This window comes from Solea solea, chromosome 12 (assembly GCF_958295425.1).
Source record: "Solea solea chromosome 12, fSolSol10.1, whole genome shotgun sequence".
Taxonomy (NCBI): Eukaryota; Metazoa; Chordata; class Actinopteri; order Pleuronectiformes; family Soleidae; genus Solea; species Solea solea.
The window spans coordinates 20,256,982-20,767,828 of NC_081145.1; the positions used below are offsets into that span (position 1 = coordinate 20,256,982).

The 510,847-nt window shown below is 39.7% G+C and overlaps 22 protein-coding genes and 1 long non-coding RNA gene across 51 annotated transcripts; 6 read left to right on the forward strand and 17 right to left on the reverse strand.

Moving 5' to 3' along the window:
- Positions 1-3,459: 3,459 nt before the first annotated feature.
- glg1a (golgi glycoprotein 1a) lies at positions 3,460-27,985 on the reverse strand. The gene is made up of 25 exons (XM_058645340.1): positions 27,611-27,985; positions 18,306-18,335; positions 17,977-18,063; positions 16,981-17,196; positions 16,535-16,738; positions 16,114-16,185; positions 15,686-15,872; positions 14,687-14,901; positions 14,051-14,172; positions 13,173-13,274; positions 12,774-12,927; positions 10,907-11,131; positions 10,643-10,705; positions 10,221-10,334; positions 9,520-9,608; positions 8,003-8,120; positions 7,264-7,356; positions 6,898-7,035; positions 6,605-6,728; positions 6,359-6,501; positions 6,178-6,279; positions 5,883-5,990; positions 5,294-5,414; positions 4,693-4,799; positions 3,460-4,042 (listed from the first exon to the last, which is right to left on the reverse strand). The coding sequence occupies exons 1-25, from the start codon at positions 27,941-27,943 to the stop codon at positions 3,875-3,877; spliced, it is 3,435 nt and encodes a 1,144-aa protein (XP_058501323.1). The 5' UTR covers positions 27,944-27,985; the 3' UTR covers positions 3,460-3,874.
- Positions 27,986-28,835: 850 nt separating this feature from the next.
- On the reverse strand, positions 28,836-39,069 carry rfwd3 (ring finger and WD repeat domain 3). Its single transcript, XM_058646421.1, has 13 exons — positions 38,866-39,069; positions 37,010-37,305; positions 36,338-36,606; positions 36,138-36,193; positions 35,836-36,033; positions 35,628-35,719; positions 34,361-34,475; positions 33,435-33,672; positions 32,449-32,599; positions 32,158-32,334; positions 31,721-31,935; positions 30,761-30,975; positions 28,836-30,379 (listed from the first exon to the last, which is right to left on the reverse strand). Exons 2-13 carry the CDS (start codon positions 37,303-37,305, stop codon positions 30,236-30,238), a joined length of 2,166 nt encoding a protein of 721 aa, XP_058502404.1. The 5' UTR covers positions 38,866-39,069; the 3' UTR covers positions 28,836-30,235.
- A 1,492-nt stretch (positions 39,070-40,561) lies between these two features.
- Positions 40,562-46,777, reverse strand: LOC131470137 (mixed lineage kinase domain-like protein). Its single transcript, XM_058645745.1, has 11 exons — positions 46,687-46,777; positions 45,562-46,015; positions 44,962-45,060; positions 44,094-44,271; positions 43,092-43,192; positions 42,853-42,988; positions 42,612-42,696; positions 42,369-42,517; positions 42,223-42,272; positions 41,219-41,359; positions 40,562-41,121 (listed from the first exon to the last, which is right to left on the reverse strand). The coding sequence occupies exons 2-11, from the start codon at positions 46,007-46,009 to the stop codon at positions 41,072-41,074; spliced, it is 1,437 nt and encodes a 478-aa protein (XP_058501728.1). The 5' UTR covers positions 46,010-46,015; positions 46,687-46,777; the 3' UTR covers positions 40,562-41,071.
- Positions 46,778-60,002: 13,225 nt separating this feature from the next.
- tmed6 (transmembrane p24 trafficking protein 6) lies at positions 60,003-63,214 on the reverse strand. Its single transcript, XM_058646122.1, has 4 exons — positions 62,680-63,214; positions 62,153-62,279; positions 61,190-61,365; positions 60,003-60,364 (listed from the first exon to the last, which is right to left on the reverse strand). The coding sequence occupies exons 1-4, from the start codon at positions 62,893-62,895 to the stop codon at positions 60,134-60,136; spliced, it is 750 nt and encodes a 249-aa protein (XP_058502105.1). The 5' UTR covers positions 62,896-63,214; the 3' UTR covers positions 60,003-60,133.
- Positions 63,215-68,720: 5,506 nt separating this feature from the next.
- Positions 68,721-97,506, reverse strand: ankrd27 (ankyrin repeat domain 27 (VPS9 domain)). Of its 2 annotated transcripts, XM_058645140.1 has the most exons (28): positions 97,206-97,506; positions 92,812-92,934; positions 86,191-86,301; positions 85,264-85,572; positions 84,920-84,979; positions 83,846-83,899; positions 83,190-83,255; positions 82,627-82,703; positions 82,000-82,121; positions 80,754-80,832; positions 80,236-80,368; positions 80,052-80,144; positions 79,679-79,800; positions 79,109-79,191; positions 78,867-78,982; positions 78,175-78,267; positions 77,678-77,875; positions 77,361-77,420; positions 76,915-77,031; positions 76,086-76,130; positions 75,849-75,965; positions 75,151-75,345; positions 74,685-74,804; positions 74,006-74,179; positions 72,943-73,036; positions 72,736-72,814; positions 72,586-72,649; positions 68,721-71,647 (listed from the first exon to the last, which is right to left on the reverse strand). In XM_058645140.1, exons 2-28 carry the CDS (start codon positions 92,911-92,913, stop codon positions 71,048-71,050), a joined length of 3,483 nt encoding a protein of 1,160 aa, XP_058501123.1. In that variant the 5' UTR covers positions 92,914-92,934; positions 97,206-97,506; the 3' UTR covers positions 68,721-71,047. The 2 variants fall into 2 exon arrangements, with proteins under 2 accessions (XP_058501123.1, XP_058501124.1); XM_058645141.1 differs by lacking the exon at positions 68,721-71,647 and having other exon boundaries at positions 72,724-72,814; positions 97,206-97,505.
- A 1,136-nt stretch (positions 97,507-98,642) lies between these two features.
- Positions 98,643-114,599, forward strand: tdrd12 (tudor domain containing 12). 6 transcript variants are annotated; one of them, XM_058644494.1, is made up of 38 exons: positions 98,643-98,759; positions 98,985-99,021; positions 99,474-99,629; positions 99,753-99,889; positions 100,616-100,735; positions 100,980-101,035; positions 101,122-101,207; positions 101,385-101,547; positions 102,066-102,130; positions 102,213-102,322; positions 102,414-102,479; positions 102,610-102,661; positions 103,173-103,252; positions 103,441-103,482; positions 103,581-103,649; positions 103,948-104,025; positions 104,573-104,633; positions 104,815-104,937; positions 105,952-106,137; positions 106,275-106,428; positions 106,557-106,684; positions 107,215-107,406; positions 107,579-107,707; positions 107,903-108,020; positions 108,174-108,313; positions 108,463-108,692; positions 108,895-108,976; positions 109,253-109,431; positions 109,635-109,842; positions 110,128-110,220; positions 110,343-110,515; positions 110,605-110,931; positions 111,079-111,122; positions 111,536-111,599; positions 111,684-111,929; positions 113,535-113,688; positions 113,893-113,953; positions 114,069-114,599. In XM_058644494.1, the coding sequence occupies exons 2-38, from the start codon at positions 98,998-99,000 to the stop codon at positions 114,134-114,136; spliced, it is 4,464 nt and encodes a 1,487-aa protein (XP_058500477.1). In that variant the 5' UTR covers positions 98,643-98,759; positions 98,985-98,997; the 3' UTR covers positions 114,137-114,599. The 6 variants fall into 6 exon arrangements, 5 of the variants coding, with proteins under 5 accessions (XP_058500477.1, XP_058500476.1, XP_058500480.1 ...); XM_058644493.1 differs by having other exon boundaries at positions 98,668-98,759; positions 98,932-99,021; XM_058644497.1 differs by having other exon boundaries at positions 98,732-99,021; positions 111,684-111,797.
- A 2,141-nt stretch (positions 114,600-116,740) lies between these two features.
- polr2c (RNA polymerase II subunit C) lies at positions 116,741-120,283 on the reverse strand. The gene is made up of 9 exons (XM_058644500.1): positions 120,115-120,283; positions 118,620-118,669; positions 118,454-118,522; positions 118,304-118,356; positions 117,948-118,076; positions 117,816-117,867; positions 117,311-117,479; positions 117,106-117,180; positions 116,741-116,999 (listed from the first exon to the last, which is right to left on the reverse strand). The coding sequence occupies exons 1-9, from the start codon at positions 120,198-120,200 to the stop codon at positions 116,855-116,857; spliced, it is 828 nt and encodes a 275-aa protein (XP_058500483.1). The 5' UTR covers positions 120,201-120,283; the 3' UTR covers positions 116,741-116,854.
- Positions 120,284-121,000: 717 nt separating this feature from the next.
- coq9 (coenzyme Q9 homolog (S. cerevisiae)) lies at positions 121,001-125,560 on the reverse strand. Of its 2 annotated transcripts, none has more exons than XM_058645544.1 (9): positions 125,409-125,560; positions 124,365-124,599; positions 124,086-124,221; positions 123,331-123,473; positions 122,958-123,042; positions 122,656-122,862; positions 122,054-122,209; positions 121,748-121,801; positions 121,001-121,334 (listed from the first exon to the last, which is right to left on the reverse strand). In XM_058645544.1, exons 1-9 carry the CDS (start codon positions 125,464-125,466, stop codon positions 121,299-121,301), a joined length of 1,110 nt encoding a protein of 369 aa, XP_058501527.1. In that variant the 5' UTR covers positions 125,467-125,560; the 3' UTR covers positions 121,001-121,298. The 2 variants fall into 2 exon arrangements, with proteins under 2 accessions (XP_058501527.1, XP_058501530.1); XM_058645547.1 differs by having other exon boundaries at positions 122,758-122,862; positions 125,409-125,559.
- A 164-nt stretch (positions 125,561-125,724) lies between these two features.
- Positions 125,725-129,945, forward strand: ciapin1 (cytokine induced apoptosis inhibitor 1). Of its 4 annotated transcripts, none has more exons than XM_058645549.1 (9): positions 125,725-125,851; positions 126,913-127,075; positions 127,202-127,345; positions 127,447-127,526; positions 127,674-127,842; positions 128,155-128,231; positions 128,737-128,855; positions 128,959-129,040; positions 129,321-129,945. In XM_058645549.1, exons 2-9 carry the CDS (start codon positions 126,919-126,921, stop codon positions 129,429-129,431), a joined length of 939 nt encoding a protein of 312 aa, XP_058501532.1. In that variant the 5' UTR covers positions 125,725-125,851; positions 126,913-126,918; the 3' UTR covers positions 129,432-129,945. The 4 variants fall into 4 exon arrangements, with proteins under 4 accessions (XP_058501532.1, XP_058501533.1, XP_058501531.1 ...); XM_058645550.1 differs by lacking the exon at positions 125,725-125,851 and adding an exon at positions 126,262-126,437; XM_058645548.1 differs by lacking the exon at positions 125,725-125,851 and adding an exon at positions 126,492-126,804.
- A 165-nt stretch (positions 129,946-130,110) lies between these two features.
- On the reverse strand, positions 130,111-137,890 carry prmt7 (protein arginine methyltransferase 7). Its single transcript, XM_058645543.1, has 17 exons — positions 137,656-137,890; positions 136,799-136,835; positions 136,300-136,449; positions 135,729-135,837; positions 135,510-135,622; positions 135,196-135,425; positions 134,539-134,719; positions 134,328-134,455; positions 134,066-134,195; positions 133,905-133,988; positions 133,761-133,808; positions 133,588-133,677; positions 132,782-132,943; positions 132,579-132,653; positions 132,116-132,276; positions 131,566-131,662; positions 130,111-131,101 (listed from the first exon to the last, which is right to left on the reverse strand). The coding sequence occupies exons 1-17, from the start codon at positions 137,748-137,750 to the stop codon at positions 130,943-130,945; spliced, it is 2,049 nt and encodes a 682-aa protein (XP_058501526.1). The 5' UTR covers positions 137,751-137,890; the 3' UTR covers positions 130,111-130,942.
- Positions 137,891-138,996: 1,106 nt separating this feature from the next.
- syt8 (synaptotagmin VIII) lies at positions 138,997-148,792 on the reverse strand. Of its 3 annotated transcripts, none has more exons than XM_058645540.1 (9): positions 148,263-148,792; positions 143,871-144,062; positions 142,922-143,094; positions 142,209-142,304; positions 141,727-141,894; positions 141,424-141,591; positions 140,610-140,727; positions 140,144-140,277; positions 138,997-139,479 (listed from the first exon to the last, which is right to left on the reverse strand). In XM_058645540.1, exons 2-9 carry the CDS (start codon positions 144,040-144,042, stop codon positions 139,243-139,245), a joined length of 1,266 nt encoding a protein of 421 aa, XP_058501523.1. In that variant the 5' UTR covers positions 144,043-144,062; positions 148,263-148,792; the 3' UTR covers positions 138,997-139,242. The 3 variants fall into 3 exon arrangements, with proteins under 3 accessions (XP_058501523.1, XP_058501524.1, XP_058501525.1); XM_058645541.1 differs by lacking the exon at positions 148,263-148,792 and adding an exon at positions 147,325-148,178; XM_058645542.1 differs by lacking the exon at positions 148,263-148,792 and adding an exon at positions 146,622-147,311.
- Positions 148,793-150,274: 1,482 nt separating this feature from the next.
- On the reverse strand, positions 150,275-157,914 carry dldh (dihydrolipoamide dehydrogenase). The gene is made up of 14 exons (XM_058645539.1): positions 157,793-157,914; positions 156,592-156,667; positions 155,836-155,915; positions 155,612-155,680; positions 155,278-155,347; positions 154,171-154,271; positions 153,934-154,077; positions 153,406-153,507; positions 153,113-153,303; positions 152,834-153,004; positions 152,374-152,563; positions 151,833-151,970; positions 151,304-151,393; positions 150,275-150,529 (listed from the first exon to the last, which is right to left on the reverse strand). Exons 1-14 carry the CDS (start codon positions 157,829-157,831, stop codon positions 150,464-150,466), a joined length of 1,527 nt encoding a protein of 508 aa, XP_058501522.1. The 5' UTR covers positions 157,832-157,914; the 3' UTR covers positions 150,275-150,463.
- Positions 157,915-170,975: 13,061 nt separating this feature from the next.
- On the forward strand, positions 170,976-256,932 carry ptprz1a (protein tyrosine phosphatase receptor type Z1a). Of its 5 annotated transcripts, XM_058645159.1 has the most exons (31): positions 170,977-171,296; positions 193,263-193,325; positions 198,956-199,135; positions 201,628-201,779; positions 202,133-202,228; positions 205,120-205,186; positions 205,280-205,437; positions 207,635-207,782; positions 211,420-211,604; positions 211,914-212,040; positions 215,389-215,429; positions 215,517-216,618; positions 217,558-218,109; positions 221,635-221,773; positions 227,604-227,686; positions 228,813-228,898; positions 229,953-229,973; positions 231,119-231,215; positions 231,389-231,471; positions 232,485-232,619; positions 250,629-250,763; positions 251,601-251,764; positions 251,892-252,027; positions 252,304-252,450; positions 252,553-252,646; positions 252,750-252,823; positions 252,976-253,107; positions 254,066-254,224; positions 254,543-254,685; positions 254,780-254,915; positions 255,965-256,932. In XM_058645159.1, exons 1-31 carry the CDS (start codon positions 171,236-171,238, stop codon positions 256,106-256,108), a joined length of 5,040 nt encoding a protein of 1,679 aa, XP_058501142.1. In that variant the 5' UTR covers positions 170,977-171,235; the 3' UTR covers positions 256,109-256,932. The 5 variants fall into 5 exon arrangements, with proteins under 5 accessions (XP_058501141.1, XP_058501142.1, XP_058501143.1 ...); XM_058645158.1 differs by having other exon boundaries at positions 170,976-171,296; positions 215,517-218,109; XM_058645160.1 differs by lacking the exon at positions 229,953-229,973.
- Positions 256,933-259,404: 2,472 nt separating this feature from the next.
- aass (aminoadipate-semialdehyde synthase) lies at positions 259,405-283,764 on the reverse strand. 2 transcript variants are annotated; one of them, XM_058645556.1, is made up of 24 exons: positions 283,656-283,764; positions 280,724-280,962; positions 279,996-280,172; positions 279,242-279,326; positions 278,839-278,906; positions 278,529-278,675; positions 278,360-278,438; positions 277,823-277,950; positions 276,782-276,924; positions 273,495-273,617; positions 272,881-272,992; positions 272,593-272,652; positions 271,761-271,828; positions 267,621-267,742; positions 266,876-267,005; positions 265,929-266,039; positions 265,167-265,275; positions 264,566-264,706; positions 264,304-264,471; positions 263,816-263,911; positions 263,017-263,132; positions 262,214-262,302; positions 261,551-261,727; positions 259,405-261,094 (listed from the first exon to the last, which is right to left on the reverse strand). In XM_058645556.1, the coding sequence occupies exons 2-24, from the start codon at positions 280,940-280,942 to the stop codon at positions 260,976-260,978; spliced, it is 2,787 nt and encodes a 928-aa protein (XP_058501539.1). In that variant the 5' UTR covers positions 280,943-280,962; positions 283,656-283,764; the 3' UTR covers positions 259,405-260,975. The 2 variants fall into 2 exon arrangements, with proteins under 2 accessions (XP_058501539.1, XP_058501540.1); XM_058645557.1 differs by having other exon boundaries at positions 283,665-283,753.
- A 3,627-nt stretch (positions 283,765-287,391) lies between these two features.
- Positions 287,392-293,401, reverse strand: fezf1 (FEZ family zinc finger 1). Its single transcript, XM_058644568.1, has 4 exons — positions 292,427-293,401; positions 291,561-291,695; positions 290,315-290,447; positions 287,392-288,921 (listed from the first exon to the last, which is right to left on the reverse strand). Exons 1-4 carry the CDS (start codon positions 293,234-293,236, stop codon positions 288,686-288,688), a joined length of 1,314 nt encoding a protein of 437 aa, XP_058500551.1. The 5' UTR covers positions 293,237-293,401; the 3' UTR covers positions 287,392-288,685.
- A 4,003-nt stretch (positions 293,402-297,404) lies between these two features.
- cadps2 (Ca++-dependent secretion activator 2) lies at positions 297,405-433,273 on the reverse strand. Of its 6 annotated transcripts, XM_058645622.1 has the most exons (30): positions 432,584-433,272; positions 408,134-408,247; positions 393,314-393,646; positions 381,384-381,464; positions 379,750-379,983; positions 378,819-378,940; positions 375,192-375,303; positions 373,858-373,997; positions 368,149-368,215; positions 366,393-366,501; positions 365,678-365,878; positions 356,616-356,752; positions 348,953-349,140; positions 343,221-343,322; positions 340,824-340,887; positions 338,686-338,809; positions 338,284-338,384; positions 332,203-332,359; positions 328,173-328,314; positions 326,943-327,062; positions 325,853-325,882; positions 323,229-323,384; positions 323,001-323,148; positions 318,484-318,498; positions 316,882-316,956; positions 316,419-316,502; positions 316,194-316,226; positions 306,682-306,789; positions 301,954-302,058; positions 297,405-301,006 (listed from the first exon to the last, which is right to left on the reverse strand). In XM_058645622.1, exons 1-30 carry the CDS (start codon positions 432,926-432,928, stop codon positions 300,836-300,838), a joined length of 3,918 nt encoding a protein of 1,305 aa, XP_058501605.1. In that variant the 5' UTR covers positions 432,929-433,272; the 3' UTR covers positions 297,405-300,835. The 6 variants fall into 6 exon arrangements, with proteins under 6 accessions (XP_058501605.1, XP_058501607.1, XP_058501608.1 ...); XM_058645624.1 differs by lacking the exon at positions 318,484-318,498 and having other exon boundaries at positions 432,584-433,273; XM_058645625.1 differs by lacking the exon at positions 316,194-316,226 and having other exon boundaries at positions 432,584-433,270.
- An 842-nt stretch (positions 433,274-434,115) lies between these two features.
- slc13a1 (solute carrier family 13 member 1) lies at positions 434,116-448,424 on the reverse strand. Its single transcript, XM_058644722.1, has 15 exons — positions 448,126-448,424; positions 447,056-447,184; positions 446,060-446,196; positions 444,772-444,935; positions 442,536-442,575; positions 442,302-442,383; positions 440,820-440,977; positions 440,619-440,738; positions 439,951-440,049; positions 439,581-439,682; positions 439,076-439,167; positions 437,910-438,004; positions 436,340-436,501; positions 434,936-435,073; positions 434,116-434,818 (listed from the first exon to the last, which is right to left on the reverse strand). Exons 1-15 carry the CDS (start codon positions 448,228-448,230, stop codon positions 434,675-434,677), a joined length of 1,767 nt encoding a protein of 588 aa, XP_058500705.1. The 5' UTR covers positions 448,231-448,424; the 3' UTR covers positions 434,116-434,674.
- Positions 448,425-449,549: 1,125 nt separating this feature from the next.
- On the reverse strand, positions 449,550-469,070 carry iqub (IQ motif and ubiquitin domain containing). Of its 4 annotated transcripts, XM_058644719.1 has the most exons (16): positions 468,911-469,070; positions 468,085-468,171; positions 467,784-467,890; positions 461,910-461,996; positions 461,753-461,821; positions 460,324-460,458; positions 459,672-459,839; positions 459,163-459,338; positions 453,178-453,333; positions 452,767-452,977; positions 452,509-452,684; positions 451,783-451,953; positions 451,408-451,584; positions 451,077-451,325; positions 450,438-450,623; positions 449,556-450,046 (listed from the first exon to the last, which is right to left on the reverse strand). In XM_058644719.1, the coding sequence occupies exons 5-16, from the start codon at positions 461,811-461,813 to the stop codon at positions 449,858-449,860; spliced, it is 2,055 nt and encodes a 684-aa protein (XP_058500702.1). In that variant the 5' UTR covers positions 461,814-461,821; positions 461,910-461,996; positions 467,784-467,890; positions 468,085-468,171; positions 468,911-469,070; the 3' UTR covers positions 449,556-449,857. The 4 variants fall into 4 exon arrangements, with proteins under 4 accessions (XP_058500700.1, XP_058500702.1, XP_058500703.1 ...); XM_058644720.1 differs by lacking the exon at positions 467,784-467,890; XM_058644717.1 differs by lacking the exons at positions 467,784-467,890; positions 468,085-468,171; positions 468,911-469,070 and adding an exon at positions 463,417-463,833 and having other exon boundaries at positions 449,550-450,046.
- Positions 466,378-472,322, forward strand: LOC131469591 (ankyrin repeat and SOCS box protein 15-like). Of its 2 annotated transcripts, XR_009241815.1 has the most exons (10): positions 466,378-467,012; positions 467,495-467,602; positions 467,690-467,742; positions 468,048-468,179; positions 469,003-469,164; positions 469,784-470,029; positions 470,152-470,323; positions 470,980-471,505; positions 471,637-471,735; positions 471,892-471,970. XR_009241815.1 is itself a non-coding variant. In XM_058644721.1 (9 exons), the coding sequence occupies exons 1-9, from the start codon at positions 466,813-466,815 to the stop codon at positions 472,075-472,077; spliced, it is 1,785 nt and encodes a 594-aa protein (XP_058500704.1). In that variant the 5' UTR covers positions 466,378-466,812; the 3' UTR covers positions 472,078-472,322. The 2 variants fall into 2 exon arrangements, 1 of the variants encoding a protein (XP_058500704.1); XM_058644721.1 differs by lacking the exon at positions 471,637-471,735 and having other exon boundaries at positions 471,892-472,322.
- Positions 471,875-476,647, reverse strand: LOC131469595 (uncharacterized). The gene is made up of 5 exons (XR_009241816.1): positions 476,519-476,647; positions 475,466-475,581; positions 474,554-474,637; positions 473,208-473,261; positions 471,875-472,002 (listed from the first exon to the last, which is right to left on the reverse strand). It is a non-coding gene; the product is annotated as an uncharacterized LOC131469595 (long non-coding RNA).
- asb15a (ankyrin repeat and SOCS box containing 15a) lies at positions 473,524-483,195 on the forward strand. 2 transcript variants are annotated; one of them, XM_058644724.1, is made up of 10 exons: positions 473,524-473,610; positions 474,568-474,693; positions 474,908-474,945; positions 475,457-475,588; positions 476,301-476,459; positions 476,565-476,810; positions 477,089-477,260; positions 477,830-478,358; positions 482,513-482,666; positions 482,747-483,195. In XM_058644724.1, exons 2-10 carry the CDS (start codon positions 474,572-474,574, stop codon positions 482,902-482,904), a joined length of 1,710 nt encoding a protein of 569 aa, XP_058500707.1. In that variant the 5' UTR covers positions 473,524-473,610; positions 474,568-474,571; the 3' UTR covers positions 482,905-483,195. The 2 variants fall into 2 exon arrangements, with proteins under 2 accessions (XP_058500707.1, XP_058500706.1); XM_058644723.1 differs by lacking the exon at positions 473,524-473,610 and adding an exon at positions 474,339-474,446.
- A 2,474-nt stretch (positions 483,196-485,669) lies between these two features.
- Positions 485,670-489,283, forward strand: lmod2a (leiomodin 2 (cardiac) a). Its single transcript, XM_058645923.1, has 3 exons — positions 485,670-485,945; positions 486,848-488,068; positions 488,821-489,283. The coding sequence occupies exons 1-3, from the start codon at positions 485,670-485,672 to the stop codon at positions 488,851-488,853; spliced, it is 1,530 nt and encodes a 509-aa protein (XP_058501906.1). The 3' UTR covers positions 488,854-489,283.
- A 2,444-nt stretch (positions 489,284-491,727) lies between these two features.
- wasla (WASP like actin nucleation promoting factor a) lies at positions 491,728-507,336 on the reverse strand. 2 transcript variants are annotated; one of them, XM_058646212.1, is made up of 11 exons: positions 506,702-507,334; positions 503,445-503,579; positions 502,681-502,767; positions 502,013-502,109; positions 500,934-500,957; positions 497,371-497,572; positions 496,926-496,968; positions 495,666-495,819; positions 493,574-494,211; positions 492,666-492,774; positions 491,728-492,510 (listed from the first exon to the last, which is right to left on the reverse strand). In XM_058646212.1, exons 1-11 carry the CDS (start codon positions 506,804-506,806, stop codon positions 492,449-492,451), a joined length of 1,656 nt encoding a protein of 551 aa, XP_058502195.1. In that variant the 5' UTR covers positions 506,807-507,334; the 3' UTR covers positions 491,728-492,448. The 2 variants fall into 2 exon arrangements, with proteins under 2 accessions (XP_058502195.1, XP_058502196.1); XM_058646213.1 differs by lacking the exon at positions 500,934-500,957 and having other exon boundaries at positions 506,702-507,336.
- Positions 507,337-510,847: the final 3,511 nt, after the last annotated feature.

Below are 510,847 nucleotides of genomic sequence, written 5' to 3' on the forward strand. Positions count from 1 at the left end.
TGTACCCACGGTGTTTTGTAGAAAAGTTCATTTAAAAAAAAAGCATGAATTAATTAATTAATGATGGAAGAATGAATGCAGAATAAAACACAAAAGTGCAATTTCACACAAATGTGTGCAGACTCTAAAATTGTACGATGAGCAAAACTTTCGCACAAAATTCCAGACTCGTCTGGAAAAAAGTGTTCAAGACCTGCACAAGCACCATCTTATTCGCAAGTTAAGGGGATCAATATTTTTGCACATTTGAATTTCGTTGATTTACAAGTTATTTTACTGAGTCTTGTTGAATTTAAAGCATAACATTGATCAAGTGATCTGAGAGTTAGAAGAACACTTCGGTATTACCGTCTCTGGATTCCATTCACAGACAAAACTATATCTGTCCCGTCGTTGGAGGCTTTGACCAATCAACGGGCAGTTCATGGAGAGCTAGCGCTCTCATTGGCTCATCGGCATTCCTCTTTCACACAGGTAACTTCAGCGGAATGATTGTTAATCCAGCACCAGCAACATTTGCCTATGCTGCAAAGAAACTTACAAAAAGTAAAGAAAGAATAAAGACAAACAATAAATGCAATTAAACATGACAATATCTGCAGTTTCAAAGCTGGAGAGATTCCCTTGGGTCATTTTTACATGAAAGAGTACGTCTGTTTGTATATTTTCACATACTGAACCAAAGTACATCTGCAAAACAGAACATCACAGTAACACTTGACATCAAACTGTCAATGGTTTTACCCATGACAGAGTATAAAGATTTGAATATGAATAAATGGCCCTAAATAAGGTACAGAAACTGTTAAAAGTAGCAGTTGTCAATTTACTTCAAAAATGTATTGGAAGGTCTGTTCCTCTCACCTGTAACAATATTATTCAGCTTCATTTCCAGCAGTGTTTTCTGATCCTGGGACCCACAGCCCTGCATGTTCTAGAGGTTTCCCTGCTCCAACACACCTGATTCTAATCAGCTCATCAGTTATTTCAGGTGTGTTGAAGCAGAGAAACGTTCGTGTCCTGGTTTGAAAGGCTCTATACAATTTTGTGAAATAAACACAACAGACAGTGGAATAGAAACCTTGCAGACTTTATTATTAACAAACTTTCCGATTTTCATCTGTACAGAACAAAAATTGTACAGGAAGAATTAAATCAGATGATGAGGGAGGAGCTCCACGGATTCAAACACAAAACATTTTTTTTACAAAAAGATCTTTATCGTCACAAACTTAAAATCAAACGTTCTTGTCATCATCGTTTGGGGACAGCGTAAGCTTTGAAGCAGCATCCAAAATCTGTGGGCAACACAAACACACATCCATACACAAACACACACACCATCCATCCATCACACAAAGGCCCACATGCTCCTCTGGTGGGTGCTGCAGGGGATTCTGGGATGTTCTGTACAGCGGGATCCCTCAGTGGGGCGGCAAGTAGGCACAATTTGATAAAACTGACGTCAGATGGGCGAGAGTTAAAATTAATTGTGAAGGCAATTAAACGAATCGGAACGCCTCGTTTTCAAGCAGGGAGGGCAGCGAGCGCTCACCACACCAAGCTGCAACTATTAGGACAACAAGCCGCAGCTTAATTGCACAGTGACTCAATGTACTGTGCGTCGTGTACACACGATGAACTCGAGTGAGGAGCAAATCATCAGTTGCCCAAGTTGCTTAGATACACCACAATAAAAAAAAAGAAGCTTCATGACACTGAGACTAATGTACAGTAACAGCAAAACCTCGACCACCATCTTCCTCTACCTTTGACCTGCACATGGTGAATCACGTGTATGTGTTTGACGTCGAGTTAAATCAACATCTGACACAAATGAGCCCAATCTGAATCAAACCTGTTACAGTTTTAAAGGGGGCTACTGTATATACAAGATGCAACCAGAGTTTAAAACAGCAATCCTATAAAAAAAAAACTCTTGGAGAGTGTTGTCTCTCTCCTACTCAGAAAAGCAAGGGTTGCCAGGTAGTTTGAGGATCCCTAGCGCACCGATTAGACGGATCTAAGGGGAGCTACACCTGCACCCTCTTTCCACAATATAAACAAAACATGCAGGCTGAATAAACTATCTGTACCAATGTTAGCATTTCAATTTAAGTGTTTCCCAATCTCTGCCGATATAATGGTCATTTTATGACTTTTTACGATGCATTTCTTATATACTGCTCCTTTACTTGAACTCAGCCGTCAGTTGTAACAGTGAGGGAAACAAACTACAGCTGTTGTGTTTTCACGTCCACGTCACTGATCAGTTTTAATCACGTATGAAAGCACCAGTGGTCATCCCCCAAAAGTATAATCACATCACAGACCTCAGCTCGTCTCCTGTGTCTCAAGTGTTCAACAGAGTCACTTCATGTTCTGGACAACGTGTTCTTCAACATCACCACACCAGAAATCTGACTCACGCCGCCAACCAAAGAGGCCGGAGCAGGTCGATGCGCATAGAACACGCCAAAAAAAAAAAAACGTAGCCACCTACTTCATCCACCCTTCTCCCTACCTTCCCCCACACCCCTGCAGAAAGAAAGGGAGGCTCCCTCCCTGGAGAAAAGGCAACCAGAGAACATTCAAATCACTTGGAGAAAAATGTGTCCATTAGAAAACAAATAAATAAGGCTATGACAAAACAAAACATATATATTTATTTATATATATAAAAAAGAATGAAAAATGTGCAATGATTCCAGTATCTTTACACTAAAATGTTCACATCTCTATAATAATGTTGATTTTTTTTTTCTTTATTCTGTTTTTTTTTTCCTGCATTGCTCTCAGATTTATGTACCCGAGACACTGACAGCCACTCTGCAAGTCCATGAATGGGGGGGAGCGGGGCATGATGGGAGCTCACTGCAGTGTTGTGAGCAGATCCGGCTGCAGGTGGATGTGGTGCACTTTTGGCACAGATCCAGCTGAGAAATTAAAACAAAATGGTTTTTAAAACATTAGACTGCATAAATGGAGAGCTGAAGTTGCCAGGTCTGCTGTTTCAAAAGATTAACATCACCACAAACTATTCCCATTGTAGGAAGAGCTTTAAGCGAGCTAGCTGGGAGTGGTTGTGATGTGTCACTCACCCACCCCCCCAACAAATGTTTACATCTCATCTTGGCTTGGTGGAGGGTTGACTGGTTGGCACCACCCACATGGCAGTCCCATGGCGATAAAATTGAACATACACAAGCAAATAAAAAATAAAAAAAAGGAATAGGAGGACGAACTAGAAGAATATGGTGATATGGAGACAGTTTTCATCACACACACACTCATTCACACACGCACTCTGTAGTCTTTATAAATGAATATTTTCCCATCCCACTCTCTACACATTTACACTACGATTTCCACCTCCCTCTAATTTAAATTTGACTTTCGAGCCCCTATCCTAACAACCCGTACGACCATCCCACCCCCCCACCCCCCTCACCCAACTATCTCCCCAGCACAGTAAAAGGGGTGGAGAGGAAAGAAAAACACTGCAACTACAGGTGAGTGCAGGTATAACTGATGGAGGAACTGGTGCTCTGCATAAAAGAGGGAAAAAAAATCAGAAGATAAAGAAGAAATGTTGTGGATGTGGCTTTCCAGTAGAGAAGACGAGTTCCTGTAGAAGATGATGAGATGAGTCAGTCATCGCGCCCAATTTCCTTTGCACAACTGTGAGTGACATCACTCACACAGTAAGAGGAGGTGGGAAGCAGCAGGAGTGATGAGAAAGCGCTGTGAGAAGAACTGAGAGGCAGGTGGAGTTGTTGTAGCAGGGGTAAATGACGGAAGGAGGGGGTAGAGTCCTATTTCAGCGGTGGTCGTTTCTCCTGTGGGTGTGTCCTTACCACAGAGTGGGTGTGGTCTACCTGTCCTTCAGCTCCTGAGTGACACGCTTAGTGAATCGTCCGCAGAGCAGACCCATTAGGAAGAGCAGGGCCACACCTCCAGCAATCACAGTCAGGATGTAGTTCTTGGAGGGCGATGTCATCACTTGCATGGCCAAGTCTGAGAAACCCTCAGCAGGAGCAACCTGTCGTCAAATCAGGAAAACGAATAACTAATGAATACAAAGTCTTAATAACAAAATTACATGAAGGCCAGGTAAAAAAAAAACACAATGTATATCAAATGTGTGTCAAAATAAAAGTACATTTAATCAGATTTTGTATAGCACATATCCCAGAAATGAAACCCTTTAAACAGAAATGTGTTCACTCACGGAGTTTCAAAATAAAAGCCTAATTTAACCAGATATATGTATACAAGTTATTATTTCCATTTGGAAATACTTTAAAATTATAGTCATGTTATGTGGCACATTAAAGCAATTTAAAAAGAATAGCCACAATTCAAAGGCTCATGCAATACACTTCAAAATAAAAGATTTCTATGTAATTTCTTGACTCAATTTCAAATAAAATGTAATGCAGCTGGATCAATCAGCAAAATACAACAAATGAAATTAAATTAAAGATTTAATGCAGAGCATTACAACATACAACTTAATTTAATATATTTGATAAAACTTGATACAGCTCAATGACTGAATGGCAAACTCAGAACTCACCACAGACTGTAGCTACTGAGCAGCAAATCTGTGTGTGTTGGTATTTTGTGTTGTGTGAACACAGTGTTTGAACAAATTCCCTGACAGTATGGAAAAGCCGGAGGCTAGTGTACCTTGGCAGCATAGCTCCACATGTCGATGCGATCCTGAAGTCTCTTCTTGCACTCAGGTTGCAGACGAATGCGTTTGTCCTGCAGCGCCTCCATGAGACACGACATCTCTGAGGAAACAAAACCAATGTCAACCATCTTGTTTTGAAAGTTCTAATGGTTTAGTGTCAATAGTTAGAAACTACTTTTATATAGTTTTATATATTTTAGTACTAAACACTAATGATAATGTTATTTAACATGGTGGCCTGTGGTTAGAGTGGACATTATATTAATTCCAGTCTGATTTTATTCTGTTTTTAGTGGATAAAATGGATTATTGTTAATATCGTTTGGTATTAAGTTTGTTTGTATTTATTTGTAGCATTTTAGTAATTGGTATTAATCAATTATGAGCACTGTGATATTCAATCTCTGACCCCAAAAATGTGTTTACCACAAAATATAAATGCATACACTAATGAACAAAAATGAGCAAAAACAAAAAATTATTACACCTGCAAAAAAGTTAGAAAACCAAGTCATGTTTCTGATATATCACAACGTTTAAAAAAATGGGTAAAAGTCTACATTGCAGCTGCTGTGTGCATGTTTGTGGACTCACGGCGCCCCCTGCCAGGTGGTATGGCAGCACAATGGTGCTTGATGTCCAGAGCGCAGGCTGTGTGTAGGACAGGGTCAACAAAAATGTCCGCTTTACTTTCCTTAAGCAGGTTCAACACCTCCTACAGAAGGGCGAGGAGGGGGTTGGTAAAGGAGAGGTAGAGGAGGGAGAAAGTCAGTGAGGGGCAAAACAAAAACAGCAGTGAAATAAAAGGGAGGCAAGACGTCATGTATCAGAAAAATAAATAGATAAAAGAGATAAAAAAAAACAATTATACAATACAATAGATTTATGTAAACTGTAGGTTTGTATTCATGCTAGCAAAAGTAATTTTGTATTTAAAAATACCAAAATTTAGGGCCACACAGGGGTCATTACATAGTAATGTAATGTTCAATAACATAATGCGTTATTACAGTTTTTCTGGGTCTATATCATAATTGCTTCTCATGGGTTGTGAAATGGGCATTCAATAGGCCGGTGGCCCCTGTTTGAACGTAGCACTTCATTACAGCACTGATAGAAGGTCATATCACTGCAGTTTACATTTCGTTCAATGGTCAGTGAAGGCAGCAGTGGCTTTGTTTACCTTCTTACATCCCTCCTGTTTGATCTTCAGCAGGTTGACCTTCAGACACTCCTCCACCTGCCCCGTCTGCTCCTGAGCTGCTGCCTCCTCTGGACACAGCTGAGAGATCTACAAACACAGGCCAACCCAGTCAATAACCTGCTCATGGTAAACAGGGCTGAGTATATGATTAATGGGTCATTCATTATTTGTTATATTGTCAAATACTTTTCAGTACATAATAAATATTTCACTGAGTTTTTTTTTTTTCAATAGTTTTAATAGTCTAAACTTCTAGACATTATAATATCCGTACCTCCTGTGTGCAATGGATCTGCAGCTGAAGGTCAAGTCTGTAGTCCAACGCCGACTCCTGCAGAATGACCCTGATCTGATCCTCACAATCAGACGACAAACGCTGCCACAACACACAAACACATCACGTTACACATCAGTGACTGTCACACCAAACATCTTAAGCGCGTTGTGATTCTGACCTGGTCTGCATATTTGAGCTTGAGGCAGGAGATGACCTGACCCTCCAGCTCACTGTCTGGTGTCGCCTTGTTCAGGACTGACTGACAGAACTTTGGGATGTCGGCTTTACAGGCTTTCCTCAGCACTGGGTTCAACCTGAAGTCTGGAAAGAGAGACAAACACACAAACACAGACACTCAGTCAATGGAAGACTTATTTGTGGAACTTGAGATCCTGACAGACTAAAAATGAGTGAGACCATCTACCTGTGTTCTGGGTGATCTGTCTTTTTGTGATCATCTGTTTGCATTTGGGATCCATCATTTCACTGTTCTTGTTCTGTTTTAGACACTGAAGAATGTTCTTTCCCTCCGACTCTGTACAAAACCGCTGAAAAACACAAAAAAAGACAGCTGTTACATACAAGCTCCTTCATAAACATATTCCATTAACACAGCAAGAAAGAACTTGCTTTTGCCATTTTGCATCCTACACTGTGGATAAGTAGGGCTCATCTACCCGTTACTTATCGTGTGACATTAGGTTTTACTGGACCCACCCTGATCATGTGCTTGCAGACTCTCATCAGCTGGTAGTCCAGCTCAGGATCAACCATCTCCACCTCCTGCAGCTTAAAGACCCGCTGGTGGCAGCGGGAACTTAACTGACGCTTGTTTTCCTTCAGACACTCAATAACCTAGAGTGAGAAGGAGAAAGAGAGAGTCTGATCATTGGTGCATTGGTTTTAATTTATGTGACACAAAAGTAATTGGATTTATTTTGAATAAGCTTTCTTAGTATTTTATCACTTCATTTAAATCTCCTTACACTGGAATTGTGGAGGACTGATAACCTGACTTATACAACAATGTGTGTTTTACAAGTAAATACCACATTGTGTATGTTTACATGTGGAGCAGCTGACCTGGGCATTGCCAAATGGCACGTTCGGACACAATCTGGTGATGTCTTGCTTACAGGAGTCGTACAGCTCCGGCTCCAGGCGGATGTCCTCTGACTGCAGAGAAGCAGACAGTATTAAGTGGGTTTACATAAAAACAATGGCACAAACAATATCAGAAAATTTACTTTACCTAGAGTTTCAAATGCTGCTTGATTTATATATACACAGTACTAATAAACTTAGAACTGGTGACAAGTTTTGCTATTGTGGCTTATCAATGTAGAACAAAATTCATACATTTCCTTTGAGCAGCTTAACAACCAAACTGACATGTGGTCATATTGTTTGGTTCATAAAAGCAGTCAATGGTAATTATCTGGTTTAACGACACAGAAAATTACCTGAGTTCTGATGAGTCAATACTTATGCAATTATGTATTTTTAAAGCATGAAATTGGCCAACTGTATTTCTTATCCATGAGGAAAATCTTACACATGGAAGCTTTGGATTTTAGGAAATTATCTTCTGCCAGTGCTGCTGTCTGTTCACTAAAAACCTGGCATCTCCAAAATGTGAGTCAAATAATGGTCTTAAGATTTCTTCATTCGATTATAAAATCGCTTTGCTTCATTAAACTTAGTTATGGACTTTGACATCAACTGTGATGGGACTTCCTGTCTCTGTACTGGTGTTCAGTCTCTGAGCAGGAGCTCACAACGTTTCTGACCAACAGTGACTGTGTAGCGTCAGTGAACATACCATCTCTACCTCCTCCACTCGCAGCTGTTTACGGCATTTGACAGACACTCTGTGTTCCTTGGCTTCCTGTAGTGTGTCGTTTCTTACTGTGGTGCTGAGACAAATCACGACATCCACCCTTAAAGACAAAATCAAGATAAAGATCAACCACCTTTATAGCCTTGTTATTATGGTTCAGAGTAGATACAATATTGTGTACCTCTTTTTACATTTTGTAATTTTAGATGTTAGAAGAGGGTCAAATTAGCCAGGGAAAAACATAAATATAAGCTTGACAGACAGTGTAAAAATTAAGCCCAACTATTACCCTGGACCAATTAAAAAAAAATTGCTTTGTTTAAACAAAGCATCCATATTATTTGAGCACCAAAAAAGGAGACTTGTGGGAAAACTGTCTGTCACCTTTAGATTAAAAAAACTAACCAGAATTGTGTTTTAGTCTGGACGAGTAGAGACAAGAAAAACAATGTAGACCTCTAATTTCAGTCTTCTGTAAGACATTTTGTCAGGACAAAAACTACATCTTGCTCTTTTCTCCAGTAGGAATTGCCTTTTCTTCCTTGTAAATAGTATTGGCATCTGAGGACCAACTGGAAAAAAATGTTGCTGCAGATATAGATTTATTAGTATGGATGGATATTTGGTGACATTTCAAAATGTTCTGGACTATGTAGAAAAATTGTTAGTATAATATTATAACTAATTATAACTATTATAAATCAACATGCCTCCTATGAAAATACTGAACGCTCCCTTCAGTAGTAGTCCTGCAAACTGAACTGATCAGCCATCATTTAGAGAAGCAGTTCTACTGCTTTTCTAAACGATGGCTTTGAGTGATCTTTGAACTTTGAGAATAGGACAGGCAGAGTCCAAATACAAAAGGCTCATTTGGTGTCATGAAGTGACCCAAGGAAACCAAAGCTAATCAGTATTAGCTTGTACTTTATTATATGTAATATGTTTATATGTCAAATAGTTGATATATTAGGAGGAGCATAAACAGTTGAGTTTATTATAATTTTTGTACAAATTGCTCTTCAGCAAAGGCAAGGCACGACAAGTTTATTTGTATAGCGCCAATAAAACAAAAATTAAAAAATAAATTATAGAAATATAAACCATTAAAAACATTAAACAATTTAAAATCAAACGGACAAAGAATTTTTCATCTATTCTGTGTTTGCCCTCACTTATTTGTCCCCGATGTGAAAATGAAATACTGTAAGTCACAGGGCTTACACTCCCACTCATGAGTACATACACGCCCATGAGTCTCCAAGACTCGACAAGTGGTCTCTTACCTGTTCTTCCCATTTCATCTAATCAGTCCCCCTTTTTACTCAGACAAACACCGAACAGATAAAGCATCAGTCAACTTATAATTAATAAAAAATCGGAATGTAATTTAAAATCATTAATCAAGCAGATACGAAAGTTAAAGTGATTACAATTGGCAATATCAGCCGCATCTGTGACCAGGCTCTAAAACACCACTGTGATTTTGTGTATCTTACTTCTTCTTGATGTTGGGACACAGTTTAAGAACGTCTTCCTTGCAGGCGGTTTTGAACTTATATGAGAAACGGAAATCTTTGATTTGAATCTGGGGGGGGAGAGATGATGAGAGAGAGAGAGAGAGATGATGATGCATAAAAAATTACTGATGAATTCAGCAGGAAAATATTGTCACATTTGTGTCACATAACTTAAGGATTAAGTTCCAGCTTGCAGGATTTAGTAGAACCTGTTAACCTGTTACTGCTGTTGCCTAGTAACAGAGCCACAGCTGGGTGGGGGTACAGAGAACCCACAGCACAGCTATTGTGTTACTAATAGCTAAAAGTGTGTTTATCTCCAAATAGAATAGCCAAGTTGCACCGCTGCAACAAATATACCCTCAGCCCCAAAGACATAGAACACAACAGAAAAACAACGAGAGGATCTTTTGAGGGTTTTCCATAGTTGTAAATTATCTGAAGGCACTGTAGATTTTCCTACACAGTTTCAATGGGAAGAGGTGAGGGGATTGGTATTTAATTGGTTGCAATCTACAATGTTGCCACTGGCTTTCCCTCAATCTTACGCACCGAACCTTTTAGATTAGCCAATAGCAATATGCAATAAAGATGCTTATTTTTCAGACTGAGGGCCAAAAAGAATGTTTTTCTTTTCATGTTGAACATATTTCAATGATGATGAAAGACAATGTGCTCACCAGCTGGAAGTGTGTCACTCCGACCGCACACTTCTCATTCATCTCCTTCTGGTGTTTGTTCTGAACCAAACACTCCATCAGATCACCAGAGTCTATCTGATTATCAGCAACCTCCTGACAGAAGAAACAGAAATGGGAAAAATGCAGCATTAAAAACAAAATTCTGAATACTATTTGCATCTTGTATGTGAAATAAAAAAAACAACATAAAAACATAAGAGCAACACAAGAGAAAATATATGCATACAAATACTTGAAGGTTTAACAAAATTAGTTCCTCCTATGTATCCAAAGTCAATGTGACATCCTGCTGCCTATTACTTTGGTTTTCACAAATCTGTTTCTGTGATACATTTTAGCCAAAAAAAAAAAAACAATAACATATTTCCACTGGCTGATACATTTTATCAGATCAGACTTACATGGCAGTAGGCCTGGATGACAGGTTCACAGGCTCTCATAAGCAGCGCCTCAATCTGAATATCCTAAGGACAGAACAAACACAGATATGCTCTTAACACAAAGCATCTTTTGAAATTAGACCCGCCAGTTCTGGGTCAGCCGTTTTCAGATAACATTCAGATATATATATATATATATATATATATATATATAAATAAATTATTATTTTATATTTTTTTATATTATTATTATTTATTTTTTTTAACCGATGAACTGATGGTTACCTCTGACTCCAGCTCTGTCAGGTTTCCCACCACATCTCTGCAGTCAGACACCAGGTCCTCAAGGTGGTCCTGCAGACACTCTAGCTCCTGACCAGCCTCGGTCTTCTCGCTGCACCACTTCCCCAGGTCAGTCAAACAACGCCGCTGCAGCTCAGGGTCCAGTTTTACATCCAGTGCCCTCTGGTGGAGAATCCTCTGCACCTCCACCTTACAATCCCTGGAGAGCTGCAGGACAATTATGAAGTCCAGTTAGAGTAAGAATTTCGTGTATTTGTCCACTAAGGCTTTTAAGTGATACTCCACACTGAAGATGAAGCACTTCTAACAATTTAAAGTTTAAAGTAAAGGTTTGTATATTATAAGTTTATATAGATAGTCAAAGATATTTATATACAACAAATAGCCACATTTTTTCTTTCTCACCGAACAGGCAACACGATTGTGAAATCTGAAAATCATCTTCAGTTGCAGCCCTTAAAACATGATTATTTGATGTACACCCAATTCTTGTTCTGTGGGCCAGTTTATATTCTGAAGGAGGAGATGGTGATTCACCCACAGCTTATAAACTGGCTCTAAATTCATGTCTCAATGTTCAGCTCTGTTAAGACACTGACATTTCAATTGCACAGATTTACGTCATCTCTGTAAACTGATCCAATGGCTGATCCGATTTAATTAAAATGAATTGATGTCACTGCACATAAAATGCTCTTGTGAGCAGGGCCTTAATATGGAAGCCAATGTATGTTCTCAAAAAGACACGACAAGATGGGCTACAGAGACGGATGATGCAATTACTTTTTAAAACAAGTAAAAAATGAAATTAATTTCAATTATTACAATGCCATGAAGAAAATTCATCCTACAAAGAGAGAAAGTATGTGACTAAAAACATTTATTGCAATGGACTGTCACACAAGGGCACAGCTGGCACATTTATCAACCTGAGTCACTGCACTGAATTAAAACACAAAGATTATCAAGAGTTTGACATCAATTATTCAAAGCACAGTTCAGAAGCTCATTTCATGTCAACAATTCCAACTGAAAATCAGTCCTTTCATGCACTATTGCCAGATTAGAATTACCAGGACACAATCAATTCTTATCATGACAGATGTCAGGTTTCCTGTGATTATTATTCGTTTCGACAGGACTTACTCAAAGTGAAACCATGGTTTTCTGCTTCAGCTGCCCCACTGGGGAGCTACAAGAATATTCTCTGGTCAATGACAAAATTCACACAAACGTCTTGTGCATTTACACCAAGTTTACTTTCTTCTGTATGAAAAAACCTGCCTTAAAAAATAAATACTTGAGACAAAAAAAACAATTTCTTTAGATAAGCTTGGTGCGTCAGGATAGAGGCACCGATAATACTGCTTTGTTGTTGTTGTTTGGCATTATGACATTGTAACTTAAAAAAAAACAGGCCCATGACCAAAAAGCAATTATTCTCATGACTTAATGAGCCTTTAAGACTGAGCCAAGAATTTAAATTAGCTCATGTGCATTGTTTATGGAAAAATGACTATGACAAATCTCTTTAGCATGGTCATTCAATCATTCACTCATTAACCACCACTTATCTATTAAGGGTAATGGGAAGGCTGGAGCCAATGCCAACAGACATAAATATAAAACATAACCTACTTGCCAAAGGTAATGAAAACTGTTAACGATCTCTATTGACCCAGACATGTTTATAATGATTGCAAATTGCACAGCAGAATTTATAATACAACTTCTATAAGTACAAAGACACCCCACTGTTGCCAAGTGGGAAATTATGTCGTTATTTGGTGAACTGTTCATTAAAGTGGTCAAAGATTAGCTCAAAATTCTCCTTTTTTTTGGGACTCACCCTACGTCCCTGCTCCACAGAGCGGTAAGCATGGCGATACAGGCAGGAGAAGATGGCACCAGGCGGCATCATCTCACTTGTCTCGTTCCAACCGTGTGTATGGCAAAGCCGAGCTGCATCACCCTGACATTTCTTATACAAGATGGGATCCAGCCTGAACAGAAAACACGAGGAATAAAGCATTGTTCAAGAGACAGGACTGTTCACTGTGGGTACATAGTCAAACATAATAATATGGCATCAATGTCAACACTTTCAGCAAAACAATTCTGTAGAATTTCAAAACTGTACCATATAAATATAGCAATAATAAATGTTCTGAACATAACGGTAGGTAAAAAGAATGTTGTTAGTTGATTTATGAATCAGCTTGATAAGAAAAGGTTAGCCATGTCTTACTTCCAGTCTCGGGCAATAAAGTACTGCAGCTCTAACAGTCTGTGTTCACAGTCTTCCACCATCTTCTCTGTGTACAAATGTTCCATCAGACAGGACAGGATCCTGCAGCAACAAAAGCATAAATATGTTCAGGTGTACAGAAAACAACAGAGTAATTACTGGATCCCACAGGTGCAGCCCTTTACAGAATGACTGTCATGACCATTTAGTCTGAGCTATACTGCAAAATGAATTGGAAAAAGGTCATTTTTACCTTTATAGCCATTTAAATTTTTCGTTTTAAGTTTCTATTTTGTGCCACAGCTGCTGTTTCTGTCCTTAGTTGCGAAAACTGAAAGTTGATTATTGTGATTGTCCCGTGACCATGCATCAGTTTACTCATGATCATTCGAACTGCTGAAGGTCAGAATGATCAACAGAATTATTATTCTAAAAGTTTAAAAATGTGAATTATGAAATTGTGGCAGGACAAAGTAAGACTATGGCAGGGTGGACAATCTCTGTGAATAACAAGAAACAATATGAGGCCTGTTGGTCTGTTTTTCTCTTTATTCACAGTGGAAAACCTTATCTTTTATTGTTTCTGCTTATGTACCCAGTTAAAAATAAAGGTCACAAGATGTTCATCCATTCTAAATATAACATTAACTATTAATGGTAGGTTAACAAATATTGGCTTTCAAAAATAAATTCAAAATGTGCATGTCCTCAGACTGAAATGTTTGAAATATGTATGTAAAATAACATGAGTTAAACACATTTTTACTGGGAATATTCAATGAGATGTGATATTGTGAGCTATCCCAGCAAAATAGAATAAGCACAGTAATAAAATAAACAGATGGAATGAGGAAAACAAAGTCAGGCATGTGACTCACATGGGGTCTCCATTGCGAATATGTTTGCAGGCAGTCTGGATGACGGACTCGCATGCCTCGTTCAGAGCTCGATCGATGCGGTAGTCTGCTCCAGGATCAGCTTCCTGGATCAGAGTCTGGAGCTGAGGACAGAAAAAGAATTCCCATCAACAATTTGAATCCGACTCTATGCCACACATGTTGGGACCTCTACACGGTGAGGTGCTGAAGGTCATTCTTAGAACAGGAGAAGATGTTTACTTCAAAGATATTTGAGAAAAGGGAGGCTGTCATTTGGTGTTTGTATTAAGAACCTGGATCCATGTCTAAGTTAATAACATCTAGGAATTTATGAGGTAAGAAGCTGGTGTCAGGGGGCCAGGGGCCACAGTTAGTGTTCCATTATGAACAATATTGTGAGACAAAGATTATTTACTTTATTATTTAAAAAATCTTTGTTTCAGTTAAACAATGAGCATTTATAGCTGCTGAAATCTTGTTTCTGATTTAACCACTAACATGTTGGTCAATTTTCATATTTAATGCATCACAGCCACAACATCTCTGATTATGTAAATTAATAAAATATCAACTATTGGTATAGCCAACAAGTCTTACTAGCGCTCACATTGAGGGTTAATGTTTATGGTCACTTACCGCCCTCTGACAGTTGGGGTCGATTCCACCCATGTCCCCTCGGCCGACCCTCATCAAGCAGTGCAGCGTCCGCCCTTTGCGGTGAAGACCAGAGCAGTGACTCTCGATCTCAGTGCGACAGTGCAGCACGATCTCGGGACTCAGAGAAAAATCCTCCATTAGCATCCGTCGGTAATCCATCATCTCGCCCTGACACTCGCCACTCACCACTCGACCTAAAAACACACAAACATACACACAAATATTTTTATCAGTGTGGCCATGAGCAATAGTTTCAAAATATGTCCAAATTGTTCCATAATTTTCTTTTTGTGGTTATTTCCTTATTCAACAGTTGATTTTTTCAAATTATTATTATTATTATTATTATTATTATTAAAGCAATACTCTCGCAATAATCTTGAGTTAGAAAATAGGGGGATTTATATTTTAGTGGCATCTTGTGTGGTAATGCTCCATCTAGTTATATCTATTACGCGGCGGAAATTGAACTGTAGTATGTCTTAAAATTATATCATAGATAAAATCGCAATTGCAATATTGTCAGAAAAATGTCACTTAAACATTTTCCCCAAATGGCTCAGCCATATTTTATAGTGATGATCTGTGTTTATGAAAACTCTATATTTAAATCCAAGTGTATCCATTGTGTATTTCAGACTTTTCCATCGAGTCTGCTTTCATTAGAGATTCTGTGTGCAGCAACACTGCAGCCTTACTGCTGCAGTTTTTCTTCTTTCTCATTTTCTCAAAAGTGCTGCTAACTTTCTCAGGTGTTTTTCCACTCAAGATCACAGGAGAGCCTGACAGGCAGGCAGGTGGGAGGTTCACTGTGCTTTTGAAAAGTCAATAAATCACAAGTGAAAGCACACTGGAGACTGACAGGTAATCCAGCTAATAGTAGCCTCCGACTGTCAGACAAACAACTGAGTACATTGATTGGTGGTTGCAACTGAGAGTGATTGCGGGGTTCACAAGTTCAGAGGCAGAACTTCTCACCTCGATGCACAGCAGACTCCAGACAGAGCAGCAGGTAAGACAGACGAGCTTCTCGGGCTCTGGGCATGCTGGTGTCCACGCTGCAGTGGTACTTCCTCAGGTCTGACTTGCAGGATTTAGCAAGCGAGTAGCTCACCTTGTAGTCCTGAGCGATCAGCTTCTGCCTAGTGGTCAAGGCCTCACGACACTGAGGAAACATAGCCAACATCAGCATCCCAATAAAGCCAATACCTGTCTTATTTGGTTTTTCCACTCTTATGTGAAAAGCCACCATCCATTTTCAATTTGATGATGTAGCGTCAGCCTCACTCATTCTTTGAATATTTCACACAATGGTATTCAACTGTTAAACTTTGAATCAGTATTGTCACAGGTTGAAAAGTCAAACCTGAAAATATTTGACTTGAATGAAATATTCCTGGACTCACCCTCTCAGACATGGCCTCTTCAAACTTGTGATTATAGAGACATTTGTAAACTCGTCCTTCCCCTGCCAGTATCTGAAAGAAGAAGAAAAAATTATATCATTAGTCAAAAATTTGTATCATGTCACAGAAATGACTGATCCAAGGCAGAGCATGTCCTTTATTTACTAGTCTATTTTATAATTTATTTCCCCTCAATGGTTAATACAAGGATTAAAATGCCTTCTAAATTTAGACACATGATAAAACTATTTACAAAAATGAATAGAGAAAGAAAAAGCACAACAGGAAACTAGTGTTTATCTGAATCAGCTGAAGAAGAAAAAAAAGCCTATGTCACAGTCATCTGGTTTACACAGCAATAACATTAGATCATGTGTTAAAAAAGACTTCATTTCCTGTGAATGTTTGCACAAATTCTCACACTTTCACAGAATCGTTCACGGTCCTCACGACAAGCGAAGTAGAGGTAGCGGTCCAGGTGGAAGTCATCTGAAGAGAGTTCAGCCACTCTCATGATGGACTTCTTGCAGTCTTCCTTGATGGCGTGTGCTCCCGGCTGTTCCTCGGCTTCCCGCACCAAACCTTTCTCCAGACAGGCAATCACTTCGCCCTGTGAATGGATGTCCTGCACAGAGATCCCAGCCACAGGGAAAGTTAAGCTTCACACAGTGAATATTGCTTCTAATTCTGGTGTGATTATAGTTTGTGTCTGTTAAATAAACCAATCTTAAATCAGGCTGCACACCTTGTTTAGAAGTTATTGACTAACTCATCTTTTACCCAAGCTGACTTTCACTACACTCTTTGTGTGTTTGTGCTCACACACGAGATACAGAACACAGAGAAAGTTTAGTCTTTGAGTCTTACCTTTTCTCCAGTGCTGATGCTGCCGCAGCGCAACACATTGATGTCATCGCGACATTTGTCCATGAAGCCACAAATGAGTCGGTAGTCACTGAAGACGATGGAGGTCATTTTGGTGATATACTGGTTACACTGGTAATCACTGATGTTGGTGCGGTGATCCACCAGGCAAGACACCAGGTAGCCCTTGCCCGGCTCCTCAGATGCACATTCTTTAATCTAAGCAAAAGCGCAGGCAGCGTCACATCTCTGTTTGAAGACTGAGAGCGGTCGTTGAAAAGTACCATTTAAATTAAGATACAATGCATGAAAATAAAAACCTGATCAGCCTGTCTGTCTACAGAACATAGATCTGCCAACAAATGCTCCAGGAAAAATGTGGCCAGAACTCACATGGATATACTTTTCTCATTTAAATGTTCTCATCAAATATTATAACAAGAACTTGCTGCTTCACAGACACTATAATGACCACATTATTTGTAAAAGTTAAATAGCCGTTTACCATTTAAACCTGCATGAATTTCAAACTGCCACTTAGAGGTAGTGCAACAAGCTGCAAAGACAACAGTGAAAGCATTAAAGCTGCAGATGGATGTTACGCACACATGTAACCAAAACTAGGATCTAGAAAACTAAAGCCTATTTCACACTACACAAATTACAAGCCAACTTTTCTGTCAAAGAAGGGCTTTTGAGAAAATGACTTCCTCATAATTAAATTTAGAATCTGAAAACACTGCTTCCATTTAAATGGTGGGTCCCAAAAAGTCTGAATAAAAATATGTTTCACTGAAATAATAAAGTTTTGTTCCAAACATTTGTGTGTGCTGGATTATTTTCATCAGGCCTTTACTGCAGCTGCATCTTCTACTGACAACAAACCAGGCTACTGGTGAGAAAACATGGAGAGATGATTCTTCAAGTGACCAGCTAGTTAAATGTTTCCTCAGTTGTTGGTGGAGGCTGAAACAAAAATCCAGTGAAGCTTCAACTGACCTCAGAGATGGTTGTCTTGCAGACCTCCACAGCTACAGACTCAAACTTGGGGTCGGTGGTCAGATTCAGCTTGTAGTTCCACAGCAGCTAGAAAAGAACAGATGCGTGAGACTACAGCAAGCTTTGCTTTTTCTTTAATTTGACCTTTTCTTATTCTGTTGATAATCATCAAAAACTGCCAATTACAGTCAGATTCATACACATTCACATGATCTGTTGACATTTAGGATGTTCTATCCAGCACATGTGATACAATGCATTATAAAATAACATGCATGGTGTTGGGGACATGAGTTATGGGATGGGAATAAAAAAGTATAGACACTTACATGGTTGCATTCAGTAGCAATCTCGGTTTCCTGAAATACAGAAAAGAAGAAGAGGTTTGCATATATACCAAGTAAAAAATGTCAGGAACAAACCTTCAGAGATTTGTATCTTTGCATTTCATGGGTCAACTACACTCGACTGAGAAGTTTGCTGAAACAGGGATTTATTTTTCACAAGTACGTTTTTGTTATTTAAAAAAAAAAAGGACCCAAAAAACGTATCGTCAAGACACTGGTATTGATTAAAATGTCAACAATACGTTCAGGAGGCCTTCTCTCACTGAGGTGGCTCCAAATTTCTGGGAGCCATTGTGGCCACAGATTATTTTTATGGAGTGCTGTACTGACCTGAATTGACCTGTCTGACTTCCTGCTTTGACCAGCAGCCAAACGCCTGCAGACCAACAGTCTCCCCTCCCCTTTAACCAGAGAAACCCAAAATTATTGCTCCATTCCCAATGGAGGACCAACTCTGTGTGTGTGCTCTGCAGATGGCTGAAGAGTTTCTGACTGTTAACCACATGGCAGCCACAGCATGAGCCAAGAATAGGCCGTTTGTGTGTTTGACTAAGCAAGTGTATGTGTGTCCTATTGACAGTGCATTTTACACAGAAGTGTTACAATACTGTAAACACAGTGTGAAGTAAACAGTGTGATGAGCAGGTCTCAGCCAGAGCCTGCCAAGGAAGATGACGGAAGGGTGGGTGGGACAGACAGATGTTATAAACATCACTGAGTACATGAACAGAGTGTTGAGTAATTTAGTTCAAACAAAAACTAAAAAATTGTTTTTCCATTTTTCCTAGTGCTTTTGCAGTGATTGCCTGTCTGCAGGGAAAACCCCACCTCTGCACACACACGTAATCCATCTAAGGACTTAATGGTCAAAACAAATCGCATCCCACTTACAAAACACATGATTAATATAGGCATCTATCCAGCTCAGACAGTGGGACCTACATGTTTCAGAAAGTCAGAATGCTTCTTCCTTTTACTGCAATGTTTGTTTAAAAGTGAACTACACTAACAATGACGAAACTGGCATTATTTCTGACCAAAAGGCTCAGGAAAAAAAAATAGACATGTATCATTTTGTTGTGCAATTACGGTTAAGTCTAACCAAGTCCAAACTGGAACTCAGTGGCCAGCAGCTGGACCTGTATCCAAACACAACAGGGGGAAATAAAACCAACACTTAGCTTTGTTGATGTAATCAGACTGAAATACTCAAACTCCTTTTGTTCACTGATGTTTTTTTTTCCTTTTAATAAGGTCAACTCCTCCATCTCCTTTAATAGCTGCTGCTAAATTAAACCTAATCAGCTCTCTTCATCTTGGGAAAATCAGTGTAAGGCAGAGCTTTAACTTGAAGTGGGTGAGAGTAAGAGCAGGAGAGAGAAAATGATAAGAGCCAACAGTAAAATCATAGGTGTGTGAAGATTTGCATCATCTTCATTCATCCATGCACACTTTTCAGTGCAGCCTCTTACAGGTGACAGTAAAGTTTTTGTTCACACTTAGAAAATATTTTCAAATTTGAAATATCCATCCATTATCTACCACTTTATCCTTCACCGAATATTTTAAAACAACGGTTGATACATCTCAGGTCTGTGCACAGATCCACTGGCTTCTTCAACAATTTAGCAATAATAATTGCTTAAAATTAAATTCCTCCATATTGATTAGTTTGATTATTAATTAGTCTATTTTTATCTGTTTGTTATATTCATAATTCATCGTCATCTTATCATTCACTGTATATTAGGGCTGCAACAATGATTTGATTTTGGTTTGTGGGCAAAACTATTTTCTGTCATTTTATAGACCAAGCAAGTACTAAATTAATCGAGAAAGACAGATTGATTATGAATGAATAGTTGTTAAGTCAATACATAACAAAAGAAATGCTTTTAATTGTATGTCTTAATTTATCGCGAGTGATATCGTCATCACATTAAATCAGCAACGATGTCGCACACAGCATGATTTCCTATTATCGTGCCGCCCTACTTGTAAGTATTTTTTTTTTAGAATACCAGTGTTTTTGAAGCCACACACCACATTACATTCTCTCTCCATCTTGTTGCATGTTCCAGGTGTGTGGCATTGTGAAAAAAATCTGACAGACACTATCACTACAAGCAATTGATGAGACAGGAGGCAGAGGAAGAAAGGCGGCAGAGCAGAAAATGGAGCCACATAATGCAATGCTCTTGTGGACACATCAGCAAGACAGTCAAGCAGATTGCCTTCAGCAGCCACTGTAGGGCTGAGAACGACACAACCACATCTTTCAACAATGAGGGCTACAGCAAGCAAGACACGCTTCATTTTTAATTAGCCAATTTAAGAGTGATCAAAGACAGGAGGCTCACCAGCCAATACACATCAGCCATATGTTCTCTGGAGCTTTAGCTAGCTCCCAAAGTGCTGTTTTATTGGATTCTGTGGCCAGAAAAGACAAGTACCTTTTTTCCAACTTAACAGGTCAGCTGTGTGACAGATGTGTGTATTTTCACCTCCAAGATAAAGACTTAAAGACTTGTGACACTTGTATTTGATCAATCTGTGAACTACACACACAACAGGCATTTAATCAAATTACTTTCGTCCTAACCTGTGACCATATTATGTACCCTAACCTTCCACCAAATTTGTGATGATAAAGCTCAAATCTTAGTCAAAACAAGACAATACAAAAATCAGAAAAAACCCTAAAACATGATTAAAATTCATTCATCTTCTACTACTTTATCCTCCACATCAGGGTCAGTAAAATCCTAAACCTGATTAACATAAAAAATGTATTTCAACAGAGTGACAATATATATAAATATAGATTATAGAGAGGCAATATAGAGAGCTGTAGCTCCTATGCAGTTGGATAAACACTTAAACAAGTTTAAATATATGTCAACAATAAGCCCAAATCAATGGTCACACAAACAATAGATACTGAAGGGACACAAGAGGATGTTGCCAAGTAACCCGGAACAGTTTTTCCACTTTTTGGCACAGGACCAAAAAGTTTTTGTTTTTTTTTAACAATTGGAAAGCTCTTGTCTTTGTTTAGGAGAATGCAAGTCATTAAAACACAATAACTCTAAAGTTTTCCCTCTCTCCTTCATGTGGACACCTTTAACTACAAGAGTTTGTGTACATTTGGTCTGCAGCTATACCTTGTGGACTAGTCCTCGTTAGGGATGGGGCCGATCCGATCCAGTATCGGTATCGGGTTCTGATACAAACGTAATTCAAGGATCGGAAATTTCCGATCCGTCTGTGCTTCAATATTGTCTGCTGAAATGTCTCCACAAGTGATTCCCTGATTACTCTGCTAGCTGGCTGCAAAAATTAGAATGGATTTTCTGAACGGTGGCGTGTCTCAATGAGACACGGAGTAACGCACACCTCTGTTCAGGAAATCCATTCCACAGTTTACAGCCAGCTAGCAGGCGACCATTGACCAGCATTGACACCCTGGCAGTTGCATATTCATTGTCAGGTTGGGATTTCCTGTTTTTATGACTTCCTTTTCTGACTTTACACTTATCTCAAGTAAGTCCTCTTGGGACATACATGCATGCATATATTCGTACATATCATACTTGCCTGTATAAAGGATGATAATACCCACAATAATGATGATAAGAATATTAAAGCAAACAGAGCACCCATATCGGAATAGTATTGGTAGGTATCCAAATTCAGGTATTGGGATCGGATCGGAAGTTAAAAAATTGGATTGTGCATTACTTGTCCTTGTAGTTAGATAATTTAGATATTTTTCAAATGACAAAGGATCTTAATGCAACACGCATTATATTTTTTTGCTCTATCCCATTTCAGCCTGAAAATGTCCATGTGTACAAAGCCTGGTGTTTGACAGAACAAGTTTGATGTTGAGAAGACCTCAACCCACAATCTCAGGTTGAACCAGCACCCTGACTTAGCCAGGCAGCATCAGTTTTGGACGTCAATGAATGGGAAATAATCAATAAAGTAGGTCTGGATATCTGTTGGATAGATGTAACCTCAAAAGTAAGACAGCTCATTGATGTTCATGGTCAGACGGCTTTCTGCTTGTTTCTTGCACTAGGAATTGGCAATTTATTTAAATTGGGTACAATTAGAAAGACCAAGCACAAACATACGACGCAAGTCTTCAATGTAAAAAACCTCCTCCCTCTGTGCTCTGCACCACGTAGACAAAGCCACAAAAACCATCAGGACCAAGAGTGGGCAGACCAGAGACACAGAAAAATGCTACAAGTCTAAAAGCAGCTCATAATCTCACCCTTGAAGCAGAGAAAAGCAGCAACAGCAGAGTGGCAACTGAGTGAATTGGGGGCATTCACACAATGTTGTGATAGAAACTATCACTCTTTTTATGCCAAAGCTACAAGGCACAAGAAGAAAAATAATAAAACCATGACTAACCTAGAGAAACTACAGATACCATTAGCAAAAGAAGTGGCAGGTGTTTGACTGGTCTTCAAAGTGAACAGACATGGATAACCGGTGGAAATTGGTTGAAGCAGATGGATTTATTTGGCTAAGACTACTTAGACTAGTCTTCACAAGTTCAACATTCAACAGAATTTTGTAAACTATATTATATATATTGATGCTGATAGCTGATTGATACAGCATAGGACTGGCATCCAGAGGAAGTCTTAGGGAGATAGAAAAAAGACAACACAAGCACCACAACCTACTTCACTGTCATCAGTAACCACTGCCTCTGACATGACATTAAACACCATTTACCAGGACATTAAAAGGGGTTCAGCTCACAGCCTGACACGATCAGGTGTGTGCAGTTTCAGATTGTTTAATCATTTATTTATTTCAACACTCTTCCTACGTAATAATTAATATTGCCAATTATAATAATTTGTAGATTAGACACTTCCTGGTGTTTGATGCATCTGAATTGATATAGGGGATATTGAAAACACTGAAATTCTCTGAGATCTGCTGCTAACAATTATTGTCATTACCAATAAAAGATTAATCAATTGGTCTTCCAAAAAAGAAACTAGGTTTGGTATGTTTGGCCTGCTTAATCTATTATTGAAACAGTTTGAAGAATTAAATAAAACAATTTCAAATTCCTGATGTAGTTTGAAACAATGACTCCGAGAGAAAGCATTACAACCATATAAAAAGAAAAAAAAAGCAGCTAACTGCCATGTGTAAACGTGTGAATTTAAAACATGTCCTGTTTTAAGTCTGCTCCGCAGATGGAGTATTTCTTGATCATTTTACCACCAGAGAGGATGCTGCTGTATTCATTTGAATGTGTAAACACATAATGGGAACAACTTAAGGCTTGTCTTAGCTTTCAGCTGCTGCTGCGACATTGTGAGCTCTCAGGCAGCTAATGAGATTAGAGAAGTGAGTGAACAGTTTGCTGCCACCCAACCAGCAGAGACAGTCCCAGGTTGACCTCTCAAACACATATGAATGGTCACAAAAGCAACCTGTCTGGTGTAAAGTCACTAGTCACTTGTGTGTGTGTTCGTGTGTGTGTGTGTGTGTGTGTGTGTGTCGCATATAAAAGTCACCACAGTTTCACTCAGTCGTGCAGTGATGACTCCGCCTACGTTAAGTAGGTACTTTTTTTGTAGTGGGGAAGCAACGTAATTGTGCCGTGTCGTGCTGAGGCGAGGCGAGTAGAGCCGGTGGACATGCGCCACTAGTGACCTGAAACCGAAAGTTCCAAACTCCTTTTGGACTTGCATTGTAAATTGCATTGACCAAACAACTAACTGATTAATCGAGAGAATAATCAACAATTTAAGAGATTGAGATTGAATCAGTTCTGAAGACAAGGAAGTTCTGAAGACAGATGAAGCTGGCAGTCTACACACAAAAAGCTTTCCCTTTGGATTGTTTATTATCATTCATCGTTAGCTTAACAAGAAAGCTGTGGTTGTGGAAGGCACATTGCGGTGGATGGGAGCGGCTAGAAAACAGGCTTCGCTACGTGTTCATGGCTTGTTGATGTTGGTGGTATATAAAAGGATTCTCAACGTCTTCTTACTGGCAAAGCTGCTGATAAAGGTTAGCTGTTCTCACCTCCAGTAACATGTTCATGTCACTGGTCTCCACAGCTGCTCCTGGGTCTGCAGCCCAGCCATTATCAACACTAAACATGGTAGAGACCATAGAGCAGAGCTTTTTCCAGTCCATTTGACTCAAAATGGTACCAAATACCCTGTATGAATGCAAGACAACTAAAAAATTTAACAAAAAAAATAATTTCTGAATTTGCCCAGTGCATTGCACATGACGCATGCTGCAATTACAATGAAGATCTGATTCATTTGTCAGCACAGGTTAATCTGAAATGACTAATTGCACTTCAGTGAGAAAATGTAAAGGTTCTTCCCCGTTGTGTAACATTGTGTATGTTAATCTTGTTCAGATTCTCAAGTGAGAGCAATTAACACTCTTCAATTCTTATTAAACTAAAACTTAAAAATGCATTTTATCTAAATTTTCCGTCTTTACATATGTTTAATAGACAAAAGAAGAAATGTTAATTTTCTGAAAATAATCTCATATTTGAATTACCTTTTTAATAATTTAGTACTGTTTATGTTCCTGTTTCAAAAAGTGCCTGAGAGCAGGCATTGATCCTGCCTTATCCAAACAACTTTACACCTGACACTGTGCCAGCCATCACATGGTTTGACAGTGACTGGGATATTGTGTTGAGAATATCACAGTTGAGTTCTGACTTTCCCAAAACTCTGGCATGTGCTGCTGCACTGCCACCGCCCATTTACTCAAGTCATGCAATGTGTAGAACGGGGATTTTTTTTTTTTAGGCTTTGTCAAGAACTATTCATCCAAACTTCACAACTTACCCCGGTCCTCATTAAAGAACACACCAAGTTTGAGGTTGACTGGAAGAGTAGATACAAAGACAAACAGACATTCCTCATTTAATAATTAACATTAGACTACACTTTGGTAGTCCTACCTTATGTGGTGTCATTCGAACAAAACACTTGACATCCTCTCAGCAATTTTTTTTTTACTTTGACAATTAAATGTTGATTAAATTATTATCTTATTATTAAGGAAATGGGAAATTAAATGTGTTGCAGGTAGCTATACACCCAAAGTTGGATCAGCAACCTGATAGTCGCAGTCATATTGATATAAAGATGTTGTGGTATTTGGTACCGGACTCTGAGAATATACTGGCACAGATGTTAACACAGGAATGGGGTTTTATTATCTTTATCTTTTTGGCAACATGTTGCCTAAACATGTCAGGGCAATGTTCACTCTCTCCACACCACCACAGTGACAACTATTCTACTGGCTCTGGTGCTGCCTCAGGCTTAAGGGGGAGGTCACTGACAAACTTTCCCTGGGGACAAAGACCATTCTGCAGACAAAACAGGTTAACTGCTCAGTCTGCTAGGTCACATGGTGCAGCAGTGGCTAGCATTGTCGCCTCAGAGCAAGAAGGTAACTGGTTCAAATCCCATGGGGCTTTCCACTATGGAGTTTGTAGGTTCTCCCCATGCACATTCATGGGTTCTCTTCAGGTACTCAGGCTTCCTCCCACAATCCAAAAACATGCAGTCTGATTAGGATTAGATGTGAATGTGAGAGTGAATGGTTGTTTGTCTATCTAAACTGGCCCTGCCCAGGACTGGCAACCTGTCTAGGGTTTATCCCATCTTTCACCCTATGTCAAGTGGGATTGGCTCCAGGCCCCCCACGAATATCATGTGAAGGATAAAAGGTAGATAATGAATGAGTGAGTGCTGCTCAGTCTGCCTCACAATGATGTTATGTTAGCTATACAACAGATTATGAACCAGAGTGGAACCACTTGCTGCCATTAACCAGTTATAATCTATTATAACAGTATTGATAATTTTACTATATTGCAGAAACGAAAGTGTCTCAATGGTGATGATATCAAAACAATGTTTTCCAGGCAAAAACTGTGATCTTGTTTCAGCCATAAATAGTGCAGGAGAGCAAAATGATGTGGGACCTACAGATATCATCACCTTTTTGTGTGGAAGCATTTTGATTTCCCATGTCAAGAAATAAGGAAAAAGGGTGACTAACTAAAAACATAACAATCTGCTAAGCAAATCCTCCTGAAAAGATTTGAGAAGATGGCCGGAAAGACATTTCTGCCAGGCCTAAACACTTAAAGTAAGAATTCACAACTCCTCTTTCCCATAACAGTGTGAGAGCTTAAGAGATCACAAGACACAAGATAGGCGACTAATACTGACTATACAACCAAAGACTTAGGGCCATTTCCTGTAGAGGACAAGAGATGATTCAGAAGGTCAGCAGGCAGTAGAGCCAAAGCATAAAATCCCATCATGGACAATAGGATATACTTAAAATCAAACACTAACCAGCTCTCTACTAAGAGACAGAGGCTTAAGTGAGAGCAACGTGTGCTATATTACAATCACAATGTTGTACTGTGGATAGAAGCTCATTAAATATCGTACTGTGGATATCACGTCAAATGCCTGTATATTTTAACATTAACATACAATTTTAACCCAAAGACAAACATGGACCTGCGAGAGGCTTTTGATTTATTTGAGGGCTAGACTGCTATCAAAATAACGGAAGCTGTGCAAAACAACTTACTGATCTACGGATGCTGGTGTGTCTTAAGAGTTTTGAGTTGAATTATACCCTTGGTCTGTCACGCCTGTTGGCTGGTGAATTATGTGGTCAGTGTCATATTTAGACATTCACTAGTCCAGATGCCGGAGGTACGACTTGTAAACATATACAAGCTGTCCAGATAATGTACTAGGTTGTGATAAAGCACACACTGAAACGATACACGAAAAACAAGTGCATTGGTGGCCATCTATAGCAGATGTGTTTCTAGCCATTTCTAGTTACAATTATTACATAACGCGGGTTATATTTCAGCGTATTTTGCACGCTGTTCCACTTCGTAGCATTTAGGAGATATTTTGAAGACAAAAAGATTTAAAAAACTTATCAGATGCCAGGAGCCGTTTGAGTAAACGCATCATGCCGAATTGAAGAGTGGACACTGAAAACATGTGAAATGCCTGCAATCGTTTTCTCTGCACTAGACCATACTGAAACCAACATCATAAGGCATAAATTGTTGACTTTCTGACCGGCATTTGGCGTGACGTTCTCTCTATCAAAGCTAGCGCCTAGCTGACGGTGGCAGCTAACCGTGGTTAGCTTGTTCTTTCGTCAGGCACACCCTGCTTCTTCTCCTTCACCCACACGAGCATGTCCCGAAAATGTACCTCTTTCTTGTCCTGGAGACATTCCAACACCGCCAGGTTGTTGTTCCATGAGTGTTTAGGGCAAAGCCGGGTCAGGTCCTCCCTGCACACCGCCTCCTCTGCCAACTTCCAGCCGGCAGTGCGCCTCCGAGAGAGCGAGGCCCCAGCGCCCAGGTTTCTCTCAGCGGCTCCTGCGTTAACCACAGCCGGTCCCAGACCTCCGGCTGGATTCTGTGGGTTATCAGCATTACCAGTAAATTTGGCGACATTATTGTTATCTGCTCTAGTTGAATGTACTGACGACAAGATGCACATCCAGAGCAGGAGCAGAGGAACACGTATACAGTCCGCCATCTTCACAGAGCCAGGCAGCCTACTGTTGCGTTCAGGAGCACTCGGAATAATAGGAATTTCCGTAGATACAATTTTCTCGTTTCTTTCCAGGATGAAAGTGGGCGGCTCATGAATAATTTACTCGTGCTTTGCGTCATCCAATCATACCAACACCATGGGTAGGTGTTCTTCAAAGTGTGCCCGATTTTGCACAGCTAATTTTATGTGCGGAAGAATGGGTGAAATGGGTGGCATTATAAACCTAATTGTATCTTCAAAGCTCAGGGTAAGACTGCATATTGTAACAAACAGAGGACTCCACTGACCAAACAGCAAGTTTCGCCTTAGACTGCTTCTGCCCCAAAATTCTAAATAAATGCTGTGGCATTTGTCCACTGCAGCTGCCGTAGAATCATGGCAGCACATGATGGCCTCCATAAAGCAAGGCCCTTCATTAAAGTACATATAACAGGCTTACTGTGATTGTTTTTTTTTTTAATTAAATGATAAAATCTACAGACCAAATTTTAAAATACTTTCATGTCAATGTGACCTTAAAATAGGTCTGTTGTCACTCTTACTGCTGGACCAGACGATGTACATTAAATACAATGTTTTCCTCCACTGACATTTTAAGCAGGAATTTACGAGTCTCCCTTGAAAGCAGCACCCTGTTAGATTGTATTATCCCGTCACAGATTTGCACTAGAGCCGTTATTGTCGTAGTGTGCAATTGTCATTGCAAAAATGAGATTCTACTACAACACCCATTGAAAATTCATAACATTTTATCTGCTAAACCAATAAATTAATGACTTGATGGCATGAAAGTCTGGGATATGTAGAAAATGACACTACAATATTGTTGCAATGTAAAATGTTGAAAACACAAGAGACATATTAAGAAAACTGATAAAAAATAACTTGTCATTTTTATTAACTTTGAAGTTGTACTCAAACGGCAGCAAATATACATATTTACAACATTCTTTAGAAAGAACAAGCAAAAAGGTCAACAGCAACAGAGTCCTTTGGCACTTAATGTTCTGGTTGCGAGGTGAATGATGAGAAAATGGAAACAAAGCCAGAAGATGAACACGATCTGCTTTGCTTTAAAAAGTGGTAGGACAAAAGAAGTTCAGTCACTCAAATTCCATCACTGAGGCTATACTGCTGGGGTCATAATGAAAACTCTCGTGAAATGATCTTACCCAATCACCAGTGAATCAAGTGAAACAGGTTTCAGCTGTTGCGGATCTGGTGGCAACAGGCAGTACTTCATGCAATAGTTGTTGATAATCTGTTGTCAACGTTAGTATTTTTCAAATCGCATCAGGTGTGATCAAGTTTAGATGAACTGTGAACTGAGTCGGAGACACTGTTGCAACCAGATCACCAATTGCTTTTGGCGGATTAAAGGATCTTCTGACTTTTAGACATTCTATTGAGTAACTACAAGGCACTGCAGTGACAAGCTTGTGTCATTCGATCTAAAATAGAAAAGGGAAAACAAACATGCTATTCAAAGCCCCGTCCACAATAAACACATTTGTCTTGCACCCTGTTCTCAATCTCAGAGCGTCTGCTTTCTGTCAACATCCTTCTTACAACTAATGCTTTTCAATCAGACAAGTGTCTGCCATTGGCACCGTCTGTCTGGAATGAGAGATATACATCTTAAGAGATGATCGTATCACCAAGAAAAGTATTAATAGTTTTGTAAAAGATATATGAGCTCCAGTTACACAGGTGGTGCTCATCCTTTAATCCTTAAAATGGGGATAAAGACTGAGAAGTTGAAGCAGTAGCTAGATGCAGCCCCAGACCTGGTGTAATAGATTAGATGATTTCAACAGGTTTCACCAATCTGGTGTCTCATTTTACATGGGACAAAATAATCTGTGTACATGTAATTAAAACATTAGAGACACATAGGTTTTGTAGTTCAAGAGCAAAAACAGGCCAACACACTTGTATGTGTTCATCTTCACCAGTTCCAGACAGAGAAGGATGTAAGGACACACACACATTATTAAATATTTAACCTTAGAAATGTACCAAAATCCAATCTTATTTCTTCCTATGGGAGCAGCAGCACAACCTTAGTGAGTCCAAATAATACACACCTGATCGGGGCAGATCAAATGTCACCAATTGCAGTAATGTGTAGGTTTGCTTTTTTTTTAAAAACCCAAAACAAAATGTTTCTGTTTAAACACATAAAAAATCTAGCAGCATTTAATTCCCATACATCATGTATTGTGCTCCAAGACTGTGGTTCTTTTTTCTGATGTTTCAGGGGGAAACCAGTGTTCAGTCCCACTTATAGAGTTTAAGCATCTTCTCAGTCAATGAAGCCAAGAAGTGCTCCCCATTCACAGAAAATGGACTGATGTCCAACACCGGGAGGTCAGCCGGAAGCTTCTGAAGCAGAGAACCACTGCCAGCGTCCCACACCTGTGGAGGGGGAGGAAAAATGACAAGCACAGGAGGGAAAGGGTGAATGGAAAGTGAAGATGAAAAGAAAGGAAAAGACAGGAGAAGGTTGTTGAGAATATTGCCAAGACAGCATTTAGTACCTTGAATAGAAATACATTAAACAATCAAAATGAAAAGTGAAATAAACTAAAGATAAATTCCTCAATTAAAAAGGTATAAAATGTACAAAGTACAAAAATAAGACTTTGAAATAAAAAGTACTCCAAAAATCAAAATCTGGAATTCTAATGTGATAAAAACTAAAACACAACACCAAAACACTTCAAATCAATATTAAAAGTCAGGTTACACATGAACCAATTTTCTTGTTTCTTAAAATAAATTGGAGAGAGGACTGACCATGGTAGAGTTGGAGGCTTCATCCCCAGCACAGACCAGCATCCCCCCTCCATCTGGCCTTTTGAAGACTGCATTCTTGGTGAGCAGTTTACAGGATGAGCCAGCACTGAACGTCTGCATTGGAGAGCAGGAGCAGCTGGGCAGCTCACTTGAGTCCTGCTGAGGCGTTCTGTTCAGAGCCATCAGGACGCAGCGCAGAGACGGGTTGGAACGTCCTGCAAGAGAAATTAAGAACCTTTGTGCAGGAAACTCAAACCAACATGCATCTTCTTCTATTACGCTGCCTGAACTAGAGCTGGAATGACTGTTGTCTCAATTAACCAAGGCAAAACTTCCAAAAAGTCACTGGTTTGTGAACTTCCACCATGACAAAGCAAGACATGAAGATGTCACCTCAGTACTCAGAGAAATTCATCAACATTCCATTTACAGTACTGTACAAAATAATTTTTTTTAGCAAAGCTATAATGTCCATACAGTATAATATTTTATTAACACTTTATTGGAACACGTCCAGAAAATGCAGCAAACATGTCTGTAGTATTAAAATAACATGTTATAAAATAACATTTTTCAGAAGAAAAAAAATGTTCTTCTGTCAGGCATTTGGTGTGACCTAACCTTAGACTTGAACAATAGCACAACCCTGGGTCTCTTACACCTGGAGTGGAATCCAGTTAATGTTATTGGTAAAATCTTGTTTGTCCAATTATTTCACATAAAAAAATATCTGCTGTGAAAAATGTTTCTTACATATTTAATCACACCATGCTCAAACATAAATACAATAAAGCTGGTGGTGCCCTAAAACCTAAGGCATAATTAATGAGTGTGGTTACTATATGGATTCCTAACTTGGACTGGGATCTTATTTCAAGGTTCTTCCTTTTTTCATCTGCTGTTCTGCACCAACAACTAGGCTAAATGACACAATTACAATATACAAGATCTGGATCTCACCTGGCCTGTATGTGACCAGACAGTGACGACTCTCGGTCTCCACCTGGATGTCGGTACAACCGGCGGCCTCCAGTGGGAGGACATGTGGTCTGTATGTGGTTCCTGAGACCTGCTCCCAGAAACACCCTCCCTCCAGAGATCCTGCTATCAGCCCACCACAAGGGAAAGAGCTTGATGCTGCCCGTGGAATGTAGCACAGAGACGCCACAGGACACCTGAGACAGAAAGATTTAGTTTTCTGGAAATAAATTTATAAAAAACACACACACAATTTACAGTATAAAAGGATTTAAATTCAACTTTTGGCAGCAGTGGTGGTCCATTATTGTGACCTGTCATTAATAATTTTAACAAAAAACATGAACAAAATAATGAAAAAGTAAAAAACATTTGCTGGTATTATGTTTAAGTGTAACAGTATGCGTTAGTGCATGTACCTGGAACGAAGCGGCTCCAGCTCCTGGACATGTGTGCTGGTGTCTCTGGTGTCATAGACGAGCACCGAGCCATTGATCAGACCAGCGTAGACGTAGTTACTGTTGTCCAAACACCAACAGCAGCTCCACACTGGTTTACCTGCATTGTAGGTCTGAACCACTGTGTTGGTCACCAAACTGTAACATACACAATGATATCATTGACTCTCATTATATATCTGTGAGGCTCTGGTTACAGAGGTGTAAAAGGAAAGCCAGTGAGACTCTTTTTCCATCATGTTTTAAGAATACCTGGTCAGTTTGATGGTGTTGTCCAGGGCAGCAGACAGCAGCAGACTGTCATTCTGTCTATTGAAAGACAAGCCTCTGATCTGTTTACTGTGGATGGGAACGTACTGACTAGCCTTCATGTTGACCACGCTCACTTTTTTCACCCCACAACCTAAGCAGAGGACACAGAAAAGTTGCCTGTTGAGAAGACTTTCTTTCTGCAGAATAAGACTCAATTCAAATATTTAAGCAATGACTCATGAAAAATGTTGGCAGCTTTTACTGCACACAAGGCAAAGACAGCTCACTGATACCATTGCATTCCAATAAGAATGTAATGTCCCCAATTTTTTTTTTAATTTATGTTTCGCTGTACATTTACACAGTGAAAAATGAACCAACATTTTAAATGACAAAAAGAGCCTCTCAGAAAGCAAATGTGGGCGTCTGTGTCAGTTTTCTCATGACTGATGAAGACAAAACTTCCACACAGATGTGTGAAATTCTCTTATGGTTCACAGTGGCAAATCAAGAAAAGATTCAACTCAATTAGCCTCAGTTGTCCTGCCTGAATGTATACATATTTTTTCAACATTATTCTGTATATAGAGATGATTCCACCTGGTACAGGTCACAACAAACTGAATCTAAACCCAAATATCTTGTTTATGCATATTATACGACATATACAATATTAGAGATACTAAAAATATATTAAATATTAATATGTACACCCATCCCGACTAAAACACACACCCAAAAAACTCAATTTTAAGAGCTCAGAAACAAAACAAAATGCCTTTGCCAATATACTGGGCCATTTCTCTAAGATCTAAAGAGTTCCTGGATTCAATAATACATATTTTGGTCTGAAGGTGGTGCTGCAGAGAAACTTGTAATAGACCTGACATGGTAAATGTTCATCCTGCAGTGAGGTTCTCATTAATCATGCTTCGATATATCAATTTGCACCAACATCTTTCAAACAGTGAAGAAAGTAGACTCACCAGGCACCAGTGTGGGTTGAGGAGAAGGCTGTGAGGCCAGCAAGCAACTCAGAGGTTCACAGTATGACAAAACTCTGCAGCCTCCAGCCTGAGACACCAAAATTGCCTTGGAGAAGCTGTACTGAGCCACTCTGGAGCCGTCCCCCCTGTGTGTGAGGCCAAGGACTGTGACCGACCCCAAGGAGGAGGAGGATGGGATTGAAGTTCTACCAGCCTGGGCCATAAGAGATCTCAGCTCCTACAAAACCAGGGATAGAAGAAGGAGGGAGGAATTTAACCTGGAGGCCATCAGAAAATTTATCTACGCACATATCTGGTACAAAAAAAATCAAAATTTGCAACAGAAAGAAAAATAATTACTTAAAGAATGTATATACAGTAGTAATATTTAGGGAGGCAGATACCGATACCAGCATATCTGGTACAATGCTGTCCTTGTGTACTTGTACGTGTATTTGTATTTGACACTGCTGCACCCGATATCACTTTACAGATCTTCAAGTGAGCCAAGCAGGTGTGCAGCAATCAGCGAATGTGTTGCAATGTCAGCAGTAAGTAATTCGATAAAACGTCTAAAGAATCAACACGACATACAGCAAAACAAAGCTGAAATACTGATCACTTGTCTTTTATTCATCTACTTATGTTAAACCCAAATATTTCAAATATACAGCAAGAATGAAGGAATTGGCCTCACTCTTCCATTAGGTTTGAAGGGGACTGTAAATGCGAAAACGGTGGCTATAGTATCTAACATTGTTTATGTACCCTCCGAAGTGGTAAAAACATATAGTGGTAATTCGCTTTCAAAATATTGTTGCTGTCTATTTTAAAAATCCCTAAGTGTTAACTTGGACAAGATGATAATCATGATAGGAGTAATTCCAAAACATTAATTCATAATCACATCAATATCAAGGTTTTACCTGCAGCTCTTGCTCTACTTGTCCATATTTGTTGGTGATGACCTGTAGTTTGAGTTTGTACTGAGCCGATTCCAGTTCAGCCTTCCTCCTCAGGGACTGCTCCTGCTCCAAAGACCTGCACACACAAACACACACAGTCAAAAAGGGCAGGTTGCAGTGACAAAAAAAAAACTGCTGCTCAAACCAAACATTTGTCCCCAAGTACTCCCAATTGCATTCGCAGGTATACCTCACATGTGACATGGGATGAAATGACAAGTGAAAAGTTACTTTGCATTATTAAAAACTGTCAGAAATTCAGCACATGTTGAGAGGAAGGACATCAATGTTGCAATCTGATGAGCGGGGACAACAAAACAGCAAATCCCTGAAAAGGAGTCAATCCCTTTCTAATTTGGGTTTAAATACAGCCTCTGGAAAGAAGCTGTTGTTGAACCTAGTTGTTCTGGCCTTGATGCCCCTTCAGCTTCCTGCCTGAGGGGAGGGGTCTGTCTCAATAGAGCTACAATAGCTGACATCATGCAGACCCATCATGCAAAAGTCGGAATCAAAAACAAAGCTATTTTGACAGGAAACTGCAATATTAAAATCCATGGACGTATATACCAGGCAACATATGTAGAAGGTAATATGCCAGGTAAGTTGTCTCATCGCCAGCTGTATTCATAACAAGAGTAGATGGCGAATAGCTGTTGTGCTCCTGGATGCCAAAACAGTCCGGGACGAGCGTAGTATAGTACAATATTTTACTGAATCTCAAGATCCCAAGAGACCGAGGTGGAATGCCTTCAAATCCAGCATAGAATGCAGAGGGATGGAAATCCACAGGTAATGGATTTTGTTTGCGTAGCAATCACTTCATATCGAGTACAGAATTCAAGACCTACTAGCTTTAATATCTTATTTAACATGCTTTTGTTGACATTTCTAAGCATTCTCCAAAGTAACATAATGCAAATCTGGAAAAACATTTCCATTCCATGCTATTTCAATAGCTGTGAAAATCACCCCGGGGCATTATGAGGGTTTCATGCACCAGTCTGTTGTTACAAGATTTGCTCGATCTGTGTGGATTTAAAGTGAACAGTGAACTCTGTTGGCTTGAAACCAGCATTGGCACTGTTAATTTTTGCAGAAGCTATTTGTGCCAACATGGAGGTTTAAACAAAAGGAGTCACATGACGTCCAGAGCTTCATACAAGTTAGTTCATCACACTTAACTAATGCTCCGCTGTTCTAACAAAGAAACAAAGAAAAAGTCACTCACTTCTTTAAGCTCTCTTGCTCAGAGTTGTCCAGTGCTCTAAGCTTGGGGGCATACAGCAACACAATGTCTGTACGCTTCGCTTTCTTGTTACACTATAGAGAAATATCAGGGACAATCAGTGGGTCAATAAACACAACACCATCCAGACAATGACAACAATCTTTCACCTACTTCACTATTTTAGTGAAGGGTACTTTCGGACACTAACCTGCGGACATTTAGCAGCAGAGCCCTGAGCTTTCAACCAGCGTTGAATGCAGGTGAAGCCGAAAAGGTGTCCACAACGCAGAGCAGACAGCCTGTGTTCACCTGCTGTTGTCCATGCCTCGAAGCAGATGGTACACGAGTCACCTTCACTTTCATCACCGAGAGAAGACTGCATGGACGATGAGGCTCCAGGGACCAACTGCAGATAGAGATCATAACAATTAAAGTCATGCCTTTGTTTAGGGACCCAGAGTGTTTAAAATTAAAAAAACTGGACAATTGGTAAATGGATCTGGAGTGTACCTTGGTGCCTTGATGTTGAGCTTCAGTCTTCTCATTGTCTACAGCTGAGCTGGAGCCTGAACACAGAGCAGATACACACTGGATCTAGAGCACTACTGTAAAGCATAAAATGTACATATGTCGGAGAGCAGGAGCTCAATTTATAAAATCCTGCACAACATTGGTATGTTGACAACAAATGAAATTTCACTCAGACTCACTGACTGAACCAGGATTCTGAGGTTGTGGATGATGGAGGGTGTTGAGGTGAGGACCTGCAGGTAGGACAGGGTGAGAAGACAACACAGCGGCAGATGTGCTTTGATCCGCCTCTCCCCCTGCTCTGTCCTCTTCATCCGATTCGCTGACCTCTGTGGTGCTGCCGGACTCTGGCTCAGCCACACTGGCAGCCGGGGCCCGGAGAAGGAAGTCTGGAAAGCCTCTGGAGGGTGCCGCAGTCTGGCTGGGGTAGTGCACCCTGAGGCCTTGTCTGAAGCACCACACAATGAAATGTACAGATGGGCAACAAATTAAAAGGAAAAACCAGCACATAATATCTTAGTAAGTGTTGTACTACCCCATTGAGCCTAAACTTCAATACACCCTGGATTATTCTAGTCTCTGGACTCCGACATGTATTTTTGGGGGGGATTTGTCTAATGTCTAACATCTTCACTTAAAATAATACATAGGCAACCAACTGGGTTGAAATTTGAGGGCCATTTTTATATTTATCAGATACTAATTGACTATTTAATTTTCCTCTCCACCACAACCTGCAGGAAATATGTGGCTTTTAAGATGCTAATTGATTCACTATTTTCAACCATAGTTTCTTTGATAATTCTCTGTAGGTTCATAATCCAAGCCAAATGTGTGTATTATTTGATTACCTGACTCTCCTCCTAATGGGCGTCCCCTGAGCCGCTGATGGCGTTGTTGCGGTCCTGCCCACCGCCCTCTGACTAAACGCCCAAGTCGCGGGAAGCCGGGGAGGAGCTCGAGCTGCCCCCTGTCCACCATTGTTGTCATCATCTTCATCGTCATCCACCTCGGTGCTGCTGCCGGAGTCTATAATGATGTGCTGTGTGTTGGTGTCGTCAGCCTGGGCTGCAAGAGCAGCCTGTGGCTGACTGCTGGCTCCTCTGTGAATCTCTACAGCGATGGAGTCCACCTCCATGGCCTCCATCTGTGGATACAGCAGTTTGTTATTTTCTGACAGTACAATCCCATATGTTAATGATGGGCATACACTTCTACTACAACTACATACTTTTAGTTGCTTTTTAGTTTCTTGAACTTAAATTCTTTAACATGACAATGAACTTCTTCACTGTAGTTTTTTCCATGACTATCTTTTGCACCAATCGCCAGGTGTTGCTACTTCATGTCATCTCATGGTGGCGTTTCTCAAATGAATGAGGGAAACTTGGGCGGAAGTTACCTGGCCGAAGAAGAGCGAGTTTACACCGGAATAATGTCAGCAAAATCTACAATAAGAGATGCTCCACCCACGTTCAATGCATAGACTTAATGTGCTGTGTTCTCTACGTTGTGAATAAATAGAAAATCCTACTTTTGACTTTTTGTTTTCTTCAGTTAGACAGATATTGCGACGTATCGCTATTGTTTTGCAATATATTAATTATCACAGAATCACTGTAACGTGGTATTATTGGCATCATAGACTAATAGAAGGATTTTTCTTAACTGAAAATCACAGCTTAACTAAATGTGTAACTGCCTTCAGAAACCCTTTTCACAACAATGCTTGAATTGCAGAATAAAACTATTGTAAGTCACAATATTTTTTCACCATAATTGCAAAACAATTTAATTACTGTCTTAGATTATAGGCCTTAAATGGACTGAGCTATCAGTCGATCTTAATTTGGCATGTATCAATAGGCGATAGGCCTAAATGGACTGAGCTATCAGTCGATCTTAATTTGGCAAGTATCAGTAGGCGTAATATGATGTGAACAAATATACATTGATAATATCACTGAATATTTTATAATAGCTTAAAGATACAGAGGATGGAGATGACTTAATGTTGCTACTGATGTTACCAAGCAGATATTAGAAAATCATGTAGTGTTGTCACAGAAGTCACAAAAACATTACTTAAGTTGTGTTGTTACAAAACTATGATCATTAACACCATTCACAATTAAATAAATTCGCCACGATCGTTTAATTATGAATGTTATTTATCGCGATGTGCGACAAAAACGTACATTGTCTCATCCTTAATTGACCGATATACCGTTTATGTGCGGTGGCTAACAGCTAACAGCGGCGGCAGGAAGGTGCTGCGTTCCCCGGTTAAGCACAGTACTACAGCCCGAGGCCTCAAGTAAATAAAAGCTACAACAGGGTATTTGCATTCAGTGAAAACGTAAGGCATCTTAGTTACAGATGTTGCATATCATCAGCACTAATACAACGTTGCAGTAGGACAGAAAAACATTCGCTATAATTCAATTATCTGCTTTAAATGTCCAAGTCATAACCGGAGGTTGAGCTAAACTTAGCATTAGCATCTGTGAGGTTATGAGACGCTGACAACCATGAAACCAAAGCCCGATTGATATCACACGTGTGTATGAGTAAATAAACAACCGCTGGTGTTATTGTCTGTGGGTTGTCATTACGCATAAGTATTTTTTTGTTTCAACGAGTTAGCAAAACCGAGTTAGCTATGCTCAGACAGGGGCGGTCAGGTAGAACCAACACAAACACCGACCTGTGTGGAGGTGGCGGTTCAACAGCCGCTGGTTACGATCTAAAACACCACGACAGGCAACGACATGAGTCCGCAGCAGAGAGGCATCGCAAAGTGGTCTGACTGTGCTTAACTTCCACGCAGGGAGTGTTTTATTTAAGTCAGGACCACGGTCACAGGGATCGAATCTCCCCGCGCCAGTCCAGTCAGCCCGCCCCATCCTGCCGCGACGTCACCGCCGAAGATCGTTTGTTGCGAAGATAGACACGCTTACTGTTTCACAAGCTTCAGGTGACTGTAGTCTACCTGTATGAATGCTCAGATATATTTTTTTTTTACTTTGCAACATTTTTGGGGAAAGGCACCTGAGTATGACCTTAAAATTATATACAACATGACATTTTAGTTTTTATTAAAGTTGCATTGGATTGAAGAATTTCAAAATAAAGGTGTTTGTTCTGATATGCAACAATATTTAGTTCACAATAAAAATGTGTGAGGCAAAGTGAATCTATTAATAAAAAAAAGAAAACAGAAACAGAAATGACTCATTATAGCTTGATATCATGTGGAGGGCCACATGAAATCGATTGGAGAGCCGCATGTGGCCCACGGGCCACGAGTTTGACACCAAGGCCCAGCAGTGTGCTAAAGGGCCCTCTTGAGTGGTAAAAACTTGAGGAAATGCCCTACTGGCTGACATTCATTTGTGGCCTCTAAAGCTTAATATAAACTTTTTTTTTTTTTAAATCATTGTTTCTAAAGGAGAAAAGTGATGCAGTGCCCTATAATATGCCCTTGCAACGTAATTACCTTTGGGTGCCCTTGAAATCAAGAAGGGAGCCATTATGAAGTTCCCTACTGCCCCTACGTGACAGTGTCCCAATGGGTGTCCTTAGAGGAATATGATAAAATGACTTCTCTCAATTCAGTGCTGTATACAAAATGCCAATCTCAGTGATAAAAATTGATGATATGCTGTAAATGATGTCCCTGCAGTGTGAGAATGTGATGTTCAGTAGGTGCCCTATATAAATGCCATAAATACAATGGTTTGTATTGATATAGCACTTTTCTGGTCTTGTTCAAAGCTGCTATACACTAACATTCACCCATTCACTCACACTTTCATTCATTTCTTATCCCTCATCTTTCATACCCATTCACACTCTCCCGTCACAGCCATCAGGAGCAACTCCCCTCTCCCATCTGGGACATTCATATCACCTTTAATTGTTCCTTCTCCCCAAATGCATGTGTGAAACCTTCAGCAAAGACTGTGAAAGTCTGGGCCCCTGATGCGAATTCCACCCTAGAGCAGGATCAAAGCAACACAAATTGGGGGGGTCTTTGCTTCCCAGGCCACAACTGATAACCATATGGACAATACACCTCCACTGTCCTGGGAGATCAAAACATTACACTGTCGCTTTACCATTTCACCGTTTGCATATATCTGCACTGTTTTTTTGCACTTATTGCACTTTCGGGTTAGATGTCTAACTTAATTTCATTGTATGAGTACTGCACTCATTCAATGACAGTAGAGTCCCTCTAATCTTTAATCAACATCTTCTTCAGTTTAAAGGGAATAAACACACAACTCACACTGGTTTGTCTGTTCAGACTGCTGTATAGAAACATGATGGTCAAGGGCCTTACGTAAAGGCCCCTTCCTAAAGTGTACTGTACATAAAAGTTGTATTCTGAGGCAACGGAATCCAAATGGTTTTATTTTAAAGTGACAACAGCAGTTCACTATGACAGGTTTATCTCTTGTGACAAACACAGGGTTAGAGAACTTGTAGCAAATACAGGCCAAAGCTTTAAAAGACAGTATGTTTAGTTATACAGCAAATGACCAAATCTGAATTGAAATGAATTCTGAAATGAATTACATTGCACAACAATGTTTGGTGTATAGCACCCAGAAAATCAGCATACATAAATGCACTTTAATTCACACACAACTTGTGTTAGTGTGGAAGATTTTTTTGTCTTCCATTAGTTTAAGTTCCCCGCAACACCTGAAGGTTGTGGCAGAAGTATAGGACCCTTTCTTTTTAAATCACATTTTATCCGTCTATCGTGGATGGATTGATATTAACCACCATGATACAACTAAGTGCACATGATACAGACTAACTTTAACTTTTAGTAGTTTGTACATTCTTGTAGTTAGTGAGACTTTTTTCTTTCTGATGAGGAGCCATGAGAAGGAAGAGTGCTATTGCTCCTCTAACTGTGTCACCACACTGCGCAGTTTGTCCAGCAGCACTAAGGAGAAAAAAAAAGTTTTTTTTTATTGTTATTAATCAATAATCATCCACTGAAAACTACAGATATCTCAATGTGATGACAGCAACTTATTTACCTCCTGAAGATGGTCTGTGGAAGCTGTCAAAGCTTCGGCAGGCCTTGATCAGTTGTTCAAGTGACTCAGGACAGTCATCAGGAAGCATTTCTTGACATTTGTCTTTGCACACTTTCTGATATATTTCCTTATCTGAAAACCCTGAAACAAGCAAGGAAGTGTGAGACCGGGTGAATGAGGAATTACCTTTTAACTGATTTTGGAAAAAACTGTTACAGTAACTATTGCATCGTTAGGGAGTACAACAGTAAGGGAAAAGTCAAGGTTTATTGTACAATTTATTAATGATGCATTAAAATATTTCACAACAATTATCAATTGTTACAGTTGCAACTGTATCTGTAGAAGGCTTATGTTTTTTAGTAAGTAAGTAAGCCATCAAATTGACAGTTACGTTAATAGATCATTGATTATAGGTCATAGCTTTCTCACTGTCAAAAACATAAAGGATTAATAAATAAAACTTAAATATTACTGGAGCATTTCAGAGGAGACATTGTCATACTGGGTCATATGTCATGTATAAAACGAGTGTGTTTTTCTGCCCTCACCTGAGACTCAATTCTCAACTATAATTTAATGATTGATATGGTTTTATATATATTTGTAAGTGAAAATCTCAAAATAATTATTAATATTAATTATTATTATTATCAGTTATTAGTTTTTTTTAGTCAAATGCCTCTTGCAGTAACATTAAGCAGATTTAGCTGAACCAGTAAAACAGTTTTCGTGCAGGACGTCACAATACCAACACTGGGAATTCGATATTCTAACTTTTGCACTGGACCAAAAAGTTATGTTTTATGTTGAAATAAACATTTGGGCAACGTTGTCCCAAACTAATGTGTTTTGGGCAGCTTTGCTGTTTTTGTTTACTGTAAAATTGGTCTTAAATTTCACTCCAAGTGGCATTTAAAAAGTCTTAAAAAAGTATTAAATTTAACTTGCTTTAAGCTGTAGGAACCCTGTATATGATAAATGGCCACTCTTTAAATTCTTACCTTCAAAAGGTCTCTTACGTGTTGCAATTTCCCACAGGACGATACCAAAGCTGAAGGACAACATTTGTTTATGAATTCAGTTGTTAGTCCATGGTTCATGTCAGGTAATGTAAGTGTAACAGTTGATATCCCAGCTCTTATCTGACCTGTACATCTCACACTCTTTACTGTAGACGTGGTTGATGTCACTGAGCATCTGTGGAGAGGAGTAGCACAAGGACCTGATCTCTCTATCTTTTTCCTTTATCGGCTTCTTCAGTGACGTCTCTGTTTTGGCCAGTTCAAAACCTCCCAGCTGCAAAAAACAATTAAAAACACACCACTGCTTCAGCCTCAGAGAGTACAATTAAATGGGATGAAAGCATCCCAGCATGCCCGGATTTTCGCACCTTTACTCTGTAGCCTTCAGCGACCAGAAACTTGCTGCTGTTGATGCACCCATGAACTTTACTTTTGACTTCAGTTTGGTGCAGTCTAGGGAAAAAAATATCTTTTTATTGGTCATGGTTGGAGCAGGAGAACGTTACATTTTGTTTTTTTCATTCTCACCTTCAAGCGTAAAGATTCCCACCTCTTTTCTCTGTTAAAGCAGGGAATCTGACACAGGAGAATAAAACGTTTTACACTCACCGGTAGATTCCTTGTGCTGCATCGAAACACATACGAGCTTTCCTGATCCATGACAGTTTGGCTTCAGAGTCCAGAACCTGTCTGAGACTTCCCTTCTCGCAGTACTCCATGATGATGAGGAACTGGGGATTGGGCCCTACAGTACAAGCAAACACAGACACAGATCACAGTACTATGACTTGAAAGCTACTATGTGGATGGATCCACTGTGATTTTTAAACATCCTCACTGCTGCTCACCGTCCTCATCCTGGACACAGATGCCAAACATTCGCAGGATGTTGGGCGACTCAAAACGTCTCATGGTTTCAACTTCCTTATTGAAGACAGACCGCACCTCCCTACATGATGGGGAGAATAATGATGTGCGTCAAATATAACGTGTCTACCTGAATACAGTCAACTATAATGTAATGAGTATTAGGGCTACATAAATTGAAAGAAAAATAATTAAAACAGCATGAATTCATGAGAATTTCTGAGAGAAAAAAAATCAGAATTCTGAGATTAAAGAAAAAGACAGAATTCTGAGATTAAAGTCATAATTCTGAGGAAACAGTTGAATTCTGAGATTAAAATCAGAATTCTGAGAAAAGAATCAGAATTCTGAGATTAAAGTCAGAATTCTGAGGAAACAGTCATTCTGAGTTTAAAGTCAGAATTCTGATCTTAAAGTCAGAATTCTGAGAAAAAAGTCAGAAATCTGAGATTAAAGAAAAACTGAATCTCAAACTAATAATTTGTGAATTTTAAATATAAATACATTTTCTTCAAAATTATTATATGCCATGTTTTCACTGCAAAGTAACAGGAGATTTTATGCACATAACTAAACTTTCAGGGAACTAAAAGACATGAAAACTTGACTCAGTCCAGTCCAGCAGGTGGTGGTAAAGTAAAAGATTATACAACAACAACAGTGATTCGTTCTATTGCTGTCAAGGTGGCTGGGAGCTTGGCAATAGTCATTTGCAGGACAACATTCTCTTGATCTTACAGTGATCACAGTGTCTTTTAATTCAAATCAATTTGGTCTTGTTTAAAGGATCAGTTCAGATGATTCAAAGTAAAACCAAAATAATTATAACTAACTGAAAGATTTAGATTAGATTTTTGTGCTGTGTGCATTTTATCCCCATAATTTACATGTTCCTGGAGGTACATATAGGGCCGCATAAACCACCAGTGAGACAATTATCTTCCTGTATTTTGATTCATATCAGTCTACGGTAGAGCACAGACCTTGGGCTGGGGTTCACAGGGTCTATGTATCTCTTGATGACCACTGCAAATCCATGATACTCTCCTTTGTAGACCTCAGAGGTCGACGTTTTCATGAAGGGATTTTTGGGAAGGTCGTACTTCAGCTCATCTGGCCTGATCATTCGGATGTCCTCGTCGGTGACACGAGGCTTATTCACTGTAAAAAAGCACACAGACGGTGTTTCTCAAAATGTCTATTAAGACTATTGATTACATTCACAGAGGGGCATGATCATTCATTTAGAGTGGAGCCTGTGAATGAAATGGCATCTCAAAACTCTCACATCATAGCATGGTGGATTAGTGGTTAGCACTGTTGTCTTACAGCGATAAGGTGCTGGGTGTGGAGCTTGCATGTTCTCCCTGTGTCTGTGTTGGGTTCCTCCGGGAGAGCCCCCCCCCCCCCCCCGGGACTAATAAAGGACTACTTTATCTTATCTGACAGATAAACAGTGATCTGCGACACAGAGACACCTTTCATATTGTTGACATATTGTTACTTTGTGAATTATTGTATTAAAAGTTTGATTACTGCTGCTTTAACAAGAATTGAACTGTTACTGATCTTCCCAGAGCATCCCACAGGGAGATGGGATAGATAAACGCAGCTCAGCATGCTGACCCTGTGGAAATAAATAAATAAATGTTGATGACGATGATGATGATGATGATGATGATGACGATGATGAACTGGAGCTGCTCTAACAAATCATTGTGGAAACTGATTTATTGACAGCCTGACTGGTATTGGATTTCCGGGGGCCAGTGCTGATTGGAAACACTTAATAAATCTGACTCTGTGTTTAAAATCAATATCAGTCGTGTGTGTGTGTTTCGGTGCACTCACACATCTCCATGACCTTTTCCACATTGACTTTGACGTTTTCAAATTCTCTATGCATGGCGTCCATTTTCTCCTGCTGATTCTTCATGTATTCCAGGAGCACTGTGGACCAGATTGACACAGATGACACAAAAACAACCAGACTCTACAATGAAAACTAAAAGTTATTGCTCTAATTGCTATTATTTGACGTGTAGAAAGGAAACATTCAAACTCAAACTGCATCTTTGCACCGTGAGAGGAGACTAGGATTCATGCAGAAAAAAAAGCCAGGACCAAACTGGAATTCATATCCATGAACTTCTTTTTTTTTTAAAAGTCTATGTTTGGGATGTTAGTTTGTCCAGTGAATATGATGTAATTCTATGTTCATGCCATATTTTCCTGACTAAACAGGTAAATCATTCTTATGTCTAGGCATGAATGGTCAAAGAGTCCTCAGTTTCTGCACTGTTGGTCAGGAACTTGTGGTTAACTTGTGTTAAGCTCCCCGCATTTTTTTTCACCTTTCATTTTTTTAAGAATGAAACTGCAAGATCAAATGTAAGTATAGATAATAAATGGATTCGTATGATTTAAGCTCAATGAAAATGATTCCCTCACATTCCTTCAGCTCTGCATCATCCGCCTTCCCGTCAACCTCATCCTCTTTCACTCTGGAGCTCAGTTCAAACACCTGGTACAGCATGTTCCCGTGCTCCACCTGCAGAGCTCCGGACAGCACCTGGAACGCATCGTTGAGACGTTCGTTCACACTGTTGAATTCATCTCCGTGGCTGCTGGACTTGAGGATTCGTTGCATCCAGTTGGCTGAGGTGTACTTCTTGATGAGATGCTGTGCTGATTTCAGAGTGATGGAGAGTTCTTTGAGGGATTGCCCAACGTCAGCAGAGTCTTGGATTGTACCCCTCTCTTTGATGGATCTCACCAGATCCTCCAGAGCTCTGACTCGATCAGACACTCGCTGGCAGCGTTTTTTATTGGCCTTTACATTTTCAACCAGGGTGTAGATTTCTGAGGCAATGGACAGGATGGGGTCTATAATATCCATTATCAGCTGGAGAGACAGGGAGGGAGGGATTAATTTACAATGATGATATTGAATAAATCAGATCTGAATGCAGCACAACCCCAATATAAGTGAGCTAGTGATATGACCAGATCCGAACTGAGCTGAACGAATGCTTCAAGATGATTTAACCCCTCAGCTGTTTTGATCTGCTGGGGGTGGAAGAGGAAAGGTAGTGACTAAAGCCATCGTGAATGTCAAAACTTGTGCAGAAATCATAGAATCATTATTTAAATACTTTATATAGTATGCTCCCACCCAAATGCTGTACAATAAGAAGCTAATATTAGCTCTGTAAACCATGTGACTTTGTAAACACTTCGTCATGTGCTTTCAACCATGTCTTTACATTCATGTGAGCAGCACCCGCTCCTCCGTATACACAGAGCCAGAAGAGTCAGTACTCAGTCATGAAATTCATGTTGGAACAAGCAGCAAGATGATAATCATAGACTTCTCCCCCTCAAGGGATAATATGACACTTGGTGCAAGTTTTCATCAGGTTTCACACAGTTCCTCTTTGGCCAGAAACTGCAAACAAACATTACAATATGCAGGAACTATGATATCAAAGAGGCGTGTTGTGCCCTGAATGTAAAAAAAACAAGCTTGTTCTCAGAGTCAACAACCTTACGCCAAATAACAAAAAGATCATTTACCTTGGGAGTGGTTGTCAACAGACAGAAGTCCTCGGTCTCAGCTTAGGTGTGCCGGGAGAAAATGAAACTGGCTTCTGTCGGCTTTAAGTCGTCCCTCATTTGCTCATGACTTCCTGTTCGTCTCTTCCTGCTCCCTCCCCACCCCCAGGGTTTTTGCTGATGTTCATCTTTGCTGACTCACTCAGGATTTATTACCTTACCCTTGAAGCAACACTGAGGCAACACTCACTGCACATTGATGAAGGTGCTGAGCAGATGAGGCCTGAATGTTTTATGTGTGTGTGTGTGACACACTCAGGGTTGTGGGTGTATTAGTATGGATGATCCGTGAGAAGCCTGGAATTAAATGTTCAAAGAATTGTCACATTTTAGAGGTAGTGTAAGCTATATCTCTTGGTGAAGTCGCACGTTGCAGCTGGATATCTCTCATCTCTGAATATCTATGCAGCTCCAGGTCCATAGAGAGAACATTAAGTAGCCCTGAGTTATCGGATTCAAGGTCAAAAGGTGTTACGTATTAAAACATGGTGACCTCTGTGGAGAAGACATGCCCCATGGTGTAAATACAAAAAAACAATCCTAAAATGGTTTGACAGTTCACCTGCTGTACAATCAGAATCAGAGTATTTTATTAATCCCGGAGGAAATTGTGTGGTCACACAGTTGCTCCCTGCCAGATTAAGAGATATACAGTTACAAGAAAGAAAGTAGGTACCAAATATCACAAAAAATAGAAGTAATTATATATTTTTTTAAAGTGAGTAAATGAAGCAATTAATCTCCTAACTGCTAGAACATTCAATGCCAACTATTGTGATAATGGGTTTCTTTGGCTTGTTTCTTCGATGGCGTCTTGTTTACGGTCATTCATTCAGTCAAAATATTATCGGCTGACAACACTGGACCTTAGTTTATTCAAGTGAATAGAGAAATAAACCAGTAAACCAATAAACCAATAAATCAATAAACCCAGTATTTGTTCCACTGTTCAAGTTGTTTTTCTCCATCTCTCTAAACTGTGTAACTATAGGTAACTATACCTGAGTTCCTGTAGGATTTTACCACTGTTGCACCTGCAGAATCCCACTATACTGTCAGAGTAGACAGCTGCACACAACAGGCCATGGTGCTGCAATGACTGTACCCAACTTAGTGTTTATCAGATGAGTGTAAATGTGAGTCTATCTAATCTGTGTGCCCAGAGAGCAAAGGGCTCATACATTGGCAAATGATCATTTATCACTGACCTGGATTATAAATTAAGAAAATGTTTCATCACACTCACACTCACACTTGGATCCATACAGACAGCTTGTGGCAGCTTCCACTTCACAGTAAGTTATCATTTCTTATTATTATTTATTTACTTAAACAAACAGAATGTTACTAAAGAAGCAAGATGATAAAGTGATAATGCATTCGATCCATGTCTGCCAGTGTTGGGTGCACTTTGTTCAAGCAAAGGACACGGCTCCGTTCAAAGTGAATGAGAAGTGTCTCAGTGTCACAGAACGGTTAAAGCTCACACATATTTAAAGTTCCGAACATACAGTCAGTGCCTCGTTTATGTTTATTTTTTGTCATCCTTTGGTTCCAACTAATTGCCCGCTTGTCCCACCAGCTGATCATGGAGGTCATATCTATTACACCCTTCTGGGCCCTGTACAAGATGTTTGACAGGATGAAGAGCAACAATCAGGAGTTTCCACACATTTTGGAGAAACTGAAAGCCATGGAGAAACTGGTGCTTTTCCTCCAAAACAAGACGCCAGACGAAATCTCTGAGGATGTCAAAGATGCTTTGGACAAACTCAACAAGACTGTGATATCAGCCACTGAGCTCATGAACAATTTCAAGCCGAATCAATTTGTGAAAGCCAATGATAACAAAGCAGAGTTTGAAAACCTGAACAAGAGTCTCACCAATGCTTTTGTGAATCTGTCTGTTGCTCTGCATGTTCACCAGGAGGAGAAGCTGACACAGCAGAAGATACAGCTGGACAAGCAGTGTATCTTGGAGTGGAGGCTGAAGGAACAAGAGAACAAGATTGCTGAGCAGGAAGATGCATTGCAAAGAGTGGAATCAAAGTTAGACAATCAAGCCACTGCATACTACTGTGTTCTCCAGTGAAATGTCCCTCAGAAATGCTTCCATCGATCACAGATGAGTGATTGTTTACATGTACATGATTAACATCTGTATAAGCCTGGTCCACAGAACGTCTACATTAAAACAGACTAAAATTGTTTCTTTTGCAGAATCATTTCATTTTGTGCGTCAACACCTCAATTATTGTAATCACTTCATTCATTCTATAATTAATTTCTCTCCCAGTGCATAATATTCACATTGTTTTGATATATTTATACATAAAGATGGTTTTATTTTACTGGATAAAGACATTCATTAATGAAAAAGGCCGAAAATATTAACAGTGCACCATCAAATCTGAATACACTTCTTTGGAAGAAGTGTATTTTATAACAAGGCTGGAAAAAAAAGTCTTATCATATGTGAACCGTGTAGATCAGCCATTATGTGCAATCAAGCGGGAGCATCACAGACGTCAACACTCCATAAGGACATAGTTATGGATAAGTATGGATGTAGCTATTTGTTATTTAATTATGAACCTCGTCCCAGTGTTAAATTGAAAGTGAAAGAGAGGCTGATTTGTTTGTCTTATCTCTCATGGCAACAAACAGGAGTGAGCAGTGATCAACGGAATGTCTGCCTATGTTGTCCATAGTCTATGATGACGTCAAGTTCTCGGGCAGATACTGGAATGTTGTTAAACCACAGTCAGTGACTTTAACGTGTTACATTCACAGACATACAGTGTGTCACAGCATGAAACGCGCTGCTGTAGCCTCTTCATTTTTGACTTAAGTTTATATATGACTGAAGGTTTTCCCAGTTTCCCCTTTTGACTGAGCCAACAGTAACAAAAAAAAACACAGATTTTAGCAGACGTTGTTCTTTTATTTGAGAAGTGAAATTAACCAGAAATCAATAGATTTCCTGTCTTGGAAATCAGACATACATCAGACCAGTGCAGACAAAATTGTATGTGACATATGTCATATGATTATTGAATCTTCAATTGTGCTTTAAAGTGCTTTAAAGTGTATAATTGCTTTCAAGTAGAAATGCTTAATATAAACACTTAGTGCTCATGAGGCATGGATCTGTCTCACCCATGGTGAATTGCTGTGGGAATAATACACAACTCCTTATCTGGACATACTGGGTGTGTGTGTGTGTGTGTTTATAGGTCACATATTCAGGCTTTATAATCATGTGGTTTTTTTTCGTCTCCTTATTTGTTGTTGGGTAAAAGTTATGAATCAGTTTATATCCCCTTTTAAGTAGTGATATAAAGTAGCAATAATTGTGCAGAAGTCACAAAATTAGACCGTTTTTCTTTTCTTTTTGTTCATAAAAAACGAGCCAGGTGAACTTTGAACTGTGACATATTTCCAAATTTCACTAATTCAATCCGATTTTAAACATTTTGAGTACTTTTTGCTCAGGTGTGTTTATATAGATTGTCTAGGTTATGCTGAAAAAAAGGATATAAGACACATTCTTAAAGTTTATACCATACGTTTAAACATAGTAATGGGAAAAAAGCAGTCAAAATGCTCTGTGTTCTAAGGGTTAATATATATGCTAGCACTGCCACGTCTCTACAACAGCCTGAATGGAGAGTGTGCGTTTCTGATTATGAAGAGGAAGCTTCAGGATTCAAGATATTTATTGTCATATGTTCAGTTAAAACAGACTGAAATTCTTAATTTGCACGTTCCCCATAATCACTACAACAAAGAAGAATATATATTTGCATAAAGTAAGCAATTTAAAAAAAACAAAAAACAAAAAAAAAACAGTATCAGAAAAATATAATAAAATGTAAGCTAAATGTACAGACTAAAAATATAAACCTATGTTTAAATATAAACTTAGACTAAACATTTGACTTAAGCATAAAAAACAGCAATAGAATCTTAAAACAGATCTATAGTAAGACAAGAAGTCGGACAATATTGCACGATTATTCGGGTTTTTAACAGCAGCAGTGTGTGTGAAGGGAAGTGATGTCGGCAGTTCAGTGTTGTGGGGGTGTGGGGGGGCTGAGGTGTAAAGGTATGTGGGGTGTGTGGTAATGTCTAATGTAAATCAGTCAGTTCGGGGGGTGGGGGTGATGTGATGTGTGAATCAGTTCAGGGATGTGTGTGGGGTCCCTCAGGGTTCTGTCTTGGGCCCTCTCCTCTTCTCTCTATTCACTCTCATGGTTTTTCCTATCACAGCTACGGTGATGACACCCAACTCATTCTCTCTTTTCCCAGCTCCGACCCACATGTAGCAGAACGGATCTCCGCCTGTCTGACCGACATCTCTCAGTGGATGTCTGACCATCACCTGAAACTCAATCTCGACAAGACCGAGTTTCTTTTTCTCCCAGGAAAGGGCTCTCCCACCACAGCTCTGACCATGACCCTCGACAACTCTGTGGTAGCTCCTTCTCATACCGCAAGGAACCTGGGTGTGACACTTGATGACCATCTCTCCCTCACTGCCAACATTGCTGCAACAGCTCGATCTTGCAGATACATGTTGCACAACATCAGACCTCTTCTAACCCAGAAGGAGGCACAGGTTCTGGTCCAGGCTCTTGTCATCTCACGCTTGGACTACTGCAACTCCCTCCTGGCTGGTCTCCCTGCGTGTGCCATTCGACCTCTGCAACTCATCCAGAATGCAGCAGCTCGACTGGTCTTCAACTTACCAAAATTCTCCCACACTACACCGCTCCTCCACTCCCTTCACTGGCTTCCTGTAGCTGCTCGCTTCCGCTTCAAGACTCTAGTGCTTGCATTCCATGCTACAAACGGATCAAAACCTACACCCCACCCTACCCACTCCGCTCTGCATCGGCAAACCGGCTTGCTGCCCCCTCACTGAGAGGATCGTAGAGGCATTCACAGAACTCGAGACTGTTCACTGTCCTAGCTCCCAAATGGTGGAACGAACTCCCCATCGACATCCGGACAGCAGAAAGCCTCCACATTTTCCGCCGCCAACTAAAAACACATTTCTTCCGACTCTACCTCGACTAAGATGACGACAAAAAAAAAAAAAAATCACTTGCTTATACATCGCACTTATGACTAGTACTTTATAGTTTGGTACTTGTTTGTACCCAAATGTTTAAATGCACTTATTGTTAGTCGCTTTGGATAAAAGCGTCTGCTAAATGACATGTAATGTAATGTAAAAATACATTTAACTTTACACCTACACTGTAGGTGTCACCATACACCATACACAGGTATTTTCGAGCCTTTTACTCATTGTCTATCACTTCATCCTCCACATGAGGGTCATGGTGGAGCTGGAGCCAATCTGCCATATTGCCAGGTTGCCAGTTGATGGCAGAGCACATCAGGATTTAGAGCAATGACAGTAAAAAAATAAATAAAATTTGCCAGAAACTTGTGGGTCCCATGCATTGTGCTTGTGCACATGCTTTAACGAAAAAAAGAGTTTACAACACTCGATGCAAAGGACGTGTTTTGTGGAGGGACACCCATAATGGTAACAGGATTGAGGAGGGGCATCGGGGCCATGGGGGCTGTGGCATAATGGCCGACCACAGTTGGGGAGAAAGGAATCTGGGCTATGTTTTGAGTAAAAGGCATGGGGTTCATGGGCCTAATAACCTGCACTGGGGACATGAAGAACGGCCCAGGCATGATAGCTGAGGTAACGGACACTGGGGGGGGCATGAAACAGTGGGCAGGTATGGGATTTGGCGGGTGATACGCTGGCATGGGCAAGGGTGTAGGCATGGGAGGGGGCATAAAGGGTGTAGGCATGGGAGGGGGCATAAAGGGTGTAGGCATAGGAGGGGGCATTAAGGGTGTAGGCATGGGAGGAGGTGTCATGGGTGTAGGCAAGGGGGGAGGTGTAAGAGCTGCAGTGCCAAGAGGTTGCTGATCATTCTGATTAATAACTGAAACTGATTCATAGACTCTCTGGAGTATGTTCCCTTGTTCGACCTGCAGAGTCGCGGACAGGACCTGGATGTTTTCAGTAAGTCTTTGATTGATCTTGAGGAACCTTTCTTCGTTGCCTCTGGATAGGGCAAACTTTTTCACAGTCTTAGATTTAGTGAATTTCATCATCAGCTCCTTGGCAGAAAGCAGAGTAAGCCAGAGTTCATTCAGTGCCTTGCCAACAATGTCAGAGATGTGGTCAGGCCCCCTTTGTTTGACAGTGCAGACGAGTTGCTCCAGGATTCTGACTCTCTCGGCAACTCTAAGGCACCGCTCCTTGTTGGTCTTTGTGGTCTCAATCATTTCATACAGCTTGTAGATCAGACCGGACACAGTGAGGATCATTTCTACCTTATCCATGATCAGCTGTGACACAGAGAGGAAGTTAATATGAGACAAATGTAACAGTGGCACAGTCAAATAACCCAACCACACTGAAATCAACAGAACAACATGCATTACACAAAGGTGACTGACCTGAGTTGGAGTCAACAATGCAATGAAGTGATACATTTAACATCAGCACAAAATGTCATGTCTTAAAGGAGCAGGTCATGTTTTTACTGCACACAACCACACTCACTAGTCACTACTCGTATCTGCCTGCATGTCTGCTGCAGTCTAGACTTCAAATTCCATTCCAATTGATGACTGTTATGCATTAAGGTTGTTTGCTTTCTAAATCACAAAGAAGAAGAAGAAGCAAAGGTGTCGGCGGAAATGTTTCACTGTCCAGCAGGGGGCACAAGAAATTTTTTTATTTAACTTTAAATATTTAAATAAAAGTTCACCTAATGAAATCTAGGTGTTACTTTGAGAGCTCAATATTTTCTCAGGTGGTACTTGGTATAAAAAGTTTGAGAACCACTGAAAATTTACTAAAAAAACAAGAAGCTTCTGTGTCCACTAAAAGTACTGATTTTGGAATTTGGTGTTAAATGTGCACTTTACAAACTTAAAATTTAATTAACTTAAAAATGATATAGAAAAAAAAAACGTTAAGCACACATCAATTGATCATTACCTAATGACAGACTAATCATAAAATAATAATTAAAAAGGTTAGTTCAAATACATTATGGCACAAACATTTCTTAGAACTTTTGTTATTATCTTCCTGCAAAGCTTTAAACAAAACTTTCAAACTAGAGAAACAGAGAGATATTTACCTGTCGTAGGACGTTGACAAGTCTGAATCCAAATGTGAGTGTCGGACAAATCGAAAGTAAATTCATGTTTTAGCACCACTGGCATCTTTGATGCTGTTTCTGTAAAACAGGATTCTCATGTCTCAGGTTTACAGTAAGTCAAGAGTAGTTATACACTCCCGGAATGTGCTAAGAAACATGGCGGGTGTTAAAAAGGTCAAAGATAGATTACAGGGAGGGAGAGATTTATGTATGTATTTATATGAGTCCTGAGTAGTGGTAGCACTTGGTTAGACTAAAAAAATAGTCTAAACTGCACATACACTTTTTTGTTTTTTTTACTATTGTTTCTCCACTGCTAACTCTGATCTCCTGTCACCAGCCTCACTGTTACCCCCTTATAGCTTATAGCTGCACAATAGAGACCCGAGGTTCATTATTAGTACTATTTCTATTATTATTATTGAAGTCAAGTCACGTTGAACGTCAGTGTGCTTTGATTTTATGACAAAGTGCCAGAAACAAAGAACAAGCCAATCGTGGTCCCCGTCTTTCTGTCCCAGACACCACTGAGAGCTCAGCGTCAATGTGACCAGAGAGTTCATTGTGCGTTGTATTTGGGTGAAGTTATATAGAAATGCTTCAACAATGTTTATGAAACTCACTCACTGTGAAAGATAGAAATAAAGAAGGACGCGTGAGATGATTTTAAAGATCAGTGGAAGCCAGAGAATGTCAGAAAGTGTTGTCATTGACAATCTTTTAATGGAATGTAACACCCCTAAGAGAAATACAAACACATTTCTAGCCCTTTTTTATTGTTTACAAGAACATAATAATGAATCGAAACCTTTTTATTAAATGTTTATTTTGTCCTTAAGACAGCTAAAAAAAGAGAAGTTCAAATAATAATGTGTTGTTCCACAGTGTGAATTAAATTGATTGTAACAACTTAGAACAGTTGAAAACATACATGTAAAGCTTAATTAGTGTCATAAACATGAAGTGTTACACAAGATATATATACACAAGACTGAAAAGCAGCAAAATAAAAAATAATATTAAATAAACTTGACAATCCTTACACAAGCCCCTTATGTTTTATTGTTCCTTATAAAAAAATATAATTTGTTTCTCAAATAATAAAATATTTTGTGGGTGGATTGGGTAACGGCATGGTTAGTCAGACCCACCCTTGCTGTTCCAAAAATGGTTTCTTCTGACTCTAACAAGCTGGCCAATAATGCTAAACTGGAGTTTTCAAAGCAGCAGTTCACACTTAAGAGTTGTAGTGCATAAGGACAGATCCCAAGTCAATAAAAAAAAAAGTGCATAAAAAAGATAATCAAGTCAATGGCAAATGAGTTTGAACAATGGTTTTCAGCTGATTGGCTCTGTGCAATTCTGTGTTTCTCTGTATAGCAGTGTCTTATTCTCATTCCTGTCATAAGTAGCATAAAAAAATCCATGGATGGATGAATTCATTAACCAGTGAAACAGTTATTTCCTCAAAGATCACTTAGGGATTTAAGTAAACTTTTCCTGTCTTTTAAGCGCTGATTATCTTCTACCTTTGCAACAAACTTACCTTTTCAAACCTAACTGCTCAGCTGATGTCTGACACTGTGTTGCTCTGTGTGTTCACCTGGAAACATAGCCCTCCTCATGTAGTGTTTATGAGGCTTTTTGTTTTTTTTTTATTCTCACGCCTTCTCCCTGGATCTCTGCATGCTACGACTGGAATAACATCATTTGCCACAATATTATAGTAAAGAATATTCATACATATATGATTGATGATCCTCCTTTGACTTGCTGTGTTCCGTGAGAAGAACACAGGTCACCTTCTCTGTTAAAACCCACGTTTTTTGTGCCTGCAAAAAAGAAAAGGAAAGAATGAATTTCTCTGACGATATCATGCTCAGTATAGCCGAACATGTATCTGATGGAGTTGCAGTGGCTTCAGCTGATATATTATTTGTAAGTGAGTGGTGACAAATCACTGTGTATGAACACAGACAAGTTAGAAACATTGGAAAGTTTGTTTGTGTATTTTGAAGGGTCACTGACGAGCATACATTAGGCCTCTTTAATTCAGACTCTGTGCCATGAACTTTGAGAGGTGTGGGTGACTTAATGAAAGTCATCGCCCAACGAGTTCTCAAGGAGGAACGACTTCGACGTTCATTAAAACTAGGGATGGGACGATACTTACTTTTTTGTGTCCGATACCGATGTCACAAACTCGAGTATCTACCGATACCGATATTAGTCCGATACAGTCATTTTAGACCATTTATGAACTATAAAGCTATTCATAACACATTTGTGTGGAGTCATATCAAAGACATCATTCTCTAACTGTGTTCTCCCAAATAAAGAAGAAATAAACAGCCCAAAACATGACTTTTGCTGATTTATATTACATATATTACATTTTTACAGTCAAACAACTATTTGTGTTGCTCAGTAAAATGTACATGGTCTACGGAGTTTGCGTAACTGCATTGTTTTCATTAATGCTGAAAGGGAGAGACATGGTTTTCACTGGATCTTTCTTCACTGGACTCATGACACAATATACAGCGTAGTCTTTGGAGTTGTCATTACCTGCAATAACTGTTTTATATCTCTTACATTTTTAAGTTTTGACGTTCTGTTTTCAATTCTAATTATGCATAATAGCTACGATTCTGATTTTAAATGATTCCATTTGTCTGTGTCGCTGCGTCAACTCCTACCTCTTTTGTCTCTCTGTGTCTTTTACTCAACGTCACTGTAAATGAGGGTCCCCCTTCAATGACTTATGAATGTATAAATAAAGACATGGGACTTAAAAAAGCAGAAGGTTAAAACCAAAGGTTACAGAGACCTCACAGTTTTTGTCCCACTGTTGTGGAATGGTCTGCTGGAGGAGATCAGAGAAGCAAGAACATTGTCTTCCTTTTCATTATATGTTATCATATAATTTGCTGCTTATAATCTTTTTAATTAGTGTGCTTTGTAACCTGCTTTTAAGGATTCTGAGCACAACTAGCCTTGAACACTGACGTAAACAATACAAGATCAGACACATTTTAACATAAAGTACCTGGCCAAATCACTGAGAAAGAAAGAAAGCCTCCTCAAAATACAAGGCGTCATCTGTCAACCCCACATGGGCAGTATAAAAAGCCGTGGTGGGTTGAGCCCTGGAGGCTGCTGCTGCAGCAGGATAACGACTAGCCCCCAAAGCACCATGGACATCCCAGTCATCATCATCATCATCCGATACATACTGTTGATTCAAATGAGCGGCTCCGGCGAGGACGTGGTAGATGTCTCTCAGATCTTCGGTCACACTGCTGAACTCACTTTGGCACTTCAGTGGGTTCAAAAATGTGGTCCTTGCACATTTCTTGACCAATTCGTGGGCGGCGGTCAGAGTCATGGAGAATTTCCAGAGGGCTCTGTTCACATCTTGCGTGATGGCGCCCGGCCCTTTTCTTTTAATGGCCTCCACCAATTCTTCCATGGTTCTGATTCTTTCTGCAAGGCTGCGACAGCGCCGCCTGTAGGCCTTTGCTTCAGCAGCTATCCAGAAGATGCCCCGGCATAGGCCCAAGATGTTTCCAATATGCTCCATGACGATCTGAACAATAAACAGAAGGGAACTAACGTAACCCATTTTAAATAAATGCACACAGAATATTTGAATGAACTAAAAGAAATTGTGACAAAGTGATTATGACACGTATAAATGACTTTGGATTAGTTGTTAATCCAAAATACAAATATGAATTCAACTATTATAAAAATAGTTGCAGTTGCAACACAAAAAAAATCTTCTTTTTTCTGGACAAACTATAATAACTGATCCCCACCAGTGAAGTTTTAAACAGTTTTCCTCTGTATTCACAAAAAACACAAAACACTGTAAACAGTAAATACAGGTTGTTGTTGTTTTACTCCCTAATAAAGAATTTACACCCAAATGCATCAGTGTGCAATCATCTCAAGAATGCCCAGTGTGGAAAGAAATGTTTCAAGCAACAGTTTTGTTGTTGTGTATTTGTTTTCTAGTGTACCATTCAAATGTGAGGTAACCAGACTCTCCAGTCTGTCCACTCTGGTTCTAGTAATTAAACCATTAGCTGCTGCTAATCAGGGCATCATGATGAGTGACACAAGGGGAGGAGTTTACTCTAAATCTTTACGTCTTCCCAGAAGTGAAGTGAAGAGATCTGCCCATCACATTCCACAGTAATGGTTCAAATAAGGGTTGGGTATTTTTAAGGCCTTTCCCTTTTTAACTGTGGTTACCAAAGTGAAAATGAAAGTATTTACCAACGTGTTATGTATATCAATGTTTCATCTTGGCCAGAAAAAGATTTTTAAAATTTTTAAAATTTTTAAATGAAGGTTTGATTACATAACCTTTTCTGACAAAGGTTCCAAAAAAGATGCCTGAATGAAACGTGACATTTACACGGGCACATGTTAATATTATTATACGTGTGACATCTATTTTAATAAAATCAACAATAGAATTAGTATATTTTCATACTTTCTGATTTGAAATTTGGTCATCATCGAGAAAACACGTTTTTGTACCAAACACAGTACTGGAATACATGAAATAAAAGGATGACGTGTTCAGTTAGGGGACAAACAGAGCTCAGTATTTGCCCCCAAAAAAGCCCACATTTAAAATTGCAAATAGAACATAAAATAAAGCGATATGCACAAAACAAAAATGTGTCACAAGATAAAAAAAAAATGTTAAAAGTTATCATTCATTTTCAAAAAGAATCACTTCCTTGATAAAAGGTGAAAGGTGAATCAAAAATCTATACGGCTTGCCCAGTTGAGCTTTGTATCAGGATTGACACAGCTCACAAACACAAGACACTTAATATGAGATAAAAAAGAAACACAATTATAGTGACAAACTCAATACTGAGAAGTTCAATGTTTCTAATTTCAAAATTGCATAGCTGCGTCATAAATGCACTTTACACAGATCCTTATTACTACAGAAATTATTCTTAACTTTACATGGTATATGCAGCACAAACTATTTAAATCTTTGACGGGAAAGTTTACCTGGGTGGATGAAATCGTGAGTGTCCTGTTGGATGAAGCTGTGCAGGCTTAAAGAGAAAGTAATTGATGCTCAGACCTTTTATCTACAGCCTACTTCCCTGTCGCAGCTGGGTTGTAACAGTGTTGTTAACTGTGAACTTTGGGGCCTTATAAACAATCAATAATAATGTATTTATCAAGAACTATACAGTACATTTTACTAATTGTAGAATAATGTAATAAAATAAAATAAAATAAAATAAAATAAAATATAACATAATATAATATAATAAAATGGTCTTATCACATAAATGTCACAATTGTTCCAGACTGAAAACTCCTTTCTTAAGGATTCTCTGAAATACTAATGCTGACAATACATGGGGGAATTTACTTTTCATATTCCACTCTCGGTACAGTCCAAAAGTAATTAAATGATTCTACCAGTTCAACAGGTTGACCCTTTATCATTATGATTTCAGGTGTGCAGGCATGCCTTCTTAAAACATATCTGCTCATCATATCCCTGAAACTCACTAACAATCGCGAGTTGGAAGTCATTCAATCGAGCAAGTCAAGTCGAGTCCCTGCTTTAAATCAAGCAAGTTACAAGTCGAGTTGTGTGAATATAGTAGATGAAGATGATTTCCTAAATCATCCACATTTAAATAAGTTTAAAAAAAGACAGTTATTCTAAATTGCTAGTTTCATTTGTAACAGAAACACTGCATTTACTCCTACACTGTAAGGACTGCTTCACGGTCCCATACAACCGAAAACACCCCCAGGATGTACATATAAGGAGTTGTGTATTATTCCAACAGCAATTTACCAAGGGTGCACCTGTGGCACAGATCCATGCCACATGAGTACTAAGGGTTAAGAAATCAGAACTAATCAAATCATGAACTGACTCCAGTAAACTAGGAAAATGTAAAAAGGTGCTTTCCACATCACTCATATACTGTATACCTGTTAGCTGCTCAATTGGCCTGAGAAAAATACCACAAACCGTTCACATTATCATCTAATAGCATTGTTTTATTACACTGTGAAAGAGCACAAATGCGACACAGAAGGAAAAAAGCCCACCAGACTGAACCTTTCAGTATCACTCCTGGATCCGGGTTCACCATGTTTTCTTAACTGACATCCGATGGACAAAAACGAGTCTGTCAGCAGCGCGGCTTCTCTTCCTCTGCTGTCTTGCTGACAAAGAGCCTTTTGAGGAAGACTAGCTGTAGATACCCGGAAGTGACGATGAGGAGGCTGAGGGCAGTTGACCACCAGGTGATGTACTGCGAGTTGGACAGCAGCAGGAAGTGGTCGCCACTCTTACGCATGCGTCCGAAGCTGTAGTAGCGGAACATGTGGAAGACTTGGTTCTCCACTCTGTGAGTCGCATCCTGCAACCATACAACGGGCAGATGTCATAACTGGTTCAGAACTGTCCTATCTAAACCTATAAATTGATACAACTGATAGATATCTGCTCCTGGTCTCTCTCTTCTGTCTCTACCCTGCCTCCGTCTTTCCCTTTCTGTCCCCCATTTTTCCATTCACCCCAACCGGTCGAGGCAGATGCTGCACATCTTTGGTTCTGCCAGAGAATTGTTGGGTTTCTCTTCTCTCTATAATATTGTAAAGGTATCTTCCTTACTATGTACAGTGCCTTAAGATAATTTCACAAATAAAATTGAATTAATTTGAGTAGATGCAAATTAAAAGAAACAAAACGACTATTGCTAGATATCACTTTACTACATTCACGACTGTTAGTCTATTACTGTCACCATAGCTTTGACTTGGGATCTGTCCTGAGTGATCCAATAACAGGCAGATCATACTAAGTAGAGGCCCAGTACGTCCTGAATGCATCCTTGATGCATGGGTCCATATTTCTGAGCTGCACTGACTCAAGATGTCCTCAGGACAGATTAGAGACCACTTCCTTAGCTGACGACGTCAGTTTCTTTTCTCTGTGTTTAGACTAATCCGCAGCGGACACATCTGCATAGTTGGACTCACTGAAAACATAATTTTGTTCTTGCAAGTATTCATGACATCAGTATGTATTTGAATAAAGAGTGGAGACGACAGATCCAGTCATATGTGGTGACAGGAGACACATCCAGGTTGCATTTAAATACCAGGTCTAAACAGTCATGTTTAACACTGCCTGCGTGTGTGTGTCAAATCACATCTTATCAACTGTACAGATCAGTCGTTACCGCTATGATGGTCAGTGTGTTGTTCAGGTCCTTGCTGACTTCCTCCTTCTTCTTCTTTTCTTCTTCTTTGCTCTTGGCGGGGTCCTGCTGGCCCTCGTAGAAAACACCAAAGCTGAGGAAGATCTGCATGTTCCCAAATCGGTTGTGGAAGTTGCTGAAACACATTTGATAGAAACCTGGAAGGACACACAAGTGACAGAATACCGTCAATACACACAGTACACACAGCATTGTTGTGTAGTCATTGGAGTTTCGCACTTTGTTGTGCGAAACAAGTGGGAGGGGGAGTGTGCTAACAGAAAGAAGACGACATTCACAGTGTTTGCCTGTTGTGTGAACCAGATCTCTACAGCAACAAATGTGTTAAACATTAAAGAGTAAAGTCACTAATTTGTAGGATTAACATCAGTTCAGGGTGTAACATTGGCCCTAACTGAATTAACTACCCACATGTATTTTTGTTGAAGTGTATAATCACTTTAAATATAAATCATGTAGGCTTTTGTTGCCCTAGAGTGAACCTTTTATGTTCTCTAGGCAAGGGCCTTGCTTTATGGAGACTGCCATCTTGCACTCCCCCAGGGAAGCATATTGAAAAAATTGAACGGTTGGGGACGGATATTTTGGTACTATTCCAACTGGATAAATATGTACTGTACCGAGCCGTTCCATTCAGTGGAAACACGGCTTTAGATGACTTTAATTCTTACGTGCTGGGCCTTTACCTTTATTAGGCAGATAATTCATAAAAGTAGACACACCATGCTCAACTATGTCTTTGTGCTGCAGCAGGGTAAAGTTTTAAATGTGTCAAAAGTATAAGTATAGTAAGTAAAATTTGACAAAACCTATTCACAAAAAGAAAGGAAAGATCAAGTATACTGTTTAAAGTTCCCTTTTCTTCTTCATTTAAGTTTGATTTGTCTTTCTGTGTTGCAATGACTGAGAACAAAACACACACACCTGTTTCCTCAGCCTTAAAGTTGATCCCGCCCTTTGCCTCATCAACAGACGACACCACCAAACCTCCTGGAGCGTTGACCATGACAGACAAGTGGGAGTCATGGCCGACTCCAGTCACCCACTGGACCTACAAACAGCAAACCAAAAAAAAGCCATCGAGTCAACCATGGGTCACAAAAATTACATTTCCATCAAACTAAACTAAACTAACTGCATTGTTGTAGAGCATTTTACAGAAATCTGCTGCTTTAACACTGTAACAAACATGTGTTTTAATGGATTTTACAGTGTTATGAGGACATCCAATGTGTTTTATTGCAAGTCAAAAGCATCACCAGTGCATCATGTTGATATGCACATCTGTAGACATGCAAATAATCTGATTACCAAACGTAATCTTTTGGGGGACATGGAGAAAATTAAACACACAGCAAGAGCAGAGCGGTAAAGAATTACACACATTTCTGTTTTCTGTAGACTTTGCAGAAGGGACCACAAGGTTTTATGACATGGCTTTTTTTTCTTACCACAAAGTTCAGGTAGAAGTGCTCTCCACGATGAGCAAAGTGCCAGAAACACTCCAACCCACCAGCAGGAAGCACCACAGAGAAGTCATACTGATCTGAGCCCCAGAACAGCTCCTGGTCCGTTATGTTGGGGTGGGGGCTCGTCATGGGCCCACCATGAACCGGAGCCCAGAGGGAAGCAAGAAAAAGAACCAAGCAAGAAATCCTCCAGAACATGTCTAAAAACTGGACACTTCTTCTCTCATATGGGTAGAGTGTGCATGTGGCAGCAAGGGGAGATTAGAAATGATTAACTGCCACCAAATCTCAACTCTGTCAGTGGGAAAACGGAGCTGCCTTCACAGGTGTAGCCAGTGCTGATAAAGAGAAATAGCTGTGTTCATGCAACAGAAAGAGAATAAGAGTCTGGCCACAAAAGTTAAAGCTGTGCGAGATTTTCATATGTACTGCAGATTTTTAAAACTGGCATTCAAACCTTCCTTTTATGTGTCAGTTTATTAGGTACACCAAGACCACTACTTCCCAAAGTGTGGCGCCTTGACGGTATTGCAGGTGGCACTCAGACAGGGATATAAAAAATTCTTCCCTTTACCAAATGAATTTCTTAATTCTGGGGCGCAAAATATCTAAATGATAAGATACAAAAATAAGTCTGATAAAAATATGATGACTCACTAGAAATAATGTGTGTTGTGTTCTCCGTTTTTGGACAAAATTGTATGAATTATTTACTTCAACTGGGACAACAAAATGTTAATTTGAGTGTTTTAATCTGGGAGGGAGCTTTGTTAAATGTAATCAGCAGCTTTGGAACACGTGTCTTCCATTACATGGGGGGGAAAAAAAAAGTGAATTCCATTTACAAGTCTAAAGAAGTGACATCACTTCTTTAGACTTAGACTAAAAACACGGATGCAAGCATCTCGGGCTAATCATTGTAAGAAATACCAGTCAATATTATAACAACGCTCAGTTACAGTTAGATTCTGTGGCACTGTGAAGTCAGGGATCATCAGGGATCTGACAAACCTGGAGCTAGTCTGCAGGTCCACACTTTTACTGACAGAGCTGGGGAGTGATTGGGGGTCATATGATGACATCATAACAAACACATCTTAGATAAAAGCATTTATGTTACGTCCCACCGCCAAGATAAAAGGAATGTGATGATATCATGACATTCTATTCTGCATACCTGCATAGGTCACATTCCAAGTAGGAGGACAGCGATGGACGTGGATGATCAGATCAAATGGAGGCAGTCATGCAACGTTAAAGATGCTAACTGCCATAACACCCATGAAAAAGAAGAGGAAAAAGTTCTTTCAGGTAACAACAGCAGAAGTGGGAACACTGGCACAGCCGTTTAGCTTCTTTGACCTATCAAATCACATGAAATTTGATGTAGGGCCCCAAATCACAGCGTTCATTATCTCAAGGCAAGACCTTTAAATAATCTATCTATTCTAGATTTTACTGGGAGCCAGTGGAGAACAGCGAACACTGAAGGACTCTTTTAGTTAGGACATTTTAGTTTAAAAATGTTGGATCTACTGGAGGTTTTTTACAGACTTATCCTGACAATAAACAATTTTATAGACCAATCGAGATAAAACACAAACATGAACTAGTTCTTCAGCATCCTATAGGGACAGAATGTCTCTAATTAGGGACTCCCTGAATACCAAGTGATGCAAATTGATTTTTATCTGCCATTAGGGGGCTTGAACATACATGAAAATTCATGAAGCTTTGCCCAAAATTCATTCAAGCACAATGAGTGCCCACTAAAGTCAGTCTCTGTAACCTGTTAGTCCTGAAGTTACCATCTGGCTATACAAAAAGTCCTTTGGAGCCAGATTTCAAATTCAACAGGAAGTCATTCATTTAGAATTTTGTAATCATTTTTGGCAATTTGGCAAAGGCTCCGTAAGAAATTTCGTAATCAGTAGCCACAACAACCCGGATCGAAGGCAACCAACCGAGTTAGCGACGGCTGCCATTCACCAAGAAGCATGGGAGCCCTAGTGCCATGTCAGTGCCATGTCAGTGCCATGTCAGTGCCATGTCAATCTTTAGTTTTCATTATGTTGTGCAGGTGGAAGAAGGCTGTTCTAGACATTTGTTGTATGTATGAATGAATCGTATTACATGTCCTGGTCAGAAAAAACTCCAAGGTTCCTTACAGTGGAACAGGAGGCTAAGGTAATAATTTCTTTTTAAAAAAGTAGCTATTTGGTCAGATTTTTAGGGATTAGTGCATTTATCTTGTTTTTGTCCGAGTTTAGTTCGGTGTGTTTAATCTATTTAATCTGGTTTTATTCACTCTGCAGTGTAAGGACACCCAGTGACCATGACACAAAAATTCATATCTACGTCCTCAAGATGTGGCGGCCCTGGCAAACACCAGCGCCACATGGCGGCCCCCACCGACGAGTTCATCCAAATCATTACAAGAACCTGCAAGGACACAATCATTCACAACCTCAGGATCCCCAAGGGTCCTATGCCCCCCACACAGGTCCCCACTTCGACAGTGGAAATAAAAAAACAGTCGTCCACATCGGTGACTACACGGCGTGGCCCCGATATCCGCCAGCTACGCAAACAGCCCACCACCACTAAAGTGGACATGAAACAAGCAAGGCGTGGCCCTGATATCCGCCAGCTACGCAAACAGCCCGCCACCTCCAAAGTGGACATGAAAAAAGCGGGTGGCCCTGATTCCCACCAGTGCCGCAAACAATCCCCCAACAAGGACTTTATTCAAATAATCTGCAGAACCAATAAAGACACGATAATTCACAATCTCAGGATCCCCAAGGGTCCCCCCCCTTCTGAGATTCTTCCTACTCGAGAGGATCTACTTAATGCTGAAGAAGAAAAAAAGTTGCACAAACTTGATAGAGAACTGACCTGTGAACAGAGATGTCTTGATGGTGAGAAAAAGGCAGAGGAAATTCGACAGACCTTGCTGGAGCATGCCCACTTCTTGAGGATGGAACAAGAGTATGAAATCAGAAACTTCAACAGCAATATTATGGGAGCTAAGTGCCTCGCCCACAACGAGGCCAAGGTCAAGGAGAACAAAGTGCTCCGAGAAAAACTTTTGAAGGAGGAGAGGGATTTGATTGCACTGGACCATTTGACACACAAAAAGTTCTGGGATGCCATTGACGAGAGGCAGAGGCGTCAAAAACAATTTCGCATAGAGTCACGGAAGTGCATCGGTCAGCAGATCCAGGAAAATGTGGAGCGGCGGAAACGCCACGCCGACATGATCAAGATGGAGGGACAGCGGACTCGAGACGACCTCGAGAGGAAGCGACAGCAAGTGCTCACGGACAAGAGGAGGAAACGGGACGAGGACCGGCGAAAGCACGGCGAAATTCTACGAGTCAATGAGATCATAATGAACAAGGAAAAGAGGCAGAGGGAGGACGAGCGGGCGGAAAATGTCAAATATATGGAGCAACTGATGCAAATGGAGTTTACAAAAAAGAACGAAGAGGAGCAGAAAATCATGAAAAAGGCAAACGACCGAATTTACATTGAGAGTTGCAACCAGCATTTAAGGGAACGTCAGTGTATAGCAAAAGACCAGAAGGAAGAGGAGAAGATGAAAACATATTGGGTGCTCAACCAACAGCTAGAGAAAGATAAGCAAATACAAGAGCACAAACAGAAGAAGATTGAAGCTCTCAAGGCTGCAGGGTTCCTTGATGTATACTGCAGTGGCTTGAAAAGAAAGGCTATGGCCGATGCCCGGGCCCAGGCCCCAGCCCAGGCGAGGAATTTGAACGTCGTGAAAAAACTACCCATTTCCAAAACAAGTAAAATTAAAATATCTGAGAAAGCTTGGTCGTACATGTAGCAGGACGTTGTTCAAAGGAGTTGACAACTTGACTTGGATATTTGACTTCTTATCAGAGAAGCCCCCCCACAGTTGTGACTGACAGCTGGGAAAACCCCCTTTTGTGGGTTATATTACCTGCCTTTACAGTCGTTTGTCACTGCAACTCTTACTTGGAAAAAGTACGATTTTAGCATATTTTTTTCTTGTAATTTATCAGTAATAAGTAATGTCAGGGGTCGCCAACCACTGCCTATTAGAAGAATCACAGAGACATTCTGTGAATACATTCACAATATACTGACACATGTTGTGTATTAGTTGTTGAGTATATCATTTGCAATAAAAAAGATACAATAATGTTCCGTGTTAAGTCACAGTGTCTGAAGCTCGTGATCAGTGCCATTTGAAAGACGTTTCAAGACAAGTTAAAAGTTACAGAACTTGCTGCCCATTGTAACAGAGAATTTAGAGCGCTCTTTAATAAGAATGAAGGGGAAACGGTTTGGTTTGGTGCGAGTGCTGCATTTTACATCACGACTGATGGAGGAAAGACGGAAGCGTAACAGCAACGATAGTAAAGTGTGACAGCAGCAGCAAACTTGAGGTTCAGGAATCCATCCAGCTTCTCTGAAACATGGATGAGGAGATAGTGAGACATGGAAACTCATTTTCAAAAGAGATTCTTCTCAAAGAGATGTGCCCCGGACATTTGAATTCTTTAAATGCTTAGGACGGGGGCATCAATCGTTTTCTTTTGCATCTCCTTCAGCAATGGATACACTGGACCATGCTCTATGAAAGGAAAGGAGATGAAGCCGGTTGAGGTAGACTGATTGTTCAACACAATTTTAATAATCAGAATGGGTCAAATACTATTAAATGAATTTGCATAATTGTGGTGTTTAGATATACACATGTGCCTGTTTTCTGACAAGACTGAAGCAGCTTTTTAAATAATACATCAGTTGCATTTCTACTCGTATCGCTTTACTTTTCTTATCCAAACAATGTCAAAGTCGGCACTGTACACACTGGTGCGGCCAAGTTTGCAATCCATTCGACAAACATGTGACTGCCATACGGATGAATAGAATATCTGTTAGTGCTACACTGGGAAAACAATCTGTTTTACTTAATTAATGAGATCATTTTTAAAGAAATATTTTTTTTAAGTCAGCACTGCACAGTGCACACTGGTGGACCTTGTACAGTAAGTCACCTGATGAGTCTGAAGACTCTGGCTGCACCTTCACTGCTAACACACCCTTTTTTGGGGAGTTAATGTACATGTGACGCCTGTAGGTGGCGCGCTGATCGTCATCAATATAATGCCACAACTTCCAGGTTAGATATCCTGATTGTCCATGTCAAAAACATCACCAGCACAAAAAATATATTGTTAAAAACAAAGTGCACGCCACTATTCATTCATATTGAGACCCCTGCTCCAACTGGAGGGAAAAGTCAAAAGACGAGGGACAAACATGATTGTTGAAGGGTTCAGTGAGGCTTTGGTTTCTGGCCACTGGATGGACAAAGGTGGGGCTGGCCTCTCTCCACAGCTGTCTGTCTTTGGAAGGACAGACAGCAACCTCTTCCTCTAGAGCATAAAAGTACAAATGGGGTTGATAAACCAAATAAATCATGAAAGAGGACATACTGTACCTGTGCCTGGGTTGGTGAACAAGTTAGGTGTAAGTGTGTATTTAATCCAGGATCGATGCGAGCCATATAGCCAGAAAACATGGCTGACCAGGTCGAGGGAAAGAGTGGGAGAGATACAAAATGCACATCCTCAGCTGCTTGAGATCATTGGTGGCTGTTTAAAGGTCCAAGCAGAGCAGCACATATTTACTGTGAGTGCACACAGAACAGACACATTTTTAGGTATCATAGGACAAGGAAGGTCTAATTTCCTAGTTTGACAGTGTGGGTGTCCTTAAAATCACAATGACACAGTTGATCTGCAGGACCATTACCTGGACCATTACCTGGACCATTACCTGGACCAGGCCGAGTGCTAGAATCCTCTCTGCCTCCACTGCCTACGTCGCTTCTGCCACTAAACATGGAAAAAATGTCAGTGTTTTCAGTTAATCATCACAGGCATTGATGCACGTACTCCGACACATTTTGAAGTTTCTCCAGTAAAAAAAAAAAAAAAATTAAAGCCCCAAAGATTAAATATACTTAGCCAAAATCATAGGTTTATTATTAGTTATTTTGGAGTGAATTAAATAAGGCACATTCACGTCATCTTAACACATTCAAACCTGAAAAAAAGCGGAAACTGATTAGGACTTGACGGACATGTGCTGTTGTTTTTGTTCATGAGGTGTCAAGTTCAGGTTCATTTAAAGCAGTGAACTTCTTTTTCTTCAGAAACGGTCTGCAGTCAAACACATACAGTAAGACGTGGCAATAATGTGTGAACAGTAAAAACACCAGCAGTGTTCTTGCTTGTTAAATGTCAAATGGTATAGCAACATACTTTTGATCTGAAGCCTTCGTGGGGCTTTGTACGTATAAACCAAACTACGATTGGCTCGGTGTCATTTCTAATAAAATAAAAGTGACTAAAGGCTGACGGAAAGCCCACGATATTCCATTAATGGGTTGAATACATGCAGAAACAGTAATGTCATTCTTGAACCTCTCCTCTATAAAATTCATTCTAACATTCAGGAGAAGTCAACCCTCTCTGAACACATGACACACATAAATAACATTGAAGTATTCAAATAAAAAGTATGTAGAATAGTATGTTTCTAAAGTGGGAGACAAATTAATTAATATTTGAACTCTTATCTAAATCTAACATGTAGCATTCAAGTAAAAAAAAGAAAACAAGTCCAGTGCTCAGATCAGCAATACAGCAAAATAAACAACAACATTCAAAACTAAAATAACATAAAAGTCCATCCCTTTTTCTTTTAGTTTAAGCCGAGTGAAAAACAAAGTGCATCACACTGAGTGGGAGAAGGAAGAGGAGGAGATACAGGAGCTGTGAACACAAAGCCCTATTTTACAAAGCACAGGTGCTTCAGTTGGGATTGTGTTCATGTCGCTGCTATACTCAGTATGAAATGTTCTTCAGCAGAATCTACTACATGAATATGACAAGACAATTATTGTTCGACAAAATGAACAGGTGGAGGTGTTGAGCAAACACGGGCACATTTAAGAAGAAAGTCTTTGATTTGATATGAAGGGCCAGAAGTTTTCAAAGCCGTTTCTCTTGTGGCTGAATGATTAAAAATGTTATTTTATAGGGAATAAACTGAGAGGTGGGAAATGAGAAGAATAGTGGCAAAGAATAGTGACTTCCATTTTTTTTTCTTGGCATTTGCAGTATGTTAGGTCTATATATATATGTCTATATATATATATATATATATAAATCATCGACTCCATGGCTGACTGATGCCAACATGATGATAGGGAGGAAATCTAAGGATGTGTACAACACACTTTTTGCATTTTGTGGTGACTTTTTAAAGAGCCAGTAATCCCAAATTGCAAAAATATTGCAAATTCAACTTTCCTCTCCACAAACTGTGTTGTGATATTCCTCCAACTATTATCACAATGCATAAAAATCAAGTTTAATGTGTGAAATGCACATTGCTGATTTATTACAGTATTACTTTGTACTAGTAAAATAGCACCCACACCTGTTATCTGTGTTTCTTATCCACACACTGTGACCTCAGTAAGTCACCTACTAAGTTTGAAGCCTGTCAAGTGAACTGTTGGACAGTTATGTGAATAAGAGACGGACAGGCGGAAGGACAGGCACACAGACAAAACAGATCTTTCTTCAGTTAATAGAGAGAGATATATACACAGCATGACTACGTGGCGGAACACGTGGCTAACACACAAGAATGTTGTTGGGGTTCAGGTCTTTTTTGTGGAGTTTGCATATTCTCCCTGTGTGTGTGTGTGTGTGTGTGTGTGTGTGTGTGTTCTCTCTGGGTTCTTCAGTTTTCTCCTACAGTACAAAAACATGCAGAGGTTCTACATTGACTGTGGCTGTGAATGTGAGCGTGAATGGTTGTGCATCTCCCGCCTTTCTCCCTATGTCAGCTGGGATTGGCTCCAGTGACCCCTCATGTGGGGGATAAAGCGGTAATGAGTAGTATTTAGAACTGTGTGTGCAGTGTTGCTGTGTCTAACCCTAACTGGACTTTGTGAATCTACATTTCCACACCATCACAGCACTGTGTTATGTCATTACAGTGCTGTTTTTGGCCTGAAGGAATGAGACCGATAATGGCACTACAAGGTGTTGTTGGAAATTAAAACTCATTGAGTGGCTGCAGAAATCTGACGGACCTAAAACCGATGCTGAATGACCAAATACTACAGGTACAGTTTTTTGGTGAGACGAGTGAACTGGCCCTTTACACTCTTGTAATTTTTTTGTTGCTTGTGCAAAGTAAAACCGGTGAAGTCTTTCTGACCAGCAGCTAGTTCAGTCCATGTAACTGTTGGATGGGGGACTGGAGGTCAGTGGGGGGGGGGGGGGGGGCGAGTGGCATTGGAGTTCCCATCTTTGCTCTCCGACTGTGACGGCTCGGCATCGACACAGGGTGGCGTCAGGTCGTCGGACGCCTCTGCTAATGTTCCGTTTACAGGCCGCAGGATCTGGCGGTCGGTGTGAGAAGACTCGTCCGACGTGTTTGAAACAGAGAGGCTGGGTAAAAGGTGCGTAGGAGGGGCTTCGAACAAATTGTCAGGGAGTGACAATGCATTAAACGGCGGGGATGGTGAGGTCTCACTACCGGTGCTACAGGTAGACACATCGGTGGAGTGTGCGTCGTGTGCATCGTGTGCATCTGTGGACGTCTGAACGTCCGCTGACAGAGAGTCAGCAGCGGTGTTGATGGCAGGTGAGTCATCGGTCTGACCACTTTCTTTTTCAGTGCATTCACTTGTGTTATAAACTGACGGAGACTCCAGCCGCTCCGACGTGTGTCCGCCGGAGTCCAACGTGTGACAGCGTCCGAGGGGCCGCTCTCCCCGCCGGAGCCCGGACTTGATCGCCGCCGAGGGGCTGCTGACCTCTACCGTCTCCCCTCGCCTCAACCTCCTCCTGTCTGGATTCATCTGTGGAGAAGTCAAGTACTTTTATATCATTCATATAAATGCTTTAGTGCAACATTATACAGTGTTTAACAAATGTTTCTGTAATGATTTATACACAAGTATATTAACCAAAATGATATTTCTAATGCTAAAATAGAATTGTTATCCATGAATTTTACAGAAAAAAAAAACTAGTAAAGCACTTTTACTAGTAAAGCACTTTATTATTTCTTGATAAAGATGTCAAATTATAGTTATTTACTTGCGTTCCTGAACAGAAAAATTTGTTTTAGTGGTTAAATGTTATGCTTGATTAATTACTCACCTCTCAGAGAAGACCAATAAAATGTTTTAAAACAGGTTTTTGAAAGATTTTTTAAATATTGAATGCTTCTCAGTCTATTACATTAGACTAATACATAAGCACTGTGTAGGAAAAATACTGAGGTTGAGTGTTGGCCACAGGTGATTATGTTCACAGTTAAAAAAAGCATACATAGCATTACATTTCAAATAATTACACACAGAGGTTTGCACAGGTGTTGTTCTAAGGACACTAAGCATTAACCATAACAAGTTAATGACTAACCCCATCCTTAAAACTCACAATTCTAATTTTAGCCTAAACTATTACTTCTACGTGGCATTTGTCTTATCTGTTAACAGGATTACATAAAAGAAAAACTGTTTTCCATAAAACTTGCCAGGTGTAAACCAAGGAAGAACCCATAGCTGCTGAGGTGGATACAGGAATTTGTTGCTTTCGTTGTGTACATCGACATCTTTATGAATTTCGAATGAAATGTTTAATTATGACAAACACACCAAGCTGTCAGTGAAATACTTTAATCCGAATATGTTTTCTGAGGTGATGTATGGAAAAATGATCTGCATAAACAGATGTTAACATCAGGTCTGAACAGTACAGGTGGTATAAGAGAGTGTGTTGGATTTTGTACCTGGTTCAGGGTTGGTGAAAACCTGGGAGGAGGACTGGAGGAGCCTTTCTTCATCTGCTGAATCCTAAATTAAACACATTAACTCAATCACATGAACAATAAAAAACCAGCCCGGAAATCTACACCGCTCCACATTACCAAGCAGTCTACCTGCTCATGGACTGAGCCAGTTTCTGTCTCCGGCTGTTGGGGGGATCCTGCAGCCTCAGCCGCTGCACAAATGAATGAGCTGCAGTGACGATGACAGAGAGAGAGAAAAAATTATCCAGATTCAAACAAGAGTGCTTGATTTTGGACAATGAGAGCTTGAAAGAAAAAAAAACAACTAACAAATATCTTGATATTTATTTATATTACCAAGAGCTCCTTTGGGGACAGAGAGGAGTTTGATTGGTTCAGCGTCAGGAGAGAGTCCAGAGGCTTTCTGCAGGGCTCTCAGGATCTCAGTGTTCTGCAGAAGAAAGGAACAGTTAAAGCCCGTGGCCAAGTGGAAAGGGAACTTGGCTTGTAACCGGAGGGTCGCTGGTTCAAATCCCCACCCGGCCAAAAAAAAAGGGCTGGGGTACCCCTGAGCAAGGTACCCAACCCCCAATGCTCCCCGGGCGCTACTCAGTGTAGCGCCCGGCAGCCCACTGCTCCTAATTCTAGGATGGGTCAAATGCAGAGAAATACTTTCCCTAAAGGGATTAATTCAATTCTAATTCTTATTGTTTTTAATTCTGACTAATTAATTAAGTGAGGGATAATGAGCATCGGGCCAGTCATTATTGTAGATTGAAGCAAGACTTGGTCTTGAATCACCCTGAAGCTTATGACACAGCAACTTATAATACAAATAATTTGAAACAAAGTATTTACCTGAACGTGATTTTTTATTATTTAGAAAACATTGTATTCCAGTGGTTTGCAAAGGTCTTTTGCTCTCTGTGTGTTTTTAACTCTTGCTTTTTCTGTGCAAATGTTTTCCCCAGTGCTTTTACTTCAGCCATTGACCACAAAATTACAATTTCATCCTGTTCCAAATATAAACTAACAGCAAAGTTAGTAAATAATAAAGTCTGGATACACTTCCTCTTTCAAGTAAACGGAAAGGTGTGTCCAAACTTTTGACTGGTAGTGTATGAAGAGTTATATTCCACAGTGTTTCCAATCCAGATGGTTTTATTTGCCAATGAGTCTATGTGAAGAGAGTCACGAGTCTTCTTTCTACAGATTGTTGGGTAGTTCTCTGATTAGAAGCATCCCAGCATCAGCATCTCTTTCTCAACAAGTGGTAGAGGTAATGGTCCCGTGTGAAGGCCACAGTAAGTTCTTATACACTCTTAAAAATGGGAGCGGACTATTGGCTGCAATTGCTGATAATAATTAACCTTACACTGTACACCCTCCCCTGACCCTGTAGTGTAATTTGCAGGATCACCTTGCCACCGAGCTCGTAGGCGCAGTCCAGTGGTGTCCGCTGTCTTTTGTTCCTGAGGCCGGGTGAGGCTCCGCCCCTCAGCAGCAGCTCCACCAGCGCCTGGTGTCCACCACGCACCGCCTCGTGGAGAGCCGTGTTCCCATGAAGGTTTGCATGGTTGACCAGCGCATTACTCTGCACAGATGGGGAATTTATGTTTAAATTTAAACTAAATTCACATCTTTTAGAATCTTTATGCATCAGTCGTTGATGGCAAATGCAGCTCCTGAATTCTTGTGTGACATCCATACTGCAAGCATGGTTGCAAAGAATCATATAAAAAGGCACTTGTAAGAGATTTTGATTTTTCTTTGTTACTTCAGTCATTCCACCACTAGAGAATGTTTTTTTTACTGCACTTGTATCTGGAACTGAATCACAACTGAATGTTGTGTTGTCCTTGTGTAAGGATGAATTTGATGTTTTGTTGTCTTTGATGGGACTTGTGATGGTTACACTTTAGGTATATGTATGTGTGTGTATAAACATTTGCCGTATGCATAATTGAATGAAATCAGCAGCATTTCTCTTTCCACGTCCACTCACTATGTTCAGGTTTAACTTGGTCCAAGTACCCCAACAATGCTGACCCAGTTTTGATGTTTACCTTAGTGTCCTGATGAAGTGAAAGTGTGTTTACCTGTAACAAGATGGTGGCTGTCTCCAGGCTTCCACAGAGACAAGCAAGTATTAGAGGTGTGTTGCCATAGTGATCCTTCTTATTCAGTTTGGCATTGCACTCCAGCAGGAACCTCACCACCTACACACATCAAAGACAGCACGATGAGACTTCAAACTTTGTCTCCAAATGATTCTACAACAAAATTATTTTGTTAAAGATCAAGGAAATAAAACTCAGACAAAAGTAAATATGGTAAATATTTGACATGTAAAAAAACAGCAATACTGGTGATAGTTCATATTTCTATGTATATATTTCACTGTCATCAAAAATGTCACAGATGACAAATAAAAGTCTGTTGCTTATAGAGTATCTTACCGTCTGTCTATTACTGTGAATAAATTATCAAAATACCAAGAACTTCAGCACAAAACACATTAGATTAAGTTAAATCTCTGCCCACACACTGCTGTCCTGCTCCTACCTGGACATGGCTGTTCTGGCTGGCCAGGTGAAGCGGTGTGGCACTCTGGTTGTTGCGGGCGTTGACGTTGGCCCCGTGGCGGATCAGCTGGGTGGCCAACATTGAGTGGCCGTGCAGGGCGGCAACATGGAGCGGCGTGAAGCCGTCAACATTACAGGTGTTGACGCCAAGAGTTCCTGCCTGCAGAGCAGACAGCTGCAAGACACAGACAGGACAAAAACAACAGAAAAAGTAGTAAAGCACATTATTATTTCTTGATTAAGACGTCAAGTTATAGTTATTTACTTGCATTCCTGAACAGAACATTTTGTTATTTTGTTTTAGTGGTTGAATGTTACGGTTGATTAATTTCTGATTTCTAGGGGAGAACAGTGAGCCGGCTCAAATTTGGGTATAAAAAGGTGAAATCAGTTTGTTATTTGCCTAATAAAAAAACAATAAAATATATATTAAAAAAACAAGTTTTTGAAAGACTTAAAAAATATTGATGTTTTCTCATTTTTATAAAAAATTAAAATTAATTTGTTAAACACTGTATTTAATTTTTTTTTTATTAACAAATGTCATTATTCCTATTTTCCAGTTTCTCTGTAACTGCTATGACTCTTTATTCACTCGTGAATGGTGATTATTAATGTTCGTTACTGTTGTTTAATCACCACTTTCATGGTTGATGGTGCACTGATGAGCTGACAAACCTTCTGGGTGGGGGCACATTTTGGACACTGACACAGTGGGTGGCAGAGAGGCAACTCGGACTGAATTTCTCCTTCATCTTCCTCTTCCTCATCCATCCACTCTAACAGGTAACGGACCTGAAATGGACAGACACACAGATGAAAGCAGCAGCACCGACCTGCCTCTTGTGTGGACTTGCATCAAACAGCGTGTCCTGATGTAAAATGTGATGCAGCATTGTACACCTTTGACCTCACCATCTCTATGTCACCGTCTGCCACAGCACGAAGCAGCTTCTCCACCTGCCAATTGCACAGACACAGTGTCAGAGGAAAGATCAGCCATACAGAGATGAGCCTCTGCCCTTTCTACTTTAGCTTTACAAACACTGGAGGGTAACAACACTACAGTACATAAAAAAAACCTCACAAATAAAGTTAAAATCTATTCAAAGTTGCTTCACCATTCTCAGTATATGATTTGGAAGTGATTTCCATGCTTGAACAGACCTGGCACAGTAGACCTTTTTCACAGTAAATATTTCTCGACATGAAATAGTATACACAGGTTTTACCAAAAACATTAGTTATGGTTCTACTCCAGGTTTAAGAGGATAATCTGTAGAAGCCATTTCTTAGAACTTTATTCCTATTTCCCATATTTCCTGGATTTGTTTTAATAAAGAAAAATTAAAACAACAAATCAAAAACCTATCACTTTTACAGGCAGACAAAAGATAACAAAGAAATTGATATATTTAAAAATACAGTATCTATGACTCATTTGGAACCTCATGGCCAAGTGGAAAGTGAACTAAGCTTGTAACTCAAGGGTTGCTGATTCAAATCCCCACCATTGCCACCCATTGCTCCTCAGGTGCTGCTCCTAATTTTAGGAGAGTTTCTAGTAGAGGATGGGTTAAAATCATAGATGAATTTCCCTATGGGGATTAATGAAGTAACTATTGTATTACTTTTTAGATGGTGATTTCAGATTTTTAATCGATTCAAGACGATGGTTTGGAGCATTTCCTACACTTTAACCACGTAACTGCCAGTGTGTGTGTGTGTGTGTCTTCCCCGTTACCTCTCTGTGTCGGACTCGTTCTACCTCCGGTTTAGACTCAGAGCCCAGAGAGGAGGTGCTGGAGACGGAGGAGCGATGGCTACTGCAGTCTGAGGCCAGAGGGGAGCAACTGGGAGACTGGGAGGAGGAGACAGAGGAAAATGTAAAAAACCTTTAAACTATAAATAAACTACAGTGCAAATGCTTTTGCTTTGTGTGGGAATAACAACGGCTGACTATTTTTCTATTTTTTTTTTAAGAGGAAATATAAAAAATATCTTCACAAGAAAACATGTTGCTCAAAGGCCCAGTTTATCAGAATAGCTGAATGATTAAACCGGGCATCTCCTGTATGTGTATGAGTATCTGCATGTCTGTGTGCTGATGTATTTCCATATGTCATAAATCTGTTTGGTCTGAAGGCAATGGATTCTCGTGGGCCCTGACATGTGATAGATCAGACTCACATAAACTCGACTGCCGCTGCGCTGACGGCCGTTCTGAGTGGACTGCAACAACATGAGGATCTAAAGAGAAACAAAAGTGTGAACACACACACACCAGCAACAAACCACCGTCAAGGAGATTGCTGCTGGAGTAAGATGTTTCGGCGATAATTAGTTTAGCTAATCCGACTTCAGATTCAGAAAAGAAGGAACAAGGACTAAACAATCTAAACAAGGGCAAAAAAACCAAAACCTTTCAGGATAACAGAGGTTTATTCATCAAATAATTATAATACAAAAATAAATATGGCTTGACTAGACTGTGTTCTTTCACTGACCTTGGAGTTGAGCGCACACTGAAACGGTGAGTCTTTGCTCTTGTTGAGGAAGTTGGTGCTCGCTCCGTTCTCCAGCAGCACCTGGATGATTCCCTCGTAGCCCCACCGCGCTGCCATGTGCAGCGCCGTGTCTCCTTTATCGTTCTGCAGGTCTAGGCGGCACACTTGCAGGTCATAGTAGACCAGCGCCTTCACACACTTAACACACAACAAAGAAGAAAAAGCACCCGTCAGTCCTTGGCTGACAATCACGTTCACATTTTAAGAGGACGATTGTGTGTAAAGTAAAGTAAAAACTTTTTCCACATTATTTTGTAACTTGTGTGCTACATGGAGAATACGCTAGAAATCTACAGATTTAAGAAGCTATGACTAATCAAGGGTTAGTTGAATTGTGCATTTACCTTTTATCTCCTCAGGACTCATTTTATTCCAGTTTGACAATGACTGGACTGATGGATAAATCAAATTGAAATGAGAGGCTGTGTTTAACTTACGTCCTCATGTCCATACATGCAGGCGAGGTGCAGCGGTGTGTTGCCGTTGTTGTCCTGAGCATCTGTGTATGCCTTGTAGTGCAGCAGCAGCAGCTAGAGGAGGGTAAGGAGGTCATTTGTTTTTATGAATCCTCATTGTATTTTAGAAGGTCTGTAACTAAATTCTTGATCGACAGCTATAATAATAAATCATACTGCACCTAATGCAACAGTAATACCATCTTGTATGTGTGTGTAATTGTGTTTTTAACCTCTTTAGGACATTTTCTGGCACAAACACTAACCTTGTCAGGCACAAATGTGGTCCTAATGAGGCAAAACCTAATTTCTGAGGAACTGGTTAAGCTTTGGGCTAAGATTCAAAAGTAAATGTAAGGTTAAACTTGTTATGGTTAAGGTTAGGAATAAGGCTTTGTTTAGGCCGTCCCACTGAATGGAAGTCCATGCGGTGTCCGAAGGAGAATAGATGTGAAAACCTGTGTGTGTATTCGTTAACTCTTTGGGACCTTTTCTAGTATAACCAAAACCTGGTCTCAATAAGGCAGACGCTAATTTCTGGTGGTAACGTTGGTGGTAAGGCGAGGGTAAGCATTAACTGGTTGTGGTTAGGGATAACGCTTTGTTTAGGCTTTCCAAATGAATGGAAGTCAAAGCAGGATAGCTGCGTGAACCTGAGTGTAAGGTGTCATTACCGTGACTCCCTGGTATCCCCGTTGGCAGGCCAGGTGCAGCGGTGTGAGAGCGTGGTAATCTGTGGCGTTGACTGTCGCTCCTTTGGATACCAGCAGGTCTATCAGGTGGGCCTGGCCTGCCACACACACACACACACACACACACACACACACACACACACACACACACGCACATAAATTAGGGCTGAGATTATTAATGAAGCTCTTTTTTAATCCATCTGCACACATTAGCAGCTGCTCACCACAGATAGCAGCAGCGTGGAGTGGAGTGTAACCTCGATCATCTCTGGAGAACGGCGTGATGATGGAGGGGTCGTTTAGCCGCCTGCAACAGAAAGACACAAACGAGGTAAAAGATAGATAAACATCAGAACTAGTGAGACGATTAACTATTTCATTGCAAAGTATTACAAAAGCCTCTCTCAATAAGTTGATCGTGGTAAATGATTACTTATATTTCACACTATGAGTGAATTAAAAACCAAGCACCAACACACAGGCCTAGTAATTTATTCTAAACTACCAAAATGTGAAGGTGTCGTTCAGGACCTTGAGGTTTAAAATAACCTTGTTTAAAAATTGTTTTTTTTTGTTAAGAATGCCATAATTCCCATTAGGATAAATGCAACAGGACATTTTCATTTAGTCCCAGGTCTGTCTGAAACTCACAACCTCTACTCATGTCATATATTGCAATGCAAATGTCCCCTTTGGGCTTTTGAAGATGGTTCATTAAGAAAATGATCATAAGTGTTGTAGGAAGGAAAAAAAGAGATGGTAAAAATGTTTTTAAGGAGGTGCATGATGCTGACCCGGACAGCTGGAGGTCGCAGATGTCACAGGAGCAGAGGGGGTGACACATTCGTACATCCTCGTCGCTCTCGCCTTCACACAGCAGTCGTTTAACCTCCGCCTCATTCCCATTTGCTATGTGCTATATCACACACACAGAAAGACAAGAAAATAATAGGATATCAAATTGATATTCCTGTAAATTGTACCTACAACAGTGACTCTCAAAACTTCAAATCACATTGTTTTGCATTGCAAATACAGAATATAACTTCCATCATACTGGTGGAAGGCGAGCAGAAAATACATTTTGGTAAACTAGTTTCAAGCCTCCAATGGGCCGTAGCAACTGCTGACTTCCACAGAGAGACGATTCAATTCCCAGCCGCTCACCTCAAACAGACAGTGGATGGGTGTGGAAGCGCTCTGCGACAACGACCTCATTCTGTCTTTGAACAAGGCTTTGTCGTTCAGCTCACCCGAGCCCTGCACACACACAGAAACAAAATCATCATTCTGTACTGTATGAAATACTGCTGAGATATAGCAATTGTGTGTGTGTTGGTGAACATCCTACAGAGTCTGTGTCTTTCAGCTTCCCCAGGTTGATGTACTCCACCGCTGCCTCAAACGTGCTCAGGCAGTAACTGAGCTCGTCTTTACTGGAGTGGCTAAAGCAGAAGTTCCTGATGTAGCTCAGGTTGGCCATCCTGGAGAAAGACAACAAGGTCAACACATTCCCTCCAGTTACCGTCCCCTGTTAGGCTAATCTCTGAAGTTAATTTTCCTCTCATCAATCAAAAATTATTTATTATAACAATAGTATTGGGTTAGGGTTCCTAACCCAAGGGGTCTCTACTCCTAGTTTAGGAACCACTGGTTTATATAAAGGTCTTACAGCTAACAAACTGGGCATTGTTTTGTTTTTTTATTCATGCTTTTACAGTATATTCAATGTTGTTTCACATTTTCCCCACATGAGGCAAACACGAGTGAAGGTCACAAAGTCCACATACTATATGTATAGCTATATACAAAACATATACTTTTCCCCCACAACCTGGAAGGCCAAAGTAACTCTTTCTCACAGCTCACCAGTTAGGGATTTCTGTCTTCACCAGCAGGTAGAGGATGACAGAGAGCAGGTCATCTGCACTTACAGCCTCAATACTGACTGCAGGGGAAGATACACATTCTGTGAGGTTGATCACATAACAGGAGAAACTCACAAAAACATCAGTCTTAAATGGCAAAGTCTTCCTTCTTTCATCCTGCCATGTCGCTCCCTCGTGCTGTACGACAGCTTGTTCAGGCCAAATGACTAAATTGGCCCCTTGAAAAAGCTCAATTAGAAGCGGATCACACCACTCTGCAGACTGACAGCAGGGTTGTTGTTGGCCAATAAGCTTGGGTTTCCAAAGAAAACTGGATAAACACATTAAAGGCTGACTGAGCTCGTATTGTCCTGTGTACTGATCTCATTTCAGGTGTAACCGTAATACTGACGGCAACAAGTAGGAGTTAAAAGTCCTGTGTGTGAATTGGTAAGAATTAATGTCATCTAATGGTGAAAGTGCAGCATACCACACACGGCATACTTCCCATACCAGAAAAGATGTAAACCCTCTTCCATAACTTTCTCCCACTCTGCTGTTTCTCTTCTGCATCAGGCTTTGAGTCATTCACTATTGTGTGCATAGTAAACTCCCTCATTAAGTCTAGCAAGGGGTTATTCTACAGCTACAGAGACCAAACCATTTTTACTTTATAGAAATTCTACATACATACACACAAATATTATATACATATATACATACACATATACATATATATATATATATATATATATATATATATATATATATATATATATATATATATGTATAATTATGAGTATTATTACATTCAATTTCTGCCAATACATACACACTGGACCTCAAAATGTTCATACTTGTAATCAGTAAATTGGTACCAGTAATTGAATGAAAATGAATCAAACAGATGGATCTCGTGTTCAGGCTGCTGGACATAAATGTGATTTTGTTTGAGTTATAGCTACATTAATTGTTTTTGTCTAGTGATTTTAGGTTATTTGAGAAAATGTTTCAGACAAAACAGATTTGATTCGTTGCAAGATACAACGAGGTGGTGCCTGTGGTGGATCACTTTAATGGTGATTGAGTAATGTTCTTTGCTTGGCTGAACTCACGGTCCCCCATGTGATCACTCTGTCTGCTACTATTTCAGTGTTTACGTGTGCCAAATTTAAGCTCTGAAAACGGATGTCGAACACAGAGTTAACAGTACTAAACTAAGAATTAAGCACAATCACATTGCGTACCGGTGCATCTGGGGGTCTGGGTTGCGATCACTGTGACCCTGCGCAGGCAGAGCAGTTTGAGGAGAGGGGACGTCTGCTGGTTGAGCTGACTCAGCTCTCTCTTTGCCCGCGACAAGTTTATACTGCAGGGACACACAAGCAGCACGGGTTAGAGCTGAGAATCTTGAATCGTATCTGTTTCAAGCGTTTAAATTCTACCCGACAACACATATTTAATGGAGACAAAACTGACCAAAGTTTGGGATGTGAAAACAATCACTGAAAACAGGAAGTGGCCGACAGGATGCAGATCAACACAGTTCTGCTCTGGATGTATCTTTAACTACATTAGAAGGTTGATGGAGATGGAGATGCGGTACATTGGTTGGTGATTAATTGCCAACTATTTTAACAGTCAATTAGTTGAAGTAATTTAAAAAAACAAAACATGCAAGGACATCATCATGTTGAGGTTTGGAAAATAAGGATTTAAACATTTTTCACCAGTGTCTGAACTTTAAATGGACCAAACAACTTATTAAGTGAGAAAATAATTGACACAATCCATTTTGTATCTTGTATTTATATCCCTGGTGACACCTATTTCTTTTATCTGATTTGTTCTTAACAGTAACCTGTTGAACTGACCTGAACTCCGGTTTGACTCCCAGGTCTTTCTGCTGCAGCTCCTGCAGACTCCTGGTGGTTTTGTTGAAGGCAGCATCCTGTTTGACAAGCAGAAGAACAAATGTTGGAGCACTTCAATCATCACACATATTTTTAAACATGTTATTATCATCTATCCATCCTCTTTTGCTTAACCTAGGTTGGGTCATGAAGGCAGTAGGCTGAGCAAGGACCTCCTCCAAGGAGGCCACGAGTAGTCCTAACTCCCATATATGCCTTACTTGCTTGGTCATCACTGTGATCTCATGACCCAAAACCTTTTCCTTATCATCATGAAAACCAATAACATGAGTTTCTAATACATCTTTGATTGCATAACAGGACCATTTAATCACAGAAACATATGACAAAAAGGAAAGAACATAACAACACCCCTCTGATGATGTTTCATGCAATCTTGTGATGGTTTATGCTTTGGTAATTTGATTTACTGTCTATATTCAAACTGTTGCATTCAGATCTGAGGGTTAAGGTTAGGCAGCAAGTGATGGAGGAGTGGTAGAGCAGTGAGATGTCAGACCTACCTGGCTGGCTTCAAGCATTCCCACAAAGTTAAAGATTAAATCATGGATACCATGATGAACATACATCTGGGGAATAACAGGGAGAAACAACAGAGAACATTTCAGTGAACAACATTTGCACAGTGACAGTGATATCACACATGATACTGAGGAGGCATCACTTTAGTTACGTTCACAGTATTTTGAGTATCAGGTTGAAGTGGCTCAGTGGTTAAGACCAGTACCCTGTGTGCGAAAGACATCATGATCGCAAGTTCGACTCCACCCCTGGCTGATTGTACTCAATTCCATTGTAAGTCGCTTTGGATAAAAGCATCTGCTAAATGACATGTAATGTATTGTTTCTAGTTCATTTGTGTTTTTGGGTGAAATAAATCCCTTTAGATCAAAATATAATCCTCAGGGTTTTTTTTTGTCATTTTGTTTGTACCACAGCCATTTCACTACTGTACTACTTTCACTACTTCTTTTTCACTCTGAGAAATGCAAGAATGCCCATTAACTTGCAGACACATACTTCCTCAGAAGTCGATACTTTCATTTTCATGCTTGATCATATGAGAACATTTATAGCTTGTGGGTTAGGGTGACAGTTTCAATTAGTCCCATGTTTCTCTCCTTAAACTTAACACAGACTAAAAAACAAGCAAATTCACCTCAACAGCCTGCTTGAGTAGAGTCATCTGAAGCTCCTGCTTTGTCAGAAGCTTCTGTGAAAGAAAAAAAAAACAAATGATCAACATCTATCAATGTACAGCATGTGATACAACTCCTGTGATTAGGCAGAACATTGGCATTCTGGAGTCCTGTGGAATCATTACTGATTTACATGTATTCTAATGCTGATGGTCTCTGGCTTTAAGAGAAAGGTCATTCAGGGGATTTAGCGTGTGCTGAACACACAAAGCTCTCAGAGAACCCCCGAGGTCAGACTGGAGTTTTCTCATACACACTATTCTGATGCATCTAAGCTGATAAATAACTCCTATTTGTAATGTGGTGAAAAAAAATTATTATAATGTGGCTTACATTAAACAGTTGTCAAATGCAGCACATGATAAAGCACTGGTGTGTGTGTGTGCTGCGTTAGTAGCTCATATGAAACCAAACCAAACCTTCTAGAAGTGTAGTCTTTGAGTGTAGTAGAGCTGAGCATGTACAGGAATTGGCATGTAGAGAAAGAACCGGTTTGAGTTAAAGGTAAATTAGTGAAGAAAACGTGTGAAATAGGTTGGACCAGCTGTTAAACTAAAAAAAACTAGCAGATGATGGATGTTCTGCAAAATCTCCACAAGTTCAGGTTTACATGCATCTCCGCCAAATCTTTTACAGAGGGAGAAATCCATCAACAAAGATCCTTTGATTTCCATGAGAACGTGAGTCACCCACTTAATTCACACAAACTGAGACAGATGATACACCATCTGTCTTGTATCAGTCACTTGCGCTGGTACCATCACTGATCAGCTGGACTTGGATTCTAAACACTGACACTAAAACAACTCTTATAACTTTGTCTAAAGCTTCAAGAAAACCATATTCTCTCTCCTGACCAGCGCAAGATGATTGTGAGATATTAAGGGTTGCAAAGGACACCAATGAGACATGTCCTCTGAAAGAAAGAAGGTTTTCAGGAACCTGAACTTGGACAGTCTACTGCTTAAGTTCTCACAACATCACACTTTCCGTGATCTTCAGTCATCTGAGCCAACGGGAAGGTTTTTACTCACCAGGCGAGAGTCTCTCAGCAGACACTGAAGACATTTAGTGTAGAGACCATTCACCGAGTCCTAAGCAGAAATAAACACAGGGGGCCCATCAGACTCGCCACAACTTGTACTGCTGTCACAACTATCTGTTTTATAAAGATAGTTATATATTATAAAAAATAAATCAAATACTTCTCACTAACCATACACTATTAGTCTGAAACATTGGTTTCCACGACTCAGTAACACAGTAAAACATTTGAAGAAACTAATCTAAGAAAACAGACAAAAACAAGCTGAGGAGGAAGAAGGAAGGAGGTGAGCAGATAAAATGATGGGGGTGAGGATCTAGGATGTCATCATACTATGTGGTGTCGGAGTCCCTTCCTCTCCTGCTCCTTAAACGCCTGACAGAAGCTGAGGATGAACTTGTCCAGTTTCTGCGCATGGCTGCCCAGGAACTCCCTGACATCCTCCACGTTTTTCAGGCAGTAAGGGTGCGGCTGGCTGAACTCAGCAGGGCTTGTGTCTACCTCGACTGGACGCGAGATGCATAAGATGCTGTAGCTCTGCTCTTGATCATTGTAGAAGGTTTCCTCAAACAAAATGGACACCGACACCGGAGCTGGGAAGCCGGATCCAAGCAGGACCTGCCTGTCCTGAATCCTTACCTCCTAAAATATACAAGGAGAGTAACAGATAGAGTTTTTACTCTCTCAAATTTACAATTCAGCAAAATAAGTATTCAAATCATCATCAGAGCTGCCGGCATGTATCCGTGTGTGGTGGAGCTGGGGAGAAGTGTGGGAGAAAATCTAGGTCAAATCAGGATTGCAGTGTTGTGGTAATTACTCAGCGGTCCACAAGGGGGCAATAGTGGTTCTGCACTAGAACTTTAGTTTAAAATTTTGAAATTAACATTTGAATAATATAAAAAATAAAAGACTCAAATGTTTTCACTTTTATAAAAAAAAAACAAGCACAAGTTCATTTTTTAAATTGCCTTGAAAGCTTGCAGTGTTTCTTCTGAGACAGGTTTATAAACGGACAGTGGAGAGCGCCAGCCTCTTTCATTATAAGTGAATCTAACCCCCTCACCAGACACCAATCAATAATGTTATTAGTCACAGCTCTGACAAGACAAAATGTGATGCAGACCTTTGTTTGTAATAGACTCCTTGAAGCAGCTGATAGAGTTTTGATACCATAATGTGTTTCATACTGCATTTGCCAAAGAAATTATTTGCTTCTGATCTTTTGGACACAGTAGTTGCACCAGACAGGAAACAAACCTTTCCATCCACAGCCTGGTATCCGTTCTCCACCGGCTGTAGTACATAGCTGTCAAACTGAGAGTCTGAGTAGCCACCATTGGTCAAACTTCCACAACAGGGAACAAGGACCTGCAAAGTATTGCAGGGAAAATTAAGTCAACAACAACACCCTGATTTGATTTATGCAAAACTAAACAAAACTTCTTTTTTTATTTTTTTTTTTTTTTTTTTTCTTAAGTATTTTTATTGGGCATTTATAATACAAACAAACAAACAAATATAATTACAGAACAAGTAAACAGACGACAGAAACAGAACATAACAGGTTGACAAAATTAAAACAAAACCCACCCCTCACCCCCTGGAGAAGACCCATATGGAAAATATCATAAGAACCCTGCTACGCATAAGAGACCGAATATTAAGTTGGGTTTGTATCAGCAAGGTACTGTATCAAAGGTTGCCAAGTCGCGTCAAAATGTTGGAGACTGTCTTTCAGAACATATCTTATTCTTTCCAGATGGAGCGTATTAGTCAATTCATCCAGCCACATCTTAGATGTTGGTGCGTTTACACTCTTCCATAACGTAAGAATAATTTTTTTCGCTATTATAAGACCATATGAAATAAAACATTGTTGTGCTTTGTTTAATTTCTGAAAGGTTTCAGACACCCCGAGAATAATAAGTAAGGGTTCTGGCTTTATCACAAATCTCATAACCTCGGACATTATATCAAAAACACCAGACCAGAAAGAGTAAATTTTGGGGCATAGTGCATAACTATGAAGATGGGTTGCAATGGAAGATTTGCATTTATCACACACAGGTGATACTTCTGGATATATATTATGTAATTTTTCCTTTGAGAAATGGAGCATGTGTATAATTTTAAATTGAATAAGACAGTGTCTTGCATTATGTGAGCAAGTGATGATCTTCTCAAGGGCTTTGTCCCATAGATCATCTGTGATCGGTTCGCCAAATTGTTTCTCCCATTTGCGTCTATGTATATAGGCAGGGGGGGGACTAAATGACAGGAGATTATTATAGATACGTGTTATCAACTTAGGTTCATATATCGGCAATTTCAGACAGTCATCTATTAATGTTTTTGTTTCGGTCTGAAAATCCTCCAAATGTCTACGTATATAATCTCTGATTTGCAGATAATGAAAGAATTGATTACTTTCCAGTCCAAATTTCTGCTGTAATTGAGAAAACGAGGCAAATACACCTTGTATATACAGATCTCCAACACATTTAATACCTTTCTGATTCCACCTAGAGAAGGCTCCACCCAAACCAGACGGGGCAAAAGTGGGGTTTCTATCTATGGGTAATAGAGAGGATATGGCTTTAAGATTATAACTGGATTTGATTTGTTTCCAAATACAAATCATGTTATGGATAATAGGATTGTTGTTATATAATGATCTACTGATTTTAGTAGGCGCTAATAGAATTGTTGCCAATGAATATGGATGGCATTCCTCTTGTTCCATCAGTAGCCAATTAGGTGGGGACTTTGTGGCGTTCAGCCAGAAAATAAAAGTCTTAATCGCTGAGGCCCAGTAGTAAAACAGAAAATTTGGGAGTGCTAATCCTCCTGCAGATTTAGCCCTGCAGAGATATTTCTTACCTATTCTGGGAGCTTTGTGTCCCCACAAAAAAGGAGTAATTAAGGAGTCTAAATGTTTAAAAAATGTTTTTTTAAGGAATATCGGGATATTATAAAACAGATATAATAACTGTGGGAGGAAGACCATCTTAACCGCATTTATTCTTCCGATCATCGAAATTGGGAGTGCATCCCAAAACAATAACCTAGAGCGTAGTTTTTCTATTAAAGGAGGAAAGTTTTGTTGGAAGAGAGAGGAATACTGTCTTGTCACTTCTATTCCTAAATAGGTGAATTTATCCAAGGAGATTTTAAATGGGAGATTAATTAGGAAAGTCAGATCATCCCTGTGAACTGGCATCAAGACACTTTTTGTCCAATTAATCCGATATCCAGCGAAAGTACCGAATAATTTGATTTTATCTAATAATACCGGAATAGTCATTTGTGGACGTGTTAAATAAAGAAGAATGTCATCTGCATACAAAGATATTTTACTAATTGTTCCTTTAGTGGTGTATCCAAGTATCTGAGGGTCAAGTCTAATACTTTGAGCCAGTGGTTCGATAGCAAGAGCAAAGATTAGAGGGGAAAGGGGGCAACCCTGCCTCGTCCCCCTACATAACTGAAACGGGGAGGATAATGTTCGGTTGGTTAGAATTTGGGCTGTCGGGTTTTTGTAGATAATTTTAATTAGTGATAAAAAACCATCTCCGAGATTGAATCTACTGAGAACTTCAAATAAGTATCGCCACTCAATCTGATCAAATGCCTTTTCAGCATCAAGTGCAAGTATAACAAGATCAGAGTGTGGTTCCCTTCTTGTGTACATAATATTAAAAAGGCGCCTCAGATTGAAAGTAGAGTTTCTGTTAGGTACAAAACCCGTCTGGTCTGGGTGAACTAACCCCCCCAACAAGGGGCTCAGTCTGTTAGCTAATATTTTGGCAAATAGCTTCCCATCAACATTTAGGAGAGAAATAGGGCGATAAGCACCTACTTCCTGTGGATCTTTCCCTTTCTTGTGAATTACCGTAATCACAGCTTCAGTTAAAGTTGGTGGTAGAGCACCTCTCTCTTGAGCATGTTTGAATACCTTTAATAAATAAGGAGATAACTTCTCACCATACTTTTTATATAATTCTCCAGGGAGTCCGTCAGGACCTGGTGATTTATTACCTTTTAACGAGGCAATAGTAGACTGAACCTCTTTGATTGTGAGCTCAGCATTCAGTGATTTACAATCTTCAACACCTAACTTGGGTAGGTTACATTTATCTAGAAAAGTATTAATAATATCAGGTTCTGAAGTGGATTTAGAAGTATACAAGTCTTTGTAAAATTCGAGGAACCTGTTGTTGATATCTCTAGGTTTTGTGAGTAACGTGTTATCACAGGCTTTGACCTTATGTATTGTCCTATCATTCTCCATTTTTCGGAGCTGACGAGCTAACAATTTATGCGGTTTATCCCCAAATTCAAAGAACCTTTGTCTGGTATACAGGAATGCTTTACTAATCTTCACAGACATAATTTGATTGTATTCATATTTCAAAGTTGTTATTTTTCTGTGCAGATTTGTAGATGGGGAACGAGCATTTTCCTGATCCAGTGCTTTGATCTGTTCTTCCAGGTCTTTTAATTTGGACATATTTTCTTTTCTCCTTGATGCTTCAAATGAGATTATGCTACCTCTAATATAGGCTTTAAACGCCTCCCAGAGAGTGGAGGGAGAAGTCTCCGGAATATCATTCATCTCAAAATACAATGAGATTTGATCTTTTAGGTAATCACCAAATCTTTTATCAGTAAGCAGGTGAGGATTTAATCTCCAAGAGGTATGCGGTTTATCTATGTGGTCTAAACATATTGAAAAGGAAAGTGGGCTATGATCTGAAATTACAATACTATGATACCGAACATCCACTACAAAAGGTACCAGTTTGGCATCAACTAGGAAGTAGTCTATCCTACTATAAGAATTATGCACAGGTGAAAAGAATGAATAATCGCGACCTGAGGGGTTCATCATCCTCCATATGTCTAGGATATTTGTGTTATTCATATATGTATTAAGGAATTCACTTGAGGCATTTCTGGGAGGTTTCGTCGAGGAGGATCTATCTAGATATGCATCCAAAACGGTGTTAAAATCTCCTCCTATTATCAAATTAGTCTGTGACATATCCGGTATTAATGCAAAGATTTTCTGAAAAAATATAGGATTATCTGTGTTAGGTGCGTACATATTCACTAGGGTGAGGGAGATATTCTGAATCTCTCCAATCACTATAACATAACGACCCTCTTTGTCGGTTATTGTTTTTTTCGGCAAAAAAGGTACACCTTTTCTGATTAAAATTGCTGCGCCTCTTGCTTTGGAAGAAAACGCTGAGTGAAAGATCTCTCCTATCCACTTTGTCCTGAGCCTGCCATGTGATTTATTATTCAGATGGGTCTCTTGTAAAAACATAATATCCGAGGTCAGTGATTTAAGATGAGACAAAACCTTCCCTCTTTTGACTGGATTATTAACTCCCCGCACATTCCAACTGGAAAAAGTGAGATTTTTTTTCTCCTTGTTGCTATCATTCATAGTACCCCGCGTATTGGTATTGGTAATCAATTTCTGTAAGGTCTTCTCGTCTCTTCCATCCCACTGCAGCTTCTTTCCCCAACCCAAATCTCCCTCCCCAGGTCAACCTGAACAACATATTAATAAAAAAAACAAAATAACATACTCTAGCCAATTCAAAGTGAATGGCGCGAGCCTTCTTAGGGAAGCAAAAAACAAAAACTGATAACTAAGGTTACTTCCACACCTACTGGTGGCCTGTGTTAACTTCAAAATTGGTTCATTAGCTCTGAAACTTAATAATAAAGAAATTTAAATATGAGAAAGGGAACGAACAACCACACAGGGGTATGCACGCACACACCCCGCTTCATACAAGCACGTCTATCGTCACATTTCACATGAACAAGGGAGACGTAGAGTTAAACACAAATGCACTCCCCAAACCTGAACTGTGCATTCAAAACGTTTTTTTTTTTTTTTTTTGTTTGACCAGAACATCTTATGCAGCATATACACATAAACAACTTTGGAAATTATCCAAATCAAATGAACATATTTCTATTTTTGTTATTTCTTCTCTGCCATTTAAAATTGAAATCACCTTTGATTACAATCTGAAGGGGTAAGCATCCAAAAATTAGTCTTAAGCCCTGGAAATAAACATATAGCTGCTTGAACATTGCTAGAGTTTTAGAAACAAGAGGTAATTGTGGATCACACTGGGCAACACACTTAAGACATAAAGCTGAATATAACCATAGAGCTCCATAAAATGAATAAATGAATAACGCTAACACTGAGAAGGAGAGATTCTTGTCGGATAATAACAATACAGTAACGTTATCTATATCATAAAGGATACAGTGTAGCAACCCACGACTTCCACACTATGCATGTATGTTCTTACCGTCAGACTCTAGTTGTATGTAGTTAGGCAGTTATGTTTGGTTTGTTTTGTTTTTGGGCAGGTAACAGTTGTTGTGGTAAAAAAAACAAAAAACTATTCCTGAGATCCATGATTAATCAGTCCGCTGCAGCTGTAGATGACCCCGAACCAGAGAGTCGCTCCGCGTACTCCTCAGCTTTTTTAGGGTCTGTGAAGGATGCCTGTGTACCATTGTGTGTGACCAGGAGTCTTGCGGGGTAAAGTAGGCCATACCTGACGCCGGGCTTGTCGCGCAATAGCTCCCTGGCACGGTTGAATAGAGCCCGTCGCTTAGCCACAGTCGGAGGATAGTCGGGGAATATTTGAATCCTCTTGTCTCTGAAGTAAAGTTGCTTCGCCGCACTGGCTTTCCGTAGAATGTCCTCAAGCACATGATAATAGTGTAGCCTCAGGATGAAGGGTCTGGGGGGCTCTCGAGGGTCGGGGCTTCTCCGGAGGGTCCGATGCACTCGGTCAATAAGTGGCTTCTCATCCAAAGATAGCACATCTTTTAGCAGGTCAGCTACGAAGTCGCGCGGCCTGGGTCCTTCTACCCCCTCGGGAACTCCGATGATTCTAATGTTGTGCCTCCTGGATCTGCCCTCTAAATCCTCACATTTTTCAGTCAGTTTCCCCACTTCAGAATTCAGTAGTGTTACCTGGCGTTGGAGAGCAGTGATATCGTCGGAGTGGAGTGAGGCTGACTTCTCTAGCTCTGTAATAGTCTTCTCGTGCGAGGCCGTGGCTTCTTTAAGTGTTGAAATGGATGTTTGAATTTCCTTTTTAGTAGTAGCCAGCTCCTCTCTCAGCTCAGTGCAAACCGTTTGTATACGTACATCTATGGAGGCACATATATCGTTCTTTATCTGAGTGACTTCATTTCGCAGGTTAGCGATAGCAGCTAGTATTTCACGATTAGGTGGGTCCGCCTCGTCAGTCATAACAACAGGTAGAGGTGTGTTACTCGGGCCCGAGGGTTGGTCGGGGCCTGTTTCTTGTTGATCGTTTTTCCTACTTTTCACCTTTTTTGACATACTTTCCTTACATTGGTCTCTGTAATGTACTTGTGTGTATCTTATTGCGTCGTTCCGAGGATTTTAAGAGCGGATTTACAAAAGTTTAGTGTTTTAATAAAGATAAAGTTATCAGAGCTCGCGCGAACACGTCTTACTCCTCCATCGCTCAACAGCGCCCCCCCTCTTTTTTTATTTTTAAATATAGTTGTGAAATATTGTGCCGTACAATGTACATTTCAGGTAATTTCTGTCACAGGCTGAGCTTTGTGTGCCATCAGAGAGCTGAGGAAGAATCTAACAGAATGCTAAAATAACATTTGCTGAACTGATCAGCTCTGCCAAGTTGTTAGCATAGACAGTTCCTTACTAGAACACACACAGCAACGTGTCAATGAATACAACTCATCCCCTCCATCATCAGCTAAATTAGCTTATCAGAGTGCATGATGGGAATCCTAGACATACATTGTTAATAAGAGGAGACAAAAGGTGTGACTCACAATGCCGTGGAGCTCTGCCACTCGGCTGCAGAGATCTGGCCTCTGCTTCTCCAACGCCAAGTAGAAAGGATTCCTCAGGATGTTCTCATCATATACAGCCATAAGGAGCTGGATGTCAAGATCCTGGAGAAAAGGCCGGAGGAGAGAATGTTGACAGATTATAATTACAATAATCAACCAAGGCCTCAAATGGTGATGTTTGGGAGGAGAGGTGATTGAAAGTTACATTTTCAAACCAATTTATTCTCCTGATCGTAAGAGAAAAAAGTAATATTCGGTCTTCTCTAAAATTAGCTGATTACATTCCTAAGCACAAACCTCAACAACAACTCAGGACGGTGCCATCCGCAACTCTCTATTGACCAAGGCCTCGGTGTAGCACTGGCACCAGTCATTTATCTACAAAATGTGCCTCTTTATGTTTTTGCTGTGCCAGGACTCAACTGTGCAGTCCTCTGTGTCTTGAATGTTGAGGTTTGGAGATACAAATAAAATTCTATGCATGTTCAATCATTTAAAAATGGTCCACAAAAGGATCTTTTGAAAATTGAAAATGCCACTGAAAGACAAAAGCACCCTCCATCCATGCTGAACTACAAGTAGGTTGTAATGAATAAATGATGACAGTGATATGCTGTTTCCACAAAAAGGTATGTGTAAATCCTGCATCAAGAATTGAGTTATAGCCATTCAGCTGATGTCTGAGGAGAGAAAAACAAAGCCCCAAAACAGATCTTGTGATTCTTTCATGTCTCAAAAACAAAATGATACTCTTGATTAACCAATTAGATCAAATCAGCTGCTAAAAAAAAGAGACTAACAGAGCAAAATAAAATTACCATTTTAGACATTTCTGAGTGTTTTGCTTAGATAGGCATTATTTTTCCTTTCCTTTTCAGATTATTTTGAAGTTATAGTTTCTTGCATGGCAAAATCTCCTGCAGACAAAAACTTCTTTAAAGTGTGGAAAACTACAACTACAACTGTCCCTTTCCATGCAGTGACCCAAACCAAACCTGGATGTGATCACTTACCAACTTTCTAACCACAAACACTGTTTGTGTTCTAGTTAAATCAACTGATCATTTGAATCATTTCCAAGCAAAACTAAGAAACATCAGCTTGCTTAATTCTTTACTCTTTGGGTTCAGATTCTGACGTAGTGGAAACTGTGATGTCGTCCACATATCAGCCATTCTGAGACATTTTATTATTTTCTGATGCCTGGTGCTGGAGGCAGAGTTAAGGGTTTTCTGAGTGAGTGATCCGTCACCAATCCCTGCTGTCACCACTCTCTTCCCATTTAAAAATCTCACTATGTTTTTGAATACGTACCCTGATCTTCGATCTGTCATCACTACCCATGACTACTTAACTCACAAGACCAAGCAGCAGACCTGGAACACTCTCCCCAAACACATGCTAGAATACACTGACCTCACCACATTCAAAATTTTCTTCAAATCCCACCTCTTAGAAGTGCTTTTTTACTCTAGACATTTTATCTGTGAGCATATGAGAATGTGTGTGTTTTCTTACCTATGTTATTTAATGTCTGTTCATAAACTGTGCCCTTTAAAAGTATAAGAACATGTTTAAAAGGTATTATTTTGTCAATTAATTGATGGCTTGTTTTGTTCATAAAAGGCAGAACACTTCAAATGACAGCAACCAAAGATATTCAGTTTACCCTCAGAAGACATATTTCAGAAGCTGAAAGCAGTTAAGTAGTTTCCATTTTATAGAAACCCACTACAACCAATCATTCAATTATCAAAACAAATCAATACATTTTAGTAGCTTAATTGAGTAAACCATTAAGCATCGCAGCCCTACTACTCTCCCTGTGACCTAACAGCCAAAAACAGCTACTGAAACAACCAGCCGTCTGCTCCTCTGCCCCTTCATGCATGTTGCTCAAGAGAAATGATCAACACTGGACGATCACAACACTCCACAGGTTTACTGCTCACCTCATCCCTCTGCTCAGTCATCAGATTCATTCTCCCTCAGCTCCAGCAGAGACTAAACTGTGGTTCAGTAGATTAGAGACGGACCACCCAGCCGACTGAGCGGCCTCATGACAGGCAGCTCAGCCGGGATGAAGCTGCAAGGAATGAGTCACGTGACCCTCATGGTCCTTGTGACCACCAAGGCTCGAAATTGCTCATGTATTCAGTAGTGTAAAAGAATGTCCGTCCCTTCGGGCCAAAGACATACACTTCATTACAGTACACACAGAGATTATGGTCATTCAGCTGGTATCTAATTATGTGTGCATAGGAGAACACACGCTGAATGGAAACCAAGTGTAGTTTGATTTTCATTTTCATTTTAAGATATTATTGTTAAATAAATACCTGACAGAGAGAAACCAGGACGTCTAACAACTTATTCAAAATCTTGTATTTTATGTATGGAACAATATATCAATAAAATGTAACATAAATGATATAATAATAATTTCCATCCATCCATTTTCTTCCGCTCATCGTCCTTTAATCTGTCAATAATTTTCTCCATTACTTGATTTTAAGGTGTCGGATAATGGTGAAAAATGTGTATCCAAAACCTGAAATGTTGTGTTTTCCCCACAAACTAAATATTGTGCTTACATACAGGGACAACATAACTACAACATGAACTGAAACCAAGCAGCTTGCATTTATTGTGTTTTGTCTATGCTACTGCATGTATAAATTACATTGTAGTAGTATAAACATGTCATAACCGATTCAGAACTGTCCTGTCTAAACCTAAAAATTGATACAACTGTTATTCATCTGCTCCTGTTCTCTCTCGTGTCTCTACATCGACCTCCCTCTACCCCTTTTCTGTCCCCTATTTTTCCTTTCACCCCAACTGTTCGAGGCAGATGCTGCACATTTTTTAAGTCTGGTTCTGTCAGAGATTTTTTTCTCTCCAATGATGCCTTGTGTTTGCTCATTGTATGAACTGCTGGGTTTATCTTCTCTAAATAATATTTAAAGGTTTCTGCCTTATTATGTACAGTGCCTTGAGATAATGTAAAGTTTTGGTTTGGCACTATACAAATACAATAAACCACACTCAATTGATTATCATGTACTTTCACAAAGCAATACATGAATGTATCATTCAGGATAATGTCTATAAAAAGTTCAAACCACAAAAGCAATTCAAGGGACAATGTGTTGATATCTGTTAGACTAATAAGAGCAGACATTTAAAGCTGTAAGGATGCAAAGAAGCAACAAACCCTGCTACAGAGCAGTTTAACCTTATCCTTAAAAACTATATATATATATATATATATATATATATATATATATATATATACACATAAATAAAAGTCCAATCCCAATCTTAATTTGTGACCGAAACAACCTACCATATGATGAAGCAAAGTACTCTGAGCAGATGGCAGAGGAGATCAGATGAGCGGGGGAATGAAAGACAACACCACTACTGTCTCCTTACTTCATCAGATCAATACCAATTTCTCAGGAGCTCAAATAGGATTTGTGGCTAAAAAGTAAGCTTCACATCACACACACTGAACACATGATGCAGCCTGACCATACAGAATGAAACTATCCAGATCTCTTCTGAGTAAAACCGAGAAGTGGGAAGACAAAAAACCTTACCAGCCACCTTTGACCTATAAATAACTTGACATCATCCCATCCTGTTTCTCAGGATCAAGCAATCAGTTGGGAAACAGCAGCAAAGTGCACGACTTCAAAGAGAAATCTAAAGTAAATTGACCTTTAACAGCTGACACGTGAAGTTAGACAAGAGACAAGAATGGGGCTTTACAAAATAAAATTATTGTCAATTATTTGAACATCATAACTTATCAATGTTTTTGCTGTGAATAAAACCAATATAAGCCGTTAGAATAATATAGACGACACTCGTTTGTTTTTCAGGCAAAATATTTTGCTCTAAATGTATTTGTTTCCAATGCAGCTAGAAAATTCAAGACAAACTCCATTTTGTTACCTCGTGACTTGGTTTGAGGATATTAGTAAATTTTTTTTAATAATCATTTAGAGCGATGTCTCCATAGTGTGTGTTCATGGCAGGTGACTAATGTGTATGTGAGGGGTTGTTTTTTGCTAAACATAAAGCTAACCTACGCCAGCTGTTCACAAACCGCTGTAAATCCTGATGTGACACTCGATTTCAGAGCTGAGTACTGGAAGGTTAACGATAAAATATGCTTGCAAGCTATAGCGATAAAAAAACAGCAACATCGTTTTAAACCAGGCAAGAATCGTGAATATGGCTGTAGATGTGCAGTTAGCATTAGCACTCCTGGCAACCGAGGTCGCACGTCACATATAACGTTAGCTTGTTTACATGTTAGCATGGTCAACAGGAACAATGGTTAGTAAAGATGGACGCTTTACCTCTTATCAGTAGGTCTCTCAGCTCATCCAGGCTTTGGCATGGCAATGAGGGGCGGCCACGGCAGCCTGTCAGGAGCTGTTTACTCGGATCATCTGGCTAAATAAACAGTTGCGGCAATCACCACCTTAGCCTTTAGTCACCGCCGGGTTGCCAGACCTCATAGAGGAAACACGTAACAACTGAGCCATCAAAGGTGCTTGTGCCTGCGTGGGGTTGAGTTAAATGTTTCCAGTTAAAAGTCACATGCCAAACTGTTAAAATAATGTTATAAGACTATTTGATGATCATTACACATAATTACACTTCAGAACATATTGACTGCTTAACTGTAAATGACCCAAATGTATCAATAACACCTGTTTCACACTGCCCTCTACAGGCCAATAACTACAAATCTGGTCTGGTCAGGAGGCGGCCAGTCAATTGAATAATAGTGCAACTTTTTTGGAGAAAGAAAGCAACTGTATAGTAGATGTGGGCATTGTGAGCTTAAACTTGTAAGGTTGAAGCTGTAAGGATGCAAAGAAGCAACAAACCCTGCTACAGAGCAGTTTAATATACATATATATATATATATATATATATATATATATATATATATATATATATATATATATATAATATATAACATATATATAAAAGTGTTATATTATCGAACAATGTATTCACAATAAAAACTTATTTATGATACAACATTAATCTATTAATAATACTACGAGAAATAATTATAACTTGATATTGAAAAGAGGGCCACAAAAAATCGATTACAGGGCCACAAGTTTGAGACATCTGCTCCAAAAACACGAGGAAGTCCCCTACTGGCTGCCATTCAATTGCGGCATCTAAAGCAATAAAAAAAAGATTGTTTCTATAGGAGTGCCTTTCTAGTGGAGAAAAGTGATGCAGTGTCCTTTAAGATGCCAACTTTGTTTCCTATGGGTGCCCTTCCAATCAAAAGGGGTGCCATGTGAAAGTTCCTTTCTGCCCCTACATGTCCCAAAGGGTGTCCTTAGAGGAAATAATGTTCTGTGCTGTTGAGCATGCACCCTCAAACTGATGAGGCATCTAAATAGAAACTCACCCTTAACTGATTTGATTGTTTACCAGCTGTGCTTTTCCTATTGTTACCAGTCAAAATGCAGTAATTAATCCCACATTGAAGTCATAAGTGGGAAGAATGTTCACTAGGAAAAAATATCTCAGAGCAGAATTATCAAGACTGGGATCTGTGCACACAGGTTTAAACAAAACAAACGTTAAAAGAAAATTTGGGTAATTAGAACAAAACCAACAACTAAGTGGTTATTCATTAATCACTTAGGAAGTAAATGTTTGTATAAGTTGCTATTTATTATTGGTGTTTATTTATTTTTGTTTTCTTTCCTGACCTGACATTACAGCACGGTAGATGGCGACAATGCGCTGTTAAAGAACGAGAAAAAAAAAGAGGAAGAAAAAGACGAGGCCCTCTATCGGTCAGGCTCCAGAGTGCTAGTCCCTTTTTGTCCCGCGGTCAATTCATCGACCTGTCACGCTGAGAAGTTCGCAAATAGGTATATTTTATAGTTTGACTGTAGAAAAGTCGATATTTTCATAACTGAGCCTTATCTCAGTAAATGTTTTGCGGTGAGGACTGAGCTAAACTGAGCTAATTAGTCAATTGGTCACTCGCGTAAAATGTGGATATCCGTTAAAATTTGAATTGTTTTTTTTTTCGTCTGTCAGCGAAAGCCTCAGAAATTCATTGCACATACTCCGTTTTCTTGCTTTGTCTAAAGGAGTGGGAGCACCATGCCGATAATATCAATTCTAAAGGTAAGTGAGCTTTTCATTAATTCAACATGAACTTTTCATGTTCATGACATTCATTACCGTTTGGCCAAGCTTTGTGGTTAATGGCGGACAGCGGATTTACCTGTGGCGCGCGCCACTCTCCAATTTAGTGTTTCGCCTCCCTTTTTAATACGAGGAGACACTTTTTAAAGTTGATAAACCATAAACATAACATTTTACTGCCATTCCTGTGACACCTGCTCAGTTATGAATTAATGTCATGAATATGAAATGTAATATTTAATACATACAACTGTAATGGATTACAACCGTTTTCATTGCATGGTGCCATAAGCATTTAGTAGCATGGATTAAAAAAATCCCAGTTTTTTACCACTTTTAACAATCTGAACTATTTTATGGGATGGAACATTCAAATATTATGGGCCTTTTGAGGCAGCAAGAACTGTTAGGGTCACTTCTGATCTCTGCAGGTTGAGAACCCCTCCTGCCTCTGGGGCCGGGTGAGTCAGGACAACATAGAGAAGACAGAACAGCACAAGACTCTGCTGACTCAAATTAACCTCTTCTACCATGACGTCAATCTGGACCTGCACAAGCTGAAACCCATGTCAATAGAGGAGGGACAGGTAATGCCCACCTGTTACTGTCTTCACCAATATTTGTTACAGAATTTCTCTTGTTAGGAAACACCTTTCTGTGACTGTAGTTGAACTGGAGGTAGATTGGATGTAAGTGAAATGTCCCCTCAGGTGTATGTGGTGTACTGGTCAATGATGAAGTCGTGGTGTCGGGCTGTGGTGGAGTCAGTTGTCAAAGACTCGGCGTCCTGTAGGGCTCGCTGCCTCCTGGTTGACTATGGAGAACGACTCGTCATCACCAAAGATCAGTAAGACTGGAGCACAATTCCCTCTTAACTTAGCTGTTATTGTATTGTGTCAAAGTAGAAGACATTGGCCCCGTTCAGACCTGGTAATGTCATTCATCCTGAAATCTGATCACATGTGAACAACATCTTGCAGATTTTAAATCTTTGGATGTTGAAACTAAAACCTATGGTGATGTGGGACACAAAGACCCTGACTTGGCTCTTTGTCAGCCTTTAAATAAAAAGAAGATTGTGTCCCATCTACTTAAAAAAAAAAAACATCTTATGTTTTTCAGATAGTTCATAGCTTCGCTGTCTGTAGCAATGGAGTGCATTTAAATATTTACATTTTTTATTATTTGGAAAATACAGACTGTTTTCATTGCATTGTTCTAATGTGATAATCATACACAGTCAAGCAGTCTCGTAGTATTAAAGTAACACTAAAATAATCTTATAATAATTAAACTCTTTAAAAAATAAATTTAGCATAGATCCTGATTGCATCTTGTCCTCAGAATGGGTGTTAAATTGACAGTTTGTATTGCAAGTTACTTTCACATTGCGAAATTTACTGCATGTAAGAATGCAGTGAATGATCACATCATCTCTCTTAAGGTTCTGCTTCAGTGGCAGGGTGTGACGGAAGTTGCGCTCATAAGTATCATGGGCCAAGGTGGATACCAGAAGAAGTAGTTGTAGTAATAATAATACATTTGAACCTTTTTCTTGCCTTGGTCTGACTAGGATCCGAGTTGCTGTTGATAAATTCCTCCAGCTGCCTTTTTGGATGAGGAAGTTCCACCTGGCAGGACTCAAACCAACAACCCTTCGAGTGTCTTTGTTTGAGGAAAAGGCAGAGTTGGTGTAAGCCAAGTTCCCTGATTACCACAGTTGAAGGACCTGTGATCTCTTTATTGTGAAGTTTATTATGTCTCAGAGAAGTCTTTACATTTTGTGTGAGGCATTGATGCACTCTTAAACACAGGGCACGCAGTCCATAAGCACTTTACAAAACTCAACAACAAAACAGAAAATAACAGGAGAACAATGATTCTCCCTGCAGAAACTGCATCTTGTCTGATCAGGGTCTTGATCTTTTTCTCCGCAGGCCATCCACTCAGTGGGACAGCTCAGCTACGCTCTACCTGCACAACCTGTTACAAGGTGAGCAGCTGTGAAAATTTGATGTATCCTAAATTTTTGTGCAGTGAGTTTGATTTTAAAATAACATTATTATTATTATTATTTAGCATCAACTCTGACAGAGGCTGTATTGTTTGAAACCGAGTCAGACTCAACCTCCATCAAGCTCTACCTTACTGTTGGAAACATCAAGGTGAGTTTTAATCTCCCCAAGTGCAGGACACAAGTCACATATTTCTTCTTTTTGTTTGGCAGTTGTTTTTTGTGATGTATGTTGTATTTAACATTTTCTTGTACAGTTTTTTTCTCAGCATGGAAATAACTTAAATTTAAGTTATGTAAACGTTTTTGTTTTTTTTTGTTTTCATAGATGTGTGTAAATGATGACCTTGTTGCAAAGAAGTTTGCAAGTTATAGCAAAGGGTCACCTGAAAACACTAGATTGGACTTGTTGGATCGCATTCCCAGCATCTTAACCCTGACTGTCTCTACACCTTCAAACAAGCTGACAGCAAAAAACCAACCATCCCCTGGTAAACATACAGATGCACCTGTTCATAACTGTGGCCCCGATATACTCAAGACAACAGGGTGGATTGTATTGTTTCTACCACATAAGGTATCTGTGAATGTTGAAGCATCTATGTGCACACGTGTGCCTGTATGTGCAGCTCAAAGACCACTGTGGACAAGGTCCATGTTATAGCTGTTTATAATATTACATTACATGTCATTTAGCAGACACTTTTATCCAAAGCGACTTACAATGGAATTGAGTACAATCAGCCAGGGGTGGAGTCGAACTTGCGACCATTGCGACCATGATGTCTTTCACACACAGGGTACCGGTCTTAACCACTGAGCCACTTCACCCCTTATCATATAGATTAGTTCTCCTAACTTGTCCTGCAATCACAAATGTTTACTTTTATTTCTAAATGGGTAATGTATGATCTTAAAGCCAATATACATGAAGAGCTTCTCACACCCAGACATTGTCTCTCTTTCATAGTGACATTAACACTGACCCCAAATCTGGTTTAACTCTCAGTGATATCAAATGGTGCAGTTGTTGGCAGAGCAGATGATTGGCTAACAGCGTCATCTTCATCTCAGGTCAGTAGTTCTGCTCACTGTTTTGCTATCAGTACTGCAGTAAATATCCATACACATTGATATCTGACCTTTGCTGTTTAAGAGCCAACAGCATGAGCTGATGACCTTTGAGGGGGACATCAAACCAAACATTGCAGATAAACCGACAAGCAACCGGTCAAGGAGCAGCTCTCACCCTGCTGCTGTAGATAGGTGAGCACACACATCTGGATCAACTGGCCAATTTGCTGTTGAACAGATATGGTGGTGATAAGTTGATTGACCTGCTCCCATGATGTCACAGTGACTCATCAGATGGCACAGACTCATCTCTGGCTGCAGCTCTGACCAGAAACCTCAGCCTTTTCAAGTAAGGGCCGATCTAATTTATACACCTACCATGTCATGTGATTGTAACCCTAACCCTAACCACTGTAGTAAGCCAACAAGCACATTTCATGTGACTGACTGATTCTGAGAGCGGCCTTCCTTTGCTACAGGTTCTGGAAATTTCTGAATCCTGGCAGTATCTTCCATCAGCCAGCTAATAGTGTGAGTTCATTTACTGTATTAAAGTCTTCTCCTGGAGGACATTTGATTTTCAGAAGAATAATTTTATAGGTTCTGAACATTGAATGGTTTAGGTTCAGTGGACTGTTGTAGCTGAGAAATAGTGGTGTAAGGATATACCAGTTTATTGATGGCAGATGTTTTTTATTAGTACACATATGATTATATTGTGTAACTAATCCAGAAATAGTTTTTCTTTCTACCACAGAGCTGTAATGATGTGGTTCACATTGTAACTCCCTAGGTATTTGTATCTTTATAAATACAATAAACACAGATGAAGGTGAAACTAATTGTATGCAAATTAGTATTTGACAGCAATAATGATATAGTGAAAGCCTGATGTGTCCTAATCTATTCAGTTTCCCTCTTATTCTGTCAAATTTAGTAAACTGTCCAAATAATTCTTCAAAAATTAACTAATAATACTAAATATTGAGTAATCTGATTATTTAGATTTTAAAGCAAAAAACTTGTTTTGTTTCACTTTCAGGTCAGTCAGCATGAAGAGCTTAGCCATGGTGAACCTAAAGAGACGATTGCAGCCTCCGGCACCTGCATAGGACAGGAAGAGTAATGTCTTTAACAGTTTCAAAAATTCTGTTCATAAATAAATCAATACATTTTCACATACCTTTGTCTTACCACGACCAACCAAAAAAGTGCAGTTTAAGATCAGTCCCCCCAAAGTTTTGTTCCATGAATCTGCATTTTATATACCTAATATTTCACTTGTGTGTTTTTAACATGTCTTTACACAGCAATCAGCCAGTAACAGTTGATGAAGAGGTTTTCCATATGAGGTGAGGATGCCGGCACTTTCTTCCTTTACATTTTAAATAAGCCAACCGTTTGCACAGTGTGCCCCTAAAGTGATATTACAATGCACTTGTCTTTTCAGTAGTGGAAAAAGTGAAGATGCAGATATTGACCTAAATCATGTAGAAAATCTGGCAGATGAAGACACAAGGTACAGTTCTATGTTTTGCACAATTTAAATAGTTGCATAGCTATGTTGCAGTATAAATTCATTTTAGGAAATTATGGCCTTTGTGTCCTCAAAGGAGGAAAAGATAATTCAGATTATGTCTAGCACAAAGTTCCAAAGTCAGCATCCGATGGTATGAAGATGTGTTGGTGTCCGTGGAATGGCATGAGTGTCACATAACTTAAGTCATCCAGCAAGCAAGAGTAGGAGAGAATTCCACATTCAAAACATCAATAATGAGAGGATGTGTTTTAGTTCATAACCTCTTAACTTTCCGCAGCTCCAGTAGATCAGTACAGTCAGGACCAACAGAGGCAGAGATGCCACGGAGGAGTAAAATGGACCAAACCTGTTCAAGGTGAGACGTAGATGTTTAGTTTAGTGTAAAATATTGAAAATTATACATTTTGTGATAGAATTAAACTTACCTAGTATGTCTCTCTGCTCAGACACCAGCTACTGAGGGTCAAAATTTACCATTGGCTTTCCTAGTCCATTCTTTCTTCACTAGTACACTCTTTTGTCTGTCTCTTATCTAATCAGCGTGAGGCTCATCATCCCAGACTCCTCTTTTTTTAATGCTGGAGCTGTTGATCTGTGTTCTTTCTTTATTTCTTTCTCCACCACATGAAGCATGGAGCACCGTTAGACAACTGTAACTCTTCCCACTCCCCACTCTGCCTTCTTCACACTCTCCCTCTTGACAATTTTCCAAATCAGGCATAGGGTGGAGTTAGTTGCAAAGAAGGGGGTTTAGTTACACTATAAAAAACTGTAGAATAATAATTAAGGCAATATTTCTCTTGTAACATAATTGTGTGTAAGTACGATTCTTAGAAGTGTTCAAAGTGAAATGTCTTTTATACCCTTAATACCAAAGATGGCTGACTGTTGTCTTGTCACAGGTTTTTGGAGTGGTTGAATCCGGAGCCTCTGGAGTCTCATCCAGAGGCTGGAGACGATGCTGTAGGTTTTACAATGTCATTCTTAAAAAATGGTTAAGAATGACACTTAACTTTTTGAATAGCAGAAGCTAATGCTGTTTTGTTTTTTTCACTTTTGCTCTGGTAAAACTGCTGCAAAATTAGCAAGTGCAGCAGGTTGTCACTATTGCTAATAATAACATCTGATTTTCTTTGTACTGTAGCCTGACTGTCCTCAGGTGGTTCCTAGTGATCCGATGAAAAGTGGCATTTTGGTGCACTCAGCGTTCGCAGTTCAGCCCTGCACCAGTTTGGAAGATGCGCCTATCACCGATGCTCTCCGTTCGGTAAACAAGAATGCTCCCTGAGTTTTGTTTAACGCTGTTTAGACTTTACAATCATTCAAAAAAAAAAAACAAGCATTAAGAAAAATAGAACAAGTAATGGTAGCAGACTTCAGCAAAAAATGTGTTCACAATTAAAGGATTGCAGTTGTCGTTTTGAAATTTAAAATGAGATTATTCCAAGGTGTAGAAAATGATGAAAAAGAGAGGGTTTTAATAATAAGTTAATTAAAAAAAATTGATTTAGTTTTGAAAAAATGGAAGTCTTGTTATTTCAGTGATTATTAAATTTCATCTCAATTAAAATGAATAATGGTTAAGCATTTTGCAAAGATCCTATAAGTTTTCTTTTGTTAAGGACTTTTAAGTTTCAGTATAGATTTTCAGAAATTGAGGAATAATATAAGCCTCTTATTTTGTGTTATTATTTTGTCACTGTCATAAGGTTTTATATTGCAAGCATTCTCATACTTGACTGGTGCATCTGGCTGCTGGTCAAGGTCAGAAAAGTAAGAAATTATTTGAAAAATGCCGTAATTATAGGATTAAAGCATCTTTTAAATAATTTCTGATGGCATCATATGTTATAATAAAATAAAATAAAATATATATATATATATATAATAAAATAAAAAAATTAAACAAAACATCAGTCTGTCTGACTTGTTGCTTTCAGCTGATTGATGTCACTGTCCATAGAATTCATGTTGTGAGGGAGTGTAGTGGCATAATTGCTGTTTGCCAAAGTCTATATTGTGTCTGTACACCAGACGTTAGTGGTACTTGAGTGACAGCTTTATACATTCTTCACACAGGGGCTATTATCAACATAATTAGAAACATACATTAGTAGAGGAGCAGGTGAAGTATCAGTGATCCAGCGCAACTAAAACATTTAAGAAAAATTAGATGCTACAACATGATTGGTTGTTAAATGTGCAGAGCTGGCGCTAAAGTCCAAGGAAAGTCCTTTCAATTAGTGAAAGTTAAAAGTTCACAATGGCTGTCCACTTCCAGGTGCTCCGGAGGAAGCAGTACAGCACTCTGTCTCCAGCTGACCGTTACAGCTGGCCACCTGTGTCTCAAGGACACAACACCATTGTCATCTCCCAAGGTGCTGACCAGCCACTCAGCTACCTCGCCCCACTCCTTAGCCACGTCCTGCTGAGCTCCATCTTCTGCTCCTTCACCTCCAGCACAGGGGTGAGTATATCAGTGGTGCTTTTTTTCCCCTTTGAAATTAACCTTGTCCATTTCAACCACGGCCTGCTACACCACCATTAGCCTGAAGCTTTGAGTTCTTTTAGGAATTGTTAATGTACTGATGTGTTTATATCCAGCCCATAGTGGTGGTGCTGTGTCCAAAGTGGGAGAAGGTCCAGACAGTGTATGACCTACTGGAGAATATCAAGGGTGCCCAAATCCTTCATCCATTCAGTCTGTTGGTGGGTGTCGGGAAGGACGAGGCCAAGACTGTCAAGATCCCAAAGAACTGTGAGCAAAGCACATTCTCTGCTGGTGTTCAGCAAATGACTGCTCATTTGTGAAATTATTGGGACAAAAAAAATCAGTTTGTTGCTACAAAGAATATCTCAAAATAGGAAAATATTTGCTTTAACCAGGCTTGCTGTTGGTGACCACTCCCTTCAGTTTGGTCCGTCTGCTGTCCTTCCACTGCTTCATGTTCCTGCGTCTGTGCCACCTGGTGCTGGACGAGGCCGACCAGCTCTTCACTCATGCTCCAGATGAGGTTAACATTCATTATCTATACTTGTTAGCTGTTGCGCTAAAATAAAAAGCTGCCAATGGCTGAAAATTATGTAATGTAGTCATCAAAATGATCTACATACTCTGATGGAAATAGACAATGTTTGGTCTGTTTTGACGGCAGTTTTTAGAGTTGGTTGTACAGATAATTATTGCTGGTTATTTGGCTATAGTTGGCAACACCTGACTGATTATACTCCTGTTTAAGAGTAATTTTTTGTAATAAATTGTCTAGATGAGATGAGTATCAGCGTTTGAATGTTTCCCAATCTTGAACTTCTAACTTTCCAAATCTTTTCTTTTTTGTCAATCTGTACAGCATGCTTGAACTTTTTGGCAATCGGCAACAGAAAGACACCACACAGCATTCAGTTTACACAATGTGGATATGAGATGTTTCATTTGTTATCACTGGCACTGAAATACAGTGACTCAGGGTACTTAACACCTGTACACTGTACACCACTGTCCAACTTTTCAGCATGTCTTAAAACATAAATGTCCTCCTGGTAGATGGCAACCATCTTGCAGCATTTCCAGAAGGTGACCTCCAGTGAGGGGAATGTCTCCTGGCCTCAGCAGCTTGTTGCTGTGGCCAAGCAGTGGACAAGTCAGATGGAGGCATTGTTAACCAATTATATGCCATATCCCTGCATTGTCATAACCATCCCCGAGGAAGCTGCTCTCTATGGTCACGTTCAGCAGGTCAGTCATAAGAGCTAAAGCTTGTTACATTTGCCATGATACACTTATAGCTCATTAGATGTTGATGTAACAAAATATGATTATTAGCATTAATCTAAGTACAATTCAAGCTCAATATATATACTGTAATTACTGTAGATGTGTAGATATGATTGTGTTTTTCTTCACACAGCTCATCCTCATGACTCCAGAGAGCAGCAAGATCTCAGAACTTTTGGGCACACTGGATTTCAGCCTTGATGTTTGTCAGAAGACTCTGATCATTACCAACTCTGCTCATGAAGTTGAAAATGTGTTCATGGTAATTGAACAACTCTATTGCATTTTCAGTGCTACCAGAAGATTCAGAACCACCACCAGCCTTTTGTTTGACTAAAAATTGTCTTTCTCTGTTCAACATTACTTTCAGACAGGAAACCTTTTGGTTTTGATCATGGGGAATAGAGACCATCATTTTAAATACTTAATCCTAACCTGTGTCTTTTCTTATCCTCAGGCTGTAAAGAACAAATCATTGTTCTGTCTCAAGACTCACGAGGGCTTAACACACCAGTTTGAGTTTGTCATCCAGGAGTGGAGGAAAAACATCGGCCGTGGCACTCATGTTATTTTGGGTAATAATAACATGTTTGTGTGTATATATATATATATATATATATATATATATATATATATATATCAGAAAGCTTTGTGAACTGAAATTCCTCCCTTAACATTAACAGCACTGCTGTATCTCTTTTTTTTTATTGGCAACCACTAACCTGTAGTAACCACCAATGAGTGTCTCAAGTGTTTTGGGATCAAAGATGCCACTTGCGTCATCCACTACGGCTTTCCCACTTCTCCCAAGCTGTTTGGCAGCCGACTCCTCTGTTTGTCTGACAACTTCAGAAACTTCTCAGGACGGGTGAGAAGGAGCAAGTCTTGATTTAATTAAGTCAGAATTAATCTAACTTAATTAGAATAATGGTGGATAAAATGTTTTTCAGTATGAATGAAGATTCACACTTGCACAATCTATAACTTGTTTAATTTGTATGTGATCTCTCCTCTTAGGTTTTTACCCAGGATCAAACGGAGAGCTGTCCTAGTGTCATCAGGTCAGTGCTGCTGATTTCAGAGAGGAATGCTTCTCATGTTGTCGGGGTTCTGCGCTATCTGGGAAGAACGGACGCTCTGCTGCCCCCTGAGCTGCTGTCCTTCGCTCAGGGTGTCCTTGTGGCACGGGAGGATCTCAAGATCAACAGACCTCTTTGCAGCTACCTGAAGAACTTTGGAGTTTGCAGGTCTGCTTTGCATTTCTCTTCAATTAATGAAGGTCTACAAAGTGGTTTTAATTTACTGTTTCCTCTGGTGTTTTAATGTGAGTAAATCTATGAAATGCCATTAAAATGCTTTTGTTAATTATTCTGAAGAAAAGTGACCATGGTTCAAACAGCAAATGTAGAATATATAATACATAATGTGACTGTGTGTTTCTCTCTGTAGAGACAGCAGTACATGTTCTGACCGTCACAGGTTCGTTTCCCAGCTCGACCAATCTGAGCTCCCCGCCTCTGGAGTCATAGAAGTGAGGATGCACATTTTTTTTTGTAATTTGTTGAGTGAGTTTTTTTTTTTTTTAATTACAAATTTCTGTCAAATTTTTTTGTCTCACTCATGTTACAGAGCTTTGTTATTAACAGGCTTTGTCAAATAAATCGAAGTAGCCCTAAAGTTTGCCTACAATGCAAACATTAGCATTTGCTGAGCTTATTTCAAATTGTCAACTGTCTATGTATCCTATAGAATATTTAAAAAAAATAAATGCTAGTTTAAGTTAATCTGTTGCCAAATACTGTCCCAGGTCGTACCAGTCTCCATCAAGACAGCGTCTGTCTTCTACGGTCGAATCGTTACAAAAGACAGTGGTTTTGATAGCTTGGCATCAGAGATGACTTCTTACTATGCTGATAAGAAACCAGGAGCTGAAGTGTTGGTGGAGGGAGGCTTGTATGCCGTGGAAGAGGATGATTTCTTCCACAGGTATGACATAATCATTTAATACAACATCAGGAATTGGTCACACAGCAGCAGATTAGACTAACCTTAAGACTAATTATATTGGTTGACCCCCGAGTTACAAAACAAGAAAACCCTGTTGGTTTGTTTGAATTTTGCCAATTTGAATAGGTCTGTCTGAATTTGAGCTATTAGGGGATGTAACGTAACTGTGTGCTCTCCTGCAGGGTGAAGATCCTCTCTGTTCCAGACAGGGGTACCTGCTTGTTTTTCACACTCTTTGTTCGGTTCATTGATGTGGGAAAGGAGGAGGAGGTGAAATCTCACCAGATCCTTCAGCTGCCAGAGCAGTTCCACGCTCTGCCTGCCCAGGCCGTGGAGATCATTGTCTGCTCGGTCAAACCAGTTGATGCTGAAATCGACTGGCACCCAAAGGTTCCTGCTGATTTCCTAATTTTGTAACCATGTAACCATTATACAGTGTTTCCTCTAGATCTACTTGTATGAGGGTAGATTGGGGTTGGAGCATATTTTGAAATTGATTGATATTCAGATCAAGTATTTAACAACTCAAGGAGGAGACTCAATCAGACAGTCGAAATCCTGCCCACTTTGCAGGCCAGCTTTAACTTTAAGCGAATCTTTATGCTAGATGTAAAATATTGACTATGACTCTCATAACAAAAAGAAAGACCCAGTCTATTTCAATCTGTTCTGCAGGTCACCAGAGCCATCAGCCAGAAGATCAAAGGTCTGCAGCACCGGGCCAGAGCTGTTCTCAGTTTGGGAAACACCGTCTTTGTTGATTCCATGGTTTGTTTTCTTCTGTTTATCATTTCTGTGTATTTGCCAACTAATCCACAGGCTCTGCATGTTTGGACTAATATGAAATATGTGTGGACACCAGCAAATGTTATTATATCATGTTCTTTGAGGTCCGGGTGACTCGGGTACCGGGTATGAAAACCGTTATCAACGAATATGCCGTCCGGTCAGAGATCCTGAATACTGGAATGGGAGTCGGCAACCCAGAGCATCTGGACCTTCTGAAGCAGCTTTGCCAGGGAGGTGAGACCAACAACGGCAAAGAGGCGGGTCACATTACTGGGTAAGGAAATGCTGCATTGAATTAACAGGATTTATTAGCCATTCTTACCAAGCAAAGACAGAAGTAACATGTCGCTGGTGATTTTGTAGGTTGAAGGACGGATCAATGTCTCCAGAGCTCAGGATCAAAGCCGAGGAATGCGCTATGGCCGAAGTCTTCAGGGCAGCAGAGGCCAGAATGCTTTCTGACCTTCCTCAACTCGAGCCAGTGCCTGACCTTCCTCAACTCGAGCCAGTGCCAGACCTTCCTCAACTCGAGCCATTAAATCTAGTGTCTTCAATGAAGCAGTGCCCAGTCCCAGAATCATCACTTTGCCCTGTCTCACTGTGTGATCAGGAAGTCTTGTCAGATATTCAGGCTGCAAATGAACAGAGGAGTAATCACACTGGGAAACAACATTCATTTGAACATATAAGGTTTGTGTCTTTACCAAGGAGTGCTGCTTTGATAGATTCAGATCAGTCAAAAATCACTAGGTTTGCCTTTTGTCAGACTTTAAAACTTGTCGTCGTTTTTTTTTTGTCTAATCTGTGCATTAAAGGTCACTTGGTCCTTTTACACAGGAATGGAGATGGAGAACTTTGTCCCACCACCAGCCTGGCTGCTGGTAAAAATAATAATAAATAATTCAATTATTTTTAGCCTCACACCACTTATGAGCAACATACGGTCCCAGGGCCAGAGCTGGTCTGAAAACAAGTTTTTTCTGACCCACAGCATCCTGAAATAAAAACAAAATAATCCCCAAAATATTAATAAAAGGCAGGATTTAGAACCTTATGCACATTCATTTGAGATGACACTCGGTGTCTGTTGAGCATTATATATATATGAGAGATATGTTTCTTTAGGAAAGAAAAAATAATTGTTGTAAGAGAATGTAATGTCGTAATTTGTAATGTAATGTGTTGCTCTTGTTAACAATCAAGGTGTACAAAGACAAAAATGTGTTCCTTGAATCTTTGACAAACAGTCCCTGCTGCCAGGATGTAATTATGTACCTTGTGTGTTTACCTGCAGGTGATGATCAAAACAACAGCCAGCAGGTCACCACTGAAATAGACAGCGATGGCTCCACAAAAAGGTGCTTATCTCGATTATAATTTTTTGTAGTCTGTGGAACAGAAGAAATATTATGGGGTTTCATTTTAAAGTTCTGTCGTTTCAGTTTCCATCCTCAGGTCCGCTGGTACCAGACATCAGACTCTGTGATTGCCACAGTGAAGCTGATGAACCCAGAGAGCCAGCGCTGTGACTTCTCCCCTGACAGAGTCACCTACAGGTCTGTCAGATGTGGACCACCAGTGATCAATCCACTCGTCATCACATCCAACAATCAGTGGAGCTTTTTATCCAGAGCACTTTACACTGGTGGGAGTGGGTACATGTTTAGCATGACTGGCCTTCCTGTGAGGTAAACACTCACAAAGCTGGAGCTTAATTCATAGCTCTGTTCGAGAGTGTGGTGTCATAAGGCCACATGAAATGGTTCTAATTTAGTTCATGAAAAACAACATCTTCAGATAGTCTGTTGCTTTTTCTTTGTTGGAACAATGGCTCCAACACAAAAACATACACATTATTCAATCAAATCATTCCGTTACATCAGTTAACTCAGTTTTCATAGACCGATGTTAAAGTCAAGGGTGTGATTATGACTCGTTATTTTTGAGATGTGGTTAGAGTTCTGCTACACCGAGTACAGTACTGTGCAAAAATCTCAACTTTGTTGTTTTTATGTCCAATTCTGTGATCAATCACATTTGGATTGGAATTATGTAACTGAAAGTTTGTCTTCTATATTAGCAAGCTTTGCTAGCTTGTGTATGTAATGCTCAGGCATGTCTTACCTTTTTCACAGCAAATATTTCTTTACCAATAACAATAATTAGGCTTCCACTCCAGGTTTAAGAAAGCCAAGGTTACCAGTGTTATTCTTATTATTAAGTGCCAGTGTAGGTCATGCTAAATACTCAGCACTTTTAACTATAGAAGCTGAGCTTTATTTCCTTAAAAATGTGTTTTATAACTGCCCATGTTTCTCATATTTTCTGGATGTGTTCCAATAAACTGATTAAGGCATATTGATACTGTATGGTCATATCATTGCTAAAACAAAAAAATCTAATGGTGGACTTTTGCACAGTACTGTACCTACAGGAACTTCTGTGCTTCTGTTTTTGGCATACACTTCTGAATTACTTTAGCCCTTAATAAAATGGTTTCAAATCAGTATATAGCATCATATGATTATTATATATCAGGAAGTTGTCATGCCATCTATAAGATTTGACATCTTATTACATTATTCTCCCTGTCTGCAACATGTCTACATCCCTGTGTTGTTGCTGTTACATTATGGCTAACACCAACTAGCACATACCACAGGATTTAGTGACGGTAACTGGATCTTTTTGGCACAACTCAAGACGATTTCAGTGATGGTCCAGAAATTGAGCACAGGGACCTGGTAGAGGACATGCTTCTCGATTGGCTGTGAGTTTAAACAATGTGTCTTGACGTGGTCATAAGTAGATCAAGGGAACTCGGCACCCACAAGTGAACCTGCACGGGTGTGGTTTCCTACCAAAAAACTACAAAATGGTATTTAAAGCAACAACTACTACACAGATGTGTGTTCATTAAAGTAAAAATATAAACTTCTTAACTAAAATCCAATGCAACATGTAAATCTAGTGAGGTCATTTTGATAATATTTACATTGACATTTAAGTTTTTTAGTGAAAGATAAATAATTATAAGCACCTACATACACAATAAAATACATATTTTATTACACAATTATATTGTGACCTCAGACTTGTTGCCCTCCAATGAACTTGCAGACTGCTTGAGGACTAGAGGGAGGTCATTCTGAGATGCTGCTTTAAATTGTCACCATGGTTAAACGGCCCTCTGTGCAGTGTAGAGGGAGGGAGGAAGAAAAGAAGAGTGAAAAGTGGTCCTTTTCTATCACTTTAACATTCTCTCTCTCTCTCTCTCTGCTCATTGTGTTCAGTTGCAGAGTGAATGGTCGGAACTACAGAGCAGACCTGGAGCTTCACGACAGCATTAATGCGGGCAGCTCGCACTGGGAAATGAAGTCCAATGAGCCCGTCATTAAACTGGTCAAACGACGACGGGGATACTGGGAGAAACTTCTTAGAAACAAGGTAATGAAGTGAAATTACTACTGACTGTATACTGTACTATACAAGCGTGTAGCGTGTGTTTTAAGTTAACTCTCCTACTGAACTATAAACTATAACCATTAATGTAGTTATACATACAACATACTGTATATTCCAAATTATCATGAGAGTAAAGACTAATTAGACTAATGTGTTGGCCGATGTATGTGCTCTCTCTTTATACAGAATATTTTTGTGAATTACGATATGGATCACATTGAACAGGATGAAGACAAAGCTCCAAACGGTAAGAATCGTAGTCCGTAAAAACATGAACTTCATGTTGTTTTTGGTACTAAAGTATAATATGCAGTTGTCATATTTTGTACCTGCTACATTAATCTTTTGTTGCTGTTCTTCAGGTCTGTCGTTTGTGGCGAACACAGGAGAGAATGACTGGTATGTAGACTCAGAGACCGACAGTGACTGATGATGAAAGGGCAACAAACATCATGTTCAGTGCCTTTGTGGGTGTGCACTTTAGGGTTTGTTGAATTAACCTGATGCTGTCGCAACCATCTTCAGTACGTAGCCCTAGAAAACGATGGATGGATGAGTTGTTACTCAGCTAAAAACAATGCAGCTGTTCCATAAGTTTGTCTTAAAACCCTTTTTGTTAGCTCATGTGTTAGTTGAGTCAACCTTATGGTCATTTTGGGGGGTGCAGTTTGTGGTTATGATGAATCATGTTTCAATTGATATTACTTTGTTAAAATTAAGAAGAGTAAGTCAAGGGGGTTCATTACCTCAACCAAGGAGTGTGTTCTCACTGCTGTGTATCAGCAGGATAACTCAAATACTACCTAAACAGATTTTAAGGAGCAGATCTGAGAAAGTTATTTTGGGTTAATATGCACACGTCGGGCCATACTGTGTGTGTGTGTGTGTGTGTGTGTGTGAGTGAAGTATGCAGCGTGCAGCGTGCAGAGACCTAGGTCTAGTTCACAATGCAAAAATATTCAGCCACTCCGTTTATTCCAGCAGAGGCAGGAATAAAAAGATAACGTCTAACATCCTAACAGAGATCACAGACAGCATGGCTTCATTAGATGATCAGTGATCAACCTGTAGACAAAATCATGAATCCTGGTTTTGTGCATTACTCTTAAGTTACTTCTCGCTTGTGGTTTTATAATAAATTATGTCGGACGCCACTTTAATCTCCAACAACTACAGAAATCTGGTGTAAAGTCACTGGTCACTTGTGTGTGTGTCGCATTAAATTTAGCCATGCAGTGATGACTCCGCCCACGTTAAGTAGGTACTTTTTTGTAGTGGAGATGCAACCTAATCGTGTCGTGCCGAGGCGAGTAGAGCCAGTGGAAATACGCCATTATTTTGTCTCATTTCGGTTCACTGACTCAGGGCAGTTCACATTGCTGCCTTATTATCTCTGCTACCTCTGCTCCAGTCACCATTCACACACTGGCCCATTCCCATTATCCATAAAAAAAACAGAGAAGAAGATGAGCCAGGGGAAAGAAAGGGAAATAATGTCTGTTAAAGTTTCCGTGTGCATATTTATGGTGTATTTCCACCGCCTCGCCTCACCTCGTGTCCTCACTGCACGGCTCAGTGAAACGGCAGTGACTTTGTTTTATACGCGACACACACACACACGAGTGACTAGTGACTTGTTGTTGTTGGAGATTAACCCACATTTTTAGGATAGTTAAGTAGTTTTAAGTGATCTACAGTTTGGCACTGTTCGGCTTGATTTGTGTGTGGGACGTCTCTTCCTGTGACGGGACTCTGGCCAGTCAGCGGCCGGCAGTCTGACCAATCAACGCATAGTACTTAGCACGCTTTTGGAACCTTGCCGGAGAAGGTACTAAAAATAGTACCTGGTACCAGGTACTATGCTAGTGGAAACGCTACTTAAACTGTGCCGTGGTGTGGCGAGTCGAGTAGAGCAGGTGGAAATGCGCCATTAGTGAATATATACAGACCCCCGGTGACTTTTTTTTTTTTTAACATTAAGCGACTAGCGACAAATCTAGCAACTTTCTGTCATAAACCTAAATGCTTAAAGGAATACTTCACCAATTTGCATTTAGCGTTGTATTACTAGAATAGGGGTAGTATTTTTGAAATATTGTGCTTCCCAACCTCAGTTTCTCCAGAGTCAAGAATCTTAATTGTTTTTTTTTGTTCCGTGCCCACCAGTGACACTGGCTTGAACCTGCAGCTGTAATTCTGCACTTTTTAGACTCACTCGTAGGGGGACAGGACCTCGTTCCCAGAATGCAAACAGTGTCTGCCATCTTTACTTTTAGTTACGCTAACAGGACCAAATGTCACTGGTGGGCACATAAGAAAGAAAAGAATGAAGATATTTCTCAACTCGGGGGAAACTGAGGTTGGGAAGCACAATTTTTCAAAAAATACTACACCCTAGATCAGCTGGTAGGATAAAGCAGTCGTACCTCTTTCCACTTGGACTAATCCTGCCATTAGACAAATAACACAAATAACATAACCTCCTTGGGGGGGTAATAGACCCTAATGCATGAAAAGATCACTGTATTGTAATGTCAGTATAATTTGTGTTCATTTTGGCTGAAGTAAGGTACAATGGGGAGTTTAATTTATCAGATGAGTGGTTATTGAGAAAATTGATGAAAGATGGTGTTTTGCTCTCCCATTGAACATTTCATTTGTTGTTACTTTGTTTTAACTGGCATTAATATTCATCTTTCAGACTTGAAAGTTATTTGTTATGAGTTTATTTGAACATGTACCTCTGAGGATTTTTTTTGTTTACTGTCAAATTAAAATGTTTCTGTGTTCTGCAAGTGGTCACTGGGATAGTGAGTATTCAAACTTCAACATTCACATACTGTAGGTAGTAATGTAATGTTATTAGTTGATACAGGTGCAAAAAAGTATTGACATTACACATGTTGTGTAAATCAGCACATCTTCTGCCTCTCTGGTCAATCACCAGCTACTGCATTCAATTTTGAACACATTTATGAAAAATACATACATGTATAAAATTGATTTAAAAATTAATATTAAACCCACTGAGAAATAAAGAGATTTTCTTTTTATTATTAAAGGTAACATTTAACAAAACAAACAAAATAGAGATGTGTGATCTTAACTGGGATCTTAAAACCTTTCACTGGTCTGGTAGTGAGACGCCTCAGTTGATGGTGAGCACATCATTCTGGATCTCATGGCTCAACTGGGTCTGCAGGTCACTTAACTTCTTTTTTAGGACAGCCAGTGCTGACATCACAATGGTCTCAGGTCGCAGTGAGCCACATGATTCCACATTGTAATAGAACCTGTAACAGGGAAATGAGCCACATGTGAGTCTGTGTAGTTCAGACATTTGCATATTTTCAAAGTAATAAGGTAATACTTTCAACAATAGGAAAATTATGTTGTCACCTTTCGGGTTTTCCGTTGGGGTCATAGGGAGCCTGAACCTCATCCTCCTCGATCTCTGAATATTCACTCTTTGGCCTACAAATGTGAGTGGTGTCATATTAGTCTGGTATAATCCACAAGTACTTTGTTTTGGAGTGTGAGGAATCATTCTTCTGCATATGCATTTAATATGTGTAGTGTGTAATACTGGAGCATGATAACGCACCACTCCTCAGGTCTTGGGAAGACCGTGTGCCTCAGTGCGTTGTCTGGATCATACTCAAAGGACACCCCCGCTGTTGGGTTCCACTTGGCGTGCTCCTTACCAAAGCCTTTCTTGGCGTATGCCCTGAGTCGCAGTTCCTGACCCTTACGCAGCTTCACGAGCAAAATATCTGTTGCGAGGAAGCAGAGTTGGGAAGGAAAATGTAAAAGGTCAAATATGATCAACCTTTCCATCTCTGCTCATATCAACACTTTGACTTACTGAGGAATATTTTTGACTATATAATGTTTTATGATTTTTAAAGGCAAAATCACTGTAAAAGCAGCAGAACGTCAATGACAGACACATGAAACGCATGAAACGCAGCAGATTAACGACAGCCATAATTTCAAGGCTGGAGCCTATAAGAGGTACAGGTGTGTCAATCTATCTTGTATCACCCCATAAAAAACCTCCCCTACTGTACCTCAACACTGCTTATCCATTAAGACAGCTTTAGGCTTACCATCTTGTTCAACGTAGTCATTGGGATCATTGTCTCGACTTCTGGAAGTCACCTGAAAAACCGCCACACAAAAGAATGGTCAGCTTCTCTCTCCTGCTTTCATGCAATGATTTGAATAAATAGAAGACTCACCGGGATGACTCTGGGGTTGTTGGACAAAAGGTCACGTGAGGTGACATGACGAGTCTGATCTTCAGTGCATCGAACATCCAGGGTCAACTCAACGGAACACTCTGGACAGAAATCATCACAGGTACAGTCCTGCAGGGGGAGCACACACACACACACACAGGTAAATAAATGCTGAGTTTTCACTTAATATTCTCCCCAGTCATTTGTAATCTTGTGGTTAAGAGTTCAGTACCAGCAGTAAATGATTTGTAAATATATACTATACTTTATCATGTACACAATCCTTTGATAATCTTGATCTCTCAAAGCACTTAACATCACGCTATCATATAAATGACTAATACCAGAATACTCACCCTAGAATACTGCATTTTGTCCACAATATCATCACTTGTGAGAGGTATGAGACCTGACGACACAGAAAACATCAACGCATCAGTCATCTTCTCAAGTATCGGGGCTTCTGTGCTTATGTTTAGCAATATGTAGTACGATGTGATACTTACCAACTCTGTGTGCTATGAACTCATCGTGCAGTACTGATGAATTGGCATCGATCTGGATCCAATCAATTGCTGTAACATAAGTAACAAGTCGAGTTATTGCGAGGTTATGAAAATATTGAGCCAAATACATTTGATAATTCGTTAGCCAATCAAAATGGCACCTCACCTATAGTGGGAACTTCTGACATGAACACACGGCGGATAGAATTTGCAACCCTGGAAAGAAGAAAAACAGATGATGTAAGATGTGAACGACACACTGGGACAAAAACACAAAAACCTTTTCTGTCCTGGGCAGAATTACATCCGACAGTTGTGCTTACAAACTTAAGTGAATAAGAGTAATAAGCTTAAGGGGAGACTCTACACTTGTGGGATTGGCTTTTGCAACATTTGTTCCTTTATAAATAAAACGGTCAGTTAATTTACGGCATATTCTAGGGATGCACGATATTAGACTTTTGCTGATATCATGCTGATATATTGGGAGTTTTTGGGCCGATAATTGATACGACACTGATGCCAGTTTTTCCCTGCGCCCAACTGCAAAGGTCATTTAGTTCTTTTCTGTAGTAAAATTAACAATATTTTGCATACTCATGTCGCAGAAGATATACATTTTCTTCCTTGATAAAAACATAGTTGTGGAGGGCTTGGTGTTTGACAATATCCGATAATACATTTTAAAGCCAATATCTGCTGAGAAATATATTGTGCTGATAATATCGTGCATCCCTAGCATATTCCACCAATCTTGTGCTCTGATTTCTCGTTCCTCATTCACTTAGCAAACAACCAATTTCTCTCCTCATTATTGTAGCCCACTAGTCTCCATCGGCTAATTCTGAACCTCTTCCTCTCTCTTCCCCTTCATTCATTCCTTCAGCCATCAGGTTTTTAAATGTGGCTGACAGCTAAAAGAACACAGGCCAGGTATTTCTAACTTGAGTCTTAATGTGTATGTTTATCCTCTAATATCTATTTCTAAAATTTTTACTTGCTTCGACTGCCCATGAGTAGTTGTTTTGTTGTCAGTTTGTTATACGTTTATGTGACTGAGGCTGCAAACTGAATTGCCCTGCGGGGATAAACAAAGCTGAATTGAATTGAATTGAAATCATATATATGTATTTTTTCCTTAACTGTTACATACAATAATAAGTTCACTGTACTCAAATAACCTCCACAGGTAGATTTCCAGATTTGTCCCATAAATGTGCAGTCGACAAATGATCAGCAACTGGATCACAGACAGCATCTGTTATTATACACTACAATACGTGGACTCATACTTGACCAATAAAGCAAGGTCTAATTCAATTTTCTACGTAAGAAAAGGCAAATATTTTTCATCCTAATCCAATTTCAACTTAATCCAACATTTAGTTTTGTGTTATGAACTGAAGTGTATGGAAATGAGCAGTGGTTGCATAGGCATCAGTCATTCTTACGGTGAGCTGTGTTTATGTTTAAATACAACGAACAAGACCACAAACACATTTCAGACTCGGAAATAACACCGACCAACGTCCGAAACAAACGTTTCCCCCGTTGTTCTATATCATAATGCAGTCATTTACCGCGTAAACACAGCAGTGTTTTGGGTGCCGTGGACAACGACGTCTGCTGCCTGAATGGACCAGTGAGTGCATAATACTTACGCCAAATCTGTATTTTCAATGACGAACTTGACATTTTCGTCAGTCAGTTCCGTGATCTTCACCGTGGGCTGGTTAGCATACGGCATAGCTGCAGTTTAATATGTTTAAAAGTTCGCGTTATAAACACGTTCTTTCTCTGGTGCCGCTGCTTCGTCTTGACCAACACGGAAACACTTATCGCTCGCTGATTGGTCATCAGATGTAAACCCGATCGGTGATTGGCCTCTTAGTGAACTTGGAGGCGGGCCCTTAATTCATATCCGGGTCATAGATTACTGGAAATATATTTTCAAAATAAGAATTTAACATTTATTTTTGACTGTTTTTATAATGAGATTTAACAGAAATTAAATTAGAATTTGACAAAGTCTATTTTTATTTATTATTTTTGTTGTTGTACATATGCTTTTTGTACATTATTGTCTGCTGTAGTCTTGTTTATATGCCTGTTTATATCAAGATGTTCAAATGTCTTACAGTGTTGTGAATGAAAAGTTTAAATAAATGTATATTTATAAAAATAAACCAAAAATTAAATATTATTTTTGATAAGATTATGACACAGTAAATGAAAAAGTACCTCAAAGACAGAATTCTGATCTTAAAGTCCGCTTTTCCTTTTGACTTTGATCTCTTTAAAAAAAAAAAATCCTATATTACACACACTTACAAAACATAATATTAGTGCTCAGATTAATTAAAACACATGTACCAGAAATTGTACACTCCTTAAAAACAACTTAGTGTTCAAGTAAATAAAAAATTATAAAAGTATTATATAGATATTGCACATTACATAACTGTACAAACCAGATTCAACCTTGATACTGTGGATGACTGATTCAATATTTAATAATTAAATTACAAATAAATTACAAGTGTCAAATACAATATAGTATTTATTTTATTGAAGTCTCATTTGATCCAACAGCAAAATAACAGATCTGTGTGACCTTTTGTACAAAGATGGGGGTCTAAAAAACTAGACAAAGCTACTGATCTGCAGGTGAACAGAAAAAGCACTGTGTCGTCTGTGTCAAATTATGGCTCTCTGTCTTGCTGAGCAAGATTCAGAACCTAATACTTACAGAGTCATTTTATACTGGTGATCAAACAAAAAGCAAAAAGCAAATGATCTAAAAAGGTAAAGACACAAATTAGATGTTCTGTCGAGATCCGTGTAATCACCGCCTCTGGTTCAATCCTGTCAGGTTTTTCAGCTGTAAAACACAAGACCTGCATTAGCCACAGAGCCCAAATGATGAACTGAATAAATAGATTCAAACATTATGTGTACGATTGTTAAAGTACAAAAAAGAATTGGAAAAGAAGAATTAATAGAAATTAGGGCTGCATCGATTACTAAATAAAGGGTCAACTGTTTTGAGTGCTTTTTGATTTTTCAGCCTCTTAAATGTGAATATTTTCTGGTTTCTTTGCTTTATTTGACAAAGAAATCATTACAACTGAAAAAACCTGGTTTGTGGACAAAAGAAGACATTTGAGAAGGTTTAGGAAACGCCAATCAAGATCTTTCAACATTTTATGGAAACAATAGTTAGATAGACAGATTCATTGATTAGGTTCGTTGCAGCGCTAAATTATATGTAAGATCAATGATATAATCACTCACGGTTACAGCAGCTCCCATTAGCCCCTGCACAACTGCTTCACCAGTCGACTGCACCTACAGAACAAAGTGAAACAGACATTTAGCACCTAAAGAACAACCAGGTTAAAAGGTAATCCAAAGACAGTTTAACATTTTGTTTCACTACTTTTAAGTTAACTCCTTGTGTTGTATTTATCAAAGCAGATTAATTCAGTAGGAGAAGGTTTGTATTTATTCCACTGATGGGTAAAGTAGGAAAATACAGAGAAAAGGGTGTTTCCAAGTATCAGATTTAAACTAAAACTTTATTATAGTAGTACAAATTACCTGTTTGGCAGTGGATGCCATGTTGACTACATCCTGAATACGGTTGTTGAGGAAGTTCCATGTGTCCTGGAAGTCTTCAGAGGAATCCTGAACCATCACCAGTTCTGTCGTGTTGTAGATGCCGGTCAGCACTGCCCGTTTGGTGTACCAGTTCATCTACATGAGAAAGGGGTGGTATGAGAGCTCACATCAGAAAATGTATAACATGCTTGACATTGGCTTTCACTGGGACATTGCAAGAAGCAGATATTATGACAATAACGAATTAAAGCAGCAGTGAAACGTGATCATATATCAGCTAACTCGCCCTCTTTATCATTCTGTTTTTCTATGGTGATTGGGACGTTTGCAACACCTACTGATTACCTTGGTGAACTAACTCCTAATATTTAATTTACAACATTGATAAATTGTTGAAAATGCAGCTAAAATGTATGATTAATTTGAATGGAAAGCAAGCTCATGTCATCATTCACAAACGTCTCAATTTCAGGGGCTGTAAAACTCAGATTGATGTGGACGTCATGTGCAAAAAGCAGCACAGATGAATCAGCATGGATGGCGCCACAAATAAAGGCTTTGAAAAAGGGAGGGGAAGTAACCTGTACGGTGGCAGGCCGGATATTGTGAGGATGGTGATGAAAGGGGGAGAGGAAAGTGCGAGCAGAAGAAGGAGGGGATCGAGGGTGATGGTATCCACTCACGTCTGTGGATCGGTCTCCAGCGTAGTACCATATGTCGTCCACCATGTTAGATAGGTGCTTCAGGCTGTCTGGGATGTTGTGAGGGAGGAGCAGGATGCTCATCGCCTGAAGACATGGACACAAGGTGCGAGGATCACATGTAGTTTCTGCTTCAGTCCTGACATCATGTGTGGAGTGACTGGTCAGAATGCACATTATACCTGTGGCCACGTCTGAATGTAGGGGATGTACATCCTCAGTCTGGTCTCTACAGCATCTCTTAGAAGGTCAGAAGTATGCTTTGGTCTGAAACACATGTGGAGGACATAAAAGATAAAACCTGCAGTTTTCTACTTGGAGCTCAGCTTTCACCACTTTAAATCATTAAAAGACCAAATAAATCACGTTTTGTGAGGCCACCACAACAACATTTGTGACAAATATGAAAGGATTCCTTCAAAGTGTTCTGGAGATATTAGGTTCACAAGACACAAGGACAAGTTATTTCCCCCAGTGACATGTGACATACTGTACATTTAAACTGTACATTTGCATGCATGCATGCATGCGTGCGTGAATGTGGGGCATACGTACTCAGCCTGGCCCAGTTGGACCTGCTTGTGTTGTTCAGCCAGGATCTCTGTCAGCTGTAGGTTGCACTGTGCAATGAAATGTAGGACCAAGTCTCCAGCTCCATTGTTGAACATACCAGTGGAAGCAGAAGACAGACCCAGTGTCTGGTACACATACAAACACAAATACACACACAATTTGAAATCATCATAGACAGTTGTACAACATCCAATTGGAGTGATAATCAGACTATGCTCTGTAAACAGGAATATTAATGAAATACTCTATTCGCAGCTCATACAAACTTCATAATTGGAGTGTTTTTCAGAAAAAGCTTGGTAGTTGGATTATATAACAACATAACAAATAACAACAATGTTACTATTTAGCATTTAAAGATTATGCCACATTTAAAAGGAGGTACATGAGAGCCAGCACAAACCAATGTGCCCTCCTTAAAGTTAAATGGAAGCATTTTTGCATTTTTTTTTAAAAGAATATCTCGCCCACATCACTATGCTCAGCAAACAAATTAGCAGCAAGAAGCCAGTCCACTACTTTTCAATATGGTTTTAAACACAGTCATCGTCACTGACATTCATACGGTGTTTCTTTCAGCGTATGTAACTTTTTTTACATAAAAAATACTTAGTGCTAAAGTTTGTTGGGCAAAGTTTGTTTTGGGGACCCCCACATATTGTATGAGCTTGGTTCTGTCATGGCTGGGAGCTTCTAATGGAATCTATTCCATTCTTTCATTTTAACAGTGAGCTCACCTCAGCACCAGCTGCAATGGCTTCCATCGACCAGCCGTGTTCCTGGACAAACTCCAGAGAGGCGCTGAGGATTCGAACTTGAAGCTGTTCTTCTGTTTCGTATTCTTCACCCTGCTCTCCACTCTGATCCTGATAACTTTACAGAGACAAACAAAAAAGTGATGGTTGAGCACAAAACTATGCACAGGGAGAGAGAAGAGTACTGGAGCTGATGATAAAACTGCACACAACAAAATATTCATTAACACTTAAATAATGAAGAAATGTGTCTCAGCTGACCTAGTGTTTGTCTTGAAAGCCTCATCTGCTGCTAGGTCATCTGCAGAATCTCCCTGTGACGCTGCTGTTGTGTCCTGGTCAGTTGGGTGAGCCTGGTAGTGTTCATGATAGTTTGTGGATGAGGAGGATGGGGGTTTGTCAGATTTAGATTCGTCCTGAAGCCTCAGCGCTGCACAGTGGAAGCCTCTTCTCAAGCTGCTGCACCTGGGATTTGTTGCTGTTGGTGCCACCAAAGCTGGAAAGGGCAAACTTTATTGTGAATTGTTACCCACAAATGCCTCTTTACTTTGCAGTACACTTGTAAAAAAATATCTACACAATTATACTGATAATATGCACAGACATATGGGCTGACACAAATATACAAATGCATACATAATCCAATAGCTTACAAGTAAACCTGCACATCTCACACAACAAACATTATATACATGTGTACATTGCTATGAATGATGCAACATATACACTCATTCGCCCATATAAACATTTGCTCGCACATGTAAAGAGTATTGTGTGTGATGTGAATAGTGTAATTTGGTGTCTTTATGTCATGCTTTTTTTAAAATGACGTAATTATGTTTAACATTATCAAATGTATTGTTATATCATCTAATGATCTTTGGATAGGAAAAGTAGGGATAGGGATTGCAAATTACTCTTGAAAAAAGGAGGATGGAGGAGGAGGATTTATCACGGGGGTTCCTTGTAAACATTTAGATAAACACACCTTGACAGCTTATATAGACAGAGAGAAAACGCGCCCCCGACTGCAGGACCATGTTTATCATGCAATGCATGTCCAAGTGTCCATGTCAACAAACCCATAGCAGCATATTTTTGAAGCTACAATCGTCATAATGTTGCCCAATTCTGTCCTTCACTATCACCTTCTATGGCAAGTGACATTGGCTTGGACAGCTAGCGTTAGCATTGGGTCATGCTAAGTTCACGCGGCCAGAAAGCTAAAGAAGCGACGGTTTAGTATTTCGCTGTTTTTTAATGTTAAACGAGAGGCTACAAAAATACATGACAGGACTGTCTTACCGCCTCCTATCCCCCGGAGTGCCCTTCCAGCCCGCAGACCTCTCAGCAGCGCCGCCATATCCCGCTGCACTGAGAGAGGCGTTTTTTTTTGTTTTTTTTTAACAAAACAGCTGCGTCACTCCAGAGCGACTCGGTTGGCAAGCTAATCAAGCTCGCTAAAATAAGTTCGAGATCCCAAGGATATCACCTTCAATATAAAACGCTTAAAATAGTAATGGCTAAAGTTGTAAATCAAAAAACTATTAAAAAATGGCGTGCGATGATTTTGTGTCACATAATTTTTGTGTCACATAATGACATATAACGTGCTTAGCAGATCTTTGCAAAACAAAGAACGTTTCAACACGTAAAGAAAATTTATTTTGAAAGTATGAACCGGAAGTCCCTTTCAAAATGACTAAACCCAGCACATTTACAGTCATAGTTCAACTTCAATCGAGCAGGTAGGTCACCAAATTTCTTACACGCAGTTGAATTTTTATTTGATAATTAATCTATCCAAATCACTGAAGAACTAATGTAGAAAAAGGTGAGTATATGTTGGCGGGCATTCGTGGACCGTGTTGGGCAGCATTTCGCAGTGTTAACAGCCGACGCGTGCGCCTGATAAGGACCGGTGTCTCCTGTGTTTGCATCAGAAAGAAGTCACTACTAACCTTCGCTTTTCACTAGTGTCAAGAGTGAGCGAGTCCGTTTAATATCAGTTAGTTGAACTCCTTAAATAGTGATATTTGGTGACAGTCAGCTGGACCTGCGGGAACTACGCACTTAGATCATTATACAGTTTCACTTGGTGTGTTCTAATCATATGTTTTGTAAGGCTAGCTGCTACAGTGGGGTCAGGTTGGGCTAGGTAAATAGATCTTTTTTTCACTGGACTGACAGTTCTGTTATCTCCATTGCTTGCTGAATTTGTAAGATGAGTACCGTTATTTAAGGGGGGAACCAAAGCACATTCTGTGACGTTTAAAGCGCTTTAAGATCAAACCACAGAGAATCATAGAGAAGCAAAATCAGCAAACAAAGCAAGTGAGTAAAGAAAATAATTAAATGGTCTCAGCTTTCAGTCTTTAGTGACGTTGTCTTTGAGGCCCTTTATTTACTTTTCCCACCGCCGTTTTTTAACACCGTAATTATATAAACAGTGTCTGGCTTCATCTTCATTTAATATTGTTAGAATGTTGTGGTGGATTATGTACAGCAATTAATCGAAATTTGATCGAAATTAAAGGAGGCACAATATTTGTTAAAGCCTAAATGTGTCAAAATATAATTTTAGATTCAATATTGTCTTGACCTACACATCTTATTCTACAGACTGAAGGGAACATATTTGTTTCTCACAGATCTGCACAAAGTAATCATTTTAGGAATGTTTTCGAATGAAAAGAATGATGTAAATATAACCTCTGATATCGTGAATCATATTCCTGTCAAAATTATCGCAATGATATCGTTCAGCCCTACACTGCTGTGACTTCAGGGACTCTTAACTTTCTTTCAGGAGATCATGGCAGATCTTGGCATCAAATCAGGAGACCAGGTGCTGATTGTTTGGGCTCAGCCCTCGACACCAGCTGACCTGAAACAGTATGCAGAAGAAGTGAGCGCCACCGTCGGTGCAGATGGAAAAGTGTCAGTGGAAAATATGGAGAGACTGTTAATGTGTGAGTGACCCTTTATTGCCACAAATTGATACTTTGACTCATCCCCATGTTATAAATACACTTTTGATGTATGAACCTCTGTGATAACTCTAATGTGAGTAGTAAAAGTGTCTTTCTTCCCCTCAGCCTCTCATCCAGCATCTACCTTTGACTTTGTGTTGTCGTGCCCTCTGGCCGACAACTCCTCCATCCACAGTTTAGAAACTCTAGCAGAGTTGGCCCGAGTGCTCAAACCTGGTGGGAAGCTTGTTCTGGAAGAAGCAGTTACTGGTGAGAAATAAGAAGTCAAGATGTTGAGTGTTAATTAGACATTCTACATATGTTTTTCTTGTGCTGATTCCTTTCTGTTCTGTTTTCTTTCTCTTTTCCAGAAGCTGAGATGCATCCTGTAAGGACTGCTGAGAAACTGATATCAGCTCTAAAGATGTCCGGCTTTATGTCAGTGGCAGAGGTGAGTGTGAGAGTGAATAGTTCTGTTTTTTTTTTAACTGCGGTTGTGCTGATTACTGGCTCATAATCGGTACATGGCAGAAGATTAATAAATCTAGGGTTTGACCACATAGAATAAACATATGTTTGATGACTTCTTTTTATGCAGGTCACTAGAGCAGAACTGAGTCCAGCAGCGTTGAGCTCGTTGAGGACAGCCACTGGTTACCAAGGGAACACCCTGTCTAGAGTCCGCATGTCAGCCTCCAAACCCAACTATGAGATGGGATCATCCAGTCAGATTAAACTGTCCTTTGGGAAGAAGACACCGAAACCTGGTGGGTTTCTTCACATACTTTTTTTGGTATTTTTAAGCAAAAGGCAGCTTATCTTTTGAATCCCTGGATCACCATGGGCCATTACTAACATCATTAGAAAATGTTATCAAAATATTTGTTATGCTGCTCACAAACAAGCACACAAACATGGTCAGGATCATAACCTCTTTTGCAGAGGTAACAATGAATTGTATTTGGTGATGTAACATTGAGCTGTAGGTCACAGGTTGTTGTGAAACTGTATCATCTACATTCTTGTCAGAGTTGATGATGTGAAGCTAATGTTTTTCTTTTTCATTTCTGTGGTTACAGCAGAGAAACCTGCTCTGGATCCCAACACTGTCAAAATGTGGACGCTCTCAGCCAATGACATGGATGATGATGACGTGGTGAGATATCATTGTAACCATTTGAATCACTTCTTACAGTTTGGGTGTCTTGGCACCGCCTCATGTGTGGTAGCCCTGTCATACTCATACATGTCTCACTGTTCCACTGATAAAGACCCTAAAACCCTCACAGAAAAATGGGGAGAAAATAAAAAGAATTTTCACCTCAGCTGGTTATGAAAGAAGCAGAAAGAGCTCAGAATACTTCAGTAGTGGGACAGTGAACAGCCAAATTACGTTATACCACACATGTGGCTTAATTTGGCAGGTTTGGGTCTTTCTATTTGATCATTTAAGCAAAATAAACAAGGGACATCAACCTGTTCCAGGCGTTTGACTTGAATAATTTTATCTATTTGGCAAAGCATCATGTTTATGCATACATTAAAAGAAATGGTTGATGTGCCTCCAAGTCTTGAGTCTGTGAGGGTGGACATTGGGAAATATAGACTTTTAATACCTCACGTTTCTGTGGCCATGAAGTTTGTTTTTTTTCTTTGTGTAGGATCTGGTAGACTCTGATGCTCTGCTGGATGAAGAGGACATAAAGAAGCCGGACCCATCTTCTCTTCGAGCGCCCAGCTGTGGAGAGGGAGCTGGAAAGAAGAAAGCCTGCAAGAACTGGTGAGGATGTCCGGTCATGACTATAACAGCTTGACTCATTGTGCAATCACTTTTGCATGCAAAGTGTTGGAGCAGTGAATGACACGTTGTGCTGTTTTTGCAGCACATGTGGTCTTGCTGATGAGTTGGAGCAGGAGAGTAAAGGACAACAGAAGACAGATCTACCTAAATCTGCATGTGGAAGTGTGAGTACATTTTTATTTGACCTCTGCTGAACTGTCTGTCCATCCTTTTCTTTTCTTTAGATTTATTATTTATGTTTTGGCCACAATACTTGCAAGCTAATTACAATAAAATAAACTCAATACCCTTTTACTACTTCCTTTATACTTCCTTTAAAATCCTCGTTACGTGTGCTGCAAACATGAAGACAAAGGTCGACTCTTTGGCACTGTCTCACGCCATGATTTCTCATCAATTAGTCATAATCCTTTTTTAATTATGTCATTTGTTCCTTTTTGGCAGTGTTACCTTGGTGATGCATTCCGATGTGCCAGCTGTCCGTATTTGGGGATGCCATCATTTAAACCAGGAGAGAAGATTGTACTGGAAAACAACACACTGACAGACTCTTAAACCTCACGCTTCATAACCGTACATTCCTCCTTTTCCCACTCATCCTGTGATGCCCCAGAGACACGACTGCCTATGATTCAGTGGCTGATGTAAAAGTTGCTTTTTCAGTGGGGTTTATCTGCCTAAGTAGATCACAGTGGGATTGCTTCAGTTTGATTGAAATTACAACACACAGCACCGTGTGTCCTCCATGTCTGTCCAGCTTCAATTTACATGCTTAACACAATAGCTCTTGCATTTCACCTTCAAGAATTTGACATTCAGTCTTTTTGGGATTTGAATTTAAAAGACAGTTACTCCTGCTGATGTGGATCTGTGGAATTCTATGAAGTATCTAAAAACACCAAATGTTTTTGTTAATTTTCCTGTCAAAATGTCATATTGTTATTTACAAGAATACAAACTGATGTAGTTCAAGGCTTAATGTATATAAAGGCAAACATGTTGGCAAGAAGATGCTTTTCTGTTTTTATGTTTAAATCTTCATACAATAAAGAAAAAACAGACATGTTAATACTGTGTTTGTTCCAGGAAACAGTTTGGTCTGTTAGTTTAGTGGATCTCAGCATGTTGGTCCATCACATTGCCTCAAATAACACAACATAAACAGAATCTAATATTAAGAATGAAATGTTTGGTTTGAAGAGCCTGATGGTCCTGGCCTTAAAATGACATGAGCTTTAGACAACAAACATGAAAGTTTATTCATAATTTCTGTAACAATACATCTGGTTTTGCCAAGATCAATGACCTAGAAATGAAAAAGATCTGCCAGTCATGTCTGGTCCACGTTCTTCCAGGTTAATTTTATACTACATAGCATAGCTGACAGCATATCCTTAAACTGAATCTCTTACATGTAAATGTATATTTGTAGTCATGATTATAAATAACGGCCTGGGTTATGGTAGACAGCTTTTATCATCCAGAGTCTAAAAAGACTAAATTCTAGCCAGGTTTAGGGACAACTATGACCACATTAAAACATTCATTCATTGACCTCAGGTGAAAGGTGAAGTACACCCTGACGGCACATGACAAATAACCATTCATACTAATGCTGAAAGAATTACTTGATTATCAGTTACTAAATTAATCATCAGCTATTTGGATAGTAGATTAATCGGTTAAGCCCTGTGATGGACTGGGGACCTGTCCAGGGTGTACCCCGCCTTTTTCCCTATGTCCGCTAGGATTGGCACAGCGCCCGTGACCCACATGTGGAGGATGAAGCGGTAGAAGATGGATGAATAAATCAGCTTAAGTGTTAATTAAAACAAGTTTTTCTAATTTCTCAGCCTCTTAATTGTGAATATCTTGTGGTTTCCAGGTTTGAGACACACTGTTAACATTTGCTGACATGGTCCAAACAATTCCTCGATTAATCGTCCATGATCAAACTGATATCAAAGGCACACAATACTGAGCCTCATTAAATATGCACTCTAAAAACATGAGGTAAAAAGCGCAGCGTTAAAAGAGTTAGTTCTTCAGTCAGTGACTGTTCCACATCACTGAGACCCGGTGCTGAAATCCATCTTAATATCTCCTGAACTAGGTTCAAAGGTGAAGCTGTAAGACACGGCAGTTCTGCCGTCACCTGAGCTCTCCCACGGTGACCTGAAGAAATACACTCCCTGTTTCCTGTGTCGAACCCACTCACAGTCGCCCTGCGGGAGAAGGCAGGACAAGGCATCATCAGATCTTTGTCACCAAACTCCAACTTTCACGGTCACCTTTTACTTTTACAGAAAACAATGGATTCATGGAACGTGAGCAGAAGCCACAGAAATTGATCCTCTGAGCTTTTCCTCTCAAACAAAACAGGACACATTTTGAACTGAAACATTTCTAGCAGCAGAGTAAGTGTAGTAAGAACTTAACAGATCCCGTCAAAGACTGTCCTTTCAACAAATTAAGAAAGCAGCTCTGTCATCAGAAGTAATGACTTGTGACAACAGGTGCAGTGCTCACCTAAACAAACATGGTCAGATACAGAATACAATATATAAGGCTGTTTTTGTGCCCAATTTGAATTTGTGGGAAACAAAGAAATCAAATTCTGTACAGAAATCACACGACATGAGAGAGGAACAGAAGCAGCAGAAGAAAGAATATATAAAAAGACAGATACCTGATCATTGATCGGTCCAGTCAGGCCTGCACTGACAGTGATTTCATTGGTTAGGTGATATTCCATCCACAGCGCAACCCCATGACAACGACCCTCTCTGAAACAGACGTTTGGACACTGTAAACAGCTGACCACTGATGATGTGTGAAGAAAAATCTCCATCCGTTGATGACTGGACAAGGTGACAAACTCAACTAACCCGAAGTGAGGGTTTAGTTGTTCTGCGATTCATAATATACTTTTGATTACTGCAAATGTCCTTAAACTGGCCGTAAAACAAACATAACATTTGTACATAACATTAAAGTGTAGAACACTTTTTTACAATTATTTAAATGTTGCACTAAACATAATTATTCTAGCTTTACTTTGTAGAAGGGAAATGTTCTTTCCTGTGTGTTTTGGCAACAACATGAAAATGTACTGATGGATCAAGGGAGACTGTAAACAAACAAAACTGGTTGGCAACTAACAACATTTATTAGGTTGATTTGATTTGTTTTGATGCCTGGTGAGATCGCACGGAAAGAAATTAAGAAAGAAACTGTACCTTATGAAAGGCAGTGAGCCTTCACTGCTGATCGGCTGCTGAGGGACACACTGTGTGAAGTCAAAGGTCATGGCGGCTGCAGACTGCGTCAAAGCACGGCACGGGTACTCCCACAGAGGGTGGGGCTCTGCTTCGCGGGACTCGCGGAAATCCAGAGATTTCTGAAATAATCAAATGCTACTTTTTACATCATATTCATTCATACATCACAATACATTGGTAGAAATATAGAGAGGGATAGATAGAGATATAAATACTGCTGTGTTCTAATGTTTTTTCTACAGTACTTTGGTAAGTTATGTCAACTAAAAGACAATTGATTTTCCATATGAACTGAAATCAAGTGTCCCATCAGGTTGAGACACATCCTCACAAAACTCTCCTGGAATTCATTTCATATTTCTTGTGTAAGACATTTCCTCCAAGTGACAATAGAGAAAAATAAATGGCAGAAAAATGTCACCTGGACCATTTTATCCATTGGTGTGACATCAAAGCCCTCACATGTTCCACATGGTGCTCTTATCCTCCACAGATCCTAAAAGGCACAACAAACAGGGGACAATAAAGGTCAGTCGGCCCTTACCTTTAACAATTATTATTTACTTTATGTAATGGAGGTAAATATAAAATGTGTACGTATGAAAACATTCCCATTTGTCCCACCTGGAACTCCACAGCCACCATGTGAAGTGTGGCAGAGCAGGGCAGGATGGTGGCGTTGGGCTGCAGAAAACCTGCCAGCGCAGTCCGACAGTACCAGAAGAACAGGGAGTGCCACGGTAAGAGGCTGGTGCAGAAGTGCGGTTCACCCATCAGGACTGAGATCTGTGCAAAATTAAACAATATACCGTATATGTGGTTGGAATTTGTAACCTAGAACGTTATGCATGAAATAGATTGAATTCTAACAAACGACAAAAGAGCCAGTGCCGTCATGTGAATAACTGTCAACAAGGACAGATCCATTGTCACAAATCATGAATGCTGCTGCATTAAAGTGTGATTGTAGGACTGACTGAGCAGTGCACGCTCCCTGCTGGCCCTCAAAGAACTAAGAATTAGACAGACTTTTAAGATGTGTCTCACAAAAATACAAATACAATACAAAAATACGTCACAGCACACGTGAGTTGTTGATTGTGTTACTATATGACTTTGGCGTTTGAAATCCTTCATTTGAATTTACCTATGTGACACAAATAGACCTGCGACTCCTCCTGTGAGCTAAAAATGCTGTTTTTCTCAAGGGACTCTGTTACAGAGGAGTGAGTATTCATTCTTTTCCTTTTACAAATTTGATCATGTACTGTTTGTCTTCTACGGTGTGGTCACCGTCTCCTTTGTCGAAGTCTGGCTCCAGTTTGATTGACTCTTTACAACCTGTGGTTTTATTAAATGCATTGTAAATTATTTAAATATCAACAAAGCCACATCTACACAGCTAAACTAAAGGATTGTTCCAAAAATACCTGTTCTCCTTTCAAGTCACTACTGGTCAGCTGATCAGGCTTCATCTCCAGCAGCTCAACAGCCCCTTTTACCATGTTGGCCTCCAACACCTGCAGAGAAAAATGTGTAGGATTAAGCACTTCCTAACTTCCGTGTTTTTATGCTGAGACACAATTTTCTTTATGTAACTTACTTGCTCAATAACCTGTTTGGACATTCTAGAGTTTTCCAAACTGAAGACCTAAGGGGAGACAAGAGGTAAAGCAGGCGTCACCAAGAAAGTAAGAGTTTGGAAAAGGTTAAGTATATATTAACAAGGTCAGTACTGTATCAATACCTTCTTGGATCCTAGCAAGTGAGCAAACACAGGAAGTAGACTTCCATCACTGATGCTGAGACATATGCTGTCTTCTCTCAGAACCTGCAGATAACACAGCGAGTAATGTTAGTAAAGTTTACATGAATAATCTGTCTGGACTCAGATGCACCGTGACTTACACTGCGTAGCGCGCGGATGAAGCTCTCCGTTCGCCGTCTGTCGTTGAGTTCACCAAAACGTGGTCGAGTCCACAGCAGGTGAGCCTGGCAGGTACAACACGGTCGAGATGGAACAGCTTCAGTCTGTTGGCTGAGGACAATAACAAGAACAGCCAAGTTTTTTTAAGCACTATTCACGTATATGCACACATTTATCAACATACAGTCCAGGGTTGAAAATACCAGAATTCCAATTTAAGCTTTTGTCTCTGAGCTGTTTCACCTTGGAGACTGCAGGCTGTACCACAGACTGTAGTCGTCATGGCAAACAGTCAGGCTCAGCTCCTCTCCTTCCTTCACCACCTTCTCCACAGGCAGGAAGTACACACTCTGCATCCAGTGGTCCCGCCACTAAAACACAAGAACAGATTAGTGTGACGGACGTGACGGGAGCCTGAATCAGGACACTGCTTAAATAATGTACTCAAACTCACTGGAGCCTTCTTTGGCTGTGAATATGTCCAGCTAGGAGCCATGGTGCACACAATGCTTCCACTGGGATCCATGTCCAGGTCCCACCAGGACAGGATTACCTGGGCTCGACCGCTGGACTGAGCAACAAACTGGGAGCAGTAAGAGTGGAAAGCACTGCTCACCGGCTTACTGAAGTCAACACTGAGAGGGAAAAGACAAGAGTGCAGGAGGAGGTGAAGCGAGATGTGTAAAACACAGTAGACAGTATAGATGAATAAAATACAGTGACCACGTTTACATTGATGAGATGAATGATGTCATATTTATCGATGTTGTAAACTCAAGCTAATATGGTGTTCATTTTTAATTTGTCTTTGGTGCAATTATAAGAAAAATGGTATAATGAAGCTCTTGGTGGCTACTGCATGTTCCCACATGACAAAGTGTCAGTCAGCTTTTTGTGTCCACTTCAGTTGAGGCATGTCTGCAAAATCTGAATACAATTTTGTGTCACTTAGATGAGTCTGAAACCAGCATCATAGGGGCTTTTAACAGCCTCATCCAGGCTCAGATTATATATCAAATCAATCATGTGGTATAATATACCCATTTCCTATTTTATTTATTTACATCTGCAATAAACCCTCTTTAATTAATTGAATGTCTCTCTTTCATACCTGAACATGGTGCAGAGAGGACCTAGCGGAGTGAAGCTGCTGGGTGGCACCTGGCTCAGCTGGATGTCACAGACTGAATGAGCTCCAGCACAGTGGCCAACAGCCAGTGGGGGGACCAGGCGGACGTCTTCCACATCCACCGGCTGCAGCTGAGCCCAGCTCCACAGTAGCTCTGATTCCACCAACTGAGCGTAAACGGTGGCCCTATGAGGAACTGCCTCACAGCCTTCCTGCAGGGGTTAGAGGCACAGTAGGTGAATTTCACGTCTGGGCCTCATAAGAGCACTAAGAAATGTAACTGCAAAAACACACACCTGGACCAGATTTTCATGAGCATGTTCATAGCTGGGCAGTGCTCCTTCACCTATCAGTTCTGTATCAAACAGCTCCGTTACCAGGACATTGGCCTTCATTTGCATATCACCATCTGTAATAAATGACAAATAAAATACATCTCATGAGACTTGGTGACCACAGTCTCTAAGAGAAATTCATGCAGTGTGTGTGTGTGTGTGTGTGTGTATGTATCTCACCAGGCCCCACAGTGACATCAGTGGAGTGTTTGTTGATAATCTTGATCCTGTCAGAGAAGCCATTCTTCTCTGCGATGCACTGGGCAGCTTCAGCCATGGGCTTAAAAACCTGCAGCGTTTAGTCAAAGGAACAATAAAGCCAACTGAGGGTTTATTGATTTATTTTAATTATTGATCCATTATAGAAAACAAACATGTTAAAACCCTCAGATACTATCACTGTGAATTGTGAAGTATCTATCTATCTATCTATCCATCTATCTATCTATCTCATGATGTATCCTAGTGGATCACTGGTTGTGTGGTAATTACAATGGGTGTGAAATGTTGGTCAAAACAAACAAGCTTTTTCTTAATATCACTATTAATTAAACAGACAGGTAAAAGTAGTGTTTAAAATATCATTAGGACACAGATCCAGACAATTCATGACCATGAAAAGCTGCGTTTACAGTGGAAATCTGACTTTGCATTGCATGTATTTCAAAGTCATCTCCTTCAGCCAGGTACGTTGCAGAAATAAGGTTGCGATACCTCAGATATAGCACTTTAAAAAGTCAGAAAAGTGTACCTCCACAGCATAGCAGAAGTCAGCACCGGCAGTGAGGGCCATCATGGACAGTAGGCTTGTCCCTGTCCCGATGTCCAGGATGATAACCTTCTCACCACGAGCCTTTACTCTGGCCACAGCTGCACGGATCCCCTGGTAGTACTTCTCATTCTGAAAGGAAGCAAGGACGTCACCTGAGTTAGAAGAGTCTATGGTGGGCTGCTTGTTCATTCTCCATCATACTGCATTGATTTCCACTCATTTGGACAGCCTAACCAAAGCCTTATCCCTAAACCTAACCTTAAACTAAGCACAATTCACATCTTAATCCTAACTTGAACCAAAGCCTATGAACTGAGGTTCTGACTCAATAGGATCAGGCTTTGGGCTCCATGAGGACTACTGGTCCTGAAAAGGTTTCAGGTAGGAACAGGTAAGAAAAATGAGTATACACACACACACACACACACACACACACACACACACACATAATGGAATGCTCATGTTCTTCAGCACTTACTCTGTCATGATCATGCAGCATGTCAGCATAGCAAGACCTGAAACAGAAGAAATTAGAAGTGTGCTGAGAAAACAGAAGAAATTATACACATCTTATTCTACAGACTGAAGGGAACATCTTTGTTTCTCACATATCTGCAAAAATATCACACACTAATCATTTTAAATATGAATTTAAAGAATATTCATGTAAAAATGACCATTCCCACTGATATCGCAATTCCTGTCAAAATAATCACAATTGGATATTTATTCAAAATTGCCCTAATCATTCATTCCAATTGTAACTAATAACAAATGTAACTAATGACAGTGGTTTTAACATTTTATCGACAGGACATTCACTACCAATTATCTGCAACATCATTCTTTCAGACATATTTGTAATTCCGTTTTTACTTTCAAAATGACATCACTTTTGCCATTCATATGTATGGGGTTTGTTATTATAGATATCTACAATTCAGTTGAGGATATCTGTAACTGAATTGTAGATATCTCTAACTCCAGTTTAAGATGTCTACATAATTCAAGATATCTTGAATTATCCTCATCTGAATATATCTACATTAATAAGTTTCAGATAGTCGTCATATATCTCGAATTTGTAATTAGATATTGACATATCTACATGTCTACAGTGCGAGATATCTACAACGTCATTATGACTATCTGAAACCTAATTCAAGATACCTAAAAAGGACAATGTTGATAATATGACTAGTGGCAATACATGAGTGGCAAAAGTAGTTTGAATTTTACTAGTAAAAACTGAACTCCAGATACCTGTAACTGTAATTTTGACTGGTAAGAATGACGGTGTGAATATCTAATGTTAAAACGTTTTGTCATAGTTACCTCGCTATCTCCTGGTGATAGTCATACTCCTCACTCTCCTCCACCCAGTCTAAAGCTCCCGTGGTCGGGTTGGCTCTTCCGCAGAAGGTCTTCATCTGTCCGGCGGCTGTAGTAACACTCCGCGACGCTCTGCGCTTAAATAAAACCTGTTGTTTTTGTGTTAATCTGCAGTTTCAGCCTGAAAAGTAAGTGAATTACTGAACAAGCGTTGTCAACATGGAGGCGGCCATTTCCCCCAAAACGTCACAACTTTTCTTTTTCTTTGTAAATGTTGTCGAATTAGGGAAACCAACTGTTCGTTACTGCCACCTACTGTAGCGGAGTGTATACAACACAATCGAATTCATAAGCAATATCCCAACAGACTCTGGTCTGTTTTTATTATTGTTGTTTATCATGTTTTATGTTGCTCACATTGTTTCTAGTGCTTTTGTCAATGAAGTTGAACTGTAATGTATAATTAGCAACACCCAATTGTATTATTGTAATAATGTTAAATGCTCTTATTGGCTGAACACTGACCATGTGATCCCATGTAATTACATCTGAACATGTATAAAGTATAATCTAATAGTCTAATTAATTAGAAACCTGAAATGATTATAATATTGAGTTATGACTTACTATGTCAAAAGAATGATTTGCTATGTAAAAATAACAACTTACCATCTCAAAATAAATTTGAAATATTGACTAATATAAAAAAATTTAAATATATATTATTTTGCAATGTAACAGCAGAATTTTGGAGAAGGCTTGTCATTATTATGACTTAAAGCAGAGGCTGGAAAGTCAAATGACCTGGGGTCTACATGAGCTTAAAGTCTGGTCAGTAGGGGGCGCTCAAGTGAAGAAAGTCCAACTCTGGGGAAAAACACCTGTTCAGTCTGGGTGGACAATAGTATCTTAAAATGACATGCCAATATTCCATCATGATATCTTAACAACCAAAACAACAATTTTAAAGGTGTTTGTTTTGATATGACATGAGTCACAATAAAAAAAAACACCTGTAAATGAAATTAAATTAATTATATTATTAATTATTAAATTAAAAATCTGTAAATATCAAAAACAAACATTTAAGTGGTGGGCCACATAACGTGATCGAAGGGCTGCATGTGACCCGCTGGCTGCAAGTTTGAGACCGGTGACTTAAGGGATCTTTTTTCATCCAAGGCAGAAGAAATGGGCTGGGAAAAGTCTAGTTTTTCTGTTTTGGGAAATCTTTGGGAATTTAAAGCATTTCTGGTGCTTGATAATTCCTCCACAAACATCTTGAAGATCCCTGAGATCTGACACTCCTCTGAGAGTTGGACACAAACAGTAAATGTGATCACATGAGATTTCATGACATTTATTTTCAAATTAAAGCAAAGTCTGGATTAGAGATACATTTCATACAGAAGGAAAGTGCTCGTGTTTTAAAGTTAAAAAAACAAACATTATATGATTTGATAGTAAAATATAATAGATCTTTAATTTACAATACAGGGTAGTCAGTTAGATATAGAATATATATATAGAATATTCAATATTTCCATCTCTTTGTCAATGATTTTCCTGAGAATGTTACATGTTTTTCCATCAAATGGGCAGTTTGTCACGGAGAGGGATCTTCTTTTTCAGGTTCAGTGTGGAGTTGACCTGCTCGGCCGACAGCAGGCTGTGCCACTGAGCCACCGGCCGCCGTGGGTTGGACAACATGTCGGCCCAGTGTCTCAACTGGTTCCCTGTGGCATCACAGCCCAGGAAGATCTTCCCCATGGCATCGTTTCGCGTCACAGCGTCGTGGTCCCACGCAGAGATGACCAGGTTTACCCTCTGAGGACGACACAAAGAGTTCAGCAAAACATTTTCACATCTGTCTCTCAGTTTTGTCGTGATTATTTCAGGGTTTGAGGGACGAACAAAATTTCACTGTTTTTTTAAGTCACCTACTTCACTGGCTCTCAGTCCACTTTAGAATGAACATTTTATTACTTTTAAAGGTCCAGTGTGTGAAATTGGGGGGTATTGACGAGAATTAAATGTAGGTATGTTTTAATACATGTATAATTAGGCCATCTAAATGCTGGGGACACAACTGGGTAGAGTTTGCACCAGTTTGCACTAGTTAGGGACAGTCGGCATGGCTAGTCAACACAGAAATCTGTTAGTGTGTGAGGCTAACAGGCCTGATCTGAGAGTTTGATGCGTTGAGTTGATTTGACAAATTGTGTAGACTGTGTGATCCCCAGGCTTTCAGTCGCCATAAATAAACAGGCTAAAACTGAAATCAGTTAGTGTTTACTCCAAGTCTTTTCAAAGTTGGTAACATTTTGAAATACGTAAAAGCTTCTCTGGTATGCAAAGGCTGGTTCCCTTTCACTCTTTGGAAAAGTAGGTGCTTCCCGTGCCCACCCTCATCACATGTGTTCAGTCAGTGGTGAAAGGAGGAAAGTATTGTTTCACTATGATGGTTTGTTTCCTCTCAGCTGGTACTAACCTGGATTTGATCAAATGTCACATCAAAAGTGAACGATTCGTTGTAATAGGGGTTCAATGTCTTCTTTTTAATGGACGTCTTCCTTTTCTTCCACTTCCTCTTGTCCAGAGCCAGCTGCACCTTCACATACGGATCTGTGAACAACAGGTGAAATAAAACCACCGAGTATCACTGTCTGACTCGAAGGTCATAAAAACACTCAGTCAAGATTCCTTATTTTCTCTCCAGTGTTTATGACTTTTGTTTTTGACTGTTGTTTCAAAAAAGCAACTATTTTGTATTGTATTGCAGGATGGGAAGTTAATCAAAAGAGGATATCACTGACATCAGCTTTAAAACATGTGTAAAAGAGTTCTAACTTAATACATTCACATCCATAGTTTACATAACTAATATTTGCTGTAACTGAACACAAAGAATATCTCAGGAATTGAACTTCTAATAACTCAGTCAGTCTGAGTCTGACCTGATAATCCTCCGATGTCCATCTTCTTGAGGTTCTTGGCCTCTAGGATCACCACGGTCAGTTTGCCGACAGTGGGAACGTAGCGCAGGGAGAAGCAGATCTCCCCCAGCTCTTCATCCTGCAGCACACAGACACACAGACAAGACAAACATTACAACAATAAAAGAATGAAAGCATTTGGTGAAAGTAAAACGTGTTGTATGAGCCATACATGTTGAAAAATCAACCCTTCAGATGTTAATAGTGGGGAATCCAACAGTATTTTCATTACTCTCTGCTGCTCTGCTTCACTGCAAACTTTGTGAAATGCTGTGATGTTACACACCACAGCTTTAGAAGTAAAAGCAAACAAAGAAAGCATATAATGGCCTCTCAAAGTCTAAGCTTAAGCAACTTTTAATTTCATTCATTTCAAAATAAAGGTGTTTGTTTTGATACGCAGCGACATATGATTCACAATAAAAACACATACAACCCATAGGTGTAAATGGTGTATACATTTGGTAATAAATGTCATTTTTACACGAGCACTAATGCATTTCATCGGAGTACAATCATTTATGCCATTTATTTTAAGAGAGAATCAGAATCTGTATTTATTGCCAAGTACATTTAAGTACAAAGTAAAAAGTAAAAATAAAGAAATGAATAATATTAATACAAACATGCTCGTGGGTAGTATATTTAATTCTGCCTCCTAAATGTTACACACTGGACCTTTAACATGTTGACATAGAGTGAAGCTTACAGCAACACTGTGTCTACAAATGACATCACAGAGACGTGAGCATGGATTAGAATCCCTGAGTCTTACCTCAAACTTGGCAGGCTCAGCGAGGTCCTGCCACTCCTCCAGGACGTGGTTCCAGTCGACGTTGTTGAGCTGCAGCCTGAGCTCTCCGATGATGTTGTGTTTGCCAAATCTGTTGAAGTCGAACACCTTCATCACCGCGGTTGACTTCAAGAGGGAGGACTTGGAGATCTGGGGAAAGATCACTCTGCTCATTGGATTTGTTTTTTGGTTTAACTACCAAACAGAACTTTGTGACTCCTGACACACACACACACACACACACACACAGATATTTGATGGCTATAAACCAAATACACTTCTCACGTTGTAGGAGAACTGCTCATTGAAGACTGGGTTCAGTGTGTTCCTGAACACTTTGGTCTCACAGGTTTTTGATTTCTCTGGACAGATGTAGACTTTGACGTACGGGTCCGAGCTTCCACCCAGGTCCATGGCCTTGAGGTCACTGGCTTTTTTGATGCCGACTTGGAGCTGAAAAGAGAAGAAAACATCAGTAACTCACTGATTTTTCTGCCTTTATATCAAATGTATAATTACACAGTGTGACTGCAATGAAAAAACATTCAGGTCAGTATTGTCATTTCATTTTGGTGCTTATAAGACACTAAGTTGGTGTTCATTTTCTCACATATTCTATAGTTTATAGTCAAGTGGACTCAAGTCACATCACAATTTACCTTTAAGTTTAAAATGTTCATTCTTACATTAACATTAAAACAAGTGTAGTACTTAAGAAGTGGAGAACTCCTTTTAAGTAAGGACACCCTGGTCAAAGATTAAATCACCTCAGACAGAGCGTTGTTGTACTCCAGAGAGTAGAGCAGCTTTCCTCTATCCTGTTTGGTTGAGCCATAGTCCACATCTGCCACATCTGGCTGCACCTGTCACAGCAGAGAAAACACATCAGGTTCAGAGCTGAACCCAAGCACAATCTGATTTGTACTGATATTAAGGACGAGATATAACTTACATTTTCATTTAATTTAACCTTTATTTACACACGTTACCCCAGTGAGACACGGAGTCTCATTTTCAAGAGAGAACAACACGACAGTACAACACAGAATTACAGACAGACAACACAACAATAAAGGGAAATGTGCAAAGTACCGAGAGAATAAACAAATAAAAATACTAAGAGTGGGAGCAAACTCCCAAAGACGCCCTCCCCTGTGACTATAAAAGAATTCCAGATTGAGGAGGCAGTAGGAAAATGTCTTTTTGCCAAGCTCTGCATGTGTGGACATGAAGGGAGGTTACTGAATAGGAACATGTAGGAAGATAAATAATATGAAATATAACTTATACAAGTATAGAAGTCGCTTTAAGACTGAGAGTCTCAGTCAAACAACTTTTAAAGTGTATTTCCGCAGCTGCAGCTCACTTCTTTACACGCTTTTATTTCATTTAAACATTCAACTGTGGGTTTTTTTTTTGGCATCACCTGATCATCTCCCTTTGTTAAAGGTTTATCAGACCCAGATTGACATGGACTTACCAGCGCAGTGGTGGTGTTCTTGTTCACCTCCGGGAGGTTGATCTTCTCGTTCTTCTTCTGCTTCTGCCTCCTCTTCTTGCCTTTGCAGCAGCAGTTGGCGCAGATGCACAGACAGCAGATCACAATCAGCAGAATGGCACACGCGATGATGGCGTAGACCGCCCATCGAGGCACTGCCCGGCAACAGACAAAATACACACTCAGAGAGGTTTGTTATCAGTGATGCGGTGGACAAACACACACACAACACTGCTGTTGTGTTTAAAACAATAGGTTCATACACGTCTGCCAAAAGATCCCTTCTCGATGGCAATAGATTATATATACTGTATACGTATGTATGTATGCATATATTTATATATATACACATATACATATATGTGTGTATACATACATATATGAATATATATATATATATACATATATATAAAAAAATTACTGAATTAGGTATTTCAAGTTCCTTTTTATGATAATATGTTGTGGGTCGGATCAGATGTAATTTGACAATCAACAATAAAAAATAGCAATTACAGTAGCAGCTATTTGGACATTGTCCTTAACACTCAGACTGAAATAGAAAGATTTGCTGAATACCTTTAGAGGTCAAACTAAACATAAACTCACATACAGGCATCACATTGAATCCCACTCTGTGAAGATTGACATTTCCAAAAAATATATAATACTTTACAGACGCAAAAAAGGGGGAACATATTTCCAGAAAAATGTTCAAAAGCCATTAATATAAAATGAAATTTGAGTCAGACTTCAAATAAACATTACACACACAAACTTCAGCCCACTATTAAAGAGTGAACCAGTGGCTCATCAGTATTGGTAGATTTGTATCGGTTTGTGATGTCAGTATTGGCATTGGAACACAAGAAAGTAGTGGTATCGTTATGTGGTTTGGTTGTGGGTAGAGTGCGTGTTCAGATCGGTGACTTACAGGGAATCTTGTCCAGCAGGTTATCGAACAAATCTGCAGCTGGATTGCTGGTGGTGTTAGTGTAGGTCGGGGTGGTGAAGATGGTGGTGTATTGAAATATTACTGTCGGGTGCCCTGTGACTGACACAGTGGGGTCAGAGGGATTTCGTATTAGTTGATGGATGGCAGGCATGATGAAGACGAGGAAGAGTTCTAGAGAAAAAAAGAAAAGAGCAGTGTCAGATGTGACAACTCAAACTCTGGTGCCCATGGACATTAACACTTAAGGGATAAGTTCAGTATTTCTAAACCATGGTCCTTTTTCCACCATCTAAATCTCAAACTTAACCCTTCAGAATTCCTTTAAAAACATTATATATTAATATTTTTCTCCACTTTAAATTAGTCAGTCTTTTAAAACTACTTCAGCCTGAAATATACATATCAAATATTAATAATATGTTTGAGACTTTTACCCTTTAAAGACCAGTATGTTTACACAACTCCACTGTTTTTTTCTTTTGGAAAAAACAAAACAAAAAACTACAATCATTTCCATAAAATACATTTTAAAGGAGAATTTGATTTGGGAAGGTGACATTTTCTGCCACTAGGAACAAATCAGTAAGTTTGTGCGTAGCTTAGCCATTTTAGGCTAATTTAAGGGAACTGAGATGACAGCTCTAAATCTTTACAGAAATGAATATCCTATGGCAAATTTGAGTTATATTCATTCAACACAGCCAAAATGGCTTAACAGTTAAAAAAAATGACAAGGGTTAATATCATGTTATAATGAAAACATGGTCCTCGATAACCTCTTCCTTCTGAAGTGTTCTACTTACAGTTGTCTTCATGTTATTATTTACGTCATTTATTATTCTATTTTATTTATGTCCGTTGGTGTTATTTATAGGTTTATTTTGCATTATACAGTAAATTTCTTCTTATTGTGAAGTCTATTAGTATCTTTCTATATCAAAACAAATGCTTTTACTTAAAGACAAGAGTTGCATCTTGTTAAATTCTCCATTGACTAAAACATAATTTTCCATTACAGAACCATGGGGCCGAAAACTGTTGTGAAATGTACCTTTTTTTGGAGTTCAAGGACACAAAGATGAGCTGGACTGTTACCTTAATACAGTTGTATATTGTCATTTTATGTGATATTGCTAATGTTTTAATTATTATTCTTATGTGCCTTTTACCACATTTTTGCTGATGTCCTTTGTGCCACTTCGTTAATTTGAATTTCCTTGGTGGAGAATCAATAAAAATACGTCTTACCTTCAAAAAGTCTGGAAAAACAAAGAAAAATTGTATTAAATCATAGATTTTTTGCTGACTCGCCAGTCAAACAGTTGTTTACCTCCAGTCTGGATAAATGGTTTGTATTTATATAACACTTTTGTAGTCTTAATGACCACTCTTCATATCACAATACAGTTTTTGCCATTCACACTCATTCACACAGCGCAGTGCAGCTACAGCATGTGCAGTGCATTTCCTATCACACATCTTTCAAACCCATTCATACGCTGCCAGCACAGGTGTCAGGAGCAACGTGGGGTAAAGTGTCTTGCCAAGGGACACATCAGCATGTAGACTAGCAGTGCCGGGAATTGAACCCACAACCCAGGTGAAAGACAACTACCTCTACCACTGAGCTACAGTCACCCCAAAATAAGGTGCTACCTGTCGTACCTGCATACAGGTGTTGCAGGTACGACCATAAACAAAACAAAACAAAGCTGTAAAACTGAAGATTTCACCCCTGAGGCTAAAGGACATCAAACATCTGAAGGCTGATGACTTTAGCCATGTATGACTGACTGTTGAAAGACCGAAGTGCATATATTTTTCTGAGTTTTACTCGCTTTCAACAGCAATGGAATGACCTCAAACCCCGTGTTGTTAAAGGTCATGTCTTAAGGAAAAAGGTAAGTTAACTTTAACCACAAAAACCTAACCGCGAAACTGAAGAGCCACTGACTGTGGTTTTGAGGCTTCTCAACAACTGTGTCCACACAGTCAAACAAACATTACAGTTGTCTCACTGCTGCTGGCATTTCTGGGTGGAATTCCACTCTGGAGGCCTCCACCATGAACAAATAACAGCAGCATATTAACCCACACTCTGATTCCCTCTCTGATAACATGCCACTCAAACGTTAAAGTGAAGACTCCTGACACTGACTCTACTCCTAAAAAAATGTTCAGAAACATCCCAGACAAACGACAGTTATTGATTTGATATTTGAACTTTGTGGAAACCTTGTGAGGATTGATTTTTACTATGACACTGAAATTGATTTGTTTTGCCTTTTAAAATCCAGCTGTGGTAGGTGTTAGGTTCACATAACACTGTGAACATGATGCTCACGTTCTAATAAAAGTCGTTTGGAAAGATGCTGGATCAATGAAAAACCTTCATACCCGTGAAAAGGAACGGAAACATCCTCACAACTCAGAACTCCTATTCAAAGGATTTTCATTGCCAATCACTGAATAGAAGCTCGAAGGTGTTCAGAACTTTTTGTTCCTTTTCACTGTTGACAACAACACAGTGGCAGATCTTAAGTTTACTAAAATACCTGTAGAAAACAAGGACGCATGATGTTTCTCCAATCTGAAACTGAAGTCTTTCTCTTTCCATAAAGCAAGTGAACATCGTTGCTAATTAATACACAGTGTCTAACATTAACTTCACAGGGGTTTTTTCCCCCAAATATCACAGATCAAAGCAGCAAATTAAAGTATTTTACTCACAGATGAGGACTTTTACAGGAATGTGGCAATTACTGCTTGCACCAACCAAACAAAGGAAACATTTCTGACTCACACTGCACCGCTCCAAGAAAAATGGAGAGGAAGAGGCAAGGGAGGGGCGTCTAATGGAGAGACAGGGCTTTTCCAACAAAATAACAAAAAGAAGGTGTTTGATCACAGAGGAAATGTCTCCTCCCTCCGTCCATGTCCAGGCTGTTGTCACTGTAATCAGCAGCGAAACAGGACTGTGTGTGAAAGTCGTGTCTGTTTTTATAAAGTGCGTCTCTAGTCTTGATGACCACTTCAAATGCCTAACACTACAGTTTTTCCATTCACACAGCTACATCTACAGCAGGACCAGACCGGTTAAATAGTAACATAAATACCTATAAACAACAAGAAGTCCAAAGTATCTTTTTTTGACAAAACACATTAGGAACAACCTGAAATTTCTTGAGAAAAATAAATGCAATTTTAAACAATGGTATGGCTAAGTGTACCGTTTGCACATGTGAATTATAACTTACAGATGACAGTGGATCTACAAAGGCACAAAACAATAATATAGTATCATGTGAGATTTTCACAAATTCATCCTGCGGGTCGGATTGGACCCTCTGGTGGGCCAATTCTGGCACGTGGGCCGTACGTTTGATAACCCTGATCTGCCGTCTACATAACACACATCTGTCAGACACCTTACCTGTACACCAGACACCAGGACCACAGTGTTTGCTGATCCATGTGGTGAACTGCAGAGTTGACTTGGACTTGACACTCAGGACTTTAGACTCGACTTAGACTTTGAGTAAAATGACTCGAAAGGACTTGACTTATGGAATATTTACATTTTCTCAAATTTTGAGTGGTCGTTACAATAACTTTTTTTTTTTTAAAACACAGAAAACACTGGCGGGTCTGCTTTTGCGGCCTTGCACACGCCTGGCAACCGAGTGACACCAACACGACTACGTGGAATTCCATTCCATCCCAAATAGGACGAAAAGTGGACGACAGCAAAGTCGTGAATCAAGAAAATAAAGCAAAACAGGAAAAAGAATCGGAAGGACATAATCATACCCAGGAAGAAAGGGGAACAAAAGAACAAGGGAGTGCTACAGTACTGACAGTGAAGAGTGCTGTTTGTCAATCTTGATAAAATGAGGGAAGAAGAAAGAGATAAAAAAAACAAGAAGTAGTGAGGAAGACAAAAAAATCAACAGAGAAAAGCCAAAGAAAAAGTGGTGAATATTAGGGAGGAATATGATTTGAAACAATGGAGGCATAAGATAATGAAAGGATAAAAGACAAAGGTAAAAAAAAAAAGATAAATTGAAGTAAGCAGCTGAAAGACAAGATCAAAGAAAACAATAAACAAACAGACAGTTGTTAGTGACACAGTGAAAGTGGTTGTTAAAAGGTGCTGTTGGTGTTGGTTTTTGTATTTAATCACAAACACACAGCTGCAGCTCAAACACCGCAAAGAAAACACATGTAGAAACTTTTAACAAGGTTTTTCTTTTCTGTGTAAAATTCTTTTACACCTGTATTTTTGTAATTCCCCTAAAGGAAACTTAATGTCAGCTGCATGTGGACGGTGAAGATGAAGAGAAAAATAAGAGAAAATGCAACAACACCTACCTGAATGTTTCTGTCCACGTCTTGTATTTTTCTTTCATTTGAATGTCATTCCGTCTCGGAGTTTTGTTCTTGTGGCTGTTCTTTTTCTATGTGCTGCTGAGCCTCAGTCAGCCATCTTCAACTCATCAGGTCTCTGAGCTTCAGGCCTGCAGCAGCCACCACACCTAGTGAACACACACACACACACACACACACACGCACGCACACACAGGAACACACAGTGTTCAAACAGAGGTGGGGTATTTGCTACTGGAATATCATTTATTCAAACACACTGTCACCTGACAGAAGATCAGCGAAGTTGCTGGGACTGACGCCTGTTTACCGATTATAGTGGCTGCTTTTATAGCATTCTTTGCTTATAATCTCATTAAAGTGTTGTTTCATGTCCCCTGTCATTTACTAAGTCTATGAAACATTCATTGTAATTTGCTAAGGATGGGACTTTCTCAATATGACCAGTGGTACAGAAGGTCACACTGTGATTGTGTTTTAATTTTTCCAAGTTGTTTATTAAAATTATAAGAATTATTATTAGTATAAGCACAATTTTTTAAGGAGGCGGAAAACAACATAAGGGAGAAGTGGTGGGATTCTTCTCAAACATGTGTCTTGTGTTATGTTAAGCTTGTTTTCTTTTTCTTTCATGTTTTCAGTTTGCTTGGGCAGTAGCAGGATATTAGTGCAAAATGTACAGTATATTGGAAGATGTATTATGTAGATTTCTTAAGTCAGAGGTCTCAAAATTGCAGCCCCTAAATCAATTTCCACCACTTAATATCAATTTATAATTACTTATTTCTTATTTATCAATAGATACATCATAAGTGTGTTTATATTGTGAATTATCTATTGTTTCCATATCAAAACAAGGTTTCTTTTTAAATTCCATGAAATATCATTGTTAATATTGTTATTTTGATGTCTTTTTCTCATAAGGGTTGACTTTTTTCACTTGACCGGCCTCCGACTGACCAAACTATAGACACTCAGTGGCCCCCGGGTGTGATTGAGACCCCAATTTAGATGCTCTATAAGCTTACACTGAAAAAGATCCCTGTACTGAGTGTCTTATGTCTTATCCATTTATTTTATTTTATATGTTGTTTTTTAATCAGCCAGTAGATAAAAAAATTTCCAGTGTCATGAAACAGTGCCACCTGGTGGTGGGAGATAGAACTGGAAAACTTTTAGCTGCAAATCATAAAATAAGCATATTATGTAATGTGTGCCCAAAAATCCAAGAATCCTTTCTGGAAATCCAATTAACTTAAAATAAATGTTTGTATGTATGCTTTTTAAGTGGCCAATAAAATAAGTCTTGAGCTGCACTCAGAATTATTTATTGTACAGGCCAGGGCACTTTTCATGGTATTTCAGTGTTTGAATTCTAAGTCTAGCATTTATCATCTTTTATAAATTCCACTTGTACAACATGAAAAATACACAGGCTGTGTCCAAAGTACTACACCGTGAAAGTCCACACTTCAACCCATCATTTTGAAGATATCAGCTACTGTTACATTGACTGTTTTTTTACAAGGGCTAAATTGACACATCATAGTATTGGTTTTGTTCGAAGGACAGTGTTAATGTACTGAAAATAAACTCTTAAACAAAACGTTTTCCGAACACTATTTTTACTCAATAGATGCTGCATTTATTGGTTGTTATGGGTCCTTTCGAAAAGTGTGGTCATCAGAGCAGGAAACACTTACACACTTTCTCTGCTCTGTACGCACAAACGCTGAATCACGTTGCACTTGTGTCCCAGACCCAAGTCATTAAAGTCTCATTTGCTGCACTGATTCCCTCTCATGTCTGTCATCTTGATCTCACAATGTAAAATAAAAAACATGAATAAAACAAACATGTCTTCCATCTTCCTTTACAAGAGAAACAACAACCACCAGTCCAAAATAATATTTATATCTCTATGTCCTGTAAATAATATGCTGTGCTTGGATCTTAAAAACCGTGTTTAGAAAACAAGACGACTGATCTGCAGCCAGTGTTTGTTTACTGCCCAATTCCCCCTTTATTGTTTTGCCGAGAACATTTAAATAACATAAAAATCTAAATATGGTTAAGTGTTGGAGAGCACAGAGGATCCCAAAGGGCTGGATGAAGATCGGGACGCAAACACAGCTTCCCATTTCTCCTCCGTTATGTACACTGAAGGTGCGACAGCGGCAGGCGGATCAGAAGTTGATGGCTTTGCCAAAGGAAGCAGCCAGGTTTGCTTCTCTGAAGGCTTCCGACACCGTCTGTGGGACAGACACACAGTAGAAGGAGAGAGGAGCAAAGAAAAAGCCCAGGAAGAGAGGGTCAGTCTGAGTCAGTCCAATCTTTGTTGGTATTTTCAAGCATTTTTGCCTTTAATCGAGATTGGCATGTGACATGTGACACTTATTTCTAAATTTTATAGTCCACACAATTAAGTATTTTGCGGATTAATCTAGAATAAATATAACTGAGACTTTACAACTTAGTTGACAAAAGCAATATCTGTCTAAGATAAGGCAGTAAATTTAATTTATATTCCTGATCTGGGAAACATATAGAACATATTTTAATAGTCCCATCCTGACCAGTTAGTCATCTGAGGTTAACAAAATAATGAAATATTGTCAATAATTATTACATAAAAGAAGATTTTCCAGTCTATTTCTGTTTGAAGCTGTTCATTTGATGGGGACAAATACCTTTAAGTATAGAATCAGAATAAGTATAGAATACAAGGTCTATAAACCAGTAACAATATACAAATATGACTAATATACAGAAGGAGAGAAAGACCTGTACATGTAGAATCAGGTTTGACTTAAGCCAGTGTCTTGAATTTGTGGAGTGAAAGTTAAAGTAAATGCCATCACACAATGAATGCGTTACTCACTTAAATTAAATAAAGAATATTTCTTGTATTACAGCTTGATATGTTAACATTAACACTGAGAAACACAATTCAAAGAGTGTGTATGTTCCAGCCATGTGTTAGATTCTGTTGAATGTGTGTGTGTGTGTGTGTGTGCGTTACATACGGGATGTGCGTGGCAGACTCTGGCGATATCCTCACAGGAGGCGCCGTATTCCATGGCCAGAGCAGCTTCATTGATCATCTCTCCTGCCCCCTGCAGAGAAACAAAAAGATTTGTTGTTTTTTTTGTTGTTGTTTCATGTTTGACATAATTCTGCGGACATTTATTCTTCCCCTAATTTCTAAAACAAAATCTTGGAAAAGCTATACAGGAATGTATGTCTGAAGATTTTAAGAAAGCACCACCTTGTTGTTGCCTCAAACAATGAACTTGTCTCTATAGTCAAGTGCTTTATCTCAGTTCTGGGATTGGTGGAACTACAGTAGGCTGGTTTAAGTCACGCGTATACAATAAACAAATCAGGCAGCTCTACAACAGCTCTTTAAAGCTTTAAAAAAAAGAGACCTGGGTGAACTTTAACTTTACGTCTCGACTCTGCATCGGTTATATTTCCCCAATATTGTTATATGCTGTTATATTTAACAAACATGTGTGCATGTTACATGTTTGCAGTGTGGGATGAAAGTCTTACAGATCCAAGGATGTGCGCTCCCAACATTCTGTCTGTCTCCTTGTGGCCGAGGATCTTCACCAGGCCGTCGGTGTCGGCATTGGTTTTAGCTCGGCTGTTGGCTGCAAAGGGGAACTTGCCGACTTTGTATGGGACGCCCTGTGGAGCAGAGGAGGTGGACGGAGTTTGTGAAACACTGGTGGTGGATGCTCAGCACAGAAAACAACAGAGTAGATATTCAATGTTTGCAGGGTAACATTTGTTTTCATCTCCTCCACATGAACAAAGATGTGACGCGTTTCACGGTCACTGCTCTCATTGTTGCTTTTAAAGAAAAACTCACGACTGTCTGTAGAAAAACACAGATAGACGAGCAGCTGTAGAACATTATGGATCATTTAGAAGCTACAGTAACACATATTTCCCTAAGGAGATGGTGGAGACCAAAAACAGAGATAAAAATAAGTAATTCTGGATTTAGATTCACCAGGTGTATGTCACATTTGAATAAAAAACAAATAAGCAATAAAAATGACCATCGCCCTGCTCCTCATTCACTCACCTCCTCTTTGAGCTGCTCCTCTGTCTTGCCCACCCAGGCCACCTCTGGGTGAGTGTAGATGACGGAGGGAACACAGTTATAGTCAATGTGCACGGCACCACCGGCTATGCCCTCAACACAGATGATGCCCTCGTCCTCAGCTTTGTGGGCCAACATCGGCCCGGCTACCACATCCCCAATTGCATAAATACTGAGGAAGAGAGATAGAAAGAGCCACTGAAATGTCATTTATTGAATGGAGAGTAAATTGAAAAAAGAAATTAACTAAAAGATTCTGCATTTTATTTTATTAATGGAAATACCTTCAGTTAATAGTGTTTCTCATGCTATGTCACGTGAAGGACACACAATGCTACACAATCGATCATGTGAATAAAAGTGTTATAACAACAACAACTGCTCACAGCTCAGACTGTCACTCACAGGTTCTTAACATGAGTCACCATGAGTTCTGTGGTACCTGGGTACTTTGGTTTGGAAGCGGTTGTTGACAGGGACGCGCCCCCTGTTGTCCAGCTCGATGCCAACGGAATCCAGACCGAGGTTCTGGGTGAATGGTCGTCTGCCGATACACACCAGCAGCACGTCGCAGGTCAGTGTTTCATTCTTCCCTCCAGCTGCTGCCTCCACCCTGAAACATCAAACATAAACAAATGCAGTTACAAACTGGTCATAAAATATGCAGACCCCACAGAATGTACATTTCAAAAGTCAGTAGCTTCAGGGAAACTGTACTAACGCCACATCGATTTTGCCGTCCGGCCTTTTGGTGGCTCCCATGACTTTGGTGCCGAGCTTGAACTTGAGGCCCTGCTTCTGTAAGATACGCTGGAAGTTCTTGGAGATCTCCATGTCGATGCCCATGCCGCCAACGTGGCCCAGGAATTCCACCGCCGTGACCTTGGAGCCCAGACGCTGCCACACTGACCCCTGAAGGACAGGAGGATGCACATTTTGTCAGGCTACAGATTCAAGTGCTCCGAAACAGAACTTAAAGCTGAGGTCACGAATGTGTTTGTTGTTGTGGCTGACCAGCTCCACTCCAATGACTCCAGCTCCAATCACAATCATCTCCCCTGGCACTTTTGGCAGAGACAGAGCTCCCGTTGATGATACGATGGTGTCCTCATCAATCTAAAGACAGAGAAACAAAAAACATTAAACAATGTTATAACAGCACATTAAACATTTCTTTTTCATGTTTTTCCAACTGAATATTTGGTTGTTAAGTTGATATTATATACTAGGCATAAAGAAATGTGTTGTTTTTTGACAAATGGCCATAAAAACTAAGCCATAATAATTTTAACATGAACCATGAGTTGGACATTGTGTTCCACAATCAGAGAATTTAGTCTTGACGACAGATGTGTCTCATCCAGTTCACAGTAAAATCTATTTATCCATGTTTTTTTGTAAATATGACTCTTTTTTTTCTAAACCTTTTTAAAAAATAAATAAATAAATAAATCACATTCTAGTTAATGATCCAGAATATTCCGTATTTTCTATATTTTACATTTTTCAACACCTATTGATGTGATTAAAACTCAGCTGTACCTGGATTCCAGGGAAGGGTGTGACCTCGGAGCCAGTGGCAAGGAGGATGTTCTTGCTGTTGATGACCTGCTCGCTGCCGTCTTCTGCTGTGGCCGTCACCTGGTTCTTACCCGTCACCCTCCCAAAACCATTAACATGGGTCACCTGGGTGAGGGACATCATGCTGTAAACACCAACACTTGTGGTTCTAAATAAAATGCAAATAAGAGACAAACAAAATGAAGAGAGAAGACTGACTTTGTTCTGTTTGAATAGATGTGCGATTCCTCCCGTTAGTGCTTTGACCGCACCGCTCTTCTGAGCCATCATCTTCTCCAGGTTCAACGAGATGCCTGAGACTGAGACACAGAGATTTGAATCTAAAGCTGCTCCAACTGGTAGTTATGACCTAGAAATAGTAGCACTTGCAGAGTGCAAAGCTTCTCCTAGGCCACTCACTTCTTGCAGTAAAAATACACTCCCCTATCTTGGATGCTTAAGAAAAGATCACAACCAAAATCTTTTTATTTCGTCAATGGGTCATAAACTACACCCAAAGAAATGATCATCAAAATCCACCGTTAACGTTTGAGTATTACGGCTCAGTGCGTGGCCATACACATAATATCTGTGGTGTAGGTTGTTATTAACATTTTGTCAATGTTAAAGAACTGTGAAAATGGCACAACATAATACTTTTAAATTCAATAATGTGAAAATACCTATTAGCCAACTGTAACCCCTGTATTACATACAAAGATGCACACAAAGCACTGCATAACAACTTACACATGACTTACTATTGAAATAACTAACTAACTAACTATAAGCAACATGACCATTTAATAAGAGATTCCAATAAAGAAATGTCATTGATGACAATGTTAAATTGCAGTAGCCATGATAGTTGACCTGACAGCATGTGTCATTGACTGCAGGGGTCACTAACATAGCCAGAGAGAGCAGCATGTACTGCCACCCTCCTTAGATCATAAGAAAAATTGTAACTCACACATATGAGATTCAATAATTGTCAGTTTGACAGTGTCAGATGTCTATAAATTAATAACTTTAGGACAAAAGCCATCAGCCATATAAAACCTGACCTTGATTAATTATTAGCCTGTGGGCCAGATTTTGGACACGTCTGTAATAACAACAAACTACATTGACAGGATTATCAACTGTCAGAAAATAAATTCTAAAACAAAAATTAAACTGTGGGAAACTTATACAGAACTTCTGATCCATGCCAAACAACAACTCCTTCATCTTTAAATCTGCCAGGCAACAATTCTCAAACTGGCAGCATCATAAGTGTCTGGATTGAAAAATGTCCCTTTAAAGTCCAGTGTGGCCTCTTACTTTCAATGCCTCTGCTTTCAAAGTCCTTGCCATGAGCCAAGTGGTAAAAATAGGAGTTGTTCAACAGAGCCTGCAAACACAAAATATCAATGAACTGCAATTAAAAATGCAGCAATTACACCATTCGAGATCAACAACAGTCGACTTATTATAGAAGAGGAAACCAACTTTTCTTACAGAAAATGACACCGATATGGACAAATAAGCATTCAAAACACCGGGCAATGACTGTTACTGTTTTACTGTAAAGGACACATACGTATATGATAAAAAATAATCTTAATTGCAGAATTTCTAAACAGCATTTAGATTATAACAAAAAGCACTTCATTACCTTTGAGGGGATGCAGCCGACATTCAGACAGGTTCCACCTAGTGTAGGATTCTTCTCCACACATACTGTCTGTTGAAGGAAACACAGGTTTTACATGATGCATTAATGTTTCTGCTACTTTAAAAAGCAGGTATTATTCCCACCCACTTTGTACTTGTGGTTCCATAACAGTTAAATAAAAAGAAACGGAACGCATTTGTGAGCTCTCAGTGAGGTGGTCTTACTTTGAAGCCGAGCTGTGCTGCTTTGATGGCAGCGACGTAACCACCTGGTCCAGAGCCGACAACTGTGAGGTCTGCGTCAACTACAGAGAGGCAACACACCAACTTTTAAAAACGGACAAATACAGATAGACACCCTGAATTAAACTACACAATCAAAATCTGTTTTAGTTCTGATCTGGGCTGATATAGGCGCAGGAGATCAACACATCCCATATGAAATGTGAACATTTGAATCTTTACAATAAAAATAAATGCACATATTCGCTTCCTGTTTACACCAGCATGTGTACTGGGCCTAGTCACATGATATATTTTTCCAGATATCCATCTATTATCCTTATCCATCTGTTGTATATTATAGTTTTGGCTCATTGTGTATTGCAATGTCTTTAATTTCATTTTTAATTTCATTGTATTGTAGACTTTTTGTGACTTATTTGTACCGCTGCTACGATTACCTAATTTCCCCTCTGGGATAAATAAAGTTATCTATCTATCTATCTATCTATCTATCTATCTATCTATCTATCTATCTATCAGTATGAATGCAGAATAACTCAGTGTCTCAGAAGGACTAAGAATCTGTGATTATCTTCTTCTTTTTTTTTTAACAAATTCAGACATGTTAAAGAAATGCCAGATATAATAAGTAGATCCCATATCAGCCTAACTGGAGACAACTATAAAACATGTGGCTAAAGTTCATACAAGAATGTTACTAATGAAAACAAGGTGATAAGATTACAGATGTCTTACTTGCTGCTTTGTCAGCATAAGTTCTGACAGATACAGTTGTAGCTCCGTGCAGTTTGCAGGGAAGCTGGTGGCTCCGCTGCGCGTCAAACAAAACACCCAAGACAGTGTTAAAATACATACTGTAATTTAGGTGAAAATTAGCTTTACTGACTACAGGTTCATTTACACTCATACATGATGATCTCATTCAAGATTAAAAAGAAATTATACCCATGGCTTCCCAGCCCATTATGGTGACAATTTGACAATTCAGATTTCTTATGAGATTACATTTATAAAACCAACCAAAGGCAAAGTAATCACACCAGTTGCATGTCCAAGAGATCTCTTGTTTGTGGTCAGCTGTCTTTGTGCTATAGGAGTTGCACTGAAAACAGATTATTTTTTAAAAGATGCAACGTTTGAAACTAACACAATCAACATCACAGTTAAAGAGATAAAGAAAACTAAACGTCTCTATGGGTTTTGTATAGACATTTATTTCTGCAGAGGTGTCATAAGGTTTTTCAGTGCTGAATGAGCAGGATGCCAACATGTCGCAATAACATTTAAACGTTCAATATGATATATGTCGACAGTGCCAGTGCTGGCTATCAGTGACCAATGTAATCTATATTCAGTAACATCAGTAAGTTGTTAAACAAGATGTTTAGTTTCTGAATTTTCGCTATGCGTCACAGTAAAAAGTTTGGTAACCCCTGCTAACTAGCTTGGTGTGCTAACATAGAGTTAAACTGAATAGAAGACAATTGAATGCATCTACTCATCTGTGTAGTGTCATAAGAACCTTTTATTACGAGCACACATATGCAACCTATCTCAACATTCTCATTTGTTAGCTAACGTCGCCCCGTTCTGTTTTCTACAATAAATGTCGTGATTTCGACTGGACTTTTGATTAACTTCAATAAAGCCGAGACAAACAGGTAGACTTAGAAAATAAGATTTAATATAAATCACGTATTGTGTAACATGTATTATTTAGCAGTAACCACAACATGTCTTAATCGCAGTTTTTCCCATTGGAATCTGGTGGTGGGTTCGTCTCCGTCACCGAACTGGAGTTAGCTGACACGCTAACTAGGCCCAAGAGGCGAATGTGAAAACAACAGTATCCTCGGCACCTCCGGCTAATGAGATCATTCTGAAACTCATCCGGACAACACACGCAAGACAGTGGGTTAACACGATCTGTGCTTACCGTGGCCAGAGAGCGGTATAACTGAGTCCAGCTCTGCATCTTGTTGGTGTCCCTTCCCAGGTTCAGTCACCTACAGCAAGCTAACCAGCCAAGGACTCCCGAGGTTGCGCATGCACAGTAACACTCCAGACAACACGCACAGGCGTCGCCTCTTAATGACGTATGTGACTACAAAGGTAAGTTTTTGGATGAAGTTTCTTTGATGCACAATCATTTTACATTGTATTTTATTATGCCTAGCACTCACACAGTAGAGCTCAACAGAATTCTTAAAATATTTTAAGCCATATCAAATTAGCTTTTTATGTGATTATCAGCTTCTGCCAGCTGTCAATTATCTGTCAAGCTGAATGTTCATAACTATTTTTTTTATTTATTACTTGTTTCATGAATAAATAAAGCATATTTCTGAATTATCAGTCACACCACGAAGGACGTATTTTTACATTGCAGTTCATGATACTTGTCACTGGAGGGCGTCCAACTACAACTTATCACCTGCTCAAACACAACTGAACAAAACTAAACCTTGACGTTCCCTTAAATTATCTAATGTACCATGTAGTGTTTGTTATTGGATGACAGCAGATTTCCTTCCATTATTGGACCGTGAATGCTTTTTGTTTTATAATCACTCCAAGTAAAATGTCATTGTAAGTTACAATAGTGTGATAGTTTCATAGGGGGAATTATCAGCTGCATCTACAGCTTCCCTCAGCTTTGTGGAGCATTGTAGTCAGTTTCAGCTCATTGTTTATCTATTCAGGCCATAACTCTACGGCGATGGATCACTTTTCACAGGAAGTTATATTCCACTGAAGCGAACAGGGACTGGGACATATAGTACTTTATTTTCTCACAAATGGTTTTTCTGGATTCCCTTACTTCAGTTTTTAGAATAATTTATTTATTGACCTACAACTCTGAAATAACCGAAATGACAGCAGCAGCCATTGAAGCCCAAAGCCCTTTGACCTTTTTTATGTTTGTCTCTGGTTTACTTCAACAAGATCCCAGAAGTGAGTGTCCATATCAAGTTTATCTTGTGAAACACATCCAGATTGGGCCCCTTTGAGACCTGCTGACAGTTGAATTCAATTAAAACCTGATGCCAACATCCCAGAAAACACTCCCTACTACTCTCAAAGAAACACGGGCTTTCAAAGTCAATAGTGCCCGATGTGAAGAGCTTGCCTTCATGTCCCCGTCTAGAGCCTTTTCACAAGCTAAAATAAGAGTTTCCCCCTCTTTCCCCAAGTCGACATGAGCAAAGTGAGCGCTGTGAAAAGCCCAGAGAGAGCTTCCATTTGATGACTGGCAGCCTCAGGTCTTGCGTCTGTGTGACACTATGGCCACTACAAAAGCTCGTCCTTTCTCCTGCTGCAGAATAACACTGAAAGAAAAGAAAAGACGTGGTGCATGATGGGGAGGAGTGAGGAATTTAGAAGGGGAAGAGGAGGAGGACGGGGGTGTGGGGGGATATTTGGCTTTTGAAATGGGCCCAGCGCAGATGTACGGGGCAGGAGGATTAGGCTGTGGGTGTTGGTGATGTTACCCCGGCTCGGCTCTTCCTGGCCCTTTGTGGCACCCAGTGGCCTTCAAGGTTGTAAGTTGCTGGCTGGTGTGCCAATGAGGCTCAGTGTGGATCCCGACTATAGTGGAGCAACCCTGACACCTCACCTCCCCCTGCTGCTGCTGTCTGACTCCTAACTTACCCTTCTTCACCCATTGGAACCCCACACAGAAGATGAGTTAGGGGAGTGTCATCCCATCTGATCAGCACTAGTGTCTGTGTATTTGTATGGAAATATCTTTATGAGGACATTTTGGCTGATCCTCACTGTCACTGGTTTTAGGGTTGGGACTAGAATAAGATTCATGTTAGAGTTAGTCAAAGTTAAGTTACAGCATTTGGTTGTGATGGTTAAGGTCATGGTACAGGGAGTCTGTGTGTGTCCTCAGTATGAAAGCTATATAGAAACATCTGTTCACGTACCCACATTGGTGAAGTCCATCAATTACACAAGCCAAAGTAAAAAGTAAGTTGACTGATTGATTATACTGATATGTTAATTTGGCTGTTGTAGCTGCTCCACGTGGAGACAAAAAAAAAGGGTTTGTGCTCATTTCATGACGTAAAAGTATGAATTGCTTGGTTGAAATTCACACTGCACACTTATGAGCATCCTCTTTGGCACATTTGGTCACTGTCAAGACGGACACTGGTGCTTATCTTTAGAGCTGGTGCTGTGTCGTTATAAATACCACCATGTGTAGATATCAGATGAATGTGTGGACACTATGGGGTAGAGAATAACAGATAAAAGAAGCATTGTAGTGGATACATATGAACATGCAGTGTTGTATTATGTTGCCATTGCAATGTGCAATCAGTTTTATTATCATAATGAGCAGTTTAAGCTTAACGCTTTAGCTAATTGTTTTCATTTATTAATTATCACCTAAAAATGAATAAAAAGGTATTCATTTAGGTGCAATATGCAACTTCACCCCTAGATGCCACCAAATCCTACCCGGTGTAACGTTAATTGCTAAAATGAGTTAAGTGGGAAACCAACAACACATATCATCAACCTATCGTCTGTGATGATCTGTCTGTCATTTTTTTTCTTCTTCTTTTAATTGAAATATCATAACAAACCTGTTTTGTTCTGATGGAGGAATGTATCTCTTCATGATCCTCACACATCATCCTAGTACATCACCCAGCCATGAAAAAGAAAAGGGAGGGGGGGAAAGAGGGAGAGGCACATATTCTCGGGCCGCATTGTGGAGTGGAATGCCATTGAATTTGGGTGTTTTTTTTCATGCACCAGCCTCTTTTGTGTACAGGCTATGGAAGTCCATTGTGCATGCAGACACCCTGAGAAAAGAGGCGAGCTTGGAGCTGTTGTCTGCCTGTGTTTCTGCAGCCCTCGGGCCCTAAAAGAGCCTGAATGAGGCTCTGCCATCGGAAGCAGCCGGCCCGAACCGAGAGACAATGCCACTGGGCAACTTTGAAGACCGGCAACAATTAAAAGTGCAGCTTCACTATATTAATTATGCATTCATGCTTTTGTCTTGGCCTTTTCTTGCAAGGGGAGAAGGGGTGGAGTGTGAGGCGGGGGCAGAGGTGGGGGGCAGCTGTTTGGAGTGGCTGTGAGGTTTAAGATTCAACAAGTCTGAGGAAGAAAGAGAGATTACAGTGGATAAACAGCACATGCAAATGCTGCAGCAAATGCTGCTGCTGAAAATTCATTGTGTATGCAGCTGGATGTTAAGTTCAAGGGATTATGCTCACAAACAGGAACTTGTGTGACAAAAACACTCCAGCATTCATCTAATAAAATAAGTAAATGAATGAATAATAAACAAAATCCAACTTTGTGTAAAAAGATTTTTTTTCTGAATAAAAAAAAAAAGCAGATCCAGAGAGTTGCTAGGAAACTTGGAGTTAGAGCTTGAGATTTGTGGACCCTTTTTCTTTAAGGGTTTTTTCCTTCCCTCCTCCCTCAGTTGCAGGCAGGACACACATTAAGCAGCTTTCTGAAGGCATTGAGGTGAATTTCTGCTGGCTGGCCACTCTGACAGGTGGCTCTGTTGTGCTACAATTTGCCAGCAAACAGTTCCTTTTGCACCAGTGGGAAGGTTTATTCAGAAAAAGCCAACACTGCTTTGAAAAATCGTTCTGTTTAGGGGGAATTTATGCCTCGTTTACAACCAAATCTCTCACATGGAGGAGGATGTGGACTCACAGTTTCCACCTGCTGGTGAAGAGACAAAGTGCACATGCATAATACTGTCAGAAAGTTGCTTTCACTGTACATATAAAAGATAAAAAGAAATGACATGGGTTTTGGGTCACTAAATCAAGGGGAAAAAATTGAGATCCCACAACTCTTTATTAAATGCTCCACCCCCCTCCCCAAAGGCACAAAGGGCAATAGCAAAAAGGAAGTTAGCCAAAAGATGACATTGCTGACAGCAGCTTTATCTTTTGAGGAGATAATTCTGTCAATGGGTTTCGCTTAGAGGAACATGAAGGTGAAAGTTACATCATTTGAAATTAACATATTTCTTTTTGACAAAACCAGTGGCGTACCCAGACATTTGGATGGGCAGGGGCTAAAATTAAAAGGGCACCTACTGTGCACTAGTACACTTATGGCACTGGGGCCAAAGGCAGCCCGGCCCAGGGGACTGAATTTTATGTGGACTTCTATCTGAACTGCCACACGTTATTGTTTAATTAATTTCTATCTCTGAGATGGACATTTTCTTTACAGCACTCAATATTATTTCCACTAAGGACAACCTTTTACTGCGCCGGACAACAGCACTTTTTAATTGGAAGGGCACCCATAGGAAAACTTATAATCTTAGGCATTTTATAGGGATCATCTGCATCACTTTTCTCAATTTTCACAATTTCAAACCAGCTGTTTTTTTTTAAATGTATAACTCTTAAGAGGATAAACGTCCATTAGGGCAAAACTGTGAACGCCACAGTACATAATGGCAACATTAATTAACCCTTTACCTCTGTCAAAGACGGTGACATTACAGCTCTCTGCTACACTATCCTACTACAACTGTGGGGCAGGAAACAGACAGAGAAGGGAACTGAGTGGTCAACACAAAACAGGTTTCTGTGTCACACACTAAAAACTACCACAGATCAATTCTAATTAGCTATGGTTTGTGTGTGTGTGTGTGTGTGTGTGTGTGCGTGCGTGTAGTAAACAAGTGTTTGATAAAGAAAAGTGGAGCAGACAGACTTTGACTCTGTTATCTAAAGGTAGGTCATTTTACTTGTTGGAAGTTGAAGTTGAGTGGACAGGTTTTAATCACTCACCCCTTTAGACAACATAACACAACATAAATAATAATGAGCAAGATCAGATGTCACCACTAATTATTAATTAAACATTCTGCTTGAGTACAATGAGAACACAGTGAGACAACGTTTTAGATGTTTAAGCACACAGAGAGAACACAATTCCATTAAGGCCTCCGATTGTTGTTTTTTCTTTCTTTTTAAATCTTACATTTCTTCTTCTCACCATTCATCCAAATGGGTCTATATCATACGTCCTGGGTTAGCTTCTCACAGACAAGACGAAAAATAATGTGGCCAAAAACATTACCTCATTGGTGGTGATGCTAAAAAAGATGTTTAAGTAAGAGACTAAGTATAGCCATTTTGCACATAAGAAAAAAAGAAATCCATTATACTGAACCAATCTACTACACTGAACAGAAATGCAAACCTGGAATTCAATACCTTAAAAAACCTTTTGTTTCATTTTTATCGCAAAAAATACTGGGTACATTTTAGTGGCATAAGTCAATGCAGCTGAAGAAATATCTGATTTAAAAAGTACAAATTGCATTTACCTACACTTACACTTTGACATAGAGCACATTTGTGTTACTTCATAATTCACAGCCGACAGCTGGACAAGTGTGATTTATGATTTTTGTAAAGCGACGAAATTGCCCTCACACGTCTGCAGTTTGTCTCCTTTGGCACAGACAAAGATTAAACCTGGTATTCATGGCTATGTGCTGTGTGATACAGGGGTCGGAGTTCACGTGTGTTGGCAGTGGGCACCATGTGTTTTAAATACAAACAGGACTGAGTGAATGAAAAGCTGAATGCACAGCTCATTAGTGCTGCAGGAGACTGTAGGAAGAGAGTCAGAGATGGTATAGTTGGAGTGAACACAAGAGTGGCTCAACACATTCCTGCCTCTTTATTAAGGTGATCTGTGACCCCCGTCTGTCCCAAAATAGAACGTTTTTCCATTGTGTTCATGTGTGCGCACGTGTGTGTTGTGGTTGGGGCTAATACAGTGCATATCGGACCCCTTCTCTCCTAAAAAGGAACTTGTTGTCAGTTGAGAGACCACTTAGTGCTCTTATACTCTCGTCAGTAAGTGCAGATAAAAGCGAATCAGACCTGCTGTTCTCTGAAGCCTCCTCCAGTGGAGAGGCTGGAGTGGAGCATGTTGTTTCATTGCTGGTATGCAGAGAGCGGCCCGGATGCACAAAGACGCTGGTAATAACAGTTAATCTTTGCAAAGGTTCAATGGCTGCCAACCCAGCAAACAGCCAACCAGAGCCTGGGCGACAATGGCCACCAAACATCAAAGTAGGAGGCAGCGCAGAGCGGCCGGTTCCCATCACCTAAATCAACAAGGTCTGGCTGAAGTCATGGATGTTACAGACTGCTTGTTTGTACTCCATCAGGCATTTCCACCTTCATTAAACGTCGCTACCGAGTGTGTCTCTTGTTGTGTGTTGTGTTGTGTTGTGCCATCACTGTGGTTTGCAGTAAAATCCAGAAGAAACTTAGACTCAACCCCATTTCACCCCCTTGCCCCTACCACTTGCGTCACCCCTCTGGTTTTGTATGTTCCCATGTTCACATAGGGGTTCCTGATAGTTGATGAGGTGGAAGGGTAGAGAGGCTACAGAGGCACACTTCAAACAGGCGGCTATGAGAATTTTTGTCTCAGCTTAACTGAATCCAAGGAAACAAACTGAATTACAGAATTAGTCACCTTGAGACTGCAAAGTTGTTTTGATGGATTTTTCCTCAGCTTTTAATTGCATTCAACCACATATTTTAGCTGGCGGATGACGATAGAGTTTGCACATCGATCCAGGCCTGATTCGTTGGTTAACCTTTTATTTGTCCTCTATATCGAGTCTTGTCAGAGTCAGTATACAGGTGAGCACATTATTATGTTTGCCGATGACTCAGTTAGTCCTAGGATCCTATATACAGAGGTGATAAGAATGTACAGTATAGAGTGCCTTGTATCCTTTGTTTTCCAGCACAACCCATAGACAATCTGATGAAAAATAATTCACCAACTATATAAAACACACCTTTGAATCGGATTGAATTTGTGAAATTTGGAAATGCGTCACAGTTCAAAGATTATTGATACTCCCGTTTGTTTGTTTTTTTAATATGCGATTTAAAATGAATCATAACTTTGACTCAACAACACATAAGAAGATGAAAAAATGCATTTTGTAAAGTCTGAAGATATGACCTACAAACTACAACTACAAACTACAATACCCCTGTCTTTTTGTAGCCTTAACTCTAACCTCACTAACACTTGTGCCTATTTGAGTTGAAAAATACTACTATAGTATTCAGGGGTTGGCCAAAACGACAACAGGTTAGACTATTAATGTGTCTAAGCACAATTCTTGCTGACCCCAGCCATCCTATACTGTAGCAGATGAATTCATGCAGCTGCTTTCGTCGTCGTTGCTGCCATTATGGCTCTGAATGAGTCATTTGTGTCGCTGCTTGTTTTGTCTTGTCAGTCACTGTAACTGTTGTTTGTGTCTATTTGTATTTATTTTTGTTTGCTGCTGGCTGTGCTTGAATTCACCCTTGGGCATTACAGTCTCGTGTACATATCATGAACTGGTCCAACAGTGTTCCCAGGATGTTTTCTGATATGTTTACACTTCACTGCAGACAAGCACTTAACAATGTCCACAGTCCACATTAGTATTGCCATATAACAACAGCTAACAGTAGCCTTTTTTTGGTTTCTTTCCATAAAATGTTGAATCTCTGGTAAAAATTGAGTGTCTACCTACACGATGACGTATTTGACGGAGTGTCCCATCTCGCAGGGCTAGATTTTAAACACTACCTTGTGTATCTCAGTTCCAAGTGAGAGGGGGCAAGGTGTAGGGGTGACGTCAGTGGGATTGTTGGTGAATAACACCGTTGACAGCAGCTGTAAATGCATGCTACTTAATGCAAGTCCTCCTGCACACCTGCCCCCTGTCAGAGAGGCGTCACAATCAAGCTGAACCCTGACAAGAAAAATGAGAGTTTCCAAACTCACAACAGCTTTAATAATGTCATAGGTAAACACTGCACATCATCTCATGAAAGCGGGAAGGGCAGAAAGAAAAACTAAATGAAACTAAGTGCAAATTAATATTCTCTATAGTATTGTTTATTTATCATTTCAAATGTGCCAGTGCCAGCTGCTACAAACTACTACTACTGTACCTGCCTCAGTTCAGTGCATGTGATGGAGTTGACTTGTGTTGTTTCTGTGGTTTCGGTTGTGCACTCTCTGCAGTAAGCTCAGCCCATATGATCGATGGATCGCTTCAACGCGCTGTGACGTGACAGGAGCGCCATGTGGGTTTGACGAGTGAAAGCTCGGAGGCCTGTGAACTTTCCTCCTGACTGTTACCAGCTCCAGAGTCTGACCTCTGACCGCTGTGCTGGTGCAGAAGAGGCAGCGGGGAGGTGTTGGGGTGGTGGATGTTTAATGACATCCAGTCTGTTCTGCGTGACATGACCTCATTACCTCAATCCATGTAATGATAGTGGGTGGGGGATTATCACGAGGCTGACAGTGTAGTTAATGTTGCTGCTGCTGCTGTTAAAGGTTTTAAACGATAAAATAACATATTCATGTTTCTTTAGCTGAAAGAAGTTACAATGAAAACTGAAGGCAGCGGTGAAGAGCTGTGTCAAATGTCTTCCTTTTATCTTATTCCTCTCTTCTGCTCTCTTGGCTGTTTTTCTTTCTTTCGTCACTTGCTTTTTGTTTTTACATTACTTTGGCTTTTTCTTATTTGATCTACTGTTATTCTTTCTCCTTTTATGAATGATTAATTTTGATATTTTTATTATTGTGTCAAGCATTAAAAAACAGTTCCGCCCAAATGGCAGACACCATCATTTTAAGATACAGACCAGTAAGCAATATAGAAGATAAAAAATTACAAATAATATTTGATAAATAGACCTTCCTGACATTTTTACAGTCTTTATACACATAGGTGTAACAAACTTATAGACATTAAACTTAAACATCCATTTAAATCTGATATCTTGTTTATATCAATCACATTTTGGAGGATATTATATTATGGATCCCTTTACTTTAAGGGTAAATTCCATGCCTGCTGAACTTGCTCACACCGAGCTCTCAGTATCCGCCGTGTGTGAACCTTCTTACCAACATTTACTTAAAGCAGGGTGGAGCTGACAAACAGCACAAAGCTCTGCAAGAACTAAAGGTTAAAAAGGCATAAACACAGAGAAGCGTTTATCTGATGTCCTGGAAAATGCTCTGGGAACCTTCCCTTCTCGGGGGGATTTGTCGTTGTCCGGTCATTTCTATGCCTGCTGCTTTTTCCCATGTAACGTTATCCGAGGGCGGGGCCTGTGTGTGGTTCTGCTGATGTCTAAGTGTCATTCTGATACATGAATGACACTTAGACATCATTTGTCTACGTGTGATGTACTGAGACAGGACACAATCAGTCAATCTAACAGTTTATCCAAATTATTTTTGTTTTTATTCTGCCTGTTTTTATTGGGAGTGTTTGGATGGACAAAACTATATTATATTTTATTCCTGTATTTTGGGCCTGCATATGGGCCTGCTCTGTTTTTTTTTAAATACATAATTACATTTAATTATAAAGCATAGTCTAGCTGAGGGCAGATTTAGATTCAGCTGATAACAATTGAATCACTATGATTTAGTATTTTCCTCCATTGTTATCAATGTTGATTATAACTGGTTTTGGTTTGCCTTATGCACCATATTGTCGTGGTGATGTTTAGGGAAACAGCATGTGGTCAGTGTCAAAGATCATCCATCTTCTACTGCTTTATCCTCCACATGAGGGTCGCAGTTCCAATCCCAGCTCACAGAGGGCGAAAGGCAAGGTACACCTTGGACAGGTTACGCGTCCATCACAGGGATACATAGAGACAAACAACCATCCAGTCTCACACTCACACCTATACGGTCAATTTGGAGTGTGCAATTTGTTGGATTTTGGGAGGGAACTGGGGAACCCAGAGAAAATGGTCACAAAAATATAAAAAATAAAATGTGAAAAGAGAAACAGGAATCAAACATTTTAAAGACCAGTATGCAGGCTTAGCTGCTCTATGACAGCGTCATCACCTAGCTTCAACCTCTGCTTGATTATAACATGTGGAGGACTATACCGCTTTGTCCCATAACATTAAATCCTTCTGCTGAAATGATTGATGACATCTCTTTAAGCAGCTACTGGCTACATCATCGTAAAATGTAGACTGACATTTCCCCTAAAACCACATCTCAAAGATTAGGTATTGTGAGTGGTTGACCAGAGCAGCCGCCCTGGTCCAAAACTTGTTTATCAACAAACCTCCATTATGTTGCATGTGAATGAGGTCACAAAACCCTGTATAAATTGGGTGCCGAAAGTCATGCAACACACCATAACCAATCAGTCACACTACTGGGTTCTCCAACTCCAGCAGTGTGCTGTTTCAGTATGTCACTGAGGGGAATTGGTCTTCAAACACTACAGTCAAAAATCACTACCTACATCCACTTGTAGTGGCTGTTTGATTTCGTCTGTAAAAGTTTCCCTTCTGCTCTCTCTTAATAATCTGTCTGAAAGTGTAAAAATCCACTCAACAGATTTCTGCTTTTTCCTTTGTGATAAAACATTTCTCGCAATCTGGCCTGTTCGCCTTCTCCTGGAGATCACTTCAGGTCACAGGCTCATGTTGGAGTGAAAAATCAGTAGTTTGTAGAAAAGTCATGGCGAACAGTTCGAAATAATAAAAAGGTATTTAAAAAATCTCTGAATGGATGCTCTGTGGGAGTACAACTAATTTTATTAGCCTCCATGGAAACATTCATCCTAACAAGTGGAAAGCAGTTTCTGCATAAATTAAAGATAATCCAGTGTAAATTATGCAAATATATTCGCTCAAATAAAGAAGGGGGCGAAGTGGTCGTTTGTGGAGAGGTTAAAAAAAAAAAAAAAAAGATCTCGAAACCAGTGGTTGAAATCAAACTGAGGGAAAATTCACTTAAAAGTTTGTGAGGGCTCAGAGAGTCTGAGAGGAAACAACACAGGGAAGTTGCACCATCTGTGAATCACAAAGCAAATGAACGAGGCTCTGGTGAGCTGGGAATCAAAAAACTGAAGGAAAATAAAAAATATGACGGCAGGTAAAGTTTGTTGGAGTTTTTCCTCTCATGGATTCCTTGCAGCTTTCACTCTATAGTCCCAAGACAACAAATGTGCAGTAACTTCAGACTTTCTGCAGGACGATAATCCAGCACATGTAATACTGGCAAAGATGGTGACGAATGCATTATCATGTTTTAGTTCAGTAAAAACACGTATAAGATAATTATAGATTAAGGAACAATCGACCACAAGGCAGTGGGTGGACCAGGGTGGAATGCCAGGGGTTGTTGGTATTTTTAGCATCTGTGAACAGTGTATGTGTGTGTGTGTGCCTGTAGAAGGCTGTGGGGACAGATTTTGAACCAAACCTATATTTGTGAGGACATTTTGACTGGTCCTCACAACCTTAAAGGGGTTTTGAGGGTTAAGACTTGGTTTTAGGGTTAGGTTAAGAGTTGAGTTTAGGTTAAGGGTTAGGGATAAGCATTAAGTTATGGTTAAGGTAAGGGTAAAGGGGTTGGGGAATGCACTGTGTCCTTGCATGTCCTCGCTAAGAACAGAATCTATCTATCTAATAATCTATCTGTCTGTCTGTCTGTCTGTCGCTCTCTCTCTCTCTCTCACACACACACACACACACACACTCTTGTTCCACATTCTCTGAGTGAATTGTAATTTCTGGGTCACCGCTGATGTTTTGGTTTCCATTTCAGTGCGAGGTGTGCGCGTCTCTCCGGGGTCAGCAGGTCAGCAGCCCTGCCAACTCTGCCGCACACACACTTCAAAAACTCTGCGCCGCTCCGCTCAATGACTCTTTTCCGTTGTGTTAATGACTCCCCGCTGTCTGTGGGCTGAGAGTCACCAGCTGCTGCTTCACACCGCAGCACCTGATGTCACAAACTCCTTTTTAAACTCCTCTGCTGATGCTGCATGGATAAAAGTTTACCTGTATGCCCTACTGCTCATTCTTAAATCATATCACCATAATCTTATCATGGGGCTGGGACATGTGTATTATTTATTTTTGTATAAATGGCGATGTTTCATAAGTGTTTCATAAAACATAGGTTAACCAGTATTACTACAAGAAGTAGGGACGGGAATTGGTATTGGTCAGTATCAGCATTGGTCCAGTACTGGTCAAAATCACTGGATCTGATATTAGATAAAAATGTCGAATTCGATACAATCCACAAATCCTCTATATCGCATGCTTCACTATGCACAGTAAAACTTTAAAAATGTAAATAAAAGTCAGCATTTAGCTGAGTCATGTTTGGGTTCTTTATTTCTTCTTTTGAGAGAACAATATTTGTTACAAGACAAGAAGGTGAAGGAAGGAATATATGTGTAGCACATTTGTCTTAATAATCTGCACCTTTACCCTTTATCCACTACTTCTGTGGAGGACAATTCAAATTTACTGAGTGATAAAACATTGTACAATACATTATAACTGTTTTAAGACAGGACAGTTTTTTATAAATATGTTTAATGCTTCATATCTGTACTGGGAACCAGATTTTTTCAAAGCAATTCTGACAATTTTTTAAGTGGAGGTGTTTTATAAAATCACCAAATTACCCCATTTCTTCATTAGAACAGAACCTACATCCTCAGGAAATTAAATCAAAAACCGTCCTTTGCTTCTGCTGCTCATGTTCCTTTGTTGGAGCCATGTGGACCAGGTGGTGCTCAAGCACCTGTCTTTCTACATTCTGCCCCCTTTATTCATTTCTATTTAAAAAAAAATTATATTTTGTGTGTGGCTCATATCGATGTGTTATTAATAAAGTTGCACTTAAATAGTAATTTCTACTTTACAGTCATTTGTATACATATATTGTGTAGAAGCCTGTTGGGTTGGCATTTTAAAAATGTACAATAGTGAGCGAATGATTGTTGAAATAAACATACACTGTATTTGAGTTAATACATTATAATTTTTCTCAATAAATTAAACGGTGGGTGCCTTTTTTAACTTGAGCTCCTGTTTCTTGAATTGTCTGCGTACGCCACTGGTTGATGGTAATTAATCAATCAATAAATCGATGAGTGAAGGAATTAAAGCCAAACAGGTAAAGTGTTTGTTGTGGGTGTTTGCGGTGTTAGGTGAGGTCGCTGTGTGGAGGAAGTGAGGCCGGTGAGGCTACGGGATGTGGGCGGTGCACACTCTCAGTCTGGCGGCTTGTCTTCAGTCAGTGAGTCGGTCGGTGTGGAGGAGAGCGGACGTAGACGAGCGGTTCACGCCACCGGGACCCTGGGATCTGTCTGTGTCACTCACGCACACATACACGGCAGTGAGACTGTAATACCCACTGGCAGGAGCGGAGCGCAGCAGCATGGTGCTGTGAGGGCAGAGGGCAGACCGGGACCTGCGCCCCAATCACCCCCCAAAAAACAGCGCTGTTGATTTGTTTATTTGCCGCAACCGCGAGCTTTCCCTCCATCATGGAGACGACAGGCTGCTGGCTCCTACTGGCTGCGCACTTGATCCTCATCTGCCACCGAGGTAAGACGCGCTGTCATTCTTGGTTTGTCCTCACATGACACAGAAACCTTTAGAATATTTCCGTACTTTTTGTTTTATTTGAAGAATGTGCGGGTTTCAACTTGCTGCGCCAACTTCGCAGTTGTTGCGCAGCAGCTTCAGGTGAGCTGTGAGGTGGGCTCAGTTCAAATCAGCACAACATGTATATAGAGTTTGTTTATTTTTTTTTATTAGAATAACGATTTGTATTTATGCTGTAACTGAACCCATGTGGTGCGTATGCGCTGTAAACAGTTAAGAAATCGACTTTGAAAACAACAACAACACAACTATTGTTTTAAATCAAACGTGGTGTTGTCCTTGGGAGTGTGTATGTAGTGTTTCTGTATTGTGTGTGTGTTGGGGACCTCAGATTAAAACATTGAGAGTCGCAGACCGTCACATATCAGTTCCAAACTGGAGCTGTCAAGCATGAAGAGAGAAGTTTGGACACGCTCTGTCTGACTGGCTTATTAAGAGTGTCAGAGGCTGCAGATCTGGCAACAACAGCAGTAATCCTATAATGTATCTCAGAAACAGATACTGTCACTGGGAAAACAAACCTACACTGTTTTGTTTCCAAAGACCAGGCAGGCATACACACTGAGCTCTCAGAGAAGGAAATAAAGGTGGAATGGCTGTAAATTCCAGGAAAGAGGGCACTGATCAGGGAAGCGTTTACTGTTGGAAAGGACACTGAGGCCCCCCATTTCACCTGACATTAAAATGCCTTTTCTGTGATTAGATTGCAATCGGATAGCGCCTGACCGCACATGTAAGTACAGGTGTAAATACACCTGACGGATTGTTATCCGATCTGCCAAACCACTTCAGGAGGTGGTCTGAGACACATTGTGACCACACGGAAGTGTAAATGCCACTGGTCTCCAATGCATCTCTGCTCCACCCACAACTATGAGAGCGGTCTTCTCTGCTTCCGTCTACTTATGGAAGACGACTTCTTCGCCTGCTTTGAAAAGGAAGGAGGCGTCCATACAGTAGTGCGAGTTCTTGTGTGACTGTGATCAGATAGAAATCGGATCTTGATGTGGACACCGGATGTACCATGTGTAAATGCATGTGGTGAAGCGCTATCTATCCAATCACTATCTGATCACTGAAAACGCATTCTAATGTCAGGTGTAAAGGGAGGCCTGACAGTGTTTGAAGAAGTTGGTCTGTCAGTAGTTGGATCCCAAAACAAGCTCATTTTAGCTTATTTAAGGGTGTGTTTGGACAAAAGTGATAGAATGCTAGTTTGAAATAGCCAGCAGCCTCCTTGTCTTTGGCATTTGTTTGTGCCTGTTCACATTGTTCATTCTGATTTGATACGGCTCAGAATTGACGGTTCGGTTTTCACTTTCATCTGCCATCTTCATGTGCACATTCTCCTCCATTGTTGTTTGGCTTTGCAGTACTGCTGGTGCAGGTAGTGTGTGTGTATATGGGCAAAAAGCCACATGGGTTCTTAAGATGCATGGTCTCATATTGGATATTATACTATGTATGTACACATAAGCCATGTTTCCATCATGGTACAGTTTGGTTTGGTACAGTACGTTACGTTTGGAATGGTAAAGCCCTCGGTCAGGCCTGTGTTTCGACTGAGAACAGTACCTTTACTTGGTAGGTGGGGTGTGCGCTGTGCTTCATGGTCATCTCAGCGAGATACGTAGCCTGATGTTGGACCGGTGCCCCGACAACATACAACAGTACAGGTTCATAGACAAAATGAGCCATTCCTCATTCCTGTGTATTTCTTTACACCTGTAGTAGTAGAACATGTTTTTTTTTCTCTACACTATAACTCTGTAACAGGTTCACTGCATCCTGAATGTACTTGTACAAACCTTGCTATATTTTTACTTTTTTATAAAGAAAGTAGAACAATTCTGACTTATGTTGACATTTAAATTCAGCAGCACCATGGTTGGCATGGTCGGAAACATTTGGACTCCTGCTAGAATGGCAGGGGATTTTCACTTCTATTGGTGAGTTTCTGATCACACAATGAATGTTTGTATTAATGGTCGGAGCTTTAAGAAGTCAGAGGAGACAGATCAGGATTTGTTACCATAGGTCTGAACAGTTGAGGGGTTTACATGCTCTTATCCTCCGGTTTACCCTCTAAGCCGCAGGGTACATTTGCAGCATTGCCAGAGATGTGCTTGGCTGAATCTTTTTGGGGGGTGTGACATGAAAGAAAGATTAGGGGGAGAATCTAGTCACATCCAGTTTAAGCTGTAGAGAAGTGATGTTTTGTGTCCAGGCCAGTGAGCCTGCTGGATCTTTGCTGGATGGTTCGGTACCTGCAGAAAGCCTCCGGGCTCCCTCATGCCCCCCACACCCCACACCCTCTCTTTTTATTTGGGCTGTTTTTAAAAAGAAGCTTATTATGAAATGCCATGGCACACGGGTGGTGCCAGCTCACCCAGGAGCTAGAGCAGGAATGGTTGGTGGTAGAGGGAAAAGACACATGAGTAGAAAACTCAGCACCATCTGTCTCACCAAAATATATTTGTGAATGGGCAATGCCAGCTGTGCCCTGCGCTCTGTCTGGGCTCGTGGAGTCTCTGAGCCTCTTGTTGTCTAACAGGGAGTCTTTGGACAGATGGCCGTCTCAGTCGGGCAGTCTGTCAGTCAAACACACGCAGTGACACCCACATTCGCCACCACCGCCACACTCTGAGATGACAAAATATGAAATCATTATTTAAAGATGCATGAAAACACAACTGGCATATGAACCTTAACATAAAGCCTTAAAAACTTAAATTATCACTGTAATTGTAAATGAGGCTTCAGTACATATGGCAGTGAGTGAGCAGTGGTTGGATCAGTGGAGAGCAAAGGTGCTGTGCGTCAGTGGTGCATCAAAAAGAGAACCAGACTACGACACAGAGAGTGATAAACACTGAAGAACAGCCCCATGCAGTGATGCACAGATGGTGCTTAAAACATTTTTTTCCAGCTTGGTGGGGGGCTGATAATATTATAATGAAAACTCAGCTCAGGCATGTGACATGTGAAACCCTGGCTGTTTCTCTTAGATTGTCAGGAGATCACTACAGCCCCAAAGTGGAAACATTACATAGACATTGCATACATCAACACTCAGTAAAAGAAAGAAAGGTTGAACGTGATTTCTACAGCAATGTAGTGTATTACTCTGATCTGTTCCTTAAAGTGTCAATAAATCATTGTTGTTTGTTGTTGTCTGTTTTTTGAGATTAGTAAATAAAAAGTGAATAAATACTGTATTTCTGGCTTTAAATTAAATTAAATTCTCATGTGAGTCAAAGTGGAGATTGTGAGTCTATGAATGAACGTTTGGTGAATATGAAGGCATGAGACTTTGAATGGTATGTGTTGTGGGGCTTGTCTCGCTTCATTCACAGCTGTGTCGGCTTAACACCTTCACTAAACCTTGTGGTTTGCTCCTTGCTACACTCAGTTGTTTCTTTTCTTTATCAAAATTAAGATTTTCCCCACCCACAGGGCAGGGGTGTGCGTAAGTTGAGCAGACAATTTCATTGGGGCCACGAGCGGAGAGACGAGGACCCTGAGAACAGCTGATGTTGTTGGTCCATAGCAACGACAATTTTGTAAGAACCCTTTTAAATTTTATCATTAGCTATGCAAGAAAACCTCAATGACACCATGGTTGGAAATCCCCCAACTAGGCCCGATGCCACCGGCTTACTTCAGTTTGGTTCAACACACAGTAGGCCCCTCTGGGTCCCTATGCCCGGGGCCCCAAAGTCTCTTGAAATGTCCCTGCTCGGGAACACTTGGGGAACCACAACTTTGACAACACAACATGTTTTTCTCCACTTCTACCAAGTTCCTCCATCAGAGGTTTTTCAGATGGCATATTTGTCTTATGTCAAAGTTTTGTCATGTTTTTGTCTCGTTTTCCCCTCCAATAATGGACATACAGATTTTATGATAAAGAATAAAGGGGTTAAAAATTAATTTATATCAGCAACTGTTAATTAAGGATAATTATGTGCTTGTTAGTAGGGCTTTGCAATTAATCGAAACTTGTGTTTCAATTACGATTATGGCCCGGCAAAAAACACATTCAGTGGAATCCCCTGGTTAAACACGCAGCGTGAGTAAGCTATATATAATATACAATAATTTGTAGTTATAGAGGTAAATACAAAAGATTCATTAAAAAGTTCATGTTCAAAGACACTAAATTCCATTTGTTTCAAGTTCAAGTCAATGAGTTTGAAATATTTGTGATTTATATTTTGACCCAAATCATTGTGATTATTATTATTTACATACTTGACCATTTTAGTCGGTTTACTTTGAAATGATTCACCTTTGGATTGCGACTTAAACACAGTTTATAAACGTATTGTGTCTGCTGTTTGAGGAAGACGCAACAACAAAGAGTGTGTGGTCACCTCAGATGACCTCTCCTTTGCTCAGGTTTGCTTTCACATTATGTCTTTATTTCTCCCTGCTTCCCATCATCTTCTCTCTGTCTCTTTTCTTCACTTTGCGATATCCCTCCATCTCTGTCCAAATCAGCTTCAGCTGGGCAGACGTCCCTTGCTGCCCCACTGGTAGTGTGAAAGAAAAAAAGCTGATTTCCAGTCATGGCAGCAGGGGTATTTGATGACCAGATTAGTGGGTATTAGGCTCAACAGCATTCACTCGGGCATACACAGGGGCCACTGGTTTGAATCCATCAGTCGCCCCTCTTTTCTCTCTCCACTGGCCCTCAGCTGAATGCAGACCGGGGTTATGTGGGGGAACAACCAGCCAGGTCCTCGGTGGAGGTCAGATAAGGAGGCCCGTCCATCCTGTGCTGCCTCCTTGGGGCCCGGCCCTGTGAATTATGCTGTCAGAGGGGAGATTTGTTTTGTAACAGTAGGAAAGAGGGCAACTACAGAAAGACGGGAGGTGAAAGAGGGTATATTGAGGAGGGGCGGGGTGGGGTGCAGAGCAACAGAAAAGAAAGCGGGGGGGTGCGGGGAGTGATGGGGGTGGAATTTAAGCATGATGCATGATGGCACTGTGGTTTGTCCCAGTGGTGGCGGCAGCAAGGAGAAGAGGACGCTGTCACACTGTGAAGCTGGAGCAGAAGTGTGGGAGCGCAGTGTGTTAAGAGGTGGACAGACACACACACACGCACACACACACACACACACACACAGACACACACACACTCATTCTTCAACACCTCGAGGTTGGAGGCTTCTTAGAGCGATGGAGTGCAGGTTAAGCAGCACTCCTGCTTTCATTAGTCTTCGTTTAACATCCCCCACCTCCTCACTCCCCCCCCCCCCACTCCCCCCCACGTACCCTCAATTTCACTCTGTCTCCCATCTCTGTTCTCAGGGTTCCATTCCCTGCACACAAAACAACAAAAAAACCACCCATCCTGACAAGTCATTAAGTCGAAGAGGCATTTTTGTGAGAGAGGTTGGATCAGACTGACCGTATAGTAGTTCTGGTCGCTCATCTGAAGGTTCATAGTTTAAACCAATTTTACCTGACAAATACCCGGATTCTGTAAGAGCAACTCCATATTTATTTTTATTATTTTTAATACAAACGTTAGTACAAAAAAAGAAAGATAAATCTTTGTGGCCTTTTTTTTAAGGCAAACGTGTTGGGGCTGTTTTTTTGCATTTCTTTGTTTCTTACTTTTCAGTCTTTAACATTTTCTTTTTCATTTCTTCAATCTCTGGTTTTCTTTCCTCCTTTTACGTCGGTGCATTGCTGCACATCCTCCGTCCCCCTGTTGTCCCACGTCTCTCCCTTTTTAGAGCCTCATGCCTTCATCCTTCTACTGTCTCACACTCTCCCCATACTTCCCCTCCTCATTGCCCCTTTACTGTTTTTTTTTTTTATTTAGCTTTTTTTAAATCCTTCCTCTCATTTGTCTCCCCTCTCGTTTCTGGATGGGTGAGGATTGAGGGCTGCCCAGGGTAGTTTTCTTTTTTGTTTTAGCCAACAATCTTGTCTCTGCTGGTGTCCACCTGGCACTCTGCCATCACCTTTACACACCACTCTTCTTTCTCCTCCTCCTCCTCCTCAGTGTACCCACCGACACTCTGGATGCTGTAATGGATGATGGGGCAGATCCGGGTGGCCCACAGCGCCAGTGAAAAAGGGGCCACTTACACTAGGGACCATTGCAGCAGAGAACAAGTGGTGCCCCTGTAGAGTAGCTGGTGGAGCGCCATTTGATTTGCCCTCCACTTTTTTCCTTGTTTTCTCTGCTCCTCTGCTGCTAGTGGGTGTGTGGTCCCTCTTCGATCATGGATATTTGATGGCCCTCATCTCTCAATCGCTGAATGAGAGAGTGACGCAGAAAAAGGCCAACGATAAAAGGCCTGTTTGTAGGACGCAGGTCGGTCAAAGTTCTCTCAGGGACTCCTTTTCTTCCCCATTCACAGGCTGGTTTGGGGCGGCAAGCAGGTGAATGTGGAGGCGCTTTAGGCAGATGTTAGCCTGCACAAAAGGATTCGATAGGCCTCGAAAAGGCCCTTTCAAGTATTTACAGAACATTTACATTTCAGGCATTAGTCTGATCCTCTTATACCAGCATCAGCTCTCTTTACTCAGCATCCACTGAGTAAAGAGAGCGAATGAGCTTAAATTCCATGATCACTGACATTACAAGCTAACAGTAGCAGGGGGTCGAGCCGTACAACAATTCACAACTCAAGAGACTCTAAAGAGCTACGAGAAGAAAAGAACAGAGAATAGAAGCAGATTTGTACATTTCAAATAGTTCATTTTGCATTAAAATCAATTAATGCCACACTAATGAGAGACAACGGTTTATGAGGTAAACATGTTAGCAGAGGCTCTGGGGTGGCCTCGCCTACATATACTCTTTCCCCTTGAGCTTCTTCACTGGTCAGTGCAGACAGTAGGTTTTTTGGATTTCGTCTGATGCTGTTGTTGGAAACAGTCAGTACGTTTACATGCACAGTTTTTCTTTTTCTTAAAGTATATTTTTTGGGGCTTTTAATGCCTTTAATCAATAGTTTAGTGCAGAGAGACAGGAAATGGGGAGGCAGAGAGGGGGAACGACATGCTAGAAAGGACCATCCGATGAGGGATTCGAAGCGGGGGATTGTAACCTCAACATGGCACGGCAGCTCACATCACTTACATGCACAGTTTAATTGAGCTAAGGCTGTAGTCCGACTAAGACAGGCAATCGGACAACTTGCTGATTCCAAGTTTACATGCGGACGAGAAAATCGATTTATTGGCCACGTATGTCTGCCTCCACCTCTGTAGGTGGTGCTATATCTCTATATCAGTATAGCTATAGTGCGTATTGAATCAGTTTCCTGTTTAACTTTATGTTACAGCAAATCAAACACCGAATGGCGAGATTGGATGGTGAGATGGACCGTGCTGTGGTTCTGTATGTTTCCTACCTGCTGTACATCTTGTCTCTTCGTCAGTCCAAAAGTGGGTCTTCTCTGTAGTTTTCACTCTCACTGATGCCATCATGTTAACAGGCAACAGTACTGCAGTTTATATGTTAACTCTGAAGTGTATACATGCAGGAGTAACCGGACTATTAATCGCATTATCCAGGTACAGTATGTCAGTCCAACTTAGATTTTAGTCAGACTTACATGCACATTATTAGTCTGACTACATTTTTTGTAACATGCATTAAACGCACTGACTGAGACTAAACAAGAAAGGAAATTAAAAATCTGTAAAACTACAACTACAGGAACTACAAGAAGCTGAAAAGCTCAGCTGAGTTGCAGACTTGACCATTTAGATGAGTTTAGTTTAGTTTATTTTATTTGAGCATTAGTGTCTAATGCAGTCAAATTGAAAAGTTGCTTAAAAATACTACTCTTCAATCCAATGTTGTGATTTCCTCTTGGATCAAGAATAGATGTTAAATCACATAAAGAGACCAAGAATCACATAAAGAGACCAAGAACGAAAAAAGAATTGAATTGTGAGATCGTCTGACTTGTGCAGCCCTAATGTTTACCCCCAGAGGTGCTGGTCCTGGTCAGAATATAGTTTTGTGTCTGTTCCTCAAGCTGAGCAGAAACACCTGGGCTGGTGCTCGTCTGCAGACACACAATCCACACAATCACAGCACTTACATGTGATAGAAAGCGGATACAGTGTGAGTGCTCTTTTTTTTTTCACCCTGTCACTGAATGTGATTTAGGATAAAACCAAAGCTGATAACTGCCAGATGTGTAACCAGATAGACTCCAGATGTTTTCTATTCTGCAGTCATGTTAATACTGTGAACTCCACCTTTGATAAGTGGGCATCCCAAGGATGTACACTTCTTTTTTGTAAGAGCTCTAAATCTGCAAAGTGTGTGCTGAAGGTGGTGCTATGCTATGGGGTGAATTTGGTTCTCTGAAAATATCAAATCATCACATTAGTTCAGCTGAAACCAACATATGTTTCAAAAGCAGGTGAAATCATGAAGAAAAAATGCTGATTTATTTTCTGTTGGTTTAATCATCAATACTTTTCCGACTGAGATTTTGACTGACATAATTTGGATTTAAATTGCCTCTTTTCCACTGCACTGCCACTGCATTCCCCTCTGTATAAGCAGCACAATTCTCTTCATGTTAATGTTTGGTTGACTGGTACAGCCGCTCAGGGTGTTGCATGATTAAGGTGGGTTGGGAGGCAGCTGGTGGAGGTTGTGACGAACAGCAGGAGCACCAAACTGCTGCCAGGAGGAGATGAAGAGATGAGGAGATCGGCGTTAACCAGAGATGACTTTTTGAAAAATTTCAGTTCACTCATTAGTAACATGCTGTGTATTTTGTGCTGTCTTAGATTTAAAGAAAACACAAAGTTACTTATATGTAAAATCAGAACATTCAGATGATCGAAAATAAATAAATGTATTAAATTAAAATGAAATCTCTGTAAGTTTTCACTTTATTTTTGATGGCATCACTGATGAATTGTAATCTTATGAAGACAGAAAACAAATTAAAATGTGACACTCGAGGAAAGATTGGCCAGCATTAGTTTATGTTACAAACGAACAGAAGTGTGTCAAGGTTGAAGAAGGACAAAGTGTAAAATCTATAATTTCCTCTGTGCAACTCCACGCCTCACTCCCTGCTGCTAATTTCAATTAGGTCATCCCTCAGAATAGTCATGCATCCCCAAGGCACTATCACAAAATGTCTGCCTGTTAATGAGCCAGTGATTGTGATGTTTGCTGGCTTTCGCTGAAGCTGTGGGGTGGACACTCGTGCAGGTGAAAAATGCAATTAGTGCTTGCGGCTGCTGCAGACCTGCAGAGAGGACAGGTGTCTAGACAGAGGACGCACATTTAGATACTTTGAAACACTCCGTTCAAGCTGCTCCTCTGGGAATCACAGGATATCTCTAAATATGATACGAACGCGATACATGGTCCACGATACCAATATCACAATACAGCAATTCTATGATAATTGATATATTACAAGACAATCATATAGAGGTACATCTCGTTAAGCAATGGACTTCAAAATCATAAGGTGGACAGTGCTTCCAGAAACCTAAATTTGTTTTCACAGTCCCATTATGGGGACTTGTCTTCCTTATGGGGACAGAAATCAAGTCCCCATGATGTATATTACTACATTTTAAGGTGAAGACATGTTATGACAAGTTATGGTGAGGTTAGGGTTAGGGCCTTTAATAATTATGGTTACGGTTAGAGTAAGTGTCCAGGGAATTATTATGTCAATGCAATGTCCTCTGAAGTTATGGAAACCTGTATGTGTGTGTTCTTGTATGGGTATATTTGTGAGGACCAAACAACTTACCATAGGGAGTGAGAACATTTGGGTAAGTGAGGACATTTTGGCTGGACCTCATGTTCTGTCATCCCTTAAAAGGGCTTTTTCAGGGTTAAGACTTAGTTTTTGGGTAAGGCATTCAATTGTGATAGTTAATGGGCTAGTGAATGCATTAAGTCTGTGAGTGCCCTCACTACGAACGCTGTGCAAGTGTGTGAGTGAGTGAGTGTGTGTGTGTGTGAGAGAAAGAAAGAGAGACAGATACAAAAACACTCTAAGGAGCCTCACAGACCTCCATAATTATTAAACTCTTCATAAAGCTTGGCAACAAATGGAGCAATGAGGTGAGAAGGATGTCTGAAACAGAGGTGATCAAGAACCTGTTGATCGCTCTGGAATCCTTTGTGGGCACAACACAGATTCCTGAAGGCATTTTATTGCAAAGCCCTGGGAGCAGTGATGCTGTCTTTTCTTCATATTAGCAAAGGATGTGACATTGTTCTACAAATGTGTCTTAAAGTTTCACATTTTTAATTATCTGTTTTGATAGACTTCACAAGCTACTGGGATCGACAGCGTTTGCAAAAAGTAAAAAATCTTAATAGAAGCATTAAGATTTTATCTAATTTCCACAAAATATCTCTTCATTGTCCACCATTTTGCTTTTTATCTGTGAATTCACGTCACCCAGAATCCTAATTATTTACCATTGGTTATTTAAAGTAGCTGTAAATTAAAATTTTGAGCTTGGACCGCAATTATCTGTGGATGAATTCAGTGTTTACTGCCCGTTGTCCCCAGTTGGCAGCTGCTAAACACTTCATGACTTGAATGCAGCATTATAATCCTCAAATCCATTAATTCAGTTAATAATCTTTATACTACGTGTTCTTAGAGACACGGCCAGTGAGTAAATGTTAACAGTAAAAAAAAGTGAATTGTATTCGTGAGGAGGATGCTTTATATACATATACACTCACACTTCCTTTCTCATCGTCTTTCCGGTGGGATACGATGTTGGCACGGCGCTTCATCCATTCAGCTCCAGTGTTTAATGAAGTTGTTTTTCTGTTAGGGGAGCTTTTCTCTGGGCCTCTAAAGGACTGTTTCGTCACTGTGTGTATGATCAGATTAGAAACACGTCTGCTGGACCCAAAACCACTCTGCTTGCAACAGACACTCTAAGAAAGTTGTGTGTGCACAATTCCTCTCTTTTTAGATTTTAAATAGTGGTGTGCCCAAGACCAAAGGCTGTACTTTCCATAAAAAATATGCTTTAGTCTGGAAATCACCAATGTCGGTTGGATTTTCACTCTTAAATCCTTGATTTTTTTCCACTTAAAACAAGAAACATTAATACTCAAGGAAAGTTATGGGATCGACAGTGTTATCTATCATTTTGGGATTGTGAATGTCTGTTTTGTAGTTAAAAGTAAAGTATCCATCCAGTAGTTTTGGTGAGATGTGGGGATTTAACTCACAACACTTTGATCCCTTCAGCAGGCGGTTGGTCATCAACTCTCTTTAAACACCAGGCCACTTTGTGAACACCTTCATGTTTTGAGCTCAGGTTCACCAGTTACATCCCAGTATACACACTGCCACTTTGTTTGCTGATTGATGCCATCATGAACCACATACCACTTACATGAGCCCTGTCACATGTTTTACTTTTAAGTTAATTTGCTGCTGTGTTGATTCGTAGTAAATAATATTTATATTTTACTCTGCAGCAGGTAAAGAGCACTGATGATGGCATCACTTACAGCAAAGGGTTCACATAAATAAAAGAGATCTCTGAGATCGAGACTGACTCTTTCTAAGGTTCCCTTTAAATTTTCCCTCTTCCTGTAAACACCTCGCCGTGAGTTTGAGTCCTTTGTTTAAGAATACCAGGATTCTGGAGCCGCTGGCTGTGGAGGTGACGGCTGGGCAGGTTTTTTTACGAGACCGAGGCAGCAGCAGAGGCTGGCACATAAAGTGTAGGTGTTTACCCAGCAGGGGTCTCATGTGCTGATAGTCTCTTATCTCACATGTGAAGTTTCGAGCAGATCGGTCATTGTACAGCAAAGTCATCAAGGACTTCCTGTTTTGCGGCAAACGGTTGAAATCACCAAATTTCCGATGGTTGGCGGGGCCACGCCCCTTTTGTATCTGTGCAGCCTTTTGGTAACTTTTCACCTTTGATGTGTGTAATAGAAATTGACAAGTTGACAACAGACCTGAGTGTAAACCAACATAGTGTTCGACTGCAGCTTAGACTGATGGGAACTGTAGTAGACAAATCCATTATTCATCAGCTCTCCCCCCTGGGACGGATCATTTCTTTGTGACTACAGATACAGGTTACACATGAGTTCATCACACTCACTGTTGAGTGCAGTGAAGCTGGTGTTGGAAGAAGTTGACCAGAGACGCTTAACTTTCAGTTAGAAATTAAAAGCATGCAAGAGAGTTTGGAAAAGCCAAAGTTATTAAAGGCACCCCCTCAAATACAGTGATCTAAAACATACAAGAGTGACAAACAAAATGAAAAGGATTGCATGAATGTCTTAAATAATAGCCTTAAATAATAGAAATGTAACTGTGTATGTCTATGTACTCAACTGAATGCCATGAAACTACAGTGTGAAGTAAATAAAAACTTCACAATAAAAGCCTCGATGAATTTTAGAGTGTTTTTGATTTGAAACATGTGACACATTTGACAGATACAGACGTTGATACTTATGTTTATTCTGTCTTGAACCACATGCGGTTTGCAGAGAAAGTGTGCAAAGAGGGGAGTGAAAATCACTCATGCGAGATGCACCTGACCTGACAGACATGTCTCAGGTGGGCAGGCAAAATACAGCAAGCAAGACGTTCTGCAATGCAGAAGCACTGCTCACACATCCAGTGTGGTCCAGGTACTCGTGGAAGGACTTTTAACATGACTTACAATTCACTTAAAAAGAGATCAAACTGACATAATCTTGTTCAGACTTAAATATCAATGATATCTTCTAGGAGATTAATAAATGCCAACACTTGTTATAAAAATAGTATTTTAACAGTCAATACTTTGGAATGTCTTAGCATGCAGTTGTTGCAGCACCTTATTGTTTCTGTTGAGTCCTGTGAGCGTTTTTATTTCCTGCCTTCATTCCTGGAATGCTTGTTGCGCATGAAGTCTTCCTCTCTGCAGCTCTGCCTTCTTCATGTTTGAGTCCATCCTTTTAGGGCCGATGGACTCGACCTACAGAGAATCCGCTGCTTTTGTTCTTTTCCATTTATAGTTAAAAGGGAGAGATGAGAGCGGCTGATTGATGAGGAAAATATCAAGCCAGAGGCCTCTGTTCATCTGATGAGTTCACGTTTCCACAGACAGTTCTCCCTGGCGTTATCACTCCCAGCAGCAGTTTTGAAAGGATTTTTAGGTACAGCAGTGTTTTTCATTTGTCTAATGCCTACAGCACCATGACAAGCTGCTTTGATTTCCTGTTGGTGGTCTTAAAGTTGACTTCTGAGGTTTTATGGAGGCTCCACAATGTGTAAATCTAGGAGAAGCACTTCGATGAATCACTATCTGCCGTCTGAGCCTCGCAAAGGTCAAACTGAAAGACAGTTTGAAAGGCAGATCTTTCCTGCACCAGAATGCAAACTGTTCTCAGTGATATACACCTTTGGGCTGTACTGTTACACAGAGCAGCAACAGAATAAGTGAAAAGGATTGGATATTTCAGTTAGTGTACGGATATGGTTACAGAAACTGATCCTTACTTGGGAGAAGAAAAGTCTTTGTCCAAACTTGGCCTGACCTGTTATTTTGTAAGGTTTAGTTTTAAAACGTTAATCCCTTTGATCATTCCTCACTAGACTTAACATTAGAAATGTAGTTCCTGCACTTTACTGTATGTTGAGACAACCTAAAAGGCATAGCAGGAAAGGAAAATATTTCTTTCAGCTTAAGCTTGACTAGTTAACAACTCTGCCTTATTTATATGAAGTAATACGCTTAAGTTGTTGTAGCTTGTTTTCAGTGACATGCAACAGGAATTAAGAAGAAGTGGGTTAAGTTTGAAAAGATGTTGTATGGCTTAGTCCACAAGACAAGGGGGAAGATATCAATAGATTCAGTTCCACTTTGTTGACCGGTCCATCCCCCTCAACCTCATTCCTCTGGGATATTTTTGTTCTTTTATAAAGGGTTCATCCTTTGTTCGTGCAAGAGCACAGATTGAAAAGGTAGTAAATGCTCATAACTCAGAATCCAGCTTTGTTTTTATAGCTTTGTGACCAGTGCTTTGTCTGTCACATCTAATTCAAATCTCAAGTGTACACGTCTTTCCTGTATTATGGTGACGTTCTATAAAGACACACCTCTGCCTCCACTCTTTAACCCCTAGATCCTGTTAGTTAGACATGATGGCTAGTTTCATTTTTTTTTTTTTTTTATGCCCTAAATGGGAACATTTGCACATCATTGCACCACTATTCAGGACATGCTATTGTTGAAATTTAGATTTTTTTGTAATCTCCTTTATTAAACTTGACTCTGCATTAGCTCTGCTTGCTGGTCAGAGGAGATTTAAACTAGTGTAACTCTTATTATTATGATAGTTATAATAGTTATATTATTATTTCTTGTGAAATTAAAGGAGCAGAGATGGCTCAATGAGGAGACTTGAAAAGTAGCTGCAGTGGACATGTTATTTCAGCAGCTCAGTTTTTATTGAGACTGGCAGTCACAAAATCTCACAGCAATTGTTTATTTGAAACCTTAAGTCTGCCTTAGAGGATAGATTGGCCATATTACGATCCCAATCGGGCCCTTGCGACTATTGTGGGTGTCTTCCGATTTTAGGCTGATTTGAACGGATTATTTGGCCAAATTATCCCGTAGTGTTGTAAAGACACAATTTTAATGTCATAGGATGCATCAGAATCTTCCTGATTTCAAATCGTAAATATTAAACTTTGGGATTGGGGCGTGAGCGGAACCCCGCAATAACCAATGAGAGCGAGTTGACCGGGAAACGGATGTTGCACACTTTTGTTTAGAACAATAACTTGTACAAGGGAAGTTGATTCTGTCTTTATAATCCTCTGTTTTCTCATTTAGCGTCTGTTTTTATTTGACTAATACTTTTGTCTTCTCAAACAATAACTTGCATTGACTGATTGAGGAAAAACAAACCACTTTTTTTAAACAAGATATTGGCTAACAAAGTAAAGTGAAACCAGTTGCCAATAACTCTGCCTGGTTTCCCGGGAAGTAGTAAAGCTTTTTACACATTTCAGCTTTGTAGCGACAAAAAGGTAACTAAAGTGTAATGGATTATCCATCTCCAGGAAGATTCAAGTCCGTGGGAGCTGATTTACATAGAAATGAGAAATTAAACCAATGGCTGCTTGGATGGAAGGAAGGAAATGACCTCACTGAGAATGTGTAGTTAAAGAGCTGGTAGGGTGCCACCAGAAATAAAAGCCCAGCCTGTCCACAGATTAACCTGCCATACCCCCTTCCAATCCCCACCCTTCCACCCTCTTAGACCCCGGTCTCCCCCTGGCATCAGCAGCTGAGGGGACAGGGATTCAGGGAGACGGGGGCGGGGGGGGTTTCACACATTCTGGCATGCGCTGCAGTTCTCACTCCCCACAGCCTGTGGACGTCCCGACTCTCCCAGGGCTTAGCTAATCCTCTTATTCAGCGTCCGACTGCAGGCAGTGGGACTCCCACAGACCAGAGTGCGGAGCCGACCACTCTCCACTGAATAAACACACTGACACAGTTGTGGTCTTTTTCTCTCCGTACAGACGCTGAGCAAGAGTTCCCCATAGAATCTTTTTTACTCATTCACTCTCTTCCAGTAGAACATAAGCACATACCCTGCTACTACCACAACTACCACCCATCCACCCCCAAGATCTGAAATACATCCCCCCCTTCTCCACCTCAGTTGCCCTTCCATGTTCACTTCCTTCTCCCTCTTCGTTTGAAAATACCTTTCTCGTCCATTCTTCTTGCTCCTGATTTAATGGAAGATAGATGAATTTCCAATAGAAAATAAAGACTTCTGACAAGAATTTCAGTACATCTCAGGTATTTATTTTAGATAAAGATTGATACCTTATTAATCCCCTTAGGGAAATTGTTTCTCTGCATTTGACCCATCCTAGAATTAGGAGCAGTGGGCTGCCACACTGAGTTGCGCCCGGGGGAGCGGTACCTTGCTCAGGGGTACCCCAGCCCTTTTGATCTGGTGGGGACTTGAACCGGCGCCCTTCCGGTTACAAGCCAAGTTCCCTTTCCACTTGGCCACGGGCTGCCATTTAACCATAACATAATCAATACTGCAACAAAAGCTGTTTCCATCATGGAACAGTACGGTATAGTATGTAGCACTGGGTCAGGCTTGCATTTCGAACAGTACCTTAACTTGGTAGGCGGGGTGTGCACTATGCTTGATTGCCATATCAAGAATATCCAGCATCCTGCTCAGTTTGTGGCTGTTTGTCTCAACAAGACGTCAAGCTTTGTATGAGAACAGAATGTGGGCGTTGACGAAACGCCGGGTTGCATGGGAGTGACACTTTTCTGTCGCCCAATCAGCTGACTGTCATTGGTCTTGCTCCACCTGCACCGTACTGTACCGTACCACTACTCTGGTACCCCAAGGGAAGGGTACAGAAAAATGGAATGGTTGGGGCCGGTTATTTTGGAACTATTCCTAATGGAAATGCAAAAAGTGTACTGCACCAAACTGAACCATTGTACTGGGTGGAAACACAACTAAAGTTCCTTTCAGATGCTCAATATAATTGAGATAATTTGTGCCAAATTAATCTAGTCTTTATATTATTTAGCACTCATCAGCTTTTTTTGCGTACCAATGCAACTACAAACAGTATATTGATTGTAAAGGAATCACAGAGCTTGGCCATTTTCCTTTGCTAACATCAAATCTATTATGATATATTTTAAATAGACATAAATAAAACAAGCATTAGTATGTAAGCAGGCCATTTTACCATTTACACAGGTACGTTGTGACAAAAGGAACAGGTGTTTTCTTTGTAGTTTGTGTCACAATAGCTCTGTAGCTCAACTCATGTCAGGTGTTGTCACCATACTAGTGTGGTGTGTGTAACTGAAACCTGCAACTGAAATCTTGATGTGTGCATGTGTCGGATCATGTTGTGTTGTTCCTGTAGCGAGTAGTGGATTTGCACAGGACATGCACGGAGGAATCGGTGCGTGAAACTAAGACAGCAGTGAAATTGGTTTGGGTTTACAAAATACCACTTTGTTGTAAACAGCAGGAAACAACATTTAATCCAAAAAATGCACATGTATCAGTAGTTCCTCTGACTATGAAGTGTGATACATCATAGATAATAGTATTTTTAGGTTACTCATTGTCCAAAATCACTGAGAAAAAATATTTTCCTACCATTTTCTCACAGGAGCTTACTCGTATGCACTCAAGTCATTATAGGAAAATGCCGGGATAGGAAGATAATTCACTGCAAGGAGAGTGTCCTGCCTCATGCTCTCCGCCCAGATGCAACCCATCACCTGAATACTCCAGAAATGTTCCTGTTGTTGCTGTCTGACTCAAACTGTAACCTGCTATAGACTAGCAATATCTGAAAATGTTTGGGCCTGAATTTTCCAGAGGTTATCCAGAGGTCACTATCTGAGAGTAAAACATGCTAGTTATCTTAAGTATTCAGATCACTAAATGACTCAGTAAGTGGATGATGGCCAGAGTGTGGAGCGTGAAGATGAGCTCAGATGTTAATGGTGTTAACACTTTACTTGACTGACTGAATGAGCACGCACAAACACACACACACGGGCTGTAACTGAAGCCTGCTGATGCACTGTTCTGTGAGCAGCCAGGTGTTTCATGTCAGAGCTTCTGTTTACACGTCTTCTTTCAATTTCAACCACAATGAAGGCAGTGCTCACAGCTTCCTGTCTGTCTGTCTGTCTGTCCGTCCTGACCCATGTGACCACCCCAAGGTCACAGAGGGGATACAAGAAGAGGATGGTCATGGGTGAATATTCTTCATTCTTAGGACATGTATGTTTAATACAGGGGATATGGCATAACGTCATAATGTCTGAATTAATATGTAAATCAAGACACAATCAACATCTCCAAAAAGCTCCCCACAGCCCTTGAAGGGAAATCATGTCCTGATGTTGCTCCCATGGCATGGATTTATAGCTCTAGCAGATGAGAAGTCTTTCTTTGGAACAAAGTGTTGGAGAGACAGATTAAGGAGTGAAAGAGTCTGAGGTGATAATGATGCAGAAAACATCCCCACTTCCATGTGTGTTGGTCAAAAGCTGCTTCTTACTACTTGAACTCCTCCCCTCTGACCTCTTGAACTAGAGGCCACAACCCTGACCCTGCTTGAACATTGGACATGAAACCAACAGAGTGAATAATGCCACCAGAGCGGGGCAACTGCAAAGTCACTTAGCGGCAAAAGCAAAAAAAATGGAGAGCATGATTGTTTCTTTATTGCTTTCTGAAGGGAACAAGCTGGAGCTATAACACAGCTGGAATGCATTGCAGTGACTTGCGTTCATTAGCCTCTTCAGGTCATGCTATGATTTATTGGAAAAGAGCAAGGAGTGATTTTCCGCCTCATCCGGTTTGGTTCCTATTTGTGCTCTGCGGTCAGTCTTATCCTTTTTGACATTAAAAACCTTAGATTTATGGATTCAAATAAAGGAATAACTGGACCATCTTGTGAGATTCCACTAAACCAACAAAAAAAACAGTTCCCAAAGAAAAGGGTTCTTGGGCAAGGACATTTTCAGATGTCAGATCCATCTCGAGTGATCTGACCACTTCAGTTTGCTAACGCAGCTACAGTCATAGCAAAGCAGCCAGATTACCTGCAGCCTACTTCAAGAACCTGACATCCTTTATGGACATTTTCAAACAGAGGAGCTGAATAGAAGTGGCTCTCCTTCTGGTGACCTCTCCCCTCCTCAGACTGTCAAACATGTAATCCTGGATTAGAACGTTATCATCTAGAGCTCAGAGAAACACCACACAGCAGGACACCGCATCTCCTAATTTACCTCAGAATTATACTGAACAGGCCACAAACAGGCGGAGACATTAAACATAATTTCACAATATCTGAATGACTGATTTTCTTGGTTTGAAGTTCATTACTTCATGTTGAGAATCCATGATTTGTTCCTGCTGGATTTCATCTGACCAAAGATCATAATGCAATTGTATTTGACAGGTCATGATTCTCAAAGTGGACCATGCGGTTGGTGTAGTGGTTAGCACTCTTGCCTTTGTAGCAAGAAGACCTGGGTTTGGAACAAAGGTCTTTCTGCATGGAGTTTGCATGTTCTCCCCTACATGCATGGGTTTTCTCCGGGTTCTCCAGTTTCCTCCCACAGTCCAAAAACATGCAGATTTGGGGGATTAAGCAAATTGGACACTCTAAATTGACCGTAAGGGTGAGAATGGATGGTTGTCTCTATGATGTGTTTAATGAACTTATCCATCATTTTTATATATAGTCGGACTTTAATGTCAACACGTCTCATCTAATTGGTCAACAAAACCATGACACAGTTTATAGGAAAAGAGTAAAAACCTTTGGTAGTGTCTTCTGGATGTTGATGATGTTTCATTGATAAATTCTCAACATTTATCTCAGAGTGCTTGTAACACACACCTCATCATTTCACTCCCCCCCCCTCCCCGTGTCATGTGACCTCTGTCTCTCAGTCCTGGTCCTCGGCACTCTGTGGTGGTAATGACGTGTTGTTCTCCGACGACTCCAGACTTCATTAAAGTGACAGATGCCGGGACAGCCGCTCGGGTTAATGATGTCACTTCCTGATGGGATCTCATTATGTGCGTGACAGAGGGTTGGAGTGGTCCAGAGGAATTTAACGCTGTTGTCAAGCAGTGAGCGTAACAATGACCACAGCCTCTGGGAGTGTAGGATTGTTTGGTTTGGTTTGAGCCAAAAATACTAAAATGTGGATGAAAAGATGGAGCCCAGTACTGATATCTGGCACAAATCCACTTACTTTCTCCTTACAATTCGAATATAAACAACATTTTTACAGTTTGGGATTGTGGCCTTGTTAACACATAACATTCAAATCACTCAGAATTGACCAATTTAATATTTCTTCCACACTGAAGAGGGACTTCAGCTCCTCCTTTCCTCCTTTCATGTATTTTAAAAGCACACAAATGAGGAACCGGCATGGCGGCTACACCTATTAATCTAGTGAATACAACCCTATGTGTTCAGGCACTGACCATAAAGTGCTTTCATCCAATGATGGGTCCAGTTAGCATGTACGCTAAATGGGTATTTCCACCTTTTCATCAATTTGAACTCAGTGCTATTTCAGTGCCAATGCTGATTCAGAGTTGCTTCAACTTGCAAATCCCCGGAAAATAGGTTTGCTTTTTTAAAGGCTAGAGAGCCACCATTTAGTAAAATCCCTACATCACTCCGAACACATGTATATGTTTGAACAACAACAAAACAACAGGGGGCTAAATCTTGGTTCTAGTCCAGCTCAGTGTACTGGTGCTACTCTCCAACCTGTTTTCTTGGCTGAGAGCCACTTCTTTGACTGTCAAAGATTCAAGATTTGGCATCCGCTCTGAATCGGACCTTACACGGCCTTGATGGAAGAGGGGGAAATGAAGACTCCTAATCCTCTGGGTCAGTGCAGAAATGCCTTTGGCCTTGTTTAGACTGCAGCCCAAATCGGATTTTTAAGCATATCCAGATTGTATCTAGCTTGATTTTTCGGAAGTCTGGACAGCTAGAAAAACACATGAGATCTGATTTTTTTCCTAAGATGATTCACACTACACACCAACAACAACCGGGGGAGATGGAAGTTAATTGGATCAACTCAGTGGACAATAGTTTAAAAATCATAAGAAAATATGCGCCAGAAATTTGGGACAGAAACAGGCACAGGTTTCTTTCTTCCATTTTGTTTAGACTTCTTGTTCTTCCATGCCGTGGCCTGTAACTATAGAGATCCATGTGGAAGACTAAACTAGATTAGTCTCGATGATCATCTAGTCAGGATGATCAGATTCTGATCGGATATGCTTACAAATCCCATTTGGGCTGCAGTATAAAAAAAGCCTTTGACGCTTACAAAATGTAACTGGACCTAAATCTATGTTACAAGTGTGACAAAGGTCAGCTCATCACTGAGGGAGGACATTGCAATCTATGGATGTTTTTATTGTATCATTGCTAAATAAAAACCCAACATGACAAACAAGTTCACTTTTATAATAATTGTAATGTAATCGCTGACCTTTTCCATGCTTGTGTTGTAGTTGAACAGAGCCCGTAGCCGTTTCCAGCTGCTTTTGGCAGCTGTTCACTCAGTGAAACCTCAGCCGTGACTTTGTGTGAGGCAGCAAATCAAATAAAAATCAAACCATAAAACCAGTCCAACGCTCTAATGAACCCGTCAGTGCAGCGTTTTAAAGGGACATCTGTCTCACAGCATTGAGTCTGTAAAGCATTTTACTAAATTATTGCACACAAAGCTGTAGCACATTCTGAGTTATGCTTATTTGTTATAATACAAGGACGGAGGACATTGGTGCACGTATAAACAGCAAACCCATTTCCGTAAAAATGATGTTCTACTGAACTGCATTCACAATGACAGTTACACGAGGAACGTATTTGTTCTCGGAGGACATTTGTTGTTGACATCACCAATGGTATTTGGAATTCTCAGTAAGGGGCGGGGTGGAGGCTTGTGTCAAAGCAAGACATTAGCAAGACTTCCAAGCTGCAGAGCACAGATCGACCTAACAGAGGGAGATTTACTGCTTATTGTTTCTGTGTTATGGAGATATTTTAGTGTGTTTATATGGTTTTCAGTTGGGGAAACCATCATCTTTTCTAAACCTAACCACAGTCATAAAGAGGAAATGGTCTTTATCATCATTCCCATTCCCTCATTTGCGACAAAAACTATGTTGGATTTCTATTTTGGTTCAAAGAAACACCATCGCAAACATTATGCTGTTGCAGTAGGTTTTGTTCAAATAAAGACAAAAATCACCATGACAGTTCATCTGTAAACACATTAAAATTACCTATTCTCTCTCTCTCTCTCTCTCCTCAGGTGAAGGATATGCTTACAGAAATCAACGGAAGCTCTTCGAGGACATTGACTGGTCATATGCAGGTGAGTCGTGTTTTCAGATGCTCTGCAGGCACCACATTCCCTCTCACTGCATGCTGAATAATAAGCCGTCAGTCATCAGTCAGTGGGTCAGAGGGTTTTCCTGTTGACTGTCATCATGCCATGCCATGACTCAGTGTTTGCTTTGTGACAGCTCTGCATGCTGCTGTACCGTGCAACAACATTACCTTTCATTCAACACCTGGTTTCACCTGCGGGTGCGGCAGTGTGTAGAATGTACTGTAGAAAACAAGGAGTCTGCTATTAACTCGGAGTCTCCTAATTCCATAAAAGACCGAAACCAACTGGCTTTTATTTTTGTATGTTTTGCATGGATATTATGGCATTGATCCATTTTCACTGGTTGATGACACCAAAGAGAACACAACAGGGTGTTTAAAAGTAACCAGAAATAATTTATCTTGAGCTGTGCAAACACTTTAGTACTCATCAGAAATATTGGATGGAGCTAAATTGTTACGGCCTGGAGAACAGAGGAGGACCCAAACGCAAGAGGCTGTAGATGATCGACAGTTTATTTAACAAAAAGTTTATCAAGTACTTAATTAACAAAAAGTGTCCGCTGCTGCAGGCGGCTGGTGGCAGGAGGCAGGTCCACAGAAAAAATATAAGGGCAGCAAGGCGCAGAGCTGGAGTACAAACATAGAAAAAGGGCAACGTTAGAATTAATGCTCGACTCGTTCACAAAATATTCACATGAGCAGTTTCACTGGAGAATTTCCACTCGCTCTACCGATTTGACTGAATTATCTGGCACAGGAGTGAAGTCAGAGCCGGTTTTATGGGGAGGTGAATCAGGTGAGAAATGAAACCAGGTGTGCCTCACTGCCCTTGTGAGAAGTGGTTAGCTCCTCCTCCTCCACCATCACCCTCCAACACTGCAGGTAAACACAAGAGACAGAAAAAACATGTTTGTTTCTTGTTTTGGGATGTATATCCTTCACAAAAATATAATGAAGCATTTTAACATTACACTCTTAACCTTCTTGCACTGAGACTGAAAACACTGAGCATTACTATAGAGTTTGACTTTTGCAGTTGCTGCTGTTGCTCGCCACCATCACCAAACACATTGCCCTTGAGCAATGGACTGGATGCCTGATCTCCCCGTGCAGTAACACTGTGCCGACTCCAGCATTCACAGAGCAGCTCTGACTCTAATGCCTCATTTGAAAATATAATTCAGAAAAAAAATACGCTGCCTTTGCCTTTAGAGTCACATGAATCCAATTTTACCAACTTTGGGATGTGTTTGTGAATATAAACACATTTATTTGATGTTTCTGCTTCTGAAGAGAGCTCAACATTATATACACCCGAGATTCAGTAAAGAGATGTTAGGTGGTTTGTCCTCTTATTATTCTACGATCACAGACCACAACAAGAATTCTATTTAACAGCAGCCACACTTGTGAGTTTTGGCAGTTTGCTGATTACTTGTAGGTGATAAAAGCTAGATTTTGGATCTATTAACTACTAATAAAACACATGCGGTGTCACTGAAAGATCAATGAAGATGATAAACGATCACTACTGCTCTGTGTGATGGTAAAAGATCTCAAAGATTTAATATCCGGTGCAGAGCCTAAACCCAGAAGCATGGAGGCAGGGTGTCCATGTGTCTACATACATGTAGTTTGTCTTTGATACAAGTTTGGATATCGTTTTGCTATTTACCCAGCTGCTACACACAGCTTAATTTTACTGTTTTCTCCGTACTATGTTTAGGTTATCTGTCCAATTCATTATTATGGTCCGGAATAACCGCACCTGTTCACGCGAGAGTCTAGTGTCAAGAGTTTTTATTTTTTATTGTTAAACAAGAACAATGTCGGGCAGATGATCCGCTGTGGCGATCCCTAAAGAGAGAAGAAGAAGGAGGAGAAGAAGAACAATGTCTATTACAAGTGTTGGAAATTTCTCACGAATGTTTAGTTATGTGCACTATGTATCCAGGAGGAACAGCATCATAACAGGACAGCATATAAATTTACTTAAGATTACTTAGATTTACTTAAATCTTAGGTTTATTTTATTTATTGAGGATTTTCTTAATTCAGTGTTTAAAACACACAGGAACTCAGCTGACCTCATCCTTTCTTACATTCTTCCTAGTCCAGACTGTGTTCAGACTCCTTATTTATTACACTAGACTGAACCTGTAGACATATTTATAAGACTAATAGTAATAAGTAGTAACACATAACAAAAAATATTTACTTAACAGGTACAACAGTCTGATGCAGTATAATGTAGTGTCCTGGTCACTGACAGTAATGTGGAAACTAATTCTAACTTAATGTAGGAAAGTGAATGTAAATATTTGAAGTTCAAGAGGTGCACTTATATTTAAGATTGTTTTAAAGGTACCATTGAAAAAGATTATATTAATTATGATACAGACCTGACATAAGTGTTATAATTACCTTGTAGATTACGTTTTTAGTGCTGTGTTTCTGACCTTAAACAGAATTACTCAAAAACTACTGAACTACTGGGCGGATAGAGGAAACTTTTTCACTTTCTTTAATATTGCCAAGGTGTTTTTCAACATTTTCTGGAATTTCTTAAGAAATTATACCATGTATCATGGAAAATCAGGTACAGACTAATATCTTCAGTCAAATTTGGCATGGACCCGATTAAACATTTGGACTTACCAGTTCCTGTACACTTGTTGTGTTCATCAGAAATAAATATGATTTTGAATTTGAGAAAAAGCAATGTTTGGAGAAAATAAGGGTGGCGGTGGTTGTTGGTAAGAGCAGGGGATCACCAACCCCCAAAATAATGGAGCCACAGACTCTGGAACTAACATTATCCTAAAGGACTTTCAACACATCATAATGTTACATGTGTGGCTGTAAATTGACCTGCTGCAACTGATGCTGTCAATCAATGTGTCCCAATCTCCTCAAGAGTCATGAGGGTAAAAAGGAATCAGCAGGAAATACTTTTACTTCAAATTTAAGTGTATTTTTTTCCTATCACTTATGGATAAAACATGTTGGAATAGTTTCTTCTTGTTTTGGTAACCTATAGTTTGTGGACCGGGGAGGTAAGAGCACGTATTAGTATCATTTCTGACCTAAAAGCCCGTCTGACCTGGTTGTGCTTTTTGTCCTCTGGAGGAAGACGCCTCAAACAGCCAATCAACAGCAAGGGTTGTGGGAGGGAGGGAGGGGTATCAGTGGTCATGTGACCACTCATGCACCTGCTCATAAACACAAACACCAGCTGGCTGAAACAACACTTCGGTGCGTAATTACTATGTCGGAGCTGCAAAGTAGCTGCAAACGTGTGTAAGAAGTCATTAGTCTGAACATGTGGTGTCTTGAGAAGGAATCTGAATGAAGTAGACTGTCAAACTTGTACGTGCATATGTGACGTGATGATACGTTCCAGTTTACCATTACTATAAAGAAACAAGACATAATAATGTGTTTTTATTAAGCACATTGAATAAAAAAGACAGTTCATTCTTCAGTCAGACAGTCATTAATGGTAACAGTAAGTGACTCCACACACAACCCATCATTGAGACACCCTATATACCCTATTGTTAAAATGGAGTGGGAAGTAATCATCCGACTGAGAACAGGTTTTAATAAGCAGAAATTATGATGATTGTAAAGATTATGCGTTAGCACCCAGGTATAGAGACTGTCAACCACTATTGAGTGTGTCTTTATTTTAAGCACAGAAGCATTTTAAGTGATCACAGATTCCATTAAGCAACACTTTAAACATTTAATTTCAACGTCAGACCTGCACAGTGAGTCACAAGGAGTCTAAATATTGGTTTGAAAACCAGAAAACATGGATTTTGAGGGGGTCATTTATTTTTGGACACGTAGCAAATATTGACATTTGATTTGAAAAGTATTGGTTGGAATGTTGCAACCCCCAATTGAACCGATACCCCAATCGTACCGTATCTGGCGGACTATTATGTGTGAAAACGACCTTATTTTGAAATCTCAGTGAATTGTTTTCTATAACAGGTCGGACAATCAGGCCCAACCTCAGCCACTTGGCGACTCCTTTGTTCGCTGAAGTCGCTTCAGTCCACTCATGAAGATTGTGGGATTTGTATGAGGGGGAAATAAAATCCTCCTCCCGATCTGTCTGTCATTCATTACTGGCCAACAGAAAATGGGCACTTTTAATTGGTCGTCCGAGTACTGTGTACCATAGCATCACAGTAACGTGTAAACGGTGTAACCGTTTTCTATTTTCCTATCAGAAAGTTGGCAACCCTTGTCACAGTCTAGATCTGCGTATTCAGAAACTTACATTTAAACAGACTTTATATGAGACAAACTCTCTCTCTGGCGAGACATACTCATTTAACTTTCTAAATATTTGATATGGCTGCTGTGAACCAGAGACACAGTGATGCAGACAGACCACAGCTTCCATGCTGTTTCTCATCTCCTGAATGTGACTTGTGTCTGAGGAGCGGAGTGAGAGCAGATGTGAACAAATCCACATGTAGTCCTTTCACACAGTGCCGTCACATCAGCAGCAGGACATGTGAGTAGAACCTGGACTCTTTATGATTGCACCCCACCTCACTGCTGGGATCATTTTTCATAGAGCCTGAAGCTGTAGATCAGCTTGACTTGAATAGGAGCTGCTGGATTAAATCAGTTTTCCGAAGCTGACACACTTGCAAATGAATGGAGGGACATCTACAGGGGGTATAATTTGTATTCCAGACTATAGCATTTTTTCCCATACTGTAGTTGTGTCGTTCATCATGTCAGTGTATGAAAGAGAAGAGGAAACCTAATGCTGAACCCTTTCAATGAGCGGCAGTTGTTGGTCTAAGGCTGCGGGCTATGTTTCACCAAAGTGTTCTTTAACATTGAAAGATCTTGGCCTTTGACCCCATGTGCTGATATTAGCACTGAAGCTGGAGTGCAGCAGAACAGTTGGACATTTTTTTACCTTGTTAGTTCATAGCTAGCTCTCCCAGAGCAGCATACCTCTGAGTGATCATTACATGACTGCTCAGAATGAGAAGTCCATACTTATTACTAATGGGCTAATCAGGAATTTCAAAATCTATCTGCTATAAATTACATAACTCACCAACATGCAGTCCTTGTGATTTATATTTTATGTACCACAAGGGGGAGCTGCATCTTTCCTCATGACTTATTATGATCTTATTAAATTCATTATTGTTATATATCTGCGATGTTTCGGACCTCTGAAAGTACAGACAGATGGCTAAAAAAATCAAATGCATGTTTTTTCAGACATTGCAAGAATATCGCAAGTTGCAATTATTTTGGTCAGGATAATCGTGACAGGAAATTTTTATCATAAAAACTAAAAATCAGGCAGATTCTGTGCATTCTTGCAAAATAGAGAGAAGAGTATAGTATGTAAATGTATTTGAATCACGCAGATATTCAAGAGTGACCATGGAGACACAACAACAAATTGGTTGGTACAGGTGGATCCTTGCATACTCACAGATATGGATAATGTAATACTAGTCTTACAGTTGAGTTACTTATATGTGACTTCACAGCTAAAACAAATGCTGCTGTCTTGTGATCAGTTTATATTGAAGGGTGTTCTTTTTGTTTGCTTCCCAGGAACATTAAACCAAAACAACTGGGCCAAGAGGTTTCCATCTTGCAGCAACGCCAAGCAGTCTCCCATCAACGTTGAGGAAAACCTGTCCCAGGTGAAGCTGCAGTACCAGAAGTTGCAGTTTGAAGGCTGGGAGAGTCCAACAACTGACAGGACAACCATCAAGAATGATGGCAAGACTGGTGAGGTCATTCTCCTGCTCATGTTGCTGATGGTCACTGTTAACAAGAGCTGAAGACTCTGACCTTGTCAGCACAGAGAATTGTCATAATGTGTGTTTAAGCATAGTTGTTTTTTTTGTCCAGCAACTCCTCAGAGCTTACTAGAGTCCCATACCCTGCTGAAAAATCCAGTAGAATACCATTAGAAAAAACATTAGGAACAATTGGGTTTCTAATGGTTCCCAATCTAATGGGAATTGGAACCCCATTAGGAACCATTAGAAGAAACCTTTAAGAACCATTAGAAGAAACCATTAGGAACCATCAGAAGAAACCATTAGGAACCTACTGGTACCATTAGGATGTAAAACCATTAGGAACCTACTGGTCTCATTAGAATGTAATACCATTAGAAAGCTAAGGAAAGCATTAGGATCTAAAACTATTAGAAAAACATATTGAGAAGCCTACTGCTGCAACAGAAACTATAACACTGGCACTAGAGACATGTCTATACATTAAGACTCCTGTAGGAACTATTAGACTCCTGTAGGGACCAGTTTAATTCCTGTATATTTGTGTAGGAGATAATAGAATCCCATTAGAAAAACAAACCAAACCATTAGGAAAACGTAATTATCCATTAGAAACTATTAGAAACCATTAGAAACCATTAGAAACCAATAGAAACCAATAGAATATGCCTAATGGTTTCCCTGACTTTTTTCAGCAGGATGGGATATTTGTTTCTTTCTTTCTCAGGTGGAATTACAGTATGGTTGTGGTTCAGAAAGTCGAGCAGTTTGAAACTTCTTTGTGCAGGACACTGGACCCCAAATTGTTGCTGAAGACTCTGCTGGCTCTCTATGAATGGGAGTGACGGGCAAAGCAGTAAATATAGTAGTTTGTAAATGGGTGGAAGTGAAGTTGCTTTATAAAACACTATGAGCGGTCGTTACAGATAGAAAAGTAATAGAAAGCTTTTTTCATTGCCACTGTGATATGATTCACGATATCAGAGGGAATGGTCATTTCTACATCTACATTATCTCATTTTCGTTTGAATGACATATTTTAAACGATTACTATGTGATATTTGTGCAGATCTGTAAGAAACAAATATGTTCTCTTCAGTCTGTGGAATCAGGACAATATTTAATCTAAAATGGTAATTTGAAGAGAAATATTGTGCCTCCTGCAATTTGAAAATCCCTACTCAGCATGTGCACCAGGTGTGATGCATTTTACATCAGTCTGAAATGACGGCATTTTAGCGGAGCAAGCAATAGTCTAAATGCTAATAAATAATATATATGTCCAGAAAAGGTGTCAAGTCTTGAGGTTCATTAATCCTCAATGGCCTCTCCTCAAACTGTGTTTTTTTTCTTACTGTAAAAGATACAGTTACCAGTTTCTCATTTGACAGACTTGAGACTCTCTCATACAGTATATTTCCTCTCTCTCTAAGTGTGGTGAAACACAATAACCTGCAGTCTTCATTCAAGGCAATTGTTAAAGTGAAATTGTAGACAAAGAAAACATCCAGCCTTGGTTTTCAAAAAGCTGAAAACAAACAAGTCTTGCACTTCTTCGTAACAGGACTCTCTGCAACTACTTGTTGTAGTTGATGTTTGGCCGCTAGCTGCACCGTATGCTTTCAGTAATGACATGAGCATGGTTCAGTCCGATATTACTGACTTAAACCTGTTTTTATCAGCAAACAAATGGGCCCAATCTTGTTTTAATTGTTATTTTTCCCACTATTTACAAAACTCTCAGTGAAAACTCGCTAGGAGCTTTCGATTGAAGAAGAAAAGTCCATCGACGGCTTGTTGCGTGTGGATATTTTAAGGCTGGTGACATTGTACAAACAAGGTTTTCACCACAAATGAATCAACAACAAGTTGAGCCAATATTTGCCCTCCTTGAGAGGAAATTGTTTTTTAGACTAGGTTAAAGGGAAACCTAATAGAACATAACACACACACACACACACACACAGACCACAGACAGTGAAGTGTGTTCAGCAGATTGATGACATTCACATGGAAAAACATGCATTATCTATACAACACAATAGTCACATGGCCCTTCTGTGTTGAGGGCGTTGGGCTGAGATGTACGGTATAGCAGAGAAGATGAAAGGATGATATAATGCTCCATGTTTATTAGACCATCAAAGAAGGTTTTGATCCTAAAGGGACCTTTTGTCGGGTCAAACAAAGACCAAGCTGAAGAAGATCCCCTCATTGACTGAGTCATTGTGCCATGTGCCATTGAAGGCGTTGGTGGAGAATTACATGGTGTAGTAGGATCTCTGATCTTTTCATCTTCTGTACGTTTGATAATCTGTCATTTTCACTGAGAAGTTTGACAGCATCGTTTTCATGTCTTCACAGTTTTAAAGACACTGTCACAGATTTGTATGCAGTTTCAGGCATTCTGTTATGTTGAAAACACACACACAGCATACAGTGCATGCAGTGTCATGTATATGCCTTTGTCTTTTTTAGTGGCGGTGGACGTGGATGGAGAGTTTTATGTCAGTGGAGGAGGCCTCATGTCAAAGTTCAAGGTTGGACGTTTAACCTTCCACTGGGGACGCTGCAATGCCTCTTCAGATGGCTCCGAACACAGTTTGGATGGAGTCAAATACCCTTTAGAGGTGAGAACCCATATTCCATTTCACAGTTTTTAGTACAGGAGCATTTGATAATACAAGTGTTACTTGTGCATCTACAGTACTTGAGTCATGAGATTTAGAAAATGCTGTCCAAAGTGATCTAGTATTTGTAGGTTTCGCCCTGGTTTCAGGCTTGTACCACCAAACTCTGACCTTAAAGGATATTCTCATGATGTTATTTCCAGATTTAAAAAGCTGATGGAGCCGTAGATCAGCATGTATGTATGCAATTACCAGAACAGGAGCACCACAGCTGAAAAAAGTATTGGTGTTCTATTTGTGAGTGCACTTGCTCTGACTTGTCCAGGTAAACATACTCATCTTGTTTTCCACAGATGCAAATCTTCTGTTATGAAGCAGATCGCTTCGACTCTCTAGATGAATCCATCAAGGCTGGAGGCAGAATAACAGCACTCGCTGTGCTGTTTGAGGTGTGTCTGTGTGTGTGAGACTTTAAGTAGAACAGTAGAGTGAGTTTTGAAATGCATAAAAACCCGATGTCGTTGATTAAATTTAGGATAAATGAAACTACTGCAGACGGGGAACTTTTAGTGCACCTCACCTTTGTACATACAATACACCTATGTTCTCAAAATTGGAGGAGTTTGCAACTCTGTGGTTTTCCTCTGCGAGTCATGTTCAACGTTATAAACGTGCTGCCAACGACCAATGCGACCGATCAACAGAAGAGAGCACTGGCATCGTTGCAATGGAAGCACATTTTTATCTTATTTTAAAGTGAACAATTTTAGATGACTGAAAATGTGCAGACTCTTGAGTCCAATCAGAGTTGATAAAAAAACCTGTGACTGTTGTTGAATCACTTGGCCTTGGAGTGAATGCTGATTGAAACTTGAAAAGCCAGATGTTGGCAGGTGTTGTGTGCACTTCCTGACCAGTATGAATGGGGCAGCATCACTCCAGGTGTTGCGGGGGTGTCAATAGCAGCAGTAACAGATTTGTACTCATAGTATGGTTTTAGGAGCTCATCTGAAATTCTAAAAGTTGGCAGACTGCAACTTTACCGATGACCTCTGTTGAAGATTTAAAAAAAAAAAAAAGGGATGAGGGAAGCAGAGTCTCTGGATTTTGGAGCACTACCACATAGATTGTACCACATATGAACAATGTGATTCATATTTCTGGCTCTGGATCATTTCTGTGCTCCTGTCTGTGTTTTCATGTTCACAGCCAGGATGCGAAAGCATCACGCATACTTTCTCTACCTCAGCTTTGTGCAGTTGCAGTGCCCCGGGGGCCATGCTGGCATGTTTGAACTGACAGAAGCCATGTTCCAACGAAACTGAGAAAAAATGTCTGATGTGAAGCTGCAGGCTGTGTGTGTGTTGGACTGTAGGTTGGGTGGAGATCAGGGTGGAGAAAGTAGCATCCAACACAAGATGAATTATCAAACTTTGTATCTGGGCTGCTGTGCCAGGCTGCCATAGCTGATAACTGGGTCATTGTTTAGACTCCCAATGTCAATCCTTAGTAATTAAAGTGAACAGCACTAAATTCAGGAGTAAGCCCACCCAGTTGTCCTGAATGCATTCTGATCACAAAAAACACAACATTTGTGCTGGTCTCGCTCAGAGTTTCGCATGTGTGAACGCAAACCAGTCCTTTGGACGCTTTACGCCGAGCAGTACAGCTCATTTTAGTTTGGTACGTCACGTAATTATTTGCATTTCCATCGCCAACCATTGAGAAGGGTACCAACATAACCAATCCATACAATCACGTTTTTTTGCACCCTTCTGTGTAACACTGTTGGCATAGGTACCCCAATGGCCCCTACATGGTGGAGATGGTCAAAGTGCAGCCGCTTGATTTGTCGACAGATAATCAACACTTGTGTGAGACAGGAGGGATAATCTGTGCAACCTGCAGGCTTCTCTCAAACAAAGCTTCTTCATCTTGTTATAGATGGCCACATGCCAAGAACAAAGAACACACAATGATGGATGTCCTCCGTTGTTGCTCTTTGTATAAGATGAATTTTAAAAATAAGACTTTCTGCATCCTCCTCTGTTTTCTACCATGGCAATTTAGGAATGGGAGTGTGGTTGGATTTTCTGTCTAAAGGTCTAAAGGATGTGATGTTGTCAGCGCTCCCGCACCGAGTGAGTTGTTGTCTGTGTATGATTGGAGTCTGCTGATATCAACAAATGACCGACTCCCTGCACATCACAGACTCCAACAGAAACCCCTCATAAGCAGGAAAAGCAGCTTGTCAGGTCAACCAGGAACATGACCGGCGCCGAGCAAGACAAGAGTGCTGCTTTATTTATTAGTGTTTATCTTGTCCCTGAGTAAAATACTGCAGTCTCTTCTGTCACTGTGTTGGCCGGAGCCCACGATGTTCGCTCGCGGCTGTCGTGAGCCCCTGCAACGATGAGGCTGCAGTTCATTTACAGCCATACATGTCGCGTTAGAGAACTGTTTATGGAACTTACCTTTAGCCCATTTAATAATATGATCATGTTTAAAAAAGTTGAATTTCTGATGTTGTTCAGTGTGTGAGCTTGCAGGTCAGATCTGTTCTCAGAGTGACAAACAGCCACTCAAGAGTTTGGATCTCACATCTGTTTTTGTTGCAATGAAGCATGTTGATTACTTCCAAGCTGTCGCTGCGCAGTCAAGGAATCTGTATGACCCCCACATCATTTCTGCAACAACCCAAATAAATACCTCCAGCTGCAGCCTCGTCTTACACTCTAATTGTAAGCGGCATGTGAAAAGAGTGCAAAGAAAAAGTATTTAGGAACTAAAGGCTAAACAACTACAATGAATAGCCAAACCATTCAAAGTCTTCAGACATTAGAAGTCTTTAAAACCCTTGATTCAAGTTTTTACAAAAAGCTGTAAAAGAAAATTGAATGTGAGCGTGACTCAGTTACACCTTTTTAAACTAAAGCTGCTTGTGGGTGTGGATTGTACCAACAGGATCACATGTTGTTATTATATATATGTATGTATACATATACATACATACATATATATATATATATATGTATATATATATGTATATATATATATGTATATATATATATATATATATATATATATATATATATATGTATATACATATGTGTACTTTAGGTATTGTGGTTTCATATATTTAAGTGTATAATGTTTAGTCAAACGCAGTAAAGTCAGTTAAGATGAATAGAATTTGCAGATGAAGTCATACTTTTGTTAATATGACAAGTTTGTAACAAGTAAACTAAAAGTGACCCAAGTAAATTTAAATTTAAAGTTTCCCTGTACTCATTTTTCAACCTTGAGTGTGTCAAACTTTTGTCAAATATTCTCTTCACAGACGACCACAGGAGACAATCCAAACTATGCGCCCATCATAGACAGCATCTTGAGCGTGAGCAGATACGGTATGTCGTCGTCGTCTCCTTCTCCCGTCCTTTCACTTTCCCGCTTCTTCTATCGTTTTTATTAATGTTTTTTTGTTTCTTCCTCTGATCCAGGAAAGAGAGCAGAGGTTTCACCCTTCACTCTCCAAGATCTCCTGCCCAACTCCACAGAGAAATATTTCATCTACAACGGCTCCCTGACCACACCGCCCTGCAGCGAGATTGTGGAGTGGGTTGTCTTCAAGAACACGGTGGCCATTTCTGATGAACAGGTGAGAAGTTCAGAGAAATTCTACATTTTCACTTAAACCATTTTCATCAAAAGGTAAATCATCGATTTCTTTTTCTTAGTCAGTTGTCCAGTTCAGTCCACTAAACTTTCATGTTAGCCATCACTGAAAGTCATTTTTAAGGGTACAATTAGTTGAGTTTTATTAACAATAGTTCACTGCAAACAGTGGTTTGTCCAGCCACTTTGATTTACACTCACCGGCCACTTAATCAGGTAAACAAGACACCTATCAAAGTGCTCAGAGAACTGTCGATCCAGATATTTTCTCTTTTTCAGACCATCCTCTCTAAACCCAAGACATGAAAATCCTAGTAAATCAGCAGATTCTGAAAAGCTCAGACCTGTTCGCCATGTTCACGGTCACATAAATGATCTTTATTCCCCATTTTGATACTCAGTTTGAATATCATTAAGTTGATTTGACAATGTCTACTGGACAATGACCGGGTGCATTGAGTAGATGAACAGGTGTACCTAATAAAGTGGCAGGTGAGTGTAGAATTTATATTTCTGTATTTGTAATAAACATTTCGTTTATTATTACAGATTATGATCGTCTTGTTGTCCTTCTTATAAGTTGCTTGGTCATTATAGCTTATAATTAAATACTTATTTGTGTTCTTCATGACCGGGGGGTGGGTGCGCCTCTTACAACTTGCTGCCAAAAAAACTTGAAGTGCGTCACATGAATTACAAGTTGCCCCCAAAACATCCGGTCTACAACTTGACGTGCTCGTGATTGACATGTTGACACATAAATAAAGTTCAAGCATCCTTAGCAACTGCATCACCACATTACAACAAACACTGTGTGCCTCTGCGGCACAGAAACAAAACAAAAAAGCATCCTTGTGCAGTGTCTGCACGGCCACAACTGGTGTGGTCCTTATAAAGCAGACATCGGCTGTGGAATTCTCGTTCATTTGCAGAAACGTCTGTAAACAACCTTTTTAAAAACTTGCCCAAGGAGCTGAAAGGAGGAATTATCCTGCCAGAGATCAGGAAACACTCGAGTCATGGGTGAGGCAGAGAAACTGTGTGTGTGTGTGTGTGTGTGCATCTGTGTATGTTTTCTGGCATAAACACTGACCTTGTCAGGACCGGTTCTTGGAGACCAAAACCTGGTTCTTATAAGGCAGGACCTCATTTCAAAGAAACCGGTTAAGTTTAGGGCTATAGTTAGAATTTTTGTTGTGGTTCAGGTGAGGGACAAAGCTTCAAATAAGTGGAAGTCGATACGAGTCCTTACAAGGGTAGCTGCGTGAATATGTGTGTGTGTATGTGTTGCGTGAGAAAGGCCCTCAGGCCAAAAGTGACTGACAACCATACAGAAGCAGTCATTACACCAAACAGATATTAGCTCACAAAAGATCTTTATAGGTTTAAAGGTACAAACTTGAACAAACATGTGAAAACATAAACACAAAGGGTTTTTCACATGAGACTTCAAGAGCAATGTGAGAGCATCTCCAGGTTTAATACTGTGGTAGCGCTCCTAAATAAACACAGTGTACATTAAAGCGTTCCGGCCTCAAACCTTCATCAGGAGTCTGGACTTTTGTTTGACTTTGCTTTGACACCAGTCGTTGAAGTGTAAGTCACCACAGCTGTGCTGGTGGACGCTGTGGTTCTTCTCTGCTCCAGGTTTTCTCCAGGTGACGTGCCTCAGCTGGTCTACATTCCAGCTCAGCTCAGGCTGCCACAGACTGGTGGTTTAATCGTCAATGTCGGCGCTTAAAACGACACGAAGAGCCTTGATGGGCTCTGTTTGACTCACTGTTGTGTAACCAGAGGGAAGTGACTCACCTGCAGAGGTGCAGAGGCGGTGGACTGCAGGTTAAAGGGCTGTTTCAGCAGCTTTCATGGTCAAATGAACACATACTGAACATAGTATAGCATGACATACAGTGCTCAACAAATGTATTAGACTTCATGGACAGTTGCCCTAAATGAACAGCACTGGTAATTATCAAATATCATTGTTTATGTTTCTATAATTGTTAATATGCCAGTATATAAAAATAGTAAAGCACATTATTATTTCTTGATTAAGACGTCCAAATAATCTAATTGGTTGCAGGTTACATTTGGCTTGGCTTCCTTATTCCATGTGTCTGCAGAGCTTTTTGCTGCTGCTGTTTTCTGACGTCGTTCTGTCATTTTCTCCCGTGCTGCAGCTGGAGATGTTCTGCGAGGTGATGACGATGCAGCAGGCAGGATACGTGATGCTGATGGACTATCTGCAGAACAACTACAGGGAGCAGCAGCAGTTCATGGGACAGGTGTACTCCTCCTACACCGGCACTGAGGAGGTCCCCACACCAGGTATGATTCCAAAATCCTATACCTGATGATCACCGACACCTCAGATTGTGCTGGAAAGTGTCTCAGTGAGTTCAGTCAAGTATAGGTTTTGATTTAAAATATTGCGAGGGCTACAGACACCTTTATTTTCTACAGACAACTTTAATTATTGATGGCCAGAGGAGGGGGACTCTTTTTAAGCACATTTTAAATGTGGAATTTGTGGAAAATCATCTTCCATACCATAATGACAGGAATAATATACTGTATATATATATGCTCTATTTCTCTGCTTTCTGGTAGTTTTTGAATTTTCTAGACATCACAAATGGTCTCGGAGTTATGGTAAGGAGAAGTACGCATGCCAAATCCAATAAAGCAGGGACTGGACTCGCTTGATTCTTGCAAGAATGTCTTGAAGGTTAATACTCGAGACTTGCATAATGTGTGATTTACTCCCATCTCTGTTGATGTCTATTAGGATGTCAACAAAATGTCTTTTAGCAACTGATTACAGTAAACGTTTCATGAAATAATATAGTAGAAGCACAAGGTAGTATAAAAAGACAACTAAGAATTCAAAAAAAGGAGTAAAACAAAAATGAAACAAGATAAATTAAACAGAAGAGAAACAATTACCCTGCAGCTGCAGTGCAATGGATTTGTTGGTAACAGTTACACCAATTAAACTGTACAATATGACATATATTTAAAATATACCTCATACTGTGTTTTGTAAAAATTCTCTTGACTTATTTTGGACAATAAATGTCTGAGATGATTAATAATCTCTGCTGCACAACAATGACCCAGTAATGTTTTCTATTATTACGGCATCTGATGTGACTGACCTCACTGAGACTCTCGTTTGTGCTAATTAGAGTCTGAATGGATCAGAAAGGAGAGATGAGAATAGAACTCCAGTGACCTAAATAAAACCTCAGTGATGGAAAGAAAACAGCTGGATGTGGTGTTGGCCATTGATTGTTGCTGGTTCTGTTATATAATTAGTAATGAAATGTATTGAGCTGTGGGGTTTGTTTTGGAGGGGCAGGGCAGCTTCTGGTAACAGAGGTTTACGAACTTTGATTTTATTATTATTATTATTATTATTATTATTGTCCTTTAAAACAGTCACAATGTCCAGTAAACTCAAAATATTATATTTCCAATGTAAAACTAAATATTCCCACATCAACCTTCTACATCAGAATGAAGTCCCTAAGCAGGGAATTAAACCTTGATGTTGTAAATGTGATTTGCTTTTGGACAAAAGTGTTGAATTACATGAATTAATGAAAACTTCAAATGCCAGGTACAACAAAGTACAACGAAGCCTTTCACTCAAAGTTCCTCACGGTGATTATCGTGTGTTGAAAGGAGAAGGTTGAATTATGAGTCAGGTTTCAGGTTGTACAGTACCAACCTCACTCACTCACACACATGTGCTGACTTGTACATTGTGACTCTCTTTCCAAGAGATTACATCTTGTTAATAGTTGTGCATTATGTAATGAGTTCAATCATTTGTGTAAATAAATGTATTGAGGGACGAATCCTGTAGTGTAAATAATGTGGCGGCGTCAAAGTAACAGTGTCAAGTTAAGGTAAAGGATCAGTTAAATTAATAAACCTCCGTGCTGACAACAGTTTATTATCACAGTATAACAATTCATTTACAAAGCACTTACTTGCTAATTACCGGGATCTCTGTCTGCTCTAATTATCCACAGATCAAATTCTCCCTGCACAAGTTCACACGATTACCCTCTCGTTTGAAAATGACCGCATTAACATTGAAATTTGAAAGCTTGCGCTCCTTAAAAACAGAATAACTGGCATAATTATGCAAAATTGAACAAGTCGACCCCTTTTGCTCACTTTATCTGTCCCGGAGTGTGAATGTGAATAAATGTGTGAATGTTTCTCGAACCCGATATTGTTGCTGTCAAAGTATCATCTATATATTTTGCTGTTTAAAAATGAAATGTCTTGATCCATCCATTATGTGTGCTGTGCCTCAGCTGACATATGGCGATAGGCGGGGTTCACCTTGGACAGTACGCCAGTCCATTGTAGGGCCAGGAATTAATTTTACAGCATCTAGTTTATCTCTAGACTTCTCTTCAACATAAGTTCAGAAAACTGAATTGTTACCTTATCCATTTTAGCCGAAAATACCTCTCTTATTAAACAATATTTTTAGATTTTAACTTTTGCTGCTCATCAGGATATTATAACTGTCTGATTCAGTTTAATCTACTGGCTAATTCTGCCCTCTAGTGGTTGAACTTGGTCTGCCTCCTCTTTGTTTTTTTTTGTTTTTTTTAACTATGTGTATTTATAAGAGTGCGGAACACATATACATTGCAGCTTTAACATACAGCAGGACATTTTCCACAGAGCAAAGTGAGATCTTTATATGTATGTGCTCAGATACGTGGAGCTTTCTCTCCTCTATTGTCTTCAATCATCAGCCTTTTTTTTAAATCTGTGTTAATCCCAAACTTCTGAGTGTCTGTCATCTGCATTATCTCTGCTGCTTTAATCTCGACCCTGACCCAGAATCATAATCACACTGCAGGAGTTGACTTCACAATCACAGACAGAATAAATAATAACCTCGTGAGCGTCAGTCAGCACCGTGTCAACTGATGACAGTCAGTGTGGGAAAGTATCAGAAAACAGACTGTGATGAAACCTTTATTCATTTATAGGCAAGGTCTTAACATTCATTTTCTAAAGAACCCAATTATTGTCATAATATGATATATTATTTTCAGTGCTTGTACCAAGACTCTTATGAAGCTGGCTCTTAGAGGATAAAAGAATCGATTTAAACTTTGTAAAGGTAGAATACCTTGTACTTTTGCTTAACTTGTACATTTAATTAAATCAGACTATACCTGTGTAGACAGGTACATTATACAAACATAATTGCCTTTTTTCCTTCAGCCGGTATGATTTATTATTATGATTCTTTTTTTACTTTTAAGACCACAATGTCCCTGACCTCAGAGTCAGTCCTTTGTCACTTACAAATACACATTTGTCTAATAGGAAAAATGAATCAAGCAAATACCACCCAGATATGGCTGATGTGGCTGTTTTCATGCAGCACAATACATTAGAATCAACTATTTTCTGTGGTGTGACGTGCAGCAGACGACATTCCCCCTCAGACTTAACCCCACGCCCCGGGTGAACCAGCAGAGCTTTCTGAAAAAGATGAAAACCAGGTCCATAATCCAACTGTTGTCCTCCAACACCCTGTATCTTACTCATTAAAGTTATCTTGCAACATTTGTTTCATCTCGCTCATGTTTCAGGGAACCGGGGATAATTCCTTAACCTGAAATTCACTGCTGTCTGACTTTACTAACATATAGTAGCTGTTGTGCTTTGCTGTTATGTGTCACTCTGTGTCTCCACAGACGCAACAACAAAACACTGATATTCAGAGAAATACCTGACTTGACAGTGGTTTGAATGTAATGGACAGTCATTTATATTGACATGTTACACACGTATACAGCTTTACGGCTGCAGGAAAACTCCAGGAAAACCAGTTACTGCCATAAAAAACGACACACAAGATAACACATAAGATAACATTGGGATTTTGGAAGTAACCTGTTCTTGTCTGTGTGTTTCTCAGTCTGCAGTTCAGAGCCAGAGAACATCCAGTCGGCGCCCTACAACCTCAGCAGCCTGCTGGTGACGTGGGAGCGGCCGCGGGCTGTGTTTGACGCCACCATCGAGAAATATTCTGTCACCTACAAATTCGCCAATGTAGAAAACGCTGTCCCCTCTGAATACCTGACTGATGGAGACCAAGATGTGGTGAGAAAGACTGTCATAATGTTGATATTAGTCTACCATCTATGCCAGGTCTGAATTAGTTTGTCTTTCAACCACATTATTCTTATCCCATTAGATGTGAAATCATCCACCACTATTATAAACCAGCACATTAACACCACATTCATTTTATATATAAGTAAATGGCAATTAGAATTATGAACCTCTCCATGGTCAAAATACAAAGGCACCAGATGTCACAACATTATAAAAAAAAAGATTGTAGCTTGAATAGGGTTCTTCAATTTTTGTCCAATTTTTTTTTTTCAACATTCCTTTTCCCACCACCAGGGGGCGATACTTGATGATCTTGTATCCAACACCAGCTATGTGGTACAGGTGGTGGCAGTGTGCACCAATGGTCTGTATGGACATGTGAGTGACCAGCTGACGTTCACCATGCCCGTCGACGACCCGGGTAAGAGCGACCACACCCAAGACCGAGCACAGACTTAACAGACTTTCCTGCTCCTGCTGCACTTTTTCATTTTGTCCAGAGTAAGCTTTAAATATGGAGCAATAAGATGAGATCATTAAAGATCTCATCATTTTGGTTTTTGGAAAAAGTAAAGACTTACTCTCAAAATATTTAACTTAAAGATTGAGTGTGTAGAATTATATTTGTGTCGATATTATCAAACAACACACTTTTCGTGAAGCAACCAACACTTTGTGAATTGAGCACCACAAAATCAAAATACATGCATCGCAAATAAAATTAAATCATTCAAAAATATTGTATTTAATTTGTTTGAAAATATACTATTTGTTTGCAATGATCGCTTGCTCCGACTCGTTTGCGTTCCCTCAAGTTTTCCCCGCCGTCATCCGACAAGGTATTTATAATAACGGAAAATTTAATGTTGTTGGATGGTATCTAACATTTGTCATATTATCTTTGAGATATTACAAATGACTTCCAGACGGACAACGACTTCTTCCGGTCCATAGAGCTGTCGCTCCAAAACTCAGTAGCCAATCAGCAGGCAGCTTCCTAATAAATAAAAAAAAGGGGAGCAAAGAACAAGTTTGGAACGCAAACGCAAAAGAGTCTGAGCAAGCGGATTTCCAATCATTGCAAACAAAAAGTGTATTTTCAAACAAATAAAAAACAAACAAATGTAAAAATTTTGTTTGCAATTTGTGTATTTTCATCCAAAAATATTGTTATTTATTTGGCAAAAATAAAAAAACTGAATTCACCTTTTTATACCCAAAACTGAGCCGGCTCGCTGGGCTTCTTCTTTGAGAAGTCAGAAATGAATCAGGCCTAACATTCAAGCACTGAAACTAAAAAGTAAATACCTATAATTTGACATCTTAATCAAGAAATAATAATGTGCTTTACTATTTATTCAGTTTTTTGGTAAAATGGTAAATTTGAAAAATCATGGATAATGGAAACGTTTTTGATAATTACCATTGCTGTTCATTTAGGGCAGCTGTGGCTTTTTGGTTGTGGTATCGACAAATTAAAATCATATTTTATGTGATTCATGATTAACCTCCATGTTAATGTTTCTATGTTTCCTTTTTCTTTTTTTTGCTCAATAAGTTTTATCTCCAAAACAAAATGTCCTGTCCTCCACTCATTCTCCCTTTCAAACCTGAATGACACAAACAATCTTTTGCAGTTTTTCTGACTCTTTATATTTCACTCCTCATTCTGGGCTTCATTTACAGTTCGCACACTACTCTGCTCTATTGACTCATCTATTTTGTGTGTTTTAACTTCTTCATAAGTTTCTCTGTGCTCTCAGACTGTGCTGCCTCTACACGTGTCTACATTTCTAACACAAAACGGGTTTTTCACCTGTGTAACCTTGTCATGTGAAAAGACAAAGCCTCCGTCTTTGTTTTGATTTCACATTGTGGCGTCCGTTCCGTCTGCGTCTCACAGTAAGAAATGTTTGCATGCTTGCAGCGTCACTTTGCTTCGTCTATCATGAATTGGAATGGCAATTATGATAGCGATGGATTATGACTGAGCTTTACAGAAAATAAACTAAAGTGTCTTCATACAAAGAAAGAACATCCTCTGCATCCCTTTTCATTGTCAGCATTGTCATGTCCTCCCTTCATGGCTTCTCTTAAAAGGTTTGTTGCAGCCGTTGCCAGATATTCCACAAAAGACATCAAGAAAGATGGTACCTGTAAAAGCTTTTGCTGTCTGATGCATTTATAGATTGTAACATTAGCAGAATGCCTTAATAATAACTCAAATTAGTATTAGAACTAGCTGGAACCACAAATTGCTTCACATTTGCTGGTTTTTTTCAAAAATCTGCATATGTTTGATTTAAAATGATCATTTTTAATTATCATTGTGATTTAATTATAAAGTATTTTAGTTCCATACTAATATAAGAAAAAAATGATTCAATCAATTGACTAGATTGTAGTTTGTATAGATGTGATATTTTGTTGAGCATCAGATGTAGCACAAAAAAAGCTAAAATTTAAAGGAATACTTCACCAATTTACATTTAGCCTTGTATTACTAGAATAGGGGTAGTATTTTTGAAAAAGTGTGCTTCACAACCTCAGTTTCCCCTGAGTTGAGAAATATCTTCATTCTTTTATTTTGTTATGTGTCCACCAGTGACACTTGGTCCTGTTAGCAAAGATGGCGGACACTGTTTACATTCTGGGAATGAGGTCCCGTCCCCCTACGAGTGGTTCTAAAAAGTGCAGAATTAGCATTGCAGTTTCCAAAATGTTACCAAGTGTCACTGGTGGGCACGTAACAAAAAAAAGAATGAAGATATTTCTCGACTCGGGGGAAACTGAGGTTGGGAAGCACAATTTTTCAAAATTACGACCCCTATTCTAGTAATACAAAGCTAAATGCAAATGGGTAGTATTCTGAAGTATTCCTTTAACCAAAGACTTCGGTTAGCTTCCCCCTCCAAACCCTGTCATCCTCGTCCTCTCTCTCTCAATCTCAGTTCATTAAAATTGTAAAACCTCACCTCATGCTTCACAAACCAGTTTGATCTGGTCTCCATGATGTATCACTTAGCCTCAGACAGGTAAGAGTCACACTCGCGCCAACACGTCCACTGTGTGCTGTGCACCTGAGCTCAGTTAACAATGGCATTTGCAAATAACTTGTGACTTTGTTTTTATCCCTAATTTGGCGACAGACGGGCAAAGTTTGACAACCAAAATGTTCGGATAACCTGAGCGAAATCTCGTTCCCTGGCTCGTCTGTTTTGATTAAGGGGGATGAAACATAAAATTGATTAGTTGCAAATGCTTTTTTCTCAAGCTTTCCTGTGTTTGCGTGCATTTGCGTGCGTTTGTGTGTGTGTGTGTGTTGGGTGGGGGGTTGGGGGGGAGACTCTGGCATGAGATGTCCCTAACATGCAGCATGCAAGTGTTATCTACCTGCCAAAATGCAAATGGTGTGTGCTATCCTTCCCCGTTTTTCACTCTGTCCCTCTATCATTTCAAACATTTGGATCCTTCATGAGAAAATATTCCCTTTTATATCTCAATAATACAATGTTTAAGCATAAAAAACTAAATGTAGATTTATTTTTTTTGCGTAAAAGAATGTAGCATCCCACGTGTATTTTTCCATGATGACCGCATCCTATTGTTTTCAAATTGTTTCATCCTTTTGTTACATGTCTTTGTGTTTTCATATTTTTGTACACTTAAAATTGACTAATAAGTTAAATTATTTTTCTATTTGTTTGACATGTTATATTCACTTTAGTCCCTTTAACTAATGATGCAAACTGTTTTTTTTTTTTTCCAGAAAATACACTGGATCCAGATTCCAGTGAATTTGATGAAGAGGTAAATGATCTTGTTCTTTTGTAGAATCTGTCTGTTAACGTGTAGCTGTTTTTTTTTAACGTCTGTTAATCTTCGTGTCACCAACAGGGCAACTATGATCCTGATCTGCCATGGAATGAACCTGAACAAACTGAGGATTATGATCGGGCTTTGATTCCTATTCATTCACCAAGAACCACAACTTCTCCATCACATCTCTTACCTTTACCTGGCATCAGAACTACAACAGGAGATTCAGCTCACAGAAGAACCAGCACAGATCCTGTTCCTTCTGTCCAGTTCCCACAGTCTGGTCAGGGGCGGAGCCATTTGGAAGACACAGTACAAGGCAGTACCAACACGCAGCCACAAGGAGTCACCCTGCCACCAGACGTTAAAGGAAATGCTGTCTTAAATGGCAATGTTCCCTTTTACTTCACGGCCTCGACAACGGCTAAGGAATCCAAGGAAGCCATGTCCACTTTAAACTCTCATACAAAGACACATGGTTTTGGAGGCATCATTCCAAGAGGTGGTGTTAGTACTACTACTCCTACATTTACCAGTGCAAAGACTGGCGGTGGTGTTAGTACTACTACTCCTACATTTACCAGTGCAAAGACTGGAGGTGGTTTTAGTACTACTACTCCTACATTAACCAGTGCAAAGTCAAGAGGTGGTGTTAGTACTACTACTCCTACATTTACCAGCGCAAAGACTGGAGGTGGTGTTGGCACTACTACTCCTACATTTACCAGCGCAAAGACTGGAGGTGGTGTTGGCACTACTACACCTACGTATACACCACCTAGTGCAAAAGCAAGAGGTGGTGTCATCATTACTACTTCTATGTTTACCAGTAAAAAGACAGAAGGTGATGGAAGTACTGCAACGCCTTCATTTACCAGTGTAAAGCCAAAAGCTGGTGACAGTATTTCTTCACATAGCACCACTCCAACCACACTGAGGTCTCAGAGCTTTGATATGAGCAGAACAACAACATCGCCCTACAGCCAGGCAGACACGGACCCATTAAATGAAGAGACCGCTACTGAAGGAGATCTTTCACAGGTGACCTCCACACCGTCTCCCTCCACTGAGGCTGTCTCACGCCGTCCCGCGAGTCCGAGCATTCCTCAGTCTCCGTCCACCACAACCTCAGTCCAGTTGAGTTCTGTTCTCTTGCAGACCACAAAGTCGGTGTTCAACGGTGAGAGCCCCTCTGTCCTACCCTCCTCTTCCTCCTCATCCTTCACCTTCTCCTCTTTGTGTGACACCACGGACCCTAAAGCAGCCCCTTCTACCTGCCTGCATGACCCTCCTTCCTCGTCTTGGCCTTTGTTGTCTGCGTCGGACTCCCAGCATGCAGCTACCGCAACGCTGACTAGCCACGACCTGGCTTCTCCTTCAACCCCTACGCTTGCTACCTCCACCTTGCCTTACCCGCTTCACTCCTTGCACCCCCTGTCTGGTTGGGAGACTGATCCCATCTTCCCTGGTGTCGGCTTTGATGATAATGATAGTGATGGTGATGGTGATTTGTTGTCTGGGTCTTCGTCTTTGTCATTTTCTTCAGGGGAACCATTAGATTTTAGTAGTACCCCTCCTATGCAAACAATGCCGGATGTGTCTGACACCACCGTCACTGCCAAGCACCTCTGGGATTCGTCACTCTCAACAGTCTCTCTGTCTCTCAGCCCCACCCTTGAGCCCTCAGTTTTTCTTTCCAGTGACTTCCCCCTGACTCAAGGCTTATCCCACTCTGTCTCAGCTGGGTTTGAAGACTCAAGGTTTGCCACAGGGAGCACAATAGAATCCCTCCTCTCAGAGGTCAGTGGTGATGGGTTTACATTCGTCAGCAATGAGGTCACCATGTGTGGCTGTTCTATGGAGCCATCGGCGTCTTCACCCGGGTTGCATGCTTCTCCTGAGGTCCCTCTGCCGTCCTCAGTCTGGGACTCTTCTGGCTTAGAGCTTTACTCTAGCGTGGGCTTCCCCTCAGCCTCTGGTATAGATGACCTTCGCTCTCTGTCTGTGGCGGCTTCTGATAGTTTGTTATTTGACCATAGCACTATTTCTCCCTCATCATCCTATTTACACCCCCACCTCCTACAAGCCACCCACAGTGACCTGCCCATTTCTATTGCAGCCATGGCGACTGACGCCACTACTCCCCGGTTCTCGGCGTCCGATGGGAATTCTGCTCTCCATACTTCTGCCCTTTCTTCCTCACCCACAGCCTCCCCCTTCACCCCCACCTCAGAGGGGCAGGTGTTAGATATGAGCAGCAGTGCCTCTGGCTCAGCCATGTTCACTGACTTACAGGAGGGTGTAGATCAGGAGTGGGACAGGGCTCAAAGTTCGGCTTCGGGGGAGAGCGCACTTCCTTATTCGACCCACATTGCGATCACTGTTCCCCCGTCTACAACCTTGGCTTCTGGCCAGAGTCCAGATGATCAGGACGAACTCTCCTCTGCATTTTATTTTGAAAGCGAGAGTGGCAGTGCCATTACCACAGAGGTAGGAAGCACTGTGCCTCCAACCATTCCTGTGGTGTCATCACCTTCACCCTGGCCACTGAGCGGGGAGGAGGAGAGCGGCTCAGGACAGGGTGAAACCCCGTACGACAATGAGACATCCTCTGACTTCAGTATTGCTGAACGCACAGAAAGAGGGTCAGAGGAAGAGGAGCCGGTCGCAGGTAAAGAATGCTGTGGGGGGGGGAGCTGCATTTACATCTGCAAAATGATCAGAAAGAACTCTGGATACCCAAAAGCTGACTAATCCACCATCTATCATCAAGACCACTTCATTTCTGTGAATTTAAAAGTTCATCACATTTCTCAACAGGATTCCACATCTTCACTATCTTCATCATCGTTTGAGTCTCATCAGTTCTAGTGGCACTTATTCATCTGTTTTGTTGCTAACGTTGTGGTGGAAGACGTGGTAGGGAGACAACGGTCCTGAGGGAGTTGTCACTCGGTTCAATTCAATTCAATTCAATTATATTTGTATAGCGCCAAATCATAACATACATTATCTCAAGGCACTGTACATAGACAGCAACATGAAGAGCAGAAAAACCCAACAGTTCACACAATGAGCAAGAGAGAAAAAACTCCCTTTGAACAGGAAGAAATCTCTGACAGAACCAGACTCCAGAACCACAAGCCATCTGCCTCGAAAGGAAAAATGGGGGACAGAAAGGACAAGAGGGAGATGAGGTAGCGACAGAAGAAAGAGACCAGGAGCAGATACACAACAACTGTATCAACTATAGGTTAATACATGCAGTTATACTCAAGACTGCTTTCATGCATGCAGGTCAAATAATAAAAAGGCAGCTCTCCAATTATAACAAAATCAAAGTCAGGGTGTGATCATATCAATGCCGTTATGTGAGTGAATTTATTTAAAACTAAGTGACAAATCTACTCTCTCTCTCATTTTTATATCCATTTCATAGCATGATTAAGAACAACCAAGAAGTCTAGTGACTCTTCTTTGACTCTTTTTTGCCTTTTCCCCCAAATCTATGTTGACATTTAAAAAAAGAAACAAACAATAAAAACTATATCTAGGACTATTTGGGGCCAATAAATGAATCCTTTCCTGTAAATATTTATGTCTATAATGTCAACTACATTATAGTGAACCTAATATTTTATTTAATCATTAAATATATATAAATATATTTATTTATATAAAATGTAATTTTGTAGAGTGAAATATTACATAGATTATGTTCCAAGCAAACACTTTACAGTGGTGTCATATTATACTTAGATTAACGCATGGATCCTGGCCTGAAACAAAAGAAAATGTGTCTATCACTCTGATAGTGTTATTCATGTTTCTGCCCAAAACAGACATGGCCAGCAGAGGGCAGCAGAGCTTATTAAATATGTTACTGGTTCTGGTAACAATTCACATGCATGCTTTTTTTATTATTTTATAAAACGTTCAGATTTGGGGGACAAAACAAAGTCCTTCATAGATAATCTAGAATTTGTCAATTTGCATTTTATTTTTGTTTTCTTAACCATAAACGTTTTTATTCATATTTGAAGCTTAATTACAAAACTGAAAAGTAATTAATAATTGGTAAAAATTATACATATATGTATATATATATATATATGTATATATATATATTATTTTTCTTTTTTTTTTAAATGATGTCACAGCCCACTTGTAGTACTAACGTGGCCCACCAGAAGTCCACTGCCCGCAATTTGGTCATCTCTGGCCTAATCTAACAGAATAAATCTCCAGCTATCAGTTTAGTGGCAGCACAGATCCTGTTGTGATGGTGGATTATCATAAGTTTGCTAATCGTCTACAGTTTTACAGTCTTTAGATCAGGAAACAGCTTTGACAAACAGAGGCAATATTCAAATCCCTTCATCATTTTTGCACACTGTGGGTGAATTAATAGAAAATTAACTTGTGGAGAGTTTTGGGAGTAAGAAATATTCACATTCACACTTTCTTTTTTAAAATTAAATAAAACACTGACAACAATACAGAAAAGGAAACATTCTGCAGTCACTCTTAGGCAGCACAAAGAATGAAGATGTATGAAAAGCCTTTTATTAGATGAGCATATTTAATAAAATGCAGACTGGGTCTTAGTCACGGCAGCAGCATGAAAAGCAGAAGTAACTGTTGCAAACATGAGACGGATCAGTAACCGTGAGTTTGTGAGACAAGTCATAAAGTGGAAACCTTTAGGCTGCAACGATTATGGACCTTTAAACACAATCTTATCTTCACTCGTGCATTTCCATCATCTGCATTCCTTACATTCCGACAGCAAAAATGCACAGTTTCACAACTCCATCTTCACCATTTAGTTCAATGTCTTGTAACTGTGTAGAGGTTTTGTGTCCTTAATTCTCCTCAGATCATCTCTGACTAAAACTAATAACCTTCTCCATCCTCTGTCCAGTTCTTTTATTTGCACATAATCATCATCCGTGTATCCAGAGATTGCGCGAGGCTGAATGCGTGCCGTATGGATGCTTGAATAGATGAGCTTTACTCTGAGCGTGCCGAGCAGAAAGAACACAGCGGGCTCTCTGTGAACTGGTTAGATCCAGACCTCCCAATCAAGGATAATTCACAGTGTTTTCTTCTCGCTGGTTATCAGATGATAAAAAAAGGATTCGGCACCAGTGAGGTCAGGTTCGGCCGTCACTTTTATATTCCCCATTATTCAAGGTTACAATGAAGCTGTTTGACTAAAGCTGAGCCTTGTTTCTGTGCTGCTGCAGTAGTTTGCAATCTCTTTTTTTTTTAAGTGGTTTAACTGTGACGAGTATTGTGTTTGTGCACTGCAGATGCTTGAATGTGCACGGTGGTACATTGTGTTTCAGTGTTATATTACGGTTAATGATTTTTCTCTGAAATATATTATTAAAGGTCAAAGAGTCTTTTGGTTTTATACATGCAAAAAAAGAAAAAGAAATCCACAGAGACAAAGCTGCTACGTTTGAGTCATATTGGATGTAAGAATGCACCAACTTATATTCCTCCAGAAGCTGTTCTTTCCTCTTCAAGGATTATTGTACAGCTCTTTTCAAAACCGTTTTGTTCAAGAATGGACAAACTAAAAGGTTTGCTGTGTGGCAAAATGTGGCACTGACTCTCCTTTTCTGAAACCTGTCATGTAGTAATTTAATAAGTTTTTTTTAGTTTTTGGCATCTGCACTGGAATCATTTCTAGTTTCTCTGCTGCTTCATAACAGTAAACTAAATACCTTTGGTTTGTGGACACAGAGACATTTGGGCATGTCATGATTGACATTTTATGAAAAATTAAAAATAATTAGTAATTAGTGAAAGGGTCAGCATTATGTAGCATATGACAAACCATTAAAGGGTCCAGTTCTTCACCTGCATTTCTGTTCATATGTATGATCTCATGTGTGTCAGAAGACTCAGGTTTTTGCTTTAAATTTATTTTTGTGTTTTTAAGTCAGCGGTGGCTGTTACTTTGTCGTAATATCACTGATGCACTCGGGTGTCAGTCTAAGTGAACTTACGGTTGCCTTTGTTGTTACTTTATTTCTTCGCATTTCTGCAGCAGCAGCAGCTTTTCCTCTGACAAACACAGTAACAGTGCTCAGTGCAGGTTGCACCTCTGCTTAATGCCCTCTGACCTCTCTCTCTCTTTCCTCCCTCTCTCTCTCTCTCTCTCTCTCTCTCTCTCTCTCTCCAGATGTCAGCAACAGCAGCCGTGAGTCGAGGGTCGGTTCGATCCGGGAAAGGGAAAAGAAGGCCGTGGTCCCCCTCGCTGTCATCTCCACCCTCACTGTCGTCGGACTTGTTGTCCTCATCAGCATCCTCATCTACTGGAGGTCAGTACAAAGCTGTCACTCTATGGTTTGGGCCATGTGCACGAGAGTCGCACAGCGGCTAACAAATACCCAGCCTGGACATGTTATAATTATCCTTCGTGAGGAGAACCTTAATCATGGTAATTCATGGTGCCATCTCGCTCCCACTGGCAGTTTTTGTCCCAGTCTGTGTGAGATGCATGCAGTACATCAGTAGTTTCACATGGAGGCAGTCTGAGATCAGCTTTCCTCAAACTGTGATACAGCCATCACACAAATACACACATGTAATCTGTCCTTCGCAGAGAGAACACTCGTGTGTGTTGGTCTTAGGTCAGTGACATGAACGTCAAGAACACACTCAGTTATTCCTGTCAGAGTCCAAAAGTGAAGTTTGGTAGAGATTTTGATAAAAACATATTTCATAGTGTTATAAAACACACAGGTGTGTTGGCACAGATATTTTTCCTAAGACTCTGCATTCATTTTAACAGCTTTAAAAAAAGAGCCTTATCCGTAACTACAGTATAACCACAATTTAACTCTTAGCCCTAAGTCAACAGTTTCCCTGCCAGTTTCCCTCCCTGGACGTCACTACCTGATGTCTCCTTGCGGTGGCACTGCTCAGATGAATTAGGTAAACTTGGGTTTTACAGCGTGATAATGGTGGAGAAAACTACGTTAAGAGATACACCATCCACGTTCAATACGTAGACTTTAGGCACTTTGTTCTCTATGTTGTGTATAAATAGCGAAATCCTACACTTTTTACTTTTCACAGACGTTTAGTTTTCTTCAGTTAGACAGATATCACGATGTATCGCTATATAATTGTCTTGCAATATATTGACTATCACAGAATTGTTGTATCGTTATATTATTGGTATCGTGGACCATGTTGCATTGTATCGGATCGTGAGGTACACTGTGGACTAGTATACTATATCAAAGTTCCTTTTATTGCTTTTCGTTCGTTCAGACGTTCTCTTTTATACACCTTTTTATGAATGCATTAGTGATACAGAGCGTGAGAATATGTACATGTGTGTTTGGGCCTCCACCTCTCTACGTTTGACATCAAAGTGTTTATTTCCTCTCAGTTGACCTTGAGAGATAACCTTTTTTTGCATTTATTGAAACATACCAAATTTTGACGTGGAAGAAACAAAAGTTTCCTTTGAAAATAATTTATAAAATACTGAGTTAGTCAGGGCCGAAAGATTACCCCAAACATTGCACTAAAGCATCTCTTGACCGTCAAATAACCAACTTCTTAAATCCGAGTGTAGACACTTTGAGTCATATTTACCACAGACTGTACACCACTCATCTGCTGTGCGGGCAGCTCAGCATGTTCCTCTTGTTCTGCATCCTCCTCATGGTTGTATCTTGAAGATTGAGCAGTACTAAGCTGATAATAATCTGAGGAGCAGGGGGGATTAATCCTCAGTGAAGGATGTACCGCGGCTGCAGCACTGCACGCGTCCACTCAGCAGAGAGCGTCCTGAGAGGGTCGGGGGATAGAAAAGGACATTCGCCTGATTATGTCGGACAGAAGGAATCGTGTAAATGTCTTGTAGCGCTACAGGCAGGGGGCCAAACTGCACTAATCCTGCTGGTGTTGTGTCTTTTTTTTTTTCTTTCCCTCGTGACAACATGGTGCTCATTTGGACACTGTTGCTGTGCTTTTTAGGTCAAGTCGTTTGAGGAGGTTTTAACTGCGAAATGTGTCCCAACATTTGCAAAGAGCCAAAGGCATCTGATCAAATCCACCACTCCCGAACAGACTCTTTGACCTCCCAGCTCCAGAGCCTGTGTCCTTTGTCCTCTTTAAACCTAAAACTTTAGTGTGTAACCTTTTAAATTTGAACAAATGCCTGTTACCGTTAAACCATTGTCAAATGAGTTCACACAATGCTGATTAAGCCTTTCAGCTACACACAACCCTCTCTCTCTCTAGTCCATGGGCCAGTCCAAGTTTGGTACCACTCAAGGGGGCAAAATCTAGTAAGACTTTTTGAAAAGGTACATGTCCATAGATGATATTTTGTATGATAACCCATCCTAAGTGGTAGCTTTGTGATAGTTATCAGCACATGACCTTTACTCTTCTCTGTGGTAGCATTTTAAAGTGGTAGATTCCTAGCTTTCATTTATATGAGTATTAGGGCCCAACTGAAGAGAGAAAAAAAAAAAATCTTTTAAGAAAAAAGTCGTAATATTATGAGAAATAAAGTTGTAATTTTCTGAGCATGAAGTCGTAATATTATGAGAAAAAAGTTGTAATATTATGAAAGTGAAGTCGTAATATTTCGAGAAATAAAGTTATAATATTATGAAAATGAAGTCGTAATATTACGAGAAATTAAGTTGTAGTATTATGAGAAAAAAGTCGTAATATTACGAGAAATAAAGTTGTAATATTATGAGCATGAAGTCGTAATATTACGAGAAATTAAGTTGTAATATTATGAGAATTAAGTCGTAATATTACGAGAAATAAAGTTATAATATTATGAGAAAAAAGTCATAATATTACGAGAAATAAAGTTCTAATATTATGAGCATGAAGTCGTAATATTACGAGAAATTAAGTTGTAATATTATGAGAATTAAGTCGTAATATTACGAGAAATAAAGTTATAATATTATGAGAAAAAAGTCATAATATTACGAGAAATTAAGTTTTAATATTATGAGAATGAAGTTGTAATATAACGAGAAATTATGTTGTAATATTATGAGAATGAAGTCGTAATATTACGAGAAATTAAGTTGTAATATTATGAGCATGAAGTCGTAATATTACACGAAAAAAGTTGGAATATTACGAGAAATAAAGTTGCAATATTATGAGAAAAAAGTTGTAATATAATTAGAAATAAATTTGTAATATTTTGCGAATTAAAGTCGTAATATTACAAGAAGAAAGTCGTAATATTCCGAGAACAAAGTCTTAATATAATGATATTATAATAAAGTAATATTTTTTGAATAATACTCAGCATGCAGAAGTCCTACTGCATCTTCATCCTTACATGTAGCCGTCCTACTACATGCTCACTGGACCCCATCTCAACCAACCTCCTGCAATCTATAGCTCCTGCTGTCACAGACTGACTGACATCAGGTACATTTCCTACTGCATTCAAACACACTCAGGTTACACCACTGCTTAGAAGACCTCAGCCGGTCTCTCTCCTCTCCTGTTTCCTCATTGAAAGGGCGGTGTTCAAGCAGGTCAATGAATTCCTCTCCCGAAATGACCTCCTTGACCCTGTCCAATGTGGCTTCAAAAGTAGCCACTCCATTGAAACAGCTCTGTTTTCTGTGACAGAAGCCTTAAAAGAAGCCAGAGTGGTAACTAAGTCCTCAGTGAATTCTGCTCGACTTATCGGCAGCATTTTGCTTACAAAAAAATTCGGCCCTCAACCACATTTCTTTGCTCATACCTGAACCAGTTGGTAACTCGGAGCTCATCCTGGGACGACAGCCTGCTGCTGTAGAGTACGGTGACTCAATCAAACAGTTCAGTTTGTTTAACAAGAGATACATGAAGAGTTAACACAGGATCAAAACAGGGAACATGTATTTTTCATTTCACGGGTCTTTAATATCTCTTGCTGGAAGGTCGTGGAGCTCAAAGAGGCTCAAATTGTCTCTTATTAGGCCGTTACATGATTACAATGAGATGCAACATGGAAACAAAAAAGGCACAACATGTACAGGGAGTGACATGAACAGATAGAAATGCAATTATAACCACTTGTTGTCACTTTGAGGCTGGAGCTCCATGTCGTAGGTAGGAACACATTTTTCCAGGTTTTTCTCTGGAATCTCTCAGAGAGACTGACCACAGACAAGAGTATTAATTACAGACTTACGAGGGCAGGCAGACGGGTTTATTAGTCTGCACAAGAAACTCAGAGAAATATCACTGCAGATTATTTTAAATATGTTACAGATCAAATATTAAACTGACACAAATATTTGGAGTTTGTTTGTTCCTGTACTTGACATAACATTACATTTAAAATGGACTTGATGAGAAAAAGAAATGAGAAAAGATCTTTTGGGCTTTGGCAAAAAGAAAATCAAAAAAATGGTCCTACCACAGGTTTTATCTGAACTATCTAATAATTTTCAATCAAAGTCAAAAACAATGCAAGAAGTAAATCGCAAAAAGGCTGCATTTAGGACATGCACCGGGATCAATATTTTGCTTATATGTAATATTTTAATGCTCCCTTAATATTTAAATGTGTTATCAAAACTAAAGATTGACTTTAATTATATCACAATTGTAAAATCTGACAGAATAAAACTTATATACATATGTGTGATATTTTTCTGAAAAAGGTCAGCACTATTGTTTTGTTTCAGGAGTTTCCTTTGAAAGGAGACCAAGGACATTACTTGTATTATTATGAGTGAATGGGTAACTTCTTCCTTTTTATTTTAGTTACATTGTTTCCAATCTTGTGTAACATAATGGCGGTTTATGGTGGTAGGTAAAGTAAAATATTCTCCCGGGAAGGAACTTTGTTCGGGAGGTGAGGGGCCAATATCAAGTAAATCCAACATTTAGGGGAAAAAAAAGAAGAAAAAAAACAACTGTTAAATACAAATGGTTTTTGTTTCCTGTCTTTAATCTCAGAGCTATATCTGTGTGTCTTTGTGATTGCTGATAATAATCCCTGTTGCCCATTTCTGGCCTGAAAGAACACAGGTTCATCAGGGACGATCTCATCCATTTAAAAACATGTCGAGGATTAGCAGAGCACAACATCATGTCTGTATTTTGAGGAAGATTACTTCATGTTTTCCAAAAATCGGGGCTAAAGCAGAGCCTCATGAAAACAAAAGCAACCTCCACTCCTCAGAACCAGTGTTTTGCCCCCTTTTTTTTTTATTAATGCTCAACACAATTCTTTGTATTCAGTGTATTTGCTGGTTATTTTCCATATTACCTGATATGCTTGTCCTCTGTTTTACAATATGTAGTTTCACAGGAACTGTAGGAGCCATTTTTTAGTTTACATTTTTATTCGTGAGTTTCCTCCCCCAATCACTAGGGAGTTGTATTTAATTTCTTATATTCTGCCTGAGGCGGACACTGGCGCAGAGTCATGCTGGGTTATTTGAGGCTTTATTCTCAGGTGTTGCTGATTGAAAGGGTCAAGGTTAAACCAGTTTCAAGAGGGTTCTTGCAACCTTGTTGCTCGAAGTTGGAAAGAGTACTGTAATATTCAAGTAAAAGTACCACTAATTTGATAAGATTTTACTTAAGTACAAGTAAAAGTACTGGTCTAAAACTGGACTCAAGTTAAAGTTAAAAAGTAGCTTGTTTAAAATGTACTCAGAGTAAAAGTTACTTAGTATTTTAACAAGGTTTGGGTTCTGCAAAAAGGACAAGGGAACACAATTCTCACATGAATTGTTTTTAACTAAAGGCAAACCTTTACAAATGAAATTGCTGACAAAATAAAATATGTAAACACATAATTTATCAGTCAAAATGGGTCAAAGGTCACAAATGCTCTAACTTTCTCACTCACTGTGGGACCTTAATTAACGCCAATTCACCTGTCCTCATCGTTCACCTGTCCTCATCATTCACTGCCAAAGTTTCCGGCACATTTGAAGGACACTGGAAGAGAATAAATCGCTTATATCATTTCAGACACTAAGGAAGAACCTGATCTTCTTTAGGGCACATCAGTAGCTCCACACTACAGGACTGAGTTGCTACAGGAACACTCGGAGACTAAAGGCAGCAGCTTTGTCTCAAACTCACACCACCTGAAGTATTTAAAGGTCCCTGTAATTGAAGCACTTGTTTTGTCAACAGGACGTGTTTTCAGACGGCTCACTTCTACATCGATGACAGCTCGTCACCCAGAGTCATCAACGCAGCCTCAGCTCTAGCATCTGGTAAAAACACATTTCTATACTTGTGAGGCTCCTAACTCGGATTTTCTATCTGACCGCACTTTAAATCCAAGTGAATAACCATTTAAGCTTAACTATGAATCCAAGTCTAGACACTAGATCAGCTCCTCATGTATAACGAGACAATATACAGAACACCCAATGTTAGGTTCGTGCCACAGCTGCACAAAATTAACAGCATTGGTAATTATCAAAATCATTTTTTATATTTCTGTAATGATTAATACACCAGTATGTAGAACCTCTTTAACCAAAATGATTTTTTTAATGCTAAAATATAGTATAATAAAAAATATAATTGTTATTGCTATCCACAAATTTTCAAATGTACTGTTTTACAAAAAAATAACAGTAAAGCACATTATTATATTATTTCTTGATTAAGATGTTAACTTATAGTATTTGCGGTAACACTTTAGATTAGGGAACACATATTCACTATTAACTAGGTACTCACTTATTCTACATAATCTTATTCTACCTCTATTACGACATGAATTAAGATTTTTCCTGATTAAGGTGTTAATACGTGCTTAATAATTACTAATGAAGGTCTGCTATGCTACTCATATGCATGTTAGTAAGCACCTAGTTGATGGTGAATATGTGTTCCCTAATGTAAAGTGTAACCGTATTTGCTTGCATTCCTGCACAAAAATTTGTTAAAAAGGTGAATTTAGTTTGTTATTTTCCACATATATAACAATAACATTTTTGGTTTTAAACATGTTTTTGAAAGATTTCTCGTGTTTACGACAGTACTTTATACTTTCCTGCATTTAAACTACCTGTGCCCTACTCTCCAAAAAGGCCTTATTTTCAGTTTAACATGTCTAATTTCAAAAGGTTTGTGATGCACAAAAATATCAGGTTCATGTTTGACGTTTAAAATGACCGTACTTTTAGTTTTTAATGGTTTTCAATTTACAAAACATATAACCACTAATGTTCCACTGTCATTAAAATCACCAAAACTCCCCAACTATAGCTTCTTAAACTGTACTAACTGTCACTCATTAGGTTAAATTTAAATGCTGCAAATGTGTGAACATTTCTTGTTTCCTTTCCTGGCAATTTATCCTAATTTCCTTTCATTCATTCATTGCAGATGAGCAGATGGCTTTTCCAGTGAGAGACTTTGTCAAACACGTCTCTGAGCTTCATCACACCCAGGGCTTCCAGCGAGAGTTTGAGGTATGAAATCAGGAATAGTCTTTAAGATTTTACTAAAAATGAAATTTACTTTTTTGACGTGTGTGTGTGTGTGTGTGTCTGTTTGTCATGTTGTGTGCACGCTACTTGTTGACCTGTGATGATGTCAGATTTACTGGCTTGATGCAGCACTGCAACATTGCATGACTATTTTTTGTATCAATACTATAAAGTGAATAAAGTGAGTGTTGCAGTCCTGGCTCAGATGTTTGTGAGGAGCCTTCATTCATTCATTCATTCATTCATTCGTGTGAGTCAGTTGTCCATCTGTCATGACAGAGCAGTTTCAGGCCTCAAACCATTCATGACGTGAAGTGATAATATAACAATAAATCACTGTCAGTCATTGAATGAATGAATCAGCTCATTTCTGTTTGGTTCTGAAACTGCCACTACAGGAAAAGTCAACTTGAAAACAACAGGGTGACAGAAGAATCTGTATGTGTATGTGTATATGTATATATGCATATACATATATATATATATATATATATATATATATATATATATATATATATGTGTATATGTATACATATATATGTATATGTGTGTGTGTTTGTACAGTATAAATATTATTAGATTATTAACTTTAAAAGTAACAAAAGCGACATGGAGCATCATAAAAGTTATTTTTTGAGCCGTAATGATCAATCGATATAACTATATTAATTGCTTAATATTGTGATAATCAATGAATTGGTTGGTCATATGATTTGCAGAAAATGATAGAATTAAAGTTTTGCCTCCATTCCGTCATCAGAATAACAGTTTCAAAAGGAAAACGTCCCGGTTCCAGTCCTCCAGCCCATGTTTTCCCTCCTACATTCTCGTTTTCTTTGGGTTGATTTTCCCTGTTTGTCGGCAGTGGCATGAGCCGTAACTGTGAGATGAATTTGTTGTGCTTCAGTGGGGTTTTTGTGTGTGTGTGTGTGTGTGTGTTGTCGTCTTGTAATTTGTGTTTTTTGTACTTCTTTGTTTAACTGTGTTGTCATGGAAACGTCCTGGCTGCCTGCTGCTCCCTCACCCTCCTCATTAGATACTGAAGGAGAGCTACGAGGTAAGACGCTCTCCTCCTGACAAAACTGACGCTCCTCTACACACAGTAATGTAGCTGTGAGCGTTTGTCTTTGTCTCGCTCAGTGTTGTTGTTCATGTGAAACGTGTGGACGTGCAACGCATGGCTGCTCTTTGACTTTAATGATTCAAGAACTTTATTGCCATATGTACACGCACAAGCAGTTCAAGTTTGTACAGAGCTAAAAGAGCCAGGGGGATAAGAGGGTAACATTATACACACAATACGTATCTACAAAAAGAGAGACATTCTAACCATTCATAAATAAGTAGAAAGAAAATGTAGAAAAAGAACAATACATAAGTAGTAAGGAATCTGTAAACTGTGAAAAAATGTGTAAAACTATAAAGGACTTCAGTAGAAAATTAAACAAATGACAAATGTTAAAAAATGTTATAAAGATCTAGACCCAATTATTCACTTACTAAAAAAGAGATATTTTAGGTTTTTTGTTTTTTTACATATATGTTATATATAATATAGTTATACATAACTATTTAAAAAATAAAAAAATAAAAAACACCTTTTTATTATTATTTTTTTATTATTTTCTAATATTGAAGACACGAATGATCACTAACTATATATATATATATATATTATATAAATTTGAAATTTTAACAGTATAACACATATTTCAAATAACATTTGATTGAGTCTTTGTCTCAATGTCAAAAAACAGGCCAAAAAAATTACATTTTTCCAACTCTCTCCTCTCTGGTGACAAAGGCACTGATTATCTGGCTTCCTGCAACAGTACGAGTGAAATTACCGTAATATCTTCTCAGCTTTTAGAAACTGCTGGAATTTTGCCAATAGCACAAACCATTGCGTAGTAATGATAATGCAAAGTGCACTGCAACACACTCGTGTTAAAGGGTTAAGACACTTTTTTTTACATTTCTAAATATAAGACAATAAAAATGAAATGAATATATGACGGAAAAGATCTAGGATGATATTTAGCCTGATGACTGTTTTTGAGTTTTGTTGTGTGTTGACATATAAACCCCATTAATCAGCAACAGTAAGTGTCACGTAAATGGATGAAAATAAATGGAAAAGAGAGAAGTAGAAATGTTCTGTTCCATTAGAGTCTGCATGTGTGTGTGTGTGTGTGTTTTAAGGAGGTGCAGACGTGCACAGTGGACATGGAGATGACCACTGACGGCTCCAATCATCCTGACAACAAGAACAAAAACAGATACAGCAACATCCTGGCCTGTGAGTATGACTTACTGCTGCTGCACAGAAGATATTACATTTGAAATTTGACATTTAAAGCTAATCTAATGAGCGCACATACAAACAGACAGACATTTGCTTTAAAAACAAAGTTTTCTTTTGCCACATTGATCTGTTTTTCCTTTTCTTTTTGTTTTGTCTTTAACCCTCAGACGACCACAGCCGAGTGCGCCTCTCGTCGCACGGCGATAAACACGGAAAAACAAGAGATTACATCAACGCAAACTATGTAGATGTAAGGAACTTCATTTTTTAACAAGGATGTCGGCATCATTTCAAACGGAGGCCTTCACCTTCACTCAGAGGCTCCTTTCTGAGCGAGTGAATCTATTAAACACAGAGTCAAAACTTATTTTTATTCTCAGAGCCACTACACAGTTTCCCTCTTTCTAAGCACATATCTGCCTATTTCTAAACCTTTTCATGAGGCACGCTGTTGTTGGAGAGAACCTGCGGAGCCCTCCATTATGCTTGTTGCTGCCCGATTAAAATCTCACTCCTAGTGTCTTGTTGTTCCGTGAAAGGCAGGAGCGTCGCGCACACAAAAATCCTTGCGGCAGTCACGGCCTCTCTGTGCAGCTGACGCGCAGGTTGTGAAGTTTGTGAAAGTGCGTCGAGGATCTCTGCAGCTCACACTTTTGTCTGCGCCTCACTGTATGAAGGCAACTTCACGGCGTCAGTCGTGTGAAGGTTATCGGTCTATTGTCGTGAGTGATTGAATGTTGTCCTCTGCCAAGAACTTGTGACACTTTACTGTGCTGCCCTTTACTAAACCCAAGTGTTTGGATTTCAGTGTGATTTTGATGTTAAGAGTTAAAAATGTGAACGTTTCTGATAAGGGTTTTTTTTTTGATATGGCAATTTATTTTCAGATGTGAGTGCCAGTCTTTTCTTGTCCATAACCTAGTTTTTCATTTAATTTGATTGCAAGTGTTTATGAGAACAGGTAGGAATTCTGTGTAGGTTTTGTTCTGTTTGTAGGCTTGTGCTGACTGGTGAGTAGATCTGTATGATTATGGGCTGTTTTTTCCTATGCCAAGTTACATTCAACAGTCACTAAGTGGTGCAGTTTGTTGCACAATTATTCGCATTTCCGTTATCGAAGGTTGCAAAGGTACCAAAATAGTGCCGACTTGTATTAAAACAATTCAACGAGTATGACTGCTGCTAAAGAAACAATTTGAGTTTTCCACTGAAGCAGCTGCTGTATGTGTGTGTGTGTGTGTGTGTGTGTGTGTGTATCCTCAGGGTTATAAAAAGTCCAGGTACTACATCGCAGCTCAGGGTCCTCTGAGGTCGAGCACGGAGGACTTCTGGAGGATGATTTGGGAGCAAAACGCCAGCGTCATTGTCATGATCACAAACCTGGTGGAGAATGGACGAGTGAGTAGTGAAATAGTCCCGGAAATGTGTTTACCACATGCTTTTTTATCATTATCAAGTCACAGATGTACAGGGTTATTTTAGATTATTAGTTATATACTGTATGTATTCAGGCTGAATGTGTAGACAGTATTTAACCCTTAGTGTTCATATGGCATGGATATGTGCCGCTGGTGCACCCTTTGTAATTGGCCATGGAAGTAATACACAACACTTTATATGGACATCCGGGTGCTTTAAAATATGGGTTTTTTTTGGCTTCTTATTTTTTTGATGATTCACAGTTATGATTCATTTTAAATTGCATTTAAATTTTTTATAAAAACAGGAGTAGCGATAATTGTGCAGTCACAAAATAGCTTGTTTTTATTTTATTTTTGTTCAAGCCACGCAAACTTTGAACTGTTACACATTTCCAAATTTCACAAATTCAATCAGATTCTAAAAAAGAGTACTTTTTTGCTCAGGTGTGTTTATATAGTTGGTGAAAGTGAAAGAAAATATATAATATCATCAGATTGCCTACAGGTTGTGCTGAAAAAAGGATATAAGACACATTCTTATAGCCTCTGTTTAAACATGATGGAAAAAACTGCCTAACTACAAAATTCCACTGCTTCTTGCTGCCAATTTTGGGTGGATTGAACCTTTAAAACTTAAAGCTTTTAGACGTAAACTATGACATTTTTGTCAAATTTTGGACGACATACTATACTATGACATTTTTGTCAAATTTTGGACGATATACTATACCATGACTTTTCTGACAGATTTTGGACGACATGACATTTTTGTCAAATTTTGGACGACATACTAAACTATGACTTTTTTGACTGATTTTGGAAGACAAACTATACTATGACATTTTTGTCAAATTTTGGACAAGATACTAAACTATGACATTTTTGTCTCATTTTCGACGACATACTATACTATGACATTTTTGTCTCATTTTCGACGACATACTATACTATGACATTTTTGTCAGATTTTGGACGACATGACATTTTTGTCTCATTTTCGACGACATACTATACTATGACATTTTTGTCAGATTTTGGACGACATACTATACTATGACATTTTTGTCACATTTTGGACAACATACTATACCATGACATTTTTGTCTCATTTTGGACGACATACTATACTGTGACATTATTGTCTCATTTTCGACGACATACTATACTATGACATTTTTGTCAGATTTTGGACGACATACTATACTATGACATTTTTGTCAGATTTTGGACGACATACTATACTATGACATTTTTGTCAAATTTTGGACAAGATACTAAACTATGACATTTTCGTCTCATTTTGGACGACATACTATACTATGACATTTTTTGTTAGATTTTGGACGACATGCTATACTATGACATTTTTGTCAGATTTTGGACGACATACTATACTATGACATTTTTGTCAGATTTTGGACGACATACTATACTATGACATTTTTGTCAGATTTTGGACGACATACTAAACTATGACATTTTTGTCAGATTTTCGACGACATACTATACGATGACATTTTTGTCTAATTTTGGACGAGATACTAAACTATGACATTTTCGTCTCATTTTGGACGACATACTATACTATGACATTTTTGTCTCATTTTGGACGACATACTATGCTATGACTTTTTTCAGTGATTTTGGACAGCATTCCAGGCCTTTGCAGTCTCCACAGTTGGTGTAGTGGTTAGTTCTCTGCTTTTCATGCGTAGGACAGGGGTTCGAGCCCTGGTTGTAACAGTGATCTTTCTGCAAATGTTTCGCATGTTCTCTCCAACAACATAGTGACTTTTTTGTCTCTTTTTGGAGGACATACTAACCTCTGACTTTTCTGACTGATTTTGGACTACATACTATACTATGACTTTTTTTACTGATTTTGGACGACATACTATACCATGACATTTTTGTCTAATTTTCGACGACATACTATACTATGACATTTTTGTCAGATTTTGGACGACATACTATACCATGACATTTTTGTCTAATTTTCGACGACATACTATACCATGACATTTTCGTCTCATTTTGGACGACATACTAAACTATGACATTTTTTGTTAGATTTTGGACGACATGCTATACTATGACATTTTTGTCAGATTTTGGACGACATGCTAAACTATGACATTTTCGTCTCATTTTGGACGACATACTATACTATGACATTTTTGTCAGATTTTGGACGACATACTATACTATGACTTTTCTTACTGATTTTGGAAGACAAACTATACTATGACATTTTTGTCTCATTTTGGACGACATACTATACTATGACATTTTTGTCAGATTTTCGACGACATACTATACTATGACATTTTTGTCAAATTTTGGACGACATACTATACTATGACATTTTTGTCAGATTTTGGACGACATACTATACTATGACATTTTTGTCAAATTTTGGACAAGATACTAAACTATGACATTTTCGTCTCATTTAGGACGACCTACTATACTATGACATTTTTTGTTAGATTTTGGACGACATGCTATACTATGACATTTTTGTCAGATTTTGGACGACATACTATACTATGACATTTTTGTCAGATTTTGGACGACATACTAAACTATGACATTTTTGTCAGATTTTCGACGACATACTATACGATGACATTTTTGTCTAATTTTGGACGAGATACTAAACTATGACATTTTCGTCTCATTTTGGACGACATACTATACTATGACATTTTTGTCTCATTTTGGACGACATACTATGCTATGACTTTTTTCAGTGATTTTGGACAGCATTCCAGGCCTTTGCAGTCTCCACAGTTGGTGTAGTGGTTAGTTCTCTGCTTTTCATGCGTAGGACAGGGGTTCGAGCCCTGGTTGTAACAGTGATCTTTCTGCAAATGTTTCGCATGTTCTCTCCAACAACATAGTGACTTTTTTGTCTCTTTTTGGAGGACATACTAACCTCTGACTTTTCTGACTGATTTTGGACTACATACTATACTATGACTTTTTTTACTGATTTTGGACGACATACTATACCATGACATTTTTGTCTAATTTTCGACGACATACTATACTATGACATTTTTGTCAGATTTTGGACGACATACTATACCATGACATTTTTGTCTAATTTTCGACGACATACTATACCATGACATTTTCGTCTCATTTTGGACGACATACTAAACTATGACATTTTTTGTTAGATTTTGGACGACATGCTATACTATGACATTTTTGTCTAATTTTTGACGACATACTATACTATGACATTTTTGTCAGATTTTGGACGACATACTATACCATGACATTTTTGTCTAATTTTCGACGACATACTATACCATGACATTTTCGTCTCATTTTGGACGACATACTAAACTATGACATTTTTTGTTAGATTTTGGACGACATGCTATACTATGACATTTTTGTCAGATTTTGGACGACATGCTAAACTATGACATTTTCGTCTCATTTTGGACGACATACTATACTATGACATTTTTGTCAGATTTTGGACGACATACTATACTATGACTTTTCTTACTGATTTTGGAAGACAAACTATACTATGACATTTTTGTCTCATTTTGGACGACATACTATACTATGACATTTTTGTCAGATTTTCGACGACATACTATACTATGACATTTTTGTCAAATTTTGGACGACATACTATACTATGACATTTTTGTCAGATTTTGGACGACATACTATACTATGACATTTTTGTCAGATTTTGGACGACATACTATACTATGACATTTTTGTCAGATTTTGGACGACATACTATACTATGACTTTTTTTACTGATTTTGGACGACAAACTATACTATGACATTTTTGTCTCATTTTGGACGACATACTATACTATGACATTTTTGTCAGATTTTCGACGACATACTATACTATGACATTTTTGTCAAATTTTGGACGAGATACTAAACTATGACATTTTTGTCTCATTTTCGACGACATTCTATACTATGACATTTTTGTCTCATTTTCGACGACATACTATACTATGACATTTTTGTCAGATTTTGGACAACATACTATACCATGACATTTTTGTCTCATTTTCGACGACATACTATACTATGACATTTTTGTCAAATTTTGGACGCCATACTATACTATGACTCTTTTGACTGATTTTGGACGACATACTATACTATGACATTTTTGTCTCATTTTGGACGACATACTATGCTATGACTTTTTTCAGTGATTTTGGATAGCATACCAGGCCTTTGCAGTCTCCACAGTTGGTGTAGTGGTTAGTTCTCTGCTTTTCATGCGTAGGACAGGGGTTCGAGCCCTGGTTGTAACAGTGGTCTTTCTGCAAATGTTTCGCATGTTCTCTCCAACAACATAGTGACTTTTTTGTCTCTTTTTGGAGGACATACTAACCTCCGACTTTTCTGACTGATTTTGGACTACATACCATGACATTTTTGTCTAATTTTCGACGACATACTATACTATGACATTTTTGTCAGATTTTGGGCGACATACTATACCATGACATTTTTGTCTTCTTTTGCGACGACAAACTATACTATGACATTTTTGTCAGATTTTGGACTACATACTATACCATGACATTTTCGTCTCATTTTGGACGACATGCTATACTATGACATTTTTGTCAGATTTTGGACGACATACTATACTATGACATTTTTGTCAAATTTTGGACGACATACTATACTATGACCTTTCTGACTGATATTGGACGACATACTATACTATGACTTTTCTGACTGATATTGGACGACATACTATACTATGACTTTTCTGACTGATTTTGGACGACAAACTATACTATGACATTTTTGTCTCATTTTGGACGACATACTATACTATGACATTTTTGTCAGATTTTCGACGACATACTATACAATGACATTTTTGTCAAATTTTGGACGACATGCTATACTAAGACATTTTTGTCAAATATTTGACGACATACTATACTATGACGTTTTTGTCTCATTTTGGACAACATACTATACTATGACATTTTTGTCTCATTTTGGACGACATACTATACTAAGACATTTTTGTCAAATTTTGGACGACATACTATACTATGACGTTTTTGTCTCATTTTGGGACGACATACTATACTATGACATTTTTGTCAAATTTTGGACGACATACTAAACTATGACATTTTTGTCTCATTTTGGACAACATACTATACTATGACATTTTTGTCTCATTTTGGACGACATACTATACTAAGACATTTTTGTCAAATTCTGGACGACATACTATACTATGACGTTTTTGTCTCATTTTGGACGACATACTATACTTTGACATTTTTATCAGATTTTGGACGACATACTATACTATGACATTTTTGACTGATTTTGGACGACATACTATACTATGACATTTTTGTCAAATTTTTGACGACATACTATACTATGACATTTTCGTCTCATTTTGGACGACATACTTTACTATGACATTTTTGTCGCATTTTGGACAACATACTAAACTAAGAAATTTATGTCTCATTTTGGACGACATACTATACTATGATATTTTTGTCAAATTTTGGACGACATACTAAACTATGACATTTTTGTCTCATTTTGGACAACATACTATACTATGACATTTTTGTCTCATTTTGGACGACATACTATACTATGACATTTTTGACTTATTTTGGACGACATACTATACTTTGACATTTTTATCAGATTTTGGACGACATACTATACTATGACATTTTTGACTGATTTTGGACGACATACTATACTATGACTTTTTTGACTGATTTTGGACGACATACTATACTAAGACATTTTTGTCTCATTTTGGACGACATACTATACTAAGACATTTTTGTCTCATTTTGGACAACATACTATACTATGACATTTTTGTCTCATTTTGGAACATACTATACTATGACATTTTTGTCTCATTTTGGACGACATACTATACTATGACATTTTTGTCTCATTTTGGACAACATACTATACTATGACATTTTTGACTGATTTTGGACGACATACTAAACTATGACATTTTTGTCTCATTTTGGACAACATACTATACTATGACATTTTTGTCTCATTTTGGACGACATACTATACTATGACATTTTTGTCTCATTTTGGACAACATACTATACTATGACATTTTTGTCAGATTTTGGACAACATACTATACTATGACATTTTTGTCAGATTTTGGACGACATACTATACTATGACATTTTTGTCCCTTTTTGGACGACATACTATACTATGACGTTTTTGTCTCATTTTGGACAACATACTATACTAAGACATTTTTGTCAAATTTTGGACGACATACTATACTATGACATTTTTGTCCCTTTTTGGACGACATACTATACTATGACATTTTTGTCTCATTTTGGACGACATACTATACTATGATGTTTTTGTCTCATTTTGGACGACATACTATACTATGACATTTTTGTCAGATTTTGGACGACATACTATACTAAGACATTTTTGTCTAATTTTGGACGACATACTAAACTATGACATTTTTGTCTCATTTTGGACAACATACTATACTATGACATTTTTGTCAAATTTTGGACGACATACTATACTATGACATTTTTGTCTCATTTTGGACGACATACTATACTATGACATTTTTGTCCCTTTTTGGACGACATACTATACTATGACGTTTTTGTCTCATTTTGGACGACATCCTAAACTATGACATTTTTGACTGATTTTGGACAACATTCTAAACTATGACATTTTTGTCTCATTTTGGACGACATACTATACTATGACATTTTTGTCAAATTTTGGACGACATACTATACTAAGACATTTTTGTCAAATTTTGGACGACATACTGTACTATGACATTTTTGTCCCTTTTTGGACGACATACTATACTATGACGTTTTTGTCTCATTTTGGACAACATACTATACTATGACATTTTTGTCTCATTTTGGACGACATACTATACTATGACATTTTTGTCTCATTTTGGACGACATACTATACTATGACATTTTTTTCCCTTTTTGGACGACATACTATACTATGACGTTTTTGTCTCATTTTGGACGACATACTATACTAAGACATTTTTTAGTGATTTTGGACGACATACTATACTATGACATTTTGTCTCATTTTGGACGACATACTATACTATGACATTTTTGTCAAATTTTGGACGACATACTAAACTATGACATTTTTGACTGATTTTGGATGACATACTATACTATGACATTTTTGTCAAATTTTGGACGACATACTATACTAAGACATTTTTGTCAAATTTTGGACGACATACTGTACTATGACATTTTTGTCCCTTTTTGGACGACATACTATACTATGACGTTTTTGTCTCATTTTGGACAACATACTATACTATGACATTTTTGTCTCATTTTGGACGACATACTATACTATGACATTTTTTTCCCTTTTTGGACGACATACTATACTATGACGTTTTTGTCTCATTTTGGACGACATACTAAACTATGACATTGTTGACTGATTTTGGACGACATACTAAACTATGACATTTTTGTCTCATTTTGGACAACATACTATACTATGACATTTTTGTCTCATTTTGGACGACATACTATACTAAGACATTTTTGTCAAATTTTGGACGACATACTATACTATGACATTTTTGTCCCTTTTTGGACGACATACTATACTATGACGTTTTTGTCTCATTTTGGACGACATACTAAACTATGACATTTTTGACTGATTTTGGACGACATACTAAACCATGACATTTTTGACTGATTTTGGACGACATACTAAACTATGACGTTTTTGTCTCATTTTGGACGACATACTATACTATGACATTTTTGTCAAATTTTGGACGACATACTAAACTATGACATTTTTGTCTCATTTTGGACAACATACTAAACTATGACATTTTTGACTGATTTTGGACGACATACTAAACTATGACGTTTTTGTCTCATTTTGGACAACATACTATACTATGACATTTTTGTCTAATTTTGGACGACATACTATACTATGACATATTTGTCTAATTTTGGACGACATACTATACTATGACATTTTTGTCAAATTTTGGACGACATACTATACTATGACATTTTTGTCCCTTTTTGGACGACATACTAAACTATGACATTTTTGACTGATTTTGGACAACATACTAAACTATGACATTTTTGTCTCATTTTGGACGACATACTATACTAAGACATTTTTGTCAAATTTTGGACGACATACTAAACTATGACATTTTTGTCTCATTTTGGACGACAAACTATACTATGACATTTTTGTCAGATTTTGGACGACATACTATACTATGACATTTTTGTCTCATTTTGGACAACATACTATACTATGACATTTTTGTCTCATTTTGGACGACATACTATACTATGACGTTTTTGTCTCATTTTGGACGACATACTATACTATGACGTTTTTGTCTCATTTTGGACGACATCCTAAACTATGACATTTTTGACTGATTTTGGACAACATTCTAAACTATGACATTTTTGTCTCATTTTGGACGACATACTATACTATGACATTTTTGTCAAATTTTGGACGACATACTATACTAAGACATTTTTGTCAAATTTTGGACGACATACTGTACTATGACATTTTTGTCCCTTTTTGGACGACATACTATACTATGACGTTTTTGTCTCATTTTGGACAACATACTATACTATGACATTTTTGTCTCATTTTGGACGACATACTATACTATGACATTTTTGTCTCATTTTGGACGACATACTATACTATGACATTTTTTTCCCTTTTTGGACGACATACTATACTATGACGTTTTTGTCTCATTTTGGACGACATACTATACTAAGACATTTTTTAGTGATTTTGGACGACATACTATACTATGACATTTTTGTCTCATTTTGGACGACATACTATACTATGACATTTTTGTCAAATTTTGGACGACATACTAAACTATGACATTTTTGACTGATTTTGGATGACATACTATACTATGACATTTTTGTCAAATTTTGGACGACATACTATACTAAGACATTTTTGTCAAATTTTGGACGACATACTGTACTATGACATTTTTGTCCCTTTTTGGACGACATACTATACTATGACGTTTTTGTCTCATTTTGGACAACATACTATACTATGACATTTTTGTCTCATTTTGGACGACATACTATACTATGACGTTTTTGTCTCATTTTGGACGACATACTATACTATGACGTTTTTGTCTCATTTTGGACGACATACTATACTATGACATTTTTGTCAGATTTTGGACGACATACTAAACTATGACATTTTTGTCTCATTTTGGACAACATACTAAACTATGACATTTTTGACTGATTTTGGACGACATACTAAACTATGACGTTTTTGTCTCATTTTGGACGACATACTATACTATGACATTTTTGTCTCATTTTGGACAACATACTATACTATGACATTTTTGTCTCATTTTGGACAACATACTATACTAAGACATTTTTGTCAAATTTTGGACGACATACTGTACTATGACATTTTTGTCCCTTTTTGGACGACATACTATACTATGACGTTTTTGTCTCATTTTGGACAACATACTATACTATGACATTTTTGTCTCATTTTGGACGACATACTATACTATGACATTTTTGTCTCATTTTGGACGACATACTATACTATGACATTTTTTTCCCTTTTTGGACGACATACTATACTATGACGTTTTTGTCTCATTTTGGACGACATACTAAACTATGACATTTTTGACTGATTTTGGACGACATACTAAACTATGACATTTTTGACTGATTTTGGACGACATACTAAACTATGACATTTTTGTCTCATTTTGGACAACATACTATACTATGACATTTTTGTCTCATTTTGGACGACATACTATATACTATGACGTTTTTGTCTCATTTTGGACGACATACTAGACTATGACATTTTTGTCAAATTTTGGACGACATACTAAACTATGACATTTTTGTCTCATTTTGGACAACATACTAAACTATGACATTTTTGACTGATTTTGGACGACATACTAAACTATGACGTTTTTGTCTCATTTTGGACAACATACTATACTATGACATTTTTGTCTAATTTTGGACGACATACTATACTATGACATATTTGTCTAATTTTGGACGACATACTATACTATGACATTTTTGTCAAATTTTGGACGACATACTATACTATGACATTTTTGTCCCTTTTTGGACGACATACTATACTATGACATTTTTGTCCCTTTTTGGACGACATACTAAACTATGACATTTTTGACTGATTTTGGACAACATACTAAACTATGACATTTTTGTCTCATTTTGGACGACATACTATACTAAGACATTTTTGTCAAATTTTGGACGACATACTATACTATGACGTTTTTGGCTCATTTTGGACGACATACTAAACTATGACATTTTTGACTGATTTTGGACGACATACTAAACTATGACATTTTTGTCTCATTTTGGACAACATACTAAACTATGACATTTTTGACTGATTTTGGACAACATACTATACTATGACATTTTTGTCAAATTTTGGAAGACATACCAAACTATGACATTTTTGTCCCTTTTTGGACGACATACTATACTATGACATTTTTGTCTCATTTTGGACAACATACTATACTATGACATTTTTGTCTCATTTTGGACGACATACTATACTATGACATTTTTGTCAAATTTTGGACGACATACTAAACTATGACTTTTTTTAGTGATTTTGGACGACATACTATACTATGACATTTTTATCAAATTTTGGACGACATACTATACTATGACATTTTTGTCAAATTTTGGACGACATACTAAACTAAGACATTTTTGACTGATTTTGGACGACATACTAAACTAAGACATTTTTGACTGATTTTGGACGACATACTAAACTATGACATTTTTGACTGATTTTGGACGACATACTAAACTATGACATTTTTGACTGATTTTGGACGACATACTAAACTATGACATTTTTGACTGATTTTGGACGACATACTAAACTATGACATTTTTGTCTCATTTTGGACGACATACTAAACTAAGACATTTTTGTCAAATTTTGGACGACATACTATACTATGACGTTTTTGTCTCATTTTGGACGACATACTAAACTATGACTTTTTTTAGTGATTTTGGACGACATACTTTACTATGACATTTTTGTCAAATTTTGGACGACATACTATACTATGACATTTTTGTCTCATTTTGGACGACATACTAAACTATGACATTTTTGACTGATTTTGGACAACATACTAAACTAAGACATTTTTGTCAAATTTTGGACGAGATACTATACTATGACATTTTTGTCTCATTTTGGACGACATACTTTACTATGACGTTTTTGTCTCATTTTGGACGACATACTATACTATGACATTTTTGTCAGATTTTGGACGACATACTAAACTATGACGTTTTTGTCTCATTTTGGACGACATACTAAACTATGAAGTTTTTGTCTCATTTTGGACGACATACTATACTATGACATTTTTGACTGATTTTTGACGACATACTAAACTATGACATTTTTGTCTCATTTTGGACAACATACTATACTATGACTTTTTTGACTGATTTTGGACGACATACTAAACTATGACATTTTTGACTGATTTTGCACAACATACTAAACTATGACATTTTTGTCAGATTTTGGACAACATACTAAACTATGACGTTTTTGTCAAATTTTGGAAGACATACTAAACTATGACATTTTTGTCAAATTTTGGACGACTTACCAAACTATGACATTTTTGACTGATTTTGGACGACATACTAAACTATGACATTTTTGTCATATTTTGGACGACATACTAAACTATGACATTTTTGTCTCATTTTGGACGACATACTAAACTATGACTTTTTTTAGTGATTTTGGACGACATACTAAACTATGACATTTTTGTCATATTTTGGACGACATACTAAACTATGACATTTTTGTCATATTTTGGACGACATACTAAACTATGACATTTTTGTCTCATTTTGGACGACATACTATACTATGACTTTTTTTAGTGATTTTGGACGACATACTAAACTATGACATTTTTGTCAAATTTTGGACGACATACTAAACCACGTTTTTGTCAAATTTTGGAAGACATACCAAACTATGACATTTTTGTCTCATTTTGGACGACATACCAAACTATGACATTTTTGACTGATTTTGGACGACATACTTAACTATGACATTTTTGTCTAATTTTGGACGACATGCTATACTATGACATTTTTGTCTCATTTTGGACGACATACTATACTATGACTTTTTTTAGTGATTTTGGACGACATACTAAACTATGACATTTTTGTCAAATTTTGGACGACATACTAAACCACGTTTTTGTCAAATTTTGGAAGACATACCAAACTATGACATTTTTGTCTCATTTTGGACGACATACTATACTATGACGTTTTTGTCTCATTTTGGACAACATACTATACTATGACATTTTTGTCTCATTTTGGACGACTTACTATACTATGATGTTTTTGTCTCATTTTGGACGACATACTATACTATGACATTTTTGTCAGATTTTGGACGACATACTATACTAAGACATTTTTGTCTAATTTTGGACGACATACTAAACTATGACATTTTTGACTGATTTTGGACGACATACTAAACTATGACATTTTTGTCTCATTTTGGACAACATAATATACTATGACATTTTTGTCTCATTTTGGACGACATACTATACTAAGACATTTTTGTCAAATTTTGGACGACATACTATACTATGACATTTTTGTCCCTTTTTGGACGACATACTATACTATGACGTTTTTGTCTCATTTTGGACGACATACTAAACTATGACATTTTTGACTGATTTTGGACGACATACTAAACTATGACATTTTTGACTGATTTTGGACGACATACTAAACTATGACATTTTTGTCTCATTTTGGACAACATACTATACTATGACATTTTTGTCTCATTTTGGACGACATACTATACTATGACGTTTTTGTCTCATTTTGGACGACATACTATACTATGACATTTTTGTCAAATTTTGGACGACATACTAAACTATGACATTTTTGTCTCATTTTGGACAACATACTAAACTATGACATTTTTGACTGATTTTGGACGACATACTAAACTATGACGTTTTTGTCTCATTTTGGACAACATACTATACTATGACATTTTTGTCTAATTTTGGAAGACATACTATACTATGACATATTTGTCTAATTTTGGACGACATACTATACTATGACATTTTTGTCAAATTTTGGACGACATACTATACTATGACATTTTTGTCCCTTTTTGGACGACATACTATACTATGACATTTTTGTCCCTTTTTGGACGACATACTAAACTATGACATTTTTGACTGATTTTGGACAACATACTAAACTATGACATTTTTGTCTCATTTTGGACGACATACTATACTAAGACATTTTTGTCAAATTTTGGACGACATACTAAACTATGACATTTTTGTCTCATTTTGGACGACATACTATACTATGACATTTTTGTCAGATTTTGGACGACATACTATACTATGACATTTTTGTCTCATTTTGGACAACATACTATACTATGACGTTTTTGTCTCATTTTGGACAACATACTATACTATGACGTTTTTGTCTCATTTTGGACGACATACTATACTATGACGTTTTTGTCTCATTTTGGACGACATACTATACTATGACATTTTTGTCAGATTTTGGACGACATACTAAACTATGACATTTTTGTCTCATTTTGGACAACATACTAAACTATGACATTTTTGACTGATTTTGGACGACATACTAAACTATGACGTTTTTGTCTCATTTTGGACAACATACTATACTATGACATTTTTGTCTCATTTTGGACAACATACTATACTATGACATTTTTGTCTCATTTTGGACGACATACTATACTAAGACATTTTTGTCAAATTTTGGACGACATACTATACTATGACGTTTTTGGCTCATTTTGGACGACATACTAAACTATGACATTTTTGACTGATTTTGGACGACATACTAAACTATGACATTTTTGACTGATTTTGGACGACATACTAAACTATGACATTTTTGTCTCATTTTGGACAACATACTAAACTATGACATTTTTGACTGATTTTGGACAACATACTATACTATGACATTTTTGTCTCATTTTGGACGACATACTATACTAAGACATTTTTGTCAAATTTTGGAAGACATACCAAACTATGACATTTTTGTCCCTTTTTGGACGACATACTATACTATGACATTTTTGTCTCATTTTGGACAACATACTATACAATGACATTTTTGTCTCATTTTGGACGACATACTATACTATGACATTTTTGTCAAATTTTGGACGACATACTAAACTATGACTTTTTTTAGTGATTTTGGACGACATACTATACTATGACATTTTTATCAAATTTTGGACGACATACTATACTATGACATTTTTGTCAAATTTTGGACGACATACTAAACTAAGACATTTTTGATTGATTTTGGACGACATACTAAACTAAGACATTTTTGACTGATTTTGGACGACATACTAAACTATGACATTTTTGACTGATTTTGGACGACATACTAAACTATGACATTTTTGACTGATTTTGGACGACATACTAAACTATGACATTTTTGACTGATTTTGGACGACATACTAAACTATGACATTTTTGTCTCATTTTGGACGACATACTAAACTAAGACATTTTTGTCAAATTTTGGACGACATACTATACTATGACGTTTTTGTCTCATTTTGGACGACATACTAAACTATGACTTTTTTTAGTGATTTTGGACGACATACTTTACTATGACATTTTTGTCAAATTTTGGACGACATACTATACTATGAGATTTTTGTCTCATTTTGGACGACATACTAAACTATGACATTTTTGACTGATTTTGGACAACATACTAAACTAAGACATTTTTGTCAAATTTTGGACGAGATACTATACTATGACATTTTTGTCTCATTTTGGACGACATACTTTACTATGACGTTTTTGTCTCATTTTGGACGACATACTATACTATGACATTTTTGTCAGATTTTGGACGACATACTAAACTATGACGTTTTTGTCTCATTTTGGACGACATACTAAACTATGACGTTTTTGTCTCATTTTGGACGACATACTATACTATGACATTTTTGACTGATTTTTGACGACATACTAAACTATGACATTTTTGTCTCATTTTGGACAACATACTATACTATGACTTTTTTGACTGATTTTGGACGACATACTAAACTATGACATTTTTGACTGATTTTGCACAACATACTAAACTATGACATTTTTGTCAGATTTTGGACAACATACTAAACTATGACGTTTTTGTCAAATTTTGGAAGACATACTAAACTATGACATTTTTGTCAAATTTTGGACGACATACTAAACTAAGACATTTTTGACTGATTTTGGACGACATACTAAACTAAGACATTTTTGACTGATTTTGGACGACATACTAAACTATGACATTTTTGACTGATTTTGGACGACATACTAAACTATGACTTTTTTTAGTGATTTTGGACGACATACTAAACTATGACATTTTTGTCTCATTTTGGACAACATACTAAACTATGACATTTTTGACTGATTTTGGACGACATACTAAACTATGACATTTTTGTCTCATTTTGGACGACATACTATACTATGACTTTTTTTAGTGATTTTGGACGACATACTAAACTATGACATTTTTGTCAAATTTTGGACGACATACTAAACCACGTTTTTGTCAAATTTTGGAAGACATACCAAACTATGACATTTTTGTCTCATTTTGGACGACATACCAAACTATGACATTTTTGACTGATTTTGGACGACATACTAAACTATGACATTTTTGTCTAATTTTGGACGACATGCTATACTAAGACATTTTTGTCAAATTTTGGACGACATACTAAACTATGACATTTTTGTCTCATTTTGGACGACATACTATACTATGACATTTTTGTCAGATTTTGGACGACATACTATACTATGACATTTTTGTCTCATTTTGGACAACATACTATACTATGACATTTTTGTCTCATTTTGGACGACATACTATACTATGACGTTTTTGTCTCATTTTGGACGACATACTATACTATGACGTTTTTGTCTCATTTTGGACGACATACTATACTATGACATTTTTGTCAGATTTTGGACGACATACTAAACTATGACATTTTTGACTGATTTTGGACGACATACTAAACTATGACATTTTTGTCTCATTTTGGACAACATACTAAACTATGACATTTTTGACTGATTTTGGACAACATACTATACTATGACATTTTTGTCTCATTTTGGACGACATACTATACGAAGACATTTTTGTCAAATTTTGGAAGACATACCAAACTATGACATTTTTGTCCCTTTTTGGACGACATACTATACTATGACATTTTTGTCTCATTTTGGACAACATACTATACTATGACATTTTTGTCTCATTTTGGACGACATACTATACTATGACATTTTTGTCAAATTTTGGACGACATACTAAACTATGACTTTTTTTAGTGATTTTGGACGACATACTATACTATGACATTTTTATCAAATTTTGGACGACATACTATACAATGACATTTTTGTCAAATTTTGGACGACATACTAAACTAAGACATTTTTGACTGATTTTGGACGACATACTAAACTAAGACATTTTTGACTGATTTTGGACGACATACTAAACTATGACATTTTTGACTGATTTTGGACGACATACTAAACTATGACATTTTTGTCTCATTTTGGACAACATACTATACTATGACATTTTTGTCTCATTTTGGACGACATACTATACTAAGACATTTTTGTCAAATTTTGGACAACATACTATAATATGACATTTTTGTCCCTTTTTGGACGACATACTAAACTATGACATTTTTGACTGATTTTGGACGACATACTATACTATGACATTTTTGTCACATTTTTGACGACATACTAAACTATGACATTTTTGACTGATTTTGGACGACATACTAAACTATGACATTTTTGTCTCATTTTGGACGACATACTAAACTAAGACATTTTTGTCAAATTTTGGACGACATACTATACTATGACATTTTTGTCAGATTTTGGACAACATACTAAACTATGACGTTTTTGTCAAATTTTGGAAGACATACTAAACTATGACATTTTTGTCTCATTTTGGACGACATACTAAACTATGACTTTTTTTAGTGATTTTGGACGACATACTAAACTATGACATTTTTGTCTCATTTTGGACGACATACTATACTATGACTTTTTTTAGTGATTTTGGACGACATACTAAACTATGACATTTTTGTCAAATTTTGGACGACATACTAAACCACGTTTTTGTCAAATTTTGGAAGACATACCAAACTATGACATTTTTGTCTCATTTTGGACGACATACCAAACTATGACATTTTTGACTGATTTTGGACGACATACTAAACTATGACATTTTTGTCTAATTTTGGACGACATGCTATACTATGACATTTTTGTCATATTTTGGACGACATACTATTTTATGACTTTTTTGACTGATTTTGGACGACATACTAAACTAAGACATTTTACAGAGAACTCTAGGTTCTCACTAGTATGCCTTGCAACAGCAGGCACTAATAATGTTTTTTCATTTGGATTAAACGTTCTAAATCTGTAAATATGTGAAAGCCAAAACGTGATGTGAGCCTTAAAATTGACTTAAAGGCTCACAGACCATTTTTCCTTCCTAAATCAGAAATTAAAAATAGAGACTGTGATTTAATATGTGAGTTGATGTGTTCCTCAGAGGAAGTGTGATCAGTACTGGCCCACAGAGGTGCAGGAGGAGTACGGCAGCTTCCTGGTGACGATGAAAAGCAGCAGAGTCCTCGCTTACTACACCCAGAGAACCTTCACTGTCAAGAACACACACGTCAAAAAGGTCAGAGAAGGTCCGAGGGTCTTCAATCAGAGCATATTTAAAGTTCAGATACAGGACAAAAACAAAATGACAGTGGTGAGAGAAATTCATAATAATGGCCTGACACATTCTTGCATTTTCAGATAGATTATTTGTATGAGGAAATTACTTTGAGCCTCTCTATTATACAGTTTTTATCTCAAAAAGGTTCTTTAAATATTGTTATCATTGTTATTCTTCAAATTATATTACACTATATACAGTGACATTATTTCATTGTCTTGAGTTACTATTGTCAAAAGTTACTTCCATTACTTGACTTCACTGAATCTGCTGTTATGACATTTTCATGACTAACTGTATTGTTAACTTACTATTACAGTTCAATTATGACCTTATCACGCAAATAAAATACATAAATAAAGTGCAACCACATTTTCATACATTTTTAGACGGTACATCTGAAATCAATCTAAATCTTTTGTGATCGGGCGTTGATCACCTAAATGTTTCCCTATTATATTTTGGTAGAATCAAATCAAATTTTCAAGAAATCCTCGTCTGTTATAATTGCTTAAACTGTAAAATGAGATTAAAAATGAAAATGAGATTAAGTTTCATCTGATCCAGATTACAGATTTGGAGGCAGTTTAAATTACACTTGGGAAGTCCCATTTAACAAGGTCAGGCGCATATTATCTCGATGTCATCTTAACAGATCACAATGAATGATGATGAATTTCGTCATGGTTGTGTAAGACCGTAATAGTTATACGTAAATTAAGTTCTATACAGAAGGTAAATTTTCTGTTTTAAGCTCTTTGTGACAACATCCTCCGTGGTTTGGTTTGCCTGCAGGGCTCCCTGAAGGGACGGAGCAATGAGCGGACAGTTCTTCAGTACCATTACACCCAGTGGCCCGACATGGGTGTCCCCGAGTTCGCCCTGCCACTGCTCGGCTTCATTCGCAAGTCATCCAGTGCCAGGACCGACGACAGGGGCCCACTGGTGGTGCACTGCAGGTACATTCTTATAAAAAGTGGACGAGTTTAGTGTATTTTTCTTGACAGCTTCGCACACATTTGTGACATTGTAGTAGATCGTAAGACGATGAATGTTCCTTGCGCTTCTTTTCTTGCTGTTGTGCAGCGCGGGCGTCGGCCGCACAGGAACCTACGTCGTCCTGGACAGCATGTTGAGACAGATGAGAGAAGAAGGCACCATCAACATCACAGGCTTCCTGAAACACATCCGCACACAGAGGAACTATCTGGTCCAGACAGAGGTCAGCAGCCCACCAAACACAGTCACACTGTATTATTCATGCAGCTGTTCAGTTGTCATTTCAACAGTCAAATTAGGCACTTTTAATTGGTCGTCCGAGTCACTGTGAGTCCTGTGTGTCATAGTCGCAGATATGTAAAGGTGAAATGGAAGGATGATACAAGATTACAAAAATATATAAAAACTTGGGGGGGGATTTTTAAGTTAAAATTAAAAAAAGATCTCACGTGTGTGTGTACATAGTCTGACTGCAGTGCTGTCCGTCTCCTTTGTGCAGGAACAGTATATTTTCATCCACAATGCCTTGGTGGAAGCCATCTTGGCTGGGGAGACAGAGGTGGGGGCAGCTCATCTGCACAGGTATGTTGACGAGCTGCTGACCGCGGGGTCTTCTGGGAAGACATGTCTGGACAAGCAGTTCAAGGTGAGCAGGTCATCCAGCACTTCTCTCTGTCACCTCTGACCTTTTATGACTCACTGCTATAGAAATCCTTAGTCATGACTAAAAGTGTTGTGCTATTTACAGCTGGTTTGTCCCTCCGGGGTGAAACAGGGTGACTACTCTACAGCTCTGCAGGACTGCAACCGCAGTAAGAACAGAAACTGCTCTGTGATACCTGGTGAGTCCAACACGGGTCAGACATGAAGACAGTCATTCTGTTGTTTGTTCAGGCAAAGAGGAGACAATACTCCAGGATTCTGACACCATTTTTGTCTCCACAGTGGAGATGTCCAGAGTGCGTCTCTCTACATCTGTGGGGGAAACATCAGACTACATCAATGCGTCGTACATCGCAGTAAGAAACGATCAAATACGTTTCTTAAATTTAAAAAAAGAAAAAAAGATGAAAATGTAATTGTGCAAGTGCACATTTGTATGTGACTTTCAGCCCAGTCAGGAGTAAACCATTGAAATTACTCGCACTAATCCATGGTTCTGATCTTGCAGGGTTACAGGCAGAAGAGTGAGTTCATCATTACCCAGAATCCCCTGCCTGCCACCATAAAGGACTTCTGGAGGATGATATGGGACCACAACACCCAGACCATTGTGTCACTGCAAGGGACACCAGCAAGTGGGGTGAGAACTTTTTTTACTTGAAATTGTTTAATTTATTAATTGAAAGAATTTGGTGACCACTGCAGGACTGTGTCTCCAATTGAGTAGAAATTAATTAAAGAAAAGCCAAAGCAAATAAAACTATACATTATTCAGCATAATATGCTGAATAATGTATATATGCCCATTAATAATTTATAATTCAGTTAGTGAATTACTTTTTAAATCAAATTTAGGCTATTGAAATGACCACAGTAAAAAAGCTTGTTTGTGTTCAGCAGACACAAAATTGTCTTGTTTACAAAGTAATATCGAGGTAAAAGCTTAACCCTTTAACACCGGGACTGGAAAAATTCCAACGATTTCTGAAAGCTAAGAACTTGCACCAAAAAGCCAACCGTGTGGTTATTACGGTAATAAAAAAAAAAAAAAGCACTTAATCGAAACTAATTTTCTGGCCCTTTTATGGGTACAATAATCAAAAAAAGACCAGACTTTCTGAGGCTTAGGTGTTAAGCGTTAATTTTAGAATTTGTTCATTAAGAATTTGTGAATCTAAATTGACACTTGCCGTATTATAAAGATGAAATGTTGTCTTTATGTCTCACGCAGGTTTTCCACGGTTATACTACAGAAATAAGGTAGAATTAGAATGATAATACTTCACTATCACAAAGTGATTTACTCACTGTTGTCATACTATTACCATATTCTCACTGCAGTGTCATATTTCCCTCTCTAGGGATCACCTGCCTTTTTCAGTGATCCATACTCATAATATAATAAAAATATTATTTTAACCAGCCTTGGCTCTAATGGGTTTATTTAACTATATTTATTTATTGCCATGTTTCAGAAAGGCAACATCAAAGTGCACGTGAATGTCTTTGAAAGGAGCTGTCATGCGACCAAGTCTTGCGCTGCACATGTTTTGTTGCCGTCGTATAACCATTTACTAATTTACCTCCTGTGTTACCAGGCGGACAAGGACGAGGCAGAGATGTGCGTCTTCTGGCCCAGCAAAGGGAAGCCGCTCACATTTGACCTGTTCACCGTCAAGCAAAGCAATGAGGATCACGTCTGTCTGACCAACGAGGACGTGCTGGTGGTCGAGGTGTACGTGCTGGAGGCTAAACAGGTTAGTTTGATTGGACTGCACAGTAAATAGTAAGTAGATAAAACTCACCCAGGTGAGAAAAGTGGTCAATGTTTTATGATTAAGTAGACTTTAAAACGTCTTTAAACTTTAAGCCAAGTCCCCCTTCCACTTGGCCATGGCTGCCCCTAAATTTCTCTGTATTTGGCCGGTGACTTCAGCTCTCATCCTCTGTCAGAGAAGGACTGGCTCTAGCTTCCCTGGCACACCTGAAAGTTTAAGCAGTAGATTAATACATTATTATTGAAGTATATCTTGTTCGTCACTGCTGTGAGGACTCTCCCCTCCTTATTTTGACAGGATGACTTCATTCTCGAGGTGAAACACTACCGCGCTCCCTGCTGGCCCAATCCTGACAGTCCCGTCAGCAACACCTTTGAACTGCTCAACCTGGTCAAACAGGAGAGCGCTGCCAAGGACGGACCGACTGTAGTCCACGATGAGTAAGCTGCTCTTTGACTGATTTAAAACCATGGAAATCACAGTTTTTTGTATGGAGTAATTTTATTTAATCTTTTTTTTTTTTTTTTTTCCCAGCGTGGGCGGAGTCACAGCAGGAACGTTCTGCTCGCTACTGTCACTGACTCGTCAGTTGGAGGCCGAAGCGTCAGTCAATGTTTATCAAGTGGCCAAACTGACGAACCTCATGAGACCAGGAATCTTCAATGACATTGTAAGGCTTTTTGTTTTCATCTTTGAGGGTAATTCCAGCTTGAAGTATTATAGTAAAAAAAAAACACATCATCGTATTAAAATAACATCACTTTTGTGCATTATTATAAGGTATGTTGGGAGACAAGGACAAAAGGGGATTTTTAGCCACTAAACAAAAGGCTCACTGAATTTCCTCTCAGCCTTTTCTGACATGAACATGAAGTTTGTGTCACTGTTGATCCACAGCTGCCTTCATCAGTAAATTCAAATGTGGAATTGTGTGCCTTTGGTGTCTAAAATTCTTCAGTAAGAATCACTCACTCACCTTCTACCACTTGTGCTAATCCCAGCTGACATAGGTCAAAGGGCGGGGTACACCCTGGACAGGTCGCCAGTCCATCATAGGGACGCATATAGAGACAAACAACTATTCACCCTTGTGGTCAATTTAGAGTGTCCAATTTGCCTCATCCCCAAATCTGCATGTTTTTAGACTGTGGGAGGAAACCGGAGAACCTCCCTCAACATACTTTGTTCCTTGCTGCAAAGGCAAGAGTGCTAACCATTACACCAACGTTGTATCCCTAATTAAGAATCACCTACCACAAAAAAAACAGAAAATTACCAAAAAAGGCAACAGTAAACCAGCGACTCCCATGTCCCTTTGAGCGTAAACACTAACTTTCTCTTTAGACTTCGGTGCAGGGGAGGGAGTGGTTTACAAAGAATTAAACCATAATAAGCAACTTTTTACACACACCAATTAGGGATAGTGAATTCTTATTACATCCTTATTACACACCAGGAGTGAACACACACAAGCCAGGGGCAGGAGCAGTGGGCAGCAGTTACCTGCCTTGCTCAGGGGCACCCCAGCCCTTCACAGGATTTAACCGGCAACCTTCTGTTTATGAACCCAAATTCCTTTTTCTCTTATGCTGTTCTCTGCACAGGAGACCAGCAGGGGGCGCGCACACTTCAGGAAGTGCTGACCATGTGTCAGCGCCTCATGCAACCACATAAAAACTGAACTATCACTACAACAAATATGTTCTATTGTTTTTAAAGGAGCAGTACCAGTTCCTGTACAAAGCCATGCTGAGTCTCATTGGGACACAAGAAGACGAGGAAGTTCTCCAGTCCACCGACATCAACGGCAGCATCGTGGTGGGAAGTGCCAGCAACACAGAGAGCCTTGAATCCCTGGTGTGACGACCCGAATAAGAAAAGAAAAGAAAAGAAAAAAAAAAGAGGAACTTTTCCAATCGAGCTACTGGTCCTTCCTTCTCAACTACCAACAGAAGTTCACCTGATGCCATGCTGCCGCTGCTCAGTAAAACACCGCTGTCGTTGAGGACTATGCGAGTTGTAGTTTGAGAGTGGCTTGTGCAGAACTTTCTTTACTGTGTCTGGACTCCCTATGGTTTTGTAATGTGTGCCTTTTTGTATTTTTCACCCTGTACGTCCGTCTAACTTTGATACGAGCTGTAAACTAACTGACGTTTTAATGCGATATTGCCCTGAGATGTTTCACTTAATTAACAAAGATTTCCTAAACCTTTGTATTTATTGGCACTGAGCCAAATGGGGAAAAAAGGGAAAACAGCACCTTTTTTGTTTTTTTTTTAACATGAAAGGAGACATTTTGTCCGTGAGTCCTTTAGAGAGTTTATGCACTGAACTCCTCTGTAAATACCACGGTAGCTGCAGTCTGATATTGAAGTCAAATATAAAAATAAGGGCCTGAAATAATAAAAAATAATAATAATCTAATGTAAATAATATTATAGTTATCACTTTGATGGACCAAATTTATATTTATACTTTTAGATTTTATATTTTACCTTTTTTTTTTAGTGCATTTAAACGTTATGGTTTAATTCTAATTGCTAGTTGGAGAACATTAATGCTTTTATATTCTGGATTTTGTAACACACTAAACGTGATGCATGGGGTACTGACTTTTTTTTTTTAGCTGGACATGAAACACTGCTGGATTATTAGCTAGTTCATTCATTAAATAAGTGAAACACCAAGGGAAGAGCCTGTATTGTGTTGTGTGTGTGCTACAGATGATGCATGACTACATGTTTTGAACAACTACTGATTCATGGGTCGTATCATATGTTATTTGTATAGTTATAAGTTCAAAACAAAAGGTTGCAAGAGTTGTCTCATAAAACCTAAATTGTATACAGATTATAAATGCAGATGTAGAGATAATCAATGTTTAAGGTTTAAGACTAAAGAAATCTTTAGAAAACTATGTTTTTGTTATTTATTTGGCAAATAACAATTCACCTTTTAATACCTAAATTTGAGCCAGCACACTCTCAGGGCTTCTTCTCTGAGAAGTGAAAAAACTTAATCAAGTCTAACATTCAACCACTGAAACTAATTTCGCCGTTCAGGAATGTAAGTAAATAAATATAATTTGACATCTTAATGAAGAAATAATTACTTCTTTTTTTTCAGTTTCAGGACAATTTGACAATAATTATATTTTAGCATTAAAAATACCATTCCGGTTAAATAACTTCTACATACTGGTGTATTAACCGTAATAAAAAAAAAAAAAAAGTCATCACCGTGCTTTCTTTAAAACATAAACATTAACAAACATTGAACAGTGTAAATAGACACTTTTGCCAGAGGAGGAATCTTAGGCTTCATATTCTTCTTCAAACTTCAAATGATAGTTTAGCCAGTAGCTGAGTATGGTTGCAGATCGTCCTCACTTAAGATTTCTTCATCTTATTCCCCATAAAGAGGATGAAAAAGAAAGTGGGTTACATTTACATTGAAGATCTGGCTGATGTATTTATGCGAAGTGACTTACAGCAGCAGAACAAGCCTCAGTTCACCGATCACCAACAACCAGGTCAAAACTCAGAGGTCACACAAGCTGGTGGGAGCTCCACTATGAGCCAGACATAGAGAGAGAGAGAGAGAGAGAGAGAGAGGGGTGTTAATGGAACAAACACAGACACAATAAACACATGGTTTTATGAAAATGGGAGTCCCCTCAAAACCTGTGGATTATACAATTTCCCTTTATGAAGTTGTGCTGTAATCCATGTGCTAATCCAGGCTAAGGCTCTGTAAGAAGCGCGTCTTTTCTGGAGGCAAAATGGGTCAAGTGTCCTGACATCATCTTGACCGGCCGCCGTATCCACTACTTCATTTGCATTTTTTGACTTTTAATAATTACATCCCCAATTATCCCCATAGCTTGGTGGCCTAGTTTGCATGGCTGCCTCTAAATTGAGTGGAAGCAAAATGGCAAATTGGAAGCGAGAGAGGCTGAGCAGGAGACCATGAACACATCAGAAAAATATCACGGAAAAAAACAAAAGCGCAAATATATTTGAATTTAATTGACTTTTACCTGGTATAATTATGCAAAATAAAAGTGAATTCATTATGTTTATTTATGACCAATTTAGAAATATATAAATATGACTTAATTTACAAGATGTATAACATAATACTCACTGTAATACCGTTAGCATATTTTTAATGTGGCTGGTTATGTTACCACCTTATTCACCATTGGGTATGTAGGACACCATTTTAGATAAAGCAAACTAATGCTTTGGAGGTAATTTATTAATGTGCATAATAACCAGTCAACCGATTTATTTATTTAAAGTGGAAGAATTGGAAGCAGAATCGATCAGTAAATATAAACCACTGAAGTCCTCTGTACGTTCTGGGTAAATTCAAACAGATGAAAATAAAAGCTACGGGGTCAAAGCAGTGGAGGGATCAGCTCAGATTAAGTTGTTAATAATCAACAGCTGACAAGTCAAGATGCTGCCTTGACCTCAGTTTGTTCTCCTCCGACGCTTAATTAGAGAAACTATTAGTCAGTTTATTGTGTTCAGATTAATCAAAAAGAAGTTGTACTATCGCATGATCCACTTTCAGTCCTCATCATTTCGTTTTCGCGCAGCCACTGACCATGTGGAGTGTGACAAAAGTGTGACAAGCCGATTGAAATAGTTACACAAACACTATAATTTCATTCCCGACGACCACTTACAGCTTTTGCATTGACCAAAATGATAACTGTTTCATAGACGCTTCTCAGCAGTTTGGGGATCAACGTCTTACTGAAGTGAAATGGAGGAAAAAGGGATCAAACCACCGACCTTCTGGTTTGTGGACAACCTGCTCCACTGGATCCACTGGACCCACTGGACCGGATTCCTTAAACGAGCAAAAAACATTCTGTGGGGAAAGTTAAAGGTTAAATTTCACAAATACCTCTTCAGGTTTGAAGTTAATACCTCTGTCACCACTGCCAACAATAACAGTATAACTTTGTACATTAATTATTAGGAAGACTGTAATTTGTCAAACGGATAATTACATTTGAATTGAAACATTACATTTGACAATCAATAATTCTTTTTGTTCAACTGATAAGAGGAAGGAAGAACAGAAGTATATTTTATTTATTGTGCTATTTCTAAAAAGCAAAAACCTGTTCAGAGAAAAGAAGCTTTTACAAATGAATGTCTGTTTATTAGTCAAGAATAACACTGTGCATTAACGCCAAACTTGACAGAGAAAACATTGAAAATTGTTGCAGGCAAGCCAAACTAGTACTAGTCATTTTCTGACATTAAAATTAGTGTTGGTGTCATTATAAGTTTCAACTGGATTTGTTACAACCTTTATTTTATATCTTTTAAATCTGAGGAGAACTCAGACCCAAAATATATCCAAAAACATCACTCGTACTTAAAAACACCCCCAAAGTCCACTTACAAAGTACATATCCAAAATTAATGCTATAATATTACAGAAAAAATATATATCTCCGGTACATATTTATTTCCCTCTTTAAATGTAACAAACCATTTCCAAGGTGAACACACACACACACACACACACACTCACCACTGACAAAATAAAATAAATATCTCAGGTTCAGGTTCAGACGAGATCTATTCACCATTTTGAAGAACACAAAACTGATTCACTCGTACGCGTCAATCAAGGTTAAACTCGGCGCATGACACAAGTCGAGTATCAATGTTACCTGATCATATTTTTAAATGACTGAGTCAGTCATGAGTTAATAAATGACAACAACAACTGATCGGGCAAGACGGAGGCTGGTGACCCACTGGTGAGAACCACCCAAAAGACTAAATTCTCAAATGTGAGCATTACATTTGAAATGCTATTCGGTTGCTAAGATAAGCAGACTGTGGTGATAGTTTCTAACATCAGCAGGTGTGAAAATCGTTCTGTTTTCTCTATCGTCCGTAACTGATTCCAGTGTTAAACTCTAAAAACACGACCAACAAGATGAAAAGAGGCAGTAACAGTGGGAGCTGTCTGACCTTCAAACTGTTGGCAATCCTGCACTTTCACAGTAAAAACCATCCCATGAATTCATGAAATTCAGACAAATGGTTTGAGGCCACAGGCTCAAACAGCAGATTTGTAGCATTGTTTACTTCTATGGATAACGACTACATTATTTTTGTTTTGATTCACAAGCTCTCCTTCATTCTGCCTGTGCACGCGTGTCAATGAATGAATATAAACATCTCATTTATAACCGTTTGCTGTGTTAATGTAGACATTTTTACAAATACTGAAATTATTTTGTACAGTACACTCATCCGGATCCATCCATGTTTTACTCGGTTAATAAAGGCAAGACGGTGATCTACATTCTCTCTCTCTCTCTTCATATTTGCTGTATTTGGGGCAGAAACCATTTGTTCTGCATACAAAACAGATCTTTTGCATCGGTGCATAAAGATTGTGTGTGTGTAACAAGCGGTCTATGTGCACATTATGTCAAACACATTATATTATGTTTATAATGCACTATAATGTGTTCGGGTTTTTAGTTTAGACTCATTTAACATGTTTGGTGCAATTAAACTTTGTCACCAAAAACAAACAAACAAACAAAAAAAACACTATTATTTATCTTATCAGACCCTCAATGTTGACTTGTGTGGATTATTATAATTCTTTTTTTTAACATGATCTTTGGAATCCTTGGATTTGGATTTACAGGGGGTTACTGGTTTTGCTTGGACGCTCAGTTCTAATCCAGTAGGGTGCTTTTGGACATGAAGTTCAGTCCTTCTTCCTTCAGCTGAGCCAGCACGGGCCCATAGATATCCTGTGTCATCGGAACCACCAGACCCTTTTTGTTGATCTCACCTGCAGAGTGTAAACACAGATTCTGACTGGCTTCACAGACAATAAAGACATGTTGACCAAATGCTTTGCAGACCAACAACAAATGTATCTCTACAAACTGACCAGCAGCAGCTATATAACTTTTACATATAAACAAATGTCTGGAGCTGCAACTAACGATTCTTTTGATAATCGATTAATCTGTCGATTATTTTCTCGATTAATCCATAAAACATCAGAAAACCTTAAAAAATGTTGATCAGTGTTTGTCAAACCAGGGAATGATGACAATCGGAAATCTTGTACTGATTTACATTTTATTGAAACGGAATTAATGATCAATTACACTAACCCTATGTCACCTACCCCAGCTTTAACTGCATCTTTAATTGCAACATGTTGTAATCGTCAGTGTTAATGTATGTGAGACATAAAAAAACAACAACAACAACAATCTTCCAGAGTGATAATACTAACCGTCCAGGATCATGCGAGCAGCTATGGCTGTTGGGTATCCCACAGTCTTGGCCATGGCAGAGAAACCGCCGATGTCACCGTACACCACCAGGCTGATGTGTTTGGTCTCCAGCTCGCCCGTCGGGTGCCGGAGCCCCACGTCATTCCTCAGGATGATCATGTCTCGTTCGCCCTTATCTGAACACAGTGGAGGTGTCATAGTTGAGTTTGCATACTGGCGTTATTAAGTCTAGAGTTTAAAAATGAGATCGGTGAAAAAACATGAGCCAAACACTGTGGACTACAACTTTTTACACCAAAGAGTCACTGACATCACATTTAGTGTGAGTGGTTATTTTGATTTATTTTTTTATTAACTGATAATCACCATATTGTTTTTGGATTTTATTATTTGTGTTTTACTTAATGGACGGATACAATTTTATTTCCCAAAGTTAAATAAATCAAGTCTTTAGTCAGGAATAAATAACAATATTGTTCTCAGTAGCATCATTGATTTTTAATGAGGGATAATAAAAATACCTTGAACCCTGATTATTTATTAAACTACTGGGTGAATAGATGCAATGCTTTGTAACACGCTTGGACACCTGCTGATTCCCTGATCCCATTTTATTCTTGTTTCCTTTTGAATTTTGGTAATAAAATGTGCAGGTTTCTCACTGAATGACAGCTTTGCTTCCAGATGTTTTGTTAGAGCGGCCAGAGTGCTGTCAGCCTGTGGCACCGGCTCGTCGCTCAGCATCCCAAGCCTGAACACAGAGAGACAAATAAAATGACACAATAAAATAACCTTCAGGAAGCGGTATTAAAAGCTTTAAAAAAAAAGCGACTGCTTTAACACCCTGGCAGTACTGTGGTGGCCCACACATCCTTGGCTAAATGTAAAGAGATGAGCAGTTGCTTTTGTTGCTGCTTTGCTGGTGAAGTGAATAAATGAACAAGTCTTTCAGTTTGAGCTGTTAGCACGTTGGCTTTTTACCCTTTTAAAGGCGGAGATGGAATTTCTTTTCAACAGTTCACTTTCACTGTCAGAGGAATTTATGTTTGAATAGTAGTGGCCCTCTTCCCTTCACCGCCAGCAGGAGCCGAACAATGGTGGCACAGAGCCTTGATCTGACGACACCCTTGAAAAAGTTGATTTAAACTGAGGTGTGTGCGTGCTACACCACTTCATGCTTCCCTGTTAAGGAGGGAAGTGAAGTGAAAAGCGTAGAGAAGAGAAGAGAAACAGCCTCGGCCTTGCTTAGCAGCAGCCCTCTCCTCTGCTCAGACCCGAGCTGCACAAATAAATCTAGCAGTTGGACTCTGTTTCACGGCGCTGAAAACTCAATTTCTGGCCAGGAACAACCTACCATACTTCATCATTTTTTTGACTAACATTCTCAGTTTGCAAATGATAAAAACAGAGTGGATTTTATCTCACTGCAGTGAGAACACCACAACAGCCATCTTTGGTCACTCACCATCTTAGGGTGTCCATCCTAAAGTCATCCTTTTCCAGGTGTTCACACACAGTTTCTTCAAAAGCATCATTGGACAGAGAGGAGGACAATCCCATCTGCTTACAGAGGAGCTCTTTCTGTTGAGACAACAGATAACACTCTTCATTCCTCTAAAACCAAAGCACTCCTCTTCTGTCTCCTTGGTTCCTCTTTAGGTTAAGCTTTGTCTCCTCTCACTCCTAGGATGGATCCTAGCCCTTCTTTAGCTCCTACAATGGTTCGTAACCACATTTTCTTAATTGACTCTTGCTTATGTTTTTATATCTAGGGACTGGACACTTTTAAAATGGTGACATGATGCTCCAGGGCTAAATACTGCGTGTGGGCCATGACTTTTCTTGGAAAAATATTTTTCCCAGATTAAAAAAATGCTATTGAGTGTCAGAAGGACAAAGGGCAGGATCTAAAACTGCTTTTCATCATTTCTGAACATGTGGCACTGTTTCCTATTCATCTCAAAAGGATAAAAGACGACAAATGTTATCTGCTGTAAACTCATCAATGTCAGAAAGCCTCGACTCACTGCAGCCTTGATGCTTACAAGTAGCTATTGGCAGTAATCTACTCTTCAGCAAACCCACTTTCACAGTCAAATGCTTTAAGTGGAAGAGCTGCAAAACAGCTCATTTTATACAACTGAATGACAGGCTGGAGAACCAAGTGGGAGGCACAGATCAGCTGCCTTTCAGCCATCTGTTCAAATGTTTTCATGATCCCTTTAAAAACACACACAGAAAGCGTTCTCTGTGGAGGTTCTTACCCAGGAAACGGGAGATGAAGTGGGCTGCAGGATAGGACAAGGCTCATTGTTAATCAGACCCAGTTTGATAAAACCACTCATGGCCTTGGCAAAACCCTGAGGGACAGAACAAAAGCTCCACTGAATCACAATTAACACAAGAAACAAAAGATAGTGGGAGAAATCAGGTTTACACAGAAATACAGTTTTGTCATCGTGCAGAGTCTAAACAGTACAAACTGTTGAGCAACAGAAAATTGTGACTCGCACTTTTTAGTTTGCTTTGGTCTTAGCTTATTATCTCATGATCTTTCGCTAATATATATGTATATATGTGTATATATATATGTCAAAGTGGAGTGACAAAAGTTGTTTTTATGAAGTTTAAAAAAGAATTATGCGAAATAACTGCAGTCTGACAATTATGTGATACTCTTAAAGACCTATATTTAAGCTGGAAACTTGTATTGGCCACTTTTTGTCTTAAATAGTCAGCATGAGTGCTCTACCTTGAAGCGCAGTGTTCCTCTAATCAGAGTGTGAGCTGTCTGGATGCCGTACGGCTCAGCGTATATAGTGCTGTTGCGGTTCGGGAATCCCTCCAAGTTGAAACCAGGAAGGAAATCCATAGGCATGGAGGCCTCCATCAGAGAACCACCAGCTGGGACGTTTACCACCTGGAGAAGAGACAAACACACAGACTCAGTTTCCTTCTTATTGGTTTAAAATAAAAGCATTTTTTTAATTTATTGTCCTTTGAAGCATCTGTACCTGGTTGTCTTTGATGTAGACGGCAGGACTGATGGTGTTGGTGAGGACACCCATTGGACTCCAGCTGAATTTGTAGCGGAGGGGATTATCTGAACATTCTGGAGCAGGAAGACCACCACAGAAGGAGCTGTACAACTCCACCTGAACAACAGGATTATTGATACTGAATTATTATTTTTTTCATATAATGGGTCGTGCTGAAAATTTTACATATATACATACATACATACATACAGTACATATATATACACATATATACATACACATATACATAAATAAATGTGCCTTTTCAGCACAACCCATTTCTAACTGCCTTGAAGTGACAGCAGCTTTTTATTGAGTCTGACAATTGCCTATGTTTTAAAGAAAGCCACTGGAAAATAGAACATTTAAAGAATATTTAAATTTAACAGATTTAAGTTGAGTACGACAACTAAAATGAACCACACAGTATCTATATGAGAAAAGTGTCAAGGTTAGTGCACAACTGATGCAGATCAACCTCAGTCCAATGTGGTCTTCCATATATTTAATGAAGAACATCGTTGTGTAGGAATTTGATTTTAACTCAAATGTAAAATAAAGAAAAAAACTGACGTACAGTGCAGCCTTCAGCTTTAGCCTTATCGATACACTCCATGGCCAGCATGTGGTCGATACCCGGGTCCAGTCCCATCTCATTGACGATGGTGATTCCGGCCTCCTCCGCACTGACACACATGCACGCAAACACACAGATTTTATTTACTACATTTTACTTTATAATACTTAAATATCAAATAAATGCAATGTAATGTAATAGTGTGGCGAAATTTAACAAGCATGTCGTGTTAGATTTATAGTTATAGAAACTAAATTGCTGTTTTCGGATAAGTCCCTGAATTAAACATAATTAAATATAACCTAAACATTGGGTGTGGCACATACAGTTAGGAAGGGTGGATTTTAATTTATATATCATGGTAAGTGTCTATTCGTATTTCCTATCATCTTCATGTGAATGTATTCTACTGATGGGAGCCTTTAGTAAAAGCATCATAATAAGTAAGCTGTTACATTACCAAGCTATTACCTTGAAAGAGTAGGAATATGATGATATTATCATACTATTAGCACTTTTCCAAGTCTTTTTATATTTGTTGTACTAAGTTTTAGATTTTTATATGTCTGACGGGCAACAAATGTACAGCGTACTATTGTATAAAATGAGTGGGAAAAGCAGAAAATAAAATCTTATTTATTCTAAATTACACCTGTATGCATGATAAACTTCATGTGCATTACTGATATGAACTTCATTAAACGCAAATTCTCTTTGATAAATCCTGTTCTGTTATTTGACTGCTGTGTAGTTGGACATCACCTGCTGTGCAGCTCCTTCATGGCAGGACTCAGGTAGCTGGCCGTCACCAAATTCACCTTCCTCTTGATGCAGTGTTTGGCAATGAGTGGGTGGAATGAGTATGGTAGCAAGCTGAGGATCAGATAGAGAAGGTTAGGCCTTTAAGTGGACTGATAACAGCTGAGCCTGCGTGCCCGATAGTGTGGAGCTGAGCAAGACATACGCTATACACAGGTCCATTTATCATCTTACCAGATTTATTGGTACAGACTCATAGGAAGAGATAAAGACACAAACATTGCATAGGCTAGGTCTCACCCTCGCTCCCTCCCTACAGTCTGTCCAATCATTAAAGCTATAGCTAAGCTATATTTCACATATCTCCAATATCTACTTCATTTTCTCAACACTACCCATATAATTTCCCACAAATTAACCGCTATTCATTAGTAAATTATGTTTTCAAGAAAGACAATTGAGACTCAGTGTTCATGGGCAAAGGAAGAAAATGTTAGTCATGACAGGAATTAAGTCACTGCTCACTTGAGATTTTAAGAAATTTTGTGGTAAATATGTGGAAAGATTGTTGTAATACTTATGAGTGATGACAAATTGTGTAGGCTTTTATTAAAAACACACCAGTAATTACAAGCTAAATACCATTTTATGACGATAACAAATAGTATGTGGGATTGTTTTCTTGGAAAGTTGGAAAACGCAGCACCTGTTTAAGGTTTTTATAGGTTGCAAGGACAAATGTCATTTTCAATCGATCCACTGTTCTTGTGCTAAATAGCCAGGTAGGGAATCAAGTAATTTAGCTTAACACTTTTTTTCAGGCTCTGCTAACCAAAAATAACTGACATATCATGACACACATCATAACGGACATAAGTTTACTTTCATGCCTGTACATTTGCATCTCACAATAATAACGTCATTTATTTATTATAATTTATTATTTGTACCTGATGACCAAGTCATGGTCTTTGATCAGAGAGTCGAGGTGTCCCTCCTGGCTGGTGACATCCAGCGTAATGGGGATAGTGTTGGGGTATTTAGCTGCCAGCTCCTCTGCCTGCTTCAGCAGCACTGACGCTAAACACAAACATAACAGGAAAATAAAATATTATCCATCAGTGGGAGATCAAACCTCACGTTGTCTCATCAGGTTGTGATGTAAAAGACTGATTGATTGGTTGTGTGGGGATAAACATAATATACATTTGGGAGAGCACGCTGTGGATAATGAATTTGATGTGATATTAGACTAAACAGACTCAATGAAGAGATACAAATCATTAAACCAAAAAGTCTTGCTTAAAGTATAACTTGTGTATTCACAGTTTAACATGTTTCTTGAAATGATACATATATACAATTTGGCCCAGTGCAAAGGTTATTGTCCCAGACTCACTCTCCACCACATGACACATGGCGTAAACGAGAGGTTTCATGAGAAGGTCTCACCGAGCACCTGCTGTGGGAATTTTCCACAGCTGCAACTGGTGTCAAATTCACTACCAGACTCTCTCCCCAACTCTCCTGACTTTAGCTCTCGGCCCACTACTTGGCATTTTTTCTAAATCAGGCAGTGGCCGCAGTAAGCTTCAGAAGAGACGGCTTACTTACCCGTAAAGGCCAATAAAATTATAAGGCGTACAACTTAAAAATATTACAAATGACTTTTCAAAGTTTGACAGAAAAACTTACCCACAGTGACCTGAGTCTTCTCATTGCGAGTCAGATACTCAACAACGGGCCCAGAGACGTATCCTGAACCCAGCAGCAAAACTCGCTTCATCCCAGCTTTGCTCATGATCTGATCCTTCTCCCTGCACAACATCACACATTCTCAGAGTTAGAAACACATCATAACACATCATTAGGGCTCAGGGACTGGGTTTCTATCCATGTGTCTCACAGCTGGGATGTTATGCCCTGAGCAACCCTTTTTTTTAGCAAGATTTTGTCATGACAGTATCATCATGGAGGCAGTGTGGATTTTGATTTAAAGGATGCCTTTAAATACAAAGCAGCTGTCAGAGAAGTCCTTTTGACATACGTGTTAAATTGCTCTTTATTTTGACAGCTATGACTGACCTAGAGTGTTTTGTCAGTAACATGGCTGATAGTGAATCTAGGATGCCAAAAGACCAGATCACTGACAGTAGCCTTAAATGGACTGTTACTGTTAAAAGGATAAAACATTTGTCACAGTACAATATACCTCATCACAGTGTTGCTAAACATTTCTCTGAAAAGATAAAATGTGTATAAAGTCAAAAAGGCAATGAGACTGTTCTGATTATCCTTAATGGGGAATTCCGGTATTTTTGTGAACAGTAATAACAAAAAGTTTCATAATCGGTCCAGTAGATCGCCTCGGGCAGCAGCTGCGACTGGCAACGCTACCAAGGGTAACCAAACCTACACCCTTGATAATGTTGCCAGGCTCTTATGCTGTGTTCACACCTGACATACAAATATCTATCTATCTCACAAATCGCGTCTGATGCTCCAGTTGAAATTTTACAACTTCTTTCTTGTGGAAACGTCTGTAGAGAAGAGACCGTGAAACCTTTTCACAGGACGAAAAATACCGGAATTCCCATTTAAATCAATTTTTTTTGGGATTGATGAAGATCTGGACTCAAACACAGGAGGACGGGGAAGAAGATTGAGTAGGCAGAGCATGGAGAGAGGGTCATCCAAAACAAAAAGAAAGAGAAATATGTAGTTTTTTTTTCTCGTCATGATCTAGGCACGTGCAAGAGCAGCTGGTCAGCTGACCTCAGAGCTTTGCCTGGAATGTGTGGCTTCAAGAGCTCCGTCAGGTACGCAGGTGCCGGACCAGTGAAGCATTTAGAAGTAAGTCTTGTGAAACCACACAAGGTTAAAAGTTAACATAGACAGGGTGCAGGTAAAAAGAGTGATAGGCTCTCTGCATTTTGCAATATAAACAGTGTTTCTTAAGTGTTTTGTTTTTTGAAGTGGTTTGAAATTATTCCTGTTTTGCCCCATTTTTGTATTTACAGTATTTGTATTAGAAATTTTTGTACTAGTGAAACATGTGTTTTTATTTTTTTCCCTTGGAATGCAGTTAAAGTTACAGTAGCTTAAGTGCAATGCAATTCATTACATGGGTAAAAATAATAATAATCACATGACTATATAAGAATTTCTCATTTAAAATGTTTTCCCAAGTTTTACAAAGTCATATGAAGTACAATTACAGCTATAATATTAAATATTCAACTACTAATAATTAAATTCAATATGCTATTATTCAAAACTTACAACCAAGCATCTTATGGTTATTTAACAATAAATAGCAATAATTACAATACACTGTATATTTTTTATATTATAATTACATTATAAACAATACATTTCTTTGATGCATCTATACAGCAAAGACTTAATAAAAAAGAATATTAATTTTCCTGAACATCAACATTACCACTCACAACAACTTTACCTATATTGTAATTTCCTAGCTCCTTTTATACTGAATAAGAGGAATAAACTTTGACTCAATTATAAACAGTATCTTATAAATAGTCAGTTTGGAGTGTCACTTACTTTAACGCGACAAAAAAAACACTCATCACATAATGTATCAGTGAAAATAAGAAGCACAACAATTAATATTAAAGCCTCTTAATTTAACTGAGAGGTTTCAGTTAAAAGTGTTATTTAGCATGCAGGCTTATCTTAACGCCATAAGAACAATAACTCTATGATAGAGGGCCCACCACCCTAATCTGTGACAATAATATCCCACCACAATCTGAGTCAAATCTCCAAGGAGTCTTCTGGACTCGTTAGCCTTGGCCTAATTGGATGCGACACCGCACACATGCATGACTTACAGCGAGACTGACCGGCAGTCTGCCCACTGCCGAGCTCATCTTCTTAATTAAAAAAAAAGAAAAGCAAGATGGTCCCTCAGGAGGATTTCATGTCCGAGTTTACATATCTTAAGGAGCCCAACTCAATCCAAAGGATTAAGATTTGGTGGCATAGCTTGTCTGGAAAAAAACGATTCTTAGGCTCAATTGAGAGTCTTAAAAGTCTTAAAAGGTGGCCTAAATATGAGCGTTCGTTTGACAAACAGAGGCTCAACTCAAAAACAGACATATTTGTCAGGCTCATTAAAATGTTTGACGCTGCAGATAAGCCAAGTGTTGTAAAAACTAGAGAAATATTATCAAACAAATAAAGAAATCAATCAAAAAAGATTAAAGACAGTGTTTGCAAAGAAATGATCAAAATGCAGGCATATGATCAGTCAGATTCTTGTTAGGAAATGTATAATTTTAGGTTTTATATTAAATCAGAAAGAATACAGAATTCATCCCTGTGCCCGATACAGAGTGAGGTGCAGTAAAAGCACTAAAAAAATGGACAGACAGCAGGCCCATGTTCTCTTACTGTTAACAGGACTGATACCACATACCATAATTTACACTTCGGATTGGATGCTCTGTTCTGTAAGAGGAGGTTCTGTAATTTTCAATGATAATAAAGTTGAATCTAATCAAAACAAGTTTATTTTTGCTATATAACAATTTGGCAATGGAAAATGTCCCCAGTGTTTTCTGGTTGTCATTATGCCAGAAGCATTTGTCAGGGCAAACAAAGCAAAACTGCTTGCCTAGTTAAGTGCTGTCGTTTTCCAATCATTCCATGATATATGATAAGTATTAAGAATTTTACAGGTTTTTTCAAAGGTTCGCTGGGAGTTTATATGCGTTTCAATTAACTGCTCTAATGTGAATGTTGTGAGTTATTTCACCAAGATAAGTAGGTCATTTTATTATTGTATTATTGTCATCTTCCGTATTGGCCATTTCAGCCATTTTTGCAGTACAGCAAAATGCTGAACTGGCAGGGATGTTTTAGTAACATGTTTTTTAAAGATTTTATTTGATTCAACCTTTAATTGATTTGCAAACCTTTCTACCCGAGTCAAGTTTCAAAATTTGAACGCAATAGTTCAAGACTGAGGTGTTGCATTTTGTCAAAGTGTGGGGTGAGCAGATTGTTTTGTATGCATCCACATTAAAGCTGCTTAGGGGAGCCAAGTCTTTGCCCTAACACCTGTATTGGACACAAAAAATGAAACTCATCCTCTCATTTGCCTATAAGGCAAATTAAATTTCCAAGTACTACATGAAATTAAACAGACGAATGCAACACACGGGTGATGGCATTTCTTATGTAAAGTGAGACAAAAAGATGTTTCTACCCCTCGAAACCCAAGGGTAAACTCCAGCATCTGAGGTGGGCTGGTGGTAGCAGCTTATTAGCACACTAGCCATGCAATGTGTTAGTGCAGAGGCAGGTGGGTACAGCAGACACCAGAGGCCACAACTGTGCAGGAACAACCACAAGGCGAGGTTAGTCACTAGGTACCAGTCCAGCCGTGAGTGCTGCCGGGCCAAAGGACACTAAAAATGTCATATACTGCAAGGCTACAAAAAGGATAAGTCAAAGGGGGAGAAGCAGCTAAAACAGAAGACTACATAAAACTAATATTACTATACTTTTACTAAGCTCTCAATATCAAAAAGGGAAAAGCTAGCAATGTTGGGCTACACTAGCACACAACAAACAGTGTTCACATTACCTGTCTCGTATTCTTTAAACATGTCATCCATTGACTGCATTTACTCGCAGACAGAACAGACATTTGCCAAAATCATTTTGTTTTACATAATGAAAAACTCAACGATACTCAAACATTATGTTTTCTAAGCATTTTAAATCACAAATGCCTGCTAAAGAGTGTAATAGGAAATGCACTGAATAAACGTGCTCACAGATGGAGTCTGAAATGGGTCTTACCTTCTTTCTCGAAGTTTTTCAATGTATTCAAACTTTGGGGTGAGCGCTCCGTTTGAAGTAATGACAGCCTTAAGGAGGGAAAACAATTTAATAAACAAACTGAATAAATGAGAGTGAATGGATGAAATGTGTTGCGTCTTTTCATCTGATATTAAAATTAGGTGAAATAATAACTTAAATAACTAAACATAATTAAAAATTTGACAACAATTTCAAGAACATTCATTTTGAACTTCAAAAATGTTACAGTGAATATCAGGAATTGAATACTTGAATTAGCATAGCTATATAGCAACAGGCTATGGCTGATAAAGTGAGACGCTCATTAACAAGCGCACGCGCGCGCGCACACACACACACTGCAAGCAGTCCATTCCACTCCAGCACTTCTATCCAGTAGCCCCCGTTGAGATCACGTGGGCTCTGCGTGTTGGATGCATGTAGAGCCCACGTGATCACAACAACTGCATGTGTGTGCTACTGCTATTTCAGAGGTTAAAACATTTTTCTTTAACCTCTGAAATCAGAGGCTACGAAGCCTGACATGTAATGTAAAAGCCGCACAGCGAGCCGTTAGCACAAATTAAGTAAATAAAGTATGTATGATTCGTGCTGATATAGTATCGGATCGATATCGGTATCGGCCAATACTCAAGGCTGCAATATCGTTATCGCATCGGAAGTGAAAAAGTTTTATCGGGACATCCCTAATAGACAGCTGGAACAAATAAAGATAAATGAATGTCTGAAGCTAACAGTGCTTAGAAAAGTGATTTTACCATTTGCAGTTCAAAATAATTTACAAAAATGAAAAAAAAATGAAATGACTTACGTCTCTGACTTGTGGGCTGAAGTCCTCTTCCTCTAATGGTCTGTTGGCATCTGAAGGGAGCTGATGACACAACATGACACTTATCAAACAAGAAATTGGCATTACACGACTTAAAACACCAGCTCTATCTGTCAGGGTTTTGGAATCCCCTGCAGCACTCTCCCACAGCAAACTTCCACTGCACAGGACATTAGGCAGAACCGGAAAGCGGCACTGAGTGCGAGACAGAAACCCGGACCGAAGCCGTCGTCACCTGTTCTCACCTCACATGAAACCCAAATGTCTTACCATCTCCCAAATGTATGGAAAGAGTCGGTCTCCAAAATACTCTGTGGCTTCGATGGGGAGCTGAGCAGGAAGATTGTCAATGGAACACATAAGGATCCCGTTTCCCTCGACACTGCCAGGACAGCAAACAACAGTGGTCATTGTCTAGAGCACGGGTCACAACTAATCGACAAATGTTTATCCATGCAAATTAAATAAGAGTATTAAATATCTTAGACAGTACACAAAGTAATTTTAATGGGGTCTGATAAAAAAAGTATTCGTCTTAAAAAGTCTATAATAGTTTTAAAGAGGCATTCATATTACAAAATGAAACAATATCATATCCTATTATTTGACAGAAATGTGATTTTGCCATTTGCACAAACATCACTTCTTTGTGTATCTGTCAATGCAAATTAATGAAATTAAACAAAAGTATTAAATTCATTAATATTAACTATTAATATTAATGGTAATTATTCATTCAATATCCTTTTACCTCCCAAATAAACACATTCTATCGGTCTCAAAATTGAAAACCCTAGTTTCACAAAAGACAACATTCTTCAAAATTTTAACAATGTGAATGAAAAAGTTCATAACCTGGAATCTCTGATTAGTTTATACTGTACCTGTCATGGTCTATGTGCTGGTCAGCGTCATAAATACAGAAAGGCCGATCAATGGTGGTGCACTCATTCATGAACTCAATGGAGCCGCCAGTGTCCGCTGATATGTCGCAGATAGCCAGCAGCCTGTAGAAGGGGAGAGGTCAAAGGACAGAATGATAGGCTTTCCCTCTGTAAACATGAAGATAACATTACATTACATTACATGTCATTTAGCAGACGCTTTTATCCAAAGCGACTTACAATGGGTATGAGCACAATCAGCTAGGGGTGGAATCGAACTTGCGACCACGATGTCTTTTGCACACAGGGTACTGGTCTTAACCACTGAGCCACTCCACCCCACCCCACCCCACTAACATGTGACATTTGACCTCTGTGTAGGTACAGCAACTGACACAGTGACATTTAGCAATCAGCATGTCAGGTATATGCTGCTCTCAGGTCAGCTCATGACACACAGGAACTCAAAAAAAACATCCAGGAGTTGAATGCCCCTGCTAACCAATGCGGTTTAGCGTACACATTTTTTGGCTGGGCGATCTGACCAAAAATGCATTTGGCACATGCTATTTTTCTAAATTTCAACAGTTTTGTGTGTGTGTGTGTGTGTGTGCTCATATTGGGTGAGTGGTAGAGCAAGAGAGAGGGGGAAAGAGGGAGTGGCGTAGCTAAGAGTGTGTGTGTGTGTGTGCTCATATTGGGTGAGTGGTAGAGCAAGAGAGAGGGGGAAAGAGGGAGTGGCGTAGCTAAGTGTGTGTGTGTGTGTGTGCTCGTATTGCAGCGAGTGTGTGTCTGTTAATGTAACTACATACATTCGTGGTACCATCAGGTGTGTACATTGATCATTCCTGCAATTGCTAGCACAATTACTTCTAGCTAGAAATTAATATAAAAAAAATACCGGTTTTCAGTATTAACAGGTATACCATGCAGCACTAGGCAGTTGAAAGAAATTGAATGTTCAAGTGAGCAAAACTATTTTCTATGAGGCCACTGTGTGATCTTTGACTATTGGAATAGCATTGACTTAGTTTAGGTTTTTAGAGGTTTGTACTGACACATAGTTATCATCAAACAGACCTGACTGTGGTGTGTGCACACCCCTGTGCCTAAAACCTACAGGATCCAGGCAGCTATTTTATTTACCTTAGTTTTTTGGTTCGTTTAGACAACAGGAAGTTTTCCTTTACCTTGTTAACGAGTTTCGGCGTGCATCTTCCGCCTTCCTCAGAACTGTCACCTGATGTTGGGTGTTGACGTGCTTTATAAACTGTTTTTGTGGAGGCGTGATCTTCCCGTCAGATTTAATTGGTAGACCACACCTCCTGCTGTCAGGTCGCTCCCCCCGGATGGCGCTCTAGGTGTGTAACAGCATGCTCGCTCCCTAATCCCGTGCAAGTTTCCTAATCTCCACTGCCTCCATGATCCACCTCTGGTATCGGTTTTCTTCTGCGCAAATGACTCTGACCTCTTCCCAATTCATTATGTGATTTTAAGTTTTCCTGGTTTTTAAGTTTTTAAGTTTAAGTTTTTCAGATCTTGTTTTTCTCTTTTCTGTTTCACGTGTATGGAAGCATCCGCCCTCTTCACCGATGTAAACATTATTGCAAGAATAAATATTTCTTATCTTTATTTAAATGTAATTTGAAATTTTTTTATCTTGTTTTCAGCACAACAGGGGCATGTCGCAATTTTCATTTCACTGACAATGTACCTTGTACAATCTCATGTGACAAATAAAGAGATCTTGATCAGACACACGCCCCAAAAAAAAAAAAAAAAAGAAAAAAGACACACGCCCAGTACAAGCTAGGCTACAGTGGAAACATCTGGAAAAACAGATTTTTGACCAATGATAAAAGTCTCCGCTAATAAAATCTACACCTACTTCAGTGTATGCCATCATAAGAATATTTCTCCTACTTTATCGGCATTAGACCGCCTTTTCCTGACAGAAAACTGAGGAGTGTGTTTCTCTGTAAACCATTCTCTGTTCTCTTCATAGAGAAAAACACCAATTTTGATAGATTAGTTCATTAGAAGTTTAGCTGTATAAGACACTGACACATAGTCAGCATCAAACATACTTATCAAGAGTACATAAAAAGAACATCATACCAATACTGTCATGTAAACTGCACTCTGTCCTGTTGTTCTCAAAACACCTTCATCAATTCCACAAAGTTTTGGCAAACTTCCTCTAAGATTCTTCTCATGTTGATGCACCTGCTTCACCGCATTTCTGCTGATCTGTCAGAACACTGTCAATATAGCGTTCTACAAAAAACACTTTGTACTGGAGACATAGACACAGGGTCATTAAAACATATATGAACTCCTCTCTGACACGCAAATGAAACCAGTATGCCGGGTTGATTCTATCATGCATATTTCAAGTTCAAGTTTTTAAACGTTTGCACTGACATGTTTTCTTTGTCAAAATGTCATAAAAAAAAAAAAAAGCAAAAAAAAAAAAAAAAAAAAAAGGAAATGAAATGTATGATGATAATGGGGGCGGGACTAGTTAAGCTTTGCTTCTCCCGCTTTCCCTTTCGGTTATGTATATTGTGTGAACTGCAATGTTATGTGATGAGTGATCTAAATGTCATGACCGAAATAAATAAATAAATAAATGTTGTCATAAATAATGTCAGGTATTTGACAAATATTTATTGAAACTCTCCAAGTTGCAATTTGCTTGCAGTAGCAATGGAGCTCTGTTGTTTACTTACCCAACAATATTTCTGACCATGACATCAAGTTAAACAAGAAGGGTAAAAACCACAGACCTCAAACGTAGGCCAATAAATTCTAGCAAAAAAAAGTGCAAATCACATGACCCTTGCCTTGAAGGTCATAGCAGCCTTTCAGAAGTCTTTTTGCAGACAAAACATTGTAAAATGTCTGTGCTCACCAAATGCTCCATATTTTGTTTTCTGCCCTGCACACATACTTTTTGCTCACTCTGGAGAGGAACACACTCAAGTTCACTTCATGAAGAAAGTTGTGAATGCTGCCATTCAGCCTCATTATACAGCAAGAGGTAACATTTGACTCCATGAATGAACACAAATCTCACGACTAGACAAGCAGAGAGGTGAAGAGACATTAGTTCACTGTAAAGCAAGGACATGTCTGTCTGAAGTTGCTTCAACTTGGCTGAAAACTTCAGGGATAATGAAGAGAGTCAGAAAAAAAACACGAAGAGGATCTGGAGGAAATGAAAGGAAACCACTGACAGGAGTTTTGGTATGTCTGAGAATGAAATAACAGTACTATACTCTTACTTGTGCGGCAGCGCTGGTGATCCCGCACCAGCTGCAGGCATGCTTCTGCGCATCAGTTTTTGGGCATCCAGTCGCCTGAGGAGCCGAGGAGTGTGGGGATCCCAGTAAATACCATTGATCAGACAAGTTGTGTAGGGCGCCACCTGTGGTATAAATGACATGTGAGATAAACACTCTCCCTGTGATGGTGAGGCCAGTCTTTTACATTGGTCTCACTATGTCAGCACAGAGTCCCCTGACTGTATATCTACTGAATGTTAGGGGTGTAACAGTACTCATATTTGTTAGGCAAACTCATTTCAGAATTCAATTTTCACATATCCAGAATCAATTCTGAATTTCAAGAAAGAAATGCAATGGAAGGACAGGCTACAAAGACATGTGATTAAAAAATTCAATCAACCTGACTGAAGAACATGTCACCAACTTGTTTGAGCACATTACAGCTTTTACAAAAAGCAAAACATCTACTCTCGACCCTTATGTGGAGGATAAAGTGGTAGAAGAATGAATGAATGAATGAATAAATGAAAAAAAATGCACTGAAGAAAAATACAAAGATAAAGTGTTTCTCAATGACTCAATGGGTAAACACAATCCTCAAAAACACAGACTCTACCACAAAGCCCCGCCCGCCACAAGTTTTTCAATATTTACTTTAATATATTAAATTCAGATTCAATCAATACTTTCCCCCATCGCAACCCATGTCTCTTTTCAAGCAATACAGAACATTTAACCAGTAATATGTTAAAAACAGAAACATGAAATTATATTCCTCATGTGACTCTGAAAGCAGCTAAAAATACAACTCTCTAACTCAAATAGATTAAATCTATATGTATCAAATCAGGATTTATTTATTTTTTTAAATTAAAGGCCAATTTTGAATCACATCAATAATCTAAATTTAATCTAATTGTGAGATTGTTTGAAACATGCACCATTAGTACCAGTGCCATTTGGTACAGGATGCTCAGTTCAGGTTGTATTAGCAAGGCCTGTGAGTGGTGATGATGTAAGAGAATCATGGAGACTCACACTGGTCCTGAAGTGTGAAGTGTACAGCTCGGGATGGTTCTCATACTCTATAGGGTCATAGATGCCATCGCTCTTCCTCATCAGGTGGTGGTGTCGGCTCAGAACGGTGGCGAACACTCTGTTCACGTCTGACGAGAAAAACCCCCCCACAACAAAATAACTGAAAAATCATGGATCAAGTGCTTCTTGTTTCACTTAACAAAGGTTGTAAATTAAAGACAGAATTATGTTCAAGACCTTATTCGACTTAACAAACAGAAAAACAGAGACTCAGCTGCACTATGTACTGAATTTACAATGTAAACTGGTGGCAAAATAGTATAACCGGTATAACCAAAAATGTATATTACAGTATTTTTCAAAATGTCAACAGTTTCATGGTATAAAACGGTAATTTTTAAATATCCATGAGCAAGCATCTTTCACCCCTCCCAGTTTCAGGGGTGAATGACCCACTGATGGCTTAAGTTTTTGCAACTTAAGCCATCAGTGGATGTTCTGTCCCATTATTGATGATCAGCCATCAAACAGACATACCTCCAGTCTTTGAGACGTCCTTTAACTCATGGGGTTCAACGTATTCAACAGGAAGCTCATTAATGATGTCTTGGGCTCCCTGCAGGAAAACAACCACATAAAGAAACTAAGATTTCCTAAAAACCTGCTTGTGCTGATTTGAGTGTATTCATGTTTAATCGCGCTATACCTTGGAGACGTTTCCAGTTCCAGTGACACAAAATGTGACAGGGCTGATGGATTTGGGCATGAGCCCCATGGATATCTCATAGCCACAGTCCCTCACTGCCTGGATGGCCTGGCTGACATTTCTGTAATTGTGAGCCATACCAATGTGCTGTTTGATGGGGGGGAAGAGAGGGTGATGAGGTTCTGAGAAAGAACTATGTGAGCGCCAGGTAGGTTTTAAAAAAAATATATTGTGGTTTTTCACATCTGTCAGTGTTAAATTGATAAAAAAAAAAAAAAGTTGCAGTTTAATGAAGAATGATTTCTCTCACCATGAAGGGTGTGTGGTGACCAAGAGCCAGGAAGCGCAGCCCCAATCCATGCAAGATGTTAATCATACCTTTAAGAAATAAAGGCACAATTAAGAAAGGTTTCAAACAATAGCTGATGTATGCAGAAAAGTAAGATAAAATTTAAAAAAAAATTTTTTATTAAAGAGAGGCTATTTCATATGCAAGAATTTCAGGATATGAATGAATTGTTAAAAACTTTACAAAAACTTTTAAATTTTTCTCCCCGGTTAAAACCCTCTAAAACTTATTTTTCTGCTGTCACTTTCCCAACAGCTGCTGCTGCCTCACACTTGCACAACCATCCCAGGAAATGGGATGGTTGTGCAACTAAAGGATGTTGCAAATTAAATTATTTATTTTTCTGAGGACTTTCCCACCCTACCTGCAACACCAGCCCACTGGCCAAACGCTACAATCCGGTAGCCATTAGCATCAACCATCTTCTCATAGTCGATCAGGCGAACCTCCTGAAAAGACAAAATGAATGTGCACGTTGTACGTGTACAAGTTCAAATATATAGAAAAGTCAAAGACAAACCGATAAACTGTCTTTCATCATCCTGTTTGTGCTATTCTATTTGATGTACTTTAAAGACCCATTGAGGCTCTGAATGCTGTAGTTAATGTTGTGGCACTTGAGATCGGGCTGAAGACCTCTTTTTGAAGGTCTAGGTCTTGTCTCTCTGACACATTTTGACAGATAAGCCCGGCAAATTATTTATTCATATGAATCATTAATGTAATTGGATTCAAAACTTCCATCGTCAAATGCACCAGTAGCATAAGTAGATGGGATGTTTTGTGACAGCAGCTGCTACCTCCCTGCTCCTGTGACACTAAGTTAGGTTCAGTGAGACAAGAAGTGCTTGTCAAAGAGAGGAGTTGGCCCATGTCAACTGTTAATGAGTAAGCTTTCAAACCACAGCTATTTAATTGCAAAACACCTGTCAAACATTGCATACCACAATAACAACTCCCTCAATTGAGAAAGAGAGCGCAAGCTCGAGATGTGACAAAAGAGAGGAGATCATTAACAAACTATTTCTATGAAGAAATGTATATCAACTAGTGCTGTTTTGCCTACGTATGAGTACATCACTGCAGGGTTTTACAAGGCTTTTTTTAAGAGTTCTCACCTTCTTCAGCAGGTCATCCAGAAGCCCCATGTTAGCCTCTTGGGCCTTGATAGTGTGTGAGAAAAAAGCGTACGTTTTCTTCTCCATGACCTTCTCCTCTGGTAGCCTCTTAACTCCGATAATCAGTGAAGCCTCTGAGATGTCTTCCTGGATGACGGCTCCAGCCATCGAGTAGTACTGAAAACACATACACTGACTTAGTTCACCAGCATAGTACTCTCACTTTTTCTTTTCTTTTTTTTTTTTTTACTTTTTACAGCATTTTTGGAGGTTTCTTTTTTGCATTTATATTGGCGTGCAATTCAGCAGCATAAGACTTTTAGACGTTCACTGGGAAATTCACATTCCAGCTGCACAAGAGGCAAGCTTGGCAAGACACAAAACTGATGCAGAACTGAAATACAAACAATAACATTTTATGGTTGTATCTAGTATGTCTAACTATGTCTATTTATATATGTAAATATATATGAATTGTATAAGTTATTGGTATAAGCAAAAAATCAAGAACTACATCTCTTGTAGCCATGACATACTAATTACAATACAAGTCGAGGAATATGGGTACATTTATGACTAATACACAAGCATTATCGACTGATTATTATCATTATTACTAGAACTTCCCTTGCACTGCATTGTCAAGCATGCACTAATAATAGTAATGATAATAATAATAGTCAGTGATGAAATTATAAAAAACAAATCTGCATTGGTCAGTGCTTCACCTTTTCATGGATAGCTCTGCGGTTGGACGGTTGGACCAGGACTTTGACTCCGGCATTGGTGAGCTCTCTAACGTGGCGTGGGGCCAGCGGTGCCCTCCTTTCCCATGGGTTAATGTCTTCCCGGCGTATGGCCATGATGGCCCTGTGGTGCTCATAGCGCCGCTGCCCTGTCAAACAACTTGGCAACCTCTTCTTTTGGTGGCTGAGTAGTTTAAACATGACTGCTCCCCACTGCTCCCCTGCTCCAAAAACAAGGACAAGCAGCCACAAACTGAACATGTTAGTTATGGAAAATAATTTTTTCTGACAAACCATTGAAATATAGTTAAGTATTACAAGTGACTAAGAAGGAAGCCAAAGCCATTTTCTGTGGAGTAGCTCTAAACTGTACCCTATGTCACTCAAAGGACAGTACTACTGGGTGGTCAGAGGTCAAGTTGAGTTTGCTGCTGGGAGATCGCTGATGACGAGCAGGTGGTTTAGACAAACAAGAAAAACACACAAAATATAGCATTTTCATTCCTCTAGAGTTTCTCCTGCTATGTTCTTACTTAAAATTATACTCTGGAGGCCTAAGGGATAACATATAGACAGAACTATTTCATATAAATATAAACAAAAGCAATTTCCGTGGACATTTACATTCTTAAGTATTTAAGTTAAAAGTAACTTTAAACTTAACTTGCACAAGGCAACTGTACAAGAAGGCTCAGAGCCGGTTATACTTTCTGAGGACGCTACGATCGTTTAACATCTGCAAGAAGCTCCTGTGGATGTTCTACCAGTCTGTGGTTGCCAGTGTTCTCTCCTACGCTGTGGTGTGCTGGGGCACACTTTACAGTCTCCTGTAAAGTGTGACTCTAATTTTAACAGTGTGGATGTTGGAGCTTTTAAGGGATTAATAAAGTCGTCTGTCTGTCTGAAAGCAGCTTCAACATTTTTTTCATGGTATGATGAAGGCTAAATGTTGATTTTTGCAACTTAAAATCAACTTTACAAACCACACACACAAGTACATAACACTAAAAACAAGAACGTTTATAACTTGTCACACAACTTCATTTGGGTAAATCTCTGGAAGAATTTTGAATTTTGAAGGAATCTAATACACCTGCAGTGCTCATGCCCACGCCAATGCCACACTCACTGCTCACACACACTCTTTTAAGACATCATGTCCTTTTCCTTCACTCACACTCAAACTAAGCATGGCATGAAAGGAACAGATAAGCAAATAATTGTGTTATTTATAATTAATTATAATTACAGCCACAGTTGAAAATAAAAACAGTAAGCTAACATTAGCTTAGTTTAGTCTGCCAGAGTTAAGTATATGTATGTGTGTGTGCGCGCATTAAGATAATGTTAACTGAGTCTGTGGCCCTGTGATGGACCGGTGACCTGTCCAGAGTGTGCTGCCTTTTCACCCTATATCAGATCGGATTGGCACCAGTGCCCCTAGCGACCCTCATGTGGAGGATAAAACAGTAAAAGATCAGTGCGTGAGTATAATCATTATAGAGCTACAGGCCACAGACACTCATTATAGAGTTTCAGTAGCTGACTTTACACAACCAATTTCCATTTCCTCAAAAGGCAGCACTGTTCACATGTATAACAGCAGCATATATACGAGGCACATAACTTAAATTGAAAGTGCATGTAAACCTATTTTCTACAGGACAACATTAGTGGCAGTTAGTGGCAACTGTTGTAAGTTAAGCCTCCCTAGTTTCCCCTTAACTGCCAGGAATCTGGAATCTGAAAGCCAACTTCAGAGTTGTTACAAACTCTGCTAATTATCCTAAATCATGTTAGTCTTCGGAATCCAGAAGATCAGGTCTGGAATGTTGATTTGGTCTATTTCCATAATCATAAGATCGAATTCAGAACTTCCATTAGGGTTTTCTCAAGTAAACAGTCCCTGACGGTTTCACTCGCCGGGTGTCACTACTTGATGTCTCCTCACGGCGGTGCTGCTCAAATAAATGAGGGAAACTTGGGCGTAAGTTACCTAGCTGAAGAAGAGGGAGTTTACAGCAGGATAGTGGCTGAGAAATTCCAATGAAATGACCCATACACATTCAATATATATAGACTTCATGCACTTTGTTCTGTATGTTGTGAATAAATGGAGAAATCCTGCACTTTTTTTTCTTCAGTTAGACAGATATCATGAGGTATTCCTATATGATTGTTTGCAATATATTGATTATCATAGAATCATTGTATTGTGATATTATTGGTATTGTGGATGTATTGCATAGTGTATCGTGAGGTAGGCTGTGATTGCCACCCCTGCATGCTTGTTGGCTCACTGATGCTGATGAGATCAAGCAATATCGAATGATAACACATTTTCAATATTAAATGACAGGAAGTTTGTTACTCAGTTCATACCACAAAAGAATCGAAGTCCACTGTCCGGCACAAATATCGGTCAGGATCTACATCAGCCCTACACGATTCTAACTTAAAAACAAATGGCTGTAGTTTCTGAATAACCCAAACAGTTTAAGCCTCTGGTGTGACAGTCTTGTTGTCACACCCCTCAGGGGTTGAACTGGCTAGCCTGGCTAACCCTAACCCTAACCCAGAGCTCTTAGGATATACTACTACGTATTTAGGAGTAAATCAGAGACTCGTTTACAGCTGTATGTACATTAACATGTGCCAGAATCAAAGCCAGAAACACGAATGGTGCATAATTGTCGGAGGCTTTAATGATAACATAGTCAGTGCTCGAGCCCACGGACACAAACATTTAAAGGAGTGAAATGCTAATGGTGTTTCGTGTCCAGCTCTAACCTTCACTGTATACAACAAAGTTCCGGGGACCTGCTTCACGCCGAATCTCTCATACACAGCAATGATAGGTGAAATTATCGATACAAAAACCAGCACGTGAGAGCGGTTAAAGGTTCTTACTAACCTTTCTGACCTGCTAAAGTTCTCCACGCCGGATTGTGCAGAGCGAACGCGGAGACGTTCTACCAACAAAACCCGTCAGAGGTGAGAAGAGCTGCGAATGCTGAGGCACACGCAGCCCATGCACTAATCTGTTTCCGCTCAAACCTTCAAAATAAAGCTCCACTTCCTTCTCAGTCCATGTGGTCATTCATCTTAAAATTAGACATGGAGGTATTATTATTTGAAGTGGGAGTTTACTATGCAAACCTTTGTTTCAAAACACAAAATGGACAATCGGGTTGGTGTATACATATCTCTCTCTCTCTCTCTCTATATATATATATATATATACATATATATATATATATATATATATATATATATATATATATATATATATAAATAATAAATCCTGCCTTTGTAAAATATACACTTTTTCTTAAACGATTTATTCTGTAATGTCATGTCTCTTGTAATGTTAGTAACTAATATTAGTTTATCTATTATCTAAACGCTTACGGATACAAACCAAATGAAGAACAATTAGAGAAAGCAGGCTCTGTATGTATATATTTATAAAACCTTTTTTTTTTACAATTATTGCAAATATAATGTGAATCACAATTTTTGGTCAGGATTAGACAGGACATTTTCATCTCAATGTCCTGTCCTCATTTTCGCTTTCTCTGAGCTGGTGCCATTTTGTCACCAGTCCTTCTCAGTCCATGTGGTCATTCATCTTAAAATTAGACATGGAGGTATTATTATTTGAAGTGGGAGTTTACTATGCAAACCTTTGTTTCAAAACACAAAATGGACAATCGGGTTGGTGTATACATATCTCTCTCTCTCTCTCTCTCTCTCTCTATATATATATATATATATATATATATATATATATATATATAATAAATCCTGCCTTTGTAAAATATACACTTTTTCTTAAACGATTTATTCTGTAATGTCATGTCTCTTGTAATGTTAGTAACTAATATAAGTTTATCTATTATCTAAACGCTTACGGATACAAACCAAATGAAGAACAATTAGAGAAAGCAGGCTCTGTATGTATATATTTATAAAACCTTTTTTTTACAATTATTGCAAATATAATGTGAATCACAATTTTTGGTCAGGATTAGACAGGACATTTTCATCTCAATGTCCTGTCCTCATTTTCGCTTTCTCTGAGCTGGTGCCATTTTGTCTTTTATTTTGAAAGGAACAACACCAATGTCCGGTGGCATGCTAGCCTGTTGGCAGATTGAATGGAAGGTAGTTTGTTTTTGTTTGCAGCGCACACCGTACGGGCGGCTTCAAGTACTGGACGAGGAGCGTGTCATGTTTGGACGGAAATTACAAAAACACAGCGATTTATCGTGTTTTGTGTTTCACACGTAAAAGCTGAAGGAGGCGTTTGAGAGTGTGAGCATGATGTTAATTTGACACCTGCTGCCACCTGTCAAGACCACGGTCCTGACCTTCACTTGAAGTCCCTCCACCAGTCAGCTCGGCCGCGTCGTGATGACTAAAATAAGCCACCCCAACCACGACCACACATAAAGGTGAAAATAGAAAGTAAGAGTTGACCAACACTTTCATTTTCTATGTCACATTTTATGTTCCCTGTAAAACAACAAAGTACATATGTTAAAGTTGTTAATATGACCAATTGGTCATATTAACAACTTTAAAATATGTACTTTGGGACTTACCTTTTCACCTTTATGTGTGTGAGTGGGGTGTTGGTCATGGCTTAATTTGGTCATAAAAGGATGTTGTTCTGGTCTTTGTTTCCATCCTAAACTCTTTATTTTAAGTAGTAGAAGTAATTTTGCCACTTGACTAAAATTTTGGGGTGGAGGGAGGGTGCAGTGGAAAAAGGAAGACTATTAATGACGACTTTGTAAGTGACATCGTTCACAACTCAGATGTACATTTTAATAATAATTATTATTATTATTGCTTGATCAACTTTTAAATGTTTTAAGTGAAAAGCCGTATTCTGATCCACACCAAAATACTTACTGTGTATATTGAAATAAAACTCCTGAGACCCCCCAATTTATTAATAAAAAAGTTTTTTATTTCAATTTTTAATTCATTTGATAGTATGAACTCAGCATTGGTTAATATTTACAGTGGAATACTTTAAAATGTGTTTGAAGACGTTTTCACACACATTTTTTTTTTAGGTTCAATTGTTAGCATCTGCATCTGCAACAGGAGCAACACTCACACACACACGCACACAATGACAAGACATTTTTTGTTTTCATATACCATATGTTTTCAGTTCAGCGCTGCTCTTTTAAGTTATTACAGTAGTACACAATATAAAATAAATATCATAAACACTTCTTTTTACAATAATCCTGAGACTGAAAAGGAAAAAATAACTATGTTGTCTTTGCCAGTCAGGACCAGAGATGGATAGGTGAAGCTGTGTGAGTGCAGTGTTGGAGAAAAAATATTATTAAAATATATGTATTGAGTGATTTCTTTAGCGTTTCTGTCATAATTTATGTCGTACATATCATAAATGACACGAGTGAACCGGGGAGGTTTGGAGCCTTGAAACACAGAACTATGAAGACATTTTCTGGGCATGTTTTTTTCTGGCCGAAGGAAGAAATAATTTGATTTTCGTGTTGGAGCTGGACACAGGTTTAACACTGTGGGAAACTGTGTGGCCTTGGTGGAGGTTTGAGCTCTTGATGAAGTCTCCTTATGGCAAAAACTCTAATCCTGGACCTTGAAGTGTGTGGTTACGCTAACACTGCACCACTGCTTTCACTGTTGGACATGAAAACTTTCAAACAAGGTCAGTGCAGAATCAACATGCGATTTTATTTTCCTGCTTTCCACGCTTGTTTGTTTTTTTTTATCAGACAAACAGCAGGGAACAGTGCGTTTGTTTGCGACTCTTTTCATTGGCAGGTTTGTCAACACGTCTGAATCTGGCAAGGACTAGTGTCGGCTGGGTGTCGTGTCTCTGACTGAGTCAGAATAAAAGACGGTGTGTGTGTGTGTGTGTGTGTGTTCATGGCGTTGAGGGAGCGTGTCAGCCAGTGCAACAGTGACGCTCACTGGTGTGTTTCTAATTGTTTTTTTTTTTTTTTTAGTTGAAGGTCTTCGGCACAGAGAGAGAGAAGATACTGGCGTTGATTCTGTGTCAGGTTGAAATGTTTTTTCATGGGTTTGTTAACAATTAGAAAACAGGACGTCACCAGACTTTTTCCTTTAAATGTTGGCACAAATTCCGCGTTGGACAATAAAAAACAGGTCAAACAGGAGTCAATGACTGACGTGTCCTTTCCCCCTCTGCTGCATCTCTGGTCTCAGAGTTCATCAACATCGTTTCCTGAGATGCAAATGATCACAACTTGCAACCACTGATGACTAATGACACAATAATTAGTCACCGATTTGAATATAATTGACTTAGAATCAGTGGACATTAGAGGGACAGTGCTCGCGTTTGTCCTCTGACACAAGTCCTCAGTCTAACATACGCTGAGAGAGAGACGAAGACGAAGCATTGCAGCCATGTTATATTCGGTCAGCGTCCATACAGGCCAGCAATGAGGGTCAGAGGTCAGGGTGAGAGGGTCAGTTAGTCTTCAGGGCCTCAAGGGAATTAGGAAGAGAGTCCTTTCTCTTTCTCTTTTTCTTTTTCTTTTGCAGGGTTCAAGTACAAGAGGGCGGGATGATGAAGTCTTGGGTCAGCAGGCGTTTAGTGTCTCCAGGGTCCAAGTGTTTCTTTTTGGATCGTGTTTAGTACAGATCAGGGTCAAGGGTCAAAGAAATCATATTATAAAAATGGTACAAAGAGTCAATACATTTGTAAACCACAAAAAAATGGAGATAGAAATATATAAATGTGACAAAATGTTTTCAAATCCTATTCAATTCAATTACACATATGATGCCCTATGATGAACGAGAGCCTGACCATGGTTTCGGAAATACGGATAGTTCTCTTATTCTCACGCTACAGATTATTATCTGCTTGTTATATAAGTCAAAGATGCGAGAGGCGTTTAGTTCATTTTAAATGGGACAATCACCTTATTTACAATTTATTGGCAACATGTTTTAGATTCTCTTCTGTGGCTCTGAAGCAGAATATGTCTGCTCTAAAACATTTGACAGTCTGTGTGGTCTTTAAAAGATGAAGATTTACCACATACAGAGCTGCTAATGAAACATCTGAAATCAATTACACTGTGTAGTGTAAGTTTGTGTTCTTGATGTTGTTGTTGTCGATTCCCCGACTTTGAGCTAAGGTAGACTCATTTTTATGAAAACTATTAATATGAGGGAATAAAAACTGAAACCAATTGGTATTTCTGATTAAATTATTTGTCATTTGGAATGCGCTGCCTCAACAGATCTAAATTTAGGGACATTTTGTTCAGAAATCTGAAATAAAACAGCCATTAAGACTCAAAACAAAAATATCATTAGAACCAGCAGCAAGGCTGTGATCTCAGCAACCTGAGTGGAAACTTGGTTTTGTTTAGAGAACTTTGCAGGTAAAAGGGGACATTATTTTCTAATTTGAGGGCATTTTGTCATGAAATCAAGGAATGGGACTCATAAGACTTAAGTGTTTTTTAAAAGATGCCGCGGCTGCACAGAGGAGATGCGAGGGGGTCAAATCAGAGCCAAGTCATCAAAGGAACAAATGACTCATGTCTGGGAACCAAAAAATGTGATATTGAGCACACAAATGAGTATTTCCAAGTGAAATATTTGAAATGTGAGGACTCTTTGTGTTTGAGGAATCTCATGGTTCGAGTGAGTGGCCTGAAGAAGTCATTTGAGAACACGGGTCAGTGATTTGAGGTCACCAATTATTGATTCGTAGAAACAAGTGGAGACATGGAAATGAGGTCACGTGTTACTAAAAACCCCACAGAACTTGTCTTGTGAGGACTTGAGTTTATTTCCTGACCTGATGGGAACGTCTTGATCTTTTTCTTTTCTTTTATTTCTGTTGAGGTGCAGAGTCACTGTTCCGAGGGCCAGAGGTCAGCAGTGTGTGTCTCAGGTCTGGGGGGGCGACTGTGGACTGGACGAGTCGTGCAGCTTCCTGATGTGTTTCTTCAGGTCAAAGTTCCTGCAGAAGCCTTTGCCACAGGTCGGGCAGGTGAAGGGCTTCTTGTCGTTGTGTGTGTGCATGTGAAAGGTGAGGTTGTACACCTGGTGGAAGGCCTTGCTGCAGATGGAGCACTTGAACTGCTTCTCCCCACTGTGCGTCAGCTTGTGGTTCTTGTAGTTTCCTGCACAAAAGCAGCACACGTTTCATCAAAAATCCAAGTCTGAAAATACTGGAACAAAAATACACTTTCGGTCGTTCAGTTAATATCAGTGAGGAAAGTGAGAAAAACCTTTAAAAACAAGTCATTTTTTTTGGCACAAATGCGATTTTTGGTATGATTTGTAATAATAGAGGGAATGCTAATTTTGACATACTGTATTTGTTTTTTGAAAAACACATTTAAAATGACTACTGGGCAATAGTTTGTCTAAAAATGGTATTGTCCATACGCATTTTTGGCTTGAATAAATATTGCAGTAAGCTATATTGTGTTTTTCTGTAATTCGATTACTTGTTCAGCACAAATCCAATCGAATTAAAACATAATAGTCAAATAAATGTGATTATAACAAGTGTAAGTGCCTTTATAATAGTCATATGGGTCATGCACATTGACTGCAATAAAATGTCCGACAATTAACTCAACAAAGAAACATTTCACAACTATTATATGTGTTACAAATTCATATTAAATTGTACATAAATAACAAAAGTAAGTAGATAAATGTAGGTGATATCTTGAGTTCAGTTCTTTAAAATTCAGCTTTGATTGAAGAAGACATGATTTAGTGACTGAAGGACTGACTCGTTAAAATTATTATTTTGCAACAAAGGATGAGAATGTAAGTCCAATTTAAAGATTAAAAAAAATATGTGTCACTCCATCATTCATGCTCTTCATAACAGCAACATTTGCATTGACTTTATTAAGTGACTTAACATTCTACCAGCTGCACAATGGTTGCATACATGCATGAATAAATAAGCTGAAGTGCTGTATCTGTTTGCATTAGCTGTCCGTGCTGCTGTGCTTCTCCTGTAGCTGCCTGTGCTCCACCTTTCAAAAGACTGTGTCTGTAAAGTGAACGGCTCGTATTGACCATGAAGCAAGTTTTGCAGTTTGTGCGTGTGTTTGTCACGACCCCAGTTTCTTCATTTTCTTCATAAATCACTGATGTGAAGTACCGACAGACGCTGATAAATATCAGTTACTATCATGAAATATTGAAACGTGAAAATTAGAGTGAAATAAAATAAACTGCTAAGAGGAATTTATTTTATTATAATTAATATTATTATCATCAGCATTTATAAATGTATTTATTTATTTATACAATTCCGGTTTATGATACTTTGATGTGCTAATATTCAGGATATTAGTTAATGTAAGGACATTTTGGTAGCTGACATAAAAACACAATTTGTACTTTGATATTCTTGATATTGACAATGATATTTGTGTGTGAGTGTTGATTTTCAGGTAATTGATATTGAGGCACATTTGTAGATCTGATGGAGCATAGTTGTGGTGATTATGAGTGATTTAATGAGTCTATGAGTAGAGCAGCACGCACCTTTCTGATGGAAACCTTTCCCACAGAACTCGCACACAAACGGTTTGTATCCCGCGTGGATGCGTGAGTGTGTGTTGAGGGTAGAGCTGCGGTTGAAGGCTTTTCCACACTGGTTACACTTGTGCGGTTTTTCCTGTAAAAAAAAATAAAGGAACAAAATCACATTAGAACACATTTAATAGAAATGTTGAAGAATATAAGACAAAAGATGAGGTTCATGACACAGATACAAACATATCTGATGAATGTTACTGTCTTTTTTTTATACTCATTTTATTATTTTCAGAACTGAAAAAACTCCAAAATTAATATTTACAGAGGAATGTATGATGATGATTTCTAGAGCTGAAACAATTACTCGATTAATCGATTATTAATCAACGACTAAATGAATTGTCTGCTATTTTGATAATCAATTAATTGGTTTGAGGGTTTTTCTCATTATTAAAAGAAGATTTCTGAAGATTTCTTAAATGTGAACATTTTCTGGTTTCTTTGCTCTCTGTAACAAAGAAATCATTAAAAACTGAATCATTTTGGTTTGTGGACAAAACAAGACATTGAAAACATCATTGTTGCCAGGTTTGAAAAACTCTTTTTCACATTTTCTGACATTTTATGGACCAAACGATTACTCGATTAATTGAAAAAATCAATTATGAAAGTATTTGTTAGTTGCAGCCCTAATGATTTAAATTTATTAGGAAAGTCAGACCCTAATCTGACTGTTTCTCTGAATATAGGATTATGTCTGTGTTTTATTTTATTGCAAAAATAAAGTAAAGAATAATAAATGATGTAACAAAAGCATACATTTAAAATAAGTTTTCAACATTTAAATATCATTCATTTTGTCATAAACATTGTCCTCCTCTCCATTAAAGTCACGGTAAGTGATGCGAATGTCAAAGTTATGGCCCCGCCCACAAACAAACAATAATAAAAATACATCATCAGTGTAATGACTGACAGTAACTGCATCTTCATTTTAAACATTGTCTGCTGTTGTTTTAGGAGCCACACATGAGAATATGGATCATATAGTTAAATTAGAATCAATATTTAACACATCTGTATATTTATCAATCTATGAATAAATAAATAAATAAATAGGTTTCTTCATCTGGTTTGGGGGAAAAGAACATAAAAACAGTAAACATCATAATTAAATATTGCATTACAATTAATTGAAGTGGTGATTTCAACAGGTAACAAATAAACAAATGGAAATTGTGGGTCATGTTACCTGAGTGTGGATGATTTTGTGTCGGCACAGTGTGCTCGCCTGTCTGAAGCCTTTGCCGCATACTTTGCACACGAACGGCCGCGCGCCTGTGTGCACGGGCATGTGGCGGGTCAGGTTGTAGTGCGCGTTAAACACCTGAGCAGGAGGAGAGGACAACACAATATTAATATAAATAATGATAATTATGACATTTCATTCCCTTTAATCGAAATCACATGAGAACTACGGGATTATTTTATTTATTCCACACCAAACATCATTTAGGGTTAGAGTGTCAAAAAGAGAAAGAAAAAGGAAACGAAACCAAATAAAAAGGAAACTTAAATAACTTAATAATCCGATTCAGAGTTTAATTTCATTTTGATATTTTAAAACAAGCAGCTTGATTTATTCTATGATTTAGTGGTTTTTGGTGATTTATTTATGTATTATTTGTTTAAAAGTTTAATCAAAACTAGAATAATCGAAGCTCCACATTCAGCCATTCAGTCTGCTGTAGAAAACAAAATGTACATATTTGATATATATGTATATATATATGATATATATATATATATAAATATAATTACAAAATTACATATAATGTAATGTAATGTGTACATTTAATAATTGTAATAAATAAATCTGACCATTCAAACTCTTGTAAATGTGGAAGTGATATTTCTGAACGAATTTAATGTGTTTAAGTGTAATTCGCTATGTAATAATCTCATTACGTTTTTTTAATTTACCATATAATCTGGATTTATTTTTAAATCTGGATTTTTACATGCGTCAGCGAAAATGACGTAAACAAAAAGTTGTAAAAAATAAAAATAACAGTCTTGAATGTCGCTGCTGGTGTGGACTGAGTTTTGGGCACTGACCTTTCCGCAGACCTCGCAGGTGAAAACTTTTGGTTTGCTGCCCGGACACGAGCCGCTGAGTCTGGCCGCTGCTGCCGCCGAGTCTTTAAAGATCTTGTCGGTGAGAATCTGGTCTCGCTCCTTCATGTAGTGCTGGATCTGACTCTGTGACAGCTCCTTAAAGGCCTGCACGCCGGACACCGGGTACCGCTCCCCGGCCTGCTGCAGGCCCGGCTTGTTCTTCTCCGTCATGAAGGCTTTGTGCCGGGCACTGAGCAGGTACGAGGCCATCGGGTGCAGGTTGACAAGCCCGGCCGGCGGCGCACAGGCGCCGCTGTCCCCGCTGCAGTTAAGGTAACACACGGTGCCCATGGTGGGGAAGGAGGACTGGTTCACCACCCGGGGTCTGAAGAGTTTGTACTGCGGTTGTGTGTTGTGGTTGACAGCGGATTCATCCTGTTGATTCTTATAGTTCAACCCAAAGCCCAAAAAGTCAGCTGGAGCAGCGACAGGAGACGCGTCCAAGTGGCCCGCATCCAGCCCGGAAATGCTGAGCCTGTGGCCCGGATCATACCCGAGCGGCATCAGTGGAATCATACAGTGCAGCGAGGACGCACACACGTCAGGTTTCCCCGCGGGAGCGGACTGGAACCAGCTGGGGAGCGGTATTGACTTGGGTTCGGGCGTCCTGGCCATAATCCGGTCGATGGAGAAAGCGAGGGTCTTACTGCTGCTACTGCCGGAGGTGAGCATGTCGGAGCCCGCGGGCTGACTCCCAGAAGCCGGGGGGGAGCTGAGGATCCCCGCTGGGCGGCGGAGAGGTCCGTCCATCACCTCCGCATCTACCGCGCCGCGACAACAACGACAAGAAGCTGCTGGTGGGGAAGGCGGAGGTTGGGGCTGCTCCTCACCGGCCCACAGGAAAAGACATCATCTGCCGGGAAAACCCCCTCCGAATCACGGGGCCCGTTCCCCCGCTTATTGATGACAATCAGGAACGGCCGCTGCTCGCTCGATAACGGCGTGCAGAGAGTCGAGACCTCGCGGATCGTTACGTCCAGAAAGGGGAGCGGAAAAGTAGATAATTTGTTAAATTCTCCTCCGTTGATTTTCTGCACTTGTCGCCGCTGGAAGAAGAGAAGGAGGAGGAGGAGGAGGAGGTTGTCCTTTACTTGGCAGGACTCCTGCTCAACTGGAAGGTATTTGGTAAATCCCAGGTCTCCTTGTGGCTTCGCGTGACATCATTTTTTTCTTTTTTTTTTCTTTTTCTTTGAATCGCAATACGCCAACCACGCAGCGGCCGCAGGGTCAGCAGCTGTCAGAGCTTCACATCAGATTTACACTCACTCGTCTTTGCTTCGACAAACTCGCTTTTACGCACGGATCAGAGAAGACGCGGAGCTGTCATGTGGCTGAACTTGGTGCTCGAATAGAGACTGAGCAGAAGATGGACTTGAAGCCGCGGATTTCACTGCAGTCTGGGTGGGCTTGGCTTTTTGAGTCAACTTTGACTCATGCGATTTTTTTTTTTAATAACTTTTACGCACCAGATTTTTTTTGGATGACAAAACTCATCCGTGACAGGAAAACCCGATCTAATCCGATATATCTGCTGAAGAACAGAACAGAAGAACAGAAATAAACACACTTTTGTCTTTTTTTGGATGCAAACGAATCTTTTACGCACACAGACTGTTCCTCAGGATAATTCAGAGAGTTTATGCTGCAGTGACAGTTTGATGCTAAATGAGCAGAAATGGCCTTTTTCAAGTATTCGAACAAAACATGTGATGAAATGACAGAGAGCGACAAAAAACACAGAAAACACGGCGTATCATTTGATTGTGCTCTTAAACCTGGAGTAATCCATTAAAAATTTTAATTGTATTTTATTACGAATATTATTGACATTATTTGACAAATGTGTTAAACACCCAGAGATAAAATCCATGAACTAAAATATGATTTTTCGGCCAATCAAGAAAATAAAATCAAAGCTCTGAATTTTCGTCATTATTTTATTGTTTGTTTCTTTTTTTTGGGAGAATAATATTTTGTGACGGAATGTTAGTAACTCAGTTACTCGTTTTGACATGTTATGAGGTCGCAGCGTGAAAACAAACAAAAAACAATAAAAACCAGCACATCCTGTTTATTGTATTCTTTTTTCATTGTCATGTATTTGATGTTTAATATTAGGAACAGATTATATATCACACAAAAATGTAAATCTACTCTGTTATTGTTTGTCAGTTTCTTTAGTTTATTAAAAAAATATAGAGATTTTTGTATTTCTTTATACATATATGTAAGGACATAAGTCTAATTAGTTAGTTACCATATTATTATTACTATTATTATTATTATTATTATTATTTTTCTTATAATAATAACAAAATGAAGTTTTAACATAATGCAGAACAAATCAGTAATCCAGCAGCCCATATACCGGTATACAACAACAACAACAGTAACACTACTAATAATTAAAACAAGAATAATAACAATAATTACAATAATATTTGCTTTGAAGAGAAATTAAGTTAACAAAAAACAGCTCATAGGAAGAAAATGAAGGATGTTAAAAATGATCAATCCTATTTGAAAGGCTGTAAAAATGAATTAGGATCGAAATAATTTATTTTGTTTATATTTATTGTAATTGATATTTTAAATAAAAAAAAAAGCATTTGTTTGTTATGTTTTTAAGTATGAACAGAAAATAATTTTCTGTACTGGGAGCGTATTCGTAATTTTGCTGCATAAATAAAAAGAACGGGTAAAAGATAAATGAGCTTAAGGTAGATATAAAAATAAATGTGTTAACCAAAACAATGTTAACCAAAAACATTTGGTTAAATAATTGTTTTTCTTTTATTCGTATTAAAATGGTTTTATATTTATTGGCCTCACACAAAAACTGACTCTGCTTTTACATTATAATGAAGACAGGACCTGCTGTTTGTCTTTCACACTAAAGCTTAAAGACAATTATCTTTAAAAAATAATAAAATAATACTATATTTCGTTTTTCTTTAGAACCTACATCATTAAAGAGAATTATATCATTATTTTTTAGTAATATTTTTACTGACTTTAAATAGATAAGTTGGCGAGAGTAAATCTTAAGAGTCAAAAAAACGAGGAGTAATGTTAATAAATGCAGACAAATGAAGGAGCCTATGAAACCACTTGAATACATAAATGTTTATACAAACTATTTGAGGAAAATAAAAGGACTTTTTGTGAGTGATTCATCTGTAAAATACTATCTATAAATGTAAGGACCTTTACTGATTATTAGCACTTTAATAAACAACACGTAAACCATGAATAAACATTTTTATTTCTCACTTTTTCACTCAACATGTTCTCTGGGGCTCTTACCTGCTTTGCTCATTCCTATAGATGGAAACATTGTGTGTAATTTAAACAATAAATAATAAAAACATTTAAGCAAAACTCATCCATTAGGAAATCTGGATTAGATTTAATTAGAACGTCATAAATAATAGGATAACTTGTCCACTAACATAGCTTGTATTTTTTTTATATTTCTAGTATCCTACACGTCTTACAATTCAGACCAAGAGTATAATTCTTGAGGAGTTATGATGATGAAGGCTGATGAAGGCTGGTTCGGTGCTTTGTTCATCCCAAAACTGCTGGAACGGTCTGAGGTGAAAACTCTATATGGTTGTATTTTTCAAAAAGTGTTTGCTTATCAAAACCTACCGGGATGTAAGAATATACTGAACAGCCACCAGGGGGCGAGACTGCTGGTTGCAAAAAAAGAGCTCACCTTTATTGGAAGTCCATGGGAAAACAAGGCTAAATTCTCACTTGATTTATTCATTCATTCATTAAACCTTTTCCTAGTTTCAACAGAATATGGTGCAAATCGATCAAAATGAGCGTTCAGATTCTTGTAGGTGACTTCACGACTGGTTCCTACGACTGTAACAACTATTCTATTCACAAAAGAAAGGAATTCTTCTTCATTTACTTCCGCTCTGTCTGGTTTGTCCTTGGGGGCTAAACAAGGCCCGAAGACACTTCTACTTATGTACATTCAATTTCTGTATTCTCTGGTCAACTGGTCATCTTTATCCACACACAGACTTTTACACTGTTACAACTCCATCCCAAGCCTTTATGACCTTCAGCACATACAGAACTTACTCTGCCCCTTCAACCTGGAACACTTTACAACAGGATCTCAAGTTGTCCGCTTTGATTCCATCGAGGGACTTCAAATGACCTTTAAGGGAATTTGAAAAATCTGTGGAAACTTGTTTCTGTTCTTAGCATTTTAATCTGCTCCACTTTGCCTTTACTGTATTTCTGTCTGTAACTAATTGTTAGTTCTACTGTATGTTTGTCTGATCTGTGCCGCAGGTGCACCCATGGTAACTCCTTATATGGACATCCTGGGGGTGTGTGTTTATAGGTCACATATTCAGGCTTTAAAAAATGTTTTTTTTTCTTTCCGTCTTCTTATGTGTTGTTGAGTCAAAGTTATGATTCATTTCATATCACATTTTTCGTGATATAAAGTAGCAATAATTGTGCTTTTTGTTAATAAAAACGAGCCAAGCAAACTTTGAACTGTGACATGTTTCCAAATTTCACAAATTCAATCTGATTTCAAACATTTTGAGTACTTTTTGCTCAGGTGAGTTTATAGAGTTGGTGAAAATAATATTTTTTTCCCCGATCAGATTGTCTAGTTTGTGCTGAAATAAAGGATATAAGACACTCTATATTGCACATTCTTATAGCCTCTGTGGTTACTGTATGTTTAAACATAATAATGGAACAAAGCAGCCAGAATGCTCTGTGTTCTAAGGGTTAATGTAGATGCTGTGACTTATATATAATAACACAAATATCCTTAATGTAAAAACAACAACATACAGGAACATTATTTTGTAAATTGTCAATCGTTAACTCCAGACTTGAGTGAATAAAACCCACAAAACGACTTCACAGGTGCTTTAAAAACACTTTTAATAATAATATAATAGGGACACTTGGAGAAGACACCTGAACAAAAACAGGTGCACAGTAAGACGATATAAATATACTTCTTCAAATAGAGTTTTGTCCTTTAGGTGTGAGCCTTTTAAACTGCACTAACACAAACTGGACCGGACGGCTAAAACAGGTGTCGATCTGACTCACGGACAGAACACAGCACACAGACAGTGGCCAGTGAGTTGGACGGCAGTCACACAACGCTGTGTCCACTCAACACTGATCAGATTAAAAAGAAACAGCTCCACATTGTCCCGGGATGTTCCAGTTAAAACAAAAGGAAAAGTCCAGAGTTGATTAGCACATTTCAAAGACTTTGATCGATATGATGTACAGAGACAGTACGACCATACCACTCTACAGCTCAAATATAAATCTTCACGACAGTAAAATATCACAATGAACAGCTATGACAGCAGATCTACGACGACACGCGTCTCCCTCCCTCCCCCCGCTTACACTTCCAGCATCTTTAGAGAACCTTTGCGTGGTGAAATCGACTCTTCTTCACAGAGCGTTCACCTGAAGGATTATGGTTATACATGTGTGTGTGTCTTTTACCACCTGAGACCACATGTCCTTGTTTAACAGTGGGGACATTGTTCAGCTACATAAGGCTGAGAGTAAGGAGCTACAGCAGTGTGGCGACACTTGCATCAGCTTCAGAGTTTGTCTGCAGACTTCAGACGCTCAAATGTTAAGCTAAGCACTGTCCTTTCTAACATAAACATAAAAACATAACAATAATAACAAAAATAGAACTGAAAAATTCTTGATTCTGTTCTTGTCAAAGCCATTTTATAATATCAATGCTTGGCAAGTAGAATGGTGATTACGGTTAATAAAGGGCTTGTGGCAAACACAGTATAGTATAATCAGGGTAATTACAGTCTGGGTGTTGTTTTTCAAAAGGTTAGTGCATCATCAGTTACTGTAACATTGTACATAAAACAAGAGTGGGTCAAACAGAGTTTAGAAACAAAAGCGATGACTTAAAAGGAAACTACTACTAACTCAAATTTTTCCCATTTCAAACATCTTTCAGTTCCTGGAGTCATTTGCCGCTTCACCTTTGACCTTTTTTTCCGTTATGTGCATTCTGATATTTCATCATTCTTAATTTCATTATCAAACATTATCACCAGCTGTGCTACATTCACTTTGACCTCACCGACATACAGTAGGTTTCTATAATTAACCGTTCATTTAATGTGATTGTTTTTTTCTCAGACGTTGAGAACTTGGTGGCAACAACTGTAACAGAAATAACGGACAAATCCATAGAGAGCCAACCTGTAATCTATTAAGGTTCTGAAAAGACAAGTCAATTAACCAGTCAGCGGAAAATAAACTGTATCCTCTCGTCCTTACTTTCTACAACATAACCTAAAATGGACAAAGAAAGCAATCCACAGAGGATGAATATATCAATTAAAGCTACTACTTTAAGATTAAAAAGTGCTAAAAATGTTGCTGGCAGATGATTTGAGGTGTTATAACAGTCAGTGTGTTTACATGCACGTTAAAAGTCTGATTTTAGTCAGACTAAGACAATCATTTGGTTTTCTTAATGTCATGTAAACACATCAGTCCGACTAAAATCAAGCTGGTCTTGGTCAGACTAACATCCCTGGATAATACGATTATAGTCCGATTACACCTGCATGTATACACTTAGTGGGATTGGAGGCGGACTTGGCGTTCTGAGCATGCACCAACATTTCCTTCCCTGGTCTTCGACCCGGAAGTAGAAGGAGAAGACGACGACGTACAGACAGCGGCGGCGTCTTTCTTCAAACACAGCAACCACAAGAGCCACGCTCGGTTCAATTTGTATCACGTCAACATGTACAGCAGGTACGAAACATACAGAACCACAGCACAATCCATCTCACCGTTCACATAAAGGATACAGCGCCACTACAGGAGGCGGAGTCAGACCAATAAATCAATTTCCTCTTCGCATGGAAATTCGACACGTTGACCGATTGCCTGTGTTAGTCAGACTAAGGCCTTAGCTCGATTAAACTGTGCATGTAAATGCACTGACTGTCACTCATTTTTGATGCCGTTGAAAGCAATCGCTCGTCCAGAAAACACAAGGTGGCTGTGCTTAAATTCATTGAATGACTTACTGGAAATATGAATGTGGACAAGCTTTGATAAAGTCAGACAGAACTTTGCAATTCCAAGCCTTCTATCAAATAAAACCAAATCTCTTTGTTGGATTTCGCTGCTGTTGCTGTCAGGAATGTGGCAGCATGTGGGTGAGACGCAAAGGTTTTAGACTCTTTTGAGCTTTTAACAATAAGGTACGTGTGAAAGCAAACAAAAAGGCGACTGCCACACTCAGAGTACGACTGTCTGTACTGTAGGTGACAACATGTCGCTCTATCACTTTTTAAAGACGCCTTTTGTCAGCTTGACTAACTTTTCCCTCCGACAGACATGTGCAGTAACAGTGTTTCTGGACAATGAGCGTGTGATAAGTCACGACCTGAGCTCTCCTCTTCAACTGTTTTCATTATATGTTCAATATTTAAGTTGGTGTTTGACACCAGAGAGCCAGAACTGTGCGCCTGACGTTGCTGAATAACATTTTTGCTTATACACAATCTTCTATCAACACTGCAGATATTTCCTCTGTTCAGGTGAGCTATGTAACTGCTGGACCGTCTTATCACACATTTCTTCATCATGACCTAATGACAGCGGTCGTAAAGCTTTTATAAAACGTCCACTACGTTATCTACAAAGACTAACACCAGGCTAAAGTGATGTTAGGCCTGTAATGATACTGTTAGATTAAGATTCAGTTCAATTCATGGCACAAATGAGAGAGTTAAGTAGACTTAAAGGTGCAGTACGCACGATCGCTACAAAAAGAGTTGAAAGTAGAGTCTGTTTTCAAGGATTTTAAATAGTTTTGGGGAAAATGTGGCTCTTTGTTCTGAGCAAAAGTCGAATTCTCTCACACGTCACTGTGCACCATCAGCGTAACTCGCCCTGCTGTGACTGTAACATATAACATGACTGTTTTTGGTGAACTGGAACAGAGTTGTGTGGACATTAACAACAAGGCTAACAAGCTCCAATAGGGCTGAGCTCACTGGATTGGGCTGTTGCAACATGGCGGCACACATTTTACACTTTACCTGTTCTGCTGTTGGGAAAAAAACAAATCACAGCCATTCTGTCCAGTAGCACCTACTTTAGATACATATTAGTCTGAAATAACATGTGTTGTCTTGGTAGGTTTGAATGAGACCTGTTTAGCGACGTGAAGGACACATGTAATTAAAAGTCATAGATGGTCCTAATCTGTTAGAGAAGATAACAATGGAGTAGAAACAGGGCGTGTGTGTGTGTGTGTGTGTGTGTGTGTGTGTAGATTTAGTCATCCTCCTCATCGCTGTCTCTCATGCTGATGCCCTGCAGGCCGTCTCCCGCCTTGACGGCGGCTGTGGCTTCCTCCACTGTCAGACGGTTGTACACGGTCTCGTAGCTCTTGCTGTTCAACGTGCCATCCAGCACACCCTGCAGCCTGAAGTCACGGTAGGTCTTCTGATGAGGCGGGAGGGTGGAGGGAGAAGGGAGGGGAGGGAAAAAAACAGAGAACATCTTAGGAATGCAGTGAGCTGGAGGAGGCGGATGCTCTTCACCCGTCTGAAGGACGAATGCGGTAAGACTGAGGCGAAGGACAAACGGAGTCTTTTATGTGTCGGACTGGGAAGGCAGACTGATGCATCTGAGGGGTTTTTACCTTCAGTAAGAAACCATTATCTTTTATTGTCATATTTCTTTCACGTTAAACCTGTTAAACGTCTCCGTCCATTAGCAAACTATGAAAAGACAAAAGCTGTAAAAATATTTTTTCTTTCTTGTCTTCCCACCTTTAAACACGGCGGCTGCTGCTGCTTTCAAGGAAACCACCTTTGCATGGTTTGATTTGTCTTTTTTTGTCATTTTGTTCTTTTCCTTTAGTGCCAGTTCTCATGGGTCACGAGTTAACCCTCTTATGACCATCATGATATTCAGGCCGCCTGGATTTATTTTGATTTTCTGCCCCATTTTCCAAGCTACCTTTCACTTGCCATAACGGGCAGTTATTCAACCGTTTAGGAATTACGGTACTGAGAAGCTAACGTCACAAACGTGTGATTGGGTGGTCGTTCCGCGGAAGTCCCGAGGGCTACCGTAATTACAAGTATGTGGACACAAAGCTCTATTTCTCTGCTTTCCGGTGTCCATCCATCCATCCTCTACCACTTTATCCTCCACATGAGGGTTGCGCGAGGGGCACTGTGCCAATCTCCATAGCCTTTAAATTTCTAGATATTGCAAACGGTCTAAGAGTTACGGCAATGAGAAGTACGCATGCAGAAGGGTTAACGGGATCTTTTCTCAAAAGGAGACGTTGAATTTGCAAGTTTAAAGAACTCGTCATTTCTTTTTGGAAAAACACATCAGCACAAGCATCTTCATTGGTTTTCTGACATTGTTTTGTTTACCTTCACAATCTTAATGAGTGTTTTTAGCTGGTACGTGTGGAGCTGCAGGTCCAGTCTGTCAGTCAACCAAACACACACAGCCTTCATGCAGCCAGTATACCATTGCTGTAAGAAGAAAAAAAAAACACACACTAACTATTAAACAAAGTGTCAGTTGTAAACATCCATCACAGTAGTTCATTTTGTTTGAACCGCTGTGTCTTGAGGGAGTTGCAGTTAACCCTTTACCGCAGATGATCCAAAATGGCGTCGCTATGCAGCACCAGTGAGGTTGGAAAAAATTGGACTTCTCTCAGCCAATCAATGAAGGTTGGACTATGTCACAGACAGTGAAGTCACACTGTTGGACTAATCAGCAGCAGTAGCACTAAAAATAAATGCCCCTTTAAGTTTATATGTGTTTTCCTGACACTAGGTTTGAAATTTTGATTCCAATGAGTGCCAAATGAAGGGTTAAATACATTTTTCTCCCTAGACATTAGAAATCAAAGAAAACAAATAAAAACAACAACTATGTAGCTCTCACTGACAATGATCATTTACTTAAGTCTCTCTGTAAACCTCTTAAGATGAGCTGATTGCTAAAGGTTTTTTTACGAAGCACGGCCCCAATTTTTAGTAGAAATTGAAATAAACATTAATAACTGGCTAACCATGCTAACCACTATCGTAGCTTTTCTCCAATAAATGGAGCATTGCTGTTAAAAGTAAAGCAGTTGAAGAAGAAAGTAGCATCCAATTAAACGTTCCGTTCCGCCATTCCGTTTTTTTTATTGTTAAGCCATTTTGGCTGTGTTGAATGAATAAAGCTCAAATTTGCCAGAAGATATAAATTTTTTGTAAAATTTAGAACTGTTATCTCAGTTTCTTTAATTAGCCTAAAATGGAACTTACTTATTTGTTCCTCACGGTAGAAAATGTCACCTTCCCAAAACTGCTGTAAAAACATTAATATTGCCTGAAATAAACATATCAAGTTATATTTTGGGGATTTTAACCCTTTTATGGCCAGTATGTTTACACAACTCCAGTGTATTTCAAAAACAGTATTAATATATGATATGTATATGTCAGGCAGAAGTAGTTGAAGTAGCTGAAGAAGTAGAAAAAAATAATGTTATATAATATTTTTTACAGCAGTTTTTGGAAAGGTGACATTTTCTGCCACTAAAAAGAAATTAGTATGATTTTTAAACAAACTATTAATGGTTGATACCAGTGGGGGATTTTTACCAGTGGGAATGTGGTATAATTTGACCACATGGTAAAAATATGATGGCAAAACTCAATTCTTAATTTATTTGAAGACAATAACTTACTGGGAAATGAACATGAATATTTCACGGGAAAAGGCCATGGCTTCAAAACAAAACAAAAGTTCTATCTATCCATTTATGTTTTATTAAACACTATTTCTTCACACCCTCACCCACCAGGCCGCACCTCTGTAATCGGAAGAGTGATCCTGACTAAAAATGCCCACAGCCCGTGACGTTATTCCGCTTTATTCAGAGTGCTTGGGGACATTGCTCTGACACAGTAATGACCTGTAATATTCACATCTGTTTCATGAGCTGCTGATAGACTCAATTTTACTCTGACAAGTCTGTAATTACCTTCCAATTTAATAGAGAGAAACAGACCAAAGATTATTCACTGTACTCGACAAAAGCCAAAACACACCCGCGATCATACAGGGGTCACGCAAATATTTGAGTTTTTTCTTTTTTATCTCCTGTGATTTTTAACCTCCAGCACTGTCTCCATCACAGTAATGAAGCTCTTCTTCACTCAGTCTAAGCTGCTAAGTGTCAACAACACACATTTAAAAAAAAACATTGTGATGATAACTTAAAAAAGAGGTTTCAGGTTTGATTCCTGTTTGAGTTTCTTTTCTGACAAAAGTGGATACTACGGTGGCCTGGAAATGCAAACCATTGCTACAAAACATATGAAACACTTCAATCCCAATCAAATTTACAAAACCCACAGTCCTTACGGAAAGCGATTGTACCAAACACGATTCTGCGATTCTGACGGATGTGCTCATATTTTGGATGGATGTTCTCGTTGCTGAAAGGATTGGAAAATTAAATCGTTTCTTAGTTGTGTCTTATTTGTATGTTTAACCTTGATTTTGACGGTTGATAATTCAAAGGTTTCCTAGTTTTGGCGATCCATAAAGTAAGTCTGTGTATCCGCCTGACTGGATTCCTTTTTTAGCTGATGTAATGTGGAAATTTCATTTTGAGTATTCAATAAATATTTTGATACTGAAGGTGAACGGAGGGAATATTGATTTCTCACCAAATGATACCGTACTTGTAGCTTAAACGTCCTGAAAAGTACTCTGACATAGATAGACAGATAGATAGATAGATAGACAGACAGACAGACAGAGAGAGATCCATCCTTCCACATTTATCCAGAAAAATATGGATAATGTGACTTTTAATGCTCAACTTTTTTGTTTAGATTCATTGTTATTTGTTTCAGTTGGAGAAAGATGAATTGTGCCCCTGGGGAAAACTTGATAGGGGACAGATTTGATGTAATCCAGATGTACAAGTGTCTCATTTTCTCACACTTTCTTCCTTCCCTGTTCATCTTTTTCTCTTCATGTTGCCCAAATGAAATATTTCAATGCAGGGATTTGAGTTGTTTATGCTAATCACCAGGCTCTACAATCGCCTCACGCTCTGAGCGAGGCCGCGGAGGTTGTTGAAATTACTCTTTGCTCCTGCGATGATTTCTACTGATTTTCTAACCCTCCTCCTCTCTCTCTGTGCACACGCTCACTCAAACATTTATTTGGGTCTCGAGTTTCCTCAAAGCGACTAATCAGCTGCCTAATGGCTGCCTCGCGAGCTGCGTTAACTGTCGTGGAAATTGAGTACGAAGGTGCTCCTTAATTGAGCCAATTAGAGGAGGAGAGTGAAATCAGATGGAGGAAATATGCTGGGGAAGGAGGGTGCAGGGTCACCTGCACTGCATTGTGGGTCAGTGTCCAGTCAGAAAATGTGTCTGTGATGACATATTTTCATGATATCATTCAGTCATTTCACAAAACTACATTTCAACCATCGAAAGTTACCAATTTTTCTGTTGAGGTCACGGAGAGAACAGGAGAAAATCTCAGGTGACACCATGGACAGGTGAAAGAAAAATCTTAAAGGCAGAATCTGAGATCCAAAAGCTTGAGAAGAGATCCACATTTTTGTCCTTGATCACAGTGTCCACAGCTGCTTCATCAAGGTGATTTGGCTGTGTCACACTTCTCATTCACACAAAGGCATTCCCCGGGGAGCACTTGTACAAAATTGACAGACAGGCACATGTGAGCATGCACACAGAGGAAGAAAACCATGGACATGATCACAGCTGCGTGTTGGCGTCCCCCCGTCTTTGTCCTGCGTCTCATTGTATAACAGCCTCTTTCCTCTTTATACCTAACAGTGTCAACAAACCTTCAGTTTAAAGAAAAGGCTCTGCAAATGAATTTGACTTTGACTCTCTCAGACGCACGGAAACCAGGCAATAGCATACCCATAATGCTGCTGGCAGGAGGACAAATGCTGCTGCTGCTGCTGCTGCTGCACAAACACAGGATTTACTTTTTTTGTTGATACACACCAAGTGTATGTCTCCGTGTGTGTGTGTGTGTGTGTGTGTGTGATACAAAGACTGAGTGGAGACACTTCAAAGCCCTGCCATCACCTCCCCTCAGCGCATGACTGGGCCCTTCTGAGCTCCATTAGACTCATTCCCCTCAAACTCCCCTCTTCAAACACGCGCACATAAATCAGCACGGTGCAGCTCGTGTCCCTGCCACTACACCCCAAACCCTCAGAGGAGGCGGCAGGCGGCAGAAATCCATCGCTCTGCATCGTGCTGCTAATATGTGCCAAGGTCTGAGCTGCCATGTCCGCTGCATTGACTCACGCCGGTGAGCTGAGGCGTGTTTGACAACTCGCCACTAAAATATTCTTTTAAATCTGAATCCTGGCGGGGGGGCGGGCGGTGAAGAAAACGGACAGCGTGGGACGGAGGGATGGATAGATGGAAGTAAAGGTGTGTTTTCAGCTCCTGCAGAACGAGCCGGCAGCTCACGGTGTTTCCTAAGTGATAAACAGGTCAACAGAAGCAGTTGGTGTTTTCAGCCTCAAAGCGACCTGCTGCTGCTCTCAAACTGGAGAATCGAACATCACACCAACAGCACAAGCAGCCGACTGTGAGCCCAGTTTGTTAGCGGAGTGCACTTTCACAAACCAGCAATCTGCATATTCGCAGTCTGACATATTCAGTGTTTCCCTAAAGATGTTATTACGGTACATTTTTATTTGCAGAAATATCCAAAGTCAAGTTTGTTGTTAGTTGTTGGGCTGCAGTGGAGAATAAAATTAAACCATCACGTATCCCTTCACTGAGAAAAGGGGGAGAAGAAAAGCTAAATTTGATGTTTGCTCTTTCAGGTTCTTCATCTTGTTACAAGTCCATGAATTTAGATTTTCTGTTACACTTTTCTTGACATTTCGTTGAGATTTCATAACATCTGTTTAATTTAAATTAAACATTTTGTACAAACCTTCACTTGGAGTCAAGGATGAACCAAATACGTCAAGGTCACCGTCACAAAAACATGAATTGACAGAACTAAATTGGAGAAAGTGATGTATAAAGCTCTAATAAAGTAGGTGAATTGGTGAAAGGATTTTTTAAAACACTTACATCGAACACTTCCTCAATGTAGAGCTCATCGTTGATGCGGTCTCTGAGGATGTCCTGGTTCTGTCGTACGAAGGTGATGTAGGTGTCGGCCAGATCCATCCCTGGTTTCTGCAGGAGAGAGGACACAGACGAGGCTTGAGGACAACACGGACGCTCAATGCAGGGACAAACTAAGCAAGCCTGGTGATAGAAATGTGAACACGGCCAGCGTTTCAACATGCACATCGCACTTCAGCCATGCTGTTCATAAGATACGAACACACTCGAGTGGAAGCCAGTCAGCAGGCAGCCTGTATACACACACTGTGCAAAAGCCCCAGGTAAATACAGGAGTCTTGTATGCCGTTTAAAACCTTTTCTTTTAGTAAAAACAAAACAAAAACAAACAAAAAACAGCTTCTACGGGTTAAAATGAACAAATGAACTATGAACCATGACCCTGGCTCTGTTAAAAGTGGAATCCTACTTAATGTTATTGGTAAATAACATTAATTAGGTTTGTCCGACTAGCTCATGACTACAAAAATCTGCCGGGAAAAATCACACCAGGATTATTGAAGATTTTATTGCTTCAAATCATTGACAACTACATATTAAAGGTGGTGGTGGTGCCCGGAGACTTTTGCACAGTGCTTTATTCTCCACAGGGGAAATGTGCTTTGTCAGGTGAGAAGCGTACAACAAATAAGTTACGAAACAGTACAAAACATATTATGAGCTAAGCATTTTTAAAAGAAGAGAGCACATTCCTCCGCTCTGACAAGCTGATGTGGTGAATTCACAACGTCCACACTCTTTATTCACAATTTTAGATACAGTATTAAGCACTGGCTAGCATTCAGCAAGAAGGTCACTGGTTCGAATCCCGGTTTGACCGAGGGCCTTTCTGTGGGTTTGCTCCAGTTTCCTCCCAATGTGAGAGTGAATGGTTGTTTGACCTGTGACGGACTATCAAACTGTCGGCCTTTTGTCTTATGTCAGCTGGAATTGGCTACAGCCCCCTCTGTGACCCTCATGTGGAGGATAGAGTGGTCAACAATGAGTGAGTAAATATTTGCATGCATAGGGGAATTAGAGCACACACTTCAATGTGTCAAGCGACGCCTACAGCCAATCTGGGAGAACAAATCAGACGGTGATACAGTGTCATGTCAAGTCCCCATGTGTGGCAGTGTGGGACACAAACCCTGGAAACGTACCAGTAATTTAGCCTCTGATGAAGTTTTTCTTTCATGCGCTCTGTCATAAACTGTCATCTCAGGGTCAGTCGCACAAATGTTCCGTGTGATTTTTGTTCACTCTGAACATGTAGTTAATTGAGTTTAGCACAAAGCATTGATCAAATTCTAAAGAGAGCAAAACATGACTTCAGGGTCTCGCTGTGGCTCCACTGACCTGTAATAGTTGAAATTTTTATGAAGCCTTTTTATGTGCTCCCACAATTTACTAAATAGTTGCCTTGGATTCATAATTCATCACTTAAATTCTTACATTAATTCCCTCAAATGAGGAGCACTATCACCTTTGCTTTGTTTCCCTTCACACTCTGACTTTGGACCATTTATGCTTAATACTGTTCTTTTTATTTATTTATTATGTGCTTACATTTTTAGCAACAAAATGTTTTATATCTTTAAAATTCTTGTACATGCAAACTAAAAAACACTGCCTTTGAAATAATGTAGATAATAATAATAAAGTAGAATTCCTGACTTAAATGTATAATATACTGTACCCTTAAAGGGAGCAAAGTAATATTTTGTAATAACACCATTTATTTATACATATACAACTAATTATTTTCATTAATTATTATTTTCTGATTAATCAGTAAAGTGTAAATGTTAAAAAGTCTGTCACAGGTTTCTAAATGTAGAGGTAAATCAAGATCAACAATTAAAGGTATAAATTAAAAATGATAAAATTCACACATTTGACCATGAGTGGTGTTTTTTGTTTTTTTTTAAACCCAAAAACATTCAGTACAAGCTGTCAAGAGCAACACTGTGAGAAGGAAAAATGATTCTCAGCGATGCAAGATAACGACTCATTAGAAAACAAGTTCCCTACACAAATCGAACAGGTTCTGCACAAGTGAGTGTGTGTGCTTTTGTCAACGATGAGACTAGTTTACACTTCAATAACAGAGGGAACAAATGTTTAGCATCACCTGCTGCTTCACGGATGAAAAGGAAAAAAAAAAACAATCTACTTTCACTCTGCTGGGAGAAATAAGAAGCTGCTGGAGCTCTTGAAGCGGAGGAAACATTAACTGCTGTGGAAGCGGTGGTATGTTTGGCGGGGAGAGGCCAGAGGCAAGAGAAGTGGGTAAAGCTCTGTTCATTCACACTCCCTGTTGTCAGGGGAGATTACGACTGTAATGCTTATCGTAATTGCTTTGACATCTTTCACACCCATTTCCTCTGAGCCTACATGCGTTGGCCCCGGGGGGTCAGCGCTGCTGAGCATGACACGTCGGGTCCCCCGTGAAAAACAAGGATATGGATCCTGAAGAAACCAAGAGACCTTTTGGCTTCACTTAAAGGCAAAAGGCAGGTTAGAGACTGGTTATTGTTAGGCGGTCGCTTATCAAAGACAACACAAAAGAGACACAGTCCGTCACTTATTAATGTCGGGAGGGGGAAAAAAAGAAAACCCGGATCACGACAGTCAACTCCTTTGCTTCACAAACACAATCATGAGCCAGAATTAAAATTTGAGGAGTACAGAGGCAGCGGTGAAAAGGCAGAGTTTCCTGCCAGCTCCTACTTTTGATGCCGTGGAATTACTCCTCGTATAGACTTGATTTGTTCTTCTGTCTTTGGTAACAAGATGCCAAACAGTTTGCTTCATATATTCACATAGTTGGGAGGATTTGTGAGGTCATACATTTATTCATTAGTTGCCAGCGTCCTTACAGCCGGCACATTCACACAGGACACATGCAGCCACACGGACGCCCAGTATGGTAGCGTTGAAGCCAGTGTCGCCGTAAGCTGACTGACAGAAAACGATGGAAATGGTTCATGTAATTCTTTCAAATAGTCGCACCTTCTCCAATGTAACAATAAAGTACAAACTGTGTTATAGGTGCCGTGTAAAACTGGTGATAAAAACATTACTAACAGCTGTTTCACCGGCATCTAACAGCGAGTGACAGACTGAGATCAGTCAGAGTCTCTCAGCTGTAATTCAGAGGGACTGCTGGACGAGAGGACCTGCAGATATCAGGGGTTAAAGTGGGGTCGTATGGCTGCAGGGGTATCTGGTGTGTGTGTGTGTCTGTGTTGTTTGAATGTAACATTCATCCAGATGGAGAAGGAGGGTCAGGTCCAGTGATTGACAGGCCTGTCAGAATCGCCACAATCCTCTGCAGTAAGTGGAGAGTTAAGGGTCTGACAGATCAAGGACCAGAGAAGAAATGTTGATGAGAGTAAACCATGTGTGTGCTACAATGGCCGTCATGTTCTCTCTCATGTGTTGTAGCAGACACTTTCAGGTCATGCCCATTAAAACTGTAGTGATTGAAAGCTTTCTGTTTGGACAAGACATCTGCATTGATCGATGGGTTAGATAATAGACAGACTGAAGACAGGATCTTCTCCATAACTTCCTGATAAACCATTTCTAAATCTAAAGCCCATCTACATGGCCTCAGTTACATTCATACATAAAATGAGTACGCTATCTCACATTCCATTCCAGAAGCTCACCCCGTTTGAATTTTCTTGTATTGTTTGAGCGCGGCGTTGTAAATGCGTGAGTAGCAGCAAACTTCCTCACATAATCTCGACCAAGCGTCTGCGGCTTCTGTCTTCTTCATCTTCTCTTTAGACCAAGAAGAGATGCGACGCCAACTGGACTGGAACCCGTTATACTACGGGGAGCGTGCGTACAATCTCTGTGGTCACAGTGTGGCGGTGTTTGCGTCCGTCCACATAGGGTCTAGGTGCACCACCCACTTGTGTCCACTGGGGCTGAACAAATAATCGGAATTTATTTTATACTGCAATGTTCAAGGGTTAGATTTAGATGAATTATTGTCTTGATCTATACACATCTTATTCTACAGACTAAGGAGAACATCCTTGTTCCTCACAGATCTGCACAAATATCACACGGTTATCACTTTAAATATGTTTTTCAAATGAAAATGAGAATAATGATGCAAATGACTATTCCCTCTGATATTGCGAATCATATTGCACTCGCAATTCCTGTTAAAAATAATCGCAATTAGATATTTATGCAAAATCGGGAAAAAAAATTCTGGGTTACCACTAAAATGAGGGGATAGACCTTCTGGCCACAGCTCCAAACAAGTCCTCTGAACACAGGCTCTAACCCTGGCACACACACTACTCTTATGTTCCATATAATGTTATATCATATATAGCAGATGAAATTCCTCTAGAGGTAGTAGTTGAAGCCTGTATGGACAGATGTCTGGGTTTTCTGGACTTCTCTGCCACTCAAACGTTATGATAACTCAGCAGTCGTATGTAGTTCAACACATTCTGACACCAGGTAAAAACGGGGTAATGGACAGCGGGTGACCTGTGAAGAAGGCCACGTACCACTATGTAGATCGGACAAGTAGACTCAAGCAAATCATCTCCCACTAGATATCATCTCCAGTACTACCTACTGTATATCTTCATAAGTGTTTACATTTACATTTTGACCGACACTCACCTAAAGGCTACACTCTCATTGACCACAGCTCAGTCCAAAGATTTTGAATATCCACAAGAAAAAAAGCACATCTTCTCTCTTCTTTGATTTAGTTTGTAATACTCAGATAGAATTTCCTTTACCACAAAACGGTTGACATTCCATATCTAATGACTCAGTTTTTGCAGCCAGTAATCTCTGCAGACCAGTAGAGTAGGGTAGTTAAAGCAACAACACAGTCGGTCCCACAGGAACACACCTGCAATGTGCATCATGAGAGTTTGAAATGAATTGGACCAAAATCCGTCTGACCTTGTGTACTGTCAAAAAGCCGGTGTCCTTGTGAGGGATTAGCTTTCAAGGTTTGGTCAGGGTCAGTCAAGTTCTTGGTAGACAACAGTGTTTTGCAGGCATCAAGAGATGGTTTTCCCAGTCTGGTGAGGTAGAACTTGAACAGTCTGCACAGCTTGACATAGTCCATGATGAGCCACTGTGAGGCAGACCTCATTGCTCAGCATTAGAATTTGAACCGCGCTGATCTTTCACTTGCTGGTTCAAACATCTAGTGGAACAGCTGCAGCCGGCAGTGGGGAGGACATCACTGTGGCGCACGGTCAATTTTGAATTCTTCAGGTTCTGTGAGGTTTCAGGGCCAAAACAGAGTAACTGTTTACTCTCCTTATCAAATACACCTGAATAATGTGAACGGGGTCAAAGTGAGAGAAAAATCTGTACTACAGTGTTAAGTGTGTGTGTCTACGTGTGTGTGTTTGTGTCACTGGCAACATATCACTACCGCTGTTGTCACTTGAGACATCAGTTTCCCTCCTTTTATCCCCTTAGGGTTTACTCTCAGTAATTTACCTATCTTTTCTCTCGCTCTGACGAGGCGACAAAGCAGCCTGACAGATCGGAGATGTCGGCACAGTTCCAGCCAGCGAGATTAAGACTTTAACACGAGAGGAAACAAAGACAGACAGAAAGAAAGAAGAAAAAAACCCACATACAAGCAGCTCAGCACTCTTGTCACGCTCTGCTCTCTGCCTGTTTTGTCTCCTTCACTGTTTCATCGCTTGTAGCCAAACACCACTAATCCTCTTCCAGCCTGGATAATGGCTGCCTGGTTGCTCGTCAACATTTGACAACACACACACACACACACATGAAAAAAAAAAAAAATCAAGCACTGTTCGAATACAGACTGGGCGGAGTACAGAACTGAAGTGGAGTGTTGATAATGAGCACTTTGTAATAAAAAGGGAGGGAACGGAGGGCAGTGAAATGCCAGGTAATTGCGTACCTCGACCGACCCCTTGTTTCCTGCTATGGATTAATTTCCTTTTCTGCCAGGTGTACGTTGTGTGTGTGTGTGTACAAATATGTTTTTGTACGTTGAGTTATTATTTATGTCCTCCTGTCTTTGAGAGAAATATCAGTTCTGTCTGCTCACTGACCATGTTCGTTTGCAGATGATGAACCATCACAATTTGGCTGCACTTTTTTGTATCTAGTATCTTTACATTACTTCACATATTTGTCTCCAGTCGTCACACCAGACGAGATTGAAAATATTAAAACCAGCGGTTTTGTCTGACACACGTGTCACTACAGGAGAATTTGTCACGTGAAAATTCTCTTCTTCACATGCGAGGTTATTGCAAATAAAAGGTTATATACACGAGATCGTGTCGTATAGCCAGCCGTGTTGACAAACTCGTCCAATGTTTGTGTTCTTGCTTTGCCACTGTGCATATGTTTGATATGAGCATGTGTGACTTGTCAATCACTGGTATCTTGGCTGTACAGGCGTGAACACGTCAGTCCTGTAGACCACGTGTGACTGAATGTGTGAGATACAGACTGAACCTCTCCAAGCCTTTACAGAATATCTGTCATGTAATGTCGCACAACAAGCAAATATGCTGCTCTGATGATGATAATGACGTGAAAGAAAACATAAATGTGACCATTGTTGGGTCCTTGCTCCATTTGAGGAGGGGGAAGACTATACCTGATCATCAAATACAATTCTTTAAAAACAACCAACCAACAAAGATTGGGAAACATGTTTACAGGCAGCTAATAAACATAAACTGGCCAACAAACAACTGGTATAATCCATAAAATAAAGATAAACACTAAGCAGGACTGTGAGTTTTTAGTGACAGGTGCATTTATGTGAAAAGTTATTGCTAGGATTCATTCTGGATCCAAAGTTGCTAAAACTGATGGCTGACAAAGGTCAACACAATAAAACAGCAGTAATAAACATGTTTCATGTAAGCAGTAATACACAATCAATGTGTCAGATAGATGCATAAAAACAGGTAAAAGCAAAACTAGAAAGTCTGTCAAATGTAAACAGCGGGGGGGGGGGGGGGGGGGTGTTTGTCTTTTCGTGACAAAGGTGGAGAAGGTGGAGTCGTCTTGTGAAGCAGCTCAGACCCTCCCCCTTCATGCCACCTGGAAAAGAGGCTTACCTGCATCAGGTTCCCTCCACACAAAAGACCAAAAGGCCAAGATGGCAGTTACATTATAATTTCAGTGGAGGAGGCGGCTGACGAGGAAGTTTGTACTATGGCTGGGCAGAGGATTAGGGAGGTTGACTGAGGTTGTTCAGCTCTTTATTTGAGCTTCTCAATGACTCAGTGCAGGATGTTCTCACATCTGGTGTTTCAGGTGTGGTTTTATCAAATGTAACGTGTAATAAACAAAACACTATAGCGCACAGACGTTGCTGGAGGACATTTTTTTTTCTGTTTTGGATTCTCAGATTCAAGGAACCACAACACTGTGAACCTCTGCTAATAATTTAGTTCATACATAATATTCATGTATGCTTGGAGCAACTCACAAACCTGATTGGCTGTAATGTATTTGCAAAACCAAAAACAAATACAGAGCTTCTAATATCACGTTCCAAAGCTCATGGTACATTGTCATATTTGTTTATTTATTTTCAACCAAAGCTACTTTTGTTAGTTTGACAGTAGAAGAGTGGATCACTGTTCAGAGGGCTTGTATTTAGTCTCTTAATTAACCGTGTTTTGGGTGAAATATGCAATCACAGCAACATCTAATATTCCCTTTAAAAGCTTGTTCTTTTTTTCTCCTGCCAAAAGCTAGTCATTCCATTCACCAACAATGCACCTGCTCACACCTCATTTTAATCCCAGTACATTTGCTAATGAAACAGTGTGGCTGGTGGATGCCTATGAAACAGGTGACTGTGCTTTTTATTGTGCAGCGATGAAGTCTGGACACACTTCAAAAGAATGCTGAGGTTACAATTTTACAATGCTCTAACTGATGTGATAAATAATAATAATAATATTAATAATAATAACTTAGATTTATAAAGCGCCTTTTCATGAAACCCAAGGTCGCTGTGTGGAAATTCCCTCATCTGCAACCTACATTAAATTAAATTAAATTAAATTAAATTAAATTAAACAAGTCCAAAGGTCATGTATGGAAGTCACCACTCGTGTTAAGCTGGTCATGATTATACTTAATAAAGACTCATGTCTGTTAAATATGATTCTACAGCCAGAAAGTGGTCAGATTAGTGAAGCATAAACACAGCTAAAGTAGGGTTTTGAGTCAGACTCTTGATTTGAACAGAGCCAGATAAACTGTCTACCCTTCATTCAAGTATCCGTGCGAAAACTGGATGCTCTCAACTATTCAGTTTTACCAAATTCTCTAAGACATTCAGTTAGTATCTTACTTATATTTGAAGGTAATATTTGTTTGTGAAGCAAAGAGAAGGACATTTTCAATTGCAGTTCTGTGATACAGAGCTAAATATGGCTGCCTGCATAACCGGTCACATGTCGGTCTATTGCTACTGGTGATGATACTGGTGGATGCATGTCTGTATTTGGTGAAAGAGGGTGTGATAGTGATAAGCATTAAAAACAATTAAGCAAGGATATTAAAACATAATCGTCAGTGTCAGCTTGTTTGGTCACATTCAGCAGGAACTTTGTCTTTTAAATGCAGTATTAAGAAATAAATTAATTACAGCCTCACTACTCTGAGTAAGAAAGGGAAAGTAATTCACTTCCTAATTTTTTTTAATATTAATATTAATTTTCATTTCCAAAGTGTTTGGATTAAATCCTGAGAGATTTGGAGCAAGTGATTTTAAAATATCCGTAATCCCAGTGGAAGCTTTTACAAACTGCCAGAATTTGTATTAAAGAAAAACAAATCACAGAGGATTTGTTCTTAGTTCATTTTTAGTTGTTAATCACTTTAGCAAATGAGGGGGTCACCTCATCTCAGAGAGATCTAATTCTGGAGTCTAAATCTCGCTCTCCTTCACACTTTCAGCATCACATAACAACGTTAACGCCTCATCGCCTTGACACGCCAACTCCTGCTTCGTGCACGGCGTCGGCTCCTCCACCCGCGTGACCCGCCACAGCCCCTGACCTTTGCCATGCCGCCGTCGTTCATTAACCGCTCGGCACCTGAACGTCGCCGCCCACAAACCAACACTTCAGCAAAACACATCTCCGAGGAAGCGTGCAATTAATTATGCTTGTTGTGCGATCTTTGGCTCTGGAGCTGCAGATGGAATAAAAATCCCTCTTTATTTTTCACACATGTTTAACACAGTGTAATAACAAACTTATAAGGGGAAAAAAAACAACACACAAGCACATGAGAGTAACTGCAAAGAGACTCAGCTCTTGCATTTCCAGGTTGTTTGATTTTACAGCTGACATTTCCTCTGAATGAATGTGGATGGAAACACAAATTATGGGAACCAACAGTTGACCGACAGGGTGGATAATAGTAAAAGGGCAGGCAGAGATTGACAGACTCACAGGGACTTCCACATATTTGGCAGCAGCTTTCACCTTTCGGGAGTGGTGGGCAGGAGATGCAGGAGGAGGAGGAGGAGGAGGAGGAGTAGAAGGAGAAGAAGAAGAATGACAGTTCAGCTGGGAAGCTCTAGTTTCCAGCAAATAACAGGTTGCCTCAGTGAGCTGTGAAAGAGACAGTGAGCCACTCTCTGTTTCCCAGAGGAAAAAAAAAACATGGCTACTCACTGTGAAAGAGAGGATTGAAGAGAAGAATGTTCCTTCATCGTATCTCGAGAGCTTGGAAAGGACACCGTCTAAAACACCGGCAAACTGCAGACGGAGGAAGGAAGTGCAATCACAACTTACTGCCCACTTGACTTATTACTCATTATAAACATGTGACAACACTTTTCCTTTGTGTATGAAATGAAAGAGAATCAGAAGTTCCTGATTGGGGAATTTCATAGTTGTAAGCTTAGCCAAAATGAAAGTCTGGTAGTAAAATATGGGACAAAATAGAGGCGTAAAGGAAATAAATAAATAGTCCAAGTTAAAATCCCAACAAAAAGAAACAAAAAAACCATCGGTAAAAAGTAATACTAAATACATTAAAAACAAGAATAAAATCTTTAAAAACAAAGAAAACAATACGACAAAACATGAATAAAAACGAGGAGGATTTCATTGGAGGATAGAAAAAGATTTTTACCTTTGAGATGAGGGAGGAGATCATTTCTTTGAACGCCTCATCGATAAGGACATCGATTTTGGAGTGGTACTGTTGCTGAGGGGGGGAGTAGGGGGTGGGCAAGAAGCAATATATCATTATTTTACACAACACCGATGGAACACACTAAGAAAATGACTCCTCGCCTCCCCAATACAGAAAAAAAACAAAATTGTCTGTGCTGTAAAACACATAAAGAAAAACGCATGAGCGCGCGCACACACACACACACATCCCACCCAGCACAGCGAGGTGTGAAAACCTTCCCATCCGTGTAACGCCGCTGAGTTAAGCAGCTAATAGGACCATTATGCAGCTGAATGACATTCCCGTCTGTGCTGAAAAAGCAAAGGAATCTGAAGGATACTTTTTGTGCATCTACCTACAATTAGAGCAGCCTTGTATTTCTCTAAAGCACCGGTCCAGCTGCGAGGACCAAAGGCTCACACAAGATTCAATTAATCCGTCATTTCATGTCTCGTTGCCCCCCCCCCCCACACCCACACCCACCCACAAACCTCGACTACCCCCACCCCATGAAGAAAAAAAAAAAAAAAACATATTCATGGCACCTTTTCCCTTGAAGGAAGGGGAAGCAAAAAAGGCTGGAGCTGAGCACTGAAAAGCAGCAGCAGCAGGGGAGTTCATCTCTTGGCGACAATGCCCTTTCACTGGCCGTCTAAAGAACACCCAAATTAAAAATTTCAATCAACAAAGCACACAGATCGCTGACAAACTGCAGGTCCTGGGAGGTCACCGCCGCCCGCCCTAATTTTTTTTTTCTTCTCTCCACAAGTCTGCAAAATGGCAGCTCTCTTTCAGCGCGGCACATCTTTCTGGCAAATCTTAAGAGGTTTTCTTTTATGCTTCTTCTTACCTCAATTAACACTGCTGCTTTCGGCTTCTTCTTTTTTTATCCACGAAAAAAAGGAAAAAAAAGCAGAGAGGAGGAGAGGAAATTGTGCAAACTGCTAAACCTAAAAAGAACAATTATTGCGTTTAAAAACATTTATCTGTTCATTGAGCTGTGGCTGCTACTTCAGCTTGGTAAAATGTTGGAGATTCTTCAATGTGACCCCCCTCCCTCAATTTCAATGACCTCTGAAATAAAATGACTATAGACAAATATGAGTTTTCATTGATTCAGTAAATAACAACCGTTTAACCATGGCCTGTAAAAGCAGAATTTGTGAATCCAGAGTTTCTCCACTGTATTAAGTGCAGACTATTTTGCAGGTGATCTGCAAAGAAGACCGGGTTTGAGTTTCTGTGCATGGGGGGCAGGACGTGGACATAAGGTTCTCCACTGCGGACTGTGCAGACCTCACCAAACTTCTGGATCAGATTCAGATTGACATAATGTCACAACCCTTCAGACAGCTACTCTGGAGTCAAAGGTCAATTGGCAACTGAGCATAGACGTCTATCTACCTACGTCTGAGGCAGGGAGCAAGGTGTAAAACCTTTTCAAGGACCTTAAACAGAAGACGCAGCACATGATGCTGAAGTGTGTCTGATGGAGCTCATGTGGAAAAGTGTGAAAGGACAAAAATGTGGAGGATGGAGAAAATGCAGGAGACTTACCCATTGTTTGTCAATCTGGAATTCAAACAATGATGGGCAGGACACATGGACATGAGGGAGTGGGGGGTGGGGGGTGGTGGGGCATGAGACAAAGAAAAGAAAGCAAACAGTCAGCCAGTCAACCTAACATGTCAGGAACATCAATAGCCTTTTTTCTCTACATTTTAATAAAATACTAACAAAAATGTCTGAAGTTTGTCTTTGGTTGTTTTTTCTCCATCATAATTTTGACCTTGAATCAAATACTTCACCCAAAAACCACGTTGCCGCACACCAGACTTACATTTTTACCGTGACAACAGAAGTGAGCAATAGTAAGAATTGTCCCTCAACATTTTGCAGTCATTGTGTGTCCTCATGTGTCTTCCACAGTTGATTTTTTGAGACATTTTTGGAACCAGCAGTAAGCAGAGAGACTGTCAATCTTTTCTTCTTATATAAAAAAAGAAAAAAAACAACCCAGAATGATTCAGTGTTCATTTGAAACTGAACTATTAATCAAAATGTGTGACTGCTGCATTTGACAACACACAGAGAATGCTCAAATTGCCTTCGCCATCAAAGATGTCAAACGTGTTATATCATAGGCTGTTTATGATTATGCTTATGAAAGTGGGAGAGAGAAACAAGTGGAGGCGACTTTCCTCAAGTGCAAAAGTGAATGAAAGAGAAACTTTTAACATCTTTCAATCAAAAGCTCCTGACAGATGCCTCGTGTTCGGAAAACTTGCTTGTTTATAGTCACACGTTTACATTTGTCAGGTCGGATAAACATCTGTCTGTGATTGTTTCAGGATACTGTAACCTCTGACCCCCTGACTCTGGTCGCCCCCTCGTGATGTCAGTGCAGCTGTGATGGTCTCGAATTAACGAGTGGGAAAAGTGCGAGAAATGGAGCTTAGCATGAGCTTTGGTAACTGAAACTCCTGTGTGTTTGTCCTCCAGGAACAAGATCTTCAGATGACATGTAAAACTCTGTTCAAGTAGATCATTTATGAACGTATGAGAGATGGTCCTGGAGTGTTAGTGTTAACGAAATCACAGTTTATACGGGTACAACAGCAGCAGCAGCAGCAGCAGCAGCAGCAGCAGCAGCAGCTGACGGCGGGGATGCTTTGTGAGATGAGATGTTATAGATCATCAGGGACAGTGAAGCAGCGTTCAGTTATTCTGCTTCTTATCTGTGGAACAAACTTCCTGAATACCTGAGCTCTGCTCAGACTGTGCGTACATTTAAATCAGGCCTGAAAACACTGCTTACTGAGACTTTCACTTAAATGCTCACATAATCATCTTAGTGGAAGACAAGAATGAATTGATAACTTATATTGGCATATCACGCTTTCATTTCTTATAATTCTAATGTCTGTTTAATATTAATGTAATGTATGTCTGTGCCTTTGTAAAGCACTTTGAGTGCCCTGTGTATGAAGAGTGCCATACAAATAAACGTGCAGTCAGATGGTTTAAGGTTTACTGAATAAATTATATAATAAGAGGATCTTCAGTTCAATTTGTATCTGAGAATACAGGTGCTTTGTTATAGTTACTGTGAAAGAAGGGAAACCAAGCTTTTTCCTGAGCTCCACATATTTTTAAAAAGAATTACGCACTAACACTACACACTAAAACAAACATGATGATGCCCGCTACTGTATATAAACTCATTTGTCCTGTTGTAAGATTTAATCAGATTAATGTTTTTATCTGATAAGTCTTTGTTTTATTATTACCTACATGTGTTATTATGATACATGGTGGTATAGATGTAAATGACACATTTTAAGGTAAAAAAAGAAAAAAATGAAATGAAATCTGTATTTCCCAAAATCTTTTACACTGGACCGTTAAGGGTCAGTGTTCCACATTTAACTCGAACAGTACATCGGATAATTTCAGCTATATAATATGTATTTATGCACAGAAATGTTTCTATGTACATGCAGTATGAAAAGCATAACATATATAATCTTATCTTTATAAAATATTTAACAAATAATTAAAATGAGGTCCACCTTGAACAAAATATATCAAATGCTGCTTATACTTTAATCTTTAAAGTAATCATTTAATTATGTCAGCACTATAATTCAATTATAAATTAAATTTTTTAATTCCATTTTGAGTTATATATTATATAAGTAGGATAATGATAACACTAATATGGTGAAAATTATAATATTACCAAGTATAATATATATACAAAATAAAATGAAATAGCCATGTAAGTTATTAGTGTAAGGAGAAGGCGTGGGACCTGAACATGTATAATTTAGATTAATGATTAATCTAATCCTTTTTTTTTGTCATTTATATTTCATGTATGAGTTTGGTGCACGGCAACCTGTGACCTCCTCCATTTGATGTTTTTCTCTCGCTTTTCATTCTTGCCTGTTTGCCTTTTGCCTCACATGATAAGAAAAAAACAAAAAAACATGAAATAAAAACTGTAAAATGTCTGTATGCAGATGCTGTTTATGTGCATACACTTGGTCGGGTATAATAGCATGGGTCTCTCTGCAGGCACTTATTCGATGTGTGTCGGAAAGGAATAAACGGACAGATGGTGTATTCGAGCGCCGGTGGCAGCAGCTTGTGGAAACTGGAGAGGAGAGGAAGCTGAAGGTTAAGAGAACAGCGAGCTTAACTCTCTGTCAAGACTGCTGGCGGCCAAGGGTTTTGCTCTCAGCGAAGCCAAGGCTGCTGCCTCACACAGGCACCATGGTCATCCATTTAACAGCTCGAGTTGAGCGTCTGGCTGTTTCAAGTGAACACAAATCCACCTGAACTCCCTGTTTGCTGGCTGTTTGGAGGGAAGCAGGCACGTTTTTAGTGGCTGATCTGACAGTCTGACTCGACCTGTTCAGTGTGAAGCCCGGAAATAAAAGACTGCTGAGGGTATTAGAAGCAGGCGGGAACAAGTCTGGTGAGATATGAACTGAAATATTAAAAAAAACCATACATCCATTGTAAGTGAGTTCTGGTCTTCTACATAAAGAGGTCAGGGCCTGGTCACACCAGCATTTAAAGAAAAATGGGTTTGTTTAAAGGGATTTATTATTATTATTATTATTATTATTATTATTATTATTATTATAATAATGATAATAACAATAATAATAATAATAATAATAATAATAATAATAATAATAATAATAATAATAGCTTATAGGTTTTCCCTATTGGGTCACTGGTCCCACCCTTACAGCTGTTGCCTAGCAACAGAGCTACAGCTGGAAACAGTACGGGTCACTAAAAGTGTGTAATGTAACACCTAAATACTTTAACAAAAAAGTGAATCTATGAATATAAAAGGATGCTCTCCAGGCGTACATCGTCACTGCTGTTATCTCCTTTAAAACCATTTGTATCCTGGGATAGGTTAAGCTGGGAGCCTTTTTATTCGCAGTGAGTTGCGAGTCATGCCACTTCGATGCACACGGTCTTCCAAGTCACCCTGCAAAGGTGGCGGCCCCCCCTGAACTAAGACACAGCTAATTAATTGTCAGCTTATTGTCTAGTTGGTTAATCCCGTTTGATAACTTGCTAACTTCCGAATTTGCAAACTAGCAACCAGTTAAGTAGCAAATAGTGTCTATTTTGGTCTCACATCACAGAATACTGTGGAGGGCTAACTCTGGCAGGCAGCATTCCCAGCTAATGAGCATGTTTCAAGTGAGCATGCCAGTGCCACCCACAGTTGCTGGCCAACCGGGCCCATGAGTAGACACTATGACTCTAAGCTGTTTTGTGAGGACGTGTAAATGCTGTACCAGCTTCTCGTTTGACCAGACAGTCAGACGACATAAGCCTGACAAGCTGGTGTTTCTAATAAGAGAATCGGTTGTCTTCCACACACCACATGGGACGAAACAACAAAACTGTCGTGTTTGACGCTCATTTTTGTTCTGTCCGTGGAATCTGACCATTGAGAGGGCGACATGTAGTCTGTCCCTGGTATGAGATAGACCATGGCACTTTTAGACTGTACCTTGGTGGTCTGCCATTGGATGAATAAGAGAGAACGAGTTAAGTGTTTATCATTACAGTGGTAACTTTCCATTCCTGTAGAGAAAATCTGCATTTTTAGTTTGCGGGGACACGGAAGCTGCCTGCTGCCTATTTTAGTAAGATTACTTTGTGTAGGTTAATCCAAACAAAGGATTTTCAACGCAAAGTTACAATATAACACATTTAAACTCATTAGTGGAGGCAGCAGTGGATCGACAAATCCCGTGGGCTGTGATGTAAAATAGCTGATTTTCTCTATGAACATCCGTGCGGGGTATGACATTCTACAAAGAGACACAAACTTGGGTTCCCTGTTAGAAAAGGCTGTCTAACAGTGAGCCAACGCATCGGAAATATTCTTAAGACATCAGAGACTTAGGTTAGAGTGGGTGTAGAGTTTATAAAATGGGCCTTTTGATAAGAGGCTAAAATCAGTTTTTCCTCCTGTACCCATGAGCAGACATCGATAGTCACCCAGTGTGACCAGTCATGTAACGCGAGCTCACCTCCTGACCCGTGTCCAGCACGCAGAGTTTGGAGCACTGCTTCTTAGCGTCCATCAGCACGTTGAACATGGTGCAGACTGAAAGTGGCACCCGGAAGTCTGTCGATTTACTCGCTTTCTGCATCTTGGCATCAAACGCAGATTTTGTTCTTGAGGGATAAAGCACACAAAAGTGAGATGACTTTGTTACGATGGACCCGCTACGATTGGGTACAAGAGAGAGTCTGACCTCTTGACACAGGCCTCCATCATATCACTGGCCATCAGTTTTAGTCGCTGCTCCAGATGTTTGGCAAACTCGGGCTCCGGCCAGTGGAGGTCAAGCACGAACATCTGCAGAGCGTCCAGCTTCCAGAACAAATCTTCTGAGGTAGCTGAGCCGTGACTGAAGAGAGAATGGTGAGAATTAGCCAGCGAAAATAAGACACTCAATATTGACACACAAAATCTAAAAATACAATAAAAGAGTTCCACAAAACTCTTGTATTGAGTGTGAAGGAAGTTTAAAAGGATGTCAACCTCCCAAGGTTTTTGTGACCACACTAATCACTTTAAATGTTTTAGTGTTTTTAGGTCCAACACTGTTGCAAAGAACAATGGGTTAGGGTTAGCTGATGTCCGTGAAAGCTTCCTGGAAAAGAAATACTTGGCAGATGTTGGCTAACTGAATAAAGTGTTCCTAAATTGATATACAAATGGCATTGGAAATGAGTAAACTGGTTAACTTCTGATTTAACTTAACTGGCTGAAAGGACGTTAGCTAGTTGAGTCTTCTTCATTTTTGGCAGTTGCACGGATTCTGGGTATTCCTGAATTAGAGACCTATGTCACTGACCAAACACTCCAGATCTTTAATAGCTGTCAGAATATGGTTATTTTAAGTATTTTACTGACAGAAGCTTTGGATCCAAGTAATATTTATTTTATTTGCAGCAAACTGAACCCAGAGAATAATAATGTAAATGTGAAAAGTGATGGGCAGACAGGTGGAATTTTTTCACGTTTTTATGTAACATTCACAAACATGCACATTCCCTAGTATCATCCGCTGTTGGAGGGAAAAATATCAGTCTTTAGTCCTGGTTCTTCAACAGGTTTTGACAGTTGAGCTGAGGTGTTTTAGTGAGTGAACACGGCTAAAGGCTGAAACAGAGACAGATGGACGTGTCCCCGCCTTCTCCCCTGCGCACAGGTTACACAGCAACACATGGTAGTGCTTTCGCCACCGACATCCAAGTGTACAGCGCCCAGCTAGAATGACAGCCATGGGAGGATGTTGGCGGAGGCGGGGGGGAGGGTTTAAAACAAGCACCACTCACTCACTTTTCTCACTTCGCCTTTAAAAGACTGTTACCTTAACAAGTGGCGCTCAGGAATAAATGCTTTGGGCTGAGTCCACAGTGCAATTAAACGCTCTGTGGCAATCCCCCTCATGTCTAATTAGTGGTGCTCTTCTCTGAGCGCGCTCCGCCCTGCTCCCCGGGGGAATGGGACGATCCCACTCGCCCGTCTGTGCTTGCTAATGAAGTGCCAGCTTTTTTCTATCTCCCTCTTTTTTTCTTGGATTGAGGAGGGCCAAGTGAAGTGAGGCAGAGGAACAGTGTGGTTTGTGTTGTGGGAAAGGATGGGGGAGTCAGAATGAGGAGCCTTTTTAAGAAACACACCCTCAGTAAGCCTCGTGAGACCCCCAACTCCCCCAACCTGGCCACAAACACTGACAGTTCTGCAGCACAGTCACTCACTCAACACATGAAATTAGTGATGTTTATTAAAAATCAAACCTTTTGATGTTGCTAATTTTCATTGAGAAATACTTAAGACTTAATATAATTAGTCACAGCTCAGTGTGTCTAAAAATGTTCTATTTTGTTTGACCAACCTTCCATTCAGTTTTACATCACAGTAAACAAATGATCATGTAGGTGAAGCCTTTTTGGAACTGTAGCAAGAAATCATGCTAAAACCTCACAGAATGTTTTGTTTACTAGGTTTTTAGTGGCATGTGTTACCAGAAAAAAAATTGATTTACTAAGATATTTTACATTTTCATTATTATTTACATTTATTGATCTTCAGAAAGTCATCTGAATAATAGAATTATTAGTAACCGTGAATTTATCCCATCCTTTTAACACACAAGTAGTGAACACACACACACACACACACTAGGCAGCACTAATCCGCACCCGGGGAGCAAGTGGGTCTTGCCCGGCCTTGCTCATGGGCACCCAGCCCTTGATCTACCCTTCAATTTGAACCAGTGACCCTCTCGTTACAAGCCCAGTCCCTTTCCTCTTGGCCACGGGCTGCTCAATACTTAGTTAATTCAAACGGAATTATGTACAATCCTGTGATGGTCTATTTAAACACCTTGACAATGTGGTAATGTGAAACATGATAAAGTGGGTGGTAAGTCGGTCCTCATGTTCTACGTGCAACAACATTTTCATGACAGTGAAAAAGCTTCTTAAGAGTACTTGTTATTTAACTTCTTCTGCACCATGGAGGTGTTGCATACACCGACACAAAGGCTGCTGTGAAGATTAATCCTTTTGATTTGAGGGGAAAAAAAAAATTACTCTTTGATTAGTTCTTAAAGAGCTCAAGTGTAAATTCAAATGTTGTTATTATCAACCACAATGCACACTAACTTTAAGTAACCTTTACAAGAGCACTCCACGTGAACATTTTCTTGCTTTTGTTCATGGCAAGCATATACAACCTTGATGTTCTTTAGTTTAACATTTTATCACGTTTGATAATGGAACATTGTGGAGGTGAGGAGGAGGAGGAGGAGGGGTTCATTTGATAAAGCCTTGTCATGTGAAAAACACAAAACATCTCTCAACTTACAAGATGTTGGGCAGATTAATTCCTTGCAAGCTGCAACACAAAGTTGGGGTAATTCATTATTATCACACTGACACCGCACAACACAAAAGGCATCACAGAATCTTGACCAACAAGCTTCTGTGGCGCGATCACGTACAGGCAGCACCACACCGACTAAAACATAAGAGCTTTAGTGGCACGGTGAACGTGGCTCACTCAAACAAGACGACGGCATGCTTTGGATTTTAAGAGAGAGATACTGGAACTGAACAGCACAACAAATACTTTGCATATCTGTTTCAAGAAACAGTTGCATAGGACAGCGGCAACAGCAACTCAAAACAGCTTATAATAAAGCAATAAAACAGTTTATAATAAAGGTAGATAGTATGCTGAATCTTCTTCATGCTGTTTTGATTTCATTCCTTCAAAGGATGCTAGCTCTGCCAAACATGCCACTACATGGACAAGAACAGCTGTAACGACACTGACGAGCACATACAGCAAACACTGCAGGATAGAGGTCTTTATTCATAATATGAATGGATCCCCCCAAAATACAAAAGACCAGACCTGAACTGATCCAGAAACTGACCTGGAAAGATTCTTCAAAGATGAAAGTGTGCCTTCACTGCAGCAGCACAACATGACACGTGTGCAGGTATACATATCTACATCCTACATAGTGCACACCTGCAGCCTGCCCTGTTCACATGTGAATATAAGTGTGCTAACACTGGAACAACAAGGTTGCAGCTCAATTACAGGTAAGAGGAAGACTTGCTTCAGGCTTTGTACATCCACCATAAAATGAAGAGGTACTTCATGAGGCTTATATAAACTATAGAAGTCTCGGTTTATGTATAACAAAAACACATGCCAGCTATACTCTGGTTTAAAACTAGGGCAGATAAGAGAATCCAGGTCTATAGTTCTGGAGTCTGATCAGGTCTGGTCTTTTTCTTGTTGACGGGCGTCCGTGGTGGATTTGAATAAAATAGTTTTGGGTCTGCCCTTTGCTACAAATTCTCAGACCAACTATGCAAAAAGACCTCTTGTCCCGACCAAAGCAGCGGCTCTGAGGTGTTTGAACCCCCCCCGTCTTACATACGTGTTCTCACACAGCGGTCCCATCCAGGCAGGTGCTGAAAAACTGGGCATTTGTGGCAGCGTCAGTGGAAGACTGGGGACTTTTGGGAGAGGAACGCTTGCTAGATTGTTTGTTAGCGACCTGTCAGTGGTGGAGGTCGATTAATGGCAAAGAAGAAAAATGTTAAAAGAATAAAAGACAATGAGAAATACCGACAGTAAAAGTAATGACATACAATAGTAGCCACTTGTTTTACCTGCAGTTATGAATGAATGACTAAACAGCCAGCACCAATAATGTTCAGAGAAATCAATGCATTTGTTATATTTTCTTTCACTTGTGCAGTTTGGTGTGCGGTTTGTAAAAGAGCGTATTCCAGTACATTGTTACACACCGACTGACTGTGGGTGTCCTTGCTGTGCATATTGTACATTCACCTCTTGTGTCCCTTTGTTCCGCTGTTTTCCTATTACATTTGTGGAGCAGCCACTCTCATACCTCCACACTGCTGATAGAAAATAAAAGCTAAACATGACATTACAAGATGGTGTCTACACTCAGGTCACCAATGAAACTGACCATGTAAACTAAATAATCCATCATTCACTGGACTTGATTGTTTGAAAGATCTTACATAAGAAATGCCAGACAAGATAATCCAAGAAGAAAATAACGATATCATTATTTCCACATCTATAGTATTTCTGTGGTGTGAGAAAAACAACGTAGTCCACATAGTCCAAGACCACAACAGGCCAGGCCTGACGCTGGTACGGTGTGATTTTCAAGTAAGATCACTCAGCACAGGCTAAAACATGTTTACACTTACGAATGATTCTCCAAATCGCTCTTTTCATGGACTGTACAGTTAGTGAATTTCCATACTGTCTCTTGTTTTTTTGCAACGGTGCCAGACAATGTAAGCGTTACAGCCATGTAAGACATTATATGGCAGCTGAGAAAAAAAATAAAACACCCACACACAAAAGACAAGATACAAGGAAGATTTAAAAATAGGCGAATAATAATACTACAAAAAAACATCACTTCTTGTTTACACAAACAATCTCTCAAGGTTTAACTTACTGTATTATAATGTCAGCTTCTGTAGAAACCTGGGAAATTTGACTTCACCCAAATAAAGTCAAGGCAAATCTGTTTCCTTAGTGTTGTGTTTGAACGCACATTTTAAAATATGTGAATGATGACATTGTGACTATTATCACATGGTGTGAAGAGAGCGACTCTTACTTGACAGACTGCCAGGTTTCCTGCTCAAAACCACGGTGGATGGACTGTGCGATGGACGACTCCATCAGGTCGATGTAGCGCACCACCAGGGGGACGAACAGGTCCTGCAGGTGTTTATGGAACGTTCCATTACAAAGGTGAGCTGTGGGGGAGGAGCCGACAGGGGAGAACATTTAGTTACTTTTCAGACTATTTTACATGGAAATGAATATCAGAACTAATCTATGGCTCATTAATATTATTCAGGAGTGGCGGTTTGATCCTCTTCATAAAACCTGTGAGTTTTGTGCGTAATGTGAGACAAACTTGAATCGCGTCAGTAAAAAATACACTGTATTTTTGAATTTGTTCTACAACAATATTTACTAGGAAAAACAAAAACACATTCAGTTGCTTGTGTTGAGGGTTTCACAGGATATCAGGACTTTGTTTATACTATAAATGTACGCTGTTTGGAGACTTTGTTTCCTGTGGCCGAGTCTCAGTTGGTGCCCACGTTAATTGGTGGATGCCCAGGCTGACACAACATAAGAGGTGAGTGTGATAGCTGCAAAATAACTCAATGTGGCCAAACTATCGTGTGGACACTCGTGTCATACGAGGATGAGTCTGGCAGTTTTAAATTCTCTTACTGAGAGCGTGATGAAAATATTAATACCACATAAACAGCCAACGCCAGGAGCCAGTTAGCTTAGCATAACACCTACACTGGAAACAAAACAGCGAGCCTGGCTAGGACCACTTCTTGGCCAGGAGCAGTAACTTCCTCAAGTCTTGTCACCATCTGTCATCAGAGAATCCCATAATGGCTCTTGAAAAACACTATGTCAGTGTGTTAATTAGGGAGGTGTAGAGGTGCTTGAAAGTGGAGTCTGGACAGAACTTTGGACAGAGCCAGTATGAAGCGACACGCACACACGCACAGACTGTCGAGGAGAAAGTCTACTTCTCGGAATGTTGAAATGTGACTTCTATGATAAACATGCAGTGTTTTTAATATAAAAAAAAATACTGGAAATACTTTAGCTTATGGTTTACGCAGTCAGCCCGGGGTTTAGTATTTCAGCGAGTACCATCTTGTTTTTTTGAAACCAGAAATAATTATATTTGGAAGAGAAGTGAGTTGGGGCGGAGCTCATCAACTGCACAAGAGGCGGCGGTAGCTCAGTGGTAAAGCAAGGCAACTCAAAGGTTGTGGGTTTGATTCCCGGCACCGCGAGTCTGAAGTATCCTTGGGCACTTAACCCCACATTGCTCCGTGTGAGTGAATGGGTGTGAATGGGTGAATGGCAAAACTGTAGTGTAAAGTAGCTTTGAGTGGTCATTAAGACTAGAAAAGCGCTATATAAATACATTTACATCAACCTACACCTGGAATCATGGCACTAACTGTGAATCACAAAGTCTTCTTTGCCCCAATAATTTATCTTCTATTACACGCTAAGGTCAGCTGACGGCAAAATATGCCTCAGTGGTCATCAATGTGATGAAGCTGCCCACAGACTGACCATCAGGGCAACGTGTCCATCATGCTATACTGAAGAAGACCAGAAACTTGTATTTCAATTCAATTCAATTTTGTTTGTATGGTGCAAATTCGTAACATACATTATCTCAAGGCGCTTTATAAACTAAGGTCAAGACCTTCCACTTACAAATAGAGAGACTCACCAGTTCATACAACGAGCAAGCACTTGGTGACAGTGGAGAGAGAAAAAAACTCCCTTTTAACAGGAATACATCTCTGATAGAAGTAAGACTCAAAAATGTCCGGCCTCGACAGGTTGGGGTAGGAGAGTGGAGAGAGAGAGAGAGAGGAGGGGTCGGTGGGAGGTCAGAGGAAAGGAAAAAAGAGGAGACCATAATATCTGCAGAAAAATGTTAACTCATATTAAAATCAAGAGAGAAGTAGGCTCATTTTTGCACGGATGTATATTCAAACTGACCACATCCTGCTTGTTATTCATAAAGGTGCATGGATGCATGTGTACATATACACATACGTCACAGATTCAATCAAACCTGACAATTATCACCAGAGATAGACTTTGTACCAGATTGCATGTACAGTATCTCCCTCCAACACTTCCCCTTATAGTTTTGATAAAGACTGTCAGACAAACAGGCAAATCCTCAGTGACAGTAACAGTCCAAAGTACTGAGAGACAAATAAATAGTGTGCGTTGGTGAGAAGCGAGCAGGGTGGTCTCTCAGGACTTCATTAGTTTTAATTCCTCCCGCTCCACTCTGTCATGATTAACACTAGCCTTTTTAGCTCTCTGGAGAGCAAAGCCCATCTCCCTCGCAACCGCTCGCCTTCACATGCTGACAATCAAGTGAGCATTTAAAATAATCCACAGGAAAAACTGACAGATAATACACTTGCTAAAGGAAATGGGTAATATCATATCATCACCTGAGATCAGGGAACCCGATGTTTCTGTTGATTTGTATAAATGGATAAAAAAGAAGAGCAGGAAATGATTGAATCACTGTGGTTATCCTCCAAACACTTTTTTTTTTTTTTTTGGTTTTTGTCACCGAAGTATCAGTTTGGATTAAAATCACTTTCCTCTCACTTTAGATGTAATTAACAAAGAGGGAAGACCTCATTTGTGTAAATCGTCAAAACGAAGATCTTCTTTGTTCCGTGTTTCGATTCTGTCAAATGCCTCATTACACTCCAATTCAAGTCGGCTAATGTTGTGACACTTGGTATAATCACAGCATTAACAGAGGATGGTAATTAGAAAAAAAATGATAAAAGATACGAGCCACAGAAACAAAGATTTGTGGCTTCTTCACATAATGAAACAGGGTTTTTTGTTTCCAACACTGCCCTTGGGCTGTCATTCTGTCTGCCTGCCTGTCTGTTACTGTATTCGAGGTACTTTGGCATCAGCCATGTTAAATAACGCCTCGCGTCTCGCCAAATCTCTGCTGGCGCCAAGACAAAGCCTCGTCGCTGACAGAGGGCTTGAAGCGAGGAAGCAATGAGCTGAGATTATTTTCCATCAGTCAAATGAAATCTTCACACAGGAAGATGTAGTTTTGTCAGGCAACAAAATACGACAACAATACGAAATAAATCTGTGCAGTGTTGATATCTGTCACACTACATCAGCGGATACTACATCTTCACTATAGCTTTTTATCACCGCACAACATTAGCACCTTGAGACACAGAAAAGCACCAAACAAACCTTCCTTTCTTGCTTGGTAGGTGCGAGTGATTCATTCAATCACAAAGCACTTAAAAAATAATTGACATGAAATATACAAGGATTAATCAAAGTGATGAGTCACAGCTTCTACCAGGTTTGGTAACAAACAAAAACAAACAAAGTAACTCTGCAGAAGTGAAACACATTTGTACACAGAGGGCGGACAAACACACAGACATGTCAGGCTCTCACAGCAGAAACTGTTTTTGCAATTAACTGCTGAAGAACTTAGTTTCCCGTTGGCCGAACAAATAAATAAAAACATAAGAGCAGGGTGAAGATGCAGAGGTGAAACAGAAGGATGCTACCTGTTGACAGGTAGAGCGGTGGAGCTGGAGACAAACTATGGGCAGTCGATGGCGTCTCCACTCTGCGTGTTAATTACCTTTCTGCCTGAGCGTGCAAGGTGCCGTTAACCTTCTCTCTTAACAAGCCTCGTTTTCTCTGGTCATACCAGTCTTAATTAGTGCTCGTAGCAACGTGACCATGTGCCATGTCATACAAGGCAAGATCACCAAAAAAACAACAGTTGTTTTTTTTTGGGTTTTTTTTCTAAAAAGGAATAAAAACAAGTAGAGAGGAGGTAAACGAGTGAATGAAATGAGCCGTTTCTGTTCAGTATCAAACAAGGTGCGATGTTTTTAAAATGTCACACAGACTGAAACAGGTTTAAAAGCAGGAGAGTTGATACATCAGTTTTATCACTTTATCACAAGTTATTGTATGTTGTAGCACTGCTCTTTGTCCAACCACGTGTACTATATTCCTCATTTTAATTCATATACTGTACGTAAATGTGAACTCACAGTCAGTTCGCAGGAAGTTGTTGAGAAGCTGAAAAAGTGGGAAGCTGTCCCATGAGTCGATAGGCTGGACCTGAAGCGCGGCGTCCATGTTGGCTCTGTACAGTGACAGAAACATTTCGGCGTGTTCGGCCATCAGCTCCGGCCACCACAAGAAAGCCTGAGAGGGGAAGATGACAGAGAACAGAAGAACACATTGAAACACTTTTTGTGATATCAGAGGGAATGGTTATTTTCTGGATTTCTGAGTAATTACCAAAACAGTGCTGCCTTACTCTTCTCTTCTCCACACACATATACACATCTGCTAACATGTGTTTCTACAGTACATTGGTAAGTTACGTGTTGTATATCTGTCTTTCAACGTAATGTTAGTTTTCACTCATTCATTAGGGCTGCATGGTGAAGGAAACAGTCGACACGTAGTCAGGTAGCTGTTCAGGGAACACTTGCTTTCTGAGCACATACTTTGAATTCGCGATTAAAATATGATCGTAAAGAACTACTGAATGTCCAGGTTTATTTTAAACCGTAGAATATACTTTTTGCATTGGGTACTTCTTCCACTGAACCTTCTTAGAAGGGTTAAAATATAAAAACACTTGTGGGAATTTTTAAAGGACACCTTACATTAGTGTGAACCCGCTGGGTTTTTAGTATATCACAAAGGTCTTACTGACCCCTGATCTGATTCTACAAGATAACCTGTTAATGCTGCACAAATCAAAATAAATAGGAGTCAATGCAATGTTTACATTTAATGTTGCAGGGCAGCTCATTGACTCTCCCCATGACAATGAAAGTGTGTGCTGAGTAATTTAAATTGAAGAAAAAGAAGAAGAGGTGCTGATGTGAAAGGACCTGCTGATTCACTCTTGGTTGATATCTTCAGTCTAAAGAGCATTCAGCCTGTGCTGCTCTTCAGCAGACAGAGGTCAGCCTGCTCAGGTGACCACTGCTATTCATGACTAAAGGACCTCTGAGAGAAAAGTGCAACCAGCGTTGAATCCCACTGATGCACTCAGGTCGATGTTTGTGTACAATGCAGGCAGAGATGCAAGAGGGGAATAAAAATTCCTACTCAAGGCCTTGCAGGAACGACTCGTCGGTCCATTCAAACATGCCTTTTCGATTTCTTGTTTCTGACAAACAAATGTCAATAAACCATCTCCTTCCATTTTAATAACCGCTGTCGCTACAGAAAGGTCAGTCAAATCAGTCCATTACCAAAACAAAAATGAAAGATAAAAGATACAAACAGCAGCAGAGGAAGCGACGAGGAGAGAGATAATGACAAACAGCAGATGTGTTTGGAAGTTGGAAGAGGGTAGGGAGTATTGACAAAACAATCAAATGAAACAAAAAGAAATAGAGAAGCATCAGAGGAATGATGCATACCCTGTGCATGCTGTTGCCAAAATAAGTTATTTTTCATTCTGTATAAGCTTTAGTTCAAGTCTATCAGCCAATTAGAGGAAGATGTTGAAGAAAATACACGCAAGGGCAAGAATGATAAAAGACAAGAAAATTAAATGGGAACGAGAAGGAAATAAATAAGAATATGTGAAGGAGAAACAAAAGAAAGGGGGGGGAAAAGCAAGTAAGGAAAGAAACATAAAAGTAAGGAATAATCTTGTTAAAAAAAGAGGAAATAATCAGGAAAAGAAAAAAAACAAAGCGGGGAAGACGTGAAAGGACCGTTGAAGACAGAAATACAAAAAAATACAATTAAAGAAAAAATGAAAATACAATTAAAATGTGTTTTTTTGTGTCAGCATGTTCGGGGGCTGATCAAGGACATCTGTTCTTCTGCATCCTCCCCTAAAGAAATGACCTGTCACAAAATGCACTGACGTAGTACTCGAGTCCGGTCTCTAGTCTTTGCTAGTTTCAAATGACACAGCTGTCATGCTCCTGTCCAGCACACACTAAAAAATCCACTTCAGGCCTGTTCAAAGTCCGGCCCGTGGGCCAATCACAGCCCTCAATCAGATTTAGTACGGCCCAAAAAATCTAAACGCAACACTTTTGTTGAACTTTTAGTTCAAGTGCTGAACTAAAAGATTGAAACACTTTCTATATACACAAAATCACCATTTCTCTCAAATATTGTTTACGCACACAGTCCAAAAACATGCAATATGGGTATTAGGTAAATTGGACACTATAAATTGACTGTGTTGTTTGTTTGTCTCTATCTCCCTATGTCAGCTGAGATTGACACAGCGCGACCCTCATGTAGAGGATAAAGCAGTAGAAAATGGATGGTCTGCAACTAAAATGTGATCAAGTCAGAGTCTGTATATTAAAATTGATGTCATGAGGAAAATTAAGTTGTGTACTGTATTAAAACTAGCTTTATATAAATGGTGCACTAGCAAATGTTCTTTTCATGTGTGTGTAACAAAATCCTAAGATATTATCCTCATTTCCCTGACACTGTTAAAATATTTTCTGAGAATCTGACACATGTGGAGCTACCAAGGACCAAAGACATTTTATTTTGTCTGGGACAGCCCAAAATCCTAAACCATATAGTGTATACTAACTACTTTATTACTACCTGACAAAGCCACCATTACGATATAAGTGTGCCTAAGTGAAGACAAAAAACTTCTAAGAGACGGGGTCATGTAAAAATCTCTAGGATCTTAAGGATCTCGACCGGCATATACACATATTTCTGCTCAAATCGTTTTTTTCTTCCCTTTCTTCTTTGCCTTCATTATTTACTGCTGCAGTGAACTTAGGCTCGAACAGCAAGCATGAAAATAATTATACCAAACTGCAATTAATAAGAGCAGAGGGGTTATTTACACCATATTCAGACTGGAGACAATGTGTTGATGTGTAGCGTCACAGAGGCCTCCCTTTTATCACTTATTTGTTGGTTTTTTTCCACAGCCGAGTCTAATAATGCTCAGTATTAAGTCTGCAAAGCACAATATACAAACAGTGTGCTCTTTATTAATATTTCTTGTATCTATTGCAGGAAGACCTTCACAGAACACAATCTTGCTCCTTGCGCCACAAAACTCCACTATAATGCTTTTTTTTCTGAACAATGTGGAGGACGTCTGGTGATCAATTTACCACAAAAAACACATTCATTCACACACTGAAATATGTTTGGCAACTCTATTTTTGAGGGTCCTGAAAGGGTTACAGCCATACAATCAGGCAATGATTCACATTAAATCAATCGATAACAGAGCATAATGGCATCACCGGAGAGACTACACAAGTGACCTTATACTCACACACTGCGATAAATGTGTCGCAAGTGATTTCATATTACTGATTAAGTGTGCATCACACTACAAAGTACGTTTATTTTGAGTAAAGACGGGTTGAAGGTGCTCTGTAAAATTTGCATTGCAAAATGCTGATCAGACACTGTGCATGACATGCAACGGCCACTTGTGATCGCAGGATTTCAGCAGTGCTGTCGCCAAATACAACAGACTCCCCTGTTAAATATTATAGATATAGTAATATTTGAAAGTTATCTTTCCTTAAATATGCCAAACCCTAAGGCAAAGTACTGAAAAATATATACTGTATTGTTGGATAGTGATAACAAATACCAGGTACTATGCAGAACTGTGTACCTCACATCAGCAGTGATGTGAGGTTTTGGTATATTTGATTTACACAAACCAACAGTGAGACAACAAAAGCACAACGAGCAGAGGACGAAACTTTCACACGGAAAACTTACCTCTCTTCCCTTTCCATGGTGGAATAATAAAAAAAACAAAAACAAGAAGAAAGAGTCAGGTGAATAATTTCACATTGAAAATGATTTTGTTTTTAAATTTAGTTTGTGATTTTTCCCCCGTACTCTTACATTAAGATAAATGTGCACCACGATGTCTTTCAACATAAATCCATCTTTGATCCTTCTAATCTAATCCTAATTTATATCCACATTGTGGAGAGATTGGGGATCCAGAGATTTTTCTTCAACAATCTCTGCTGCTGCTTGTATAAATGACATTATAGTTCTATAAACATATCATAACTGGTTCATAACTGATTCACAACTGTTATAATATCTGCTCCTGGTCCCGCTCTTATGTCTCTACCTTGCCTTCGTCTTTCCTTTCACCCCAACCGGTCGAGGCAGATGACTGTAAGGAGGGGGAGTTTTGTTTTGTTTGTCCAGCCACACAAAAAACATTCTAATTCTAACATTAAAATTCTAAGGAGGCGCACATCAGATCAAGTAATCAATGATAAATTGTGCTGTAGTCAATTCAAAACTATTTGTGCACCAACTGGACAATTTAAGGGAAAGCAGGTCTGCAAACAAACAGCAAAGGGGTTCAAATTTTTGAAGCACAACTGCTGGAATGATGAAGGAATGACTTAAGAAAAACAGGTGTCAATGCAGGATTTTTATCCTATATTTATCTTCTGTGTTTATCTTATCTTATCTAAGAAGTTTAGTCAGTGTTGTACTGTACCTAAGTATAACATTCACATATCTGTACTTTACTTTATTTGTATTTCTAGCAACTTTTACTACACTACATTTCCTCTAACTATCTTACTCATTACTACCAAATAAAATCAGAAGAAGAAGAGTTGATAATGGTCTGTATTTATATAGAGCTTTTCTAGTCCTGATGAGCTGCTTTAGACTACAGTTTTGCCATTCACAAGTACAAATTACTTTTGATACTTAAGTACAGTAAATGTCATATACTTTAAGACTTTTACTTAAGTAATAGTATAAAAAGTGACTTCAACTTCTACCAAAGTCTTTTTCTGGTAAGATACTTATACTTTTACTCAAATATCCCTTTTAAGTACTTTATAAAAGACTGAGTTTAGTAAGGGGCAGGGAGCAGAAGCACCATTTCATTTTAAATTAATTAAACTGCATCAGACGTAAAAAGCATTTTTGTACATGGCTTGAAAAGTGTATGTTTTTTTTTCAGTCTTAAATTGAAAAAAAAAAACAAACAAAAAAAAAAACGAGTGTGTTCATGAGCTGCTTGAAAAAACATTTTCATAATGAGCACTGATGAAAAAAAAAAACCAACTACCAGAAACACAGCTAGCATGTGACTGGTGCCGACAGTGAGCGGGTAAACAATTATGGTTAATCTCTAAATTTATGCTTCGACAGCTTATAGCGGTGCTCTGACAAAAAAAAAAAAAGAAGAAGCTTCTAATTTGTAGTTAACATGACATCTGAAGCTCGGAGCAGAGTTCCACCAGTCGCTATGGCAGCGGCAGAGCACAGCGTGTTATTAATAGCTCAGAAACAGATGCCTGAATGCCACACTGTCACTTAGGGCCAGTCAAACCGCCATGCATCAACACCTATGATTGATCAGTTTTACACTGTGGCGTGGAACCACTGCGTGCATATGGGCCGTGGGCGTTGTTTTCATCGTGCTTCCCACCGCAGCCATTAATGCGCCACCGCCACTTGCCTTGTTATCTGCCACTTTATAGCATGAGCACTGCCAACGGAGGCAAAAGGAAGAAAATGGACAGTGCTGCGGAAAAGTGATCAAGAATGTTAATGAAATGATCAGGTGACTCGTGGCGTCTGTCAGACGAAAACAAAAGTGACAACAGAGGCGAGATTAAGAGGGGAAAAAAAAGAATTTCAGAGTAAAATTATTAATGCCAATGAAATGAAAGTCTCCGTTTGAATATTTTTGTATGGGAGGTTGATGAATAAAACACACTGGAATTAAACCTCATTGATGTGTGGAGCAGTTACAATGCTGATTTAAATCTAGTTAGTCTGCTGTTATGAATGCGATGATTCATATGTTCATCAAAAACAAAATACTTGGCATAACCACATTCTTTATTCCCACAGGTTACAGCTTGTACAGTCTATTGGAATGACTGCAGTCACAACTACGTGGAAAATAATTGGAAATAATTGGAAACAATTTTTCGTGAAATTATTAACGTTATGTCACTTGTTATGCATGTTAATCCTTAAGGTTGAATTTGCACACAGTCTCTCAGTGTGGAACTTTCAGGGTTTGAGTTGAAAACACGAAGTCCTGAGGACCTGGAACAAACGGTAAGATTAAAAAAACAACAAAATACCTCCGAGTGATGCTCATCATTTTGCTGCAGGACTTCGATGCAGAGCTCCCCCAGTCTCATCATGTCCTCCAGTCTTTTCTCTGGAGCTGCCTGAGCATCCACTGAAGGTTCAGATGCAGCCACAAACATGCAGGATGGAATTGAACACACTGATGGTTAGTTTTTTTACACATTGTACAGTGAAGTTGGCTTGTGTCTCAAAGATTGCTGTGATATCACTGCTCCTCAGAGGATGGGCCATTAAGATGTTTTTAAGTTGCTATTGGTGAGATTTGTGTGACACGTACTGTAATATTCTGACAGCAATAGCAACAGTAAATAGTGAGTGGGACATTAATGATGTAAAATCAGCCAAGGAGGATGGAAATGAGAACTAGAATAACATTTTTCTTTCTCTCTCACCCTTGATCTGGGCATATTCAATCAGCTGACTGTAGTTGATCCGAGCTGCATTTTCCAGGCACCTCTGCACGAGTTTCTTCATTTCCTCTGGAGGGACTGGTGTGGTGATGTCTTTCATCAAAACCTGAAATCATCAGCACAGCTCATTTCTAAAACTGTGTATAGGTGCGGCTGAAAACTTGACATAAATATTCTGATTGATAAAACCTTCAACCCGCAATTCAGCGCAGCGTTTGCGAGCTTCAGGTTACAGCCATACTTGACAGTGAATAGTCATATAAATTGATCGAAAGTGACTGGAAAGTCATGGCAAACGCTAAGAGAAGAGAAAAGAGAAAGTTCACGAAATCGAGGCACTTGTCCCTGTAAATGTATGCGTGCAAGAAAAAAGGTTGTATTTGTTGGACACAGTGTTGTCATCACTGCTGTGAATGTCGAATGCTCCAAAAAAAGAAAGAGTGAGTAGGCACTGTTGGAGTGGGTTTTCACTGTCGTTTGCAAGGTTAGTGAATGATTAGCGGGGTTAGACACTGTAAGAGGGGTTATGAAATTGGATTTGTACATTCGTACAGTTATCGTCACATAGAAGCCCTTTCTGTGCGTGCTTCTCTCTAACGCTGGCTCCAGTGTGGCACATGGATCCAACAGAACAGTGCAATTCCAGAAGTTGCAATGAAATGAAGCTCAAAATGTCAAAATATAAGACAAGACATTTATTTATGGAAAATTCACTCTCATCATCTTCTCAGTTGAAGCACAAAAATCTGGATGTGTGTAAACGTAATCGATCCTCCGTTTAACTAATTACCCCTGAGAATGCCTCGGTTAGCACAAAGGTATTTAATAATTACAGCATTTATGATAAAAGATATGTTGTATTTATTCATTATTTTGGGTGTGGATGTAGGTGCACATTTCAGGGAGTCTCAGTGAAGCAGGTATTCACAAAATCTATTTGTGAGCAGTAATAACTGAATTCATTCTCCACAGTGGTGTCATTTTCAACAGTTTCTGGATATTCATCAGTTTCTACTCTGTCCCGTTTATGTCAGAAAAACAGTCTACCTGTGTGTCCGGCCCATGGCGTTTACAGGTGACAGGATATCTCAGATTATACAAAATCACTTTTTAGCTCACATAAACTGCCTGTGTGAAGCCCAGGGGTTAAATATATATACATTTTTTTGTATCTGCAGACATCTACACGCAAGTATACAGACTTCTGCTCTTCTGAAACCATCAATGATTTGCATCTTTCGTGCTTATCTACGCTGGCGACCCTTCAGTGCACAGTATGTCTCGTTCACCCACACACACTCACAGCATCACAAGCGCTGTCGAGTTCAATGACACAGCAGGAGATCAAACCAGATGACCATTCTGCCATCTGAGCCTTGTTGCTCCCGAATTTAGGTACAAGAAATGTATGTTAAAGTCTGGGAAAGCTAGCACCTTAAAAATACTTTAATACATTCATTACAACGGATACATCCCACCAACTCCCGTCGCCCTCCAATCACAGTTATGCTCCCTACAACACAGGAAGTCATGGTCTCTAGTGGGACGATGGATTTTGGCTGCACTTTCTCTGCCTGTGCCTTAGCTCTGGTTTGTTGAGAGGACTTTTCAGTCTCTGGCTTTCTTTCATTTTCTTTTACAAACTGATTTTATGTGGCTTTCAGGGCATGAATGGGATTTAAAATATAGAAGTGCTTCAGAAACTAATTTGAAATCCCAGGTTCAACTGAAATCATTCAAATGTATTTAAGATTGACCGTATATTACAGTACTAGAGAAAATGATTGCTCCCATGTCTCAGAAGTCTCAAATAGCTGAAAAATGACTTGTCAGATACAAAGTAGTTTGCTGCTTGTGTTATAAATATAAATGACTGTTAGAGCGTGTCATCGTAATGTCTCGTTGGGTTTGTCGTGACTAAAAGTAGGAACCTTTATAAATCACTCTCAAGTTTTTTCTCAGACAAGAACATTTGTTATCCCGTATTTGACAGCATGATTGACAGCATGATTGACAGCTCAAAGACACTGGCCCTGAACTTTTCTGCTCTTCACTAATAACATTTACTAACGTGGAATAAAAAAAAAATCAAAAGAAAGTATTTAAATGTGTTTTTGTACCCGTTCCTGCAGGGAAAGTGTTGCCTTCAGGGCCCCATCTGGTCGTCCAAACGGAAAGCAGTACCTGCAGATGCAAAACGTGGGCGTGCATCACATTAAGAAAGATCTCTCAAGGACAAGTGTGTGTAAAAAAAAAAAAGAAGAAACGGAAGAAAAGGAAGATGGAAGAGGCATCAGAAAGACATTGGTTAGCGTCAGCAGATGGCTGCCTCCTTTTTCATCTAATTACACTGATGAAGGAAGCTTTTCTCACCTCAACTCCATCTGAGCTCAGATGAGGCAGTTCAGAGAGGTTTCACGTTGCTAATTGACAAGAAAAAAGTACTTAATGAACAAAGACACGTGGTCACACAGGTCAGCCATTTATTGGACAAAAACCTACAGGCAGGTGTTCTGTTCCTTCATATATATACAGTAGAACTAACTAGAGAAAGCACTAAGAGTGCAAACCTCTGCCAAGGCCGCTCACTTTGCCACACTGTCAATCCACTAACCTATCTTACAAGAGTAATTATTTTGAGAAAAAACTACCACCAAAATGTAATAATTTCTTCACTTGGCCATAAACTATATCCCATGAAAATGTAATCAAAATCTGTCCTTCACGTTTGGTTGGTTTATGCTGTTCACAGAGAATCACAAACAGACAGACTTGCCCAAAACCACACAACACACAACCTCCTCTGAGATTTTAGTCATTCAAATGGAAAGTATGTAACAGTTCTTTATAAAGTTCATAATCACTGAAAGGAAAAATAGAATCTACTATGGAGAAGACAACTGTAAATGGGCTTAAAGAGTCTTTGATGAATGGAATATATTGTATTCTAGAGCCTTTGACAGAGTAAATGTATATGTGGCTGCATAATGCACATTTATGATAAGAAACAAATCAAGAAAAAACTATTTGCACAGCCTATTCAGAGTCCCTCTGTTTAAAGTCCACAGGCTTAAAAATACTTTTATCCATCAGTCTGTCTGTGTGTGTGCTCATCTCTACTGTAAAATGTGCGCAAAAGCATCTTTGAATCAGGTCGGTGAAAGATTATACTTTATGTAAATGAAGACCACGTTGCATGGTTAAAATTCATAACCCTACATGAATCCTGAGTGCCTGAGCTCGGGCTTTAATCCAAACACAAACTCTGGAAATCCTTGTCTTGTCCTTGGTTACATTAGCATAATCCCAGTAATGTCCCGGCTCTTGTTTACCAGCATTAGCCTCTTGTTGAGGCGAGTAATAATGACTCCCGCTGATCGACCCCCTCTGCTCCACTCTCCTGGCCCCCGGAACGGCCCCTCCTCCGCTCTCTGGGCCAGATGGAGGGCCCCTCTCAGGCGAGAAGGGTTTCAAGAGCCGGGCTTCAGGACAGTTAATGGCACAGGTCCATTCAGACAAGTGTTGCTCAAGGTCTGGGGGCTGTTGCTTTCACACCACGCTCACAATGTGTTCACAAGCAGGCGACAGCGGCCGTGCTGAATAGCAGCACGCAGATGCAGGGAGGTCTCATCAGCCGCCGTCAACACATGTCCCGTATCTATTATGATAAAAATACCCAGACTGCCTCACGTCTTTATAATAGAGTTAAAGGAGCATAGTGGCATTTTTTTTTTTTTTTTTTTTTGCAGTAGCATTTAGTGAATTTCATGATGTGTTAACAGTTTAGGTTGAAACAAGACAAGAGTAAGAATAATAAGGATCTTGTGCTTTCGCTCCATTAAACATCACTTACTATTTTTCCATTAACAAACACAATCCCTGACACTTGACCATAATGTTGATAACGAGTATGTTAACATGGAAAAACGATATCCTGAATGTGATCCTTCTGCTTTTACCACTCTCCTGGATTTCCTCGTTTTCAAAAGCAAAAGGATCTGAGAGTGACGTTAAAAATGATCCTACGTTACACTAATTCAGCTTTTATAGCATTAACGTATTAGCTATTATCATCACGTTATCACATTATGAGATACTGCCTCTTAAGTGCAGCATACCATTTTTTAACTGATGTTACAAATAAAACATTAAACTTTTTGTGGATTAGCATAAACAATCGAAAAAAAATTCAGTCCACTAGAGGGTGCCATGTGCTCAGTCTCACGAGTGTTACAGCAATATCGTACAATGTCACGTAGGTTTAGGTGTTTGCATAAACTGCGTCAGTTGACGAGGCGATTCTGGATCATGTTTACCAGCGCTAAACCATAACAATAATAATATAGATATGGAGATGTTGCAAAGCCGCATTCATTCATACTGGAACAACTCAAAACCAAAACGGTCTGTGTAGAAACATTCAATTAGGCGAATTAGAGACCATATGTTTCCTTTAGAAGTTTGCGAAACCCGATGACATGCACAAGATTTCAAGTCTGATGAGACGGCGGTCATACCTAAAATGTGTGATCTGATACTCTAGCAGAGCCATGAGACGACTTCTGATGGCCTCAAACTCCTCCTTCTCCTCTGCGGTCACAGTCCCCATCCCATCAGGCCTGAAAAACAAAACACACAGGACACAGTCAGTCCACTTCCATCTTAACCAAATGTGGGAATGTGAGGATATGAGACCATTAGTTCATCTTTTTAAGTGGCGGTCAGCACAAACCTTTAATAGGTCAAAATAAATTCTTATCAGTATGTTTTCCCAGGACACCGCTTTAAAGCAGATTCAGGACGTCCACATGTTCAGAGTCATAGATAAAACCTGGCCAGAGCTGCACTCAAGACACTATCTGTTAATTGTGTGTATATACAATTGCATGATGAGTATTTCAGTTCATGATGTAGCCTTAATCTGTTTTATTTTGTTCTGATCCAATGGACTGTATGTTTCTGTGTTTAGTTACTGTTTTGATCGTTTTCTAACTTTCTGCTAATATATTACTACATGTTATATTGTTTTATGATGACATGTAATTATTGGTAGCCATCAAAGGAACTGTAGGAAATTAGCTGCGGCTGAACACGTCTGTACAGAGAATCGGGGGGGAGGACGGGCGGGGGGATGGCGCTTCTGTTGTGCTGTCGCGGTTCTTCTGCACTTGTCCCTTTCTTAAACACATGAATAAATACACTTAAATAAAACAGACAGAACATGACAGAGTAAACATGTTGTTCTGAAATGTAATAATGTAAAAATAATCAATTCATATGATCCTCTTTTCAGTTCAGGTACAACAATGGCTTGTTCCATTGTTTAAGAAACCAAAATATCCTGCATTTTCTCTAAAAATACCAAGACATTTCCTATCGCTTGTGAAGCCTTGGAAAACAGGCCGGGCTCTTTTTTTTTTTTTTTTTTTCTTTCCCACTCAAAGTTTGACTGCTTGTTTTCACCAAACTAACTGGTCGAGCAGCCAAACTCTCCACGCTGACCTCAAAGTCAACCAATCAAACAGAGAGCTGCTCAGGCTCCTCTTCCTCCTCCACAACTCACACGGCCAACAGGAGGAGAGTCAACAAAGAAAAAACTGTTAGCTGAGGGCTTCATTAATGTTTGTAAAGCTTTCATTCCCTTCTTGCCTTTGTCTGAATAGGCACTCTGGCAAAAAAGGGGAAAAAATGCAATCAGGACCCAGAGCGACCAGCCTTGACTTTGTGGGCTTTCTCTGTGCAGCTGAAAGAGAAAAGCACCCTCTCTAAACGGCACTCGCAGTCGCCAGAGGGAAGAAGCGGGGAGGTTGTCTGTTAATGAGTTGTTCTTATAAAAGCCTTCGCTGGTTCAGCCCCGGACCACTGTGCCTTGACTACCAACAACTTCGCTCAGCTCATCGCAGCACGTTTCTGAATTGAAAATAAAAATGTGACGAGAAAGGACGAGCGGCAGGTGAGAGGAAGAAGACACTGAACCATCCTCCTGCTGCACGTCCACGCCGATCAGTACAACGAGAACACTTTAACTAGACAAGTGCCTCAATGACAATGAAAATAATGTCTTATACGTATTATACGCGTGTGCCATCCCAAAACCAATAATTAAAATATGATCTTTAAATTAAATCACACAGATACAGTATATAATACAATTAGATAAAAAGAAATAATATAATGACAGACAGAAAAATGAATAATATATATATATATATATATATATATATATATATATATATATATATATAATTTGAAGAACAAAAAGGATAAAATAAAATATAGTTGCATGGATATTATTAAAGACATAAAAGGTAAAGTACAATCAACTACAGTAAAATTAATTATATTAAAATTTTAAAAGATAAATTGGATTTCATTGCATTTAATGAATATAAAACACTAAGCACAACAAAACATTTAAAAATGATATAAACTATTATAATGCGCTCAGTTTGTCCTACAGGTTTATTTGAAAGTCCCCGTTCTGTTTCCTCAGACAGGCTTTTGTTAAGAGTGCGAAGGCCATAGATGAGATGCAGGATGACAACAGGAAGTCGTCACGTATTGTGCGAGAACGACGACGCGTCTCTTCAGCTCCACTCCTCTCAATTCATCCGGTAATAAGAGGCAGCTCTCCCTGCACAACAGCACTTGTCAGCACAACTTCTAAACCCCCTTGTTCCCCAAATCTGTCAATTCATTACCCTCACACCCCCGACACTTCCCAAAGCCCCCTATTTAACAAGCACCAGTTCATCTTTCGGGAACACAGCAGAGTCCTCGGGGTGGGGTAAGCAGTGTGTGTCCGTGTGTGTCACGTTCATGTTGAACAAGGCTCTCTCGCTCTCCCTCACACACACACACACACACACACAAACGGAGACTACAGCAGATGTCTTTCAACACTTCTGTCTATCAGATTTGGTTTCAGTGATCAGCAGATCACGAGGTGACGGAACAGAAAAATGACCGACACTGACACTTTCGCAGCTCACTGTTACTTTTACACACTGTGGCCCACAACACATTATTTCATCAAGAAAATGATTTCATCAAGCAGTTAGCTCTCCAAGCCAAATCTTAATATTTTACGTCCACAAACTTTCCCAAGGGGAAAAAAGCAGGTTCTGCTTATTTAAAACAAATACATAAATAATGAAACAAATATGAACTGAATTACAATAGTCATTTATATTAAGAATGTCAGCTGTAAAGTGACAACATTAATCATTTTACAGTTGTACATGAATGCACTACTTGAGTGGACACGTTTTCATTTTTCCTAGGATTCAAAACTTTTGAAAAGATTTACACACAAATCAGCAAACTCCATGTGATGGAAGCTCAAAAAACATTTTGTTTCTCACAAGCAGCTCATTGAGAAGTTCCTCACAATATACACTGTATATGTACGCAAAACAAAGCATTGTCCTGCAACGGTCAGTCATCCTCTGGACTTCCACTGAGTCAAACTGTGACAGGAAACTAATCAGACAAGGAACAAGTTGGCGAGAAGCCAAATGCGAAACGCAGAGCAGAGCAGAGTGAGCTGTTTGGTATCGCTCTTCACTCTGCCATTAAATCCACTCAGATGCTTGTTCATGCGTGGGGAGGGATGCGACAGCTTGTCGAGCTTCAGACACATTGTTGCCGCTAAATGAAGCGAGCATGTTGGAGCCACGGCTGCTGTCAGTGGAGCTTCGGGGGGGGGGCAGGGGCGGTCTGTAGACTCAGGTTAGACTGTTTACACTCAATGTGTAAACGACGAGCACCATATCGGCCTGCAGCTGTTTGGTTGTGATGTCGGTTGACGAGAGTCGTCGTGAGTGGTGCTCGCCGAGCGCCGTGGCAGGGCACCGGGTGTGGACGCCACTTCACCTCAAGAGGTGTGGAAAGGAGATGAAGCTGAGTGGCAGGTGATCATGTGTGTCACCTCCCTGGAGATGGGGGCTCTGTTGTGTGAATGGTTGGGGGGGGGGGGGGGTAAAAGATTCTGTCACATCCCATGTCGGCGTGGTGTGGATGGCTCAGCCAGGAGAAGATCCAAGGTGACAGGTGAGAGGGAGACGAGCGTCCATCCCTCCGAGCTCTGCTAATGCTCCTTTAACCCTGATCTCAGTTCAACCACACCCGTGTTATCAAACTGTCACAGAGCTGCACAAGATGAGTCAAGAGTCATGGTTCCTTCACCTGCATCCGTTTGTTTGTTCTATCAAACTCCACAGCAAACAACAACTGTCCAGTCCTGGTTACAATATGCCCAGATGCTGTTAATACACCTTTTACAGCGTTTACAGTATAAATACAGTGCCACCGCTGTCAGTCACAGGGGGAGAGACAGCACTTGCAGATGTGGTGAATCATGGGAGCAACAAAAGGTCTCAGATGCTTCTTGGTTGCATTTATTTTTAAACACGCTTTTGTAATGTAGTTAATTATCTGGTTCCACCGAGTCGCCCGTCGTCTGACTCAGATTGAGACGTGATACCTTCCACACGCATTGTTGTTATTTCCAGCTGCCACTTTGAGATGACCACGAAAGAACAGACGCAGAGTGAAAGGCACACGCAATAAAAAAATGCATTTCCAATCTGCTGTAGAGACAACAGGAGACTTCTTCTGAGCACTTCACTTGGAAATGTTTTACGTGAAGTAAAAACTGTTCTTTACAGAAGCTAAGGCTGTTCAGATTGACTGATTTCTCACAAAATACAGAGAGGAGAAATGTGTAATGTTCATAAAGCTTATGCACACTTAATACATTTTATGAGCACATTAATAATGTGGTTTTTCAAGCATTTATCCAGTCAATGCAGGATTTGGCCATGGAGTTCTGATAGTATATCTAATAAAATGCTTGCTTTGGATGCATTAAAATTATTATATAAGCAAATGCACACAGTTGGCACTGTTTACAAACGAACTGGACCTTCCTCAAATTTTCAAACTGTCTGACTGAATGAATGATTTTTTTTCTACTCCGTTATCATTTATTATCAACTTAATGTAGATAAGGATGGGGCATCAAAAGTCACCTCTGAATTTTTTGCAAAGCCTGCAGCTGCTGCTGAAAGCCTTTACACTGATAAACGAAGTATGGTGACACTGACAGGAATAAAAAAAAATATTTTAACCAAAGTTTTAGGTGTTAATTCATCTGAAATTCAAAAACTTTGTGACCCCATCCACAATGGTTAAAACATCTCTCTCACAAAACATGAGCCGACACGTTTCCCTCAGTTTGAAACGAGAGTTCTGTTAAAGGCAAATACTGATATATTCTGAAAATATCGCCTTGAATTATCAGTCAAGTACTCTCCTGCTGATCAGTCGGTGGCGTCTCTTTTTGTCCTATCTGTCTCCTGTTGTAGTTTCATCTTGTCGAGCAGCCCTCCAGGGAAACCCGAGTTCTGTAATTAAGTTTTTTTTTTTTTTTTTTTTTCCACCTCCGAGTCTGCCAGCCATCCAAAAACCTCTTTTTCCCATCCACACCCACTCAGGCAGCTCCAGGAGCCCTGAATGGGCATCAATTATTCAAATTAGAGCTCCAACTGACAAAAAGCCAATTCCAGTTATCCCCCCCAATTTATATGTGGCGATTAGCTGGAGAAGCTAATCATTATGCTTTCTAATTGACTAAATGAGTCGACAAAGAGAGAAAGCACATATATCAGTAATTACAAGCCAGGGAGTCAAGCAGGGGCTTCTGGGAGTGAAGTGGAGAACTGAACTGCTGGAGCGGCGCTGATGCCAACAAGTGGCTAAAAGACACTTCTGTTGCTCATATCTGGGAGTTTCCTGCTGACGAACGGGGGCCTGAAGGTTGCGAAAACTGTGCTGCCCTTGCAGTCCACTCAAGAAAAATGTGAGCATCAGTCGCTCTGCAAGTGGCGGTGGGCAAAAATCTTTATGTTCAAGTGGAATAAAGTCTTGAATCAGCTATAGGAAATGACGGCTCCATCGGGAGTTAAGAAGAGACGTGTGCAAGGTGCAAGTTTGTGTCAGTTTAAAATAATGACAATATAAAATAGGTTTAGTGGATGTGAGTTGAGGAGATGGACAGCCTTGGGTAAATGAGTTGTCTTCTACACATGTAATAGGATGGGGAAAAATCTGGGATTGCTTAAAATCCCAGAGCCCAGTTGAAATACTGATGAGAATCTTCCAACATCTGGATTTCAACAGTGATGGATGGGACGTGTGTTTGCATGAATCCCTGCTGCGATTCTTACAGCAGTGTGGGCTGGTGTACCTGTTCCCGTGGACGTGGGAGACGCAGAAGGCATAGCTGTAGTGCAGCAGCATGGGGTCAACCAGTGTGCTGTTCTCCGAATAGTCCATCAAACCCTTCAGGTAGCTCAGGTGACGGTGGCAACCTCGGACGCCGTACCGTGCGCAGTATTCGTCCAGGACAAACACCTGACCAGGACTGAACCAACCCTGAAGGAAAAACAAAACACACACACACACACCTGACCGGTCAGTTCTGCATACATCTCTCTGGTGTTCATGACAGCAATTAGAGCCAGATAAACACACCAAAACTACACCAAATCTCTTTCATAGCCATATTGATATGGAATTTGATTCGACCTGGTAAATCCAAACCAAATGTATTCAAGAAATCAATAGCAATACCTAGCCCTGATACTGTATATTGCCATTTTACTACTGAATAAAAATGCTAAAAAGAATAAGATTACCCACGATAATTTCTCATCTAAAGACAAGAATTTAATGATGGTGTTTGGAAAAAAAAAACCAGAGGGAGTTTTAAAATAGGTGATGAGTATGAGTTCACTTCCCCCTCACGAGCCTCGTCGCACAGGGCTGTTTCACCTGTGATTTATCATTTTATTTCAGTTCTGCAGACAAGCTGTTGATCGCCATCCTCACACAATGTCAGAGAGAGAGAGAGAGACTCCTCCTATTAAGATTCCAAAACTGTGGATTAATGTCCCCTTATGTATCAGACATGTTATCTCAGTGTCCTCTTTCAAAATGCCTAGAATAATATAAGCGTATTAATAAAGTTTTAATACTCGGAAGACTCCTGCACGTTAACAGACACAAACCAATACTGGTCACCTTTTGGCCCTGCAAACTCTATAAAAGTCCTCAATAGTTCTTTAACATAATTAAACAGAGGTGTGTAAAGGTTAACCCTTCAGCTATTAATTCTTTCCTAGAGTTAAAAAAAAAAAAAAAAAAAAAAAGGTGTGGAACGAGTCGAACGAGTGGAACACCCCGGCAAGTTCATTAGTTCATTCATCCTGCATTTAATCACTAAATTAGGCATGAAACTTACATCGCTAATTAAGATTCCTCACGGAAGGAACATCAACAAATTAGCACCTCCACTGAGCTGCTGCCGCCACACACACACACACGCACACAAGCACACGCACACACACACCTCCTCTTGTCTGACAGTCGTGGCTCTCCACCCGGCAACAGGCGACCCAAGAGAGAAGAGGTCCTGCAGGACCAGTTCCTTTTTCAGATTAAGTGCAGTATTTTTTTTAATACTAGCTGATACACCAGAGATGTAACTTCAACATATTCCTGTTCAAATTCTGAAAATCGTATTAATGATGTGGCAAAGGATGGATGGGACTTTAAAACACAAGATTGTTTCTTTATCCATGACCTCAAGAGAACTGTAATCACTTTATTACTGTAACCATGGTGACAAAAGGTAACTCTGGTATATATATACATATATATATATATATATATATGTATTTTTTTGTTTTTCAGATAAAAAGCATCGGCTATAAGTTCAAGTTTCCTACACACTGTTGAGCATCTTAATTTGTTCAAATGTAAATACTGTAAGTTTAGAGTGCAGATCTGCTGAAGCAAGAGCTGTTCAAGTGAAAAAATAAAATACATGGAGGTTATTAAAGTGGAAACTCCTGACTTTCCATTGTGCACATCAAAAAAGCTGTGTCTCATAATTCCTCTTTTACGTCCCCCCGACCATACTTAAATAAAGTGGTCATTTCGAAGCCCCTTTCATTATTTGACAAATCAGAATAAAAATGGCCATAAACGTTGACTGGTTTCATGCAACTTCTGAGAATCAATTGGCTACAGAATTTAAAATCGACAGTGATTGAAGTTATTTTTGAGAATCTAGCCCACACACTGCCTGTCGGGGTGAACTGGACCTGGCAGTCGTCTGGAAGCCTTTTAGTGCCACTCTTCATCCAGCTCCTCCTACTCCTCAGTCCCCCTCTGCTCCGTTCTTTACAGTCTTGAGTTTGTTTGTCATTTGTCTCCAGTGTCTTTCTTGTCTTTTTCCTCCGTCTGTGAGCTTGAGCTATTAATATCACACCACAGAAAAAAAGGAGGGGGGGGGGCGCTGACGAGCGTGATGCGACAAGATGTTCCTCTGTGACAAACAGATGGCGAACTCCAGTCTTGGCGCTGACCGCTCAATTAGCAGCTACTAAGCCGACTGCCTCGTTAGCTCAGTCAGCCGAGCATGCACATCTCTATCTACCACCTCCCTCCGAGAAATGACACAACCCGGTAAAAGTGGGAGCAGCATGCGTTTTTTGGAGCGGCAAACACCTCGGCTGGCTGCTCATCACCTGAGTGCAAACGCCTGACACACAGCTGAGAGGGAGATGAGTAGCTGAGGAGTCTTTATCATGGTGGTTCAGAATCCCCTTTTTTTTGGCACAGGAAAACCACTTTTGGGTCCAAAAAGAAATCTTCTGACCCGAACAGTAAGAGAGTTGCCAGTTTGCCATGTGAGACTACATGACATGAACAGCACTTTTCTATTTTCATGCTCAGTTATTCAGAAGTGAAAAAAAAAGAAAGGTTAGAAACCATTCCCTTACCCTGTTGATAAGGGGCGATGATGGGTTTATAAACAATGCAAAGATCGGGATTAAAACAGACTAGGTCTCAATAAATGTAAATAAAGAAAAAAACATCACTATAAATTACAGAAATCTGTATTTGCTTGAATGACCATGAAACGGCGACCCACTGGTTTCAGAAATGATCTCTCCAACATTTTTTGAAAAGGAGCCATTGAAAAGATGATGTGAAAATAAAAAAAAAACACTGAACTTTTAGTTTTTTCAAACTAAATTCACTGTGGCCTTAATGAGGGAGGAAAACCGCATGAGTGCTCCAGGCTTGTCAGGCTTTAAACTGTGTTCCTACATTAGACATCATTTTGTCACAATAACTCATCTACTTTTATAATCAAACAAATAATTGAATATCCATGCCGATCTCCAGCAACAATTTAGACTCATTTGTTGTGTAATAAGTGTTTACGACTGTAAGCCAAATTTAGCCATTAAGAAAAGCAAGCACAATCAATTCCTTCCATAGATCCTGGTTTCATGAGCAACTAGACAAGCATTGCTCCCACTCTGGCAGCATGTATGTACGTGCCATTGACATGATCTACGGAAAATACATTTCTGCAGACTGTCTCCTGCTCACCAGCTTAACTGGAGACACAGGTGTCCTCGTATGAGCAGACAGTGCTGTCAACAAGCGACCTGGTGATTAGCAGGTCTTCACAGCGGGCTAGAACTGGGGCTCTGGATGCAAGACAACAATGTAAAAACAATGTAAGGAGGTGAAACAAGTTCCTCGTAGTCTTATCGTTATTTTAGGTTCAAGAGTCAGGTGACAGCGAAAGACGACCTGAAGCAGCAGTGTTGTTGTTGCCATGGTTATTTGGAGGTTTCTACACCTCACGCTCTGATATTAAACTGTTATACTTGACCTTTTGAGTATGCACACAGAGTAATTGTTTGACTTATGTTACAATAAGAAACATAACAGTGGTATATATATATATATATGTAAAAAAAAAATCTATTTTCATGGTGTAAAATCTTTCACAGCCTTGGTGAAAATATCATCCAAACATTGAATGTTATAGAAAAAGTTCAACACACATAGATACTTCATTTCCAGTATGTAAACAAGGAGGACGAGACTATACGTGGGGGCTAACAAAGTAATTACTGGTTAACACTTCATAAGCACAGTTCATTTTAATTTAAAGACATTAAATGACATGAAGCTTATATATTGTAGGTAAAGAAACAATTCAAACACCCATTCATACACTCAAACAATGATGGTGCATCAGGGACAATCCACAGTTCTGTGTGTTGTTATCTAGAATCTACTGATAAGTGGAGGATATGCTCATAAACATAAATAAATAAAGGGGGAATTTTTATGCTGTAAAATACCCCAACATTTGCTGCATGGCTTGTTTTTTCCCCCCTTTAGGGTCAGTAGTTCAATGCAGTGGGAGGCCCAAAGTGTCTGCATGCATCCATCTGAGTCATTTTATTAGGAGTGAATAATGGTATGGCTCCACAGGAAGTTCATTTGAAAACAAGACACTGTCAGGACTGATGGGAGTATGACACCTGCGTCCTCCACGAGTAAAGGTGGAGACAAAGGCGTTTGAAAGGTCTCCAGACTAAAGGACAGGAGGCCGGAGCGGGCCAGAGCTACTGTATGTTTGTGGAGAGGTAAATATTGGTCTTAAGATGTCCAGTTCACTGCTCATTCGCCATGATCTCATGACCTTTTTCCTTCTGCTTCAATGGCCGGTGGTTTACTGAAGGTGCAGGAAGGCGGGGGTCGGCGTGCTTGGACGTTGACCGGCTGCTGACTGAACTTAAACCTTTTTCTTGAATTAAAATAAAAGGCTTTAATCTTTTCTGTTTGAAAAATTCCAAGGTGCATAGGAAACAAAAGGGTGTGTATGTAAGACACGTGACCCTGGGTAACTACACGTGTGACCTGATGGATACTGTTGACTTAAATAAAGGGAGTTTTATATTCTTCTACATCCGAGTGCCTCACTTCCACTTCCTGGACTCTCCATTAAGATGAGAAAGGACAGTCATTACTGTAAGTTAAGAAAAGACTAACTGACTTAAAACAAATGTTTTTATTGTTATAACCCAGTTCTGCCCTCAGGCCAAAAGGAAAAGTCTCCGTACTTCCACTGGTTTCTCAGCCACAGACATAATGGTTGAAAAGGTTAAAGATTACACGTATAGTCTGTATATTCTCACCTCTACTGACTCTTTACAACTTGTTGGTCCTCACACATTCATCAACTAAATCTAAAGTGGTTGAATACATGAGATATCAGTTGTTTGATTGAATTCTTTTGGCTTTTCTTGATTTCAATATACGTTGTTTTATTAGTAGTGCACAATTAATTTGGATTAAGATTATTCAAGAGCCTGTGTCAGAAACTCACTGCAGGTGAACCTCAACACTCCACCAGCAGCTTCACTGAGGCTCTTTGACCCTTCAGTCGTCAGTGGGAACTTCTCCTGTCCAGTTAACAGGACTCTGGGCTCTTACTACAAACCAAGGTTCTGCCTAATTACTGTTGTTGTTGTCGCTGGGTTCAACTCTTTCTGAATAAAATATGACCCCGTCTGTGACATAAATCCAAGCCACTTCTCAACAGATGTCCCCCACACACAGGCACTGGCCTTTTCTCAGAGTGTTTGGTGAAAGGGGCTCAGGTTGGAACACAAAGCCTGCGAGTTTGAACAAAAGGCTGAGGAGAGAAGAGCTGGAGGGCCAGTGTGAATGGCTCGGTCTAATTGCAGAGTTGGAAGGCGTCCTGGTGAGGCAGGTAGAGAAATGAAAGAAGCACAGATGTCACATCAGTGAACATCTCCTCTTTCCGCTGCTTTTTCAAAGACTAGAACACAGCGCAGCACATGTCAGGATGAGCGGACTCTTTAAGATCCGCCTCAGTTTGTGTTTCACTGGAGAGTTTTCAAGTCTTCATTCAGTTTTAAAGGACGCGTTTAACCCCAATCAAGAGTTATTTCAGTATTTCACACAAGACAAATATGGACTTCTTGCTGTTACTCCTTGGTAATAATTTGAGATTCTGAGGAAAATATCAGTGATCTTAAGTTGTAGCCCATTGACCATTTCAAATGACACATAAAATGCACACGCAGATCATTCAGGATAAAAGACTAGACATTGCATTCAAGGAACTTGAAATAATGGTTGACCAAAAAAAAATGAATATTCAAAAAAACACAACCTGCAGCCATGTAAAAAAAAAGTTTTTGGGAACAATTACATATAATGTATATGAAATACTAAGGGAAAAACAGCAGTGAATATAACTTGACTGCAAATTCAATTTACATCAGACATGAAGATATTTTTGAAAACGCAGCCAAATTAATTCATTCCGCTCTCTGCTGTAGTGTTCAGGGCCGTCAGAATGAGCCCTCCCTCCTCTCAGCAGCCAGTCTTTACCAGACTGATGGAAATCAGAACTCAATCACCACTTTAATAGTTCTAAATCAGGGTTTACGAGTAGTATACAGGTAGAAAATGTCCTGTTTGTTTTTAAATTGATTATATTTCCTAATCCCCTGCAGCTGACATGGTAAAGCTAGTCCTGTACCATCATTATATTGATGATTGGCAACACAATCACAGCAGGAGCCTCTTGTGATTTGATTGTGGCTTCCTGCAGAGAAGTGTAGACGAACCTGGATGAACCTGACTGGTATTTGAGCTGGACAAGACACAAGCCATGATACAACTTCTGTTGCTTCTACATCCATGTTAAAATGGAAATGTTGATCACATGTAAAATGAACATACACACTGAGGCACATAAACAATGCAGCAGCTTCTTCCTCCTCTTTGTTGCCATCTTGTGTCAGGAATGAAAGTAAGAGAATCTCAGCAGGGGCATTTTTGGAGGGCAGGTCTAAGCCAATTCCAAGTCTGCCCAAGACCAAAGAAAGTCACTCTGGTTCAAGTCCATCATTAGATGAAACATCTAAAAAAGAACCTGAATTGAATTATTTATTTTTTATTTTATTAATCCCCTTAGGGAAATTATTCCTATGCATTTGACCCATCCTAGAATTAGGAGCAGTGGGCTGCCACACTGAGTAGCGCCCGGGGACTACTAAATATCATGTAAATGCTTCTTTAAGCAGAGGGCATGTTGTGGACTCTGAATATCTGCATTTTTTTTCAAATTGTTTGGTTCTTGTTAGGTCATTAATGCAACAGCATCATCACAAAATGACTCTGCTATTAACAAATGAAACCAAAGAAGACTGTATGGAACAGATGTGGGTGTTGCTAGATGCCGGGTAGTTATCTACTGCATGTTCTCAATGACATACAGTATTTTCAATTTCTGTTGTTAAACAAAAATTGGTACAGGTTCCTCACAGCTGCAGACCATTGACCATACAAAAGGTAACGCACTCTAAAGCCCTTTTTTGACACATCGTGTCAACGGCATAGTGTGTATTGTAGAAGAGCATGTGAATTATATCTGCACTGTTTGAGCTTCATGGTTCTTGCTTAGTCGAACACAAGACAACAAATAATCCCTCATTTGCCCCACTCACAAATGTAGGTTTCACCCCCCCAGCAGTTGTCCATGAGGGTCATGATCCTATTTGGAAGGTATTGATTAGAGTGTTTATCCCCTAAATCAGTGTGAGAGAGCCCTGCAGCCTTAAACAGAGAGAGAAGGAGGGATGGAGGGAGGGAGGGTTAGAGAGAGTGGGTTTCTAAGGGAAATCATTTCTTATATTCAGAGTCATTTATTTTAAAGTGCAACATTTAGTTTATTTGGTTTCATTAACGACTGATTTGCTGAGGGGTTGTCAAAAAAGTTAAAATAAGTGTTTTGTTTTGTCTGTTGTGACACATTTTATCTTGATTAAAAAAACTCTCATCAAGAGACTAGCTCTAAGAGCATGAACACTGACTATAGAACAGAAAGCAACCTGATGTAACTTCAACACAAATCTGAACACCATCAGTGGCGAGCTGATGTCTGTGTAAGTGCAGCAGGAAAAAAAACAAACTGCGGACGTGTAGTTCAAACGTACCAGGCAGGAGAAGGAGTCGTTCATGCGGTGCTGCAGAGTGTGTTTCTGTAACACGCTGAACAGGGTGGCGTGGTCGAAGTGACACGGAGCTGCAGAGATCAACCCCTCCACTCCCTGACGCTGAGATGGATCCAGACCTGAGCAGGAAACACACACACACACACACAGAAAATGAGGAACATTAGGGAAATCTGTTCAGAGAGAATTGTGGGTTTAGTCTCGGTTATGCTTCCAACTGAAGACCAGAAACTTATTCACCTTATGTCTTACTAAGGACATGATGGCATTAAGCGTCATCACTGGATTTACACTGTAAATTAATTCCAGGCTTTAACTGTGATAATTAAAATTATAATACTTATTTCTGTGTTTTATTGTGAAACCATCTAAAGTGATTATTTTGGAAGTGTGATTCAGGTAAATATAGTATTCATGCACGAAAATACTGCCAAGTCACAGTAGTATACTGTATGGTATTACTGCTGGGAAGTTTGCTACATGGTAACAGTAAAGCGCTGTCAATTTACAGTAATTTGCTGTAAAATGTTACAATGACCTAATTTACTATAAATACACACTTACAAGGTAATTCACTGTGAAAGCAATGCAAATAGTAGTGAGTCATTTACTGTAAATAGCTGTCAAATATTTTATGATTAAAAACAATATTTTGAGACATAAAAATAATTCAGCATGAACCTCAGGACGCTGCACTGTGAACATCCAGGCTGCTGGAAAAGTCATGAAAAGAAAAGGAAATAGAAACATAAAGTAATTTGACAGTGAAGATTTCAAAATAATTAGTTTTTTATTTAGTTTGTCATAATATTATCTACCTTTAAATACAATTTCAGATGTAAGATCCCTGATGTAGCGCCAGGAAAATGGTTCGCCCTCACCTTCATTGTGGATCAGATTCACTGATTTTCTTTGTGAAAAAGAAAATTAAAAATGTTTTCAGTCAACATGAGGAAAAACTGAAAACCTGGCCAAAATGACACATTTATGATATCAGACGGTCAAAGTTTTTAATACAGGTTTTCATAAAGGACTGATCATTTTAAAGCTTCTCATTCTTTGCAACCATTAAGGCTGCAGCTGGTTGCTTGTGTTCTAAGGATTCTTTTTATAGAACTTAATAGGTGTATTTGTTTTTGAGGACATGCTATAGAGGGAAACCAGAGTTGATAGTGTGAGGCGCTGGTGTTAGAAAGAAACGGCTAAACCACAGCAAAAAGGTGATATCATAATTTGTTCCCATTTACAGTCATTCACGCCTCTCTGAGCCCAGCCGTGAACTTAAGTGCCAACACACACACACACACACACACACACACGTACACAGCTACATTGGCAGTGCTGCGGTTAATAGTTCCCACCTCGGTTGGCTACAGATTCTCTGTGAAGCTGTCAGAACTGTCAGCTGACAATAACACTCATCGCCAACATGGATGACATGCAGACAACACTGGCGGAGACTTGTGGAGTCAAATACAGCCGGGGAGACGAGAAACAACAACACACGACTGATCAACTGCAGCAGGAGATCAAGCTTCAGAAAAACAATCTGCCCGCGGTTCATCACACCACATCACTCGCTCCTTACAGCTTAAAGCAGAAATGGCCGTGGTTATTGACACTGCCGGGACAGATGGGTTTGACCGAAAACATCCAAAGAGCCGCGCGATACCTGCAGTACCTGATGTAAAATTCTTCAACATGTTGTGCCAACTACTTGATATCTCTGACTTTTTGTTGGACAAAAAAAAAAACAAGTCGTGAAACTGATTAGATCATCACTGGGAATGATTTTCAACTGATTGAGTTGCTTATTACTGATCTGTGAAGCCTCACAAGGACAGGGTGTGACACTATTTCTATCATAATAGTAGTAATTGGGATTGTTATTCAAGCACAAATTCTAATAAACAAAAAAAGGTCACTGTGATTCCAACATACCATGGCACGTACAGTACATAAACTGTGCAGATGTTGCTCCATCTTCTCCGTGAGGAGGAATATCTGGATTAAAATAATCCAAGCATTTGACAATGAGATTTCCACCACATGTCAGTTTTCACTCTGGTATTTTCATTGACAATTGAACAATTTTCAATCAAAACATTGACAATTAATTGACCAAAATTTATGGCAACAAATATCTACTCTGAAAAAGGTATTTACACCAGGTGTATTCAAAATATACTTGAGCATAACATGTACACGTTGAATGTGTAACTCACAGCTCGCTAATGTAGAGGACTGACTTTTGGTCACATCATTCCAATCCAAACGCCAATAATCCCAGCATGTGGCCAACGGCAGACATAATAACAACAAAGCTCGAGGTGCCCTGAGACTTGAAGTGCAAGGGGCTGCAACCCTCAAACTGGGAAAGTGGCTGTCTATACAGTATTCTAGGTTTAGTGAAACACTGTTCTACCATATGCGGCAGGAGGATTATACGTGTGTGAGACTGAGTGACCCAGTGCCACAGTGTGGATCACTAATTTGTTTTTAAAAGCAAAGCTCTAAAGCTCTGTGGCTCAGACATATCAGACAGGTCCTGATGAAACTGTCGTCGCTTCAGGTCTTTTTGTCAGATTGTTTTAAATAAGGAAAACGAGAAACCCCAGCGTTGCACATTGATTTAAAATGACTGGTGTTGTATAGTAAGGCTTTTTCACACAGGGGTACAGTGGAACTCTTCTTGCAGCTCGACCATGGAGCGCCTTCAGCGGACAACAATAAAGAGGCTTCAGGGTCAATGTCGGAGGCAACAACAGAAAACAAGACAGATAAAAGAAGCAGAAGAGGCACAGGGCGTCCTGGCCTGAGCAAACCTAGGTCCATTTCCAGTCCTTTCAGTCCTTCCTGTTAATGGCCCCGCCAAATGAAAAGCCTAACACTCTCCACTCTGCATTTATTGTTGGAGTACATTTCGGGATGGGAAGTTTTAGAGTGTGACACATGGCCCCACAAAAGACCATGGCTCCCTGAAGAATGCCGGCGCTGTTTCCATGCCTGCGACGCCTGCGGCCTTGTGCCTGAGACAAGCATTAGTGATCGCTTTTTCATCAACGCTGCCATGTTTTGTGTGGATGCAGAGAAGCCTGCAAGGACTCTCAGACATTTGTGTTTTGGCCATCACCCCCCACCTCCTTTTCTTTGTCGCTTTTGTCAAAACGGAAAAAAGTGAAATCTCCACAATCATCTTCCAATCAACGCGCTTCTCTTTTTCTTCCCGTCTCCTTTTCTTCTGACTCTCCCACTTCTCCGTCTCTGGTTGCCCTTTGGCTCCTGTGGCCTGCTTTCCCTCTGTCCAATTCCGATGTAGGTCATTTTACATTCGTTATTTCCAAAACATGGGATTGTCCTTAATGTAATTTAGAGAAAAGACAGGGAGTGAAGGAGGTGACTCTTAAGAAAACGAGACAAAGAGATATAGATTAGTGCTGATAATAAGAGGAGGGGGAAGGAGGGGGAGTATTGATTGGGCGACAGACAGTGGGGGGGGTGATGTTGATCCATGTCAAGTCCAACTTTCAGCTATTATCTCCTGTGTGTGTGTGTGTGTGTGTGTGTCTGTTCACGCCAAAGAAGGGGGGGTGTGACAGAAAATATGGATGGATGTCACAGCTCCTGGCACAGATGGTGCATTTGTTACTCCAGGTTTCTTCACTTTGTATTTTTGGAGCAGTTTCTCATCAGTTCACATGCAGAGATTTACAACCCAAACATGCTATTTCTTGGGGTTTCTAAATCAAAACTAAAAATAAATAAATACCTATTTTGATGATGTCAGGAACCAGCATGGGATCACCAGAACTGTCGGGCTCCCCTGTGAGTTTGCGCTTTTCAGGGAGAGCGTCGGTAGCAGAAAGTGGCGTAAACAGCAATGAGCAGTCGTGATCCACGAGGTGACAAATACACACAAATAAAATGAAAAATCAAAGGAAAAAAAAAGGTGCCAAATTACGTATTCCTTTAATGTCTTTAACCTGAAATAAATATATCAAAATATTACTTCATATTAGCATTTGACAAATGTGTATATATGAATACATATAATATTATTTCTGAATTTGAAAGGGAAAAGCATAGAAAAATAGGGTGTGAAACAGGTGTGACTCGCCAAAACTAATTTATAACATCAGTCCTTGTAAACAACCATTATAATTAAAAATCATGTAAAATATATAAATTAGATGTTGGAATATAGAAGTTAATTTCAAACTATTTGAATATGGGTTTATAGAAACATTTCCATGAGTGAAGCTAATTTGCATCTCCCGAATTGGACACAATATTTTCCCCCCAGGAAATTATAATCACTTTTTTTTAATTGCTATGACAGCATTATTATTGATAATTGTTATAGTCGTAGATGTGTTCCGCCTTTAAGGTTTAAGTCTTTAAGTCAGCCGTCACTCATAAAACCAGTGCAGCCAAACTAACCAACATGGTTTTGTAAGTAGTTAAAAACCTAATGTTTTGACTGTAAAATGATGAAAGTTGTGTGTGTGTGTGTGTGTGTGTGTTTCTATACTCTCTTCACACCCATCTTGTCTGTGCTCCACTGGTATCCTCAAAGTGACAGTCACATCCATGTGACATGCTGCTCTGAGCAGTGGAGGTGGGTGCTGATGGCAGGTTATTGATGCAGACTAAAAAGGAGGAGGAGGACACGGGGAGTTTCAGTTTCAGGTACACCGGAGGAAGAGGATCTGACTTGATCTGTTCGTCAGAGCATGGCGATGATGAGGCGAGCGGAGATGAAGATAAAGGTGGACAAGCCCATCAACCTCCGTCTGACTGAGTGAGGCTTCTTGTACCAAACAGCTTAAATGGACAAAACACGAGTAAGAGAAAAGTTTGAGAGAGGTACATAAATACACGATCAGCTGTGCTGAGTTAACCTGTGGGTCCGGTAGAAACAGAGCCACCATTTTCCAGTCCTTTCTGTTGCCACAGTTCAAACACAGCACTGACGTTCACTCTGGTCTTGGACCGCTCGGTACCAGCCCCTCTCTTGGCAGTAGCTTTTCCCTAAAAACATCTTTCGTTTGTGACCAACACCTGTTGTCCCACCTCACCTTTAAGACCAAAGGACAGTTTGAACATCCATCAACATACAAAGTCCGCAAACAAACACAGTGGCCTCCTCCAGGCCTGATACTATCGTCCATCCTGAAAGATCAGATCACAAGTGAACAGCATCAAGTAAGTATTGTTCACAACGGGCAAAAATAATATCCATTTTCCTTTTTAAACCCTTTCCAAAGAGCTTTTGTTGCGTCAAGTGCAAACTGACTGAATGAATGTGTGAATCATGAGCCTCTGCAAAGAACTGCGATGTACCAAACTGAATCTAACCTTAGCACTTGGTGAAAACAGGGCTATGGTCTATTGTGGGCTTTGTGCATCCTCCATGTCCTCACGACTGTGCTAGCTATAGAAGCTAAATATTGTCCTTCCTTCTTTTAAATGTTCATATTTCCTGAAAAGCTTTTTTTTTTTTTGTGTAGAGACAGTTGTAGAGGTAGAAGCTAATAAAGTCATAGTTCAGCAGAGTGACATCAATAACTATCAGCTGTCTGCTGTGAATGAGCCTCTGACACAACTTCAGCCTGTAAAGCACTTCACTGATTGTTCTCACACAACAGTCAATAAAATCTGCCACTGCCTGTTTGCGCTCCAAGACGCATCTGCAGACACAATTCTTTGTTCGTCTGTGGCTCAGGATGAACAACAAAGGAGAGATGCTGTCTCTCTGCTCACATTAATTCACCCGTTTGCTCACGATTATGTGTATATGTACAAAACACTGTCTTAGAACGTCAGGAAATACTGCTATTTTCACAGGAAAAGACAGGAAAAGTAGGATTTCAGTCAGTAATGAGACATAAGCGAGAAGCTAACCAATACTTTGTCTATATGTGGGCATAATAATAATAAATGAGCATAATAACTCCAATAACATCAGGAGACATATCTTACACTTTACAGATGAATATGCATGTTTTCTGAAGAAGAAGACGATGCTCGAATAAGCACAGGTCAAGCAACTCAACTATTAGTACTGACATATTCAGTGTCACAGTGCACTTCAAGCACATTTGCACTCAAACAAGAGATCATCACAATAATAATACGAGTACAAACAAGAAATGACTTTTTCTTTTTTGAACGGCCTTGATGTCTCTTTAGGTTGGCCAGGGTTATGCTTGTCTGCATATAATGTGTAAATGCACACAAGTTCCATTCCATGAGAGAATATATAATATAATACTAATAAGATCAGTATCTAAATATGCTTCCACTGTGTTATTTATTTGTGAATTTACATATAAAAATCCATTATCACGAGCTTCAGTACTTAGATGAATAGATGTGAGTAATCACAGCCAATTCTGCAATTAATCTGTTATTTATTTTTTTTTTAATCACTTGACAGACCTACAAAAAAAACATGTCTTTGTTTGAGTGGGTGTGTGTGTGTGTCTGTATGTACATGTGCGGTGGTTAGCCTTTCCTTTTCATGAGCAAAGATACAGGTTCGCCAACACAATTGCTATTAAAGCAACAACAACTTCCTGTCAAAGCCATTATAGCTACACACACACGGAGTGGCACTTAGCACCCAGTTAAGAGCTATTTCAGGGACACCATCTATTTCCACCCCGCAAACAGCATGTCAGCACCTCTTGGCATTAACTCTTCAGTCTCTCCTATTAAATGCTAATGAACAGGCCGCCATCGCACTAAATTACACAAATACCGTCATAATCAGCTCTCAGTGTGAAGCTCTTCATGTCACAATGCTGAGCCGGGAGGAGGTGACCAGCACACACTGATGCACCTCTTTATATAGATCACAAATGCAATTATTTGTATGAAGGGCAGCAAAAACAAAAACAACATGGTGTGGAGAAACAGGGGCAAAAAAAAAAAACATGATATCAGTTTAAAGGAAAGGACAAGTGGAGCAGAGTGAGGGAAAACATAAATATGGAGAAAAAGTAAAAAACTGAGAAAACTTTAGTAGTTTTTGAACAATACAGAGAACAGTGCAGCAGAACGGCTCGGATTTGACCAGAATTTGCTCCCATTCTTTTTCTCAAATGATATTTCAGCGACAAGATGAATCATGACCAGAAAATATTAAATTCAATGGAAAAAGGTTAAGGAGTATATTATCATTATTATTTTTATTATAGTATTATGATGAGAGTTAAATAAATATGTATCCCATAAATCACTGCAGATGATCTCTTTCCACTGACTTCCAGCACTTCTTGAATTTAACCACGTTGTGATGATAGTGTTGCAGTGAGTAATAAAGGCTGCTCTGTCGTGAAAGCACAGTATTTATGTTTGAACGATGCGATCGTAGCAAGCACCATTATCTGTTCAGTAATGTGCTGTGGTAAACAAAGGAGGGAAGGCACTATTACTCCTGAAACTTAACATCGCAAATAAAACACATTTTGCTTAAACCAATGGTGATGGCTCACACGCTTGCCTGGTGAAGGTCTTGTGACGGTGTGCGAGAATCTCCTTGTTACTGAATGACCTAACTTTTTTTCTTTTTATGCAAAAGTCTCCAACATTAAGGGAATGTGATCCTTTAAAGACACTGTCAGCAAATATAAAGAGAGGTTACTTAGCTCACACATACTTGCAGCCACACCTTGTTTAAGATGGTTTTGTAATTTCAAATATAGTTTGTATGATGAAGATCTAGAAAACAGTGAGCTTTTTAAAATACTATGAAAATCATACCGTTTTCATACAGACTTCTGGATGAACTTGGGGAGATTCTGTCATGGATGGTTGTATTATTATGGCTGACAATCAAAGTCTCTATGCAGAGACAATGTTGGACTCCGTCAGAACTGTTTTCACTTAAGGTTTGTGAGCATCCCTCATTGTGTCCGTCTCCTTTTCTCTTCATGCAGTTTTCTTTTATTTCAACCATTCTTTCTTCACTTCTTAACATATTTGTCTGTTCTGTCTCACGGCAATAAAACCTCTGTCTCTCTAACCTAAAGGAAAGTTCCACTGTTTTCTTTTTGCAAAACGTGGTTTCATGATCACCAATATGAAGCAAACAGAGACATGGATGAATAAAGGGGAGAGAAAAAAGAGAAGGTGAAATAAGGGTTGGGAGTGTAAGGGTTAAAGAATTATAGTTTAGAAGTAAGAAGGAAGAAAGAATTTGTATGCAAAATTGATGCCAAGAAAAGTTTAAAATAAAAGGTCACAACCACAAAACTCTTTAATTGAAGACATTTTTGGAAGATTTAGGATGTGCAAAAGCCTCAGAGATAGTGACCATGACATCCGACGCATTATAAATCTGTGTATAACAGTGATGAATTAAAAGAGTTTGCCAAGAAATGTGTTGGTAAATTCTACACAACTAGGTAGAAGCTGTTAATAGAGGCATACCATTGAAATAAAGGTTTCATCTACAAGACTGAAACTTTCAAATAACTCCAGTTTGAAAGACTTTCTGCTCTCTGCAATTATTAGCAGTTCCATTCACAAGGGGAGACCTTTTTGTTATGTTCTGTCGGGGGGTTTAGGAGTGAGGGGGGGATGAATTTACCCCAAAACCTTTGCTCCAACTAACCTTTGTACACATTTGCATTACGAGTATCATGTTTTCAAGATAGGGTCTGTAGCTGGCATACTTTTGCACCTTTTTCAACACATGATCACAACCTTCACAAGCCAGAAAGACATATACCACTGACGCAGAGTAGGATGGCCAGAATTTTGCAACACTGTCAAGAAAAAGAAAAAAAGCAGCCAAGGGGCGAAAGGGCCAAAGGTGGAGGGGTAGGGATGTATTTTGCCAAAGTTTTCCCCACACAGTGAAAACCTTAGAAATTGCTGACAAAAGACAGAGCCACAAATAAGCCACCATCCTACCAAGTACCACATTTACAGTGTGTCCATCTAAACCCCACACTTAATGTAGTTTAGTTTCTAACTCAAGGTCTCCGTCAATGTTTCACAATGGCTGTGTGGGGCCAATGAGGGCCACAACTTACTGATATGCGATGCGGCTTTCTGAATCCCTCCTCTGCAATTTGTGGTTTTGTTCTGGAGAGGTGGAACTGGCTTGTAGGACTGTCCGGTGGCCCGGTACATGGCCTGAACCCACAGAACTCGGTCCGACTCATCGTCACAGGCAAACATCACCAGGTCGCCCTCCTTCACCGCGTTAAAAAACACTCGACCACCCTGAAGACCTGAGGAGGAGGAGAAGAAAGAGACTCAGAAGTGAGAAGCTTCAAACGAAATGCAGTCCAGATCTGATCATTCATAGGACTCATCTGCAGCTCGCCCTGGTGAGACTGTAAAGTCTAAAGACCAGCTCATGCATCTGAACATTTTTATTTTATTTAACAATAACTCACTCCACTCCCCATTCATGATGTCCCAGTCTTTGAGATTCATTTCTCTATAAATTTGCTCATCTATGTTTGTTAATTGCTTTTTACTTAGAGACAAGGAACTGCAAAAATAAATGTATGGCAATATAAATAAAAAAACATACAGGTAGTAATATGGAAATAAATATATGTACAGATGTATTACAAAGAATAAATGGACATACACTATTGAGTTGTTTATTTTCTTATTTGGCAGAAGTGTTTTAAAGCCCCCACGTTGATAACAGAGTGTCTAATGGGGGACCATGTTTAAGTGTTGGAGAAGCTAACAGAATAGAGGGCATCATGTGCACAGCTGAGGTGCATCTACCTGGCTGAGGATCACAGTAATCCACAGTGTAGCCCTCCAGCTGCATCAGCTCCTGAGGCTCCGCCTTCTTCTCTCTGTAGCTGCACATGGCAAATGTGTACTGACTCACCTGAAGGACACAGGCCACAAAGTGAAAAATCATACCACACTTCAGACGCCCAAGTAGTCCTAAAACTATACATGGAGCATGTTTAGTTATCTATTATTGAGCAAGCGTTGTCCTTACTTCACATACGGCCTGAAACGGTTTAAGGATGTGTCCTAACAGACACTTTAAATGATCTCTTGATTTATTCAGTTGACTTTCTTTAGAGCAAAGAAACCAGAAAATACTCACATTTGTTGTTTTTATTTCAGGAATTGATATTGCAATCAATTAATCAATGAAACCAAGCTTCTAAGTAAAGTCTCTTCTTTGCACATCCACCAGATACAGAACAACATTACACCCTGTGCCAGTCCAGGACTCACACCAAGTTTCCCTCTGTTTTTTTGAATGTAATTGCTGCTGTATACAGCAGTGTTGCAATATCTGTTTCACCTTTATAATAAAAAGGTGGAACAGGTGAAGGTTTAATATGGCTAAAAATGGGGCTGCAATGATTAAGTCACGACTAAATTAAACACCAACGATTGTGATCGGTTTGAGTGTTTTATCAAATGATTAAAACAAGATCCCAAACAAGATGTGAATATTCTCAGGTTTGTCCGCCTCATATAATAAATACATCATTAAAACTGAATAATGGTCAGTGGACAAAACAGGAGAAAATCATCATTGTGAGCTTTGTGAAACACCAACATTTTTTTACAGACCAAACATATAATTGCTCCATCGAGAATAATAATAATAATAGTTAGTTGCAGCCCTAATTAAAAATGTCCTTTCATTACCACTCTGTCATTTTAAACCCACAGAGTTAGAACTAGTCTTTGAGGATGTTAGAAATGTTACCAAAGAGTCAATAAACCATTGACTTCATCGACCAAACTAATCTAAATAGAAGTGATACTCAGATGAAAAATGTCACCGTTTGCTGGTTTTAGACTACTTTGTACGATGAAAATATGCATTCTGTGGGTAATGGGGGCGGGACTAGATAAGCGTTTGCTTCTCCCGCTTTCCCTTTCGGTTATTGTGTGAACTACACTAAGATGATGTGTGATGATGAGTGATCTAACTGACATGACCGAAATAAACATAGAAATAAATAAATAAATAAGTGTCAGGCGTAGGTAACCAAAGCTACGCTTCACAAAGAAAAACATTTTAATTTTAAAAGTCTGCTTTTGCTCTCACAGACTCCTGAGTTGATCACTAAGTGCTCGGAAAGTAAATAACATTGGAAATGAAGTATGAAGGAGAATTTCACAGACCAAAACTTAATTAATTTTGCTTCAGCAGATCTCTTGTCCTCAGATGAGATGTGCAAACCTTTCAAACAGAGTGGCTGATGTGAGATGATTTTCTGTAATAACCTTAAATTGGTTTTTTTTTGACTGCCTCTCTGCTACAAAATTAAAGGAGGAGTGTTTGAAAATGACAATTTGCATGTTTTCTGCAAAGGCTGAGAGTTAATGTTTTTTGGGTTTTGTTTTTTTTTTCCTCACATCTGCCAGATCTTTCAAAAAAAGTCACTGAGTCAAATCATTTTCAATACTGCTACAGTTTAACCTGTAGTCTTTCCTCTCCCAACAGCAGTGACTCCATTTGCAAATTGATCACAAATAAAAGCATTTTTTTCTAGTTTGTTACCTGAACAAGAACAAAATATCTTCTTTTCCAGCGTTTCCAGAGTCTTTGTCCCAGAGCGTACAGGTACCTGAGACACAAGGAACATCACAGCAACTTACAGGAACAATGTTTGCATACCTAAGGGCCACTTAGAGTTCAGTGTTTCCCAACACACCTGATTCAAATTGTCCGCTCGTCATCAAGCTCTGCAGAAGCCTGATAACGAGCAGTTCATCTGAATCAGGTGTGTTGGAGCGGGGCAACATCTAAAACATGGAGGGCAGTGTTCCCTGAGGACCAGGGTTGGTTAACACTGTACTAGTTAACCTGACCCTCATGTCTTTGGACTTGAGGTAGCTGGCATTAACCCACCGGGACCCACCACACTGCCATAATGACAAAGTCTTATACTCTTACTGGTGGGATGCAACCTGTGTGCCGCGACTGCCCTTTCTCACAGCAGACATTTGGACCTGTTTTAGTGCAAGTGTAACTGATGGCATCAACGATGGCTCCGTTCAGTTCAAGCAAGTCAGGACAGTGTGGCAGTGAAACAGCCTGAGGATGCCAAAATTAATTCAGCATGTGTTTTCCCTACTTCGAGCAAAATTCCACAAATTTTCAAAATTGGAAACTTCCCAAGGGAATTAACAGGAATCTATAACAATGAACAGGAATAAACTGGATATTTTCAACACCGAAAGTTGGGAATCAGAATACATTTGAATAATCATTGCTATTCCCCAGTCACAGGCACATAGGACACTACTTTATAGCTGAAACAATTAATCGATTATTAATTGATTACTAAATTAATCGGCAACTATTTTGATAATCGATAATTGGTTTGAAGTTTTTTTCACAATTAAAACAAGATTTCTTATGGTTTAAGCTTCTTAAAGGTGAACATTTCTTTGCTCTGGATAACAAAGAAATCATTAAAAGGGAATCATTTTGGTTTATGGACAAAACAAGACATTTGAGAACATCATCATTTCCAGGTTTGACAAACACCAATCAACATTTTTTAAGGTTTTCGGATATTATATGGACCAAACGATTCATTGATTAATCGAGAAAATAATGGACGGATTGATCGATTATGAAAATAATAGTTAGTTGCAGCTCTACACTACTTACTACACTACATGCACAGATGACTTTTAAAAACCTCAACTGTTGAAGACACACATTGACGTTCAATGTTTATATTGTAAAAAAAATATATAAACTGTATATTCTCGAGATGTGAGATGTGAGTAGAATTTGATTGGTGTCTTCATGGGATAAAAAAACTGAATTTACTGGACATCAAAACTATTTTTTGACATGTTATACTATTTACACTGCACTTTACACTGCAAGACATGTAGTCCAGGGACCTCTTTGTAGACTACTGTGATAAAATAGTGAAGCACAGATCAGTGCAAGGATTCAAATAGGCTTTGAATGTTCCTACGGATATTCCTAGAATAGGCCAAAATCTTGGACCAGGACCAGACATTGCCAAAAAGAAACCTGGTCAAGGATGCGACCAAGAACCCAGATCTCACTCGGAGGCTGCTTTCAGACATGCACTCTGTTATAAATGCAAATGTCCACGGGAACCACTTTCACGCATTCTCTTGAGACTCTCCTGCTAGCTCCTTAATGTAATATTCAGATAATGTCCAAGTGAGAGCGCAGCAGGAGAATCTCCTGCCTCCTGCAAGCTTAAGCCAGGAACCACCCCCTCGCCTGCGTCCTGTGGAGATTCTACTGCTGTTGTGAACAAATTGTATCCAGACAATCTCCTGCTTGTGTTTGTCATATGTGAAAAGCAAACTAAAGAGATATTATCTAGCGTTCAAGTCTGTCTGGATGCAGCTTGACCGAGCTTCAGAGGTTTTTCTGGAAGAACAACCCCCTCTGCAGCACTTCATCAGTCGGGACCTTTTTGGTACGACATCTGAACAAAAGCCACTAAAATGAACATGGCAGTCTGCTTGGAGTTTGCAAAACAACAAATAAATGAGAATTTCCTCCACATGTGCTCAAAGATTGAACTCCAAACACCATATATGTCAAATTCCACGCTGTGCTCATCACCTGGATAGTGCTGTTCCTATGGCGACACATATTGGTGGCAGCATCATGCTTTACCGGCGGGGAGCTTCTCAACTTTAACTGCAGAGACAAGGCCTGAGGGAAGGATGAGTGCAGCCACACAAGGAGAAGTGCTTAAGGGTAAAACCTGCTCCGGAGTTCTCACAGTCATCTAAGGCAAGTGTCTTCAAGACAAACACTAGAAGTGAAAATCAAGTGCATAATAATGTTCTCATTATGGCCACACACACATCTTCACGCTTTACATTTTTCTGACAATCATCACTTAATATTTAATTAAAAAGCAATACTACAGATTCATTGATATGAAAATAACAGTATGCAACCTTGAAGATAATGACTTGAGTATCACTCATGTGAGATACTAAGGTACAACAATAACCTTTAAGAAAATAAATAAAAGTGTGTTCGAGTAATGTGAGGGAACAATTTATCTACTCATTTACCCTCCTGGCATACTTGAGACTCTAAAATTGTAGACACTATAATGCATTCTAAATCTCCCTGCAAAACAACACACTACAATGAGCCATCATTCTCCAGCTGTTATCTTTGTCAACACATGAATTTCTTCCCCTGACAACGTAGCTGAAAACACCGAGTCCTAAACTGAGAGAGGCCATGACATTATATGGAATATGACATTGAGGAAGTCTTGGGGAAAATGGAAGAATGACCAGCGTGGCCTTTCAATCGATGGCTGCTCCCAGGCCTCCTGAAGCGTGGGACACAGGCAAGTGCAAGTGAGGAAAATCAATCGATGGTGAGACCTCTTTCTTCAGCCCTGCTGCCCGCCCTTAAAGAAAAGGCCTCCAGTCAAGGCAGCGGCACGTCTGGGCGGAGAATCTGGGCCATTCTGTATGACTCCAGGTTAATATGTGGCACTGCTCACCGGCCACTTGTGAAAATGATTTGGCTATGAGCGCTCCTCATGCAGGGTTTCAAACTACCACTCAGCCACAGCCCTCTGTGTGTGTGTGTGTGTGTGTGTGTGTGTGTGTGTGTGTGTGTTCACTGCAGGCATTTAACAGTCCTCGCTGCAGAGAAATTTCTCTCATCTGTCACCATCATAATCAGGCTTTTATAAGTATATTTACAATAGGACAATGAACTTAGTTCCTGATCTTTTACTAATTTTATATCAAATTCATTTTGTAGAAATAATAAATACGGGTGTAAATTGCTGCACCAAAAAATCTCAGCACATTTGCTTAATAAGGTTTAGAGCAAGACCAAATAATCTGTAACACTACCTACGTTTTGTTTAGAGCAAACACAATGTTTCCCCTCTGTACACCTTTTCATTTCCTGCTCTTTTCTTACAGAAAGTAAAACATACTCCTGCATCCGTCAGCGTCTTAATGGATTCATGTCTTTAACCTATCAGGTTCCTTTTCATGTTTTTCTTTTTTGCAGCCTGAACCCGGGAAAGAAACAACACAAAGAGAGCAAAACATGTTCTGTTTGTGCTCTTTTTCTCTGCTTTAAGCAACAGAAACGTCTGCCTCAGTTGGCCTCTTCTTAGACGTTCTTTGTATACACTGTATTTATTTAACAAATCTAGCGCACAGACCCTGTGTGGCCTGTTCATCTTGGTCACACAGATTGTGTTTTTAACAAATCAGAAAATGCCCAGAAGTTTCATGCAACAGAGACGAACGTAAACCAGAGACTTGGGTGGAATCACAGGGAGAATAATACTGGCCCCTTGAGGATGACGTTAAAAACTGCACCTGATCTGTTTTACTTTCAATCAGTCAGTCTGTTATCATGGGTGCTGGCTCACAGTGGAGGGGAGTCAGTCTGCCTGTTAATCTATTAACCTGCCAACGGTTCGCCTTCACAGGATTCAAACTTGGCAGATGACTTTCTAAGGACACCAGTGTGTACAGTGCTGACTTTGACATTGTCAGGATAAGAAATGCAGGAGATATCCGTAGAAATGCGACAGATATACCATCAAAAGTGCCACCTCTCACACAGGGCTGCCTGAATTCTTTCAATCTGTCATTTTTTGTTATTTCAATATCTACAATAATGTTCGATGTAAAAAGTAAACCAAACTTTTATTGCAGAATAATAACAGTGACAGTGACAATTCAAACATACCAGTGTGTGCAGGTGTTGTTTGGATAAGAAATGCAAGACTAATTCATTTCACTAAGGAACACTAACACTTTTACAACCTCAAAGTTGAATGAGCAGATGGATTTCACGTCAATATCTGAGAGTGTTAAGCACAATTAGCACAAAGACTGGACGTTTTCTGACATGACGTAGGCACACAGGAGCACACAGGAGTTGTTGATCCACCGCTGCCTTCAAATGTGTTATTTGTGTGACTTTTTTGAAATACTTTTTTATTCAGATTCACTGAAAATAAGACATAAACACACCAAACTAAGCAGCAGTAAACCAACAGCTCCTGTGTCCCCTTCAGCTAAATACCCTGAATTATATCCTACGGACATTGGTGCTGGAGCGGTTTACAAACTTAAATTTCCAGGCATGGGAATCTGTCTCACCACAAGATGAATAGGCTGAACAGACTTCTGCTGTGTTGGAATAAAACTGTTTTGGGTTTTTTTGAGTTAGACTTCAAGTGTTTGCAGATGCTTGCTATCAAACAAGGAAACACATGAGGTATTGCACTATTAAATCCACTGAAATGTTGCATGATGATTTGCTGCCATCTCCTGGCAAAAAAGGAGAACTGTAAAACACAGACACACAACTTTACCTGGACCTGCAGTTTTGGTTAGGACACTGCAGTCAATTATTTGAATATGTACAGATATTTGGCCAACAAATCTAACTGTAATTTTAAAAGTGTAATCCAAGGATTAACCACTAAATTCCTGCATGGAAATTATTTTCATCCCATGATTTATTACAAAAAGTGTTCTCAAAACATGTCCATGACAATCTAGAGGGCCCAAAATTGCCCATAATGGTTGTTTTGATTGGCTGATTAGACAAAAACTATAGTCAATTTATAATTACAAACAATTTATTTAGCAGAGTGAGGAAAAAAAAATGTAGAAATTATATTTTACTAAACTGACTGAACTAAAAACATCATTCAGGTTTTGAGGTTGAAACAGGAAACGCAGAGAAAATACTTGGATATACTTGTTTTAGTGAGACTACAAATGAATTAAGAGAAGCTATTTTGCACTCATACAGGCAAAAAGAACGAGACATATAATAGTAAATTAGGGTGTACATGTGGGTTTTTTTTCCTAATGGAGCTTGTGAATGTTGTTATTTTAGGGATCATGTTGTGTGAATGTACACCACATTGTCTTAGCCTCTGCTTCAGTTTAACATGCTCTGTGTGGATGCTTTAAAATGAGATTAACACGACAGATCTGAATAGGAATTTTAAAAATATAAACCAACCAAGGAGCTGCTCCCATATTCAGCACCAACTGTCTGTGCTTCCTCTATCAAACCAGTAGGTGGAGCTGTCAGCCTGTTCAAAGTTCAGTCTTGTTAGTGACACTGTTTGACATATGGGGCTACGATCAGTGTTTCATCACCGCCTTTGTTCAAATCATTCAAAAAGATGGAGAAGATAAACAATAAAGAGAATTAGAAAGGAGGAGAAAATGGGAGACTCACCCGCAGTGCTTCATGTTGGGGGGTTTGTCCATGCGGACGGCCAGCTTGATCTTCAGCTCGGCGTCCTGACTGTTCTTGGGGACGGCCATCCTGTGGAAGTCAGCCTGCTTTGGTCCATTGGTGGTGGGGTTGAGGACCACCTGAGGGGACAACAGGATACCGTCATTGTCGTTCTTCTGTCCAGCTCAGAAATTGAGTAATGATTAACTGTGATGTGATTACTGGGCAGTAGATTTTCTCTCTTTGACAGATGTGAGCACATCAGGCTAAGATAGTGACAATGATCTGCAATGAGTGTGCCGTTTTCTGTGACAACCACTTTGCTTTTTAAAAGTCAACTGTGGTGGTACTGTATGTTGTAGGGGGTCGACTGCTGCTTTTAATCGGCTGTGACTCAACAGGTAGAGATGGTTGGGAGTTCAATCCCTTGCTCCTCTAATCTATATGGCGATGGCTCCCTGGGCAAGACACTCAACACCAAATTGATCCTGGTGGATGCCTCCTGCCTTGATTTACGTTTTATGACCTTCAGCTGAATCTGAACTGCGTAAGGTTTCTCTCAAGGGAGACCTAACCTTCCTGCTGCTTACCATAAAGATGCAGTCTACTGGCAACCCAGAGGGGGCTTTTCCTCTAATAAGATTTTTAGAAATAACAAGAGTTCATCACACAGTGAGCAGAGCATTTGGTCCACCACCACCACAGAAACATGAGAACAGTTAATATTACATGTTATTCATCCAACCAGCTGTCATGACAACTATTTATTTGTTAATCAATCTACAGCAGAAAAGGTACAAAGGAATTTTAGTGCCCAGTAGTTTTAGAACATTACTGCGCATAACTGTTCAAGACTATACACTTGTGAGCTGTTACGACAGAACTCTAAATGCTCTGTGTTAGGGAAACAGAATACAATAGAAAGCTTTTTTGCCATTGAAAGAAAGAAAATGAAATTAGTAGATCAGATACATCTCGGGGGTCTGATAGGCCGGGAGATTTTATACCGGAGAGCTCAAGCACTTAACCTTAAAAGGTCTCATAATGTCTGCATTCACATTCCGCCTTAAAATACATCAGGAAAACTATATCATGCTGCAGATGGCAACAACACCACCTAATACTCACAGGGTATGATGTAGTATTGGGTTGAGGAAGTGTTTACTGGGGACACATGAGGTTCCTTTGCTTATTCTAACACTGTGATCAAAGGATTAAGATATTTTTTGTTGATGCCTACAAACCTAGCCTTATCCTACAGTATGTGTGTGTGTGTGTGTGTGTGTGTGTGTGTGTGTGTGTGTGTGTGTGTGTGTGTGTGGGTGTGGACTCACTCGGCCCAGCTCCTTGTCCTCCAGAGCCAGGACCCCGGTGCACTCTGTGAACAGCTTTACTTTGACCGAGGGCAGCGGGTGAGTTGTGATAAAATCCCCCTGAGTCCCCCACCTGACAGACAACATTAAATGTTAACAGGCTGCAGTACATATGGCACAAAATTAAGACTTTTCTTTTTCTCCACAGGTGTGATTTTGCTACACGCTCCAAGAATCCAATCACTCGTAGACTCCATTTCTGAATAAAATTATTATTATTATTATTATTACAGAAGCCTACTTAGGTTTGTATCTCTTCATTGATCAATCAAAAACAGTATATGTCAAGCTCAATTGAATCTCACTTAATACTTTCTATTTTTTTCAAGCTGAGTTCCAGTGGGATCCACATAGAATATGAAGATAATAAATGCGTGGACTTCTCTCATTAGACTTTGTTTCTTCTGTTTTTAAAAGCATGAACAAAGCCCCAGTGCTGCTACTCAAATCCAGTGACTATTATTATTAGCATTATTTGCAGACCCTAAAACACACTGGATAATGTGTTTTCAAGTTCAGTGATTTTATGGAGTGCAAAGTTGACTGCAGCAGGAGGTCACCCTGCAAATTCTGCTCCGTTTCTTGTCATCACATCACACTGGGTCTTCAGTCACAGCTCTAGAGGCAATTAACAGTTCCATCAGTGTCAGCTGTTAATGCTCATCTTACAGAGAGACACCCTCTGGTCAGAGGAAATGGACAAAAACCATCATCAAACACACTCAGACCCACGCTTCAGGGATTACACACATTTATGTCAAACTGTCCCTTTATATGTGCAGAAAGTAAGTTCTAAGGTATGTATTCGTGTGTGGCGCACAGGTGGAAAAAATAAAGTGTCAGATTCCTGCAGTTTTTGCAGATTTCTGTCTTTCTACAGTTATGAAGACATAAATAACCTTAAACATTACCAACGCAGCTTAACAGTGAGCTCACTAAAACATGGTTGTGACCAGGAAAGCAGGAGAGACCGATTTTAGCCATTTAACAGCTCTACTCATACAATCTCCATCTGATTAATTGTAATATACTTTATTTTGCTGTTAAATGGCCTTCACATGGCCTTTCATCACAAAACTAAGGATTGTGTTGCTTTGGAAACTGATGACTCTCCACAAATGCCCATTGAATCAACAAAGATTTGTGCTCAGAGGACCCTGGAATAATAGAACATCTGTTACATCATCAAATATTAAATCTGACTTGTGACTTGTTGTGTACAAGGCAGGAAAAAAGAAAGAAAAAAAAAGATTTTTGTATGCTGTATTGGGACTCAGACAGTTTTCTTTGTGGAATACTGAAAGACTAAAACTGAAATCAGTATGACCTCAACAGTGACCTTGAAATCTAATCACTTTATCCATGAGAATTTCTTTACACTTCTCCTGAGAGAAGACATCTACAAGAGTGAGACGGATGGTGAGACAACATAAAGACTAATGGCTTTGGCTGCAGCAGCTGCCACAAAATAAAAAATCACTTTTACAACCTGGTCAATTTTTTACACCGCAGGAGGTTCATTAACATAAAGAAAAGCAGCAACTTGATTTAAAAAAAAAAAAACAACAATGCAGATACACAGGTATGATTCTCGAAGCAAATCACAGATGCTTGACGTCCCACTACAATTATGATTATTATTAATTGAAAAGGTCCTCAGTGATTAAAGACTCGTTACAACCACAGGAGTCACTGTGGTTGTGTAATCACATTGTCCGTGTAATTATGGTTAACTACAATGTCATTAAATGTGTGTGATCAAAGATGAGGAATGCGAAAGCGTTCTGCAGGCTAATTACAGTGGCGGTTATAGGAGCGGAGGTAAAGCCAGGCGACGGTGGGTTCCTCTAATTGGCGTTGGTGATTGAGGCAGATGGAGGGCCCTCAAGGAGAAAAAATTAGTTTACGAAAGGGCAGCCTCATTACCACACCGACCCCCTACCGTCCCACCCAGCATCTGATGACCAAAAACCTTCAAGAACTGTAGAGTGCATAGCAACAACACTGTTGAGGAAAACATTGTTCAAAATGAAGCTTCGTGTTAATCAGCAGCATGAGAGGGAGCAAAAACAATTATCAAGAATATTTCGACAATAATATACTTTAAAGAGACTTTTCTGTTACCGTAGTTATGAGACGAAACCTGTGCACTCAGAAACTGAGAGAAGTGGAACAGTTTTTAGTCAAAACACAACCATTTATTTGTTTATAAGGAGTAAGATCTGACGATATTGTCAAGCAGGGCTGGGCACCAAAACCTACTTCCAATGCAGCACGGTTTCTGATACAGTTGCTATTCTTCTAGACCAGATCACATTGCTTACAGGTAATTTCGATGCCTGAGCCAGAGTTTCTTTGGCAGCACCTAGTCGTCTCTGTGGCTGTATGAGCTACAGCTCTGACAAGCGCCTGCTTATCCACAAGCTCACAGATTTCTACCACCATCATCTAATGATGGAGGCAAGGTGTGGGCCAGAGCACGCGTGCATCTACTGTATATTTATAATCCGAAGGGGGAAAAGAATGTGAGGAGAGGCAGAAGAGGTAGAAAGAAGATGACGATGGGTGAGGAATGGACCTCCACTGTTGTTCTTATTCTAAACCATCCTTGTCAAAAACCTGCTCTCTGTAGAGTCACTTCATGATGGGCAGGAATGAAAAACACCAGAGCTCAGACTAAGACCAACTCCAATCACTATTACATAACAGACTCATCATCTGGACTTTTCAGCCTCAACTGGACAATCGGAAAACATAGATTAGGGCGAGTGACTGTGCAGTTTGGGAATGATGAGGGTCAGACTCTTACCCTGTTACATATAAGGTCAGTTAGGTTCTATCTGAGTTCAGAGAACTTTTTTTGTTTTTCAAAGCGTATGGTCTGCTGTGGTGCACTTTCAGGTAACTGTGTTGAATGGATATGAAAGGATTCAAATTTGGTTTTAATCCATTACAAATTTAAGATAGGCAAGTCTGCCAAAGTGGTGGTCTATAACTATTTCATAGTAACATCCTGCTGTAGATACAGATTATATTCCAAAGCCTAAGTAGTGGAACTGGAAGAAACAGAGTGGCACCATTAGCTGGGTCAAATTATACAAGTCGTGTACTGACTAAAATTAAGCTTATTTTGTGTCACGTCATCATTAAAAACTCAGGCAAAGCAAAGATAAATACTGCAGGATATTATATCTTTATTTGAGTCAAATTCATCATATCTTTACTTTAATCATGTAAGATAGACAATGTTTCTTGAATTATTTATGTTAGCACATGTATAAAAACAGCTGGTTGCTTTCCATTTCATTAGTCCTATAGCAAGTGACAGTATGTACGGATCAATCCCAGGTTATTTCTTTAGCCTTCCAAAAATTAAAATGTGCTTGCTTCTGCCTGTATGTCAGTTGAGACACCAGATTATGCTGTTTGCAATCTTTGTGTCAGCTCTGTTTCATTATTACTGAATAATAACTTTAATAACCTCCGTTATTGAATCGGTGTCTGTGCTTTACTTTCTGTGTCTGCATCAATTGTTCGATTAGCACACCCTTGACCGGGTGTAACAGAGACAGAGGAAGAATAACTCACTGTGGTCTGGCGGCTTCTGCCTGGTCCGTCTGCAGCTTCTCTCCTCCCTCCACCTCCATGGTGCAGTAAACAATCCGGTTTGGAGCAACAGACTTCAGACCCTGGACTTCCACGATGACAATCTGAAAGCACCAGTGGAGGTGAAGGTGAGCACATTGCTGTCTGCCTTGACCATCACAATACGTTCAGTCATTGCAAACTAAAGTCACATTTTAATCTGTGTAGAATGATCAAAAAGTTACTTATTTAACTGCTGAAATAATCATTATGTATGAATGGATTAAAGCTACAAAGTTGTTTTTTATTTGCTGCTCCTCTGATGCAGTGCAATACGACACATTGTGAGTGAGTTTGCAATAAAATGAAGGAGTTGCTGGGTCATCTTTGGACCTCCCTGTAAGAACACACAATGACAAGAAGTCCACAGCCCAAAAACGTATCCTGCACAGCTAAATGCAAACCCAAACTCTAATCCTAACTCTAATCTCTGAATGTAAACAGTATACAGAGTCTGGGATTTTGGTGCCTGAAGCTTTCTCGTCTCCATTTTTACCAATCAGGTGTGAGCAGGTGTGAAAGGTCTGTGTGGAGAGCAAGTGAAGTAGAACACAGTGATTGAAATGCATCAGCTTTTTAAATGTGAGTAGAGATTAAATTGGTTGTAGCTCAAACTTTACAACTGTTTACATAACCACTGTCAACAAGACCTAAAATAATGTCTGTATTCAAACAGCAGCTAATGAGCTCAGAGTTTGAACGAAACAAAACCCTGTCGTATCCTGAACCATTCAACCGTGTCCAAACTGTCAAACATCATCTTAAAGCTTGAAGCAGTGACTCCACTGTGTGAACATTTTCTAACTCCTGAGATCTACAACTCAATGCCTTCCTCAAAAAAAAAAGACATCCAAATACACACACACACACAAACCTCCAGAGTGAAAGACAGCACAACGTCAGATTTGGACAAGACGTCTCCCTCGTCTCCAAGATCCAGGAAGGAGTTGTTCATAGAGGAGCGTTTGAGTTTCTGTTTAAAGTCTGGGCCTCCCTTGGACACCGGCAGACTCTCTAGGTTTGCCATCAGAAGGTTGACGGATGAGCGCAGCTCCTCCACATACAGAGCTTCCATGTCATTAGAGACAAACTTTGGGTATCTCTTTTCCTGCAAGACACAGGTAACACAGAGGTAAGGTAATCTTCTTCAGCTCAGATAAGAGTAACAGATAAGAGTAAGACTTGCAAACTTATGACCTGTAACTGTTCTAAGTTGTACAGTATGTACATACATTTCAATAGCCCCTTTTCCACCATCATTTTCAGGAACTTTTATTACCCGGGGAAAAGAATTCCCAGTAATCTGTGTGGTTTGCGTCTCCTCAGCAAATACGCTCAAAAGAACCTGGATGTCCACTTGTCCGCTTGTCGTACGTCCTTTTCTTTTGCTCCATATGTTTTAAATGACCGATCGCGAAATGAATAAGTTCTTCTTTCTCTGTCTCATTTTAAAGGTCTTGTTTAAAAGTGGGTTGCAGCCACACTGGCCTAAAAGTTTCTCGAGCACACAGCCCCTCCCCTCTAGAGTTCCTGGTAATCTAAAAAGTCCCTAGTCAAGAGTAGGTACTTCTTTTGGTGAATCTTTTGGGTCGAGGGAATTTCTGTGGAAACTGAAATGAGAAAAGTTCCCTGCGGTGGAAGAGGGGGCAAATAAATGCATTCTTTTTATTTCTCCGTACTGGGTCCAGACGAATCACTAACTGTAGAACAGTGTACCTGATGAGGAAGATGTTTGGAAAGACATTTGTGTGAGTTGTTACGGTGATGGTTACAGTCAGCACCTCAGCATGCTATAATTGCTGAAACAATTAAGTTATTAATGACAATGAGACTAGAGAAAATTAAATGGTTGTAATTTAAGACTTGCAATCTAACTGATGAAACTGTTTTTTGCCACATTGGAGGCAGTCGTGTCAAGTAGCTACTTTGTAAAAAAGAAAAAGAAAAGATGGGATTAATGCTAGTTATTCATCAATTATTCTCTATTTGCCTGCTATTTGGTAAAAGGCAGGTTTGTCCCTGAGTTTGTTGAGAAAGTGAATGTGCTTAAGAACCAATTGTTAGTCATACCTGCCAAACCCATCGTCTGTGTTCAGCTATATTTCTCTGGTTCCTGGACCAGTTCCATTCAGGAACCTTGGTGCACCAAGTCTGCATTTTCACCAGCTTTGAGCTCAACCATTTTTATCAAGGGATGCATGAAGAGAACTCATGTAGAATCAGCGTTGCATTTTGCTGCAGTATAATAAAGATAGGTTGGACTCGTGTCCTTTTACAGTTACACATGACTTGCAACTGTTGCTTATTAGCAATCAACCACACTAGAGAAGAGTCTGACCTCTGACACATGAAGGGTCTGGTCTTCTTTGGTCCATTTGGTTATAACAAATAATTTTAAACAGACGTAGGACCCACTGTACAAGAACAGGACTCAGGGGTATACATGAAAAGAAAAAATCAATATAAAAATAATAATAAAAGAAAAAAGAAAATGTGTGTGTTACTCACCCTGGCAATCTTCTCAGCAAGTTGGAGCCTGCCATCAAGCTCTCTGCGGATCTGAGCTGCCTGCTCATCCACGTTGTCCAACTGAAAATAAGAAAAAGGAAAAGAAGACAGTTTGTTTTTTGCTTTTTTTATCTGCTAACCAGTTATAAAAGTCGAGAATCAATAAACCATGACAAAGTGAAAGAGAGACAGTCTTCTGTGAAGAAGTGGACTGTGAATAGGTTAACCAATCAGCAGCTGAGGTGATAGAAGATGACACTAAAGAGTCCATCAGGACTGATTGTCTACAGTGTGGTGAGCGAGTGGTTCATCCACTTCACCATGATGAGGAACAGGAAGTTCAACCATGTTAGTGGACCTCTTGTGTATGACATGACAAAGTTGAAGAACTATACACACACACACACACACACACACACACAGTTCCCATCTCTGTATGTGATACTGAAGTGAATGACCTAGGGCATGGATACGATTTTGATTCATTTTCTACTGCTTTGTGCCCCACATGAGGGTCTGGGGGGGGGACAGTTCCCTACAACCATTCACTCTCACACTCACACCCACTCACAATTAACCTAATCTGCATGTTTTTGGACTGTGGGAGGAAGCCAAAGTACCCGGAGAAAACCCAAGCACATACAAGGTGAACATGCAAACTCCCACATAGAAAGGCCCTTAGTCGAACTGGGATCCAAACCAGTGACCTCCTTGCTGTGAGGCAACAATACTAACCAGTAATTAAGCTATAAAGATCTAAGTTTAAAATCACGTTGCAGTTCCATTTTCCGTAATTAGGGGCAGAATCTGTTTGATCTGCTTGAGAGTGTCATACTGACAAGTGGATTATCTCACGTTAACTCTAACGTCAGCAGCAGGGAATGAACGAGAAGATGAAAGCAAGCTAAAAAAAATGGACTGAAGTTTGCTTAGTGGGCAGAAAAGTGTGCCTCACTTGAGCGAAGGCGTCTGAAATGACAATCAAAGATTAAAAGGCACAGATTGTAACTGGCCTGAAGTCAAACAGACAAGTAAGAAATTCATGCTTGATAAAAGGGAAAGAATGAGCCGTTTAATTTGTGCCAGTTTCACTCCAGACTGCAGTGTCTCATTTAGACCGATATAATCTTCCTTTAGTCACACTGCCAAGATATCCAGCCCTGCTGCTGAAGAGAGAAACACTGACGAGCTGCAGCTCTAAAAACCAAAACTCATCCAGGAGCAGCAGCTCCAGATAAACAGATGAGTCGGAACCCGTGAATCTGTGTCTCCTCCACCTGTACATAACACCTTATCAAGTACATCTGGGGCTGATGTGAAATGTCAGAGTAAAGGTAAAATCAATGTCTGAACCAAATGTATGGCAGTCCACACAAGAGTGGCAATTAGGGTTCATCATGCCACTGTGAACGTTGACTGTGACTGAGTCAAAGTCAAAGTTTTACTTCTTCTTTTTTGTGAATGCTTTCATCTACCTTAATCAGATTTGTTTACGACACACAAAAAGCAGTTTGAATTGAATCTTCAAACTGCCGCAGAGCGATGAATGGCATTTGTCCCTTCACGATAAAAAATTACAAACAAGCGTCTGTTTTTCATAAATAAATTGATCACTTAATAAAATATTAAAAACTTCCTGTCAGGCCCTGACACCCAGCTGCACTAATTACTAAAATATGGATATGCATCCACGGATAAATTGACAGGGCTGTAGTTTCCTTTGTGCCGACACTGTGTCGTCAACAGAATTGGATGACTGGGGCGCTGACATCCAGAGACGAAAACAAAAAAACACACAGAGTCACTGGTGACGAGGTCTGCTGATGTGCATCCTAATTAACGCCACAAACCGAGGGAGAAAATGTAATTCATTATCAGACGGATGGAGTCAAACCCTCATGGTGTGAACTTGGGTTTGACAGACAAACTCAAATTCAGTGTTAAGCGATTTGATTGTTGCTCACTTTGTGTTTTCCCCCTGTAGAGACCGTCATCAGTGAGTGACAGTAGCTGTGAGTGTCAGGATGTGTTCGTACTTTAAACAGCATTTACTTAGCACCTCTAATTCGGTAGAACAGTGTAAATAAATAATAACAACATAATAAAATACTGAGTTAAAGTCAGTTGTTTAATTAAGTACTACATGAAAACTTAATCAAACAATTACAATTCAGAAATGTCCAAAAAGTATGTTTATTCAATTCAGCTCAATTAAAGCCGCATGATTTGGTCAAGAAAAAATCATATTGCCATTATTTATAAGAGATACTGTGACTGTGAAACGAGTCACAATTGGCAGAATAACTGTCATTTGTGCATCTTAACTGTAATTTTCACACAGAACAAGCTTTTGAAGCGTGTGTCTTGATTTTAACCTCCATTTCATTCTTTTCACTGTATCATTTCGAGTTTTTCATCACTGTCTTTTATTTTGCTTGTTTCACTGCACAAGGTGGTTCTTTTCTTTTTGTATGACTCTTTACCTTTTCTTTGTCCATGTGTAATTGTTTCAGCCAAAAAATTGGGTGAGTAAAAAAAAAAAATCTCATTAATAGTGTCAGACATAATGAAGAAGACTCAATATACCCGGCGGTGATGATTAAAGTAAAACCCAGAATTATGTTTGGTTTGGTTTATGTTTGAAGAGTCAACGTGATTACATTTCTGTGGTCAGACAAACAACAGCGGCCATCATAGCCAGTCAGGTTGTGTTAATTAATTTCAAATCTAATTAACTGTAACCGAGATAACGCACATCGCAGTTTGTCCACCGCTCATCAAACTCTGCATTTAACACGTCTCGAGGTGTCACGCGAAGACGTCTATGAAACGGATCCCGTAACGACAACAGTCCAATACAAGTAAGTGGAATACAGTTTTTGGTTTACGGTTAGAAAAGGTTGAAAAAAATGAATAAAATAAACATATTATTGTTACATATCATAGAATTAATCATGCCTATGTGTCCTAATACAACTGCATCTGAAAATGACTTGTTTAAACCAGAGAAGGCCCTGAAGTTGCAACAAAAACATCAGTGAGAGAGAGATCGGAGTGTGGCTCAGTTGTTCTAACTTCAATTATGTGGTCTTTGTCTGAGGCCTTTCTAATTCTGCCTCACAGAGCATTTCTATGACAACCAGCCTTCATGTAAATGTCATTGAAAGTCTTTTCAGCATGTTGACACATCAGACAGACTGAATCAACACGGCGAACATTCAGCACAGGCAGGAAGGAATGTGTCAGGTTTTTTTTTTACTTCATAATACAGACAAACGTATCCCATTACAGAAAACAAACTCAGTATTAATAGTGGCACATTTTGAAAAACAAGTCTGTAAGAGTGGAAGACGATGATGCTTTTGCAAGAAATGATCTCTCTCATTTAGTTCCAGTCGATCTACAGATCCGTCGGTCCACTTGCTTGTGAACTCTGTGAATTTGTGTTTTTCAATGAAAATCTAATTATTGTTATTATTATTCTTATTATGCTATTTTTAAGATGGAAAAACATTCATGTTTTTCCATCATTTCCATTTTAAAAAGCATGTTGTGGTGAAGGATTGGCAATCAACCGAATGTGTTTTTCAAAGATCTGACTGATGCTGGAAAGGCTTTTATGACTATGACAGAAATGACTCCGCATGAAGCATTCAATCCACGTAGCTACACAGACAAAATAATCACATTTGGCAATTTATCAGTTACGGTCATATCGATACGTGAAAGAAGGAAACAGATAGAAAAGACGGCCATGTTCCTCCGGGTGGATTTTGTTTCCCTCAGATCAGAATTCATTCAGTTCAGAAACACCAGTGGTGTTTAAAGTTACAAAGAGGCACAAACGCTGAATTTAATAGCATGGAAGGCGACCCAGCAGGGGCCAACAGTCTGCTGCTCACGTCCAGACAGAATAAAAAAAAAAAAAAAAAAACACTTGTTATTTTCAAAAACGTTGTGGTTGCAATCAGAACTAATCACTGCATCACAGCACAGAATAAAAAGGGCTGCTCAGAAAAGGACATTTCTCAAATGTATCCAGTAACTTAAAAAGTAAGTGGAGATCAGACGTTAATGTTTAACGTTTTGTCTTTGGAAAAGATTTGATGTCTGATCAAACACTCATAGAAAGATTATTTTTTTCATAATTCAGACTAATGAGGTTAAAAACCTGTATCTAATATGACAGACTTTTTGTTTTTCTCAAAAAAGTAAGACGTTCATGACATTACATGTGCAGAGAAAATGGTCTATTGACAGTTAAAAAACATAAAAGGAAAATGAAGGTAGCGTATAGAATCTTGAGAACACACGGATGTCTTTAGCACAAAGACAAAGAACACTATAAACTGTATGTGCACCTTTACATTAAGGGACATTACATTAACCCTAGAGAACAGCCAGTTTAATACAGATGTAAGACAGATGTTTTGTATTGTGTGGGATAAATAAAAGCAGCTTTATGTTTTGATAAGATAAAATAAGATGTCATATAGTGCAGACTTGCCCAGAGCACAGTCATCATAAAAAGAAAGGTTGCTGCCTTTTGCTACGTCAAAGGACTCCTCAATTTATATTAATTTATTGTAGTGAGTGTAAAAAATAAGTGTGCTTCAGAAAGATAATCGTTTTCTTGCAGATGCCATTTCCCCCAAGACTGGGAGAGAGAGAGAGCAGCATATTTGGTTCAACATTGAGCAGTAAAATAGAAAACGTGTGAGAGTCGGGCAATTTGTATGCATGCCATGAAAGCAAAATCCAATACAGAACTCTAAATCGTCTTTACTGTACCGTAAGTATCATAAAAGTGACAACAGGGTATGGAACTCTGTGGGACTTGTTGACTTGTGTCCTGCCACTATGTCATTGTTTGCGCTGATGATTTACCCAGGAGAGCCTGTCATTGTGGGTGGGTTTTCCATCAGCCTGACTTTTACGCACATACTCATAAAAACACCTGAATGGAAATAAAAAAAATAAAAAAAAAACATTACTACACTTGAGGGAGGTGGAAAAGTTGTTGCAATTGAAACAGATTCACCTAATCCTTCTGCATTTGGTAGAAGATGGATGGATGGATGGAAACCTGGCTAGTGGTCTCTGTTATAGCTGCGTCCAAACGAATGACAAATGAAACGCACTTTACTTTGTTAAAACAGATGGTGGGGTGGTCGATGCTGATTGTTGCTGACTGGAGGACAAAAAAAACAAACTGTTTTTTAGCCACTAATCAAAAGCTCACCTAGTAAAACGTACGCCTGCAAACGTGTACAGTATCTTCAGAATAACTTTATTTTTCCAATAAAACAGTCTTTTCTACCCGTTAGTGCCTCAAATCATTGTTCCTTTTGTCCCTGCTCAGTACCATGTTTTCAGTGAGAGTGTTTATTTGTGTGTACCTTCTGGTATTCTGGTACTTCTAGTCCTTCAACATCAAAATACAAAGTCTCTGGTTAACAGCCGTCTTCTTGAAAACTGAGCAACCTGCCCCGCACAAATAAAGAATAATCATGAAAGACTGAGACAGAAAAGACACAATTACACTCTGCCCAGTTATTGCAAAGACATTAACATTTAATCCATAAGCAGAGACAGAGGGAAAAATAGAATAACAGCACACATGAATACAGCACAACACTGTCACTGCTGAAGGCAGAGCTGCATCCTGGAGCTGTGGGTAATTTATTAGAGCGTCATCTACCTGACTCTTGGAGCTAACAAGAGACGACACACAGACAGAGACGACACAGGAATCAATGGAACCACTGCAGAGCTAAATGGGCCAATGACTCACAAACACAACAGGACCAAAAAAGGTTATAGAATACAACTACAACTGGTGCAATCGCAACAAACTTGGATGCATTCAACTCACCCTGTCTAACAACCATTCCAAACAATCTCAAGAGACTCTGGGTTCAACTGCAATGATTCAAGGAAAAGAGCATAAGGCAGGTATAGACTGTAAAGGATTTCTTTAGCGGTAATGATCAATGCTTCCATAAAAACGCTTCCTCACAACTAAGGGCTGCCCCCACGGAAACAGGTTTAGGTGAATATGCATACTTTCCGTCCACAAGGAGACGCTGTTTTTTTGAAAACGCCTCCCAGAGTGGGAAAATCTCAAAACGGCACGACATGTAAACCTTAGACAACTTAAACCTTAGACAACTTAAACAATAAGACATCATTTCCCTTTCTTTCCCCTGGCTCGGTTCATTCTGTTATTAAATCTAATGTTTACAATTTCTTCTTCTTTGTTTTTTTGGAGTTATGTTACAGCGCAACTTACAGTCCCACAACTTACACTTGTCCGTGTGGGGACTGTTTGAAAATGGCAAAGAAAAAGATTGTTTACGCTTGGTGCCGTTTTCGTCTGGGCGTGGCCTAAATCACTAGTGTTATGTTATGTGTTGTGTTTAAGGAGCTGGAAGTTCGATTGGCTGTTCCACTGCACACAGCGCTCAGTGGAATGACTGCTTCTTCAGCACCTGCACCACCTTCCTACACTGCAAAGGAACCAACAAACGTTAGAGTCTAAACGAGAGTGGTGAACCAAAGAAACACAGACAAATTTAAGCAGAGTATTTTATAGATTTTTAGATTTTAAGATTGCCTATGTTCATCTGTCATGTCTGACAGAGAGCAGCAATCCAAAGACAATCAATACTTTATTAACCAGCAGGTTAACCTGCTTAATTAACCAGCAGGTTAATAAAGGAGGTAATTATTTTTCACACTTCAGTCTAATCTCATGTGTTGAATGGCTGAGATTTACTTTTAAACACATTGATACAGACATTCAGAGCCATATAAAGATATTTCAAAATGGGATTTTTATGTCTACAACCATAGACAGTTTAGGATTGGCCTATTATGGCTGAGGAAAAATGACAGCATGTCCTACCTTTACACTGCTGTAGTGATGAAAAGTGAGACTGAAAAAAGACCGTACCCAAAACTAACCATGCCATATTCTTCCACATTATAACTCATGTATGAACAGTATTCTTGCTTATGTCCTGTGCATCAGCACAAGGTTTAACTTTGATCCATTTACACAAACTTTGGAGAAAAAAAATCCAAATCAGGTCATAGAATCTTGCCAAATTTAATCCAAACTAGATAAAAAACTTCCTGAGTCATGACTGTGAGAGACAGTTCAGCAATTATAATTGATGATGAATCAGTGATTAGAATACACCCACCTGCTGCTGCATAGCCCCAGCATTGGATAGACACTGTCATCTCTCCTCAGACACCAGCTGATCTGAACAGTGAACACCTGGACTCTACACCTCCTAGCCCCCTTCAGCTGTGGGTCCTCCTCTGTTTTATTTATATCTCCCTCTATCTTTTTTTCCAGCATTGAAGCAAATGTTTGTATTTTTTATCCTACAACCATATCCTCCTGTTCTTAGGTGTTGAACTTTCACAGACTAAATGATAGTAGAGGATGAGAGTCCACTTAATGGAGCTCTGCTGATAAATATTTTTCCTTTTCCAAAAATATAGATTTAGTTTTCGTCTCATTTCTGCCAGTGCAGATTACTATTACTAGATTTGAAGGTGGTGAAAAAGAATAAATAGATTTCACAGCTATATTTAATTTGGGCAAAGAGCTCGTAGGAATGAGGAGCCAGTCATATTACAATGCCAGTTTTCAATATCGTCAAATGAGTTCACACAATGCTGATAAAGCCCATCAGTGCCACACAACACTCAGCAGTGTCTTGGTTTCCTGTCAGTGGTGACACAGAGTGATGCGAGGGACGGAGGGAAAACAGAAGCACAAGTTGAGCTAGTAAAGAGAGATACCAGCAAGTTCACTGAAACATGAGTGAAGTGAAACGAATGGTCCAATTAACCTCACTTATCTGAGCCACGAGTGAGGTAGTAGCATACTGAAGCAAATGTGGTCAAAAAACGGGCGGAGGTTGTCCTTGAAGAAATCTCTTTCAGACAATGAACTGTAAGAATGTTAACGTGTCAAACGACATGCCAAACGAAAAGAAACCCAATTGTGTTTTGGCTGTACTTACAGCAAAACAGACCATGAAAATAGACATGGAACATTATGTTTTCATCAAATTACTAACAAGTCCATGAGGAGAGTGGCTTATTTGGAAATAAAAGCAGGGGGTCCCCTACTGCTAGACACTTTGAAATCATAATTACACCGTGAGACAGGACATTCAGATTAAAAACATAGAGTTTAAAAAGACAGACGGGCTACCAACAACACACAAAAAACAAAGTGTGACGTCATACACACACACACACAGTTATTGGGTACATTAGGTATTTCTTTTCTGACATCTTGTAAGGCCGACTGTTGCACATGGGGCCTTTAACAAAACAGCAGTCATGTGTGAATTATGCTTCACCTGACAGGTCTGTAAATGAACACTGAAAACGATCGGTAGAGAAACGGAGGCAGAGAACAAACAGTACCGCCGAGAAAAAGGTCGTACCTGTGCAAACATGCAGGGAAACAGTTATAATCCCCACCTGACTGGTGGTGAACTGTGGGTGGAGAATGTTGTAAAAAGAGACTAAATCAACTGATCCCCAAGGCAGTCATACTAATAAAGCATTACTGTGGTCTGGAGGCCAGAGAGCGCAGACATTTTCCTACTATAAACCGATGCCTACTGCAGCAGCATCACACCAAACCAGAGGGCACAATGAGCAAAGTGTTACGACTCGAGGAAAGACTTGATGGGCTACAACTGTGCAGCCACTGGCTTCACATAATTATCTTCAAATTGAAATTATCGAGGTGCATTTTCATCATGAGAGGTCAAGAGCAAAATAAGCCCTGCGCACACTGGCTTTAAAACGCAAGAACTCTGTTGCTTGGCAACAAAAGTGAACAATGTCTTGATTTCTTTTTAAAAGTATTTAATAGTGGGATTTCTGCTTTTCATTTCTCTTTTTTAAACAGGTGCATAACACCTAAGACAAGCTAAACTCAGAAAAATTTGATTTATAAACAGCTTAACAAGTCGATCAAACACTGTGACTGCATATGTATAGCATTGGCTCACTGGTCATACAATCTTTTATGGTTCATTTAACATTACATTCATCTATATAATATAAGAATGTTTTACATCCATCATTCAGTTCCACCTACTTTCTCTCTCACATACACACTCACTGTGTAAAACAACATTAATTGGTGTTTGATAAGTGAATGATTTTGATTTTGAACACAGCCTACTGACTCTAACCAAGTGTATAATCATAATCATGAGTTTTACATGAGAGTTCATTATTTTATGTTTAACCTCAAGGTAAGTGCTCTGCACTGATTACTCTCTACCTCCTGCATTTACGGGCATGACGCTGTTGGAAGCACTGAGACCAAACTATTCAGTAAATGTGAGTGAAACTAGGATATTAAAGAGGTTTCGTATTTCTACTTTCATTAGTACCAAAGAGACCTTTCATATTTTACTTCATTTTAATATTAATACAAAGTGCCAGACACTAGACAATTGGAGTTGTGTAAACAAGTGGTATCAAAGTTTTGCTGAAAATGGAATTAGCTCTGAGTTCTTCTCCTTCTTTCTCCTCCTGCAGCCTTTGTTCTGTCTTTTCTTTGTCCCTAATGAAGTACAACAGACACATTCTGGTGGGTGTAGAGGTGAGGAGGACATCTCAATGGGCTGTGAAGTAATCTGTAAATGGAAGCTATTTACGTCGACAGGAACTCTCAAAGTTTATGTTCCAAGTGATATCACAAACACACAATAAATCTGTCCAGCTATAAAATAACATTTATTGATATATCATTATCGATCTCGTCTGCTCCTTTTCAGTACCCCAGACAGTGGAGCTGCAGCATTAACATATGCAGTCCGAGCCTGGAATTATACAAGCAAATGTATTCTCTTCTCTCTTTCTGCCATTTATCTACTGGTTGTTTCACTTACAGGCCCAACTGGACTTTTTTTTGAATGTCCTGTAACTAAGTTCTTTTGCCCATTTTTCCAAAATAACTTCTAATATCTGGTAGTTATCTACAACGTACTGCATGTTAAAATACTGTTTTAACCATTTCAAATTAAGAAAAACACTGCAATTGTACACAAACACCAGATTTTGTTGTTAAATTCGATATTTTAACTGTATGAAACATATTTACAATAAAATGTTTTGAGTCTATGTCTCTCAATGTGCAAAAACAGGCCAAAAAATGGAAACGGTGTACAGGTGTTCTTCTCACTCTCTCCTCTCTGGCGACAAAGACACAGATTCTCCAGCTTCCTGAAACAGTGCGAGTGAAATTACCTTAATATTACTGTAATAATGGCTTTGACGGGAAACTTTTCAGCTTTCAGAAGCCATTGGAATGTTTCCAACAGCACAAACCATTGCGTAACTACAGTAATGTAAATTGTGCTTGTGCTTTAATCTGATCACAAAAACAAAAAATCATTGAATCATTTCTGTAACTTGCATTACAAATACAGAATATCTTGAAGGGAAATGACTCTTTCATTACATATAACTTTCAGTATTCAGACATGAATCAAATGTCGCTTCTAAAGTCACAGTAAAGTTTAATAGTAGAGGCTAAAGTTCACGTGCTGCAAGTGCTTGTGCAGTGTGACATCCCAAACATGAAATATAAATGTGTGTGACAGAGTGTCCCAAGGCAGAGTGGTCCTTGATTAACAGCTGACCTGACATTTTATTGTTTCAGTGAACCATCAGTCAGGGGTCCAGACAGGAGCCAGAGCCAAACATAATGCTGCTATTTCTGCAGCCGTAGACCTTATGCTGCTGGCAACACGGTCCTCTGTGACTGAGCCAACAGAAGAAATGCTTTTGCCATTAGAAACATTCATGGTGTCGGCAACTGCACAGAAAAGTTTGCATGTCTGTGAGGAGACGTGGCTAAAAAACCTCATTCAACTTGTGTTTCTGATGTTAAAACTAACAGCACAGTGTACCAGAAATAAAATATATATACCGCATTTATAATGATAAGTCTTGTTTTCACCATGTGATTCTCTATGCCATCAGGACAGGGTTTTTTCATGGAAAAATGGTGACTTGATCTAATACATTAGTCCAAAAATGGAGAAAATAGTGTGTATATGATAAATGTGCCTATAATGATGATATGAAACCAGCTCTGAGGAAAATTTAAGGGTTCCTCGGTGCCATCTTGCTACAGCTGCCTCTGTATGACAGTGACCAAACATTAAATGTCATGGCTCTTTTCCACTACATGGTCCCACCTCGCCTCGGCACGGAACAGCTATTAATCTCCAACATTTAGCATGGAAATATCTAAAAATCTCAATATTGAACAGAGGAGTCTGGTGTATTTGGCAACAGCACTGTTGAAAGCCTGCGATTGTGAGCGATGAGCCTCATCACAACCTCTGCCACTGTATTTCACTTCAGCGACTGTGTAGGACGGAGTCTGTGCTCCGGTCATGCAGGAAGAACCGAACTAATCTTTTTAATTTACTGATTCTAATGCTTCAGTACATCGAAAACTTTACATGATGTCACTAAGTTTGTGTGTCACGTACAAAAGAGTCACGGCAGTTTCACGCAGCTCTTACTAATGTACAAATCAGGCACAATGCAGATTTTTTTAGGGGCCTCTGAAGTTTGGAAAACCTCGACTTAGCCAAAGACAATTTGAGCTTGTGCGAAAACTATTACATTTTCAACACTACCTTTTTATTCATTGAATATTTTACCTTTCCATTGTTATATCAGAAAATATTTTATTGTAAGTCTTTTTGAAACATGGGGATGATCTTACCCTAGACATTTTCAAAACACTGGTTATCCTCTTTAAATGTAACTTATGTTTCTGGGTCAGCCTGTCACATGAAAAGAGAGCTCCACTAACTTGTAATTGCACATCACTACAACTAAAACATTCATTTTCCACTCACCTGACAGGCGTTGTACAGCAGCTGGTGCTCAAACTTCCGGATGCCCAGTATCTGCTGGAACATCTCGTACAACTGCTCCTTACTGAGGATGAGCTCCGACACAGCACTCAGGTGCGCCCGCTGTATCTGGCGCCGCATGTCCTCATCCCCCCTGTAGATGGCATCGTACTTGGCAATCCAGGAGCTAAGCACAGTCTCTTTGCTCAGGCCGTCAATCTCCGGGAGGCTGCGAATGCGCCTCTCTATGTTTTTCTTAAAGACATCGCGAAAGTCATTGGCTGAGCAGCCACCGCTCTGAACCATCCGGTAAACACGCTCACTCTTCAGGAAACCCTGCCAAGGACAGAAGAAAACAATAAGCACTTTTTTGTAGTATTATGTACCCTTTAATCAATTTTTCCTTTTACCACAAGACATTGTTCAAATGAAAATGCACGTTCCAAAGTAGGACATTTAGTTTTCAGACCTATTCACAGATTGAAAACGGCACTGCATTAAGAAACACGGCTTGCTCTTTTATTTCAGTGAGACTACTGTGTGGGCAAAACCTGAATTCAACTTCTGCCATAAAACAAGGTATTGTCATTTGGTAATGCACTTCACTCATGATGATGATGTGTGGTTTACACTTTCAATTTTCCTACTACATGGCATTTGTTCAGGGGTACTCGTTTTTCAAGCGGAAGGTCATGGGGTCCGATCCCCAGATACACTAGCGTACATGCCGATGTGTCCATGGGAAAGACACTTAACTTCAAGCTGCTCCTGAAGGGATGGTAAAAGTGCAGGCCATAGGTTCACTGTATGAAAATGGGTGAATGGCAAAATAAAAGTGTCACTGATTAACCAGTCCTTCCAAGATTTTGTTATTGCTGCGACATCTGCTGCATTTGTTATAATCCATTATGAATGCAACACGTCTCCGTGGTCCACTTTTTGGTCCCAACCCACCATTTAAGAAAGACTCATCAATGACGACTGAAGAACAAGTCTGGTGCTTGGTCACAGTGGTAGACTAATTAGCAGTGATTGGGCAAAAATGGAAGGTTGTGCAAAAGTCGCAGTAATTGGTTGAATTTGCGTTGGTTGATTCACACGTCTGACTCTTTGGCAGAAGCAGACTTGCACCAAGTCTGACAGAAAAAAATAAGTGGCTCTGACTGAGGAAGCAGCAGCAGCAGTTGAACTGTGTTGCACTAAACAACCTCACAGTTGGCAGATTCACAGTTGGTTGTGAGTCACTCGGACATTCTTAACAGCCAAACATCAGCGAGAACTGATTCATCTAGTCCAGGCTGAGAGTTCAGAAAACAGAGGCTGAGGGAACTGAAGAGAGACAAACCGGCCAAAGCATCAATCTGGACTTCAATATTCTAAATATTATACTATGTACAATTTCTACTTTTAATTCTGCACTACACTATAGTAGTAGTATATACAGTATATATAGTCTATACCAATTGTTGATAATGCCAAAACCTGAAGTCATAGAGCTGTAAAGAGGCGTTTGATAAAATTATCCCATACCCTGATGACAAGAGGATTTAGTCTCGATGTTCATGTTCTAAAATGTAATCTGGTTTATTCTCTATAAATTCCTCTGGTTCTGATTCCTGAATACAAGAACTACACAGAAATGATGTACAACCTGGCCAGGTTTTCATGCAGTAGTTTTAGCTTTAAGAAGCCCAGCAGGATGAAAACAGCTTTTGAGGTGCACTTGGGTCTGCAGATATTTTGTGTAATTATACATAATAGTGGTGGAATGCTTCACAAAATCCACCGTTTGGTTCATATCACGGTTTTCAGTTAGAGTTCTCAACGGGCCTGAAAATTACAACCCGACCCGACCCGACCCACGGGTCTTTAAGCCCGGGTCGGGTTCAGCGTCCCGTTGGGAACTCTAGTGTCAGTAATTAGTCGTAGTGTCTCTTCATAAAGTTCAGGAATCACTGTGTTGCTGAAGTGACGGCGGGGTGGAATATTATACTGCGGCTCAAGTACTTTAATCATACACTGAGATCCTGCATCCTCCACCACAGCATAAGGCTGCATATCTTTCGCTATAAACACCCCCATTGCTTTACTTTGCAACGTCTGACTTCTCACCGAGCGCCTGTTTAGATGCTGCGGGGACTCTCTTCCTTGTGCTGTCAATGTTAACGCTCCGAATGTAGCCGTTCATGCTCGATTAAATCATTTTTATACATTATAAAAAACATCTTTTATTGGCATTTTAGCTTACACTTTGTGCTGAAGCTATTTAACGGACTCCATTTGCAGCTGTCTGATAATCTTTTAAGATTATAAATGATGGGACACTTGATGATTGTCTCATATCTAAAAGATGAGATGTTCTGTGTTCTGTATTTTATATTAATATTCATCTTGAGAAGCTAACCATGGGAACCATGCAAACCATGGGAGGGGATGTTGTATTTGTACATTCTGTATAGAAGATAACAATTGAATTTAACACTTTTGCCAGATCAAAATCAAGTGAAAGGAGGAAAAAGAACAATAACACTTGTAGCCTGAAGGTTGTCCTGTGGGCTTCAGCTTGCCCCTGGGTGTCGGCGATGATGGGCAATGATACTGATAAACCTGCTGAGTGTGAACCAATGGCAGATGGAAAGGAGCCGCCAGGAGGCTCCAAGAGTAATGACATGGAACAGAGATCTCTTGAATCTGCAGAGACTAAAATGTTGATAGCGAGAGACACTGGAGGAAAAAATGTGTTGGTGTCAAAGAAGTCAGCAGCAACATTTAAAATCAGCAAAGGGGGGGGCAATGTGAAGAGATATTTATGATGATAAATGAGGAGTGGAATAAGTGGGTGGTGACAGATGTAGCTGCCAAGAGAGGAGCAGATAATGAACACAAACTGTTTTAAAGTGCAGAAAACAGAAATACATTACACTGTCGCAGCAGCCAAAAACTATACGGCTGACTATTTTAAATGTAGAACCATATGATGTTTATTCCAAGGGCTTTAAGCCATGAATGTACAAACTGGCAGAGTGAATGGTTTCAGGTGTATTTAGTCATCCATGTGGGACAAAAAGAAGCATAGCCTAATAACTAGATCAGAGTCATGTCTCATTTCCTGTTGAGCACTTAATCTTACTAACAGCCACTAAAACGGATTACCGGGAGCTAAAAAATGTCCTGTTAACACACTCAGTTTAATAATTCAGGGTTAGGTGTAGTGAAATTAAATTAACCAGTTTTTTTTTTGGACTAGGTTTAGACGATTGAACACAGCTGTACAATTGAAACCATCAATGTCTCGATCTCTCGATCAAACGCAGCATTAATTGGCACTTCTGGGCTAAGGCCTCTTTAACAATTACCTGACAAGATTTAAATGTAATGAGGATTCAATTCTCATACACCTGTTGTACTGCTCTTTATTACACACAGACACACACACATTCACTTCAGTAGAAACCAAAAATCAATCACTACCACATTATCCTCCACATGAAGACTGGAGGCAATCCCAGCTGACATTGGGGCAAAAAAGTCCCTGGAGAGATTCTTGCTGTAAGGCAACAAAGCTAGCCATTGCACCACCATGTGACTTAATTTCTTTACCTCTACTAATCAGCAATATTCATGGGTTTGAGTGTAGTGACAATGTGGGAAACTGAGCCACCTTGGTGGAGGTTGGCGCAGCTCTGAACTGTCATAATGTTGACATTACCGCATTTCAAACCTCTGACTCTCTTGCCTCTCAACACAATGGTAAAGAGGTCATTAATTAATCACTGGTGTCTGCCTGGCATGAAGATGAACCAAAAGAGGGGCCAGTGGCTAATTACCCAGCAGAGGTTATTCTTCCATGTCAGCATAATGACAAGCATTTTAGTGCAACTGTGTTCTGTCTGAGCTGATGTGGGCTGTAGAAGAACAGAGCTCCTGTCACCCTGTTGCTACAAATTGATGGGATGCCTACATTTGATTGAAGCCTGTATTATCAACATGCAGCATGTCAGTGTAGGCCTCACAATTGATCAAAAAACACTTAAGTCCACACTCTCGATACATTTCGCCAATCTAATTACCAAATCTAATGCAGTTTGCAATGATTGCAGGGGGCCACAGCTTTTTATCCGTACCAGAAGAGGCACAGTGTAGTACATTGACATTAGAGGTTGTATGGATTTTTCTATGGCTGAAGCTGTTGCCAATTTTTATAAATCAGGACAGCTGAAAATGGCTGATAACCAATGTTTGTTTGTTTTTTCATATATTTAGACAATTTTCTTTTCTTTGTTTCCACTCAAACTGATAAAATATAACTCTTTAATGACAACAAAAAATTGCTTAACTTCAGCAACCACTTATTAAACAACACTAATGGTCCTTCTCTCCAATCTACACTTAGTAGCCAAGTCCACACTGCAGTGCAATTATACACATGAAACAGGTCATCACAACACTAAAAAAATACTTTTCACTGAAAAAGGTTAAGTGACCTAGCAACATTTATCAAGTTTCTCAGAACAAAAATGCATAACTTGTTACAACGCCAATTAAAAAAAATGACTTGGCCAAACGATTTATAAGTCTACGGCTAATGGACATGGTCTAATAATATTAAACTACTTGACAAACTATGTTGGGTTCAAATTTAACATCAGACCAGTGTACAACTCCATACCAAAAGCCGCCCTCCCTCTGCTGCTCCTTGGATTCCATAGGCTTTCCACCATCTTTGTGTGGCGACACAAATGTCAGCCATTATTACTAATGAATAGATCAGCATGAGACTTCCTCCTTCCCTGCTGCTCAAATTAATTGCTGCTTTAAAATTTCACTAAATTATTTACACACCAGCAGAGTGCCCAGCTGTGTGTTGGAAGATTAAAAGGCACAGACAACAAGAGTATGCGCTCTCCAAGTGACTGAAAACACTCACAGAGGTCTTAAGTTCAACAGGACCAGGCATTTCAGTGGGTAAACCTTCAGTTTTGGCATGTATTCTCGTTACTGTAACTCCTAGACTGTTTGTGGTATCAAGAAATTTCAAAAACTATGGACTGGTGATCTGTCCAGGGTGTGACCCTGCCTTTTGCCCTATGTCTGCTGAGATTGGCCTCATGCGGAGGATAAAGTGGTAGAAGATGGATGAATACCGGAAAGCTTTGCGTCCATACAGTAAATTTGGCTTTTATGGTAGCACTCAGGACTTCACAGACAAGATTCCCCAGCGCATCACACCTTGTGACGTCAGCTTCCCAGTACCCTAATTCCTTAACGGTTGAATAACTGCCAGATATCTAAAGTGAAAGTTATCTAGGAAAGAGGGGCAGAAGCACTCACTCATTTTTTGACAATTCTACAGCCATAAAATCAAAGTATATCCAGGCAGTGATTATCATGATGGTCATAAGATAAAATAAGGTTAAACACCCAGCTATCCCGATCACAAAAGCAATTGTATGGTTGAAAATAAAAGGATAAGCTGGATGTGGTATTAAAAGGTTTCCTATTATTTCTACAGCCATCATAAGCCTCACACCGCCTGGTAGCGGTGTGAGGGCTTGCCTGCCGCATTGACCCCGAGAGCTACGCCAGTGGGAGTGCATTGCACTCCTGGCAGGGTCACCCATGCTGGACAGGTGTACCGCCTCACCCCTGAGGTAAAAAAAAGGGTTACCGTAGGGCCAATTACCCAACCTACTGTAGAAAAAAAAGCACTAATGATGAGAATATCATCGGTGGCCTATGCTCCGACAGGGGCAAAGGGCCTAAGTAAGCAAGTAAGTATTATTTTTACAGTGACCGTCAAACAAAATATACAGTTTCAGTATGTGCTCAGGATTATTCATAACAGAAACTAGTTCTGTAGGTACTTTGGTAGTTGCCTTACTTACTTCATAAGTACTTTCAAATTCAAAATATCAGAATATTCAGAGAAATGAGGATCTCATGTTAATGGAAAAAGTATTTTAATCAGACACTTTCAAGCAATGGAATTTGTTGAATAATAATCTGCTGCACTTGAGAATAGAGACACTAATGTCTGTCTGAACACAAAAGATCGATTGGTGGGTTCTGACTGTGGCGCTCACTAACTCACTGCTTAGTTGATCGACACATTTAATCCCAAACATTCTTATGATGGAACTGTTCTGTTTCAACGTTATTTAAGCTTTAAGAGCTGCACCGTCAGCTGCTAAAGAGGAGCTGTGGATCTTCACTGCTCATATGTCCCTTCATGCATAAAACATGTAGTTTGATATTAAAATGTGTCAATGCAGCTTCAAGACAGCCTGCCAGTTTGTGGGCGTCTCAACACATCACATATCATAGAAGGCTTTGAATTCAGCGTTACCTGTATCACTTTTATTTGGACACTATATCTTTCTTTAATTTATCTATTCCTTAAGTTTAATTATATACTATATTGAACCATGTTTTTACATATTGTTTATCACTGTAGGTCTAGCTTTCTCTCAGTCTTAAGATCCTCAGATCCTATTCCATTATGAGGAAACATCCACTGCTTCTCAGAACCCCAGCAAGCAAGACTTGAGGTGGTGGAAGGCCGTTGGCTATAAGTGTTCTTCTACTTTGAAACAATCCTCCTTTATTAATACATAACACAAGCTGTTTTCTAATTGCACAATACTTTCTGTTTTTATGTCTGTGATGTCACATTCACGCATTTAACAAAAAACTTGGAACATGAAGTGAATCAAGTATATCAACAGATGAAATTTCTGTTGTGAAACGTGTAACAATGGCTGCAGGCAGAAAAGTAATTCCTCCACTGCAGAGCATTTGACCACATTAGCCTGTGTCACACTGTGATATGTTGAGTTTGGCTAATCACAGTGAAGAAACCTTCATGATTAACGGCAACATCGACCTGCAACCGTTTCTGTTAATTCCCTACTGCTACTGGAACACCAGACGTGATGTGATGTGCATGTTTTTCAATAAGTCATAACACCGGTGTTTCCCCTTTATGCACGTAGCAGTGGCGGGCCGCCACTTTTAACAAGGAGATATATATATATATATATAAATACACAATTATAAAAAAAAAAATGCAGCAGTGTGGGCTTCTTAGCTGCCTCAAGCAAAGCTGCAGAATTATTTCAATACTAGTTTCGGTTTCTGCTTTTAAATGATAAATGAAACAGATGCACCATGAAGCGGAGTAATGAGTCATCAGACAAAAGTGACCACAGATGAAGGGCATTGGAGCCACGACTATCAGCTGTTTCTAGATGGCAGCTCAGACTTAGTTCAGCTTTGTTGACAAATGTTTTGATTGATCTTCCTGCTTTGTATCTGACAGACTGATGATGCAGGAAATCACAGCAGTGTAACGCTACTTTAACATTGCGCTCTGATGGGGAGAGAAAGCCCACCCTCCCACCCCCCTGCCGTGCGAAACTTCACATCCATTTTACCTCTCTAAAGCATGAACAAACAGAGGGAGAAACAACAAGGCCGAGTGAAATACAAAAACAAAAAGTACAGGGAGCAGAATGATGGTGGAAAACAAGGAGGAGGAACAGTACATCGACCTGTGTTTGATGTGTCATTTTGTTAAAAACAAACAAACAATAAAAAGTTGGAGTGGTTATAAGGAGAAACTTTTTCTTGTTTGTTTGGTTTTTAAATGGCAGACAGGCATTGTGGCCACACAGCAAGAAGGTGCAGGGTTCGATTCCTAGTCGATTCCTAGATCCTTTCACTTTTTTAAGGGTTCTTTGAAGCATAGGAAGTTGTTGCCAGCATTGTGGAAAAGAACCAGTATGCAGAGCAGGTGTGGTGGAAAAGCCAATCGGAGGACCTGCTTTTTCTCTAATTAAAGAGTTCCTGTTCCTCTTTGTCCTTCTTTTCAATATTGTGCAGGCTGAAAAGTTATTAAGGAATTATTGATCAATGTAATACTGACAAAAACAAAACAATTCTGACTACTGTACATTTAATAAATACTGTGCATCGAACATGCTAACTTGTTTTAAGGATTGACGTCCCGCACTGGAACCTCATCAATTGTTTTATAAATCCTGAATCCAGATCCATATTCAGTTCATCAACAAAATCTAATCAGGGTTCCAGCAAGCGCATGGTAGCGTATCAGCACGTTAAGGTATGATTTGTGGCCAACATGCAAAATTGAGGATGTTACACTGTATTTATGTGATCACTTTACAATAAAAATATAATAGCTTGTGCAGGCCAGAAAATCAGGGACTTTCCACCCTAAGTTTGACCCACGAGCGAGCAGAATAAAGCTCCGATGTCAATCCCTGCATAGCGACTGCCAAGTCCATGGATACCAGCAGTGTTGCGCTTTCCATTACATTCCATGAACTAATCATGACGTTAACCATATATTTGGAAGGCTGGGCCGCCTGGATTAATAAGAACAATTTTCCCCTATGCGTACCCTTCAAATGGCCCCTTTTCACTGTCAATTTTCAAAAGCTCCGCACAAAGCCCCGCTAGGTCGCTGCACTCCATCGCCACTACCATCACGCTGAAATAAAATCCCAGCTAGAACCCTGCTAATAATTTCTTCCATCCTTGGGCCAAGTCCAACATTAGCAGAAAGTGCCATTCAAATCCTTCTTTTACTTTTTGTGTTATGTTGCTCACAGACAAACAAGTAGAAAGACAGAAATGGCCCAAAAATATAACCCCCCTCAGACAGAGCTAGCAAAACTCTCTGTTAATGAAGTTAGTGTGGATTTGGCAGCTGGGTATGGTTCAATAATGTGTCCCCCAGGAACAGGAAATGTCAGCAGTCCTTGAAAGTGACAGACTTTCAACGGGTCGCTCAACTTCACAGCAGACACAGCGTTGAGTCATCGTAACCACCTAGTGATCGAGATAAAAGCAGCAGCTGTAGCATCGTTGAGAGGGGACGATCAAACTGCCAATCAGTCTGACTGCACAGACAGTTTAAAATCTTTTCATCCACTGTCTAAGACCATCGTCTGTGCTGTGAACGAGATTTCTAATTAAACGTGCCATTTATCAGGATGTTTTTGTAATTACTGTAAACATTTGTGAACCGTGTGCAGTATGTTAAACATATTTAAATGGTGAATGTTATCCTTTTGACAGACCTGACAGCAGTACTGTATTAACTATGATGCATTGCTTTTTAAAAAAACGATGATGTTGTCAAATGTCTTGTTTTATCCACATCCCAAAATTATTCATTTTTAAGGATTTCTTCCTTAGATACAAACACAAAATATTCAAAATTAAGAAGCTGAAAAATCAGAGAGCTTGTTTTAATTATAAAAAAAATCCCAAACCCATAATCAAAATAGTGAACAAATAATTTAACAATTGATTCATAATCAATTAATCATTGCAAACCTACTCAAATAAAAAAAAACATTTAAATTAATACTAAATGGTAAAAAAATGTATATGGTCACCTGTTTCAGAGGTCCAAGAGAAACCGAGAGACCAAAACAATGAAACAAATCAGGTGTCACGATACAAATGACAAAGCCACAAAACCTCTACCCACTGCTGTCACTGGGGATGCAGCCTGTTCCACAGTCATTATTTTACCAATGTCACACAAGCACTTTTAACAGTATAAAACATTTAGAACTGGGGTTGCTGCATTAGTCAATGTGACCATTGTTACACAGTGTTCAGGCACAAAACAATCAGAAATCCTTTTTACTAAATTATGACAGGTCTGAAAAATTCAGATTACGAAACTATTCTGAGAAACAAAGACTATGAAGGACTGCCACAGACGAGGGCAGTGAGACTTAGAATTAAATTTAGAAAATGTAATATGTCTGCAGTAAAATATCCAAAAACGACAAGACAATCATTAGTCTGCTGACATTACTCAAACACTTTAAATCCATATTTATATATTGACTGCTATTGACTACAACTATTGGGACAGCTGTATATCTTGGCATTTATTCCGGATTAAATAGATTGTATCGTCTTCTGCATGTGTCACCAATCAACTGTGGATAGGGAGAATTAGGCAGGTATCAGTGGAGCTTTAAACTATGCAAATAAAACAAAACAAAAAATACAGCACTGAGGGAAAAAAAAGGTTTTCAGGTTTTATTTGATAATTTATTTCCCAAACCCAGTGCAAATGATTTATCAGTTATTGACAGCTTTGTTTGTATCACTTCTACTGCGGGATGCTTTCCGATCTCTCAGAGACACTGTGCATCCTTGGCAACACAGTAAAGAAATTTTTCAACAAAATTAGGGATGTCCCGATCCGATATTGATATCGATCCGATATCAGCCAAAAAACGAGTATCGGATTTTACCGGGCTGCCTCTAAAATCTGCGATATAAGCGCTCCGATACAAGCAGTCCATTCTGCTCCAGCACTTGTATCCAGCACTGGTATTTCAGAGGTTAAACATTTTTCTTTAACCTCTGAAATCAGAGGCTTCGAGCTGCACTGCGAGCGCGAGCTAGCCGCTAGCACCACGCTAGCTCAGCCTGAGGCGAGCTGCTAAAACAACATTATTTCATAAACCAGTGCCACTTGTCTACTTTCAACAGCCTCCGTATGTTAATTATACCCCAAAAACCAGCCATGCCAAGAGCTTTCTGTGTTTTAAATGTGTCCTGAAGCTTCACACACGGAGCTAAGTACGTCTGTGGGGCCGGGCTCCAGGTTTACCTGTGGGACCAGTCACTCACCCTGTGTGGGTTGGGCTAATCCAAAATAGCGAAAACAAGGGGAGTGTTCTCTGAAGACCCGCCGTTACGTGTGAAACATGGGTGCTCTGAAAACACCCCCATTAGCACATGGTACTGTAACTCCTGATGAAATTAACCATAGACTGTATGAAATTAACATGGCATAAATGTAATATTCTTATGTTGAAGGTTAAAATTTATGTAACCCATTGGTTAATAATAAATGGGTCAGTTTTTCTCATAGCTACTGTTGCTGACTATTGTTCTCTGCTTAATAATATCACTTGATCAATCCTATTCTAACATTCCACACTACAAAATAAGTAATTAAAGTATGTATGATTCATGCCGATATCAGTATCGGATCAATATCGGTATCGGCCAATACTCAAGGCTGCAATATCGGTATCGTATTGGAAGTGAAAAAGTTGTATCGGGACATCCCTAAACAAAATGCTCAGAAGCAGGATTGTGTACATTTAATGGACTGACTGCCAGCCTTCAAACACGGGGCCTACTCCCCCTCACAGAGGAAATCCACTTTCATGCTGCATTAACAGGCTTCCATGTAAGACTTGTATCAAAACAAACAGAGGCAGACAGATACAGGCCTCCCACTCACACACTGAGGAATACATGCAGTAAAACAGCCCAAAGGCACAGTGACGGAGCTCCTGTTGTGTTCACTGCCTCTCTGTATATGACAGGTGTGTTCGTCTGGTGGGTAAATGCACAGCTAATCAAATGTTCAGTTGTGGTTAGTTTAATATTTACATGCAAAACGGCAGCAGTAGCACAGTTTACAGACAGCACTGTCAATTTTTTTAATTGTTGTTTTGTTAACAAGTGTGGAGAGACATACAAAGACTATATGAATATACTGTATTTCTTTCTAAAAATAGTCCGTCTTTTTTGGTTTGTTCTTCTCCTGTTTTAAAAGGTCCAGTGAAATTATTATTTCCCCCCATCCCTCCCAACCCAACAGAGGCATGATAACAACACACAGATACACATTAGAATTGAATTAGATGTGTTATTTTTGCACACACACCAGTGATAGTGAATTTGACCTCTGCATTTAACCCATCCTTAGTGCGTGGTGAGCAATTGGCATCACTCATCTGCACTCCGGGAGCAATGGAGGATCGGGGGCCTTGCTCAGGGACACCCTACCCCTTGACCCATCCCAGGATTTGAACCAGCAACCCTCCATTTACAAGCCCAATTTCTTTCTTCTTGGCCATGGGCTACCCACATGCACTGTAATAATATACTTATTATATGTTTTATACAATTCACAGTTATTGTGATATACTGTAGAATTTCCCCACAGTTATCTTATTGTGATGTCTTTTTTATTTGCAATGTGCAATAAAAGATATGTATGTATATATATATATATACACACACACACACACACATATATATACATATATACACATATATATACTGTATATACATATACATATACATATATATACATATACATACACACACATCATCCCATCCTTAGATTGAAGCACAAATAACTTAAAACCTTTTCAATTCAGTCAAATTCTAACCCTTTAACACAGAGCGTAGCGGACTTTGCATTACTGTTTACGCAACCGTTTCTGCGGAAAAATGTGGTTTCTGAAAATTGCAAGTCAAAGCCAATGGCAGTGTGGCTATTATGGGAATTTGACTTACGCTGTTGCAGGAACCCGGTGAATCAGCAACTTTGTCACCAGAGAGGAGAGTTGGAAAAATGCCTGTACTAACTTTCCATTTTTTGTCCTGACTTTGCACATTGAGACAAAAACTCAAATAAATGTAATTTTAAATAGGTTTTATACTGATAAATTTCAAATTTAACATGTAAAATCTGTTCATGTACAACTACAGTGTTTAAACTTTATTTTGAATTGTTAATGCACTATTTTAACATGCAGTAAATTGTGAACAATGGCCAGATATTGTGGAAAAATGGGCAAAAGCACTTACTCACATGACATTTTCTGGCCTTTTTATGGTTAAAATTATCACAAAAAAAGTCCAAATAGACAATAATCTTGAGGCATTAAAGGGTTAAAAGGAACAACATTTGATGAATTGTCACTGCACTCAACATCCCTAACATTTCAGAGCGCATATGTCATGTGACAGTCTGTGGGAGAAAAAAAAAAAAAGAAAAGAAGTCCAGCCCTGTCTAGATTCAGGTCAATAAATGATCTGTCAGTTGAAGGCACTTACTTCCAGCCTGAGCAGCAGCTTCCTGCTGGGCTACTAAAATGTCACACACCTGAAGCACCAGACTCCAGCTGCTCTAAAACACTAAATTACAGGTCACACACACCTGCAGCTCCAGCACAAAAATGCCTCTTATAAATATAAGCTGCCACTGCCTGACGTGACTGACGTGTTTGTTTCTAGTACGGTTTGTTTCTCACACATGAACATCTGATCATGCTGCAGCTGAATTCACACTACATTATAATTACAATATTATTATTACATTACATTACATGTCATGTAATGTATCCAAAGCGACTTACAATGGAATTGAGTACAATCAGCCAGGGGTGGAGTCGAACTTGCGACCATTGCGACCATGATGTCTTCCGCACACAGGGTACTGGTCTTAACCACTGAGCCACTCCACCCATTATCACTGCGTCATCGCTCAAGTCAAGCATTACATTTCTGGATGACGTGGGAAAAAAAAAAATAATCCCCATTTTCTCTCCCTTTTTTCCACGTGAAAAGAGAATATTTAAATTTCTAACTGTTACAGCTGATCAAAGACTGAAACATGACGATTATGAGCAACTATTGTCAAAATAGTCCTGGATTAAAGCTGCGGGAGGCAGAATCGCTACAAAAGTCTGACTGCTGGTAAATTAATCTCTAGCCTGACTCTAACCAGACTGCATCTCAATCTCATTTGAGATTGAGTATGAAAAACTCCAAGGAGGCAAGACAAACAACAATCAAATCATCAAACAACTTTAAACTTCTGCAGCACTTAACCGTTTTACTCTTCCCGCACTTGTGATTCTCGCTTCACTCTCACCAACCTATCAAACTCACGAAAGGCCAGAACTTAAGATGTTAGATATCCAGTGAGGATAATTACATCCACTGAAGACAACACGTCATCTCTCTCTTTCATAGTTTGGAACGTCAGCTCCTGTGGAGCTATACAAATGATTGATGGACAGTCTGATGGAGACCATTTGCTCTCACACATCCTGGCTTATAAGATCTGTATCTCATTCTTAATCGTAAGCACAAAGATGAGGGGAGATACAGGAGGAGATGGAAGCAGAAGAGTGGCAGACAACAGAGAGACAAGAGAGTAAAAATGGAATAAACAGTGGGTAGAGCCACTGTAAAGTGTCCTCCTCCAACAGTGGATGGACAGAAACAACCCACAGAAGGTTTGCCACAGTGTCTCTGGAGGAGTCAGAGGATGTATTTCTATCCAAGTTCTGAGTTCCAACTTCTTGGAAAAACTCCAGAAGGACAGAGAAGAAAACATCATTAAATCGTAAAAAAATCCTTATAAAATGAGTCAGACAGAGCAATGCGAAGTGTATGCAATGATGGTTGATAGAGAAGCAGCGTGGTGACATGGTCATTCAGAGGGAGCAAAGGTGAGGAAAATGTAAGAGATTTCGCTTGAATGCAGTGATTGATTTTCTAATCTGCTTCACCTTCACTGGTGATCATTTAAATTACTTTGTGCCATAAATGCTCAACAACCACTCTGTCATCAGAGGTGCAGAGGGAGATGTGAAGGAGGACCACAACGAAAGTGAACATGAGACCATTTAAAACCTGATTAACCCACAAACCCATCATTTGACCCACAATGCAACACCTTCAGGGAGTCAGGGAGCAGAGGTCGACAGATGCAACATCCATCCATCTTCTACCACCGAATAGCTACAATGTGTAAAACAGTCGAATGTGTCAACATTTTCCAAACCTCTTCCCATTTGTGTTGTTGCTGCATTTTTATACTGTTGCAGAATCCAATATGATTATCTTATTATCCATATATTATAGGAGACCTGCAGTAGACTAGAGCGTGTTTTCATTCATACAAGAGAAGGGCGGAGTACAGATACGAGAGATAAAAAAAATCCATCTTGCCTCGTAGTAGCTCCTCACGGCATTGCAGAAAGCTTCATCTGCCACAATCTGAGTTTCCCCATTGAGGAAGGCCAGAAAACGCTCCTTCACCGCCTGAAGCTGCTGCTTGTTCACCTGGGAGAGAGATGGGAGGCAGAGAGAGGAGAAGATGAGGATGAGAGGAAGGCAGTGTGGATGAGAAAAAGACAAAAGTACAAGATTAGTTTCAGTGTGGCATCATTAAAGTATACATTATAGTTTGACAAGGTTTTCTAAAACTAAAGGTTCTTAAATCGAAAAAGTTAATGATCAGAATGATGATTTCTTTTAACCCGTGTCATTTCTCTGGACCTCAGATTATTAGGGGTGCAACTAGCGATTAACCTATTTATCGATCTATTATTTTATATCAAGTACTATTAATGAAGTACTTGATTGGTACTTCATCAAATGGAAAATGAGGATGTTCTCGAATGTCTTTTTTTTTTCCATAAAACAAAAATAATTACATTTTGATGATTTCTTTGTATACACAAATACATATATATATAGATATATATACATATATACACGTATATATATATACACACACATATACACATACACATATATACATATACACATACACACACACACATATATATACACATATATATATATATACACATACATATATATATATATATATATATATATATATATATATATATATATATATATATATATATATATATATACACACACATATACACACACACACATATATATACATACATATGTATATGTATATTATTGAAGAGCTAGTCTAACAAGGGTATTGAGGCTCAGATTGCTCTTGACGTGATGTGATTTGGGAAGACAGCCAGTCACAGAACTGTCAGTCATCATCAAACAACCCAAATAATGTCAAACGGCCGTCAGTCAAACTGCCAAATCTGATCAGACATGAAAAGAGACCCAACGGTCCTGGTATCAGTAAACTTCATGGCAAATGATACATCAGGAAATGAAAAAAATATGTCATATAATATATCAAATATATAATTTCCAGAAATACAAGAAGCACTGTGGGACCTCAGATCTTTCACAACAGGATTTAAGGAAATGAATATATGAATACAAAGAAATCATCAAAACTGAATCATTTTTGTTTTGTGGACAAAACAAGACATTCAAGAACATCATCATTTTCCATTTGATGAAGTACCAAACAAGTACTTCTTTAATTGAGAAAATAATAGATAGATTAATTGTATGGAGCAAAGAAACCAGAAAATGTTCACATTTATGAAGCTGAAAAACCAGAAAGCTTGTTTTAATTATTAAAAAAAGACTTGATTAATGGCGATTAATTTAGTAATCGATTAGTAATTGAATGGTTGCAACCCTACCAGCAATCAAAGAACAAACAGAAAAACAGAAAAAAAGTCTAATTGCCTGGAAGGGAAGCAGGGACATGGCACCGTGACTCAAGCAGAGGAGAGTGCAGCTTCAATCATGATGCCACTGCTTGTGGATCACTACACTTCCAATATATGCAACATTGTTGAGACTGTGACAAACTCTTCTCTTCCTTTGGAAGTAAACACCGTCGACCGGCGGAAAGCAAATGCACCACCGTTCCCCAAGTAAATCAGGTTTATTTCAGTGTATCGACATCCTTGTATTCGGAGAGTGTTTCTGTGCAGCCCAAGTTAACAACGAGATAACACGTGTGGATTTTTTTAAAGAAGACAGTGGTTGTTTCTTCCTGCAGCAGATTCAGCAGCAGCTACATTGCGCCGTTAGATGACGATTTCTCCATCTCCTCAGCCAGGTAAACAGCTCCTGTCACTGTACTCTACTGCTCAGAGACTCACGCTGTGTACAGCAGCTGCTCACACAGTCGTCGGAAATGACTTCTTTAATGTTCACATCATGTTTATATGATGTAGTATTAAAGAGCATTTGCTGCTACAGCTACTGCAGTATCTACAGGTGGCGCTAAATCAACCATGACTGAAACTCAATTTCATTTTTAATATAAACTCAAAATCTTTATCACACTGACTTCAAGAACTCGACACAGTTTGACCCCATCAGCTAATTGATTAGAGTGAAGAATAATAGTTCTCACCTCCATTCGTCTGCTCACCTACAATGCACCTATCCATGTCTTCATCCACCCATGATGAACTATTTTGTAGTCTCTAGTTTGGGTTTGCAGAGCAATCAGGCCAAAGAACGAAAATGTTCCCTGTGAATGTCATCAATCCTGGTCATTCCTGCCCAGTGAACCACAGCTGCCATATTGTGCTGCATGATTCTTTTAAGGGCAAAAGAATCACCAGAATCTGCCATTCACACGCTGCATATGTATGAGAGGTGCTCGGCAGACAGTGGCATTAGGGGGGGGGTTCAAATCTTATTCTTTTGCTCACTGCAGCAGTGCGAGCAACAAGTCCATTCAGGAAGTCAAAGTGGCCGGTGACTTATTTCATGCCAAGAACTCTTTGTGTGGCTTCACGTCTCCTGTGTCTTAATGGGAAACCGCCCATTGTACTCATTCATGTTAAAAATGACTCACACTTCAAACAAGTGGAAACATAATTCTAGAGCCTGACTGATGCAGAGATGTGGGGGTGATTATGCAGACATTATCGTGTATATCGTAGTCATGTTTCAATTATTTTAATTCCAGTGTGTAGAATTTAGGGGGCAATTATTAGCAGAAATAAAATACAACATTTAGAATTGTTACTTCATTTATTTGCTATGCTGCAGCTTTTGTGTTTTCATGATCTTCGAATGAGCCCTTTATTACCTTAAAGTGGGTGCTCTTGCAAGACCAGCATGTTGTACCGCCTTGTTTGTTTGCAAAGAAGTATTTTGTTGGATCACCTCTAGATGCTACCGAGTCCTGCACACTGGACCTTTAATGCTATGAGGTAAATGTCATGATTGACAACTCCTCTGTGGCTCCTCCTGAGATTTCTTCCATTTAAAAGGGTTTTTGTAGAGTTTTTCCACATTTGATGTGAGGGTCTAAGGATAGAGGGTGTCACTTTCTGTCCAAACTATAAAGCCTTCTGAGGCTACTTGTGTTTGTGGGCTATATACATAAAATGGACGTGACCATCAGTCAAGTGCATATTCAGTTGATTTGATATTGTGATGGATGACATCACAATATCAATTCACCATCAAGACCATATAGTGGGTCTTTTCAGTGTGTATCCATCTCCTTCACTTCTATGAAGTACCACTGACAGCACTTCAGCAGCATTAACGCATGTAAATAATCGGAAACGACGAGCAGTCATTCAGCAAATCAGCAATTTTCTTTCTTTCCATCCCTTAGCAGAACTGCAACCTCCTTTGATTTTTCACTTCCTGACTTATTTGCATTTTACTTGCATGCGTTAGACGCAATTACATTTTTACCAAATCTAATTAAAAGAATTACAAGATTTGCCCTGCTCTTATCGCTGAGGATCTTTTGACATTGACATTGAAGAAAATGTTGTGAAATAGGTAGTTGGTGAAACTTCAGTTTATGATTTTCTCTTCAAAAAAGCCATTGGTAGATTTATTTCAGTTTCATGTGCCTTTTCAGTGCACACTCTCGAGCGTGTTATGTGCATTCAACAAACTAATTTCCTGTTCTAAAGCCATTCTGGATGTGTTTTGGAGCCTCTCTCACTTTTATCACCATCTTTTTACAGGTGATTGCAGCAGTAATGGCTTTACTCCACCAAATGCATCCCGTCCATGAAATGAGAAAAGAAGCTGGATATACACAGTGAATACCGTCGTGTCAAGTTTCAGTTGAATTTCTGCTTGTGTCTCTACATTTTCATGACATTGTCTGAAATGGATTTGCCCTGGGGGAGTTTAAGACAAGTAGCACTTCTGCTCTGCATCAGTGAGAGAAAATGTTCTGCTGGAAGTTTCCCTTTCCCTTCAGGGACATCATTCTCCATTGCTGGACTCATATTGCCATTCTTCAAGAAGCTACCGCTGTTCCGAGGTCTGCAGGTCAACATCTCTAACAGTCGGGGCTTGTTGGCTTTCTGAGTGAACAGATTAACACAGAGAACTCTCCAGCTATAGGACTAGGGGTAGGGATGTCCTGATCCGATATTGATATCCGATATCGGTCCGATATCAGCCAAAAACACAAGTATCGGATTATATCGGACTGCCTCTAAAATCTCCGATACAAGCACTCTGATACAAGCAGTCCATTTGCCATAGCACCTCTATCCAGCAGCGCCCGTTGTGATCATGTGGGCTCTGCGTGTTGGTTGCCCATGTGTACGACTGCTATTTCAGACAAACATTTGACACACATGTGACACAACAAAAACTTTTCTTATTTGTTGGTGTTCATTATTGAAGAGCTAGGCAAACAAGGGTATTGAGGCTCAGATTGCTCGTGATGTGATTTGGGAAGACAGCCAGTCACAGAACTGTCAGTCATCATCGAAACAACCCAAATAATGTCAAACGGCCGTCTGTCAAACTGCCAAATCTGATCAGACATGAAAAGAGACCCAACGGTCCTGGTATCAGTAAACTTCATGGCAAATGATACATCTGGAAATGAAAATATGTCATATAATATATCAAATATATCATTTCCAGAAATACAAGAAGCACTGTGGGACCTCAGATCTTTCACAACAGGATTTAGGGAAATGAAGCTGTAAATCACAGTACAAGGGATCCTAATGATTCAATTTTAAAGAAATTGTACAACTTAAGAACTGAACCGATGAAAACATGTATGTTAAATTTGGTTCATGTATCCTTTCTCCAGACCTCACCTGTAGTGTAATTGGGCACACATAAACCAAAATACTAACAATCAAAGTGCTTGGAAGCAAATATTAGGCTCTGAACTGCACCTTCATCGCTACAGCTATGGAAATAATTTCAGGTGCACCCAACAGCTGAAACAACAAACAACAAAAAAACGTCTTCGCTGGATGTAAATAATTAATAATTCATTAAAAATAATTAATAATAAATAATTGTTGAAAAGTTAATCAGGTACTATCTGTGTACGGTGCCATCAGAGAGAATGTTTGTCTGGGTTACCTGTGAAGAAAAGATCATTTCCAGGTTACAGAAGACTCGACTGACGTGATGAGACCACTATGTTAATAGTATATTAATATTTTTTTTCATTTCCAGTAGAGCTGAAACAATTAATCGATAACTAAATTAATCCACAACTATTTTGGTAATCGGTTTGAAGCTTTTTTCATGATTAAAACAAGATTTACCATTGTTTAAGCTTCCTAAATGTGAATATTTTCTTCATTTCTTTGCTCTGGATAACAAAGAAATCATTCAAAGTGAATCATTTTGGTGTGTGGACAAAACAAGACATTTGAGAACATCTTTATTTCCAGGTTTGACGAACACCGATCAACATTTGTTAAGGTTTTCTGATATTTTATGGACCAAACGATTAATTGAGAAAATAATCGACAGATTAATCGATTATGAAAATAATCGTGAGTTGCAGCTCTAATTTCCAGCTGCAATAGTGAAGCAGTTGACCTGTTGCTCTGAGGGAGGACATTATAGCACAGCTGCGCGTGTGCGTGTGTCCACAGTCCACTCTGTTTGTGCTTAAGGCTTTAGCTCAAGTTTCGTGCTGTCCTAGAAGGAGGTGATATTTTATCAAGGACTGTTACCAGTTTACTTTGGCAATAACAAGGACCTCTTGACTGCAGATAAATAAACAGGTGGAGTGGCTCAGTGGTTAAGACCAGTACCCTGTATGCGAAAGACTTCATGGTCGCAAGTTCAATCCCACCCCTGACTGAGTGTACACAATTACATTGTAAGTCGCTTTGGATAAAAGCGTCTGCTAAATGACATGTAATGTAAGTATGTGCTGTATATTTATGTGTTGTCTATGTGATTATTAATCACTATTAAACATTCAGTGCAACACATAACTTAACTTTCAAACAGAATGGTTAAAATCACTGATGAACAAGGCTTGACAAAAACCTGGCAATAGTGTACTGCACAAGCAAACACTAACATATACAGAGTTTCTAGGGTACACATTCAGGTTAGGCTAAGTAATGATGTTTCTAGTTAATCGACAAAAATACTGGGAAGAATAATTGACAGAACAGAATAAAAATCATATATTACATCAGACCAGATGAAGTGTACATGTCTGTGAAGCAAAGTAGTTTCGGCTTTTGCTCCCCACAGCAGCGGTGGTGAGAAATGTAGCACCTACTGAGGGCAACTATAATTTTTTTTACATGCAGCTATGGACTCACACTGACTTCCATTAATTTGGAAGGTGTAACCAAAGCATTATCCCTGTCCTAAACCATGACCAGTTAAAGCCTAACCCCAACCTTAACCACAATTCAGATCTTAGTCTTCAGAAATTAAGTTCTGCCTCATTATGACCAGGTTTTGGTTCCCAGTGATGACTACTGTCCTGACAAGGGCTAGTATATCAGCCAGAAAAGGTCCTAAGGATGTAACAAATACAAGTACACACACACACACACACACACCATGGGCAATCTTCACAGTGCCTGAGATAATTATATCAAGCTATATTGTCATGCCCCCTACTTTTGGAGGACACATCTGCCTCTCTGCTTTGAAACCAACAAGCCCTGTAGTCAATGACTGGCTTAGCTACTCTCTGCCTACAGCCTTTGAGCAAGGCAGCTGGACATGACCACGGAGGGAAGGACAGGCATTTCACCTTTTTCATGTCTTTTTTACATAAAAACCTACTACAAAAAAGTGATTTAATCATTTTGTTGCCAGTAGAGGATTTTGTCGTTCTGTTTATTTCCCTCCAGGGAGTTGTGTTCGCTGTAACAAATACACCTTAAACTACCAACGTGCAACAAAAAAAACACAGAAGAACACACCCTGGAGAGCGCCGGCAATGTCACGGCCGTTGCACTTTTCTATCTTTCACTTCAGTCCCTCTTTCAATCTCAGCAGCAAATGAGAGATTTTACATCTTTGTTTGAACAGTGCGAATCACAACATCACACAGGAAAATGTGCAAACTCTGCAACTGCACTGTCAAAATAAAGTTGTAGCAGTGTTTACATTACAAACAAGAATACAAACATGTATGGCATAATCTCTAGTGACTGCTTCAAATGCCCATCCCAAGTTCACACCTGAATTTACCAGTGTCCACTTGTGATTAGATCACTCAGGATGGATGTTAATCCTGGGCCTGAACAGGGTCAGAGATTCTCCACTTACTACCATCCAACACAACATGGTTGCCCTCCTGCCTCTTCAATCCCATTCACCATCACTCCAAGGGATAGGTACCCATTAAGAACGCTGTACTTTCAGTGGTACTGACAGAATCATATGGGTACCGGCAAATACTGTGTAATGTTAAATCAAAGTTTTCAAATTTTGGTACCAGAAGTCACATCAAACACAGAGCAAGGGCAGAACAAGATTACATCACAGCTGCACCACCAAAATAAACAGACAGTACTCATTGTAAAGAGTTGGGATGCACCGGTTATTCGTGGAGTTTGACCTGTCGATGCTGATTTTAGCCGATTCCGATTTTTTTCAAACCACTTTACAGCACACAGAGACACTTACATAGACATACAATCAACTTTTCAGTCGTGTAATGTCTGTTAAAACATAAATTCTTCAAGACTAACTTGAGGTGCAGACATCTTAAAAGTGCTGTGATATGGAATAACCATTCTTTTCAACTTAAAAAGCATTTTTGAAAAGTAAACTTCTGTATGAAAACAGATGTAAGAGCCAGGTAATGACAATAAAACAATAAATAAATAACAAATACAAATAAAATAAATATAGCCTGGCAGCTATGATTGGCACCAGCACCCCGTGACCTTCATGTGGAAGATAAAGGAGTAGACGATGAAATGTTTGAAGCACAGTTCACCAACGAAAGGTTGTAAAAATAGATGACACCTTTTTTTCATCACACTGATATAAGGGAGACTTTATTCAAGTTAAAATAATATCTTAATCAACAAGAATCTTCACACTACGAATTTGAACACACCAGAAACAAACACTCCAACTCCAGCTACAACCTCCAGGCAACACACACAATAGTTCATCACACAAATGATTGACCGTTTCCTTCCTCTGAGAGACATTTGCTTCAGAGTGAAATAGTTTGTGCACAGCAGTTTTGACAGGAGGGGAAATTAATGTCACTCACAGTCCTTCAGTGTGTTTGTCTGAGTGCATTTGTTCTTAAACACACAAAACACACACAAACACAAAATCACACACAGCTTTGCCACCACTTCTTATCCTGCCCGGACATGAGAGACCTCACATTCAACAGAAACAGGTAGTTGTGTCTCTATTTATCGGCTGTCGGTTTCCGACATCTTCACCCCAGTTTTCCAGAAATTCAATTTAATGGGTCACATGGGGATTTCTGAAATGGGGAAAATGCTTTTTTAATTCAAAACAGCCTATATGGAGCAAATACGAATGTTTTGCTCAGCAACAATCAAACTTAGAAAAAACATTTTTCATAAAAGTATACCATCATATGAACAACAATAGATTTGTTTTTTAGATTTTAGCTTGAAAGAAAAAATTATCATTTATAAATAAAATCCCCTAATATCTGTGCACACATACTTCCCCTGGCTGTGTTGCATAGCAGCGTGACAACACCCCTCATTGTCATGGCAACGATCCTTGCAGCATATACAGATCATCAGCGTTGCAGCTGCTGCCAATCAGCATCACACCCACACACTATTATGCAGATAATGATCTCAAGTCAAATTTCTGTCTCCTCTCAAACCAAATTGCATAAATGTCATCAATAAAACTTTCACTGTAGTTACAATATTTATGATATTTCAACAAGCCGAGATCAGAACAAATATGTATTCTGCCAACCTTGATCCCTGTGTACAGTTCAAAGTCTAATGCATACGGTTTTGAGGCTGTTGGAGGAATAAGAGAACCACTGAAATTCTTGTTTACAAAAAATGCTTCTCACTGAAGTTGTTCCAAAAATAAAAATGAGGTTCAGGATGGGTTATTTAGGAACAGATGTAAGGGGGATCAGAAAATGATTTCCACAAATCAAATGTATTTAAAAATAAAAACAATTAGAATGTATGTTTTAGCCATCACCATTACATACTGCTAATGTGCATGTGTTTATTACCATTCATAAATACTCATAAAGGTTCATAATTAATACTTTTTTTAATAATGAGGGATTCATTATGAAGTAAACAATGTTGGTTTTCTTCCACCAGCTCCACAGTTAATGATTTGAATGCTGGTAGCTAACATTTCTGCTAAAAATAAACTAACCTCAGGTAAGACTGTTGGCATGCAGTGAAAGTGTTGATTGCTGTGGAACACATTCATGTCCCAGTGAAAAGTACCCGTTTTACCACCATGCAGTGGAAATTTCACAGGCTCAAAAACAAAATGAGACAACATCCACAGAACACAGTCTCCTCCACCCTGGTGCCTGGAGGTTTGTATGTCTGTCATACATAAAGTTTTCCATTAAAATGTTACTTTAAAAGTCATGAGCCCTTTTTCAGTCTGTGTGCAGCTCTGACAGTGAGAGTGAACACTCCTCAAAGACAAACACTTCCTCCCCCTCCCTTTATAAACACAACTGACCTGGCCACTGCAGTCCATCTGCAACATGTACACTCACAGTCACAGGCAGTGATTAAATACATTACTATATACTGTATGCTTAAGGCTTATTGCTTCTGACCTCATTTCCATGCTCATAAATTATTTTAAAGCGAGAAGAGACAACACAGACATCTTTTTTGGCCCAAACTCGTCATCATGATGTTGATTGCACAGTGTAATGTGATAAAAAAAGCTGCACAAAGCCATGTTTACCCTTTGAGCCTTGTTTATTCCTGCTCACTCTGGCTGGTTTGTCCTTTTGGGCTACTGTAGAAACATGGCGGCGCAAAATGGCAGCCTCGGTATAGCAGGACCCTTGCCTAAAATACATGACATGCATATGAAAGGCAAACCATTTCAATTGTAAAGCAACAATACAGTTATAAAACATACAACGGCAGTGATCCCTTCTACATCTTGATTATTGGACCTTTAGTAAATAGTTTGACTGTTGCATTCAGATGTAGCCAACACAGAAGACCCATCACTTTTATTTTTAATGCACAACGTCAAGTAAGCTAGCCCTGACCTGAAATGTAAACTTCTCCCAGAAAACCTTCCTTTATGATGATATTTTTGTGCTGAAACACATATTAGACCTCCTGTTCCTGTCTGATCCATGTGCTCCATTGGCTGATTGGTCTTCACCATGTAATTCGTCATCAGCAGATATCACTCGGTCTAATAAGGATTTCACCACATGAAGGTGTGATGATACAATCCTCGCCTGCCTCTCCTACTTCAAACTGTCAACAATCTTTTAACTTCTGTCTGAAAGCAGTCAGACGAAGTATAATTTTAGTTATGTTAGTCAGTTTAAACCTGCCAACATACAATATAAGTGACGTAGACATTAATGAACTCCCTGTTAATGAATTAATGAACAATTTCTGCTTCTTCTTTTCACTTGTTTTTCATCTGAATGAATAATGGCAAGTGGTGTTTGCCAGCCAGGTAGATGTGACCATGATGCCGAGTCTGCACCAACTCCAACACTGACATTATGTTCAGACCCTTTTTTATTTAGATTGTGATTCCTGGTTCAGATCCAAGAATCTGTGCCTTGGTATCAGAGGAAGGAAGTATTGCTGAGGTAGCTGCTATCTCAGCCATTTCCTGATATTGTATTTAACTGGTTTCGCTTCAAAATACAAATGAGAAGATAACCGTGTGTGTGTGTGTGTGTGTGTGTGTGTGTGTGTGTGTGTTCTCTGTTTCGCACTGATGTGATGTCGAGCAGAGGCAAAGAGAGAGCTGAGAGTTGATCACAGACTGAGGCTGACTGACTTTTACCCTTTTTATACAGTACTTTTTCTAGACTTGAGCTTCACACCATAATGTTGTCATTCACCTGTTCACACACACCTAATTATGCAGCTCACCTACTGTATATGCAGTGCTTTTTATACAACGCATCAACCATACCCATTCACACACTACTAGCAAAGCCACTTGGAGCAATTTACGGTTCGCCGTCTTGCTCAAAAACACATCAACAGCTCGACTTGCTTAGCCAGAATTACTGATTTTCTACTGAGCTAAAGCTGCCCCAAGGCAAGGCTAGAGCAGTCAAGGTAAAGGAACTACCCCTGCAGGGATTTAGAGCTGCTCAATACTGCAGTATGCAATAATATTTCCTCATATTTTAGAACACAGAACATTTTAAAATAAGAGATGCATAAGGTTTTTCTCCGACAGCTGACGCTCATTAATCAATCAAATGAGATTAAAAATATTCTATTTAGAACTGACGCATGACTGTGATTGTCGGTGTACAATCACCTAAATGAGCATTTTATATTTAAATCAGGTTCCAGGTGAGCTCTTTAGAGGCTGTTATCTTGGACCACCACAATATCTTCTGAGTTTTGATACTGCCTGAAGGATAAATAGGATCATAAAACGCTTAATATTCATCTTCAACATGAAACTTTACCAATGCATGCAGCTAAAGTTTACACACTGTACATCCAACCACTGACATTATGTCACACGAGGTAGTAAAAACTGCACTCTCTAATTTATGATAATCACAGTGTTTAGTTTAATGCTCAATGATCATCATCATCGCCAGGGAACTGATGATGTTGAAACCTCTTTTAGTTGGTATTCAACCCTTGTTGCTGTTGGGGTTTAGAGTAATTACTGCACAAAGAGAATAATATATTAGTTTAATAGTAGTAGTAGTAGTATATAGTATAGTAGGTCTGATGCAGGCAGAGTGAGACTGGGATGCATGAGAGATAGAAAAGCAAATACACAGATAAATAAAGAAGCAATGTGCAAGTGGGTGAATGTGACGCTTCGTGTAAAAGTGCTTTAATAGGATCAGAAAAGGCATAGTATGAATGACGCATATTTACCTTTAATGTGTATTAATAGGATCAACAGCTAAGTCAGGGCTTACCCTGCCTGTTCACCCAATTATTACAAGGGAAGAAAGAGAAGATTTCTTTTTTTTTACTCCTGAAGACAAAACCAGCATCAGCAAGCTTGGTTCTATAAAGACATAATGATGATGCCATTTTAGTAGATCTGGCTGTTAAAGGTTAATTTTACTGTTTTATTTTGGGTAACTCAGATTAAATGACAGTGCCAACAAGCTGTTTAACATGAAAAAGTGCAAGTCTGAGTGTAAAACCATGCATTGTGGCTCAGAGATACAAGGAAACAGATGTTACACAAGCGGAGGAATCTGTCAAGAGCATCTCCTTTAATGACTGTCGGTGAATCGAGGCAATGAGGTAGAAAAGCTCTCCAATGGGTCACAGCGGGAAACAAGAGCAGAGAGAGGGAGGAAAGGAAAAACCGGGGGATACGCAGGGATGACGGAGGAGAACATGGAGAAAACAGAGAGAAGAGGGGGGGATCTGAACTGTAGGGAGGAAAGGATAAGACTGAAAAGAGTGGACGAGGGAGATGTGACTGTGACTTCACCAGTGCAGAGATAAAAATAGAAATGAAGCACTTCGTCAGCTTGTCCACTGAGGCCATTTGAATCAATTGATCATCACTGTGCAGGGGAAGTTGAAGTCTTTTATTAGATTAGAGCCTCCAGAGAGCTGCAGCCGTGGTAACACAGTCTGATCCGCACAACTTCGTCACCCGCACAATGAACCCCATTGTCACCTGCCGAGGCTTGACAAAAGGCCAAACAGACACCGTTCCATTTTATAAACCATTATACCAATACGAGTCACAGTACAGTCCAGAAACCCCCAGAAACCAAGGCTTAATCAAGTGACTCCGGGCTTTTCCTGCTGCAGCTATTTTAGCTGTCGGCATCAGAAACCCTACAAAAAGAGCAACTCATCTTTTATGCTGCTTAATTTGTTACGCCAAAAAAAAAAAGCCATGAATTTAGAGAGAGACAGACTTCAATAAGACACACCTTGACATTCAGACAATAAGGATAACTCACATAATATTACTCAGTTGCTTGGATCACTCATAAGGCTTAATATGAAATTAAATTTTTTTTTTTGTTCATTTGATGCTACTGTGTTTGTGGCTATTCAATTACACCAGTCAGGTGCTGTAAGAGCACAGACCAAGTTGAGGGTAGAGGGCTCATAACATTTTCTATGATTATTAAAACAGACATATTGGCAACAATGCCTTGTGCTTATCTGCAGTTTCCATGGCACAAAGCAACTGGGAGTATTTCTATTTCTACTACATCCTGGATAGAATGCTAGTCCATCACAGAGCATGTTCTGCCTCAGCATCCCTTAATGCCAAGTGGTCTGCAAAGAGGACGTTGACCAAGCAAGGTGACATATTTTGTCATCTTCTGGGCCGACAAATGCAGCTTACGTAGGCTCATGTGTCTAGACACAAGTCTTTTTCAAGACTAACTTAATTGGCATTCCACTAAGTATGCACTTACACAAGAAAGATGAAAGTGTTTGTGCAGACAAACGGTGAACAAGAGTAAAAAGCCTTTAGAATGAATCAGTTAAAAAAAATAGGTCTTTGAAAAGTTAATCATAGTAAAAAGCATAAAACCTTACTCCAGTAGGGAGCCAGAGATGAGTATTCTGACCATGTGTGTGAAGTACATTAGGATTATTAAGAAAGTATATGAAAAGCTAGTCACAAAATTAAAAAGGTGCAAGTATGAGGGTTTTTTTTACTCAACACTAAAAATGTTCTTTCATATCAAACTGGAAAGTATTGTCAAAGCTCTAATGACATTGATCAGTAAGTAGAAATAATGAAATGTGATTGGTGCCATCAAAGAAAAGAATAAGAAATGAGTTGCAACTCAAATGATCAGAGAGAGCAAGCATTTTTAATGACAACACTGCTGACAGAAGATTCTTGTGAAGAGAATTGATGGGACTTTTCCTGACAATAGTCATATGCTGAACATATTTATTATGTGAGAAACATAATGACAGCCGACACCGCCTTTGAACCTCTGCCACAAGGATAAAAGATGACAAAAGATGTCAGCTTGCCCCAAGAACTGAGACATGTCACATGAATACATAGACCAAATATAAAATAATGAATGTAGTCTTCCCCTTTGTTAGCTGAACCCAACTCAAAAGTAGCAATATGCTGAAAAGCCACCAGGGGGGGACTCCACTGGTTGCCAGAAGACGTCTGTTTGAAGGGAAGTCGAGTGAATGGAGTGAAAAATAACCCGACTTCTCACCTGATTTACATCAGGTAGCATGTCTATGATTTTAACATCATACCCTGATGTCAACTTCGGTCCCATTTAGCGGAAAATAGAAAATAAACTAGCAGTTGATGCTCCTGAACTTCCAGTTGCAAAACCTCACTTCTGGAGGCTTTTAAGTTTGTAATTGTGGCGAAGAAAGCGGAAAAAGCAAACAAGGGGGCAGTGCGAAATCAAAACTAGATCAAAATAGATCTCTGTACGTTGTCAATAATCCTGGATCATATCTAACGCTCTATATTCACATGTGCAGATGCTCCTGGACCATTAATAAGTCTCCATACCAGACATGTAGCTCTGAATCATAATGAGAATGGCAATTATTTTCATAACAAAAAGATATATACACACTTCCTCCGGGTTCTCCGGTTTCCTCCCACAGTCCAGTAACATGCAGATTTGGGGATTAGGCAAATTGGACACTCTAAATCAGGGGTGTCAAACATACGGCCCGGGGGCCAGAACTGGCCCCCCAGAGAGTCCAATCCGGCCCACAGGATGAATTTGTTAAAATTTCACTCTACAATTACAATCTAAACATAATGTCAGATAGATCCAGGGTGATGTGTAAATAGTTAATTTAGGCATGATATTGTTGAAATTGCATTTATATTTCTCAAGAAATTTCATGTTTTGTAACAATATCCTTCATTAAATGTAAAACAAAGACGAAAAAACAAAGGAGATCTTGTTGGTCATAAGTTTTTGTGCTATTATTTTACTATTTTTACTGGTTCGGCCCACTTGTGCACAATTGTGCTACATGTGGCCCCTGAACAAAAATGAGTTTGACACCCCTGCTCTAAATTGACTGTAGGTGTGAGAGTGAGAGTGGACGGTTGTTTGTCTCTATGTGTCCCTGTGATGGAATGGTGACTGTACCCCGCCTTATGCCCTATGTCAGCTGATGATGACAGTAAACAGTTGGGAAATATCTGGAAGTATCCAAGCATTTGATGTCAACAACAGCAGTGTAGGAAGCAGTTGTGTGCGTGCGCAGTAATGTGGACCACTTTGTGCATTATGTGTGCACTGTTATCAGCTGAGAGCAGAGGCGCTGTAGGGAAGAATCAGCTGTGATAAACCTGGAAGACAGTTTCCCTCAACAAAGTAACAGTCTTATGTTCCTATAATTTCAGTCCCCTGTCAGCTTTCGGATAAATGGCAAGCTGCATCATTTATTTCAGGAGCTACATTTATTCATGAAATGCATTTAGAATTTTTTTTAAAAGGACATAAATCTCACGTCTGTGTCTTCAGTGCAGGGCTTTAGCCAATACGTGTTTACTTAGGATAAAGATTTGAAGCAGGTGGCAACCTGTATATAAATAATGGACATAAAGGTACACAAAGTAAAAACAGGGATGTGCAATACTGACACATACTTTGATATTTTTTGAACACACCACAGTAATGATAGATAGACAATATCCTTCAATTAGAGCAGCAACTATTCTTTTCATAATCAATCTGTCAATTATAGTGTCAAATAATTGGTCCATAAAATGTTTGATGAAAAATGTTGATTGGTGTTTTCACAAACCTCGAGATGATGATGTCCTCAAATGCCACAAACCAAAATGATTCCGTTGTAACGATAATGATGTTTTCGTTGTTATATGGAGCAAAGAGACCAGAAAATATTGACATTTAAGAAGCTGAAAAATCCTCCTCTCTGGTCTAAACACAGTGTCCGACGACAATCTGAGGTACAACAAATTAAAAGGATATCTCTCCTGTTTCTTTCATTTGTACGGACTGAGATATATGTCCGTACAAACATGTACAGGCACTACACCACAGTAGTATAGTATAGTATAATAGTATTCATTATATAGTGTAGTAATTTGATATTTTCAATAGAGTTGGTTAGTTATTGTGTGTTTGTATGCTGCCCAATTTACAACAAAACAATACAATTTACTGCTTTTTTAGATAAAAGAGATAAAATTGTGTCAGTACTTTATACAACGACACTTTAAAAACTGAATTGTCCCTTTAAATGTGAAGTGTTTGGTAATTTGGTTTTTGTTTACACTTTTGCTTGTCCCTAAATGCACCACAAAGGGATTTCAGGATGGATATACACTTTATACATATATATCTTTTTGCATTACTATTAATAAAGAATAATTCATTATTATATTCATAATAGCTTTTACATGATTATTGCCTTTGTTAAAACAAGTCATTGTTACACTGAAAGCTAAAGCTTCAGTGGTGGGAGGTAATTTGATAATGTCAATAAAGTGTCAAATATAGAGAGGTAATTAAAAGGTTTAAAATAAGATGAGTGTGCGCCTCACAGGGAGGAATCCAGTCTAAAGTGATGTGAAGGATTCAGCTATTGAAAAACACACTGACTGCTTATACAAAAGGCATCATTTTCATTTTCAAATGCCTTCACGGTCTTTGTGCTTTACCTCTTCTCAATTAATAGTTTGGGATAATACAAAGGAACAATGAGACACATACAGTACAACTGTGTGGGCTGACACTTATCAATGCCACCGATCCTCAAAATAATCCATTTCAATTTATATTCATTTTCAATGAACATGAGACCTACACAAAAGAAAAATTTGGTAAAACAAAAAACCTCGAATCTACTCGTGTAGTGGCTGACAGACAGCTGGTGAAAACTGAACATTTAAGTGAAAAAACAAACAAAACAAACAACTTGATTAACAGAAAAGCTTAGGCCCAGCTGGAGCTCCAGTTCTAAACACAGCGTGATACAGAGACTTCCTATAAAAAGACAAAAATAATAAAGAAATGAACAGAATCACAATGTGCTGATGCACAAAAACCCAAACATATGATTGGACAAGAGTTTCACTACTGCAGAAACGACAATGACACTCTGGAAGAGAACAGTGGGGAACATTGGCTGTATGTGTTTATTGGCTTGTTATGTGTGAATTTTGCAGAAGCTCAATAAAAATCCAAATAAAAAAATACCGGGACATGGTTTCAAAAAAACAAAAAACAAATTGGGACTCTAGGTGCACATTTGGTTTTTCACTGTCTCTAGCATGGGTCAAAGATGGTCTCCATATTTCCCATACCACCCAGATGCCTACTAGGAGTGATCACCAGGGGCATGTAGGGGGAGTTGCTTTGCAGTAGAAGAATCAGAGAGAAGCACTGGCCAAAAGCTTCCATGAAAGAGTGTAACCTACCATCTTTTTCCCATAATGCACCAGGATAATCTTTCACTTATGTTGTCTACCTCTTCCTACCAACGTCATTACGTATCGTTAAACATATGGACAAACAATTCAGCAATTTTCAAATAGCAGGAGGCAGAACATTTTTTAACGCCAAAATGTGTCACAATATGATTTTAGATGAATTATTGTCTTGATCTATACACATCTTATGCTACAGACTGAAGAGAACATCTTTGTTTCTCACAGATCTGCACAAATAACGCACAGTCATCATTTTAAATATGAAAATGATAATGTCATGTCAGTATAAAATCCTAAAGATACCCATCCCTATAAATCTGTTGTGATGGCTGACCACATCGACACCTGCCGGTCATCATAACAGAAAAAAGATTGTGTTGTCTAACTTTGGCATTAGGCAAATATACAGTACTAGCTCCACACATTTTCAGCAAGCCTGTGAGTCGACGTCAACGCAATCAAACTGCAATATTTTCGCTTTCAAAATGTCTACATCTGCACTTTCCTTAATACATGGAGACACAAAAAAAAGTCACAGAAGCCTTTGCAGGGAGAACACGGAGCAGGCAGTCAACTCAACAAATGCTCTGTATGCGCAACAGCAGTGAAAACCCCTCCAGAGACTTCATTAGTCACCGGAAGCACCGCGCGAAACCATGAGCTGGTGCCGCTGCTACAAAGGGACATGATGCGAGCCACTCAACCTGTACATACATATTTTAATGGTGAGTCATAAATATCATAGGACATTATGTCTTGAGGGCTTATGGCAATGAGGTGTTAACCCCGTGTAAAGTACACCGAAAGACAGGGTACATGCCGTCTCACTAGCTTTCTGTTTCCATCAAATTGTACCAGAATTTTCAAAAATTCAGTAAAAGACTATGTGTGGGAGTAAGTTCACGACGGTAAAGCAGTAGGTGGCAAAAGGTCTGACACCACAGAAGGATAAGAAGACACAGTTTGATGACTAGTGATTCATTAGATAAATAGACAAATGTCAGGATTTGGTTATAAAGCTAAGCACAAGATCAATTAAAATTTAGACCAATGAGGGTGCCTGAGCAGAAAACTTCCATTGCAGATGACTCCATAATTTCACTGATTACTAAATTACTAAATGCAATAAATAAGGTGCTAGAGGAAGTCAAAAGGTCACCAAAGTCATTAGGATTCACCCTCTGGCCATGATTAATGTGTGCATTTAATTTCATTGCAATCCATCATCCAATGGTTACTGAAGACGGGCTGAACAACAGACCAACATTTTCAGCTCGGGAGTCATGCAGCATGAAAGAGTACGAGTGTATGTAGGAGGAAAGAGTGATACTGACACATGTATGCCCCCTGCCACCCCACCACTAAAACAAATCCGAGAGGAAACAGCAGACACACACTCTCACACCATTTTGCAGCATCCATAATTTCAACACAAAACCAGAAACTTTTTTAAACTCAATCTGGCTCCTTACAACGGTGAAGCAGACAAAACAGTGACTTGTTTTGTTGGTTTTGCATGTTTTTCATCATCTCTACTGTAGCATCTGTGCTAAAAAATGTACAATGTACATACAGAGTTTGAGCTGAGGGCTACCCCCCTGTGATACTCTTCACGGAGCTCCCTGTCGAGAAATGATTTCACATCTCAGAGAGGAAGAGAAGAGGAGGAGGAGGAGGAGGAGAAGAGGTTACATAACCCTATGAGAAGAGCTCCATGTCAGGGAATCTGACAGGGGAAGTGGAGATGACAACAGAGGACGGAAGTTGCCTTCAGCAAATTTGTGGCCAAAACTTGCGCCCACTAAAAAAAAAAACATACCTCCACATCAACAGAAGTGGCTCCCTACATCAGAGAAGGGGAGAGAAAAGAAGAGATGGTGTTTATCTTGTTTGTGTAATAAACAGCTGCCAGGGGATTAGACATGGGCAAGGGAAGATGCGTGGGTCTTCCATCAGGAGGGGGTTTCTGCAGTCGTGGTTTCCCTGCTCCATTTGTCAGGCCCGCTTAGAAACAGGACAAAAACAGAAACAGCAGGGAAGACAAGGAGGAGGTGGGAGTTTCCTTACGATGCCATAAAAACAAGCATCCACTAATATCCAATTTTGGCAACTTAACTTAACTAGATTCTACCTGACTATTTAATCGAGTCTCAAATGGTGCAGCAAAGACTGGAGGATAATCATGTTGTTGAGCAAGACAAGTCTGCAAGGTCAGAGGCCGGGACAACATTGCTCAATTTTCGGATCCAGAAGCAGTTCATTGTCCAAATTTGAACACAGGAGCAACAGGAGCACCTCTTAAGCGATGGAGTGAAGCTGCTTTACACTTTGAAAAGCCAGATGTCAAACCTTCAGGTTGCTCTTTTGCTATAGTAGTGCTACTGCTGCTGCTGCCAAGCACACCTCAGCCAAAACAAACCTCAGGATTCTAGAAGTAAAGATCTTGATCAACCATCAAAACTTCAAAACTTCAAAACCCCTGTGGCTTCATAAAAGAGTTTCACTAAAGTAGTGTTTGGATGTATTTGTATGGTGTACAAAGAAAATAAATCTACTTGTGAGGTTTTGTTTTTTGGTCATATTTTGATTAAATTGTGTAGGAAAGTAGGGTAAAACCAAAGGAAGAAATGAATGGATTTTGTTGGTGATGAGGTAAAGTAAAGGATGTTTGCACCCTCGCAGTGCTTTCTCTAGTTAGCATTGGAAATGAATCTCACTGAAACCTCGTTGGAAACAAACATCCATTATTTTACCTCGACATTGTTGGACGAAACTTGGACCGTTTCCTTCCTCTTCTCTGATACACAATCAGTGCCAGGCACTTTAAAACAAAAGGCCTTAAAAAAAATACAAGACAATATATTCCATACCTCTACATTTTTTTATTTCTATCATGATCTCTTACAACTCTGGAGACTTTTATCAGATGTGTTCCCATTCTCACACTTGAAAGTGGCTGTTTCACAGAAGGGTACAAAAGCCTGGCCTGCACACAACAGAAGAAGCTAGAAGCTGCAAAAGCTTATTCAGTCCAGTGTAAACAAGGAAAGTAGATGTTGCATGGCTGGTTTCTCTGCTTCAGTGTCACTAGAAAACTTCCCCCAGAGCTGTATGGTGTGCAGTCAGTCTGATTCATACCTGTGGAAGCATACAGTCCCCTCTACTGATCAAACCTATAACACCATGTTCATTTATTTCTGTAGATTGGAAAAACATCCTCAAAAAAGAAAAGAAATATGATTTAACAATTACTCTTCCAACTACAACTCCAAATAGGGATTCTTTTAGACTGTTTCACCACAACAGGTTGTTTCATTGTGAATGAAAAAAATGCATCCTTATGTTAGTCCGACTGCAACTGGAGCTTTAAAAAAAAAAAAATACATACTCATATAATTTTAGTCAAGGCTAACACGGAAACTTCTCTCAGCCAGGTAGGAACAACACCACTCCAGTGCTGCTCCTTTAATGCCCACCCAGTGCTCAAGACGAGAAATTAGAGTGCTGTGGTCAACTGTATTAAAGGGAGCGGTCAAATCAAGCAGCACAAGGATAACCCAGTTGCCAGAAACAGTGGCTAAATATATATCATTAAAAACATTTGTGGAGTTTTAAACCTAGACTGAAACATCTCCTGAATCCCACTCTGGTCTGTAGATGGGTAAAAAGACAACTATCTCCAGGATTTTAAAAAGGAATGGAATTTTGGCCTGAAATTAGCAAACAAAGAGGGATCAAGACCGGGTTTTATTAATTAGGGCTGTGATCAATCAAAGAAAGCCCTGAAATTTCGACTTAAAAAAATCAACCTTTCGGGAGAGTCTAATAATAAAACATTGAAATATGCCAATTCTGATATGTTCTTATACTCAAAATGGACGGAGCAACATAACGCAGACAAGTTAGCATACCGTTTTATATGATATGCCACGTTTGTAGTCAAGCTGTGTTATGCAAACTGTTGCTTGCAAGCGTTTTTTTTTTGTAAAATACTTCCACACTGCCGATTGACTGACTGAAGCCAAAAATAAGGCTAAAAATTAAATAAAACCACTGGACGTACTTTAATCTATCTGCCTCTTGTAGGTTGGGCTAATCCAAAATACTGAAAACAAGAGGGGTGTTCTCTGAAGACACGCTGTTACCTGTGAAACAGGGGTGCTCTGAAAACACCCCCATTAGCACTTGTTACATTCCCCCGGATTAAATCAAATTAACCATAGACTGTTTTTAAATTAACTCATAAATCGACCACTTTACAGCCTTATTATTAATCAGTGGTAACACTACTAAGCTCTGGGTACCACACTAGTGGTGAAACTGTAATTGACAATAGCCAATGATCAATAGTCCCCTTTAAAAAGGAGAGGGACACAGGCTCATATGACGGAGGTGAGACTTTACCGTCTTCTGGTAACACTGCCAGCTGTCTTTCAACATGTCAAAGGATACCTGCAGCTGCAGCTTATCCTTCCTCCACCTGTACTACATTCTCTTCTGACAGCACGAGTGACATCAGGGCTGAGGTGTAGATTTGAGACACCTGTTTGTTTGTTTTTTTTAAAAGGAGCCAACGTGTCTGCACAAGGTGGAGAGAAACCCTTTGGTCAACTCCTTAGTATTAAAACATAAGGATGATTCCTTATGGAGGCGGTTTAACCAAACATGGAAGAGGGAAATCAAATGAAACTGGGGTATGATCTGAGAACACTGCCTCACAAAGTTTTCAAATTAACAAGTGAGTAACCATATGATAAGACCAGGTCAAGTGTGTGCCTGTGTGTTCATGTGTTCACTGCACAAGATTGAAAGAGTCTATAAGATTCAAAAGGTCTTTGGCCAGTGTCTTATCAGGACCACACAGACATGAATATTAAAATCCCCAACAATTAGAATCTGATCATACCGAGGCATTAATTGGGCCAAGAAATCGGAAAAGTCGTTTATTAAAGTGAGGTTTTTTTAACCTGTCTAACTGTTGTAAAAGAAATAATCTCACATTTTAGGACAGCTCCACACAGAACTACAAAGATGTACCCAAGCGAAATTATACTTTTTATTATCCCATTATAATTTGTTTTGTTATTTAAAAGTATATCTTTTGTCCTGGCAGCCCACCAGGCCTTTAATATTACAGTGGAAATTTAGCTTTTCCTGCAACTTACTGTCAATACAGCAAGTTTTCAAAGCAAAGAAAATGTGTGGCTACCTGAGCGGGGCATACTAATCCTACAGCTTTGAGTCAAACAATCGTCTATGACTGATCTGCTTTCAAAAGAACACCACAAATAAAATTCACAAAATGTGACAACGGAGCCAATTTTTCCCGATTTGTCATTTCTTTCAGCACACACTGGAGTCTTCTTTCCACATCCAATGTCATCATTAATAAATTCCCTGCGAGGTGAAAGCCTGAAGATTGAGCATCATGGAGGCCCACAGTGAAGATGCTGAAGGCTGCGTTTGAGCGTGGGCCGATACCAAGCATCAGTTTGCATCATTAACTCCACCTCCAGAGCAAGCATGCAGCAGGAAACAGACGGGACTCGAGATGACTGCGATTTTTCTGTGAAATGTTCTTATTAGTCATCTCTTACTTCATGTCCTGTCAACATAGAGACAAAGTGTCAATTTTTGATTGACCTTTTGCCAGTTAAGGCTCTGCTGTTTGGGCATTTGAATATCTGATCAGTGCTTGGTCAGATTAGGCAAAAGTCCAATGCACTACTTTCTTGATGGCTTTGATGGCTCCCCGTTTGTGTGCTCATAGAAAAACACAACACAAAGCTAAATGAACTCATTTCAGTGATATGGACTCAACTAAACTACCACATCTGCCCTCTATCAGAGGCTCGAGCAGATATATTACTTACACAAACACCTGTGCTGAATATAAACACCTGCATGTTTAATTTAAACACCAGGAGAAAGCCATTAACATGTTTCCCAGCAGAAGGAGAGAAAGCCCTCCCATCATAAGTGGCTTCCTTGCTTGCTCCATTATTCAGAAGCATGCAGTTTACAGGCTGCCCTCCAGCACTGCAGAAATGCATTCATCCGAGTCTAACAGAGACAAACCCGAGCAGATTTATTCACCCCATCAGTGGAATGGCCATTGAATGTGATGCAGCCAAAGACTACACTTCAATGCATCCTTGCAAAGCACAGACTCCAAAAACTGAAGGACAAATTCAGAAAGTAAATAAACACGACTAAACACAGCCTTATATTTTCCTGTAAATCAATTAATTCTTTCTTATTCAGTGAATGCCACATTTCGGTTCAATGTGAGCTCACAAGTATGTGTAGTTTGCAAAAACGTTTAACAGAAGCATGTAATACTGGCAAATGTCTGTACTCTCTAGCTCAGCCATCTGTTTTTCATAATTCTGTTTTCAGGGAAATATTATTATGTTTTGTTGTCGTTTAAACCACCTTGAGAATTCAGACAGCAGGTAGTTTGGTTCCAGTGCAGATGCCACAGGTTTTTCTGTACTGGTGTAATAAGGTGGGTGGTTGATGCTCTCTTAATTTCACATACAAACTACAAAGAGCTACAAAAAATAACGCCCGGATACTTTTAAAGTCGGTACCAGATTTATTTCCGATTTCCTTCAATTTTAAGATCCATATTAGGTTTGCCAAAAAGACAGACGCGGCACACATGTATTTAAGACTTAAAAAGTGAAGAGTGGTTATTTGTGTTGAATATAATATGAGCCGAACTATTGTAAAGCCACTAAGATTCCATGAAAGACTCGAAAAATAGTTGCTTGACATGAATTACTTTAACAGTTCATTAAGTCAGCTTAAAATTGACATATTCTCAATGGAAGTTCGCAGGCACGTCTATCCAAACAACAGGTGCATGTTGCCTCAGTGTGCGGATGGCGGACTCACCTTTTGCTGCCGCCGGGCCATGTCGGTAGGCTGCTTGGCGTTGAATGGGTAGGCTATGCACCGCAGGACGAACACATAAATCTGCAGTTTAGTTTTTCTCTCCTCTTCCTCTCTCTGGATCCGCTCCCGCTCCTTCCTCTCCTCCTCCTCCTCACCTGAAGCGCCGCTGTCTTTCGGACCTTTACCGGAGACACCCCCAGGTGCAGCGGACTGCTGGCCGCCCGCTCGACTGCTATTTCCCCGTTTCACCGACAAGGAGGCGCCCGGTTTCCGCGGAACCTCCTCCGGCGCAACTTCTGAGTCGGACTCCCCGCCGGTGTCTTCGCTGGAGGACGGGTCCAGCATGGTTTACAGCCTGATAACTCCGGCTCACACCGACGGAACAAAAAACAAAGAGAGGAACAACTGTTTGAGCGTTAGTTTGTTTGTTTTAGTCGACGTGGCGTTGACAGCTGCTCCTAACCGACCGCGAGTCTTGCCCTGCCGCTGTAGGTCGTGTGATTTGAGGCGCGGACTCGAGAGGTCCGTCGGTGTTTTGTGTGGAGGGTGGGGCGGGGTTTTAACGGTTAATATTCGCAGGTTGCCACCACCGCGTCCGTCGCACCACCATGTGTCGGAATGGCAGCGCGCGCCTGCCGCCGCTGGCTGCTGTTGCTGCACTGTGCACGCGCGCGCTCCTTTGCTCCTGCCTACAGGTGTGCAACCTGTAGCTGCAGCCGAAGATAGGGAAACTGGGGGAGAAGAGGTCTCACTCTGTGTGTGCTTCTCTCACTGTGAAGCGTGAAAGGCAAGGCAAACAACCCCAAGCATTTCTGTTCGCGGATTTTCAGCGTACCAGAGGAAATGTTAGTTATTGAAAAATCTGATTTTTTTACTGAACAACCGAATGGCTACATGTATGTATGAAGCACTTAACTTAGCATAGGCGACTTCCTCATTACAAGACGATGTGTATGTGTACATCAAAATGCACTGTGATGCCTTTGTATCATCCTACAGACAAATGTTACAATAAATAATTAAATTCAATAGTAAGCCTTAACACACACACAAACACAGGCTGTTGTATATTGTTTTGTTTTGTTTTGTTTTTCATAATTGGAGTCATCATCATAAAATCACATACTTCTATTTCCTGGTTCTACTTCCACTGATTTGTATATAATGCCATAGAAACACAGTGTGTGAAATACTGGCTATACCTGATGACCAAAGAGAATGGATGACTGTATAACGCAGTAATTCTATGGCCGCTAGAGGTCAGTGTTTCACTGATATATCTCCAGCTTTCAAAGAGTTTTGTAGAACAAAAAGCAGCAAATACTACAAATAATAAAGCTGGGCACATAACCCGTGTGTGTGTTATTAGTTAGTTTTGTCATATTATGTTCTATTATTATTATTATTATGTTCGGCTGCAGCTACAAACTCAAATATTTGTGAGAGCGTTCGTCTAGTTGGTACATTGTTGCCTGTCTTTGATTTTATGTAAAATTAAATGTGTTTGTACAAAAAGATGACAAAACCGAAACAATTGTTCAATTTTTAATCATACGACATATACATGTTGTATAGAATTATCATTAATCACTGTGTATCATACAGTATATGTTTAAATATACACATGTGCATGCATACGCACACGCAGTAGTTTGCTGTTATTTTTGTCCTTTTTCAGCTTGGCCTCTTGGAGGCAGAAGAACGAGCCAAATATTAACTATAGTGTGTGTTCATGGTGATAAAGGAATGCGTAATTTAATGTTTGGAAAACACAAGACGTTTATGACACAGCAAACTAAGAGAGATCAAGTTTTCATTTATAGATAAGACCATTTAAAACTAACACCAGCATTATCCTTAAGTTTAAAAGTAACACTCACAACCATAGGGGGAAAAAAAACTGTACATGTTAAATAAAGCCTGTTTTAAGAGGACAACTGCTCTTAAAACAGGGGCTTCTAAATGTTTGTGCAGTGGTGGTTTCTCTCTACCACTTGCAAATATATGCTCAGCTTTCACTAAGTAAAAACATGTGAGGCCCCTCGAGTTTCCCTGAGCCTCAAATTTAGAACCACACATAGGAACCAATCTTCAAGGCGCTGTGGTGTTAAAAGAAGGATGGACCGGTGCCCAGTCAGGGTAGACATCCAGAGAGAATAATGGAACGCCCCATGTTGCCACAGCCAAAAGGACAGCAAGGACGCCAATCACGTTGACACCAAGCCCCGCCTTCACCTGCATTAATAATTAGAGGCCAATCACATTAAATGTAAATGGTAAATTGCAAATTGCAGCCTGCACATCCAGTATCTTAGGAAAAGGCAAAATCCAACTGATCCTTTTAGGACTCACCATGTCCATGATGTCAATGTGTCCATAGGCAAACACGATGGCGTTGGGTGGGTTGGACACTGGCAGCAGGAAGGAGAAGGATGTGCACAGGGTGGTGGGGATCAGCACATAGAGTGGGTTGACGTGGATGGCTTCAGCCTGAAGAGAGACAAATAAAAACGATGCAAATATCTTTTGAATTACTACAATACTTGATTGAGTCACAACATATGGACAGTAAACAACAGCAGCAGCAGCAGCAGCAGCAAGAGGTTCACTGTGACATCTGCACTGCAACCAAACTGCCTGCTGTCTGAACTCTCAAGGTGGTTTAAACGACAATAAAACAACAATATTTCCCTGAAAACAGAATTATGAAAAACAGATGGCTGAGCTGGAGAGTACAGACATTTGCCAGTATTATATGCCTCTATTAAATGTTTGTGCAAACTACAAATGCATGTGAGCTCACACTGAACCAAAAGGACACTACTTATACTGAACTGAAATACAAACTAAAGCTAAAATAAAAACAGATAACTAACTGAAACTTGTGTGTTTATAAAACTAACTAAAATTGTAGTGAAAATGTGCTTAGTTTTCGTCTTTGTCATACATAATCCTTTTGGGTTCACATGAAGTGTATTTTTTTTTTCTCTGCCAGCAATTTTGAAAGGTTGTATTTTGAGACACAATACTTATTATCACCTTTTTGAATCTTGCACCAGGAAAATACTCCATATTACAAAAAACTCAAAAACAAAATTAAAACTAAGCATTCACAAAAAAATAAAAACTAGCAAACTCGCTCTAAAAACTAATTAAAACCAACTCATTTTAAAAACAAAAGGTCAAAACGATATAAAAACTAAATCTAATGAAAAATCACAACAAATCGTATGACATTTTCAAAATGGTCTTGAACATCAAACTGACACTGACACCTCACTCTCGTTGTTTGCTGTTAACAGAATTGCAGCATGTAACACTGAAACATTGTTTTTCTGTACAGAATGTGCAAATGTAACATTCCTCATTGTTTGTGGAGCGTAAAGTAAAACAGCAATGTTGTTCTGTGAGACAAGGCCGGAGGTTCAGCAGATGATGCAGGACTCTTGGCTCAGTGGTGATGGGTAAGGATGATACAGGCGGAGAGGCCAGTCTTAACTCATCAACATGATCAAAGAGAATCAGAGAACGAAGGAGCAACTGAAGGCTTTAGTAAGAGTTCACAATGAAGAACACTGACTGGAAATAAGGACTGGTCAGAGAGCCGATCAAAAGAAGGAGAAGAGTTATACTGACTGTTGTCCTAAATGCTGACTGGATGATGCGGTGGCTGAATAAAAATGAGCACCGTGTTCTAACTGACCTTCCAGTCTGCGTCTCTGTGCAGCATATCCAACTAACACTGTCAGAACCTACCAGAGGTGAGAGGATGGGGAGGAAGATGGTGATAGTGGCGGCGTTGCTGGCTACCTCCGTTACCGTGGTGACGATGATGCAGGCGATGGTGATGGTGGCCAAAACTGGCAGATTACCCAGAGGTGTTAGCAGCTCGGCCACCCACAAAGAGAGGCCTGATTCCTGCAGATATACACACACACACAGTGTGGTTTCCATGACTTCAGAGGACATTACATTGACTTACATTATTTTCCTGGACACTTACTCTAACCTTAACTATAAATAACTACTACTGGCCTAACCCTAATCCTAACCTAATCCTAACTGTATACGTCTTCACCTTAAAATGTCATAATTTGCATTATGGGGACTTGCTTTTGTCCTTATAAGGAAGACACGTCCCCATACTGTGACTGTAAACAAATGCAGGTCCCCATAACATAAGAAATACCTGAAACACACACATAGTGACAGTGAACATGTACGTTTATGCCGATAATGGACATATTTCATTCAAAATAACACTTTCTGTGTCATCACTAGAAGTACGGATTTTGGATCTGTCACTTAAATTAGAGTTTAGAGGTATTTTAACAGCATTTAAAAAAAACTAAAAAAACTATCCCCATTGTGTTCTGTGTAGTATCTGTTAAAAACAGTAAAGTGCAGCAGCTGAAGTTTTTTTCAATGCTGGAATCAGGTCAGATTTCTACACTGGGAAAACTTGCAGATGTCTGCATTGGAAGGCCAAGCCACACTGGTCAACAACCAGCACATCACACATGCGTCATAACACATGTAACCTGCTTACCTTCTCACAACATGATTCACTCTCTGACTCAAAATTATAATAATATAATAATTTTATATTATTAACAAAAAAAAATCTCTAGCTCTAAATCTCCAAAACCATTAACCCTGATCCAACCAAACCTACCTGTTTTTTCAGGTAAGTTTCACTCATCTTTGGACATTTAACTTGTATCTTAATGTCAAAGCCAATGTCATGTTTATTAAGGTTAAAAATCAAATGTCCCATTAATTTTTTTATACAATTTTTTTAATCTCTAAAAAAATCCATCATTGTGTTATTTTTAGGAATTGTTCATGTCACTATCTTGAGTAAGTAAGTGCATTTTATTTATAGAGCACCTTTCACACAGATAAAATCCCAAAGTGCTTCACAATAAAAAATATAATAAAATAATAAAAACAACCAAAGTACACTGGTCAACTAAAAGCTTGGTAATAAGGCCAGATCTTCAGCTGCTTTTTAAAAGAGTGGACACATGTTTTGCGGCACAGTGTAAGTGGTAAAGCATTCCAAAGTCTAGGTATTATTAGCTGGAAGGAACGGTCTCCTCTAGTTTTGTACTTTGATTGGGGAACCACTAATAGCCTCTGATCCACTGACCTGAGATTACGTCATGCGATATGTGCTCTTTTGCTGGAGCGAGTTAAAAGTCTAGCTGCCGAGTTGTGGACAGCTTTGTAGGATCATTTCTTATTCAGCCTTTGGCACAAAAGATCTCAGATCCTGTCGTCATTATATGTCCTGATAAAACATAGTGATTTGTAAAATTATTACCTGGGCGCCTTCTGCAAGAGCAAAGCCGCCACCGACCAGCAGGGCCACGGTCCACGGCATTGAGGCCTGGAATTCTTTCCAGGAGATCATGGCCTCTGCACGGAGAGACAAGGAAAAAAAATCTTTTACATCACATCACAAAAAAAGATAGAAAAAATGCTTGGTCACATTTTTATTGCAAGACACGTTGAAAAGATAGGACAGTGTTAGTGATGATCATCAACTGATGTTGTACGCAATACTGTGGATTTATGGTAATCCAGTAATCTGTTAATAAGAGGCTCTAGTCTTTGGCTTCATGTGTGCCACTGGGCGCAGCTTCAAATGCTAATGATAAAGACAACACACACCAAGACAGAATCATGGGGTAAAGTCCTGGTTCTGCCTGTAAAACCTCAGCAGGAGAGAGGATAGAATGACTAAAGTTTTAAGATCTTTACACTGGCAGCCCATTTAATTAAAGGTACTTGTCTGTCTACATAACTGAAAAAGTAAACAACAGATTTTGATTATTGATTTTCTGGGTTTGTAGGCAATGGCCAAAGGAAGAGATTGTTACATTTTCGTGGTGATTTCCCGAACCCTGACCTCCCAGACGGTTAGGACAGGTCTACTCATAGTCCACAGAGTCAGTGCTAAATGAGGAGAAGCAGCATTCAGCTTTTAAAGTTGCTTTTGAATCAGGGATTTTAAATCAAGACTTAGTGGCATCTAGTGTGTGTGTGTAGAAGCACCTACAGTGACCTGCAGGTTACATAAAACACACATGAAAGGTCCTTGCTCCAGCCTGGGTTTGGTTTATCCATTCTGGGCTACTGTAGTAATCTAGCAGTGCATCATAGTAGACTCCATGTGCCCAACAGTTTCCATGGTTTCCAGACAAAACCATGTGATTGTGATATTTTTGTTTCTGTATTCTCACACTTTAGAGTGTCCAATTAACCTCTGGAAAGCAAAACTCACACAGGATTTAAACCAGTGACCGTATCGCTGTGGGGCAACTGTGCTCGCCCTGATCATAAATTCATGTATGCTATGAAGTGACTGGTAAATGCAGCTGTTGGATAAACAAATGTTCTATGGTCTATGGTCTATTTCCCATCTGTAATGTAACGTGACTACATGACAGGAATGAGAAATACTTTTCTTTTCTTTCATGGAGTTACCGTATCTTCTGGAGGGTCCATAAGCAGGTATGATGAAAAAGAGAAGACCCAGCAGCAGAGCCACGGTGGCATCAGTGATGTAGCCTAAGTGGCTGCTCCAGATGAGAAGAGGAGGGGGCGGGGGGGAAAAAGACAATATCAGACATGTTTTTACTGCCTCTGAATTGAATATTCAGTCGATGTTTTCAGTACTTTTCTTATGACACTATTCAGACGACCAAAAGCAATAACCTGTTCCCTTGCCTCTGTGTTGCACTCAGCTCCAAACAACTCATAAATGTAGATTTGCTCTCTAAAAGGAGGCTGAGTGATTTCCTATACAACAGATATCAATTGTAGAATCTAAAATGAAACGTTTCTCAAGCAGGCGGAATCGGGGCATTTGTAGAGGACTATTTTCAGCTGTGAATGAATCGACGTGAATATGGCGCTCCGCTGAGTGTTTCCAGCAGCAGGGCAGTGCGGTGGACTACAGAGAATTGCAAACAAATTGCATGTAACTCACTCAGGGAACAGAGAAGCCCAGCCCGGCATGAAACCCGGGGATCTGGTTAACCACAGCAACACCATCACCAAGAAAACGACCCCAGTGACGATCTCCTGAGAGCTGGAAAGATGACAGAGTGCCACATTTAAAGTCATTTAAAATAACATTTCTTTAGCGTGTCTACGTGCCTAAATGCATTGAATTGCTGGTTGAATGGGTGTACCTAATTAAGTGGCAGGTGAGTGAGTGTATCAATACAACTGAAAACTGGAGGGGAAATCTGATTATCATCTCTTTTTACAGAGCAGGACCACATACATGAATTATTAAATAATCACACTAATTATAATGAATGAATGAATGAATGAATAAATGAATGAATGATCACCTCATGGGACCCAGTGACTTGAACTCATTTTCTATCACTTTTCTTGCTGCCCTCTCCTTTTCAGACTGCTCCCCTCGACATCGCCACAGGAAGCTGAAGCTGTGTGTGTGCATGTGTGTGTTTGTGTGTGTGTGTGTGAGAGAGAGAGAGAGAGAGACACAATTTATGATTGAGAGATAACAGAGAAATGGTCACTGTGAATTAAATGACTGTCTATCATTTGTTAAAAGCACACACAGAGGAGACGAGCAGGTAATGGAGAGATTGCAGGGCATGTGCAAAAGTCAGCAGCGCTCATCATTAACTTGCCTGTTATCATCACAGGTCTAATGCTAACATTAGTGTGACCCTCATGTCTCAGGTTGCCTCAGGAAGTGTGAAAATGAAAGCCGAGAGATCAGTGACTGATGTGTTTTTACACTGTGGCTTTTTTCAATCAACATGTTAATGTCAACTAACATCAGCATCTGATGTGAACATCATTAAGTCTCAGCCACTGTATGATCACATTGTGTTATATCAGGATTATGAATGAATGACTAAAGCAGATAACATATAATAAGTGGAATACAAAGATTTGACAATAAAAAAAAAAAGCAACACAGTCAAGTTGTAATAAAGTACAGATAGGAAGTGATTAGCGGTGCAGACGGTGTGTAGACACTCACTCTGAACCAATGAAGAGCCAGTACAGCCACACCCATGTCAGCAGCAGCATGATAACACTGATGGGCAGGCACAAAAGCAGCCAGTTCCCGAAGTTAATGCAGTTACAGTTTGGGTAAGTCCTAAATGTAAAGAAAGTGTTTGAGGTTTGTCATTTTTAAATGCACACACACACATACCCCGAAGTCTCGCCATCCACTCACTGGCTGAGGTACTCAGAGAAGATGAGGTTGGGCGAGGTTCCTGGCAGCGTGGTGATGCCGCCGATGTTGGAGGAGTATGCGATGCTGATGCATATGGCTTTACACAACATGAGGTCAGGCTTACTCCTGCTGGGAGCCACGGGCGGGCCAGCTGCAGCCTGTACACACAGATACTAATTACTCATTTAAATGGAGCATTAGATGTATTGGTGCTGTCGGCAGTTATGATGACATTAAAAGTGTAAATATTCAGAACTCATTTGCAGCTTTGGGGACAATGAAAATTGCAGTTCTACTAACAGTAACAATAGTAACAGAAGCAGTGGCATCAGTAGCAAGAGGGGCTGCACAATCAGCATCTTATCAACACACAAGGTATCAGAGAGCGAGCAGCAATAGCAGGTGGTGATATGAGAAGTAGAAATAAGAGTAGTAGACTGCCACAGTAATAGTCCCCATAAGCAATTATCAGTTATGGCAGCGACAGCAATACTAGTAGCACTGATACTGGTACTAACTGTAAAAATAGCTTTAGTTGTTGTCGTAGCCACTGGTGTTTCAAGAGACAGGTAGTTTCCAACTATTACTGTATGTCTGTATGTAACCAATCACAAAGGTTAACATATTTATTGCCATGACCATACATTATCCAATCCAATCCAATCCAGTCCAGTCCAGTCCAGTCCAGTCCAGTCCAATCCAATCCACTTTAAAAACAACTACAGCTGAAACAAAGTGCTTGTACATCAGAGATAAATAAAATATAGAAACCTACTACCTAAAAAACAAACAACACAACAGACAATAAAACAATAGAATGCTATAGAGAATATAAAAAATATATATATATGTTGTTTATTCTAAGTCGCTTTGGATAAAAGCGTCTGCCAAACGGTAATGTAATATATATATAAACAACACAGATAAACAAGTCGTACAATATAAACAATATAAACAATATAAACAGGTAAAATCAACGTCTCATACTGGGTCGAAAGCCAAAGAGTAAGAACGGGTTTCAAGATACGTTTTAAAGAAATGGACAGTGCCCTCTGGGAGCAGCTGATCAGCTGAACTCAGAGACTGGGCAGGAGTGTAAGGACAAAGCAGCTGATGGCTAAAGTTAAAAGATACCTGTTGCAGTACCACGGTTGGTAGCATTAGTAACTATAATGGTATTGTAATCATTAATGGCAGTTGTAGGAGCCTAATAATAACAGTAGTAGATGTAACTTGTAGCAGCAGTGGCTGTGACCAATGCAGGTTGTTGTAGTCAAAAGCCAACTGTCACAAACGTAGTAGCAGCTGAATTAGGACCAGGACTGGAACCAATGGTAAAACTGCAATGGCAGAACTGTTAAGTACCAGCAGTAATAACATTATCAGCAGCAGCACTGGCACCAGGTGCTTCAGAAACATCGTATTAGCAGTAGTAACATGACAGTAATAAACTGATTGAAATTTGTTTACACAACGGTTTACCTGAGTTGTGGCAGGCTGCGATACCGGCTGTATCTGAACACAAGTGAGGGAATCACCAGGACCAACGGAACTCTTCGTGTCACTGAGAAACACAGTAATAAAGTATTAATGTGGACCAGATGTACTGTCGTCACAGGAATATAGAACACAAGGAGCAGAGAGCAAAACCGCAGAATTCCTTAACAACCGTACAAGCTCAGAACAAACATTAGAGAAACACAGTCTGTCACATACCTCACAGTTTCTGTCATCTGTTCACTATGGTTGTCCATTTCTGTAAAAATAATAAAGTAGTTAATTGTGCTGTGTACTGATTGTGTCTCATGGATGTTCTAAGAATAATAGTTAGTCTAGTCTTAGTCTAGAGAACTTTGTGAATTATAGCTCATGTGGTTCATGGTTCAGGCCCAGCGCTGCCCCTAGAGTTTTGTACGAGAGAAATAAATACCTGAAGTGCTCATAAAAACAAACAGCAAGCAACAAACCTTCATTCTTCAGGCTTGTACATTCTCCACAAGAACAGAGACATTTGTTATTTTTCTTGAAGTGGCAAAGAGCAAAGTTATTTCTGGCCAGGGCATTTCATACTTTACAAGAAACTTAAAGGAAGTGTCACACAAAAAAAAAGAATGAAGATATTTCTCGACTCAGGGGAAACTGAGGTTGGGAAGCACAATTTTTCAAAAATACGACCCCTATTCTAGTAATACAAAGCTAAATGCAAATCGGTAAAGTATTCCTTTTAAGTGCAGAACTCCTGGGAAGTCCTCATAGGGAATGACAACATTGCTGCATTAACCACGCCCACTTCGAATTTCTGGCCAATCACACAACAGTTGACGGACACCACACAAGAAAAAAGTTCTGATGTGTCAAGGACAAACTGCAAGAACCCCCAAAACGAGGGCCGCGAGAAAATAATGACATCGCAATTGTCTCACAGCCCTGGTAAGGAGAGAACACTGTTCTATGTTCTTGCAGAGTATGTACAGGCCTTCCTTTATAAATAATTGCAGAAGTATCTTATAGCAGAACAATATTTAACCTTATTCTGCTTGCACTTTGCAACATTCAGAGCATCATAATGTTGAATTTTTGCCAAAGGAGGCCCATTGATCGGAATCTTCATGCCTGCAGTGAGACCCAGAATGATTTAAAAAAGAACTTCAGACGCAGGCAGAAATTCCTCACACTGCTGTTAGGTGAAGGAGGGAGAGGTGGAGAAGGAGCCTGAGTGAGCAAAGGTGCAAAACACTAGGTTAGACATCTAATGTGTCTTTGTGCATGTGTAAAAAATTAGTTAATGGACTAATTATCAAAGGTGTTGAGTCTGAGTAATTAACAAATGTAACATTTTGTTAAAAGTTAACAACAACAACGACACAGAGGATGACTCACATTTTAGAACAGCTGCATCCAGAAGATACATGTTGACTGATTATGTGAAATTATGGGATATTTGGTGTTATTTTTTGGTAAGGTTAGAGGGGACGACATATGGTAGCTCATTCCACCACTGAAATTCAAGAAGGTGGAGAAACGGCTGAGAGCAATCATATGAATGAATGATGAATATGATACAGGAAGCCATGAGTTGCCAGTGAAGGACAATAAGCAGAAGAGTGACATGTAGCCTTTTAGGTAGACTGAATGCATGATGGGAGGTTAGCCAGACAGGTATTAGAGGACTCAAGACGAACCGAGAGTAGCAAGGGAAAGTGAGGGAAAGCCTAGAGACGGATTCAGCTACATGATCAGAGGAGGATTGTTGTCCGTGACCATATTCTGGGGTGAGAGTTGAAGAGAAAATTTTGATGATGACACCGTGATGAGGAGAAGTCAGGTTTAGTATAAGGTGGCATTCCTTCATCGTGTAGAAATGACTGAGAGACAAGCAGGGCTTTGTGCGCAGGCCATGGGATTATCTTGCAGAAATTAGGTATAATTGGGAGTCGTCTGCACAGTAGTGATAATAGAAGCCCTGCACTTGGTTAACTTGTGTACGTATGATGATGATGATGATGTGAATGGGATAAGGATATTAAAGGAATGCCCACTGAGATAGGATTAAGACCAAGAAAGCACTTTGTCCTTGCTGCTCATATCAGAGAGTATGCAGTAGTTCAGTCTATCAAAGGCGGCTGATATGCCCTGGAAGATAAGAACAAGAGACTGAGCTGCAACTTCAGCTGCTCTTAGGGCTGTTGTATTGGAAACTCCATTCATTAAGCTCCTCCTGATAAGGATCAAGGAAGGTACAATGTTAGTCTTTGATTTGACCACACTCATGTTCCCGTTTCCTGACTCTAGCCGTTGCATTCCTGTCAATGTGAAACAAACAAAACATAAATAGTTTCAATTCTATTACTGTATATCCTAGCATTTTTTTGCCCTGGTAGTAGTTTAGTGTTTGGTGTGTGTGTGTGTGTATACAAAACAACAAAAGAGTATTAAATGAAAAACCAGGTACCATCCAGCTGCAGGGCGGGGTTTTCTTCACCAGTATATTCCTCCTTGGCCTTCAAAATCTGCTGGAGAACAGCCTCCACGATTGGCATCACCATTGCCACAGCCGAGGTGTTTTGGACCCACATGGAGAGAAAGGCACAGCCGCCCATGAAGCCCAACATCAACCTGCAGCCAATGAACTGGAGGTCAGAGCAGGAGCATCTGTGTGACAGCTCCGGCTGATATGTGTGTTTACATGCTAATAGGTGCTAGCTACGAAAGCTCCTGTTACTCCATGCAATTGTATTTCCTCTCATCTTTACTGTAGTAACAGTGTTTGGCCAATCAGATTACAGCTGTCTCTAGTTTATCTTGGGTGCATTTACACCTGTATTCCAAGCCGTCCTGCATTATCAATTGCATTTAGATCACCAAACCATATTTGGATTGAAAAGGATTAGGCATTGAAGTCTGAATATTTTCCTTTTGCCGCTGAGTAGTATTCTTAATGTGCCTTTTAGGGCTGCTCCAAGTAAGCAAAGTCCAGACTGAACTAATACCATTGATAATGGCTCTGTTCCGCCCAGTTATTCATACATACACTCATACATAAACTCTGCAAACCAACAACTACAACAAGGAAACGCGATCATTATGTAAAACCGAAATGCTATAATAGTGTTTTTATTTACAGTGTACATGTACACACGAATATGGGCTATATCGGCAAAAAAATAACACACAACGACCAGCTATTTGTCTACGGACTTCCCTCACTAAATCCACAAAGGACTGAGGCAAAAATCATCAGGCTTTTTAAGTCCTTTTAACTGATCTACAGTTTGGCATTGTTCGGTGCTCATGACTCTTCAGACAGTCCGTCCGATCATCATGGAGAAGTCCAGCATCCGCGCCCGCCCACTGCTCCATTGACTCCCAGAGAAGCTGAGCTTCCCTGGGAGTGACGATCCAATCAGCGTCAAGAAAAAAAACAAAACACTCTGTGCCGTCACATAGAGAACAGTTGAAGCTGAGCTTTATGTGGATTTAATGCGGAGGCTGCTACGGGAATACGAACTAGTGAGACGTTCTAATCTCGGTCTAGCGCACATTTAGTATTGAAATGTAAATACAACACAGTACATATTTAAGCTTCCCTTGCTGTCTTCTCACCACTGCCCTGTTCACTTAAGTGTCCCAGGACAACAAGACAGTGTGACAACACTAGAACCCTGACACCAGAGCAGCTAAATTCAGCCCTTCTTAGTTTGTTTTTACACCTATGCTAAGTCTTGTTGGGGGCATCTCACCATGCAGGGTTGACACCCACCATGGTGACAAGCCTCAGGGCAATTCTGCGGTGGAGACCCCACTTCTCGATGGACGTGGCAAGGCAGATGACGCCTATGAGAAGGAAGTGGAAGTCTTTAAAGTACGTCTTTGCCACCTGGAGGAGAAACACACATGCAGAAGAATGTGAGCGTGACGCCACTACGAATACAAGACAATACATCACAAGCCTAATCATGCATGTTACATAAAAGTAGCCATGAACATTTTACCATTGTTATTATGATTACTTTCCTGTTATGGACGTAACTTTTACTACTGTAGATAAGGTTTGAAGGCCACTAGCTAAGCTGCACAGTCACAGTTGTGTCTCCTGGCCTTTTAATTTTGTGTAAGGAGCAAACATTCACAAACACATTTAACTACAGCTTTTTATCATTTTAACAATTGAAAGTGGCAAGTCATTTCTACAGTAGTTAGCAGACTCAAGTTATTCATTTCTTTATTTGTCTTCCTCTGTTTGAGGAATTGGGACTTTAAAAATGAAAAACAATGAAAATATAAACTTTTTTTTTTTAACCTAAAGAAATTGTGAATACAACATAAACACATTTATGTGTCCAAACAGGTCCATTTGAGGTTGGGGTCTTTGCTTCCCGTGTCTGGTTTTAGAATAAAATTGTCATAATAGCTGTGTAAGACCATTGTTTTACTCTTTGAATATTTTAATGTTTTTTTAATGCTTATTTTACTGGCATCGCTCTTCTTCCATGTTTTAATTGCTTGTTTTGTATTTATACAAAATGTGCTGTTGCTCATCCTTGGAACATAGATTACTAATCTCAATGGATATTTCCTGGATAGATAGATACATAGATGTTAGATAAAGATAAATACAAATACAGAGGAACATCATTTTTTTTGGAACCATATTTCTGGAGAGATAAGATTGTGTGATAGTAGCCACTTTTTTTTTTTTTTTTTTTTTTAATTTGAAGAGGAATAAATGAACTCACTCCTGAAGACGTCATGATGCCAAACATGGGAAAGAGGATGGCGGGCAGCATGGCCGTCATGGACAGAGGAAGCACTTCTGTCACCCAAAACGTCGCCATCAGCAGCAGCACAAATGCACATTCTGCCTCCTGCAGCAATAACACGCAGTCATTTATGTGAGTAATAACACTGACAAGAAACATTAATTGTGTATTTCTCAGGCAATAAATGTATCAAAGCTCCCTGAACATACATACAGTATTCATTTATATTATGTCTGCAGTTCAAATAATACCCACAGATGCTCCATCATTAAAAACTGACCCACTGATTTCACTTTGTCAAAGTTACAGTTACTTTTATCCCTTTGATGCAACAAAATGTAAGTGGTGGGTTGAAACACTCGTGTACTGTCGAGAGCAAAATGCACAAAGTAAGAAAACCTTACTTACAATATAATAGATTCATTTGTGCAGATTAAAAGGAAGAGATAGTACCTCACGTCACACGCTTGTAACACAAAGAACACTTCTGTAACACATGCCGTGATGCTATGATCGTAAAGTGAGGTTTGCAGTTGCAACAAAGATTTATGGCCGCAACTAATAATTGTTTTCAATACTGATTAATTTTGACAAGTGATTTATTTGAATAGAATAGACATTCTATTATTTTCCGTGTTCTGAAAAACAATGAAACTAACACTGTGGTATAAAAACACAAGCATAGAAAGGAAACACAGTGTCAGTAAAAACACTATTTACTATGACACTTTGCATTGAAAAACACACTACAGAGGAGAGTCATGAACAAGACATGAAGAAATAATAAAGTAAATAATAAAGTGCAGGTGCTGTCATTGCAGGCGTAACTTGATTTGTTTGTGACGGCACATTCACATTCAAGAAACTGAAATCAGGGAACATGGTTTGATTTCAGTGTAACAAGTGTAACAGCTGTGGTTGTCACTGTTTCAAACTGAGCAGTCACTGACAGACTTACAGTACATTTTTAATTGTGCCATGGATATTCTTTTGTGTTCCTAACACAGTGCGAAAGTCCAGGTGTCTGTGATGCGAATAAATCTCACCTTTGTTCCAATGACGATAGGAAGCGGAAGCAGCAGCAGCGGTGTGAGGACAATAGGGACGATGGTGCGATAGTTCCACAGTCCTTGGGTCAGTCTATTCCTCATTTTTGCCGTATGTCTTTGTTGTGTCCTTTTGTCTTCTCTCTCCTGTTTTCCTCTTGCTGGTGCCTGTTGCGAGCACACAGCTCTTCAGCAGGACAACTTTACAGCAGATGATGATTAACCTGTCGCCGGACTGACTGGAATGCAGTGTCAGGTTGGCCCTTTTTTCAGATACTCCAGCCTCAGATTATGACCGTATCTGCCGGAGTTTTCTTGAGCAAGATACCTGTGTAGACAACTAATTGCTGGTTATCTCTGAACACAAAGGTGAGATAATAATGTGACAGCTTTTACTTTATGACACTTTTACGGGGGGAATCTTTTAACAGTTAATACACTGTGGCAGAATAAAGGTGGTTTAGAGGTTTAATAAAAAAAGTTTGTGTTTTCAAAACTGTCCTAAAACACTTTAGATAAAAAAAAAAAAGCATGTTCTTATATAACAGCTCACTGGTCATCAGAAGAGCAGAGAAGAGGAAAAAAAGTGGGAAAAAAGTCATCTTTTCCTCCTCGACGGTCAAGTGCTTATCCTAAAGTTTTAGGCTATAAAACAGTTGTAGGTTGTTTTTGTGACCTTAGACCTTTGACTCTATAGCTCACACTATCACAATGCAGATTTATTCTTTTCAACATATATAAAATGGAAACATGGAATTGGTCCATAAAATAAGTGTACAACGACCTGATTGTATCAATTTTCATTTCCCCAACTGAAGGCTACAAACACATACAACTTCACCAATAAATGTTGCTAAATTTGAACCTTTAAGTGTATGAATTCATCAAGGTTTCTTTCAATAAACAGAAGGCTGTTTATTGACATGAAAAGATCTTTTTTAAGTGTTAAAAATAAAGGAATTAGGCATTTTATGTTCTGTTTATCACTCGACACTCTTTTTTACTCTGCTGCCAGAGCTTGACGATGAACTTTTTGACTATTTTCAAATCTCCACTGTTGTCTGTGAATAAAAAGGGAAAAAAAACATTAAAGATGACAAGACACATCTGCATCCTCTTCCCAAGGGCAACTCCCACAACTGTGACAATTGTGACAAATGAACCACTTTTCTCATCCCCACACCCTTACGCCACACCAGCTTTTCCCCAAACCTTTTTTAAGATTTTAAACATTTACCCAGTTTAAAATCGAATACAACACTGATCAATTATTTCCATAGATATTATTTATTTCACAAATAAACAAACAAAAAAAAACCAACTAAATCAGCTTTTGCATATTGAGGGAACAATACAAAGCAAAGAACCTCTTTAGAATTTATTATTTTTGTTTTATTTTTATTTATTTAATTACAAAACCAATCATTTTCATTTGTCTTTTTTTCCTACAAGTCACTATGATGGAGTTTGATTATTGTTTCACTCTGACAGTATTTAGTAGGAATCATTATTATAATATGGTCCTATTTGGTACTGGACTATTGTGACATTGATTTCTATCATTTTTATTAAAAAAATGGATAAATGTCAGACCATCTGCCTGATGAAGTTCACCAAAACACTGCAAGTTGGACCCTTTTTTGTGGAGGACAGAATCATTTAGGCAGCATTACAGAGAGCGAGAGAGACGAGTAGTGAATGAAAGAGAAACCCCAGTGTGGTGAAGTGTTTCTTAAGGAGATGAGGCTGATGAGTCGGATGTTTGCTCAGCTGTCATTATCAGCTTGGGGTGGAGCTGGTTGGTCTGGGTTTCAGCTGGCTGAACATCCAGATACTCAGACATGACCGGGTTCTGCCTGAAGTAACGTTGAGCCAGCATGTGTTTGTATTTAATTCCGTGGATGAACGTTGCTGCGTATGCCTAAAGAAAGCAGGTATCAGAGGATTAATACAAGAGAATACAAGATATTTTCATTTAAACACACAACCAAGGGCCTGTCCATCCTGTTTAACATGAACACTTTTTGGTTATGTTATGTTTCTAGACCTCAGGCATTAAGCTCTGAACTCACAAAGACCACAAGCCCACTAAAATATAATATAATAATACTATTATAATAATAATAATAATAATAATAATAATATAATCTAAATGACATTTTAAAACCAAATTTAAAACCATGATCTCTTTTAACTTGTGTTGGAACCAGGAACTAATGGTCCCTTTTTTCCAAATATTAAAACTTCATTAGGAAGTAGTGCTGACACAAATGCAAACAAAATAAAACATTGTGTTTGTAGAAGTGACAGACCCCCTGGACGTCTTGCACTTCCAGGTGAGCTGAGGTCTCTTCTGTTGCCAGGAGGATGCAGTTCCATGGGCTCCAGTCCTTTTCACGCTCCCAGCGGACAAACACCAGGTCATGGAGCTCACTGCTGGCATTTAGAGCCGAGCAGGACGTCCAGACCTTCTCCACCATGTGCTGCACGTCCTCCACCTGTAAAAACACACACACACACACACACACTTGTTGGTGTCAGGACTGAGTTATCTGGACCACAAACAATGGATGTAGTCTTTTGTGCTGAAAAGTGAAGCCCAGGAAGTAGGACGCTTGTAGCACTTGCAGCAACTTCTCACTTTATAATATCAGTGAATATTTTCCTGAGGAGTTTATGATCTCAGGTGCTAGTTTAATGTCTTCTTCAGTAGCAGATTATGTACATTTTTTAAATGATGTTCCCATTTAGAGGAAAAGCACAGCACATTATGAGTGGACAGTGTGAGCGACAGCTGGTAAAGTCAAATAGGAGCCTGGTTGCAGGTGACTGAGATTACAGTCTATCATCTAGACTATCAAACAACACAAACAAATAATCCTCTGATGTCTCAAACAATGAAAAGAGGCCTTGACAATCGCACACAGAGGAGCGAACACGCAGCAGATCACCTGTAGCAGGAAGGGGATCTTGGCACTCTCGTTGAGCTGCTGCTCGTCGTCTCTCAGTCTGCTCAGGATGTTTCTGTAGCAGGACAAGTCGCTGTGCAATCGAGCCATGTTGTCAAGCCTAACGCAGGCCTGGCACCGGCCGCTAAGGCGGGCGTTGGCAGCCAGGATCACCTGCGCACAACCTTTGTAGCGATGACAGCTGATGCAGCGGAGTATGTGGGTTTTCTCCTGGCAGGCTTTCTGGGGAAACTATAGGATAGAGTTAAGATTACATGGAGGTATATTATTTGTCCAAAGCACGACTTCAGGACCAGCAGGATCCTCTGCTCACCTTAAGCAGCTTGGCCATCTCAGGGTTAAAGGCTGGCTTTTTGATGAACTGGAGGAACAGAGTGCAGATCCTTTTCCTCAGCCCCTCCAGCTTGGCCGACTTAACTCGTTTACTCATCAGGTCTACTTCCCTGTCAATCAGCTGCCAGATGTCCCGGGTGAGTTGACACTCGTGCTCCTGCACAGGAAGGGTACGGTTGTGCAAAACACTCACTGTGATGCTCACGTAAACAAGAACTGTTCAGGTTTGGGATGATAACGCGACGTTGGATGTGTCGTGTGATATGTACAGTCGATGCGTCTGTATTTACTTTAATGTGTAAACTTTTCGTTGATACAATATGTGTCTGAATTCTGCTGCCTGAGTGTGTGCTACCTTGACTGTGTGTTTGAGTGTCATCAGAATGTGGTGTCTCTGCTCTTCGCTCTCCGCGGGAAGGTTGATGTCGTTGTACAGGTCTCGTAGCTCTCTGGCTCTGATGGTGTGTTGATTGTCCATCTGGATCATTTGTCCGTCCGCTGCTCGCCACTGATGAGGAGCAGCAGACTGAAACGCACACAGGGATACTCTTAAAATCGACTAACATCCACGCACACAAATGGTGTATCCATTACCATAATGACTTACAAATAACCATGCAATCATACAATATCACAGTTCTATCTTGGAGAGAGACAGTGGACAGTGTCCACAACACCGCTAGTAATTATGACTCGACGTTACGTCAAGCATGAAACAGTAGGTGGCGTTGTAACAAACAAGGGAGACATTTACCTAAATATCAACAAAACTTGTTTCTTGCACAAAATTCAAGCACTTTCAATGACCCATGTCTATTTAGGCCAATTTTCACTTCACTTTCAAGGGCCTTGCAACATTTCAAGGTACCGTGGGAACCTTGGTATCCACATAATGCGAACATTTTTAAGTTTAAAACCGGAATTAACTGATCCCTTCAACTTTCCCTCCAATATTGACTGTTGATAACATTTCTGGCCACAGCTTCAGCCCTAGGTCTAATATCGAGATCATTTAGAAGTCAACATTGAACCAAACATAAAAAAACATGAAGGGCAAACAGGATGAGCAATGACCTCTGACCTTGTCCAGGAAGTTCCTGATGGCTCTGTCGTAGTTGTCGTTCTGGACAGCAATTTTTTGACGCCCGATGCTGGCAATTAACTCGGCCTCCTGCTCCAGCAGCCAGCAGAGTGCCGCCTTCCTCTCACTTCCATGCATGGTCTCATTGATCATGTCTTCCTGTTCACACTTCCAATCTGACACACACACAAACACCATTAATGTTACTTAGAGGAGAGCAGCAAAGGAGAACCCTTACACACAGTCCGGTCCACATACCCTCCAGAGCCTGGTAAAGCAGATCTAAGTCTTCCTTCTTCTGTGGTCGCATCCAGCGTTGGTGGAGTTCTCTCAACTGCTCTTCCCTCTCTAGCCTCCTCCTCTTCTCTCGCAGCTCGTGCCAGGCCAGCCTTCGATCCCGATCCATCTTCAGCTGCTCCACCACCTTCTGGGCCAACCAGCGCCGAGCGTACGACTGCAGACAGATCACCTAGGAGGGAAACACAAGGTCAAGAGGATACAGCACTATGATACTTGTAGAAGTGTTCATGGGAGTGAGTGTATGCCCAAAAGGTTATATTTTAATGCAAGTGCATTGTTTGTACCTGCAACATTACTGTTGCTATGTTACTTTGAAAGCAAATCATGACCAACACTTAAAAAAAAGACAACATGATGCACAAAACCCACAGCTTTCAGCCTCCTCTGGTGGTACTCGTAGGCGGTGACATAGTTGCCAGGGGTGACCAGTTTGTCGTTCATGCAGGAGACATAGCAGCCGATCCTGGTCGTCTGGGTGGAGACATTCACCGATGTCTGCTGACCATGAGACTTGCCTGTCTGGGTCTGAGAAACAGAGAAAAAGAGATAATTTAACAGTATAGAGAGGCTTTTCTATATATACATATATACGTATATATCTATATATATATACGTATATATATATATACACACATATCAAGTTAAATGTTTTGAGGATCCAGCCACAGGGTCTAAACACATACTTCTTTTGAATTGTGGATTGAACACAACACAAAACACACACTGTAGACAGGCGTCACGGGAAGACAATATCTGTGATTTTCCTAAGAAATGTTCAAAGTTCAAAGTTTATGGTCAATAATAATCTGATGTGATCAGAGAGGGTGATGTTGTAAAAGGGGGTGGGAAACAAAAAGAAATCCTGTTAAATGACCCATGCCATGACTGACAGGTTTGTCTCAACAGTGTAAGTGCATATTTAAAAGTGTTGTAAATCACTTGCAAAAACAAAGTGATGACACGTTCGGCACCTAAATCAAAATGAGCTCTTGGCATGTTCGATTTTATATTAGGACGCTTTCTAATATAAAATAACTAGCTTACGTGATGGGTGAAATGTGTATTTCATTGATGCTTGCATTTAACTTTTTTCTTAAAAAAAAAAAAAAAAAAAGGGAAAATGTAACATCTGTATTTTTTGCCATTGAAAATGAATGGAGGTGGACACGGCTCTTGTCTGCCTTTGATCTCTTCTTCTCTATGTGGGTTGCTCTCACATGGACCCCATAGATCACGCAAGGATCAAAGTCATTAGTGCAAGTTCTCTGCATTTTTGACTTAATTGTAATATGCATACTGTCAGTGATTGAGAGGTGAAATTTGGATAGTCCAATGAAAAGTTCTATTCCATTCTAAAAATGTGCTAATGAAGCATGAACCTACATGTTTAACTGTGTCAAGAAAAGAGGCATCTCAAACACTTGCAGTCTTTGAGTCAGTTCATCATAAACACAACATCTAAGACTTAGCAGACAATCTGTTAAGAAGTAAAACGCAACTATGGGTCGTTCTGGTCAAACCCCTGAATACGACCCATAGGTACGTTTTTAGCGCACCGGTATTTTTCAACTCAACTACGCACAGGTGTTAGTGAGGTAAGAGGCAGTAGGTTAGTCAACCACACCGCCAAATACAATGCTTTAACCATGAAGCACCCAAGGTACCAGATTGCTGTTATTTATAAGACCGTCTATTTTAAAAACATGGCTCGTCATTCCTGCATACGACCCATAGTTATGTTTCGTTGGAGGACAACCCAATCAAAGGTGTTTATTTTCAGAGTCAGAAGCTGCTCTTCTTACCCCCTGGCAGATCACAGGGGCGCTTTCTTCCTCTGTGGCTTGCTCGGCCTCTCCGCTGATCTCACTGGACTTGGATTCTCCTGGAAAACTGTTCAGACTGTCGGTTGAGGTGCCAGCCACAGAGCCTATTGAATCTTCAGCCACATTCTTTAAGCCGGGGCATTTTGAAGGACAGTCACACTGACAATATACTTCACTGCTGGAAGAGGCAAGAGAACTTGTTTCCTCCATGTTTTTGGTGGTGGGTGTAGAGATAAAGCAGGTGTTTTCTTGGCTAGTACTGAGCAGGCTAACAGGACACTTTGAATGTGTTGATTTTTAACCAACCATACAATCACTGCTGTAAACCAACCAGAACTCTTGTTGATCGGACACATCTGCAATGCCACATCTGTATGTGCCCAAAATCTGTCACAAATGGCTTTGATGTAGCCAACCTTTTATGGCTTCAAGCCTTTACAAAACTAGATGATGTCATGTAAACAAAGAGCAGAGACTCAAATCGACAGTTTAAAACAACATCAGAAACAAAGAACTTGGTTGCTGGAGTTGTACAGTGTTTGACAGCTTGTTCCTTTTTCTGTCATAGGTCATGTGTTAAATTTGAACCAAAGCGGTGCCAAGCACACTGCTATTTAGCAAAATATGGGAGGACTCTCCAGAACGCATCATGAACAATTCCAGAGTAGTGCCCTCAGCCACGGTCCACGTTTAACCACAGAGGGCCCTGTATAACATCTGCGCTCTCAAACTCATCTTATGAAGGAGGTGGAGGATGAACAGATGCTGGACAAGAATAACAGCTACTTTGTGGAGTGGATCGCCAACAACGTCAAGATGGGCTGTCAGATTGAGTGTGACATGTGTAACTGCATCTCTGAGCAGTTCAGGCTTTCCTCCGCTGGTGGACCGGTGAAGGTACGGATGAGATGGAGTCCACAGAGACTGACAGCAACATAAACAAAGAGCAACAAATCCAGATGGCCACAAAAGTAATGATTTTTTTGGGTGTAGGTCATTCCAAAAAAAGTATTTTGTGTACACTGATATGATACAAGCAAAACTACATTTCAGACCTAACATGAGAATTGGAATGGATCGGACACATTTCAGTCCACTTATAGCAACTTCCTGTGTCAATGGATTGAGATGAGCACACTATGGCAGATGTTAATGATTGATTTGTGAGTGTTTTTTCAAACCAGTGGAAATAAATGCATCCATCCATCTACATTACATTACATTACATTACATGTCATTTGGCAGACGCTTTTATCCAAAGCGACTTACAATAAGTGCATTTCAACATTTGGGGGGCTATAGATCCTCATTCTCAATGAGGATTCGTAGCTGAGACAGAAGCAGGTTTCTGGTTGAATTGCACAATGATATAAATAATCATTATGGGGAAAAGTCCTGAGATTGTTAGAGACTTAAAGTGTGGAGGTATTAATCAAATCTTGTGACTTGGCCTCTGGAGAGATGAACTTTCTGACTTGCAGGCAGACTTTGACATAAGCTGCTGTGCTGATATGGATGAGTTATGTAATGCAGAGAAGCAGGGTGACAGTGAACATCTCGAGGCCAGAGCTGAGGTCTCAGGCAGCAGGTTGTTAATTGAGGGTCACTGCTGGAAAAATAAGCTGCTGGGTAACATCTTCCATTTTCCAGGCCTGTGACACAGACTGATGAAGCTGGAGAACCAAAAAAACGTTAAACATTTAATTACCAATGACCTTTTTAAATTCTCTCACTGAGTCAAAAAGGTCAGCGTAGCTATTTTCAGAATGGTATGCTAATTGTATAAGTGGCCTTTTTATAGTACAAAGACATGGTTGGAGACGCAAAGAACAGATCAATGAGCAGAATTAGAATTTTAGATTTGAATAATCGGAACAAAGGGTAAACATTGAGATCCAGTGAACACAGATAAGGAGGAGAATAATTATATGTTCTGCTGCAAAGTTAAGGCAGAACTTTTTTCAAACGCAAAGAGTTGCACGATGAACCCCTAAAAAAGTTGGTGGGTGGTGACTAGGAGGATAATGAGCAACTGTAGGTGAGGTGGCAGCTTACCGTGCAAAGCAATGGGACTTAACTACAGCAGCAGCCAACCAGGAGATTTACGGGGGGGGGGGGGGAACAGCTTTCACTGGAGAGAAGTTTCCTGCTCAACTATCAGTTTAAACGTTTAAAGCAGTCATTCTACCTCAGTCAGCACTATACTGTGTGATGGGCCTGTTGAGAAAGAAATTGCAGACTGTGCGTTTTTTCATTTACACAACGTTGACAATGTATGGTTCAATTAACTGTGCTCACACTGAACGCAAACAGAGAATACAGATCAGTTGTTTTTGCAAGAAAACAGACTGTGGTGCTGCAGGCAGCTGGAGGAGGTGGGCAGCCTAGTTTATCCTGGTTATTCCCTAAACTCACACATGTAAAACGGTCAACAAGCCGACTACAGTTTGCAGTGGACACTGAGACAGCAGTGACGTGAGAAAACACACTTGGATACTCTTCTGAAAACTTCTGACCTTCATTTAATCATCCAATTAAACTGCTCAGATGAAATGAATTAGAAAACAAACATCAAGTACAGCCAGTAGAAATTCCACCTGTTGTTTAAATGAGCTGGGGGTTCAAGTCCTCTCTGCACGATATAAGTTTAATTGGTGCATCCTGTTTTCCTACGAATCACTCATGTGAAACCGGCACCTAATGACTTAGCTCAAGATAGACTTTATAAAGGAGAGTTGGATTTAGGAAAACCCATCTCATAGACGTCTATATGTCGTGTTGGTTGAAGAACAGTGAGAGTAAAAAATGTTTCCATGACCAATTTGTAGACACGCACCTTCAAACACATCAGATCCAGCCTGTCAACTATAGCAACAATGTTAAGGGTCAAAGAACACTGTGCTGCGACAGCTGGTTAAAAAAAAAAAAGGTTTCTCATTTGTCCATTTTTATTTGTTCAGTCTGCAGGAGGTACTGCAGCCTAATTCAGTAGAGACACATGTAAATGTGACACAGTTGTCATACTAATAAAGGGTGGATAACATCTGATGTACTGAGAAAACAAACATGTGCTAAGAAGAAAGACAGAAGGTTGATTCATGAGGGCAACAGGCTGCTCTTCTGCAACAACAAACAGACAGAGGTCTCATTACAGGCAGCCATGTATGTATGTATGTATGTCTTCATGTATGCACTTCTGTAATGAGCCAGTCAGCATCATTACACAGAGAAAGTATGAGAAGCACATACATGTGAAGGCAAGTGAGTCACACGCTACGCTCGTCTGATGAAGGCGCACACACGCACACACACACACCTGCTGAGAACCAAACTCCTGCATCACAAGACAAAAACAAACCTCACAAAAACACACACACACAAAGCATCATTTCATGTTATAATGATTGCTTCTCGGGAAAATGTCACACTCAATCTGACACTACCAGATTATAAAGGTAATCTCATCTGGACCTGCCCTGGATTATTTATCTAGGTCTTGATGACCACTCAAAGCTTTGTCTATCGCGAAGTTAATTGAGTGTCATTAACACTGTTGTAAGTAGATGAACTATCAAAATGATCTTGGAGACTTTATTTGCAGGTTGAATTCCTACATTGTGTTGCTTTAAATCATGTCCCATGCGGCACAAAATCACATGACAATTGGTTTCGTAGTTATGGAACAATCAAGGTAATTATATTCATTTATACATGGGGGGGGGGATAATGAAAAAATCACACAGCAGATTCTGTTGACACACATGTCTCCTTATCTGGGTGATGTACTGGAAGCAAACAACTGATACCTCCTGTAAATATTCAAGCTGCTGCCAGTGATGACACCTTTTAGATGACTGGAGGTTTATCAGGATTTGGGAGTCTCTGTGTGTCTGTGTGTTCACTTAAGGCTAAATATCATCATTCCTGTCACCATGGAAGCGTAGCTAAACCTTTACTTGCTGTTATCACACACCTGTAACAGGCTTCACACCTGCAGCTCTTTCAGTGGTAGGTAGTGAGGGAGCTGGAGCCAGTCCTTTGCAGAGCCCATTCAGAGACGAACAACCTTTCAATCTAACATTCATTCACTCCTACGATCAATGTAGAGAGTCCAATTAACCTGTGCATGTTTTTGGATTCCTTCATTTACACTTACACAGAGTCAGACTCAGGTTCAAACTCACCGCTGTAAAACCAATGCTCAGCAGGGACGGAGGCCCGTGATTAATTGTCATGTTCGAGAATCTCATTTTACACTCTGCCTCTCTGCAATTACATTGTTCAATTTGCACGTGTTATGCCCTGTCTCATGCCTGAATGATAATGCTGTTTTGCAGTAACGCGTGACCTTTAAAACGCACCACACAAACCACAGCATGTCGCCTCAGCTTGTTCTGCTTTTTTTCTCTCCTTATGTCACATTTAAGCCACCGTTTTTCTATTTGTATTGACTTTCTTTCATTAAAAGTTTGACACAGACAGTGTGTCAGTGATTTTTCTATTTTTTTCCCCCCACACGCTGTTGACCTACCTGGGTGTCACGGTTGTAGACGACTATCCCTCTGTCAGGTCTCCTCTTGGGCAGAGTCTGGACGGCAGCGTGATGGTACTCCTGCCCTGTGAGTCGGTGTCTGTAGCCGCCCAAGAAGGTCTTCTGCTGGCGAGAGCGCTCAATCTCCAACACCACCTCCTGGAGCGCTCCGTCATCTGTTGAACAAGTCAGGTTTAAGTATCCAACATAACAAAGTAGGATTTTCAAAATCAACATTGCATGCTTTGTTCTAATCCATAAAATGAAGCAACACAATCTACTATTTGTAAATGCAGTTTGTTTCTTCTTAACTATATATATATATATTTATATATGTATATATATATATATATATATATATATATATATATATATATATATATATATATGTGCATGTTCTGATGTGAACAGGAAAGCTCAGGGGCCAAATGTTTTGTTGGAGGGATTTGGGCGACTATTTAACCACCACTGTCCCTTACAACACACAGCATGCTTTCAGATCTCCATACCAGTTTGGACTCGCACAGTGATAACGTCTGGCATGTTGTCATGGTCTGGGGGGCGAAGGGGGCGCAGCGGGTGTGCGGTTGGATCGGTGGAGCTCATCTCCAGTCGAGTGGCGCTGTGAGGCTGGACGCCGAGTTCCATCAGGCTCTGCTTCTCCTCTAGCACCCTTCCTGGAAAATAACAAACAGATATATTGATTTCGTATTGAAGAAACAAAAAAGTAAGAGAAAGACATCTGTGAAAACAACCTTTTTTGTTACAAATTTTTCTAAGATAATCTGATAAAATTAAATTGATTTAGGGGTCATGAGGATTCTTAGTGGCCATACCAGAAGTTAATGTTCTGCTGTGTTCGTGTTTGTTTGGACTGACTAAAATGGGATCATCTGGTGCGCACAGTTTACCAGTCACTCTCATAACTCTTCAAATCCTTCACCTGCTTAGAAATCTGGAGATACTGGAGACCCACCAACCAACCAATATTAAGTTATAGCAAATCCTTCAGTCTGTACCTGTTTTAATTTGCTAAATAACAAGAAAAGTGTTTTTGTAGAGTATTATGATGCACACAGTATCCTTGACCTTTCACCACCAGACACTTCTTTGTTCATCCATGAGTTTATAAAACATTGTACCAAAGAGAAACCGACGCACCGTCCAGAGAGAGCTGCAGCACCTCCACAGGAACTCTGAGCTCTGAGGCGAGTTGACCCTTCAGCTCCTGAATGCTCAGACCGATGACGAACGCCACTGTCATCACATGACCCTCTGGCACCAGCAGCACTTTCACTGCGATCATATAGAGACACACACAGTCATAACCAGGTCATATACTATGTCTCTAAAAACCACAGGCGCTCACGTGAGCTCACATTCCTGACTCCCAATCAAACATACATGAATTATGGCATTACAATAAATCATATCACAGCAGTGAAACACACTGACACTGTTATGTCCTCACAGTGGAAGATCTATAAAGACGCACTGTGTCGCAGTGTTTGGTCTGTTGTTCGCTGCTTGGCAGGCGTGTCACCTTTTGATAATCACTATACAAATGCTGATGTGACATCAAACAGCAGAACGTACACATGCAACATTTCCCATGGTTTGCAGGACAAAGTAGGTCATAGTATTTGTGTTTATTGTGTTTTAATTGTACTGTTTTTATGAGGCGAATCCAAGACAGCTAAACCTAAAACAAAAATGAATCTACAGGATCAGACAATGGGTGACTTTTCTCCTCCAGTGTCCATCGTCTCATTAGAGCGTAACATATCGATAGTCATGCTGCATAAATGCTGTGTCAGGTTGCCTCGACACGGTACATGTCAGGTACTTCACTGCCTGCACTAATAGATAAATCATTTATAAGTCTAGCGGGTCACAAGTGGTATCTATATTTTTTTTTGTGACTGAAGCAAATCAATTGTGACAAGTTGATTAGGGAATGTGTCACGCTGTTAATGGACATGTCTTCGAGAGACAAAATCGGACACGGTAGGTTTTATCTTCACAGTGGAAATATTGATATAATAATATTCATCTAATCTTCCAAACATTTCTATTTCAAATGACATCGTTTGTTTCCTAGGTATTAGAATTATTTAGAAAGTCCACAATCACCCAACTACAACTACGTCAAAATCGACCTTTCCATTTAACAAATTCTTCTGTGTCATTGTCCACAGACACTGAGCAAAAACCCTTTATTTGGTACAATATAGATCGATTTCATGGTCTATAATTTAAATACAGTAACCCTTCACTTATTCTATTATCTTCAATTGTTTTTTTTGCATTTCACAAAATGAATATTCAAATGTAGTTAATATAAAAATATTTACCTGTTGTTTATTCTTCTGGGTGTGATGTTCATATCAGCCCCTACAGGTTTCTGCCTCCCTCTCACTCATACTTGCAATATTTAGTACTTAAACTACTACTTTAATAATTTACCCAGCATGCAATAGAAAACATCAGTGCCAGTGTTTTACTTGAAACTTTTGTTGAAGAAGATATCTGAGTTATTTGAGACTATTCAGGACGTTATTGTCTTTGTATGGTTAAATGGAAGTCTCACCTGTGGCTGTAGAGTTTCCAACATTGTCTGATGTCTGAGTCTCAGCTTCTTCAGCTGTCATCAGCACATCTGCACAGTCCACACATGTCACATCATTGTATGTAGAAAATCCACACACAAGTCTTTGGTTTAATGCCACAATATGATATTATCTCACCACTTTCAGTCTGAGGCTCCCCAACATGTGTGCTATCGTCGGTCACATCAGTCTGAGTTTCAGCTTCCTCCACCTCATTTGTCACATCTGTACAATGCAGAGAAACAGGGACACATAAGAAGAACAGATATAAAAGCGTGCCTGTCAAACACGTTGGACATGTTAGACACAGCCATTGAAATCTCTCTGTAAATACATTTCATTTTATTTCCATATTAATAAATTGATTTTTAGGTGACAAAAAGTGTTCAATGGATTAAATGCTTCCTGACTTCCTTCACATTGTTCATAGACCTTTTGAAAGACATTTTCATTCATTTCTTTTTCTAATTGAATCTAATCTTTTTATTATGCCAACAGTAACAATTATCAATTTAAAGTGTGTAATAATGCCCCAAAATGGCATTTGGGTTGTAATTTCTACAAGACACCGGTCATTTTTTAAAATAACTATTGTGTAACTTAGAGCCAGCCCAAGTATCCAAGACATAATTAAACTAAGTGCCTGCTTAGGGCACCAGGGCCCCCCTTAGAGCCTCATTCCCTTTATGAACTAGTGTAGTGGATCTATTATTAAACATATGCATGAGTGTTTGATTAAAAAATAAATAAATATGTAACTACGCACAAGATTCAACACTGTAACATTGTTGTTTTATTGTTTCATTCCAGTAAAAACTATAGGGGTGCCCCTTTTTACCATTTGAGCCCCTGCCTCCTGAATTGTCTGTGCACATCTCTGAATATTAAACTTTGAAGGGCTGGGCAATAACAATTATTATTGCTACTTTCAATAATCTTTATTTTTCAACCTTTTTTTCCCTTTCATGTCCCTTCCTGGGGCTTCGTGGACATTCATTGTACAAACAAACTTTGATTTAATGCTTTAAATTGCCACATATTTGATAAATACTTTCTTTCTTCAAGTCCAGTTGCTGCTGATTCAATGTCAGTAGAGGAGATAATGGTGCATTAAACGTCACTCTTGTCGTAGTGTGTCATGTAATATTGCTTCATGCTTTGGTGGTGAAGTATGTGACACATGAACACATGAACACAGCTGCAAATATGTTTAAAGATGTACACGTCATTGCATTGAGGAGCAGAAGGCTTCCTCAGGATGGGATGGAGTGTGGGTTCACATGTACCACAGGTTTATATTGAAGAGTATTTGTATGTGTAGTATCAGACTCACACGGATTCGTTTGGACTAAGTTAAAGATGTGAATTCCATTGTGTTAAAAAGTAACCAGGAAATTCCTCATGGGGGTCACGAGCATGACCCAGGACAGTCAATAAGGCCTTTTGAAGAAACGCAGATACTTCCTATATTTGAACTAAGGGGTCCTGAGGTCAAACCTGTTGTTGATTCGCTAAATTCTCCCGAGATGCTGCAGTGCTCGGTCTGAAATAACATCCCTTTTGTTCGGTACGAGTCTTGTGTCAGAGGGGTCACCTATCGTTCGCAAGAAGGAGGAAGCGTGACTAAAAACGACAGTGGTCTCACCTGTGTTTGTCCCGTTAGCCTCGGACTCAGGCTGCGCCTCGTCTTTATCACTTCCCGGTTCTATGTCACTCTCTAGCGGCTCCTCCGCAGAACCTCCACCTAGATGTGGACTTGTTGTCCTAACATCCTTCCCGTCTTCATCCTCTCTCTGCCGCGACATGGCAGCTGTGAAACTCACCGACTGAAGGCTACAAACTGTTAGCAAGCTCTTTAGCTTAACTTGTCCTTCACTCAGCGGCCTCTTCCAGGATCCATGTTCCTCCCTGAAGGAGAGTGTTTATACGTTGCTATAGAAACCTCAAACTCTGTTTCTAATGGACAGGGGCGTAGCTCAAAAACCCGGGGGCCCATAATCTCCATCACAACACTTCCCTGCTGACACACAATGTTCAAAGAAAGTTCCCTTAAGGTTCTCCTAAGGTTAGTTACAACCAAAACCAAAATTAATATTTCGAGAATATTCCCTGAGGGTTAGGAGCCTAACGTTCCCTAAACGTTGAGAGAACCAAGGTTGTGACAAACTAATGTTAGGGGAACGTTCTGGAAACCTTTCAAGAATGTTCTCTAAAGGTTGTATGAAGGTAGTGACAAAGTGACTTCCTGAGAACCGAATGAGCAACCAAAAACGAACACTAGGGAAACTTTCCACAGGAGAACCTAGAGGGGAACCTTCAGGGAACATTACTGCAACCAAAAGGTAATGTTCCCAGAAGATCTGGGTGTGTTAGTAAAAACAAAGGAGAAAAGAAAAGGAGGCAGAACTACAACATATAATAATGGGCTCTTCTCTTAGTATTGTAGGACTGGGATGTAATAGTTAAAGAAGACATATTACACTCATATTTAGGTTTATACATTTAATCTAGCTCACTACTAGACCATTGTCATTGTGACAACTGTTGGGTTTCTTTTTCTCTCTATAACACCGTAAGGCCTTACTGTGCAATGTATGTTGTGATTTGGCACAATAGAAATAAAATAAATTAGATTTTTGATTCATTCATCAAATATGCTGTGCAGCTCTTGGAATCTCGCCGACTTAAACGAGGCATTGCAGAAATGGCAGTAAAAATACCAAGCACCGAATTGCACTGATGAAGTGGATTGCAATGGTTTGTCATCAATTGTTTCCTTCTTGGAAAAAGGGGGACGTTCTTTGTTTCAAATAAACTGCAAATTAGGGAGACACACTTTCCACTAATACCTTTAAACAGTGGCTGCATCAGAGATGTTTTATTTTAGTCATTTTAAAGCCACCCAATGGCGAGGGACAGTATAGGAGCTTTATGGTGAGCTGTGTGCTGCTATTTCAGTTGGAGCCAGAGTAGGCGACTCGGTGGCCCCTGTAAATCTCCACTAATCTATCAATGGACATCTGCTGGATTCCCAGAGATCACACAGCCAGCAGCACAGCAGGACAGGGCCCCTGTGTAAACCTGGTGGACTCTGCTCGTCATGTTTGCAGTTCCACGGGATCTCGTTCAGACAAGGCGGACGACTGCTATGTGTGTGATTGATAATGTTTGATTGACTTCACAAGTAGTCTGTGCAGGTTCTGTGCCTTGCCGAACCATGACTCCTTGGTGGTACCACAGTACAATGGGACAGGAAGCGACGCAACATGATATATGATATGATATGATTTATAATATAACAGCATATGATCCAATATAAGTATCGTCCGCTGAGAGGGAGATGCTGAAAAAATAGAAAAAGTAAAACAAATGAGACTATAACAATTTCATTGTAGGGTGGAAACAGTCAAACATCAGCTGCCGATGACAGACAAGAGACTATTCTAGTTATAAGTTTTACATTCTAAGCTTAAATGAATTATGTTGTTTAAAGAAAAGCCTACTGTTAAATACAGTTGCAGGCACTCATTATGACTAAGTATGTCATTATTATGACTAAGTATCTCATTATTATGACTTAGTATGTAATTATTATGACTAAGTATCTCATTATTATGATTTAGTATCTCATTATTATGACTAAGTATGTCATTATTATGACTTAGTATCTCATTATTATGACTTAGTATGTAATTATTATGACTTAGTATCTCATTATTATGATTTAGTATCTCATTATTATGACTAAGTATGTCATTATTATGACTGAGTATCTCATTATTATGACTAAGTATGTCATTATTATGATTTAGTATCTCATTATTATGACTAAGTATGTCATTATTATGACTTAGTATGTAATTATTATGACTAAGTATCTCATTATTATGATTTAGTATCTCATTATTATGACTAAGTATGTCATTATTATGATTTAGTATCTCATTATTATGACTAAGTATGTCAATATTATAACTAAGTATGTCATTATTATGACTTAGTATGTCATTATTATGACAGTATGTCATTATTATGACTAAGTATGTCATTATTATGATTTAGTATCTCATTATTATGACTAAGTATGTCATTATTATGACTTAGTATCTCATTATTATGACTTAGTATGTAATTATTATGACTAAGTATCTCATTATTATGATTTAGTATCTCATTATTATGACTTAGTATGTAATTATTATGACTAAGTATCTCATTATTATGATTTAGTATCTCATTATTATGACTAAGTATGTCAATATTATAACTAAGTATGTCATTATTATGACTTAGTATCTCATTATTATGACTTAGTATGTAATTATTATGACTAAGTATCTCATTATTATGATTTAGTATCTCATTATTATGACTAAGTATGTCATTATTATGATTTAGTATCTCATTATTATGACTAAGTATGTCAATATTATAACTAAGTATGTCATTATTATGACTTAGTATGTCATTATTATGACCAAGTATCTCATTATTATGACTTAGTATGTCATTATTATGACTAAGTATCTCATTATGATTTAGTATCTCATTATTATGACTAAGTATGTCAATATTATAACTAAGTATGTCATTATTATGACTTAGTATGTCATTATTATGACTACGTATCTCATCATTATGATTTAGTATCTCATTATTAGGAAACAAAAGGGAGCAAGACACAGGTAAGCTAAAAAAAAAAGGACCAGAGGAGGTCGTGCAAAGTCAGTGAGTCAACTGTTACAAAACTGTTGCCTCATAGAGGAAGATTTAAACTGTGGATTACAGAGATGGCACAGACTTCTGCTGTCGTCCTCCTGTCCAGTTCTCCTGGACAGTTCTCAGCTCCTGCTCTAACTCTGCCACCATTTAACAAGAAACCCATCAGCTCATATTTCTAAGACAAAGCAGTTGAGGAAAGAAAATAGACCCAATTGAATTTTTTGCTCCCACGAAACAATCGTTGTTGATTTTGTTGGCCGAGTCCGTGGTTTAAGCCTCAGAGGCTTGTCGGATCTTCAATGTGGGATTCCCGCCAAACATGTCAAAGACCTGGCTTATCTCACACAATAGTGCACGTAACCCAGTTATATTTAAGACCAGGTGTCAGCCCACATGTCCCCCCTCGCTATTTGTTTCCTGCGGGTGGGACTGCCAGGCATCTGAGAACAGGACACACCTCATTATAAAAACACCAGAAAAGTCTGAGCCATCACTGAGAGCTGCTAACATACCTCACAGGTGAGAAGGTTTTAAGCTTTATCTGCAACGACATTCAGATTATTTGATTTAAAACATACATTTGTGGTTGGATGTTTGTTGAAGAAGTGGGATTTCAGTCCCTTTTCTGACACAAAAAGGTCATTATTGGTATGTATTTGTGTTTTTTTTTGTGTGTTTTAATTAGTTTATCATTTATTTTGACTTGTTTAATTTTTGTATTACTATTGTCTCATGAAAAAACTATGTCATTTAATATAATGTATTAGAAAAAGAGGATTTTATGCAAAGGTTATGAGGTTTGTTCATTGATTATTACTCGGAGACTCTTTCCTGAGACGCATGCTTGCACGTTTTTTTTTTTTTTAATCTTATTCTGCTGTTGATAAATAAAACTTGTGGCTCTGGCTGATGTTATTGTGGACAAAAAAGCTCTTGAATTTTTTGACATATAGATCAACTGATTTATAAATCAGTCGTAATGAAGTGTTTTCTTCCTGCAGAGTGATGAACACTTATGAAGAATATAGCGAAGAGGAGCTCAATGACTACAACATCCAGCTGAGTATCCAAGACTCCTGCCAGGATGCCTTTTTAAAATCTGCAGCCAGGTATGGAAGACACATCAAAAAAAAAAAAACATGTATCAAAAACCCACAAGCTGACTCTCCTGTGCTTCCTCTGCTCCTGAATCTTAGTCTAGCAGCAGTGACAGATGAAAATCTGAGAGTCCTGGCTGCCATTGAGCAAGGTAACCCCCGGAGAACACACGAGAAAAACATTTGACATCACCAAAGAGATTTTTGTCTTTGTGTCCGCTCTGTTGGCTCTCCTCTGAGTCCGGCAGCTATGGCCTCATGGTCAGCAGCTGTACGTGAGCATTGCCAAGCATCAGGTGGCTGGCAGGCCAACACACACACACACAGAGACAAACATAAACAGAGAGAAGATGTGAGAGAAAGGAAAAGAGTGGTTGAGAGTTGCAGAGAGAGAGGGAAAGGTAGAGGTAGGGAGCACTGTCCCACACGTCTGGATGTTTGTTTCTGGCTTCTTCAGGTGAGGTGTCAGTGCTCAGGGAGATGCTGAGACATACCTTCGCCTTCAGGGAGGTGGACAGTCGGGGCTGGCTTCCCCTCCACCGAGCGGCATCGCAGCCGGTGTTAGAGGTTCTGGAGACTGTCTTGAGATGTAAGTACATTTGTGCAGTAGAAGGCTCAGATTTAATACATCCTTCAGTGTTTCTTCACGAATGTGTAAATGTTACAAAGGAAAATCCAAGGTTGCAACTGAAATACGATCAAAGGTGGTCACAGGCATTAACACAAATGTTAATGCCAGGTGTTGAACCTGGCGTCGTCCACATGTGACCTAGTCTCTCAAATACACGTTAATAGCAGGTCTTACCCAGCTAACAATTTGGGAACGTTGTCTTTTGGTTGCGGGAGCGTTCTCTGAAGGTTCCCCCCAAAGGTTCTCCTGTGGTTGATATTTATATACAGTACATACACATACATACATATATATATATATATATGTATATATATATATATATACATACATACATATATATGTATACATATATAATATATATATATATCTATATATATATATATATAGATATATACATATGTATATATATATTATATATGTATACATATATAGATATGTATGTATATATATATATATATATATATATACACATATATATAGATATGTATGTATATATATAGCAAAGATGAAATAAAGGCCAAATCAGGTTGAACTCAGCTAAGATGAGAAGACTGGTGGCATTAAGAGAAAAATAATGGCTGTCTGAAATCAAATGAATCCACAAGAGACACAATCAGCCTTAAATAAGCTGTGATCTCACTTCCTGACTCCCTGTTCATTCCCCCGCAGGTCATGACTTACTGGCTTACCTGTCAGGTTCACACAGCTGTTAGTCCTCGACATGCAGTCCAAGAGCGCACATGTTGACCTCGCTTGTGTGTGTTTGGTTTGTTGGTGGCAGCAGCTCAGGAGCTCAGCCTGGAGGAGAGGACAGCTGTGGGCGGAGACACACCGCTGACACTGGCAGTTAAAGCCGAAATGGCACCGAACGTGAAGACCCTGCTGGAGCGCGGGGCCTCGCCGCATAACACCAACAGCAAGAATGAGTCACCGCTGCTGCTGGGTAATCCTGTTGATGGAGATCAACCACTGTTATTTCAAACAAAAACAAAAAGTGGGGAATGGGTGAACAAGGTGCAGGGATTGTCACGACTGACACACACACACACACACATTTTGTCCTGCATGGAGCTAGTTCCAAGTTTTTTAATGTGTGGTTGTATAAGGTAGACGCAGAGCATGTCTCCTTTTGAAAAGTGGATAAAAATAGATTTCAGCCACTTAACAAAAGGCTCAACTAATATGAGTTGCCATGTCCATGTCAACAATAGCTTAAGAATGAGTTTACTATTTAATGTTGCCCTTAGACTGCTTTTTCTGACTGAAAACTGACATTTGTTTTGCATTGTAATGCACTCATTCCCCTCACACAAAAGCAAAATCTTCAATATTACATCACAACGATTCACTTATGTAACACAAACTTAACAAACAAGGCTGCAGTAACCCAGCAGCCCCCATGTCCTCACCATCTACAGTGAGATAAAGCAGCAAGCGAGCCTCATACAACCACACACAAAAAAACCAACCCTGAAGTATCCCTCAAATTTAGCTCAGACACTCACACCAAAAGTGAGATGAAATAAAAGCGAAAGAAAGCATGTTTTCTGCTCACCCTGCAGCCGTGAGGGTCGGCTCTTGCGAGATGACATCCACTCTGGTGGCTCACGGCGCGTGGGTAGAGCAGGTTTGTCGAAAGAGGTGGACAGCAATGCACGAGGCGGCCAAAGTCGGCAACGTTGACATCCTCATGCTGCTGCTGAGGAACGGTGGGCGAGTGAACCAGAAGGATGTGACGGGGGTGACGCCGCTCGCTGTGGCTGCAGAGCACGGACACTTCCACATCACTGAGATTCTGCTGAACTGTGGTCAGTACCTTTTTACTGCAGGTGTCTAAATGAGATCAAAACTTTCAGTAACTTTCTCTCTACCACTCTCCATTTTCCAGTGTGACGTGTCCACTCTTGTCTCATCTGTCTTCTCTGCTCAGGTAGCAGAGTGAACTCTCAGGCCATGAACGGGGAAAGTGTCCTCCTGGATGCAGCGGGGTCGGGAAACACGGCGTGCATTCAGCTGCTGCTGGACAACGGGGCCGACCCAAACCTGCCCAGCATCACCGGACACCTGGCCATCCACAAGGCGGCTTATGCCGGACATTATGAGTGAGCTCCTTGAGTTGGTTGGTGTAGTGGTCAGCAAGAAAACCCGGCGTTTGTGACCCAGTCGGAACAAGGGCCTTTCTGCATGGAGTTTGCCCGTTCTCCCAGCACGTGTGTGGGTTTCCCCCAGGTTCGCCAGTTTCCTCCCACAGTCCAAAAACAACTGGACACTCTGGAGTGGATGGTTGTTTGTCTCTATGTGGCCCTTTTATGGACTGGCGACCTGTCCAGGGTGAACTCCACCTTTCCCCCTATGTCAGCAGGGATTGGCCAACCTAGTGACCCTCATGTGGAGGATAAAGTGGTAGAAGATGGATGAATGGATGGCACTTAGTGTAGGTTAGCGCAGTCAAGCAAAATCAGGCCATTTTAACGGTGTATGACAGTTGAGAAACCAGCAAAGGTAGCTTTTACTCCACATCACAAGAGCATGATAAATCCAATGACTAGTTGAGATGTTTACAACCCTGCAGCCTTCAAAGACACACAATGTTTTGTTTTTGTTGTCAGATGTTTTAATTTATTCAAGTTATCGGCATGTAAGGACAATTTCAGGAGAGATAACGCAAGCTCCTCCTGAAATAAACTGTCTATGATGCAGTTAAATGCTCTTTAAAGATCTTATTGCTCAAGTCAACCGACTTTTTCTGCTCCCACAGTGCCCTGAAGATGCTGATACCTCTGACCACAAGAAAAGCCATTAAAGAAGCCGGTCAGAGTCCAGTCCACTCTGCAGCAGACGGAGGACAGAGGCGCTGCCTGCAGCTCCTGCTGGCCCACGGCTTCGACGTCAACTACCGCATGAACACCAGAAACTCGGAAAACTACCGGGACATGAGGAGGAGCGCTTTGTATTTCGCTGTCTCCAATGGCGACGTGGACTGCACCAGGATCCTGCTGTCAGCCGGAGCAAAGACAGACCTGGATCCATTGTCCTGCCTCTTAGTGGCTGTCCGGTCCGGCCGCTACGAGATCGTGAAGCTGCTGCTGGCGGCCAAAGCAGACGTGAACTGCTACTTCACGGTGGTGAGCGACACGGTGTTTCCCACAGCGTTGCAGTACTGTCTGAAGGACGAGGTGATGATGAGGCTGCTGCTCAACAACGGCTACAGGGTGGACACGTGCTTTCGCTGTCACCATGACAGCGGTTTTGATGCCATCGATGACGTGGAGGGGAAAATCCCTGTGAGTGACACAGGTTTTTTTTTCTTTCTTTCTGCTGGAGAGCTTGATAAGATGATTCACATTAGATCTGTCTGTTTACGGTCCAGGGGACAGGATTTTAAGAGTGAGAATAGTACTTGTGCCTCCCTCAGGGTGCTGTTTACGGCCTCAACAACTAAATCTGTGGGTTCAAAGGACCAATGAGAGGACAGTGCAGAGAACTGCTGCTTCTATAACTTATCTGCATACAGGTCCGTTTTAGTATCATGTTTAGTATCACTATCAAACGGGGGGGTGGGGGGTGGAGACTAACCTGGTTGTGTCAAACAGCAGCAAACATGTTTGTACTCGCTGCAACATAAACCATAACCTGTCAATAACAACTCATCACGCTCATGTCTTTTCAGTTCTGCGAGTTCATGAGTCTCTGCTGCCTCATGCATCTGTCCGGGAGCGCGGTGCTGATTCTGCTGGACTATGTCAGCCATGTCAACATTTGCTCCAAACTCAGACGCATCCTGGAGAGACAGAGAGAGTGGCCAGACATTTGTGAAATCCTCAGTGAGTTTATTCATCACACTGCAGTATTTTAGCCTCATTACTGCTTCAGTTACTTGAAGAGATAATGATGTGGAAGTTGTTTGATCTCTCCATCACTTGCTCTGCAGCTACAATGTACACTGCACCCTGTAGGGGGCACTGGTGTACCTATTCTGCTTGATCCTCTCAGTCGTGTGATTGATGAATAAACTAAAGTGATGTTCTGAAACCTTGCTCTCCAGACAGTCCTCGCTCCCTCAAGCATCTCTGCAGACTGGAGGTCAGGAGGTGTTTGACCCTGAAGAGACTCAGTAATCCTGAAATCATGACCTCGCACGTTTTTCCTCCGGGACTGAAGAGCTTCATAATGTACAAGGAACTGGATCTCTACAGCCAGGCCCATGAATGCAGCGTGTAAAGATCTCGTCTTTTGAAATTATTCCAGAATAATTTCCAATATGTGGAAGTTTACAATTCACCGCATGTTAAAATACTGTTTTAACAATTTAAAAAAACAAAAGGTTTATTATTTATTTTATTTGTCTCAATATCCAAAAAAACAGGCCAAAAATTGAAACTATGTACAGGTGTTTTTCCAACACTTTCCTCTCTGAAATTACCGTAATAACTAAGTAAGTGTTTGATGTGCAACTTCTCAGCTTTCAGAAACCGTTGAAATTTTTCCGATAGCACAAACCGTAGCGGAATTACCGTAATGCAAAGTGCAAAGATTAAATGACCTTTTAGGATGTTTTATTTTGACCAAATTAATATTTGAAAAAATAAAATAAAAATTAGGAGGAGATAGCAACCAATAATGATAATAAATTATAATAACGATAAAGACAATGGAAAAGGAAACATAATCCAATGTAATATCAGGTAAGGTGAGAGGACCTGAAATATTGATGTTATCTATTTTTTATTTTTCAACTTGTCGGCAAATCCTAAATGAATAAGGAAGCCAATGCGGAAGTGTCTGAAACCTGTATTTCCTTGTGTTTGAGTCAGTTTTGTACAGTATATAAAATGCACTTTTTCTGCATCACAGTTCCACGATTAAAACTGTGACACAAAGTGAACACCTCTCGTCTTCTTTTTACCCCAAAGCTGTTCGTACTGGAATGCAACAAATAGTGTGACCGACCATGTGCAGAGTTTAAAGGTCAGAGCCGTCACTCACCTCCCTCTTCAGCAGCAGCAGCAGCAGCAGCAGCGGCAGCACGCCGACTGAGCTCTGTATTGAAAACATTGCAGCCATCAGACGAATCATAACAACACAATAAATATTCACACAACTGACTACATCTCGTTACGCTTTAGCCTGAGCTGTGGAAAATGTGTGCAGAGTGATATTACACTCCATTAGGTGCAGTGGAACGGCCTGCATGTTAAATAAACTGGAACAGGTGACGCCTTAAAATAGCATGGTCGTTCGTGTGTGTGTGTGTGTGTGTGTGTGTGTGTGTGTGTGTGTGGTGGGGGGGGGATAGGCTGGGGGAGGCAGTGCAGCCATGACACAAACACTTTGCTGCCGTTGTTGCTTTTTCTTCTTCCTCTGACTTCAACTCTGACACATTTATCAGGTAAGACTGTTCAGTAATTGGACTCTGTATGCTGTCATTCATTCATTCATTGTGTATTTTGCACAAAGCTCTAAAATGGTTCGATTCTGATTCACCAGGTATTAGATCTGATCAGGTATAAGGAGGTCAGGGGTCAAAGAGTCCTGGAAATAGATCAAAAAAAAACCTGGAGGGAGGAAGGAAGCAGAAAAAAAAGTGTACGCCTTTAAGTTTACGACCAACAAAACTGAACATGATCGGTTCACATCCATCCCTGTAGGGAAGTACTATTACTACGAATATGAAGTACTCTGGCCATGTACAAAAAGTCATACTTTTCATTTTTCCAGCTGTGGGTGCTGCTTGCATGTAATTAATGCACGAATAGAAAAACTGCAGTGATGATATATTTCAGACAGAATATCCCTTGCATTTGAACACCTTTATCTGACAGTACTCACATTTTCAATAGAGGTTTTTCCTTTTATTTGTACAGTGAGTTAAGTTCTAAAACGAAGAAGACTAGCAGGATCAACAAATACAGCTGTATGTTAGCAGTTCCCAGTGCAGTTCAGCTCACCTCAGAGCACTTTTGGAATAGTATAAACCCGTGATCCGGCTTAATCTTACACTAAGTTTCCCAGCACGAGCCGTGCAGGTCGGAGGGTGACCGCTGCGACAGCTACATAAATAGCATGCCGTTCTATCAGCGTGACACCGTGTTCTGTCTGCACCTCCATAATGAAACACATGTAAGTGCTATCAAACTGAACCGAATCTGTATCTTAGTCTGGCTCTTGATCGATGGAAACGTTTCTCCTGGATTTCCTGTCCGACTGTGAGCAAACACTACAGCTGTAAGACCGTGGAGCTATTTAACACCAATTTCAGCAACAGCAGCTTCAGCAGATCATTACTGTAGATCTTTCACGCAGGAATTATACAGTGTGTGGTTTGACTGTACCTGTGCGATGTCAGGGGGATGGATGCAGCCGAGGACACGGATGCAGCCGAGGACACGGATGAAGATGACCTTCTGGCCTACGACCTGCAGATGATCATTCAGGAGTCATGTCAGAGAGAGCACATGACAGAATCAGGCAGGTACAGCTCCACCGTCCAAATCACTGATGTCACTGATGTCTGATGTCATGCATTTCAAAAAGAATAATAATTTGTTTTTATTTAGTTTATTTTAGTTTTATTTAGTTTGGTTGTTTTAGATGCATCTTATCGCCTCTTGTGAGCTATTGTGTCTTTTATTTATTCTTCTGTGCAGCACTGTGCTAAAATGCTTTCCCATGTTTTGCACTTTTAGGATTGAAGTGCTGAAACTTGTGAGCGCCATTGAGCGAGGTACGCTTCGCACACACATCTACATCTCTGTTAAAATGTCATTGTGTGAGAGACGATATTTAACCCAAACACTAAATAAACCTATTTTGTCTGCAGAAATTTCCTATATATTCTTTACAGTAATTTTTCTGCTGTCGTTTCTGTTTTTATTTACATGCTATTTTTCTATAGATCTACATATTTATCTTTAAATGGAGAGAAGGCTCCCACAATTTCTTTCTACCCGAGTATAATGAGAATAAAGATATTTATATTTGACTGATATTTGGGAACGGGGTTTTACATCCCAGAATGATCAGACAAACTCCAAGGTTGAACACTGAACTCATAGGTTTTGAGCATATATACAGTAAAGCATCTCTACCTAGTGTTAAACTGAAGGATTATAAGCAACGGTGTATCTGTTCATCAAAGGCTTTCGACCCAAAAAGAAGTCAGTAACTACATGTTCAAATGACCAAGCTTCAAATCCTCACTATGAGACAAAGTTAAAGCTCTTTACTGTTCACAGGTGACTTACCGGCTCTGCAGGAGCTCTGTGATTTCCCGGCAGCCTTCAGTCAGGTGGACGATCAGGGCTGGTATCCTCTGCACAGAGCAGTTGTTCAACCTCTGGTGTCTGTTCTGGAGACGGTGCTGTATGGTGAGTAAAGAGTTGAAGAGAGAGTTTTATGTTTTCAAACACTAGATGGCAGCACAATGTGATTTTTGCTTTTGTTATTGTGTTTTCTTTGCCCTGCAGGACAATCTCTCTCTCTACTGTGTCTCTATAACAAGGTTATTATAGTTCACTATAGTTCAATGAGGGTTATTCATCATCATCATCATCATCATTATTATTATTATTGTTGTTATTATTCATGTTGTTATGTTCATGTGTGTCTTTAGTCTGTTGGCTATTTGATTTTTACCTTTCACACTAACTGCATCCAACCTCAGCACAATGGTGCACATTTTCTTGTAGACTGTTATTCAGGGATGGTTGTTCATCATTGTCCTAATATTTATTTATTTATTTTTTTAAATACTCCATATTACAAAAAACTCAAACTAACACTAAAACTATAATAATGTGTGAGTTAGTGGTCTCAATCAGCACATTATGTCATTTTTATAAAAAATATCGACATTTTTAGAGGAAAAAAAGGACAATAAATCATGGCAGATATGGGTGGGAATGGGAATTCAATGTGATTGACAGTTGGAAGCATCCAGAGGGTATAATTCAGTTACCTCAACATGGCTTTAGAATAGAATTATGGAATTAGAATACTGGAGGCTTCAAAGCTGTTCATATGAAATGTTTGGCTGAATTCAGTGATGTGAAGTTCAACTTTTGCCGTTTGGTGTTTCAGCGTCTTTCAGTCTGACTCTGGAGGAGAAAACAGCGGAGGGCGAGACCTTCCTGACTTTAGCAGTGAAATCCAGTTTTCTGGAAAATGTGACAATGCTTCTGGAGCATGGAGCCTCTCCTCACACCACCAACAGCAAGAATGAGTCTCCTCTGCTCTTAGGTGAGAGCATGGTCTGATAACACCTGCATTTGGTCCTTCACAAAACACTTCATCCTCACCATCCGTCCCCTCCTCCTCCTCCTCCTCCTCGTGTCCTCCCTGCAGCAGTTGGAGTCAGATCTTATGAGATGGTTTCCTGTCTGATCGCTGGAGGAGCTCTTGTGGAGCAGGTGTGTTTGAAGAAGTGGACGGCCATGCACGAGGCGTCCAGGTCAGGCTGCGTCCACATCATGGAGCTCCTTCTGCAGAACGGAGGACAGGTTTCAGAGACAGACCAGTATGGAGTGACCCCCCTGGGCATCGCTGCAGAATATAGTCACCCTGAAGTCCTGGAGCTCCTCATCAAACATGGTGAACCGTTCTTTTAACTCTTTTAACTATCAGTCTTTTATATATATATAGATATATATATATATATCTATATATATATAGATATATATATACTGTATATCTATATATTTACTATATATGTACATATATATATATATATATATATATATCCTTTGAGTAAGTCCTTGTGCCTGAAGCAGAACACCTGTGTTTTCTAGCTGCAGATGTATGACCACAAAGTTAGACATCCAGAATGTTGCCATTTCCTAATATAAATAATTCAGTTTTCTCCCATTAAGGTGCTGATGTAAACGCTCAGGCGCCTAACGGGGACAGCGTCCTGTACGATGCCGCAGGTTCAGGGAATCCGGACTGTATCGACATCCTGCTGCAGCACGGAGCGAATCCCAACATCTTCAATTTGAGCTCCCAGCTGCCCATTCACAGAGCAGCGTACGAAGGACACCTCCTGTGAGTGAGAGAACGTTTGTTTTTGAAACCTGGGTGGATTATCATCAGAGGTCTAACAGTGTGTCTACATCATGTCATCATTTGAATATTATACTGAAGTTCTTTTACCTTTGGCAAAGGTTTCTGGAACTGTTTTTTACCCCAGAACCACAATGAACTCAAAGACCTCCCAACATGAGTCAATACAGCACCTTCATGTCTTTTTTCTGCAGTGTTATTGTGCAATATATTGTTATTTTAAATAACAATAACATTGCAATAAGAAAAATGATTAATCATGGTTTTTTTGTTAGTGTGTATCTTCTACAACCATGGTTCTCAAACTGTGGAGAGTGTACCACCAGTGGTACGCAAGCTTCCTCTGGTGGAATAATTATTAGATTACTTTAAATACTAAATATGCCAATAAATAATTAAAGTTAGAGGAGGGTGATGAATTATCTTTGTTCGACATATTTACACCACTGTATTTTAACACGATAAGGGTGTTACTTCAAGAGCTCAATATTTTCTCAGGTGCTACTTGTGAACCACTTTCCTACAATATTCTATGACTTTTTTCCCCACAGAGCTTTGAGGATCTTGATTCCGATCACCACGCGGCGGGCCCTGCGGTTGTGCGGACACAGCCCCGTCCACTCTGCTGCTGATGGAGGCCACGCCCACTGCCTGGAGCTGCTGCTGCAGAAAGGTTTCGACGTCAACGCGCTGTTGGCCCCTCACATCTCCGAAAACTATGGCGACATGAGGAGAACCCCGCTGTTCTTCACCGTCTCCAACGGGGACAGGACCTGTACCGAGATACTGCTGAAGTCGGGGGCCGAACCTGACCTGGACCTACTGCGCTGCCTCCTGGTGGCGGTTAGGTCGGGACGCTACGAGATCGTGAAGCTGCTGATCGCGGCCAAGGCGGACGTGAACTGTTACTTCACGGTGGTGAATGACACGGTGTTTCCCACGGCGCTGCAGTACTGCCTGAAAGATGAGGTGATGATGAGGCTGCTGCTCAACAACGGCTATGACGCGGAGAAATGCTTCTGCTGTAACCATGACGACGGCTGGGATGAGGACTCACAGCATCAGCAGCAAAAAGTTGCTGTGAGTGAGAAAATGATGTCGTTGTTGCAAGTACTGAATTTTAAAATTCCCAATTTAGTCAGCTTTGGGATTGGGAATTTTAAATAAATATATATATATCATTTTTTACACACCAGTAGTGAGCACGCACAAACAGGGTGGAGGAGCAGTGGGCAGCAATTATCTGTGTTCCCTGGGGTTGGGTACCTTGCTCAGGGGCACCTTTTCCTGGGATTTGAACCAGCGACCCTCCGGTGACATGCCCAATTGCCTTCCACTTGGCTATAATCAACACTACACTTATGCTGGTGACCTCTAAGAGGCTGCAGTGGCAATTACCAAGTAGGTCCAGCTGCAGACCCGCAGACCACTCAACGAAACGCCCCTTTACTCAACGAAACGCCCCTTCACTCAACGAAACGCCCCTTTACTCAACGAAACGCCCCTTCACACTACACGACACTCTGATTGGCTCTCAAGAGACTGCGTCTGAAACGTGATGACGTTTACTAACGTGATGACGTTTACTAACGTGATAACGTCTTCTTTTATTGAAACTTTATTTACACACGCGTATTTCACAGACACTTGTTGACAAGAGACTTCTATCCCGGTGTGCGACAGGAATAGAGAAGAATAAATACTCGTGTTGACTTTTATGAACACAGAAATGTACTTTCTGTGAAATTTGTGAACAATTAATGTCACTTTGTAAAGTATGAAATGTTATAGCCAAACTGCTAAAATATATAAATGCCGATTGGAAAAGTTCTTTGAACATCACGTTTACACAATATAGTATCACGTTTTTGTGATATAATTATCACGTTTATACAATATAATATCACGTTTATGTGATATAATTATCACGTTTATACAATATAATTATCACCTTTATACAATATAATATCACGTTTATGTGATATAATTATCACGTTTATACAATATAATTATCACCTTTATACAATATAATATCACGTTTATACAATATAATATCACAAATTCCACTTTGAACACACACTTTGAATAATTTCATTTGTTTTTGCAAACTTCCAACATCATGGCAACCTGTATGTTACAAAAAGGTGTGTTTAATATAGGCCTACATTTATTGAATGTCTTATTAGTCTGTAGTTTGACATGTTGTTCAACTGGACAGAACAACAATTAGAACTAATAAAAGTCTACTTGATCAGGTTTTTAACCTGAAAGAAACCCTCCTAAAATTCTGTGCTGGTGTGGTCCAGGTGGTGGTGGTAGACAGAAGTTAAGTAGACAAGATCTGCTGAGTATGTCATTAAGGAGATGTTACCTATTTCCAGGAAGATATGTGAAACATTGGTATCTGAATCAAACCCAGCCAGTTGGACATCAGTAGGTCTTTTGATGAAAGTAAAACAAATGCACTGAAACCCTTGATTCTGCACAGAAAGTTGTATAACTTTCAAATCAATGTAATGAATACAAGTGATGAATGATATATTTTCTTTATTTTATACACAACAGACTATCCAGCAGACACATTTACTACCCAGGGATTACAGGCGCCTGAGGAATTCCTCACACTCCAAGGCTTTCTTGTAATTGCTCAGGAAGCTATCCAGGTTCTGCCTCGCTTTTGAGGAAATGTGGCTCTGAAGCTGTTCCCCAAGCTGGGTTATCTCGCTGACAAGACAAAATGATATAGCAAAATAATGAAGTCGTTAAAGACACTCAAATACATAATAAGGCTTACCTTGAGTCAAACTCTGTGCCACGCATGTACATCTCCTTGGCTTTGTCCAGGGAGATGGAGTGAACAGCTCCGAGGGCGTATACTGTTGTTTAAGATGGTGTTAGACAGTGACCATGTGTTAAAAGGAGACAGACATATGCAGTCACATAAAACATGTAGTCTACAAATCAGTGTCAGTGTCTGAGATCTCACCTCTGGCAAAAGTACATCCATTACGAATGCCACTGGATCTGCAAACCTCTTGTCTGTCTCAGTACGTTCGAGTACTTCAGACAAGAAGTGCATGACTTTGTCCACTTGTTCATCATCTTCAAAAAGAAGGATGACCCTGTCCTGTTTCTTGGCCCAAGGAGACACCGTGTTGCCTGTGATGATGTTCTATAAAAATTGTTTAGGATTTTAGTTTGGGTATTCATATACAAATACACAAACACCACACTAAATGCCATTGTCACTCACTTTAAGGTGTTGCAGCATGCCCTGATCCTCTGTGATTACACTGGTTAACAGACAACATGCCTCGCGTCGCTTCTGTTGGGCTTGTTGGGCCCTTTCCTAAAATTAAATTACACATAATATGCAACACTGAATACATGTGATTAAGAACTTTGAATAAGACATTTTCTTTCCCTGATTATTTGCACTTCCTCTGATAAGAGGTGTCATCCTGGCTGGCAACTTGTTTGGCCACAGTAACATCACTGCCCTAAATGGATATACAGATAAGCCGGTCTGAGAGGCAAATTGTTACATTACTTCTGAGAACAATCATTATTATCAGGGGCATCTATAAAAATGCAGGAATCTTGAAACTTTTTCTCAATATCTAAATTCTCAACAAGAGTGAAAATAAAATACACATTGACTTAAGATTCTACACACATGAAGTACAGTACACATAGATGAAATGGCTCCAGCATTAGTTTACTTTACTTTACTTATTTTGAGTTTCTGATACTCAAATGGATGAGTTGAATAGTTTGATGGTCACAGTTATCCATGGTCAGGACAAACAGAAATAACATCACATTTAATAATACATAAGGCTCATGGGGAAATTAAAGCCTTTCAGCGTTGAAATGAAAAAATATTTGATAATTTAGGACTTACCACCGTACTCCACCATTGACCTTTGGTGTCCCTGCAGATGGGACACAAGCTTTGCATAGCTCCCCTTTTTTGTGCAGATCGGAGTCGCATCTCCTCAGCTCAGGGCCTGCTCCTTCACTGAACGTAGTGTTGCTCTATAAGAGAAAATGTAAATTAAAATTGTATTTTGTATTTTTAACATGGAAACATTTTTAATCCAGAATCAAGTAGTAATGAACTGGACTGCATTTGCCTTTAAGACTTTCCCTGTCCTAAAATATATGCAGGCTAACTGAAATAAATCAAATCAAATGACACTGTTGACTGTGATTCAACAGAACTTCTAATTTCTAAACATGAAAAATATTATTCATCATTAAATCTTTTATCTTAACAATTGTAGAACTGAGGTCACACGTTTTCAAATGAGCAAAGCTGTGTGCAACTTGTCAGAGTCATTTAAAGATTAAAAAACAGATAAATACTAATATATAGAGATCATATAGTTTATCTTATACGTTTCTTGGTTGAAAATGAGACAATGTTATATTGTCAATGTTATAACCTGTACATATAAATAAAAGAAAAAAAGGAAAAAAAAGAAAAAAAGGGAGAAAATCGCTGCGTCTTGCTTGCTGTTACAATCGCTATCGTTACAGCATGCAGACATAACTGGTTAATAAACCGCACTTAATTGATATAATGGATACAAATAATGACTATTCATCCAGTGTTCAATATCAAAATGTGTTTTTTATCCATTCTTACCTTTTCCTCCGTTATTTTCCCGTGTTTTAACCGTGTTACTTTTTCGGGTTCTCTCTTCATACTCGGTCAACGTAAACTTCATCACGTTTCAGACGCAGTCTCTTGAGAGCCAATCAGAGTGTCGGGTAGTGTGAGGGGGTGTTTCGTTGAGTGTGAGGAGGCGTTTCGTTGAGTAAAGGGGCGTTTCGTTGAGTGAAGGGGCGTTTCGTTGAGTAAAGGGGCGTTTCGTTGAGTGGTCTGCGGGTCTGCAGCTAGACCCTTCTCGCAATTACAGCAACATTAATTCCATTAGTTTTAATTTTGACCAGAGTGCGTAGAAAATGAAACAAATAACAAATGAATAAATAATTAATAATGATTAGAGTCAACTAATCTCTCACTCCATCCTGATCTAATTTCTCTCTACCAGTGTGTGAATATATGTGGGTAAGAGGAGGATGACGGGAGAGTAAATGATCTTATTAAGAATAAATCTGCCTCCTGTGTATTTTCTCAGTACTAAAGTTTGAGAACCACTGGTCTCGACAGAACAAACCAATTGTCACCTTCTCACATGAACCCCTTCATCTCTCCCGTTGTCCAGTTCTGCGACTTCGTCAGCCTCTCGTGTCTGGTGAACGTTGTGGGCAGAGTCGTGTTCGTCCTCCTCGAATACGTCGGTCAGGTTTCTCTCTGCGGGAAACTGACAAAGACCCTGGAGACACAGAGAGAGTGGCCTTTCATTCACTGGACCATACGTGAGTGACAGTAAATTCAGACGCCGCGGCGGACACGTGCTGCCCCGGTGTCACACTGTGATCCTTCCACTGTGATTCAGGAAACCCTCGCTCGCTGTCTCACCTGAGCAGAGTTGTGATTCGGAAACACCTGAGCTGCAGTGACCTGACGCGCACCCAGCTGCCCACCAGGCTGAAGGACTACCTGCTGTTCAAAGAGAACGACCTGTACTCCAGAATCATCTGCAGGGAAGAGTGAAGGGGACGTGGACATGTCTCTCATCAAAAGTCTTAAAAGTTAGTGTTAAAGTCTATTTTTTACTTCTTTGGTTCATGTACCTCGGCCTGTATTTAAAAGAAAAAAATATACAGAGTTTTTTTTTCTACTTTAAAACAATATAGAGCGCAAACACTGTAAGAAATATTTTACTTTTTACTTTTACCATTAATTGGGTCCAACACCTTTAGCAGTTTGATGGAATAAACAGGCCCTGGTTTGTACTGTGTGTGAATTATGTGTGTGACATGAATAAAAATCCAGAGTTAGTTATTGGTCAGTGTCTGTCTCTTCATCTGTGCGTCAGCTTACTGAATTCTCATGTTAAAAAACAAAACAGACACAACTCAAAAAGCAAAATCTAAAGTCTGAAGTCCTACCAAACTTCACCTGCATTTATTAGTGCAGTAAAGTCAGTACTGTCGTCATAATCCCTATAATCACGTCTTCTTAGTGACTCCTAACCAGATCTGGTCGTACCCTGATTTCCGTTTTGCCAAATGAAAAAGCGTCTAAAATGAAACTTGGGTGGAAGTTACCTGGCTGAAGAAGAGGGAGTTTACAGCAGGATAATGATGGAGAAAGCTACGTTAAGAGATGCTCCATCCACGTTCAATACAAAGACTTCATGCACTTTGTTCTCCATGTTGTGAATAAATAGAGAAATCCTGCACATGATATTTAAGACTTTTTTAATAATCCCCTTAGGGAAATTATTCGTCTGCATTTGACCCATCCTAGAATTAGGAGCAGAGGGCTGCCACACTGAGTAGCGCCCGATATGACAGATATCATGAAGTATCGCTATATGATTGTCTGGTATCGTGATATTATTGGTATCGTGGACCATGTATCGTATCATTCCCTCCCCTATCACATATCAGAGCTAATTCTACCTGAACAGGGTTAAAACATGGTCGTAGTCCCCACATCGATCCTTTCTTTCATAACTGAACCTGTTCCCCTTGTTGATGCAATAATCCAGGTCAAGGCTCAAATTAACGGCAGCTTTAGGATGAGAGAGCGTTATGTCACACAGTCTTTTCACCTCAGACACGTAACACGACACAGCGTGATAGACATGACAGATATGCGCAGGTTGTTATGGAGCTGTGGTGGTTGCCTTGACAACCACATAAACACACGGCTGGGGAAGCTGGGAAAGAAAATGCTCTGGACTTTATAAACTTTAGATAAGTTTACCTTGAAATGAAGAAAGCTTTAGGTTATAGACGCACGTCCTTGTTCTCAGCTGAGAACAAGATCCATAAACTGCCTGTCTTTATAAAGATGAATGCCAGGTTAGAACAGTAACCATGAATGAATCAGTGCACACAGGTAGTTTTAGACACAACACTTTGATACTCTGTCTTATAACACACTTTAACTGTGTTATAACACACATTCTGTCACTTTATAGTGTTATAACACAGACTGGACATTTAACTTTACTATACCACACATAATGTCGCTTTTACTGTGTTCTAACACTCAGAATGTCCCTTTAACTGTGTTAAAATGCACAGCGTGTTCCTTTAAATGTGTTTTAACACACATAATGTCCCTTTAACTGTGTTATAGCACACATAATGTCGCTTTTCTGTGTTATATTATAACACACATAATGTCGCCTTTATTGTGTTATAACACTCAGAATGTCCCTTTATCTGTGTTAAAATGCACAGCATGTTCCTTTAAATGTGTTTTAACACACATAATGTCCCTTTAGCTGCGTTATAACACACATAATGTCTTTTTAGCTGAATTAAAACACACATAATGTCCCTTTAGCTGCGTTATAACACACATAATGTCTTTTTAGCTGAATTAAAACACACATAATGTCCCCTTAACTGCATTAAAACACACATAATGTAACTGTGTTTAAACATACACAATGTCTCCACAACTGTGCTAAAATGCACAGCATGTTCCTTTAAATAAGAATGTCCCTTAGGGAGAACATACAGTAATGACTTGTTGAAATCTAGATTGAATGTATTTTAAAGTCTAAAGTGTTTCATACAGTGTTCTAACACATGAGAGAGAAGGCAACAGAACATGCAGGGAGAGTTTTCCTCGATCACTCACTCATACTTGTTACTGTTCTGGCATCTGCTTTGACTTGTTCCACCAAATGTCCGTCTGAAAGCTCCAGTCAAGAGTGTCTTGCAATCAGTCTGTCTTGACTTGAAGCTGCTGTGTCCTTGTGTAAACATCAATCCCTGCTGGCTCCAGCCAGAGCTGCACTGTACGTAATAATAATCCCACCATCTTTAGGGAGAACAAGTGTTTCCCCGACGACCCCACAACCCCCCCTCCCACACACACACACATGTTACATAAGGCTTCATCTCCGGTGTCTCCCCACAGAGTTTTGCTTTCTTGGTTTTTTTTGAGGCATGAGTTGCTGATGACCTCTCAGCACCGGCCAATCAGAGGGCTCACATTCCTGCAGTAAGCCTATCTCACTGTCCCCACCCTCGTACCCCCTCACTACCAACACCACACACCCTAAAAAAAGACGGCACAATCAGACCCTCCGCCTTTTCTCTCCGTCAGGATCCTCAACAAACAGCTGCACGGGACCAGTACATGAACAAGGAGTCACCAGTCACCCACAGCATCCGTGATCTGAAGACAAGACAGACAGGAGACAGAGAACTATACTGAAGATTTGACAGAAGCATATAGAAAGAGGTAAAAGAGATTAAAGATTAAAGTTTAAAGAGTCCAGCCCCTGAGCCATGAGTACGTTTGGGTACTGCAGGGAGTTGAAGAAGTATGAGGAGGTTGATGAAGACGAGCTGCTGGCCACACTGTCCTCCCAGGAGCTCCAGGAGCTGGAGAGGGAACTGGCCGACCTTGACCCCGACGACAACGTGCCCATTGGCCTGAGGCAGAAGGATCAGACCACCAAAACCCCAACGGGGACATTTGACAGGGACGCTCTGCTGAAATACTGCGAGGATGAGAATGAGAAGCTGCCGGAGGACGAGACTGAGGAGTCCAAGGAAAGACAGGTGAGAAGGGACATGCTGTAGCTGGTTACCTGCATAACAATCAGACAAGGACAGCATTTGTAAACTCACTCAGAACTCAAGAGTCACAGGATCTCATACTTTTGATATTTCAAAAATATGCAGCCTTGACAGAAATATGTTGGTTCATAAAAGAAAACAGAGACCAGTTCTAAGATAAGAAGACAAGACTTGTCTGACTTCTGGTTTATTTCAGCCGAAGGTTTTAAGCTGTAACATCAAGTACCAAAAACAGTGTTGTTGTTGTTGATGATGATTTGGCAGCAGGGTGACGGTGATCAGATAGCAATCAGATCTTGATGTGGACTCCGGAGACGCATGTTAATACTATGGATACCACTTTTTTGTTTTCTGATACCGATATGACAAACTCGAGTATCTACCGATACCGATATTATTGCAGTCAGCTGTTTCCATAGCAACATGAAACCTAGGTTTCTTCTAAGGCTGTCTAATGGTCAGATTAAGTCGCAAATACATTCTTAAGATATCGTAGACTCAAGTAGGCATACATTTTATGAGGTGAACGTTTGTTGAGTGGTTCAAATCTGCTTATCCTTGCACTCGGAGGCTAAGAATTCCCAATAAAAAAAAGCGGTCTTGTAAATGAATGTATGACAAACACAGTTTGAGAGTTTTTCCCATAAATAATGCTATTACCATGTGCATCAACACAGGTTAACTTGAACTCCCTGGTACACAGTTTATTATGTAAAATGACAGTGACACATGTACTTAGTTTATAAAAATGAGCGACTGGAAATGTTCTAAAAATATGTATGTACTGCACGTCTGAGAAATGCCAGCTTTAATGAGTGTCTGCCAGCATTGGGTGGCAGAAGAATGTCAGAGTTCTAACTCATTTTCTGCTCCGTCATGTGCAGGAGGGAAGGCCAGATACAAGCGGCGCGGAAAGAGTGTCAGCAACCAGCAGCAACACCGGAAAGACTCTGGACAACGACAGAAAGAAGGCCTCAAACAAGGACAAGAAAACACAAAGAGTTTCCGGCAAAAATGAGACAACGTTAAAAGAGCTGGAGAAGAAAGATGGGCACAAAAAGGAGGCTCCTTCAAATAGGAGTAAATGCTCTCAAAAGAACGGTCCGTCAAAAGGTTTGAAAGGTGAACTGAGGACTGAAACCACAGACCAAAACCCAGACACGACCTCAGAGAGACCGAGTGGGAACCCTATCGTTATCGACACAGTTCTGGAGCAGATCCTGGGAGACGACGCCACCGCGAACGACGTCAACCTCAACAACATCGAAGACGTCTCCCAGGAGACCTTGCTCCGTTTCGCTGAGGCCTTGAGCACAAACACTCACGTGCATGTCTTCAGTCTTGCTAATACCCGTGCTGACGACCGGGTTGCCTTTGCCATCTCCAAGATGCTCTGCGAGAACTGCTCCATCAGGAACCTGAACATTGAGTCCAACTTCGTGTCGGGTCGAGGCATCCTAGCTCTGCTGGCAGCGCTGAAGCACAACAAGACACTGGTGGAGCTTCGTTTCCACAACCAGAGGCACATCTGTGGGGGTAAGGTGGAGATGGAGATGGTCCAGCTGCTGCGGGAAAACACCACTCTACTCAAGCTCGGCTACCAGTTTGACCTCCCAGGCCCGAGGATGACAGCGACCAGCATCCTGACGCGCAACCAGGACCAGCAGAGGCAGCGGAGGCTGCAAGAAAAAAAACAACAGAGTCCTCCAGAGGTGTCGGGACAAGTTTCTAGTCCATCTGCAGAAAAGAGAACATCAAAAAAGCTGTCACAATCGTCCAAGACTGCTGAAAAGAAGAAAAACATAAACTCCCCACCTGCACCTCTGGAGCCGCCGACACGGACGATCGCTGAGATGGTCAAACAACGCGAAGCCTCAAACACCACAAAGGGTCAGTGGAACCAGAAGAAACCCAAGACAAAGAAGCTCAAGAACGGTGCCAATGAAAAGGAGAGCGCCGACATCCTGAAAGACCTGAGGAATGCGCTGAAACCGTCGGTGCACAAAAGACAAGCGGAGCCATCTCACCTGCCGCCGCCACAGAGGTCGAGCCGGGATGACTTGATGGCTGCAATACGTGGAAGCAGCATCCAGGCCTTGAAACGGGTAAGACGTCCTGTCTCTCTGTCCCTGATCGATGTCTGTCAAGGTTTGAAGGAATGTTGTTTTTGCTGAAGTGAAAGCATCACAGACATTTAGCCTCCAAAAGCCATTAGACCCCCCCCCCCCCCCCCCCCCAGTGAGAAAGCCTGCTGTCATCAGACAACAGTCTGTCACGCCATGAATTCCTCGACTCTCAGTTAAGCTATAAATAGCTCGACTTCCTCGCTTGTCTTTGATAAGACTGACGGCTCAGAGAGCTGCTGGGAGAACTAATCGGTGGTTAGAAGAATGCTGTGAAAGTAAACCGTTCCATAAGTGTCAGGGGCGTCACAACAGCAGCAGGAGAACATCGGGAACATTTAGGTGAATGTGGGTAATGCCTGTGGAGCTTTTGCTGCTGTGGTCTCACACTCTGACATTATCCGGCGGTTCTAGGAGAAGTTCTGGGAAATGTCCAGAGCGACATGCGTGATGCAGCCCCCTTGTGACAATTTAGGGAACATGTATATATAACATATATATATATGTGTATATATATGTATATATATATATATATATATCTACCATGCTACATGATTTTTACCCATATCAGCTGTCTTAGTCCACAAACTGGGATTATAACATAAGTGAAATCTTAATTGGTCCCAGTTTCTTAGTTAATAGAAATGTCAAAGCAGGTCAGAGGTCATCACTTTCACGTTCTAATGTGAATGATGTCTGTCGTCTGACAGTCTCTGTGCCGTTTGTCGTTTCAGGTGGATCTTCCTCAGACTGAAGGAACTCACTGAACTCATTGCTGCATCATAATCTGAACTCTTCTCCTCACTTTGTTGAAATATTTGATTTGCGTTTCACACTGAATCTCACTTCTTTCTTTCTCTTTTTTTATAAGCCGTATCTTGTTGAACGTGTCCGCACCGTGAAGCAGCAGACTGCACTTCTTACATGCGTCTGATGTTACTGTATTTTGTTTAAGTGTGAATCCTACTGTGAATACTGATGTGCAGAGGAATAAAAGACTTTGTTGAAGACTGGACTCGGGAAAGGTTAACGTCTGGTTCCTTCAGCTGCAGATAACACTTATTAAACACTTTCTATAGAGTAATAACCACATCACTTACTGACAACATGCTGTGAGGATCAGGTTCATAAAGATGCATTTATTTGCACCTTTGGTAGAATTGCACTATAACTCTGAAGCCCTAAATGCTGGTTAAATATCACAAGGTTGAAAGCGGCAGCAGCTTCTTTTACTTTGAGCTTTGATGGAGGCTCAAAAATCTCTCATCAGCCGCTGTGACATTTGTGTCTTTCAAGTGAAAGGTTGTACTTTTAACTCATGGCTCTGAGGCGACACACAAAGTATGGTCTCCTGGAAATTTTTTTTTTTACAATTTTCTGCAAAGCATGGGAAATAAGATCTGCACATGTTGTTGTTGATGAAATATTGTTATTTTTAGAGTTTGACCACGTTATTTAGACAGTTTCTGTCTTTTACTGTTACTGTTTTGTATTTATATAGCACTTTTCTAGTCTTGATGACCACTATAAGCTGCTTTACACTGGATTTTTGCCATTCACCCACTCTCAGTGTAAAACATGAGCACAGTGATGCAGCAGAGCTTCAGCTTCCATCTGTCTGAGCATGTATCAACGTTCTAATCCTCTCACTAAAGTTCATTAAACAGCTGCTCGGTGTAAACATGAACCTGACCTCCCTCGGGGAGATGCAAGGATTTGCCGCGTCTGAGCAATCACCTCATTACAACATTTTCGCACCTTTGATAAAATGCCACTCGAACGCCACAACCTGGTTTCAGTGGAGGAAAATAAAAGCCGCCTGCTGAGAGACACTGAAGCGTGAGGATCACCACAGTGATCAGACTTCAGCCGTGTTTCAGACATGTTTGCCAAAGTCACACGTTTATAGTGACATTTCCCTTTGCTCCTCACAGTGTTCCAAGTGAAGGGATCAATAACATCATACTTGTCCTCCAGGAACCATGAAGGTCTGTGCACAGTCAAACCAAACGCTTAAGCACTTCACTGAGGTCTACACACAAAATACACATCATATAACATAATTATGGCTGCCTGGTTTTGTGACAGTGACAGTGGTAAAAACACACAATCATTTTGCCTCTATAGTAGGGGGCACAACAATATAGTCTTAAACAAATGATTAAAGCAACGTAAACATCAGAAAAGTTCCCTCACTCATCGTCTACCGCTTTATCCTCCACTTGAGGGCCGCTGGGGCCAATCTCAGCTGACATGGCGGGGTGACACCCTGGACAGGTCGTCAGTCCATCAAAGAACCAACCTACAGAGACAAAACACCTTTCACTCGTACAGTTCATTTAGAGCAGGGATCTCAAAGGCAACTCACCTGTTGAGATCACCGGCCATCGGGGGGCCAGGGTGAGCATATCATATTCCATCATATCTCAATAAAAATGTTGTGTGATTGTAGATCAGGGCTGCCTGTGGCAAGTTTGGGACCTCTGATTTAGAGTGTCCAATTTGCCTAATCCCCAAATCTGCTTGTTTTTGGGCTGAAGGAGGAAACCAACACACACAGACGGGTCCTTGATCCGACCAGGTAGCAAAACACGGGTCTTCTCGCTGCAAAGGCAAGAGTGCTAACCACTACACCAAACATGTGGCCCCAGCCATCATCATCAAGACACAAAATTAAGACATTTGTGATTGATCCTAACTTTCAACTGTACTTTCAACATCTTTTAAGGACTACTTTTTGAGCAAATTTCCACCCTCGGGTGATACTAAGGAAAATAGTTTTCCCACTGTGATTCAAAAGTTCTATTAATGCTTACATGAAATATCTTTCAGAACACGTACATTGGTGAAGCAGTGGGACAAATAACAAGACACTGATTTCTCTGTAAATAGTAACATTTATTTAAGTATACAATTTAGTCTTCTCATTCCCCACCCCCCCACCCGCTGCCCCACCCGCTCCCTTCCCCTTTCACAGGTTCAGTGTCAGTATGTTGGCTTCTCGATGCAGCATTAAGCCTCGCTGGAGGACGGTAAAAACGCAAGACAGACAAAACGAGCGCCGGTTATTTCTTTGCACTGTTAACAGATGGAGGATCACAGGCAAACCTACAAGCTGCTTTGCAAATGCCACATTTGGTTCATTATTTGCTTCTCTTCTTTTATATGATTTTTTCTCCATTTAGAAGGCATTTACAGTTGCATTGCATAAAATGATAGGCTGTGAAGTGAAGGATGAAGGAGGACAGTGACGAGATACATTTCGTTTTTGTGTGGTGTGATACTGACCGGAGCGATGTCGATGCTTCCTCCTACGGAAGATAAAATGAAATCACAAATAAAAACAATGACAACAAGGCTCCCATCATTATTTCACAAAATGCCACAGAGTGCGTGCGAGTTCATGTGTGCAGACATACTTTTGTATTAAGTCAAAGAAATGTCCTAACTCAAACACCGTCAGTAAACGCTTGTGGTTGCATTTAAAGGTTTGCAATATCCCGCAAGAAAACTTTTTTCTTCTTTTTTTTTTTTTTTAAGTGTCCACTGTCACTGTATCCTGCCTGAAATGACGCAAAAATTAATTGTTGACAAGCGCACACCCAAAAAAAAAACAACACAAAACTCAACTATCAATGAAACTGTGTGCAAATAAACGACTTTAATTACATAATAATAATTAAAAAAAAAAAAATTAAAAGTTGAAAATCCACGTGAGGCAACCATGCTGCCATATTTTGGTCAATGAAAAATATCGTAATGAAAAAATAACATGGCTAAACTACAACTACAATTTATTAGGAAACTTGAAAGGTATGAAAAGAAGCACAGTAAGAAAATAGTGTTATCTTGCATTCAAGTCGACCGCTTTTTCAACACAAAGAGGATCCTGCCTGTTTGGTCGCACGTACGTCTCCCTTTACACGTTTCCTACGCGGAGAAATGAACACGGAAAATATTTCCCAAAGGATCATATGAGGACTCAAATTCCTCTCAGTGGAGCAGATAGTGTTTTTATATTATTATTATTATTATTATTATTATTATTATTAATAATGAAATGTAGCCGGCCGAGTCTCCACATTGTGCTGTTGACACATTTAAGTGCTTTCTGACGATTTCTGATGAAAAGTTACGTCTGTAACAACGCTGGGGTGCATGAACGTAACAGATTTAACGGATGAGGTATTGCACAGATTAATCATCATTATCATAATAAAAAAAAAAGCAAAAAAAAAAAAAGAGGCAAAAATAAATATACAGCAAAGTCATACAACATTTACATTACAATTTTAGTCAGATTCTGGAAGATTTCTACAAGATATTTTAGTGTAAGCGATAGGTTGGTGGGGCGAGAGGAGACTAGTCCTCCCACTCGTCGTCATCCTCAAAGTCCTCGTCTTCATCGTCATCCTCGTCTTCGTCTTGGAAAAGAAAACACAAAATAAATATTTAAAAACGTTAAAAAAAAAAAAAAAAAGAGTGACACTTTGATGGTGGAACATTGTACTTGTACTCTTTCATGCTGAGGGTTTAATCAAAGTGTCAGGTAATAGACACTTCAGTCAGTCATCGTTACCTGAAGAATGGATGGCTTTGCTCCTCTTCTGCATGACTTCCATGAGAGCACCAACGATGCCTGCAGTAGGGGCCGGCGTCGGAGGGCTGGACTCTGGCTGATCCGGCACCTGCAGACAACCAAAGAAATCCACTTCACAATGTGCGATATGGTTCTTTTTTTAAACTAACTTGAAGCTGAAATAGAAAACGTTTTGACTTAATCTTAAAACTGCATTAAGTTTGATTCCCTACAAGGCTTTCATTCAGAGGATTATTCCATCACTATAAAAAAAACAGTATAATTACTTTATTCTTTGTGTTCACTCAGATCTGTTGTGTTTTTCAAGCAGGGGTGTTAACAACGACACAAAACAACAGCAGCTCTGAGGGAAAGTAAGTATCCTTACCAGCGTCTCACTAATACTGCGTCTTTCTAACAATTATACCTGGAACATGACAGTTTTCACCAAACCCTAAATCATAGATTTTTGAGAAAAGCAATGTTTTTCTTTTAAATAAAGACTCGATCTTCTCTGTTTAGTACAAATAAGGTACAGTAGAATTCAAAATCCAAAAACTTGGGATTACTTGGGATTTACTCCCTTTCTGGTTTTACATACCTGTATTGGACTGTATTTTTTTTTCTCTATAAAACAGAAATGTGTGTGAGCTGGATGTTCTTGCTGGATGTTCTTATGTCAGGAACATAAGAGCCATGTTCACCCAAAGACAAGGAAAGGAAATACTTTTCCCATCCAGCTCTGATTTAGAAGTATATAATGTATAACCCTGGACTGAGAAAGTTAGCTGTGGGCTGCAAACAGAGGCCCAATGTTCGGCCAAAGTGTTTACTCGATTAGCTGAAGCTTAGTTATTGACTGCTCGTGCCTGCAGTACCATGTGGGAATCACACTCCGTTTGTCTTACGTTCTTGAGCTGGATTCCTTGTCGGATCTGGTCCAGAAGAGCGTCTCGTCCGGTGTTGGAGGCCGGCGCTCGGTTGTTCTGCTCCACCTTCTTCAGCTGAGTTCCTCCCCTGATCTGGTCCAGCAGCGCCGACTTCCCCCCTGGACTTGGCGAATGAGGCGAGTCTCCGCCACCACCAACGCCGTCCAGCTCTGAAGGGGGAGGAGGGCCGGGTGGTGGGGGCGGAGGAGGAGGAGGAGGGGGCGGCTGAGCAGGGGCAGAGATGCCCCCGCTGTTGACTGGAGACTGGTGGGGCTGTGGGGGAGGTGGAGGTGGAGGGGCATGGGGGGTAATGGATGCGTGCAAGGGGGATGGAGGGGGAGGAGGTGGAGGCTGGTGGTGGTGATGGTGTGAAGCAAGGGGAGGCTGGTGACCCCCTCTGGTGGGAGGTGGTGGGGGAGGTGGGGCACCCAGAGTTCCTGGTCTGGAGGGCGGAGGAGGAGGAGGAGCTGAGGCAGGTGCTCTGGACGGAGGAGGGGGAGGAGGGGCTCCTCGGCCCCCTCTGGATGGAGGAGGAGGAGGTGGGGGTGGAGCCGAGCTCTGGTGTGGTGGAGGAGGAGGTGGTGGTGGTCCACCACGAGAAGGAGGTGGAGGGGGTGCTGCAATGCAAGAGATACAGGAACAAGTTGGAACAGCGCCACTGAAGATGACACGAGAAAGCTGTCAGCTGGTTATATATGGAGACTTTCACATGAATGAAATACTACTTGGGGACAACGACACCTGCGTCTGAGGAAAGAAAAGCAGCAACTCAGCAGTCGCCTACTCTTCAGTGAGAAAACTATACAAACCTGATAATAATACCAATTTTCAAATGTCTCTGATGCTGCTAAAAAGTCTATGCATTGATCAGATTTCAAATCTTTGTAAGTATACAGGTTTCACAAAGGAAAACACCACACTCCAAATTCTGGAATGTACTTTTTCACTGCTCCATTAAAGTTACCTTTGTAGAGGAGTGAAGAAGTGATTAGCAAAAATGTCTGCAAATTGGCATTATGTCACATTTGAACATGCCACAATTAAATCATGGGATGCAGGAGTCGCCAACCCCGCGATCGTGAAGGACTGTGTCGATCTTTGGGACTTTCACTGTAGGTAAATAAACACACAGTTAATGATCGTGAACGTTTGGCGAGTGTCTTCCTCTCTCTTGAATCAGCTGTAGTACTTTTGTAGTAGTCTGAGTAACCAAGACGTTATACCATAGTTAAATAATAATTAGATAAAGGTGCAATTATTATATAATATCTTATTATATAAGGCGTAAATATACTATTTCATCCAGAATAGGAGGAAGAATTTATTCTTACGTTAGTTAAAGGCAAGTGTATAAGTATGTTATGCCACCAAACTTTAGCGACCCAGTGTTAACGTCTCTGTTTACCTTCAAGTTGCAAAGTACAGAGGAGATGTTACTTCCAGGGCCGGCATTAAAGCTGCTTCAAGTAAGTAAATAAGTAAATTTTACTTATATAGCACATTTCACGGGTAGGGAATCACAAAGTGCTGCACAGAGCAATAAAAATAAAACACATACAATAACGACAGGGTACATTGAAAAACATAGGTTTGTTTAAAGAAACAAAGAAATGGCAAAGAATAATACACATCAGGGACTCTACTAATGTCACACACTTCACTTAACCCGCAGTGTGCCTCACACATACACACAGAGCACTTAAAGGTGCCGCTGCACTCTTACAACAACCAGCTCCTCATCAGTCCACCCATTTCTACTATGAACATAATTCTGTTCTGTAGAAATAGAAATAGAAATAGAAAATAGGCCACATGCCTTTATTCTTTGTGTTGTTATGAATTAAATGCAACTTAAATTTGATGGTGTGATGTATAGTTCTTAAAGCAAAGGCCGAGACCTGATTTATATGCCAGGGTTTGCCTAAATAAAAAAGGTTTGGTGACCACTGATGTAATGTATTTTAGACTTTGGATTTTTTTTTTGTTTTTTTTTTAAAAAAGGTGCCGAATTCAAAGACACGTACCTGTCCCGTCTCATTATATTCTCTGACTCTTGTGTGTGCGCTCTCACCCTGCCTCCTCAGCTCGTTCTTGACGGCTTCCACCCCTCCCTTCTTCTCGATGAAGTCGTAGATGACCTTGGACGTCTCGCGGTCCTTCAGCTGTGCCTCAGAAATGCCACACATGTCGAACAGGTTCTTCAGTTCAGGGTCCAGGTTGTTCAGCTGTAAACATCAAGAACACCAAGATGATGATGATGGCTACAGCAAAGATGAAAAAGAAGCAACAGCTTAAAAACTAATTGTTTACTTCTGTCTCCTATGCAATCTGTTTGCTTAGGGACAGAGAGAAATGCTTGTAGCAATGTTTGGTGCATCAGGATCTATTTTTTCTGTGGAGGAATGAAGAGAATGAAGTGAATATGATGGTTCCTAATTGGTGGCTATTAAAAATGTATTTTTCGTGCCGTACAATAATCCACAGGTCTGTGCTCCTCTTTCATTGGCTATGAATTGAAATTATCCACAATGAAGACATAAGTGAGCTTCTCCCCCAACAACACAGCAGCCAGTCAGTGTCAGTGTGACATCTAGTGGCCAACAAGCAGAAACGCAACTTTCCTCCAACATAGAAACAAACTGCTAAGAAATTGCTTAAAGCCGGTTACTTAGAGCCAGTTAAAGGTAACGAACGAGCAGCGAGTCGCTCAGTCTGAGCATCGCTCACTGGCAGCCAGACTCGGTCATGACATGCATCAGCAGCTCAGGTTCCACTGAGGAACCAAGTAGGGTTTTTAAACAGCCGCCATTTCTCAACGGCAAAACATTTGTCAACTCTTAAATGACGTTAGTCTCCATTTATAAGCCACTTGTGCACTCTGCAATATCCCTCTTCATAGGCAAGTCTGACTTTGAATGTGCAGATTCAGTGTGTGTGGAGTTTATCACTGCAAGCTTTTTCATGTTTCTCAAATGAAGATTTTTCCTTTCGCTCTGGAAAATGTTATCAATTGTGCACTTCAAACTAGGGTATTGAAGTCTGTAAAAGCGAGTTAAAGGCTTCACCAGTACATTTCACTCCCTCCCTTTAACCTGATTCTGACCAATTGATTTCTTTAGGATGCATCTATCCAACTAGCTAATGACGCTGCTGCCTGATTCAGCCCCGAAACATTCTCCGTCCTCCAGCCTCTGAGAGGCAGCGAGATTATCTGTTAATATGCAGGAAGAAACAAGAGCCTATTGTGTGATTCATCATACAGCCACCACACAGGTCACTATTGTGCTCCCATGTGCACGTGTCTGTGAGTGCGAATAGAGAGCGTACTCACATCAAAACCTGTGTTTGGATCCCAGCCCACGTGTCCAATGTGCCTGAGGAAAGACGGGGACAGGTATGTGGTGAGATCTCACACACACACACACACACACGTAACACCAACACATCAATACACAGAAGTACATCAACTATTTAGCATGTGCATGTGGGCGACCATGCGGTCATGCTAGATAGTGAGCACATACACGCACGCGCATACAGAAACAGTGTGGTCATTGAATGATCTTAGACTCCACATGTTTACTGATGTAACAAAGTGTTACTTCAGTGTGAATTCACATCCATTTACATTAACACTGTCAAACTTGACCAAAGGGATTATGTCTTTAAAACCCTCATCAGCCCCACATACATCTACTTTTTGGTGTTATGGCATGCAAGGACACACTTTCAAATATATAATCAAAAATGACGTGCGTGCACCAACACACACTCACTGGAAGTTGCTGGGCGTGCCAATGTCAGCCTTGGTCAGCTTCTTCTTCTTGCCTTTGGTCTTCTTGTCCTTGCGGGTCAGACCGCCGTGGCTCAGCATGTTGTTGAGGTGGTACGGCTGCTGGTGGCTGTGGGAGTTGTGGAATCTGACGTTGTTGATCTCCGGGTTCTTGATGTCCACTGTGGCCATGTGCAGAGCTGGACCTGCACACAGGGAGGGACATACTGTACCATGAGCTGAGGCCACTGTGTGACAATGAAGTCTCTAATTGTATGATAAGTACTGTGTGTTCAACCAGTGGATTTAAATGTCATGTTCTCCTTCTGTAGAGGAGGAACCGCTTCCATGAACACCACCCTCGGGACAAATCTGGACATTTTTAGCCTCACTGTTGTAAGACTCTTCGACTGACGTTAAACATTAAGACAGGATTCTGGACTCTTTGAATGGATTATATGAAGAAACAAAAAGGCAAAGAACACTTAAAGGTACCTTCTTTCAAACTATTAAAATGCCTGTAATGGCATGGTCATGATTATATTAAAGGCATTTTTACTGAAAGAAAAGTGTCTACAGTTTTATTTTACATTTAAAGACTTTTGAAGATTCCACACAGAATGTGATTTTCTTAAGACAGACAATTAATTTATGAAAAAAAGTGCAAACCAAAGAAACAAAAAGGTGAACTCTTTTCTGGCCAGACTTCTAATTTTCTTTGAACCCACATGACCCCTTAGGGTGATTATAATGGATTATCAACAGCATCAGCAACCACCTCAAATCAGTGTCTTTTGAGGTAAATGATGGCTCAGTTTAGCTCTGGGGATGAAACTTTTGGGAAGACTTGTTTTAGGGAATGCAGGTCTGTTTTTTTTTCTTCGGATAAGTAAATCTCCTCATCCTCATATGCTTGCATTATCAATATCCCTTTAATAATCCATGATATCTAAGAGATCAATAAGGCAGGAGGCTGGTGATTTTATCAGTCTTTTCACATCTTTTTTAATCCACATTTTCTAAATTTAATGCCAAGGAAGTTCCCTGTCCTTTTGTGGTCAGGCACACTCAGTCCTCCATTCCCTCGTAATCTCCACAAACCACAACAGCATCTGACAAATACACTAATCCACCGCTAATGCCAAAATCCCTGGAATCCCCATGAATTCAAGGTCTATGGCCAGAAAAATAGGCAACCTTTAACTCTGCAGGTACAAGGGTGGAGCTGGACTGGTGATCGTTTTTCCTCCGTTATGCAGAGCTGCAAGATATGGTTCTGGGCAGATATGGGTCGCAGAGATGAGAAAAGCTTCTACACCCAGATGAATGAAAAAAGCAGAGTATTTGGTTCATAAGTTTTGACACATGGGTAACTCTGTTATGTACTAACCTTTCACAGCAAATGTCAGACTACAACCTATAACTTCTCTGTGTACATGGTGGTCAACAGCAGCAAACGTGCATTCAAGTTCACAGCTTTCAGTTTATCAATGGACAACAATTGTGAAGGAGATTTAGCAGGATTTATGACAAAAGGTTCACAAAAGGTAAGAAGTTAAACAACGGAGATAATCTACAAGTGTCCAGCGTAAACTGCGTCTCTGTCTCTCCAAGTGTGTTTGAACCAATGTTTTCACAATGAGGACAACACCAGATCCTTCAACGTGGATACAGGAAGCTTAGAAACAACAAATAAACAAATCCAGAGCAACAACGTTGTCCTGGCAGTCTCGTGTTTCACATCTGAAATGTCAGAAATAATCTACGCCACTGGAGACAAACTTCAATGAAAGAGACAATTCAGGCTCAAATCCACAACTGTGCTGTTCTGCATATGTTAATCCTGCTCCTTACATCTTCAGCGTTTGCCAAGAGTCAAAGGGCCTAATGAAAGTTAAAAGTCCTTTGAGACTTAGGGCAGAAGTAAATTAAAGTTTGATGTACTGGCTCACAGCTTTGCTCATGTCATTGTTCAAACGTAGACAACCAAACACATCATTCATTTAGAACGACTTCTTCTGGGCAGCAACAGGACTGCTAAAATAACACACCGCACAAGACTGGTGCACAAAGACATTTTGCATTTGTTGTGGCTCATCAAAGCGATGACAGACAACCAAAACCCAGTATATAAAACAGTAACATAAATGAGAGGAGCATGATGCACATCATGCATAACCCCCCCACCCCACCCCCCCAAAAAAGAGTCTCTGGCATATAGATGTGTTATAGACCTCAATACAATGCAGGGTTTGAAGAGCACAACAGAGAATGTGGTCTACATATGGCACAGATGGACCTCGAAATCCTACAGATTAACCTATGGAGGACTCCATGTTGTGTCAGTGTGTGTCGTACTGTCTGCGAAACAATACCTTCAAATATGTCAGGAAGCATAAACACCCTGATGGATAAATGTAGTGTGGGGTCACAAGAGTCACAAGATTCACTGAACATTTAACACAAAACACTGCAAGTCCAAACAGACCCGAGAACTGCAGATCTCATTTAAATTCAAATTTAAGTTTGAGAGACTGAGAGCAAGGAGTGGGGGAAAAAGATTCTTAGATGGATCTTAAATCTCTCTTGAAATATCCTCAGAGTTAAATACATTAATAGTACTTAAAAGAACAGAACTAGCAGAGCAGGAATTATTGTTTCAATTGATGAACACTTATGACTAGCACTTACTTTACAGTTTGGCTTACTTGAAGCACTTACTTACTTCTAGCTCTTGTTTGTACCCAAATGTTTAAATGCACTCTGCCAAATGACATGTAAATGTAATCATTTTCTGTTCAAATCAACTCTCCCAGCTCTGTTTCTGCAGGACAGCATGGACCTAAAAGTATTAAATACATAATATTTAATAGATCTGGTAATTTACTTAAGAACAGGTTCAGAAGAAACTGAAAGGCTGAATGCACGTTTTGATTCTTTATTCATGTTAGATTTTGCTCATTGATACCACAACAGCAACACTGGACATTAATCATACCACTGTAATGGCCTCTGAATTATGCTTCTTATGTTTCTGTGTCACGGCTCCTTCTACGTTGTGGTATCGTCTCTTGTTGTATTGCGAAAAGCGTACTTGCATCATCAACACAGAAGCAACCGCTCGTAGTGAGCTGCTTCGAAGATGCTTTCCACAAAATTATAAATCTCTGTTAAAGCTGCGAAAGTGAATCCTCCCCCCACACAGCACCACTCATGCCGATTATATCACAATATGCATCATACAAGTGTGAAATCCTCTAAAAAGGCCCCAAACACAGCTGAGATGTTATGACTCAACCTTACATAACCAAGCAACTATAAGGCAATTACATGAAACGATGATACATTATTGAGCAGCGACGAATAACAAATGTTTGAACTATTTGGTTGTGTAGAACAGCTATGATTTTGTTAGTTAGACGGTGGTGGCTTTGTATTTAGTTTCGTTGCAATTTGCGTTTGACGTGGCCAGGGAAATATTGTGTTAAAGTGATTGACATTTCTACAATTTGATTAAAAAAAGAATAATGAAGAATCGGAATCTGCATTAACAAGAGTTCAACGTACCATTTTTAGGGTCACCTCTTTTCTCTGCAAAAGAAAATGTTAACACTGTTATAGTTTCAGACCAACAATGGCAGGACTTGACCAACTTGACAAAACAAAATCATTTTGAGCTTTTAAGCGATGAAAGAAGGAGGTGAGCTTTTAAAGATTTAGAAATGTGTTTAAGTTCAGTTAGTGTGACGCAGTGGTGTCGGAGACAGTTTGACAGTTGACAGTTTGTGTGGGCAAAACAGTCAGAAGGACAGTTCAGGAAGCCTTTGACATTAGCAGAGGAGGAGAAGCAAAAGGTTTGGAAGCAGACTTGGGTCTAACATAAATCTCTCACCACAAGAAAAGTCTGTCTCCCTGCTCTGTGAGCCTTTGAACACTCAGTCATCATCACAGTTTGAGCATTGCACTTCAAAGGCCAACATGCTGAGAGATGCTGGAGGGCAGCCAGAGGAGAAACAAGAGGAGCCTCGGTGCAGGGACAGTTTTTTTTTTTTTACACACACACAAGGAAAACACACTGAGAGGAGAGGAAGAGTCCCTCACACAATCTCAACACACGTCCTCATCTACAACATTACAGCCAATCCCAGGGGGAGAACACGGTCAGCTGATGCATGTTCATCCGTTCAGTGCTGATGTGGGTTTGACCCATGTCACTGTGTCATATGTATCTGCAGATGCCATTCCGGCCCTTAATTTTGCTGATGCTTATTGAGGAAGATTCCCAAATTGTTACTTCATTTTCATTTCAATCTTTCCGGTTTTTGTCACTTCATGCTGGAGTAGAGGTGGCAAAAGAGTTATCGCTATCAACACTAGACAAATGGAAAAAGATGGGTAGTGCAAAGGTAATGGTCAATATAATGTCTTTGTTTCCACAGTCCACACTAGCAATGCAACCTAAGTGTTTGAAAACACAAAAACGTCACTTCACTTTCTAAGGCTTGCTCATCTCCCTGACTCTGTCTGGACAAAGTGAAGCAGAGAACTGTGCGACACTGGTTCAGATTGTGTTAGTAGAGAATGAGAGAAGTAAGAAATCAGAAAACGAATCCAATGAACACAAAAAAAACAACTTTTACACTCACCAGTTTTGCGTTGCCGTCGGTTAAGCAGGTCATTGATGGCAACTCTGAATCTTTTGGCCTCTTCTTCACTGGCAAAATTCAGACCAATCTGAAATGTCTGATAGGAAGAAGAGGATCAGAGATCAGTAAAAAATCACAATTTTTGTGAGGCCACCGTACTTTCTGACAATTGACACATGAGCTCCAGAAAATGTCCACAAAAACATTCACATGACACACCCAGCGAGGGATTTCTCCAAGGTATTCTTAAGATATTTCACAAGAACGGGTCGGACAGAGGCATAAACTATATTCAACGGTTATTATGGATGGAGATATTACAGCTAAGCTACTGTAAATTGGACATTAGTAATGTAAATTCATTTTATGCAAATAAACTGCTGCCTGGAGCAAAAATGTATTTTAACCAACACAGTGCCTCAATTTAATTGTCTTGTAGTTTCACAGGATGTTTGCACTTTTTATTATGATTGGTAATCTCTCTAATTTCAAGAGCTCAATCGGGCAAAGCTTTTTAAAGAGGGGACACATAATGAATCCCTGTGGCTGCTTCACTAATGTGGCTGTGGCAAAAAAAAACGAGACACACGAAAACAGCTTGAGCAAACCACGCGTGTAAGTCCCACTTTATTAAATGGAGGCGATGGTAAAAATGGCTGCATACGTACGTCTCCTGCAAATGAGATGAAGTAGGATCTGGAACAGCTGATGGAGAAGTTGTGGTATAGTTCCTGCTCAAACATGATTTTCCCTTCCTGTAAAAAAAAAAAAAAAAAAAAACACAAAATATCTGGTGAACAGAAATTAGATTCACATTACCCCCCTGTTTCTTTACAGCAACATTAAGAATTCATCAGCCACCACTCTCAAATAATACTAACTTCTTCATTTCTTTTCCTGATGATTAAGTTCATATTTGGCAGATGAAGTCAAATCTCTGGGTGCCAAGTGAAATAGATAGATCACTAAACTAGGGATGTAACCATTAACTGATTAAGAATCAACTACTAAATTGTTTTGATGACTAATAAATGGTCCAATGTTTTTATTTTATTATTATAATAATAAAAGCAAGTTCTCTGATGTCAGATATTTTTGGTTTGTGGATAAATAGCCATTAGTTAAGGCTCTGGTTACATGTGCTGCATCATGTATCTTCTAAATTGCTGCTTTTGCGATTTGCTAATAGCATTGATTAAAATATGTCTCCGTGCATCTAAGTTTAGTGAGAACACAACGAGATTAAGATCAGTCAGAAACTCAAACCTCCCATAACATGCCCAGCAGATCCATGAGGAATATTGAACTAAAGTCAGCTAAAAAGACTTCCTTATACAGGTTAGACATGAGAGGTCTTCACATCCAACACTCAGCGCTCCGGTGCAGAGTTAAAACTTCACAGATGTTTCCTTTACAGGCGGCTCTCACTCACTTTGATGTCAAACACTCTGATGAAGTAGGATCTCTGTGGGTTGTCTTTAACCAGACAAGCCACCCCACAGCATCTCTTCACCCAGATGGCGCTCCGGTCGGCCCCGTAAACCTGGACCACCGCTGAACACAGACTCTGCGAAGACGCGAGCACAGAAAAAGTTGGATTATCACATCTGTATGCTTGCTAAAAAATGATTTAGAAGCGGTAGAATACGAGTGAGTGAGCAGTGAAGTTGATCAGTCAGCAGAAAAGTCACAGCTTGGCAGTCATCTCCTCTGTTGTGTGCAGATTTTACAGACAGATCTGGTTCCTTGTTAAAAGCTTCCAAGGTCCACGTGTGTGACAGAGCATCCACCAACGAGAAAGACATCGATGGGGCGTTTAACCATTTAACGGTGACAGAAGCATCACATGTAGCACAGACATGCTGAACCAAACCCAGCTCAGATCACAAGTCACACATATCTATATACTGTGGATCAAGGTCTCTTTTATCTGCAAAGTGGATCTCAACTGTGCACAGCACAATGGAGAAATGATTTGGCTTCGAACGCCAGCACTCTCTTAAATAATTTAAAAATATCTAGGATTACAGCTTCACAACCAGTCAAATTACATGTCCAATGTCCGTCCAGACTCATATGTAATGAGGACCTTGAAGGAATTCAAAGCTGCTGTCAGCAGCGTTGTCTTTGTCTAACCTTTGCCTAACTTCCTGTGTGACGCTGCAGTTCACGTTCCCCTCCCTCCTGCCTAAATCACCTCATGAACATGTGTGATGAGTGGCGGCATTTGAACAGCCTGACCTCACAACTCGACAGGACTGCCACGCTAAAATGTTGAGCTCTGGGAACTGATTGGATAAAGTGCTGAAGGACACTGGAAAAGTTTCTCCTTGGTTCGCTGTCAAATCCCTGAAACTGAGAGACCGGTGTCACTGATCAAACATGCCAGATCAGTATTAGCTGTCAGAATATCCAGCTGTTCAACAGATTTTAACAAAAGTACTGACTGAAGTTGTTGTATTGAACATAAAAATGATTTATGTTGTAGCCAAAATTGTGTTTTGAGATCACAGAGACATTTCACCTTTTACTACCCAATTCTTAATCAGATTATACTGGAGTCAGAGTGAGTGTTTGTGCCAGCCTCAATGAAATTGACTGTGGGCCTCTAACCCTTACAATACAGGTGCAGTCATAACAACAAGTATGCATTTCAAATCTCTGCAAAAGTCAGAGCATCTTTTCAGATGTAAACATCTGATTTTACAAGTAGTTCAACCAACCGCATGAATACGTTACATTACTTCACAGGAGTTGAAGCACAACACACAAAAGTAAAGTACCATGGAGAGCACTGACACACAATGACAGTGGTTACTCTTTCACGTCAGTCCCTATTCCAAATTTAAACCATTTTAAATTGCTACATTGTGAGTGTTTACCCAGTTTACATTTATGTGGATCATTTGACCCCAGATTTAATACAATTTGTATTCATTTCACCCAGCAGGCAAAAGCCAGATATTAGTGTTTTATTTCATTATAAGATCAAGTGACATTTTGCAATGAATTTAACCTTCATATCTGCAAGATAAGATGCTGCTGTTGTCAGCACCGTCCTGTCCTGCTTTGTGATTTTTGAGGGTTCTGCAGAAGACACGCTGTGTTAATTCCTTTGCCAGGTTTTGTCCCTCTGCAGCAGAAAGTAACTCCAGCCTCTGGGTGAGAGAGGAGGAAATGCCACTGAGCTGGTTTCCTCCTCTGTGACTTATGAGAACAGGTCAGAGGAGCAACAGGAAACACTTTTCACCATGAAATCACTGCTCAGCATCACACAGAAAAGGTCAAAGGTTGGCTGTCAAAACGCTCTTTTGGGCTCTAACGCAAACGAGAATGGACGTATGCAATTAGATACACAGCAGACTTGTAGACTCTTTGCAGGTTACAACATCTTGGTATGGTTGGGCAATAAATTGGTTACATCTTCAATAATTCAAATTTTTCTATATATTGATTGACCATATATACACTGTAATTGCTTTGAAGTTTTACCTTCTATATGATTATGTTTATCAAGTGTTGGTTTTCTGGCAATAGAGAAGTTTAAAACCACAGTATAATTGTTAATAAAGCTGCCACAGAGGCAGAAACCAGTCTTTAACCATATGACATTTATTAATTATTTTTGGCCAAGTTCAATAAAGATGGAGCAGGGAACTCTGTTGACTGAAATGTCAAGTGAATGATTTTAATATTTGAGAGCTGGTTGATGAAAAGTCTGCTTTTGATTAGACAACGCACATGTTCAAAGCAGATGCTGATTTTAACCCAGTCTCTCATGTCAAATCCAAGTTCACTGAGAAAGTTAGGCTTGACCTAGTCAGATCGGTCCACACCAGGTGCAGCAGGTCAAGTCATGTTTGAATAATTCAGATAAATGCTGCACATTTTATACCCAGTAAAAATCATCAACTAATGGAGGCACACGAGTAAGTGATGCATTCCATCTGTAAAAATCATCCACTGTAATAAAATGATTTAAAAAGTGTCAAACATCGAGAAACACTAGAAATTTTGATGTTACCACCAACGACTGTGCTTAACTGAAATTAATGCACAATCAACGAGGTTGGTTGTCGTTCTTACAAGTTAATGTATACAGTTCTGTAGCCAGATTTGATAGGTTTAATTATTTTTTATAGAAAATTCACTGCATTTTTAGACATCCAACTGACAAATATATATATATATATATATATATATGAATTTTGTGATTGTGATTATGATTTGTGTGACTGTTGTCGAGACAGATTAGACACCGGACTGTTTAAACCTGACGGTTAGCCTAGCTGTTAGCAGGCTGCAGAATGAATCTCCATGACAACTCAGCTACATCATTAACACAGGAAACTGGATTTGATGTTGCAGCAGTACTGTGTGTTTCCATCCCCCCTTTTTAAATGTTCATTCCAAACCATACGTCATTTAATTGAAATATTATTTAAAAGTGGCACTTATTATTCTCAATGCCTCAAAAATGTTTAAACATATGATGTGGCAGTATTCGTGAAAGTCTAGGATTAGATAAACTAGGATAACGAGAAAATACCAGGTTAAATTCGCTGTCTAGGATTTGAGGAATAACCCCCTGGAGATGAGTCATGTACCGATGTGTTGACAGCCTGACTAGGTGCATATCCCTGGACATTTTGGCCCAGATGCAGGTGATAAACAAACGGAGGAACTTACGGAGCATTTCCTGCCCAGGTAGCCGAATAGGCACTCGTTCTCCTGCGGGGTCAGGAGGAGGGAGCCGACGTTTGTGAGCCTGCGGGGCGGCGGGTGACTGTTCATGGCTCGTAATTTGTTGTGGGTAACCCCGAAACGATGCGGTTATTCACCCCGGACGGGCTAAACAAACTCTGCTGATTACACAAAATCCATGCGGGCTCCGGTTGCTGGGGCCTGCAACCGGATCATCTCCGCTGAGTCCGACTCCGGGCTGGAGGGCGGAGGAGGACGGGAAGTGTGTTCCCTGGCTCGGTACTGGTCCAGAAAGAACGCTAACTCCTTTTTTTGGTGCTAATTTACAAAAGTAATGACCCGTTGTGCATCTGCAGAAGGAAAAACGCTAAACTTTCATTCGGAAACTCCAGTAGCTGCAGCGGCGATGCGTACATCCAACATGGCAGCAGGATGGGGTCGACCACTTTAAAAAAGGAGTGGGGTGTTGCTTTAGGCAAACTCTAAAATGATTCCCTGTAATTTTGACTGAATGTTGAAACTGGCAAAGTTGCAGACAGAAACATCAAATTCTACGTAGATTTTACATATAAAATGCATATCCTGTGCGTTTCCATTTCGCGGAGAGGTTAAAATGTCCTTGCTGACACAGAATGGTTCAGTCCGATGTGGCAGCAGGAATGCAGCTCTGGTGCTGGGGGGGCGGAGGGGGTGGGAGTGAGTGTGTGTGTGTGTGTGTGTGTGTGTGTGTGGGGGGGGGGTCTGCATGAACTGGGGTAGAAATATGACGTTAAAGGGGAGGAGTTATAAGGTGACGTAAAAACGTAAATAAATAAAGAAAAGCTGAATATTTTGAGCATATGGTGTTTGTTTTCACAGAAAAAGAAAAAAAACATGCTATTTTACCACATAAGTTCACCTCCTGAGAGTGAGTCGGCAATAAAGAATGAATTGGAACAGGAAAAAACAACAACAATGATCATCATTTGCCCAAACTACATGAAAAAAAAACTATTTTTGGACTGATTTCTTCTGCATTCCCCAGGTCTGGGCACGTGTAACTGTGACACTTTTGTCATAGGAAATTGTGGAAGTAAATACCCAAAGCCTGAACAAAAGTTGTTTGTCTCCCCTTTCCTGTATTAATTGACATTACCATCATTAATGAAGTCTAAATTTATTGATTGAGTTGGAAGTTCATGCACCACAACTGTGCATAGTTGTGAGTATGCAACACCAACGGCTTTTGATCAAAGACTTAAGTTCACTGTCATTGAATTTGTGTACATGCCTTTGAACTATACCACTTTCAAGTGACATCTGTCATTGGAAAATGATATGTGCCAGGGGAACATGAGTTATACCACTGGTGATCAGCATATACCACATAATCACCAGTGTCATACAATCAGCCACTCTTCAACCTTCATCTTCTTAAATCAAACCAAGACCCACCAAAATTAACAACACATTTTTGAATTAAATCACATAATGCAACCCACCTCCCCTTAAGGAAAATCCAGTTTGCAAACACTTCACTTCATCATTGAACTACAAGACATTAAAGCGACACATTACAGCAGCTGTGTCATGACAAATTTCAACAAGGTTTACACCAAAGCAGATAAATGAGGCTGAAGGTTGTGAAGGTGGGGCTGGCAGATGGACAGGTGGCAATAGAGATTGGTGTCCCTCAAGTCCTGTCCTACTGCAGCATTAAAGCCTGTTGGCAGCAGCATTAACACTAATCTGTAGACCAGCTGCTTCTTCAGCCCATTGTATGAAACTTGCGAGTGAGTCAGGAGTTAAATGGCCAAAATCATAAATATCAAAAAACAAGAGTTCAGCTGGCTGCATCATTTTTATTTTTTACAGCCACAATCTGAAAGTGGACAGAACCAGAACCTGACCTAGTGGCCCCTGCATAAAAGCTCATGGGGAGAATTTTTTATTTTTTTTCCAGAAATGATGTTTTCTGAATTGTTCAACTTTCTGAAATGTTGTTTAATGGAACATTGCTGTTTTGCAAAATTATATTGTTATCCAAATTGATACAACTTAAGAAAAAAGCTACCTGTAGGAGCCAGTATTGAGTTCATTTAGTTTAGGGTTAGGTTAAATGATTAATGCAGGAGTACTTGTTACAGTGTCATTTGTGAACAGTTAAAGTAGTTAAGCCTTTGAATAAATATTCTTGCAAGGAAAGGAATGTGGCTTTGTGGAACTTTGATATTATTAAAAACCTCTTTTTATTGATAAAGGCTGTGCTACTGTGGACCCTTGATACCTTTGACGGCTATGATGAATTAAGGGATAGGTAGATATGTACTGGAAGATTTGTGTGAGTGGATGTGTTTGTTAGGCGCTGTGCTAGGTTTGGTGTAAAAAAGCTTTTTTGAGCGCTATGTTACTGTTAAATCTATAAATCGTCATTCACAACCTGGAACATCAAGGGCATATTTGCTATGTGTTGTTGATCTGAGAGAGGCTTGGATATATGTGGATGGAAATGTAACCTGGATGTACGGCACGTGGAAATTAATGTGCAAAACCCTTCACATGACTCTTCCTTGCCTTGGTGGTTGAGGAATTGAAACAGTACCTACGAGTCAAGCCCGTAGGAACCTGCCTACAGCTAACGACTTTGGGTGGCTTTGGAATCAAGTTTACGTTGGCCACTGTTTTGTGAAATGCTGAATGATTTTCCAAAATGTTGTAGTGCTCCAGTCCTCTGGGCCACTGTTGTACAGATTTTCTTTAATAACAGTGTGCACAGAATAAACCAAATAAATTTAAGTGGGGGCCACAGATGAGGGCCAAACATGCATTGATTTTGACCATGATTTCTTTAGCACATCTAAACGCTCCTCCAAACATCTGAAACTGTCCCATTCAAAAATGCTCAAGGTCAGAACAGCAGTGATTACTAAAATATTTCACTTATAACACCACTAGATGGCAGTAGATAATGTAATTACAAGTACATGTTGCACTCACCAGCAAGAGGAAGAAATGGTTTGCTATTCATAAAAAGGTTAAAAAAAATGCCCAGACGACATCCTTATTCTGTTCAATGGTGCATGGAGAGAATAGTTCATGTGGAGAGAATCTTCATACTATGAGGTTTAATAAGTGTGTCTTGTTTGTTCTGCTACAGATTCACTTCTCCGTCTGCCATAATCAACAGCTGATTTATTTTTTATTTTTTTTAAATTTCATTGAGTCATTGACTTTGATGCCTTCACTGCTCACTATTCAGACAGATCACAACATTGGTGTGAATCAATTCAGTCTTGAGTCATAAGATCATCTCCATTCCTTGTATTGACCCGACATAAAACACAACTGTGAATATAATTTACCAAACAAATGTTTAAAGAGAAAATTTTTACAGGCGGCTGAAGAGAAGCCGAATACCATGCTGCAGATCAGATTGCAACTGTTATTTTACTAAAGGATTTCCTGACCTCCATCCACATTACCAAAATTGAATACAATAAAAAATACTTAAAACAAATGGGCTGAGCATCTGTAATGTTCTCCTCTACCCGGAATCCATTCCTGTAGCCCAGACATAATGTGGGCTCTTTACTCTGGGTCTGCAAGTGTAATTTAATAAAAACTGCTTCAGCACGCCACAATGGGAGTCACTCTGTCTGTCTGTCTGTCTGTGTTGTGCCCTGTCCAGAGTCCTGGCATGGGGAGGTTACTTCTCTCACAAACCTTCTTGTCATACTTCAAACAACTACATGTACATGTGTCATCTATGGGGGATACAATACGACTTTTGATTTCACCTTCTGGTGGAGCTGCGACTTTCAGTGACAACATTTCAGTGACAACAACAAGAAAGGCTAACAGGGTCTCTAACCCGGGTCTTCTTTCTGCGAAGGCAAGAGTGCTAACCACTACACCAACCGTGTGTACCATAAATCCTACACAATGGACTTTTAAATCAGTTTCATTTCAAGGGTGGTCAGATGGATCAGGCAGATGGATCCAAAGTCAAAGACAAGGTCAAAGTACAGGCAAAAAGGTCAGTTACAGAAAACAGACAGGAGGAAAAACTAAGGAACAAGAAAATCAACAATATTCACAAGAAAGGCTAACAAGAACAACTGTGCGAAAGTGCAGAACAGAAAATGACAATAC

Coding starts and splice junctions, on each gene's coding strand:
- glg1a (XM_058645340.1), bottom strand. CDS start 27,943: ATGGCGGACTGTATACGTGTTCCTCTGCTCCTGCTCTGGATGTGCATC. Junction 11,132..12,773: donor CTGTGGAGCAGGGACGTAGG/GTGAGTCCCAAA, acceptor ATTGTCCTGCAG/CTCTCCAGGGATTGTAAGGT. Junction 7,036..7,263: donor TGCCATTTGGCAATGCCCAG/GTCAGCTGCTCC, acceptor TTCTCACTCTAG/GTTATTGAGTGTCTGAAGGA.
- rfwd3 (XM_058646421.1), bottom strand. CDS start 37,305: ATGGAGGCCATGGAGGTGGACTCCATCGCTGTAGAGATTCACAGAGGA. Junction 35,720..35,835: donor CTGCTGCTAAATGTCCGCAG/GTTAGTGTCCGA, acceptor ATTTCTCTATAG/TGTAACAAGAAAGCGAAGCG. Junction 30,380..30,760: donor AAGCCTCCAACTCTACCATG/GTCAGTCCTCTC, acceptor CCCCCTCCACAG/GTGTGGGACGCTGGCAGTGG.
- LOC131470137 (XM_058645745.1), bottom strand. CDS start 46,009: ATGGATATTATAGACCCCATCCTGTCCATTGCCTCAGAAATCTACACC. Junction 42,697..42,852: donor GCAGCACAAGGAATCTACCG/GTGAGTGTAAAA, acceptor TTTTTTCCCTAG/ACTGCACCAAACTGAAGTCA. Junction 42,518..42,611: donor CTGAAGGCTACAGAGTAAAG/GTGCGAAAATCC, acceptor TGTTTTTTGCAG/CTGGGAGGTTTTGAACTGGC.
- tmed6 (XM_058646122.1), bottom strand. CDS start 62,895: ATGTTCTGGAGGATTTCTTGCTTGGTTCTTTTTCTTGCTTCCCTCTGG. Junction 61,366..62,152: donor CTTTAAGGCTGAGGAAACAG/GTGTGTGTGTTT, acceptor GTGTCCTTCCAG/GTTTCTATCAAATGTGTTTC. Junction 60,365..61,189: donor ACACACTGACCATCATAGCG/GTAACGACTGAT, acceptor GTATGGTTGCAG/GATGCGACTCACAGAGTGGA.
- ankrd27 (XM_058645140.1), bottom strand. CDS start 92,913: ATGGCTGTATATGATGAGAACATCCTGAGGAATCCTTTCTACTTGGCG. Junction 78,268..78,866: donor GGGGATACCAGGGAGTCACG/GTAATGACACCT, acceptor ACCCTCCTCTAG/CTGCTGCTGCTGCACTACAA. Junction 75,966..76,085: donor CAGACGGTGACATAGAGATG/GTGAGGTCAAAG, acceptor TGTCCATTTCAG/GTCCGTTACCTGTTAGAGTG.
- tdrd12 (XM_058644494.1), top strand. CDS start 98,998: ATGCCGATAATATCAATTCTAAAG. Junction 102,480..102,609: donor AGAAACCTCAGCCTTTTCAA/GTAAGGGCCGAT, acceptor CCTTTGCTACAG/GTTCTGGAAATTTCTGAATC. Junction 108,693..108,894: donor AAGAACTTTGGAGTTTGCAG/GTCTGCTTTGCA, acceptor TTCTCTCTGTAG/AGACAGCAGTACATGTTCTG.
- polr2c (XM_058644500.1), bottom strand. CDS start 120,200: ATGCCGTATGCTAACCAGCCCACGGTGAAGATCACGGAACTGACTGAC. Junction 118,670..120,114: donor ATTGAAAATACAGATTTGGC/GTAAGTATTATG, acceptor TCTTCTTTCCAG/GGTTGCAAATTCTATCCGCC. Junction 117,868..117,947: donor ACAACCCCAGAGTCATCCCG/GTGAGTCTTCTA, acceptor GCGGTTTTTCAG/GTGACTTCCAGAAGTCGAGA.
- coq9 (XM_058645544.1), bottom strand. CDS start 125,466: ATGGCGGCGCTGCTGAGAGGTCTGCGGGCTGGAAGGGCACTCCGGGGG. Junction 124,600..125,408: donor ACTCCGGGGGATAGGAGGCG/GTAAGACAGTCC, acceptor TGCCCTTTCCAG/CTTTGGTGGCACCAACAGCA. Junction 121,802..122,053: donor TGGCATCCACTGCCAAACAG/GTAATTTGTACT, acceptor TTTGTTCTGTAG/GTGCAGTCGACTGGTGAAGC.
- ciapin1 (XM_058645548.1), top strand. CDS start 126,781: ATGTTTTCGAATGAAAAGAATGAT. Junction 127,346..127,446: donor TCTGGAAGAAGCAGTTACTG/GTGAGAAATAAG, acceptor TCTCTTTTCCAG/AAGCTGAGATGCATCCTGTA. Junction 129,041..129,320: donor CTAAATCTGCATGTGGAAGT/GTGAGTACATTT, acceptor CCTTTTTGGCAG/TGTTACCTTGGTGATGCATT.
- prmt7 (XM_058645543.1), bottom strand. CDS start 137,750: ATGAAGACCTTCTGCGGAAGAGCCAACCCGACCACGGGAGCTTTAGAC. Junction 135,838..136,299: donor ACTTCTGCTATGCTGTGGAG/GTACACTTTTCT, acceptor TAAACGCTGCAG/GTTTTTAAGCCCATGGCTGA. Junction 133,989..134,065: donor TCATCCGCGCGCTACGCAGT/GTAAGTCACGGT, acceptor TGTTATCTGCAG/GTTCTGAGAGAAGACAGCAT.
- syt8 (XM_058645540.1), bottom strand. CDS start 144,042: ATGCCTGCCATCCATCAACTAATACGAAATCCCTCTGACCCCACTGTG. Junction 142,305..142,921: donor AGAACACCACCACTGCGCTG/GTAAGTCCATGT, acceptor CTGCTGTGACAG/GTGCAGCCAGATGTGGCAGA. Junction 139,480..140,143: donor TGACATTTGATCAAATCCAG/GTTAGTACCAGC, acceptor TGTCGTCCTCAG/AGGGTAAACCTGGTCATCTC.
- dldh (XM_058645539.1), bottom strand. CDS start 157,831: ATGCAGAGCTGGACTCAGTTATACCGCTCTCTGGCCACG. Junction 155,916..156,591: donor TTATGCTGACAAAGCAGCAA/GTAAGACATCTG, acceptor GCCTCTCTGTAG/TTGACGCAGACCTCACAGTT. Junction 153,005..153,112: donor GACGGCAAAATCGATGTGGC/GTTAGTACAGTT, acceptor TTGATGTTTCAG/GGTGGAGGCAGCAGCTGGAG.
- ptprz1a (XM_058645158.1), top strand. CDS start 171,236: ATGGAGACGACAGGCTGCTGGCTCCTACTGGCTGCGCACTTGATCCTC. Junction 231,216..231,388: donor ATACAGCAACATCCTGGCCT/GTGAGTATGACT, acceptor TTTAACCCTCAG/ACGACCACAGCCGAGTGCGC. Junction 254,225..254,542: donor ACGTGCTGGAGGCTAAACAG/GTTAGTTTGATT, acceptor TTATTTTGACAG/GATGACTTCATTCTCGAGGT.
- aass (XM_058645556.1), bottom strand. CDS start 280,942: ATGTTTAAACTACTCAGCCACCAAAAGAAGAGGTTGCCAAGTTGTTTG. Junction 266,040..266,875: donor GACCATGACTTGGTCATCAG/GTACAAATAATA, acceptor TCTGATCCTCAG/CTTGCTACCATACTCATTCC. Junction 261,095..261,550: donor TGCTCGCATGATCCTGGACG/GTTAGTATTATC, acceptor TACACTCTGCAG/GTGAGATCAACAAAAAGGGT.
- fezf1 (XM_058644568.1), bottom strand. CDS start 293,236: ATGGACGGACCTCTCCGCCGCCCAGCGGGGATCCTCAGCTCCCCCCCG. Junction 291,696..292,426: donor CCTGCGAGGTCTGCGGAAAG/GTCAGTGCCCAA, acceptor CCTCCTGCTCAG/GTGTTTAACGCGCACTACAA. Junction 288,922..290,314: donor GAAAGGTTTCCATCAGAAAG/GTGCGTGCTGCT, acceptor GCTTTTGTGCAG/GAAACTACAAGAACCACAAG.
- cadps2 (XM_058645622.1), bottom strand. CDS start 432,928: ATGCTGGACCCGTCCTCCAGCGAAGACACCGGCGGGGAGTCCGACTCA. Junction 378,941..379,749: donor TGCTGTCTTTCACTCTGGAG/GTTTGTGTGTGT, acceptor TGGTGCTTTCAG/ATTGTCATCGTGGAAGTCCA. Junction 356,753..365,677: donor GAAAGCCGCATCGCATATCA/GTAAGTTGTGGC, acceptor TTTCCTGCTCAG/GTCTGGATCCATCTCAGCGT.
- slc13a1 (XM_058644722.1), bottom strand. CDS start 448,230: ATGAGGAATAGACTGACCCAAGGACTGTGGAACTATCGCACCATCGTC. Junction 444,936..446,059: donor GTGGGTGTCAACCCTGCATG/GTGAGATGCCCC, acceptor CATTGGCTGCAG/GTTGATGTTGGGCTTCATGG. Junction 438,005..439,075: donor TGGACCCTCCAGAAGATACG/GTAACTCCATGA, acceptor CTCTCCGTGCAG/AGGCCATGATCTCCTGGAAA.
- iqub (XM_058644717.1), bottom strand. CDS start 463,576: ATGTCGCGGCAGAGAGAGGATGAAGACGGGAAGGATGTTAGGACAACA. Junction 461,997..463,416: donor GGCTAACGGGACAAACACAG/GTGAGACCACTG, acceptor TGCATTGTACAG/ATGTGACAAATGAGGTGGAG. Junction 452,978..453,177: donor ACCAGAGGAGGCTGAAAGCT/GTGGGTTTTGTG, acceptor TTTCCCTCCTAG/GTGATCTGTCTGCAGTCGTA.
- LOC131469591 (XM_058644721.1), top strand. CDS start 466,813: ATGTCAAAGACCTGGCTTATCTCACACAATAGTGCACGTAACCCAGTT. Junction 467,013..467,494: donor GCTGCTAACATACCTCACAG/GTGAGAAGGTTT, acceptor TTCTTCCTGCAG/AGTGATGAACACTTATGAAG. Junction 467,603..467,689: donor TTTTTAAAATCTGCAGCCAG/GTATGGAAGACA, acceptor CCTGAATCTTAG/TCTAGCAGCAGTGACAGATG.
- asb15a (XM_058644723.1), top strand. CDS start 474,394: ATGGAAACGTTTCTCCTGGATTTCCTGTCCGACTGTGAGCAAACACTA. Junction 474,447..474,567: donor TGTGAGCAAACACTACAGCT/GTAAGACCGTGG, acceptor GTGCGATGTCAG/GGGGATGGATGCAGCCGAGG. Junction 474,946..475,456: donor TGTGAGCGCCATTGAGCGAG/GTACGCTTCGCA, acceptor TACTGTTCACAG/GTGACTTACCGGCTCTGCAG.
- lmod2a (XM_058645923.1), top strand. CDS start 485,670: ATGAGTACGTTTGGGTACTGCAGGGAGTTGAAGAAGTATGAGGAGGTT. Junction 485,946..486,847: donor AGGAGTCCAAGGAAAGACAG/GTGAGAAGGGAC, acceptor CGTCATGTGCAG/GAGGGAAGGCCAGATACAAG. Junction 488,069..488,820: donor GCATCCAGGCCTTGAAACGG/GTAAGACGTCCT, acceptor TTGTCGTTTCAG/GTGGATCTTCCTCAGACTGA.
- wasla (XM_058646212.1), bottom strand. CDS start 506,806: ATGAACAGTCACCCGCCGCCCCGCAGGCTCACAAACGTCGGCTCCCTC. Junction 502,110..502,680: donor TCATCTCATTTGCAGGAGAC/GTACGTATGCAG, acceptor TCTTCCTATCAG/ACATTTCAGATTGGTCTGAA. Junction 492,511..492,665: donor CAAAGCCATCCATTCTTCAG/GTAACGATGACT, acceptor TTCTTTTCCAAG/ACGAAGACGAGGATGACGAT.